This window comes from Heterodontus francisci, chromosome 17 (assembly GCF_036365525.1).
Source record: "Heterodontus francisci isolate sHetFra1 chromosome 17, sHetFra1.hap1, whole genome shotgun sequence".
Lineage (NCBI taxonomy): Eukaryota > Metazoa > Chordata > Chondrichthyes > Heterodontiformes > Heterodontidae > Heterodontus > Heterodontus francisci.
The window spans coordinates 33,053,843-33,517,708 of NC_090387.1; the positions used below are offsets into that span (position 1 = coordinate 33,053,843).

Here is a 463,866-nt window from a genome sequence, read left to right on the forward strand (position 1 = left end):
CAGACTCGGAATAGATCCCGGTAAAAGACAGGTAACTCCCTCAGAGAGGCGTGGCTAACGGACTCCACCAGGAGCTGCGTGTCGTCTTGAAGGCAGTGACACTGGCGGAAAAAATACGTCACCAGCGCACACTGGGAGGACGCTCGACGTACAGGTATCTCTGCAGGGTCCGAAGGCGGACAGTCGCAGCCTGGGTGCAGACGCACACCAGCGACTGCCCACCCTCCATCAGGGGGCAGGTTGTTCAACCTTGCCTGTCTAAGAGCGAAGACCAAAGTACGGAAAGTCCTCATCAGGGAATTCCTCTTTGCTGACGATGTTGCTTTAACGTCTCACACTGAAGCATGTCTGCAGAGTCTCATCGACAGGTTTGCAGCTGCCTGCAACGAATTTGGCCTAACCATCAGCCTCAAGAAAACGAATGTCATGGGACAGGACGTCAGAAATGCTCCATCCATCAATATCGGTGACCACGCTCTGGCAGTGGTTCAAGAGTTCACCTACCTAGGCTCAACTATCACCAGTACCCTGTCTCTCGCTGCAGAAATCAACAAGCGCATGGGAAAGGCTTCCACTGCTATGTCCAGACTGGCCAAGAGAGTGTGGGAAAATGGCACACTGACACGGAACACAAAAGTCCGAGTGTATCAAGCCTGTGTCCTCAGTACTTGTTCTATGGCAGCGAGGTCTGGACAACGTATGTCAGCCAAGAGCAACGTCTCAATTCATTCCATCTTCGCTGCCTCTGGAGAATACTTGGCATCAGGTGGCAGGACCGTATCTCCGACAGAGAAGTCCTCGAGGCGGCCAACATCCCCAGCATATACATGCTACTGAGTCAGCGGCGCTTGAGATGGCTTGGCCATGTGAGCCGCATGGAAGATGGCAGGATCCCCAAAGACACATTGTACAGCGAGCTCGCCACTGGTATCAGACCCACCGGCCGTCCATGTCTCCGCTTTAAAGACGTCTGCAAATGCGACATGAAGTCCTGTGACATTGATCACTAGTCGTGGAAGTCAGTTGCCAGCGATCGCCAGAGCTGGCGGGCAGCCATAAAGGTGGGGCTAAAGTGTGGCGAGTCGAAGAGACTTAGTAGTTGGCAGGAAAAAAGACAGAAGCGCAAGGGGAGAGCCAACGGTGTAACATCCCCGACTAACAATTTTTTCTGCAGCGCCTGTGGAAGAGTCTGTCACTCTAAAATTGGCCTTTATAGCCAATCCAGGCGCTGCTTCACAAACCACTGACCACCTCCAGGCGCGTATCCATTGTCTCTCGAGACAAGGAGGCCAAAGAGATTGGCAAGATTAACACTTACATTTCACTCTTGAGGTTTTTAATTTAATTATTTATATTGGGTAAATGGGATGGAGACATTAAGCTGGCCAGTGCAAAGGATTTAAATTAATATAACAAGACAAGCAACAAGGTGGTTCAAAAATTGTGTCAACTTGATTTTGTTTCCCACTGACAGTTTCTGTACCCTTTCCCTGGCTAATTACCTCAATAAGGCCAATTTGTTTTAGAAAAAAAAAGTTATGTTGGTATATTCATAATGGAAGAATAAAATGGTGCTTGTTAAGAAAGATTTCACCACTGGCATTAACATTCTACATTTTAGTCTTATCAGCCATGATTGAGAAAGAAAATGATACTAGGTGCCACCGCAAAAAGACTTGCATTTATATAGCGCTTTTCACGACCACCAGACATCTCAAACCACTTGACAGCCAATGGAGCACTTTGAAGTGTAGTCACTGTTGAAATGTAGCAGCCAACGTGCGTACAGCAAGCTTCCACAAACAGCAGTGTGATAATGACCAGATAATCTGTTTTTGTGAAGTTAAGGGATAAATATTATCCAGAACAGCATGGATAACTCCCCTGCTCCTCTTCAACATACTGCCATGGCATCTTTTACATCCACCTGAGCATGCAGATGGGGCCTCAGTTTAATGTCTTATCTGAAAGACAGCACTTCTGAGGAGGTGCTGCACTGTCCTCAGTACTACACTGCAGTGTCAGCCTTGATTTTTGTGCTCAAGCCCTGGAGTGGGAGTTGTATTCACAGCCTTCTGACTCAGACAAGAGTGCTACCAACTGAGCCATGGCTGACATCTGCTCAACAACTACTCAAATTTAGAGGTAACAATAGCATGGATGATCATGCATATAAGTCTTGTTGTAAGGTTTTATTCCCAATCAGAAGCTTTTTTTTTTATTTCCAAAATATACTTTATTCATAAAAATCTGTAAAAATTACATTGCCAAACAGTTTCAAACAGCACCAAAAAATACAAACATTGCAAGGGAGATCAGTTTCCTTCAATACTATCATGAGTTTCTTCACAACCCTTCCATTTCACAATTGTCATGCCAATTACAGTTTTACATTTACAGCAAATGAAAATATTAACGATACAGTTCGAGGGGTTTCCCATGGATCCAGCCCCTCAGTTCAGCTTGGTGGGGGGACCTTACACTGTGGTCTTTCCCCATTGAGCCTTTGCTGCGGCTGCCCCAAGCTTTAGTGCGTCCTTCAGCACGTAGTCCTGGACCTTGGAATGTGCCAGTCTGCAACATTCGGTGGTGGACAACTCTTTACGCTGGAAGACCAGCAAGTTTCGGGCAGACCAAAGGGCGTCTTTCACCGAATTGATAGTCCTCCAGCAGCAATTGATGTTTGTCTCGGCGTGCGTCCCTGGGAACAGCCTGTAGAGCACAGACTCCTGTGTTATAGAGCTGCTTGGGATGAACCTCAACAAAAACCACTGTATCTCTTTCCACACCTGCTTTGCGAAGACACATTCCAGGAGGAGGTGGGCGACCGTCTCTTCCCCACCACAGCCACCGCGGGGGCATTGTGCGGAGGGGGCGAGACTTCGGGTGTGCATGAAGGATCTGACGGGGAGGGCCCTTCTCACCACCAGCCAAGCTACGTCTTGGTGCTTGTTTGAAAGTTCTGGTGATGAGGCATTCCGCCAAATGACTTTGACGGTCTGCTCGGGGAACCATCCGACAGGATCCACCGTCTCCTTTTCTGGTAGGGCCTTGAGGACATTCCGTGCAGACCACTGCCCGATGGACCGGTGGTCAAAGGTGTTTTCCCGCAGAAACTGCTCCACGAAGGATAGGTGGTACAGCACGGCCTCAGAAGCGAGAGTGTTACTACTCAGCCAAGTTGACACCAAACTATTGACGTCATGGAGTAATGAACTACTGATCTCATTCATGTCACTTTTGGGTGGCACTGGGCATAATGTTTCCTCATTTGAAAGACATGGAGGTGCATCTCCAAACAGCTCTGGCTGCCCTGTAAATCTTACTTCCTGTTGTCTAATGACATAGTGGCAATAGTGTTATGGCACGACCGCTCAAGTCAAAGCCCCCATCAAAATATGTGATTCTGATTGCAGTCCAAGAAACAGACCCACCGCCCCACAGGTCACGTAACATACATCTTAAAGATTTCCAAATCAAAGAAAGCAGCAGCCAAATTGAACAATCTAGTAACCCCCGAATGAGGCATACCAAACCAGGTATCTTTAGATATCAACAAATTAATTGTTTATTTAAAAAGACTAAAATCTTAAACACTAATAAACCAACAAATGGGTGGTTGATGGTCGGCGCAGACTCGGTGGGCTGAAGGGCCCGTTTCGGTGCTGTATCTCTCTATGACTCTAAAGACCTTATAACTTAAAGAATCTAACTCCCGCATTCACATACATATACTCAAACTAACAGGGATTTTTGCTGTTTAATTAGCTGCTCGGAAAAAAATAGAATAACTAGAAGGTCTTTGCAGATTTATGGTCCTGACAAAGTGGAATCCTCGAATGTCGAATGGTCCAAGTCTTGAAGTCTTCCAAGGCCTGATGAATCAGACGATAGCAGTTCAGCAATTACAGTTCAGTAGTTGAAGCAATGAACACAGTAGATCGACAAAAACCTATTTTTTCCTAAAAAGAATTAGTTTGGATTGACTTTTCAGAATTCTGAGAAAGAGAATAATAAATAGGGTTTAAATAGACCAAAGGAGAGCTCTCCTATTTCCTTCACGTGCCAGAACAGACTGTGTCCCAACTGTCTCTGCACAAATCGTTCAAGGTTCAACGGCAACATTGTATGTTCTGTTCTCTCTCTTTGTATGACTGTATCCAGGGCAACCAAGATGCACTTTCACTTGGTAACTTCTGAAGCTGGGTGCCTTAAAGAAGTACTGATCTTTTAGTTTAGTTTAGTTTAGAGATACAGCACTGAAACAGGCCCTTCGGCCCACCGAGTCTGTGCCGACCATCAACCACCCATCTATACTAATCCCACACTAATCCCATATTCCTACCACATCCCCACCTGTCCCTATATATTTCCCTACCACCTACCTATACTAGGGGCAATTTATAATGGCCAATTAACCTATCAACCTGCAAGTCTATGGCATGTGGGAGGAAACCGGAGCACCCGGAGGAAACCCACGCAGACACAGGGAGAACTTGCAAACTCCGCACAGGCAGTACCCAGAATCGAACCCAGGTCCCTGGAGTTGTGAGGCTGCGGTGCTAACCACTGTGCCGCCCACCTTAAAGGCATTATTCCACCTCCCGCCCACCCCCGCCAAAAAAAAAAACCAGGATCATGACACCTCCGCTCCTGGCGAAATGAAACGCCATTCCTGAAATACGTTTCATTACAATATAAAAAATGGAAATGGGAAAACACTAACTTTTTTTTGATATACAGGTATACAATTTTCTAAAATGTTAAGACTACAGCAACAAGTTCTATTGGAACATTTTAGGCTTTAAATTTTCAAAAGGTTGTCCCAATTAACCCATTTCAAATTTCCAAGCATAGTCTTCAGTTGTTTTGTGTTTTCCTTCCAAATCCCTACTGTCCATCACCTCAGCTTGGTGAATTGCACAGTTAGGAGCACTGACCACTACTGGGTTCGCTATTCTGAGAAGTTTCTCAAGTACCTCTTAACGTATGTGACATCACTTGATACTGGAAAACCATGTCAGGTGTAACAGAAGCAGTCTTTTTCTTACCCTGGGGTGCCAAAGGAATTTGACAGGATCCCTCCAACACATTTATCTCTAAGACACATGGTGTTGCCCACCCTGTCCATACAGTCCTTTAAATGAGAATTTGGGTAGGAGTCTGCCTTCTTTACCGCAGTTACTTTTCTATAGTCTATGCAAATTTGAGCCGACCCAACAGGTTTAGACAGCAAAACCACCTGCGAATTCCAGCTGACCTGACTAGGTTCAGCGAAGCTGCCCTTCAGCATGCATTGGACCCCTGCTTCTACTTGGGCCTATCTGTCTGGACCTAAGTGACAAGGATGTTGTTTTAAAGGAATGGTTCCCCCAGAACCACATCATGTGTAGCTAAGGTTGTGCATCCCGGCTTATCCCTACAAACTCTTTGAAACGTTGTGAAAAGCCTGGTTAGGTCATCACGCTGTTTTGCCTCTAAGTGCAAAAGCATATGGTCTAATTTTCCTGGCTATTCTGTATTCGCTAATCTGGTAGTTGGAGGTTCAATCGGAGAATTTCCTAGGCCTGCTTCTGCCTCATCCTCACTATCCTTTTCCTTCTCAACAGTCCCGATTACCTGACATACCTGTACTGGCTTATCCTCCTCCCGGCGATAATGCTACTTTAGCATATTGATGTGACACAACTGGTTCTTCATATGGCGATCAGGGGTGTCAATCAAATAATCTACTTCACCCACCCTTTTGGTCACTCTATGTGGGCCATTGAACTGTGCTTTTAATGGTTCTCCCTGTAATGGTAACAGCACTAATACTTGATCCCCTGGTTCTCTAGCAGAGCAAGACTACACCTTCTTCTGGCAGGGCAGGGATCCTGAAGAACCAAGACAGCATGGAGTGGGCTTCGCCATCAGAAACTCCTTGCTCAGCATGATAGAGCCTCCCTCAAATGGCTCGGAACGCATACTGTCCATCCGACTGCTCACCACCTCTGGTCCAGTACACCTACTCAGCATCTATGCTCCAACACTCTGTTCCGCACCTGAAGCTAAAGACCAGTTCTATGAACAACTCCATAACATCATTAGCAGCATCCCCAACACCGAACACCTATTCCTGCTGGGGGACTTTAATGCCAGGGTTGGGGCCGACCATGACTCATGGCCCTCCTGCCTTGGGCGCTATGGCGTTGGAAGGATGAATGAGAACGGGCAGAGACTGCTTGAGTTGTGTACCTATCATAACCTCTGCATCACCAACTCGTTCTTTCACACTAAACCCTGTCACCAGGTTTCATGGAGGCACCCAAGATCACGTTGTTGGCACCAGCTAGACCTCATTGTCACAAGGCGAGCCGCCTTAAACAGTGTTCAAATCACACGCAGCTTCCACAGTGCGGACTGCGACACCAACCACTCCCTGGTGTGCAGCAAGGTTAGACTCAGACCAAAGAAGTTGCATCATTCCAAGCAGAAGGGCCACCCGCGCATCAACACGAGCAGAATTTCTCACCCACAGCTGTTACAAAAATTTCTAAATTCACTTGTAACAGCCCTTCAAAACACTCCCACAGGGGATGCTGAGACCAAGTGGGCCCACATCAGAGACGCCATCTATGAGTCAGCTTTGACCACCTACGGCAAAAGTGCGAAGAGAAATGCAGACTGGTTTCAATCTCATAATGAAGAGCTGGAACCTGTCATAGCCGCTAAGCGCATTGCACTTTTGAACTACAAGAAAGCCCCCAGCGATTTAACATCCGCAGCACTTAAAGCAGCCAGAAGTACTGCACAAAGAACAGCTAGGCGTTGCGCAAACGACTACTGGCAACACCTATGCAGTCATATTCAGCTGGCCTCAGACACCGGAAACATCAGAGGAATGTATGATGGCATGAAGAGAGCTCTTGGGCCAACCATCAAGAAGATCACCCCCCTCAAATCTAAATCGGGGGACATAATCACTGACCAACGCAAACAGATGGACCGCTGGGTTGAGCACTACCTAGAACTGTACTCCAGGGAGAATGCTGTCACTGAGACTGCCCTCAATGCAGCCCAGCCTCTACCAGTCATGGATGAGCTGGACATACAGCCAACCAAATCGGAACTCAGTGATGCCATTGATTCCCTAGCCAGCGGAAAAGCCCCTGGGAAGGACAGCATTACCCCTGAAATAATCAAGAGTGCCAAGCCTGCTATACTCTCAGCACTACATGAACTGCTATGCCTGTGCTGGGACGAGGGAGCAGTACCCCAGGACATGCGCGATGCCAACATCATCACCCTCTATAAAAACAAAGGTGACCGCGGTGACTGCAACAACTACCGTGGAATCTCCCTGCTCAGCATAGTGGGGAAAGTCTTTGCTCGAGTCGCTCTGAACAGGCTCCAGAAGCTGGCCGAGCGCGTCTACCCTGAGGCACAGTGTGGCTTTCGTGCAGAGAGATCGACTATTGACATGCTGTTCTCCCTTCGTCAGATACAGGAGAAATGCCGTGAACAACAGATGCCCCTCTACATTGCTTTCATTGATCTCACCAAAGCCTTTGACCTCGTCAGCAGACGTGGTCTCTTCAGACTACTAGAAAAGATCGGATGTCCACCAAAGCTACTAAGTATCATCACCTCATTCCATGACAATATGAAAGGCACAATTCAACATGGTGGCTCCTCATCAGAGCCCTTTCCTATCCTGAGTGGTGTGAAACAGGGCTGTGTTCTCGCACCCACACTTTTTGGGATTTTCTTCTCCCTGCTGCTTTCACATGCGTTCAAATCCTCTGAAGAAGGAATTTTCCTCCACACAAGATCAGGGGGCAGGTTGTTCAACCTTGCCCGTCTAAGAGCGAAGTCCAAAGTACGGAAAGTCCTCATCAGAGAACTCCTCTTTGCTGACGATGCTGCTTTAACATCTCACACTGAAGAATGCCTGCAGAGTCTCATCGACAGGTTTGCGTCTGCCTGCAATGAATTTGGCCTAACCATCAGCCTCAAGAAAACGAACATCATGGGGCAGGATGTCAGAAATGCTCCATCCATCAATATTGGCGACCACGCTCTGGAAGTGGTTCAAGAGTTCACCTACCTAGGCTCAACTATCACCAGTAACCTGTCTCTAGATGCAGAAATCAACAAGCGCATGGGTAAGGCTTCCACTGCTATGTTCAGACTGGCCAAGAGAGTGTGGGAAAATGGCGCACTGACACGGAACACAAAAGTCCGAGTGTATCAGGCCTGTGTCCTCAGTACCTTGCTCTACGGCAGCGAGGCCTGGACAACGTATGCCAGCCAAGAGCGACGTCTCAATTCATTCCATCTTCGCTGCCTTCGGAGAATACTTGGCATCAGGTGGCAGGACTATATCTCCAACACAGAAGTCCTTGAAGCGGCCAACATCCCCAGCTTATACACACTACTGAGTCAGCGGCGCTTGAGATGGCTTGGCCATGTGAGCCGCATGGAAGATGGCAGGATCCCCAAAGACACGTTGTACAGCGAGCTCGCCACTGGTATCAGACCCACCGGCCGTCCATGTCTCCGTTATAAAGACGTCTGCAAACGCGACATGAAATCGTGTGACATTGATCACAAGTCGTGGGAGTCAGTTGCCAGCATTCGCCAGAGCTGGCGGGCAGCCATAAAGACAGGGCTAAATTGTGGCGAGTCGAAGAGACTTAGTAGTTGGCAGGAAAAAAGACAGAGGCGCAAGGGGAGAGCCAACTGTGCAACAGCCCCAACAAACAAATTTCTCTGCAGCACCTGTGGAAGAGCCTGTCACTCCAGAATTGGCCTTTATAGCCACTCCAGGCGCTGCTTCACAAACCACTGACCACCTCCAGGCGCGTATCCATTGTCTCTCGAGATAAGGAGGCCCAAAAGAAAGAAGGTTGAAAATCACAGGCTTTTGAATTCTTGTCTGCCCATTTTTTCATATTGGCTTGGGATGCTTTAAGGTGTTCCTGAGCTAGATAATAGCTACCTGACCCGAACCAGACGATGTGTCGGGTACTGGTCGTATCGCACTTCCGGGTCCGGCATTCGGGCTCAGGCTGGGTCAGACACTATCACCACCTCTGGTACATGGCTCCAATGTTACTGTACTTTATGGACTTGATAGGTTTTTTAGTTAGTTTTTATTAAGCTTGTGCAGATAAGCAACGAAGTGAAAAACAGTAGCTAGGTTAACTGATGGTTGGGTTGGGTCGGGCCAGAGAAAAAAAATGAAAGGACTCGGGTTGGGTCGGGCTCGGGTCCGACGTGGTTCTGTCGGTCTCTGGTCGGGTTTCATTTGCAGACCCGAGCCGGCCTTTAGCCTGAGCTACGCCGCAAGCTTTTTGTGAGCCTTTCCTGCAACACAGATACATAGTCTAGTACCAAACATTCGTTCTTTTGTTTCAAGAATCTGCCTTTTGTAAGTTTTAGAGGACCTCTTACTTCATGTCCATAAACCACTTCGAAAGGACTGAAGCCTGTAGACTCATTCGGCAAGTCTCTCGTGGCAAATAAAAGAAAGTCTAGTCCTTTATCCCAGTCATGTGGATAATCATGACAGTATTTTCGAATCATCGTTTTCAGAGTCTGGTGAAATCTCCCTATAGCTCCCTGTGACTGTGGGTGATATGCTGAACTGTCTAATCCCCAAATTGCCCATGACTTCTTGAAATATCCCAGACATGAAATTAGAACTTTGATCTGATTGAACTTCAAGTGGTAACCCATACCTCGTAAAGAATTGGGTTAACTTTTCTACTACTAGTCTGGCTGTAATTGTCCTCAAAGGAATGACCTCTAGAAATCGTGTAGCCATATCCATGATTGTAAGTATGTATTGATGTCCCACTTTTATTTTTGGCAAGGGTCCTACACAGTTTACTAATACCCTGCTAAATGGTTCCTCAATCACTGGTATGGGAACTAGTGGTGCCAGTTTTATGGTAGTTTATGGTTTTCCCACCATTTGACAGGTATGGCATGTCCTTCAAAATTGTCTCACATCCTTTGTAAGACCTAGCCAGTAACAATGTTGGCTTATGCGTGATTTGGTCTTCCGAATTCACCCGTGTCCTGCAAAAGGAATGTTATGTGCCAACCTTAATAATCCTTGGCGATATTTAGGTGGTACCACTATCTGTTCAACAACTGTCCAGTTTTTATTGGCAGGCCTATGAGGCGGTCTCCATTTCCTCCTCAAAACCCCGTTTGCCATATAATAGCCTCCTGAACTCCTTTCACTTCAGCTTCTGACAGAGCCGCCTGTGCCATTTGGTATATCTCTGGATCAGCTTGATGTGCTGTAATAATAGACGATCTGTTAAACATCTCATTTGGATTAATTAAATCCCGAAATATTTGGCTATCTATTTGCGGTGCTCGTTTTACCTCCAACAATGGATCCTGTTTAGCCACTGTTTGGGTGGCTGCACACGCAGGAAATATTCCTGGAACTTGTTCCTGTAATTGCTCAGTTTCCTTAATTTCACTTGGTTCCTCTAATTATAGGAGAAACTGATACTTTTGATCCAGCCAAATCATTTCCTAGGAGTAGGTCAATTCCCTTTACTGGCAAACTGTGGACAACACCTGCAGTTACTATCCCAGATATTAAGTCACTCTCTAGGCGTAGTTTATTTATTTTTTTTTTTATTCATTCAAGGGATGTGGGCTTCGCTGGCCAGGCCAGCATTTAATGCCCATCCCTAATTGCCCTTGAGAAGGTGGTGGTGAGCTGCCTTCTTGAACCACTGCAGTCCATGTGGGGTAGGCACACCCACAGTGCTGTTAGGAAGGGAGTTCCAGGACTTTGACCCAGCAACAGTGAAGGAACGGTGATATAGTTCCAAGTCAGGATGGTGTGACTTGGAGGGGAACTTGCAGGTGGTGGTGTTCCCGTGCATTTGCTGCCCTTATCCTTCTAGTTGGTAGAGGTCACGGGTTTGGAAGGTGCTGTCTAAGAAGCCTTGGTGCATTGCTGCAATACATCTTGTCGATGGTACACACTGCTGCCACTGTGCGTCGGTGGTGGAGGGAGTGAATGGCACCCCATCTGCAAACAAACAATCAAGTGAGCTGTTTTGTCCTGAATGGCGTCGAGCTTCTTGATTGTTGTTGGAGCTGCACCAATCCAGGCAAGTGGAGAGTATTCCATCACACTCCTGACTTGTGCCTTGTAGATGGTGAACAGGCTTTGGGGAGTCAGGAGGGGAGTTACTCGCCACAGGATTCCTAGCCTCTGACTACGGTATTTATATGGCTACTCCAGTTCAGTTTCTGGTCAATGGTAGCCCCTAGGATGTTGATAGTGGGGGATTCAGCGATGATAATGCCATTGAATGTCAAGGGAAGATGGTTAGATTCTCTCTTGTTGGAGATGGTCATTGCCTGGCACTTGTGTGGCGTGAATGTTACTTGCCACTTATCAGCCCAAGCCTGGATATTGTCTAAGTATTGCTGCATTTCTACATGGACTGCTTCAGTATCTGAGGAGTCACAAATGGTGCTGAACAGTGTGCAATCATCAGCAAACATACCCACTTCTGACCTTCTGATTGAAGGAAGGTCATTGATGAAGCAGCTGAAGGTGGTTGGGCCTAGGACACTACCCTGAGGAACAAAGGTACAGGTCTCCACCAATTCCATTAAATAAAATTTTTAATGTTCAAGGCACTCTGTGGTGGAAACGTTATATTTTTCCCCAGCAAGAGTGTTCGGGTTGCCCCTGTGTCCGAGTATAATAGGTTTTCCTGCCTCACTTACAGGATATAGATAGAATTACTTTCCCTTTGACAGAAATTCATTATACTCTCGGGTATTTTGTTCTTAACCTCTACACTCCTTTTAGTTTTAGTATCTGGGTTCACACCTGTTGTTAAAGCTATAGGCTGGTCTGCTATACTCTCAGTCAGAGTCTTTTCCTCTGCACTAGCTTTGCGTACTCCAACAAGTCCTATGGGTTTACCTCACAATTTCCAGCACTCTGAACGATGATGACTTGTTTTGTGGCAATGATAACAATTTGGCTTGCGAACCTCACTTCTACCCTCAGCACCTTCCTTTCTGATCTGAAGAGTGATCCTGGGGCATTCCCAACTGTTCCTTCTCGTCCCCGGCTGCTTGCCTTCCTTTCACTCTCCCACTTCCTATCCTCAGGTTTCTGGGGGTAACAGACAAAAGAGGTTGGCTTATTCACAAGCTCAAAATCATCAGCAATCTGCTTGCCTAGCTTTCAAAACTTTCAGGTTATCTATGAGTTCTGTCTACTGAAGGAATGGTGTTTTTAAACTCTAAAAGAATTGATTTTCAAAGGTTCTTGTATGTGGTTTCTATCTTTAATGCCCGTATCCAACAGTCAAAAGTAATTTGATATGCCCTATCAAATTCTAAGTATGTCTGCCCAGCCAATCTCCAAGTTCATAAACTTCTTACTGTAAACTTCAGGGACTAACGCATACCCAGCAAGAATAGCCTTTTTTGACATCTCAATCTGCAGAAGCCTCTTTGGAAAGCATGGCATAAGGTTCATGAGCTCTGCCTACCAACCTGCCCTGCATAAGCAGTGTCCAGCTTTCTTTCAGCCATTTCATCTGTTTGGCTATTTTTTCAAAAAATATGAAAAATGCCTCGACATCCCTTTCCTCGAACTTAGGAAGAGTCTGTATAAATTTAAACAACTTTTTGCTGGGTCCTGAGATAAATTTAGATTCTTCCTGACCCAAATTTTCCCTGGATTTAAGACTATCTTTTTGTCTTAGTTCCATCTCTTATCTTAAATTCCCTCTCTTTTCTTTTACTTTCTCTCCAAAATGCTCTCTTTCTCCCTTTCTTCCAATTCAAGTTTTCTTATTGCTATTGCTTTTTCTTTTTCCCTTTCCTCTATTTCCAATTCAAGTTTTCTTATTGCTATTGCTTTTTCTTTTTCCCTTTCCTCTATTTCCAATTCAAGTTTTCTTAATTTTTTTTCAGCCTCACGGTTTTTCATTTCTAACTGAATCCTAGCCAATACCACTGCATCACTCTTTGACCTACTACTTTTTTGTTTCTCTTATTACCCTTCATCATCATCTTCTAATTCCAGATGTTGGGCTATTATGTGAATTATCTCTGCTTTTTTGGCACCTAATTTCCATTCTAACCCCAATTTTGTTGCCAATTCTTTTAATTTATTCTTAATTAAAGTCATCAAATCACTCAGGGAAACACACTGCTTTCCCAAAAAACTCTGCTGCAACCGCTAATGCCATTACTATGGTATAGACTGTACTTTATTATACAAGAGACCTGGTTATTTTATTTCTTTGTAATTGGCGTTAGATTTAGATCCAAACAATCAAGTTTCCAATTGATATGATCCCAGATGCGAGAGCAATTAATATGATGCCAGACACAAGACCCCCATTTAAATGTTATTCCAGAGAGGAGTAATTAATAGGATTCCAAAGGCGAGCCCCTCAATTAGTCTGATTCTGATCCCAGGCATGAGCTGCTTAATTAAAAATATGATTTGATCCCGGACAAGCCCCCAATTGATGTGTCACGGCACGACCGCTCAAATCAAAGCCCCCAATCAAAATATATGATTCTGATTGTGGTGGGAGCAACGAACTGTCAATTCAGTCCCACCCGCCCCACAGGTCACGTAACATTTATCTTAAAGTTTTCCAAATCAAAGAAAGCAGCAGTGAATTGAACAATCTAATAACCCCCCGCATTAGGTGAACCAAACCAGGTGTAGAAACATAGAAAATAGCAGAAGTAGGCCATTCAGCCCTTCGAGCCTGCTCCGCCATTCATTATGATCATGGCTGATGATCCAATTCGGTAACCTGTTCACCCCATACCCTTTGATTCCTTTAGGCCCAAGAGCTATATCTAACTCCTTCTTGAAAACAATGTTTTGGCCTCAACTGCTTTCTGTGGTAGTGAATTCCACAGGTTCACCACTCTCTGGGTGAAGAAATTTCTCCTCATCACAGTCCTGAATGGTTTACCCCATATCCTTAGACTATGACCTCTGGCTCTGGACTCCCCCACCATCAAGAACATCCTTCCTGCATCTACCCTGTCAAGTGCTGTTCGTGCGTTAAGACACAAAGCCTTAAGGCTTGTGTTTTTAACATTACTTGGCCCCTTCCCACTGTTTTCCACTGTGGCCCTGTTGGATTCTGGCCCTTGATTTCTCTGCCTATCACTTTTCTTATTCCCCTTACTGTCTTTTGTTCTTGTCTTTGATTCCCCCCTCCTCTGACTCCTTGCAAAGGTTCCCATCCCCCTGCCATTTTAGTTTAAACCTTCCCCGACTACTCTAGCCAATACTCCCCGAGGACATCAGTCCCGGTCCTGCCCAGGTCCCGTCCAGTTTGTACTGGTCCCACCTCCCCCCGAACCGGTTTCAATGTCCCAGGAATCTAAAATCCTCCCCCTCACACCATCTCTTCAGCTACATATTCATCCAATATATCCTGCTATTTCTACTCTGACTAGCACGTGGCACTAGTAGTAATCCTGAGATCACTACCTTTGAGGTCCTACTTTTCAACTTACTTCCTAACTCCCTATATTCTGCTTTTAGAACCTCATCCTTTTTTTTTAAAAAACCTACATCGTTTGTACCAATGTGTACCATGACCACTGGCTGTTCACCCTTCCCCTTCAGAATGTCCTGTAACCGCTCTGCGACATCCTTGACCCTAGCACCAGGGAGGCAACATACCATCCTGGAGTCTCTTTTGTGGCCACAGAAACGCCTATCTATTCCCCTTACAATTGAATCCCCTATAACTATTAAATTCCCATACTTTTTACTCCTCCCCTTTGCAGCAGAGCCAACTGTGGTGCGACGAATTGGGCTGTTGCTGCATTCACCTGAAAAGCCATTCCCCCCAACAGTATCCAAAGCAATATATCTGTTTTGCAGGGGAACAGCCACAGGAGATTCCTGCACTGCCTCTTGCTCTGCCTGGTGGTCACCCATTCCTTTCCTGCCTGTGGAGTCTGAGCCTGCAGTGTGACCACCTCTCTACATGCTATCCACGATACTCTTTGCCTCGTAGATGCTCCACAGTGTCCCCAGCTGCTGTTCCAGCTCCGAAACCCGGGCAGCTGGAGACACTTCCTGCGTACATGCTGGTCCCGGGCACTGGAATTGTTCCTGGCTTCCCACATAGAGCACACCACGGCTTTGAGCTCTCCTGCCATGATGTAACCCTTTAAATTAAACCCTTTGAAAGATCTTAATATCAAATAATATCAATTACTCGAAGGCCCTTCTTCCCTGGTCCTCGTTACTACAGAACTCCCTAAAAAAAGACTACTTACTATACATGAAAAAAAAACTATAGACCTTTCTTACCTTAGTTACTAAGCCAGCTATTTAGAACTATTCCCTAACAGCAGTTACTCACCAACCAATCACCTTGCAGCTTTCCTGTGATGTTACTGTTGGCTTTTTTCAAAACTCCGGTGCGCTGGAAGAGGTCCGACTGTTGTCCGTTCCCGAAGGCAAGTGAAGGCACCGAGCCTCGCGCTGAATTTATCCACTCCCGGTTCTGGTTGTTTCCACGCAGTTCCAACTGCTCTCCGCTCCTGAAGGTATCTTTAGATATCAACAAACTAACTGTTCATTAAAAGAAAATCTTAAACACTAATAAGATAAACCAATATCTAAAGACCTTATAACTTATTTAAAGAATCTAACTCCCGCATTCGCACACATATACTCTAACAGGATTTTTGCTGTTTAATTTTTTTCCTGAGTGGCTAATTAAACAATAATAAAGTCTTGGCAGATTTACTGTCCTGATGAAGTGGAATCTTCGAATGTTGAAAGGTCCAAGGCCTGATGAATCCGACGATAGATCAGCAATTACAGTTCAGTAGTTGAAGCACCAAACTCTTCTTTCCAGCGATGAACACAGTAGATTGACAAATAGCTATTTTTTCCCAAAAAGAATTAATCTGGAATAACTTTTCAGAATTCTGCGAGAGAATTTTACAAAAGGGTTTCAATAGACCGAGGGAGAGCTCCTATTTCCTTCGTGTGCCAAAACAGTCTGTGTCCCAACTGTCTCTGCACAGTTTTCAAAGTTAAATGGCAACATTGTATGTGCTGTTCTCCCTCTCTGTATGGTTGTATCCAGGGCAACCAAGATGCACTTTCATTTGGTAATTTCTGAAGCTAACTGCCTTAAAGAAGTACTGATCTTTTGCTGCCTTAAAGGTGTACTGCATTATTTCCCGAAAAAAAAAAGATCATGACAATAGTAAGGTTTGTGAAGTCTGCAGCCCTGAATGTGTGTGAAAGAGAAGAAACAATTTTGAATGAGAAAAAAACAATCACGGAAGAAAATGAGGTTCAAAGCTTTCACAGGTTAAAATAAGTATTTGGGCATTTAAAGTCATAGAAATATACAGCACTGAAACAGGCCCATAGGGTCTATGCTGCCCATTAAGCACCTATCTATTCTCATCCCATTTTCCAGCACTTGGCCCATAGCCTTGTATGCTATGGTATTTCAAGTGCTCATCTAAATACTTCTTAAATGTTGTGAGGGTTCCTGCCTCTACCACCCCTTCAGGCAGTGTGTTCCAGATTCCAACCACCTTCTGGGTGAAAAAACCTTTTCTCAAATCCCCTCTAAACCTCCTGCCCCTGACCTTAAATCTAATCCCCCTGGTTGTTGACACCTCCGCTAAGGGAAAAAGTTTCTTCCTATCTACCCTATCTATGCCTCTTATAATTTTGTACATCTCAATCAGGTCCTCCCTCAACCTTCTCTGCTCTAAGGAAAACAACCCGAGCCTATCCAGTCTCTCTTCATAGCTGAAATGCTTCAGCACAGGCAACATCCTGGTGAATCTCCTCTGTACCCTCTCCCGTGCAATCCCATCTTTGCTATAGTGTGGTGCCCAGAACTGTACACTGTACTCCAGCTGTGGCCAAACTAGCGTTTTATGCAGCTCCATCATAACCTCCCTGCTCTTATATTCTATACCTTGGCTAATAAAGGCAAGTATCTCACATGCCTTCCTAACTACCTTATCTAGCTGTGCTGCTGACTTCAGTGATCTATGGACAAGTACACCAAGGTGCCTCTGACCCACTGTACTTCCTAGCATCCTACCATCCATTGTATATTCCCTTGCCTTGTTAGTCCTCCCAAAATGCATCACCTCACACTTCTCAGGATTAAATTCAATTTGCCACTGCTCTGCCCATCTTACTAGCCCGTCTATATCATCCTGTAATCTAATCTTTGTGATTAGTAAATTTGCAAATGACATGAAAATTGGTGGTGTCATAAATAATAAGGAGGAAAGCCTTCGGGGCATTGATAGGAAGAAACTTTTTCCCTTAGCGAGGGGTCAATAACCAGGGGGCATAGATTTTAAAAGTAAGGGGCAGGAGGTTTAGAGAGGATTTGAAGAAAAGTTTTTTTCACCCAGAGGCTGGTTGGAATCTGGAACGCACAGTCTGAAGGGGTGGTAGAGGCAGGAGCCCTCACAACATTTAAGAAGTATTTAGATGAGCACATGAAACACCATAGCATACAAGGCTACAGGCTAAGTGCTAGAAAATGGGATTAGAATAGATAGGTGCTTGATGGCCGGCACAGACACAATGGGCCGAAGGGCCTGTTTCTGTGCTGTATAACTCTACGACTCCTCACTATTTACAATTTTTATAGATACTTAGTTACCCAAAACCTACAGCAAGTTGCGAACTAGTTATTTATATTTCCAATATTTAGAGACCTATTCTCTAGCTATGACTCCCAACACCGATGGAAAAATACCTGCAGCCATGTTGCAACAATATAATCACGTCTAAACTATGACTAAATGTTTGAGGACTCGCTTGACCTGCAGAGTTTCAGTAGTTTGATTACAACCAGATTACAGTTTTGAAATTTTGCCTGGTGCACAGTGTGCCTTGACTGAGTTCCCATATGTTTTGCAGTTGATGTTAAGTCTCCAAATACAACACAAGAGATACATGTTCCAATAAAGGGTGGGTCATTCACCAATATAGTAAAACATTAATTAAAGGCTAACTTTTCTAACAGTTTTCTTGAGCTGCCAGTTATACTAGTTTGTGCAGAGATGCTAATCAGCCTTTCATAAAAATTTAAACAAATTAAAATTATCTAAAATTTTAAACATATGCACGAGAAAGTTTAATAAAAGTTATAAATATATCTACCACTCTTATCAGCATAAAGGAGGAAGGGGTCAATTTTATAAATAGAGTATTGCTGAAAATAGAGACATGTAGAGACAATACTCAAGTTCTGTACTACTAAACTTATCAAAAGAAGTACAGGCAAATAAAAGTTGGTCCGAATTACTTGTAATTTTTAAAAAGCCCACGAGACAACTAGGACTACTTTATAGGAGCAATTATCTTTGCAAGAAATACATATTTGTCTTTCCATATAACACCATTGAACATTAATTTAAAAATTAATTTATACAATTAGTCTTGCATATCAACAATGTATCTCTATGTACCTCCTCACCCCATCTCCAGACCTGGTTAAACAACATAGTAGGGATTGCATTGCATCTCTCACCCTGTCATATGTTGCCAAGGAAACAGACCACAGGTGAGCCACAGCACCTATACTTGCTAACTTTCTTGTTCATTTTTTTCCAAGAACATTAATTTAAAGCCTCTCACATTTGGCAAAATTTATATACATAAAAAGCAGTTACCATATTAAGACCAAATTTTTAAAGGAAAGGCTCCCACTTGTACTGCAAATACAAACAGGTACCAATCAAAGGTTCATCATATATGCAGCTGGTTAGTGTTTAGCAGTAATTTAAATCTTTAGTCTAAGCCAACCAGCAGCAAATGTTGAGACTACAAGGTGATTTTTTTAAACATGTATGGTTAAGTGTTTAAAACTTAAGGGGTAATTGTTCCCTCCTCTTCACTATATTCCCCCACTTTTCCAAAGACACAGTGGTGCAGTGGCTAGCACCGCAGCCTCACAGTTCCAGTGACCCGGGTTTGATTCTGGGTGCTGCCTGTGCAGAGTTTGCAAGTTCTCCCTGTGACCGTGTGGTTTTTGCTGGGTGCTCTGGTTTCCTCCCACTGCCAAAGACTTGCAGGTGATAGGTAAATTGGCTGTTGTAAATTGCCCCTAGTGTAGGTTGGTGGTAGGGAATATGGGATTACTGTAGGGTTAGTATAAATGGGTGGTTCAGCACAGACTCAGTGGGCCAAAGGGCCTCTTTCAGTGCTGTATCTCTAAATAAATAAAAACTTGCCAAGAATGTACGTAAGGCAGTATAGTCCCAGGACTCTTCCATCCTCTCCCTGCTCCTATCCCCTGCTGCTCTGAATAGACTCTTGGAAATGAGAGTCCAAGGGCAAGATTTTTATTAAAATGCAAGGGTGGGAACGGGGCGGGCAGTCGCTTAAATCCACCCTCTTGCTGTTTTCCAAATTTTAAAAGGCTCCGCCAACAGCCAGAGGAACCATCCTGCCTGAGATCGTTAAATGGCCTGTTAAGACATTTATCGAGCTTGTCAGCTTGTTAAGATCCAGTATTGAATTTTCTTTTGAAAGAATGGGATCTATGCAGGTAACAAACCATAACAGGAAGGAGGAGATACAAACAAAGTGGGAAGCCACTCAGAATGGCATGACAGCAGCAAGAGGCTCCATCAAAAAGGGAAGGCTCAGAAATGGCCCTCACCCACAGGCAGAGTCAAGAGAATGACCTGTCATATCTCCTCACTCTTGACAAGGGCATTTGGGGGGGTCCCTCTGTTTACAGGCCTCATGGGTTCATGAGATGGGGGCTCAGTAAAACTGCACATTCCAATAGAAAAGAAGGAAAGACATAATTGGAAATGGGATTAAGCTACTCTAAGATTAGATCACAAGGAGCAGCAACTACAGCAGCAATAGGGGCACAGGAGTCAGGAATGAAAGGCAGGAAAACAATGAAGGCAATATCCTCAGCAGAGTGTCTAACACCAAAGGAGAAGTTACCTGGAAATGTTGGAGTGTCAATGCCATGGAAGATTGTGCCTGTCCAGGCAGATGGTTGCTGACTTGTGTGCCCTCATTGAGGGTCATCTGAGGGTTCACAGGAACAGTGGTTATGGCCTTCCTGTGGCTGTAAAAGTCACAGTGGCCTTGCACTTTTTTTGCAACCAGGTCCTTCCAAGGAGCAGCAGCAGACAATGGTCACATCTTGCAGGCAGCAGAACATCATTGCATCACAGAGGTAATGGATGCTCTGTTCGAGAGGGCAGGTAATTACGTGGAATTCCAGGTGGATAATGACACTCAAGCTCAAAGAGCAGTGGGATTTCCCTCTGTTCCCAGATTCCCACAGGTGCATGGAATCATTAATTGTACCCATGTGGCCATCAAGGCACTGACTGAGATTCCTCAACAAGAAGGAATTCCACTCCTTAAACTTTCAGCTGGTCTGCAACCAAAGCAAGAGCTTTATGCAGGTGTGTGCACGCTGTCCTGGAAGCTGCTACGATGCCTTCATTTTCTGGCAATCACAGCTGCCGCAGCACTTCATGGAGCCATCGGAAATCAGTGGATGGCTGTTTGCGGATAAGGCTTATCCTGTGAGGAGATGGCTGATGACTCTGGTGCATTACTATGCTATGGAGGCTGAGAGGGCGGCACAGTGGCGCAGTGGTTAGCACCGCAGCCTCACAGCTCCAGGGACCTGGGTTCGATTCCGGGTACTGCCTGTGTGGAGTTTGCAAGTTCTCCCTGTGTCTGCGTGGGTTTTCTCCGGGTGCTCCGGTTTCCTCCCACAAGCCAAAAGACTTGCAGGTTGATAGGTAAATTGGCCATTATAAAGTGTCACTAGTATAGGTAGGTGGTAGGGAAATATAGGGACAGGTGGGGATGTTTGGTAGGAATATGGGATTAGTGTAGGATTAGTATAAATGGGTGGTTGATGTTCGGCACAGACTCGGTGGGCCGAAGGGCCTGTTTCAGTGCTGTATCTCTAATCTAAACCAATACCTGAGCACAAGGGTCATCACTGAGCAAGTCACTGGCTTCCTGAAGACGAGGTTCAGGTGCATTGACCAGTCAGGTGGTGCTCTCCAGTACACTCCTCAAAGATCTCACGTATTGTGGTGGTCTGCTGTGCTCTCCATAACATGGCCCTCCATAGAGGCTGGACCTTAATGAGGGAAAACTGCGGTAACAGCACAGTTCCTTGGAGGAGGAAGGAGACAAAGGAGGCTGAAAGAGAACTGGAGGATAGTTACCATGCTTTGCAGGGATGTTGCCATGGTAGGCTCATGAGGTGGAGCGCTTCTCAGGATGGCAGGGCACTGGGGTCACTCTGATCCAGAGGCGTTTCACCTGAGCAATACTCAGTCTGCAGGATTTGAGAGGAAGTCCTCCTTCATCTGAGTGAGAAGAGCATTCGCTAAGAACAAAAGTCAGCAACCTTCCAATGTCACAAACACTGCAAAGCTCCAGATTCTCCACCTGACACTCTTGCTCAACACACTCATTTGCTTTGTTAACCCTTACTATCCCTTCCCCTGCATTTCGCCATGATGAAATGAAAACGCACAAGATTGCCTTAGTGCAACAACATTCCCACTGCTTTATTGTATAACAGTTTAATATTATTTACAACTAACACAACCAAGTGACCCACACTGATGTCACCGATGCAGTTGCCTGCACTCACGGCCACTCCTACGAGTTGCTCCCCCTGTGGCTGAGGATGAGTTGGAGGCAGACTCCTCACTAGTGCCTATCTGGGACTGAGATGCTGTGGCAGTCAGCCTCAACATGGAGGTGCTGGTGGTTGAGGGGCATGGGGATCCTCCAAAGGCTGCTGCACTGGCAGCACGACAGGGATAGCCTCTGTCTCAGGGTGTGGCTTTAAACATGCTTCCTCCTTCAGAGGGACCATGAAGGCAGTTGGTGATGATGACTGAGTCCCATGAGGGGTTTCTACCTCATCACCATTTGTCACCATCTCTGCATCTGCCCTTTCGTCTTGCCCTTGATCGCTAGAGGGAAACACCAGGTGGGGCACAGCTAGTATCCATTCAGTGCTTCATTGCACTATTTGCGTCACTGGCCAGTCAATACTATAGACTGCAGCATGCTACTCTTGCATCCATTCTGAGTGATGCCGCATATGACTCTCCATGAGGTTGGCCACTCTCAATGGAGGAGCTCATGTGTTCAAACAACTGAGACATTGTGGAGCACATGAGATGGACTCCTCCATTCTCATCCCATGACTCTGGAGTGCCTCAGGTAACTGACATTTGGACGCACATTTCACACTATTTCCCCAGGTGGAGCCGTTGATTTCATGACGCCCAAGGCTCTGCATCTCCACCCTGCTGAGTAGGGCTGCATCTTCCTCCAACCTCCAAGGAGAATGGGCCACAGCCAACTCTGCGTCCCTCGTAGCCTCCTGCTCTGATGTGATGTGAGCTTCAGCCTGTGCCACCTTCTGTAATAATGAGCAAAGGCCCACCAAGGTGCAAGTATCTGCTCTGGTACAAAGTGTGTACAAAGTGTGTACAAACTGTCCAGACATGCCCTCTCATTCCCTCTGGCATGCACCTCTCATTTGGCCTGAAAGGTGAAGATTCCTTTCTCCCTCACCGCTCACTGTTTTTCATTTGGATGAGATGTTGCAGTCTGCACTCCTGCCTCCTGCCCAACAGCACTAGGGTCCTGAGCTATGCTTATGGATCATCAAGGCTGCTAAGCACACATCTCTCCCGAGGTCAGGAGACCTCTATGCAGCCTCAGGAGGTCCCTCTCTTTTGCATTCTGCGGATTGCTGACCGGGAGGCATGCCATCTGGGTCTATCTTTGAACTCACCTTGCTAAACCTAAGCAGGTCGTTGAACCATTTCTTGCACTGCACCCAGTTCCTCCTCACCACTCCTCTGCTTGCGGACCTCATGAGCCACCTCCAGCCATGCCCTCTAGGTGAACCTTGCAGGCTTTCTGTTGCTTCTGGCAGGATGCAAGATGTTTCTCTGTTCAGTCACTGCTTCCAGCAGCACCTCCAGTGAGGCATCAGAAAATGATGGGCTGCCCTGACACGGGGCCCATCCTGCCCACTGCCCTCTGCTCTGTTCCTCCTTGCATCATGGGGGAGAATGAGAACCACAGCAATGGTTGCCGCTTGCCCTTTAAATAGGGCCCACTGCTGCCTATGTCCCACCTCCTTCCTGCATCCGCCACCGCTAATAGAGGAGCGAACATGATTCTGGGTCAATTAACTACCATATTAAAATTGCAATGCATACATGCTGCCGACACGGTGCAGGGTTAGGACCCAGAAATGAGCACATCCGGCTCCCGACCACGGAATTGAAATCCCGCCCCAGAGGACAGCACTAATATAATAAAAATAAGAAATGGTGGAAACACTCAGCAGGTCTGGCAGCATCTGCGGAGATAGAAGCAGAGTTAATGTTTCAGGTCAGTGACCCTTCTTCAGAACTGGCAAATATTAGAAATGTGAAAGGTTATAAGCAAGTAAAGTGGGGGTGGGGCAAGAGATAACAAAGGAGGTGTAGATAGGACAAGGTCACAGAATAGCTGACCAGAAGGTCATGGAGCAAAGGCAAACAATATGTTAATGGTGTGTTGAAAGACAAAGCATTAGTTCAGATAGGGTGTTAATGGACTGAAAATTGAACAGAGGACAGTACAACTGCCAAATAGTTTCTCCCTCTATATAGGAAGTAGCTTTGACCCACTACTCCATGGCACAGCAAATACAGTCGCTCGAACAGTGCACCAATGCATTTAGTTTGCTGTATTATAAAATGTCACTTATAGCAGGAGGCAAACAAATCAGCCTAGAGGAAAACAGTAGCCTGAAATGTAATGTTATTAGTACTTTGCAAGTCAACATTTTTTGCAACATCGCAATGAATCCCACATTTCTCAAATCAAGTTAAACTTCCTTTGCAGAATGTAAGAATTTTCAAACAATTGCTCCTGTCTGAAACTGCATAATTTTTCCATGCTTCTTTCTGGATTTAAAAATAAAAGAATAAAATATATCTATCCTTCTCTTAATAAGGACAACATGCATTTGGAAAACCAGAAATGTCTGTGCATGGCAGTTCCTCCTGCTCCACTATATTCAAACGTTAGGGAACAACTTGAATGTCTCTCCAAAATATTGTGATCACAGACTGAAAAGCATTAAAACATCAGAACACACTTGCTACACCAGTCTGAACTTTCCCTTTGCTTTAAGGTTTCCCATAAAGCAGGCTCATTCTTGACTGCATAGTTGTGTAAACAGGGAGTCTCTGCTTCAGATTTTAATTGTTGGGAGATTTTTTTAAAATTAAAAAGTAAAATTTTAAAAAATTCTCTTTCTCTTTCCCTCTGTTTCATTTTCTGATGATTTGACATTGAATTCAAAATCAAACAGCAGCTTCCTGGTTCAGACTCAATGCTGCTAATTAATGATTTTTCAACCTGATTTGTTCAGGAGATAGACAGGCTCCCGATACTGTGTAGAGGGCACGGTGTTTTTTTTTTGGCTCTTTACTGTATATTCCTATGCAAAATCCCATAGAAAGTCTACATGGCACCTTTCATATCCTCTGAACATCCCAGTGCAGTTCATTTTGAGGTGCAATCATGGTTAAAGAAAACATGATAGTCAATCTGGACACAGCTCAGTCCCACCAAATGAACAGCTGGTATTTTAATATGCATATAGACTGGATTAATCATATTGACAATGGGAGCCTTGAGGGAGAGTTCATTGAATGTATTAGAGATTGTTTTTTGGAGCAATATGTTGTGCAACCAACCAGGGAGCAGGCTATTCTAGATTTGGTATTGTGTAATGAGGTGGGATTAATTAATGATCTCAGTTAAGGATCCTCGAGGGAAGAGTGATCATAGCATGTTAGAATTTCAAATTCAGTTTGAGGGCAAGAAACTGGAGTCCAACACTAGCGTTCTGGAGTTAAACAATGGTATATAGGCATAGGCATGAGGACAGATTTGGCTCGAGTGGACTGGGCAGGAAGACTAAAAGGTAGGACAGTTGATGAGCAGTGGCAGATGTTTAAGGAGATATTCAAATCCTCCCAACTAAAATATATTCCAGAGAGGAAGAAAGATTGTAAGGGGGAAAAAAAAACATCCATGGCTAAGCAAGGAAGTTAAGGGTAACATAAAGACAAAAACTAAGGCATACTATGTTGCAAAGGCCAGTGGCATGCTGGAAGATTGGGAAACTTTTAAAGATCAACAAAGGGTTACCAAAAAAGTAATAAAAAGAGCAAAGGTAAATTATGAAAGAAAACTAGTGCAAAATATAAAAACAGATAGCAAAAGCTTCTATAAGCATATAAAAAGTGAAGAGAGTAGCTAAAATGAATATTGGTCCCTTGGAGGATGAGACTGGGGAGTTAATGGTGGGGAACACAGAAACGGCAGAGACACTAAATCAGTATTTGCCTCAGTTTTCACAGTGGAGTACACTAGTACCATCCCAATAGTAACAAGTAATGCAGAGGTTATAGGAAGGAAGGAACTTAGAACAATCATCATCACTAGGGAAAAAGTACTGAACAAACTATTGGGGTTAAAGGCAGACAAGTCCCCAGGGCCAGATGGCCTACATCCTAGGGGCTTAAAGGAAGTGGCAGCGCAGATAGTGGATCCATTGTTTATAATATTCCAAAATTCCCTGGATGCAGGAAAGGTTCCAGTGGATTGGAAAAATGCTAATATAACACCCTTATTCAATAAAGGAGGGAGGCAGAAAGTAGGAAACTATAGACCAGTTAGATTTAGATTTAGAGATACAGCACTGAAACAGGCCCTTCGGCCCACTGAGTCTGTGCCGACCATTAACCACCCATTTATACTAATCCTACACTAATCCCATATTCCTACCATATCCTCACCTGTCCCTATATTCCCCTACCACCTACCTATACTGGGGGCAATTTATAATGGCCAATTTACCTATCAACCTGCAAGTCTTTTGGCTGTGGGAGGAAACCAGAGCACCCGGAGGAAACCCACGCAGACACAGGGAGAACTTGCAAACTCCACACAGGCAGTCCCCAGAATTGAACGCGGGTTGCTGGAGCTGTGAGGCTGCGGTGCTAACCACTGCGCCACTGTCGTTGGGAAATTGTTAGAATCATTATGAAGGAATAACAGGACATTTAGTAAGTCAAAACGCAATCCATCAGTATCAGCATGGTTTTATGAAGGGTAAATCATGTTTGACTAATTTGCAAGAGTTCTTCGAAACTGTAACAAGTGGATAATAGGGATCCTGTAGATATATCTGGACTTCCATAAGGCATTTGATAAGGTGCCGCACAAAAGGTTAATACACAAGGTAAGATCGCATGGGGTTAGGGGCAATTTATTAGCTTGGATAGAGGATTGGCTAACCAACAGGAAACAGGGAGTTGGGATAAATGGGTCTTTTTCTGGTTGGCAAGATGTAACTAGTGGGGTCCCACAGGGTTTGGTCCTCAGGCCCCAATTATTTACAATCTATATTAACTTGGATGCAGGGATAGAAGGTATTATAACCAAATTTGCAGATGACACTAAAATAGGTGGGATAGTAAGTTGCAATAAAGAAACAAGAAACTTGCAAATGGATACAGATAGGTTAGGTGAATGGGCCAGAATTTGGCAGATGGAGTTTAACGTGGATAAGTGTGAGGTTATCCATTTTGGTCAGAGGAATATAAAGGCAAATTATCTAAATGGAGAGAAACCTCAGAATGCTTCGGTGCAGAGGGATCTGGGTGTCCTCGTGCATGAATTGCAGAAAACTAGTATGCAGGTGCAGCAGGTGATAAGGAACGCAAATGGAATTTTGGCATTTATTGCTAAAGGAAGAGAGTATAAAAAGTAGGGAAGTGTTGCTGCAACTGTATAAGGCATTAGTGAGACCGCACCTGGAGTACTGCATACAGATTTGGTCTCCTTACTTGAGGAGGGATGTAGTTGCATTGGAGGCAGTTCAGAGGAGGTTCACTAGATTGATTCCAGAGATGAGGGGCTTGTCTTATGAAGAGAGATTAAGCAGTTTCAGCCTTTATTTTCTAGAATTCAGAAGAATGAGAGGAGCTCTAATTGAGGTATAGAAAATGAGTAAGGGGATTAACAAAGAGAGGATGTTTCCTCTGGTGGGGCAATCTAGAACAAGAGGTCATAGTTTTAGGATAAGGGGTAGCAGATTTAAAACAGAGATGAGGAGAAATTACTTTTCTCAAAGGGTCTTGAGTCTGTGGAATTCACTACCCCAGAGTGCAGTGGATGCCGGGACATTGAGTAAATTTGAGGAGATAGACAGATTTTTAATTAGCAAAGGGTTGAAGGGTTATGGAGAATGGGCAGGAAAGTGGAGTTGAGGCAGAGATGAGATCAGTCATGATCATATTGAATGGCAGAGCAGACTCGAGGGGCTGAATTGCCTACTCCTACTGGTACATCGTTCACAAGCTCATGGATACTGCGAATATGCTCGAATTAGATTTTAGCATCTTCTGGTTGTTGTTAGTAGCCATGGGAATTACATGTTTGGAAATTTTATATTCATTTTTCTATGATGTTACTTGAGGGATAGTGCCTTAGGATTTTTGTATCTGCCTGAAAATTTGACACTTCTATCAGTACAGCACCCCTTTAATAATGTATTCGAGTATCAGCCTCGATTACGCTCTTAATTTTTTTTTTTTTTAAAGTGGGACTTAAACACACAACCTGCTAACTCGATTGATGCCTTGCTAGCATACTTTTCTTCACTGATAGTGATCAGCCTCTGCTATTTTATTCAAGTGGATATTAGTCAAATGTAAGTAAGCATCCAAAGACAATTAGACCATTACTTTGCTGTGATGCCCATTCAGCTGGTGTACACTTGCACTTTCAGCAGAAGCAAGAATCCTCTAAGTTTTGCCTCCTTAACCCAGAAACAAGAGACCAATTGTAACGCTCATAACTGTGCCAGCTGAGCGGTAAACTCAGGAGTGACTTGGGAACAAACCTGTAACTCGACTGTTCCCGAGTGGCTCGGTTAAAAAAAGACAAAGATATACTGGATAACTGGAGAGAACCAATGAAAAGATCTTAGAAAATTTGTAGAATTCATCTGATGTTGAATAATAAAGCCAGTGCTGTACAATCAGCCTTGTACAGAATCAAAATAAAAATCAGTACACACAAAAGTTATTTTTAGAAAAAAACCCGAAATATTTAATCAAAATTTGTTCCTTTAAAAGCATTCCTCCACACACAAATGAAACATTCAATTTTCAGTTTAACATTAATCAATAGATGTTCATTGCACTTGGACAGACCACAGTCCCAGTTTATACCCTGCTCCCCATTTGAAACAAAGCAGAAAGAAACGACTGCTCCTGGAACACAATTCAAGTATTACTTAAAAGCACCAAGTCTTATTCTTTGAACTTTCAGTGCAGAACACGATTCATTTTCCTCCTCATTTTAAAATAACATCTAGCAATCCCAATATCAAGAACAGAAACTTCAATTTATGATACCTGAATCTTGTACCAAGACTTCTCCCACAGAAATACAATGCATAATTACCAAGCAAACTGCCCAGAATAATTCATATCCATGAGCAAAACACATCTCCTTTCTCCTATATACAAATGCATATACTTCACATTGTTATATTTGACATTCAAAATTGAGTTCTGTATCAAACTTTCAAGTCCATTTAAAAAAGTTTTTTAAAAAAAATTATGCTTTCTCCTCCTCTTTTATCTTTTCTGCAATTTTCTCCGCAACCACATTCAACTCCATGTTCTTATTCAGCTTCAGGTACACATCTTTCCTGATTTGATGGATACCCAGCCAGTCTGGAACGATGTCAGCCAGTAACCGCAAATGTTTCTCCATATCATCTGAAATTTAAAAGAAAAAAATTTAGTACACCAACTTATTCCAATGTTAGCTGTTATACGATGAACAGCTGACACTGGAAATTCTAAAGCAACTTTTTTTTTTTAAATTAAATGTATCTAAAGTACACAAAAATCATGTCAAATGAGACTCAAAAGTGCCTGGTCTTTAAAAGAGATGAAATACCTTTCACAAGCTAGTAACAGATAAGCAAGGTTATTCAGTCCATCTTCATTCATCTACCCAGAAATATCCTAAAGTCACCTCATTTCAGTATCCAATTTAAGGTTCACCTCACTACTCTTCGCGGAAATCTATTCCACATATCAATGACACTTTGTGCAAGGAAGAGAGGTTTCCCACATACCACATGACTAGCTCATTGATGGGTTGGTGGACAAAAATCACTGCTGGTTATTGTGCTAAGCTGTGCAGGTCAGACAGTTCTCCAAGTCTCAGCCTGTGCTGACTTAGCTCATTTGAGCCAAGATGGCTTCTACAATAGGTCTCAGCACCCAGGTTAATTGAGAGCAGAAAATAAAATCAGATGGAGATTCCCAAGCAGTAACTCCTGCTGTCAAAGTGCACATTTGAATATCAAGTTGAGGATAGTGATACATAGTATCAAACAGCCTGTTCATATTCATTTTTAAAAAAATCTTAGTTGAGGTACCACAGGGCTGTCCATGTCCATGAAACTATATCCCAACAGAAGTCAATATCAGGACAGTAATTAAGAAACAGAAGAGTGGGGAAATAAAGTTTATTTACAATCCCATTACTGTTCCCGGCTCTCGAACTCTACAGCGTGCAAGTATGGCAAATTGGCAGATGCAGAGATCTCTCAGAATTGTTGAAAAGTGCTTTGAGAGTTGTGATGATGGCAGTTGGTTGTGTATGTTTTTCACGAGAGTAGGTTTCAAGCATGAAGCTAAACAAATGCAAGGATTGACTATCAGTGAATGGAATTGCAGAAGTCAGATTTCTGCCCTCAAACAGAACCAACTTATAAAATGCAAATGGAAGACGGGCAGTTTTAACATCAGGTCCACAATAAATCCATTTGCACAGCAACATAAAGCACCCTATTCTTTAGAGTGGATTTATTAAAATAGCATTCACCACAGTATCACACTTTATCTGACATTCTAGGATAATATATTAACCATCACATTTGAAATAATTCATTATTCATTTACCTCGGGGCATCACTGAGCGATAGCTGTCAACCACCCTGTTGCAGGCCACCGTAATAGTCAAAGCTTGTTTCTTCTCTGCCACAAAAACATTGCGCAGAATTCTTGTTATGTCAGGAAGCCGCATCATCATATGGAGACGCTCTGTTTGTGCAGGAGTTCTGGTCATTGCTGCCTGCATTTTCTGAGCTTCTTTAGCACGAATCTATACAAGTGTTAACCGTTAGTGTTGGACCTCCAAATCAATATGCACTGTTAACTGTAGAATACAAATCTCTAATGATTTAACAGCAAAAGTTAGAAATTCTACATTAAGTCAAACAGGAAAAGACTCATTGTAACTTGAACACGAAGTCCATGGAAAATCATTGTTACTGAGATCTGCCAGTTGAGGAACCTGCTCTTCATCATAACCCTTGAACCTAGGTTCAGAAAGTGAACTTTTACCTACATGCACAAATAAAATATGTAGGATCGTCATCAACGGGGGAAAGGAAATGAGGCATTATATACAGTGGAGATGGGGAACAGCAACCTGATCAGTGCTCTTAAAAAGGCAGATCCATCTGTTGAACAGAATTGGCTACACACAATAGAGTCGTAGAGATACAGCACTGAAACAGGCCCTTCGGCCCACCGAGTCTGTGCCAACCAACAACCACCCATTTATACTAATCCTACATTAATCCCATATTCCTTACCACATCCCCACCATTCTCCTACCACCTACCTACACTAGGGGAAATTTACAATGGCCAATTTATCTATCAACCTGCAAGTCTTTGGCTGTGGGAGGACACCGGAGCACCCGGTGGAAACCCACGCGGTCACAGGGAGAACTTGCAAACTCTGCACAGGCAGTACCCAGAACTGAACCCGGGTCGCTGGAGCTGAGGCTGCGGTGCTAACCACTGCGCCGCCCCAAAGTTGAATGAATGGCAAAATTGCATTTACCATTTTACATGCATTACCAGTTACTTTTCAGTGCTTTCAGAAGTAGCATTCCAGATTCACAGCAATGCACTGTAATACAAGTGTTACAATAAAAAGTAAGTTGCCACTTGAGTTTTTGTTAAAGAAAATACACCCAATGAGACAACACACACATCTTTCCAAAATGGACTTGATGGGTCTAAATGTCCTCTACTGTGCCGTAATGAGTATGACATGTCCACTCTTTTTTTTTTACATCAGGCACAATGGACATTATATCACCAAATTGTTAACTGATTACTGTAATTACTGCAGGAAGGTAAAGTAAGTTTATAGGTTTATCGGCAAAATTCATGCTATGGATATGAACCTTTTACTACAAAAATAGTGTGGGAGGGACATTTTTGATCAATTTAGTTTTTAAAATCTCTAATGATCAGTCTCAGCTTACCCTCTCCAGCAGACTCTGGGAAATCCCCTTCAGTGCATTAGATGGACCAGGACTTGGATGTGGGCTCCTAACATTTGGTTCCTCCTTCTGCTCAGTAGCAGCAGCCAAGGCAGCTTCTACTGTTTTGAGGGCCATGTTAGCAAGTGCTTTCTCCATCTGAAAGTACAAAAAATAATTATACCAGGTACAAAATTTAGTATAGTGCTCTTGTAATAATGGCAAATACCATAACAGTAGATCTAAAGCAAATGGACCCTACTCACACACCCCCATCCTACCCCAACAATATGTACAGGATCCGATTTTAACATTAGATTGGATTGTTGGCTTATCGGTACCTTTGGTGTCATCATACCACGAGCTTTATCTAGGACTTCTTGAGCAGTTGTTAGCTTCTCTAAATCCGGGGGCTGGGGCAGCTCAGCAGCAGCAATATCTGGAATTTCATCCACATTAAAACATGGGTGCCATCGTGTTAACTGGTTAACTGGAACACACATTGGTGGATTAAGAGAAGCTAGGAATACCTATAGGGAGAAACAAACAGAGTGAATGCAGCTTTTTTTGGGAATTTTTCAGTTCTACTTTTTAATCAAACCAAATCTTTCGAACAGTCACAGCACGACTTAAGCACTTGTTCATATTTATAATTTATTGCTCCACTCCGGAGGCCTCACCCTAAAAACCCTTGTCTAACCAAGAATGTGGATGTCACATATTAACAGGAGTCAGCCAGTACTGTCACGAATGCTGCAAAAATGTAGCATTTAACCGCTCATCTTTCCCACCATAACTGAAAACTTTGTATAAGAGAATCATTAGCACAAAAATCACCTTGGCTCAGCATATTAATTTACAAATGGGTTTTACTGGTAAACTAATGCAAAAATTCTGAAGTACGTCTAATTGTAAGGCAGGGCATAACAGACAATCGTACAGAACTCCAATCATACAAATATACATGATCTGTGAGGGAAAAGGGGGCGCAATAGATGATGGAAGAGTGCCAGATAAAGAATGTCAACTATCTACAAAGGAATTGCTTCAGTATATTCACTTGCAAAACAAGAGCTAATCTTCTCTCAAATATATCTGAAAATATAATCAAAAAAAAAAATATAAACAGCACAAAGTTTTCAGTTAGCAGGCTGATATTTACCAAGAGCTCCACAATCTTTCACTCTCCTTTACATTGTGGGACTGCTTTCAATGAAGCACTGCCACGTGCAGTATCGCTGGCGTTAAATCTGTTCCTTTTACAAACACACTATCTTGTGCCTATTGGGTCACCACAAAGATGCATTTATAGTCATTTTGGCTGTGGACCTTTCAGGATAAGTCAGAAAAAGCAAAAAGAGCTGGACTGTATTTAAAGCCTAAAAACACAGTCTACCTTAGGCTAGACTCAAAATGGCAGAACTGGTCAAAATGCCAGTGGAAGTCCCAGCTATTTATCCTTGGTGGTAATGATATCCAGTGAAACTATTGGACCACAGGTTTTTGATAACTCAGTGACACTGCTGCTGCCTTGAACAACACTCTTACCACTAAAGACAAAAAACAGCATATCCTACAGGACCACCTGCTTACCTTATGGTATTGCTTCACAATATTTATAAGATTTCGGCTGAAGATGCGACGGCGCAGAAGTAAGCGAGATGCTGTTAGTTGTTTGTGGCCGTCTGAATTCTCCCCTTGAGATGGCGGGAAAGGAGGAGGAAGAAAATTTTACTTAATTATTTTATTTTATTTTTAAAAAAACAGAACTCTTCAGGCTCCCTTGTCCCCTGAAAGCAATGACTCAAGCGGATATTCAGTCCCAATGTTACCAAATACCAACCGAGAGCCTGAAAGAAGATAATTGACTACCGAAAGGTGTGTTGGAGACACAATACAATTAAGCCCGATTCTTTCCTTACGAGCTATCTACTTTTCAGCAAGGGTTACTGGGTTAGCTTTCAGGAAGTGACACCCTGACCCATTTTCTGTTCCCTACCCCCAGTGCACTGGATGTCACTCAAGTGGAGATCACCCAACTCAAAAATGGGAATTGACCCTGGAAACATTTGCCCTGTGTAGCTCAGTTACACGCTGCTTGCACCTAACTGAGGATTGGAGAAACATTAAGGAAAAAGAGCTTCACTTACAATGAAAACTGCCTTAACTTGTTTTAGTTATTTACACAGGCTACACATGTTTCCCTCCCATTTTCCTCTCCTTTAACTCACCAACACATACCAGAGTTGAGCTCCAGATATGCTGGGAGTTATGAAGCATTACTAAGCCAGTTCGTTGATGCAGGAACACACCAAACCCCAAATCTCTAGTTTAAGGTTGCAGGAATTCATGTGGTTGTTGCCTGGGGTCACATTTATTTCCTGGGCCTCAGGTTACGCAACAAAGCAGTGGAAATTATTTGGAAGATAACATTTTTAAAAATTGTAGCATAGCTAAAAGCTGCAGAAGCTCAGCAGAGACAATTCCCTTCACTGACAAAGCCAAAAACTCCCAACACAATTCACATCATTCACAACATTTACCTCCTTTAAACACAGGATCCAAGGTGAGCTGGTACCTGGATCTCTTCAGCGAGTCATTCCATGTCGGGATTCCCTTTTCCTGCCTGAACTTGTATGCGGAAGGGTATACCGTCTGAATCTGTCCCACATTTCGCTCTTCAAACTGCCTACAAAATTACATAGTAACTGCTCAAGTAGGCGAACAAAACTACTGAACTGGCAATTACTTCTATAATACTGGCGTTCCAAGCATTTTGATAATATTTCACATTTAAAGTACTTGCCTCTAAAATTGCCACCTCAGTGCATTGTAAGGTGATTGCATCAACAAGTTTTCCACATAGGTGAACAAAATTTCTCAGTTTCTCCAATTTATTTTTAAACTGCAAAGCTTCTAAAAAGGCAACTTTTTAAAGGAGGTAATCACATTTAGAAAAGTAGTAGTGTCCTGAGGAACACAGCCAAGTCCTATGTTCAGTAATTGGGAAAGTGATACAAATTAATGCAGTGTTACAAAATGAACACAATTTACCAGAGGCCAACAGTATTTCCTTTGCCTGCATAAAAGATGACTGCACTTCAAATTTATTGTGTACCAAGTACTTTGAGAAATAGATTGTTATTTAAATATAGTAGGAATTTACTTTCTTGCTCAACACTTTATGGCTGCTAAGATTAGACATTCTCCAGCAGGAGTAGACACAACACAAACACAAGTATCGTCTTCCAACTTATGTCCATCAATAATTTATACTCACTTCCTCATCATGTCCTGGACACCCTGTTTCACCTTGGCAAAGGTAATGGTCTCAGAGCGATTGAACAACATGCTCACAATAGTGTCCATACTACGGAACATCTCGGCTAACAACTTGTATTTGAATGGTAGGGTCAAACCTGGTGGGACGTCCTGTGCTAAATTGTGGAAACGCTGGTATGCTGGCACCTTTACCCTGAAAAAGCATGATTAATGAATACAAGAGGCCTGCTGTGTTCAACTATTAAATATCTTTACCAATGTTCTTCAGCTTTGGTATTTTCTTATGTAACAGTATTAAGCTTTTACAAACACTCCTTTCCTTACCTCTCATCAGTGCTTGATTTTGCCTCCTCTTTAGTTGCTTTTTTCTGTTCTACTTTATTTTCCTGTACTTTCAATTCCAGTTCTCGAACACGTTTTAGGCGGCTCTTGATATCACTATTCAATTCTGACGTAGGAGCAAATGAATTAGTTGTTGGTGCAAGTTTCTGGAGTCGTTGCAGCCGGACTTTTAACGCCGAAAGATCCCGCTTTGCAGGTGTTGTGTCAGTCTAAAAGAAACATACACTGAAGACTCTAGATATATCATTTTCATCATAGTCATTTAAAGTAATATTTAGCACAATAGTTTGGTGTCAGATTTTTAATCTGTTGCCCTTTTCAAATGCAAAATACCCACTGTTGAAGGTGCAACTCATGTTTGCCCAAAAGCACAGCCCACACACCCTGAAAATTTTCATAGATTTCATACCTGCTGGTTTGTCCCATTTGAATTTTGCAGTCCTGGAGACTTAGTAATCGCTTTCCTTAAATCTGTTGCCTCATGGCTGGACGAATCCTACACGAGGACACCAAGATCCTTTAGTATCAACAGCTTCAGATATATGTATTTTAGTAGAAACATTGGCATGGAGCATGCAGTAAGAATAATGGCGAGTCTATCAGTGCTCACTGTTATTGAGGAGTAAATTGGACAGCAACCTCCAGCGTCTAAACACGTGCTGTTAAATGTGGAAATCAGGAAGTTGTTGTGAGAGTTGCTCTTTAATAACGGTGAGCACTGATAGACTCACTGTTATTCTTACTGCATGCTCCATGCCAATGTTCCATTAAAATGTACACCCGAGAAGGTAGACAAGGCATTGGTTTAACATCTTATCCAAAAGATGGAATCTCTGGCAGTACAGCTCCTCCAGAAGCTTTGCTAGACCAGTATCTTTCCCAGAGACTTGGCATTCGCAAACATGGAAGGGCATGAAGTTGCAGTACTTACCCACTAAATGTACCAGAAAAAGTTAGCGATTGTCCATTCAAGTGTAAGCGAATTTTTAATGGTATGGTCTTAATTACTGCCAAACTCGTAGGCACTGAATTTTTTTATTTTTTTTACAAATGTGGAGTCTCATTCCTTCCAATTGTTCTATTTTTGGAGATTTAATTTTTTTTAAAAAAAGAAGTCTTGTCTCTCTCATCTCTCAATCCCACTTTTCTTTCCTTTTCTATATTGCTTTCTGTATCTAATTTGACAATGAATTAAATAGTCTAACAAACACTTCCTGATTTAGACTGTGCGTCTCAGTAATGGTTCTTCAAAATGACTGGTTAAGGAGGCACACCGTCTGGGTCACTGATTTAAACTTCATACGTGACCTAGAAGTCTCCATGGCATACACTTAAATAACCTAAAAATGGAATGCTCATCTATTCTTACCAACTGGAGTGCACAGCTTTGAGCTGTACCAATTCACTTTCATGAGTAGACTTCTCCGCAGCCAGAGTTCTGGTGCACTGCCTCTATAGTCTGATGAATAAATGCAAAGATCATGGTATTGAGCCATTCACACAAAATATCCTAGATTTGGTTTCCAGTCTGTGGTAAAATGGCTGATCTCAGCCTGGGGTAGCAGTTGGGGTGCTACAATTGGCTAGTCACACACGAAGAATGGTACTCGACGTTTGCCAGAGTGAGCATTTTCAGAAAGAAATGAAAAATGGAGAAAACTGGTGAAAAGAACTTCTCTGGAGAGTTGCAAAATGGTGCTGGTTATGAATGGTAAATGAGTATCGAATGCTCTTACTGAATAGAATTCTTCTGTTAACCAAGAGCTTCTTTTATTCAAAAATCAGAATTGCGAAAAACCCATGGCCAGAATTTTACGCCCCCCCCCCCACCATCCAATTAAGGGCCTCTGCCCACTGCCATGGGGATTTTACCCTTGGCTGGCAGGCGGCGCAGGCCCAAGACAAGCCGCCTGTTAAAAGTTGGCAGCTTTGACAGCCGGGGAGGGGGGCCCTCCTGATCAGGCATCTTGTGCCCAGTGAGCTACCCCCAATGCGCACCACCACCACACCCCCACCCCTCCAAGCCTCATCGGGGCCCGACCGATTGGCACCAGCCAGGCCCCAAAAACATAACGATTCTCCAAGGCTCCCCAACATCTTCCGTCTTCAGCTGGGTTGCAGTCCCAGCAGCAGTCACCGCTCCCGATGGCGCTGCTGGGACGGAGAGCTGCTAGCCCGCTGATTGGCTGGCAGCTCCATTAGGCGGGACTTCCTGCCTCAATGAGTTGGAAGTCCCACCTCAGACCAATTAAGGGCCTGGGAACCACAAAATGGATCCCCAGGCCAGGCGGGATCGCCACCGACTTTTCAGTCAGTGGACGGCTCTCGTCCACGTTGGGTAAAATTCCGGCCGATGTGCAAGAAATCTGATTTACTATTTTGAGCAAATGTTCCACAAAATAGACCGCCAAAACACAGGGGAGAAAAGAGCAGGGAAAACAGCGCTGCAATTCTTAAACATACGAATTAGGAGCAGGAATAGGCCACTCGGCCCTCGAGCCTGCTCCGCCATTCAATAAGGTCATGGCTGATCTGACTGTAACCTCAACTCCACATTCCCGCCTACCCCCACTAACCTTTCACCCCCTTGATTATCAAGAATCTATGTATATCTGCCTTAAAAATATTCAAAGACTCTTATTCCACTGCCATTTGAGGAAGAGAATTCCAAAGACAGCTAAATGCTTGTTTCAGCAAATGATGGGTCAACTTGAAGAAATATTTTGGTTAGGATGGTGTATATGATAAACCAACCAAATAAAAAAAAAGCATTAGGTGGGGCCATTCCAGTTAAAAAAGGAAATTTAAAAATTGGATTTATATTATGCTTTTCACAACTTCAAAGACAACTCAGAGTGCTTTACAGCCAATCAAGTGTTTTCAAAATGCAGCCACTTTTATAACGTAGGTAAATGGAGCAGCTAATTTGCACACAGCCAGATCCCACAAACAATGAGATAAATGGCCAAACAATTACTTTTTAAGTGATACTGGTTGAGAAACATTCGCAATGAGCTCCCTAGCTCCTCTTCAGAGTACCTTGCGCACTTTTATGTACACCCGAGGGGGTAGACCAGGCCTCGGTTTAACATCTTATCCAAAAGATGCAATCTCTGGCAGTACAACTCTGAAGTTCCAGCCTTGATCATGTGCTCAAGTCTCTGCTGTTGGTTAAGAGAATTAAGACAAACCCAAAATAGAATTTGCTTAAAGGTGTTCTTGCACCATCAATTGCTAAACTGATTACTAAAAGTTGAACAGACATCTGTCAAAATACTTGCATTAGCTCCCTGTGTGTCAAGTTCAGTGATCCAAATCATCTCTGAATATTAACAGAAAAGTTCAAGAAATAAACAAGGTTGTTAAAGTTAATAACATTTGAAATTGTCTGTTCCTTCTTCCAAATGTGTAGACTTATTTCAGGGTTAATGTGGAAAAAGTGTGACTATTTCTCCTGCTACTGCAACAGCTCTGATAGGCTGGGGTTGTTCTTGGAACAGAGGCTGAGGGGAGATTTGATTGAGATGTGCAAAATTGTCAGTGACTAGGGGGCATAGATCTAAAGTGATTGGTAGAAAGATTAGAGGGGAGACGAGGACATTTTTTTTCACCCAGAGGGTGGCTGGGGTCTGGAACTCAGTGCCTGCAAGGGTAGTTGAGGCAGAAACCCTCAACTTGTTTAAAAGGTGTCTGGATATACACCTCAAGTGCCGTAACCTGCAGGGCTACGGACCAAATGCTGGAAAGTGGGATTAGGTTGGGTGGCTTGTTTTCCGGCCGGCGCAGACACGATGGGCCAAGTGGCCTCTTTCAGTGATGTAAACGTTCTATGAATCTTTGTGATAACAAAAATACTGCAAAAGCTAAAATAAAAGCAAAATACTGCAGATGCTGGAAATCTGAAACGAAAAAGTGCTGGAAATACTCAGCAGGTCTGGCAGCAGCTGTGGAGAGAAAAGCAAAGTTAACGTTTCAGGTCGTCAGGTTCTGATGAAAGGTCAGAGACCTGAAATGTTCACTTTGCTTCTCTCTCCACAGCTGCTGCCAGACCTGAGTATTGCCAGCAGGTTTTGATACTGTAAAAGCTGACTGTATAAGCAATGTTGGTTATTTAAAACCAACTACTAACTCCAATTACTAAAAACCGTTGAAAGAATCTGCATAGAAAGCATGCTTGTAATCTACTCAAAAATAGGCTAATTAAAAGCTAATGGAACTAAAGGTCTACTCCTGCTCCTATTATGTAGTATAAATGGGATGCGTGTGGTGTTCTCATCATTATATTGGCGGCTGCATTTATGTTGACTCCCAGAACTGTATCACAGCACGAATCACCTTCATATTGTCTGACAAGTATATATGTTATTATTTCTGCAGCCTCATGGACTCCAATTGAAAAAAAGCTTTCTCGAATGTTTCCTAGAAAGTGACTACTTCAAAAAGTACTGAATTTGTTGTACAGCGGTTTGGGGCGCTCCGAGGTCGGGAAAGGCGCTATATGAATGAAAGTTACTTTTTTCTCGCCCCACCCCCCCCCCTCTAAATAACCAAACGCGAGTATTAAAGTCTCACCGAGAGCTCGGATGCTCCTGGAAGTGGCAGCGGTGTCGTTTGTTTCGCTCGGGTCTTTTCTGGAACCGAAGTCTCTATTTCCCTCGGCTGCAACAACAGGCATCTCCGGGCAGATCGCACTCCATCGGCCCGCTGCGATCCCAGCCCTGTACTCTGGCCAGCTCGCTGCTCACTTTCATTGACTGAATCAGAGCGGCAGCGCTTCTTCCCGGAGCGGGACCGAAACCCAACTCCACGCTCGGCTGTCCAGTCGCCTTTCGACGGTGTGACGAGGAAATCTCGGGCTGGGCAACTTTCCTCCCGTTGGCCTTCGGGCTCGGATTTGCAAATGTCCGAAGTTACAGGTGCTTTGAGCAGCGCAGGGGGCTGCCTTACCCCGCTCCGAAACTGTGATAACACCTTCCTTCGCAATGGTCTGTCTTCGGCTGCAAGCGGCTCGGTCTTGGCAATCGCACCGTCAGCTTCCACCTCCGGGTCTCTCTTCGCCTTTTTGGTCTGGGGGAAGAAGTCGGTCAGTTTGACCTGCGCCATGGCGCCGGGAAACGGAGTGAAAACAGACGCCGGCACAAAACCCCCTGCTCCTGGTTCTTCACACTCCAAGCAGACAAACTTGGAACTATAATGTCGGTGGAAGAGCCTGCCCACTGGCTGAGTTATTACCTGAGCTTCGGGCGAGCGATGTATGTAATGGGCTGGGGATGCCCTGTTCTGGAACGTTGCGAACTGCAGGGTTCGATTCCCGGGCTGCGATCTTGTTACTTTCTCTCCCCAGGACAACGTTCCATCCGCTCTCCTGCAAACTGCTTGCACCCAACTCCAAACTTTCGCGCCAAGCGCACACGTGATCCAAGTGGACTATCCCATTTTTACCTTTTCAGTATCGACCCAATCAAAGAAAAGACTGTGTTTTTTAAAACAAATAAACAATTTAAAGAAAATTAAGCAGACAATCAAAGCCCAACGTAGCGTTTTTTTTGAACCAGAAGATGAACTACACTAACTCTGTTGCTGCCCGCGACAGTGGTACAGTCTTTCTCTGGCGCTAAATGGCACGTTTCCAAGTAGAATTTGATTATTAGTTTATTACTTGCTTTGAAGTTCAGAGTTGGATTTTTATCCGAATTCCATGCTACATGTAGTTCTAATTTCCTGATTTATACCGTGCCGAACATTACCACTGCTGTTTACTGGCCTATAAACCACGCCCACCAAGGGATGTATTCACCAAAAATGTTTTTGCTAAGTAATGCAAATGTACATTGCATATAAAATGGAATGGCAAAAGTTGTGAGGCATCTCATGTTCTGTTTGGAAGGAATCTGTTCTCCATTGCACTTTCCGAAATGTCAAATTTGAATATTTTATAATGTATTTTTATGAATGAAATATTTTTTCGGAAAAAAAATCTTTATCCAAATTGTTATTGTCTTTTTGCCAATGTATATTCTCAGGATTTTCTGTTTTATTTTGGTGGTTGCGCGCTTTAGTTTATCTCATTAACGGCTTAACTAGATTTCAAAGTTTGTTCTTTTGTTTCTATTACTTTTAAAACATTTTTTTCAAATCAGAATTGCTGTTGGCGGTATGTATGAATATTACCAATGTTATATGAATATTTTTTCTGATTGTACATATCTTTGATAGCTCAGAAGGTATGTGGTACTGAGTCCTACAGGCTGGAAAAATACTGGGTTTGATTGCAAGCCTATACAGTTAGCAAATCTCAGTTGGGCTGCAGGGACAGCATTGAACAAATAAATAGACCCCTGGTGAGGGAGGCTAAATCAGTTAAGATTCCTACTTTGAATCTGTATCCAGCGACATTTGGTGGAAAATGTGCATAAGTGCAGTTTGGTTGAAAGGGATGCAATGTATTCATTACTGAGGATTATCAAATGGCATTTCAGCCACCTCCAGCGTGATATCATCAACCACAACAACTACTTATATTTATATTGCGCCTTTAATGTAATAAAACGTCCCAAGGTGCTTCACAGGAGTGTAATCAAACAAAGTTTGACACTGAGTCACATAAGGGAATATTAGAACCAAAGGCTTGGTTAAAGAGGTAGGTTTAAGGAGTGCCTTAAAGGAGGAAAAGATGTAGACGGAGATGCTTAGGGCCTTGACAGCTTAAGGTCTGGCAGCCAATGGTGGAGTGATTAAAATCAGGGATGCACAAGATGCTAGAATTGGAGGAGTGTTGAGATTTCAATGGCTTGTAGGGCTGAAGGAGATTACAAAGGTAAGAAAGGGTAAGGCCTTGGAGGGATTCGAAAACGAGGAGGAGAATTTTAAAATCAAGGCATTGCTTAAGGGCATGGATGAGAGTTTCAGCAGCAGATGAGCTGATACTCGGGTGGAGTACGGTGGTGTTACGGAGGCGGAAATAGGCAGTTTTAGTGGTGGCATGAATATGTGGTTGGAAATTCACTTCGGGGTCAAATGTGACACCAAGGTTGTGAACAGTCTGGTTCAGCCTCAGACAGTTGCCAGGGAGAGGGATGGTGTCAGTGGTGAGGGAGTGGCATTTGTGGCTGGGACAACAAATGCCACTGGCTTTGGTCTTCCCAATATTTATTTGGAGGACATCTCTGCTCATCTAGCACTCTGACAATTCAGAGACCGTGGAGGGGTCAAGACAGGTGATGGTGAGGTAGAACTGGGTGCCATCTGCATACATGTGGAAACTGGTGCTGTGATTTTGAATGTTGCCAAGGGGCAGCATGTAGATGAGAAATTTGAGGAGTCCAAAGATAGCTCCTTGAGAGACACCAGAGGGAACAGTGCAAGAGTAGGACGAGAAGCCATTGCAGGTAATCTGGCTATGACTGGAAAGATAAGAATGAGAACTGACAAGTGCAGTACCACCCAGCTGGACAATGGTGGATAGGCATTGGAGGAGGATAGTGTGTTCAACAAAGTCAAAGGCTGCAGACAGGTCTAGAAGACAAGGAGGACTAGTTCACCTTTGCCACAGTCACACAGGATGGAATTTGTGACTTTGATAAGAACAGTATTGGTACTAAGGCAGGGCGGAAACCTGATTGGAAGGATTCAAAAATGGAGTTCCGGGAAAGATGGGAATGGATTTTGGGAGGTGTAAGCATGTTTGAGAACTTTAGAGAGGAACGGGAGTTTGGCAATAGGATGGTAGTTTGCAAGGATGGTGGGGTTTTGAGGAGAGGAGTGACGACAGCAGTTTTGAAGGTGAAAACGGACAGTACCTGAGGAGAGAGAGCAATTAACAATATCAGCGAACACAGGAGTAGAAAGTTGGGTGGTCTGCAGCTTAGTGGGTATATGGTTAAGGGAGCAGAAGGTGTACCTCCTGGACAAGGAGGGGCATTTCATTCACACCAGAGTCACTGGGAGTGGAGGAGCAGTGAGCTGGTGCTTGAGGTGGTGATCCCTTATCAGCACATGGCCAGTGGGGTGATCTGTACGCCCAGGGTCCATCCATCTTTCTCATTTCTGGGTCAGGGGAACCTTCTCTGCCAAATTTTCCAAGCTTTCTTCCTCTGTTATTCTACTATAATAATTTAGGCCTCCTCTGGACCCATCTTTTGTTTTTTTACTTTACCCATTTGCACTTCCTTTTAGTTGCACAATCATCCCTTTTAGAATTTAATCCTGCTCTCCACCTTCTCACAGAACTTTCCTGTTGTTCTTTCCTCTCCCTGCACACCAACCCCCACCACCCCCGACCCCAATTCCCTGGCTCTGTACTGGCTTAAAAACCATTAATCTCTAACATCTTCCAGTTCTGATGAAAGATCATTGACCTGAAAAATTAACTCTTTCTCTCTCCATAGATGCTGTCTGACCTGCTCTGTGTTCCAGCATTTTCAGTTTTTATTTCAGATTTCCAGCATCCTCAGTATTTTGCTTATATTTTGGAACTAATATGTTTCCTTTTTTAATCTCCTTTACTCTCCATTTTGATTTTTCTTAACCCTTTAGCCATAGAATAAGAAAATTATTTTCTTGCGAGTGAACATGAGGAAGCACAATACAGTTAGAGAGACAGGGCTCAGAATAAACCCAACATTCATCTGAAATGGTAGCTGATAGCACATAACAAGAACAAGGTGTGTAACTTCTGCCCACTTTCTCTCTCATCCATCCCCTTCTTAAAATGTAAAGTGATGATTTGAACAGCCAGAACCTTTCAATTGTGCAGGTGCTCAAGGCAAGTTCTTTTGGGAGAGAAGAGAAATTACTACCAGGTACCACAATGTGAATCATATGAACATACGAATTAGGAGCATGAGGAGGCCACTCGGCCCTTCGAACCTGCTCCACCATTCAATAAGTTCATGGCTGAACTGATTAGTTCACATTTCCACCTACCCCGATAACCTTCCAACTCCTTGCTTATCAAGAATCTATCTACCTATGCCTTAAAAATATTCAAAAACTCTGCTTCCACCACCTTTTGAGGAAGACTCACGACCCTCAGAGAAAAATTTCTCCTCATCTCTGTCTTAAATGGGCGACTCCTTATTTTTAAACAGGGACCCCTAGTTCTAGATTCTCCCACAAGGGGAAACATCCTTTCCACATCCACCCTGTGAAGACCTCTCGGGATCTTATATGTTTCAATCAAGTCGCCTCTTACTCTTCTAAATTCCAGCAGATACAAGCCTAGTTCGTCCAGTCTTTCCTCATAAGACAGCCCGCCCATTCCAGGTATTAGTCTAGTAAACCTTCTCTGTACTGCCTCCAACGCATTTACATCCTTCTTTAAATAAGGAGACCAGTACTGTACACAGCACTCCAGATGTGGTCTCACCAATGCCCTGTATAGCTGAAGCATAACCTCCCTACTTCTGTATTCAATTCCCCTCACAATAAACAATAACATTCTATTAGCTTTCCTAATTACTTGCTGAACCTGCATACCAACCTTTTGCAATTCATGCACTAAGACACCCAGATCCCTCTGCATCTCAGAGCTCTGCAATCTCTCACCATTTAATAATATGCTCCTTTTTTATTCTTCCTGCCAAAGTGGACAATTTCACATTTTCCCATGTTATACTCCGTTTGCCAGGTCTTTGCCCACTCACTTAACCTATCTATATCCCTTTGCAGCCCCCTTATATCCTCTTCCCAAATTACTTTCCTACCTATCTTAGTGTCATCAGCAAATTTAGCAACCAGACCTTCAGTCCCTACATCTAAGTCATTTATATAAATTGTAAAAAGTTGAGGCCCCAGCACCGATCCCTGTGGCACACCACTTGTTACATCTTGCCAACCAGAAAATGAGCCATTTATGCCTACTCTCTATTTCCTGGTAGCTAGCCAATCTTCTATCCATGCCAAAATGTTACCCCCTATGCTATGGGAGCATTTATTTTCTGCAATAACCTTTGATATGGCACCTTATCAAATGCCTCTGGAAATCTAAGTACAATACATCCATCAGTTTCCCTTTATCCACAGCACATTAACTCCCTCAAAGAACTCCAATAAATTGGTCAAACATGATTTCCCTTTCACAAAATCATGTTGACACTGCCTGACTACCTAGAATTTTTCTAAATTCCCTGTCTTTAATAATAGCAACTAACATTTTCCCTAAGACAGATGTTAAGCTAACTGGCCTGTAGCTTCCTGCTTTCTGTCTCCCTTTTTAAATAAAGGAGTTACATTCACTATTTTCCAATCAACAGAACTTTCCCCAAATCTAGGGAATTTTGGAAAATTATAATAAACGCATTAACTATCTCAATAGCCATTTTATTTTAACACCCGAGGATGAAGCCCATCAGGACCCGGGGACTTATCAGCCCGCAGCTCCAAAAATTTGTTCAGTGCCACTTCCCTGGTGATTGTAATTTTATTGAGTTCTTCCCTCCCTTCCATTTCCTGACCTACAGCTAATACTGGGATGTTACTTGTATCCTCAATAGTGAAGACCGACGCAAAATATCTGTTCAATTCATCTGCCATCTCCTTATTATCCATTATTAATTCCCCAGCCTCACTTTCTATAGGACCAATGCTCACTTTGTTAACTCTTTCTTTTCTTTTTAAAATATCTGTGGAAACTCTTACTATCGGTCTTTATATTTCCAGCTAGCTTTCTCTCGTACTCTAATTTCACCTTCATTGAATCGTTGAGCCCAACGTTTGCAGAATCATAGAATGTTGCAACACAGAAACAGGACATTTGTCCAAATAAGTCTGCTTATGTTATTTTCTGTATGAGCTACCCAAATTAATCCCACTCCAGCTTGCTCTCCATTCCTTTCACTATTCCTCTTTTTTCAAGGAATTACCTAATCCCTTTCTTAGCAATAAGATGATGCACTCTACTTCAACAGTGGTATGTGACAAAGTATTCCACATTTTAATGATCCTCTGTATAAAGAAACTTTTTCTAACCTCCAATTTTTTGTTGATTATCTTGAATTTGTGTCTTGCCAGTCAGTAAAAACAATCTATCACCATTTACCTAAAATAGCCTTTCAGAACTTAAAGATGCCTTTTAGGTCACATTCACTGTCTGACCTGTACAACAACAACAAATTGCCATTATATTGTGCCTTTAACATAGATAAGTGCCACAAGGTGCTTTATAGGAGCTTAATCAGACAAAAATTGGCACAGTCACAGAAGGAGGTATTAGGAGGGGTGACTGAAAGCTTTGTCAAAGAGATTGATTTTAAGAGGTTTGATTTTATTTTGATGGTCATAAAGGAGGAGACAGAGGCCAAGAAGTTTAAGGAGGGAATTCCAGAGTATAGAGCCAAGGTGGCTGAAAGCAAAATCACTAATGTTGGGGTGAAGTGAATGGGGGGGGTGCATAACAGGCCAGAATAGGAGGAACAAAGAGGCTAGTATCCTTGCTGAAACTGACTGAGGCTCCTTTGGCTACATTGTGACTATGAAGAACCATGCTCATTATCGGTGGGATACTGAAAAAGGATTGAGTTAATCACATTATTCATGCGATAGACAGAGCTAAGCGATCCCATAACCAACGGATCAGATCTAAGCTCTGCAGTCCTGCCACATCCAGCCGGGAATGGTGGTGGACAATTAAACAACCAACTAGAGGAGGTGGCTCCACAAATATCCCCATCCTCAATGATGGGGGAGCCCAGCACATCAGTGCAAAAGATAAGGCTGAAGCATTTGCAACAATCTTCAGCCAGAAGTGCCGAGTTGATGATCCATCTCGGCCTCCTCCTGAAGTCCCCAGCATCACAGATGCCAAACTTCAGCCAATTCGATTCACTCCACGTGATATCAAGAAACGACTGAAGGCACTGGATACTGCAAAAGCTATGGGCCCTGACAATATTCCGACAATAGTACTGAAGACCTGTGCTCCAGAACTTGCCGCGCCCTTAGCTAAGCTGTTCCAGTACAGCTACAACACTGGCATCTACCCTGCAATGTGGAAAATTGCCCAGGTATGTCCTGTACACGAAAAGCAGGACAAATCCAACCTGGCCAACTACCGCCCCATTAGCCTCCTCTCAATCATCAGTAAAGTGATGGAAGGTGTCATCAACAGTGCCATCAAGCGGCACTTGCTTAGCAACAACCTGCTCAGTGATGCTCAGTTTGGGTTCCGCCAGGGCCACTCAGCTCCTGACCTCATTACAGCCTTGGTTCAAACATGGACAAAAGAGCTGAACTCAAGAGGTGAGGTGAGAGTGACGGCCCTTGACATCAAGGCAGCATTTGACCGAGTATGGCATCAAGGAGCCCTAGCAAAACTGTGGTCAATGGGAATCAGGGGGAAAACCCTCCGCTGGCTGGAGTCATACCTAGCACAAAGGAAGATGGTTGTGGTTGTTGGAGGTCAATCATCTGAGCTCCAGGACATCACTGCAGGAATACCTCAGGGTAGTGTCCTAGGCCCAACCATCTTCAGCTGCTTCATCAATGACCTTCCTTCAATCATAAGATCAGAAGTGGGGATGTTCGCTGATGATTGCACAATGTTCAGCACCATTCGTGACTCCTCAGATACTGAAGCAGTCCGTGTAGAAATGCAGCAAGACCTGGACAATATCCAGGCTTGGGCTGATAAGTGGCAAGTAACATTCACGCCACACAAGTGCCAGGCAATGACCATCTCCAACAAAAGAGAATCTAACCATCTCCTCTTGACATTCAACGGCATTACCATCGCTGAACCCCCTACTATCAACATCCTAGGGGTTACCTTTGACCGAAAACTGAACTGGAGTAGCCATATAAATACCGTGGCTACAAGAGCAGGTCAGAGGCTAGGAATCTTGAGGCGAGTAACTCACCTCCTGACTCCCCAAAGCCTGTCCACAATCTACAAGGCACAAGTCAGGAGTGTGATGGAATACTCTCCACTTGCCTGGATGGGTGCAGCTGCTCCAACAATAGTCGAGAAGCTCGACACCATCCAGGACAAAGCAGCCTGCTTGATTGGCACCCCATCTACAAACATTCACTCCCTCCACCACCGACGCACAGTGGCAGCAGTGTGTACCGTCTACAAGATGCACTGCAGCAATGCACCAAGGCTCCTTCGACAGCACCTTCCAAACCCGCGACCTCTACCAACTAGAAGGTCAAGGGCAGCAAATACATGGGAACACCACCACCTGCAAGTTCCCCTCCAAGTCACACACCATCCTGATTTGGAACTATATTGCCGTTCCTTCACTGTCGCTGGGTCAAAATCCTGGAACTCCCTTCCTAACAGCACTGTGGATGTACCTACCCCACATGGACTGCAGCGGTTCAAGAAGGCAGCTCACCACCACCTTCTCAAGGGCAATTAGGGATGGGCAATAAATGCTGGCCTGGCCAGTGACGCCCACATCCCGTGAATGAATAAAAAAAATTATTTCAATACCAAATTACAGTCTTCCTATTTTTGTAAAGCCATTTGCATACAACTGTTCTGTGGAATTAGTAAGAGCCCAACCAGCCTGCATATCACATTCAATAATGATCTAACTCTTCCAGACAAATCTCGAGTCCAGACCCAGACAGGCTCTGGTTTTGTTATCATCACTGAAGCAAGTGATAACACCAACTAAAGCATACTCAGTTTGCCTGAACTGAAATGATCTGTAAATTTACAAGGAATTACTGGTACTCAGTACTCCAGTTGCATTTGTGTATGGGCTGTCACTCTGCAACAAGCTGTTCTACCTCCCAGCATGGTGGCTTTCTGTTCTGTTTACTCTCCTATTGCCTTTGTCAACTTCCTCATTTCCGAGTCTTATCTATCATCTATTTATATTCCTTGTTGTTTCTCCCAGACTCACCACACCAGGCCACTGTCCTTTCCAGTACTACTCCCCTGCCGAACTCCTATCTACTTACCATTACAAACTCTTGCTTCTTTTAGATAGGCCCATGGCCTTGCTGTGTTCCAGTTTTGGTGTCTCTTTCTAAGCAGCCACCCAAGCTGTTTCATCCAATTCCCCTGAGACTGAACTCATGCTTCACTCTTTGGTATTCAATTTCTCCAACTCCCTCCAGAGTAGCCTTTGCACCACCCCACACCCCCTCCAAATTACCTCCAAAAAGTCTCCAGATAAATTTCTCTTAAGAAGTGCTGAAAATGTCTGCTCTTTCACAAACAATCTCTAAATTTATGATCTTGACCTGGATGAGCATGTTCACATCCTGAGCTAGAGAAATATGTTTGACTAACAGCAACTTTTTTCCGATTTTTGTGGCTACTTTCTTGGTCATGCATACCATCATATTCATCATGCTATCATAATCATCAGGCAAAATACCATGGAGCTACTGTGTCAATCATCTCCATCATAGGCTGTCCTCATACTGTTATGGTCCCATTAGGGACCATTAACTTATAAAAAAGAGAAAATCGAATTCCCAGTTATTACTGAAAGAATTACTCAACAAGATTTCATGTTTTAAACAAACAAAAATACTGTACAAGAGTTAAGAAAGCAAAACACTGCAAACTTAATACTATAATTTGGAAACACATATTTTAAACATAAAATATTAACAGAACAAGAAGACGTATATTTTAAACTCTAAATCTCAACAGACACTCCCATTCGACTGTTACTTCCAACCCAAGAATTTCCCTATATGTTACAGAATCTTGGCGGCTTGTTCATTTCTCCTGGCACCAATTCAAAGTGTACCACAGCTTTTAGGAATTCACTTAGATTTCTTTAATTCCTTCGCTATCTTCTGAGGTATAAGATCTCCCAGATCTGGACTTTCCAGCTTGAGCATGGGCCTTATTCTAAACAGAAACACCCCTGGTTCCCGATGGCCTCTTAGCTTCTGCATCCAATGACTTCCAAAGGCCAACTGTTTGTTTGAAGCCAACAGCTATCCAAAAGCCAACTGACTATGTCAGCAAGCACACAGATCAAAAAAACAACAGATGCCTCCTGCATCATCTATCTCCATAGCAGTGTGGTACATCTGGTACATCCCAGATAGCAATTTAAACTAATTATTTCCAACGTCACATCTTGTCTTTGATTCCTGATACCCACATGAATAATTGATATTGCTAACCATGACAGAACAAACTCTCCTAGACTGTGGAGTTGAGGTTACAATCAGATCAGCCTCTTGTTGAATGGTGGAGCTGGCTCGAGAGGCTGTGTGGCCTACTCCTGCTCCTAATTCATATGTTTGAATGTTCAACTAAACGAGGCCACCTGCATATGGCTCTCACATCTCTAACTCTCTCTCTGTAAGCACTCATGAAGAGATTTTTGAACTTTAAACTATATGAATAATTTAAACCTCTGACTGAGGTAGCTGCAGACACACTGTCTCCATCAACAAGTTAAGAGGGGTTTGCATTGTGTAGGGTCGTTACAGTTCCCAATATGACCTTACTAAATAAACATGGGCCATGAGGACAACCCCAAATTGATTACAAACTGTCACTATATTTCTAACTTGTTCTTTTTTCCCCCAAGATCCTTTAAAAAAATTCTTTCATGGGATGTGGGTGTTGCTGGCAAGGTCAACATTTGTTGCCCATCCTTAATTGCAGTTGACAACTGAATGGCTTGCTGGGCCATTTCAGAAGAAAGTTAAGAGTCAACCACATTGCTGTTGGTCTGCAGTCACATGTAGGCCAGACCAGATAAGGACAGCAGAGTTTTTTCCCTAAAGTGATTTGTGAATCAGATGGGTTTTTACAACAATCGATCATGGTTTCATTCATAGAGTCAAAGAGAGATACAGCACCGAAACAGGCCCTTCGGCCCAACGAGTCCGCGCCGACCATCAACCACCCATTTATACTAATCTTACATTAATCCTCTCACATCCCCACCTTTCCTCAATTCTCCTACCTACACTAGGGGTAATTTTTACAATGGCCAATTTACCTATCAACCTGCAAGTCTTTGGCATGTGGGAGGAAACCAGAGCATCCAGAGGAAACCCATGCGGTCACAGGGAGAACTTGCAAACTCCGCACAGGCAGTACCCAGAACCGAACCCAGGTCGCTGGAGCTGTGAGGCTGTGGTGCTAGCCACTGCGCCACTGTGCCGCCCTCAATTCCAGATTTTTTGTAATTAATGAATTGAATATAAATTCCACCAGCTGCCATGGTGGGATTTGAACCCATGTCCCCAGGGCATTCGCCTGGACCTCTGGACTACTAGTCCAGTGATATTACCACAAGACCACTCTCTCCCCCCTTGAATGCAACATTGCCACTAGCTATGCACTCTCCTCTTTTACCACTTTGTTTTTGAATCCCTAGATTCAGGTTTCTGTTTCAGCTATGAAAGTGATCTAAAAATATAGTAGCTGAAGTACCTAGAGAAAGAGACCTAAAACAGACCAAAATGTAAACAGCTGGTTTGATAATGGAGCACTCGCTCAGTACAGAACTACAGCGTTAGCAAAAATTATTTATTCAGCTTTCTACCCCACATCTAGTTCAATGCAAGACCCATGGGACCCACACCACAGGCATTTTCAGCCTGTACTCTGCCGAGTAACTGGCTGTGGAGCATCCCTGAGCATGTCTTGAAGACATGTCATCATGCCCCCTCCCTCATTGTTGCAATGAACACAGTTTGGGGATGGATGTTCCCTGTAATTGAGTGAGCTAGCAGGGAAGAAGTTCCTACTCCATATTTGCAATGAAGTTAACACTTAAAGATCAAGGAAGTTTATAGGTGTTTAGACTTTACCCAGATTTTCTTAAATGGAAATCAGAAGTCAGTTTTTCATTTCCTTTTGTCTTTTGATATTAATTTTAAAAGTTTTCAATGAATTCTCAATATCTGTAAAAAGACTATCGGAGTAACTTGATGATCTTGTACATCCAGTAGGGAGCCTCTCTCACCACGTGTACATTATGTGAAATTTGATTTTCTAATCATTCATCTAAAAACAGAAAATTGTGTGAAGTGATTGAATGCATTTCTTCATCTAGAAAACACTAAAAACAATTGGTGGGGGACTGGTGTGGGATGTTTTGGGTATCTCAGAAATAAGGACACATCATTTGACCTTTCAGTTTAAAGGAGTGGCAGAGTAACTGTAGGAGAAACTGCGTTTCAGTGTCAGTTGGACAATAAACTGTAACCTCGGATTGTGACCAAACAAGTTAAAAAGAAATTAATTCCAAGTCTTATCTGCATACAGATGCCAAACCACACTTTGAATATGAGGTAAATTTATATCATAGAAAGTAGAGTCCAGAATGGACACAACCTTATTCATTATTTAATCAATTAACATAAGAATAATTCACAGATGACTGGATTTTATCAGGGTTGTCAGAAGCTGCAACACCATCACGGTGGGTGAAGAGATCCAAAGCCTCAAATATTTGCATAACTTAAATTTATGAGTTTTGTGTGCAAGATGGGCAAATGGCCTCATTCTATGCCATAAATGACTCTAAGACTTTAAAATTCTGCCAAAAGACATAGCCACCCATGTCTTAGCTCAGATCCAAGAACGGGCAGCATTCTGTACTCCTGCTCCTTTCCCTTCACGACAGTGGAATTTCTGGGGTCAGAGACTTGTGATTGGATTCTATGGATGTCCTGATGCACTTTGATCTCCATCTGCTCCAATACCATTTCCAAAAGAGGTTGGGTGTCAGCCTTGGCTCAATGGTAGTACTATGTCAGAAAGTTGTGGATTCAAGTCTAACTCCAGAGACTTGAGGACATAATCTCTGCTGGCACTTCAGTGCAATAATGAGGGGAGATGATGTTTTTTGGATGAGACATTAAACTGAGTGTGTCCCCACCTGCCCTCTCAGGTGAACATTAAAGATCCCATGGTACTGCTTGAAGAAGAGCAGGGATGTTTTCTTGGTATTTGGGCCAACATTTATATTTTCACACCAAAACAGATGATCTGGTCATTTATTTCAGTGCTGTTTATGGGACCTTCCTGTTTGCATATTGAGTGCTGCGTGCTCTACATCGTAATAGTGACTACACTATAAATAAATGTATTTCCTTGGTTGTAAAGTAACATCCTAAGTTTGTGAAAGGTGCTATGTAAATACGAGTACTTTTTTTCTTAAATTACAAGGCTGAGCATCCCTGGGCTGCCTGGTTTGGACAAAAGAAAGGAGATAATGGAACAAAATTGATAGTTTTTTTTCTCTCTTCTCTGGGCCAGGAATGTACCTGCACTACTGTCCCCACAAAGATGAGACTAATGTAGGACACAGTTTAATCAATCTGGACCTTTTTTTAATCAAACCAATGGGGTGACACTAACTTGTCCAAGTTTCACAAAACATAACACGACAAAATATACAATAAAACTAAAATGCTTAATAAAGCAACTAGAAATAACCTCAGATATGGGACCTTCCTTCCTGATGAGGACAGATTTAGGACTCAATGTGATGGCTGCCGCAACAGCAACTTCTATTTATATTGTGTCTTTAATGTAGTGAAACATCTCAGGATGCTTCACAGGAGTGTTCTCAAACAAATTTTGACACTGAGCCATGTCGGGAAATCTTAGGTGACCAAATGCTTGGTCAAAGAGGTCGGTTTTAAGGAGCATCTTAAAGGAGGAGAGAGATGTAGAGGTTTAGGGAGGGAATTCCAGATTTTAGGGCCGAGGCAGCTGAAGGCACAACTGACAATCGTGGAGCGATTAAAATCGGGGATGCACAAGAGGCTAGAATTGGAGGAGCGCAGAGATCTCAACGGATTGTAGGACTGGAGGAGGTTATAGAGATAGGGAGGGGTAGGTCAGTGAACACTGGGGTGATGGGTGAACAGGACTTGGTCCAAGTTAGGATATAGGCAGCAGAGTTTTGGATGAGCTCAGGTTTATGGAGGGTGCAAAGTGGGAGACTGACCAGGAGAGCATTGGAATTGTTGAGTCTAGAGATAAAACAGTAAAACAGTTCAGCTGCACTCACTATCCAGATGGTACAAAAAGAACTGCTGTATAGGTGAGGTTGCACACAAACATAAGAATTAGGAGCAGAAGTAGGCCATTTGGCCCCTCTAGCCTGCTCCACCATTCAATAAGATCATGGCTGCTCTGTTTGTGTCTCGAATTCCACACTTCCATCTACCCCAATAACATATGATTCCCTTACCTAACAAGAATCTATCTACCTTCGTCTTAAAATTATTCAATGGCCCCGTCTCCACCACATTCTGAAGCAGAGAGTTCCAAAGTCGCAAAACCCTCTGAGAGAAAAAAATTCTCCTCATCTCTGTCCTAAAAGGGCAACCCCTAATTTTAAAACAGTGCCCCCCAGTTCTGGACTCACCCACAAGAGGAAACATCCTTTCCACATCCACTTTGTCAAGACCGTTCAGGATCTTATATATTTCAATTAATTATATAATTGAAATATATATTTCAATATATTTCTCCCCTCACTTTTCTAAACTCCAGTGAAAACAAGCCCAGTCTGTCCAACCTTTCCTCATAAGACAACCCATTCATTCCAGTTATCAATCTCATAAACCTCCTCTGAACCGCCTCCAATGCATTTACATCCTTCCTTAAATAAGGAGACCAAAACTGCACACAGTATTGAAGATGTGGTCTCACCAATGCCCTGTATAACTGAAGCATAACATCCTTACTTTTATTTTCAATTCCTCTCGTAATAAAGGATAGCATTACATTAGCCTTCTTTATTACTTGCTGTACCTGTATACTAACTTTTTGTGACTCATGCACTAGAACACCGAGATCCCTCTGCACCTTGGAGTTCTGTAGTTGTTCTCCGTTTATGTAATACTCTGATTTTTTATTCTTCCTGCCAAAGTGAACAACTTCTCATTTTCCCACATTATACTTCATCTGCCAGATTTTTGCCCGCTCACTCAACCTATCTTTATTGGTCTGCAAGCTCCTTATGTCCTCTTCACAACATACTCTCCTACCTATCTGTGTCATCTGCAGATTTAGTAACCATGCCATCAGTGAAGTCATTGATATAAATTGTAAAAAGTTGAGGTCGTAGCACAGACCCTGTGGGACTCCACTCGTCACATCCTGCCAATCAGAAAAGGACTGTTTCTGTGCTGTATAACTCTATGACCCATTTATACATAGTTTGTATCCCACCGAGATGGCGGCGTCCAGGGTGGTGGTCGCGTAAGGCTGGGAGAGGAATTCACTGCAGAGAGAGGGTGAACAGCTGGCAATCCGGGAAAGAAATGCTGATGAAGTCCCTGCCAGTGGTTGCCAAGCTTGGCCAACTGGACAGGAAGGCCACATGGCTGTGTTCGGGGAGCCTGTCCACGGCAGCGATCAGGAGGAAGAGCGGCCACACGGTCCCGGCAGCGGCTCCCGCTCACTCGGCGACTCCACGCTGTTTCCACACAAACCTTCCCCACAACTCTGGCTCGGCTCCCGGATCCCGGTCCCAGTAGCAGTACATCATTGTAAAAGGAACAATGGTGGGAGCTGATGAAATGTTTTATTACCTGCACCCCCTCCCCCCACCCCCCCGCTCCCAGCTCACCCCCTCGTACCCCCTTCCCCCACCCCCTCGCACCCCCTTCCTAGCTCCCCCCTCACACCATCTTCCCCTGCACCCCTCTCCCCTACAGCCCCCTTCCCAGCTCCCCCTCGCACCCCCTTCCCCCCACCTCCTCCCACCGGCATCCACCCCTGTGTAGGGGCCCTAACAACCCCACTGTCTTGTGGGCGTCTCGGGAGAGACCAAGGCTAAGGGAGTAAACCCTAACAGAAAATCCGGAGCGGAACCCCGAAGGCGGTCATGTGTCACCTTTGGCATGTTTCCGGCAGTTCCTGTAGCCATACCGGTGCCAAGCGTCGTGCTCTGCACTCCTTTGGACCCCACCAGGAAGGCCGAGAGGGGGGTTTTGACGCTTGGGCAACTCACAACCTCCATACATCCGCCCAGGCATGCGCCATGGAGAGGTCACTCCATAGTCGCCTCACAGTGACCAAATCAACACGGAAGGCAGCAGTTACGGGTTATAAGTCCAGCTCAATTGGCGTAGAGATTGGGCGCCACGGGATGCCTTTGTCGGTGGGAGAGGTCATCGCATCTCACTGGACAGCCACCGCCCGCCTCAAACCGGGCAGCCCCTGGTCAGTAAGGTTCTGTCCCGCCACAGTCCACCTGCTTCAATGGGTGCTTGGAGCTCAGGGTCATTGCCCGACAAGTAGACAGTAACACCGCACCAAACAGCACGGCCAAAAAAGGAAAGAAGGTACCAGCCCTTCGTTTTGCAAGCTGGAACGTCAGAACTATGTGTCCTGGCCTGTCAGAAGGCCTTACACAAATCAACGATTCTCGGAAGACCGCCATCATTAACAACGAGCTCAGTAGACTCAATGTGGACATTGCAGCACTTCAGGAGACGCGCCTCCCTGCGAGCGGATCTCTAAGAGAGCAAGACTACAACTTCTGGCAGGGTAGGGATCCTGAAGAACCAAGACAGCATGGAGTGGGCTTCGCCATCAGAAACTCTTTGCTCAGCATGATAGAGCCACCCTTAAATGGCTCGGAACGCATACTGTCCATCCGACTGTTCTCCGCCTCTGGTCTCGTACACCTACTCAGCATCTATGCTCCAACACTCTGCTCCCCACCTGAAGCTAAAGACCAGTTCTACGAGGAACTCCATAATATCATTTGTAGCATCCCCAACACCGAACACCTGTTCCTGCTGGCGGATTTTAATGCCAGGGTTGGGGCCGACCATGATTCATGGCCCTCCTGTCTTGGGCGCTATGGCATTGGAAGGATGAATGAGAATGGACAGAGACTGCTTGAGTTGTGTACCTATCATAACCTCTGCATCACCAACTCATTCCTTCACACTAAACCCTATCACCAGGTTTCATGGAGGCACCCAAGATCACGTCGTTGGCACCAGCTGGACCTCATCATCACAAGGCGAGCCTCTTTAAACAGTGTTCAAATCACACGCAGCTTCCACAGTGTGGACTGCGATACCGGCCACTCCCTGGTGTGCAGCAAGGTTAGACTCAAACCAAAGAAGCTGCATCACTCCAAGCAGAAGGGCCACCCGCGCATCAACACGAGCAGAATTTCTCATCCACAGCTGTTACGTAAGTTTCTAAATTCACTTGAAAAAGTCCTTCAAAACACTCCCACATTGGATGCAGAGACCAAGTTGGCCCACATCAGAGACGCCATCTATGACTCAGCAATGACCACCTATGGCAAACGCGTGAAGCAGAATGCAGACTGGTTTGGATCTCACATTGAAGAGCTGGAACCTGTCATAGCCGCTAAGCGCATTGCACTGCTGAACTACAAGAAAGCCCCCAGCGAGTTAACATCCGTAGCACTTAAAGCAGCCAGAAGCACTGCACAAAGAACAGCCAGGCGCTGCGCAAATGACTACTGGCAACACCTATGCAGTCATATTCAGCTGGCCTCTGACACCGGAAATATCAGAGGGATGCATGATGGCATTAAGAGAGCTTTTGGGCCAACCATCAAGAAGATTGCCCCCCTCAAATCTAAATCAGGGGACACAATCACTGACCAACACAATCAAATGGACCACTGCGTGGAACACTACCTAGAACGGTACTCCAGGGAAAATGTTGTCACTGAGACCGCCCTCAATGCAGCCCAGTCTCTGCCAGTCATGGATGAGCTGGACGTACAGCCAACAAAATCGGAACTCGGTGATGCCATTGATTCTCTAGCCAGCGGAAAAGCCCCTGGGAAGGACGGCATTACCCCTGAAATCATCAAGAGTGCCAAGCCTGCTATACTTTCAGCACTGTACGAACAGCTTTGCCTGTGCTGGGACGAGGGAGCAGTACCACAGGACATGCGCAATGCCAATATCATCACCCTCTATAAGAACAAGGGTGACCGCGGTGACTGCAACAACTACCATGGAATCTCCCTGCTCAGCATAGTGGGGAAAGTCTTCGCTCGAGTCACTTTAAACAGGCTCCAGAAGCTGGCTGAGCATGTCTATCCTGAGGCACAGTGTGGCTTTCGAGCAGAGAGATCCACCATTGACATGATGTTCTCCCTTCGCCAGCTACAGGAGAAATGCCGTGAACAACAGATGCCCCTCTACGTTGCTTTCATTGATCTCACCAAAGCCTTTTACCTCGTCAGCAGACGTGGTCTCTTCAGACTATTAGAAAAGATTGGATGCCCACCAAAGCTACTAAGTATCATCACCTTATTCCATGACAATATGAAAGGCACAATTCAGCATAGCAGCGCCTCATCAGACTCCTTTCCTATCCTGAGTGGCGTGAAACAGGGCTGTGTTCTCGCACCCACACTGTTTGGGATCTTCTTCTTCCTGCTGCTCTCACATGCGTTCAAGTCTTCAGAAGAAGGAATTTTCCTCCACACAAGATCAGGTGGCAGGTTGTTCAACCTTGCCCGTCTAAGAGCGAAGACGAAAGTACGGAAAGTGCTCATCAGGGAACTCCTCTTTGCTGACGATGCTGCATTAACATCTCACACTGAAGAGTGGCTGCAGAGACTCATCGACAGTATTGTGGCTGCCTGCACCGCACTTGGCCGAACCATCAGCCTCAAGAAAACGAACATCATGGGACAGGACGTCAGAAATGCCCCATCCATAAATATTGGCGACCACACTCTGGAAGTGGTTCAAGAGTTCACCTACCTAGGCTCAACTATCACCAGTAACCTGTCTCTCGATGCAGAATTCAACAAGCGCATGGGAAAGGCTTCCTCTGCTATGTCCAGACTGGCCAAGAGAGTATGGGAAAATGGCACACTGACACAGAACACAAAAGTCCAAGTGTATCAAGCCTGTGTCCTCAGTACTTTGCCCTCCAGCAGCGAGGCCTGGACAACGTACATCAGCCAAGAGCGATGTCCCAATTCATTCCATCTTCGCTGCCTCCGGAGAATCCTTGGCATCAGGTGGCAGGACCGTATCTCCAACACAGAAGTCCTCGAGGCGGCCAACATCCCCAGCTTATACACCCTACTAAGCCAGCGGCGCCTGAGATTGCTTGGCCATGTGAGCCGCATGGAAGATGGCAGGATCCCCAAGGACACATTGTGCAGCGAGCTCGTCACTGGTATCAGACCCACCGACCTGTCCTTGTCTCCGCTTTAAAGACGTCTGCAAACGCGACATGAAGTCCTGTGACATTGATCACAAGTCGTGGGAGTCAGTTGCCAGCGATCGCCAGAGCTGGCGGGCAACCATAAAGGCGGGGCTAAAGCATGGCGAGTTGAAGAGACTTAGCAGTTGGCAGGAAAAAAGACAGAAGCGCAAGGAGAGAGCCAACTGCGTAACAGCCCTGACAACCAATTTTATCTGCAGCACCAGTGGAAGAGTCTGTCACTCTAGAATTGGCCTTTATAGCCACTCCAGGCGCTGCTTCACAAACCACTGACCACCTCTTGGTGGTTACCCATTGTCTCTCGAGACAAGGAGGCCAAAGATTAAGATTAGTGCAGCTTGCTTTTGACTATGGAACCTAATCTCAGCATGAGGGGAGAAAATCGAGGGGAAATTTAGAAAGGAAAATTGTCACTGGTCTCATTTAGAGTGGCTTGGTATGAACTGGAGTTTGGGAAAACATGTGATTCTCTCAGTAGGTGGCGATATCATTTCAACGTGGGAGCTTATTCTAACATGTGTCAGGTTTGTCTGTCAAGGGAGTAATGAACGAGGTAGCTGCCCAGTCCAAATTTGACGTAAATCCCGTTACCCCACATTAAGTGTCTTGAAGAGAAAAAGTTGCAAATTCCGGAAACATGTAGAATCGTCAATTCTGGCTGGAGACAACCGAAGGCATTGGGGGGGGCGGGGGGGGAAATACTGAATAATAAATTTGAGTTGGTTTGTCGGGACCTTAGAGTTGATTTTATTTGGGCTGGTTCGGGGGAAAAGAAACCTGAGTGAAGGAAAGTTTGAAGTAGCGCGCGAACCCAGCCAAGTGATACGAGCGGCCGCTGGCGGCGGATCCGTTCGGCCGGCACCTCAGGGGGAAGCGCTGCATCTCCTCTCGTCTCTCCGGCTACTCACAACTGGAGCTGGGAAAGAAAACTCCAAACTCCGGAGTAGTTGTCTTACTGTGAATTCCTCCTCCCTCCCCCCAATGGAAGAAGAAATGAAAAAGTGGGAGTGTCTATTAACTCCTTAACTGTTCTGAATGAGACACTTTGGAGGTGGAATGTGAGCACTATTGGGAGTCGATGTAAGTAACCGGCTGGCGTTCTCTCTCTCTCTCTCAGCCAGCAGACTTGTGTCGGCGCTGCTGGAAGGAATGAGCCACTGTGGAAATTTGTTTTACCCGTGGATGGCTTTTGGTGCGGCTTCCTGAGTTCACGGCAGAACTGAGTGAATATTTGGTTGCGGAAGGTCGGCGCCTGAAGACTTGTCGCCAGTTAGTGCTCGCCTCGTGGGATGGAAGTGCAGGTGTTGTGCGGCTTCTTCTACTGGCTCCTGCTACCCCTCTCCCTCCTGGCTGGTGAGTGTTGTCAGGGATCTTGGGGATTTATATTATGGATATCATCTATTTTTCTTTAAAGTTGGACAGGGCAGTGAATGTGCAGTAACTTTTTTTTTCCCCAGTGATGCCACGAAGTGCCCCCTCTCGGAAATGCAAGAATCTTTTTTTTTTCCAAACTTGAGTTGAGATTTTCTCTCTCTCTCCCCCACAGCAATTCACTGACCAGTTTTCTCATTTCATCACCTTAGTCATATTGGAAACGTGCAGGTTATAAAACTTTTTTGGAGTTTTTTTTTGTTGCGAGAAAGGGACGGAATTATTTTAAACAGTGTTTTTCTGAGTTAAAGATAACAGCTCATGACCCACAAAAATCTCTCCGAATTTTAAACTGTTCCGTGGGATATTGATTTAGGTCGCAGAATAACTTTTCCAACTGGCTGAACAAATGAGTTTCTTTCAAATACATTTCACTAAAATGACGACTTCAACTTTATAATTTAAATACTAATGTATAAGGTAATGCAATCACTTCAGGTGACATTTGTGATATTTTATTTTCCACTGAGGTCATGCAGACCTACTGGTGTGATATCAGATATCTCATTAGTGTGTCTGATACCCACTGAAACTGTCTAGGCCCTAAGCTCTGGAATTCCCTCCATACACCTCTCTGCAGACTTTCCGCCTTTAAAACCTACCTCCTTGACCAAGCATTTGGTCATCTGACCAATCTCCTTAAGGTGTCATTTTGTTTTATAATGCTCCTGTGAAGCATCTTGGGAAGTTTTATCCCCTTTTAAAGGTGCTATATAAGTTGTTGTTGAAGTAAGGTGGGAGGGAGGCTTGTGCGGAGCATAAACGGCAGCTTAGATTTGTGCTGAATGACCTGGTCCAATGCTGTAAAATTGCATGTAAAGATATAGATGTAAAACAGTATAATGAAAAATTCATTGGCTGGAGTTGCATTGTTAAAGTGCAAGTGACATTGAGCTTAGATCTAAGCTGCACTGCTTGTAAACCTACAAGTTTGAAGTTAATGTCAACCAGCCCGCCTGATCAGCACCCTATCCATCACTTTAAACGTTCACTCCCTCCACCACCAACACACTATGGCAGCAGTGTGTACCACCTACAAGATGTACTGCAGCAACTCACCAAGGTTCCTTCAGCAGCACCTTCCAAACCCGTGACCTGTACCACTTAGAAAAACAAGGCAGCAGATACATGGGAACACACCCAGCAAGTATCCCTCAAAGTCTCACATCATCCTGACTTGGAACTATGTTACAGTTCCTTCACTGTCGCTGGGTCAAAATCCTGGAACTCTCTCCCTAACAGCACTGTGGGTGTACTTGCACCACATGGACTGCAGTGGTTCAAGAAGTCAGCTCACCACCAACTTCTCCAGGGCAATTAGGGATGGGCAATAAATGCTGGCCTTGCCAGTGATGCTCATGTCCCATAAAATAATTTTTTTTAAAATCCATTATTTGTTTTAATAGTTTATTGACATTATCAGGGTGCTGGCTGGCATAGGTTACTGAACCTGATGGCTATGTGAGGAAGCTGAATTAGCATGCACATTTGTTGCTGAATCATCCTGAGTTTATCTCAACAAATGGTAATTCAGCTTCCTCACATTTGGCCTCATGAACTCTTTTAAGCCATTAATTTCAATGAGGCCATCAGCTTGTCTACAAAGGAATTTTTAAAAAATTACCGAACTTAACACAGCAATTCAGGAAAATGCTAATTATGGGTTTTGTAACTATATTTTGAAGGCCTTATGATGAATGCTACAGGAAATGAGCTGTCTTCATAAGACTATGTAGATAAACAGAAGTGACTGTTCTATTGTATGTAAAATATATTAAATGCATTTTATTATTGAGCAGTACTGGAAGTGTGCATGCAACAGCTTTCATTTTACAGAGAACATCCTCAGGAAATGAATGCTAATTTTTCATCTGATTGGTATGTTTCGATCACCCTTACCTAAGTTGTTTTTCAGTTGAGTAATATGTGAGCAGATGTTCTTTCTTTTGGGCCTCCTTATCTCGAGAGACAATGGATACGCGCCTGGAGGTGGTCAGTGGTTTGTGAAGCAGCGCCTGGAGTGGCTATAAAGGCCAATTCTGGAGTGACAGGCTCTTCCACAGGTGCTGCAGAGAAATTTGTTTGTTGGGGCTGTTGCACAGTAGCAAACTTGTTAAGCATTGGGGCAAGTATAACTCCTTCTCAATGTATTAAGTCATTGCATAATCAAAGCAGCTTTTTTGTCATATATTTACTCTTTTTCCACTTGCTTGTTAGGGAACAAATGTTTAGTATTTGTTTGTACTTTTTAAAAAAAAAAGTAAGGATGTTAGTACTGGGCACTGAAACTCTGATTCATTTTTGGCATCTGGTGTCAGTTTCCAGGACTTTTAAGTTAGGCATATTATTGATCAACTGAGGAATGAAGCACGAATTTCTGTACCCTAACAATCTTCATTAACCATAAGCACATTCTCCACCCCAAGTGCATAACAACAACTCTTATCTAATGCCAGCCACATTTTGTGTCTTCTGCATAGGCTTTCATGTTTACAGTTTGTTTTACGGACCTGTGCCATTAGAAATGAAGCTGACATTGGCTAACTTGTTTCGCTCAACATCCTTGCAGCTCACAGAAGTGGAAGGCTTTCAACACACTGGTGCTTTTACCCCATTGGTCATTCATTATGTGAGAGTGTTGGAAAGCTATCTGAGTAAGAGAGAGCCCAATCGAGTCTGATCCCAGCCTTGTGTAACATTTGCACATACACTCCCCAGCTCAATTTGTTGATTTTTGACTAGGAGTTGGGATCCTAGCTCCTTCTCGAATCCAGGAACACTGAGGCCAGATTATAGTTCATCTACTGCTGGCCTGCAAAAGAGCAACTGCCTCAGCACAACCTAAAATTGAATCTGTGCTATCTAAGGAGCCTTGGTGGATTGCTGCAGTGCATCTTGTAGCTTGTACACATTGCAGCCATCCTGTATCAGTGGTGGAGGATGTAAATTGTTTAAGGTGGTAGATGGCTGCCAGTCAAGTGGGTGGCTTTGTCCTGGATATTGTCGAGCTTCTTGAGTGTTGCTGGAGCTGCACTCATCCAGACAAGTGGAGAGTATTCCATCACACTCCTGACTTGTGCCTTGTAGAAGGTGGCAAGACCTTGGGGAGTCAGGAGATAAGTTACTTGCTGCAGAATACCCAGCCTCTGACCTGATCTTGTGTGGCTGGTCCAGTTAATTTTCTGGTCAATGATGACCCCTAGGATGTTGATGGTCTGTGCTAATTTCACTTGGCATGGTGATGGGATGTTAAAACTGACCTCAGTGCAATGCCCCGACTTAATGATGGAAGCAGCAGGCACGTTTTCCAAGTTTGATTGGCATCCAGCAATGTCTGCTTGAAATGTATCTGAGTGAACATGCACGTGCTTGTTTACAATGGTGCCTGTTCAGTTAATGGGTCTGTTAAGACTCACTGCCTGGGGTCATACATAAAGAATTATCTGAAGGTAGGACACAACCATTTCTATTTCAAATCCTGTAAGGAATCACTGAGTGATGATGGGAAAGGGAGAAAATTGGTGCATGGAGTGGTGGCAGTGGGGGGAAGGAAGTGAAATGTAGACTAATGGCAACTGTGCTCAAACCTAGGTTTCTTTTGGTTTTAAGTCCACTATGGGATAGGATAATGGATTGGACTGTGGTTAGATGGTAATCAGAATTCAAAGAACCTCATAAAACACTTGTCCTTTTGAGCATAATTTCAACCCCGAGAAACAAGCATGTTAAAATGATGGGTAAGCCACTGGCAGACACCACTGAAATGAAATGAGGCAGATTAACCCTTTTGAGTATTGAATATCTTTTGGAATTTTCTTATTTGTTAACTGCTAAAAATGATCTAACCTGTCTTGTATAGCTGTGATGTCCTCTGCATCGTGATATAGATACTCCATACCCACCTGGGGAAAAGAGGAAAAGCAGATAAAAACCCAGGGCAATTAGTGGGAAAAATTTCGAACATCCTGCTTGAAACTCCTCAGATGATTGAAACTAGTCCAGGAAATCACACTGGACTTGGCTTGTATTGCAGGGCCTGACCTGTATAATACAAGTGGTAAATGTTGTCATTACATGCAAACCATATTTTTTAAAATCTATACATCATTAGTGCAGATTGAATTGTCTTGTTTTATCTTGAAATGACAGCAAAGTTCCTCAATTGGATTACGTGATTTGATTTTAGATGTTATATCCTACTATATGCCAATGAGCTACATTGTATGAAGCAGGAGACCAGCACACTGTACAAATGGTATATACAATAGAAGTGCTGTACTATGTTGTAACGATCCTTGCTGAAACAGCCTCTTTGGTCAAGTTGCTTGAGTTCAGAAAAAAAAAATTAACCACAGCATTAGAATTGTAACCAGTACAGGAAGACCAGTTACTTTAACATGGGCCATACTTGTGGCTGAAGAAAAACGGAAATTTCAAAAATGCTGTTTCCTTCATAGTTTGCAACAACTGTTGATGCATATTACTGCTTGCTGCAGAGTATACACAGGTTTTAAAGTAATATACACATGTACCTAGGGTTTTCTGGATCAGGACTTGAATGGCAGTGTCCTAAATAAATGCAACTTGTCACAACAAATTCAGTTTCTTGTCACCAAAGGCAGCACAGTATTGAAAGTTTTCACTGACTTCAGTTAATGTCTAGTGGTGTTGCACATGGGAAGGCAAGAATATGTATAATTTTCAGATGGTGGAGTTAGAGGTGGGGGATAAATGGACCAGGGCATGCAGTTCCTTTGTAGTTAATGTTACATAATTGTTTGTTTTAATATTGTTTATGGTTAAATAGCAAACCTTGGATCCATTTGGGAAGCAGAGAAGGGAAATTGGTTGGAGCCTGCAATACAGGCTGAGAAGCTGAGATGCAAAACTGTGGCACGACAGTTCCAGTATTGTTCGGGATGGTGGTGGGGGGGGGGGGGGTGGGCGGGATGGTTGGGTGGTTTGGAAAATTACAGCGTGACTGGTTTACATAGAACATAGGAGTAGGCCTTTCGGTCCTTTGGGCCTGCTCCGCCATTCATGGCTGATCGTCTAATTCAGTACCCTGTTCCTGCTTTCTCCCCATATCCCTTGATCCCTTTGGCATTTAGAAATATATCTATCTCCTTCTTGACTTTATTTAATGACTTGGCCTCCACTGCCTTCTGTGGTAGAGAATTCCACAGGTTCATTACCCTCTGATGAAGAAATTTCTCCTCCTCTCGGTTCTAAGTGGCATACCCCGTATCCTTAGACTGTGACCCCTGGTTCTGGACTCCCCAGCCATCGGGAACATCCTCCCTGCATCTAGCCTGTCCAGTCCTTTTAGAATTTTATAGGTTTCTATGAGATCCCCTCTCATTCTTCTAACCTCTAGTGAATATAGACCCAGTCTCTCCTCGTAAGTCAATCCTGCAATCCCAGGAATCAGCCTAGTAAATCTTCTTTGCACTTCCTCCATTGCAAGAACATCTTTACTCAGATAAGGAGACCAAAACTGCACACAATACTCCAGATGTGGTCTCAGCAAGGCCCTGTATAACTGCAGTAAGACATCCTTGCTCCTGTACTCAAATCCTCTTGCAATGAAGGCCAACATACCATTCGCCTTACTAATTGCTTGCTGCACCTGAATGCTTGTTTTCAGCAACTGGTGTACAAGCACAGCTAGATCTCGTTGCACCTCCCCCTTTCCCAATCTAGCCTTTCTGTTTTGACAACCAAAGTGGATAATCTCACATTTATCCACGTTAAACTGCATCTGCCATGCATTTGCCCACTCGCCCAACTTGTCCAAAACACATTGGAGCCTCTTTGCATCCTCCTCATAGCTCACATTCCCTCCCAGCTTTGTGTCATCTGCAAACTTGGAAATGTTACATTTAGTTCCCTCACCCAAGTCATTAATATATATTGTGAATAGCTGGGGCCCAAGCACTGATCCCTGCGGTACCCCACTAGTCACTGCCTGCCACCCAGAAAAAGATCTGTTTATTCCTACTCTCTGTTTCCTGTCTTTCAACCAATTCTCAATCCATGCCAGTATATCACCCCCAATCCCATGTGCTTTAATTTTGCACACTAACCTCTTATGTGGGACTTTATCAAAAGCCTTTGGAAAATTCAAATACACCACATCCACTTATTCTCCTTTATCTATCCTACTAGTTACATCCTCAAAAACCTCCAGTAGACTTATTAAGCAAGATTTCCCTTTTGTAAACCCATGCTGACTTTGTCTGATCCAAATAAGCTTTCTAGGTGTTCTGCTATCATGTCCTTTATAATTGACTCTAGCATTTTCCCCAATACTGGTGTAAGACTAACAGGTCTGTAATTCCCTGTTTTTTCTCTCCCTCCTTTTTTAAATAATGGGGTTACATTTGCCACCTTCCGATCTGTAGGAACTGCTCTTGAGTCTATAGAATTTTGGAAGATGACCACCAATGCATCCACTATTTCCAGGGCCACTTCCTTTAGTATTCTGGGATGTAGATTATCAGGCCCTGGGGATTTGTCAGCCTTTAACCCCATTAATTTCCCTAGCATTATTTTTTTTACTAATACTGATTTCCTTCAGTTCCTCTCTCTCATTAGACCCTTGGTTCCCTAACATTTCTGGGAGGTTATTTGTGTCCTCCTTTGTGAAGACAGAATTAAAGTAAGTGTTTAATTGTTCTGCCATTTCTTTGTTCCCCATTATAATTTCCCCCGTTTCTGACTGTAAGGGACCTACATTTGTCTTCACTAATCTTTTTCTCTTCACATATTTATAGAAGCTTTTATGTTCTCCACAAGTTTACTCTTGTACTCTATTTTCCTCACTTAATCAACCTCTTTGTCCTCCTTTGCTGAATTCTAAACTGCTCCCAATCCTGAGACTTGCTGCTTTTTCTGGCAATTTTATAAGACTCCTCTTTGGGTTTAATACTATCCCTAATTTCTTTTGTAAGCCACGGTTGAGCCACCTTTCCGGTTTTATTTTTGCGTCAGACAGGAATGAATAATTGTTGTAATTCATGCACACGTTCTTTAAATACTAGCCATTACCTATCCACTGTCAACCGTTTTAGTAAAGTTCCCCAATCTACCATAGCCATCTCGCACCTCATACCTTCGTAGTTTCCTTTATTTAGATTCAGGACCCTAGTTTCGGGTTCAACTACTTCACTCTCCATCTTAATGAAGAATTCTATCATGTTATGGTCGCTCCTCCCCAAGGGACCCCACACAATTTGATTGTTAATGAATCCTTTCTCATTGCACAATACCCAGTCCAGGGTAGCCTGTTCTCTAGTTGCTTCCTCAATGTATTGGTCTAAAAAAACCACCATGTACGCACTCCAGGAAATCCTCCTCCACAGTATTATTGCTAATTTGGTTTGACCAGTCTATATGTAGATTAAAGTCACCCATGTTTACAGTTGTACCCTTATTGCATGTGTCTCTAATTTCCTGTTTAATGCCATCCCTTACATCTCCACTACTGTTTGGGGGCCTATGGACAACCCCCACTGATGTTTTCTGCCCCTTGTCATTTCTTAGTTCCATCCATACAGATTCCACATTATGATTTTCCGAGCCAATATGCTTCCTCACTATTGCATTGATTTCCTCCTTTACTAACAATGCTACCCCACCTCCTTTCCCTTTTTGCCTGTTCTTCCTAGATATTGAATACCCCTGGATGTTCAGTTCCCATCCTTGGTCACCCTGCAGCCATGTCTCCGTAATTGCAACTATATCATAACCGTTTATATCTATTTGCACTGTTAATTTATCGACCTTATTGTGAATGCTCCATGCATTAAGACACAATGCCTTTAGACTTGTCTTATTAACATTGTTAATCATCTTTGCTTTATTTTGCACTATGGCCCCATTTGTTTCTCACCCTTGTTTTCTCTGCCTTCCACTTTTGCTTCTAACCTTTCTATCCTTGTTTCCCCCTCCTCTGTCTTCCTTGCTGAGATTCCTATCCCCCTGTCATTCTAGTTAAAACCCTCCCTGACAGTACTAGCAAACACCCTCCCCGGCAGCAGTAGCAAACACCACCCGCCTCCCCCCCACTCCCCGAGGAAATTGGTCTCGGTCCTGCCCAGATACAACCCGTCCAGCTTGTACTGGTCCCACCTTCCCCAGAACTGGTCCCAATGTCCCAAGAATCTGAATCCCTCCCCCCTACACTATTCCTCCAGCCACGTATTCATCTGATATATCCTGCTATTTCTGCTCTCGCTAGCACGTGGCACTAGTAGTAATCCTGAGATTACTACCTTTGAAGTCCTACTTTTTAAATTTACGTCCTAACTCCTTATATTCAGCTTGTAGGAGCTCATCCCTTTTTGTTAACCTATGTCGTTGGTACCGATATGTACCACAACAACTGGCTGCTGCCCTCCCTCATCAGAATGCCCTGCAGTACCTCAGACGTCCCTGACCCTAGCACCAGAGAGGCATCATGCCATCCTGGAGTCTCTTTTGCGGCCGCAGAAATGCCTGTCTGTTCCCCTTATGATTGAATCTCCTATCACTATAGCCCTGCCACTCTTCTTCCTCTCCTCCTGTGCAGCAGAGCCACCCATAGTGTCATGAACTTGGCTCTTGCTGCTTTCCCCTAAGCCATTTCCCCCGACAGTATCCAAAGTGGTATATCTGTTAGAGAGGGGGACGGCCACAGGGGACTCCTGCACTACCTGCCTTCCTCTACTTTGCCTGGTGGTCACCCATTCCCTTCCTGCCTTTGCAGCATTTGCCTGCAGTGTGACCACCTCACTAAATGTGCTATCCACATTGATCTCAGCATCGCAGATGATCCACAGTGAATCCACCCACAGCTGTAGCTCCGTAATGCAGGTAGTCAGTAGCTGCAGATGGATACACTTCCTGCACACATGGTGGTCAGAGACACTGGAAGCGTCCCTGATTTCCTGCATAGCGCAGGGGGAGTATATCACGGGTGCGAGATCTCCTGCCATGACTTATCTTTAGATTACTTAGTTACTCCCTTTAATTAAAAATTACTAATTACGCTAGGGGCCTCGTTCTACTCCAAACACTACCCACTACAATCTAAAGTAAAGGCAAGGACTTTACAAGCTAATGGACTGCAGTAGTATAAATAGTAGAAAAACTCACCTGAACCTACTTACCAATCAGCTGCCTCCCTGCGCCCACGTCACTTTTTGACTCCTGATGTCACTTGAATGTGAACTTATAATGGCTAAAAGTTAACAGAAAAGTGTGACAAAAATGTGTCAACAGGATGTAAGATTTTGTAGAAAGGAAGTGCATGCAGACACAAGATTTTTCATGCATGATGGGTTGATATTTATAGTATTGGTTACTAGTGTAATATCGATAATGAAACCGTGGTTATGGCTGTACAAAGTATTTGAACCTCATTTACATCAGAATTTGAACCTAAATACAGTTACATTTTATTATTTTATTTGCATCTGAATTCTCCTTTTTACTATGGTCAATAAAGGCAGGTTCTTGAATCCAGGAGGGACAAATTAGTTCGTGTAGTGCCACTTCAAGCAGTGCTGTGCAGCCTACGTTGATTCCTGGGGGCCGACAGTGCCGCAGGTTGCTACCCGCGAAGCCCGCACCCCGTTCATCAATGATCTCAATGGAAAACACTAAGCGCCCTGTGGTTCTGTGCCCCTCGGGAATCAACGTGGTCCGCAAACCAATTTTCCCCCAGGTCTTTTCAATTGATAGTCTCTAATTATTCATTACAGGATATACATGAGCAGTTCAGAATGATTCACCCACTCTTTTTATATTAACTTCCTATCATACAATCTTCAAAATCATACTCCCTACACCCATGTCCAAGCCATTTATACATAGCAAGAAAAGCAGTGATGCTAACACCGATCCTGGGGGATCACATTGCATATTTCTCTGCACTCAGAAAAATATTTGTTCCCTACTAAGCATTCTCATATGCCTTCACCAATTACATACCAAAGTTACCACTGTCCCTTTAACACCATTTGCTTCTATTTTCCCAATAAGTCTATTCTGCATTACCTTTATCAAATGTCTTTTGAAAGTCCATATATGTTTGATCGCTGCACCACCTTCAATATTCTCTGTTACTTCATCAAAGGCCTCAATCAGGTTAGGCAAACACAATTTGCCTTGAACACATCATGCTGGTTGTCACTAATTATTTTCTCCGAGTGAGAATTAATTTTGCCCTTGACAATGGTTCTAGTAGTTTTTCCACCACTGATGATAGACTGATTAGCATGTAGTTACCAGGTTTATCCTTCTGCCCTTTGTTAGACAAGGGTGTAATGTTTTTAAGCTTCCAGTGCTCTGGCACCAATGCAGTATCCAAGCAGGAGTGAAAGATTGTGGTCAGAGCTTCTGCTATCTCCTTGCCAGTTTTCTCTTTCTTTATTCCCCCCCCTTGAAAATCCTAATGAATACTTGAGTGTAGTTCCATGGATTCCATTAGCCCTCTAGTACTTGGTTGAAGTGGCTATTCTTCAAGTTTGAGCCCAGCCAATGAGTGGTGGCCAGTTGTTTTGGGGGCATCACATCCGATATCCTGTCCTTGCCCAATGGCCTGATGTGTACTTTTCAGCAGAAGTCAGTGGATGATAATAAGGCACAAGAACTTTGGCTGAGTTTTTTGCTGCATAGTCCAAGTGCACTGAGGCAGCTGTACTGTCCAGTTGTACTCAGCTGAGTTCAACTAACTTAGTACAGATCAGAAATCAGACCTGAGAACTTTTGTTCTGATTTAATGTTTGTGTAATTTTGTAATATTCTGCTTTCTGGCAAAGCCTCAAGCAATTTGTTATCTCTTATCTATTCTTGTGTCAGATGATAGCTCAGCATAAAATAACTCATCAACATCAGTTAAATAAAGCCAAATATTTTGATTTATAGAAAAAGAGCTATGTTTGAATCTTGTTTTGTTGAAATTGTGGGAAATTCAACATTAAACTTGAAAATGTTTTTCTAATTGTAATCATGTTTATAGTTCATCATATTAACCATTCAATAGCCAAAACTGCCTATGGTTTTAACATTATACATTTCTTGCTGTGTTGTACATACTTGGTGATGCAAATTAGTGCACTTTGGACCCCAACATTCTTAAAATGTATTCCACTGTTTACAAAACCAAGGCTACAGATTATTTTCCTTCTTTGCCTGCTGCTTAAAACCTACTTTCTCCAGTTGCCAGTGTTTCTCCTGACTTCTGGACATAAGTCTTCTCTCATAAAGGCAGCAGCTGACTGATTTTGGAAGTGCGATGATAGTGCCTTTTGTCTACAGTTAGTTCTGGCACCAGGCAATGCCTCAAGAATGTGAAAATAACAAATGGATTGATAGTAATGTGTGTACTAGTACCAGTCTGAGTGGGTGCATATTTTTCAAATGTTTTTAAGTTTTAGAAATGTTATGCAATTGTCAGGTGCTATCATTTTTTAAAATAAATTACAGAGCAATTTACAGGGCATGAAAATCTTGCAATGCAACCAGCTTCACCCTGAATGTAGTTTTCCTACAGTTGGTAATCAAGTATATTAATTTCCTTTCATATCTGCAATTGAGCTGTACAGCCTTAAGGAAGACATTGAGTATACTTGAGGCCTGTATCTGCTGATCTAGAAGTTTGTTGAAACCGATATTTATATTTTAATGTGTAGATAGGAAATGTATTTACTTAATGTTTTATATTGATGTATTCTTATGTTTCGAGGCTTGTAATCCATAAATAACAGATTTTTCAGCTGAGCTGCCTGTTTCTTTAAATGATTAATTATTTTCATAATCACATGTTGTAACGGACAAGTCAGCAGTGCACTGATTATTTCATGCGCTGCCAATGATCAATCAGATAATTTACTCTAATGCTGATGAATGGAGGCTGTTTTATTTTTTTTGTGAAGAATGAAAGGATATTTTTCTGAGTGACACTGACCTATTAATCATGTCAGTAGTAATTTGAATATTAAGTAAAGAATGACAAACTTATTTTAAGATAGGTAAATACACCTTAAAATTTTGGAATTGATTTTGGCAGTGTTGCATTGTAACTAGCTAGCAGAATTGCATCGGAAATGTGACCAATTGCATTTTCTTTCTGTTTATTATTTATATTTCCATTGAAATACTCTTATCAAAAATAGTAACTTATCTGCATTTCCTGTTAGTGTTTAAAAACTTGTCTTTCATTTTCACTATAAATCCTTTGCACAAAACTGCAATGAATAACTGGTTTTAAAAAAAAACTATTTTTGTCATTTGCATTTCTTGTGAGAGTCTTCAGCCCTGATATTAACTTGGCGTGTTAGTGCAGTGTTGGGCGTGTGGGCAAGGCTACCTTTGGGCCCCATCATTATGTTCATGCCATGGTTTTAACATTATACATTTCTTGCTGTGTTGTACATACTTGGTGATGCACATAATTTTGCCCTTGACACTGGTTTCTAGCAGTTTTCCCACCACTGATGATTAGCATGTAGTTACCAGGTTTATCCTTCTCCCCTGACATGAGGCTGGCAGGTGAGAGCAGGACTTCAGATGGCGGGAGATCACCAGGCAGAACCTGAGGGAACGTTTCCAGTGTTAGGAGGATCTTTCCTTTCCTTCCTTCCCTCCTTTTATTTATTTAATGTATTTATTTAGAGATACAGCACTGAAACAGGCCCTTCGGCCCACCGAGTCTGTGCTGACCATCAACCACCCATTTATACTAACCCTACACTACTCCCATATTCCTACCACATCCCCACCTTCCCTATATTCCCATACCACCTACCTATACTTGGGGCAATTTATAATGGCCAATTTACCAATCAACCTGCAAGTCTTTGGCTGTGGGAGGCAACCGGAGCATCCGGCGAAAACCCACACGGTTCACAGGGAGAACTTGCAAACTCCACACAGACAGTGCCCAGGATTGAACCCGGGTCGTTGGAGCTGTGAGGCTGTGGTGCTCACCACTGTGCCTTCCTCCCTTCTTTTCCTTGTCTCCAGTGACAATGGGTAAGCGCTTAGAGGTGGTCAGTGGTTTGTGGAGCAGCGCCTGGAGTGGCTATAAAGGCCAATTCTAGAGTGACAGACTCTTCAACTGGCACTGCAGATAAAATTGGCTATCGGGGTTGTTACACAGTTGGCTCTCCCCTTGCGCTTCTGTCTTTTTTCCTGCCAACTACTAAGTCTCTTCGACTTGCCACTCTCTAGCCCCGCCTTTATGGTTGCCCGCCAGCTCTGGCGATCACTGGCAACTGACTCCCACAACTTGTGGTCAGTATCACAGGACTTCATGTCGCGTTTGCAGACGTCTTTAAAGCAAACACTTGGAAGGCCGGTGGGTCTGATACCAGTGACGAGCTCGCTGTACAATGCGTCCTTGGAAGTCCTGCCATCTTCCATGCGGCTTACATGGCCAAGCCATCTCAAGTGCCGCTGGCTCAGTAGGGTGTATATGCTGGGGATGTTGGCCGCCTCGAGAACTTCTGTGTTGGAGATACGGTCCTGCAACCTGATTGCAAGGATTCTCCGGAGGCAGCAAAGATGGAATGAATTGAGACGTCGCTCTTGGCTGACATACATTGTCCAGGCCTCGCTGCCATAGAGCAAAGTACTGAGGACATAGGCTTGATACACTCAGACTTTTGTGTTCCGTGTCAATGCGCCATTTTCCCACCCTCTTGGCCAGTCTGGACGTAGCAGTGGACGCCTTTCCCATGCGCTTGTTGATTTCTGCATCTAGAGACAGGTTACTGGTGATAGTTGAGCCTAGGTAGGTGAACTCTTGAACCACTTCCAGAGCGTGGTCACCGATATTGATGGATGGAGCATTTCTGACGTCCAGTCCCATAGTGTTCGTTTTCTTGAGGCTGATGGTTAGGCCAAATTCGTTGCAGGCGGCTGCAATCCTGTCGATGAGTCTCTGCAGACACTGTTCAGTGTGGAATGTTAATGCAGCATCGTCAGCAAAGAGGAGTTCCCCGATGAGGACTTTCCGTACTTTGGTCTTCGCTCTAAGACAGGCAAGGTTGAACAACCTGCCATCTGATCTTGTGTGGAGGAAAATTCCTTCTTAAGACTCGAACACAAGGAAGATAAATCAGTTTTAATTAATGATTCAAAAAACTAGAGTCAGTAATATATCTGACAATCGACTACATTTATTATTTCAAAACATTTATCTTAAGACTACATAGCGAACAGTACACACAGCCTTGCATCTAGAAATGTATGTGTAAAGGACTTACTGGAAATTGTGAATTGGGCTTGTCCAAAGCCATTCACTGTACTACACTTTGAAGGTAGCTGAAGTCCCTCCTGTGTGAAGCTGTATATTTCTTTTATACTATGTTTAAAAACTAGCTTCCATTGTCATATTCTTGCTGAAGTTATCTTTGTTGAGTGTTGTATTACCCTTAGGTCTTCAAATGTACAATGATAAAGGCCTCATGTCCTGGTTAATTTTTGGCTGCATTGTCTAAGGCTTCATCCTTCAGCACCTTGGCTTCCTCCATTTGCTGTATTATAGCTTTTGTCCTGGGGTGTCATTGCCATCAAAGGATAAGATCGGCTGGCATACAGTTAAACCAATTCCGATTTACTCGCAAGGTTTAATCATAATTACTACATAATCTAAGGAGGGGCAGACCAGGGCAGTGGTGGTAAAAGATTTCCTCCTTGGAAGAGCATTCCTGTTCTACATGGCTCACAAAGGAACCATTAAGAGTTTAAAAAAGAATTCTACCTTGCTGAGATCACACGTTTTATGGAATCCAGGAGTTGAAATAGTGTTCACAGGAGTGTGGCACTGATGGGGACATTAATACTCTACTGCACTTATTTAAAACCCTCGCCCTACACAGCCCATTTAGGCACCCAGGGGTTAAAATTGGGTCTTGAGCATTCCTGTCCATGATAACAGAACTGTTGTATTCTTAAAGGTTCACACTCCAACAGAATATTTATCTCCTTTCACTTCATCATGCAGTTTGAGTTTTTGAGCGATTTAAGGCTTAATTAGTGAGTGGAGCAAAGACCCACATTAAGGGAGTCATTTTAACCTAACCTGCCTGGTGGGAACAGGATCCAGTTTGGGCAAATCAGATGCCCATAAGAACATAAGAAAAAGGAGCAGGAGTAGACCATTCAGCCCTTTGAGTCTGCTCTGCCATTCAACACAATCATGGCTGATCTGCCTCAACTCAACTCCATTTTCCCTGCTCCACTCCCTTGATTCCCTGAGAGATCAAAAATCCACAACCCCTCTGTGGTAGACAATTCCAAATATTCACAACCCTCTGAGTGAAGATATTTCTCCTCTTCTCAGTTCTAAATGATTGACCCCTTATCCTGAGGCTGTGCCTCTGTGTTCTAGATTTCCCAGCCATGGGAAACAACCTTTCAGTGTCTACCCTGTCAAGCCCCTTGTAAATCTTGTATGTCACTCTCATTCTTCTAAATTCCATGGAGTATAGGCCCAATTTACTCAGCCTCTCATCATAGGATGACCCTCTCATCTCAGGAACTAATCTATTGTACCTTCACTGTACTGCCTTCAAGGCAAGTATATCTTTCCTTAGATATGAGACCAAAACTGTGCACAGTACTCCAGGAGGGGTCTCAACAAATACAATTGGGGCAAGACTTCCTTGTTCTTGTACTTCAGTCCCCTTGCAATAAAAGCCACGGCAACAATTTGCCTTCCTAAGTGCTTGCTGTACCTACATGCTAACTTGCTGTGACCCTTGTACAAGTACATCCAAGTGTTTCTGAAAATTGTTACCCACCCCACCCAATTTTGCCTTTTGACTTCAATGGAGAGTAAAGTAAGGCAGTAAAATGCCTGACCTAAACCCATCCTGTTCCGACTGGGCAGGTTAGATTAAAATGACCCCCTCCTTGTAGGCCTTTGTTCTGTTCACTAATGAAATCTTATTTTGTACTTGTTGCAAGAATAAGGCTGGCTTGGGTCTGCAAATGAAACCCGACCCGAGCCCGACAGAACCACATCCGAGCCCAACCTGGCCCAAGTCCTTTCATTTTTTCCCGCGCCTGACCCGACCTGACCATCAGTTAACCTACATTCCATTTTTCACTTTGTTGCTGATCTGCACAAGCTTAAAATAACTAACAAAACCACCTTTCTAGTCCAAAAATTACATTAACATTGGAGCCACTTACCTGAGGTTGTGATGGAGTGTGTCTGATCCGACCCGAACCCAAATGCCGGACCCGAAAGTGCGACCCAACACATGTCGTCAAGTCACTTCGGGTCGGGTAGCCGGCCTTTATTGCAGGGACTTTTTTTAGTATCATCTAGTTAAGAGCTTGGTTATCTTTGCAGGCTTGAATAGGTGAAGAGAAAGCTAATGAGTGAAATGCAGATTGTGCCTTATTTCTACTTGGTGCTTCTCCTCCCTCCCACATCCCACTTTCATGAGGCTGAGAACTGTAGGTTTGACAAATCATTGAAGTGAATATACTCTTTGCTGGAGAGAATACATACATCATACTGTTAATGTTACTTAGGGCAGTCCCTGGGGAACGAGAATTCTAAGAGAAGAGTGACTTAGAATCCAGTGTAGAACTTTATCTAAGTTTCACTTCAGTGATCAAAGAGAATCCTATGCAGTGTTAAGTCATGGCTTTGAAGATCACGGTTAGATCACAATAAGTCTATTGCTGTTCTCTAGCTTTGCAATATTTGTTGAAAGAATTTTCTGCTTTTAATGATTGTAGTCTTAATTCCCGCACTCTGTAAAACTATGAAGTACCAGCTTGTAAGAGTTGAAACAGGACAAAAAGAAATAAATATGTCCTTGCTATAAACCAGTAAGTGGTAATATTCATCCTAACCCTGTGATTTGAATGAATGTACTAATCATGGTCCAAATGCCATCAGTAAATATTAATAATGTCAAAGTTTAGTTAAATCACATTTTTATGAGACTAGGAAATGTTTTTGTTTTAAAGGCACAGAATTGTAGCACAGAATGTTAGGACATGGTACTGTTTCACTGTATCTGGAATTTTCAGTGTCAGAAGCAGGATGTCGGAGTTACGCACATGGTAAACCATATCAAGGTACAATTGCACTCCTGGTAAGAAGCTCATGAAAGGCTTCTTGACAGAGACTTGGGAGCAGGTCTCCTATTCTTTTAATTGGGAATGATGCAGAGAGGGTAACATCTGTAAGAGAACAGTAGAATAAAGTCTTTTGGGAGAAAATAGATTGGAAAGGAACAATATTAAAAGATATCGCGAGAGAAAGAGCAATGAAATTGAGTTAGTCTAGGTAGCTCCAGCGAAGGGTGAACACAGGCACAATAGGTTTGTTACTTCTGGCCTGATCTGAAACAACTTTTTCCCACTGGCATCCATTGCCTTTCATTAATTAGTAAAAATGTGCTTTGGAGTAAAATTGTAGCATATAACCAAAAAAGAGGGTGGTGGTTGTTGTATATCACTGTCACAATATTGTATGTTGTTGGCAGCGTAGTTGTCATGTTCCTCATTAAGGTCTCTGAGTCTGTGGATGGCTGAACATCGAATCTTCATTTGTATTTAAATTTTATTTACACTCTCCATTAGGATCTCTAGTTAGCACTTCTCACCCTAGCTCCTTCCAAGTCAACTGCCCATGTGACTATTACCACATTATCACTACAGTGGGAGGGGCTGCTTCACAAACCACTGACCACCTCCAGGCGCGTATCCATTGTCTCTCGAGATAAGGAGGCCCAAAAGAAAAGAAAAAAAGAATGGAGGGGTTACTCTCACTGTCTCAAACATTAACCCTGTCAAACCTTTATACTTCGGTGGTGGCTGGTTGGGGCCTGCATTCTTTGAATGTGTGATTGGGAGGTGCACTCCTGCTTCTCCTGGCGCTACATAAAGGCAAATATATTTTTAAAATCTTATCTTGGTTGCCTTTATGGACCACCTGTTAGCCGCATGTAGGCCTGGCTTTCCTGAGTGCTGTCGCCAGCTACCTCAAGGCAAACCAGTCTTGCAGAGTGGGTTTCAAACAGGCATGGACTCCTTTATTTACATACACAAAGGGTCTATGCATGTTAGAGGTTTAGGAGACCATTTGGCACCTGAAAAATAGGTGCGGTGCAGCCAATGTATCTAAAGTTCAGTAGAGTTGTGCTTGTCAGATAAGCAAATAGTTATATTGTTCATATTCTGTTTAGTTTTGTCAGCAGAAAATTCAAGATTCTAGTTAGAGAGTAGAACACAGATACAATGAGGATTTATATGATTTTATTTAATATGGTATACAAATAGTCATTTGGTAGTACAGAACTTGAGTATTGCTGAAAATAGAGATATTTTGTCGAAGCTTTTCGTCTTGCACTCATCAGGACAACTCGCAAGAATACCAATAAGAGTCATGCTACCAGGTTTAAATTTCAAACAAAGCTCGTCAGTTAACTGTCAGTCACCATAAACTGGTGCATTCTCGATGGCAATGCCTCTACCAATCAGCACTCTCTTCTCATACAGTATAAATTTGTTGTTTCCCTTACATTGGTATTCTTGAGTTGTCCTGATGAGTGCAAGACGAAAAGCTTTGACAAAATGTCTCTATTTTCAGCAATAATATGGTATAGCAGTAATTAGTTTATTGTGGCTATGAGAGAGTCACTGTTTTGTAGCATAATTTTAGTTGAAATTCTCAGTGTTGACAAAAAATTATATTTGTAATTTTCTTTTGAGGAAGATGATCTGAATAATTTTATGATTAATATCGAACAACTTTGTGCGTTACAGCACACGTTACAGAACACTTCTTCATAATCTTGAAGAGATTTGTCAGGTTAATCCATAATCTTTTCAGTCCTAACTTTTCAAATCTGTCTTCATAACTGTAACCCCTCATCCCTGGTAACAACCTAGTGAATCTGTGTTGTATCTTTTCTATTTTTTTTTTTCTGTAATGGGGTACCTAAAGCTACACAGAGCACTCCAGCAGTGGCCTAACTTACATCTTGTACAAGTTCAATCTTATCTTCTTGTTTCTAATATTCTGCCTTTAGGTGTAAAACCCAAGGGGGAGAATTTAATGCAGTCCACCGCAACAGATTTGGTGGCATGTCACGTGATATAATTAGGCAGGATGTGTTTATTTGCTTCTCAATGGCAAGATATTTTAGAGGAATTAAGTTGTTGGCGAGTTTGCGGCATCCCGGGGTTTCCCCAGCGGGGTGGCGGAGTGCAGCTTTGCATTTGTTTAAATAACATGAATACTCATTACCCTACTATAAGTCCAGATAAATTGGCGTAGAAACTGGGCGCCACGGGTTGCCTTTGTCGGTGGGAGAGGTCATTGCACCTCACTGGACAGCTACCGCCCGCCTCAAACCGGGCAGCCCCCGGTCAATAAGGTTCTGTCCCGCCACAGTCTGCCTGCTTCAATGGGTGCTTGGAGCTCAGGGTCATTGCCCGAAAGGTGGACTGATACACCGCACCAAACAACATGAAAAAAGGAAAGAAGGTACCAGACCTTCGCTTTGCAAGCTGGAACGTCAGAACTATGTGTCCTGGCCTGTCGGAAGACCTTACACAAATCAACGATTCTCGGAAGACCGCCATCATTAACAACGAGCTCAGTAGATTCAATGTGGACATTGCAGCACTTCAGGAGACTCGCCTCCCCGCGAGTGGCTCTCTAGCAGAGCAAGACTACACCTTCTTCTGGCAGGGCAGGGATCCTGAAGAACCAAGACAGCATGGAGTGGGCTTCGCCATCAGAAACTCCTTGCTCAGCATGATAGAGCCTCCCTCAAATGGCTCGGAACGCATACTGTCCATCCGACTGCTCACCACCTCTGGTCCAGTACACCTACTCAGCATCTATGCTCCAACACTCTGCTCCGCACCTGAAGCTAAAGACCAGTTCTATGAACAACTCCATAACATCATTAGCAGCATCCCCAACACCGAACACCTATTCCTGCTGGGGGACTTTAATGCCAGGGTTGGGGCCGACCATGACTCATGGCCCTCCTGCCTTGGGCGCTATGGCGTTGGAAGGATGAATGAGAACGGGCAGAGACTGCTTGAGTTGTGTACCTATCATAACCTCTGCATCACCAACTCGTTCTTTCACACTAAACCCTGTCACCAGGTTTCATGGAGGCACCCAAGATCACGTCGTTGGCACCAGCTAGACCTCATTGTCACAAGGCGAGCCGCCTTAAACAGTGTTCAAATCACACGCAGCTTCCACAGTGCGGACTGCGACACCGACCACTCCCTGGTGTGCAGCAAGGTTAGACTCAGACCAAAGAAGTTGCATCATTCCAAGCAGAAGGGCCACCCGCGCATCAACACGAGCAGAATTTCTCACCCACAGCTGTTACAAAAATTTCTAAATTCACTTGTAACAGCCCTTCAAAACACTCCCACAGGGGATGCTGAGACCAAGTGGGCCCACATCAGAGACGCCATCTATGAGTCAGCTTTGACCACCTACGGCAAAAGTGCGAAGAGAAATGCAGACTGGTTTCAATCTCATAATGAAGAGCTGGAACCTGTCATAGCCGCTAAGCGCATTGCACTTTTGAACTACAAGAAAGCCCCCAGCGATTTAACATCCGCAGCACTTAAAGCAGCCAGAAGTACTGCACAAAGAACAGCTAGGCGTTGCGCAAACGACTACTGGCAACACCTATGCAGTCATATTCAGCTGGCCTCAGACACCGGAAACATCAGAGGAATGTATGATGGCATGAAGAGAGCTCTTGGGCCAACCATCAAGAAGATCACCCCCCTCAAATCTAAATCGGGGGACATAATCACTGACCAACGCAAACAGATGGACCGCTGGGTTGAGCACTACCTAGAACTGTACTCCAGGGAGAATGCTGTCACTGAGACTGCCCTCAATGCAGCCCAGCCTCTACCAGTCATGGATGAGCTGGACATACAGCCAACCAAATCGGAACTCAGTGATGCCATTGATTCCCTAGCCAGCGGAAAAGCCCCTGGGAAGGACAGCATTACCCCTGAAATAATCAAGAGTGCCAAGCCTGCTATACTCTCAGCACTACATGAACTGCTATGCCTGTGCTGGGACGAGGGAGCAGTACCCCAGGACATGCGCGATGCCAACATCATCACCCTCTATAAAAACAAAGGTGACCGCGGTGACTGCAACAACTACCGTGGAATCTCCCTGCTCAGCATAGTGGGGAAAGTCTTTGCTCGAGTCGCTCTGAACAGGCTCCAGAAGCTGGCCGAGCGCGTCTACCCTGAGGCACAGTGTGGCTTTCGTGCAGAGAGATCGACTATTGACATGCTGTTCTCCCTTCGTCAGATACAGGAGAAATGCCGTGAACAACAGATGCCCCTCTACATTGCTTTCATTGATCTCACCAAAGCCTTTGACCTCGTCAGCAGACGTGGTCTCTTCAGACTACTAGAAAAGATCGGATGTCCACCAAAGCTACTAAGTATCATCACCTCATTCCATGACAATATGAAAGGCACAATTCAACATGGTGGCTCCTCATCAGAGCCCTTTCCTATCCTGAGTGGTGTGAAACAGGGCTGTGTTCTCGCACCCACACTTTTTGGGATTTTCTTCTCCCTGCTGCTTTCACATGCGTTCAAATCCTCTGAAGAAGGAATTTTCCTCCACACAAGATCAGGGGGCAGGTTGTTCAACCTTGCCCGTCTAAGAGCGAAGTCCAAAGTACGGAAAGTCCTCATCAGAGAACTCCTCTTTGCTGACGATGCTGCTTTAACATCTCACACTGAAGAATGCCTGCAGAGTCTCATCGACAGGTTTGCGTCTGCCTGCAATGAATTTGGCCTAACCATCAGCCTCAAGAAAACGAACATCATGGGGCAGGATGTCAGAAATGCTCCATCCATCAATATTGGCGACCACGCTCTGGAAGTGGTTCAAGAGTTCACCTACCTAGGCTCAACTATCACCAGTAACCTGTCTCTAGATGCAGAAATCAACAAGCGCATGGGTAAGGCTTCCTCTGCTATGTCCAGACTGGCCAAGAGAGTGTGGGAAAATGGCGCACTGACACGGAACACAAAAGTCCAAGTGTATCAGGCCTGTGTCCTCAGTACCTTGCTCTACGGCAGCGAGGCCTGGACAACGTATGCCAGCCAAGAGCGACGTCTCAATTCATTCCATCTTCGCTGCCTTCGGAGAATACTTGGCATCAGGTGGCAGGACTATATCTCCAACACAGAAGTCCTTGAAGCGGCCAACACCCCCAGCTTATACACACTACTGAGTCAGCGGCGCTTGAGATGGCTTGGCCATGTGAGCCGCATGGAAGATGGCAGGATCCCCAAAGACACATTGTACAGCGAGCTCGCCACTGGTATCAGACCCACCGGCTGTCCATGTCTCCGTTATAAAGACGTCTGCAAACGCGACATGAAATCGTGTGACATTGATCACAAGTCGTGGGAGTCAGTTGCCAGCATTCGCCAGAGCTGGCGGGCAGCCATAAAGACAGGGCTAAATTGTGGCGAGTCGAAGAGACTTAGTAGTTGGCAGGAAAAAAGACAGAGGCGCAAGGGGAGAGCCAACTGTGCAACAGCCCCAACAAACAAATTTCTCTGCAGCACCTGTGGAAGAGCCTGTCACTCCAGAAATGGCCTTTATAGCCACTCCAGGCGCTGCTTCACAAACCACTGACCACCTCCAGGCGCGTATCCATTGTCTCTCGAGATAAGGAGGCCCAAAAGAAGAAAGAAACTCGTAGTTAGGATTTAGTCCTACCTGGCAGATTAAGTGAACGGCGAGCAATATTTCCCTGCCACCTGGTTCACGACTGTTTCAACGTGGCATGCAACTGTTGGATTTGTGCAGTTCATTCTCAGGCCTGTGCTCTTCTCTTTAACTCAGCCACTAAACTACTACCAGGATTGGAATGGATGCTTGCCTGCAGGCTCAGCACCAGCAAGCGTGAATCATCTCGGGATGGCAGTGACGGCATGGGCGGGGGCTATATGGAGGAGCAGGGGAGGGAAGGGTGGGGTTGATCGGGTGCATGCAGGAACAGGGGAGGGTGGAGTGGGACGTCCAGGTTGTTGAATGTTTGGTATTGATGGTGAAGATACAGTTTATCAGCTGCGGGGATGATGGGTGGATTAGATCAGTAGTGAGTCAAGATATTTGGCAAGGGCCTAAAGGGAGGGATGAGTCCTGTTGATGTTGGAGAGCTGTGGGACAAATTGAGGGTTCTGGCTAGTAGAGGGAACGGTCACGGTCAGTGGGGCCAAATGGATCCTGTAAGTGGGGGGTGGGGTGGGGGGAAGGTCAAGACTAATGGGTGGTTAATTGACAGCTTCATATGGAGGGGAATAGGACTCGGCAGCAATGGTCAATTCAGTGTGAGGAGGTTCAAGGATAAGAGCTGGCATGTCAATAGTAACGGGAGTAGGAACATGGGGGAGGGATGGCATGAATATATTGATAACACTGTGTACGGTAGTGGGGGGGAGGCTCAATGCAAGGGTAACGCTCCCTGGGACTAGCCTGCTGTATTTGTGAATTGCAAAGGCTTCCACCTTTTAAACGTACAGCTGATTTGCGACCACAAAAGATGAATCATACATGTTTGTGCACGTTTCCCAGGGAGCTGTCATGACTCCTACATTTTGAGGAGCTCCCAGCTGCCAGCAGTTTTTGAGGAATCAGCCAAAGTGGACAGATGGATCCTGGGTGACCAGGGTTACCCTTTTTGTACATGATTGACACCAGTACCTCATCCCCAAAGCACTGCTGAAAAGAGGTACAATGTTGCTCACACATCCACCAGAGCCGTCATTGAACACGCCTTGACCGTCTGGAGGGGCTCTGCAGTACACACCACAGTGAGTGTTCAAATAATCATTGTCTGCTGTGCCTTGAACAACCTTGCGGCAACATTCTGCAGGCGGAGGAACAGGAGAGCACCAGTCTTCCTCAGATGAGGATGACAATGAAGAGGGTGAGGAGGAGGACAACAATGACAACGATGCTGTCATCGATATGAGGGCCATGGAGAGACATACAAGGGACATCAGGAAGAACCTCATTTTTGCACGTTTCAGCCAACAATAAGCCACATCATCCAGGAACGTTGGAGGAGAAACGTAACAATTCCCCACAGAAATTCCCTTTTGCATGAGGTCTTGTACAGCTCCAATCTTAATGAAGCACTGCTGCACTTTCATGTGATTGTAGCTCATAGATGATTTCAAATGCCAATGAATGTGACTACACACCACTACAAGCAGTATTAAGTTATGACTGTAGAAAATAAAAGTAAGGTATGACAGTATTGGAAAAAGTTATGAGTCATCAATAGGAAAACAGCCAGTGAAGGCTCAAATTCCAATGAGATTTGGACAACTGGACATTTCCTGAGATGCTTTGCAAACATCATTGTGTTCCTGCCATAGGTCTCCAGAAAACTCTTTTGTATCCATCCGTAACCAAGCAAAACATTACCGAGAGTGGATCAAATTTTGCATGAAATAAAAATGTTTTAATACCTCTTTGCAATCGTGACAATTTGTACAGTACCTGTACCACCTTCGTGCTCAAAACGGTTTCAATTTCCTTTTTCTCCCACTATGTCTAGGTACTACCCTGACATTAGCAGCTGAGGTGGAGTCAGTCTGCTCAGTGCAATGCCCCATTGCTGTGGATGACTGTGGCAGGTGTCCTCTGGAAACGGAGCCTTGATGGCTCCATCCTACTGGGGCTCTGCAGTATTGGTGCTTGAGTATCCCCCATGTGCTCGCCTGCTGGGAGGTAAGGGGCTCAATGTCGGAGGGTGGGGGGGGTTGAGGACGAGATGCCGCTTATCCTGGGTGTGTCCTGAAAGGAAGGCCCCGGAGAAGCTGGCTCGCGCTCCTCCTCCATCTATACGTACAATGGCATGTGGCTGCCTCCCTGAGGGAAAGGAGCTCCGAGAGAGAGGTCCAGGTTCGTCGTCTCCCCTCCCGCTTATACTCTGGAGCCCACGGCAACAGTGATGGAGTGCAGATCAAATCACATATGGCTTGAGTACTCAACCAGACTCACCACGGAGCTCGCCAAACTCTTGACTGAGGAAGCCATATGCTCAAATGCCTGGGACATGGCAGACATCATGACTTGCATGGACTCCTCCATGGCACGAGCAAAGCCACACAAGATCACTGGCATTTCTAACATATTTTCCACGTGTCTTTGCTGTACATCCAGCAACAAATAGAGAATCATGAGCGTGGGGCTGAGCAGGGGCCTGGTCCTCAGCAGTCCTCTGATTGTCAGGGGACCTGGCTGGCACATGCTCTCTCAGCTGCTGGAACGTGTCGGTGTTGTGACCACCAGCCTGTGACCCAGATTCTAATCTTAAACCCCCCCACAGACCGTGTGGACTTATCTGCGCTGGCAGAGGTGGAAGAAGAGGCAGGTAACAGTGCACCCTCTGAGGCATTGGCTTCTTCCTACCCAGAGGAGGATCCTTGGGGCACATGCCGTTCTGTGACTCGAGTGCAGGCATCTGCAGTGAAGCCACAAACGCATTTTAAGCATGTACTTCACGTGAGTTCAGACAATTTTCTTCAGTTTCCACTTACGGCTGCAAGGGCAGAAATGACACTTCATCCTTATGCCTTGTGACTCCTGCCTCGCCATCTCTGCTTGCCCTGCCTCCCTCCCCTCTCATGATCTCCTCAGCAGCCTCCTCAGCCGTGGTCAGCAGCCTGATGTTGGGGACCGTCTTCCCGTCTTAGCACACTCGCGCTGGTTGTGGCTTCATTTATCCTGCAGCAAACTGTGCAGATTTAATGACATGGCAAATGATGCATCACAACCATTGCGTACATGCATCAACATCCCTCATTCTGCATTGGCTTTCGCACAACACATCCAGTCACAGTAACAATGCCCATCTTCTTCACCTTCGTGTATGGCACCAAGGCTGCTCACACCTTCCACTGCATTCCTTGTGTACCCTCCACCTTAAGCACACCGAGCCAAGTAAGAAAACATACAAACATACGAATTAGGAACAGAAGTAGGCCCATTTGGCCCCTCGAGCTTGCTCCTCCATTCAATAAGATCATGGCTGATCTGTTTGTGTCTCAAATTCCACATTCCCATCTACTCCAATAGCTTTTGATTCCCTTGCCTAACAAGAATTTATCTACCTCCACCTTTGAAATTATTCAATGACCCGCCTCCACCACTTTCTGAGGCAGAGAGTTCCAAAGTTGCACAACCTTCAGAGAAAAAATTTCTCCTCATCTCTGTCCTAAAAGGGTGACCCCTAATTTTAAAACATTGCCCCCTAGTTCTGGACTCGCCCACAAGAGTAAACATTCTTTTCACATCCACCTTGCAAAAGACAGTTCAGGATCGTACACTTCAGTCAAGTCTCCCTGCACTCTTCTAAACTTCAGTGAAAACAAGCCCAGTCTGTCCTACCTTTCTTCATAAGACAGCCTGCTCATTCCAGGTATAAATCTAGTAAACCTCCTCTGAACCGCCTCCAATGCATTCACATCCTTCCTTAAATAAGGAGACCAAAACTGCACACAGTATACCAGATGTGGTCTCATCAATGCCCTGTATAACTGAAGCATAACATCCTTACTTTTTATTTTCAATTCCTCTCGTAATAAAGGATAGCATTCCATTGGCCGTCTTTATTACTTTCTGTACCTGCATACTAACGTTTTGTGACACATGCACTTCGGAATTCTGCAGTCATTCTCCATTTAAGTAATACTCTGCTTTTTTTATTCTTCCTACCAAAGTGAATGACTTAACATTTTCCCACATTACATTCCATCTTCCAGATTTTTGCCCACTGACTCAACCTATCAATATTGGTCTGCAAACTCTTTATGTCCTCATCACAACATACTTTCCTACCTATTTTTGTGTCATCTGCAAATTTATCTGTCATGCCATCAGCAAAGTCACTGATATAAATTGTAAGAAGTTGAGGCCCAGCACAGACCCTGTGGGACTCCACTTACCACATCCTGCCAATCAGAAAAGGACCCATTTATGCATACTCTCTGTTTTCTGCCAGCCAGCCAATCTTCTATCCATGCTAATACTTTACCCCCTACACCATGAGCTCCTACTTTGCGCAATAACCTTTTATGTGGCACCTTGTCAAATGCCTTCTGGCAATCCAAGTACAGTACGTCAACAGACTCCCCTTTATCCTTCAAAGAACTTCAAAATATGGAACAGGCTCACCAGGACCACTTACCCTCGCTGATCTGTGCAAGTCATTGATTAGCTTGCAGCAATGCACCCATGTTCTACTGGTTTTTCCACAGTTTGAGACCTTCTCCACTACCTCCAGCCTTGGTGAGGTGGGAGGGTCTTCTGACTCCATATGCAGGGAAGAGGACCTCCCGCCTTTCCCTGACGGCCTGGAGGAGAACCTACAGGGAGGCATCACTGAACCGTGGGGTGGGATGCTGCCTGCTGGCTGCCATGAGATTCACTTTGGCTGTAGGGAAAATAAATGATATGAAGTTGGTGGTCACCTTTCACAAAATAAGGGAGGCAAAAACATTTAAGTAAAAGCTTCAAGTTAAGTGAGTCTGAAGATTCTTGCATGAAAGGAAGGCCGCTGATTCTTGAGGCTGAAAGCACAGAATGTTTCATATTTGTGGCGATCATGGTGCTTGGGGCAGTGATAGCGGGTTCCACCAATGAAAGGCCACCCCTGGCACATGATCCCACATGTTCCCCGTGCCCGTTGCCGCATGGCTAATTTAAATACAAAATTGCATGGGAAATGGCATTTACGGCGGGAGCGGAAGTTAGGACAACTTCCGGTCCTGCCATCGGGAATGCTGCAGCACTCAAGATTCCACCCAAGGATTCCATTTGCCTTTTTAACGGGCTTAACTACTTGCAATGCCAACTGTTACAGACCTGCATATCTGTACAATGAAGACTGTTTGTTCCTCCATTTCATTTGAATTCTTCCATTTTAGCGTGCCTTTCCTTTCTTTTTAAAAAGTATTATTTAACATCTTTTTACATTGAACTGCATCTGCCTATCTTCATAAACTATCTGTGCCTATTTGCTTGCAACTATTCTTTAATGTCACTCTTTAACGATTTGTATTTGAGAAAGGTAAGCAAAGCCCTAACAGGCCAGTTAAGAAATGGAAATGTTAGAACTTTGAAGGGGTATAGTCCACATAACTGCAATTATCGTGGCTCTGAGCCATGAGACTAATGGAAGGTTAGATGAATGTGCTATATGTAGAACTTACAATGTTAGTATGGGAATAGCAGACAGTAAGACATTTGCATCACAGGAGACATATATAAATGCTCATGTTTTGGAAAATAACATGCATCAAGTTTGTTTTTGATAGAATCATACAAAAAACATGAAAGCTCTTGCAAGTCTATTGTACATTTCAAAATACAGTTCCACTATAATGCTAGTGTAACCTTTTAAAAGGTTTTCAATGTCATTGAAATACGATATGCATTAGAAACTTAACTCGATCCAATTTAAGATAAAATTAAACAATAGACTTCATTGTCATGTGTATGTTCTACTCCCAGCCTAAGTATAAATGTCTTTATTTTGGACATTACCTGTAGTGCTAATATTACTTTCCTTTGTCAGTTTTTTTTTTAATCTACAGATTTGCTCCATGTACTTAAATATTAGAGTTAAACATTTAGTGAGAACTGAAGAGTTGTTCTTTGTTACAGTATATACATTGTAAGTTTATTTCCCTGAATAGACTTCGTTGAAGCAGAATTAAAAAGATCAACTTCTATTTGCTTTAAATTGTCAGTCATTTGTTGAAATCTTCAGCTACTTCTCAATGTAAACTTCCAGCTGGTTTACTGAAGATAGTCCAGACAGTATATTCAAATATATTTCATTGCATTGTAACCATTTGGTCACCTTTTTCAATTCAGATTACACCACTTTCCTTTTGTGGAATATGATGGTTATCAGCATTTCCTTTACAAATTGCCTTAACCAATGTTAAAAACCGAATGCATCAATGTAGCCAAATATAATCCTCTGTGTACTGAGAGAATATTTAATACTTTTTTTTTTCAAAATCCGACCCTCAAAGTATAACACTGCTGAAAAAGAATCCATTTTAAAAATAGTGTCTATTGGCAAATAAAGGCAGCTGGATAAAGCAAGTGGTTTTACTTGCAACCAGCATGTTCCCATTTAAGGGTTTCCATTTATATTAGAAATTAGAAATGGAGAAATGCATAGGACATTTTTAAATGTGTGTATAATGCTGCACAAGGGTCTGGAAGGGAATGGTATGACGTGGATTTGAATTCGTGGTTCCTCACATGGTGAACTGGAAACCTTGCACTTCCCTTTAGGGAGAGAAGATTGATGGATGAGTCACCTGGTTTCCTCACTTGTCTCACTGGTTGCAGAAAATTAATGACAAAACTCTTAATCATTGAATGGTGTTTTGCGTGAAGAGATTTTGGGGATGAGATTGTGTGGGAAATGCACTTTAGTTCTTAAAAAAAAAAAATCCTTTTTTGCATTTTATAATACAAGAGATACCATGGGAATTCTACCCAAATCCATCAAGACAAATCATAAGTTTTCATTCTTTTTCAGATATATTTTGGGTGAAATCGTGATCTTCCTCCTTTAGAAGGAGCATAATTCCCCACCTCTTCCCTAATCACCAGATCTTCAGTTCTAACATACTCTGTGGAGCTCTTGTTTATCTGGTGCATGATGTGTGTTATGCTAGGAGAGAAGCACATGCTGAAACATGCTTTTTACCTTTTTTGGGGGGATTTTCAGAATAAAGCAGAAGTCAATTCTTTTTATAGAGTTGACATCAGAGCTTGAGATTTCCAGTCATTGCAGAAAAACTTGCTCCATTACTGAAAGAGTAATGTAGTTATTAAATAATTTTAGATTGAGTGTTTTATTTTGCAATAAGAAAATCCTAAACTGAAACCATACAGTAAAATGATATGCTTGAAAAGCATGTAAAACATAGTGATACTTACCTACATTTGAATCAGATACACAAAATAGGTTTGATCATTCATAATATGAAAGGAAGAGAGTAGAATGCTTTATAGTTTTTCAGACAGCAACGGTCTGATCTGGCTTGTCCTGATGGGCAATTCTTTTTGAGCTCCTGAAATAAAAATATATAAATTTAAATAAATTACCACATTGAAATTAAATTATATATGTGCCATTTTTGCTTACTTCTGTTGATCTAATTGGTAAAGAAGACCCATTTGTTTTGTCTTGTGTTGATCATCCCACTTGGTTTTGATGTTGATCATCCTGTTGTAAATGGCACTTTAAAACTTTCAAGTTCACAACAAAATGTGAATTTGACTTGCAGCTGGTATTTACAGTATCTTCTGTTTCAAGCTCTTTGTCCATCTGTGTCCTAGGTAGTTAAGCTAGTGAACTGCTGTGGCTGCTCAGTAAGTCCTCTGTGTGCCCGTTTTCCTGAATCTGAGAAATTGTGCAATTGTTGACACCAACATTGATATGGCGGAGGGGGAGGGATCGGTGTCCTGTCCAGTCAGAAGTAGCTCTGTGCCAAGACGAACGTAGTTTTGCAGTGGCACAGCATAGGAACTGTGATATTTGGTCCTCTTGCATTTTATATTTATTTGTTGGAGTTTTGCTAATGGAAGAAACGTTATCTGTTAAATATTGTGATGAATGTATTCCGTTATCAACCTATGCTGGATAAACCTTCTGCTTTTGAGACATTATTTGACTCGCTAAGTAATCAAATGTAAAGGTCCACTGATGGGATGTGCCCTCCATACAGAATCTGTTATTTTGTTTAAAAATGTTTGATGTTTTAGGGCTCTTTCAGTTGAACCTTTGTTGCACAGACTCAGCAGCAATCTAATTTGAATTGGTTTGCTTGTCCATGTCGCTCAAGTTAGTATAGAATATAAATTCAGCAGAAACTCTTTCTCGCAGTTTTTAACTAGAGGTGAGCTTTATAACAATAGTTCAAATAGGTAAATTTATTGTATGAACCATCAGTAAAGGCAGACTTAAAAATATAATTTTGTCAAAGAATTCAGAATTTTGCTCCCTTTTCTGGTCAATCTGAATGTCACTTGGTAATGAACTTTCTAGTTAACAATTAAACTGTACAGCTTTGCTTCTCTCTACAGAAACCCATCTAACCAACAGCCATTAAATGACACCAGCAACTTGTATTAAAGTATCACTGCTCAGCTGGGCCCTTTTTCCTCATTAAATATATAGAATACTGTTGAAGTTTGCACCTACATCTATCACAATTTTATCAGAGCTGTTTAATTCCCATACGGGAGCTTCAGTTATACAAGGTGCAGGCTGACAATCTGTGATATGTTTGATATTAGATCAAGTGTCTCCATGAAACCAAGTCCACTTGAATGCCCAGCTGTTCCTCTCAGGCTTTACAAATATCTTGCAAGCCTTTGTCACAGCATTGTAATATACTTTCAATGAGCATGAGTTGGCTTTGTTTCTCAACAAGTCAAAGGATTAAAATGAATTAGAATCTTCCATATATAGTTACAGAACACAAGAAGTAGGAGCAGGAGTAGACCATGTGGCCCATTGAGCCTGCTCTGCCATACAAAACGATCATGCAGATCTTAGTCTTCAATTCCACTTTCCTGCACGCTCGCCATACCCCTTGATTCCCTGAATGACCAAAAAAATAATCTACCCCAGCCTTAAATGTATTCAACGATGGAGCATCCACAACCCTCTGGGGTAGAGAATTCCAAAGATTCACAACCCTTCGAGTGAAGTAATTTCTCCTTACCTTAAATGATCGGCCCCTTATCCTGAGACTGTGCCCCCATGTTTTAGATTCGCTGACCCATCGGAAATAATCTCTTGCGTGTCTACCCTACAAGAACAATATGGTAGAAAGGGTTATAGCCATATTTAATAGGTCAATGTCAGTCAGCTTTTTTTTATAGTAATTGTTTGGGAAATCTTACAATATCTGAAATTGTCAGAAGTAACCTTACTGGTGACGTTGCTACTTATTGTTTACCATTTAACTGCATTGGGCTCTGCACTCCCTGAAAGTAACTTTTTTGAATTAACAGTATCTGGCTGCCTTCTGTTTTTCTGCAACAGATGTACTAGCTGGATTTCCAGCTTCCTGTTAAAGGCTTTTGCTGTCTGTCATATCATTTGTCACCCAATTCAGAGGAAGTTGTGAAGGCAGCACCTTATCAGAGTGTATGTGACTTGGTGTGGAAAAGCATGGGTGGGAGGATAAAATATTATTGTGTCCACATGGATGGTTAGAAAAAGAATCCAAAGCAAAACAGCAGATCTAGAAAGTTAACCTCTTGCAGTGCTAAAATAAAAGCTCCATATTTTTGTATTATACATTGTAATAATATGCACTGCAGCTTTGTTAAGTGTATAAGGAGCAGTTGACCTTTGCACTACTTGAATGCCAAACATAAGCTCAAATGTGTTCTGTTTAAATTTCATTTATATCTGTGAAAATTAATTTTTATAACTCACAGTTGGGTAAATACACTGTCCAGTGTGGAAATGAGCCACTCAGAACAACAAGGTCAATTCATAGTCTTTGCTGAACTGTCTGATTTTTGGCTAAGGTAGAGGCAGTACAAATGTTTTCAACAGCCTAGGCGAGGAATTGAAAAATGAACAAGATTCCACTTCCTAATTGTTACCAAGTGACCCCTGTGGAAAGTGCAGGCATGTGGATTTCTCTTGAGGACAGATCTGGTTTGATTGCAGTCTCTCATTGTTGAGTAATGTATATACATTTACTATTTAGGATCTAATGGTCAGTTTCATAAAGTACCAGAAGCGTACATCTATGGAATTATATCCAAGTATGAATCAATGCCTTCAAGAGAAGAGGGCAAAAAGGTGAAAACAAATGTTTTTTTTTTGTCATAGTTAATTTTTCTCTTTATTTTGTTAGGTGTTAAGTAATGTATCATTCTTTAATAGGGAGATGGGTCAACTGCTCCCAGGTATCTGGCACTGTCACTTTGAACACGCCTCGAGGATATGTATGTCTCTAATGTTCATTCAGTATAAGAAACCACCCTGCCTCTTCATGTTTTTGGTGGCAGGCAGATAGCAGGAAATTACCATGCAGGATTTGTGCTGATTTGCTATTAATAATGCATTAGCATGACTTTTGTTTAAGAAACAGTTGCACATATGGAGAAAAATTATGGTTTCTAGAGCTGTTTTACCAACTATCTGGCTTTCCCAGGAGAACTGACATTGTAAGGATACTCATCACTGGCCTTTAGCTTTTTCTTTGTATGAATTGGGAGCGAGGACAGGATGTCAGCCAGTTTGGTTGTGTTGTGAGATGTTTAGAATAGTAGAATGAATGCTGGCAGGCCAAGTATGCTTAATGGTGATGTCATGTGTAGATAGACAGGCAGTAAAAAACTGTTGGATAAATTCTCCATTTTTCCATCAAATTCTCTTGGATTTCATTTATACACCAGCTTTCCACCTGGAATAAATTCTTGTGGTTTCTATCAATATAGATTTATATATGAATCATTATGTCAACTGGCTAGCAATTCTAGAAGATTATTTTCACTTTCCCCCCCATATGCCAAAAACAAAGAATTTTAGTGCAGTCGATTCATAAACATAAACTTATCACCTCAGTAACTTTATTACATCTTTCTCCAGACTTTTATGTGTGACTTCTTCAAACTGAGTTTCATTTAAGAGCTGTTGTACCCCATGCCAATGAATTCCCAGTTACAATGACATTTGCCTGCTGTACATAATTTTTTAAAAAACTTTTATCGAAGAAGTGTTTTCCAGAACCTTCTCTAAGTTCCTTTTTAGAGGTACTCTTATGAATAACTCTTTAGAAGAGCAAGGAAAAATTACTAGAAAAGGCAGTGACTCATGTTCTGGTACTTTGCCCAGATGACCAGTCTTTATGTGCAAGTCTATACTGTGAGTTTTGGCAGGCTGTTTAGCACAGGAGTGTGGGGGTGTCCAACTTGGCCTAATCATTTCCTTACTGCAGATTCACATATGGACTTTGCAGTAAGGGTCACTGATTAGTCATCAGGAGCAGGCACTCTTGCTTTGCACTCACCAAAAAGCCAAGGGGCACTAAGACCATCGCAACTTCATTTGACACCAGCTAATTCAACACTAAATCCAGCATCTTCCTGGTACGAGTGGCTCACTACTGCATAATGTGATGCATTTACCCATTAAATCAACACTGACTTTGATGGAAATAAAAATTGGGAGAGATGTAAAATGGGCTACTGATCATCTGTTTTACATTATTGTACAAAGTCAAAATTACCCACACTGTCGATATTCACAGTCTAATGCCATTTGGGCTAAGTGCTGGAGGATTACCAATGACCAAGTAACCATACTTAAGCAAAAGCTGGCACTTCAAAGAGCAGAGATAAAAAAAAAATTGAAACTGCTGTTTGGACTCCGAGTGGTGACAACTGAGCATTGGAAGTGATGGTCAATGCCACAGTGTGGGAGGATGCAGACTTGTTCTCTTTACTCTGTGCCAAACAATGGGTTACTACACAGATGTTGGGGCATCCCATAAAGGAGGAAAGGGAGTGAAGATTGGATAAAGCAGTAAGTAATGCTTCCAAAATGGGTATGGGCAGAGGTCTGAAAGCAGACTACAAGCTTACCTTTTCATGGGTAGAGATGTGAATCTAGGCAGACTGAAGAATGTGGGTAAATTATTTATAAAATAAACTGCTGCTCAGGTAAATATTGCAAATGACAACACTAGAAATCAGAATGAGTAAATTTTCTTTGAGCAAGTACCTAGAAAGGGTGGATACAATTCCTGACACTGTAATAGGAAATGTTGATTAATCTTGTGTTTTATATGTTCACCAGAGAACATTAGAGCAGACTATGTTGCAATTAATTATTATTGCAGTCATTTTCCATAAAAACAGGATGCAAAGGTGACATAGGAGGTAAGACAGTAATCCAGTTTTTCCAATAATTTGGGTAAAATGCTCTGGACACAACTATTTAACTCAAATTAGATTAAGACATCCTTTTTAATAATACATGTATCTGTTTAAGTAGATTAACAGATTTAATTGTAAAAGCATTTGGAGTATTATGTCTTTATTAAAATATGGCAATAAACATTGAAATTGCAACCCTTGTCTTTTTATGTTTGCTTTTGTGAATCTTGAGTGCTTACTTTCTCCCTCACCCCGTCTCTTACGCGCCCCCCCCCCCCCCCCACCAAGTGATGCTAGATTATAGACAGATTTGTGTTAAACTGATTATTTAATGATCAACTGTTCTCTCTCTCGCTCATGATTTGCCTCCCTTCCTCTCCTTTCCTGAGGATGTTGACTTCTTACTGGGGACCCAGTTACCCTCCAGAATCTTGATTACATGTCCATTATTCAAGCTTCAGCTTTCAATTGAGTATTAATAGGGCACAGATGGTTGTGAGTTCAAGTCTCACTACAGATTTGAGCGCAAAATGTCTCCTGACACTTCAGTGGATACTGGGGAACGCTGCATTGTTTGGGGTGCCATCTTTCATAACATAAGAACATAAGAAATAGGAGCAGGAGTAGGCCATTCGGCCCCTCAAGCCTGCCCCGCCATTCAATAAGATCATGGCTGATCTGCCCCAGACTTCAACTCCTCTTTGGTCTCAGCTCCTCATAGCCCTCAACTCCCTGATATTTCAAAAATCTATCTACCTCCTCTTTAAATACTTTCAGTGATCTAACCTCCACAACTCTCTGGGGTAGAGAATTCCAGACATTCACTATCCTCTGAGAGAAGAGATTCCTTCACATCTCAGTTTTAAATGAGTGTCCACTTATTCTGTAATTATGTCCCCTAGTTCAAAAATCCCCCACTAGTGGAAACATCTTCACGACATCAACCCTGTCTAGCCCCCTCAGACTCTTGTACGTTTCAATAAGATCACCCCTCATTCTTCTAAACTGAAATGAATGAAGGCCTAACCCGTTTAGCCATTCTTGATAAATCAACCCTTCATCCCAGGAATCAGCCTAGTGAATCTCTTTTTTTGAACTGCCTCCAATCCCAGTATATCCTTTCTTAAATATATGGGGACCAAAACTGTACACTGTAGTCCAGGTGCGACCTCACCAGCGCCCTGTACAGTTGTAATAAGACTCCCCTATTTTTAAACTACAACCCCCCAGCATTAAAGGCCAAAATTCCGTTTGCTGCCTTAATTACTTGCTGCACCTGCATGCTAACTTTCTGTGTTTCATTGACAAGAACACCCAGATCCCTCTGTGCTGCACTTTTTTGGAGTCTCTCCCCATTTAAATAATAGTCTGCCTTTTGATTCTTCCTACCAAAGTGCATGACCTCACACTTTCCTACATTAAACTCCATCTTCCAAGTTTTTGCCCACTCACTCAACCTATCTATGTCCCCTTGCAGATTCCTTATGTCCTCATCACAACATGCCCTCCCACCTATTTTTGTAACATCAGCAAATTTGGATATATTACACTCTGCCCCCTCCTCCAAGTCATTAATATAGATAGTAAATAATTGAGGCCCTAGGACTGATCCTTGTGGAACTCCACTAGTTACGTCTTTCCAACCTGAAAAAGACACATTAATCCCGACTCTCTGTCTTCTGTGAGATGAGGTGTTAAGCTCTGAGGTCCTTGTCTATCAAGATAAAATCATGTAATAGCCCTGTGCATACATGAAGAGAAACAGGGCGTTCTCCCAGTGTTCAAGATAACATCCTTTCCTCAGTGAAAAACATAGCTACATAACAGTGACTACATTTTATAGAATTGTGGAGTAGTAGAATGGTTACAGCAGAGAAGGAGGCCATTCGGCCTATCATGTCCATGCCGTCTCTGCAAGAGCAACTCACCTAGTCTTAAAAGTACTCGATTGACTGTAAAATGCTTCAGTACATCATGAGGAGCTAAAATACACTATGGAGTCAGATTTTGCCCTCAGTGGTGAATGAGTGGCACTAGTGTTTATTACACTTGCACATAGACTTTCTATGGGATTTTGCACGGGAACTTACTGTAAAGTAAAAGAGAGCCAAAAAAAACACAGCGCCCTCTACACAGCAACTGGAGCCTGTGTGAACTGGGCAAATCCCTGTCTATCTTCTGAACAAATCAAGTTGAAAAATCATTAATTAGCAGCATTGAGTCTGAACCAGGAAGCTGCTGTTTGATTTTGAATTCGAAGTTAAGTCAGCAGAAAGTGAAATACAGAGAGGGAAAGGGCAAGAGGAAATTTAATTTTTTTTAATGCTTCAAATTTTTTATTTTTAAAAAGCCTCCAACAATGATTAAAATCTGAAGCAATGAGACTCCATGCTTGTAAAAGTTAATTTTCAGCGCCAAAGATTTTTTTGGCAGTAATTGTGTGGACTCCTGCCCCTCTGCAGCTGTAATGTGTTCAGACAAGTTTAGTCTGTACCTAAATCATAAATAACACAACTTCAGACCATTCAATGTATTTGAATAGGGAGCTAGAAACTGGTATTAAAGGTCTGCTCAGGTCTGCAAATGAGACCCAACCCGAGCCCAACAGAACCCCATCCGATCCCGAACCTGACCTGGCCCATTTTTTCCCCGTGCCCAACCCAACCATCTTGCCTTCCGTTTTTCACTTTGTACCTTACCTGTACAAGCTTAAAATAACTCTAACAAAACCACCTTTAAAGTCCAAAAAGTAAATTAACATTAGATTCACTTACCTGAGGTGGTGATAGAGCGTGTCCGATCTGGCTCGACCCAACCTGAGCCCGAATGCCAGACCCAGAAGTGTGACCCGAACCGACCCAAATCCAACGCATGTCATTGGGTCCCATCTGGTTCGGGTCGGGTAGCAGGCCTTTAACTGATATAGTAATTTTGAAGGAGAAGGGCATTTCAGACAGCAAATTCTGGATTTCTGCATTTAACTGTGCATGTGTGGAAGCTACTGTCTGATTTCCACGTCAATAATGCTGAACGCTGTTAGCCTATAAGTTACTTCCACCACAAATTCTGCCCCTACATAAATGCCAGTTCTTTTCAAAAGACTGGAGATGTGCTTGGATCGAAATTCATATTTGTGATGGTTTTATTGATTCTTACTCGGCAGATGTTAAACTTAGTGTTATCTTTTTAAATCATGGCAATTGTACAATAATACAACTATGCAGTCAAGAATGAGCCTGCTTTATGGGGAACTTTAAAGCAAAGGGAAAGTTCGGACTGGTGTACCAAGTGTGTTCTGATGCTTTAATGCTTTTCTGTCTGTGATCACGATATTTTGGTGAGACATTCAAGTTGTTCCCGAACATTTGATTTACAGTGGAGCTGGAGGAACTGCCATGTACAGATATTTCTTGGTCTGGTTTTCCAAATGCATGTTGTCCTTATTAAGAGAAGGATAAATTTATTTTCATTTTAATTTAAGAAAGAAGCATGGAAAAATTATGCAGTTTCAGACAGGAGCAATTGTTTGAAAATTCTTACATTCTGTGAAGGAAGTTTGACTTGATTTGAGAAATGTGGGATTCGTTGAGACATGTTTCAAAAAAATGTTGACTTGGAAAAAACTAATGACATCACATTTCAGGCTACTGTTTTCCTCTAGGCTGATTTGTTTGCCTCCTGCTATAAGTGACATTTTATAATACGGCAAACTAAATGCATTGGTGCACTGTTCAAGCGACTGTATTTGCTGTGCCATGGAGTAGTGGGTCAAAGCTACTTCCTATATAGAGGGAGAAACTATTTGGCGGTTGTACTGTCCTCTGGGGTAGAGGTCTGCTCGGGTCTGCAAAAAAAAAAAACGACCCGAGTCCGACAGAACCACACCTGACCCGAGCCCGATCCGGCCTGAGTCCTTCCATTTTTTTCCCGTGCCCGACCAGACTCGACCATCAGTTAACTTAACTTCCGTTTTTCACTTAGTTATTTTAAGCTTGTGCAGATCAGCAAGTAACAAAACCACCTTTCTAGTCCAAAAATTAAATTAACAGTGGAACCACTTACCTGTGATCGAGCGTGTCCGACCCAACCTGAATGCCAGACCCGGAAGTGCAACCCGACCCGAACCGAACCCGACGCATGTCGTCGGGTCCCGTCTGGTTTGGGTCAGGTAGCAGGCCTTTATTCTGGGGCAGGATTTCAATTCCGTGGTGGGGAGCCGGACGTGTTCATTTCTGGGTCCCAACCCTGCACCGTGTCAGCAGCATGTATGCATTGCAATTTTAATATGGCAAATTAATTGACCCAGAATCACGTTCGCTCCTTTATTAGCGGTGGCGGATGCAGGAAGGAGGTGGGACATAGGCAGCAGCGGGCCCTATTTAAAAGGTGAGTGGCAGCCATTGCTGTGATTATCGTTCATCCCCATGATGCAAGGAGGAACAGAGCAGAGGGCAGTGGTCAGGATGGGCCCCTGTGTTAGGGCAGCCCATCATTTTTCTGATGCCTCACTGGAGTTGCTGCTGGAGGTCGTGACTGAACAGAGAAACATCTTGCACCGTGCCAGAGCAACAGAAAGCCTGCAAGGTTCACCTAGAGGGCATGGCTGGAGGTGGCTCATGAGGTCTGCAAGCAGGGGAGTGGTGAGGAGGAACTGGGTGCAGTGCAAGAAATGGTTCAACGACCTGCTTAGGTTTGGCAAGGTGAGTTCAAAGATAGACCCAGGTGGCATGCCTCCCGGTCAGCAATCCGCAGAATGCTAAAGAGAGGGACCTCCTGAAGCTGCATAGAGGTCTCCTGACCACGGGAGAGATGTGTGCTTAGCAGCCTTGATGACTCATAAGCATCGGTCAGGACCCTAGTGCTGTTGGGCAGGAGGCTGGAGTACAGACTGCAACATCTCATCCAAATGAAAAACAGTGAGTGGTGAGGGAGAGAGGAATCATCCTAATGGCATCTTTCTTCACCTTGCAGGCCAAATGGGAGAACAATGCCATGTGAGCGAGAGGGCATGTCTGGACAGTGGGGTCCCCCAGCTCGTGTCACAGACTCATTTTGTGGACCTGGCCCTTGATCTGGCCAGATGCTGGAGACGGAGAAATGGGAGTCCACCATAGACGGTGAAAAGATCTCAACATCTCCAGGTTCGGGGTTGCATAGCAATCCTCCCCGTGCAATGCGCTGTCATCTTATTATTTGAAGCAGCAGAAGCATCTGTTGACAGTCCTGATCTCTCTCACCACCATCTGTTACCACTGCCTGTGCAGCAGCCTTTGGAGGTTCTGCCCGCCCCGCGCCCCCATCAGCATCTCCACGATGAGGCAGACCACCACAGCATCTCAGTCCTAGACAGGCACTAGCGAGGAGCCTGCCTCCACCTCATCCTCCGCCACAAGGGGAGCAACTTTATGGTTCACTTGTGTGTGTTTGTTGTAAATAATATTGAACTGTTATACAATAAAGCAGTGGGAATGTTGTTGCACTAAGGCAATCTTGTGTGTTTTCATTTCATCATGGCGAAAGGCAGGGGAAGAGATAATAAGGGTTAACAAAGCAAACGAGTGTGTTGAGCAAGAGTGTCAGGTGGAGAATCTGGAGCCTTGGAGTGATTGCAGCATTGGAAACTTGTTGACTTTTGTTCTCACTCAGATGAAGGAGAATCTCCTCTTCACCTGAGTATTGCTCAGGTGAAACACGTCTGGATCAGAGTGACCCCAGTACCCTGCCATCCTGATGAGTGCTTTGCCTCATGAGCCTACCATGGCAACATCCCTGCAAAGCATGGTAACCGTCCTCCCATTCTCCTTCAGCCTCCGCCTCATCCTTTTCTCCATCTTCCTCTGAGGAACTGTGCTGCTCCTGCACATTTCCCTCTTCAAGGTCCACCCTCTATGGAGGGCCAAGTTATGGAGAGCACAGCAGACCACCACAATGCTTGAGATCTTTGAGGGAGTGTACTGTAGGGCACCACCTTACTGGTCAAGGCATCTGAATCTCATCTTCAGGAGGCCAGTGGCCTGCTCAATGATGACCCTTGTGCTCAGGTGTTGGTTATAGTGTCTTTCAGCCTCCGTGGCAGAGTAATGCACCAGAGTCATCAGCCATCTCCTCACAGATAAGCCTTATTTGCGAACAGCCATCCGCGGATATCCGATGGCTCCATGAAGTGCTGCGGCAGCTGTGATTGCCGGAAAATGAAGGCATTGTGGCAGCTTCCAGGACAGCGTGCACACACCTGCATAAAGCTGTGCTTGCATTCCACTGAAAGTTTAGGGAGTGGAATTCCATCTTGTTGAGGAATCTCCCTGGCTGGTCAGTCAGTGCCTTGATGGCCACATGGGTGCAATTAATGATCCCATGCACCTCAGGGAATCTGGCCATGGAGGGAAATCCCACTGCTCTTTGAGCTTGAGTGTCGTTATCCACCTGGAATTCCACGTAATCACCTGCCCTCTTGAACAGAGCATCCATTACCTCTGTGATGCAATGATGTTCTGCTGCCTGCAAGATGTGACCATTGTCTGCTGCTGCTCCTTGGAAGGACCTGGTTGTAAAAAAGTGCAAGGCCACTGTGACTTTTACAGCCACAGGAAGGCCATGGCCACTGTTCCTGTGAGCCCTCAGATGACCCTCAATGAGGGCACACAAGTCAGCAACCATCTGCCTGGACAGGCGCAATCTTCCATGGCATTGACACTCCAACATTTCCAGGTAACTTCTCCTTTGATGGATGACCCTCTGCTGAGGATATTGGCTTTGTGTTTTCCTGCTCTTCGTTCCTGACTGCTGTTCCCCTATTGCCCAGGGGTCTGCCTCTGCTCCTGCTCCTGCAGATGCTGCTGCTCATGATCCAATCTGAGTAAATTAATCCCATTTCCTGTTAGGTCTTTCTTCCTTTCTATTGGAATGTACAGTTTTCTTAGGCGCCCCTCATGAGGCCTGTAAGCTGAGGGACTTGTCTACTACCACACCCTCCATTACCAACTGCCCTTGTCAAGAGTGAGGAGATATGACAGGTAATTCTCCTCACTCTATAACTGGTTGCCTGTGGGTGAGGGCCGTTTCTGGGCCGTCTCTTTTTGATGAAGCCTCTTGCTGCTGTCCCACCATTCTGAGTGGCTTCCCATCTTGTTTGTACCTCCTCCTTCCTGTCATGGTTGGTTCCCTGCATGGATCCCATGCTTTCAAAAGAAAATTCAATACTGGACCTTAACAAGCTGACAAGCTCGTTAAATGTCTTAACAGGCTGTTTAGTGATCTCAGGCGGGTTGGTTCCTCTGGCTCTTGGCGAAGCCTTTTAAAATTTGGAAAACAGCAGACCGACCCCAGGGGCAGGTTTAAGCTACCGCCCATCTCGTTCCCACCCTTGCGTTTTAATAAAAATCCTGCCCCTGGACTCTCATTTCCGAGGGTCAATTCAGAGCAGCAGGAGACAGGGGCAGGGAGAGGATGGAAGAGTCCTGGGACTATACTGCCTTATTTACATTTGTGGCAACAGTTAATATGTCTTTGGAAAAATGGGGGAATACAGTGAAGAGGAGGGAACCCCTTAAATTTTAAACACTTGTATGTTAAAGGCCATTCCTGTTTTTTAAAAAAAAATCACCTTGTAGTCTCAACATTTGCTGCTGGTTGGTTTAGACTAAAGATTTAAATTACTGCTAAACACTAACCAGCTGCATATAAGATGAACCTTTGGTGCCTGTTTGTACTTGCATTACAAGTGGTAGCCTTTCCTTTTAAAAAAATATGGTAACTGCTTTTTATGTAAAGTTTTGCCAAATGTGAGAGGCTTTGAATTAATGTTGTTGAAAAAAAAATGAACAAGAAAGTTAGCAAGTATAGGTGTTGTGGCTCACCTGTGGTCTGTTTCCTTGGCAACATATGACAGGGTGAGAGATGCAATGCAATCCCTACTATGTTGTTTAACCAGGTCTGGAGATGGGGTGAGGGGATACATAGAGATAAATTGTTGATATGCAAGACTAATTGTATAAATTAAATGTAAAATTAATGTTCAATGGTGTTAAATGGAAAGACAAATATGTATTTCTTTCAAAGAAAATTGTTCCTACAGAGTAGTCCTAGTTGTCTCGTGGGCTTTTTAAAAATCACAAGTAATTCGGACCAAATTTTATTTTCCTGTACTGCTTTTACTTCTATTTATAAAATTGACCCCTTCCTCCTTACGCTGACTGTTATGAGTGGTAGATATATTTATAACTTTTTAAAACTTTCTCGTGCACATGTTTAAATGTTAATTTAATTTATGTTTAAATTTCTTTGAAAGGCTGATCAGCATTTCTGCACAAACTAGTATAACTGGCAGCTCAAGAAAACTGTTAGAAAAAATAGCCTTTAATTAGTGTTTTACTATGTTGGTGAATGACCCACCCTTTATTGGAACATGTATCTCTAGTATTGTATTTCAGAATACAAAATGGAGATTTAACATCAACTGCAAAACATATGGGAACTCAGTCAAGGCACACTGTTCACCAGGCAAAAGTTCAAAATTGTAATCTGGTTAAAAACAGGCTACTGAAAACCTGTAGGTCAAGACAGTCCTCAAACACTTAGTCATAGTTTAGAGATGGTTTTATTGTTGCAACAAGGATGCAGGTATGTTTCCATTGGTGATGGGAGTCATAGCTAGAGAATAGGTCTCTAAATATTGGAAATATAAATAACTAGAATACTGCTCAAATTAGAGACATGTTGTCGAATTTTTTTCATCTTGCACTCATCAGGACAATTGCATAAATAACCAATGTAAGGGAAAACAACAATTTATACTGCATGAGAAGAGAGTGCTGATTGGTTGGCAAGTGAACTCTGATTGCCATGGCAATGCCTCTACCAATCTCTACCAAGATTTACAGGACAGCCAGAGCTATTTGGAGATGCACCTCCTTGTCTTTCAAATGAGGAAACATTTATGCCCAGTGCCACCCAAAAGTGACATGAATGAGATCAGTAGTTCATCATTCTTCTTTGGTCTCCTTATCTCGAGAGACAATGGGTAAGTGCCTGGAGGTGGTCAGTGGTGTGTGGAGCAGTGCCTGGAGTGGCTATAAAGGCCAATTCTAGAGTGACAGGCTCTTCCACAGGTGCTGCAGAAAAATTTGTTTGTTGGGGCTGCTACACAGTTGGCTCTCCCCTTGCGCCTCTGTCTTTTTTCCTGCCAACTGCTAAGTCTCTTCGACTCGCCACACTTTAGCCCCGCCTTTATGGCTGCCCGCCAGCTCTGGCTAACGCTGGCAACTGACTCCCACGACTTGTGATCAATGTCACAGGACTTCATGTCACGTTTGCAGACGTCTTTAAAGCGGAGACATGGACGGCCGGTGGATCTGATACCAGTGGTGAGCTCGCTGTAAAATGTGTCTTTGGGGATCCTGCCATCTTCCATGCGGCTCACATGGCCAAGCCATCTCAAGCGCCGCTGACTCAGTAGTGTGTATAAGCTGGGGATGTTGGCCGCCTCGAGGACTTCTGTGTTGGAGATACGGTCCTGCCACCTGATGCCAAGTATTCTCCAGAGGCAGCGAAGATGGAATGAATTGAGACGTCGCTCTTGGCTGACATAAGTTGTCCAGGCCTCGCTGCCATAGAGCAAGGTACTGAGTTCATCATTACTTCATGCCTTAAATACTTGATGTCAATTTGGCTTAGTAACACTTTCGCTTCTCGGCCTTTTGGCTGAGATCAAGTGTAGTATCTGTTTTTATCAGTGCTTACTTGGCAGGGAAGAAACCATGATCAGTGGTTTTTGATCCTGGGTATGCTTTGAGTAAAATGGCTATATCCAATCTTTGAGCTTCAGACCAGGAAGTGCGTAACACCGTTTGGGTGGTAATGAAGGACAAGGAAGGAGATGCACCGGTTGATCACACCTTCTTCATCAAAAAAATCCTCATTGATTGCTGTGGATTCCAAGCTATGGACATCTGCCTGCAGGATTTCCCCAGCAGTGGATATTTCGACGTGACGTTCAAGAATGTGGCGGGATGCATGAAGTTCCTGAAGACGTTCAAGGAGAAAGGGAACCTGGCGCTGCTGTCGATCCTCACAGTGGAGTCAATTTTCACGCTGCCGTCACAACGTGACCGGGTGGTGACCATTCACCTCTACAACCCCCATGTTCCCGTGGTGGATGTACTCACCTTTCTCACCAGGTACATTGAGGTGGCCGGCAGCAGCACTGATGTCAAGGACCCATTTTGGATTTGCACCAGCAAGCGGCAGGTCAAGGTGACCTTTTGAAGGTCAATGCCAATGGAGCCATCATCCATCCTCCAGCTTTGCTATCGGGGGAAGTCGAAGCTTCTTGGTCTGTGCTGGGCAGCCCAGAGTTTGTCGCACCTGTGGCAAATCTGGTCACCTGGCAGCTAACTGCAGCACAGTCGTCTGCAAGAAGGAAGGCCATCAGACCAAGGACTGTAAGCAGAGTAAGTGTTGCAACTTGTGCAGTGAGGCAGGCCACCTCTACAAAACCTGCCCCAAACGCTGCCTCAGTTATGCTCAGGCGGCAAGGTCCAAGGAAAGGCTGGGAGAAGGTACGACGAAGGCATCTGGTGCTGGGAAGGAGACAAACAATCCTCTCCGCAGCGTGGAAGGTCAACCTGAGAAGGAGAAGAAAGGGGAGGCAGCTGAAACCAGCGACCCAGCACCTACCCTGTGCCCAGAAACCCCTCCTCCACAGACAGAATCAATGGAGGAGGAGGCAGCAGGTGGACAAACAGGTCAGTGGCAAGTGGTACAAAGGAAAACCACAAAGAAAAAACCTCCAAAAGCGGAACAGGCCACCACCCAAACCAGTGGCAAGAGGAGGTTACCGTCTGAGACAGACTACAGCAGTTCCTCTTCACTGGACGAGTAAGTGCCGGAACAACGGCACCTTCAAAAGAAGTGGCAGAACTCAAAGGAGCTGGAAGATAAAGCCCCCCAGCTTGGGCACTGGAAGCTGTGATGGGCCTGGCGTGCCCCAAACCCAAAGCGCCACACCTAGCGACATGGCCAGCACATCCCAGCTCCGGGACACCGAGACTAAAGACACTGCTGGCGCACTCCAGCTCCGGGAAGCCGGGAGCAGTGATGTTTTCGAGGAGGAACAGAGGAGAACAGCAGAGGACAGCCCAATCCTTGCTGCCTACAAGACCCCCCCCCCCCCCCTCCCCCCACCGATGTCACCCCAGCGGAACAAACCCTGCATGTGAAACCAGGAGGGGTTTCTGAGCCCAACGAATGTGAAACAGCTTGCGTACACTATGGGTATGCAGGAACATCATGAAGGACTGGGACTAGCAAGGACAAATGGTGTGGGAAGCAACAACTAACTTTTTAAAAAAAAAAGGGTATAAGGATTGCTTTAATTAATGTGCGTAGCATTAAATCCACTAAGCAATGTGTTTCAACCTTGGATTACCTCGCCAAGGTCAAAGCCGACCTACTGTTTCTGCAGGAGTGTGGAATACCACACCTCAGCACCTGCAGGCAATGGTCGCGATGGTGGTACCACAGGCCATCGATCTGGTCAGGGGGTAATGATTCCCATTCCTCTGGCCTGGGTATTCTGCTGCGGGGAGGTAACTTCACCATCTCCGAAGTTAAGGAGGTGGTGGGCGGTCGCCTCCTCGTAACAGTAATGTACAACAATTCTCCACTCCGATGGATCAACGTGTACGCCCCGGTTCAATGCAGCGAGCAGCTGACCATCTTCCAGCAGCTCCCACTGCTGCTGGCGACATCCAGGCCGGTCATTCTAGGCGGTGACTTCAACTGCACCATTGATGCAGCTGGACGATCCGGCAGAGACGACAGCAAACTGGACGCTATTACCAGATTCCTAATAGAAACAGTAAAAGATGCCATACTGCACCACATCTTCAGCAAACCTGCAGACAGAGCGCAGCGTAGATGCACATGGTCAAAAACGGACGGGTCTGCCCGTTCCAGGATTGACTTCCTGTTTGTGTCCCGTGCTGTCACAGTCAGATCCACCGACATCAAGCCGGTGTTTTTCTCCGACCATTGCCTCTTACTGGCTGTCACTTACAGGATGACCAGCGGGTTGGCAGGGGGATATGGAAGCTCAATGCTACACTACTAACCCCAGAGAACTTTGAGGAACTCAAAAGGGATTACAAAGGTTGGAGGACCGTGAAACCCGTCTTTGAGTCTCCATTTCACTGGTGGGAGGCGACCAAGGAGAACATCAAGAGGTTCTTTTATCTTCAAAGGTGTTCAGAGGGCGAAAGAGAGACAGAGAAATGTCCCTACTCCAGAAAAGTAGGCAAAATCTGCTCCAGCTGCAGAGGATGGAGGTCGAGCTCAAGGAGGACCTCCATGAGGTGAAGAGTCAGCAGGCCTCGCTCTTTGCCACGGAGGCCTCCAAGATCATCTTCCGGTCCAGAGTCCGCTCCATTGAGCAGGATGAGACATGCTCGCGTTACTTCTTCCAAAAGGTACTCAGAGAGAGCTCTGTTATCAGAAGCCTGAAGGAAGAGGATGGCTCGGTAACATCTTCGCAGTCCGACATACTAAGGATCAGCAAATCCTTTTATGCTGAGCTGTATGATGCGAAGCCCACAGACAGCAGATCCTCCCAGTCCTTCCTGTCATCTATCACAGAGGTCTTCGATGACAGCATGAGGGAGAGACTGGGCAAGCCACTAACTCTGGACAAGCTGACAAAGACAGTCAAGTCCTGCGAGACGAGTAAAACTCCCGGAAGCGATGGCTTACCGGTTGAGTTGTATTCGGCTCTGTGGGACTGGGTCAGCCTGGACCTGCTGGAAGTATACGAGAGTATGCTCCTGGCCAGCAGCATGTCAGAATCCATGAGGAAAGGCATCATCACCTCATCTACAAGGGGAAAGGGCAGAAATCAGAAATTGGCGATCCATCTTGCTGCTTAATGCTGACTGCAAGATTCTGTCAAAAGTCATAAATGTCGAGTCAAGTCTGCTCTGGAGTTGGTGATTCACCCCGATCAGACCTGCACTGTACCCGGCAGGAAGATCTCTGATAGTCTCGCGCTACTCAGGGATACTATTGCTTATGTACGGGACAGGAGGGTGAACACCTGCCTCATCAGCCTGGACCTGGAGAAGGCTTTTGACAGGATATCGCACACCTACATGATGGACGTGCTTTCCAAAATGGGGTTTGAGGAAGAAATCTGGAATTGGATCAAACTGCTCTACATAAACATCAGTAGCGCAGTCTCAATCAATGGGTTGGAATCAGAAAGTTTTCTGATCCAATCTGGAGTCAGACAGGGCTGTCCTCTCTCCCCTGTCTTGTTTGTTTACTGTATTGAACCCTTTGCTGAGTCTATTAGGAAGGATGCGAGCATAAGAGGGGTGACAATCCCAGGCAGTGGAGGCACTCAGGTTAAAACCTGCCGGTACATGGATGACGTCGCCGTCTTCTGCTCGGACCCGCTGTCCATGCGCAGACTGATGAGCATCTGCGACCAGTTCCAACTGGCCTCGGGAGCCAAAGTTAACCATGGCAAGAGCGAGGCCATGTTCTTTGGGAACTGGGCTGACCGATCCTTTGTCCCATTCACCGTCAGGTCAGACTACCTGAAGGTGCTGGGGATATGGTTTGGAAGGGCCGGGGCGTGCACCAAAACCTGGAAGGAGCGAGTAGCCAGGGTACAACATAAGATGAGCATGTGGGAGCAGCGATCTCTCTCCATTATGTGTAAGAACCTGGTCATCAGGTGTGAGGCGCTCACGTTGTTGCTGTACATGACGCAGGTCTGGCCCATACCCCACTCCTGCGCTGTGGTGGTCACCCGAGCCATTTTCCGCTTCATCTGGGGATCCAAAATGGACTGGGTCCGGAGGGACACGATGTTCAAACCTCTGGATAAGGGCGGCAAAAATGTACCCAACATCGCCCTCATCCTGATGACCACCTTCGTGTGTGGCTGCATCAAGCTGTGTGTAGACCTCCAGTAGGCAAACTCCAAGTGTCACTACGTGCTGAGGTTCTATCTGTCCCCGGTGTTGCGAAGGATGGGCCTGGTCACATTGTCGCGAAACGCTCCATCCAGTTGGACTGTGCTGTACCACCTATCCTTCGTGTAAAAGTTTCTGCGGAAAAACATCTTTGACCACCAATCCGTCAGGCAGTGGTCTGCACAGAACGTCCTCAAGGCCCTACGGGGAAAGGAGATGGTGGATCCTGTCGGATGGTTCCCCGAGCAGACCGTCAAAGTCATTTGGTGGAATGTCTTCTCACCAGAACGTTCAAACAAGCACCAAGATGTAGCTTGGCTGGTGGTGAGAAGAGCCTTCATGCACTCCCGAAGTCTTTCCCCCTTCGCACAATGCCCTTGAGGTGGCTGTGGTGGGGAAGAGACGGTCGCCCACCTCCTTCTGGAATGTGTCTTTGCAAAGCAGGTGTGGAAAGAGATGCAGTGGTTTTTGTCGAGATTCATCCTAAGCAGCTCTGTAACACAGGAGTCTGTGCTCTACACGCTGTTCCCAGGGACGCACACCGAGACAAACGTCAACTGCTGCTGGAGGACAATCAATTCGGTGAAAGACGCCCTTTGGTCTGCCCAAAACTTGCTGGTCTTCCAGCGTAAAGAGTTGTCCATGACCGAATGTTGCAGACTGGCACATTCCAAGGTCCAGGACTACGTGCTGAGGGATGTACTAAAGCTTGGGGCAGCTGCGGCAAAGGCACAATGGGGAAAGACCACTGTGTAAGGTCCCCCCCCCACCAAGGTGAACTGGGGGGCTGGATCCATGGGAAATCTCTCAACTGTATCCAGAAAATATTTATTTTGCTGTAAAATGAAATGGAAGGGTTGTGAGGCAACTCACTCCTGTATTGAAGGAAACTGATCTCTTTTGCACTCTTTGTATTATTTGACTTTGTGCTTTTTAGAACTGTTTTGTAATGTATTTTTTACAGTTTTTTTATGAATAAAGTATATTTTGGAAATAAAAACAGAGTGGGAATTAAATCCAACAACAAGGCATATATATATACATGATCATCCATGCTATTGTTACCTCTCGACTTGACTATTTATTGAGTAGGTGTCAGCCATGACTCCGTTGGTAGCACTCTTGCCTCTGAGTCAGAAGGTTGTGGATTCAAGTCCCACTCCAGGGCTTGAGCACAAAAATCAAGGCTGACACTCCGGTGCAGTACTGAGGAGGTGCTGCACTGTCGGAGGTGCTGTCTTTCAGATGAGGCATTAAACTGAAGCCCCATCTGCATGCTCAGGTGGAAGTAAAAGATGCCATGGCAGTATTTTGAAGAGGAGCAGGGGAGTTATCCATAGTGTTGTGGATAACATTTATCCCTTAACATCACAAAAACAGATTATCTGGTTATTATCTGTTTGTGGGAGTTTGCTGTACGCAAGTTGGCTGCCGTATTTCCTACACTTCAACAGTGACTACACTTCAAAGTGCTTCTTTGGCCATAGAGTGCTTTGAGATGTCCGGTGGTAGTGAAAAGTGCTATATAAATGCAAGTCATTTTGTGGTGGCACCTAGTATCATTTTCTTTCTCCATCGTGGCTAATTATACTAAAATGTAGAATGTTAATGCCAGTGGTGAAATTTTTCTTAAAAAGTACCATTTTACTCCTTCATTATGAACATACCTTTTTTTCCCTAAGAAATAATGACCTTTATTGAGATAATTAGCCAGGGAAAGGGTACTGAAACTGTAAGTGGGAACCAAATTCATTACACAAATAATCAAATTGACACAATTATTGAACCACCCTGTTGCTTGTCTCGTTATATTAATTTAAATCCTTTGCACTGTCAGGCTGAATATCTCAATCCCATTTACCCAACATAAATAATTTAGATGATAAAAACCTCAAGATTGAAATGTAAGAGTGTTAATCTTGCCAATATCAACTATTTTAACAGGCAATGCTGATGACGTAAATTATTCTAAGATGACCAGGTTTTTCTGTGCTAACAGTTGATATTTCACCCCAGTGTGTTACAAAGTGCTTGTATTTTTGCACAAATGAGAGTTTTGCATGTAAACTATGTTTGCTTCAATAAAAGAGAAGAAAAATTAAAACCAGCCTCTATGCTTTTAGCAGTCCCTTTTCACTTTCCTATCTGGTAAACTTGTTAACTCTAATATAACTACATTAGATGTAATTTCCCCATTAAAGTTAAACTCAACTGTTGGATTATCTAATGCAAACACAATATTTCAAAAACAATAACTTTGATTAGTTTGTTCAAGTGTTTTACCACTTTATGGCAAGTTTTAAGTTAACATAATTGAATAAATTTCCATAGCGTGTTATAATTGTGTCAATTTTATCACATTGTTAACTATGATTTATATCTGCTAGAATGAAGGGCCAGAGATAAAAGAGTAAATGTAAAGATTTGGAACAGAGAGGAGCAGAAACTTGTTTACATGAAGAGCTGCAAAGCTGTGGAATTCATTTTCCAGGGCTGCTGGTTGAGAACTATGCCAACATTCAAGATTAGATTGGAAGGATGAATGAAGGAAAAGGAGTTTAATGGACATCAAACAGGTTGGGTAAACATGGGCTCTTTCCTCGCATGGGGACTAAGTCAAACTGGGTTGGGCTGTATGGCTTAACTCTGTGTTGTAACTTCTAGTTGGCATTTTGAAGAAAGAATAAAGTCTCTAAATCTGAGATTTTTGATTTCAAATAGTTTTTGTTGCTCACTGTCTTCAATATCATGGGTGCATTTAGTATTCCAAAGGACATTGCTAACATGGCAAAACTAAAACATGCTGGGTAAATGCATCAGGTCAGTCAGCATCTGTAGAAAGAAAAGGCAGATTATGGTGATTGTGAAGTGTATCCTTCATTCAAACTGAAGATTGAAAGGTCATTTTGTAAGTGTTGGAAATATTGAACATAGAATGGGTTGATGAGTGGGAGAATACAGCAGATATGCCAATTATAGAGAGGGGTGGATTAAATGACCAGAAAACTGCTTAATAGAAAACAGTTAAATTATATAAAGCGCAATTGCGAAGATGAAAGGACAGAAAAAAGATCCATATAAGAAAAATTGTGAGAAAATGAGAACCAAAACAGAAAATGCACGCAAAACATGGGAGACCCACGGGGTGTGAGAAAAGGAAAACACCAGCTCCTCCATGGACTAGTCGGTGCAAGTTCAGCTCATCTCCCCTCCCTCTGGACATTGATAGATTCTTTGGTAACACCCACTGCTGGAGGGTATAGCTAAAGTCTGAAGCTACTACAGTCATGTTCAGATCAGAGAGTTGCAGAATGCCCACCAGAAAGTTGAGATACTATTTATTGTAACGGTGTAGAAAATTAGACTGCAAGGTCAGAGTAGGATAGGGGTGACTAGTTAAAGTGGTGAGCAACAAGGAGGCCAGGGTCGGACTTGTGGACAGAATTGAAATGTTTATCAAAGCTGATTGATCACGTATTTTGTGTTTGGTCTCCCCCATTGTTGATGAGCCTGCTTGTGTAACAAATACAATATACTAAATTAGGGAAAATATGTACAACTTGCTGTTTCAGATGCAGTGGGTGTTTGGGTCCTGGACAATGGCAACATTTCCCATGCAAAGTAGCTAAAATCAATGGGATTGAGTGGCTGGCCTAGAAGATGTGAAGTAGTGCAAGGTATAAAATCATAAAAATTTACAGCACAGGACGAAGCCATTCAGCCCATTAGACTGCTGGTGCTAGCTCTTAACCAGACCTTGGTACAATTTCTCTACATTTTACCTGTATCCTTTCGATTTATTTTCAAGTACTTAACCAATTCCTTTTCAAATGATGGTATAGTCTCTAATTAAGTGGCCTCTTGTGGTAACCTATTGCATGTTCTAATAGTACATTTCTTCTAACCCAAGGGTTTTTGTTTCTGAGGCCCTCCTCGTGTGTTATATAAAAAAAATTGGGACCACCTGCAATACTGAGTATTTTTTCTGTATAAAAGCCAGTTACACAATTAAGCAAATATCATCATTATTTTTGTTTTGTTTTCTACATCCTCCATTTCAGAAACAGAACTTCCCTCTTGTTTCAATACCAAATCCCAACATGGTGATAAAAGCCAGTATCTTGAATTAACTAACATAACCTGGTTCCTAGTGTATCTGGGTTCTGCTCAAATTTCCTGAGGTTACTGTACTTCCAGCCAACTTAGGCCTGGTGTGGGTCACCTTCCCCAAGGGAACTTGGGATCCTGACAGCTCCTATTTGTGTACATTGTCTTTTAATGGCTATAACTTACTCCTTTACATGGCTTGCTGTTAGGATTTAAGAAAACCAAGAGTGTCTGCTGAGAATTTTCTGAAATACTATCCTGTGAAAATAAACAATTTATTCCCCTTTTTGAGCTGTCCTTTAATGGGCTATCACGATTGGTATTCTGTGAAGGAGTTATAACCATGGCATGGTTGTTATAACACACACACAATGGATTTATTGATCAGCTCAGAAGCCCTCTTACAGACTAGTTCTGCAACTGATGAATGCTTGGTTGGGCTCGCAGCAAACTTTGCTTTATTAATTTGGGGTTAAGGAAAATTAAATCAAAATTTTGCAAGACCTTATGTTGTCAGGAAATTCTTGTCGACATACTTTACCAGCAAATTGTTACTGCTGCTGAGACTAAGCAGCCTATTTGGTGACGTAAAATAACATATTTCTTGCTGTTTGCATTCCTGAAGTTGTTGGCACGTAATTAAGTTAAAGTAATACTTTTAGCAGTTATGTATGTAACCAAAATAAGTTGTTCTGGTGCATTTCTGCACAATGCAAATACTAAGTGGTCTGCTCGTGGGCATATTTATTGGGTGTCAGGAGCTGAGCAGCGAAGGATTCCTATTCACTCTATACAAGTTTACTAAAATGGTTCTTGTTACGAACAAGTGAGAAGGGGTCTAGGGGTTCCCTCTCCGCCATTGCCTGGTTTAACTGTAACACTCCCCCTCAGTGAATCCTTGTTGACTGCTTTCCATTTGTAAGGCAAATAAATCAATCAGACAGGTTTTCTTAGATTTATACAAGGCAGGTAGAAGATTATTAATCTTAAACTCTAATTCGGTTAACGACTACGAATATGTGACGCGACCAAGCTAGCATGCGTATGCGATAAACACACGCAGTTAGAGACAGAAAAAATAGAAAGAATAAAGGGGGAAAACTTTGAGGCAATAGCTGGTTTCTATTTACGGTCCTTTTGAGTTCGATGTGGAGTCTTTGGTTGCTGGTAAGCCTTGCCATTTCGTTGGGGTCCAGTGCATGCATTAAAACTTGTTTCGATGTAGGAGTCTTCTCTCTTGAGGTTTAAGTAACTTCAGTGGATCTGGAGATTAGTGAGGGAGAAAGACTCTCTCCTTCCAAGTTCAGTTGCAATCTGCAGTCTCTTTCTTCAAACGGTCCTGTGAGTTCAAAACTCCAAGTTGGCCAGCAGGTTAGTCATGTGACCAACCCCTTATTTGGGAACAACCTCTCCTGTGGTTTGTGGATTTCCAAGCTCTCAATGGGGGGATGTAGTGCTGTCTCTTACACTGACAAGATGTGAATCGCCATTGCCCAGACCAATCTCTGTTAATTGAATCAGTGAGCACTTCCCATTGTCTTTTCCTAGGCGACTGTCTCTTAGAATGCAAATTTTTTATTAGCTACAGCTGATCTCTTTAAACAAGTCATCTCTCCGCTCTAGCAACAGTTGATACGACCAACCGCTCCAGTCAAAGCCCCCAATCAAAATATACAATTCTAATTGTGGTGGGAGAGACGCGCTGATAATTCAATCTAGTCACTCCACAGATTGCCTAATATATCATTGAATTCTTTCGAAATTAAAGAAAGACCCAGCCAAGTTGTACCACCTATTAACCCCCGAATGAGGCTAACCAAACCAGGTTTCTTTAAATCAACAAATTAACTCTTTAATTGCAAGAACTAAATTCTTAAACACTCTTCTTTTGGGCCTCCTTATCTCGAGAGACAATGGATACGCGCCTGGAGGTGGTCAGTGGTTTGTGAAGCAGCGCTTGGAGTGGCTATAAAGGCCAATTCTAGAGTGACCGGCTCTTCCACAGGTGCTGCAGAGAAATTTGTTTGTCGGGGCTGTTGCACAGTTGGCTCTCCCCTTTCGCCTCTGTCTTTTTTCCTGCCAACTACTAAGTCTCTTCGACTCGCCACATTTTAGCCCTGTCTTTATGGCTGCCCGCCAAACACTATGAAGATATAAACAGCATTTAAAATAGGAAAAAATAAGAGTCCTTGCAAATTTACATTCCAGTGTTGCTTGAAGTCTTCACAGGATGTTGCTCGATGTCCTTCCAGAATGTTGCTTTCCTTCTCCAGCAAATTTCAACAATTAACGACTTGCAAACACTTTCAACAGAATCGATCTGACTTGAGAGTTTTTGAGGGATAAAAGATTGTCACAGTCTAACTTCCCTTTCTTCAGTTTAAATTGCCAGCAATCTCTGTTTTGGCTTGACTTTTTTTTTTAGAATTTTGAGAGATAATAATTAAACAGACTAAAATCTACTTCCTTTAGTTTAAATGGTTGAGAGCTCTTTTTCAGGTGTGCTCATCACAGCTGTCTGTGTCTGTTCGAACAAACGGTCTTCCACAAAAGCCAGTTCAAAAACTGAATTGTAACAAATGTATCGCATGAGACTCGCTCCCGGTGGCTGTTTGCATGGTATTGAGAATGCACCCTTTGAATCGCAGTCACCAAATGGCATTTCTAAGGCAACGAAAATGCACCTTCCTATAACTCCTGAGGCTTGCTGGTTCTTAAAGCAGTGCTGATCCCTTGCAAGCCTTAAAGGCAAATCACATATTCTGACAAAAAAAACTACAGGACCATGATGAGGTTTAAAATTAATGTTCATGTGACAAAATTTAATATGCCTCATTCTTAACAGGTGGGGGTCTTCATGACAGTTCTCTTTCCTCTTTCATGGATTTCCATATTTGAATCCATCCAATTAGGTTTTCACCCCATCACAGGGCTCTTATCAAAGTCACAAATGACATCCAATGTGACTGTGACTAAGGTAAACTGTCCCTCTTCGTCCTTTTCAACCTGTCTGCAACCTTTGATCTGGCTCACCATGCCATCTTCCTCCGATGCTTCTGCATTGTTATTCAGCTAGGTCGGACTGCACTTGCCTGGTTCCTTTCTTATCTATCCAATTGTGGACAGAGAATCACCTGCAATGGCTTCTCTTCCCACTCCCGCACCTTTACCTTTGGAGTCCCTCAAAGATCTATCCTTAGTCCCCTCCTATTTGTCATCCTCATGTTGTCCTTCAGCAACATCATCTATGAAACATCTTTAGTTTCCACATGTGTACCGATGACACCCTGCTCAACATCACCACCACCTCTCTTGACCCCTCCATTGTCTCTAAATTATCAGACTATCTATACACTATCCAGTACTGGATGAACAGAAATTTCTTCTCACTGAATACGAACATCCATACAAACAAACATATGAATTAGGAGCAGGAATACGCTACTCGGCCCCTCGAGCCTGCTCCGCCATTCAACAAGATCATGGCTGATCTGATTGTAACCGCGACTCCACATTTCCCCCCCCCCCCCCCCGAAAACCTTTCACCCCTTTGCTTATCAAGAATCTATCTACCTCTGCCTTAAAAATATTCAAAGACTCTGCTTCCACAGCCTTTTGAGGAAGAGAATTCCAAAGATTCATGACCCTCAGAGAAAAAAATTCTCCTCATCTCTGTCTTAAGTGGGTGACCCCTTATTTTTAAACAGTGACCCTTAGTTATAGATTCTCCCACAAGGGGAAACATGCTTTCCACGTCCACCTTTTTCAAGACCCCTCAGGATCTTGTATGTTTCAATCAAGTCGCTTCTTCTTCTGAACTCTAGCGGATACAAGCCTAACCTGTCCAACCTTTCCTCATAAGCCAACCCACCCATTCCAGGTATTAGTCTAGTAAACCTTCTCTGAACCGTTTGCAACGCATTTACATCTTTCCTTAAATAAGGAGACCAATACTGTACACAGTACTCCAGTTGTAGTCTCAGTAGTGCCCTGTAAAACTGAAGCATAACCTCCCTACTTTTGTATTTAATTCTCCTTGCAATAAACAATAGCATTCTATTAGCTTTCCTAATTACGTCGTGTCCCTGAATACTAACCTTTTGGGATTCATGCACTAGGACAGCCAGCTCCCTCTGAATCTTAGAGCTCTGCAATCTCTCACCATTTAGATAATATGCTTCTTTTTCATTCTTCCTGCCAAAATGGATAACTTCACATTTTCCCACATTTTCCAGATCATTGCCCACTCATTTAAGCTATCTATATCCTTTTGTAGACTCCTTATGTCCTCTTCACTACTTACTTTCCTACCTTTGTCTTATCAGCAAATTTAGCAACCAGACCTTTGGTTCCTTCATCCAAGTCATTTATATAAATTGTAAAAAGTTGAGGTCCTAGCACTGATCCCTGTGGTACACCACTGGTTACATCTTGCCAACCAGAAAATGAACCATTTATGCCTACTCTCTGTTTTCTGTTAGCTAGCCAATCTTCTATCCATGCCAATATGTTACCCCCTACACCCATGAGCTTTTATTTTCCACAATAACCTTTGATATGGCACCTTATCAAATGCCTTCTGGAAATTCAAGTACAGTACATTGACTGGTTTCCCCTGTATCCACAGCACATGCTACTTCTTCAAAGAGCTCCAATAAATTGGACCGTGGGTGTAACTACCCCACATGGACTGCAGCGGTTCAAGAAGGCAGCTCACCACCACCTTTTCAAGGGCAGTTAGGGATGGTCAATAAATGCTGGCCCAGCCAGCAATGCCCACATCCCATGAATAAAAAAAATTGGTTAAGCATGATTTCCCTTTCACAAAACCATGTTGACTTTGCCTGATCACCTTGAATTTTTCGAAGTGCCCTGTTATAACGTCTTCAATAATAGCTTCTAACATTTTCCCAATGACAAATGTTAAGCTAACTGGCCTGTAGTTTCCTGCTTTCTGTCTCCATCACTTTTTGAATAAAGGAGTTACATTCACTATTTTCCAATCTAATGGAACCTTTCCCAAATCTAGGCAATTTTGGAAAATGAAAATCTCACTATCTCACTAGCCACTTCTTTTAAGACCCTAGGATGAAGTCCATCAGGACCCGGGGACTTGTCAGCGCTCAGCTCCAACAATTAGCTCACTACCACTTCCCTGGTGATGTAATTTTCTTGAGTTCCTCTCTCCCTTCCATTTCCACTTGTGGAGTGAATCGAATTGGCTGAAGACTGGCATCTGTGATGCTGGGGACCTCCGGAAGAGGCTGCGATGGATCATCCACATGGCACTTCTGGCTGAAGATGGATGGCTTACCTGTATTAAGTATTATATTTTTAAACATTTTATACTGGCACTATGTGTTTAAATAGTTTTGGCAAAGTACAAATCTATTATCTCACACAAGGGGCGGCTCAGTGGCACAGTGGTTAGCACTGCTGCCTCACAGCTCCAGTGACCCGGGTTCGATTCTGGGTACTGCCTGTGTGGAGTTTGCAAGTTCTCCCTGTGACCGCGTGGGGCTTCGCCGGGTGCTCCGGTTTCCTCCCACAGCCAAAGACTTGCAGGTTGATATGTAAATTGGCCATTATAAATTGCCCCTTGTATAGGTAGGTGGTAGGGGATTTGAGGGAAGGTGGGGATGTGAGAGGGTAATGGGATTAATGTAGGATTAGTATAAATGGGTGGTTGATGGTCGGCACAGACTCGGTGGGCCGAAGGGCCTGTTTCAGTGCTGTATCTCTAAATAAAAAATAAATAAATGGGAAAGTTTCCACCACACTCATTCTTTACAACATTATTCATCTTGTTCGAGGAAGCCACTTATAAACCTGTTTAAAATCCAATCAAGCCCCTAAATTATTTAACTTGTGAAAAGGTTCCAAGTTAAATGCTCAAAATACAAAATTTAAGAATTAGAAGGCGAAATGGAAACAAAAGTTGTTTTGGAAAGGTGGTGGTTCGAATTATGGATGAGCGCAACTGTTCTGCTAGATGATTTGTGTAGGTCACAGAGATGTTTGCAGTTGTTCACCTGTCCTCTCAGTCCAAATCCATTCGGTGTCATCTAGCAGGATGTCAGGAGAATAAAATACAAAACAAAGTCCACAACTTGAACAGGCTTTTATATGTACATGTTCCTACCACTGAATAACAGAAGTACAAGGCAACACAAAAATACTGCTTGGGAAGGAACTGAACAAGGGTAAAAGGGAAGAAAAATATACACAAAAAATATAAAGGTCTGTAAATTGCTTAAGCAGATGGCTACATGGCAGAAGTGATGTTGGCATGAAACAATAGGAGACATTGAAAGAAATCAAAGAAAAAGATACATATCCAAGAGTGAGTGTGTGATAATCTCAAGGGATGGGGATAGACTGGGAAGCATGAAAATCTGGCAAAGTGGGCAAGGAACCTGATGGAGGGGGGAAAAAGCAGGTTGATACCAAGGGTACAGACCATCTCAACAGCACAGCTCCGACGAGGATTGCCACCAGAAGTAGTGCTAATAGAGTAAACAAACATTCATGTGTTCCGCAGAGATCATATAGCAGAAATGTAGAGCTAATTGCAAGGGATTTTAAGGGGGAAGCAAATTTATAACCATGATTAAATGAATAAATCCCATTGCTTCAAATAAACTGTGCAGGCTGCTAGGTTTAAGCAAAAGCTGTATAATATCAAGTATGTATGTCACAGTATTAAGTTTTGGGTGGAAACTAGTGTAACATGTTCTTACTTGAGACTTCTAAACAGTTGCTATGTGAGAAAATAAACAACACTTTGCTTATATTCATGTAGATGTTACAGGTACTTGCGTACACCTTGTGTCATTAGACTTTTGAGAAACAGTTGAAAGATGGTTTGCCAGTCTAATGAATTGTCTTGTACTTCAAATTTAATTTGGATTCAGATGTCTCAAATCAGATACAAATAGACATATCCATATTCATGTATAATCGACTTAATTTTTCCTAACAGCAGCAATGGGCAACTCAACCTTTTCTGACTGTAGATGTGTGTCCTGGGAGCATGGCCAGCTGAGACTGTATTAGTTGTGGATGATTTACAGCAGCTCTCCATCTGGCTGCAGACCCTCTCTATAAAAGCTTTCCTAACACTATTCTATGACTGCTCTAGCTCACCTCCCCTTTCTTTCTCAAACATTACATGAACCTTGTAAACCTGTCTGAGCAGATGGGACCCTTTTGCTGGATTAGTGTTGGCGTCCTTGCAGTTGCCACTGGTAAATACCAGTGACCTTATCCCATTCTTCCATCTCTGATTGTTATTCAGCATTGGAAGTCTGTTGATTCTCAGGTCTACCTTTAGTTCTGTATTTTCCTATACTTTCACACTCTACACATGTTTCTCCAGTGCAGTCATTTCATATATTAATTCATCTTTTGGCCTACATTACAACGCATTCTTTATGCTTCACCATGACAAGTTAAAAAGACAGACTTGTTTGTCTCTGGCTTTTGTGTTCTTGTATTGTTATTGTTGCTGAAGTGAACACCCTATTGTGTGTTGATTGCAACATCACTTTGTTACCACCTCTACCTACCTGTTGGTCCATATGTTGCAGCTCATTCATATGTTCAAATCTTACCCAATGTGTTTCAATTTTTGAAGGTTCTTCCGCATTCTTCTGATGAAAGATGATGACCAGAAGTGCAGCAGTGTAGTCAGAAAATCAGTTGGAAAGGAGGTAGTCTAGATTCCGGGCCAGGCCATGAGTTTCTGTTGTGGACTGTCTACTCTCAATCTTCAGTAAAGTGATGGAAGGTGTCATCAACAGTACTATCAAGTGGCACTTGCTTAGCAATAACCTACTCAATGACACTCAGTTTGGGTCCGCCAGGGCCACTCAGCTCCTGACCTCATTACAGCCTTGGTTCAAACTTGTACAAAGGAGTTGAACTCGAGGTGAGAGTGACTGCCCTTGACATCAAGGCAGCATTTGATCGAGTATGGCATCAAGGAACCCTAGCAAAACTGGAGTCAATGGGAATCGGGGAAAACTCTCCGCTGGTTGGAGTCATACCTAGCACAAAGGAAGATGATTGTGGTTGTTGGAGGTCAATCATCTCCGCTCCAGGACATCACTGCAGGAGTTCCTCAGGGTAGTGTCCTAGGCACAACCACCTTCAGCTGCGTCATCAGTGACATGCCTTCAATCATTAGGTCAGAAGTGGGGATATTCGCTGAATATGGAGAAATGCAGCAACACCTGGACAATATCTGGGCTTGGATTGATAAGTGGCAAGTAACATTCGTGCTACACAAGTGCCAGGCAGTGACCATCTCCAACAAGAGAGAATCTAACCATCTCCCCATGACATTCGATGGCATTACGATTTCTGAATCCCTCAATATCAACATCCTAGGGGCTACCATTGACCAGAAACTGCACTGGAGTAGCCATATAAATACCGTGGCTACAAGAGCAGGTCAGAGGCTAGGAATCTTGCGGTGAGTAACTCACCTCCTGACTCTCCAAATCCTGTCCACCATCTACAAGGCACAAGTCAGGAGTGTGATGGAATACTCCACTTGCCTGGTTGGGTGCAGCTCCAACAACACTCAAGAAGCTCGACACCATCCAGGACAAAGCAGCCCGCTTGTTTGGCACCCCGTCCACAAACATTCACTCCCTCCACCACTGAGGCACAGTGGCAGCAGTGTGTACCATGTACAAGATGCATTGCAGCAACGCACCAAGGCTCCTTAGACAGCACCTTCCAAACCCGCGACCTCTACCACCTGGAAAGACAGGGGCAGCAAATGCATGGGAACACCACCACCTGCAAGTTCCCCTCCAAGCCGTAGATCATACTAACTTGGAACTATATCGCCGCTCCTTCACTGTCGCTGGGTCAAAATCCTGGAACTCCTTTCCTAACAGTATTGTGGGTGTACTTACCCCACATGGCCTGCAGTGGTTCAAGAACACAGCTCACCACCACCTTCTCGAGGGCAATTGGGGATGGGCAATAAATGCTGGTCTAGCCAGCGACACCCACATCCCATGAATGAATAAAAAAAAATTACACTCTTTGCCATTACTTGAGTTCACTAATGGTTCGTGTATCTTAATTCTCGGTTACTCGTACCTGCTTCAAAGGTAAATCCGTCACTGCCCTACTGAGTTTGCATGATTCTCGGCAAAGGCAAAAAAACCCTTACCACCTTGGTTTAAATTACTAGATCAAAAATATTGCTTCAATACAATGCTGAGTGCTAAAAAGAAATCTTCTGCTGCTCTGCTCTTGACAGTTTGATCAAACAGTGTTTCAAGTTTTATTCTGGCAGTTATAAACTCTGCTTCTTGGCAAAATAAATCAGATATTTGCTGAATTAGGTCATTAATCCAATACTGCAGCTAGCAACACTGACTCTGTTAGTTGGATTGTAATTACTTCTGCGTTGGGGTCTTCTGATGAAGAATTGGAAAAATGTTAATGAAAATGTATCTCAGTCTCAAGAAATTAATTGCATTCCACTTGAAATTTTTGTCCTGTTTCACTTTCTCCAGTTATATTTCCGACTGGTTTTGTTAACTGTGTAGTTTTGTTTGAGGTAGTTTTTTCTGGATCATGTAGTATTGTGTCCCGAGAGGAAGGATGAGCATACCTGAAGTGTACTCAGTGTTACTCAGCAGTTGGCTGAAAATGAAATCATGCCATTTATCAGCTACTTTTCCCATTAACTCTTTGTTGAAAAAGTGCCTCTTTTCAAAATACAGATCTTGTGTGTGGCCTCTGTGAAATGTTTGATTCTTTGCAAAATTCCTGAGGAAGTGAATTATAAAAGACAATTGAAGAATCTGAGGAAATTTGTTAATTCATCTTTGTTGCAGAAGCTCTACTGAAAACTCCAAAATGATTAAACTGTCAGTGCTACCAGTTTTGATTTAAGTAATGTGGAAATCAGTTGGAGCTGGCATTGGACCCATTAATACTTGAGTACTTCAGATTTTAGAGCTCATTACTCTTTGCTTCAAGAGGTGAATCAACAGAATCGCAAGAGAAAATCCAAAGCTAAAACATATGATTCAGGTTTTTTCTCTAAAATACCAACAAATTAACATTTTTAGTTTAGTTAATTTTGATTGGAAAAAAAACATTATAGCTCTCCATATTCTTGTTAATTGGTATCAGCTGTAATCGTATTGCGCCACTCCACTTTGCAAGTGTCACAATGTCCCACTATGAAGTGCAAATAACAGACAAGACTGAATTCCCTTTCTCTTCCTAGGAGTCATTTTTCATTTCACTTCTTTTCAATTTATGTATTGAGCTTAAATAAAATAACAGTAGTTTGGCTCCAAAGGATCATAAGTACAAGACTGTAAATCACAGCTATTGAGAAACTCTCCTTGTGCATATGAACTCCACATTGAGAGAGCTTCAGTTTGACATCTGGATTTTATCCTGTGATCATAAAATGAACGTCACATGAAGTTCACATCATTCCTAATTTTTAATTAAAAAAAAAGCTATAATTGTTGAGTTTTTGGTAATTCTCACTCCGGTAATTGTAATCACAAACTTGTAGTAATCTGTTCCTTTGGTTAATTAATTTTTCCAGCTAAATACAATAGCCCACATGCCCACTTTAAAAAGAAAAATGTCTTAATAGATCTTCAGGAGACACTCTACCTCTAAGTGAAAGTACAACCACTTGCCTTTGACCAGATAGGTTAACAGTGGATGCATTTAGGGCGGCACAGTGGCGCAGTGGTTAGCACCGCAGCCTCACAGCTCCAGTGACCCGGGTTCAATTCTGGGTACTTCCTGTGTGGAGTTTGCAAGTTCTCCCTGTGTCTGCGTGGGTTTCCTCCGGGTGCTCCGGTTTCCTCCCACAAGCCAAAAGACTTGCAGGTTGGTAGGTAAATTGGCCATTATAAATTGCCCCTAGTATAGGTAGGTGGTAGGGAAATATAGGGACAGGTGGGGATGTGGTAGGAATATGGGATTAGTGTAGGATTAGTATAAATGGGTGGTTGATGGTCGGCACAGACTCGGTGGGCCGAAGGGCCTGTTTCAGTGCTGTATCTCTAAACCTAAAAAAAATAAAATTTCTTACCTGTGGTGTTTTTCTCTGCTGCTATTAAAATGTTTTCATACCATAAATGGAGTGGTCAAACCAGCAGGAAGCCAAAGACCCTGAAAGTACAGACCTGATTTTGAAAGTGTAAATGGGGTAGAATGTAAAGTGACTTGGAGTTTTTTATTTTGCTTCAGGCTGTTAAATTCCACCTTAGAGATTAAACAGTTCCTACATTCTTTTTCTCAAAGGTTTAATTACTGCGTATTACATCTATCACAGGGGGATGCCAACATCTATTATTATTAGCAAAAGTAAATCCATAAACTGGACCCATAAGCTTCATAAATACCAAATATCAACTAGCTAATTTAATGTCATGCTATGTAAGTTTAACAGGCCCTCAATCACATGAATGTTTTGAGTACATGATGCACAGTATGCTAGCAACTGCCTGGGTTTAAACATTGATTTAAGGAATTCCTAACACAGATAAATTGCTATAAAGTACGGCAGACTTTTTCTTTCTCCGTTACTAATGAGCAGATTAACCATTTGGATTAAAAAAGTATGGCAAATTGTATTTGGTACCTATCTATAGAATTCAGATTTGCTGATTGCATTTTGTAGCTCGAGTAAAAGTTCTTTGATCCAACTGACTTTCTGTTATAAAACAATTTTACAATGGTCTTTTTCTGTGTTTTTAACTTGATTTTACCTACTTCTCTAAATATTTCAGTCTTTCTGTCTGTTTTGAATAAGAGTTTTACTACTGTTATATGGTTTCTTGATGTCATGTAAGAGAAAAAATTGTTCACTGACTATTAATTGCTAAGCAGGCAGGCAAATGACTTGTCGGGTCTGTCTATGCTACTCTAGAACTAGTCACCAGAATGTGTATAAGGATGACTTGCATTTCTGCATTGCCTCCCATCCCATCATAGGAAAGTGGGCAACTCCTGAGATTCATTAGGCTGATTCCTGGGATGAAGGGGTTGATTTATCAATAACAGCTAAACAGGTTAGGCCTTCATTCATTACAGTTTAGAAGAATGAAGGGTGATCTTATTGAAACGTACAAGATTCTGAGGGGGCTAGACAGGGTAGATGTTGAGAAGATGTTTCCATTAGTGGGGGAATCTCAAACTAGGGGACATAGCTACAGAATAAGTGGACACTCATTTGCATCTCTGTTTTAAAGGAATTTCTTCTCTGAGGGTAGTAAATGTCTGGAATTCTCTACCCCAGAGAGTTGTGGAGGCTAGATCACTGAAAGTATTTAAAGAGGAGGTAGATAGATTTTTTTAAATATCTGGGAGTTGAGGGCTATGAGGAGCTGGCACGAAAGACGAGTTGAGGTCTGGGGCAGATCAGTCATGATCTTATTGAATGGTGGAGCAGGCTTGAGGAGCCGAATAGCCTACTCCTGCTCCTATTTCTTATGTTCTTATGTTCCTTTGACAATGCAGATGAGGTCAGAAAGTAACCATGTGGACTATGAGACTGACCAGTTTTAGCACTCCCATGAATAAACTAGCTCATGAAGAAAAGAATCCTTCTTCAGCGACAGTGTCACTCCATTTATCGTTGCACTTTTGTCACTTATAGACTTTTAGGACATCAAGAAACTCCATTGTGCTGCTCAGTTCATGCTTCTTAAAAACAGCCATTTAACTTCTACGATTTAGATAAAAACAATTTAGACACTACTTTTGCGTTATTTACCTATTGGTATAAATCTTTCTTGCTACTTTCGATCACTCCTCTGGGTTTACTTCTGTTTATATTATTTTAGATTTATTATACGTAGGTCAGTTGAATTGTCTGTGCTATATTGACGACGCTTTCAACTGCATACGCTCATTTATATACTGTTGCAGAAGTGCCAAATAAAACAAATTTCATTAACCAATTTTTTCAAGTGGTGGGGTGGGGGTGTAGGTGGGGAATGGCCAAACCTCCAAAGAAAAAGGCCTGTGTCACCTTTGCAGCGCGTATTGCATTTATTTACAAGGTAGACTACATTGGGATAGAAGAAACTAATAATTTGAGATTGATTTTGAGTCAATCTGACAGTTGAGAAAGTGAAAACTGGTCTAAATTCTTTTTTGATCACAACATCCGAATCTCTACACCAATAATTAAAAAAAAAATCCAAAGCACTCTTTTTAGCGTTTACTTTTATGCATATTTATTATTATTTTAAAATAAATAGTTATCATCTCATCGTGCTCCAGTTTTTACTGCAATTCTACAGTTGACTGTAAACCTTTTCCAAAAGTTATAGCTTCCTTGTCTAACCAAGCACGTTTTCTCATGAATGTTAAAGTTTGAGGAAGGAAAACATTTAAAATATGATATACTCCGTATTTTCCATTTTAAGAATGAAACCTGTGGGGAGCGGGGCGGAGGGGGGGGGGGCGGGGTGGTGGTGGTGGGGGGGATGAGAGGGGAGGTAGATGGAAAAGAATGTAGAAAAACACAATTTTTGATCGGTTGACAGAAAAAAATCATATTCTCTTGGCAACAGAACTAATTTATTATCCTTGATCAATTTAATTGTTTTACTTTGGTTCTTTTGGTTACAGTGTGTGTGTATAAAACTATATAAAATGTTTACATATGCACACAATCTTGTCTATTTAAAAATAAATCTCAGACTAGTGATGATTTGCTACCAGTTTACCATGAGAAACCTCATCTGAAGAAAATATGCAGCTCCTACTTGCTATAAACTGTGAGTTTGTAAAATTCAGAATAAACAAAAGCAGTTTCTTGATTTGTTTACTTTGAGCAAGCTAAGTACAGGGATTTCAGCTGTACAACATGAGCAGACTGCGAATGCAATATTCAGTCAGGTAAAGGCATGTCCTTGTATATCTACTCAGCAGGTCTGGCAGCATCTGTGAAAAGAGAAGCAGAAAAGAGAAGGGTCACTGACCCGAAACGTTAACTCTGCTTCTCTTTTCACAGATGCTGCCAGACCTGCTGAGTGACTCCAGCATTTCTTGTTTTTATTTCAGATTTCCAGCATCTGCATTATTTTGCTTTTATTATCCTTGTATATCTATCTGCTTAACTATTTTTGACCATTCTTAGCTGGAAATAATTTACTCATCAGGCTAAGTAGAATCCAACTGAGTCAAAATTAGTTTTTAATTATATGATCCAGTCAGATATATATCTTAGTTATGTTATGTAAATTAAATTATCTGCCATATTGGAGGAATCCCCTCCTTCTCTTGATATAAACTGATAGTCTCACTTTGCTGAAAGTGGATTTTTAGCTTCTAATTGGTCTATTTAGATGACCGAAATCATGATCATCTGACTCCGAGGCAAAAGTACTGTCATCTGAGCCAAGCTGATAAATTTCCTTTATTTGGAGCAATTGCAATCGCCATCGCATCCAAAATATGATAGGTTAGGCTCGATTTGGAAGAATCACCTTCTTGGTCATGGTCTTACTCCAGCAAGGTAACTAATTAAAATACCCAATTGCAATTTAGTTGGCTTATTCAAAACTAAACCCACACCTTCACTGACACCCAAATTCCAAAAGAATTCTGACAAAGTCAAGACTGCAGATGCAATGTAAGCATTCCCTGAATCTCCTATAAAGGAGTGGTTAGTAGACACTGGTAATTCAAAGGGCAAAGGGAATTCATAACTTGTCTGTACTAGCTTTGTTTTATTTTCAACTGTATATTTTCTGCAAAAATTTCGAAGGCGAAGAGCAGTTTATAAAATGATAATGGGAAAGAAAATCAGATGAAGTGCAAAGCGAGCTGCCAGTTCAGTATTGCCCATTTTACACTTTGACCCAAGACAAATTCTTACCCCTTCACATTATTCCATTTATCTGACCAATTGCAGAAATCACCACTCAGAAAATGCTTTTTTATTATCAATGAAATACCAGTGATAAATCATTGTTTCATTATTGTAACACATACTACATTAGAATGAACTGCACTCAAAGTCACTGGAAAATTAATGTCCCTGAATTTTAACATAGTTAGATCATTGGGGAAATTTTGAAATAATTAAACATTGATCTACGTAGAAATACATAGAGTTGTTACTTAGAAGTGGGCCATTTGATCCAAACTGTCTGTCAATGATTACCCCATGTGAGTAAATAGTCATAATTATATTAACCCACCCTGCTTTCATGTTCCTTCATCCTCTTTTTCTTCACCCATCTATGAATCTATTCTTGAACGTTAACATAATTTCCGACTGAAGCACAAACCCTGGAAGTAAATTCCACAGACTCTCCATGCTCTTTACCTAAGTTTCTCTTGCTATCTGTTTTCTAAATCTTGTTCTAAATCACCTCCATTTACTCTCCCATCTATGATCTCTTATTCTAGACACCTCAACAGCCTGCTTCCATTTCCCCTGCTGCATCCTCCCATAATTTTAAACACTTCTATCATACAATATTTATCAGTGTTCGGATGAACAAAAGCCCCATGTTTTCAAGTCTTCGTATTCATATTTTGTCAAACCAGGCAACAGCTTGTAAATCTGCATTATACCCATTTGTAAGCTTCCATTATTTCCTATAGTTAGAAGCCAAATACTGTACACTATATTCTGAGGTTATTGATTTTTTTTTTTTAATATGATACTACATAGGCTCATCATTACCATGTGGCTGTCCTATTCTATACCCATATGATAAAATCTAGAATGCCATTAGCTTTTTTATAGCCTTATCAATCTGAGGTACAGCCTTTAATGGCCTGTGAAGCTGTACCACAAAATACTGTAGACTTCCACAGCACCAAACCTATTTCCATTCAGAGCACAATTACTGCTGCTTTTTTTAAAAACTAAATGTATCATTTGACCTTACTGGAATCTGCCACTTATTAGACCATTATTTTATCTTATCCCTTTGCAGCTTCCTTTGATCTTCTAAAGAATTAATAATGCTTCCTATTTTGGCATTTCATCACCAGTTCCTCTAGGCCTATATCCAAATTGTTGGTGTACACAAGAAACAAAATGGTTCCAAAACTGAATCCTGTGCAATGCAATTTCCAACTACTCTGGAAAAACTGCCCTTAACTCCTAATGTCTCTTTTCTGACTTTTCTCCTATTTTTAATTTTCTATCCTCACCCTAATTCAATGCCCTTTAATCGTCCGTAGCAATCTTGATGCCTTGTCATTGGCTTCCTAGAGTCCATCTACACTGCATTCACCATATCTCCCCCTATATCATACCTGTTACCTCCTCAAAAAAAATTTTGAAGTTTGTCAAGCACAGTTATCTCATACGAATATACAAACATACGAATTATGAGCAGGAGTAGGCCACTCGGCCCTTCAAGCCTGCTTCGCCATTCAATAAGTTTGTGGCTGAACTGATTACTCCACATTTCCACCTACACACCCCCCCCCTCGCCCCACCGATAACCTTCCACCGCCTTGCTTATCAAGAATCTATCTACCTTTGCCTTAAAAATATACAAAGACTCTGCTTCCACCGCCTTTTTGAGGAAGAGAATTCCAAAGACTCACGAACCTCAGAGAAAAAAATTTCTCCTCATCTCTGTCTTAAATGGGCGACCCCTTATTTTTAAACAGTGACCCCTAGTTCGAGATTCTCCCACAAGATGAAACATCCTTTCCACATCCACCCCTTCAAGATCTCTCAGGATCTTGTATGTTTCAATCAAGTTGCCTCTTACTCTTCTAAATACCAGCAGATACAAGCCTAGCCTGTCCAATCTTTCCTCGCAAGGCAGCCTGCCCATTCCAGGTATTAGTCTAGTAAACCTTCTCTGTACTGCTTCCAACACATTTACATCCTTCCTTAAATAAGGAGACCAGTACTGTACACAATACTCCAGATGTGGTCTCACCAATGCCCTGTATAGCTGAAGCATAACTCCCTACTTTTGTATTCAATTCCCCTTGTGATAAACGATAACATTCTATTAGCTTTCCTTATTACATGGTGTATCTGAATACTAACCTTTTGCAATTCATGCACTAGGACACCCAGATCCCTCTGCGTCTCAAAATTCTGCCGTGTCTCACTATTTAGATAATATGCTTTTTTATTCTTCCTGCCAAAGTGGACAATTTCACACTTTGCCACATTATACTCCATTTGCCAGATCTTTGCCCACTCAATTAACCTATCTATATCCTTTTGTAGCCCCCTTGTATCCTCTTCACAACGTATTTTCCTACCTATCTTTGTGTCATCAGCAAATTTAGCAACCATACCATCGATCCCTTCATCTAAGTCATTTATATAAATTGTAAAAAGTTGAGGACCCAGCACAGATCCCTGTGGCACACAATTTGTTACATCTTGCGAACCAGAAAGTGACCCATTTATGCCTACTCTCTGTTTCCTGCTTGCTAGCCATTCTTTTATCCATGCCAATATGTTACCCTCTACACCACGAGCTTTTATTTTCTGCAATAACCTTTGATGCGGCACCTTTTCAAATGCCTTCTGGAAATCTAAGTACAGTACATCCACCAATTCCCCTTTATCCACAGCACATCTAACTCCCTCAAAGAACTCCAATAAATTGGTTAAACGTGATTTCCCTTTCACAAAAGCATGCTGATTCTGCCTGATTGCCTTGAATTTTTCTAAATTCTATAACATCTTCAATAATAACTACTAACATTTTCCCTAAGACAGATGTTAAGCTAACTGGCCTGTAGTTTCCTGCTTTCTGTCTCCCTCCCTTTTTGAATAAAGGAGTTATATCGCTATTTTCCAATCTAACGGGAATTTTGGAAAATTAAAACTAACGCATCAACTATCTCACTAGCCATTTCTTTTAGCACCCTAGGATGAAGTCCATCAGGACCCGGGGACTTGTCAGCCTGCAGCTCCAACAATTTGTTCAGTACCACTTCCCTAGTAATTGTAATTTTATTGAGTTCCTCCCTCCCTCCCTTCTATTTCCTGACTTACAGCTAATATTGGGATGTTACTTGTATCCTCAATAGTGAAGACCGATGCAAAATATCTGTTCATTTCATCTGCCATCGCCTTATTATCCATTATTAATTCCCCAGACTCACTTTCTATTGGATCAACGCTCACTTTGTTAACTCTTTCTTTTTTTAAAATATCTGTAGAAACTCTTCCTATCTGTCTTTATATTTCTAGCTAGCTTTCTCTCGTACTCTAATTTTACCTTCCTTATCAATCTTTTAGTCATTCTTTGCTGTTTTTTTAATATTCTGTCCAGTCATCTGACCTGCCTCCCATCTTTGCGCAATTATAGGCTTTTTCTTTAAGTTTGATCTATCTTTAACTGTTATAGTTAATTTCTCATTGAAATATATCAATTCTGTATATTCTGAAATATCCCCTTAAATGTCTGCCACTGCATCTCTATTGACCTATCCCTTAACCTGATTTGCCAGTTCACTTTAGCTAGCTCTGCTTTCCTGCCTTCATAATTGCCATTATTTAAGTTTAAAATACTTTCCTTGGACGCACTCTTCTCTCCCTCAAACTGAATGTAAAATTCAATCATATTGTGATCGCTGCTACCAAGGGGTGCCTTAAGTATGAGGTAATTAATTAATCCTATTTCGTTGCACAATACCAGGTCTAGTATAGCCTGCTCTATGGTTGGCTCCTGAGCGCATTGTTCCAAGAAATATCCTGAAAACATGTGCTACCTCTGCCCATTTGATTTTTCTAGTCTATATGTAGGTTGAAATCCCCTATAATTATTGCTGTACCTTTCTGACAAGTTGCCATTATTTCTTTCTTTATACCCCATACTACAGTGTGGTTAATGGTAGGTGGCCTGTACATCACTCCCACAACTGACTTTCTTACCTTTTAGGATTTCTCATCTCTACCCAAACTGCTTCCACATCCTGGTCTCTTGAACTTAGGTCATCCCTCTCTATTGCACTAATACCATCATTAATTAACAGAGCTATCCCTCCACCTTTTCCTAGCTTTCTGTCCTTCCTAAATGCCATGTACCCTTCAATATTCAGGTCCCAATCTGTGTTGTCCTGCCGCCATGTCTCTGTAATGACTATCAAATAGTATTTGTTTATTTCTATTCTATCTCTTTTGAAATGACTACCGATTACTTTTGTAAAATACATTTCATGGGATGTGGGCATCGCTGGCAACAGCAGCAGCCCATCCCTAATTGCCCTTGAGAAGGTGGTGGTGAGCTGCCCCCTTGAACTGCTGCAGTCCTTCTGGTACAGGTACACCCACAGTGTTAGGGAGGGAGTTCCAGGATTTTGATCCAGTGACAGTGAATTAATGACGATATATTTCCAAGTCAGGATGGTGTGTGGCTTGAAGGGTACTTTTAGATGGTGGTGTTCCTACGTGTCTGCTGCCCTTAACCACTCAGGTGGAAGAGGTTGAGAGTTTGGACGGTGCTTTCAAAGGAGGCATTGTGAGTTGCTGCAGTGCATCTTTTATATGGTACAGCCTGCTACCCCTGTGCATTCGTGGTGGAGTGGGTGAATAAAGTGGTAGATGGGGTGTCAATCAAATGGGCTGCTTTGCCTTGATGGTGTCGAGCTTCTTGAGTATTGTTGGAGCTGCACTCATACAGGCAAATGGAGAGTATTCCATCACACTCTTGATTTGTGCCTTGTAGATGGTGGGCAGGCTTTGGGGAGGCAGGAGGTGAGTTAGTCGCCACAGAATTCCCAGCCTCTGACCTGCTCTTGTAGCCACAGGTTGCTTCTGTTTTCTGTTTAGCTGGTAATTCTGTCCTTAATTAGAAGCTCTAACATTTTTGTAATCTCTCATGCTAAACTAACCAATTTACAATTATAATAGAAAAGCCTACTATGCATAAAGTGTGCAAACTTCGACAGTTTCATGTTTTCCATTTGCAAAAAGCTGAAAGCAAGTTAAACAAAAACTTTTAGTTTTGCAACAGATTTTTCTCCTGATCAGTTTCTAATTTTTAGTAGTTTCTTCAAATGATAAGGTAATCTACTACAATATAATTCAATTTCTTTTCTAAGCAACTCTATCTTCAGTATTTTATTGCTTAGAAGATGTCTCATCAATCTTGATAGTTATAGTAGTCATACCTTAGTAACATGTTTTTACTTAATTAAGAGCATAGTTCAAAAATACCAAAGGTGGGATCGATGAGGCAATGTTTGATAATTATTCATTGTAGATAACTGAGAAATAATTTCTTGTTTAAGATAGGAATGATCTTTTAACTCTTTTCCACTCAACTGTTGAAGTTCAGTTTATATGACTGCTAGCCCTGAGTGCAAAATCTTTAAATACCTGGAAAACAGGTACTCCACCAACTGATCCGGTACTCTGGAATTTTTTTGTAGAAGGAATGGAAATGAGGAAGACTTTTTTTTTCTTTTAGTTAGTGGGGTTAATGCTATTTTTAAAATTTGTATCACAATATAGAATATAGTGGATGGATCAAACTCTCCAGAATGTAGGTACTGACGAGTCAGTGCTAAACCTCCGTTCCAAACAAAGGATAATGCAAAATGAGAAGTGGGTAACCAATCACAGAGGCAGCATATGGAGATGGGACTCATGGGTGCAATAAACCCTGAAATACTCGAAGTATCTGGTGGACAATTATGAGGTGGACAGTGATAGTGAGGCAGGAGGGTGATCCTAAGGAACATTGTGGAGCAAAGGACTATCCATAAGCAGATGGAGCACAAGGATGGCAGAGTGACACAAGTGGGAAATTCTATAGTTAGGGAAGTAGGACATTAGCAGGACTGCAGGAGGGAGGGCAAGGGAAGTGACGCATGCAATTTAATTTGCTGAGTGTGAAACCGTACACTTTGGGGTGAAAAAAAGTGATGAGAGTATACACACAATGAAAAGACATTGAAGGTTGCTGATGAAGAGAGACACCTGGATGTTTAAGTATTTAATTCCCTCAAAAGGTGAATGCAGGCAAAGACAGAAAGGTGGTCAATAGCATTTTGGGTTCTAGAAATAGACAGTTCAGGAATAAAGATGAAACAATGCAGTTATATCAGGCAATCAATGGTTAAAGTTCATTGTGCTGTTTCAGCTGCCCATTATATAAAGAACAGTAATGTTGTAAAAAGCATAAATTCACTAGACTGCTGTCAAAATGGAAAACTAAATTTATGAATTGATACATTATGGCTACTTACATTGGAGAAGAGAAGGCAAGTTAAAGGAGACTTTAAAAGACTTTTAAAATTATGAAGTGCTTTGACAATGAATAGGGAAAGATGATTTCCTCTGGTTGGGCTTTCAGCAATGAAGGATCATTAGTTTAAAATTGTTATTACAAGAGTAAGAAAAGAGATGAAGAGCGCTATTTTTACTTGGAGCGTTATTGGAGAATTCAAAATATTGCCATGGAGAATGGTTAAAACAAAGACCACTGTATCATTTAAGGGAAAATTGATTAAGTATCTAAAACAGAGAAACACACAGGGCTATGGCGACAGGACAGGACAGTGGAAATAGTTTTGGATTCCTCTAGTAAAGAGCTGACACAGATAAGATGGGTTGAAGAGCCTCCTGTGCTGCAAACTTCTATGATTCTATTCATGTCACTAGCCATTAAATCCTCTCTATGAAAACACAAATTTCTTGCAAAATTGACTGAGGTGTGTCCTTCAAACTGACAATCACTTCATATAGTTATCTCCACCTTTTAAATGAAAGTGCAGATACTTGGGTGGGGGGGGTGTCTAAATTCAATAGCCCTCAAACGGGTGCAGGGATTGCGACGCACTTGTTGCTTCTGATGCAGGCAGCATGCCAACTTCATGCCTGCTACTTAATATTGCAGGGAACAGCCAGTGCAAACTGTTCTGTTGAGTAGCTGCACCTCTGAGCAAGGGACTCAAAATTGTGAGAATCTACCACCACTTAAAGCTAGTCTGCACTAGATAAAGCCAGCCTGCACTTCTTAAAGGGGAGATGCATTGTGGTTACAGCAGATGGTGGAACTGATTCCAACATGGGCCAGAGGAGCCAGGAGGCCCTCCAGACAAACTTTCACAAGGCAGTGGGACCTGATTAAAGGCCGGCTTTGGTCCTCAAATGAAACCTGACCCAAGCCCGACAGAACCACATCTGATCCGAGCCCAATGCAGCCTGAGTCCTTTAATTTTATCCCGCGCCCGACCCGACCACCGAAATGTTCAGTTAACCTAGCTTTCATTTTTCACTTTTTAAGCTTGTGCAGATAAGCAACAAAAACTGTAACTGGACTTGAAAGGGTGTTTAAAAAGTACATAAAGATTGGAGCCACGTACTGGAGGTGGTGATGGAATATGCCCGACCCGAGCCCGAATGCTGGACTCGGAAGAGCGACCCAACCCGACCCCAACTCAACACGTCATCGGGTTCAGGTCGGGTAGCTGTGGTCGGTGACGGGGGTCAAGCCCTGAAGACCTGGATGCACCGCCACAAAAAAAATCAAATAACTTCACATGAGTAGTCAAGGTCAGTGAATTTATCTTCAAATGTCATATCCGACCATCTCCAATACTATTCTCAGCAAAGGCTCAATGTACCACAGCCCCATCACTCACTCACCAACAATCTCTATTATTCAGGATTTATACCTAACATTCAGAGCTTCAGCTGACCCTCCCACGCGTAGCACTGCTGCAAGCCTCACGTCCATTTCTCACAGCTTGCACACACTGCCAGCTATTCAACCATGATGGCCACATCAGCCAAACAGAATGCTTAACACTCACTGACTCACTTCCCTCACTCTTATAGGACAAGGCGGTGCACAACTGGAGGCAGCAGGAGCTAACCGGCAGGGGACAGGTGTGGCTGCATGTCTTTAGCCTGTGGAGGAGAAGATGCTTGCCATCATTGGCGAGGCTACGACTGATGCCATAGCCAGCAGCGGAGCTGAAACAGTAGAAGATGACAGTATCATCATACCTAATCCTCATATCCCTCTTCTCCTGCATCCCACAATATCTTCTGATTCTCAAGCTGCAGATGGTGTAAGTGTGCACCTCTTACTTCCTCCACTCACCACAACCCTACCCTGTGCCTCTCCACTTTCAAGTACCTAAGAACTACAACCTTGTAAGCCAGTGGTGGAAAAGCACCAGGTTTGGAACAAAGGATTGATGATGATGAAACACCATCACTTGATTTCACACTTGCAGCCACCAGCTCAGATACTGGCACTGTATGTAATTTAGAGGAAAGCTTAGATACAGGATCTGCACGTGGTGAGACACTGGGCACATGACCTGCAACCAGGGCAAAGGTAGCATAGGTGCCAGTTCCTGGAGGGTGAAGTCGCACATAAATTCTGCTGCAGAGGATGCAGATGAGCACTTTGGGGCAGGCTACATAGGAAGGCTGATGGGTATGCCCAGTGCAATGCTTGGTGCATTGGCTGGCCTGCCAGAAAGTCTGCATGCAACCCCAAGGGGCACAGAGGAGTCCTGCTCCAACTTTACATAGGGCTTTGCACAGAGTTTGGATCACATCCTTTCCAGCACAGAAGTGGTGGCCAATTCCATTAGCACAATTGTGTACCCAACCATCATGCAGTATCTGATGGCCAATGTGTCAGCTTGTATTGCAGCACAGGCAGAAGCCACTCAATGTCTGGGAGCTGCAGTGGAAGCTCAGACTGGTGTCATGCAAGCTCAGGCTGCTGCCATCATGGCTGCAGATACTAGTGTTCAAAAGATCTTTGAGGGTGTCACAGCATTCCAGCAATATGTCCTTCAACAGATTACTAGGGTTGCTGAGGAACTACCCCAGGGACTAGCAGTGGCTCTATGGAGCGGGAATCTGCTGTCCCCTGTCAGGATGACAGTTTTCTTCCTCCCACCACTGCCATTCCGTCAGTACCCTTGCTGTTGCCTGTCAGCCAGCCAGCCTGCCGAGACTGCTGCTGCCTATGGGAGATGATGCAGTCCAAAGCTGACCTTTTTAGGCAAAGAACTGCTCGAGGTCACCTGCCAAGACCATCTGCAGACTCCCCAACTAGACGTCAGCAGTTTTCCACCAGCCATGCTGCAGTCACTGGGGTAGCACTGCATAAGAGCACTAGGATAGGCAAAGACACACAGAAAACAGGCACTAAGGAATGTACAAGAGTGACTAGTTGTTGTTTATATGCAGTATAACATGCTTTGATTTATAAATTTGGGTTGGAATGTTTATTTTGGGTAGAGTTTTATTTTTGCATTGTGGGCAAGCAAACAGAGTGATGCTCAGTGAGAGAGGGAAGGGAAGGTTTGAGACTGTTAATGAATGGGAAAATGAGGTTGTGGTTACTGGTATCGCACTTGGGTGAATTCTTCACAGACAGCCCAGACAGAAAGAGGCTTCTCACAGTATAACTGGTGGCAAGGGCTGTCCCCTCATGATGGTGAGGTTGTACAGTAGACGATCATATGATCACACACCAGCTGGATTTTGGGAGAGAGGAATTACTTTTGGTTACTATACATCTGAGTTGACATATGGCATCTGCAATAGGACATGCATGCAGTCAGTGGCACCCTGCACCGTGGGGGAGCCTGTAATCCTGGTGAAGCTGTGTGCTTGCTCTACTGCTGCTGTCTGGCAAGAGAGAATGAAATGCACTTAGCTCTTCAAATGAATAGAGAGCATCAATGACCTTCCTTATGCAACACTGGATGGCAGACTGTGATGTGTTGCAAATATCTCTAGCTCCAGTCTGGAAGGAGCCAGACTCAAAAGTTCATTGCCATGGTAACCTTCACAGCCACTGGCAATGCTGTCCTCACTCTGCTCTGAGATTGCACTTGTGGCTGCAGTAGGTGGCAGGTTTCAGGGAAGTGCAGACATCTCACACACACTTCCTTGTTTAGGTTCAGATAGGAGAATTGCTCATTGAACATTCTGGGCGGTTATGATCTCCTGCTAAGAGCCCTTCTCTCCATCTCCATCTTCATCTCCAGCAGCTTTTCCTGCTCTCTGTCACCTCTGCTCATTCTCCCAGTCATGCTGCAGACCAAGGGGAATAGAAACTGTTGCACCCATGTCTGGGAGCAACTGATTTGTGCAGAAGCCTTGACATTGGGACCAAGTCCTTCAGCACCTGTCCCATCACTCCCTGCATACTTTAGCAACTTAAAAAAAAAAAAATTCTGGAAATCACCAAACACTTGTACAATCATAGCAACAGCCAGTAGAAATCAATCAACAACAAACTTGTAAGAAGTGGATAATCCTTTCAAATAATGCTGGTTGGGGGTCCTTCCTGCTGCTGAACACATGTGCGTGACTAAGAGAGAGTTAGTTGCTGCATTGAGCTCCAAGATGACAGCCTGGCATGCCTACTCTGCATACTTCCAGTGGATTCTCACTCTGCGTGCGTCAATGCCCCCACCAATATGTCATCCGGTAAGACTCACTACAACGGGGGAAATTTGTGCTCTTCTCCCGCAGTGACTTTGGAGGCAGGAGAGCATATAATTAGGCAGGATGATGGCTGGGGGACTTTGCAACCTCCCCGCCTCTACCCAAATTAAGTCTGCAACACTCTGTCGTCGACAGCCCTTTGGACCAGCAAACCAGCAAGTTTCCGGCATACCGAAGAGCGTCTTTCATTGAGTTGATGGTTCTCCAGCAACAGTTGATGTTTATCTCAGTATGCGTCCCTGGGAACAGCCCATAGAGTACAAAGTCCTGTGTTATAGAGATGCTCAGGAGGAACCTCGACAAAATCACTGAAATTCTTTCCAGACCTGCTTTGCGAAGGCACGTTTGTCACGACCAACCACTCAAGACAAAGTCCCCTATCAAAATATGATTCTGATTGTGGTGGGAGAAACGCACTGTTAATTCCATCCTGTCCCTCCACAGATGGCCTAACATATCATTTTAAACTTTCCAAATTGAAGAAAGCCATAGCCAAATTGACCATCTATCAACCCCCGAATGAGGTGAACCAAACCAGGTGTCTTTAGATCAACAAATTAACTGTTTAATTAGAAAACCTAAATTCTTAAACTCTACTAAGATAGAAACAACATTTAAAATAGAAAAATTAGTGTTCTTGCAGATGTATGCTCCTGCCAAAGTGGAATCTTCCAATGCAGAACAGTCCAAGGTTGCCTGAAGTCCTCACAGCCATCCGATGGGGGATAAAAAGGTTCTTCAACAGTGTAACAGTCTGTAGTCTAGTTCAGCAGTTGAAGTGATGCTTTTCTTCTCTAGAGATGAATTCAGCAATTAACAACTCTTTTTTAATGAATCAATTTGGCTTTAGAATTTTTGAGGGATAAAGGATTGCCACAGTCTAACTTCTCTTCCTTCAGTTTAAATTGTCCAAGATCTCTGTTCCGTTCATGCTAGTGCAGCTGTCTATCTGTGTCTGTTTCTGTTAACTGTGTCTGAAAAGACAGTTTTTCAGCTAGTTTCAAATGTCAGTCGGCAACATTGTATCTTGTGGCCTTGGTCCTGAGTGGCTATATCCTACGGCAATGAGAATGCATTCTTTGACTCAGTCTCTGGAGCTTGTTGCCTTAAAGCAGTACTGATCCTGTTACAGCCTTAAAGGCACACAGCATAATTTCTGGAAAAGAAAAAAAACTACAGGATCATAATGCATTCCATATGAACATACGAATTAGGAGCAGAAGTAGGCCATTCGTCCCCTCGAGCCTGCTCCGCCATTCAATAAGATCATGGCTGATCTGTTTGTGTTTCGAATTCCACACTCCCATCTACCCTCGATAACCCTTGATTCCCTTGCCTAACAAGAATCTATCTACCGCCGCCTTAAAAATATTCAATGTCCCTGCCTCCACCATCTTCTGAGGCAGAGTTCCAAAGTCACACAACCCTCTGAGAAAAAATTTCTCCTCCTTTCTGTCCTAAAAGGGCGTCCCCTAATTTTAAAACCGTGCCCCCTAGTTCTGTACTCACTCACGAGAAGGAACATCCCTTCCACATCCACCTTGTCAAGACCATTCAGAAACCTATAAACTTCAATCAAGTCTCCCCTCACTCTTCTAAACTCCAGTGGAAACAAGCCCAGTCTGTCCAACTTTTCCTCCTAAGACAACCTGCTCATTCCAGGTATCAATCTAGTAAACCTCCTCTGAACCGCCTCCAACGCATTTACATTCTTCCTTAAATAAGGAGACCAAAACTGCACACAGAAGGCACACATGTAGGTAGGCTAATGCCTTAAACCAGCCATCAGCAGAGAACTGTGGAGCACATGTCACCCCTCGTGATATCACTCTATTTTCCTGTCAATTCAGAGGTTTTTAAAATTTTACTTGAAAAACAATGGAATTATCCACTATTAGGAATTAAGCAATTTTAATCTAACACAGGAGGACAATTTTGCACAATTTGTATTGTAATTAACCAATGTGTGAAGAGGAATATGCAATATTCGTGAGTTTCTGATGGTACAAATCAGACTCCGTTCAAAACTAAAGAAATTTGCCACTTTTTAAAAAAAAATTTAAAATTAGTCTAATAGTGGGACAATTGGAATAATCATGGGACCTCACTAAGGGCAATCTTCCTGAATGTGAATATCATACAAATGCAACTTGCTTGCATTTTAACTGTATTGGATGCTGCATTAATCCTATACTGTATTTGTAGTACATGCATTGCCAGCAACACCAGCCCTGATTTGACCATTAGTGCTGTGAGATAAATGAACCAGTTCTAATGCCTCCAATGAAAAAAAAACGACCTCATGTTGCCCAAAGCAGCAAAGTCAATGCAACAGATAAAGAACTGCAATTGCAAATTTCAAATAATTGCACATGGGCAAATTTGTTTTGGTATTGCCACCAAAACTGTGAAATCTGCCTGGGAAACAAACATTTACAACAGGCTCTATATAACAAACTAATTACAAGTGGTCAAAGAGCTCAGTACAAGTGTGTCACCGCTTGAAGATCCTTAGCAAAAATTCAGATCTGTAGCACCAGTTCATTGGGTAGTATGAGTACCCTTTGAGGGAACAGCCCAGATGTCCAGGATTACATGCTGAGGGATGCAATAAAGCTTGGGACAGCTGCCAAAAACTTTACAATAGCAGGAAAACAATATGGTGGATATTGTGCATGGAGAACAGAGACTAGAATACAGAACAAAAGGCATAGTGAAAGAGGAGGGTTTTGAGGTTTTCGAAAGTAAAGAGAAAGGTGGTGCAGCAGAGTGAATGGTCATCGATGGATGTGTGGAAGCTGATGATGGAGCAAGGGGTTAGAAGTTTGTTGTTAGAGGATCAGATACTTGGTGCAGCAAAGAGAGGTAGGGGGAGATATCTAAGGTAGAGTTAATAGGGCCATCAAAATATATTTTTTTTAAAAGGTGAAAGTTTTGAAATTAAGGCAGAAGTGGATCTGAGAGAAGATGAAATTGCTGGGAATCTGGACTTAGTCAGGATGAAACGGAGAGTTTGGGCATGCTGGAAGTATGGAAGCTTGAGGAGCACTGATGAACGGAGGCCAGCTAGAAAGGCATTGGAGAAGTCAGTCATTGAGGTGATGAATGCTTGAGCTAGGGTTTCGTCCACAGAACGGAGAGCTGAAGCAGAGGCATGTAATATCATGGAGTGAAAGAAAACCAGATGTGGTTGAGGAGGTTGAGCCAGAATCAAGCAGGATGTCAAGGTTCTCCATTTCCTGACTCTGCTTGAGATGGCAGGCAGGGTGTGGGGATGGCAGATTGGGGGACTCGAGGCCAGAGGCTCAGAATACTAAAGGAGACCAAGAGGATAGCCTTAGTTTTGCCAACATTAAGTTTCAGGAAGCTTGGAGTCATTCAGACAGGCAGTTTGAAAATATGGCACAGATCTTTAATTCAATGGTACTAAAATAAAAGCAAGATACTGCGGATGCTGGAAATCTGAAATAAAAACAAAAAATGCTGGAAATACTCAGCAGGTCTGGCAGCATCTGTGGAGAGAGAAGCAGAGTTAACGTTTCAGGTCGTTAACTCTGAAACGTTAACTCTGCTTCTCTCTCCACAGATGCTGCCAGACCTGCTGAGTATTTCCAGCATTTCTTGTTTTTATTTAATTCAATGGAGTAGGCAGGGAAGTATAACTGGATATCATAAACATATATGTGAAAGCTGACTGTGCACTGCTGGATAATGTTGTCAATTTAGCATTTGGCAATGAAGGATTGGTATGATTAGAGTCACATAGATTCAGCTTCCTCCCATTCTTTAGTGTTCTGGATCGCTGCCCTGCTCCCAATGGAATCTCCACCAAGTCACTTTCATATTTTCTGTCAGTAGTCTAAGAGCTGGTTTGGCATTGAAATCCTGAATGTATTCCTCCCTCTCCTTTGTTATAGAAGGTGCATAAGCTTTGGGAAGAGCAGGAAAGGGAGTAGTGGAGGCCAAAAATAAATCCATTGAAAATCACCTCTTGTTAATAAATACATCAGATGTTCCACATGCAGAGTTGTATTGCCTGCTCTTAAGTTTAAATCCTATGAACCAATTTTCCAGGCACTGTAAGTACTTTTTTAAACCAAGCACCTTCTCTCTGAGGGTCATGTACACTGAAATGATGAAAGAAATAATGAAAGAACTTGCATTTACATGAACTTCCAAAGAGCTTGCCTTGCCTTGCATGACAGTGGGACGTCCTAAAGTCTTTCATAGCTGATAAAGTATTTGGAAGTGTTGTTTCTGTCGTGATTTGGGGAAAAGTGGCAACCAAATTGTGCACAGCAGTGAAATAAATAACCAGATAACCTGTTCTTTTTCAATGTTGATTGAGAGATGAATGTTAGCCAGATGAAGAAATTCCCTGCTCTTTGCATAATGCCATGGAATCTTTAGGTCCACCTGGAAGTGCAGAGACAGGATCTTAGTTTAATATTTATTTTTGAAAGGTAATGTGAATTTTCTTTTAGAAAAATTGGATTTTAGTTAAGGTGCTTTTTTAAAAAAATGGCATGAATAAATATGAACCTCCTTTAATATGTTTCTCATCACACAAAACACTCCACAAATTTTAATTTACTTTTCCATCTGAATGTGGAAATAATTTCAAGTTGAATGTTTGCTGGTGTATACCAAATCCACAAACCCACCATCCTTCATAATTGCTCCTGGAAGCAGTTAACTCAAGCAGCAACTGAATAACTCTCTATTTCAATCACAATCTTTTATTTTATTTATTTAGAGATACAGCACTGAAGCAGGCCCTTCGGCCCACCAATTCTGTGCCGACCAACAACCCATTTATACTAATCCTCCGTTAACCCCATATTCCCAATATCCCCATATCATTCCAATTTACAAGCCCTTTCGGTTAGCTGCAAGTGACATATGTATTTGTTAAACTTAAAAAGTCTCTCCATCCTGAATAAAATGAATTATAATTTTGTGCGAGAGGGGTATGCATAAGAAATTTGATGAAGAACTCTAACATTTGTCTGTAACGTGTGTTAAATACATAGGTAAACTTCAGGAAAGATGTTAACTTTTTTTTTTATAAAGGCTGCGTTTCTTTTCAGCGTGTACCTCAGAAGAAGATAGGTCCAGTGTCACTGCCAATTCTGCTCTGTCTTCCTGTAGGAAACAGCTTTCCTGAGCTCTGATGTTTGTAAAAGTAGTCGCAAACTATGATGGCTCCACTGCAATTTATGTTTTGAAAAAAATTAGGAAAGAAATTGTAAATATAAGAATATTGAAGAATTCCTACCAGATACTCAGTGGTAAATGGATAGGCCAGTGTAATAATGTGTCATACAGATGAAGAATGTTTCATCTTCTATGTCTGGTCTGCAGTGAGTGCGGTGATTGCAGCGGGGCAGGTAGAGGGATGCTATACTTGATTCCCTAAACTGTGGAATGCGGAGCAAAAAAATCACAGATCAAGAATAGACTTGAGTGCATGGTTTAGACTGACACTTAAGAGCAGAATGAAGGAATGTTGCATGGTTGGACGTGCCTTTTTTCATTCAGGCACACCTAAAGATCCCATTGCATTATTGCAAAGAAGAATAAAGTGATTTCCCAATATTCTGACAAACATTCATTAACCAACACTCCCAAAAGCTTGTCATTCACTTCATTGTTGTTTGTGGGATCTTGCTGTGTGCAAATTGACTTCCACATTTGTATACAAAACACTAGGCACTACACTTCAAAAGTAATTCATTCTGAATTTGAGATGTGAAAGTGAAAATAGATGTTTTTCTTTAGGTGAGGCACTGGAGGGTTGCTACTTCTAAGCAGGGAGTTTGCATTTGAACTGAATTGTCCATACTATAGGGGACAGCACGATTGAATGAAGTGCTGAAACATCAGAATGGGTTACACAAAGTTTAACACAAAGGGTTTGGATTTAAGGTCCCATTCTGTTGAGTTTCCAATCTCTACCAAGGGGAAAAAGTCAGGTGGGGTAATTTCAACAGGCTATAGTTAACACATCTAGCGGCCAGCTGAGGTTTCAGGGAGCCCTGAGAGCACTTTATCCAATCTAACTTGGCTGCAGACGTACATGTACTTGGGCAGGTGAGGAGAGATAAGGTGGTGCCATTTGCTGGCAACACAGAATATCATTAATTCAAAACTGTTTGTGTGGTAGCTAACTACAGGCGTAAAGCTGAAAAATAATTTTATGTATTTGAAGCGAACTCCTTGGCATTTCCAGGCTATTATATAAGATCACAATTAGTAGCTATTTATTTGGTACTATCTTACAGTATAGCATAATTTGTTTTGAGTTGCAACTGGAATGTAATCATTATGTACTGTTCGGAATAGTATTCCCAAGTTTTTAATCAATCAGTGCTTGTACATATTTGCTTTGTAGCATGTCTGATATTTGCTTATCTATCCCATATATTCCAGCTGGTCTTGTGCAAAGCTATGGTTTATCTCGTTATAAAAGACATGGCACTGGACAAAAACATGCAAGGATTTTTTTTTAAATATGCAAAAATTCATCTTTAATTGCATTTGAAAGTTTGAGTATATAAAATGTAGCAACTTAATTTACCCCTCGTTGCTTGTACAATCCTTTGTACATTTATTTAGGAACTTTGGAGCAGGAGTAGGCCAATCAGCCTGTTGAACCTACTCCGCCATTCAACTAGATCATGGCTGATCATCTATCTCAATGCCACTATTCCGCGCTATCCCCATATCCCTTGATGTCATCAGTAACCAGAGATCTGTTGATCTTGTCTTGAACATGCTCAATGATTGAACTTCTACAGCTCCCTGTGGTAGAGAATTGCAAAGATTCACCACTCTCTGAATAAAGAAATTCCTCCTCATCTCAGTCTTAAATGGCTTACCCCTTATTCTGAGACTCTGACCCCTGGTTCTAGACTCAGCATCCTATCCACAGCCACCCTGTCACATTCTAAGAATTTTGTAAGTTTCAATGAGATCACCTCTCATTCTTCGAAGTTCTAGAGAATACAGGCCCAGTTTCCTCAATCTCTCCTCATAAGACAATCCCGCCATCCCAGGGTGAACCTTTGTCGCACTCCCTCTATAGCAAGTATATCTTTTCTTAGTTAAGGAGACCAAAACTGTACACAATACTCCAGGTGCGGTCTCACCAAAGCTCTATACAATTGCAGCACGACTTCTTTAGTCTTGCACTCAAATCCCCTTGTGATGAAGGCCAGTGTACCATTTGCCTTCTTGATTGCTTACTGCACCTGCATTCTAGCTTTCAGTGACTTATGAACAAGGACACCATGGTCCCTTTGGACATCAACACTTCCCAATATCTCACCATTTAAGAAATACTCTGCATTTCTGTTTTTTTCCACCGTGGATAATTTCACACTTAATCACATTATATTCCATCTGCCATGTTCTTGCCCACTCACTTAGCCTGTCCAAGTCCCCTTGCATCCTCCTCACAACTTAGATTTCCACCTAGTTTTGTGTCATCGGCAAATTTGGAAATATTACATTTGGTCTTCATATACAAATCATTGACAGATTGTGAACAGCTGTGGCCCCAGCACAGATCCTTGTGGTACCCCACTAGTAACAGCCTGTCATTCTGAAAATGACTCATTTATTCTTACTGTCAGTGAACCAATTCTCACTCCATACCAGTATATTACTTCCAATCCCACGTGCTCTAATTTTGTTTACTAACCTCCTGTGTTGGACCTATCAAATGCCTTCTGAAAATCCAAATACACCACATCCACTGGTTTTCCTTTATCTTTGCATCCTCTGAATGAACTAGATCACTTTCAAACTTAATATCCTCAAAAAGCTCCCTAAAATCTGCTTTCAGGACCTCATTCCTCTTCCTACCTATGGCATTGGTACCAATGGGGACCATGACCTCTGGCTGTTCACCCTCCCCCAGAAGCATGTTCTGCAGTGACATCCTTGACCCTAGCACCAGGGAGGAAACAAACCATCCTGGAGTTACGTCAATGGCCACAGAAACGTCCGTCTGTTCCCCTAACTAATGAATTCCCTATCACTATTGCTCTTCCACTCTTCTTCCTCACCGCCTGTGCAGCTGAGCCATCCGTGGTGCCACTTAGCTCTGGCTGCACTCCTCTCAGGTTTGTCAAACGTGATTTCCCTTTCATAAATCCATGTTGACTCTGTCCAATCATCATTATTTTCTAAGTGTCTAGTTACCAAATCCTTTATCATAGATTCTAACATTTTCCCTACTACTGACATCACATTAACAGGTCTGCAGTTCCCCGTTTTCTTTCTCTCTCCATTTCTTAAATAGTGGGGTTATATTTGCTACTTTCCAGTCTGCAGGAACCTTTCCAGAATCTCTAGAATTTTGAAAGCTAACCACCAATGCATCCATTATCTCTATAACCACCTCCTTCAACGCTCTGGGATGTAGCTCATCTGGTCCAGGGGATTTATGTACCTTCAATCCAGTTAATTTTTTGACTACTACTTCTTTATTAATACTAATTTCTTTCAGTTCCTCATTTTCACAAGTCCCTTGGTTCCCTTTTATTTCTGGGAGATTTTCTGTACCTTTCTCCGTGAAGGCAAACAAAAAGTAATTGTTTAGTTTTGCCATTATTTCCTCATTCTTCATTATAAATTGTCCTGTCTCCGCCTATAATGGACCCACATTTGTCCTTGCTAATCTTTTCCTTTTCACATACTAAAGACGCTGTTACAGTCCCCCTTTATGTTTCTCGCAAGCTTATATTCATTATTCTCTTTCCCCTTTATCAGTTTCTTGATCATCATTTTCTGGATTCTAAAATGCTCCCAATCTTCGGGCATACCACTTTTTCTGGCAACCTGAGAAGCCACTTCCTTTGATCTAATTCAATCTTTAACTTCTTTTGTTAGCCATGGATGATTCATCTTTCCTGTTGGTATGTATTTTTGTTGTAGACCATGTAATACTACTTTAGATATTAACCATTGCCTATCATCGAATCTTAGTGTATTTTCCCAATCCGCCATAGCCAACTTGTCCCTCATATCTTTATAGTTTCCTTTTATTCAGATTTAAGACCCTAGTTTCAGAATGAACTATATCACTTTCAAACTTAATGTAAAATTCTATCACATTTTGGTTACTATTTCCCAAAGGCTCTTTTAAGGAAAGGTTATTAGTCCTTTCTCATTACATAGTACTAAATCTAATATAGTCCGATCCCCAGTTGGTTCTTCAACGTAATGCTCCAGAAACCCGTCTCGTACACACTCTAGGAATTCATCCACCACAGAATTAGTGCTAATTAGGTTTACCCAATCTATATGTAAATGGAAGTCGCCCATTATTACAGTGTTACCCATGTTACATGCACCTCAAATTTCTTGATTTATACCATGCCCAACATTACCACTAATGTTTGCTGGCCATACTGTTTTTTTAACTCCAACCAAACTGATTCTACATTTTGATCTTTGGTCTAAGATCCTGTCTCACTATTGATCTCGTCGCTTATTAAGAGCACTACCCCACCTCCTTTTCCTTTGTGTTTATCCTTCCTAAATGACAAATATCCTTGAATATTCAGTTCCTAGTCTTGGTCACCCTGTAACCATGTCTCTGTAATGGCAATTAAGTCATCAAAGTGATTCTTGACAAAGCACCAGCCCGCTGACATCATCGGAGTGCGCCAAGCTGCGCACATCAGCAGCTACGTCTTGCCAGGACTTGGTGCGGGATGATGTCATCGCGTATCTGTGCCAGGTCCGGTATCGTGCATGCGCAATAAAGCATCATTGGGTATCCAGCCCCCCACTTGGCTGGAGGAAGCAGCTAAATGGGAGACTTTGAGGCTGGAGCTCTTTTCCCCCCACCCGCCCTCGGCAACTCGCTGCAGGCCTTGATGCTTCCTCACTTCAGCTGCTTGCACCAGACCTTGCAGCTCAACCACTTCCCCCCCACCCCCCGACACCCCTGGCCGATTGTTCCTTGCTTTGTACTAGGCCTCGCCACTTCCCTCCTCTCGGTCACTCGCTCCTACGTTGCCCCGTCACACCTCGCAGCCCATCTTGCTTCTTTGGGTGGCACCTGGTAACTGATGAAATGTGAGATCGAGTGGCCGAGAGGAGGGAAGCGGCACGGCCCAGAGCTAGCAGGTGCGGGGGGAGGGGGTTTGCAGGGAGCGAGCAACTGACCGGAGAGCAGGGTGGCGCGAGTGGGGAACAATCGGCCAGAGAAGTGGGGAGGAGCAGCGATGTCTGGAGCGAGGGGCTGAGGAGGGGGGGGGCGGGGGGTGGAAGCGGCCGGTAGGGAGGAGGGAGACAAAGCGAGTTGCCGAGGAGGGAGAGCGGGCAGTGGGGTGGGAGCTAGTAGCTGCGTTCGGGTGAAATCAGTACTGGTCAGTCATATAAACGCATTACAATAACAAATTGGCAGCACATTTTATACTCTTCCTGATTTTCTTTTCCATCTATTGAGGTGCCAATTCATTATCTTCCAATGGAAATTCAAACATAAATTCCTTTTGTATTTAATAGGATTACTGGAATATTAAATGGATCTGAGGATTACAATTAGTATCCTATAACTACATAGCATGTTACTGGGCTTCCATCCAACTTAATGGAAGGTCCTCACTTTCCACCCCACCAGCCTCCACATCCAAAGGATCATCCTCCGCCATTTCCGCCACATCCAGCGTGATGCCACTACCGAAAGCATCTTCCTCTCCCTTCCCCTGTCAGTATTCCGAAGGGATCGTTCCCTCCGTGACACCCTCGCCCCCTCCTCCATTACCCCCACCACCTCGTCCCCTCCCCATGAGGGGCAATGGCGCAGTGGTTAGCACCGCAGCCTCACAGCTCCAGCGACACTGGTTCAGTTCTGGGTACTGCCTGTGTGAAGTTTGCAAGTTCTCCCTGTGACCGCATGGGTTTCCGCCGGGTGCTCCGGTTTCCTCCCACAGCCGAAGACTTGCAGGTTGATAGGTAAATTGGCCATTGTAAATTGCCCCTAGTATAGGCAGGTGGTAGGAGAATTGTGGGGATGTGGTAGGGAATATGGGATTAATGTAGGATTAGTATAAATGGGTGGTTGATGGTCGGCACAGACTCGGTGGGTCGAAGGGCCTGTTTCAGTGCTGTATCTCTCTGAGTCTATGAATCGCAGGAGGTGTGATACCTGCCCATTTACCTCCTCTCTCCTCACCATCCAAGGCCCCAAACACTCCTTTCAGATGAAACAGCAATTTACTTGTATTTCTTTCAATTTGGTATACTGTATTCGCTGCTCACAATGTGATCTCCTCTACATTGGTGAGACCAAACGCAGATTGGCTGACCGCTTTGCGGAAGACGTCCGCTCAGTCTGTAAGCATGACTCCGAGCTTCCGGTTGCTGGCCATTTCAACATCCCCCAGCTCTTATGCTCACATCTCTGTCCTGGGATTGATGCAGTGTTCCAGTGAACATCAACGCAAGCTCGAGGAACAGCATCTCATTTACCGATTAGGCACACTGCAGCCTGCCGGACTGAACATTGAGTTTAATAATTTCAGAGCATGATGGGCCCCCCTTTTTATTTTTAGGTATTTTTTCTTTTTTATTTATTTTATTTTAGTTTGTTTATTTTGTTTCTACTATGCCTACCCACTTTTTTTTTTCATGTTTGTGCTTGGGGCCAGGCTGTTCACTTTACTGTCAGTTGACACCCTCTAACGCTTTGTCTTTCACCACACCATTGGCATACTGTTTGCCTTTGTTCCATGACCTTCTGGTCAGTTATTCTCTGTGATCTTGTTCTATCAACACCTCTTTTGTTATCTCTTGCCCCACCCCCGTTTTACTTGCTTAAAACCTTTTACATTTCTAATATTTGTCATTTCTGATGAAGGGTCATTGACCTGAAACGTAAACTCTGCTTCTCTCTCCACAGATGCTGCCAGACCTGCTGAGTATTTCTGCATTTCTTGTTTTTATTTCAGATTTCCAGCATCTGCAGTATTTTGATTCTATATTATTAATGTAAGGTTTGTTTGCTAGAACAATCTAACCATAAGCATTTCATGTGATAAATTGAGTAACGCCATCTTTAATTCTGGCACAGACACTGATGTTCTAGTTGAAGAGCCTACATTTGCGCATGTGCAAGTAGTGCACCACCTAGTGGTTGCATTGTCAGCCAACGCAGCCTTAAATCATATCCATTTTCCTCCATTTGTACCTTCAAATCATCTACTTTGTTGCAAACGCTGCATGCATTCAGATAGAGTGCCCTTAACTTGATCTTTTTAACATTATTCCGCGTTCTGATCCTGTTTGATGCTTGCCTTCACTTTGTCTGTCTTCTAATTTCACTTACTACTTTTCTACTTCCTGTTACCAGTTTTGCTACCCTCCACTCTGAGCTCCCTCTCTGGTTTCCATCTTTCTGCCAGTCTGGTTTAAACCCTCCCCAACAGCATCAGCAAATCGCTTGCCAAGGTGCAATCTTGTACAGGTCCCACCTGCCCCAGAACCAGTCCCAATGCCTCAGAAATCTGATGCCCTTCCTCCTTCACCAATTCTCCAGCCATGTGTTCAATTGCTCAATCCTCCTATTCCTATGCTCACGAGCACGTGACACTGGGAGTTATCCTGAGATGACTACTTTTTGAGGTCCTGCTTTTTAATCTCTTTCCTAGCTCCCTAAAATCTGCCTTCAGAGCCTCATCTCTCTTCCTACCTATATCATTGGTGCCAATGTGGACCACGACCTCTGGCTGTTCACCCTCCCCCAGAGGAATGTTCTGCAGCTGCTCTGTGACATCCTTGACCCTGGCATCAGGGAGGCAACGTACCATTATGGAATCACATCTACGCCTGCAAAAACATTTGTCTGTTCCCCAACTAATGAATTCCCGATCACTATTTCTCTTCCACTCTTCTTCCTTCCCTCCTGTCCAGCTGAGCCACCCATGGTGCCATAGACTTAGCTCTGGCTGCACTCCTCTGAGGAACCATCACCCTCACCAGTATCCAAAATGGAAAACTGGTTAGTGAGCGCGATTGTCTCCAAGAACTCCTGCACTACCTGCCTGGTTCTCTCAGACTGTCTCTCTGCCTGCATGCTCCTAACCTGCGGTGTGACCATCTCCCTAAACATGCTATCCAAGTAGTTCTCTGCCTCACGGATGCACCACAGTGACTCTAGCCACTGCTCGAGTTCTGAAAGCTTCTGCAGATATGTCTGTCTAGGACACATGGTGCATCCATGACTTCCCACATGCCACAGGATGCACATTTCAGTCAGATGAGCTGCCCTGCCATACCTTAACTTTACAAACTAATTATTATAAATAGAATACTTACTAGTTACTCACCAATCAGCTTCTTTCCCTGTACTGAAGTAAGAACCAAATTTTGGAGGTTGAAAAGTTAGAAAAAGAAAGGAGCACCTCCTTCCCTGAACTCCCTTATTCACCAAACTCCCAGCTTCTCACTCAGTCCAAGCCATACTGCATGGAAGCTGCATTCTGTATTCATACTACCTGAGACTCAGAAGAGTCAGCTCTGCTGCAGTTACAGAAGCCAGATTAAACTAACTAATTAACTAATTACAGCTGCTCTCCAATAGAGAGCTTGTTTATCCCTGCCTAAGGCTGGAAGGAACTTAAACTTTACTTAAACAGTAAATTTCAGTTAAATGCTAAATGCAGACAAGACTGGATTTTTAGAAAAAGATTGACTGTTAAGATTCCCTCACTCACCAAACCCCCAGCTTCTCACTCAGTCCAAGCAGTATGCCTGTGGAATCAGTTATTTAACGTGATGCAAATTAAAGGGAAACATATGCAAATTGGTCATTTTGCTTTGTGTTATTAATCTGATATGTAAATTTCTCCTTTGGTAAGAAAAATGTTAAGTTTATATAATGCTTTTCATGTCCTCAGGAACTTCCAAAGTTCTTTCCAACTATTGAATTCCTTTTGCAGTATAGTTAGTTATTATGTAGTCAAATATTGCAGCCAATTTGCTCCTGCCAAATTAGGTCAACAGTCAGTTAACCTGATAACATCGTGTTGGTTAATGGACAAATGTTGTGTGAACTCCATGCCCCTCCTCTTGAAATCTTCTATGTCCACATTGAGTGGTAGATAGGATCTCAGTTTAATGAAATACTGCCTCAGCACTGCACTCAATCTGGATTATGTGCTTCTGTCCTGATAGAGGCAAAATGTACTGCGGACGTTGGAAACTGGATGATTGAAATTTCCATTTTGGTTATGTTTATATATGTTTCAGTCATTAGTGGTCTATTCTTTAAACCAATGTTAAAAAAGTGTTTGTATCGAGAATTAAAATAAAAGTGCAACCCCTTCACCAAAGGAGGCTGCCCCATTTTCTTGCTCACAGTAGTTATTTATTTCTTTATAATAACAAATGCATCACAAACCTCAGCAACTTTATCTGATTTGTTCTATGTTAAGACTGAATATTGCATGTAATAGCACTCCTTTTACTGGTATTCACATTATATTTTAATTAAATTTCATGCAATGTTACATTCTACTGGGTGTTTCTTGTTCCAAAGGAAGTGATTCATTTAAAAAGCATAGTATTCTTGGCAGAAATTTTATTTATTTCTGTAACAGCAATGAGTGCTACTGTCCAGCAGTAGTTAGTAAAGGTCAGTTTGGATTTTATTCTGGGTGTGAGAAAAATTAACTTATAATTGATAATCCAGCTGTTCAAACAGTTTTTCTTCATAATGTTGCTTTACACTTGCATGATCTGTGACTGCCAAAGGTTTCACCCTTTTTTATTGTCAATGGCTAGCACTGCAATAACAAAGTGAATGGCTTTTACATTTTCCTCTTTGGTCATCTGGCTGAGAACTCTGATGCTGTAGGACTGAGATTGGATCTGTATTGCTTGGTGATCTTGAAATTAGATAATCATCTGAAGTGGGGAACAGTTGTAGAGAAGAGAGATTAATCCCTAGTGTTTTTAGTAATCTATGTTGATTTTGGGAGGCTGAGAAATTGGTCTTTAGAACAAGGTACCAGAGGGCTGCAGGCAATGGTACCTTTGTATCTCTCCCATTCAGGAAAGGAGCAAGCTGGAGGGAAAAATCATCAAAGTTGCACTAGAGACTTTTGTTTCCCACCAAACTGGTGTACAATTTAAGGAGCAAAACATAAGGTTATGAAAAGATTTGAAGACCATCTGAATAATAAACTCCCCAAGGAAATAAAAAGTTCTTGTTTTGACACTGGCAATATATTATTCCACTATGATTTTTTTCCCCAACTTAGTCCTTTTCTTCTGATGAAGGTATCTCATTGTAGGGCTGTGTTGTTGCAGGCGGCAACACTTTAGTATCTTTCCTCTTGCCTGAGCCTAAGTTTAAGAATACATAGATTAATTGTAGTTCCGTGACTACCGTTCTGTTTGGAATTGACTACCCTGGCACAGACCAGGGCTTGAGATTGGGTGGGACAGATCAGTGCTACACCACGTGATGTATTTACCCATTATCAGTAAATAATGGAGTGCAGCACTGTGGGATTGCTGCAGAGTAAGAGGTGCCACTATTCAGATGATATGTTAAGCCAGGACCCTGGTCTGTCAAGTGAATGCAAAAGGTCTCATGGCAATCTTTGAAGAAGGACAGGGGATTTCTCCTAGCCAACGTTTATCCTGCAACTGAAACCACCAAAACAGATTAACTGGCTGGTTATCTCATTGCTATTTGTGAGACCTTGGGGGAATTTTATGTTCTCCCCCGTGAGGAGAGCATTTAATCGGGCAGAATGGTGGGGGGATGGGGGTGCGGGTGGTGGGAGCCCTCCCACCTCAATTAAGTCTGAGGTGGGAAGGCTCATGGATGGCTTTCCCACCCCACCACCAACTGGGGCCCTTAAGTGAGCAATTAATGTCCAATTAAGGGCCTCATCCTGCCTCCACTGGTGGTTGCTGCACGGGAAGCATGCCAAGTAAACTGTGCGGTGGGGGCGTCCCTCATTAAAAGGCACAGTGTCTGATCAATGGACCTGGCATTGGGCAGAGGAGGGCCTGTTGAGAGCCACCTCCTTGCCCTTGCTGTCACGTCCCCTCCCCCCACCCCCCCCCCCCCCCCCCCCCCCCACGGCAAACACCATCCCGGGAAACCCCTCCCGCCCTGGGTTCCTCTTCAGTGGGTTCATTACTTGCAGCAGCCACCATCTCCATGGCGTTGCTCAGTAAAAGAACTGCCAGCTTCTGATTGGCTGGCAGCTCTCAGTGGGCGCGACGTCTGTTGCTGGGGTCCTTAATCCTGGGGAAGGCCCGCCGCTGTCCATTTAAGTGCCCAAGTGGCACATAATGCAGCGGGCCTTCCCCAGAGGTGGTGATGTGGGGCTCTTGCCAGTGCTTCAGCCAGTGCAGAAACCCCCATCGCCCACATAAAATCCCCCTGCATGTATTTTGGTTGCTGATGTTGTCTATGTAACTGTGACTGCACTTCAGAAGTAAGGAAGTAGATCATTGGTTGTGAAGTGCTTTGGGATCTCCTGAGGTTATGAAATAAATGCAAATCTGTTTTTAGTTACAACACTTTAGAAGTGAAACCTGTTTTGGAACAATTATTTCATACCATTCTAATGATCTCACTACCCCCTCTGTTGAGATGGGAAAACTAAACAGAGAGGTGGAATTCAATCTGGGGCCTTCATGGAAAATATGGTTCAGTGCACAGCACATGGTGTATTTATCCGCTAGCCATTGGAAGTAGCTCCAAACCATTTGAAACTTTACTTCATAGAAAATGCTTTGTAAATAAACAAGCTCAGGCCAATCTAGACTTAAGGTAAATACACTGTAACCATTAAATATTTATCTGGGCAGAGTCACATCCATGCATTATTTGCTATTGATCTGCAATCACATCTGACAAAACCATGTTGGTTTGATGCACATTTCAGGTTGCCTCTACATCAATGCGAGTGGCACTGCATTGTTTGACAGAGTCTGTAATACTGTAAATCCCAGTGTGGTGATCCATCATCTTGCCTTTGTTCTGCATCTCCCTTAACAGCATGTTTAAGGTTAGAAACCAACTGTGTAGGAAATTGTGGGCATGGATCCAGATCCTTAGTACCTACAAACAACATTTTAGAGAACCAAACCATGGCAAATGTTGAAAGTCTGAAGTGAAAACAAAAAATGTTCACGCTGCAGCATAAATAGGTCAATCGCAATCTGAAAAGACGGCTAATGTTTCTGGTAGAGACCTTTTGTCAGAACTGGGAAAAGTTGAGTGCGCTCCTTAATAGGATGAACCAAAACTCAGAAAGGACGGTCAAAATTTTGCATGAATTAAAGCAGGAGTTGCTAACTTATTACAGTAAGATGGATTCAATACATTCATCTGTCTTTATCAGTGATCTCAAAACTCTCTGTTGCTTTCCACATATCTTAACTCTTCTGCAATAGTTTGAAGTATTTTTCCAGAAATTTATAGAGGCTAAGCTTATACGACAACTGGAATGGGTTATTTAGAGCAAAACTAGACAAAGGGTTGATGTCATGTAAAGTAACTCGTAACAAATATCTGGTAGCAATTTTCAAATTACAAGGCATCAAAAGTTGTGGTGCAGTTTCATGCAGCAATGAAATGGGGGGCTGAATTCTATTGTGCTGGTGGGGGTCCCGATGATGGGCTGGAAAGTGGAGGGGGTGGGAGGAGCCCCACTTCAGCCATTTGTTGAACCCCCAGCGGAATTCAATTGTGGGCAGGCAATTAACTGCCCACCATCAGGGATGCCATCTCCTTTAAGGGACAGGATCCCGCCTCAAGAACTGCAGGCCAATCAGAGGGAACGGTGGCCACTGCTGGTACTGCAAGAGGCCCAGAGCAGCCGCCATGCAGGACTCCTTGGAATTAAGATAAATGAGGTCAGGCTTGCCAGGGCACTCAAGAATGTCGAGTAGTGGTGCTGGAGGTTTGCATTCTTGTATTATTATTGCTAGGGAGGAATTAAATGTGCTTACTAGTTCAATGGTGTTTATGCGACATTAGATTGCTTGACTGTCCACAGAAATTATGTTTTGGTGGGTTTTGCTGTTTTAAAAATTTAAAGGAAAGAATGGGAAACTCTGCCTTTTCTCATTATTAAATGCAATATAACTTCTTCAAACTTGTGCTTGAAAGGTCCTGCTATCATTGTTCATGTGTTGATTGGGCATGAGTTCATACTGTATTTCAGCATGTTCACATTCACCATTGAAACAAGTGATAGTTGTATTAACTTACTGAACAAATTGGAAATACATAATGTTTAGAATTTAAATTTATGTAGTCTTTTTTTATCCATCTTTACAAGTTACTTTCTCGCATCATTTTTTTCACATTATGATTACTCCTGATAAAATAGCCACAGTTATAAGCAGTTTGCACATGTTGGGCATGCACCAACTTGGTACTGAGATTCCTGATTCTTATCAGAAATGACTTGCATCCTTCCATACAAAATGGACTATTTAATGTTGAACAGATTTTTTTCTCTGTAACAAACAGTGTTGAGAATATTTCTTTGGGGAAAACCAAGTTCTGGAACATTGTAGCTATTTTAGCCCTGACCTGTCAATGCTTCCAGTATTGAGCTTTTACTGGAAATGGACTGAACAGCAGGAAAATATGTGCAGCTTTTTAAAAAAAAAAAATCAAATTGTGAAAAGAAGTATCCTACCAAATCTGTGGATTTTTACTGCACAGATGATTACTCTAATGAGCAAAGGCATCCAACGTCTAACAGGATTTTTTTGTCTCTTTACATTTTCTTAGTATTTATTTCCTCATTTTTATTCTATAAAATGTTTGCATTTCAAGGATTTTTTGTTTTCTGCGGGGATATAGTTGTGTTATACTGTACCTTTCCATCTTGGAACATAGCAGGAGTAGGCCATTCAGCCCATCGAGGCTGCCCCACCATTCAATTAGATCATGGCTGATCATCTACCTCAACGCCACTTTCCCGTGCTATCCCCATATCCCTTGATGTCATTAATATCCAGATATCTATTGATTTCTGTCTTGAACATGCTCAATGACTACCCCAGAGGGCTGTGGAGGTTCAGCGAATTCCAAAGATTCACCACCCTCTGAATGAAGAAATTCCTCCTCATCTCAGTCTTTAAATGACTTATCACATATTCTGAGCTGTGTAGCTAGTGTACAGATTTATACTATCTGGCTGCGAATCTCGCTCTGACAACCAGGAGAGTTCTGTGCACGTGTGCTCTTGTGCAGATGCAGAACTCTTTGACCAGCTGGTCAAATTTAAATATATTGGGAACGTGGGCAGCACACCATACTGTCAAAACATTACAAAAAACTTGGTTTAAGTTTATAAAGTGTCCAGAAGGGCCTGAGGATGCCCCGCAACATTTTTTTAAACTGGGCTTGATAGCACAGTGCTCCTCTCTGGAACATGGTCAGTTTGGAGAAGTGGCAATTAGTTTTTGCATATGTTGGACATGCGCTAACTTAATACCAAGATTCCTGATTGATATCAGAAATGACTTGCATCCTTCTGTACAAATGGACTGTCCTCTCATTATACGCATTCACGCGGGGCTTAAAGCACAGTTGAATGTACTTGTAAACAATCCCATGAATGATCACGTGTTAGATGTAATTGTCTGGTATTACTTGATTTTTTTTTCAAAGCAAGTTGTAGTAACATCCTGACCATTATGTATAATGAATTATCCATTTTGTGTGTTCGTTTTTAGATCACAGCAAAAAATAGACAACCAGAAAGCATGAGCAATTTAAAATTCAGGCATGAACTGGTGTGGTCTGGTTAGATTCCAGTGTCAAATAAAGAACCTGTACTCTGATTTGGAAAGAATTCTGCTTTTGCATGGAGTTACTTAAAAGCCCATAGGAAGGCCTCAGAAATAAAATTTGGTCTACAATTTCTGTTTTGATCAGAGAGTGAAACCCCACAGAATGTTGAGAAATGCAGTAAAGCATTATAAATGCAAGTCTTACTTTAATTTATAAAATAATCACTTGCCCAAAAATTGATTTTAAACATTTCCAACAACATATGGCATGAGACGAAAAGTACAAATATCACTCCTCCCCGTTCAGTATAAAATAATATAAAATTTTTATTAATTCACGGGATATGCAACACCAGCATTTAATGCCCATTGTAATTGCCCTTGAGAAGGTGGTGGTGAGCTGCCTTCTTGAACGACTAAATTCTGGGTGGAGGTTAACTACCTGTTGCTGTTGGGTCGGGAGTTCCAGGATTTTCACCCAGTGTCAGTGAAGGGACGGCAATATATTTCCAAGTCAGTATGGTATGTGACTTGGAGGGGAACTTGCAGGAGGTGGCGGTCCCATGTGTCTGCTGCCCTTGTCCTTCTAGCTGGTAGAGTTTGTGGATTTGTGAGGTGCTGTCGAAGGAGCCTTGGCGAGTTGCAACAGAGCATCTTGTAGATTGTGTACACTGCTGCCACTGTGTACTGGTGGTGGAGGGAATGAATTGTTTAAGGTGGTGGATGGAGTACCAATCAAGTGGGCTGCTTTGTCCATGATGTTGATGAGCTTCTTGAGTGTTGGAGCTGCACTATCCAGACAAGTGGAGCGTATTCCAAAACATTCCTGACTTGTCCCTAGTAGATGCTGCAATGGTTTTGAGGAGTCAGGAGGTGAGTCACTTGCCACAGAATACCCAGAATACTTGTTAACATTATTGAAACCAGAGGTATCTGATCCATAACCAGGGTAGATCAATCTGGCTATGTTCGAATGGGACACTTGGAACACTTATGTAAACGACGCTTGACTGTTAAGGTCAACTGGGCCTCCACATCCCTGGACTCTGTGTCCTCTGCATGCCCTTAAAATTGGGGCATATAAGCTGTTCAGTTGTTGGAAGGATGACAGCCCAGTTGATGCTGTCTTCACTTGGCATTTGAATGTTCATAATTGCCAGTGGGATGATGAGTAATAATTAAGCAGGGTTGCCAACAATATTGGATTAATTTTTTTCAGGTGAGGGACAAAGAAAAGTTTTGTAGAAATTTTCTTCAGGAGCTGAAATCATTGAGGTGGGCTCCAGGTTTGAGCAGGTGGCAAGTGATTTGTCAAGAATGGCATTATTGGCTTTTTCTTCATTCTATTCTAACTTTCTCATGAGGATGGCTGGTGCCACCATGTGAGTGCTCCCTACTCCATGGTATTCCAATACATTTACCTGTATTATGTTTTCAAAATAAAGTGTTCCTGTTGTGTTTACTGTTTTCTTTATAGAATTATAGAATGGTGAAAGCACAGAAGGAGGCCATTTGGCCTGTCGCATCCGTGCTGGCTCTCAGCAAGAGCAACTCAGTTAGTAGCACTCCCCAGCCCTTTCCCCATAGCCCTGCAAATATTTTCTCTTCAGGTAATTATCCAATTCCCTTTTGAAAGCCGCGATTGAATCTGCTTCCACCACACTCTCAGGCAGTGCATTGCAGATCCTCACCACTTGCTGCATAAAAAATGTTTTCCCTCATGTTCCTCTGGTTCTTCACCATTCCACCAATGGGAACAGTTTCTCCCTATCTATTCTGTGCAGACCCCTCATGATTTTGAACACCTCTATCAAATCTCCTCTCACCCTTCTCTTCTCCAAGGAGAACAGCCCCAGCTTCGCCAATTAATCCATGTAACTGAAGCCCCTCATCCCTGGAACCATTCTTGTAAATCTTTTCTGCACCCTCCCCAATGTCTTCACATCCTTCCTAAAGTGTGGTGCCCAGAATTGGATACGATACTCCAGTTGAGGCCAAACCAGTGTTTTATAAAGGTTCCCCATAACTTCCTTACTTTTGTATTCTGTACCTCCATTTATAAAGCCCAGGATCCTGTATGCCTTTTCAACCGCTTTCTCAACCTGCCCTGCCATATTCAATGATTTGTGCACATATATCCCCTGTCTCTCTGCTCCTGTACCCTCTCTAGAATTGTATCCTTTATTTTATATTGCCTCTCCTCATTCTTCCTACCAAAATGTATCATTACACACTTCTCTGCATTAATTTCATCTGCCACATGTCCACCTGAAGTGAATCACTATTCTCCTCACACTTCCAAATTCATGGTACACTGTTTAATAACTTGTGCCCCACCCAATTCAAAAGACCTGTCGGTTCTGCATTGGCTTCTGAGCTTGAGTAAAATAATGAAATTGAAATACTTGGACTGTTTTTACAAATCAGAAAAAGATGGACTTGAGTCAAAAAATTGTTTTATTGTCTTATTTTACATGAAGACAAAATAGATTTACTATGTTGTATGATTAAGGTGTGCTGCTCATTACAAAATTGCATCTGGCATTTGTGTCGAAGGTTATTTTATGATGTGGCTCAAAATTTATATTGGATTCACTTCCTACATGTAAAGAGGAATATTTTGCTTCAAAAAGACTAGTCCATTCGACTCCAAATCGAACTAAATTCTGACAGTGAATGAATGTGAAATTAAATGACTCGAGCACATGTGTTGAAATCATTTTTTATTGTATTTAATGAGGTTGTATTTGTATTAATTTTCCTGATAAACTGTTTCTGGTGATTCATACATTTTATACTACAGGCAGTTTTATGTGTCAAACAATTGTCAACATTGTCATCCCATAGATGGATTCACCCTGTCTGCCTCAGCTGATTTATGGTGATTGATGGAAGAAAATAGGTGTAACAAAGGATTAATTTGTTTTCCTTTATAAAGAGAAAAGTGGGCAATATTTAAAAAAAAAAAAGACAGCTCTTTCTGGAAGCCAGCCTTAACCAACCTGGCGAGTTGATATTGGTAGGCCTATGGGTGTATGAGATCCACATGTTGCAAACCATGAAACAAAGAGCTTTCTGAAGCCAATATGAGAGCTGCTACTGTGTAACATAGGCTAGAGGGCAGATTGTGTTGATTTTTAGGCATTTTGATCACATCTATTGGAATTCTGTTCTTTTAGGGCTAACATGAGCAGACCTTCATTATCTGCATTTGTAAAATGTGCACATTAAAATCTTATGCCTCATCAAACCATGTATTTCCTGTTTATAGAAGCAAAGTGGAGTTGAATGATGTTGGGATTGGGAATCAGATCCTTACTAATCACTAACAAGGTGCTCATGCTCTTGGACCATGAACTCTCCAGATTATCTTTGCCCTCTTATTGCTGCACCTGCATGCTGTGTTTTTCTTTAACTCGTGTTTGTGGCTCCTTGATGGCTCATTTAAAAAAAAAAGTCTGTACATCCTGCTTCCAAAAATAACACTTTAGGCTGTGGGCTGTATTGGGAATGGAAGCATATTATTTTGTTGGTAACGTGCTCCTCCCCAGTTTTCTCCTATTTTGTTCTTGAACTCACTGAGTCGTGTTGGCTACATTTTCAAGGTTTTAAGCCATTCGGCTTTACCTCGACCAAGCAGCCTATTCAAAACAGTTGTGCACCTGAGCTTGAGTGCTGTCAAAGACTTAAAATCCACGATTTGGACTAGTAACATTGGTAAAAGATATTTATTTAATCAGCAATCTAATACAGACAGCAGGTAACCCTCAGAAATAGTCTCCATTTGCATTATTCCCTGCTTAGCTAATTTAAAACCTTCCCTCACAACTCCTCAGGCAAAAGTATATGGGGTACAAATTAATGGCAAATATCTGTATTAATCTATATTACCACTTCTTTTAAACAAAAGATAAAGAAAGCCAAGATTGTGACCTGAAGTCTGAAGAGTTAGATGAGGTCACAATTTAACAGCAATTTGATTTTGTGGCCTTAAAGGCTACACACCCCACCAACAGAAAATACATTCTGTTTGACATTGTATAAGCCTGTTTTTATAAAATAACATAATTAATCAGATAGAATTTCCTTCCCTTTGTAGCCAGAAAATGCTCTGTTCTTGGGTGCACAGGAGCGGAAAAGGGGACAGAGCTCCATGACGTTGAATTTCTGTCTCATGTAATGAAGCAGACACGAGCAGGGGGCAGCTATGTAAATGAGGTGTGAGGGTCCCCTTCATTTTTCTGCAGGTACACTTCGCACTTCCTATTTTACGAACACTTCAAATGACATCTGAGCTGTTTTTTTTTTAAAAAAACATCCTCATCTGAGCAACTATTTACAAAAATAATTAACTAATGATCCTCATCCTCCTCATTATTTCATATGTCATTTGCAGTATTTTTTTGTTCCGGCTAAATTTTGTTGAGCGCCTAATTGTTCAAAATTAAGTGTTTCCGTTAAAATTGTTACATGGTATAAAGATTTAAAATAAAATAATTTGTGATCTTGGCAAAGTAATTTAGAACATGTATAAAAGCCAATAAACAGGATAACATTTTAAACATCTGCAACGAAGAAAATTTGGCAAAATTCTTCTGCTAATTATTATTTGCTGAATATATTGACACCCCTATTCCCAGCCAAAATGCAGGTAATTCCCTGGCCAATCATGCCCAAGTCCTGCTGTAATTGACTGGGATTGATTTTACACATATAGGCTGGAATTTTATGCTGCCCCAGTGGGTCGGATGGTGGCGTTGGGATGGCGTAAAATTGAGCGGCAGGCTCCGGGAGGGCCCGCCCGCCCTGATTCCGCCTCCGGACAAGTTGACGGCGGTCAGGCAGGGGGCGGTGGGAAACTGCCTGCCCTCCCGAGGCCAATCAAGACCCTTAAGTGGCCACTTAACCACTTAAGGGCCCTCGCCCGCCTCCACGGGTATTTTATCCATGGCAAGTGGGTGTGCTGGGGATGTGAAAGGCCGCCCAGTGATAGCTGCCGGCCTTTTCGCACCCCGGTGGGGGGCATGGCAGTCAGGCACAGGGTGCCGATTTGAGGGCTGCCTCCACCTCCCAACACACACCCAGGCCCCAAGACACACCTCCTCCCCCCAAACGACTACTCCAGCCTCACCAGGGAAGGACCGATCCCTCTGGTGAGGCATGCCCCTACTTACTTTCTCTCCTCGATCCATGGCGTCGGCTGGGCTGCAGTCCCAGCAGTGGCCACTGCCCCCGGTGGTGCTGCTGGGACTAAGAGCTGCTGGCCCGCTGATTGGCCGGCAGCTCACTGAGGCAGGACCTTCTCCCTCAAGTGGGTGGAAGTCCCTCCTCGGGACAATTAAGCCTGGGGACCCGTAAAATACGGGACGGATCCCCGGGCTAGGCGGAAGCAGGTTTGCCACCAACCTTCACATTGGGGTCCGGCTCCCATCCAGCCACTGTAAAATTACGGCCATACAATTTGTATGTGATTATCCCCCCTCTCACTGCATTTTGCTGGAGAAATCACACTTTTCACTGGGGGAATTTGCTGTAGTATCAGTAATGCCCAAGTTCTGTTTGTTGCAATTCATTGATACTCTTTTCAAATAAATTCTGTAAATCGACTAAAATAAAAGCAAAATACTGCGGATGCTGGAAATCTGAAACAAAAACAAGAAATGCTGGAATCACTCAGCAGGTCTGGCAGCATTTGTGGAAAGAGAAGCAGAGTTAACGTTTCGGGTCAGTGACCCTTCTTCGGAACTGACAAATATTAGAAAAGTCACAGATTATAAACAAGTGAGGTGGGGGTGGGGCAAGAGATAACAAAGGAGAAGGTGCAGATTTACAAATTGTAAATCGGCTCCGAAGAAGGGTCACTGACCCGAAACGTTAACTCTACTTCTCTTTCCACAGATGCTGCCAGACCTGCTGAGTGAATCCAGCATTTCTTGTTTTTGTTTCAGATTTCCAGCATCCGCAGTATTTTGCTTTTATATTATTGTAAATCGGCTGTTTGCTTCGCTGAGTAAATCAACTGTGTTTAGAGTCATAGAGAGATACAGCACTGAAACAGGCCCTTCGGCCCACTGAGTCTGTGCCGACCATCAACCACCCATTTATACTAATCCTACATTAATCCCATATTTCCTACCACATCCCCACCTTGCCTCTATTCTCCTACCACCTACCTACAGTAGATGCAATTGACAATGGCCAATTTACCGATCAACCTGCAAGTCTTTGGCTGTGGGAGGAAACCGGAGCACCCGGCGGAAACCCACATGGTCACAGGGAGAACTTGCAAACTCCGTACAGGCAGTTCCCAGAACCGAACCCAGTTCGCTGGAGCTGTGAGGCTGCGGTGCTAACCACGGCGCCACTGCGCCTGTTTGCTTTGCTGTTGCTTGTTTGGTGCAAAATACACTTGTTTTGGTCTAAGTCCTACCCCGCCTTCAACTCTTCGGTGACAGTGGAGTCAATAGATATTGTGATCATTTCTAATGGATACTTTAAGATAATTTTATTCCTCTTCCAAATCAATATTTGACTTTTTGCGAGGATTGCATTCTGCATTAGTCATAAAACTTAAACTACAGTTTGCAGACTTAAAATTTTCTATTCAAATCCTACTCCAGGGCTTTAACACAAAAATCAAGGCTAACACTCCAGTATAGTACTGACGGACTGCTGCACTGTCGGAGGTGCTATTTTTCGGATGAGACGTTAAGCTGAGGCCCCCATCTGCTCAGCTGGATGTGAAAGATCCCATGATACTATTTCAAAGAAGAGCAGGAGAGTTTTCCCCGCTGTCCTGGCCAATATTTATCCCTCAATCAACAACACAAAAACAGATGATCTGATCATGATCACATTGCTGTTTGTGGGAGCTTGCTGTGTGCAAATTGGCTGCTGTGTTTCCTGCATTACAACAGTGACTACACTTCAAAAATACTTCATTGGCTGTAAAAGGCTTTGAGACATCCAGTGGTCATGAAAGGCGCTATAAAATGCAAGTTCTTTTTCTATTGCTTCCATATTTTATCATCTTTCGTTGTCTCAAAGTGCTGAAAAGTTGCACTGACGAACCAGTAGAGATGAGTGGATCAAGCTGTTGCTGAATTTCAGTTCTCAATGTACATTATATATGCTACAAACAATTTGTAAGCTTTAGGCAAAGTAAAAGGATTAGATCATTTCCTTTTTGGAATGTGTTTCCTAGGTTTTCTTTAATTAAATTTATAATGCTTTATTTTCAAAAAAACACTTTCAGCAGCTGGATGAATATGATCTTGTCTTTTCACCCATCCTTTTGTAAAGCAGTATATCTATACTGCACAAAAGGAATGCTTTTATTTTAACAATTCTTACTTAAGTTGCCAAGAGGACATGAGCATGCTATTTTGAATCAAAGTAGTGGGTCATGTGAATAGAGTGGCTCATTACCAGCAGACAGAGGATCCAGGGGAAGTAAAAATGCTTGCTAGCTACTTGCAGTTCTGTGTGTACAGTGGGTGTGAGATACTGATGCGTGTTCAGGAAGATACCTGCACTATTTTATTTGATGCAGAGTACAGAGGTAATGAAGTCTCTGTACTGAATGATCAGTGGGATTCGGCCTGCTGGTTGGGGTTGAAAGTGCACCACCCACTTAATATTCCTTATAGTTAGACAACCTAGTAAGCCACACTTATTCCTGGGCAGTGATTAGTAACCCAGCATTTTAAGTATTTAGCCATCAATAAAATGATTATGCTTGGAGACTAGATAATTCCTGGTTGCTTTATATATATTTCATTTGTTAGGTCCTGTGTTTCAACAATTTGGCTAAATATATGGGCCTAGAATTTCCTGGAGATTCGCACCATTGTGATATTGCATCTACCATGTTGACTTTGTTTTCAAATGCAAAGGTTTTGGTGAAATTATACCATGTGACTTTTACAATTACCCATGTTACGCCATAATAACCTGGGACTTTTGCACCTCCTTGTCCATACTCTTGCCGAAACGGTAGCAACACCCACCCCGCCTCTCCTCCCCCCGCCTCCCGCCTCTCCTCCCCCCGCCTCCCGCCTCTCCTCCCCCCGCCCTCCCGCCTCTCCTCCCCCCGCCTCCCCGCCTCTCCTCCCCCCCCCGCCTCTCCTCCCCCCGCCTCTCCTCCCCCCGCCTCTCCTCCCCCCGCCTCTCCTCCCCCCGCCTCTCCTCCCCCCGCCTCTCCTCCCCCCGCCTCTCCTCCCCCGCCTCTCCTCCCCCGCCTCTCCTCCCCCGCCTCTCCTCCCCCCGCCTCTCCTCCCCCCGCCTCTCCTCCCCCCGCCGCCTCTCCTCACAAACCCCCCCCTCCCGCCTCTCCTCACAAACCCCCCCCTCCCGCCTCTCCTCACAAACCCCCCCCCCGCCTCTCCTCACAAACCCCCCCTCCGCCTCTCCTCACAAACCCCCCTCCCGCCTCTCCTCACAAACCCCCCCCTCCCGCCTCTCCTCACAAACCCCCCCTCCCGCCTCTCCTCACAAACCCCCCCCCTCCCGCCTCTCCTCACAAACCCCCCCCTCCCGCCTCTCCTCACAAACCCCCCCTCCCGCCTCTCCTCACAAACCCCCCCTCCCGCCTCTCCTCACAAACCCCCCTCCCTCCCGCCTCTCCTCTTTTTCCCCCCCCCGCCTCTCCTCTTTTCCCCCCCCCGCCTCTCCTCTTTTTCCCCCCCCCCCGCCTTTCCTCTTTTTCCCCCCCCCCGCCTTTCCTCTTTTCCCCCCCTCCCGCCTTTCCTCTTTTTCCCCCCCCCTCCCGCCTTTCCTCTTTTCCCACCCCTCCCGCCTTTCCTCTTTTCCCCCCCCTCCCGCCTCTCCTCACAAACCCCCCCCCCTCCCGCCTCTCCTCACAAACCCCCCCCTCCCGCCTCTCCTCACAAACCCCCCCCTCCCGCCTCTCCTCACAAACCCCCCCCTCCCGCCTCTCCTCACAAACCCCCCCCCTCCCGCCTCTCCTCACAAACCCCCCCCCTCCCGCCTCTCCTCACAAACTCCCGCCTCTCCTCACAAACCCCCCCCTCCCGCCTCTCCTCACAAACCCCCCCCCCCTCCCGCCTCTCCTCACAAACCCCCCCCCTCCCGCCTCTCCTCACAAACCCCCCCCTCCCGCCTCTCCTCACAAACCCCCCCCCTCCCGCTCTCCTCACAAACCCCCCTCCCTCCCGCCTTTCCTCTTTTCCCCCCCCTCCCGCCTTTCCTCTTTTCCCCCCCTCCCGCCTTTCCTCTTTTCCCCCCCCTCCCGCCTTTCCTCTTTTCCCCCCCCTCCCGCCTTTCCTCTTTTCCCCCCCCTCCCGCCTTTCCTCTTTTCCCCCCCTCCCGCCTCTCCTCACAAACCCCCCCCTCCCGCCTCTCCTCACAAACCCCCCCCCTCCCCGCCTCTCCTCACAAACCCCCCCCCCTCCCGCCTCTCCTCACAAACTCCCGCCTCTCCTCACAAACCCCCCCTCCCGCCTCTCCTCACAACCCCCCCCCCTCCCGCCTCTCCTCACAACCCCCCCCCCTCCCGCCTCTCCTCACAAACCCCCCCCTCCCGCCCTCTCCTCACAAACCCCCCCTCCCGCCTCTCCTCACAAACCCCCTCCCTCCCGCCTCTCCTCTTTTCTCCCCCCCCGCCTTTCCTCTTTTCCCCCCCCGCCTTTCCTCTTTTCCCCCCCCGCCTTTCCTCTTTTCCCCCCCCGCCTTTCCTCTTTTCCCCCCCCGCCTTTCCTCTTCCCCCCCCCCCCCGCCTTTCCTCTTTTCCCCCCCCCTCCCGCCCCTCCTCACAAACCCCCCCCTCCCGCCTCTCCTCACAAACCCCCCCCTCCCGCCTCTCCTCACAAACCCCCCCCTCCCGCCTCTCTCACAACCCACCCCCCCTCCCGCCTCTCCTCACAAACCCCCCCCCCTCCCGCCTCTCCTCACAAACCCCCCCCTCCCGCCTCTCCTCACAAACCCCCCCCCTCCCGCCTCTCCTCACAAACCCCCCTCCCTCCCGCCTCTCCTCTTTCCCCCCCCCCGCCTTTCCTCTTTTCCCCCCCCGCCTTTCCTCTTTTCCCCCCCCGCCTTTCCCTCTTTTCCCCCCCCCGCCTTTCCTCTTTTCCCCCCCCGCCTTTCCTCTTTTCCCCCCCCGCCTTTCCTCTTTTCCCCCCCCGCCTTTCCTCTTTTCCCCCCCGCCTTTCCTCTTTTCCCCCCCCGCCTTTCCTCTTTTCCCCCCCCGCCTTTCCTCTTTTCCCCCCCCCGCCTTTCCTCTTTTCCCCCCCCGCCTTTCCTCTTTTCCCCCCCCGCCTTTCCTCTTTTCCCCCCCCGCCTTTCCTCTTTCTCCCCCCCCCGCCTTTCCTCTTTTCCCCCCCCGCCTTTCCTCTTCCCCCCCCCCCCCCCCGCCTTTCCTCTTCCCCCCCCCCCCCGCCTTTCCTCTTTTTCCCCCCCCTCCCGCCTCTCCTCACAAACCCCCCCCTCCCGCCTCTCCTCACAAACCCCCCCCCCTCCCGCCTCTCCTCACAAACCCCCCCCCCCTCCCGCCTCTCCTCACAAACCCCCCCCCCTCCCGCCTCTCCTCACAAACCCCCCCCTCCCGCCTCTCCTCACAAACCCCCCCCCTCCCGCCTCTCCTCACAAACCCCCCCCTCCCGCCTCTCCTCACAAACCCCCCCCTCCCGCCTCTCCTCACAAACCCCCCCCTCCCGCCTCTCCTCACAAACCCCCCTCCCTCCCGCCTCTCCTCTTTTCTCCCCCCCCGCCTTTCCTCTTTTTCCCCCCCCGCCTTTCCTCTTTTCCCCCCCCGCCTTTCCTCTTCCCCCCCCCCCGCCTTTCCTCTTTTCCCCCCCCTCCCGCCCCTCCTCACAAACCCCCCCCTCCCGCCTCTCCTCACAAACCCCCCCCTCCCGCCTCTCCTCACAAACCCCCCCCTCCCGCCTCTCCTCACAAACCCCCCCCCCCTCCCGCCTCTCCTCACAAACCCTCCCGCCTCTCCTCACAAACCCCCCCCTCCCGCCTCTCCTCACAAACCCCCCCCTCCCGCCTCTCCTCACAAACCCCCCTCCCTCCCGCCTCTCCTCTTTCCCCCCCCCCGCCTTTCCTCTTTTCCCCCCCCGCCTTTCCTCTTTTCCCCCCCCGACTTTCCTCTTTTCCCCCCCCGACTTTCCTCTTTTCCCCCCCCGCCTTTCCTCTTTTCCCCCCCCGCCTTTCCTCTTTTCCCCCCCCGCCTTTCCTCTTTTCCCCCCCCGCCTTTCCTCTTTTCCCCCCCCGCCTTTCCTCTTTTCCCCCCCCGCCTTTCCTCTTTTCCCCCCCCGCTTTTCCTCTTCCCCCCCCCCCGCCTTTCCTCTTCCCCCCCCCCGCCTTTCCTCTTTTCCCCCCCCTCCCGCCTCTCCTCACAAACCCCCCCCTCCCGCCTCTCCTCACAAACCCCCCCCTCCCGCCTCTCCTCACAAACCCCCCCCCCTCCCGCCTCTCCTCACAAACCCCCCCCCCTCCGCCTCTCCTCACAAACCCCCCCCTCCCGCCTCTCCTCACAAACCCCCCCCTCCCGCCTCTCCTCACAAACCCCCCTCCCTCCCGCCTCTCCTCTTTTCCCCCCCCCCGCCTTTCCTCTTTTCCCCCCCCCCGCCTTTCCTCTTTTTCCCCCCCCGCCTTTCCTCACAAACCCCCCTCCCTCCCGCCTCTCCTCTTTTCCCCCCCCCCCCGCCTTTCCTCTTTTCCCCCCCCGCCTTTCCTTTTTCCCCCCCCCGCCTTTCCTCTTTTTCCCCCCCCCGCCTTTCCTCTTTTTCCCCCCCCCCCCGCCTTTCCTCTTTTCCCCCCCCTCCCGCCTTTCCTCTTTTCCCCCCCCTCCCGCCTCTCCTCACAAACCCCCCCCTCCCGCCTCTCCTCACAAACCCCCCCCTCCCGCCTCTCCTCACAAACCCCCCCCTCCCGCCTCTCCTCACAAACCCCCCCCCCTCCCGCCTCTCCTCACAAACCCCCCCCCCCTCCCGCCTCTCCTCACAAACCCCCCCCCCTCCCGCCTCTCCTCACAAACCCCCCCCCCTCCCGCCTCTCCTCACAAACCCCCCCCCTCCCGCCTCTCCTCACAAACCCCCCCCTCCCGCCTCTCCTCACAAACCCCCCCCTCCCGCCTCTCCTCACAAACCCCCCTCCCTCCCGCCTCTCCTCTTTCCCCCCCCCGCCTTTCCTCTTTTCCCCCCCCGCCTTTCCTCTTTTCCCCCCCCGCCTTTCCTCTTTTCCCCCCCCGCCTTTCCTCTTTTCCCCCCCCGCCTTTCCTCTTTTCCCCCCCCGCCTTTCCTCTTTTCCCCCCCCGCCTTTCCTCTTTTCCCCCCCCGCCTTTCCTCTTTTCCCCCCCCGCCTTTCCTCTTTTCCCCCCCCGCCTTTCCTCTTTTCCCCCCCCGCCTTTCCTCTTCCCCCCCCCCCCCGCCTTTCCTCTTCCTCTTCCCCCTCCCGCCTTTCCTCTTCCTCTTCCCCCTCCCGCCTTTCCTCTTCCTCTTTTCCCCCCGCCTTTCCTCTTCCTCTTTCCCCCCCCCGCCTCTCTCTTCCCCCCCCCCGCCTCTCTCTTCCCCCCCCGCCTCTCTCTTCCTCTTTTCCCCCCGCCTTTCCTCTTCCTCTTTTCCCCCCGCCTTTCCTCTTCCTCTTTTCCCCCCGCCTTTCCTCTTCCTCTTTTCCCCCCCCGCCTCTCTCTTCCCCCCCCGCCTTTCCTCTTCCTCTTTCCCCCCCCGCCTCTCTCTTTTCCCCCCCCCCGCGCCTCCCGCCTCATCTCTCCTCTCCTCGTTGATTTCCCCCCCCTCCCCTGCTGTATTATTGGCTGATTCAACGATTGATGCACTGAGTAATTGAAGATTTCCAGCAACAGCATGACTTGAAATTTTGCATTAATTGAGAATAGACATAACATGTGGATGGCATTAATTTTAGTTGGAGAGTGGGAGAGGGGAAAGTTTGCACCAAACAAAGGAATGCCTTACTATTCGTTCATATTTTCCATGAGAAGAAAAAAACGCTCTGCACTCTGGAAGCTGTGCTTCCTGATTCATTTTGTCATTTATGGCAGCCTGTCTGCTGCAGCTGAAAGGGCAGAGGGGAATTTTCCATCTTCCTGATCTATGTGAAAGACCCTTTAATTCTTGGTTTTGTGGTTCTTTTTCTGCCAGTTTTCTTTATAAAACACATTGATGTACCTGAATTACGTAAAAATCTTGAAAGCTGCGAAATAGCTGAAAACCACTAAAACTCTGGATGCGTTTAAAATGTGTCTTCAAAGTTGTGCTCGGGTTCTACATTAATATTCCGAATGTAGCTGCTGCTCCAGTTGGATTCTTTTATTTACTGGCCTGTAATTACTTTTCCCGTGTGTGAAAAACTAAACTTTTTTGGTGTGTATAACTGTTTATTTGGGATTTACTAAAACATATTTTCCACATGATCAGCCATTTTAATGAACTACGCAGTGGTTCCTACATAAACTGCAAGACAAGAAGTGCCTCATTTAGATTTGGGACAAAACTTGATAATCTCCGGCTCCGAGGACGTTGGGCATATGAGTTTCGCAGGTTGCGAAACCACTGCTGCTTCAGTGGTTCTGGCCTGGCAAATTTGAGACTGATGTTGCTTTTGCACATGTCGACATGACTGAAGAATGCCTACCATGCCATTCATGATAGCACTTGAATGTAACTTCATGGTATAACAGGAAACATTCTACGCATAAAATCTGCTCCAAGATGTGTCTCATCAGTGGTCCAGATGTATAGGGTAACTGAGTCAGCAGTAATTGTACAGCTATTTCCCCTACATATTGTTCTATCACTGATAAATTATGGAATAATTCAGTAGAATGTATAGACCCTGTATTTCTGCGGCAGTTACCACAATCTACCACTGTAACCTCAGCAGGACATCGGTGGCACTGTTGAAGAAATAGTTAAAGATTAGGATGACTTGTTGTATGTATGGTTTGTCCAGCGAGGAGAGATTACTAAGTTTTAACAACTATTAAGGAACTATATACAGTTTTACACAAGTATATTTAACACCGCTGATGCCATGCTACTACTTCAAGTCTCTGTCATGTGATCTCTTACATCATCGTGGGAGGTATTACTCACACTGTCTCAAAGATTTTTTTTTCTTCATTCATGGAATGTGGGCGTCACTGGCCAGGCCAGCATTTATTGCCCATCCCTAATTGCCCTTGTCAAGGTGGTGGTGAGCTTCCTTCTTGAACCGCTGCAGTCCATGCGAGGTAGGTACACCCACAGTGCTGTTAGGAAGGAGTTCCAGGATTTTGACCCAGTGACAGTGAGGGAACGGCGATATAGTTCCAATTCAGGATGATGTGTGACTTGGAGGGGAACTTACAGGAGGTGCTGTTCACATGCCTTTGCTGCCCTTGTCCTTCTAGTTGGTAGAGGTCGCGGGTTTGGAAGGTGCTGTCTAAGGAGCCTTGGTGAGTTGCTGCAGTGCATCTTGTGGACGGTGTACACTGCTGCTACTGTGTGTAGGTGGTGGAGGGAGTGAATGCTTGTGGATGGGGTGCCAATCAAGCGCGCTGCTTTGTCCTGGATAGTGTCGAGCTGCTTGAGTCTTGTTGGAGCTGCACCCATCTTGATAAGTGGAGAGTATTCCATCACACTCCTGACTTGTGCCTTTGTAGATGGTGGACAGGCTTTGGGGAGTCAGGAGGTGAGTTACTCGCCGCAGGATTCCCAGCCTCTGACCTGCTCTTGTAGCCACAGTATTTATATGGCTCCTCCAGTTCAGTTTCTGGTCAATGGTAGCCCCTAGGATGTTGATAGTGGGGATTCAGTGATGGTAATGCCATTGAATGTCAAGGGGAGATGGTTAGATTCTCTCTTGTTGGAGATGGTCATTGCCTGGCACTTGTGTAGCGCGAATGTTACTTGCCACTTATCAGCCCAAGCCTGGATATTGTCCAGATCTTGCTGCATATGGTCACAGACTGCTTCAGTATCTGAGGAGTCACGAATGGTGCTGAACATTGTGCAATCATCATCCCCACTTCTGACCTTATGATTGAAGGAAGGTCATTAATGAAGTAGCTGAAGATGGTTGGGCCTAGGACACTACCCTGAGGAATTCCTGCAGTGATGTCCTGGAGCTGAGAAGATTGACCTTCAACAACCACAACCATCATCCTTTGCGCTAGGTATGACTCCAACCAGTGGAGAGTTTTCCCCCTGATTCCCATTGACCTCAGTTTTCCTAGGGCTCCTTGATGCCATACTCGGTCAAATTCTGCCTTGATGTCAAGGGCAGTCACTCTCACCTCACCTCTTGAGTTCAGCTCTTTTGTCCATGTTTGAACCAAGGCTGTAATGAGGTCAGGAGCCGAGTGACCTTGGCGAAACTCAAACTGAGCGTCACTGAGCAGGTTATTGCTGAGCAAGTGCCGCTTGATGGCGCTGTTGATGACACCTTCCATCACTTTACTGATGATTGAGAGTAGGCTGATGGGGCGGTAATTGGCCGGGTTGGACTTATCCTGCTTTTTGTATAGGACATACCTGGGCAATTTTCCACATTGCAGGGTAGATGCCAGTGTTGTAGCTGTACTGGAACAGCTTGGCTAGGGGCGCGGCCAGTTCTGGAGCACAGGTCTTCAGTACTATTGCCAGTATATTGTCAGGGCGCATAGCCTTTGCAGTATCCAGTGCCTTCAGTCGTTTGATATCATGCAGAGTGAATTGAATTGGCTGACGGCTGGCATCTGTGATGCTGGGGACTTCAGGAGGAGGCCGAGATGGATCATCAACTCGGCACTTCTGGCTGCAGATTGTTGCAAATGCTTCAGCCTTATCTTTCCCACTGATGTGCTGGGCTCCCCCATCATTGAGGATGGGGATATTTGTGAAGCCACCTCCTCTAGTTAGTTGCTTAATTGTCCACCATCATTCCCGGCTGGATGTGGCAGGACTGCAGAGCTTAGATCTGATCCGTTGGTTATGGGATCGCTTAGCTCTGTAACAATAAACCGATCTGACATCCATTCTGGCTGTTCTTGAAAAAGGACTGCCCCCAACCCTGTAGATGAGGCATCTGCTGCTATTGTTGTCGGTAGTGAGGGGTTATAATGCGCTTAGATATTTGGCGAAATCAGCATTTCCTTGATCGTTTGAAATGCCTGCTCCTGATGTGCAGTCCAACACCATGTTTGACCTTTCCTTAATCATTGTCTTAAGGGTTCAGTAACTTGCATTAGATTGGGCAGAAATTTTGCCAACTGATTAACCATTTTAAGGAATCGTTGAAAATCTTGGACAGAAATAGGAATTGGGAATTCTCTAATAGCCCTCGTCTTTTGCGAGTCTGCCGTTATGTCCTTACTACTCACAATGTATCCATGGGAACGAATAGACATTTAAGAATTCGCACTTCTCATTAAGTGTCAGGCCTCCTTCTTGTAGATGATTCATAACTGCTGTAACCCTCAGATCATGTTCTTCAACGGAGTCCCCATGAACTAAGATGTCATCCACATGTAATATTATTCCTTTAAGGCCCTGTAGAATGTTTGACAGTCCTTTGGAATATTTCAGGAGCCGATGTTATACCAAATGGTAAACGATCAAAACAAAATCTTCCAAACGGAATAATGAAGATTGATAAGACTTCTTATCCAACAGGACTTGTCAAAAGCCATTATTCGCATTAAGCTTTGCGAACATGGTACTTTTGGATAGCTTTGCCGAGCTTTTCTCTACTGAGGACATCGGATGAATTTCTATTGCCACAGCCTTATTAAATTGGGTTAAGTCTACACAAATGCACACAGTACCATTTGGTTTAGGAACTGCAACCATTCCCGAGCACCACTCTAGGCTCGGTAACAGGAGAAATGACTGCCGTCCTGGTCATCTCTTCTAACTGAAGTTGGACTCGTTTCATTAGTGGGTGTGGTATCTTCCTCGGCATGAAAAAACATACAGGTTTAACTTCTTTTAGCAAAGTAATGCTATATTCGGTCTTAAGTCTTCCTAGACCTGTAAATAATTTCACAAAGTCCGTTTGGAAGTGACTCCTGGATTCTTGCTGCTTAACTTCCTCTACTTTCCTGATCAGATGAAGGTCTATTCAAGCTGCTCTGCTTAAAGGAGAAAATTTTGGATTCTGTAGAACATAGTGTTTCCAGTATCTGCTTTCCCTTGAACTGGAGTATTGCCTGTAGCTTTCCCTTGACTTTCAATTCAATCCCACTTGCACCATGTAACTGAGTTTCTTTTGGCTGCAGACAATGCTTTGATAACCACAGTTCATTGTCTGATTAAAACCTATGCTTGCTCCAGTATCTGCTTTAAAGTTGGTGGGAAATTTTCTGATTTCTGTCCTGATGGAGATTGTTCAACTTCGTTAATAACTCAATGCATGTAGACTTTACCCTTAGAAACTGTGGAAGTAGAGGTTTTACTTTGGCACATCTTCCCAAAATGGCCAACTTTCTTGAAGTGAAAGCATTCTGTTTTGTTTTCAGGATGCTAAACAGGCAGATGTGCATTCACCAAAATGAGGAAGCCGATGACCATCTCTGATCCACAACTGTTTTATTGGCAATTCATAGTTCAGTCGATTATATCTGTTCCCACTCTTCCCTCAAGGACTAACTCTCTGTCCAGAGGTAACTCCCCAACTTGGCAAAAACCCAGCCCTTAAAGGCAAAACCATAAGAGCATCACCTGCTCTCTAGTAACATTGAAATGAGTCTTGTTTAATTAAAGGGACCATCATTTTCAATATTGTCACAGGACACTGTTTGCGCCTGTGGGTCCTTTTGGTGCCACAGCACTGGCAGGACTTCATGGCATCTTGCACTTTCCCTCCCAAGTGTACATTCTTTTCTGGTGCTTCTTTTACATTCCTGTGCTGTAGGAACTATATGGTCACTGAAGGTTTCCTGAACCAAGGATTTTCTTCACCTCTCAGATTGCTTTGTTTTGCTTATGGGCCTCTGCTTGTCTCACCAGCTGTATGGCTTTGTCTAGGGTGAGGTCTTTAGACTGCAATAAATCTGATGGGGATTCATCGGCAAACCTACTACAATGCAGTCTCTCATTAATTCTGCTTTTAGGTCTCCAGATTCACAACCTTCAACCAGCCTGTAAAGGTCATTAATAAAAGCATTTACCAGTTCACCTGGTTTCTGGACCGTTCTGTTGAATTTGGCCCTTTTCTAGAATATTGTTGCTCCTCAGGTTGAAATAATTATCAAAGGATTTTAAGACTTCTTCAAATTTATCTGATGTCTCATTAATGCTTTGTCTTGCAATAACATTGTCTGCTATTGCTCCTATGGAATAAAGTAATGTGTTGCCTTGTTCTGCTTCAGACTTGCTGTCTAATTTTGAAGCAATTCTGTACCTCAAAAATCATCATCTCCAAAGTGACCAGTTTTGAGTTTGATTTGGTCTTTCCATGTGTCCACACCTTTCCAGTAGCGTAAATTTAAGATCCATGGCTTTTCTAAGCTTTTTAGGTGGTTCATAGCTGTTTTAAACTTTCCCTGAATTGGAAGTTTTCCCGCGCTGTTCAGCCTCGCACTGACTCCCGCTATGGTCACTGTCATTCCCTGGGAAATATTTCTGCTAGACTCAGCATTTATTTCTTGAACACAGCTTTGCAGCGTTATTTCAATAATCTCTTCACTCCCTTCCCCTGGAGTATCGAATATTTGAAGCCTTTTTTTTTCTCTTGTGGCCTCATGGTTGCCACATGTAATGGCACCGATCTCATATCCACCCTTGCTCGGGATTTGGTTTTCCCAGTGCTGCCTGCCTAGTGCGCCGTTAAGAACAATTTTCTACCCTTATAAGGACAGTTGCTTGGTTCTCCAACGCAAAGCTTATGATTGCTGGACCGGGATTTTTTTTCACAGACCACCATGCCTCCGTGGTGCAGCCTGAATGCCTCTGCAAGTCGACTCCCCAACTCTTCATGCCTCCACTTCATCCACGGTGCAGCTCTGGCGCTCCTCACAGCCTTTTCTCGGTTTCTGTAGCTTGATGCCACTTTTTTCAGGTCTGGCTTTCCAACCTTCTTTTCAAACTTTTCTGGGTGTTTATGGCAAGAACCACAGCTGTTCACCATGTTCCATGTTTGGTTAGTCTAGCTAGGAGAGGATACTGAATCTTCGGTAAGTTTTAACAGTAATTAGTTTATTACATATTTAGGAACTATATACAACTTTACTTAAGTATGCTTAACTCTGCTGATGCCATGCTACTACTACTTTGAGTCTCGCTCATGTGATCTCTTGCATCATCATTGTTGAAAGTATTATTCACACTGTCCCAAACATTAACCCTTTCACACCCTTATACTACAGGGCCAGTGTTACGTTGCAAAGGGTCCCTGAAGTATATGATGTATATAAAATAGCTTAGAGGAAAGTATTTATAGTTTATCTTGTGACAACAAACTGTGCACTTTCATCTGCAGACATGGGTACCTACAGGTAAGAACAGAATGCTTCTTGTAGAACCTGGGTGTGATGTCCTCAGGATTGAAGTGAAGCTTATTTGGGTTTGGTATAAGATATGTGGGACAGATTGAGACAGAAGCAGCAGGCTGTTGAACATAAAGGCTTCTTTATTCTGTTTTAGTTTTACTTTCTCTTGTCTTTGCTAGCATGTGTGTTCTACAGCAGTCCCAAGTGTACACAATGCAATTGCAATTTCAAAACGCTATCTCAAAACTCTACAACACTACACTGGGCTGCCTAGTAAACCTCTAGGTCCTCCTTTACTTCTGAACATCTCAGTTAGGAGAAATTCCCTTTGGGCCTATGTTGCAGTAAGGTTCTACTGACACCTTAGTGATCTGTCACCTCATCAAAGAACCTACACTAAATATCGACTAACTACTCAACTGCAAAGGGTTCACATCCAAGTCATATTTTTCATTGCCAGATATCCACATGCTGGCAAGGGTTACTGGATAGCAATAAGGAGCTGGAAACTAAGTAAATTCTTTTTCCCTCTCTGAGCTACGATTTGGAGGTTAGTTGCAGCACCTCAAATATTTCAGCTGAATCACTGAAAATCAAAAGCTGAATCTGGACTGCCTCGTCTCAGTAGCATTCCAGTGTGGTGACATTTTAAAACGAAAGTAAGTAATTATGTTACATAATGAGTGACACTTGATGGATCTGCTATACCATAGTCACTAATCCGAGTCCTGAAACATCATAGGGCATTTGGTGCTATAATGCTTTGGTCTATCAACAAATTAGGCCATAAAAAGTGCAGGTTTAGGCTTGTCATTTCCTCAACAAGTTCCAGATGTCATCAAGACTGCCCAGGCAATGGCATGTAAGTCACTCCTCTGGGTAAGGGATGGAAGATCAGTGGCATAAGAACTCTGGTAAGTTTTACTTGTGTCGTTGCAGCTTTTGCAGGAGCCAAGACCAGGTTTACCTGATTGTTCTTAGTCAAGGAATAGTTTGAGACATTGGATGGAAGGGATCCTGAAACTACTGAAAAAAAACAACAGAAATATTCTGTTTCAGTAACAACATGAAGATTAATTTCTGAATGTTTTTTGCTAAAAACAGGTATGATGCAGTTATGAGGTCGTTCATGTTAATGCACTGCTTGTTTTTGCAATTGTAGAGGGGGAAAGATGCCCAAGAATTTAACTGCTAAACTTGTCTTCGATTTCTTAGATATTAAAGATACATATGCATGATGTTGCACACAACAATCCTGTGTTTGAAGTATGTAGGATTTCAGAACTTGAGGCGTGGCAGTGCATTTTGTGGAGATGGGACCCCTAAACATCTGAGTGAAGCTGGAAACTCCCCAAACAACTTTCACCCTTTTCATATTCCAAGAAGTGTTTGCACTGCCTAGAACCTTCATATCTCCAAATACTGTAAAAATGATGAAAAACGTAGTCAAGAGTTTGTTATAGGTTGCCTGCCTGTAATGTGTCTCACATTGTTTAACTATTGACAATACTGCGCTAATGAGAGCAGTTATGTTCCTTGTTAAATTGGTGAATGTCATTGGACAGTGTTGTAGTGATTTATGCCACTGTTAGTTAATTTTGTGTGTGCTTTCCCATTTGCTAGTTTAAAAAGTGTTGTTCACTATATAAAAAAAATAATTCCAGTACTCTCCTGGCCTGCCTCCCATCTTTTACCCTCCATAAACCCAAATCTCATGCAAAAATCTGCTGCCTGTATCCTAAATCGCACCAAATCCCATTTACGCATCACCCCTGTCCTCGCTGAAAGAAAAGCAAAATACTGATGAAAGGTCACAGACCTGAAACATTAACTCTGTTTCTCTCCACAGATGCTGCCAGACCTGCTGAGTATTTCCAGCACTTTCTGTTTTTATTTGCCCTGTGCTCACCGGCCTGTACTGTCTCATGGTCCAGCAATGGCTTCATTTTAAAAGTATTATCCTTATTTTCAAATCTCTTCATGGCCTCGTCCTATGTCTGTAACCTCCAGCCCTACAAATCTGAGTTCCCTATGCTCCTCAAATTCCGGGCTTTTGCATATCCCCAAATTTTTAATCACTGAACCGTTGTCAGACTAACCCTCAGCTGCTTAGGTCCTAAGATGTGGAATTCCCTCCATAATCCTACTTTATCTCTCTCTCTCCTCCTTGAAGACACTTCTTACAACGTACTCTTTGACTAAGCTTTTGGCCACCTGTCTTGTTATCTCCTTATGTGGCTTGGTGCCAAATATTGTTGTTAACATTCCTGTGAAGTGCCTTGGGACAATGTTAAAGGCACTATATAAATGTAAGTTGTTATTTTGTGAACAAATCGGTTTAAATGTTTTGAGTTCTGAATTTCCTCTGCAGTTTGCAAGGACAAAGGTCAAACTACCTTTGTATCATGTAGAATATTCTTGGTATTTCTGGTGGCTTTAACACATCATAAAGGAGGTTAGGTTTTTTTGCACAAGGTTTTTAAAAAAACCTGTATTGTTGTTTTACAGATAAGTCTTTACATGGGTATGGCAGCGTAGTGATTATATCATGGGGCAGTAATCCAGATGCCTTGACTCATAATCCAGAGAACATGAATTTAAATCCCATCATGGCTGCTTGAGAATTTAATTTCAATTTTGAAACAAAAAAACCTCCTATAAAATCTGGAAATAAAAAGCTGATATCAGTAAAAGAGACTGTGAAGCTCATGAAGCTTTCGGGTTGCCATAAATATTCAACTGGTTCACTAATGTCCTTTAAGGAAGGAAGCCTGCCATCCGATATGTGACTCCAGTCCCAAGGTGTTCAACTCTGACCTGCCTTCTGAAGTGGCCAAGCAAGCTACTCAGTTCTATCAAACAGCTAGAAAGAAACAAAGGCTTGGCTCTGACCTGGGCACACCTGACTCAGCTGACCCTGCAAAGTCCTCCTCACTAACCTCCGGGGACTGATGCCAAAATTGGGAGAGGTGTTCCACAGACCAACCAAGCAATAGCCTGACCTCATCATACACAAAATCATACCAGCATCTCAAATCCTTACAATATGTTCCAAAAGAAGAAATCAGATTTTAAAAAAAGAGACTAAAGTAGTAGTTTTTATGTGTAAAGTTAGGATCGAAATAATCTAGTTCTTATGTGCAGCATAAGCACTGGCATAGACCATTTGAGCTGAATGGCCTGTTAATGTGCTGCAAATTCTATGCAAGTCTATGTAGTTCCTGTGCCTCGCTTTTACCCAGGGTCACACAAATTACTTTTGTCATCTTATCAAATGAACTAAGTGCTCTAATCCTTTTTTCGACTTGTGAAAACAAATCCCAATGGAATATACAGGCTCAATACCCATCAGTACATTTACTAATCTGGGCTATAGGTGGAAGATTTTGTGAAGAACTTAACAAAGTACGTTATTCTATGGTTGAATAGTCTGGATAGTAAATCAAGAAAACTCAGTGATATGGATTCCTTTTGTTCTGGCCAGTTTCTTTTACTCTGCTCAATATGGAGCATTGACTCTTGTAAGTTTGGAATTGTCTACCACAGAGGATTGTGAATTCTCCATCGTTGAGTATATTCAAGACTGCGATTGATAGATTTTTGATTGCTCTAGGAATCAAGGAATATTGGGGAGCAGATGGGAAAGTGGAAAGTAGAAGATCAGCCATGATTGTATAGAATGGTGGAGCAGGTTCAAGGGGCTTGATGATCCACTCCTGCTGCTATTTCTTATGTTCTTAGCGCAATTCCAATATCCCAGGACGAATATTGCTTTAAAAATGCAGTATTTCATGAGGAATATCTTTTGTCCATAATTGATATTCTTAGAGGTAAAGGAACATATTTTTTCTGAATAAAAATTTCTATGAATTGCAGTGACTTTCTGAAACTACAGCCAAATCTATTTTTAAAAAGTTTTGGATATTTTGCTGAGATGATTCGATCTCCTTTCCCTTTGGTGGCAATTTGTTGGAACTGTAATGTATTGATTGTGAGAAATAGCTGGGACTTGGGAATGAAGTTCCATTGAAATGAATTGGAAAAGCTGTCATGGGTAGAGCTTGTTCATAATTGGAGAGATTATTTCAGAATTCAAAGCAAAATAATAGAAAATAAATACTTCAGTATTAAAATAATTTTTTTTGGATGCAAGCAAAAACATTGTAAAATTTGAGAATAGGACCTCGAAGTGAGGCAAGTGGAAATATAAGCATCATTTTATCTGATTCACTCTGGTTCTTAGGTTGGGTTATGTGCAATTATTTTCTTCCCATTTCCTTTTATAAATAGCATCAGTAAAAAAAAAACTAGTACAACTAAGAGTATCTTCTTTTCCTCATCCCTCTAACAGGCTATTGCTTTTGAACTATGCACCAGAGCAATAATGCAGAATTGAACTCCTTATACAAGCTAATTTACTGTTGTTGAAAAATGCACGTGGCAGTTCTGATTTAATAAAGTTGTGATATTCTTGGGTCCAGCAACATTGTATAATTAACATTTATAGCTTGTTGCTCCATGACTGTTTTGTGCTAGGAAGGAGCTGTTTTCAGTTTGATTATTATTGAGAATGGTTGGTAATTATTTGTGTGTTGATTGCTTGATGACATCAAAGCCTGCGAAAGCCTTGATGCAAGCGAAAAAATGAAGGAAATGAAGTAAGACAACCATATGCCTGAGTCTATTATTAATTACTTACTAGAGGAGCCAAATACTTGATCTTAGTAAGTGCTTATTTGTGCAGCTCTGTAGTCCAGAGAAGCAGGCAGCAGTACTGGAAGGCAATACCATGAAACAAACTGCTGCCTTCAGTGTCTGTAATCTTTCAACATTGACTGCTATATTCGGGGCCAATAATTTAACCTAGTCATGAATCATATTTTATTTGCAAAGACTATTAGATTGGGTGACCTACAGAACTGATATGTTAAAATATTTGTCTAAGATCTAAAATCTGTATTAATTTTCCTCCCACAGCTTGCCTCTTTCGATACAATGCCTTGTCTCTGATCTACCTATTATACCTGTTGCTGCTTCCACTGTTCTTTGGACCCAGTGAACACACAGTACGAGGTAAGCTATGATTAGTTCTTTTTCAAATATATATTAACATTAATGAAACTCTGGGATCAGGTAAGTGATTTATTCAATCAAGGTTTAAATGCTTATATGCTAAAGTATGAACTATTCTGAGAACAGCAAAGTTATATAGTCCTAGAGTTATACAGCCGGACATCAAGCACCTATCCATTCTAATCCCATTTTCCAGCACTTGGCCTGTAGCCTTATATGCTATGGCATTTCAAGTGCTCATCTAAATACTTCTTAAATGTTGAGAGTTCCTGCCTCTACCACCCCTTTAGGTAGTGTGTTCCAGATTCCAACCACCCTGTTGGTGAAATTTATTTTCCTCAAATCCCCTCTAAACCTCTATGCCCCCTCTGCTAAGGGAGAAAATTTCTTTCTATCTATCCTATCAATGCCCCTCATAATTTTGTATACCTCAATCAGGTCCCCCCCTCAACCTTCTCTGCTCTAAGGAAAACGAGCATTTCTCATTTACTGCAGCTAATAATAGGGGCGGCTAAATTTGAAAGCTCCTGAAGACAGGCATGGGGATGGCACTACCGGATTAACTGTGCCCATTGCTTCTGATTCAGGAAACATGCCAACTTCATGCTAATTAAAATGATTGCAGTGTGCAGCCAGCACTGTGCACAATTGAGTAGCTGCAAGCCTCAGCAGGGGGCCCAAAATCCTAAGATGCTCGCACCAGTCAAGGCTAGCCTGAAATAATTAAAGGGAAAGTGCATTGTGACTGGAAGTCCTTCTACAACCTTTCTGAGTTGGGAAAGAGAGAAAAATGGCGAAACATAGGTGAGAGTGGTCTCTTAATTTTTTTTGACACTGCACTGGAGGCCTTGGTTGTGGAGGTGCAGAGAAGGAGAGATGGTCCTGTATCTGTAGGGAGCCAGGAGGCCCTCCAGACACAGACTCAGAAGGCAGTGAGAGCAGATAACCATAGAGGTCAACGCCAGGAGTCAAGCCTGAGGACTTGGATGCAGTGCTGCAAGAAGTTCAATGATCTCACATGAGTTGTCACGGTCTATCACATCTTCAGATGCTATATCCCACCAACTGTACAACTAGCCTCAGACACTGCTCAATGCACCACAGCCCCATAACTCACCTACCAACAAACTCCACCAAACCTGACTCATACCTGACATTCATATGTTCCACCAAACCCTTGCGCATTTAACACTGCTGCAGGCCTCAGGCCCTCATCTCACAGCTTACATATACTGCCAGCTAGGCAACGATGACAGCCAAATACTGGCATGACACTCACTGACACACCTCCCTCTCTCACAGGACAAGGTGGTGCACAACCGGAGGCAACAGGTACTAACTGGCGGGGGACAGGCACACCTACATATCCTTACACCCCCATAGAGAAGATGGTACTCACCATCATTGGAGCAGCTGTTGCTGATGCACTGGCCACGAGCGAGGCTGAAATGATCGAAGATGACTATCTTCAAATCTAATCTTGCTTTTCACATCCCGATTCCCCTTAATCCCACAGTCTCTTCTGATTTAGAAGCTGCAGATGGTGTAAACAGGCATCTCATTTCCCCCTCCCCACTGCCCCTTCCCCTCACCACAACCCTATCCTTGTTGTTTCAGTTCTTGGGTATCCGACAGCTGACCAGGCATGGTGATAACACACTGTCACTGGATCTCTCATTTTCAGTCACCAACTTAACTTTGTGTAATTTCGAGGACAGCTTAGAGGTGGGATCTGTCCATGGTGAGACACTGGAAGTGAGTGGTCTGCAGCCAGGGCAGGAGACAAGGGTAGCACAGGTGCCAGCTGCCTGGAGGGTGAAGTTGCACATGTGTTCTTGTGCAGAGGATTCAAATGAGCATTTTGATGGCAGCAGAAGAAGGTTGATGAATATACACAATGAATTGGCTGATGTATTGGCGAGCATGCCAGAAAGCCCACGTGCATTGTCAAGGAGCATGGAGGAACCAGCACCAACTTTGCACAGGGTTTTGCACAGAGCTTGGAGCCCATCCTTTTCAGCGGATGTGGTGGCCTAGACTGCTGCCACCCATGCCGAAGCTGGGCTTTCTGGGCCCAGAGCTAGTTGAGTTCATTCTGCAATGCCATCTGCAGTAGCATCCCCCACTGAAAGTCAGCCGCCTTCCACCAGCAATGCTGCAGCCACTGGGAGAGCACACAGAGGACAGACACTAAGGGAACAGCCCTAGCCAAATTGAAGTCAATGGGAATTGGAGGGGAAAATTCTCCACTGGTTGGAGTCATACCTAGCACAAAGGAAGATGATTGTGGTTGTTGGAGGCCAATCATTTCAGCCTCAGTACATCACAGAGTCTAACAAATTTGATTGAATTTTTCGAGGAGGTGACTACATGTGTAGATGAGGGTAAAGCAGTTGATGTAGTCTACATGGACGTCAGTAAGGCTTTTGATCAGGTCCCGCATGGGAGATTGGTCAGTAAGGTAAGAGCCCATGGGATCCAGGGTAATTTGGCAAATTGGATCCAAAATTGGCTTAGCGGCAGGAGGCAGAGGGTGATGGGGTCCAGGGTTATTTTTGTGATTGGAAGCCTGTGACCAGTAGTGTACCGCTGGGACCCTTGCTGTTTGCAGTGTACATTAATGATTTAGAGGTGAATATAGGAGGTACGATCAGTAAGTTCACAGATGACACACAAATTGGTGGTGTCGTAAATATTGAGGAGGAAAGCCTTCGATAACAGGACGAAATAGATGGGCTGGTAAGATGGGCAGAGCAGTGGTAGATGGCATTTAATCCTGAGAAGTGTGTGGTGATGCATTTTGGGAGGACTAACTAGGCAAGGGAATATACAATGAATGGTAGGACCCTAGGAAGTAAAGAGGGTCAGAAGGACCTTGGTGTACTTGTCCATAGATCACTAAAGGCAGCAGCACAGGTATATAAGATGGTTAGGAAGGCATATGAGATAGTTGCCTTTCTTAGCCGAGGCATGGAATATAAGAGCAGGGAGGTTATGATGGAGCTGTATAAAATGCAAAATGCAAGTTAGGCCACAGCTGGAGTACTGTGTACAGTTCTGGACACCACACTATAGGAAGGATGTGATTGCACTGGAGAGGGTGCAGAGGAGATTCACCAGGATGTTGCTTGGGCTGGAGCATTTCAGCTATGAAGAGAGACTGGAAAGGCTAGGGTTGTTTTCCTTAGAGCAGAGAAGGCTGAGGAGGGACCTGACTGAGGTATACAAAATTATGAGGGACATAGATAGGGTAGATAGGAAGAAACTTTTTCCCTTAGCAGAGGGATCAATAACCAGGGGACATAGAATTAAGGAAAGGAGCAGGAGGTTTAGAGGGGATTTGAAGAAAAAAAGAGGGTGGTTGGAATCTGGGACACACTGCCTGAAGAGGTGGTAGAGGCAGGAACCCTCACAACATTTAAGAAGTATTTAGATGAGCACTTGAAACGCCATAGCATACAAGGCTATGGGCCAAGTACTGGAAAATGGGATTAGAATCAATAGGTGCTTGATGGCCGGCGTGGACACGATAGGCCGAAGAGCCATTTTCTATGCTATATAACTCTATGACTCTATCACTGCATGAGTTGCTCAGGGTAACGTCCTAGGCCCAACCATCTTCAACTGCTTCATCAATGAACTTCCCTTTATCATAAGGTCAGAAGTGGGGATGTTCGCTGATGATTGCACAACGTTTAGCACCATTCGTGACTCCTCAGATACTGAAGCAGTCCGTGTCCATATGCAGCAAGACCTGGACAACATTCAGGCTTGGGCTGATATGTGGCAAGTAACATTTGTGCCATGTAAGTGCCAGGCAATGACTATCTCCAACAAGAGAGAATCTAACCAACCCCCCTTAACATTTAACAGCATTACCATCGCTGAATCCCCCACTGTCAACATCCTGGGGGTTACTGTTGATCAGAAACTGAACTGGAGCAGCCACATAAATACTGTGGTTACAAGAGCAGGTCAGAAGCTAGAAATTCTGTGGCGAGTAACTCATCTCCTGACTCCCCAATACCTGTCCGCCATCTACAAGGCAAGTCAGGAGTGCGATGGAATACTGTACACTTGCCTGGATGAGTGTGGCTCCAATAATGCTCAGGAGGCTCGATACCATCCAGTACAAAGCAGCCCGCTTGATCGGCAACCCATTCACCATCTTAAACATTCACTTCCTCCACCACCGACGCTGAGCGGCAGCAGTGTGTACCATCGACAAGATGCACTGCAGCAACTCACCTTCACTTCCTTCCATTGACAGCACCTTCCAAACCATGACCTCTTTCACCTAGAAGGACAAGGGCAGCAGATGCATGGGAACACCACCATCTGCAAGTTCCCCTCCAAGCCACACACCATTCTGACCTGGAACTATATCGCCATTCCTTCACTGTCGCTGAATCAAAATGCAGGAAATCCCTCTCTAACAGCACTGTTGGTGTACCTGCACCAGATAGACTGTAGCGGTTGAAGAAGGCGGCTCACTACCACCTTCTCAAAGGCAATTAGGGATGGGCTACAAATGCTGCCTTGCCAGCGATGCTAACATCCCATGAAAATAATCTTTTTAAAAAAGCAGCACCTGGTATGTGCAGAAGGTGTGAAGTTGGGACCAAGTCCTTCAGCACCTGCCACAACACTCGCTTTAGATTTTGCAGTGACTGTCAGATTTCAGTGAGGAAGTCCATACTGAAATGCAGACATCTTGCACATCTTTCCTCGCTGAGGTTCAGGTAGGAGAATTGCTCCCTTAACACCTGGGTGGATTTGGCCTCCTGCTGAGAGCCCTTTTCCACCACCCACACCACCCCTCTTCCAGCAGCTTGTCCTGCTGTGTGCCAGCTCTGCTTATTCTCCCAGTCATGCTGTATTCCAAGGGGAATGCCTACTACTGCACCCATGTCTGGGAGCACCTGGTATATGCAGAAGGCTTGAAGTCGGGACCAAGTCCTTCAGCACCTGCCACACTACTCCCTGTAGACTTTATCAACTTTAGAGAGCTCTGGAAAGCACCAAACACATGTACAATCATAGCAACAGCCAGTAGAAAGCAACTAACCTGAAAGTAGTTGATGATCCCTTTAGCGTTGGCTGGGGTGGTCCTTCCTGCTGTTGACTACGTGTTCAGCCGTGTGTGATTGAGAAAGGTCGGTATGTGGAGCATTGAGCTCCAATAGGGTGGCGCCAAATCAGCATTGCATGCTGATTGACCTCATGGTCTGCCTGCTTGTGGAGGACACACTGCACCGCAAACACCCTCACCAATATGGCATCCAATGCGACTCGCACCCCACATCTGAATTTTGCACTGTAAGACTTTCTATCAAGTATATTTGATTATGTTTATCGTTCATTTGATGGCAAAATGAATTCCAGAGGCACTAAAACTACATTATAAATGAATAAACCATTTACTTGATCTCAACATGTTACTCGTGCTGTTTATGTTTAGAATCATGCAGTTCAGGTTGTTTGTGGTTGACAGTATTTTGATTCTGGCATCAAAGAATCAAACCAGTTTGAAATGTTTAACAGTAGCAGAAATGTGCCTGGTAATAACAAATGGCAGGTTTGTGGAGTTATTGAAGTCTCAAATGATTGATTCTGCCCATTATTCTTGGAATTTATGACTTTAATTAATTGGAGTACACAATAAAAGAAACTACTGCGACCTTAATTTTACTTTTGTAGGACGTATCTAAGTTGGACATGAAATTGCAGTGGCTGCTAGAAATTAATATGTAAATATTAAAGCCATCAATTTTTTTCAAATTACTTATTTATTTGCATCATACTCAGCCCACTGACACAGTGTCCATATGTTGAAAAGGCATTAATGAGTTAAGATTAATGCATGCAGTGGAAGTGTTTCCTTGAGGTTCAGTGATTTACATGAGCAATTGCTTGGCCTATTGTACATTTGAAATCCTTTGTTCAGCTTATTAAGTCATTAAAATATATATTATTGTCATTTAGTTGTAATTAATATATCCACCAACTGTCATAGACTTGATTTATGTAGTAGTTAATCTTGCTGTGGTACTTAATGCCATGTCGAAGTTCCTGGATCAGAGCCAACTTTTTAAAAAAAAGATTGTTGTGTGATGAATTCCTTTCATCTAGTTTGCACAATGAAAATTCTGACAAGGCACCAATCAGTTGCAGAAGGCAATGATGAATCTTGTGGTAGTGGTGAAGTGCCGAATGCAGTACCTGTCTGCGAGCTGTATTGTCAGTTTCAGCACACTCACAGCAACAGGACCCTACTTTCTCATCTTAGTGCTGTGGAATCAAACACTCTCTCAGCTTTGACACTCAATGTTAGCATTAGGCACTCTCCGTTCAGATATAGGACATCTATATTCACATAATTATGCAGAGTATAGTTGCCCAGAAAAATGTCTTAATCTCAATTTCTGTAGAGTTGTACCCCATGTTCCTCCTACCCATATGTACCAGTAAGAATTTTCACATTTCTGAACTTGGCCATCTGTAGGACTTCTTTTAGTGTGATGACTACTTTCATGGAAATTTGTGCTGAATTATAAATGTATTGTGCTGTGGGATCATGCCCACCAGAAACTGGGCTGAGATTTCCTAAACACATTGGCCCGCATATTGCTTTCAAAATAGCAAGGCTAATAGCCAGCCAATGGAACCAGCCTGACACCTGCTAGTCTGGATGGAAGATGGGGAGGATTGAAGTCAGGTGTAGCATGAACACAATATGGCTACCACCAGGAAACTGGCACAGACATGTGTTATCAACAAGAACAGTTCAAGGCAATGTGTCATAGACCTGAGGAAATCCAATGATGTGGTCAAATCAGAGACAGCTCACTCCTCCTGATTGGCTTTCCCTCTTTGGGAAAGGTGATGTCACCTGCCTGATGCAAATATGGATAGAAAACTGACTGTTACTGATGTGACCTGTTGCAGTCTGGCAAAGCCTACAATATTGAAGTTGAGGGCCATGATTACCTTTACAGCCACAAACAGGGCTGTATGTGCCCCAGTGTTTTGCTCTAATTCCTATTACAGCAGGTGACATGTTCTGCGACTGCCAGCCTGCTGAACTGGAGCCTGCTCATACACTGCTCATTTGTTGTGTTCAGGTGTCATTCTGTTCCATTAAGAGGCGCATCCTGTAAGTCCTTCCTGTTGTTTGCTCTTCTTTTCCTGCTTCTTTGAGCCTCTGCAGTTCTGTGCTGCCTTGCTTGCTATTGCTGCTGATCCCCTGGTAAGACAGCCTCAATGGAAATCCCATCATTCCCATATTTCCGACAACTGCTGAAGCCATTGTAGTACGACTGTGCAGCTGCAACCAAAAGTCAGTTCCTGAACTGCTCTATACTGTCAAAAACGTCCCATACTCAGCAAAAGCAGAAAAAATATAGCTCCAAAAATTTTGAACCACTTCAAATGACTATCCAGAGACTTGCCTTTATGGAAGTGAGGATCTCGTTAAATATTGCTGTTTCAGCTTGCTTCCTGACTGCTCCCACCGTGTCTTGCTGGGCAGCCCAAAGAAATAGCGAGTCAGATAATGCCAGGCATCAATTTCCCAAAAGGGTCCTAATTCAAGTACAGAACTCCTATTTACATATTATAATCAGCCCAGCTTTCATTTCAGGCAGCTGTCAGGGTTGCCTAAGGGACACCTAAGCCAATATGGCAGGAGATGCATTCCCAGTGTAGGACATCCCACTGCAAAATTGGTAGGTTTAACAGCCATTTTACATCTCAAAACTGGGTAAAACACAATTAAAACTTCTGCCCTGTAAGTCAACAGCCGAATCTCAGTGTTCTTTTGTAACCATTTCTTCTTTACTGCTATGTCACCCACCGCTGTCCTGTCTCTCATCTAAATGCGCTTTCAAATATTCATTATTTTATTTCCTAAATTTCTTTATCTGGAAAATATTGAAATTTTTACAGTAAAGGTAGTATCCATACAGTTTAAACATCTTAAAAATGAATGTAGGAATTATAGAAGCTAAACTAAATAGAAAAGATTCTTATACTCATCTAATATGCCAAAATGCTTTTGTTCTGCTTTGGCACACATTTGACTTTAAATATGTAGTTGTTCACACTTCTGCTGGATGTGGAACAATTTCATTTGTAGCATGTTAAGTTCCAATGTGTTGTGAATACCTTACGTGCTTTAATCTTAAGGATTTCATGCTATTGATTGAGTTCTATAATGGTCCAAAACAAAGCATTTGATAAGGTGCCACATCAAAGGTTATTGCAGAAAATAAAAGCTCATGGTGTAGGGGGTTACATATTGGCATGGATAGAAGTTTGGCTATCTAACAGGAAACCGAGTAGGCATAAATGGGTCATTTTCTGGTTGGCAAGATGTAACAAGTGGTGTGCCACAGGGATCTGTGCTGGGGCCTCAACGTTTTACAATTTATATAAATAACTTAGATGAAGGGATCGAAGGCATGGTTGCTAAATTTGCTGATGACACAAAGATCGGTAGGAAAGTAACTTGTGAAGAGGACGTAAGGAGGCTTTTTTTGTATTCATTCCTGGGATGTGGGCATCGCTGGCCAGGCCAGCATTTATTGCCCAGCCCTAATTGCCCTTGAGAAGGTGATGGTGAGATGCCTTCTTGAACCGCTGCAGTCCGTGTAGGGTAGGTACACCCACAGTGCTGTTAGGAAGGGAGTTCCAGGATTTTGACCTAGCGACAGTGAAGGAACGATGATGTAGTTCCAAGTCAGAATGGTGTGTGACTTGGAGGAGGACTTGCAGATGGTGGTGTTCCCATGCATTTGCTGCCCTTGTCCTTCTAGTTGGTAGAGGTCGCGGGTTTGGAAGGTGGTGTCTCAGGAGCCTTGGTGCGTTGCTGCAGTGTATCTTGTAGATGGTACACACTGCTGCCACTGTGCGTCGGTTTTGGAGGGAGTGAATGTTTGTGGATGGGGTGCCAATCAAGCGAGCTGCTTTGTCCTGGATGCTGTCGATCTTCTTGAGTGTTGTTGGAGCTGCACCCATCCAGGCAAGTGGAGAGTATTCCATCACACTCCTGACTTGTGCCTTGTAGATGGCGGACAGGCTTTGGGGAGTCAGGAAGTGAGTTACTCACCGCAAGATTCCTAGCCTCTGACCTGCTCTTGTAGCCACGGTATTTATATGGCTACTCCAGTTCAGTTTCTGGTCAATGGTAGCCCCTAGGATGTTGATAGTGGGGGATTCAGCAATGGTAATGCTATTGAATATCAAGGGGAGACGATTAGATTCTCTCTTGTTGGAGATGGTCATTGCCTGGCACTTGTGTGGTGCGAATGTTACTTGCCCCTTGTCAGCCCAAGCCTGGATATTGTCCAAGTCATGCTGCATTTCTACACTGACTGCTTCAGTATCTGAGGAGTCACGAATGGTGCTGAACATTGTGCAATCATCAGCGAACATCCCCACTTCTGACCTTATGATTGAAGGAAGGTCATTGATGAAGCAGCTGAAGATGGTTGGGCCTAGGACACTACCCTGAGGAACTCCTGCAGTGATATAGATAGGGATATCGATAGGTTAAGTGAGTGGGCAAAGATCTGGCAAATGGAGTGTAATGTAGGAAAGTGTGAAATTGTCCACTTTGGCAGGAAGAATAAAGAAGAAGATATAGATGGGCTGGTAAGATGGGCGGAGCTATGGCAAATGGAATTAAATCCTGAGAAGTGTGAGATGATGCATTTTTGGAGGACTAACAAAGCAAGGGAATATACAATGGATGGTAGAACCCTAGGAAGTACAGAGGGTCAGAGGGACCTTGGTGTACTTGTCCATAGATCGCTGAAGGCAGTGGCACAGGTAGGTAAGGTGGTTAGGAAGGCATATGGGATGCTTGCCTTTATTAGCCGAGGCATAGAATATAAGAACAGGGAGGTTATGATGAAGCTGTATAAAACGCCAGTTAGGCCACAGCTGGAGTTATGTGTACAGTTCTGGGCACCACACTATATTGGAAGGATGTGATTGCACTGGAGAGGGTGCAGAGGAGATTCACCAGGATGTTGCTTGGACTGGAGCATTTCAGCTATGAAGAGAGACTGAAAAGGATAGGGTTGTTTTCCTTAGAGCAGAGAAGGCTGAGGGGAGACCTGATTGAGGTGTACAAAATTATGAAGGGCATTGATAGGTTAGATAGGAGGAAACTTTTTCCCTTAGTGGACCGGTCAATAACCAGGGGCCATAGATTTACGGTAAGGTGCAGGAGATTTAGAGGGGGTTTGAGGAAAAGGTTTTTCACCCAGATGATGGATGGAATCTGGAACGCACTGTCTGAAGAGGTGGTAGAGGCCGGAACCCTCACAACATTTAAGAAATATTTAGATGAGCACTTGAAACGCCATAGCATACAAGGCTTTGGGCCAAGTGCTGGAAAATGGGATTAGAATATGTGCTTGATGGCCGGCACAGACAAAGGGCCTGTTCCTGTGCTGTATAACTATATGGCTCTATGAGAAGCATATTATTAAATGGTGAGAGATTGCAGAGCTCTGAGATGCAGAGGGATCTGGGTGTCCTCATGCATGAATCGCAAAAGGTTAGTATGCAGGTACAGCATGTAATTAGGTAAGCTAATCGAATGTTACCCTTATCGTGAAGGGAATTGAAAACAAAAGTCGGGAGGTTATGCTTCAGCTATACAGGGCATTGGTGAGACCACATCTGGAGAACTGTATACATTACCGGTCTCCTTATTTAAGGAAGGATGGAAATGCGTTGGAGGCAGTACAGAGAAGGTTTACTAGACTAATACCTGGAATGGGCGGGCTGTCTTACAAGGAAAGATTGGACAGGCTAGGCTTTTATCTGCTGGAATTTAGCAGAGTAAGAGGCGATTTGATTGAAACATATAAGATCCTGAGGGGTCTTGACAGGGTGGCTATGGAAAGGATGTTTCTCCTTGTTGGAGAATCTCAAACTAAAGATCATTGTTTAAAAATAAGGGGTCACCCATTTAAGACAGAGATGAGAATTATTTTCTGTCAGAGGGTCGTGCGTCTTTGGAATTCTCTTCCTCAAAAGGCAGTGGAAGCAGAGTCTTTGAATATTATTAAGGCAGAGGTAGATAGAGTATTGATAAGCAAGGGGGTGAAAGGTTATCGGGGGTAGGTAGAAATGTGGAGTAATCAGTTCAGCCATGAACTTACTGAATGGCGGAGCAGGCTCGAGTGCCGACTCCTGCTCCTAATTCGAATGTTCGTATGTATAGCATTGTTTGGAAGTGGGAAGAAAGTCTTTTGAAAATTTAGTTATAAGTTCATGGGTAGTGGGTGTCACTGGCAAGGCCAGCATTTATTGCCGATCCTTAATTGCCCTCGAGAAGGTGGTGATGAGTGGGGCCTTGAACTGCTGTAATACACCCACAGTGCTATTAAGTAGGGAGTTCCAGGATTTTGACCCAGCAATGATGAAGGAATGGCAATATATTTTCAAGTCATGTTGATGTTTGACTGAAGATTACTATGTGGGTTAATTTTCACACTTACAGCCAGGCAAAACTGAGCAGTAGCAGGTTGGCTGCCTGTTTCACACCTCACCTAAACCTTTCCTCTCCATTGAAGTCTATTCAAAAGTAAGTTAGGTGTGCATCAAACAAGCAGCTGATACATTATTATCCTTTTTCCACCTGTGAAAACTGTGTGTTGATTTGAGAAACCACACTGTTCACAGAAGTAAACCAGAGTCATAGAATGGTTATAGCACAGGAGGCCTTTCAGCCTGTTGAGTCCTTGGTGGCTCTTTGCAAAAGCAATCCAGCTAGTCCCACTTCCCATGCACTTTTCCCTGTAGTCCTGCAAATTTTTCCCCCTTCAAATATTTATCCAATTGCCTTTTGAAAGCCTTGATTGAATCCACCACCCTTTTCAGGCAGTGCATTCCAGATCCTAACCACTCCCTGCATAAAATGTTTTTCCTCATGTCACCTTTGATTCATTTGCCAATCACCTTAAATCGCTGTCCTCTGATTATAGACCCTTCCGTCAATGGGAACAGTTTCTCTCTATCTACTCTGTCCAGACACCTCATGATTTTGAACACATCTATCAAATCTCCTCTCAACCTTCTCTGCTCTAAGGAGAACAGCTCCAGCTTCTCCATTCTATCCATGTTCCCCACCCCTGGAACCTTTCTATTAACACTTTTCTGCACCCTCTCTAAGGCCTTCACATCCTTTCTAAAGTGTGGTCCCCAGAGTTGGAGATAGTACACTAGTTGTGGCTGAGCAGTGTTTTATAAAGTTACCTTGTAACTTATTGCTTTTGTACTGTCTCTATCTATAAAGCCCAAGATCTTGTACACCTTTTTAACCACTTACTCAGCTTGCCCTGCCACCTTCAATGATTTGTGCACATATATCTCCAAGCCTCTCTGTTCCTGCACACCTTTAGAATTTTACCTTTTTGTTTATATTGCTTCTCCTCTTTCTTCTGCCCAAAATTTATCACTTTGCACTTCTTTGAGTTAAATCTGCCACGTGCCCGCCACTTCCACCAGCCTATCTATGTCCTCTTGAAGTCCAGCACCATCCTTCACACAGTTCGCAATATTTCCAAGCTTTGTATCATCTCCAAATTTTGAAATTGTGCCATGCTCACCCAAGCAAAGTCATTAATACCTGACAGTAAAAAGCAGTGGTCCTAGTACCGACCACTGGGGAATCTCTCTGTATATTTTCCTCCAGTCGGAGAAACAACCATTCACCGCTGCTCTGTTTCTTGTCCTTTAAAACAGTGTTTTCAATATTTAATATACTAATGGGGTATACATTGAAGTTATTTGCTTCAGAGACTGTAAACATTAAGTAATTCATTAGCCTTTCTTAGTGAACATATTTTCCATGGGGCGACATGGGGTTTCCCAATTGTCCACTGTAACTTCAGTGGAAGATCCATGGAAAGCCTGTAAAAACAGCATTTATGCCATTTCATCGGGGGTTCTGCTGAAGTTATGGTGGATGAGTGGGAGAGGCTCCACAGCAGCCTCTGGGCCTGGCCTGTTGGCAGGGATATTTTGGCTATGGACATGGGGAAAACAAAACACTCGCTGACCATTAGTATGCAACAAAGGCTGTAAAGTTGGTCAGGTTTTAAAACTGACAGTTGCTATGACAGGCTTTTTCTGTAGTAGGAGTATGCAGGAGGTTTATTTGTTTAAGTCAAGCCAGATGGTTGCCTGAAGTTTGGGGAAGTTTCAATTATTCTGTGTTTTACATGAAGGCAAGTTGCCCTGATTTGAATTAACTCATTTCAATCAGATCTGTTGCTCTGCATGTTCCACTTTCTGTAAAATAAAACAACTTAACGATTTGTACCTGGCCTCATCTTACCAGATGCTGTTCCAATACACCTTCAAACGATTTGAAGGGGTACCTATAAAAGAACACAAATATCTAGTTCAAATCACAAGGGATTGCTATTGTTACAACTGTGGGTTAAGCTATTGCATAACTAGATATTGGGTACTGTGAGTCTGCTCTGGCACATAAAGCATGGAGATTCACTTCTGGAAGTGACTGCGATTGCAGAATCCAAGAAAGTATCAAAGGAAAGATTTGAATTTGTGACATTAAGCAAGAATTTAAATTTACCAAATGTGGGAGTTATTAGAACAGCCTGTGCAAATCCCCTTTCATGTTTGAGCCTTTGCTGCTACTCTTAAGTTTACGTTTCAACAGCTCTATATCTAAACAACACTAAGTTTTGAGGTGCATTTTTAAAATTAATTTTTAATTTTGAATGTAACTTGTTACAGCAGAGTTGCATTGTGTTCTGAAGCTTCAGTTTACCAATGTAATAAAGTGTGTCGCATGACGCTTTATCATGTGGCCTTGTCCATTAACATTGAAATATTTAGAATTCTAAAGTTAACCAATAACTTTTTTGTTGTCAATGCTGTAAAATAGTGCTTTGGTTTCAAATTTTCATGTTTTTATTTGTATTTATTTAAAATAAAATGGGACTTGAACTTTATTAGAAGTTCAGGATCTATAAGACCAACTATTTTTGAACTTCATTTTTAGTCCTTTTAAATTCATCATAGTTAATGGCTTGTTTTCTGGCCGAAAATCTCAGGAATTAAATGCAATGTTGTTAACTCCTGACACACTCTTTTACTTGTTTTGGAATCTGGAGTCTTTCAACTTTTAAAATGCCCATGTTTCTTTCATATTGCTTCTGCAAGCATGCAGATAAACTTTCTGCATGTTGACTGTGGGTGTGTAGTAAAAAATATACCCCATTAATTTCCCTTATTGGTACCAAGGCTCATAAATTCAAATCCGAGGAATGAATTAAATCACGAAAATCACTTAATTTCAATACATTTGCAATTCTTCACCAGAACTAACCACCTTTCCAGTTGCCTTTCTTTACCAGCCATCTTTCCTTGCAACTTGCATTCCTATCATCTTCAAAGACAGTAGCTCATGGGGTACAGTTCCTTGAGCACTGGCAGCTCCTTGGTACCTTGCCCCAGTGGCCATTCTTCATGTCGGCTATTTGAAAGTTATCAGAACCAACTTGAATGAACTATCAGAGGGAAGCCATGAAATTGTACAATAGGCTATGCCTTCAGGAGATGAGGCGGCGCAGTGGTTAGCACCGCAGCCTCACAGCTCCAGCGACCTGGGTTCACTTCTGGGTACTGCCTGTGTGGAGTTTGCAAGTTCTCCCTGTGTCTGCGTGGGTTTTCTCCGGGTGCTCCGGTTTCCTCCCACAAGCCAAAAGACTTGCAGGTTGGTAGGTAAATTGGCCATTATAAATTGCCCCTAGTATAGGTAGGTGGTAGGGAAATATAGGGACAGGTGGGGATGTGGTAGGAATATGGGATTAGTGTAGGATTAGTATAAATGGGTGGTTGATGATCGGCACAGACTCGGTGGGCTGAAGGGCCTGTTTCAGTGCTGCATCTCTAAACTAAACTAAACTAAACTGGAAGAAATAAGTATACATCATGACTCTCAAAATATTTTATTGACACTCTAAAGGAATACTCCAGACTAAAATAAAAACAAAAACAGAAAATGCTAGAAATACTCAGCAGGTCTGGTAGCATCTGTGGAGAGAGAAACAGTGTTAACAGAGTTATCAGAAGGTCACAGACCTGAAACGTTAACTCTGTTTCTCTCTCCACAGACCATACCAGACCTGCTGGGTATTTTCAGCATTTTCTGTTATTTCGGATTTTCAGCATCCGCAGTATTTTGTTTTTGGAATACTCCAGCCTGATGCAATTTAAAAATATAAATTGAGTTTCAATCAATAACAAAACTAAGTCTAATGAATGAGCAGTGAAGCTCAGAGTAGGCACCTTGTTCAAAATGTTTGAAATCTTTTCCCAATTCATGGCATGAGTTAGAAATTGTAAGATACCCGCATGCCATTTGATGGCTCTTGAGCACAGAATCTATCAAATGGCAGTTACAGGTATGGGTTTTATCTACCTAAAAATGTCGTTTTCTTTTTAATATTGTTTCTAAAAATAGAGATTTAAAATGGACAACTTGATCACTTTGAATTTTTACATAAACCTGGGTTATCAAATGAATTGATTTAAAAAGTGTTACACTCGCAACTTTTATTCTTGCTGCTGATTGGTGAAATATTCACAGCCCGAGACTTCCACGTTAAGGGTGCAACTTTCGGCACTAGTTTTCCAGGAAGCATTTTCTTTCTGCCATGGTTTCCTTTTACTATCTTCGTTGCATTTATGCCAAATAAATGTTTGTGTAATTTTAGAGACAATGTATGTCACCAGCTTTCCCACCAAAAATTCAGGATGCTGAGGGGGTGATAGAGAGCAGTTATAGGGAAGTAGTGACACCTAAGTTACAGGATAAAGGTAGCTGGGTGACAGTCAGTGGAGGGAAAGGAAATAGGCGCGCAGTGCAGGGATCCCCTGTGGCCGTCCCCTCAATATTAAGTATACCGTTTTGGATACGGTTGAGGGGGACGACCTACCAGGGGAAAGCCACATTGGCCAGGTCTCTGGCACTGAGCCTGGCCCAGTGGCTCAGAAGGGAAGGGGGGAGAATAGGAGAGCGATAGTGATAGGAGATTCAGTGGTTAGAGGAACAGACAGGAGATTCTGTGGTCGCGAACGAGACTGCCGGATGGTATGTTGCCTCCCGGGTGCCAGGGTCAGGGGTGTCTCGGACCGAGTCTACAGGATTCTTAAGGGGGAGGGGGAGCAGCCAGAGGTCGTGGTACATATCGGTACCAATGACATAGCTAGGAAAAGGGATGAGGACCTGAAAAGCGAATATCCCCCTGTTAGTTAGTTTGGAAGCTGAAAGGCAGGACGAGCAGAGTAGTATTCTCAGGATTGTTACCGGTGACGCGTGCGAGTGAGGCTAGAAACAGAGAGCAAGTGCAGCTGAACACGTGGCTACAGAACTGGTGTAGGAGGGAGGGCTTCAGATATGTGGATCATTGGGATACCTTCTGGGGAAGGTGGGACCTGTACAAGAAGGACGGGTTGCATCTGAACTGGAGGGGCACCAATATCCTGGGCGGGAGGTTTGCTGGAGCTCTTCGGGAGGGTTTAAACTAGTTTGGCAGGGGGATGGGAACCGGAGCCACGGATCAGTGGATGGGGTAGCTGTTGAACAGGCAGATACCGAGTGCAGAGAGTCTGTGAGGAAGGTTAGACAGTTGACAGGGCAAAGTTGCAGCCAGTATGATGGGTTGAAGTGTGTCTATTTCAACGCAAGAAGTGTTAGGAATAAGGGTGATGAACTTAGAGCATGGATCAGTACTTGGAGCTACGATGTTGTGGCCATTACGGAGACGTGGATATCAAAGGGGCAGGAATGGATGTTGGGTGTTCCGGGGTTTAGATGTTTCAAAAGGAATAGGGAGGGAGGTAAAAGAGGTGGGGGAGTGGCATTGCTAATCAGGGATAGTATCACAGCTGCAGAAAGGGAGGTCATCGAGGAAGGTTTGTCTACTGAGTCATTATGGGTGGAAGTCAGAAACAGGAAAGGAGCAGTCACTTTGTTGGGAGTTTTCTATAGACCCCCAAAAGCAACAGAGGCGGGTAGGATTAGGAAAATCCCAAGGCGTTCTACACTTATGTGAGGAACAAGAGGATCGCCAGAGTGAGGGTAGGGCCGATCAGGGATAGTGGAGGGAACTTGTGCCTGGAGTCGGGGGAGGTCCTAAATGAATACTTGGCTTCAGTATTCACTAGTGAGAGGAACCTGGTCGTTTGTGAGGACAGCGTGGAACAGGCTGATATGCTCGAACAGGTTGAGGTTAAGAGGGAGGATGTGCTGGAAATTTTGAATGATATGAGGACAGATAAGTCCCCGGGGCCAGACGGGATATACCCAAGGATATTACGGGAAGCGAGGGAAGAGATTGCTGCGCCTTTGGCGATGATCTTTGCGTCTTCACTGTCCACTGGAGTAGATTGGAGGGTGGCAAATGTTGTTCCCTTGTTCGAGAAAGGGAATAGGGATAACCCTGGGAATTATAGACCAGTCAGTCTTACGTTGGTAGTGGGCAAATTATTGGAGAGGATTCTGAGAGACAGGATTTATGATTTTTTGGAAAAGCATAGTTTGATTAGAGACAGTCAGCATGGCTTTGTGGGGGGCAGGTCATGCCTCACAAACCTTATTGAATTCTTTGAAGATGTGACAAAACATGTTGATGAAGGAAGAGCAGTGGATGTGGTATATATGGATTTTAGCAAGGCGTTTGATAAGGTTCCCCATGGTAGGCTCATTCAGAAAGTAAGGAGGCATGGGATACAGGGAAAGTTGGCTGTCTGGATACAGAATTGGCTGGCCCATAGAAGACAGAGGGTGGTAATAGATGGAAAGTATTCAGCCTGGAGCTCGGTGACCAGTGTTGTTCCGCAGGGATCTGTTCTGGGACCTCTGCTCTTTGTGATTTTTATAAATGACTTGGATGAGGAAGTGGAAGGCTGGATTAGCAAGTTTGCCGATGACACGAAGGTTGCTGGAGTTGTGGATAGTGTGGAAGGCTGTTGTAGGTTGCAACAGGACATTGACAGGATGCAGAGCTGGGCTGAGAAGTGGCAGATGGAGTTCAACCTGGAAAAGTGTGAAGTGATTCATTTTGGAAGGTCCAATTTGAATGCAGAATACAGGCTTAAAGACAGGATTCTTGGTAGTGTGGAGGAACAGAGGGATCTTGGGGTCCATGTCCATAGATCGCTCAAAGTTGCCACCCAAGTTGATAGGGTTGTTAAGAAGGCGTATGGTGTGTTGGCTTTCATTAACAGGGGGATTGAGTTTAAGAGCCGCGAGGTTATGCTGCAGCTCTATAAGGCCCTGGTTCGACCACACTTGGAATATTGTATTCAGTTCTGGTCGCCTCATTATAGGAAGGATGTGGAAGCTTTAGAGAGGGTGCAGAGGAGATTTACCAGGATGCTGCCTGGACTGGAGGGCATGTCCTACGAAGAAAGATTGAGGGAGCTAGGGCTTTTCTCATTGGAGCGAAGAAGGATGAGAGGTGACTTGATAGAGGGGTACAAGATGATGAGAGGCATAGATAGAGTGGATAGCCAGAGACTTTTTCCCAGGGTGGAAAGGGCTATCACCAGGGGGCATAATTTTAAGGTGATTGGAGGAAGATTTCGGGGAGATGTCAGAGGTAGGTTCTTTACACAGAGAGTGGTGGGTGCGTGGAATGCACTGCCAGCGGTGGTAGTAGAAGCAGATACATTAGGGACATTTAAGCGACTCTTGGATAGGTACATGGATGATAGTAGAATGAAGGGTAGGTAGTTACTTAGATCTTAGAGTAGGTTAAAGGTTCGGCACAACATCATGGGCCGAAGGGCCTGTACTGTGCTGTACTGTTCTATGTTCTATAATGTAGTGTTGACCACTGTAGTAGGTGAGGTGCGTCACAACAGCAAGATCCCCCTCCTACAGGGTGCTAGAATGATAATCAGTAAAGCTCGTAGTTTGGACTTCTTTCACTCCCAGTTAAAAGTTGGAATGGGTAATCATCCCCCTCCAATCCCAATGGTTTAATAGCCAAGGAAAGGAAATTGTGGATTGAGATTTGCAGTGCTGACATTTATGGCTCCTAGCCATGGTTTTAATCACTGCTTTGCAAAACTATTCATTGGTGCCTTCTCGAGGGGATAAGTCGAACAATCTGCTACTGACCAGCTTTGTAAGCATTACAATTGCTGCCTATTAATGTGAACATTCAGTCACTAAACAATATTTTCCTTTCTAATTTGTTTTATAAATTATGGCTGGACAATGCCGATGTAGAGATTCAAATTGCCACATTGTTGCATGTGTTGTAGAGATGAGAATTAGTTTAAAAGTATACTAACTGAACTAGTATTAGGAGATTTATAGTAATCAATTATTGACACCTAATCCAAACTTAATTTGTCATTATAAGTGTACTACAGATAAGATTATGTGTCAGAGCGTTATCTATATTGTTTGCACAGTGATGACAAGCTATCAGAAAAATTATTAATTTGACGAAACACTTAACCACAACTATGATTTTATTTTTATCTGTGTCCTTTATACTATTACAATTCTTCGCTGATGATGCTGCGTTAGTCGCTCACACGGAAACACAGTTGCAAAGACTTACGGACTGTCTCCACCAAGCATGTAACTTCTTGTTCTTGATTGTAAGCGTCAAGAAAACCATGGTCATGGGACAAGGTGATATGTTCACCCCTGATCACACTAAATAACACCCCACTGGAAGTTGTTCGCAAATTCTGCTAGCTTGGGTCCATGGTGACAGGCAATCTGTCCCTTGATGCAGAGCTTGATACACGCATAGGGAAAGCAGCTACCACCTTTGGCCAACTTGTGAAACGCACATGACATAACATCAAGCTGACCCTTTGGACCAAGCTGATGATTTATAAGGGCTGTGTTCTCAGCACCTTGCTGTATGGCTGTGAAACATGGGTGACTTACAGCTACCCAGGAAAGCAAGCTCAATAATTTCCATCTTTGCTGTCTGCGGTGCATTATGGGTATATCCTGGCAGGACAAAATCACAAATGTGGCAGTCCTCTCAAAGGCAGAGCTCCAGGTGTGTTGGCACCAATCAAACAGAGGCAGCTTTGGTGGATCGGACACCTCCTCAGGATGGAAGGCAGTCGCATACCCAAGGGCCTTCTGTATGGTGAGGTAGTCGGGGCCAGACGACCAGTGGGTGCCCAAAGCTCAGCTTCAAGGATGCTTGCAAGTGTGACATGAAAGCCCTAAATGTTGACTACCACACCTGGCAGTCACTAGCTGTCGAAAGAGGGAAGTGGCGACACATCCTGTGCACTAGTGTGCACTACCATGATGACCAGTTGTTATAGCAGCTTGGCAACAGGCACCAGTATCAAAAACAACAACTCACATCGTCACTTGCTAGCTTCACATGTGACTCTTGTGGCAGAACCTGCTTCTCAAGGATTGGCCTTCACAGCCATCAGCGAAGACGCACCAAGAGAAGATACCCCACCTAAATGGGATGTTTGCTGTGTGTCCATCATCTTTCGTAGATGGAAGGATGCCAACCAGTCCTTTTTCCAATGTCGATGAGTTGAACAAAAAGAATAGTAGCCCTAATTTTGTGATTGATATACAATAGGGGCACAGAGCTGATCGGCTTCTAGGTTTCCCTTTGAAAAGGAATTGAGCAATGAACAAAGGCCACCATGACATTGGTTGCAACCACATGGAACCCCCTGTGAGAGTTGTCCGAGAATGTGTTGCAGTGTACGTCGAACCACTTAGTAGCAATGTGTGATGGATTTTGTCAACTGTTGTGAACACTGGAGTACATGGTAACATCATAGCCATCTGCAGAGGGACAGTATCCAGACACAGTTTCTCTTTTGAACATTGTGTCTAGTGCTTCTTAGGGCCCAACTAACAAGACTCTATCAAGGATGAATTTGATAAGCGAAGGGTTTGGCTTGACAGAACTGGATGACAAATGACTCTTCAGCTTGTCAGAATGCCTAGCATCTTCAAGGCAGGAAAAGGGACAGATGGGACAGCTTTCTCTCAGGGTAACATAAGAAATAGGAGTAGATCAAACAGCCTGTCGAGTCTGCTCCGCCACTCAATACAATCATGGCTGATCTTCGGCTTCAACTCCACTTTCCCGCCCACTCCCTATATCCCTTGATTTCCTAAGAGACCAAAGTCTGTCTATTTCAGCCTTAAATATATTCAATGATGGAGCATCCACAACCCTTTGGGGTGGAGAATTTCAAAGATTCACAACCCTTCGAGTGAAGAAATGTCCACTCATCTCAGTCCTAAATGATTGTCCCCTTATCCTGAGATTGTGCCCCCGTATTCCAGATTCCCGTACCAGGAGAAACAGCCTCAGTGTCTACCCTGTCAAGCATCTTGTATGTTTCAATGAGGTCACCTCTCATTCTTCTGAACTGCAGAGAATATAGGCCCAATTTACTCAGAATCCCATCATAGGACAACTCTCTCATCCCAGGGACCAATCCAGTGAACCTTCACTGTACTGCCTCCAAGGAAAATATATCCTTCTTTAAATGTGGAGACCAAAACTGCACACAGTACTCCAGATGTGTTCTCACCAAAGCCCTGTACAATGGTAGTAAGACTTCTTTATTCTTGCACTCCAATCCCCTTGCAAATAAAGGCCACCATGCCATTTGCCATCCTAATTGCTTGCTGTACCTGCATGCTAACTTTGTGTTCCTTGTATGAGTACACCCAAGTTCCTCTCAACATCAACATTTACAAGTTTCTATTCTTATGACCAAAATGAATAACCTCACACTTCCCCACAATGCACTCCATCTGCCACCTTGTTCTCCACTCATCTTAATCTGTCCCTTTGCAGCCTCCTTGTGTCCTTCTCACAGTTTACATTCCCACGTAGCTTTGTATTGTCACCAAACTTAGATACAGTCAGGTCACGGACCTGAAATAGTAACTCCATTTGTGTTGGTCGATGTTGCCAGCTGTATTCTATCTCCACCTCAGTAAAGTCTTCAATTTCCAGTAGTAGCTGAGCTACCCATTAACAAAGCTTGCCTGTTGATGGAAAATTTTGTTTGTTTTTATATTTTATTGAGTTGTTCCATTTTTAGGCCCTAACATTTTTGGACAAAAGAAATGCAGGAAACCTGCTTCAAGTCCCTTTACTATTGCTGCTTTGTAACTAGTTGCCAAGAATGTTTGAGATTGGTCCAGGTTAATGTAACTCAGATATCGATTTTTCACCTGTCCAATTTCAAGCAAATTGCCCTTCTTTCACTTCTTAACCAGTGAGACCTGCATCATGTATAGCTTATAATTATGTATTTATTTAAAATGCAATGTTAAAGGAATGGCATGAAATCCAGAGCCAAATGCGATCCATATCATGTTATATGGGTCTTATGACTGTCGAAGGAACTTTGAACATATTGGGTTGATTTTAACTTCTGGCCGCAAGCGGAAAGGAGGGGACAGCAATCCCTTGTGGACGTCTTCATCAGAGGTCTGGCTGACAGTAACAGAAAAGAAACCGATGGAAAGAAGGAAAATACTTGCATTTCTATAGTGCCTTTCACAATCTCAGGACATCCCAAAGCCCTTGAGAGCATATGAATCATGTTTGAAGTGTGGCCACCATTACAATGTGAGAAACATGGCAGTCAATTTGTGCACAGCGTGATCTAACAAACAACAATGAAATAAATCACCATATATATGTTCATGTGGTGGTTGAGTGATAAATTTTGACTCGGACACCAGAAGAACTCTCCTACTCCTCTGGGAATAGGATTCATTTATGCCCACCTGATAGGGGCTTCAGTTTAATGTTGCATCTCAAAGACAGCCCCTCTGATACGCCAGCACTCCCTCAGTAATAGAAAAAAACTAAAATATTAATCTGGAAAGCTTGGCCTTTCCTGTGTTATGGTAGTGGCAGGGGAATGAGGTATTAGAGGGTTGCCAGTTCTTGCAGAATCATACCCCCAGAATAAGCCACACCAGTCATTGAAGGAATGGAAAAAAAATTGAGATGGGGTGCAAAGCATGTTGTTGGATTAATTACATTCTCTTCATTGGCATTGGTAATAACACTCTTATTTATACAATAAAATTTTCAAATTTATTTTGATTTTACTTACTTACCTCCTTCCATCTTTTTAAGCCAATGTTCTTCTTTCCTGAAAGCATTTACTCTCTGAGTATGGATCCACAGAGACCAATTAACCTCTGAGTCTTGTGTAAGTGATGTAAGAGATTGCTTCTGTGGGAGTCCAGACAGTGAGTGTTGACAGGTTATATTTATGAATGGGAGCAGCAGCAGTGATGAACCTGATCCAGTCAACAAGCCTCCAGGGTTAATGAATAATGATCAGATGTGGACGTCCTGCTTAATTTGTTTTCCTCCTCTTCCTCCTAACTTGCATGTGAAGGCCAATTTCAGTGCGTCTATTGTCACCCCAGCTGAGATTAGCTAGGTCAGCCCAGTTGACAATTAAGCCAGGGCGCTTTCTGGTCAGTGTGCCTCAGCCACTCTCTTCCTTAATCAACATTGGAGGATGCCACAGTTTTTGAGGTATCACATTTGATGACTTTCAGATTTGTGGCATGAGTTGCCAGCTGAGATCAGAAATCTATTAAAGATCCTTTTATATCATTGCTGCAGATTTAAAGAAAAACGGGACTTGAATTGATTTTGTGCATTATCACAATCTCTGGACAATCCAAAACACTTTGCATAGACTGAATTAGTTTGATGTGTGGTGACTGCTACTTTGTAGGAAAACACAGTAAGGCATTTACAAACCGCAGTGTCATGCATTCATCAATGAGATGACTGACTGCCTAATCTGAGTTGTTGGTTATGGGAGGAATGTTAGCCAGGAAACTGAGGAACTCCCCTGTCTTTGAGTAGTTATGGGATATTAGAATCACCGCACAGAAAGATACTTGCTAGCTCTTCAGCTGGAGCTGTCTGCTCTAATCTCTCTTCCCTGCTTTTTCCCCATTGCCATTTATATTCTTCCTTATCGTTGTGACTTATCCAATTTATTTTTAAATGGAAATTTGAGGCGCTTGCTTCACACTGCCAGATAACTAGATCAGGATTGACTGGGTACTCATCCTGAGTGATAGTATCCTTGGTGGCATCTTGGGGACAGCATCTCCGCTTGTCCTATACAAATCCATTGTCATGGTGGGGGGGGAGTCGGGTAGGGGGTGCATGGGTCATGCTTGTGCTAAGGTCTGAAGGCATTCACTGGCACCTGACTTTGGGTCATCGAAGGTCAGACCAAGTGTACCTTCTCACCACTGGCTGTTGTGCACATTTGGACCCCATGATTTAGGACCTTTTTTAAAAAAAACTTTTAAGTGACGCCATGCCCCCGCTTATAAAGAGGGCTGTGGGAGTCCTTATCACATGTATCTGGTGAAGAGGGGGTTACTCGGCAACTTCCTTTGGCCCAACGAGCTTTGACTGGACTTTACTGCTGACCCAAAATGATGAGTGCCCTTAGATTTGTTCCTAGTGCTGCAGGTATATGACCATGACAGAATTTGAATAATATCCATTTACTTCTCTTTTAACCATCTCGCAGTCCATGCAGCAATTATCCGTTTAACGCCTTCATTCTTAAGTCTCTTATGTGGCCTGTTATCCAGACATCTTCTGAAAATCCATATGCACGCCCATCATATTTCCTTTCTCATACATTCTCTGATTTCCTCAAATAAATTAGTCAAGCATAGTCTGCCCCTTATAAATCCATGCTTGTTGTTCCTGAATACATCCATACCTTTATGAGTGTGCACTAATTCCACCTCATATTATGCACTTTTGAAAGGCTCTGAGCCTTGCTAGGAATGTGAAATGGTCATAAAATCAGGCTGGCAGTCTCATGTCTGAGCTGCGACATGCTGCATTTTGCAGGGAAGAAATTTGGACCTTTGATAGAAGCTGTGAAGCCGGTGAATGGAAGCCTCACCAGAGTTATGAGGTTCATGTAACACAGGGGTAGACTTTGACCTTTGGGTGACAGCGAGCACGCTGATCAGCCGCCTATTCTAGTGGCGAAGTGGCTGTAGTAATTTTAAGGTCCTGGACTCATTTGCATGTTCACCTTGGTGGTTTCAGCACAGGAAAATGGGTGGGTGCTTTGGACACCTGGTGCGAGGCTCCCTTTAAAATGGCACCAGCTGCATTATTGAGTTTTTCGAGAAGGTGACCAAACAGGTGGATGAGGGTAAAGCAGTGGATGTGGTGTATATGGATTTCCGTAAGGCGTTTGATAAGGTTCCCCACGGTAGGCTATTGCAGAAAATACGGAAGTATGGGGTTGAAGGTGATTTAGAGCTTTGGATCAGAAATTGGCTAGCTGAAAGAAGACAGAGGGTGGTGGTTGATGGCAAATGTTCATCCTGGAGTTTAGTTACTAGTGGTGTACTGCAAGGATCTGTTTTGGGGCCACTGCTGTTTGTCATTTTTATAAATGACCTGGAAGAGGGTGTAGAAGGGTGGGTTAGTAAATTTGCGGATGACACTAAGGTCGGTGGAGTTGTGGATAGTGCCGAAGGATGTTGTAGGGTACAGAGGGACATAGATAGGCTGCAGAGCTGGGCTGAGAGATGGCAAATGGAGTTTAATGCGGAAAAGTGTGAGGTGATTCACTTTGGAAGGAGTAACAGGAATGCAGAATACTGGGCTAATGGGAAGATTCTTGGTAGTGTAGATGAACAGAGAGATCTTGGTGTCCAGGTACATAACCTGGGTAGCAACCTTCAGGGATTTAATAGGGCTGTTAAGAAGGCATATGGTGCGTTAGCTTTTATTAGTAGGGGGATCGAGTTTCGGAGCCACAAGGTCATGCTGCAGCTGTACAAAACTCTGGTGCGGCCGCACCTGGAGTATTGCGTGCAGTTCTGGTCACCGCATTATAGGAAGGATGTGGAAGCTTTGGAAAGGATGCAGAGGAGATTTACTAGGATGTTGCCTGGTATGGAGGGGAGGTCTTACAAGGAAAGGCTGAGGGACTTGAGGTTGTTTTCGTTAGAGAGAAGGAGGAGGAGAGGTGACTTAATAGAGACATATAAGATAATCAGAGGGTTAGATAGGATGGATAGTGAGAGTCTTTTTCCTCGGATGGTGATGGCAAACACGAGGGGACATAGCTTTAAGTTGAGGGGTGATAGATATAGGACAGATGTTAGAGGTAGTTTCTTTACTCAGAGAGTAGTAGGGGCGTGGAACGCCCTGCCTGCAACAGTAGTAGACTCGCCAACTTTAAGGGCATTTAAGTGGTCATTGGATAGACATATGGATGAAAATGGAATAGTGTAGGTCAGATGGTTTCACAGGTCGGCGCAACATCGAGGGCCGAACGGCCTGTACTGCGCTGTAATGTTCTAAAAAAAATTACTGATATTGCTGAGGCAGTAAGACTACCACCCACATTTTGAGGCCGTCAATGCCAGGTGAAGCAATTAAAAATAAACCCAATGGTGACTCACTGGATTTCATATGATTTTTAAGAGTTCTTCCATTGCTTAGCGGCGCAGTGGTTAGCACCGCAGCCTCACAGCTCCAGGGACCCGGGTTCAATTCTGGGTACTGCCTGTGTGGAGTTTGCAAGTTCTCCCTGTGTCTGCGTGGGTTTCCTCCGGGTGCTCCGGTTTCCCCCCACATGCCAAAGACTTGCAGGTTGATAGGTGAATTGGCTGTTATAAATTGACCCTAGTGTAGGTAGATGGTAGGGCATATTGGATTACTGTAGGGTTAGTATAAATGGGTGGTTGTTGATTGGCACAGACTCGGTGGGCCAAAGAGCCTGTTTCAGTGCTGTATCTCTAAATAAAAATAAATAAAATAAAATAAATTAGTCAGGCATTTTTAAAAGGGTGTATCAAAGATCCTTTCCCCTAATCTACATGGATTTTTAAAATGAGTTAACGATTATGGAACTTGATTGCAAACTTCCATTTTTTTTTGTTCAGCATTAGCTGCTACTTTGGTGAGATCTATGAAACCAACATAGAGGGGCATCTGTTGTTTGCGGCATTTCTCCTGTAGCTGGCGAAGGAACACGTGTTCGGTGTTGGGGATGCTACCAATGATATTATGGAGTTCCCCATGGAACTGGTCTTCTACTTCAGGTGGGGAGTAGAGTGTTGGTGCATAGATGCTGAGTAGGTGTACTGGACCAGAGGCGATGAGCAATCGGATGGACAGTATGTGTTCCGAGCCATTTGAAGGTGGCTCTATCATGCTGAGCAAAGAGTTTCTGATGGCGAAGCCCACTCCATGCTGTCTTGGTTGTTCAGGAGCCATCCCTGCCAGTAGAAGGTGTAGTCTTGCTCTCTTTGAGATCCGCTCGCAGGGAGGCGTGTCTCCTGAAATGTTGCAATGTCCACATTGAGTCTACTGAGTTCATTGTTAATGATGGCAGTCTTCCGAGAATCGTTAATTTGTGAAAGGTCTTCCGACAGGCCAGGACACACAGTTCTCACGTTGCAGCTTGTAAAACGAAGGGCTGGTACCTTCTTTCCTTTTTTTGTCACTTTCATAGATCTCACCAAAGCCTTTGACCTCGTCAGCAGACGTGGTCTCTTCAGACTACAAGCAAAGATCGGATGTCCACCAAAGCAACGAAGTATCATCACCTCATTCCATGACCATATGAATGGCACAATTCAGCATAGTGGTGCCTCATCAGACCCATTTCCTCTCCTGAGTGGCGTGAAACGGGGCTGTGTTCTCGCACCTACACTGTTTGGGATCATCATCTCCCTGCTGCTCTCACATGCGTTCAAGTCTTCAGAAGAAGGACTTTTCCTCCACACAAGATCAGATGGCAGGTTGTTCAACCTGGCTTTGGGGATGGCTGGGGATTGGGGGTGCAACCCCCTTGTTAAAAGGCACTTTGTGCCTGAATGAGGGAGCTGGCATCAGGAAGGGGAGGCCCACTGAGAGCCATGCCCTGCCCTTGCTGCTGACTCCCCACCCTGTGAAACCCCTCCCACCCTGACTTACCTGTGGCCTGAGTCCAGGGCCTTGGGTGAGTCCAGTACCGGCAGCAGCCACCGCCTCTATGGTGGCACTGCTCAGGTAAAGAGCTGCCAGCTTCCAATTGGGCGACAGCTCTCAACAGTCGGGACTTCTGTTGCTGGGGTCTTTGATCCCGGGGAAAGCCCACTGCTGACCATGTATGTGCCTCATTAGCACTTGATCTAGTAGGCCTTCCCCAGAGGAGGCGACGCGGGGCTGTTGCCTGCGCCTTTGCTGGTGGACAAGACCCCCGTTGCCTGGATAAAAACCGGGCCCATGATTTCACTAAGTGTGAAGCCCAGCAACATGGATCTTTTGGAGTAAAGCCCAAAACTGCCGGTGAGAGACTTCTGTCAATTGAAGCCTATAGCCTCCGTAAATCACTGCCACAGTGCTCAAGAGAGAAACTCTGCGTGTTTCAGTCTCTCTACCCTCCCTGCAGCTCACCAGGAAGTTGCCACATACTCCAAGGCATACCATATTTGTGAAAATCTATGATACATTGCTGCAGGCGTATATTCCCTGACACCATTGCAGGGTGTTTAACATGCTCTTAAAAGTTGGCATGAGATCTTTTTTTCTTACTTTTCTGAAGGCAGGTCCAGTAGGGTCCTAATCCCAATATGGCAGAAGTATAGCTCAAGCAGAAGCCTTAACAGTTACTTGCTGTTGCTTTGGCTGCCACTTCCAATTGCTCCTCGTCATCAGGCACAATGTGTGATCGTAACTTGTTGTGATGTGTGTGGTTCTTGGCCAGTCAACCAATCACTTGGACTGCCTCCGTCAGTGCTTTTGTGAGTGCAGTGTAAAGCTGCATGTTTTTTGCTTCTGGTGGCAATGCATACCTTTTGGCATTTAGATGTGACAATGAAAGCTCTATGACTAAGCAATTTTACTGTCCCACCTAAAGTGTATCTTTCCAGAAATAAAAAATGCGTGTATAAAACAAAAAGAAAGGCCTTCTTCTAAGGGCACTGCAATTCACATGTTAAGTATCTGACGTGTGTGCGGTGCCCCAATAAAAATGTGCACAAAGGTGGGTCCATTAAACGTTAGCCTTCCATGTGATGCCGGAGAACCTCCCTTTGCACCCAGGTACAAAAAAGCCGAGATGACTATATTTACTTCATCAGCTGCTTTTGTCCATGCAAGTTGCACCTCAGTTCTAACAGGGTGGTGGCCTTCTGCTTAAGAAGGCTGTTATCCTTTGTCGCATCTCCTGCAAGACCTCCAATTCGATGCAAGGTAAAAAGAGGTATCTTTCACTGCATTTCTCCTTGTGTCCTCTTTTTGCAGAGAGTTTTTTTTGTGTGTACCAAAAATCAGCCAACCTTTTACTGGCAGGTAACATCCTTTAAGAACTGCTACCTGGCTGGCTTTCCTAACCCTTAGCCAATTGTGGTCCTGTCTAGGTTCACTGCATGTCATATTCCTACACAGGAGGTCTATTCAAAAAAGAGGAAGGGTGACTAGCCTTACAGAATTTGAGCTGTCCAGGTGCCATGGGTAAGGGCCATCCTAATTAGGTGTTCAGATGATGGGCAAAATTATTTTTTCCATTTCAAAGAAGAAGTCTCATTTTGATGCAGAAATATTGCTGCTATTGTCAAATGTTACACAGCCACTGGATGCCTAAAAAGAGCAAGTGACTATTATTAAGATGAAAGAAAATGCTTGCGTATGTTTCATATGGACTTGTGTCAGAACACCACAGGTAATAAATGTTGAGAAGTTCCAAGAGTTTTGTAGCCTCGGGTAATAGGCCGTACAGATGTTTGGAAAGCTGTTTGGAAACATTTTGCGTGTGTTAAATTGTGGAAACTATAAGCACAGATGCATGCTTTACAGATGTTTGTTGTGGCTGCTCAGATTGCTGCATTTTTAAATAATTATCTGGTGAAGATTTATTTCCAAAAGAAAGGAAGTCTGAAATAGAAGCAACACCTGGGGCAGGATTTTATCCAGCCCTTGAAGATGGGCTGGGAGGCGGGGAGTGGGCACACGAAATGGTGTGGGGTGGCGTGCCTGACATCCTGCCTTGTGCCATTTTATTTGATGGGCATCATGATGGACGGGAAGTCCTTAAGTGACCCATTAAGGGCTACTAAAGGGCTGCCTTCCGCCTCCACTGGCATTTACCCTCCGTCACAGGGACCCACCGCCACGTGGAGACACTGCCAGGTGAGCCCTGGCGGCTTCCTAGCGAGCTTGCAGGAGTTGGGGGGGGGGGCGGGTTCCCTCTGGGGGCAATCCCTGGCCCATAGAGGGCCCATCCCCCGCAGCAGCGATGGCTGCCCTTGCGTCAGGACACCCCCCTGCCCCCACCTCACCCCTTTGCCTGGGCCTGTCTGTCTGGCCCCGCTGACCCCAACCCCACTACCTTGGTCCCAGGGTCATCTCCACGTTCGCTGCTTCAGGCCTTCTGCAGTACCGGCAGTGGCCACCACTCTGGCAACTTTTGGGGTGGGGTCTTGTCCCTTAAAGGGATGGTGTTCCCATTGGCAGGCAGTTAACTGCCTGCCCACTGTTGAATTCGTCTGGGGGTCCAATTGAGGGCCGAGGTGGGGTTGCACTCCCAGCCTTCCGTCCCGTTGCTACTATAGAATCTTCATGAGGCTAGTTGAACAACTTGGAAATTGGAATACATTTAAGTTGAAAGAAAATGGGATAAGTGATTAGGGTCATATTCATGATCACAAGGACAATGCACATTCTGAAGATTTTCACACAGTAAAAGTCCTCTGTTCTACATTAGCTGCTGTAAAGCTCAGAAAGTTGTTCCAAGAGTTGAATTTTCCACTTGGAGTTGGTTGCAAGCTCTAATGTCGGAACCGTTACATAGAATTCAGCTTGGTGGGGGGAGTTGTTTACTTTCCATGGCTTTGACAACCTTGTAGACAACAACTGATAAAAAATGATTTCGGGTAGAGCAATTTCTTTGCTGAAATATGTAAAACTGTTGCTCGGTGCAGTAATAAAAATAGGAAATCGTACTCACCTGAGCGAAATATTTTCAATTTTGTGTTTCCCAGAGCATTTTAAATAGACTTTTTTTCCTGCTGCTCCAAGGAGACATTAAAAATTGTGCCGTGAGAACACTTTAGAAACCAGAGCAGGTTTCCAAACAGAGAAGCCCATTGTAAATGTTAATCATGGTGGTCTGAACTTGTGTGTACTCTGTTGGACAAATATGGACTATCAGAGGCGAAGCTTGAGAGAACTGGAGATGGTACCAAGCAAATGCCAGTAGCTGCTACTTCAATCATTTAATAACAGCCAGTAGAATGATCACAGGATTTGTTGGGCCTTTTAATTTAGCCTTCCATATTCAGAAAAGCATTGAAGTCTGTTATGAAGGAAGCAGTTGAGTAAATGCAATAATGTAAGCCAACCTGTCTGTCTTGACTTCAACCCCTTCTTTAACCTCATTCTCCACAGGGTACCCCCGCTGTACCATTATGAACATTTACACCCACTCCTGTAGCCGCTTATGTTAGATTGTAGAAAGTATTTTTGTACTGTGGAGCTTGACTCATGGGAACTAGGTAAGCACGATCTCAAACCTATTTCGTTTAGTACCATTATAGATAACTTAATGAGGAGGCTTGTTTAGTTTAGTTTAGAGATACAGCACTGAAACAGGCCCTTCAGCCCACCGAGTCTGTGCCGACCATCATCCACCCATTTATACTAATCCTACACTAATTCCATATCCCTACCACCTACCTATACTAAGGTAAATTGGCCATTATAAAGTTCCCAATCAACCTGCAAGTCTTTGGCATGTGAGAGGAAACCGGAGCACCCGGAGGAAACCCACGCAGACACGGGGAGAACTTGCAAACTCCACACAGGCAGTACCCAGAATTGAACCCGGGTTGCTGGAGCTGTGAGGCTGCGGTGCTAACCACAGTGCCGCCCTTGTATCTCAGCAAATCTGCACTGCATTCAAAAACATGATAACGATAAAAGAATCATGTTCCAACTCACTTAAGTACTGATTTTGCCGATTTGAAATCTATCCATCTTGAATCCCTATTGGCGTTTGAAATTTGCTGAAGGCAGAGCAGGTTTAATTGCACCCACAAAATGTTATACTCTGCTTAATTATTAATGACCATTATATTACACACATTGATATGTGTTCCATAGCAAAAATTCCTGAAGGACTTGCTTGTTAGTGAGTTAATCCAGTACAGTACTTTCTACCTTTTTGACTTGTCCTACCTGGTAAATGAGTTGAAAAATGGCCCTGATGAATCACCCACTCCCTATGCTCTTATTGACTTTATAAGATTCTGAAGACTTAGATGTTTGGTAACATTTTTTTGGATGCTGTTTTTGCTCATTTGAAGTCAAAAGAATAGTCAATGTGGATGTAGAAGCAACAAATTATGCGGGATGAATTTACTGAAGTTCTTTGTAGTGATAACTTGTGAAAAAGTGATGGTAAATTTGTTAAGTGCTTTGATAAGTGGGTCAGCTAAAGAAAGCGGAAGTTGCTAATAAATGGAAAATGCTCTGGCTGAGAGACAGCAGGGTTAATTTGGACTTTGGGTGATGGTGTGAAAAGGGTGATATTGATTTAGCTGCCTGTTGTACTTCCCTTGTGATTTACAATTCTATGCTCTGTGGCATTGTGTGCAAGCTCTCTGACAGGCTGGCCAGTGTACCAAGCATTTCTCTGTATATGTCCATGAGCCATTAGCGTGTAAAATTAAAGCGCATGGGATTGGGGGTAGTGTATTGCGATGGATAGAAAATTGGTTGGCGGACAGGAAACAAAGAGTCGGGATAAATGGGTCTTTTTCCGAATGGCAGGCAGTGACTAGTGGGGTACCGCAGGGATCGGTGCTAGGACCCCAGCTATTCACAATATACAATAATGATTTAGATGAGGGAACTAAATGTAATATTTCCAAATTTACAGATGACACAAAATTGGGTGGGAGGGTGAGTTGTGAGGAGGATGCAGAGAGGCTTCAGGGTGACTTGGACACGTTGAGTGAGTGGGCTAATGCATGGCCGATGCAGTATAATGTGGATAAATGTGAGGTTATCCACTTTGGCAGCAAAAACAGGATGGTAGATTATTATCTGAATGGCTATAAACTGAGAGGGGAATATGCAGCAAGACCTGGGTGTTCTCGTATACCAGTCGCTGAAGGTAAGCATGCAGGTGCAACAGGCGATAAAAAAGGCAAATGGTATGTTGGCCTTCATAGCGAGAGGATTCGAGTACAGGAGCAGGGATGTCTTGCTGCAATTATACAGGGCCTTGGTGAGGCCACACCTGGAATATTGTGTGCAGTTTTGGTCTCCTTATCTGAGGAAGGATGTTCTTGCTATAGAGGGAGTGCAGCGAAGGTTTATCAGACTGATTCCTGGGATGGCGGGACTGATGTATGAGGGGAGATTGAGTTGGTTAGGATTATATTCGCTGGAGTTCAGAAGAGTGAGGGGGGATCTCATAAAAACAAATAAAATTTTAACAGGACTCGACAGGGTAGATGCAGGAAGCATGTTCCCGATGGTGGGGGAGTCCAGAACCAGGGGTCATAGTCTAAGGATACGGGGTAAACCTTTCAGAACTGAGATGAGGAGACATTTCTTCACCCAGAGAGTGGTGAGCCTGTGGAATTCGCTACCACAGAAAGCAGTTGAGGCCAAAACATCGTATGTTTTCAAGAAGGAGTTAGATATAGCTCTTGGGTCTAAAGGGAACAAAGGGTATGGGGTGAAAGTGGAAACAGGCTACTGAGTTGGATGATCAGCCATGATCATAACGAATGGTGGAGCAGGCTCGAAGGGCCGAATGGCCTACTCCTCTGGTGAGAACAAAGAATTGAGATTGCTCCTGATGTTTATACTGCTAAATATGGTGCCCTTATCTTGAAGGCAGACTTGTAGATTCAGTTTTTCATGTGTTTGTGAATTAAGCAAGTGAGAAATAAGATGATTTTAGTGACCAGGCATGGCAAGTCAACGAATATATTTTGGGATTGGGGCCAGCTGCATGGATTTGCTCAGTGGCATTAGCATGTCCCAAAGCCACTATAAAATTAGCTTTCGTCACATAAATGCTGGGAGCTGGCTGGTCTCTTGGAATCCAAATTAAAACAAGCTGTACATTTAATTGTGTCTTTTTTGCTTTGCATGAAGTAAAATGCATTTCACCCAAAACTACTCTCTCATAGGAGTGCTGCAACAAAAAGACAGAGGAAACTCTTTTCTCCCATTAATGTAAGCTAAATTGAAACCTCAGTCCAAGAAGAGGTGATGACAAATGTCTAATCCATTGTACCAGCAGGACTGCTGTGATTCAAGGAGGTCACTCGTCACCACATTCTCAGGGCAACTAGATGTGGTCAATAAATGTGGCATTGCCCACATCCCAGGAACAAATTCCCTTTTTAAAAAAAAAACAAATCCTTCATCAATAGTGTAAAGAGCACAACAAGCATTTTTAAAATTTGTTTGTGGGATGTGGGCATCGCTGGCTAGGCCAGCATTTATTGCCCATCCCTAATTGCCCTTGAACTGAGTGGTTTGCTAGGTCATTTCAGAGGGCATTTAAGAGTTAACCACATTGCTGTGGGTCTGGAGTCACATGTAGGCCAGACTAGGTAAGCACAGCAGATTTCCTTCCCTAAAGGACATTAGTGAACCAGGTGGGTTTTTACAACAATTGACAATGATTTCATGGTCACCATTAGACTAGATTTTAATTCCAGATTTATTAATTGAATTCAAATTTCACCATCTGCTATGGTGGGATTCGAACCCAGGACCCTAGGGCATTAGCCTGGGCTCTGGATTACTAGATCAATGACATTACCACTACACCATCGCCTCCCCAACAAGCATTGTTACCCATTTGATATAATGTTCAGCAATAAACACCCATAGGCTTTTTCTGAATTTAGCATAACACATAGGATCCTGGCAATGGGTTCCTGGAAATGTACTTTGTACGGTATTTTTTTATGGAAAATTACAGAAATAAAATAAATTACCTTCTGTTATTGTACCTCTAAGTTGTATCCATTTTCAGATAAGTGCTCGCAGGTTTTGAAGGCAATGCGATTTAGAGCTGTTGACAATATTCAAGGATATTTTGCTCAAATTTTTGATTTATTTTTAGGGATGTGCAAGCATCATGAGCTTGTGTTCTTAGTTTAGATTTTCATCTTTGCCTGAGTTCGTGCTGGGAAGCTGCTTTGGCTGCATTTTTAAACCATAACTTGCATCCCCCTCTTCCATTTGTAGGCTTTTTTCCATCTTTAGGTTACCGGTAGAAGACACAATTGCTGAAAATATAGGCAGTTTTACTCAAAATTGTCAACGGTTGTGATGTTAGGTTCACAATTTGGGGTAAACTTCCACTGTGCAAAATTAGCAAATTAATGCACTAACTCCTCTCTGCTTTTTTAATAAAAATATTAACATATTTAAAATAAAGCTTAAAACTTTTGTTAAGATAGCAGTCAAAGGAATTTCAAGAGAACAAATTAATGGATGCTGCGCAAAAGAAGAATGATGACAAATTAGGATGGGTGACCAAAAGCTCGGTCAAATGAGTGGGCTTTGAGGAGGGCTTCAAGGGAGAAGCAGGAGGTGTAGGGGCTTAGAGAATAATTTCTAGAGTGTGGGGTTAAGGTAGTTGAAGACAATTGGGGGAGATGGAATGAAGAATGCACAAGAATCCAGAATCAGCTGACTGAAAGGTTTGCGTAAGGGTTGAAACACTGGAGGTGGTTACACACAGGGATATTTATGTACAAGAATGGGAATTTAAAATTTGAGGCATGAGGGACTGGAAGCCAGTATAGCTCAGTGAAGGTGGGTGGAGCAAGATAGGAAACCTGCAACAGATTTTTGAATGTGTTAAAGTTTGTGGAGGGTGGAGGATGGGAGGCTGACCAGAAAAGTATTGGAATGGCCAAACCTGGAGTGACAAAAGTATAGATGAGGGTTTCCGTAGCAGGTAGGTTAAGCAGGAGCGGATGTAGGAATAATACGGTGTTGGAAGGAGGCACTGTTTGTGATTTAGTGGATATGGGTTCAAAAGCTCAGTTTGAGTTTGAATAGGAAGCAAGGTTGTGAATTGTCTGGTTCAGTGGACAGGGATGGAGTCAGTAGCAAATGTATGGAATTTTAAACTGATGGCATCAGCCTTCCCAATATTTATCTGGAAGAAATTGTGGCCCATCCAAGCCTCGATGTCACACGAGTAGTCTGACGTTCAAGGTAAGTGGTGAAGAGGTAGAGTTGGGTGTCATCAGGATAAATGTGGAAGCAGAATGCACGTCTGCAGGTGATTTACTAAGGAGTAGTGTGCAGATGAGGATATATTCTTGGGGGACTGTGGAGGGAACAGTGTGGAGGCAGGAAAGGAAGTTGGTGCTGGCGATACTCTGGCTATGATTGGATTGGTAGGCGTGAAGTCAAGCAGGGGCAGTTCCACCAAGCTGGAGAACAGGGGAGAAACATTGGAGGACAGAAAAGGTAAGGGTGACTTTTTTTTTAAGATGGGTTTTGTTTTTGCAAGGAATTCAAATGGTGCTGGAACAGAGGGAACCATTTGCAATGTCAGCTCGCATAGTAGGCAGTAAGGTAAATTGGGTGGTCAGGAGTTGAGGGACCAAGAGGTGGATTTTATGGATCAACTTGGAGACAGTATGGGGGGAGATGGGAAAAAACCTAGAGAGAGACTGGGTTTGGGGCTAAGGTAGGAGGAAGCTGGCAGCGGGTGGAGTGCAAAAGAAGTTTGGCTTTGATGAGTTGAAGGGAGCAAACAGCAGAAGCAGCTGGATGGAATTTGCTATATCTTAGTAATAAAGAAATCCATGAACTGTTTGTACTTTCTAGACTGAGGTAATGGAGAAAAGATTATCTATTTTTCCAAGATTTAGAATAGAGGATGTTTTGGACAGAGGCCCAGTGGAGCTTGATGTGGTTCAACCAGATCTGATGATAGATGGCTAAGCCGTTGGATGGGTGTAGGGGGATATGGGTGATGAGAAATACAAGGACATGGTTGGAGATGTCCTTGCTTGTGATTGAGACTACAGGAATAAAGACATCACACCAAGGTTAAGTGGATGGCCGTGAAGATGGATAGGAGGAGGTTTAAAGAGGACAAGAGAGTGCAGATTCAAGTGCAGAGGCATGGGGAGTTAAGATGGAGAGTCAGATCACCTGGGATGAGCTGCTGAGTGCAGATGTTTAGAGAAGAAAGCAGCAAAGGAAAGATCATTCAGCAGTGCCAGAGCAGATTGGGAACCAGAAAAAGCAGTTTAGAGCTGTCCCAGCAGGGGAGCAGAAAACTAAACTGCAGAAGCAGGCCAGGGAGTGCATTTGAGGCACAGACGCAGTTGAAAGGGGATTTGAAAGTTGAAGTCACAGTGAGGCCCAGAAGAAGGCTGATTTCTGCTCAGGACCAAACACAACATCATAGTAAAGCTGAGAAGCCAGAAATGCACCTGTTTTATATTTTTGACATCCTTTTGCATTCTCCAATAATTTATTTATAATTTGAAAGTAGGTTAAGTAGTGTATTTTCATTGCTTGATTGCATCTGTACAGTTATCTAGGTCGCAGGGCTATGCGAAGACATTAAGCTAGTTTGGAGGCCACAGAGATGGGTTGCATCCTTCAGACAACAGGAAGTTGGGGGTAGACATAAGCACGGGACTGCAAACCTTCGGAAGTGGGATGTCTGAGAGCCCTATATGGGTTGTGAATGTAAAAGCTTGTAAATAAAGAGTTGTTTTTATGTGGGTCTGGTTGCTATAGAAATAGCACCACAGTATAAATGTTGAGGTTGATTTTAATCCCACCCACCTGGTGGAAATTGAGGGGTGTAGGCAGTTTAAAAACAAGCAGCAACTTACCTGCTTGGATCACAATCATCTCTGACTGTTATGATGTTAACCTGCAGAGTTTTCAGGCCCAGAGCAAGCGTGTGCCTGATGCATTTATGTGAATTTGTGTTCTATTATGGCAATAAGACCCCAATGCAATTTTAGCCAGGGCTGATTGGTGAAGCTGCTGTGAGTTTCCTGCTAACCAGAAGCAGATCTGCAACTAGTCTGAAGACAGAAGAGACTAGGGCAAAATCTTCCTTTCTGGGGCCTGGAGTGGTTCTCCAGTGGGCCGCACAAGGAAAGTTACATCTCCTGCCCCATATTCCCTCCAACATGGTTCTGCCAAAACCTACACCATACCATTTGGCCCAATCCTTGCCACCTGAGATCCGCTCTGCACCTTCCAAGCCCATTCCAGGTGGAAAGTGGACCAATGGCATTTTAAAAATTCTTTCATGGGATGTCAGCATCACTGGCTAAGACAGCATTTGTTGCCCATCCCTAACTGTCTTTGAGCAGGTGGTGGTGAGCTTCTTTCTTGAACTGCTGCAATCCTTGGGGTGTAGGTACAGTTAGGAAGGGAGTTCCAGGATTTTGACCCAGTGACAGTGAAGGAATGGCGATATAGTTCCAGGTCAGGATGGTGTGTGGCTTGGAGGGGAACTTTCAGATGGTGGTGTTCCCATGCATCTGTCGCCCTTGTCCTTCTATGTGGTATAGGTCGCCGGTTTGGAAGGTGCTGTCTAAGGAGCCTTGGTAGTTGCTGCAGTGCATCTTGTAGATGGTACACACTGTTGCCACTGTGCGTAAGTGGTGAAGGAAGTGAATGTTGAAGGTGGTGGACGGGCTGCTTTGACCTCGATGATGTCGAGCTTCTTGTGTTGTTGGAGCTGCACTCATCTATCCAAGTGGAGAGTATTCCATCACACTCCTGACTTGTTCCTTGTAGATGGTGGACAGGCTTTGGGGAGACAGGAGGTAAGTTACTCACCACAGAATTCCCAGCCTCTGACCCTGCTCATGTGGCTGGTCCAGTTCAGTTTCTGATCAATGATGACCCCCCAGAATGTTGATAGTGGGGGATTTAGTGATGGTAATGCCATTGAAAGTCAAGGGGAGATGGTTAGATTCTCTCTTGTTTGAAATGGTCATTGTCTGGTACTTGTGTGGCGCAAACGTTACTTGCCACTTATCAACCCAAGCCTGGATGTTGTTCAAGGGCTGTTTCAGTATCTGAAGTTACGAATGGAACCGAACATTGTGCAATCATCAGCGAGCATCCCCACTTCTGACCATACGATGGGGGGAAGGTCATTGGTGAAGCAGCTGAAACCGTTGGGCCTAGGACACTGCCCTGAGGAACTCCTACAGTGATGTCCTGGGACTGAGATGATTGACCTGCAACAACCACAACCATCTTCCTTTGCACTAGGTATGACTCCAACCAGTGGAGAGTTTTCCCCCTGATTCCATTGACTCCAGCTTTGCTAGGGCTCCTTGATGCCATACTCTGTCAAATGCTGCCTTGATATCAAAGGCAGTCACTCTCATCTCACCTCTTGAGTTCAGCTCTTTTGTCCATGTATTGACCAAGGCTGTAATGAGGTCTGGAGCTGTGTGGCCCTGGCAGAACCCAAACTGAACATCAGTGAGCAGGTTACTGCTGGAGTAAGTGGCACTTGATAGCACTGTCAAGGACCCCTTCCATCATTGTGCTGATGAGCGAGAGTAGACTGGTATTGCGGTAATTGGCCAGGTTGGATTTGTCCTGCTGTTTGTGGGCAGGACATCCCTGGGCAATTTTCCCCATTGCTGGGTGGATGCCAGTGTTGTAACAACATTTAGGACTGCTAGTTATAAAAATTCCATGGCCTTTTGCTGCCTTTCCCAGATGGGAAATCAACTTGGCAAAGCGAGTTCCTGCCGAAAGCCACTCAGAGTTAAAATTTCTCCCCTCCTATGGTATTTGCTCCAACACTAAGAGCTGCAGCTCGTAATGCACTCTTGTAAGTGATTATACATTATGAATGAAGAATGAAAGGTTCCTCTGGCTCAGTGGGATTTTCCAGTCAGTCGGTGCATCATACGCACCAGGTAAGCCCTGGGCTATTTGCCCACACTTCTAACATTAAATCGTGTATGACGTTTGGAACCTAAAGAAGACGCAAAACTACAAAGAAATGGATGAAATATTTAAAATGTGAAGTTACTGAATATAATTTAATTGTTTAAAAGTGTGATATGAAACATTAAGGTTCAGTTCTGCTGATTTATGGAGGTTGCTTCACAATGTACTTAATAGCCTTTCATTATCAGGTTGTAACTACATTTTCTTTCTCCAGGCCACACGGGTCGTTTAATTAAGGTGCTGCTGGGAACCAGCATTCTCTTTCTCTGCGCACACGGAGGTTTTCAGATCACTCTCTATGTTTTGGCAGATGAAGATTTGTTGGGGAATAACTGTAAGTACAAATGTTTATTCATTTTTTTTTCCCCCATCAGTAATAGACTGTGGTTTGGGTACTGATATATTGGTGCTTCCGCATAGCTCTTTTTTAAAGAAATGTTCTTCCTATGGACAGCCAGGCATGCATTTTAAAAATGTTTGGAGAATTTCCGGCTCTATTCTTCTGCTGTGATGGCTATGTGCCGGCGCAGACACGATGGGCCGAATGGCCTCCTTCTGTGCTGTAACTTTTCTATGGTTCTATGAAAACACCAACTGGCCGTCTTTTCAATGTATGAAAAAAGAAGTGATCGTTTGGCCTGTAATTTTTAAAAATAGCTCCATCTTCAGTTGATGCTGACTCCATCTGGAGTACAGTCTTCGTCTTTACTCTCCAGTATCTTGCCCATGTAACCATTCTTCATGTGTGAGCAAAGACAGTAATTGTTGGAATGCCTTTCACTAAGGAGGACTTTGCAGTCGAGCCACAGTGACCAGAATCATGAACCCAGGTAACCTCTCTCCCCCTTGTCTAGCCTAAGAATGCTATGGCTGGTTGTATCAGCCTGGTTCATGCCCAGGCTGAGGACCAGGTAACTTCATGCATTCAAATCGGGCATCTTCTGCTCTTGCAGCATAATACGACACCAGATGGTTGCGTTGCCCACTAGGCTACCAGGGAAGCTGAAGTGTTTTTCTTTAATTTTAATTACTCGACTTCTCTGTGGTACTCTGTGTGGCCCATTTTAATTAAGTTGATGCACAGACCAAGAATATCCCTTTGAAATGCACTTGGTTCTAAACAATAGAAAAAGTCTGTCAGTGATGGTCACATGCTGTTTCCTCCCTATTTCTTTCAATTTCTGTTAGTTATTTGCTATTAATTAGTTGCGATTATTTTTAAATAATGATTTATGTAGTTGTCTATAGTTCCTTTTGTGCTTATTTTTGCAATAAAGGTTTTAAGGAAGTCTGTTAATTAAAATGAACTCTTGCGATTAACATGTATATTATTTTGGTGGTTAATTTGTTACAACACATGTTGGTGGAAGCTATGCAGAAAGGAGGGAGAAAGATGTGGGCAGGAATGGGATATGGGAAAGAAAGCCTGCTGGAGGAGGCAGCCGGGTGAGGGCAAGGAGGAGAATGGGAAAGTCTGAGCCATTTGGAAGCAAGTCTCAGGGTCAGACAGGATGCCATCCACTCAGTCACACCCAATATTGTACTCTGGGACGAACTACTTTACCAAAGGCTGGGAATGACTTGAATATTAACTTTCCATGACTTTTCCTCTAGTTTTCAGGGGTTGCTACATACAGTTGGACTGGGCTATGGAGAGGAAAAGTAACCAGGGTTCCTGCTCCTGCTCACTCACTATTGGTAATTCCTACTGCGGCAGATCAATTGCAATGCCGTCTGTGGTCAAATATCTTGCTGAAATTTATTGTTGCGCCTCACACATGGAAGAAAACTGTAGTTGTCACTGAGGAACAATACTCCAGCCAAGAGTCAACGCCTTGGGAAGGGGAGAAGATTGCAGAGAAAATAAAAACGAATAAATTACAGTCATAGTCGTAGGGTCTTTGAGAGTACAGAAGAAGGCCATTCAGCCCATCGAGTCCATGCATCTCTCCACAGAGGTATGCAGTCAGTCCCATTCCTAGTCCCAGCTAATAAATTATGTGTAACTATTTTGGTAGAAACCTTCATGGAAACTATGATCTGCAAAATACACTTCCTGTTTTGTTTTCTGCATCTGGCACTTACACATACTATCCCACACAATAACCCTATTTACACAAGAACATTGTGTAACAATAAACTATGCTGACTCAATGAATTATGCCCTTTTAGCATTATGCTTTAGTAACATCACTTGATTGCTGTTATGTCGAAACAGCCTTATTTATTCTGTGCAGTGATTCACCAACACTTGGACAACTGTGCATTTAAACAAGATTTGTGCCTGTACAGTTGCTTTGTTGTCAATAAAAGAACTGTGCATCAGCTGTGGCTCAGTGGCAGCACTCTCGCCTCTCAATCAGCAGATCATGGGTTCAGACCCACTCCACAGACTTGAGCACATAGTCTAGGTTGATACTGCAGTGCTGCTCTAACTGAGGTGCTGTCTTTGAAATGAGACACTAAATCGAGGCTCCATCTGCCCTCTCTGATGGATGTAAAAGTTTGCATGACTTTTTTTTGAAGAAAACTGGGGGAGTTCTCATTTATATTTTATATAAGTTTTCCCTGTTGTCAACATAGTGATGTTTCCCCACAAATATCAAATTGGGCTGTTTGGAGTTCTTTTGATGACACATAAACTCTCCTCTAATACTACTGACAAGGTTATAAGTCTGGTATGTTGTGTACACTTCCTGTACGTGTCAAACATATTTCCTTTAACACTTTCCTTCTCAGTCTCTTCTGTCTTACTATGAGGAAACCCATGGGAGATTACTGTGAGGTAACATACAGCACAACACTTGCAGGAAGTGCAAACAATGTGCAAGGCTTAATCTATTAGCAGCATCAGTTGAGAGAGTTTTCATGCAAACTCAGTTCTCAAAGGAATGTTAGACAACCTGCGTTATGTTGACAACAGGAAAAACCTCAAACTGCTTAAGCTTTTGTAGTGTGATTGGGTTTGTTCTTTACTTTCGTTTATAAAGATCATTACAATATAATGGTTAAAGTGATTTTAAAAACAAATTCTTTGGGATGTGGGCATTGCTGGCAAGGCTGTCATTTATTGCCCATTCATCGTTCTCCTTGATAAGGTGGTGGTGGACTGCTGCCTTAAGTTACTGCAACCCATGTGGTGAAGATGCTCTCCGTGCCATTAAGTAGAAAGTTCCAGGATCTTGACCTAGCAACAATGAACTAACGACAATAGATGTCCAAGTTGGGATGGTGTGCAACTAGGGTTGCCAACTCTGTTTGGATGTATTTCTCGAGGTTTCTACACCTCCCATCTCCAATTACCCTCCCCAGTCAAACAGCCCACCTCCAATATTTTTATAACTAATAAACAAAAGCGTGCAAAGAAAATGAAAAAAAGACACACAATCTTTTAATGTATCACTGATTTTTCTCCTGGGTTGCTCACAGCCATGCCCAGGAAATTAATCTTTAGTTCACCAAAGAAAGGACATACTTGCCTTGGAGGAAGTGCAGCACTAGACTGATTCCCAGGATGAGAGCCTTGTCTTATGAGGAGAGATTGAGTCACCTAGACCTATATTTCCTAGAATTTAGAAGGATGAGAGGTGATTTAATTGAAACATGCAAAATTCTTAAGGATCATGATAGGGTAGATGCAGAGAGGATGTTTTCCCTAGCTAGGGAGTCTGGAACTTCACAATCTCAGAATAAGGGGTCGGCCATTTCAGACAAAGATGAACAGAAATTTCTTGATTCGAAGGGTTGTGGAACTTTAGAATTCTCAACCGCAGAGTGCTGTGGATGCTCAGTTTTTGAGTATATTCAAGAGAGATAGATTTTTGGGTATTAAGAGATATTGGATAGTGCGAAAAGATGACTAAGTAAAACATCAGCCATGACCGTATTGAATGACAGAGGGTCAAATGGCCTATACCTGCTCCTATTTCTTATACTCTGATATAAAAGCAAAATACTGCGGATGCTGGAAATCTGAAATAAAAACAAGAAATGCTGGAATCACTCAGCAGGTCTGGCAGCATCTGTGAAAAGAGAAGCAGAGTTAACGTTTCGGGTCAGTGACCCTTATTCAGAACTGATAAATATTAGAAAAGTCACAGGTTATAAGCAAGTGAGGTGGGGGTGGGGCAAGAGATAACAAAGGAGGTGTAGATTGGACAAGGCCACATAGCTGACCAAAAGGTCATGGAGCAAAGGTAAACAATATGTTAATGGTGTGTTGAAAGACAAAGATTAGGTGTTAACGGACTGAATATTGAACAGCAGCAAGTGCAAACCTGAAAAAAAACAGTGGGTAAGCAAACTGAACAAACTAAGATGAAATGAAATAAATGCAAAAAAAAGATTGTAAAAAAGAAAAAATAACTAAAAATGAAAGTAAAATGGGGGGCTGTCATGCTCTGAAATTATTGAACTCAATGTTCAGTCCGACAGGCTGTAGTGTGCCTAATCGGTAGATGAGATGCTGTTCCTCGAGCTTGCGTTGATGTTCACTGTAACACTGCAGCAATCCCAGGACAGAGATGTGAGCATGAGAGCAGGGGGGAAGTGTTGAAATGGCAAGCAACCGGAAGCTCAGGGTCCTGCTTGCGGACTGAGCGGAGATGTTCCGCAAAGCGGTCACCCAGTCTGCGCTTGGTCTCCCCAATGTAGAGGAGACCACATTGTGAGCAGCGAATACAGTATACTACATTGAAAGAAGTACAAGTAAATCGCTGCTTCACCTGAAAGGAGTGTTTGGGGCCTAGGATAGTGAGGAGAGAAGAGGTAAATGGGCAGGTATTACACCTCCTGCGATTGCAGGGGAAGGTGCCATGCGACGGGGACGAGGTGGTGGGGGTAATGGAGGAGTGGACCAGGGTGTCGCGGAGGGAACGATCCCTTCGGAATGTTGACAGGGGAAGGGAGGGGAAGATGCGACTGGTAGTGGCATCACGCTGGAGGTGGCGGAAATGGCGGAGGATGATCCTTTGGATATGGAGGCTGATGGGGTGAAAGGTGAGGACAAGGGGAACCCTGTCACCGTTATGGGAGGGGTGAGGGTAGAGGTGCGGGAAATGGGCCGGACACTGTTGAGGGCACTGTCAACCACAGTGGGGGGAAATCCTCGGTTGAGGAAAAAGGAGGTCATATCAGAAGCACCATCATGGAAGATAGCATCATCAGAGCAGATGCGTCGGAGACGGAGAAACTGGGAGAATGGAATGGAGTCCTTACAGGAGGTAGGGTGTGAAGAAGTGTAGTCGAGGTAGCTGTGGGAGTCGGTGGGCTTATAATGGATATTAGTGGACAACCTATCCCCAGAGATGGAGACAGAGAAGTCGAGGAAGGGAAGGGAAGTGCCAGAGATGGACCATGTAAAGGTGAGAGAAGGGTGGAAATTGGAAGCAAAGTCTTATACTCTGATATGTTCTGAAGACTCTAGGACATTCCTAGAGGATTGGCAACTCTATGTATGACTTCGAGGGGAACCTGAAGGTGATGGAGTTCCCACACACCTGCAGCTATTAGATGTTTCAACTAGTTTAACAATAGCTTCTTCTTACTCTATATTTATTCTATGTCTGCATGTTTTGCAAGGCAATTTACAAGACAATGCTGCTCCTTTTAAGTAGTGTGTACTTTTGTTTACACAACTGAGTGCTTATCTGTATCCTATTTATTTTGGAAAATGATCAAGTAAAATGATCAGATGTGTGGAACTATTTGGCCCATTTTAACCGAATGTGCTGTGTATAGTTATGCTGAAATGCTTTTTGCAGCTCTGAGTGTTGGTTGATATAAAGTAATGTTTGTGTTTTACTTTATTCTTCAGTAATATTTAAATTGCTGCACAAATAATGTTGCGGGGATTGTTACCAATGTTGATGGCCAGATATAATGCTCTTAACATTATGAAAGTTTAGTTCATGAAAGATTTTTTTGAAAACTGAGGAAAGGGTAAGATTGTAGCAATAATTTGAAGGAGAGTAAATTAGAGAAATTATTTTATCAGTGTTGTATATAAATAGTACAAAACCCAAGAATAGTGTTTCCTTACTAGCTGCATCGAGAGAGAAAATGTCATTTAGCTTAGTTGGGTAGAAGGTGGTGAAATTTGAGTAAAACTGTGAAGAAATAAAAAGATTGACTCAGTAATTGGAAATCCAGACTCCAAATGAATTTGTTAGCCTGTAGTTATTTATCAGGTAAGACCAAATAAGTATTTGCGCTCAAGAGCCTGTAAGTTATTTTATCTGACTGTTGTCAGCTCTGTTTTACTTTATCTGAATTACTTATGTTATCCATTATTCTCAAATCAACTGTTTAACTTTTTAAACAATATTTTTCTTTGTGGGTTTAGTCACTCATAGAATCCAGTAAAAACATGTTTTAATAATCAGATTCTGATTGGATACCATGATACTGATTGGTGCCAAATCCCAATTGGGATTTAATTTGGGACTCTTTGTTTTCCCCATCTTGAGGAATAGATTTGAAAACTTAAGGAAAAGATCATTGATTTGACATCCTTCAGATGTCTCAATTTTTATTTAAGTTGCATCTGAATTTTACCACATTTCCAAACTTACATGTTTTTGAAATTAACTGAGTATTTAAAGAAAAGGTAGTAAAATTTATTTATTTGGAATACAGATGTGCAAGTGATAGAATGATGGGTAGTTTATTTGTTATAACTTTGCATTGCAAGCTCGTAAACAAGTACACAAAGATTTATCAACAGTTTCTGTGAAGATGGTGGCCTTGTAAGATGATTACTGAAATTGTAAGAAAATGTAAAGACGATGATTTTGCTTTTCTGTCTTCAACTACTGAGTGGAAGATTCAGGATAATATAATAGGAGTATATTTGTATTATATTGCAGTGGTAGATTTTGTGGCTCCTTTTAACCTTTTTGGATGGGGGCGGTCATCTTATTATCTGTCTATATTCTAGATATTCCTTCAGAGGCAGTCGTATCTCCAAGGGCTGCAGTTAAATGTAAGCAAAAAAGCACAGCTGCTGCTGACACATTGAGGCTTACCTCTCGAGCACAGATTCTGTTGTTTGGACTGATTGGGGATGGGGAGAGAATTCCAGCTCTTAAAATCTTCCAAGGCAATTGCATCTGCCACATATTGCACAATTTCAACTTCCAGAGAGAAGTAACCATAGAATAAGAGGATTAAGAGGTGAAGCATCAATCCTTGATAGAGGAGGTGTTGAAAGAAGAAATGAGGAAGAACCTGCATTTATATAGCACCTTTCATGGCTTCAGGATGTCCCAAAGTTCTTCACAACCAGTAAAGTACTTTTGAAGGGTAGTTTTATTGTATTGTAGGGTAACAGCCAGGTTGTACCCAGCAAAAGCCCACAAACAGCAATGAGATAAATGTCGAGCTAATCTGTTTTTGGTGGTGTTGATTTGAGGGATGAATGATGACTAAGACACTGGTAGATCTCCCCTACTGTGCTTCGAATAGTGCCATGGGATCTTTTACGTTCAGCCAAGTGGGCAGGTGGGGCTTCGGTTTAATGTCTTATCTGAATGACTTCACCTCTGATAGTGCAGCTCTGCCTCATTATTACACTGTGTTGTGTCAGCCTAGATTACATGCTCAAGCCTCTGGAGTGGGACATTTTTTTACTCTTTTCACAGTATTTGGGCATCTCTGGCCAGGCCAGCATTTACTGCCCATCCCTAATTGCCCTTGAGAAAGTGGTGGTGAGCTGCCTTGTTGAACTGCTGCAATCCATGTGGGATAGGTACACCAACAGTGCTGTTTGGAAGGGAGTTCCAGGATTTTGACCCAGCAACAATAAAGAAACAGCAAGTCAGGATGGTGTGTTGCTTGGTGGGGAACTTGCAGGTGGCGGTGTTCTCATGCATCTGCTGCCCTTGTCCTTCTAGGTGATAGAGATTGTGGGTTTGAACCTATGATCTGCCTCGGAGGTGAAAACATTATCGCTGAGCCAAGGCTGAAATATTTGAAGGAAACATGCAGCCAGGGGAACTTGAGCATCAAACATCGATCGACAAGACTTTCACCTCGGTCTGAAATTCTATACCAGCATGAACAAGTCGATACTACTGAGCACATTACAGTGGCCCTAAGAATACCCATAAAGATAAAAAAAAACATTCATGCAATGTTTATATATATTTATGTAACACCAGTACAATTTCGAGAGAAAAGATAAACTAACAATGCTAACTAACTTGGCTGAACGTATAAGATCCCTGGCACTATTTGAAGCACAGCAGGGAGTTCTCCCAGAGTCTTAGCCGTCATTTATCCCTCAAATGAACATCACGAAAAACCACCTCGACATTTATCTCGTTGCTTTTGGCCATCTTTTGCCTTCTGCAGGTGGGAGGGAGTGGCAGTCTATGCTGTTGACTTCTCTATCACTACTGTCAATGATCCTATAGTGGTTTGACAATGTTGTGTTTGGACAATGGTAGTTATGTTTGAGTTTAAGGTTAAAGTTTCAGAAGTTCTCATTGTAGCCTCTTCAACTATTGAGAATTTTTTCATGAAAGGTCAAGGATTAAATTGAAGAAATAATAATGGGTTTTAATTCTAATAATATACTTGCATTTGTATCACATCTCATTGAAATTGCTTTGCATAATGAGTGTTGTATAGTCACCAGATCTTTTGTCATGAAGCAGTGTTTGAAACAAGTATTTGTGAATTATCAGGATGTTTGCATTATATAAGTTTCCTAAAAGGAAACAGATCTGAAGTGTATAAACCTAACATGATGGGATGTCACAGCACATCAGTCGTAAAAGAGAAATAAAGCCTAACCTTTTGGATGTTACCCTTTGTGAGAACTGGAGGAGAGGATATGACCCTTCATGAGAACTAGAAGGCTATGTTATATTGATGGAGAGTCCTGTTAGCAGAGGAATGTTTGATTTGTTTTGCAAAGAAATTTTCAATGCTGGTTGGAGGCATTCCTGAGTAAATAATCATGGGGTATTCTGACCAGATGACATCTGATCACTAGACTTCCACAAATGTTATTGCTTTACATTTAGTTGAGTATCTTTATTTGTGGTTTTGCGGCACCAACCGTAGTGTGACAAGTTCCAGGAGCCAGGAGGTGACCCATGAGCAGATGAAGCAGGAAAAACAAGGGCAGGGAAGCCAAAGATGGGGGAATGACTGGCAGAGGGGAAACCAGAGGTGGGAGGAACTTTGATACTATCAACAATTAATGGTAACTCACTAACATCGCACTGATAACTAATAGTAATACTGCAACACTTATTCCGCTCATTACCAACAGTATTGCAATAAGTCTATTTGTAACTGGTTGTAATAGTTGTGAAGCCTGATATCCTACCTCTAACTAGTAGTAATTCTATAACCGGGTAATATTCACCCTGAATCCATTTGCATTGTGCAAGCTGTGGTCAGGTTCTCTAGTCAATGCTACTTTAAATAGGCTCAGTCTCACTCCCTATCTCTTTGAGTTTGATTTGAACTCAGATTCTGTATGAAGATGATGACACTGAAATAGAAACCTCAATCAGAGCAGATCTGTACTTGGATTTCATACCTCAAAACCGGCTGACATTAGCCGACCTGAGCCAAACCAAGAGATTGCAGAAAGGGCGGCAGACTCAGTATTTGGGCACTTCTTAAAGGACACATGTCCTAAACTCAGCTCAGCATCAACGTTTCTAAACCATTGCCTGGGTATGTACTCCATAAAGGAGAGTCTTCATAAAGCATTAGAAATTACAAGAAAATATGAGGCCATTTAGCCCCCGATGTCTGTGCCATGTGGCACTCTCCTGTAATTCCATTCCCACAGATCCTTTGGATTCAGGGGACAAGTAGCAGAATGGATAGCAAACTGGCTACAAAACAGAAAACAGACAGTAGGGGTTAAAGGTAGTTACTCGGTTTGATGTGAGGTAGGAAATGGAGTTCCACAAGAATCAGTGCTGGGACTACTGTTGTCCATAATTCACATTAACAAGTTGAATGCTGGAATCAGAAGTACAATTTCAAAATTTGCAGATTGAGGGGTGTAGTTAACACAGAGGAGGACTGCAACAAAATGCAGAAAGACATTAATAAACTTGCAGAATGAGTGTGTAATTGGCAAATGAAATTCAATATAGCTAAGTGCAGGGTAATACCTTATGGTAAGAAAACTAAGGAGGCCACATACTCCTCGGAAGTGTCCAAATGGGGTTGAGGATATATTGATGGAGTTCGATTAAGAGGGGTGGGTGGAGGCCTAAGTGGATCATAAACACCAGCAGAGATCTGTTGGGCCAAATGGTCTAATTCTGTGCTGGAAAAGCTTTGTAATACTTCGTGATATTCCACCTTTTCAAATATTTATACCTTTCTATTGAAAATGATGTTTCCGTTTCTACCTCAATATCTACATGTGATGAAGGATCTCATGCTCTAATGGTGCTCAGTTCAGTAACTTTCCTCCTCTCCTCTCCATTGCTTCATCCAGGGAGAACGTTGCTATCTGACTCTGCCACATTTGTTCACCAATGGAAACTATTTTAACCCCCAAAAGCAGGTAGTTTTGGGTCAGGTGGGATGTTAATAATTTTTAAATCACAAGTGCAAACTCAATCCATCTTGAACCTGTCCACGTCTGGTTTTAATGCAGGGAGAGTGGCCAACTGTCTCTCGGGAAGCAGATGGCTCATTTAAATATTTTATATCTCTTTCCAGCTTTAACGCTAGCTGCCTGCATTTCCCGGGCCTTGGGAAACTGGGCAGCTAAAGGGAGGCCAGGACTGCTGCATCGAAGAGGCAAGTGCCTTTCCAGCACTTATTGTTGGAGCATCCCCGTCCAACCCCTCCCCCGACCTGCAATTGCTGAGACCCGCTCTTTTTTTCCCTCAGATTCCCCCTCTCGCCATTCCCTCAGTCTCCCTCACTCCCCAGTCTTCCCCTCTCCCCATGCCCCCTGTCTCCCTCTCTCCCCCATGCCCCCTGTCTCCCTCTCTCCCCCATGCCCCCTGTCTCCCTCTCTCCCCCATGCCCCCTGTCTCCCTCTCTCCCCCATGCCCCCTGTCTCCCTCTCTCCCCCATGCCCCCTGTCTCCCTCTCTCCCCCATGCCCCCTGTCTCCCTCTCTCCCCCATGCCCCCTGTCTCCCTCTCTCCCTCATGCCCCCTGTCTCCCTCTCTCCCTCATGCCCCCTGTCTCCCTCTCTCCCTCATGCCCCCTGTCTCCCTCTCTCCCCCATGCCCCCTGTCTCCCTCTCTCCCCCATGCCCCCTGTCTCCCTCTCTCCCCCATGCCCCCTGTCTCCCTCTCTCCCCCATGCCCCCTGTCTCCCTCTCTCCCCCATGCCCCCTGTCTCCCTCTCTCTCTCCATTCTCAGTCTCTCCCCATTCCACCATCCCTCCCCGCCATCCTCCAGTTGTGGGTCATGGCTGTGTGGTGATGGACAGGTACCGACACCTACACGGAGGCTTCTCTCCAGTGGCATCACGAAGCAGCAGGAAACTTAAGCACCAAGGTCTCGCAGGTGGCTAGAGGCAAAACCCAGGAAATTCACACTTTTTCCTGGAGCATTCTGGGAAATACAGGAGGCTTGGCAATCCCATACTGGAGTGGTAGAGAGATATGTTGCTGGATGGCATGTCGTAGTAATACTGGTTTTGCTGAATATAAGTACATTTCTCATTTGACCTGGGATGGTGGTCAGAAAACACAATTGTCCTCAGCGAAGTGGAAATTCCTTTAAGCATGTTTTGGGACTGAAATGGGCATCGTACAGAGTGCATGTCCCAACCAGCATGCCTGTGGATGGCCCAAAATTGGACCTTTGATCTCTTTTAACATTATTTGGCCAAGCTTCAGCTGATGCCTGCCAAGCCTCCACAAGTAGCTTGGTTGCTTTATAAAGATGGATGTGTAGCTCCTTGCCTCTCCGGCAGCAGATCAATGTTACGTCCCAGCTGGGAGGGAAGGAGAACCAGAGAAGACCAATTCTGGCAAGGGAACAGCTCAGGAGTGCTGTGGAGCTGGCTACACAAAATTTACCTTTTGGTGGCTGGGCTGCACCCACATTTGGAAAACCTGAGTAGAGCAGACCTCTGCCCAGGGCAGCCCAGTTACCCATAGGGGATCTAAACAAGTGTTAGTCCCTTCACTCACACATGAAAGGAGCCTAATGCCTATTTGTGGACACCTGAAAAATGATCCGAACCAATATTGAATCGAATGTTTTTCAGGTGTGCATTGTGTTCAGGATGTTGTTCCCTGAAATTAGCCCTTAATGTGCCCATTTTATGTCTATGAAATGCATGCAATCAGATCCAACTTCTACCTCAGTGTCTCTTGGCCACTGAAAGGGAAAATCAACCACTATTTCCATTCTGATCAATATTCAGTGACTTACTTTTGGAAATTTGCATGGTTGTGTCAGGTGAGAACAAATTAGGCTTGACTGCAAATCTCCCTCACAACTGAATAACCAAACAACGCTTAACATCTTTGCTCAGCCATTAGAATAATCACTTGCATAAGTTCCAAAGGACTTCAGAACCTATTAACCTTACCCAGGAAGGAGGAGAAAATTGTAAAGGAAAATACCACCAATTACAGAAGTGGAAATATATAATCAGATGTGATTGATTTTGATACTTGAGACTTGTGAAAGGTTAATTTAAATTGAATAAGATGATTGATTTGTGTATAAATGTGGAACTTTCCATTAGGTGTGTACTCCACTAATATTACCAATTTAATTTGATACCAATTCAATATTTGCCTTGGGCTATAAATTAGTCTTGATTTAGAGAAGGAATACATTGGTTTGTTGTGAAAGTTGGAAAAAGTGATCTGACTCTGACTCAGATGCTGAAGGAAATGCTAAGCCCCAGCTGGTCAGTTCTAGTGTGAGATAACAGCAATTCCTCTGAACATAGGGCGGCACAGTGGCGCAGTGGTTAGCACCGCAGCCTCACAGCTCCAGGGACCCGGGTTCAATTCCGGGTACTGCCTGTGTGGAGTTTGCAAGTTCTCCCTGTGTCTGTGTGGGTTTTCTCCGGTTTCCTCCCACAAGCCAAAAGACTTGCAGGTTGATAGGTAAATTGGCCATTATAAATTGTCACTAGTATAGGTAGGTGGTAGGGAAATATAGGGACAGGTGGGGATGTTTAGTGTAGGATTAGTATAAATGGGTGGTTGATGTTCGGCACAGACTCGGTGGGCCGAAGGGCCTGTTTCAGTGCTGTATCTCTTATAATAAAAAAAAACCCTTGCAATGTTTTCTCATTAATAAAACACATTTTGGTGCATCAGGTGACATTTTAATTCTCAGCACATTTGGATGAATGTCATTGAGACTGCTGAATGATGAGTTATTTTGTGCTGTAGTTTTCATTTCACTGAATAGAAATGACATTGATGAAATCAAGATAGTCATTGGAGCGGACACAAGGGATTTAATTCCACCAAGTCTACTTAATCCACCGGCAATACGTCATCATGCTCAACAGGGAATACCTGCCAGTAGCAGTCAATGGCCAGGATTTCCTCTTTGCCTTTAAGATTGAGTCATTTTGTGCAGCTTCCTCAGCTCCACTTCTTTTCTTCCCTCTGCCTCTGACCACCTTGCAGCTCCTCGTTCACTGCAACTTCTCTGCATCTCTCCTTGCCACCCCTTTCTAATCTCATCTCTTTATCCCTTTATCTCCTTCCCACCCGTTCCCCATGTCTTCCTTAACTCTCCTCTGAGGCTAAGTCTGTACTCATTTCTTGCTCCGCGTAGCACCTCAGAAGATTTTCCACTTTAAAGGCACCAGGGAAATGTAAATTGTTGCTGTTGTACCAATGCAGTAATTAATTTAGTTTTCCTCTACTAAACTGGATGATTAAACATTTTAACCTTCTGCGAATGAATGTTTGTGAATCCATTTTAAGAGAAGTGGGAATGCTCAGAACAACACTAAATATGGGTAGAAAGTTTGTCAACACACTGTTGGTAGTGTTGCAATCCTTACTCATCTATTCTTTCTCTAAAAATAACCATTAGAGGGAAATATAACCCTTTATTAGATGGTCAATCTCCCTGATTTTATCTGTCCCATCAAGCAGAAACTGGGAGGTGAGGGGGGCAGTAAAAATAACGGGTGTTAGTTATTGTATTCCAGAAAGTCTGGTGGTGAAGGATAGAACTGGAGCCAATCTTTTCACACTTTTATACACTTTTATTTACAGTGATACACATTATAAAAATGCACCTCCTGACCCAACCATCACATCTGCTCCTATTAATAGGGGCACAAGTGAATCCCCATTTAATGCCCACCATCTGCATGCAATTAAACATAATTAATATACAATGAGCACCATTTACCCTGACCAATACCACTTCCTTCCTGGCATATTCCGATAGCGGATAAATTTTAAATGTTACTTTTCAGGTTTTCTTGTGGGGCAGGAGTGCTCCTTGGGCCTCCCATGAAGCATGCTAACCCCCTCCTCTGATCGCGAACAGACCCCTCCTTGGCTCCCCATGCGGCCTTCTGCCACTAGTTTTTCCATTTGCCATAGGCCACGCTGTCCATTTAGCAGGCTGGCGGGACATGAGGGGGCCCAACAAAATTGTAATGAGGCTTTACTGTTAAGATTGCAGGGCCTCCACGTACACAGCTTGCGGGTTCCTTTACCTATTATGCACTTCCCCTCTGCACCCTCCACGCCTCACGTTAATATCAGGCCCAACATATTTATGGATTCTAACACCTAGAAGTATGAATAAGAAATATTATTTCAAATTTAACATCTGGCGAGAAACAAAATTCCTATGAGGGTTAGGAACAGTATAATACTAAATCTTCATTGCAAGACCAGCTTACAATTGACAAGTTTCCATGGCTTTCGTGTCCCATGGCTCACCTCCATTACCTCATCTACGACTTATTACTTTTTGGAAATCTCTTTGTGGATCAGTACTAAAAGTCGTGTTTTGCACATGTCTTTTGTTTGAGTCAGACAACATTTTTTCCAGTCTGATTTTGATGTAGCCAATTAGGAGCTATTTATAACTGCCACCCTGAGGCATTTCTTGCCTTTTGAATTTTACCTTTTTCTATATTGTGCTTCAAATTGTGTCACCTGTTATCATCTTGGTATGTGCTAGAGTCAGTTCATCTGAGCTGGGATGGTAATCAGGCCACTATAATCGAACTGGACACCTCTGCATTTGAAATGGGGAAGAGTGTTCATGGTTCTTGTTCTTGATCGCAGTCCAGTGACTTCTGTTGGAGATAGACTTATATGTGTATCAAATGCGTAGGTTGTGAAGTCATCATTAGGCTCATACATAAATAGTGGCCATCTGGGCATATGTAACTGTTTGGCAAAAACTTGATGCCTTCAACACTTATATTAGGGGAAGCAGTGCCACATAAATGAAGCAACATTAAGCAATGTTGCCTTATTTGTACACAATGTAGTTACCTAACACTCTGGTTTCCTCCAAAACTTGAAATGTCATTTTGCATAAATACAAACCCCCAAGGTGCACATCTGCCATCATGCTTTAGGTTTGATATGGAATTGAAACATTCAGTCTGTGCTTGCTTTATCCAGCTGATCGAATCTAATTATTGGAGTGATTCTGCTTGATCTTATTTTCTCTTCTATCGTGAAGTTCCTGACTTATTGCTGGGATAGGATTTGATGGGCAATGGCACAGTAGCACAGTGGTTAGCACCGCAGCCTCACAGCTCCAGCGACCCAGGTTCAGTTCTGGGTGCTGCTTGTGCAGAGTTTGCAAGTTCTCCCTGTGTCTGCTGGGTGCTCCGATTTCCTCCCACATCCAAAGACTTGCAGATTGACAGGTGAATTGGCTATTGTAAATTGCCTCTACTGTAGGTAGGTGGTAGGCGAATTGTGGGAATGTGGTAGGGAATATGGGATTAATGTAGGATTAGTATAAATGGGTGGTTGATGGTCGGCACAGACTCGGTGGGCCGAAGGGCCTGTTTCAGTGCTGTATCTCTCTATGACACTAAACTGATATTTTATCCAAGTGACTTCTCTGCATGAATAAGGCGAGACAGTGAGCGGGGGAATGGTCACCATTTTGTCACTGGGCTATAGAAAACAGAATTAACCAAATAAACACTGACTTCTGGTACCTAAATTTGAAGTACAGTATAAAAGCAGCTAAAGCTGAGTCAAGCTTGAAAGCACCATTTGAATTAGTGATGAATAGGAATTGCACATTCTGCTTCCCCTCCCCTCCCCCACAGAATAGTCCAAATGAGTGGGCAATTAATTCCTTTGTTCAGCTATTATATCCCTTGGTTATCTGAAAATAGCTAATATGTTTGTTAATTGTAAATTAGAAGAAGGAATTTTCCTCCACACAAGATCAGGGGGCAGGTTGTTCAACCTTGCCCGTCTAAGAGCGAAGTCCAAAGTACGGAAAGTCCTCATCAGGGAACTCCTCTTTGCTGACGATGCTGCTTTAACATCTCACACTGAAGAGTGCCTGCAGAGTCTCATCGACAGGTTTGCGGCTGCCTGCAATGAATTTGGCTTAACCGTCAGCCTCAAGAAAACGAACATCATGGGGCAGGACGTCAGAAATGCTCCATCCATCAATATCGGCGACCACGCTCTGGAAGTGGTTCAAGAGTTCACCTACCTAGGCTCAACTATCACCAGTAACCTGTCTCTCGATGCAGAAATCAACAAGCGCATGGGAAAGGCTTCCACTGCTATGTCCAGACTGGCCAAGAGAGTGTGGGAAAATGGCGCACTGACACTGAACACAAAAGTCCGAGTGTATCAGGCCTGTGTCTTCAGTACCTTGCTTTATGGCAGCGAGGCCTGGACAACGTATGCCAGCCAAGAGCGACGTCTCAATTCATTCCATCTTCGCTGCCTTCGGAGAATACTTGGCATCAGGTGGCAGGACTATATCTCCAACACAGAAGTCCTCGAGGCGGCCAACATCCCCAGCTTATACACACTACTGAGTCAGTGGCGCTCGAGATGGCTTGGCCATGTGAGCCGCATGGAAGATGGCAGGATCCCCAAAGACACATTGTACAGCGAGCTCGCCACTGGTATCAGACCCACCGGCCGTCCATGTCTCCGCTTTAAAGACTTCTGCAAACGCGACATGAAATCCTGTGACATTGATCACAAGTCATGGGAGTCAGTTGCCAGCGTTCGCCAGAGCTGGCGGGCAGCCGTAAAGACGGGGCTAAAGTGTGGCGAGTCGAAGAGACTTAGTAGTTGGCAGGAAAAAAGACAGAGGCGCAAGGGGAGAGCCAACTGTGTAACAGCACCGACAAACAAATTTCTCTGCAGCACCTGTGGAAGAGCCTGTCACTCTAGAATTGGCCTTTATAGCCACTCCAGGCGCTGCTTCACAAACCACTGACCACCTCCAGGCGCTTATCCATTGTCTCTCGAGATAAGGAGGCCAAAGAAGATTATTACAGCAACCATTTACAAATATTTAGCTAAGCAGAGTAAGCGTAAAATGTGCATTGCCATAAATACTCTCAATTAATATAATGACTATGTTTAGAGGACTCTTAACTTGAAATTTTTTTAACCAGGATTTCACATTCCACTCATAGCTATGTTTAGTATATGGTGTGTGTGGCTGTAAAAGTTTCCCAGGTATGCATTTATAGGCTAACAGCAACCTGAGCTAATTTACAGGTAACGTAGGGCTGCCTAACAACTGAAATTATCATGTACAAAGAATAAAATGCAACCTATTAAATAACCAGAGCTTTTGTCCTTATTAATTGTGTGAACCTTATTTTAATGTTGGAGAAGTGAGCTAATGCGAATAATGACAACAATGCAAATTTAAAGCAGAAAACATAGACTTGTCACTAAGCAAATGAACACCAGTCTTTTAGAAGTGTCCGAAAAGGCACAAACGTCAATGAAGAAATTAAATAATAGTTTATTGTTTTATGTAGGTATTGTATAAAAATATGGACACACTGGGCTACTGTTTGTAACAGCCTTCTCTCTTCTGTTGCAGGCAGCACATGGGAAACCCTGTCCAGGCACATTGGAGTTACCAGGTACAACTACTTGCATAAGAAATAACAAGAGTATAATTTTGTTTAAATTTATAATTTTAAACTTTTAAATTTAGATATTGTTACAAATGAAACTCAAAGTATATACAAGCTTATATATATATCTTTTTTTATTTGTTGCTGTATAGCCCTATATATATATTTATAGCCATACATCTATTAAATGTAATTCAACAAATATTCAATCATTCACAAAGAAGTTAATAGGTGTATTGAGAAAGCATTTTTTAAAAAACATGTAAAAATTACGTATTTGGACTATTACTGGATATTTTAATGTTATACATTTTCTTAGAGCTATCTTTTTATTATGAATAGCAGGAAAGTTGATATTAGTTTAATATACTTTTATAGCAGGGGCCTAAAGGATTAAAGCCATAGGTATTATGTTTGGGTCTGTAAACTTCAGCTCATCCAAAACTCTGCTCGACATAACCTAACTCGCACCACGTTCCATTCACCCATCACCCCTGCTCACCAAAATTCATTGGCTCCCGGTCTGGCAATGGTCAATTGTAATACTTTCATCTTTGTTTTCAAATCCCTCCATGGCCTTGCCCCTTCCTATCTCTATAACCTCCACAAGCCTTATGATCCTCCTACATCTCTGCACTCCTCCTATTCTGATCTCTTCCATATCCCTGCTTTTCATCGCTCCACCATTGGCAGCTGTGCCTTCAGCTACTGAGGCCCTAAGCTCTAAAATTCCCACTCTAAACTCACTGACTCTCTACCTCTCTCTCCTCCTTTAAGCCTCTCGCTAAAACCTACCTCTTTTACCAAGCTTATTGTTGTCTATTCAAATTTTTGATTGATAATGTTTCTGTGAAATGTCTTGGAACATTATACAATGTTAAAGGTGCTATTTAAATGCAAGTTGTTGTTCATTGTACATTTGTGCACAGTACGTCAATGCATGAAGAAACATAGTACAGTTCAAATCTAGCTCGTACAAAAGGCCCTTGTTTTAACAGAATGTGGATAAACAGAAGATGATCAGTTTGATTGTCATACTAATGCTAGTCCAGAAAAGAGTTCTAGCTTTGTAGTCTGTTCATATTTTTAAATGCTTCATTGGAAAATCTGGGATAAGTAAAAGATAAAACCACTAGCTTTATATTTTATTGGAATTATATCCAGAACTGGGCAGTGCACAGAATTGGCCTAAAATTTTATTGGAATTATATCCAGAACTGGGCAGTGCACAGAATTGGCCTAAAATTTTATTGGAATTATATCCACCTTTTACAAGGCTGTTGTGCTTTGTTTAATTGTCTGGAAATACATTAATATTTCCACATTGTGTAGGCAGCAGCATATTATGTTCAATCATCACTGCTGTCTCCTCCTCCTCCATGATTATGCCAAACTGCAGTTTTAGTAACAAGATGCAGCTGCTTGCTGTTTCCCAGTAAACTTGATGCTTCAGACACAGATTCTGAACAGTTATCCAGCTTGTTTTAGTGGGGATTTGTGGTTGACTGCTTCATCAGTGCTGCTTGACCAAATATGTCTGTTTATTTGAAAGGATTCATTCACAGAGATGAAAAGCTTTATGTTTAAATATAGAAAAAAAATGGCACTGACAGTTTCAAGATTGAGAGAACAATATATAGATTCATACAGTAAAAATGTCCGTCTTAGTGTTGAATCATGTTGAGTGCGCTGACTACTCAACCAACACTCAATTTAAAAATAGTGTGTATTGGGGTTTGCTCTGTCTCCACGGATCATCCGTCTCACTTCAATTTAGAAACTGAGGCCTTCAAATTATACTGCATGAATATTAGTGTGAGAATACTTGATATGTGTTTATGAAATTATTTGTCTATTATCTAGATCAGCACCTCAAATTAAGTAGTGGGCTAGAGGATTCAATTTACTAAATTTACAACACATTTTAATGGCCTTGATATATTGGCCAAAAATCTTTTATACCTTGATCGTTCCTAATTTCATCCTTGTTGCAAATATGTTGGGAGATTTGGTCCATAAGTGTAGTCTGTTAGATGTGAGCAGTCTTTATTTCTCGTCACTTGTATGTGCCCTGCATTGAACCTAAGAAAGCACCCACAATATGCTTTCAATGTTGCTCGTAACCCTGGGCCTCATAACACTCTCATGCATGGTAGTCATCAGTTATGTGGTCCAACATCATTTGTATACATTGCTCCTCACTGTCCTGTATCTTCTAAATGATTGTTTCTAATGCTGCATGATGGTAAATATTGTGGTAACTTTGAATGTTAATTTTAGTACATCTTAGAAATTACTGTTGACAATAGGTTTACCACACCTATCTGCCATTCCTGTATCTGCTATTCTTTAAATAAACAGGCAAATGCCTGCATTAAGGAATGCTATAGAAACACGTAAATGTTTATTTACTAAAGTTGGTAGCAGTAATTTATAGATTTGTATGTACACATTGTTCTCAAGGTAAAACAAATCAAAATTTCTACCATTTATTTCATTTGTTAGGCCAGATACAGTGTAATACTGAGGGCTAACATGATATGCAGGCCCAAGGGGGAGAAAACTGACCAGGGTAGAAGTTGAGCAGTTCAGTCAGTGCTACACATATTGCATTGCCATTACTCATGACTAATTTATGGCTAATTTCCAGCTGACTAGTATAAATTTTCCATATCTAGAGTTCTGCAGCATCACTTCAGAAACACACTGTTAAAACTGCAATTAATACACCCAAAATGTGTTCTGTAAGGACAGTTAAAACTATAGATCTGTGGCAGAAAAGTTTGCTCAAACATTTTGTGAGGGCTTTGTTTCAACTGTATTATTGTGCTAAATGACATTTTACAATTTTTGGTTTTAAACAGTGAATTCATGCACACAAATGGGGAAAGTAAATTTTTGTTGAACCAGGCAAGGCTACAAAAGAGCTCTCCAAAGGAATTTTTGTTTGACAAGTAAAAGATAAAATGCAGTGGCAGTGTCAAAAGAATTTTGTTGCCCTATAACAAAGCAATATTTTCATGATCAATTTACAACAGACAATGTCAACAGACTTCATGTAAAATTGGATACCTTTAATGAGTGGCTATTGATATAATTCTGTTTAATTTTTCAGAATCTTAGAGGAATCATGGACTCACTCATTTCTTCAAAACTTACCCAATGAGTTTTGATATTTGGAATGACTTCATAATTTGCAAAAGTTCACACTGGCACTGACTAGTTTTCAGCATTCCCTGCAGATTTTATGCTGAAGTAAATGTATCCATTTCTTACTATGTCTAACATTTACATTTTCATTTGGCATACTTTTTATTTGGTAGTGTATTCCGGGCAGCTTAATATTCCATTCAAATCACTTTTTTGCTTTACAAAACTACAGTTGAATGTTCTTTTGGGCCTCCTTATCTCGAGAGACAATGGATACGCGCCTGGAGGTGGTCAGTGGTTTGTGAAGCAGCGCCTGGAGTGGCTATAAAGGTCAATTCTAGAGTGACAGGCTCTTCCACAGGTGCTGCAGAGAAATTTGTTTGTCGGGGCTGTTGCACAGTTGGCTCTCCCCTTGCGCCTCTGTCTTTTTTCCTGCCAACTACTAAGTCTCTTCGACTCGCCACACTTTAGCCCCGTCTTTACGGCTGCCCGCCAGCTCTGGCGAACGCTGGCAACTGACTCCCATGACTTGTGATCAATGTCACAGGATTTCATGTCGCGTTTGCACTGGCCAAGCCATCTCAAGCGCCGCTGACTCAGTAGTGTGTATAAGCTGGGGATGTTGGCCGCCTCGAGGAATGTTACTGCATACATAATCCACAACCTCTTTTGGCTGAAAGGACTGTTAGATATACGACAAAACATTATACTGTTTGTCACCTTTCTTCTGAATAGACCCTGGACCACAGCATATCCCAGAATAATTGCGCTGAATGAATTTTCGGCCAAATTTCAAGTGCCCTTCTCCCTTCTGAAATCAGCTAACAATCAAGATGCTAATCAAAACTCAAGAAATGTTACAGAAGCTGTTCAGTGTTGGGCATCCGTGTCAATTTTTCCATTTTTCACACCTCCCCTTTATCCCCGAAATGAGACTGGTGGCTGGTTCAAATTTGTGATTCCATATCCACTATGAACTGCAGTGTGATTCCTCAAACTCCTTTCGCCTAAAGCTCTTGTGACCAAGGAAGATAGTTTGATTCTGCCATCATGGTTGAATCCAAGTAACTTGTGAACAGACAGTGTTCTAATCTGCCATGCCAGTCAGTTTTCTCTGCCGAATTACTACTTAAATGATTGCTAAAATAATGTACATGATTGGTCATTATGTATTATTTTCTCTTTCTGTTCTAGACTTGATCTGAATGATATTCCAAATTGCATTCGACTTGTTGCACCAGATTTGGGAATATTTCTCATTAGCTGTATTACATTAGCCTTTTTTAATCGTTTGACAAAGAAAAAGAAGACACTACCAAGCAAAGAGGCAGAGAGCGCTGAATCCAATGAGGAGGTGAGAACCAATATTTTAGAAGTGACATAGTAATTTTGTAGAATATTGTTCTTTGATCTCGCATCTGCTCAATAATGTTGATATTCAATATGAAAAAAGGCAATATTATCACACCACTTTTCAATTTATGTTAGTTGTATGCTTTTGCATTTTTATCCCTACTCCTTCCATTCACAAAGTTTTATTTCTCTCCATTCCAAACACAGAAGGGAAACATATAACCTGGTCTTGAGTGTTCCACCATTCTCTGAACTGACTACTGGAAGTCAAAAATAAGGCTAGCAGGAAGGTTAACTTGCTGTCTGATTTTATGAATCTCACTGATGAGAAATGTCTCACCTTTGCTTGGTACCTGCTTAGATGGGTCCAACTGCAATCAGAAACTGATTGATTGATTGTTCCATATTTTCAATATTCAACTGCCTGGTTCAGCATATCAGGACATTACTACATCACATTACCAAGTTTTGCTGTAACTTTAATTTTGAATATGGACATAAGTTAAAGTTTAGCAGCTAGAAATTTCTCCTTGCGTTGCAGTTATAACGAAGGCAAAGTCCTAATGGTTACATAACTTTGCCTGTGGGAAGGATCAAATGCTTGTTTGATATCTAACCATAAATGGGCTTTAGGATTAAATGTTCATTCCTGACCAGAAGGTTGAGAGTTTGAAACTGGATGGGTCGGTAGTAGAAATTGTCAGGGTAACTTGCCCACCACGATCTTCTGTTTAAACCTGCTTTTCTGAGCATGTGGCAACAACACCCATCTGAAACTGACGGGGTGGTTCTTAAAATATGCAGCTCGTAGTCCAATGACGTTATTGGCCCTGACTGCAATTTTAAATCTGGCCTGTGTGGGAAAGCAGTTGCAGCCGCCTTGCCAGGTGAAGACAGCAGGAGGAGGATCACGGACCAGAAGAGACAGTTTAAGGTAATCTTTTTTTTTAAACTTTCCTTGTAAGGTCAGGAAGAACAGGAGTCCCCCGATACAACCCTCCCCACAATTAAATTTTTTGCCAGCAAGGCTTCCTTTTGTGCTGGTCGAACGTCCGCTCCTGCCTGTTGGCCAGCTGTTACACTCTGCCCGTTTAGGCTGAGCGAACAGCTGACCTGGGGTATGCAGATGAGTATAATAAAAGCAAAATACTGCGGATGCTGGAAATCTGAAACAAAAACAAGAAATGCTGGATTCACTCAGCAGGTCTGGCAGCATCTGTGGAAAGAGGAGCAGAGCTAACGTTTCGGGTCAGTGACCCTTCTTCGGAACTGCAGATGAGGCTTGGCAGTTAAAATCACCCATGCCCGCATACTCACCCAAATCTCACTACCAGTTTAAATGCCCCCTTTTATTCTTCGGAAGGTGTGGGCTTAGGTAAGTTTAAAAACATTCTCTTATGTTTAGCTGGTGATTGAGTTATATAGCTCCAATGATGATTACATGTTGACAGTTTACACTTCTGCAAGCTGAATAAGGCCACCTATTTGTTACAAAATATTACCAGGTATTCTTCTTCTTCTTTGGCCTCCTTGTCTCGGGAGATGGAGGTGGTCAGTGGTTTGTGGAGCAGCGCCTGGAGTGGCTATAAAGGCCAATTCTAGAGTGACAGGCTCTTCCACAGGTGCTGCAGATAAAATTGGTTGTCAGGGCTGTTTCGCAGTTGGCTCTCCCCTTGCGCTTCTGTCTTTTTTTCCTACCAACTGCTAAGTGTCTTTGACTCGCCACACTTTAGCCCCGCCTTTATGGCTGCCCGCCAGCTCTGGCGAACGCTGGCAACTGACTCCCACGACTTGTGATCAATGTCCCAGGACTTCATGTCGCGTTTGCAGACGTCTTTAAAGCGGAGACATGGACGGCCGGTGGGTCTGATACAAGTGGCGTACAATGTGTCCTTGGGGATCCTGCCATCTTCCATGCGGCTCACATGAGCAAGGTATTACAGCACAGAAACAGGCCATCTGACCCAACTGGTGTTCGTGCTCCACTCAAGCCTCCTCCCACCCTTCTTTATCCAACCCCATCAAAGTATTCTTCTATTTCTTTCTCCCTCATGTGTTTGTCTGGGTTCCCCTCAAACACATCTATTCTATTCGTTTCAACTGCTCCTTGAAGTGAGTTCCACATTCTAATCACTGTCTGGGTAAAGAAATTTCTTCTGAACTCACTATTGGATGTATTAGTGACTACTTTAAATTTATAGCCCCGAGTTCTGATCTCGCTGCAAGTAGAAACATCTTCTCTACATCTATCCTATCAAGTCCTTTCATAATCTTAGACATCTATCAAGTCACCCCTCAGTCTTCTGTTTTCTAAGGAAAAGAGCCCCAGCCTGTAGAACCTTTCCTGATAGCAGAACTAATGAATTTATACCTATCATTCTTTTAAATCTTATTTCAACTTTCTGCAGCACTTCTGTATCCTTTTTATGAAATGGAGACCAGAACTGTTGACAGTACGCCAAGTGTGGGCCAGCCAAGATTCTATACGCTTTTAACATAACTTCTCTGCTTTATACATCTCTATCTCCAGATCTTTGCGTTCGTCTACCTCATTTATTTTTCAAGAAGTATGTGGCCTCTTTATTCTTCCGACCAAAATATACCACCTCACACTTAACTATATTGAAGTTTATTTGCCATTTGCAGGCCCATTCTGCTGGTTTATTAAATCCTTGCTGTATTTTATCAGTCCTCCTCTGTATTAACAACACTCCCCAAATTGATGTCATCCAAAAATTTTGAAATTGTACTTTTGATTTCTGATTCCAAATCATTTATGTAAATGGTGAACAATATTTAGATCCAACCCATCACCAATCCTTGTGAAACACCACTTTTAAGTTATAATGGTGACGTAGGAGAAGCTCTGAGGAATTTCATGACGCCCCGACCCCCGCCACTGCCCGCATATTTGCATAACCTAGTATTCAGAGCTGTATGTACTGCTGTCCTACTTTAGTGACACTTTTGGGGGATTTTAACTTTCTTTACCCACTGGGAGTTGAGGTGGGGTGTGGCAGAGTGCAGAAAACCGGGAGGTCAAAGCTCCCCCACCACCTCCTCGTGCCCCCCACCCCACCCCGACACCTCCTCTCTTCTTTCCCCCCCCCACGCCTTCTTTCCCCCCCCACGCCTTCTTTCCCCCCCCACGCCTTCTTTCCCCCCCCACGCCTTCTTTCCCCCCCCACGCCTTCTTTCCCCCCCCACGCCTTCTTTCCCCCCCCACGCCTTCTTTCCCCCCCCACGCCTTCTTTCCCCCCCCACGCCTTCTTTCCCCCCCCACGCCTTCTTTCCCCCCCCACGCCTTCTTTCCCCCCCCACGCCTTCTTTCCCCCCCCACGCCTTCTTTCCCCCCCCACGCCTTCTTTCCCCCCCCACGCCTTCTTTCCCCCCCCACGCCTTCTTTCCCCCCCCACGCCTTCTTTCCCCCCCCACGCCTTCTTTCCCCCCCCACGCCTTCTTTCCCCCCCCACGCCTTCTTTCCCCCCCCACGCCTTCTTTCCCCCCCCACGCCTTCTTTCCCCCCCCACGCCTTCTTTCCCCCCCCACGCCTTCTTTCCCCCCCCACGCCTTCTTTCCCCCCCCACGCCTTCTTTCCCCCCCCACGCCTTCTTTCCCCCCCCACGCCTTCTTTCCCCCCCCACGCCTTCTTTCCCCCCCCACGCCTTCTTTCCCCCCCCACGCCTTCTTTCCCCCCCCACGCCTTCTTTCCCCCCCCACGCCTTCTTTCCCCCCCCACGCCTTCTTTCCCCCCCCACGCCTTCTTTCCCCCCCCACGCCTTCTTTCCCCCCCCACGCCTTCTTTCCCCCCCCACGCCTTCTTTCCCCCCCCACGCCTTCTTTCCCCCCCCACGCCTTCTTTCCCCCCCCACGCCTTCTTTCCCCCCCCACGCCTTCTTTCCCCCCCCACGCCTTCTTTCCCCCCCCACGCCTTCTTTCCCCCCCCACGCCTTCTTTCCCCCCCCACGCCTTCTTTCCCCCCCCACGCCTTCTTTCCCCCCCCACGCCTTCTTTCCCCCCCCACGCCTTCTTTCCCCCCCCACGCCTTCTTTCCCCCCCCACGCCTTCTTTCCCCCCCCACGCCTTCTTTCCCCCCCCACGCCTTCTTTCCCCCCCCACGCCTTCTTTCCCCCCCCACGCCTTCTTTCCCCCCCCACGCCTTCTTTCCCCCCCCACGCCTTCTTTCCCCCCCCACGCCTTCTTTCCCCCCCCACGCCTTCTTTCCCCCCCCACGCCTTCTTTCCCCCCCCACGCCTTCTTTCCCCCCCCACGCCTTCTTTCCCCCCCCACGCCTTCTTTCCCCCCCCACGCCTTCTTTCCCCCCCCACGCCTTCTTTCCCCCCCCACGCCTTCTTTCCCCCCCCACGCCTTCTTTCCCCCCCCACGCCTTCTTTCCCCCCCCACGCCTTCTTTCCCCCCCCACGCCTTCTTTCCCCCCCCACGCCTTCTTTCCCCCCCCACGCCTTCTTTCCCCCCCCACGCCTTCTTTCCCCCCCCACGCCTTCTTTCCCCCCCCACGCCTTCTTTCCCCCCCCACGCCTTCTTTCCCCCCCCACGCCTTCTTTCCCCCCCCACGCCTTCTTTCCCCCCCCACGCCTTCTTTCCCCCCCACGCCTTCTTTCCCCCCCACGCCTTCTTTCCCCCCCACGCCTTCTTTCCCCCCCACGCCTTCTTTCCCCCCCACGCCTTCTTTCCCCCCCACGCCTTCTTTCCCCCCCCACGCCTTCTTTCCCCCCCCACGCCTTCTTTCCCCCCCCACGCCTTCTTTCCCCCCCCACGCCTTCTTTCCCCCCCCACGCCTTCTTTCCCCCCCCACGCCTTCTTTCCCCCCCCACGCCTTCTTTCCCCCCCCACGCCTTCTTTCCCCCCCCACGCCTTCTTTCCCCCCCCACGCCTTCTTTCCCCCCCCACGCCTTCTTTCCCCCCCCACGCCTTCTTTCCCCCCCCACGCCTTCTTTCCCCCCCCACGCCTTCTTTCCCCCCCCACGCCTTCTTTCCCCCCCCACGCCTTCTTTCCCCCCCCACGCCTTCTTTCCCCCCCCACGCCTTCTTTCCCCCCCCACGCCTTCTTTCCCCCCCCACGCCTTCTTTCCCCCCCCACGCCTTCTTTCCCCCCCCACGCCTTCTTTCCCCCCCCACGCCTTCTTTCCCCCCCCACGCCTTCTTTCCCCCCCCACGCCTTCTTTCCCCCCCCACGCCTTCTTTCCCCCCCCACGCCTTCTTTCCCCCCCCACGCCTTCTTTCCCCCCCCACGCCTTCTTTCCCCCCCCACGCCTTCTTTCCCCCCCCACGCCTTCTTTCCCCCCCCACGCCTTCTTTCCCCCCCCACGCCTTCTTTCCCCCCCCACGCCTTCTTTCCCCCCCCACGCCTTCTTTCCCCCCCCACGCCTTCTTTCCCCCCCCACGCCTTCTTTCCCCCCCCACGCCTTCTTTCCCCCCCCACGCCTTCTTTCCCCCCCCACGCCTTCTTTCCCCCCCCACGCCTTCTTTCCCCCCCCACGCCTTCTTTCCCCCCCCACGCCTTCTTTCCCCCCCCACGCCTTCTTTCCCCCCCCACGCCTTCTTTCCCCCCCCACGCCTTCTTTCCCCCCCCACGCCTTCTTTCCCCCCCCACGCCTTCTTTCCCCCCCCACGCCTTCTTTCCCCCCCCACGCCTTCTTTCCCCCCCCACGCCTTCTTTCCCCCCCCACGCCTTCTTTCCCCCCCCACGCCTTCTTTCCCCCCCCACGCCTTCTTTCCCCCCCCACGCCTTCTTTCCCCCCCCACGCCTTCTTTCCCCCCCCACGCCTTCTTTCCCCCCCCACGCCGCCTTTCCCCCCCCACGCCTTCTTTCCCCCCCCACGCCGCCTTTCCCCCCCCACGCCGCCTTTCCCCCCCCACGCCTTCTTTCCCCCCCCAACGCCTTCTTTCCCCCCCCAACGCCTTCTTTCCCCCCCCAACGCCTTCTTTCCCCCCCCACGCCTTCTTTCCCCCCCCACGCCTTCTTTCCCCCCCCACGCCTTCTTTCCCCCCCCACGCCTTCTTTCCCCCCCCACGCCTTCTTTCCCCCCCCACGCCTTCTTTCCCCCCCCACGCCTTCTTTCCCCCCCCACGCCTTCTTTCCCCCCCCACGCCTTCTTTCCCCCCCCACGCCTTCTTTCCCCCCCCACGCCTTCTTTCCCCCCCCACGCCTTCTTTCCCCCCCCACGCCTTCTTTCCCCCCCCACGCCTTCTTTCCCCCCCCACGCCTTCTTTCCCCCCCCACGCCTTCTTTCCCCCCCCACGCCTTCTTTCCCCCCCCACGCCTTCTTTCCCCCCCCACGCCTTCTTTCCCCCCCCACGCCTTCTTTCCCCCCCCACGCCTTCTTTCCCCCCCCACGCCTTCTTTCCCCCCCCACGCCTTCTTTCCCCCCCCACGCCTTCTTTCCCCCCCCACGCCTTCTTTCCCCCCCCACGCCTTCTTTCCCCCCCCACGCCTTCTTTCCCCCCCCACGCCTTCTTTCCCCCCCCACGCCTTCTTTCCCCCCCCACGCCTTCTTTCCCCCCCCACGCCTTCTTTCCCCCCCCACGCCTTCTTTCCCCCCCCACGCCTTCTTTCCCCCCCCACGCCTTCTTTCCCCCCCCACGCCTTCTTTCCCCCCCCACGCCTTCTTTCCCCCCCCACGCCTTCTTTCCCCCCCCACGCCTTCTTTCCCCCCCCACGCCTTCTTTCCCCCCCCACGCCTTCTTTCCCCCCCCACGCCTTCTTTCCCCCCCCACGCCTTCTTTCCCCCCCCACGCCTTCATTCCCCCCCCACGCCTTCTTTCCCCCCCCACGCCTTCTTTCCCCCCCCACGCCTTCTTTCCCCCCCCACGCCTTCTTTCCCCCCCACGCCTTCTTTCCCCCCCACGCCTTCTTTCCCCCCCACGCCTTCTTTCCCCCCCCACGCCTTCTTTCCCCCCCCACGCCTTCTTTCCCCCCCCACGCCTTCTTTCCCCCCCCACGCCTTCTTTCCCCCCCCACGCCTTCTTTCCCCCCCCACGCCTTCTTTCCCCCCCCACGCCTTCTTTCCCCCCCCACGCCTTCTTTCCCCCCCCACGCCTTCTTTCCCCCCCCACGCCTTCTTTCCCCCCCCACGCCTTCTTTCCCCCCCCACGCCTTCTTTCCCCCCCCACGCCTTCTTTCCCCCCCCACGCCTTCTTTCCCCCCCCACGCCTTCTTTCCCCCCCCACGCCTTCTTTCCCCCCCCACGCCTTCTTTCCCCCCCCACGCCTTCTTTCCCCCCCCCACGCCTTCTTTCCCCCCCCCCCACGCCTTCTTTCCCCCCCCCCCACGCCTTCTTTCCCCCCCCCCCACGCCTTCTTTCCCCCCCCCCCCACGCCTTCTTTCCCCCCCCCCCACGCCTTCTTTCCCCCCCCCCCACGCCTTCTTCACCCCCCCCCACGCCTTCTTCCCCCCCCCCCACGCCTTCTTACCCCCCCCCCCACACACGCCTTGTTCCATGCCTTAACCCGGTGGCAAAGGGGGATGGGTGCTGGTGTGGATCCAAACCCAGGAGTGTTGGAGGCTTGGGGGAATTAATTTGAGGGGGTGGCTCGGAGCTCTGGTGTGAGAAATTGGAGGCCATGGGGGTAGGGGGTGTTAATTGGAACCCTGGTGGGGGGGGTCCAAGGGCAGATGGAAGACTTTGTGGGGGCAGGTCGTAGAGAGATGAAAGCCATCGTGGGGGTGGGTGGGGGGGGGAAATCAAGGGGAGATCAGAGCCCTCGTGGGGGACGTCCGTGTGTCCAGTGATTGGGGGTTTGGTCAGCCAGGTATCCTGGATCCAGCAATGAAGTGGAAAGGTACTTACCTCCTGATCCTGCATTCCCTCGCCTCAACTTAGCTGACAAGTTTCCTGAGACCCGGGAAACCCAAGTGGCCAGATTTAAATTTCAAATAGTAAATACGAAGTAGCCTTATTATAATATTTCAATTGCCAACCTGCCTCCTTGGAGTGGGTTGGTTGCCCCATCCCACTTCCATTATACCCAGAAGTGGATGGATTGGGGTCCGGATTCAGAGTTTTAACACTAAACCTCACCACCTCCCCCGCCATCCCACCAACTGACTCAAACTCACCCATATAATAAAAGCAAAATACTGCAGATGCTGGAAATTTGAAATAAAACCAAAATAGTGCTAGAAATGCACAGCAGGTTTGGCAGCATCTGCGGAGAGAGAAGCAAAGTTATTTCACGTCAGTGACCTTTCATCAGAACCCATATTTTGGAATTAAAATTCCCCCCTTTGTTCGGACTCGGGTAGCCAAGCACTAAAAGATAGATGGAGCCGAGTCTCTATATACGTACAAACTTTTATTTATAGAGACACACATTGCATTATCATGTACCTCCAACCATCAATGCCTCTTTTTCAGCCTGCTCATATATATATATGAGCACAGGTAAGTCTCCAGTTAATACCGACCACCTGAATACAATTAACACCCAATTGATAGTCAATTAACACCCTTTGTGTCAACTTTTCTCATTCTAAATTTTATATCCACATTTACAATGGAAACAGTCTGTGTAAACATGTCATGCTGTAATTTAACCCCCTGCTGGCATTAGTGCTGCAGCAGTGCTTTAGTTTCGTGGCTCCCAGTTCCTTTGTCTGTCCTGCAGCCAAACTGCAATGCTCAAACCAACTTTCTCTGTTTCTCAAATTGTCATAGGTTTAGCTATTTAATTACATATATAAAATCTTTTCTTTTCTTTTTCTTTTGGGCCTCCTTATCTCGAGAGACAATGGATACGCGCCTGGAGGTGGTCAGTGGTTTGTGAAGCAGCGCCTGGAGTGGCTATAAAGGCCAATTCTGGAGTAACAGGCTCTTCCACAGGTGCTGCAGAGAAATTTGTTTGTTGGGGCTGTTGCACAGTTGGCTCTCCCCTTGCGCCTCTGTCTTTTTTCCTGCCAACTACTAAGTCTCTTCGACTCGCCACAATTTAGCCCTGTCTGTATGGCTGCCCGCCAGCTCTGGCGAATGCTGGCAACTGACTCCCACGACTTGTGATCAATGTCACACGATTTCATGTCGCGTTTGCAGACGTCTTTATAACGGAGACATGGACGGCCGGTGGGTCTGATACCAGTGGCGAGCTCGCTGTACAATGTGTCTTTGGGGATCCTGCCATCTTCCATGCGGCTCACATGGCCAAGCCATCTCAAGCGCCGCTGACTCAGTAGTGTGTATAAGCTGGGGATGTTGGCCGCTTCAAGGACTTCTGTGTTGGAGATATAGTCCTGCCACCTGATGCCAAGTATTCTCCGAAGGCAGCGAAGATGGAATGAATTGAGACGTCGCTCTTGGCTGGCATACGTTGTCCAGGCCTCGCTGCCGTAGAGCAAGGTACTGAGGACACAGGCCTGATACACTCGGACTTTTGTGTTCCGTGTCAGTGCGCCATTTTCCCACACTCTCTTGGCCAGTCTGAACATAGCAGTGGAAGCCTTACCCATGCGCTTGTTGATTTCTGCATCTAGAGACAGGTTACTGGTGATAGTTGAGCCTAGGTAGGTGAACTCTTGAACCACTTCCAGAGCGTGGTCGCCAATATTGATGGATGGAGCATTTCTGACATCCTGCCCCATGATGTTCGTTTTCTTGAGGCTGATGGTTAGGCCAAATTCATTGCAGGCAGACGCAAACCTGTCGATGAGACTCTGCAGGCATTCTTCAGTGTGAGATGTTAAAGCAGCATCGTCAGCAAAGAGGAGTTCTCTGATGAGGACTTTCCGTACTTTGGACTTCGCTCTTAGACGGGCAAGGTTGAACAACCTGCCCCCTGATCTTGTGTGGAGGAAAATTCCTTCTTCAGAGGATTTGAACGCATGTGAAAGCAGCAGGGAGAAGAAAAATCCCAAAAAGTGTGGGTGCGAGAACACAGCCCTGTTTCACACCACTCAGGATAGGAAAGGGCTATATAAAATAACGTGAAATCAAATCATTACATAAAATAAGGAAAGAAAGTATGCCTTAAAAAGGGGACTGAATTATGTCTGTGCGTCGTGGTCCAATTTTAACCTTGTATCACCTGAAGACTGCACTTAGTATTGTCTCCCCACGTACATTGCTCGGGGAGATCAACTGGTAGTTAAATTAAAAACTGTTTGTCAGTACGGGTGAGTGTGATTCTATTTATACACTGTAATTCCAACAGCTACTTAATTCTATTTATACACTGTAATTCCAACAGCTACTTAAATGGCAAAAATACCACTTGACATCTGACATGAAGCGTTTAGTAATTTCTCATTTAGCAAGCACATGTTGAATTAAAAGACTTCGGGTAGCAACCAGTGGAGACTTTTTTCTGAAGGGCTGTCCTTATTGTAAATCAGATATTTTTAGTTGAGAACTGTTGCAAAAGCCAAAATCTAACTGCACAGCTGTGCCTACACTTCATGTGCACATAGAATGAAATTTGCCTAATATAGAGGGCGGTGCAGTGGTTAGCACCGCAGCCTCACAGCTCCAGGGACCCGGGTTCAATTCTGGGTACTGCCTGTGTGGAGTTTGCAAGTTCTCCCTGTGACTGCGTGGGTTTTTCACCGGGTGCTCCGGTTTCCTCCCACCGCCAAAGACTTGCAGGTGATAGGTAAAATTGCCCATTATAAATTGCCCATAGTGTAGGTAGGGAATATGGAATTACTGTAAGGTTAGTATAAAGACTGCAATTGTTGACAACGCGATCGGTAGGTGGCGCTGTTTTGGCACATGCGCAAATACAGCATGTGCCACGAAAAACGTCACAGCCTGCGACTGTAGCAGCTGCCAGGACTAAAGATGGCGCTGCTCAAAGAATCAGAGATGAAACCTAACAAACACGTGGCAGAATACAATGGCCGGAGTGAGAGAGTGGAGCGGGCCGGGGGAGAGCAGCGCGGGGGCCGGGGAGAGCAGCGCGGGGAGACCAGCGGTAGCGGTGCCAGTGGGGGGGGGGAGAAAGAGGGAGAGGGAGGGGGGGAGAAAGAGGGAGGGAGGGAGAAAGAGGGAGAGGGAGAGCTGGGGGAAGTGGGGGGGAGGGGGAGGGGGAGGGGAGGGAGAGGGAGGAAGGGGAGAGTGTGGGGGCGGGGAGCAGCGGAACGGAAGAGGAATGCCTTTTTCTGTGCATGCGCCATAAACACAACAGCAAAAGACTTGCTGGCCAGTCCCTGGACCCGGTGACACCAAGGTCTTCGCACGCTCGCTCCCCGCGGCTCTCTACGGCCTCTCGCTTCCGGCCCTCTCCATTCAGCCGTTCCCTCCAGCTGCGGATGCCCAATCCAGTTGCTTTCTCCCCTTCTCCACAGTACTTCAGGCATTGCAACTGTCTTGTCCCTGCATTTTGCATGCTCCCTCTTCACCCACCCCTCCCCCTCTTCACCCACCCCTCCCCCTCTTCGCCCACCCCCTCCCCCTCTTCGCCCACCCCTCCCCCTCTTCGCCCACCCCTCCCCCTCTTCGCCCACCCCTCCCCCTCTTCGCCCACCCCTCCCCCTCTTCGCCCACCCCTCCCCCTCTTCGCCCACCCCTCCCCCTCTTCGCCCACCCCTCCCCCTCTTCGCCCACCCCTCCCCCTCTTCGCCCACCCCTCCCCCTCTTCGCCCACCCCTCCCCCTCTTCGCCCACCCCTCCCCCTCTTCGCCCACCCCTCCCCCTCTTCGCCCACCCCTCCCCCTCTTCGCCCACCCCTCCCCCTCTTCGCCCACCCCTCCCCCTCTTCGCCCACCCCTCCCCCTCTTCGCCCACCCTCCCCCTCTTCACCCAACCCTCCCTCTACCCCCCTACCTCCACCCCTCCACCATAGTTGAATATCTGAAGTGCAGTTGCAAAGTCGGGGAAATAGCATGCAAAACAAAAACCTCAACAATTCTGGGTTTAATTATTGAAAAGTTTTCATTAAGTTCATTAAGTATCCGAGGAACTGCTGTGCATGGATACATGAGTGTTGTGTCCAGCATTCCCATTAGACAGACAGGCCGAGTCTCTGCTATGCACAGCTAAAGAGATTGTTCCTGGAGAGCCTTGTGGTGAATGAACGCTTGGCTCTCTATTCCACTACTGTATTGTCCATGTGAAGAAGGCAAAGTCACAAGAGTCTGAGCTCCGTCTATTCTTGGTGAATGTTCCCCAAGCACATCCCAATGTGCATTCCCCAATTCATCCATAAATGCAATGTTCCTTTCCACATCGTGATGAGCTCCGCAGCATGATCCAGTTGCCTTCGTTGCTTGAATGCTGACCATAAGTCTCGAGGATTGTTTTCTCGACGGCATGTTTTACATGAAAAGAAGAAAAGCAAATCAGTCAGAGCTTGCCTCCCTCCATTCACTGAAATTACTGTTGCGCACACCTTTTTAAGTTCTGCAGTGAAGGCACCAATTGATAACGTCGCCAATGAAGCACTTATTACCCACCTCAGATGCAGGAATCATCACATCCTTGCGTCATCTCCTGCACTGCCTCCTTTGCTGGAATGCCGTCCTTAAGTGTCAAGGATTGTTTTCTCAAGGGCACATTTTACATGAAAGGAAATAATGAAAGAACATCAGTGTCAGAGCTTCCCTCCCTCCAATGAAATTACTGTTGCGCATGCTTTATGCTCTGCAGTATAGGCCAATGAATCACTTAGTACCCACCTCAGCTGTAGGAGTCAGGATGATGTAACTGCCCCTATCTCGTGATGGTTCAATGCTGCTCTCAGGGAAAACATGAATGATGTGAGGGTGCTGGAAAAAGAAGCACATTTCTTTTGGATTATGAACATAAAGCAGGCCATTTAGCCCAGCTGTTCCCTGCTAGTGGTTATGCTACTCGTGCGTCTTCCCATCCATTCCCATTTAATCCTGCCTACTACTATCAGCATCATCTTCCATTTCTTTCACTCTTATCTACCTTTGCCTTAAAGCAACACTGAGGATGGAGAACGATGTGGCTGCACTCCCACCTCACCAGTTGTGTACGCAGCAAGAGCATTCACATTTGTGCTACCACTGGACACGGCATGCTTGTTTTCTTTTAGTGCTCAGTCTCTTCTTGCTGAATGTTCCCCAAGTGCTTGATCCCTTTGGACGCTTTCTCTGCTTGACAGGCAGCAGCTGGCAATTGCGGAGTCTCACAAGGCTCTGCATGGTTGTTTCAAGGGCGGATGGGGAAACATGTGGCTGTGTGTCCACGTGCACTGCTTGGATGGTTGCAGGAACAGGTGACTGTGTAACTGAACAGCAAGGAGAGGGTACCGCAGGTGGGGGAAGTGGAGCTTTGAACAGGCAGGCGTATGTATGGTCCATCAGATCATTAGGCCAGGGGGTGAAACGCTCAGGATCCATGGATTGTGGCACGCGACTGATGTCCAGCGCGTGGCCACCTCCACCCGAAGGTGCTTCCGGGCAAACTGTTGGGCAAATTAATTGGCTCCATCTCATCAGCCAGTCCTTGTGTTTATGGCGCATGCACAGAAAAAGGCACTCCCCTTCCGCTCCGCTGCTCCCCCCCGACTTCCCTTTCCCCGCCCCCGTCCCTCCCTCCCTTCCTTCCTCCTTCCCTCCCTCCCTTCCTTCCTCCTCCTCCCCCCCCCCCCGACCGACCTCCACCCCCCCCCCCCCCCCCCCGACCGACCTCCTCCCCCCCCCCCGACCGACCTCCTCCCCCCCCCCCGGACCGACCTCCTCCCCCCCCCCCCCGACCGACCTCCTCCCCCCCCCCCCCCGACCGACCTCCTCCCCCCCCCCCCCCGACCGACCTCCTCCCCCCCCCCCCCCCGACCGACTTCCTCCCCCCCCCCCGACCGACCTCCTCCCCCCCCCCCCCCGACCGACCTCCTCCCCCCCCCCCGACCGACCTCCTCCCCCCCCCCCCGAACCGACCCTCCTCCCCCCCCCCCCCGACCGACCTCCTCCCCCCCCCCCCGACCGACCTCCTCCCCCCCCCCCCCCGACCGACCTCCTCCCCCCCCCCCGACCGACCTCCTCCCCCCCCCGACCGACCTCCTCCCCCCCCCCGACCGACCTCCTCCCCCCCCCCGACCGGACCTCCTCCCCCCCCCCGACCGACCTCCCTCCCCCCCCCCGACCGACCTCCTCCCCCCCCCGACCGACCTCCTCCCCCCCCCCCGACCGACCTCCTCCCCACCCCCGACCGACCTCCTCCCCACCCCCGACCGACCTCCCCCCCCCCCGACCGACCTCCCCCCGACCTCCCCCCCCCCCCCCCGACTGACCTTCCCCCCCTCCCCCCCCCGACCGACCTCCCTCCCCCCCCCGACCGACCTCCCCCCCCCCACCGACCGACTTCCCTTTCCCCCCCTTCCCTTCCCTTCCCATCCCCCCCCCCCCCTTGAAATGTTTTCAGACCAACTTAACAACAGGGACTGGAGCACATGTGGTGCCCCAGACAATGTAAATATTTTCAAAGCAACTTACCTTGGAACAATCTCCTCTGTCTAATAAAAATGAAGCAAATGTCCAAAATGACTAAATAATTGAGATAAAATGCCCGACGAAACCTCTCCTCCTTCCATTTTCAAAAACTCGCGCTGAAGCTTTCGGAAGATTGACGCACATGCGAACACGGTCTCAGGCCCTCTGCGCATGCGCTGCGGTCCGGATTGCCAGGACCTGTTTGCGCATGCGCAGAGGCCAACCTCTCGTGTTCCCCGAGAAAGATGACGTTCCGATGACGTCATCTGCACTTGCGCAAACTGGTCCTGACAATCCGGACCGCAGCGCATGCGCAGAGGGCCTGAGACCGTGTGCGCATGTGCGCACCGCGGCGCATCCTGATGACATAGCGTTGTCATCAATCACTTTGTAGTATAAATGGGTGGTTCTTGGTCGGCACAGACTCGGTGGGCCGAAGGGCCTGTTTCAGTGCTGTATCTCTTTTAAAAAAAAATATATATAATTAATCTAACCCTCGCTAATTAGCAGTGCAACACCTCCGTATATACAAACTTTTTATTTTTATGATCGTTTAAATGAATTCGGCTGGTTCCTTCAAAATGCTAAGCATGTAACTTACGAGCAGTATTCTCAGCTCATGTGATGAAATTCTCTAGCCCTTGGTATATGTAATATAGCCCTTCATTCCCTCAATATGCTTTCATCTATGCTTTCCTTGCAATGGCTGACCATTTTAATTTCTAGAAACTGCAGCTTCCAGTTGATATATAATGATGTTTTGATTTGATTTTTGTTATTTGAAGGAAGATATGTTCAACCTCATATATATTGATTTTGGTGCTGCTTATACATTTCTCTGGCTGAATACCTCATATCAAATTTTACTGATTACACTGGAGCAACAACATCCGAGTAAGCTCAAATTAAAGTCACAGGAGATATTTTGGAATTATATCTATAGATACTATTGAGCGATAAGAAACATGTTTTAATGAATACTGCAACTGAAGTAACATCTCTCTGTAAACAGTATTTTAATACCAAAATTTCTCTTTGGGATGATTACTGATGGGAGAGCAATGGGGTTTTGTTGCAGTTTTCAATATAAGCAAGTCTGAGTTCAATTGTATCCATTAACATAATTTACCTCATTTTAAAGCCATCTTGGAGGTAAAATAATTATAAACCAAATAATCAACTCTTAATCTGCCATTTTTGTAAACACATTAAGAAATCTAACTTTCATCTATTTTTGATTCAAATGAGGTCAAGGAACTGTATTAAAATGGGATACAAATATGAGTAGTGCTTTAATAAACTGACCAGTGATGGAATTGAAGTTGTATTTTCTTAATGTAAATAACATGAAATTCCGGGTACCCCCTGAATGGTTCGGAACTTAGTTTATTGTAAATACCTTCAACCCGAGAGTTGTATAACTGAGAGGAGCTGTCATAGTTTTACCATAAGCATCAACAAGGTGAATAAATATATGCACAGCTGATGTATTTCAGCTAAGCAAAGTTTTAATACCAAGCACTATAAATATCTGTAATAAAATAAAAGCGAAATAATGCAGATGCTGTAAATCTGAAATATAAACAGAAAGTGCCGGAAATACTGAGCCGGTCTGGGAGAATCTGTGGAGAGAGAAACTGAGTTAACGTTCCAGGTTGATGAACTCAGTATTTCCAGCACTTTCTGTTTTTAGATACTATAAATATCCATATTATTTTATGTATGTAGAATCTTAATAAACTTGCAAAATGGACATCTAGTTAGCAAATGATCTTCAATATAGAAAAGTGTGAGGTGGTATATTTTGGTCGGATCAATAAGGAAGTCACATACTCCTTGGAAAATAAGTGTCTAAATGGGATAGAGGAGCTGAGGGATCTGCGAGTACAGATACACAAGTCACTCAAAGTAGCAACACAGGTTTATAAGACCATTAAAGAAAGTAAACAAATGGGATTCTCTTCTAGAGGGACAGAATTGAAAATCAGAAAAGTTATGATAAACTTGTACAGAACGTTGGTAGACGACACAAAGTATTGTGAACAGTTCTGGTCTCCAAATTATAAAAAGGATATGGAGGTACAGGAAAAGGTGCAAAAAAAATTAACTAGAATGATACAAGAGCTGAGAGGTTCCACCTATCAGGAAAGATTGAACAAGCTGGGAGCCTGTGTTCTGGAAAAGAGAAGATGGTGAGGTTTTTTTTAAAATTATGGAAGTATTTGATAGGGTAGATCTAGAGAAAATGTTTACTTGTGGCCAAGACCGGAATTAAGGGCCATAAATACAAGAAAGTCACTAATAAATCCAATCGGGAATTCAGGAGAAACTCCTTTACCCAGACAATGAATAGAATGTGGAACTTACTACCAGAAGTAATAGCATAGATGCATTTAAGGAGAAGATAGATAAACACATAAGGGAGAAAGGAGTAGAAGAATATTTTGATGGGATTAGTTGAAGGGTGGGAGGAAGCTCGTGTTGGGCATAATCTCCGGCATGGGCCTATTGGGCTGAATCACCTGATTCTGGGCTGTAAATACTGTGTAGTAGATTTCTTCTGATTTAAGTTCATGTCACGCACACAAGAGGTCCGATGATACAAACTATGGACTAAATATGAAGTTATTAAAAACTGACTTCGTCTTTTCAAAAATGGATCTTTTTAAAAAAAAGTGGACAATGCTTCAAAATGGCCACCAAAGAACGAAGGGCTTGGCCTTTGTATATTGAAAACTGTCTGACAGGGACAAAGGAAAATTTTCAAAGCTAAGAGGTGTCAATTGCACCCATCCTGCACCCATCCTAAACTTTCCAGAATTGAATGTCGTCTTCTGAAACAAAGAAGGTGTGAAGTAGCCACATCCTGGGCCATGTGTGATCACAATGGGGAAGAGACCAAAACATCTCCTACCAGGTGGCGAGAAGTAACACAGCTTTACCTTAAAAAAGCAGCCTAGAGAGAGATATGCCAGAGAGAAAGAAGAAAGTAGGCATTGTCTTGGCCCTGTTTTTTTTTTCTCTCCTCTGAAATATTGCAGTGCACCTTTAAGACTGTAAAGTGATCAGTGCACCTTTAAGAATTCTTCGGAGGCAGTGAGCCAGAGTGCATGGTGGTTGTGAAGCAACAGCCACAGAGAGAGAGAGAGGACGAGATTCAATGTTGCAGTTTGACTTTTGACAACTGGCTGACTGAAACTGGTTTGAGCAGAAAGACTGTTCCAGCAATTGAAGGAAGAAGCAGTTTTATTTTCTCTCTGTCTCGAGAAGATTCTACAAAGCAAGAAGAAAAGTATTGGTATTGCTGTGTTCATCACTGAAGGGACAGTTAATGCTGTAATAGCCAAACTTTGAACCCCTATCTTTGAAGGACCTTTTTCCCATTGAGCAACTGTGAAAACCTCAAGCAACCTTGGACTGTTTCTACGTTGGAAAACTCCATTTATCAGGAACATAATTTGCGAAGACTTTTATATATAAAAAAAATTTTTTGGTCAGCTGATTAAAAAAAACAAACTACTGTTATTTTGAGTATATATATGCAAATGCGGGAGTTAGATTTTTAAATAAGAAGTTATAAGGTCTTTAGATATTGGTTTATTTTAGTGTTTTAAGATTTTTTAAAAATAAATAGTTAATTTGTTGATATCTAAAGATACCTGGTTTGCTTCATTCGGGAGTTACTAGAGTGTTCAACTTGGCTGCTTTTTTCTTCGATTTGGAAATTTTAAAGAAATATGATGTGACTGTGGAACGATGGGACTGAATTGATGGTCATAACAGCATCCAGAAGCTTGTTCCCAGCAAACTAGAAGGCACGTGCCCTGTTGTAAAATTCTGCATCTGCACTGTACAGTGGCAAACTAGAAGTGATCCCCTTATTTCAACTGAATTTTCATTCAAGAGAGAAATCTACAATCACCTCAGGCCTGCAACCAACGAGAACTCGATTTCCAAAAGAATTCGACAGGTTTACCGTGACCTCTCCGAAACCTACCCGTTTCTATAATCGTTTAATCTTTTCTTGTGTGTATGTTTGCGAGCGAATGCGTGAGTGGATGCGGTTGTGACAATTTAAGGATAACGTGTATTGATCAATAAACAATTGACTTTCTGTTTTTAAGCCTGCAAGAAAACTTGTGGCTGTCTGTTTACTTGACAAATAAATCACCAAGGGGTTAAACCTTAATAACGAAATACACTTGCTGTGGTCAGGTGGGGGTTGAACAGTGGGAACTACCCAAACCTTACCACATTGCCGTAACAATGTACAAACTTTTAATTTGATTATTATAGGCTTATAGCTCAGTGGAAACGCAACAAAAATATTTGCAAAAAATTAGCTCACCATCTGATTCATCTTCCTCAATAGAAAAACTCTGTTAATTGTAGGTTAATTATGTTGTTAAAGATACACAGGTGAAGGGCATTGTTTAGTTAAGGTCTTTGAGCAGCTTCTAAGAGAGCCTGCTGGGTCACAGGGAGCATGAGGCAGATATATGTAATGCTGCATTCTGTAAATAAACCGACTATCAAGAAAAGGATCTGTTTCTAGCTTCATTCTTCACCATTTGGCTTGGATCCATTTAACATACTCAACTATCACTCAGCTGTTGTGAGAGAGATTTTCCAATCCTTTCTGATCCACAAGAGTTCCTTTATTACAACCCAAAATACAGAAAGAAAGAGACAAGTCATAACTTCCAGTTAGACTGCTGGAATGCTGCCATTTTCATCACAGCAATCTGTTGTATTTTTCTTTATAAATGATTATTTACAGGAATGGTTTTTGATGCTTACAAGTTTCCCAGTGCCAACATGGTTGCAGCTTCGTAACAAAAGCTCCCAAAACCCTGGTAGAAGAGTATACTGCACGCTCTCTGCTGCACCCTTCTCACTCTCCACCTCCCATGTGGTTCGCTTCCTGGGCCTCCTGTCACTCACTTCCTCCTCTGACTTGACTGCTCATTTTTGTTTGCTTTCCAATTCATGAGCGATGCCGCAGGAGATATGAGTAGCAACAAAAAAAAAAGAACACTTCACTTGAGAACGGCATGGAATAGCTTAGATTTTCTATCTGATCTCCAAAAAGATTTTTTGAGATACCAGATACAAACCTTGAATTCCATTACGAACGGGGTACTTTTTTTAGTGCGCGGGCAGTTTAAGTGCATGACCCCTTTAAATTTTTTTTGCACAGCTGCACACGCTCGCTAACTTAAAGGGGCCGACTTGTATGCACCCTGCATGGGAACTTTCGGATTGCTGCACAGCTTAGAGGGAACATTGCTTGCAAACAGATTTATTTACACTTTCTTCAGAAGCAAGGTTTGATGTATTCAGTATTGCATTGGTGCTTGTATAACACTATTATTCCTCTTTGTGCTGAAGCACAAAATATTGCTGACAGAGCACATTACTTTATTTCCAAAATTAACTTCATATAAAGTAATGAGGTCTGCAAATTCAGAATGGGCCACCGACAAACCAAGCTATGGATTCACATGAGAATCTTTCCCCTTAAGTAATTTTCAAGTGGCTAGATTGAAATGCGTTTTGTTTAAATATCCTCCCAGAAGAAGAGGGAAAAATCGGAATATTAACATTTTAAATCTATTTTGATGGTATTTTTCTTTTCCTATGGTAGTTTACAGTGCTGGCTAGAAAAAAAATGTTATAGGTTTAGCACTGATCTGTACTGTTCCTGCTGATCACAAGAATACAATCCACGGCCTTACTAATGTTAATCCTAGTTTTACAAAATATATCACAAAATTGCACTTTACTTTTTCTGGTAAGTTGTTTTACTGAGAGCTTTTCAAACAGAAACAGGTTAGGGGATGCGCATTTTCACAGTAAAATATATCATTTGTATTTTTCTCAAGTAGCTGCTGTTTATCTGGCGCTAGTGCTTTCTTACCCTCTTGGACCTGGCTATTTCCTATTAAATAGATTGCTATTGACATCTCTGGTTTACAACGTGCTAAGTCATTGCTTTAATAATGTATGCTGTTACATCCTGTGCATTTTGAAGAGGAATCCGTCAAGGTATGCATGCTGGAGCATCCACATTGTCCAATCCACCCTGTTTCTTACTAGGTTAGGAAGTAAAGTGTGTAGACAGCAGCTGGAATTTTATGCCCCCTGCGGAAGTGGGCTGGAGGCTGGGGGTGTAAAATTGAGTGGGAGGTGGGGGGGTGCATTCCCGTTGTCTTCCCATTCCTGCTACAATTATGAGTGACCAGGGAGGTGACAAATGGCCCGCCTGCCCTAGGCCACTTCAGGCCGCTGTTATATTACCAGCAGTGGTGGGCGGCTCAGCACCTCAGCAGGTCACGCAATAAAAACCTGTCCCCCACAGACAGCATCCCCCATGGCACAAGCCGCCCCTGCTGGAGCACATCTCTTTCCCCCATCCCTCCACCCCCCTCCCCCCGGGGTCCAGCCAATTGTCCCCTGCAAGGCCCAACACACTTCGCTCAATTCCGGGGCGTCCTCCATTGCTGCTCCTCTTGCTGGGTGCAGTCCCAGCAGTGGCCACTGCTCCCAGTGAAACTACGAGGACTGAAGAGCTGCTGGCCCGCTGATTGGCCGGCAGCTCTTGGACGTGGGACTTCCTGTCTCAGGCAGAAGTCCTGCCTGATGCCAATTATGGCTTCCAGGCCCCTGACTTTTTGGCTGGTGGGCGGGGCCTCCACCCCGACGTAAAATTGCGGCCAGTATCACTGAATTGGTCATGGGCCTAAGTAGAATGGGCTTCAGTGCAAATATTATTGCACACAAATTGGAAAATTACTTAGCATACAATCTTGTTAAGTTTTTTAAAAAAAAAAACGCCATGTTGTTGTTGAATCATTCCCCTAGAAGTAAGGAAAGGAGTTTATCTATTACTGTCACCATGACATTCATCGTACCATCTCCAACTGGATTTTCTCAGTTTATTTCTGTTAAAGTAAATCATAATTAAGTGAATTTCAATATTTGTTAAATAATTGTAAACATTTGCAAATAAAATTTTGGGTCTAAATCACGTGTAATTATACAGTGATTTCTAAGATTTTATCAGTAAAGGCCAACTTTTTCAACAAGGGAACAGGGTTTGCATGCTTGTTATTATGAATTTAATATGTTGTGCAAAGAGTTGTCTTTAATTTTCTTATTTTATTTCATGGTGCCCATTCAGCTACTTAGACTTCTGGTCCAGCAGCGTCTTGATTTTAGAATTTTCATCTTTGTTTTCAAATCCCTGCATGGCTTTGCCCTTCCCTATCTCCGTAATCCCCTCCAGCCCTACACGTCTCCAAGATCTCTACGCTCCTCTAGTTCTGACCTCTGGCACATTCCTGATTTTCATCACCCCACCATTGGTGGCTGTGCCTTCAGCTGCCTGGGCCCTAAGCCCTGGAATCCCCTCCCTATGCATTTTTGCCCCTATAACTTTGTAGTCCTTGAAGACACTCCTTAAAACCTATCTCTATGACCAAGCTTTTGATCACCTGCCCTAATATCTCCTTATGTGGCTCAGTGTCAAATTTTGTTTGATAACACTCCTGTGAAATGCCTTGAGAAATTTTACTATATTTAATGGTGCTAAAAAAAAAACTGCAAGTTGTTGTCAAACTTTATCCAAGTTTAATTTGCTGAGGAGCTTGGGGAATTGGTTGGGGTTCTGTAGTTCAGTTTTTGTAGCATTTAACTCTGTTTCTAATGCACTAAAATGCTGTAAGCTAAAAGCTAAACTTATCAGCAAATTGTAGATTTAGGAATAACTTTTGAAAAATGAACTACCATTTTGGGCAAGATGGATGAAAAAAATGCTAATGTGAAAAATTCTGGAGCTAAAAATAAAGTTTGTTTATAGGAAGAATGTCAAAGGGTCCTTGCCACAGCTGAAAGAAGAATTTTCCTTGGAGCAAAGCACTTGGAACAAATGACTATTAGCATGTTCACTAAATATTTATGTTTAAAGACAAGAGGGTTGAATTGCAAATGTAGGTATCACTGGATTTATTGGAAGTGGTGAATCACAAAGGGAGATGCTTTTGAAACATTGCTTGGTGCACATTAGTGACTGTGAATAAGGACTTGCCAACATTTTACCAAGTAAAAGCGAACAACCCAGGAATCCAACTGTGGATGAGTTACTTTCTGTCCCTTTCCCATTTTTCATTTGTTTATCACCTGCTTAATTCCCTTTCATTACTGTTACTCTCTCTGCTATGCTCCAGCTCTTGGGGAATATAATGATCCTCTCCATTCTTGCTATCACTGTTCTGTGTCAAACATTGCAAGACATGCTTGGATGCAAGGGCTGGTCTCAACTGAGACTTCCTCCTTTGAAAATTGATATAGTCCAGGTGTTAAGGCCATTTTTCTTTCAAAACAAATTCCATTTTACTTGCCAAAGATGAAGTGCTCCATGGTGGTGGAGCTTTCCATAATGGTTCAACTGAGAATAAGCAGAGTCAATCTATATACAGTAGTCAGAGTTTGAGATAGTGTAGGGTCGAATTGACATTGATCCTTTAAATGGTATTTCATTGCTTAACGTTTGGTGTCACTTTGTCAGTTTTTCTAAAACTTTGAATTTTTTTTCTACTCGGTCTTGAAAATGTAATTTTTTTCTTTCTCTTCCCCCAATTTTTCATTTTCGTTCTCTCCCCTCTTCATCCTCATTGTTACCCTCCTTCCTTAATGGGACGTAAAATTAACAGGACGTTTTTGCCAGAAATTACTACTTAATCAGGATTGCTACAGCTGTAAAGAAAAAATGGTGGAAACCACTGAATTCAAAAGGGTGGGCTGAAATTCTTCACAGAACACTCTGCATAGGGTAGCTTGGAGGTACAATAGATTTCTTTAAAAAAAAAATTGATATGAATTTTTTATGCCTCATTGCATTTATCCAGGGAGCAGCTTAGATATGCGTAATAGGAAAGTCCATGGTTCAGTGTGCAGTCTATGCTTTGTTATTGTCATGGGGATAGATAGTGGCATAATGGTAATGTCACTGGGCTAGTAATCCGGAGGTTCAGGCTAATGCCCTGGCGATGTGGGTTCAAATCCCACCACAGCAGCTGGTTGAATTTAAATTCAATTAGTTCATTTTTAAAAATTTGGAATTGAAAGCTAGTCTCCGTAATAGTGCCATGAAACTATCATCAATTGTCGTAAAAACCCATCTGGTTCACTAAAGTCCTTTATGGAAGGAAATCTGCTGTCCTTACCTGGTCTGGCCTACATGTGACTCCAGCCCACAGCAATAGAACTATAGCAGAGTTATGGCAGAAAGAGGCCGCTCAGCCCATCACATCCCACCTTCCAGTACCTGGTCTATAGCCTTGCAGGTTACAGCAGTTCAGGTTCAGGTCCGGGTGCCTTTTAAATGAGTCGAGGGTTTCTGCCTCCACCACTGGGCAGCGGATTCCAGACACGACCACCCTCTGGGTGAAAATGTCTTTCCTCATGTCCCCTCTAATCCTTCTACCAATCACCGTACATCTGTGCCTCTTGGTAATTGACACCTCTGCTAGGGGAAACAGATCCTTCCTGTCTCCTCTATCTAGGCCCCTCATAATTTTGTATACCTCAATTAAGTCTCCCCTCAGCCTCCTCTGTTCTAAGGAAAACAACCCTAGCCTATCCAATCTTTCCTCAAAGCTGCAATTTTCCAGCTCTGGCAACATTCTTGTAAATCTCCTCTGTACTCTCTCCAGAGCATTTATGTCCTTCTTGTAATGTGGTGACCAGAACTGTACACAATACTCCAGCTGTGGCCTAACCAGTGTTTTATACAGTTCCAGCATTACATTCCTGTTCTTGTCTTCTATAATGTAGTTAACTGCCCTCAAATAGCCCAGCAAGCCACTCCGTTTAAGGGTAATTAGGGATGGGCAATAAATGCTGGCCTTGCCAGTGATGCCCACATCCAATGAAAGAATAAATAAAAGGTGACTTCAATTTCCCTGCTGAAATTAACACATTGATATTCTGTTATGTCTTTGTAGCTGCCTTATAAACTTCAGTATAGCAGCACCTCTATGTTAGCATTGTTTTCTTTCTCATTCTCTCAGTGCCTCTGTCTGTCTCCCTCACTCTCTCTCACGTGCACACAAAATTGGATGTCAGAGTCTGCTGGATGTAATTAAAAAGAACGTTTTCCATAGAAATTGATCCGTTGAGATGAGGCCAACACTACAGACGTAGAATGAGCAAAGTATTAGAAATTAGACATTTTCTCAACAAACTGAAAACAGACATTACATAATCTCGTTCCTGAGTTTCTCCTCTGCTTTCTATGTTTCTCGGTGTCAAATTTTGTTTTATAATGCTCCTGCGAAGCGCCTTGAGGTGTTTTATTACTTTAAAGGCGCTATATAAATATAAGTTGTTGCTATTGAAGAGCTTGATGAAAGTCATACATGAACCAGTGGTTACTTTTGTGAGGTTATCAGAGAGCATTGATATCTATTGAACTATACCTCAGTCAACAAAATCACTGAAGGGGAAATAGGAAAAAATTGCTGGAGAGGGGAAGAAAAACTGATTTGACAGTAGCTGCAAGCAAATTCTGATGTGGCAGTAACAACAACTTGCATCTATACAGCATTTTGAATGTAGAAAACCCCCCAAGGTACCTCAGAAATATGAGGAAAATAAACATGGATGGTTAGCCAAAGGAGGAGAGACTAGGGAGGGTGAATGAGGTGTTTCTTTAATGAGGGCATAAAGGAGGAGTGGGAAATGAACTAGGTCAGGGGGAGAATTCAAGAGTGGAACCTAGATGATTCACGGAGAGTCCTAAATGGCTGGCATCAACAGAACAAGCAATTGGAGCAAGTCACAAGGCCTGTACACTAATTCTCCAAGCTGCAGAGGGAGGTAGAGAATCAGAGTCATAAACAAAAAATAAGCTAAAGGATATTTATGAAAAATTGGAGGAGAAAAGGAGAATGAAAATAAAAAGTTTAAAAAAAGGAACTACATATGAAAACAAAACAGGTGCAATATATGGTCAAAATCCTGGAGTAATATTGTTCCTTTACACATGGAGAAAATACCCTGCGAGAACTGGAGGAATGATTTTCCTGCTTAATATAGTCATGGTACATGTGAAAACATAGGGAAATGTAGTGTATGTGAAAACTTTGAATATAACTATGGCATGATGTGAGTTGTTAAGTCTCTGATTGTAACAGTGCAATATACTGTTGAGAAGATGCACAGTGAGGGCCTGCAGAATATATAGTTTATTTCTAGATGTTTCTGACACTCCATAACTATCATGCTGTCTTGGGACAAAACAGCAGCTTAATCACAAGACTTAAGATGAAACAATTTACATGTCTAACTGTTCATAAAGAGTATATTTTATTTCAGTATGCACCTGTTTGATATTGAGAGTAAAATATGACCCCAGTAAAAGAGTTTTTGCTTGAATACTTTGTTTGCTCTGCCCACAGTCCTGGCTTATACAGCAGTGTAGTTACACAGGTGACAACCCTTGTTATAATTGTTCTTCAGTGAACTGAGATGACAGACTGCTCAACCATGCAGGCATCACAGTCTGGTCCCATACTTTTCTTGCTTGTTTACACATTTGCATGTTCCAGAAAGGGTAACTGGATAGCTGTGATTGGAAGTGAGAACCCTGTCTTAGTTTCCCCTCCTTACTTCAGGGATACTGAAGCTAGTTGCTATGCCAGCTAAGATCAAGCAGTTCAGCACTGACGGGGGATTGAACTTGAGACTTCCAGTCTGTATGCAGCAGCTGCACACTCAGCTGATATGGGTGCACAAACTCTATAACTATTTTTTATTTGTTCATGGGATGTGGGCATCACTGGCAAGGCCAGCATTTATTGCCATCCCTAACTGCCCTTGAGAAGGTGGTGATGAGCCGCCACCTTGAACAACTGCAGTCCATGTGGTATAGGTACACCCACAGTGCTATTTTGACCCAGCCAGAGCAAAAGATTTACTGAATTGTATGAAAAAAATTTTTAAATATCATTTCTTTGCATACAGGGTTTATCTCATTCGTGGAAAGAGTATGTGGCTTACTGTATTCAGTTGAAGTATTTGTTTATGGCTTTGATGAAAATGTAGTTAAACTGGGATGCAGGTATAATGAAGGCAGAAAGCAGAGGCAATTTTATTTAACTTCAATCAATGCTTTAATCAAATGAAGTATTGAAATGCAGGAGGGAGTGGACATTGATCTGTAATATGACTCTGGATTTGTATGACTAGAGTGCAAAAAAATCAAAGCAGCAGCAGGCAAGTAAATTTTTATATTTTTTCAAGATTGGTGCTAGCAACAGTAAAAATCTGCAGAATGCATCCAACAGACAACTAAAAGCAATTCTTTCTCCCACCTTACTCATGGAACATGAAGCTCCTGTTCAAAAAATAGTATTCCCACGACTGTTGCATAAGCTTAAGTATCTGATTGCATTGCAGTTTTGTGGGTATTAAATGTATTCAAAATGCAGATTATAGAAAAAATGTTAGTGATTTTATAATCAGTCATTAAAAGTGCAAATATGCAGCTGGTCCACTGAGAGCCAGTAGTGAAACAGGAACAGCTGGATTTAATCCACCCACATGGATTCCACATTGACAATAAAATAGAGAACTTGGATTTAATATAAACAAGGTAACAATGAAAAAGAAACAGGATTTTTGATTCGTGACCAATAAAGTTGTCAAGCTATCAGATGAGCAACGAGCAGCACCATTAGATAGATTACTTAAAAAATGAAATGCAAGAAAGCTGAGGCGATTGTTTTTAAAAAATTCATACTTGTGATCTGCAGTTAGCTAGCAATATTGGCAGGTGGGAACAACTCACAACAGGCTTTCATACTCCAGCTGCAGTTCTCCGCAGTTGTACTCAGAAAATCATTGTTCACATAAACAGTAGCACATTCTGGAAGGACAGTAGCATTATTGAAGTTTGAAGGAAGATTCTGAATGAAATTTCTGAATTTAAATGTTTCTTTTAAACAGTCCTTTGGTAACACTAAGTACTGTTGCAGAGGTATTAACAAAGATATAAATTACTTGAATCTTTTCTGAAGCATTTTACATTTCCTGATGTCACCATAAAACCAACACAGTAGACAGATGAACAGTGAAGATGAAGAGGTACTTCCCCATATTACTTAGAGATTTATTTATATAAATGTGGTAATCGAGGGGAAATTTTCATTTGCTAGCTGAAGTTGGTGAGGAAATCTTTCCTGACACGCACAGCAGGGGACTGGCCTCTCTATGGTGTGAATTCGCTGGTGTCTCAGCAAGTTTGCTATACAAGTGAATCCTCTCACATGCACGGCCTCCCCCCAGTGTGTACTGGCTGGTGTCTTGGCAGAATAGATGACCAAATGAACTAGACACCCTAGAACTAGTCAAAATGTGCTTGCTGTATTTCTGCTAAGTTTTTTTCAAAATCTTTCATTGGTAGGGTATGGAAATAGGATACATGCCAATAGCATAGCATCTGACTTGCTGTAAGGAATAACATGACATTGTATGTGTTTGGGTGTGTGTATAAGTGAGTTATAAATCAGTTAGAAAAAAGGGAGACAAACCAATGACTTTTTGAAAATCCTTTTCGATACCATCTTGAACTTGTACTAACATAAGAAACCAAGGATGAAGTATATAATGTAGGAAAAATAACAACATTTACAACAAAATTATTACATTTTTCTAACTAATTGCATTTTGGCTGTTTAAAATATGTTAGCAGAATTCATTCACAGCGCCACCTTTGTCAGTTGAAGAGAGTCAGTAAGTAGCTGGCTATCGCTTTCAGTATGCATCTGTGCCATCAACTCCCAGAGGTGTTTTTTTATGATGGACAACAAGACGGGCTTGCTATAGAACCTTCCACCCTAAAACATAGGACAGTCTGCCAGTTTGATTTGTAGATTAAGACTATTTTGAAAACCATTAAAAGTTTGTATAATTTTTATTCAATAGTTTGTCTATTATATTTCTAACCATGAGGAAGCAAGAGAAATTATCAGGAAAACTATAAAACTAGGGCTATAAACTGGTTCGTGTGCTTTTTTAAAAAAAAAGAACAATTGGTCATTGTCTGGAGCCTGAAGTTTACAAGCACTGTAAGACTTTCTTGTTTTAAAAACTCACTCAGGCTTGCACTTTGTTTTGATCCATGAATTACAAGAGAACAAATTGAGGACTCACTCAAAGGGTTGTTATGATTAATGGGGTAATTTATTTGTACCCATGATTACAGATTAAAATGATCACAGAAAATAATTACAGATTTAACAGGTTGAGAAAGAAAAAAATGATCATTTAAAAAAAAAACTGCTTTGTTACTTAACTCCAAGCAAATGAATGCTTCGACATTATCTTGCATTAGAATGCTCAAATATGTTACCAACTAGTCATACAATCACTCAAAGTGGCCAGCTCCTGTTGATTACAGACTCTACTTTTGATGCATGGTCAGGCTTCTGACACTTGGTCAGGGTTCTGCTTCCCCCTCTTTCAGTGCTGGTCCTTCGTGACTGCAATACAGATCTCTGATGTGTTCAACCTCTCATATCCCTTTTCAGGGGCTGAATCTTTGTCACAATATTGACAGGCCACACCATCCTATGAAGCTTCTTTTAAAAACACAATACCCAATTATTTTCTGCACCCTTTGTTTAAACCATGTGCTTTGAACCCACACAGAAATTTGTCAATTTTTCTTTCGCTTTCTCCAGTAATTTTCCATTATGCAAAGCCCCTTGCAGTCAATCTTCCGGAAAAAGACATTTATATTTAGCTGGAACACTATGCTTCATCTTATCTAAGTTGTACCGTCTTCCCTAGACCGAGTCGTCTTAAGTACAAAATACCAGTGTCTTTCAGTTGCTTGTGCTATCTTTTTTTCCCCTTATAACATTCACTTGAGTGTCCCAGTTCAGCAGGTTTACTTTAGAGGAAGACTGAAATTTGCACAAGAGGTTCTGTTTTCAGTCCAGTTCGGTTCCCGCAAGGCATGATGCGTAATATGGTCAAGCTTTTTTTTGCCATGAATTTGATTAAAAAGGTATTTTTTTTTTTTATCTTACAGCACTTTCCTGTGTGCTGTTAAGCCCTGTGTCACATTAACAACAGTTAGACTCGGTAGCGTTAAAGTTGCACAGCTCCATTTTAATGCCAAAATAATTTGTTGCATATTATATGGTGGAATGCTCCTCCGTTTATTAAAAAACCTATTCAATTTACTGTGGGCAACTGCTGAGAGATTCACCAGTGTATATTAGTATTGTTTCTTAATAATGCTGTAACTAATTATTTTTGTGGATTTTGTCTTGTAATTTCAGTACATGATGGAATTTGTTGAGCTGGTAGTTTGGCTTGTCAAAATTTATATTGCAGTGCCTGGCCTTCTTTTTGTTTCTTCTATCCCAATTTCTTATTAGACCTGTGTGTTTGCATGTTAGCAGGGTGAAGGTGAGGAAGGTATGGAGTTGGAAGATGCAACAGAGGATGAAGAAGATACAGCTGAACAAGAAAGACAGAGACAAGCCCGTACAGCTGCACTGGCTCGACTGCGGGTGACAGCACAGAGACTTCTTGAAGCTACAGGGAAAGTTGTGGCCATTCTGTTTTTAGCTTTAGCTGGTAAGCTTTTAAAAATGATGGTTTTTGTCATGAAAAGTAACCTACATGCCACATAAGTGCCAAGCAATGATCATCACCAACAAAGGCGAGCCTAAGCACCTCCCCTTCACACTCACAGGATTATCATCATTGAATCTCCACCATCATTATCCTGATGGTCACCAGTGACCACAAACTTAACTAGACAAGCCGCATAAACACCGTGGCTGCAAGAGCAGGTCATACATTGGGAATTCTGCGACGAGTAACTCACCTCCTGACTCTCCAAAGCCTTTCTATAGGCACAAGGCATAAGTTAGAAATGTGATGGAATGCTCTCCACTTGCCTGACTGAGTGCAGCTCCAACAGCACTCAAGAAACTGACATCATCCAGGACAAAGCAGCCCACTTGATCAGTACCTCATCCACCACCTTAAACATTCAGTCCCTGAACCATTGTGACCGTAGTGCATAACATCTGTAAGCTGCACTGCAGCTTGTTAAGGCTTCTTTGACAGCACCTTCCAAACCCATGTCTTCTACTGCTTAGAAGAACAAGGGCTTGGAAACACCAACACCTGCAAGTTCTGCTCAAATCACATACCATCCTGACTTGGAAATATATTGCTGTACCTTAACTGTCACTGGATCAAAATCCTGGAACTCCCTCCCCAACAACACTGTGGGTGTACCTATACCACACGGACTGCAGCGGTTCAGCTTCTCAAGGGTAGTTAGGGATGGTAATAAATGCTGGCCTTGTCAGCCACACCCGCATCTCATGAATGAATTATAACAAAAAAAGAGTTTGCCAAGATATATCTCAGCACACTTTCAAACTGAAAAGGTTTGCAGAATCAGTTATAGCGTGTCAATCTTTTTTTTTATTTGTTTATTGAATGTGGGCATTGCTGGCTAGGCCAGCATTTTTGTCCATCCCAAATTGCCCTTGAGAAGGTGGTGGTGAGCTGCCTTCTTGAACCGCTGCAGTCCATGTGGGATTGGTACACCCACAGTGCTGTTAGGAAGGGAGTTCCAGGATTTTGACCCAGCGACAGTGAAGGAACGGCGATATAGTTCCAAGTCAGGATGGTGTGTGGCTTGGAGGGGAACTTGCAAGTGTTGGTGTTCCCATGCATCTGCTGCCCTTGTCCTTCTAGTTGGTAGGTGGAGTCGTGGTGCGTTGCTGTAGTGCATCTTGTAGATGGTGCACACTGCTGCCACTGTGCATCGGTGGTGGAGGGATTGAACGTTTGTGGATGGGGTGCCAATCAAGCGGGCTGCTTTGTCCTGGATGGTGTCGAGCTTCTTGAGTGTTGTTGAGCTGCATCCATCCCGGCAAGTGGAGAGTATTCCATCACACTCTTGACTTGTGACTTGTATATGGTAGACAGGCTTTGGGGAGTCAGGAGGTAAGTTACTTGGCGCAGCACTCCTAGCCTCTGACCTGCTCTTGTAGCCACGGTATTTATATGGCTAATGCAGTTCAGTTTCTGGTCAATGGTAACCCTCAGGATGTTGATCGTGGGGGATTCAGTGATCGTAATGCCATTGAATGTTAATGGGAGATGGTTAGATTCTCTCTTTTTGGAGATGGTCATTGTCTGGCACTTGTGTGGCGCAAATGTTACTTGCCACTTATCAGTCCAAGCCTTGATATTGTCCAGGTCTTGCTGCATTTCTACATGGACTGCTTCAGTATCGGAGGAGTTGCGAATGGTGCTGAGCATCCCCACTTCTGACCTTATGATGGGGGGGGGGAAGGTAATTAATGAAGCAGCTGAAGATGGTTGGGCTTCAGACACCACCCTGAGGAACACCTGTAGTAATGTCCTGGAACTGAGGTGATTGACCTCCAACAACCACAACCATCTTCTTTTGTGCTAGGTATGACTCCAACCAGCGGAGAGATTGCCTCCGATTCCCATTGACTCCCATTTTGCCGGGGCTTCTAGATGCCATACTTGGTCAAATGCTGCCTTGATGTCAAGGGCAGTCACTCTCATCTCACCTCTGGAGTTCAGCTCTTTTGTCCATGTTTGAACCAAGGCTGTAATAAGGTCAGGAGCTGTGTGGCCCTGGCGGAACCCAAACGGAGAATCAGTGAGCAGGTTATTGCTAAGCAAGTGCCACTTGATAGCACTGTCGATGACACCTTCCAAAACTTTGATTGAGAGTAGACTGATGGGGTGGTAATTGGCCGGGTTGGACTTGTCCTGCTTTTTGTGTACGGGGCACACCTGGGGAAAGTTCCACATTGCCGGGTAGTTGCCTGTGTTGTAGCTGTACTGGAACAGCTTTGCTAGGGGCACAGAAAGTTCTGGAGCACAGGTCTTCAGTACTATTGCTGGAATGTTGTTGGAGCCCATAGCCTTTGCGGTATTCAGTGCCTTCAGTCATTTCTTGATATCATGTGGAGTGAATTGAATTTGCTGAAGACTGTCATCTGTGATACTGGGGACTTCAGGAGGAGACCGAGATGGATCAACTCGGCACTTCTGGCTGAGGATTGTTGCAAATGTTTCAGCCTTATCTTTTGCGCTGATGTGCTGGGCTCCCCCATCATTGAGGATGGGGATATTTGTGGAACCACTGCCTACAGTTAGTTGTTTAATTGCCCACCACCATTCACGATTGGATGTGGCAGGACAGCAGAGCTTAGATGTGATCCGTTGGTTATGGGATCACTAAGCTCTGTCTATCACATGCTGCTCACACTGTTTGGCATGCAAGTAGTCCTGGGTTGTAGCTCATTTTGAGGAATGCCTGGTGCTGCTCCTGGCATGCCCTCCTGTGCTCTTCATTGAACCAGGGTTGGTCCCCCGGCTAGATGGTAGTGGTAGAGTGGGGGATATACCGGGCCATGAGGTTACAAATTGTGGTCGAGGACAATTCTGCTGCTGCTGATGCCCCACTGCACTTCATGGATGCCCAATTTTGCATTGCTAGATCTGTTCGAAATCTATCCCATTCAGCAGACGTGGTCTCTTCAGACTACTAGCAAAGATCAGATGTCCACCAAAGCTACTAAGTATCATCACCTCATTCCATGACAATATGAAAGGCATGATTCAGCATAGCGGTGCCTCATCAGACCCCTTTTCTATCCTGAGTGGCGTGGAACAGGGCTGTGTTCTGGCACCTACCCTGTTTGGGATCTTCTTCTCACTGCTGCTCTCACATGCATTCAAGTCTTCATAAGAAAGAATTTTCCTCCACACAAGATCAGATGGCAGGTTGTTCAACCTTGCCCGTCTTAGAGTGAAGACCAAAGTACGGCAAGTCCTTATCAGGGAACTCCTCTTTGCTGACGATGCTGCATTAACATCCCACACAGAAGAGTGTCTGCAGAGTCTCATCAATAGGTTTGCGGCTGACTGCAATGAATTTGGCCTAACCATCAGCCTCAAGAAAACGAACATCATGGGACAGGATGTCAGAAATGCACCATCCATCAATATCGGCGACCACGCTTTGGAAGTGGTTCAAGAGTTCACCTACCTAGGCTCAACTATCACCAGTAACCTGTCTCTGGACGCAGAAATCAACAAGCGCATAGGAAAGGCGTATGCTGCTATGTCCAGACTGGCCAAGAGGGTGTGGAAAAATGGCGCACTGACACGGAACACAAAAGTCAGAGTGTTTCAAGCCTGTGTCCTCAGTACCTTGCTCTACGGCAGCGAGGCCTGGACAACGTATGTCAGCCAAGAGCAACGTCTCAACTCATTCCATCTTCGCTGCCTCCGGAGAATCCTTGGCATCAGGTGGCAGGACCGTATCTCCAACGCCAAAGTCCTCGAGGCGGCCAACATCCCCAGCATATACACCCTACTGAGCCAGCGGCGCTTGAGATTGCTTGGCCATGTGAGCCGCATGGAAGATGGCAAGTTCCCAAGGACGCATTGTACAATGAGCTTGTCACTGGTATCAGACCCACCGGCCGTCCATGTCTCAGCTTTAAAGACGTCTGCAAACGCGACATGAGGTCCTGTGACATTGACCACAAGTCGTGGGAGTCAGTTGCCAGTGATCGCCAGAGCTGGCAGACAGCCATAAAGGTGGGGCTAAAGAGTGGCGAGTCGAAGAGACTTAGGAGTTGGCAGGAAAAAAGACAGAAGCGCAAGGAGAGAGCCAACTGTGGAACAGCCCCGACAACCAGTTTTATCTGCAGCACCAGTGGAAGCGTCTGTCACTCTGGAATTGGCCTTTATAGTCACTCCAGGTGCTGCTACACAAACCACTGACCACCTCTAGGCGCTTACCCATTGTCTCTCGATACAAGGAGGCCAAAGAAGTGCCACACAACATGATGGAGGGTATCCTCTATGTGAAGATGGGACATTTTCTCCACAAGGAATGTGCGGTGGTCACTCCTACCAATACTATCATGGACAGATACATCTGTGGCAGGCAGATTGGTAAGGGCGAGGTCAAGTAAGTTTTTCCCTCTTGTTGTTTCCCTCACCACTTGCCACATACCCAGTCTTGCAGGTATGGCTTTTAGAGCCGACCGACTCTTGGTGATGAACATTGAAATCCCCCATCCAGAGTACATTTTGCGCCCTTGCCACCCTCACTGCTTCCTCCAAGTGCAGTTCATCATGGAGGAGTACTGACTCATCAGCTGAGGGAGGGCAGTAGGTGGTAATCAGCAGGAGGTTTCCTTGTCCGTGTTTGACCTGGTGCCATGAGACTTCATGGGATCTGGAGTCGATGTTGAGGACTCCCAGGGCAATTCCCTCCTGACTGTATACCACTGTGCCACCACCTCTGCTGGGTCTGTCCTGCCGGTGGGACAGGACATACCTGGGGATGGTGATGGCGGTGTCTGGGACATTGTCTGTAAGTAATGATTCGGTGAGTATGACTGTCAGGCTGTTGCTTGACTCGTCTGTGGGACAGCTCTCCCAACTTTGGCACAAGGCCCCAGATGTTAGTAAGGAGGACTTCGCAGGGTTGACAGGGCTGGGTTTGCCATTGTCTTTACCGGTGCCTAGGTTGTTGCCGGGTGGTCCGTCCGGTTTCATTCCTTATTGATTTTGTAGCAGTTTGATACAACTGAGTGGCTTGCGAGGACATTTCAGAGGGCATGTAAGAGTCAACCACATTGCTGGATTGTGGATGATCACCTTTATCAATTTTGGTCCAATGGTTCAAATGCTGTGCATTTCACCACGAAAGTAAATTAATACCTGTTCGCCAGTCCTGTAAACTGCACTGATCTTCAGAGAGATTGTGCAGGTGTTTTAAACTGCTGTTTGCTCCATCAGCCAAAGGAAAGTGGTGTCGAGGTTATTAGCTACTCGGTGGAGACAAGACAATAAAACTTGCGAAATATATTGAAGGCCGGGGCGGCACAGTGGCGCAGTGGTTAGCACCGCAGCCTCACAGCTCCAGCGACCCGGGTTCAATCCTGGGTACTGCCTGTGTGGAGTTTGCAAGTTCTCCCTGTGTCTGCGTGGGTTTCCTCCGGGTGCTCTGGTTTCCTCCCACATGCCAAAGACTTGCAGGTTGATAGGTTAATTGGCCATTAAAAATTGCCCCTAGTATAGGTAGGGAAACATAGAGACAGGTGGGGATATGGTAGGAATGTGGGATTAGTGTAGGATTAGTATAAATGGGTGGTTGATGGTCGGCACAGACTCGGTGGGCCAAAGGGCCTGTTTCAGTGCTATATCTCTAAACTAAACTAAACAGAACAACAAATGTATTGCTGCATATTTATATTGGTTAATGTGTTACGTGTAATTATGACACAGTATTGTTTTATTCTTGCAGGAATTACAGTTCCATCTGCCTTCTCTGGTGTTTATTATCTGCTTTTCATTGGAATTAGCACATGGTGGGCCTGTCATTTTCCAATGAGCCATGTTGGATTTAATACAATCTGTGTTATGGTGGCATTTTACACTGCAGGCCATGTTATCTGCCTATATATCTACCAGACAGCATTTATCCAGGAGATATTCCCCCCTGATGGACTTTGGTCCAGGTAGGAAAATGTATTTTACTGAAAAGTGTATGTATAAGTTCATTACATGCACCATGTGGACAAAATTAATCCAAATATGTTTGAGAGCTATTTACATGGGTGGGTGATTTACAAAAATAAACACCTTAACACCACAGTGATGATATCGTTTTTGATGTCTTGTGTTTGATGCAGATTTGGGACACTCCTGGTACCAGGGTTTATTGTACTAGGCAAATGAAGCAAATCCATGCTGGAAGTATTTTGCAACAGGGATTTCCCCTGTTGCATAAAGGAAATAGTAATTTTATTTAGGCTATGTCTTCAACCTCGCAGGTTGTTCCTAGTACTGGCAACATTCCACAGTTGGGCTTTCATTTATTTTGAGATTGCGAAGTCATGTTCAACGTGAGACAAAAGCCGGAGAGGAGAATGAAATTGGTGGAAAACTTACGGAGTTTGTGATGACCAAAAATGATGGCATTGGTTTTGCAAGTTTTTGGAAATTGTGAGAGCATGAACGCTGTAGAGGGGTTAAAAGGGGTGATGGCAAGGTAGAGCTGAGTGCCACTAGTCAAAAGCACAATTTCCAAAATTGCAGATGATCCTAAATTGGGATTATAGCTGATACTGAAGAGGACGGCAACACAATACAAGAAGACATTAACAAACTTGCAGAATGGACATAGAACTGGAAAATGAATTTCAACACAGATAAACGTGAGGTATTACATTTTGGTAAGAAAAATAAGGAGGCCACTTATTATTTGGAAAATAAGAATCTAAATGAGGTACAGGAGCAAAGGGATCTGGGAGTACAAATACACAAATCACTCAAAGTAGTGACACAGGTTCACAAGGCCATAAAAAAACAAAGTAAACCAAGTAGTTCGGATTTATTTCTAGAGGGATAGAATTGAAAAGTAGAGAAGTACTGCTAACCTTGTATTGAATGTTGGTTGGACCACACTTCGAGTCCTGTGTGCAATTCTGGTCACCATATTATGAAAAGGATATAAAGGCATTGGACAGGATTCAAATAAGGTTTACAAGTATGATACCAGAAATGTGATATTATACCTACCAGAGAAGGCTGAATAGGCTGTCTCTTTTCCCTTGAAAAGGGAAGGCTATGGGAGTAACCAAATAGTGGTCTTTTAAAATTATGAACGGTTTTGATTTAGTTGACATGGAGAACGTGTTTCCACTTGTGTGGAAGAGCAAAAATAGAGACTGTCAATATAAAATAGTTGCCAAGAAATCAAACCGGGAATTCAGAAGAGACTTCTTTATCCAGAAAGTGGATTATCGCTACCACAAGGAGTGGTTGAAGCAAATAGTGTAGATGCATTTAAAGGGAGGCTAGATAAGAATATGATGGACAAGAAAATAGAGGATTATGCTGGTAGAGTTGGGTGGGGAACAATGGGAGGAGGCTGAAGTGGAGTATAAATGCTTGTATGGTTGGGCTGAATGGTCTGTTTCTGTGCTGGATATTCCATGTAATTCTATGTAATAATGTTCAGAACTAGCTTCTGTATAATCTGGATTTTTGATTTTAATGTTGCCTTGATTTTGGATGCGATGAAAGAAGATGGTTTAACATCTGGACACAACCTGGACAGAACACATCATAACTTTTTACATAAATGCTTCAGTTTTAAAAGGAGTTGTTGATTTTATTACATTCCATAACTGCTAGGAAGAAGACAAATCTTGCTTTATACACATGATTTGATTGACTTTCTATTCCCTAATTCCAGTATTGACTGAAGAAGTTTGGATTCTTAAGCCTTAAAAATATTTGACCAAGAGGGAACCTCACAGAGAGATATATATGATAACACGCAGTATAGAAAAGGTAAATTTAGACCAGTACAAAAGCTAAACCATGGTAGTTGGTTAAGAGGGCACAAGTTCAACTCATAAAAGATAAATTTAAGACTGATTTCAGGAAGTTGTTTTCTGTACAATTACCAACACTCAGAATGGAATTCCAGATGAGGGAGTTGGAGCAAAAGCTTTAGGATCAATTAAGAGAACGTTGAATGCTGTGACAGGGAACTGTAAGTTCTTGATGGATGAGCTAAGATGGGTTTAATAGCCTTACCAGTTAGTAGTTGCCTTGTGACTCTTCGTCATCATGCAACTATATCCATAAAAATATGCTTAGGGTTACATAAGATTTGTTGAAATAAATATTTAATGTCCAGCTTCTAGAAAATGCCAGATTGAAATCCAAATTGCTGTACTATCACGATGAAATAAAACTCTAGTCTTTTTGCATGCACTTTTATACTGGACAATAAAACAATGATAGCTAATTCTAAAGTATTTCCTTTTCAGAGTCCTCAGTTGGTAAAAGTCCCAGGTTTGATTCCTCGGTGGCAATTCTAACTTACGTGCCTGGCAAAAAGGGGGTGGTAACGGAGTTGAAATTGAGGTGGTGGACTTACCACCCCTTTCCTACTCTGCCATCCTTTTCCTTAGCACCTTCCGCTGGGTAGTCGAGGTGCCTAAGCCTCATTATTTTTGCAAATCAGGATCGTATGAAGTACGTAGGACTCCAATGCAATTTTAAGGGCTTACTGTGCAATGCAGATAATTTGCTCAATAAAATATGGTGGTACAGCAGGAGAAGCTGAAAGTGTAAGTGTTAAAATTAATTTTTGCATGCCAAGGGGAGCAGGCTGCTGCAGGCTTCGGCTCCTCACTGTCTCCTAACCCCATCGCAATTGCATCCCATTCCCCCCCTGGATATACCTTCCTGCTGGCCAGGATGGCCTCTGGCCCACTCGATGTTGCACCAACCCTGAGCCTCAGCGTTTGGCACCCACAGCTTGCTGGTGGCACGGTAATGAAGCCATGCCCCCACAATGGACCAGGCAGGATTAGAACATAGAACATAGAACAGTACAGCACAGTACAGGCCCTTCGGCCCACGATGTTGTGCCGAACCTTTAACCTACTCTAAGATCAAACTAACTACCTACCCTTCATTCTACGATCATCCATGTACCTATCCAAGAGTCGCTTAAATGTCCCTAATGTATCTGCTTCTATCACCACCGCTGGCAACGCATTCCATGCACCCACCACTCTCTGTGTAAAGAACCTACCTCTGACATCTCCCCGAAACCTTCCTCCAATCACCTTAAAATTATGCCCCCTGGTGATAGCCCTTTCCACCCTGGGAAAAAGTCTCTGGCTATCCACTCTATCTATGCCTCTCGTCATCTTGTACCCCTCTATCAAGTCACCTCTCATCCTTCTTCGCTCCAATGAGAAAAGCCCTAGCTCCCTCAATCTTTCTTCGTAAGACATGCCCTCCAGTCCAGGCAGCATCCTAGTAAATCTCCTCTGCACCCTCTCTAAAGCTTCCACATCCTTCCTATAATGAGGCGACCAGAACTGAACACAATATTCCAAGTGTGGTCGAACCAGGGCTTGATAGAGCTGCAGCATAACCTCGCGGCTCTTAAACTCAATCCCCCTGTTAATGAAAGCCAACACACCATACGCCTTCTTAACAACCCTATCAACTTGGGTGGCAACTTTGAGCGATCTATGGACATGGACCCCAAGATCCCTCTGTTCCTCCACACTACCAAGAATCCTGTCTTTAAGCCTGTATTCCGCATTCAAATTGGACCTTCCAAAATGAATCACTTCACACTTTTCCAGGTTGAACTCCATCTGCCACTTCTCAGCCCAGCTCTGCATCCTGTCAATGTCCCGTTGCAACCTACAACAGCCTTCCACACCATCCACAACTCCAGCAACCTTCGTGTCATCGGCAAACTTGCTAACCCAGCCTTCCACTTCCTCATCCAAGTCATTTATAAAAATCACAAAGAGCAGAGGTCCCAGAACAGATCCCTGCGGAACACCACTGGTCACCGAGCTCCGTGCTGAATACTTTCCATCTGCTACCACCCTCTGTCTTCTATGGGCCAGCCAATTCTGTATCCAGACAGCCAATTTCCCCTGTATCCCATACCTCCTCACTTTCTGAATGAAAGGTGGCTGGCTGACATGCATCGCCAGTAGGCTGACTGGTAGTTAAAATCTACTTGTTTATGTGGCAGGTGACAGGAATTGGACAGTGGTTCTTGGTGCCCCAGACAAGGAAAGGGAAAGTGGGCTGCCGTCAGTGTCTTTGTATGAGTTGAGGTGAGGATAGAATTGGGCTTAGCTCTGATGGCTCCCTGTAGCTAAATAGCCTGCCAACACTCAATGTGCATGCTTACACCTGTGGAACAAGAAATTAGTTGCGGGAGGAACTGCACCCAACCATAAGTCAACACTTTCAGGAAAGGAGAATATGAAATGTTCATTACATTTGGAAGTGTTTTAATTTCTATTGTGTACATAACTCTCCTTGAATGTTTCTTTTCTTTTTCTGAAATAATAGAATCAGCAAAAGAGATCATGATCACAGCCTAGCTGCTTCTGCTCTCTTTTATATCGCAAAAGCATCTTAATGAGAAAAAAATACAAAATTAGATTATTTAAATTTATTGAAGGAACAGTATGTTCAATTTAAAAAGAAAAGAAAGACTTGCATTTATATAGCGCCTTTCACTGCCACCAGACTTCTCAAAGTGCTTTCCAGCCAATAAAGTATTTTTGAAGTGTAGTCACTGTTGTAATGCAGGAAACACGGCAGCCAATTTTGCACACAGCAAACTCCCACAAACAGCAATGTGATAATGACTAGATAATCTGTTTTTTTTAATGCTGACTGAGGGTTAAATATTGGCCAGGCCACCAGGGATAACTCCCCTGCTCTTCTTTGAAATAGTGCCATGGGAGCTTTTACATCTGCCTGAGCAAGCAGATGGTGCCTCAGTTTTATGTTTCATCCAAAAGACGATACTTCTGACAGTGCAACACTCCCTCAGTACTGCACTGGACTGTCAGCCTTGATTTTTGTGCTCGAGCCCTGGAGTGGGATTTCAACCCAGAACCCTGTGATTCAGAGGCGAGAGTGTTACCAACTAAGCCACAACTGACACTGACTCTGGCATTTTCGATTAGTCATTTATGTCTATGAATAAACGTTATTAAACTTGTGTTCCATTTTAAGCAACTTTATAAAATTTCCTCACAGCTAGTTTCTTGAAATTTATGATTTAGCAGTTTAAAATTGAATTTTATGAACAAAATGAATAACTCTTATTCAGCATAACAGGATTATCAGATTTGCCAAATTCTGAGGTGTGGTCTAGTGACCCACTCTGCAAACACCGATTTGAATCAATCTCTAGAAACTGTGATAGCCCCCCAGTGATATTCTCCACCCATTTCCTTCTTGTATGAGCAGGATCTGGTGTCAGTGCAGTATTTCCGCATGGTAGTGTGGTTAATATTTTGAACTCCGCATTGTATGGAGTTATGAGGGGTCAGCCACTCTTGACACTATATCATTGCTCCATGATTGTCGGCTGGATATGTCTTTGGGTGAAGTGTTCTTATTCACCATGTCAGCCAATTCCTCTGCACTGAATAATTTGCTTTGGTCTTAAGTACAGCCAATATTATGTTCACTAGCATCAGCAGAATTATAACAGTAATTCTGTAGTGATCTCAGTAACAACAATATTATTGCTCTGTTGTAAGGGTTAAGTGAATACAGTGTTTCTCAAACAATTCATTTATATATCAGCAATAATTGACATATGTTTTCTTGCATGTTTGTTGTTTGAAATACAGTGCATCCAGACTTTTAAATTATTACAGTTTGGCCATTTGCAACAGAAGCCAATCATATCTTATGTAAAATTCAATCTGTAAAATGTAATCTAAACAAAAATGCTATTTACATAAAGGTAAACAATGTAAATAAAGAGAATCTGCAAAAGCTGGAAATTTGAAATAAAAACAAAAATTCTGCACATATACATCAGAGCAGTCATCATCTGTGAAGAGAAAAAACTGGTTCATGTTTTTGGTGTAAGATCTTTCAGAAGGAAAAAAGATTCGGAAGGGAAAAACAGATACTCTAGTGGTTTGTGAATGACATTCAGACTGCTTACAAGAAAAGATCATTGTACTGAGGCAATGAAAAGACATTAAAAGAGGGAAAAGAAACAACATGTAAATGGTTAATATGGTTTTTTAAAAAAATAGGTGGGGGGAAGCCCACAGAACCACCCTGACCTGCCAGCTGTGCATTTGCTTGTTTTTATTTTTGGGACAATTTTACAGGACGAACAAAAACAGAAAATGCTGGAGACACTCAGTAGGTCAGGCAGCAGCTGTGAAGAGAGGAAGCTAGGGTTACCGTTTCATGTCTATGACCCTTCGTTGATGAAGGGTCATTGATATGCATGGCTAACCTGCTGAGTGTTTCCAGCATTTTTTTGTTGTTATTTCAGGTTTCCAGCATTATTCGTCATATTTTGCTTTTTGTGTTGCAGGATGAAACCATGTGGGATTCAGCAGAGGCTGCTTTGAGATTTTCCATTTCTCTTCACTTTTCAGTATTTACTGCGTGACATTGAGTTTGATTGTTCCATAATTAACACCCACTTTACACTAGTGTAGCTCAATGTCATGCTAACTAGGAGCTTAATTGTAACTTTCATAAGCCTAACAGCTCAATGAACTGCTACAGAACATTATTTAAAGTTATATGCCATTGCTGCACCATGCTTGAAGACTGACCATTAAGCCCTCTGTCGTAAAAATCATCTTAGTCTGCTGTGCTCTTTTAAGTGTGAGAAACCCTAGACCTCAGGCAACCTGATCAGTGACTTTTACAGCTGCCTGTGATGGATCATTAAGGCCAGCTCTGCACTCTGTCATCCGATCACTTTTTCTTTAATCTTGGTGTCGATGCCATGTGCTACTTAAAATTGGGATGGCAGGGACAAATAATCTCCCACTTCTGTGATCCCTGCATCACTGAAATATTGCAGCCAAACTGCCCATGGGCCACTCTGTGGTCATACAAAGTCTCCTGATGTGGGCAACTTTTCCTCTACATAATAGTATTTCATCAGACCACCATGCAGCATGGCATGGCATGGTGTTGACAGGGGTGGGGGTGGGGAGGGGGTAGTTGTTGAGTTTCCAATGGAAATGAAAATTGGGTGAGTTCTATAATGGGTGAGCGATCCACTCCGCCGGTTTACGACCCAAGCAGTGAAAGTGAAAATGATTCTTGAATTGATAGCAAAGGATAGAGAGGATAGAACAGGCCAGTATAGCTGTTGTTTTTTTTCATGCAAAACAAGATATGAAGCGACAGGAAATAAACCTAAATTTAGTGCAGATAAGGTATGTGGTGTAATGGATTGAGGAAACAGATCGTAAGTATCATGAAAACATGCTATGTCAAGTGATGATTTTTAATCCACCAGCTGGAAACCTGAACTGAATTTTTTTTTAAAACAGCTCAAAGGTGACTTATTGTTGGCAGCTAAAAATGGCCACGCCAATTTGCATCACTGGACTTTCCACATTCCAGTGCATTGAGATGGAGACACCATGTCTGCACAAACCCATTAAGGGCAACGACCTGAGGAATCTGAGTGAAGCACCTATCCTGTGACCATTAGCATGGCGCCAAGGCCGTTACCTGAATGTTCAACTGGTAGAGACGAACCACTCAAACCCAATCACTTGAACAATGGGACCCTAGCTGTAAGCAGGGAATTCCTAGATATGGACTAATTAAGTTGCAAGAGGGAATACAAACCATTAACCATCATGCTTGAATCACTGGGTGATGGTCATGTGATAGGCCACCCTTCATGTGCTTAAGCTTCTATTTTCTCTGCAGTAGAGAGACAAGCGGCTGGACACTGAAGAGAGAGGATCCACTCTCTCTGTCTGTCTCTCTCTCTCTCTCACTCTCACTCTCTCAAATCCATCTTGCCAGCTTCAAACCCTGACTGCTGACTGCGATCACCCAAGCATACCCCTGCTGCTGACAGAGGCTCCTTGACGGAAATCAGCCACACTACTGTCTCCCGGAGACAAACCCAATCGGCTGTCCACATCTTCAAATCAGACCACCAGAGGAAACTCGCATGATCGCCGAATCACCAGACTTTTATTTTCTTTGGACTCTAATTTGACCAATCTAATCTTCCCCACTCTGTAACCTATTTATGCGTGTGTGTGAACTTTGTGTGTGAAAGTCAGAGTGTATTTTATTATTTTACTTGCATCCCTTTAAGTACAATAAAGGTAACCTCTTTCTTTACTAAACTCAAGAAACCCTGTCCAACTTGTTCTTTTTATGATCGCGTTGTGTAAACAATTAAGCACTCACTGAATTGACGAGTATCTCCACTTCAAAAAGGAATAAACCTGTTGTGGTCAAACAAGGACAGGGAAAAGAGGGGAGCCTTTTGACCCCTCCTTACCTGATTGTAGCATAAGGGAAGCTAATTCTGAGTATCTGTTACATTACCTAGTCAGAATGACCCTACAGGTGCCAAACTGTGGGTATAGATTAGGGATATATCTTTGAATGATACCAAGGCAGCATTAGACTGAGTATGGCATCAAGCAGACGTAGCAAAATTGGAATCAATAGGAATCGGGGGAAACTCTCCGCACAAAGGAAGATGATTGTGGTCGTTGGAGGCCAATCATCTCCGCTCCAAGACATCACTGCAGGAGTTCCTCCGGGTAGTATCATAGGCTCTGTGCAACAGCCCCGACAAACAAATTTCTCTGCAGCACCTGTGGAAGAGCCTGTCACTCCAGAATTGGCCTTTATAGCCACTCCAGGCGCTACTTCACAAACCACTGACCACCTCCAGGCGCGTATCCATTGTCTCTCGAGATAAGGAGGCCCAAAAGAATATCATAGGCCCAACCATCTTCAGCTGCTTCATCAATGACCTTCCTTCAATCATAAGGTCAGAAGTGGGGATGTTCGCAGATGATTGCACAATGTTCAGCACTGTTCGCGACTCCTCAGATAATGAAGCAGTCCGTTTAGAAATGCAGCAAGACCTGGACAATATCCAGGCTTGGGCTGATAAATGGCAAGTAACATTTGTGCCACACAAGTGTCAGGCAATGACCATCTCCAACAAGAGAGAATCTAACCATCTCCCATTGACATTCAATGGCATTACCATCGTTGAATCCCACACGCTCAACATTTTGGGGGTTACCATTGACCAGAAACTGAACTGGAGTAGCCATGTAAATACTGTGGCTACAAGGGCAGGTCAGAAGCTCGGAATCCTGCGGCGAGTAATTCGCCTCCTGACTCCCCAAAGCCTGTCCACCATCAACAAGGCACAAGTTCAGGAGTGTGATGGAATACTCTCCACTTGACTGGATGAGTGCAGCTCACAACACTCAAGAAGCTCAACACCATCCAGGACAAAGCAGCCCGCTTGATTGGCACCCCATCCACAAACATTCACTCCCTCCACCTCTGATGCACAGTGGCAGCAGTGTGTCCCATCTACATGATGCACTGCAGCGACGCATCAAGGCTCCTTAGACAGCACCTGCCAAACCCATGACCTCTACCACCTAGAAGAACAAGGGCAGCAAATGCATGGAAACACCACCACTTGCAAGTTCCCCTCCAAGTCACACACCATCCTGACTTGGAACTACATCGCCGTTCCTTCATTGTCGCTGGGTCAAAATCCTGGAACTCCCTTCCTAACAGCACTGTGGGTGTACCTACCCGACATGGACTGCAGCGGTTCAAGAGGCAGCTCACCACCACCTTCTCCAGGGCAATTTGAGATGGCCAATAAATGCTGGCCTGGCCAGCGACGCCCACATCCCATGAATGAATTTAAAAAAATTGTCATAGGAGATTTTAATTCACTGAGAATTAATTGGGAGGAAGATAGTCAGAGTAGCAGCAGAGACTTAAGGAAAGAAATTCCAACGGTAGCATTGGGGAACTACCATCTGACAGATCAACCTCCTTATAACTATTTCCCTAACCTTGGGACAGGCCAATGCCATAATGGGAGCTAGTAACCACACTAGATGGGGACGAAAAGGGGCATACACTCAGCAGACTATAAGGAATCCTGGCACTTGGAGGGCAACTAACAAGGCAGTCAGCCTGAAAGTAATGAGGTGCATTAAATTTTCAATGTTTCGCCGCCATGATAATATGCCACAGAATCCAGCAATAATTGATGACTCTGAAACCAATTGCTGTTTGAAATTGAGTGGGGGCCCCCATGCAGCCTAGAACAGCAGCCATTTTTGTTGTCTGTGGGCACAGACCAGAAGGATCCCAGACATAACTCCAAAGTGACATTACGTTATGGGGTGGGGAGGCAGGCAGAAGTGTCCATGCCCAGTCATTTTCAATTTGCTTTGATGAGCAATGAGTCAAAAACATCAGCAAGCCACCTTCTGTCTCAACTTTTGGTCCCTCTACCACCAATTGCTTGACTCCATGGATATGATCATGGATTACACAGAGAACTAAAGAGCACATGATAGTAAAGTCAGCTTTAGGTCTGGTTTGCTGTATCAAAGTTAAGCTTTGGTAACCTCTTGAAAAATGATAGAAAATGTTTTTTAAAAAAATTAGAGCACAGAGACGATTTCACAAATAGCAATGTGTACAGTAGTGATAGTTCCTCAGTTTAAGTATGCGAATGCAGTATGAAAATGTTGTCATGACTAGCCACAGCTAATTGAAACACAGGTGCTGAATCGATAAATAAGGAGTAGTGATGACAGTCATGGAGATGTTTGCAGCAAAGACCAACCTACTCGAATGGCTGAAGAAGAAAGTAGGATGATGAATAACATCCCTGGGGCACCAAAAGGGGTAAAGTAGGCGGGTGAAATAACCTGGAACTGAATACATTAGGTAACGGGTGAGATGCTTATTAATAGGCCATGAAGATCTCCATCCCATCCTGGATGATTCTGTCAAAAAGTCATGCATTCTAAATTAACAAAGTGAAGTGGCTTTGAATTGTTACTGTTTCATCCATTCTTAAATTCTAATTTGTAAGATATTTTTCTGAGATCAATTGTAGTTGAAGGATGAATTAATTAGGAAGTATTTCCCAAAAAAGGTATATTTCAATATATTTTAAATTTCAGCAGGTATATAGAATTGAACTATTTGCACACCTGCATGGCTAAAATATTATTGTCTATCCTTGAACAATTCTATCCTTGATCTTTTCACCAGTGTTAGTATCAGCAATAGCATAAATGACCGGCAGTGTTTATTGCTGTGCCAGATTTTCCAATTAGTTCTTGTACAGATGGAATGCTGTCTGTATACATAGTGAACTGACTGAAAACTCATTAACCAAATTACATGCTGAGTAAATAAAAATTTTAAGCTGCCACTGGAATGTGAAGTGTCTGTGAATTAAGCTTATGCTCAGTAACAGAAATTTGATGCCTTGAGCATTTTACTACTGAAGCGTACAACATTTCAGTCCTTCTCTCTTTCCCTCCTCTCCAGAAAGCCACGGCCTGGATTTTGCAGTAGTAATTGTGGTGAAACTATTAGCATTCATAATCATTACGCCATTGAAATTGCCATCAACTTCTGGAGTGTGCACATGTGCAGAATAACATGGAAAACCAGAAGTTGCAGTTAGTGATTCTACGCTTCTCCAGATAATGTGCAGCTAACTGCAATCAATGAGAAATCTAGGAATTGACAAACACTTCTGTTATTACATTGTTAGTCTTGTTATAAAAAACCCTTGAAAAAGTTCCACCTTGTTGAATGAGGTGTAACTGGGTTTTTAATGGTGTACTAACTTCATAATTATTGTTAAACACCCTCATTGGCCTGAGAGGCTAATTGTATATTTGTGGAATGTCAAATTTCTCAATAAAAATCCACATTGTAAAAATGTTTTTAAATTTTAGTTTCGCTCTTAATCTAATCATTTATTTTGCTATCTGAAAATTTAAATTAGAAGAGAAGGGTATTAAATGCTTTTAGCTTCCTGGTTTGCTATATGTACATACTTTAATGTGATTGGCCCCTTACCTGCATGCTGACATCACTGCTGCTGCCCTCCCAGATAGCCCCTTGTCTTGGCATCAGATTTAAACTGCCATCAGGAAAAGGGAAAACCACACTCCAGAGATTGCTAGATCTTTGTGGGCAGCTTTCTTCGAGGTTAACGGTGAGCACCATTGCTTTGCTACTGACTGCAGAATCCAGTCCATTGACTCCATGCTGATATAGGGTACCAGCAGTGAGTATTGGCAGGCTATTCATTCATGGGGTGCCACAGCTGAGTCTGACTTGTTCTTCACTGATTGTAAACCTTGTCCTATTTGTGTTTCCAAACACCAGTCACTTTCTGAAAATGACAGGAGTATGGTCAGTTACAGATCATACCTGTCAGATGGTGGGTGGCCATCAACCTGGGTTTCATGTAGTTGGCAGGCTAGGGTCAAAGAAAATATTTGGTAAAAGGCTGCTGTGTTTTGGGTTAACATAAAAAACTGTTGGGGGAAAGAGTGAGACACAGAACAAAAGAGCTGGAAAAGGTAGGGGATGGAGAGTCCTGTGAAACAGATAGAAAAGAAGGCTGAGGGAGATCAGCATTTAGAACGAGAGAAAGGGAATGGACATGGATGGAGAGGGGAAAAGAGATGTAGGAACGATGAAGCAAAAAGAGGAAAAGACCAGGACAAGAGATGGCCAAGGGGAATTTTGAAGGAGAAAGAAAAACAGTAGAAGAGGATTCTGAGAATGGGAGAAATGGCGAGACTTGTAATTGAGAAAGAAATAGGTATAAAAAGGCACAGGGGGAGATTTTAACTGCTGGTAGAGAACAGGCAGGCAGTAGGTGGAAGAGCCATCCATTCATGCCAGCAGGAGGCCTGAGCCATTTAGAGACCCCAGACCTCATTTCCATGTCGCTGGGGAGCTGCATGTCCTAAACGGACATCCCACTCCAGGCCAGTGAAATGTCAGGTGGCTTGGAATCTCAGGTAGCCCAGGGGTATAGGCATGCACGATGCAGGTAGTGAATCAGGCTGGATGTCGGGTGGGATCTCAGGAAGTTTTATTTAAATGAGGCCCTGTCCCGCAGGCTGTAAAAAAATAAATAAATCGAAGCCTGTGACTTTTATTCTCCACACTGCTTCATGCAGAAGCATTGAGCCCAATTGTAGCATTTCAAATGCTGGCCAGCTAAGAGATTAGTTAAAAGCATACAACAGAAATTAAGCTTGTGTTCTTCTAATCTGTGTAATTTAATACATTTCTGTGAAAGAGTAGTACCTGCTTTTTGCATCCACATTTCCTCAGATGGAAATCTTTAATTTCAGCTGGGCAGTTGGCATCGAGTTGAGGCGAAGTGTTTCCATACAGCGAGAGACATAAGTGAAGAGTGAGTCATTCTTGGCTGCTCCTATGCACCTCTGGGGCCTGGTTATAGAGTGCTATGAACAGATCATAGGAGCAAAGCACCTGTTTTGTCTTTTTGGCTGCAAAATGCCTCGTAGGACTGCCGAGAGAGTGTTTTACCAATTACATGTGGAAAGACAGCATGCTGACCATTTTTCCACAAATGCTGATTCACTAGCTCCTGTCAGTAGTTACATTAGATTTCTGAATGTTACATAGTTTGGTTTTTCTTTTTCTTTTGCCACATAGGAGTTGAGTCTATTGGGTATCACAATATCAGATAGTGTTGTTACGGCCACATGGGCTCGATGTGGGTGGTTCTCACTGTTCATCTCCCCACCTGACCGCAGCAAGTGCTTTGTTATTGGGGTTTGACCCCTTGGTGTTTTATTTTTCAAAAACAGATAGCGACAGGTTTTCTGGTAGGTTTTAGAAATACAGAAAATCAATTGTTTATTGATCAGCAAGCCTTATCCTGAAATTGTCACAACTGCATCCACTCATGCATTCACGCACACATGCGCACAGACACAAGACAGATGGAGAGGAAAGAAAAGAAAATGATTTTTAGCTGTGGAGGGGGGGAGGTCACGATAAACCTGTTGAATTATCTTGAAATCAATTTCTCGACGGGTGCAGGCCTGAGATGATTGTAGATTTCTCCTTTGATTAAAAATTCGGTTGAAGACAGTGGGACACTTCTGGTTCACTGCTGTCGAATATAGATGTAGGATTCTGTAGCAGGCACGTGTCTTCTGGCTTGCTGGAAATCAAGCTGCTCGAGGTTGCTTCTCTCTCTCTGTCTCTCTCTCTCTGTCTCTCTCTCTCTGTCTCTCTCTCTCTCTGTCTCTCTGTCTCTGTCTCTCTTTAGGCTCTCTTTTTAAGATAATGCTGTTGTTACGGCCAGGTGAAGAGGGGGTCTCAGGCTCCCCTCTTGCCCCTTCCTCTTATTTGACTGCAACAGGGTTTATTCCTTTTAAACATTGGTTTAATACCACCGTGAGCGTGTTACATTTTTCCTTTATTGTGATTGCGGAAGAACCAATTGGACAGGTTTTCTTGAGTTTAAACAAGGAAAGTATTACAGCGGCAGAAAGGACGTTTGAGGACTCGTCTACTGAGGTAGTCTGGGCCGAGGTTAGAAACAGGAGAGGAGAGGTCACCCTGTTAGAGGTTTTCTATAGACCTCCAAATAGTTCCAGAGATGTAGAGGAAAGGATAGCAAAGATGATTCTTGACAGGAGCGAGAGTAACAGGGTAGTGGTTATGGGGGACTTTAACTTTCCAAATATTGACTGGAAATACTATAGTTCGAGTACTTTAGATGGGTCTGTTTTTGTCCAGTGTGTGCAGGAGGGTTTTCTGACACAGTATGTAGACAGGCCAACCAGGGGCGATGCCACATTGGATTTGGTACTGGGTAATGAACCCGGCCAGGTGTTCGATTTAGATGTGGGTGAGCACTTTGGCGATAGTGATCACAATTCGGTTAGGTTTACCTTAGCGATGGGCAGGGACAGGCATATACAGCAGGGCAAGAATTATAGCTGGGGGAAAGGAAATTATGATGCGATTAGGCAAGATTTAGGATGCATAGGATGGGGAAGGAAACTGCAGGGGATGAACACAATCGAAATGTGGAGCTTATTCAAGGAGCAGCTACTGCGTGTCCTTGATAAGTATGTACCTGTCAGGCAGGGAGGAAATTGTCGAGCGAGGGAGCCGTGGTTTACTAAAGAAGTTGAAGCACTTGTCAAGAGGAAGAAGAAGGCTTATGTTCGGATGAGACGTGAAGGCTCAGTTAGGGCGCTTGAGAGTTACAAGCTAGCCAGGAAGGATCTAAAGGGAGAGATAAGAAGAGCAAGGAGAGGACACGAGAAGTCATTGGCGGATAGGATCAAAGAAAACCCTAAGGCTTTCTATAGGTATATCAGGAATAAAAGAATGACTAGAGATAGGTTAGGGCCAATCAAGGATAGTAGTGGGAAGTTGTGTGTGGAATCGGAGGAGATAGGGGAAGTGTTAAATGAATATTTTTCGTCAGTATTTACAGTGGAGAAAGAAAATGTTGTCGAGGAGAATACTGAGATACAGACTACTAGGCTAGATGGGATTGAGGTTCACAAGGAGGAGGTGTTATCAATTTTGGAAAGTGTGAAAATAGATAAGTCCCCTGGGCCAGATGGGATTTATCTGAGGATTCTCTGGGAAGCTAGGGAGGAGATTGCAGAGCCTTTGTCCTTGATCTTTATGTTGTCATTGTCGACAGGAATAGTGCCGGAAGACTGGAGGATAGCAAATGTTGTCCCCTTGTTCAAGAAGGGGAGTAGAGACAGCCCTGGTAATTATAGACCTGTGAGCCTTACTTCGGTTGTGGGTAAAATGTTGGAAAAGGTTATAAGAGACAGGATTTATAATCATCTTGAAAAGAATAAGTTCATTAGAGCATTAGAGATAGTCAGCACGGTTTTGTGAAGGGTAGGTCGTGCCTCACAAGCCTTATTGAGTTTTTTGACAAGGTGACCAAACAGGTGGATGAGGGTAAAGCCGTGGATGTGGTCTATATGGATTTCAGTAAGGCGTTTGATAAAGTTCCCCACGGTAGGCTATTGCAGAAAATACAGAAGTATGGGATTGAAGGTGAATTAGTGCTTTGGATCAGAAATTGGCTAGCTGAAAGAAGACAGAGGGTGGTGGTTGATGGTAAATGTTCATCCTGGAGTATAGTTTCTAGTGGTGTACCACAAGGATCTGTTTTGGGGCCACTGCTGTTTGTCATTTTTATAAATGACCTGGATGAGGGTGTAGAAGGGTGGGTTAGTAAATTTGTGGATGACACGAAGGTCGGTGGAGTTGTGGATAGTGCCGAAGGATGTTGTAGGTTACAGAGGGACATAGATAGGCTGCAGAGCTGGGCTGAGAGATGGCAAATGGAGTTTAATGCGGAAAAGTGTGAGGTGATTCACTTCGGAAGGAGTAACAGGATTGCAGAATACTGGGCTAATGGGAAGATTCTTGGTAGTGTAGATGAGCAGAGAGATCTTGGTGTCCAGGTACATAAATCCCTGAAAGTTGCCACCCAGGTTTTTGATTAGAGATACAGCACTGAAACAGGCCCTTTGGCCCACCGAGTCTGTGCCGAACATCAACCACCCATTTAGACTAATCCTACACTAATCCCATATTCCCACCAAACATCCCCACCTGTCCCTATATTTCCCTACCACCTACCTATACTAGTGACAATTTATATAATGGCCAATTAACCTATCAACCTGCAAGCCTTTTGGCTTGTGGGAGGAAACCGGAGCACCCGGAGAAAACCCACGCAGACACAGGGAGAACTTGCAAACTCCACACAGGCAGTACCCGGAATCGAACCCGGGTCCCTGGAGCTGTGAGGCTGCGGTGCTAACCACTGCGCCACTGTGCCGTTAAGCTGTTAAGAAGGCATATGGTGTGTTAGCTTTTATTAGTAGGGGGATCGAGTTTAGGAGCCACGAGGTCATGCTGCAGCTGTACAGAACTCTGGTGCGGCCGCACCTGGAGTATTGCGTGCAGTTCTGGTCACCGCATTATAGGAAGGATGTGGAAGCTTTGGAAAAGGTGCAGAGGAGATTTACTAGGATGTTGCCTGGTATGGAGGGAAGGTCTTACGAGGAAAGGCTGAGGGACTTGAGGTTGTTTTCGTTAGAGAGAAGGAGGAGAAGAGGTGACTTAATAGAGACATATAAGATAATCAAAGGGTTGGACAGGGTGGATAGTGAGAGCCTTTTTCCTCGGATGGTGATGGCAAACACGAGGGGACATAGCTTTAAGTTGAGGGGTGATAGATATAGGACAGTTGTTAGAGGTAGTTTCTTTACTCAGAGAGTAGTAGGGGCGTGGAACGCCCTGCCTGCAACAGTAGTAGACTCGCCAACTTTAAGGGCATTTAAGTGGTCATTGGATAGACATATGGATGAAAATGGAATAATGTAGGTCAGATGGTTTCACAGGTCGGCGCAACATCGAGGGCTGAAGGGCCTGTACTGCGCTGTTATGTTCTATGTTCTAAAGAGGTAAGTTTATTATACTTAACACTCTAACCTGATTTAAAAAGACGCTCCACATTCATGCACACATTCACACGAGAATCTCACACACACAATTAGATTACAGGAGGGAAAATAGATTTGGTGGTTGGATTAAAGTCCAGAATAAATGGAACTTAAATACAGTCTGTAAAGTGGATGATTCTGTAGTCCTCGGCTGAAGCTGTATTCTTGAAGTTCTTGGTTGGTAAAGTGTACATTGGCCGGCTTGCTGTGCTCCAGGTTTTCCTGAAGGCAGAATCTGTAGTTGGCTCTCTTCCCCTGGCTGCTGGCTGTAGCGCTCTATAGGCTTGGAGGATCCCCCAGTCGCAGGCGGTTTTCACTTGATGTTTTCTGGGGAGAGAGAGAGACAGGGGAGCAGCAGCCTTCTGTACACTCAGTTACTGCCTGTCAGCTTGTCTGTATAACAAAACTTGTTTCTTCAGAGATGAACAGGCAGTCACATGGTTTTTCTCAATCCCCTTTGTTTCTAATGAGGCTTTTCTGGAATCGTCTGATGAATTTCAAGGTTCTACTTGCCCTAGGATGTCCATACACACTTGGAGGAGGTTGTCTCTTAAGAAGTCAATGGTCGGGATGGCCTTGACGACTATGCTAATGAAGAGATTCTAGGTAATTCAATCACTTAGAGCAAGCCATTGTCCTGGCTGGGCTTCTTGTTAGACTTTTTGTCTCCAGTCCAATCTCCTGGTATTTCAGATGTGGCCATCTTGGCTGCTAGTTTTTTAAAAGTTACTTGTAGGGTTTTTTCCATTAAAAGTCTGAGTTAAGTTTCCAACTGATGAAATTAATATGTTCCATTTAGCATATAGGGTTTTTTTTTGACACTGTATTACTTTTCACCACCTGGTAGGAGAAGTTCTCATCTCTTCCCCATGGTGATCGCACAATGGCCCAGGACGTGGCTACTTCACACCTTCTTTGTTTCAGAAGAAGAAACATTCAATTCTGGAATGTTTTAGGATGGGTGAAATTGACACCTCTTAGCTTTGAAGATTAGTCCTTTGTCTTTGTCAGGTAGTTTAAATCCACAAAGGGCAGTCCCTTTTCCTTTGGCAGCCATTTTAACCATTGTTCACTTTATAAAATAAAGGTTCATTTTTGAAAAGGCAAAGTCAGTTTTTCATAACTCTTCAAAGTTAGTCATACTTTGTATCATCACACAGCACCTTGAGGCATTCTTTTGTCTCTTGCCTTTTGGTATGAAGTGCCATTTTTACTACTTCAACACTTGTAAATATTAGTTTGTTGCTGCCATCATTTTGTTGAAGGAATAGCTTCATCCAGTGCATTATAGATACTATCATATGAGTAGTCAAGGAATCTCTTAGCTTTAAAACCTTCTTGTTTACAAGAACTATACAGCATTTTATTACTTCTACACCAGAGTTCCTGCAGAGCCTTCTAGAAACTTTGTTTACACACACATTCTGACATTAATTTCCTGATTGAGTCTCTCAGTGGGAATGCATTTTCATCACTGATGCAGAGGTCACTTTTTCCCCCAGACCTCTCAATTACCATAATTTTTGGACATGTGGGGAGGAAAATTGTTTCGGCTTGTTTTCATGCCTGGCTGCACAATTTCTGGTTCCTGCTGTTCTGTTGCATGCTTTTTACAAGAGCATTAAAACATGGACAGAATGGTCTTACTGTGCTGTAAGTTGCATGATCCTATGAAGATTAGATCGGTCATGATTTAATGATGTTCATGGGGTGTGTGGTCTGCCTGGCTGTCATCTGGGACCAGGGCACATTTTCTTTGTGATTCACTTTTATCTGCTAGTGAACATTTTGAGTTGGACAGTATTGCTAAAATCATTGTGCATATTTGCTATGTATCTAAGTTTGAAATGGATTGTAGGGAACAATTCAAATGTAATTTCTCCAGCTTTCAAGCGGTAATGTATTCTTTTCAATGGTGTCATCTTGCGATCCACTCTGAAAATTACAGTTCGTTCCCTGTGAATATATTTAGATTCCAGATTCATAAAATCCTTGCTTCAGAACAAATTCATACAGAAAAATTGATAAACAGCAAAAATTATAAGGCAGTAAATATCAAAACAATTGGTCATATCTTCGATCATGAGTGAATCTTAAACAATTTATAATTGTTATGTATTCAATGATAGAGATTATAGTCTTAATTTCATTTCCTTGTGCCCATTATTGCTTTATATATATTTATTTTATATATATATATATATATATATATTATAAGCTAGGCTTATTCCATTTTAGCTTCACTATTGTCTGTTGGCTGTTCCTGATATGCAAATAGTCATAGCTTGTACATTCTCCACTACTGATGCATAATCTATGCTATACAATTAAATATTGCGGGGTGTCCATTGCAAGTTATTGAATGATGATCTACAGTTAGTTATCAGGAAATAATATAATCACTGTAAAATGGCTATTCTTGTCTTGTACAATGCAGCTTATTTTTCTGCAAGTTTATACTTTCTTCCTTTTATGATGTGCTGAACAGTGACTTGAAAATTGAAACAGTTGACACAGGCTTGCTTTGAAAAATTTCCAGTTGCATACAGTACTGCAAAGCCTTATAGATCCACATCCAATTCATAACATGCTTTATTAAGGAGCGCCCTCACTCCCTGTGACCTGGAGTGTACCATTACCCAAACAATGTTTAGATAATTTGTCATGAGCTTGGGTTTAAATGGGAACCCACTTCACTGTACTTCAGCTTACAGGTTATATCATTTTCCGCCTTAACAACTTGCTTGATTTTAGAAAGCAGCAGAATGAGCTCTTTACTAGACCATGACTTAGGCTAAAAACTGCCAAAATCAGTTATTAAACAGTAAATGGCTAAATAATCACGAGAAATAACAAATTTACAGTAGATACTGGTTAACTATGATGTATATGAGTGTAGCCTGCTTGGGAATAAATGGTATCTTTGGACCGATGGTTCTCAATGCCTGCCACCTCTTCGAGATTTCCTCATCTCATACCAAGGACTGTTGTAGATAAATTGATGCAGATTGATTGCCATGATTAGTCAACAACTTCATTATCATTGGATCATGCAACAACCTATGTTCCTAATTATCTGTCCTCTCAGATAAGCCATTGTGTTGGCTGTGCTAACTGCTATGTAAACTGGACCGAGTATAGAGTCCTGATGTATTAATCCACACATGTCTTTTTTTTTGCTGAGTGTCCATTGAGTATTTCCTGGTGGTTTCAAACAGACCTATATCAGACAAACTGAAAGGTATATAATTTTTTTAAATGATCAGGAAATAGGAAATCTAAATATGTGTTTCTTAACTTCAAAAAGAGCTATCAATCACATATACAAACAACGCCAGCTACCCCTCACCGCCCCCCCCCCCCCCCCATTCCCCCAACAGTCTGTATTTGAATTGAATGGCTTGGTTTCTCAGGCACCTGGCTATATTTTTTGTTTTGGCTATAATTATGTATCAAAACAAGCCAGGCCATTTTCCGTGTGTGTGTTTGGCATTTAACTCCATATGTGTTGTGAGAAAAGAATAGAGGCAATGCCATGATACATCATCCACAAAATTGCTTCATTTTTTCCATAGAGTTTTTAAATTTTACTGTTCAATTCTATCATGTGCACAGTTTTCTACTTTTTGCTGTGCATCTTTTATGTCAATTATACATTTCAAATATTAAAGTCAAGCAATTCTGCTAAGGAAGTTGAATCTTTTATCCTTGAAAGAAATTTGGGGGAGATATGATCCTAGTTTTAACAATAATGAAGGGAAATTGCTACATTGAGAGGATCCCTTCTACTGATGCAAGATAGAAGGAGCACAGGACATAATTATGTGCTAAGCTTGGCTAAACGTGACCATTGTCTATTTATGGAATAGATTGCCACCTAGTGTGGAAAATACATTTGAAGAATGAAAAGAAATTGGATTGATTAATGGTTTGTCAGAGATTGGAAGGATACAGGTTTAGAGAGAGTGGAGACTGCCAAATTGGGTCCTGGTAAAAGGAATACTATAAGATAGGGAGCTGGGGGGCCAAGTATGTGTGTCAAAATTAGTGAGTTGGCTGCATATGATTATACATGAAAAATGAAAGATCACTCCAGCTTTCAAACAAGAAATAAGAGCCAGTTAGAAAAATATAAGGCCCCCATAATAAGATTGAAGCTGATACTTTTTCACTTTCCCCTTCTTTCCTTTGCTGATCCTTTCCCTATTTTTACTTCCCCATCCTCACCACTTCTATTTCCTCCCATCCTCCTCTTTACCTAATTCCACCCCCCCCCCCCCACCCCCACCCCCCAACCACCATTCCAATCTGCACTAATTCTCCCTTTCCCACTCTTGAAGCTTGAAAACTTGACCTCTTAGTCTTGGACAAGTGGTAGAGGCCAATTGCTAATTGGTGCAAAAAATAAATTGCTGTTCTCTGGTCAAAATCCACCATTGGACAGTGGTCTTCTTCAATTCTCCAAGCCTGTGTCATTTTAAAAGCTCAAGTCAAAGTCAGATTTCCACATCAGTGTGCAATGAAGAAAGGATTAAACAAGCTTGCAGGCTTCATTTGGTAAATAGCTGTTGCTTATCTAGGGCCAGTTTTGATCTGTGGGTTTTAGACTGGACCAGGGTTATCCAAACTCATTTCATGTGAACTCTCAAAGCTAGCAGAGTTTAATCCCATTGGTTTGGATTCAATCCAAACCCCGCCCAGTTTATTGCACCTCCCAGTACTCAGTGAAAGAGTTTTAAAATGTATGTATTGTGATCTGAATAAAATGGCTTATTCTGGTATTTTTTAACATTGTGGCAAGAATCTGTGTATATTTGCCTCTTTTGACGTATATCATTCAAATGAAATGCGCTGTTATTTGGAGTGGCAGAGTATTTCAACAAGTCTAAGTTTCTGTTACCCATTCTCTCAGTTTCTGGTATTTAACACACACTGAAGGACAAAGTTACTGCAGACCAAGACCATTGTATTCTGTCCCCTCCACAAAATCCGTTCCCAAACCATCAAGTCCATCTCTCTCCAAAGCAACTGTCTGAGGCTAAACCAGACTTTGGTGTCATATTTGACCCTGAGATGAGCTTCCAACTGCATATCTGCACCATCACTAAGGCCAGCTACTTCTACCTCTGTAATATCGCTCACCTCCGCCCCTGCCTCAGCTCATCTGTTGCTGAAACCCTCATCCATGTTATCTCCAGACTTGACTATTTTAATGTGCTCCTGGCACTTCCATGTTCTACCAACCATAAACTTGAAGTCATCCAAAACTCTGCTGCCCAGGTCTTAACTCACACTAGATCCCATTTGATAATCACCCCTGTGCTCGCTGACCTACGTTGGCTACCAGTTAAGCAACACCTCGATTTTAAAATTCTCACCCTTGTTTTCAAATCCCTCCAAGGCCTCATCTGCCCCCTGACTCCCCCACCCCGATCTCTGTAATCTTCTGCAGTCCCACAACCTTCTGAAATATCTGCAGTCCTCTAATTCTGGCCTCTTGAGCATCCCTGATTTTAATTGCTCCACCATTGGTGTCCAAGCCTTCAGTTGCCAAGGCTCCAAGCTCTGAAATTCCCTCCCTAAAACTCTCTGCCTCTCTTTCCTTCTTGATGATACTCCTTAAAATGTATCTCTTTGTCAAAGCTTTTGGTAACTACCGTAATATCTTTTTATATGAATTGGTGTCAAATTTGGTTTTATAATACTCCTTTTAAGTGCCTTGGGACATTTTATTATCTTAGAGGTGCTATACAAATAAAAGTTATTGTTATGAGGATGAAATACCTTTTAAGATTTTATAAATAAATAGCTTTTTTGCAGTGTACTATACCTCTAGATTGGCTGTTCAATTTATAGCATCAAATCAGTTATGTTATCATTTAAATCCTTCTGTTTTCAGATTGTTTGGCCTAAAGGATATTATCCATTCAAACTGCAGCAGTCCACATGAGATTGTCCTCAATGTGAATCACGCATGGCCTGCCTATGCAAATCCTGCAATCCTACTGCTACTTTATTATACTATAGCATCACTCCTGAAGCTAAAGAAAAAAACATCTGGACAGACAGTAAGTGCACATCGATTAGCGTACTAGCATCACGCATTGGCTATGAACAACAGTAGCTGAATGTGAATGTTATTTACTCTTTGCTGGTTTGCTGAAAACAGCCCCAACTTTGGTAGCAGTACTATAAAATAAATTAGGTCAAAATACTGTTTCATGAGGTTTTGAAGTCCAACTTCTCACTTTTTTCTTGTATGAATGGGTGTGATTGGTGTTTCACAAAGCCAACAATTCCCTGACAACAATACAGAACAGGAAGGTGCCATGTTTGACCTGTCAGTGCAAAGTTAGTGGGTGGGGTGGGTAGGGGCGGTTACAGTTAATTTCAATTCTGTGGGTATACTAAATTATGCAGACTCATTAGCAAAGTTGGATGACATTGATGGGGCCAACATTCTTGAAATGGATTTTGACACATCTATTTTACACCAGTTGTGCAGCCTCAGATCAGTAGCATCCACACCAGTGTAAAGTTATTTTTGGTAGATGAAATGCTTTATTGCTTGTAGCAGCGTCTTGGGCTTGATCCCCGTCTCCGTTTTCAATTTTGGTTGTAAAACCTTCCATATTACTGAGGAAGCTTTGTGCAGGTCAGAGATCAGGCGACAGTCATCTGCATACCTGCAAGCAAATTTTTATTTTATATTTTTATTTCCTCTCCGGCACTACTGTGCTCAGAGAAGCCTGAGAAAACCATCTTCTGAGGTAGTTCTCTGTTCCTCTGGAAGCAGCACTCATTGACTTCAATATTTCTGCCTCCTGTGCTGGAATGTATCGGGTCCATAACGCTTTATTTCTAGTGACTAATGATGTTGGAATGCTTCAAACTTTCCTTATTCATTTTTTCTCCCACATGACTGGGTTGTATGGTCTTGATGCAACATTTTTTTTTAATGGTATCTTTGTACTGCATACCACACCCTCAAGAAGCAAATGTAATTGTTTGTGGGCATTGTCCATCCAATCAGCTATATCCTTGTGATGACTCATGCATGCAGAAATGGTAGAGGATCTTTTGTAGAACACACGGCAGCGACAGGACTGGGAGAGTAACCAAAGTAACCAATTAATTCTCCATTTCACCCCCGTGTCCATCCCTCTCGCCATAACCAATAAACAATATTATTCTTACAAGATTCACGAGAAGAGATTATAGGAACAAGAAAAGGTCATTAGGATCAGCAACCTGATCATGCATCAAAATAAAAAGAGCCTTTTTTGCTTATCTTTTGATGCTGGGACATGCATTCTTATTGGAAGGAGAAAGAAAGGGTGAAGGAATGTCAGACAAGGATTGCGAAGTATCCATGACGTCATTGGTGTATGGCTACATAAATTGGCAGTGTCACAGCTGCTGCTCTGTTCCTCCCACTGTATTCTTATATTCCATTATTTCTCTCTTTCATTTGAATCTAGGGTCAAATAGAGTTCGAATTGATTTTTTTTGTTTCAAAACTGCTTTAAATTTGATTCCACAGATCTGTTAGAGGCTACAGTGTGCTCGTACTAATTTAAAGTTGTTTTACTCGCTGTCTTCCAGCAATCATCTACCATAAACTTTTGATAACACTTCTTCCCAATATTGTCTGGAGGGCAGTCTTGTTTCGGGATGGAGGGGATTTAGGGAAAGGCAAAGGAAACCCATTTGAGGAGAAACTGGGGCTGAGCACTTGTTCAGTGGGGAGTGGCAAAGATAGAAAATTTGCTCAGCAGTAATTTGAGTTATATATGTTGATGAATATATCTTTATTTTATTACTCTCTGTAGAACATTATAAATGGTGAACAGTCTCAGAATTCCAGGTTACACCTGTACACGATCATGTCAAGCTAATCTTGTGTGCCAAGTTGGAAGTTCAAATACAGTTCATATGCTACCTTGAGTGAATTTTCCATGTCAGCAGAAAAGTGGAAGGACAGGAAATGTTAGTCGATGCCTTTTTGGAAATGAAAACAACCAACTCCATTGTCGGGGCGTGGCGCTGCCATTTGAATTAGCCCCCACTCCTTGGTGGTAGTCGTCCTTTCTGTGCCTGAATTCACACAAGTAAAAATGTTGTGTGGCAGTAGCTCGTCGTTGCAATGCAACTGCCCACACCCCCCCTCCCCCCCTCCATGGCATCTTAACCACTTGCCCACACTGTACCAGCCGATTAAAATCAGCCATATATAGACTTCATTGTATGAATACATTTTCTATGTATTAACCCTCCCTTTCACATCCAGCTGATAACCTATACTCAGTAATACATTTAATAAATATTATGATGATTATCAATTTGTGTGAGCAGGTTGGTCTGAGCATCTGTATCTTTTCAGAAGGATGGAGCACAGAAAAATGGGGAAGAAGTTGAACTGACAAATCTGGAGCCTTGGTCAACGAAACAGGATGAATCAGAAGATGAAGCTAAAGTAAGTAATACTAAGCAGATATTCAGTAAAACGACCAATAGGAATCAGAAACAGATTAGATCCTTTAGGGCGCCACCCAGTGGCTACCTTCAGAAGTGGATAGCCGCCACAAGTATGTGAAAGGTCAATAATTGAAATTTTATGGCATGTTTGATCAGTTTTTGGACTGTTTATTTTTCTCAATTGAGATGCTCAATTATTGTAATCTGAGGAGACACAATAAATCCATTTCTATAAAACGAGGAGAAAGCTGAAATTTTTGAAGCTTTGGCCAAATACAAGATTCAGCAGTTGCTGCAATAACGAATTTCTTAACCTGTATAGAAATGGTCATAGCTTATGAAAGCCTGATGCTTGTATATTTAACAAAAAGTAGAAATATTTAATGTGGCCAAAAGGGTGAGAGCCATCAGCAGTTTTCTTTTATATTGAGTTGTATTTTTAAATAACTCTGCTTTAACTCTTTGTGCCATACACGATTTTCCCTGTCAAGATGTTGGGCCTTGCTTCCAGACCTCTACTAGTGCCACTTTGCAGTTAGTTACTTGAAGGTACCTGTGAGCATCCTCTGATTTTTGTAAAAAATCAAAATGCTGCAGATGCTATGAAAGGTCATCAACCTGAAATGTTAACTCTGTTTCTCTCTCCACAGATGCTGCCTCACCTGCAGAGCATTTTCTGTTTTTATCTCTGATTTTTGTAATTTTATTTCTCGCTCACTGTGGGAAATGTGCCATATCTGTGCTTGGCACTCCTCTGATTCCATGGCTGAGGTCTGGAGCTCAGTATGTGGGAAACATGGTCACTGGTATACATCTTGCCAGTTAGTGCTATGGTGTGTGCATACTCCGGGATGCTTACATACTTCGTTGGTGACTAACCTACACTGTTTTTGGTGTTTTCTAGCCAATGCTGCAACCTGCCAATGGTGAACATGATGAAGGAGACAATTACACAGTACATACAATTAGTGGAGCAGCCCAACCTGATGCAGTTGAATCTAGTAAGTTAGGATTTGATATAAAACACTCGTGATGCTGACATGACTATTGTGGACAATAAGCACATTCAAAACAAAACGTTTAGCAACAGCCATAGGTGCTATGCTTTTTTTTCCCCCCCAGCTTGTCATATATTTCAGTGAATGTTGCACTTTTTAAGGAGTTTATTGTAGATATAAGTATGCAGTACTTCACTTGGGGAGGAAATTAGGTGATGTATGCATTCCATTAATGGGGTGAAAATAACTAAGGGTGCAGTTGACATAGGTCTAGGTGTATTAGTAGACTTGGTACTTCAGATGCCCAGTCACTGTGGAACAGCAAGCAACAAAATAGATTGAACACATGCACATATGATTGATGCAACATATGCATGCACACCAGTGTGAGAATGCATGAACAAACATTTTATGCTCTCTTCTATATTTCTACCTGAAATATAGGGTGCTGGGAGCAGAAGTAATAGGCTTCTGTTTGGAAGCACAGCAAGAAGTGCGCAAGCCAGTTGTGGGAGAACACAAGCAGCCTAGCCTTGGCAGACACATTTCTTTTCATCTCCTGGACTATGAACTTGCCCACAGTACAAATGGTGGTTTCATGAACCAGATGGTGGCTAGTGTAAACCAAGACCAGAGTTCTAGGTCTCAGCATAAACAACATACAGCGGTTAGACCTGCATTTTGAACAGAAATTCATTATTTAGTTTTTTTTGCTGTTGTGGTTCATATCGCTAATGAATGAAAGTAACTGTTTCAAAAGGATTCATCAGGTTTTCATGCAAGATATGGATTTATTCGTACGGGATTGCTTTATTATGGCTAATTAGACCAAAAATAGAGTTTCAGGCTCCCTTGGCAGAAGCTCTGAGGGAAATCTATGCTACCTCCATGGATACTTCAACACCTCATCCACCATTGTAAACATTCACTCCACCCAACACTGGTGCTAAGTGGCTGCAATGTCTACCAACTACAAGATGCACTACCGCATCTCGTCAAGACTTCTTCGACAGCATCTCCCAAACCTGGCAACCTCTACCCCCTAGAAGGAGAAGGGTAGCAGGCGCATGGGAACGCCACCACCTCCAAGTTCCTCTCCAAGTCACATGGCATCCTGACTTATATATATCACTACTCCATCATCGCCTGTCCAAAATCTCGGAACACTCTCGCTAACAGCACTATGGATGTACCTTCATCACATAGATAACTGCAGTTCAAGAAGATGGCTCACTGCCAAGAGCAATTAAGGATTGATAAATGGTGGCCTTGCCAGCGATGCCCACATCCCATGAATAAATAAATGAAAAAAACCTAAACTGTTGCCATACAGGTCTGGAATGCCAAAGTGAAGAAAACTGTCTCTTTGGGCCTTCAATTATTTGGGGATGTGATAGATTTAGAGAGAAATACATCTGTAGTTTGGTAGCTGCACTGTGTACATCTGTTTGTTTAATATTGTAGATGGTCCCAGTGGCAGCTTGGAATTGGTCCATGGCATTGCAGTTAGAGATGTTGGGCAAGGCAGTGCATGTGGTGAAGGTAGACTGCAGACCTGCTCAAAGCATGTGTCTTAAATCTGTGATTTGTTTCAGAAAGCAAAGCCTCAATGCACTGCCACTCAAATCAAAATTGAGTTAAATCAACTCATGAGGGTACTGGCAGGTGGGTGGTATTTGCCTCCACTAGCCTGGTGTCAATGCTCCTCCATGCCTTCTTCAAAGAAGCAAAGATAGATAGGGAGTCTCCAATGGGAAATTAATTGTGCCCTTTCTGAAGCGGGCATGGGAAAGAAGTGGCATGCCCTCAGCAAATGTGTAGAAGGCAGATTGCAAAGTAATTAACAACAGTTTTTTTAAAAGAAAACACAGCGGTAAGTTTTAACAGTAACTTGAGATATAGAATCCAGTCTCTGTAAATTTGTTTTTGCTGTTGAGATATTGCCTAGATATCAGTTTTATACTGACATGATTATGGTGAGTCATAAATGAAGCAAAAACGATGGAAAATGGGACGTACAGTATCACCACTTCAGTACTGTTTATTTGCATGTACCATTTCAAAAATGAGATGGGCAATTTAAAAAGTGGGTGGAAATCTGGAATAATGGATCTCTGCCCCATTTCCTGCTGCCACCCCTGTAATTAGTGCCACAAAATCAGCTGGACAGCAGAAGAACTTCTAGGCATTAACTTTAGTGAGAGTTGTACTCAATCCTGCAGGTATTAAAGCTATTTACATACTATCCTGGTGGTAATGGGTCATATTACTGCCAAGATATAAATCTTGAGATTGGCAGTCACCCAGCATAACTGGTTCTCTGCCTTTTTCCAGTGGGTACCACCAGAGTTATGATGGGAATCCTTCCCTTATGTAGCGCAGACACCATTGTGCTTGATGAAATGAACAGTTGAGTCTTATAAAATGAATATTTATGACACATTCCAAAAAATTGGAAGGAATTCCAAAATAAATATTATCCAGACAGTAATGATTTTTCCAGTGATACTTTTCCGCCATATAAATACCACCACTGAAATGCGTTCATAATGAAAAATAGCCACTGTAGCGTACAGTTGCTTTTGCTAAACTTTTACTGTCACATACAATCACACTAATTTGTCATGATTATTAGTTGATTATTTGAATGTTCTACCTTTGTGTTTTTGGTGTTTTATTTATATAATTCAATATAGTTAAACTTGAATTTATTTGCTAGAGTTGGTGCAATAGTCTTTGGTATGCTTGTTTTTCTATGTGATCAGTTGATTGGAATGGTAAGTGATTCCTGGAAAATCATAGGCATTTTTGGGAAGGCTGCAGCCTGTTCACTTGATGGTATTGCATTATACTTACTCAAAGCTAGTGAGAAAGATTTGTATAAATGCCCTCTTTTTGGTAACAAATAAAAGACATATAAGATTGACTTACCAGTCCGTTAAAATCAGTATTGATTGGCAACAATGAGCTACAAGCATTGTACCTTCTAGAAATGAGGACCGACTGTAGGTTTAAAATTCATTTTCATCTGAACTGCCCTGTTGTATGGTCTACAGATGTATCCTTCATTCTTAATTAAATTGTAGTTAAGACAACAAAAAATCTCACCTAGTTGCTTTTCTTGTTCTGTTGCAGTAAATCATACTACCACATCTAAAGCTAGAAAGTCTCGATCACCGTTTCATGACCTGGGACATTTGATCATGCAACAGAGCTATATCTGTGCACTTATCGTCATGATGGTAAGCACAGCATGATTCTTTCTGCTACTTCAATTATAATATTGCTGTTCTGCCAATGTGTTGATAAAGTATACAATGCTTGAAGGTAAAATAATCTAGTAGTATCAGGTTCCACTCTACTCTCCTCCTCCTCTTCCCCTCACTTTGGTATGCCACTTATCAACCCTTGCCTCTCAAGTACTTTTTAAAAATTCATTCATGGGGTGTGGGCGTCACTAGCCAGGCCAGCATTTATTGCCCATCCCTAATTGCCCTTGCATTTCATCCCTCCCCTGATCCCTACTACCTAGATAAGTAGTCGCCACTAGAGGTTAAGCACCCACCTCACCAGCTCTCATTATGGCTTATAAACAGTTAACTGCTTGTCAGGAATATCATTTTAATCAGCTAAGCAGGGCTTTGCCCAAAAGCCCTTTAAACAGCTGAAAAGAAAGCTGTTGAAATCACAGATTCATTGCTCAGCTGTGCATTCCAATTTCATTGGAAATGGAAAGTTTTACAGGTCAGTTGTTTAAATCAATACAAGTAGGAAGAATGGCAAAACTGACATTAATTTTAATAACATTTTGGATACACTGTATATTTGTACCTCCACAGCGGTTTTCAAAACTAGAATTGCAGTTTAACTTTGTTTCTGATTTCTAAATTCAGAGATTAATTACACACACAGGAGAAAAGGAACCATTGGATTTCAAATGATTCTTGATGTATAAATCAGTCTTTCGAATTTTGTCCATTTAGTGAAACAGGATGTACAAATTTGCTGCTCTGCTTAGTTACCTGCAGTTTCCCATTCACCAGCCCACTGCACCTGTTGACTATTTAAGTGGTTGAGTGCATTACTGTATTTCAGCATGCTCTGATTAGCTGTTTCTGACTTTATAATTATCAAAATCCTGTGTTATCAAATTGACCTAGCAGAAAACCTTTTCTGTGATTCTGTATTATATATTAATGCAAATGCACCAGTTGTACTATTTGATTAATTATCCATTGATGTAAGCATCAATTTCACCATTTAACAACATCATAATTCGCGAGTGAAATTACAAAGGATATTTTTTGTTTTTTGAAATGGAGGCATTAATGTTGTAATTTTCTGCTTAATTTAATTGCACAGATAGAAATGTTAATTATTTCTGTTTTTTGCTGAGTTTTGGTTCTATAGTATTTTTAAAAATCTATCAAGGATTGGCCTTCACAGCCATCAGCAAAGGTGCACCAAGAGAAGACACCCCACCAAAATGGATTGTTAGCTGTGTATCCATCATCTTTCATAGATGGAAGGATGCTGACCATGTGGCTGTGGCGGGTGATCTTGATTTGTTCTCAGGCTTGAGGGCCCAGCTGCAGACTGCAGTATCTCGCACTAACAAGGGCACTGGTGGAGTGGATGGTGGGGGAGCAAGCATGTTGCCATCCTCAAAGGGGAAAACAGGTGCCTCTTCCATGGAACTGAGCCCACTTTCCTGGGACTATGCATCAACAGTCCTGTGGCTTTGCAAAAGGACACAATACAGGAGTGAGGTCCCCCTCTGGAAGCCCCTTACAACACTGGCCTCCAGGGCTAAGATGGCAGCTGTCTGAGCTTCCATGGTAGCAGTGTGATCTGCAGTGAAAATTGGTAGAGCCTCCATCACGCTTATGTAGATGGAGCTGACCCACTAGGTCCATGTTGGAAAAAATGCTTCCATGCTTTACGCGAAGCCTTGACACAAGTTGGACCTGGAGTCCTCCATGTGCCATTGTGCACAAGCTTGCTGTCAGGCTGCCCAGTGCACCTAGTATTTCTTGGTATATGCACATCAGCCTTCTTTGGTAGGCTGGGCTCTCAAAATCAGCATCTGAATCGTCTGTGGCAGAGCTAGTATGCTATCTTGCCTTCTGGTGTGCTGGCACCTTTGGCATCGTATCCCTTGCCCTAGCTCCAGCACGCTTGTACCTGGTAATTCACTACATAAAGATTCCTTCTCTAGCCTTTGCTCTAAACTGCATGTGGCACTTGTATCTGAGCTTGTGCTGGTGGGGGTTAGGTCAAATGACACTGCATCATTAGGAAGGCTGACCTTTCTTTCCTCAAAAGGCAGAGGTAGGTCCATGCCTTCAGCACCTGAAATAAAAGAGGCGCAGGCTAGCTTTTAGCATCAAGGCAAAACATAGAGAAGTGGCTGATTAAATCATCTGCAGTTTAACATGTAGAATGTCTTGGGTGAGATAGACGTAATAAGGGAAAATGAGGAAAGGTATGAAGAAACCCCGCACAACATCTCCTCCAGCATTACCAATCATCATGGCCATGACAATGCCCCTGCCCATAATGGTCAGCATACTTACTTTGAGGGGGGAGATGGCATGTGGGTGGGCTCAGCCTCCTCCATAGACAGTGTTGTCAGTGTGGATGACCTTATCCTGCAAGAAAGAGGGGACTATGTTCATGACATCCTGGTGAGCTATTTAGGAAATGTGCCTGTAATGGTAGAATAGTTGCTATACAGTTTGTCAGATGTGAGGTGTGGAGAAGTGAGGGTGCTAGTCTGAGGAGGTGGAGTGAAGTGTTGTGCATTCTAAGAGGGTGAAGGTTTGCAGGGCAGGGGAGGATTGTGAGTCTTGAGGCTGTTTAGAGAAGTAAGCAGAAAGTAAGACAGCAGTATTGTTATCTTGTCAACTCTGGTAAGGTCATCGAACTGCTTTCAGCGTTGTAGCCATGTCCTGTCAGCTAAGGTCCTGGTGTTGTTCTCTTCTGCAATGTCTTCCCATTGGCGGCAGACGTGTTGCCTGAAGGGCTTTCTGCTCCCTAGGGGGCTGAGGATCATCCTCCTCCTGTCCAGTGCCTGCACCAGGGGCTCCAAGGTAGCATCAGAAAACCTTAGTGCCCTCTTGTAGCCGTCGCAGCAGCCATTTGTGTACATTTCTGTCTCCCTGTTGTCTGCAGCCATTAAGCACGTCTCCTTTTAGAGATGTAGGCTGCCTTTAAGCGGCATCAACAATGTCTGATATCGAGTCTCTGAAACAGGCATGCTGCTAATGAATTACGTAGTTAGTCCTAGCTGCAGAAGTAATTCAAGGTAAAGGTCCTCTACGTACCTGTTTTTGGGTGCAATTGAATTTCTAGGCCGATGAATCTGCTGTGACAGTGATTTATTTTTAGGAGGAGGATGTGATAGGAATATGGGATTAGTGTAGGATTAGTATAAATGGGTGGTTAATGGTCGGCACAGACTCGGTGGGCCGAAGGGCCTGTTTCAGTGCTGTATCTCTAAATCTAAAATCTAATGTATGTATAAATTGGGCAAATTCTTTTATGAGCCTATTTTGAAAGTGTTTGTGAATTATGATTCATTATTGCATTATGTTATTTGAGTCATTTTTCTGTAACTTTTAACATCTTCCCTTTCCAGGTTTGGAGTATTACATTCCACAGCTGGTTAACTTTTGTGCTTCTGATTTGGGCCTGCCTTATCTGGATCGTGCGCAGTCGGCGGCACCTTGCCATGCTGTGCTCTCCATTCATTCTGCTGTATGGGATCATGCTGTGCAGCCTGCAGTATGTCTGGGGAATGGACCTGACACAGGAATTGCCTACCAAAATCGGGTTTATGGTTCTGACACAGCTTGGTTTGGTCCGCATGGAGAATCACTGTCTACGCCTGGGTGTAGTGGTAATGTTTCAAATAATTCCTTAAATTGGAATGTGTTTTTTAAATTAACATGATGTTTATGTACATGTGGAAGTAGTACTTCTCAATCTAGACTTGAATCCGCCTTGAATAAGCACAGTTCTCCCCTGTGTCTGTCTTAGCATTCTATGAAGGGCACATCAAGGCACCTGTTGCTGCGTCTTTACAAGCAGCATCTCCAACTGCCCCATCCTCCTCTCTTGTCATTCTTCCCATCCAGGACCCCTGCTGGGATCTAATTTCTCCAACTTCCTTGACTGCCCCACCACCCCCACCTTGAACTCTGCCTGTAGATCAACCACTGACCCTTTCCGCATTTCCCTCCAACATGTTTATTCATCTGTCAGCCAGGCTCTTGGCACCTTATAGTAGATGATATCTAGCTCATTGGTAGCGGAATTAGCCTCTTACCAAAGCTTCTCAGCCAGGATATACTCTCCACCAACTGCCCTGGTGACATGTGACCCTTATTACCAAGTCACATTTTAGTCTTTCCTCCTGTTCCTTTGTGGCATTTTCTTCTCCTTTTGAGGACCTGACCTTATTCCACCTCTCTTACCCCTCCTTTAAAATCTTTGTTGTTTACTGCACACCACCACCTCACCTCCCCACCCCAACATCCTGCCAAATCTCACCCTGAATTTCTTACAGGTGTCTTCCTCCTTTCCTCCCTTCGCCTCTCCACTGAGTGACCACACATCCTTGGCTTGTTTCAGCTGTCCTTGCCCTCTCTGTCCTCCTCTTCTCCTCTAACCTCTTTCTCCACATAACTCTCCTATCCAAATAAACTCTCTTACCCATACTCATAGTCACCCTTTCACCTTGCCCCCTCCAAGAGTCAAAGTCATAAATAACATGGCCTTTGGCGTCCTCTATGGATCTATCTTTGCCCTCCTCAACCTCCTCCTCATTAATATGCTGCTCCTTGACGACATCATCTGCAGACTTGGGTCCAGTTTCCACAGCTATGTTAACAAAACCCAACTACAACTGCCGCCACTTCTGTCAACCCCTCCATTGCTTCTGTGTTCTGAGACCATTGTCCCACATCCAGTCTATGATGTGCTGCAATTTCCTCCAGCTAACCATTGGTTAGACCAAAGCAATTGACTTTAACCCCTGCTACAAACTCTATACCTTTGCCATCGATTCTAACCTCCTCACTATCCATTGTCTTAGGCTGAACCAGCCCAATGCACCCCTAAGCTGAGCTTACCATCCCATATCCTCTCCAACACAATGCTACTTCTGTAGCATTTCCTGCCTCCAAACCTGCCTCAGTTCAACTGCTATTGAAACCTTCATCCCTGCTTTGTCACCTCTAGACCTGACTATTGCAATGCTCTCCTGGTCAGCCTTTCAAACTAATTCCTTGTAAAGTTCAGCTCATCAAAACTTTGCTGCCTCAATTGCTCCCTGCGCCAAGCCCTACTCATTTATCAATGTTGTCCCTTCTGACCTGCTTCTGGCCTTCCAATGCCTCATATTTAAATTCTCATCCCTCATGACTTCAACCTTCTCTATCTCCATATTCTCTTCTGTCCCAAGAGCCCCTTCCCCCAGAGTTCTTCATTCTTCTGACTCTGAGCATCCTCCTGTTCCTTCTGCCCACCATTGATGGCTGTGCTTTCAGCCACCGGCAGGACAGACCCAGCAGAGGTGGCAGCACAGTGGTATGCAGTAGGGAGGGAGTTGCCCTGGGAGTCGTCAACATCGACTCTGGACCGCATGAAGTCTCATGGCATCAGATCAAATATGGACAAGGAAGCCTCCTGCTGATTACCACCTACCGCCCTCCCTCAGCTGATGAGTCAGTACTCCTCCATGTTGAACAGCACTTGGAGGAAGCACTGAGGGTGGCGAGGGCACAGAATGTACTCCGGGTGGGAGACTTCAATGTCCATCACCAAGAGTGGCTCGGTAGCACCACTACTGACCGAGCTGGCAGAGTCCTAAAGGACGTATCTGCTAGACTGGGTATGCGGCAGGTGGTGAGGGAACCAACAAGAGGGGAAAACATATTTGACCTCGTCCTCACCAATCTGCCTGCGGCAGATGCATCTGTCCATGACAGTATTGGTAGGAATGACCACCGCACAGTCCTCCTGGAGACGAAGACCCGCCTTCACATTGAAGATACCCTCCATCGTGTGGCACTACCATTGTGCTAAATGGGATAGATTTCGAACCGATCTAGCAATGCAAAACTGGGCATCCATGAGGTGCTGTGGGCCATCAGCAGTAGCAGAATTGTACTCATCCACAATCTGTAACCTCATGGCCCGGCATATCCCCCACTCTACCATTACCATCAAGCCAGGAGACCAACCATGGTTCAATGAAGAGTGCAGGAGGGCATGCCAGGAGCAGCACCAGGCATACCTCAAAATGACGTGTAAACCTGGTGAAGCTACAACTCAGGACTAACTGCATGCCAAACTGCGTAAGCAGCATGAGATAGACAGAGCTCAGCGATCCCATAAACAATGGATCAGATCTAAGCTCTGCAGTCCTGCCACATCCAGCCATGAATGGTGGTGGACAATTAAACAACTAACTGGAGGAGGTGGGTCCACAAATATCCCCATCCTCAATGATGGGGGAGCCCAGCGCATCAGTGTGAAAGATGAGGCTGAAGCATTTGCAACAATCTTCAGCCAGAAGTGCCGAGTTGATGATCCATCTCAGCCTTCTCCTGAAGTCCCCAGCATCACAGGTGCCAGACTTCGGCCAATTCGATTCATTCCGCCTGATATCAAGAAACGACTGAAGGCACTGGATACCGCAAAAGCTATGGGCCCTGACAATATTCCGGCAATAGTACTGAAGACCTGTGCTCCAGAACTTGCCACGCCCCTAGCCAAGCTGTTCCAGTACAGCTACAACACTGGCATCTACACTGCAATGTGGAAAATTGCCCAGGCATGTCCTGTACACAAAAAGCAGGATAAGTCCAACCCGGCCAATTACCGCCCCATCAGCCTACTCTCAATCATCAGTAAATTGATGGAAGGTGTCATCAACAGTGTCATCAAGTGGCACTTGCTTAGCAATAACCTGCTCAGTGATGCTCAGTTTGGGTTCCTCCAGGGCCACTCAGCTCCTGATCTCATTACAGCTTTGGTTCAAACATGGACAAAATAGCTGAACTCAAGAGGTGAGGTGAGAGTGACTGCCCTTGACATCAAGGCAGCATTTGACCGAGTATGGCATCAAGGAGCCCGAGCAAACCTCAAGCCAATGGGAATCGGGGGAAAAACCTCCGCTGGTTGGAGTCATACCTAGCACAAAGGAAGATGGTTGTGGTTGTTGGCGGTCAATCATCTGAGCTCCAGGACATCACTGCAGGAGTTCCTCAGGGTAGTGTCCTAGGCCCAACCATCTTCAGCTGCTTCATCAATGACCTTCCATCAATCATAAGGCCAGAAGTGGGGATGTTCACTGATGATCGCACAATGTTCAGCACCGTTCGTGACTCCTCAGATACTGAAGCAGTCTGTGTAGAAATGCAGCAAGACCTGGACTATATCCAGACTTGGGCTGATAAGTGGCAAGTAACATTCGCACCACACAAGTGCCAGGCAATGACCATCTCCAACAAGAGAGAATCTAACCATCTCCCCTTGACATTCAACGGCATTACCATCGCTGAATCCCCCACTATCAACATCCTAGGGGCTACCATTGAACAGAAACTGAACTGGAGAAGCCATATAAATACTGTGGCTACAAGAGCAGGTCAGAGGCTTGGAATCCTGTGGCGAGTAATTCACCTCCTGACTCCCCAAAGCCTGTCCACCATCTGCAAGGCACAAGTCAGGAGTGTGATAGAATACTCTCCACTTGCCTGGATGGGTGCAGCTCCAACAACACTCAAGAAGCTCGACACCATCCAGGACAAAGCAGCCCGCTTGATTGGCACCCCATCTACAAACATTCACTCCCTCCACCACCGACACACAGTGGGCAGCAGTGTGTACCATCTACAAGATGCACTGCAGCAATGCACCAAGGCTCCTTAGACAGCACCTTCCAAACCCGCGACCTCTACCAACTAGAAGGTTGGGCAGCAAATGCATGGGAACATCACCACCTGCAAGTTCCCTTCCATGTCACACACCATCCTGACTTGGAACTATATTGCCGTTCCTTCACTGTCGCTGGGTCAAAATCCTGGAACTCCCTTCCTAACAGCACTGTGGGTGTACCTACCCCAAATGGACTGCAGCGGTTCAAGAAGGCAGCTCTCCACCACCTTATCAAGGGCAATTTGGGATGGGCAATAAATGCTGGCAATGCCCACATCCCATGACTGAATAAAAAAAAACCTAGGCCTCATGCTCTGCAAATCCCTTCCTAAACCCGTCTGCTCTTCACCTTCCTCTCCTCCTTTAGAACCTTCTTTCAAACTCACCTCTTTAACCAAGCTTTTGGTCACCCTCTGCATATTTTGTTTTTTTGGCTTGGTGTCCATTTTATCCTTGCACCTCTGAGAAGAGCCTCGAGATGTTTTCTCTACATTAAGTGATCTCAATCATGCTGGCTGTTGATGGAAAATGCAATAATGTGAAGAAAAGATTTGGATTTAGTCGAATATGTCCTTCACACCCTTCCCTCAATCACCTGCAGGTGGTTACGCACACTGCACTATAATTCCACAAGTGTCAGAAGGCCTCTAGAATGTCACCAAAGTTTATCGTGTTAACTGACCTGGGCAGTGATTATTGAGCTATTTTGCTACAGACAACCAAGCCCAATCTTTCCCCCTCCCAATGTTTTGCAACAATAGTCACCAGATAGTGATTGGAAGCAGGGACACTGGGTATTTTCTTTCTCTTTCCTTCTGAATCCAGTTATGCTGCAGGTGATAGCACCTCAGCACAGACCAGGAATCAACCTGGATGCTGTCTGCTTGCATGGTTTAGTACCACACACCACGATACACATATTTCCCAGGTAAACAAATTCTATTTGCTGCCCATGGGCTTTATATTGCTTTTTTGTGAGATTTTGAATATCTTACACTTAAAATCTATTAAGTGATCTTGTTGAACTTTTCATTTTGAATTAGAAATTGCAATATTTTCATAATTTGACTACCAAATGGGTAGGAATTTGGGCATAATCAGAAAATAAAAATCTACTGATTTATAAGCAGGTGATCTTTTATTAGCTTGCAGAAAAATATTTTAATTTGCTTCTACCTATTCAAATAATGATCATTTCCTACTATTACAGCTGTGAAATCTGGCTTTTTTCCATCTTTTTTATCACCAGTTGCTTTATACGCTGACTTTTTGGCTCTTATTGCGCCAATTTGTAAAAGAGAAATGCATGAAACAGAAAGATGTCCCACTGAAAGAAGTAACTGTGCCTGAGGCAGGTAAGTGATGGACATATTAGCAACTAAAGCCTTTATACGTAGCTATGTGTTCATAATTCCTATGTAAATCATTTTGGTAAATTAATCTTTCCATATTAGCAAAGCTACTATCTCGAGTATTACGATCAACTGGTGAGTGTGGCAGAGTTTGGAAAGGAAATTTAAATTTACATGTGACACATGGTTTCAGAATCTGACAGTCAGAAGTTTCAGGTTCTGATGCAGTACTCCATATCAAATACTAGAGGATGCCAATAAGTTGTGTAAATAATCATTTAGCTTCCAGCAGCAGAAGCCATGTAATATAGCTCCATAAGTTTATGACTGATTAATGTCTACTAATTATTTCAATTGGTCTAAGAGACTCCGATAGATTTTCTGCAACTCTAGAATCCGAGTGAGAAAATTACTATTTATGGCCGAATGAGACTAATTTTACTTATTTACCAAATAAGGTCCTTTGCTGTCCAAATTGGTAACTGTCTCCCTTTCTTCCTGTTTAAGAAACAGTGCGTGGCTACAATAAGGACAACCTGTAGAAGGTAACAACACACAAATATTTTAAAATCATTAGTCCATTTGTTTTGCCTCAGCAAAGGCTTCAGACAAAAACTGGCTGCTGGCAAGGTATTGTAATTAAAAGCAACTACATGACCTAAATTTTGCAACACTGGGGAGAAGCTACTGTACATGGTACAAAATCTGGAACAAGATTCAGAAGGTCCATGGCTTGATACTGTAAGACAGTCATGCAGGTTCAAAACTGATTGCTTGCAGTTTAGCTGCTTCCAATTTGTGGGTTCAATGGACATTTTGATTCGGTGATGAAATGTTATAGGCTAATGTGCTTTAATGTGTGTCCAAAAAAATCAAGGGCCCAGTTCCTATTTGCAACAACCCCAGACTTTACTGTAGTGTGCTGGAGAGTTGTGCACTACTGCAGTGACGTCTAAATCTGTTTTGTTTTCTGACCCTAACTGACAAAACAAATGGACTAATGATTTTTAAATGTTTCTGTTTCGTTCCCTTCTACAGGTGAACAAATCATTAAAAGCAGCATTTGAGGTCAACAAAGCAATTAAAATGCTAACAAAGTAATGGGATTTATTTCTCGGGATATAGAATTCAAAAGTAGTGAAGTTATGTTAACCTTGTATAGAACCCTGGTCAGCCTGTAACTAGAGTACTGTGCACTGTTCTAGTCCTACATATCATTAAAAGAAGCACTGACAAAAAAGCAAAAAAAATCTTCAAGGATGGTATCAGAACCAAGAGATTATCACTAATGGGAAAGATTGAACAGCTTGGTGCTTTTTTTTCTATAGAAAAGTAAGGACTTATAGGGGACCTGATAGATGTCTTTAAAATCATGAATGGGTTGGACAGCATACATGTGGTGAGAATGATTCCACTTGTGAGAGTCCAAAACTAGGGGCCATAAATACAAGATAGCTATTAATAATTCAAATGGGGAAATTAGAAATTTCTTTACTCAGTGAGTATTTAGAATGTGAAACTCATTTCACGAGAAGTGGTTGCAGCAAATAGCTTAGTTGTTTTCAGAAAGAAACTGGACAAGTACATGACAGTTAAGAGAATAGAAAAATATACTGAAAGGCTGAGAGGAGGCAGCTGGAATGGGAGGAGACTCATGTGCAGTATAAATACCAGCACAGTTTAGCTGGGCTGAATGGCCTGTTTCTATGCTGTGTGTTCTGTGTACTTGATTGCCAGATACTTTCTAGTCAGAACTCTTTTGAAGAGGTATTTATTCTTGTCTTTTGAAGAGCACTTCTTTTTAAAAACTTGTTTCTAAACAAAATTATCTTTGGGCTCAACTCTTGGCATAAACAGAGGCCTTTTTGCTCCTTGTGTTTTTTATCTAAACCATGCAACATTATTACAAGGGCATGTTTCTGCCTTTCCTTCTTCATTGTGATGAGAATGTGACTTTCTCAAAAGACTGTGGCCAAACTCAGAAATTCAGAGGTGAGAGACCAAGCCTGCAGACCATGACTGTAACATTAGTTAGTGTTCGTACAACAACACCCTCTGTTATTTATTTTATTTAGAGATACAGCACTGAAACAGGCCCTTTGGCCCACCGAGTCTGTGCCGACCATCAACCACCCATTTATACTAATCCTACATTAATCCCATATTCCTACCACATCCCCACCTTCCCTCAATTCCCCTACCTATACTAGGGGCAATTTATAATGGCCAATTTACCTATCAACCTGCAAGTCTTTGGCTGTGGGAGGAAACCGGAGCACCCGGAGGAAACCCACGCAGTCACGGGGAGAACTTGCAAACTCCACACAGGCAGTACCCAGAATTGAACCCGGGTCGCTGGAGCTGTGAGGCTGCAGTGCTAACCACTGCATCATTGTGCTGTTATAGCACTGTGCTTTTTATTTTAGCTTTAATTCTTAAGAAAATGTATTTTGTAGTCTGTCTCTCTCACAGGAGGAGACAGCTTGATTGTGGGACCATGAAATCACCAACCCAATAACAGTCCATAGTGGCTCTTTCACAGGGCCTTGTACTGGCTTCTGAATGCCTCTGTGGGAAGTGATTTGCAACGTTCCAACAAGATCTTCTCTCCCTTAGTAAGTGGTAAATCAGGAGAAAAATTCAGTCATAAGGGTTAGCATTGACAATATTCCATCCCAACCCAAAGGAAATTTAAATTAGGTTTGTGAACTTTTAGAATTATCTACCTCAACAGTAGATGTGCAGTCATTGAGTATATTCAAGTCAGGGATTGACAGCGATGTTTGGATACTATGGGAATCAAGTGATATGGGGATAATGCAGGAAGGTGTAGAAGATCAGCCATTGAATGGAGGAGCAGGCGCATGGGCTGAATGGCCTATTCCTATTTCTTATGCTCTCAACGGCTTTCAGTTGAAATCTGATGTGCAGAACATTTGTTGTTTGATCATTGAGTTTTGCAATGTTCACATTTCATTGTTTGCTTTTGCTTATGTTGCAGGTCGAGAGAAGAATGAAGTTTTGAAAGCACTTGGAGAGCTAGTAATGAGTTTCTATGCCAAGTATTGGATTTATATTTGTGGAGGAATGTTCTTCATTGTCAGTTTTACTGGAAGAATTGTTGTATATAAAATTGTTTATATGTTCCTATTCCTCCTGTGCCTCTCATTTTACCAGGTGAGAATACAAGGGTCAAACACTGGTCAATAGTAAAATTCTTAATCCAATAGTATTCGCTACCTTTAATAGAGAAAGGGAGACAGTTAGGAAAGTACATTGCTATGAAATGCATATATAACCTGACATACTTGTGTATCGTGACACAAAGATTGTGAAGCAACTTGGTATGCTTGACTCTGACTGGAGTTAGCCCATGTGACGGTAGTGTAAATGGGATCACTCTACAATCTGTTAATTTGTAACAATACCTTGTTCCAAATACACTGTGTAATAGGAGTGTTGAATTTGTGCTGCCTTTGCTGATGTCTTATTCTTGTTCATTTTACTAGGTCTGTTACTTTCTATGGCGTACCCTGCTGAAGGTATTCTGGTGGTTGGTTGTTGCATACACTATGCTGGTCCTCATTTCAGTTTACACTTTTCAATTTGATGAATTCCCACATTACTGGAAAAATTTTACAGGATTAACAGATGAACAGTACGTGTATTTTTAATTCTGACAAGTGTGTTTGTTTTACTTGTCTCGGCTTCATCATACACTAGGTCAAAGTAACCATGTCAGAAATGTTGAAATATTTGTCAACCCGGTTTTTTGCATGGTGTAATAATTGTGTGCATGCACACAGAGGCGAAATTTAGCCCTTAAGCTTTTAAGGTTTTCTTCAAAAAGTTGTTTGTGATACATTCCATGTGTTTTGTCAGGAGGACTTATTTAATAAAATGATTCTTCATCAGGCATGGCTAAATAGTGACTATTTTCCTTGGAGGGGACACAGAGTAGTAAGTGGGGTTTCTTTCTGGGCAAGATCGTGGCAATGCAGAATGGTGTAAGAGTGGAACTGAGTCAACCCTCTGTGGCAGCCTCTGTAATTTTATAACTAAAGGCAGAGCCACCGTTCTCCAAGGAGCTGTTGATGATTGATCAGCCAACTTGGGTTTTATTATTTGTTGAGATATTGGCTAATCTTGTCAGCACCAGAAAACCTTCGAAGTCAATGCCCTAACACCTTGGCTGAATGAGCATTGAGAGGTATTCCTGTGATCTAGGCTGGGTAGTTCCATGATTTTAGGTGATTGATCAACAGTAGCTCCCACTTGGAACTCAGAGCCTCGAATCTGCCAACTGCATCCAAGCTATGTGGGGTAAGTTCCTGTGGGAAGAGTGTAATGGACAAAGGGTTTCCATTCATGTCAAGCACCAAGATGACCAAAACAAAACTTATTATTGAGGTTCTTATCAATATACTTAACATAGTTAAATGTTGTTCTTTTGGTAATACAGATTAGCTGACATGGGATTGGAGCAGTTCAGTGTCAGTGAGCTCTTCTCCAGCATTCTGATCCCTGCCTTTTTCCTGCTGGCCTGTATTTTACAACTGCACTACTTCCACCGTCGCTTCATGCAGATCACTGATCTGGAGCATGTTCCTACAAAGGGAAAAGGGCCATTGCATCGGTAAGGCTTCTATGCATCAAGATAGCTACAAATTTAATAGTCCAAATGTATTTAATGTAGATGATTTAATATCGCAATAAGCTATTCCAATAAAGTTTGTACATGAAATGATCAACAAAATCAACAGAAGCTGATCATTCAGAATATCTAGGACTAGATTTTGCCCTGTTGGCTTCAGGTGGAAGGGAAGTCTAAGTCCAGGTTTATTTTTCTCCCAGTGTAGACTGTCATGTATGGGCTAACTTCAGTTATCATCATAACGGAGAGAATTCTCTGGCAATTAATTGAAATTGGTGATTAATGGAGAATCCCCATACTTAGACAGTGGTCTCAATTTTCAACTTGCCACCTGGGTGTAAAAATACATTTGATGATTAGCCACCCGTTATAGAAACTGTTGGTTTTTATTTCCTTTGAACTCAGTCTTTTACTGTCTGGTTATTCAGTTCACAGCATAGGGGGTGTGATTAATCCCCAAGATTTTCCAACCTTAAAAGTTATTTGTTTTTGAAAAACAATACTGGTAGCCGAAAGATGGCCAGAAAAGTAGTGTTTTTTACATTTTTGAAAGGCTTCTTCTGGCCCAGCTTCTCCCTCTTCTCCTGGCCACAATCAGCCTGGACTATAATAGCAGCCCCCCACCCTATACTGCCTGACTTACCTTGTCTGGTTATTATTTCCTTCAGTATTCAGCAGCAGCATGCTGACTTATGGAGGGAGTCAAAAGTGTCTGGAAATGGTAATGAGGCCCATGAGTTAAAACCTCCCATGCCTTGCGCACTAGGAGGCCGTATTGATCATCATCTACTTTGGCCTCCGCACCCCAATTCCTGCCCCGAGCTACAATCCGGACTGTGGAGTATGAAAATCAATTTAAAGTATTATTGTGTTTTTGTTAGTTATGCAAAATTGAGCTCCAACTCCCACTGGTATCCTGACCTTTTGAATATAATTGACGTTCTCCGATATGGTGTTGTTCAGTGGTGTTACAATCTCAGTGAGACTGTGAACATTAAAATAGGAGAAATGAACCCCCGGCCAATTTAAAGGACTACACAAGTGTTCTCATTTTAAGACTTTTATCATCACAACTAAACTAAAATAAATCCCTATTAACTAAATAGCACCTTGTATGTAGTTGATAGCCCAAATCACAAAGAAAGTAAAATATTTGAAAACCTCACATCACGCTTATACATTACACAGTCCTCTTTGATGGTGAAATCTTTGCGGTTAAAAGTTCCAAACTCCTCCCAGATGCAATGAGTTGGATCTCCCAGAGCTTTTCAAAATCAATGCCCTCTTCGCTCACTTCTCTGAGCACTTTCAATCTGGACGTCCATGTATAAAGCGATTCCTGGTGATCCTGTTGGGCTTTTACTTCTCTGCAAACTTCAACTTTCAAAACAGGTTCAAGTCTTCACAGCCTTTCACAGATGTCCAAGAACAGGTGTTTCCACCCTTCCCCCACACCGTGTCTCTCTCTCTCTCGAGGCTGCCACTGCTATTTTCCTGCCTTTCTTACAGCCTGCAGTGAGGCTGCCACTGCTGGTTTCCTTCCTTACAGCCTGTCTGCCTTCAGAAAAACTGTTAAATTTATCTGGAATCAAAAGTCAATAGCTCATTGTCATTTTCCAAGATGCAAAGTCCAGAGGTCTGGTTTCACAGAACCACCTGGGCCTTCCACTGTTTCCAGGTATTAGCCAGTTGCCATGCACATTTACATCCCCAGAATCACTCACTCCTTGTTTACGACCTGAATGTCTGGGAGGGTGAAACCCATTGTTTTTCAGGTATTCCCCCTGCAGTCTCTGCTTTTTTCAAAAAAGTCTTTGGTCTGTATTCTCTGTGGTCCTGGTAATGAAGATTTCTGTCTTGTCCTTAAGCAGAGTGGATATGAGGTCACCTGATGTCTCAGACTCCATCTTAAACTTTTAAAAATCACAATTTTTAAAACATGATCATGTTATGAATGCTGGACTTAATAACTTCTTAATAAATTTAAATTTTCTAATTGGAACACTTATTTTAATGTGAGATATCTAGACCCAATGTTAACAAATTTTTAATTTCTTTTTATTTGTCCTGTAGCTTTGCAGCTGTTCCTACAATGATATACTGAAGAACAGTACTTGCAAATCTCCTGAAAGTTATTATGTAGTTAGGTTTGCACAGTTTGCTTTAGGGAGGCAGGCAGTTGTACCTGCATTAAAAAGAGTTTAAGATGACAGTGGAATCTTTCCCCGGCTTTCTCTGCATATATGTTGTAAACTAAGGATGTGTGCAGGCAATGTAATCAAGGAGTGCATTGAAATTATGTTGTGTTGATTTTGACTCCCAGGATTCCCATATTCAGAACAGATGTAATGTTTATTACACTAGGGATGGTGGGTCAATACCACAGGTTCCTTTACATTGCAGAACACATTCACATTTCATTTTATGGCGCAGTCTGGGACCAACAAACATTATTACTTGGAAAAGTGGAATTAAGCTTCTTCCGTAGCTGCATGCTTGAGAGCAGCATCTTAGCAATAGAAGCATACTATAAATGTAGGTGACAAATGTTAGACTTTTATTTGGATCAATCATGTTAGTGTTGGACTGCTACCTCTTTTTCCCTTCAGTAATTCCAAATTAAATTTATAACCCAAAGAGTGTATGTTTTCAAAAGCATATTCATTTCTTTTGTATATGGTAGCTCATACCAGGCCTGGGGAGTATAGCAGTTCCAAATCTAGAAGAACTGCCAGCAGCAATGATAAACCCCTGTCACTTACTGACATCTAACATCAGAAAAAGCTCACAACTAGAAAATTAATCGCAATTGTCACTTTAAAAATAATTGTACATTTTAAGTTTTTAAAAGTGATGCACCTTTGGTCCTGTTGTGGTATCGACACTGGTGTTGTGGACTTTACAAATTTGAAGGTGTTGGAGCTAAAACATAATATGGAACAACACGTGCTTGACCGCCTGTTGAAGTTCCACAACACTACCCAGCAGCTGATCCCACCACAGACCTCCTGAAAGAAGGCGGCCTCTGGGCCGTGTGGTTTCCTGTCATTTCCACCATTCTGAATGGGAAGTTGGACAGCAGAATTTAAATGAGGCATGGTGAAATCAGAACCTGACCGTTCCAGTGTACATAATTAACTTTGGTGATTTTAACTGCAGTCTGCTGGACAAGTGAGTTTACAGTTGTTCCACATGATTGTACCTTCAACAAAGCATTACTTTGCTAACTCCTGATCACTTGGGCAACTCAGTCTACTCGGGCTTAAATTAAGTCCCTTTTGCAAATGTATTCAAATTTGCTTTTTTTAGTTTCTTTTTAGGTACAGCCAGGAGACTTTATCATTGTTTCACTTAGTAATATGTTTGCTTTCTTTCCATTAACAGGCTAAAAGAAAGTTTAGCAGAGCGCTCTGAGGAGTAGGTGTTACTATCTTATTTACATATCAGTTTTGGCATGTTCTTTTTTTTGCATGAGTATTCTGTTTTAACTTATACTTAAGCTGGCAGAGAAAGTATTCGTGTATCAGTAATGCGGGTGCATAATCCTTTGCTTTTTCAGGTTGTTCTTTTCCTTTCATCTTTTTTCAGCTTTCACTGGATTACACAAATTCTGAGAGTTGATGCTCAAAACTGTGATTCTTCTCTTTCCCCTCCCAAGTTTCAACTTGGCAACTTTTCGTTGCAGTATGGCTGAGATTAGTGACACAGACAGAGGAGCCGTAGACACTAACATTTCACCACAATATGGCTGCACCACTGTCAGCCTCTACTAACATTTATCCATGATGTATTGAATTTCTATTCTATCCTAGAATCAATTCTAAAGGGTATGATAAATGGATACTTGGATAATAATCTGACTGGGCATAGTCAACATGGATTTATGAATGGGAAATCATGTTTGACGAACCTGTTGGAGTATTTTGAGGATGTTACAAACAGAATTGATAAAAGGGAGTTGGTAGACGTGGTATACTTGGATTTTCAGAAAGCTTTTGATAAAGTCCCCCACAGGAGTTTGGTTAGCAAAATTAAAGCACATGGGAGAAGAGGTAATATACTGGCATGGATTAAGGATTGGTTAACAGGCAGAAAGCAGAGAGTAGGAATAAACAGGCCATTCTCGCATTGGCAGGCTGCAACTGGTGGGGTACCACAGGGATCAGTGCTTGGGCCCCAGCTGTTCATAATATCTTCTTTTTCTTTCTTCTTTTGGGCCTCCTTATCTCGAGAGACAATGGATACGCGCCTGGAGGTGGTCAGTGGTTTGTGAAGCAGCGCCTGGAGTGGCTATAAAGGCCAATTCTGGAGTGACAGGCTCTTCCACAGGTGCTGCAGAGAAATTTGTTTGTTGGGGCTGTTGCACAGTTGGCTCTCCCCTTGCGCCTCTGTCTTTTTTCCCGCCAACTACTAAGTCTCTTCGACTCGCCACAATTTAGCCCTGTCTTTATGGCTGCCCGCCAGCTCTGGCGAATGCTGGCAACTGACTCCCACGACTTGTGATCAATGTCACACGATTTCATGTCGCGTTTGCAGACGTCTTTATAACGGAGACATGGACGGCCGGTGGGTCTGATACCAGTGGCGAGCTCGCTGTACAATGTGTCTTTGGGGATCCTGCCATCTTCCATGCGGCTCACATGGCCAAGCCATCTCAAGCGCCGCTGACTCAGTAGTGTGTATAAGCTGGGGGTGTTGGCCGCTTCAAGGACTTCTGTGTTGGAGATATAGTCCTGCCACCTGATGCCAAGTATTCTCCGAAGGCAGCGAAGATGGAATGAATTGAGACGTCGCTCTTGGCTGGCATACGTTGTCCAGGCCTCGCTGCCGTAGAGCAAGGTACTGAGGACACAGGCCTGATACACTCGGACTTTTGTGTTCCGTGTCAGTGCGCCATTTTCCCACACTCTCTTGGCCAGTCTGGACATAGCAGTGGAAGCCTTACCCATGCGCTTGTTGATTTCTGCATCTAGAGACAGGTTACTGGTGATAGTTGAGCCTAGGTAGGTGAACTCTTGAACCACTTCCAGAGCGTGGTCGCCAATATTGATGGATGGAGCATTTCTGACATCCTGCCCCATGATGTTCGTTTTCTTGAGGCTGATGGTTAGGCCAAATTCATTGCAGGCAGACGCAAACCTGTCGATGAGACTCTGCAGGCATTCTTCAGTGTGAGATGTTAAAGCAGCATCGTCAGCAAAGAGGAGTTCTCTGATGAGGACTTTCCGTACTTTGGACTTCGCTCTTAGACGGGCAAGGTTGAACAACCTGCCCCCTGATCTTGTGTGGAGGAAAATTCCTTCTTCAGAGGATTTGAACGCATGTGAAAGCAGCAGGGAGAAGAAAATCCCAAAAAGTGTGGGTGCGAGAACACAGCCCTGTTTCACACCACTCAGGATAGGAAAGGGCTCTGATGAGGAGCCACCATGTTGAATTGTGCCTTTCATATTGTCATGGAATGAGGTGATGATACTTAGTAGCTTTGGTGGACATCCGATCTTTTCTAGTAGTCTGAAGAGACCACGTCTGCTGACGAGGTCAAAGGCTTTGGTGAGATCAATGAAAGCAATGTAGAGGGGCATCTGTTGTTCACGGCATTTCTCCTGTATCTGACGAAGGGAGAACAGCATGTCAATAGTCGATCTCTCTGCACGAAAGCCACACTGTGCCTCAGGGTAGACGCGCTCGGCCAGCTTCTGGAGCCTGTTCAGAGCGACTCGAGCAAAGACTTTCCCCACTATGCTGAGCAGGGAGATTCCACGGTAGTTGTTGCAGTCACCGCGGTCACCTTTGTTTTTATAGAGGGTGATGATATTGGCATCAATATATCAATGATTTGGATGTGGGGACCAAATGTAGTATTTCCAAGTTCGCGGATGACACAAAACTAGGTGGGAATGTGTGTTGTGAGGAAGATGCAAAGTGGCTTCAAGGGGATTTGGACAGACTTAGTGAGTGGGCAAGAGTGTGGCAAATGGAATATAACGTGGAAAAATGAGAGGTTATCCACTTTGGTAGGAGAAATAGATGTGTAGAGTATTTCTTAAATGGTAAGAGATTAGAAAGTGTAGATGTACAAAGGGACCTGGGTGTCCTTGTCAATAAGTCACTGAAAGCTAACATGCAGATGGAGCAAGAAATTAGGAAGGCTAATGGTATGTTGGCCTTTTTTTTTTTTGAGATTCAGCACTGAAACAGGCCCTTTCGGCCCACCGAGTCTGTGCCGACCATCAACCACCCATTTATGCTAATCCTACACTAATCCCATATTCCTATCACATCCCCATCTGTCCCTATATTTCCCTACCACCTACCTATACTAGGGGCAATTTATAATGGCCAATTTACCTATCAACCTGCAAGTCTTTGGCATGTGGGAGGAAACCGGAGCACCCGGAGAAAACCCACGCAGACACAGGGAGAACTTGCAAACTCCACACAGGCAGTACCCAGAATTGAACCCGGGTCCCTGGAGCTGTGAGGCTGCGGTGCTAACCACTGCGCCACTGTGCCGCCCTAAAGAGGATTTGAGTACAGGTGTAGTGAAGTCTTGCTTCAATTGTATTCTTTTGGGCCTCCTTATCTCGAGAGACAATGGATACGCGCCTGGAGGTGGTCAGTGGTTTGTGAAGCAGCGCCTGGAGTGGCTATAAAGGCCAATTCTGGAGTGACAGGCTCTTCCACAGGTGCTGCAGAGAAATTTGTTTGTTGGGGCTGTTGCACAGTTGGCTCTCCCCTTGCGCCTCTGTCTTTTTTCCTGCCAACTACTAAGTCTCTTCGACTCGCCACAATTTAGCCCTGTCTTTATGGCTGCCCGCCAGCTCTGGCGAATGCTGGCAACTGACTCCCACGACTTGTGATCAATGTCACACGATTTCATGTCGCGTTTGCAGACGTCTTTATAACGGAGACATGGACGGCCGGTGGGTCTGATACCAGTGGCGAGCTCGCTGTACAATGTGTCTTTGGGGATCCTGCCATCTTCCATGCGGCTCACATGGCCAAGCCATCTCAAGCGCCGCTGACTCAGTAGTGTGTATAAGCTGGGGATGTTGGCCGCTTCAAGGACTTCTGTGTTGGAGATATAGTCCTGCCACCTGATGCCAAGTATTCTCCGAAGGCAGCGAAGATGGAATGAATTGAGACGTCGCTCTTGGCTGGCATACGTTGTCCAGGCCTCGCTGCCGTAGAGCAAGGTACTGAGGACACAGGCCTGATACACTCGGACTTTTGTGTTCCGTGTCAGTGCGCCATTTTCCCACACTCTCTTGGCCAGTCTGAACATAGCAGTGGAAGCCTTACCCATGCGCTTGTTGATTTCTGCATCTAGAGACAGGTTACTGGTGATAGTTGAGCCTAGGTAGATGAACTCTTGAACCACTTCCAGAGCGTGGTTGCCAATATTGATGGATGGAGCATTTCTGACATCCTGCCCCATGATGTTCGTTTTCTTGAGGCTGATGGTTAGGCCAAATTCATTGCAGGCAGACGCAAACCTGTCGATGAGACTCTGCAGGCATTCTTCAGTGTGAGATGTTAAAGCAGCATCGTCAGCAAAGAGGAGTTCTCTGATGAGGACTTTCCGTACTTTGGACTTCGCTCTTAGACGGGCAAGGTTGAACAACCTGCCCCCTGATCTTGTGTGGAGGAAAATTCCTTCTTCAGAGGATTTGAACGCATGTGAAAGCAGCAGGGAGAAGAAAATCCCAAAAAGTGTGGGTGCGAGAACACAGCCCTGTTTCACACCACTCAGGATAGGAAAGGGCTCTGATGAGGAGCCACCATGTTGAATTGTGCCTTTCATATTGTCATGGAATGAGGTGATGATACTTAGTAGCTTTGGTGGACATCCGATCTTTTCTAGTAGTCTGAAGAGACCACGTCTGCTGACGAGGTCAAAGGCTTTGGTGAGATCAATGAAAGCAATGTAGAGGGGCATCTGTTGTTCACGGCATTTCTCCTGTATCTGACGAAGGGAGAACAGCATGTCAATAGTCGATCTCTCTGCACGAAAGCCACACTGTGCCTCAGGGTAGGCGCGCTCGGCCAGCTTCTGGAGCCTGTTCAGAGCGACTCGAGCAAAGACTTTCCCCACTATGCTGAGCAGGGAGATTCCACGGTAGTTGTTGCAGTCACCGCGGTCACCTTTGTTTTTATAGAGGGTGATGATGTTGGCATCGCGCATGTCCTGGGGTACTGCTCCCTCGTCCCAGCACAGGCATAGCAGTTCATGTAGTGCTGAGAGTATAGCAGGCTTGGCACTCTTGATTATTTCAGGGGTAATGCTGTCCTTCCCAGGGGCTTTTCCGCTGGCTAGGGAATCAATGGCATCACTGAGTTCCGATTTGGTTGGCTGTATGTCCAGCTCATCCATGGCTGGTAGAGGCTGGGCTGCATTGAGGGCAGTCTCAGTGACAGCATTCTCCCTGGAGTACAGTTCTAGGTAGTGCTCAACCCAGCGGTCCATCTGTTTGCGTTGGTCAGTGATTATGTCCCCCGATTTAGATTTGAGGGGGGTGATCTTCTTGATGGTTGGCCCAAGAGCTCTCTTCATGCCATCATACATTCCTCTGATGTTTCCGGTGTCTGAGGCCAGCTGAATATGACTGCATCGGTGTTGCCAGTAGTCGTTTGCGCAACGCCTAGCTGTTCTTTGTGCAGTACTTCTGGCTGCTTTAAGTGCTGCGGATGTTAAATCGCTGGGGGCTTTCTTGTAGTTCAAAAGTGCAATGCGCTTAGCGGCTATGACAGGTTCCAGCTCTTCATTATGAGATTGAAACCAGTCTGCATTTCTCTTCGCACTTTTGCCGTAGGTGGTCAAAGCTGACTCATAGATGGCGTCTCTGATGTGGGCCCACTTGGTCTCAGCATCCCCTGTGGGAGTGTTTTGAAGGGCTGTTACAAGTGAATTTAGAAATTTTTGTAACAGCTGTGGGTGAGAAATTCTGCTCGTGTTGATGCGCGGGTGGCCCTTCTGCTTGGAATGATGCAACTTCTTTGGTCTGAGTCTAACCTTGCTGCACACCAGGGAGTGGTCGGTGTCGCAGTCCGCACTGTGGAAGCTGCGTGTGATTTGAACACTGTTTAAGGCGGCTCGCCTTGTGACAATGAGGTCTAGCTGGTGCCAACGACGTCGTTGGCACCAGCTAGACTTCAATTGTATAGAACCTAGGTTAGACCATGCTTGGAGTACTATGTGCAGTTTTGGTCCTCTTACCTTAGGAAGGATATTATTGCCATTGAGGGAGTGCAACGAAGGTTCACCAGGCTTGCTCCTGGGATGATGGGACTGTCCTATGAAGAGAGATAGGGGAAACTGGGCCTGTATTCTCTAGAGTTTCGAAGAATGAGAGGTGATCTCATTGAAACCTACAAAATACTTAAAGGGATAGATAGGATAGATGCAGCTGACACAATTTCAAAATATGGGGGAAACCACTTAGGACAGAGATGAGGAGAAATTTCTTTACTCAGAACATTATGAATCTTTGGAATTCTCTACCCAAGAGGGCTGTGGAAGCTCTGTCATTGAGTATGTTTAAACCAGAGATTGACAGATTTCTAAATACAAATGACATAAGGGGATATGGGGATAGTGTGGGGAAAAAGGCATTGAAGTGGATGATCAGCCATGATCATACTGAATGGCGGGGCAGGCTTGATGGGCTGAATGGCCTACTCCTGTTCCTATGTTCAGAATTGGCTGTCTGGCTTGGGTAAATTTGGATAGAAATGCAGCCATTTGGTGAAAATGTTATTGTTGCATCACAAATCCTTCCACAGAATCCTAGTTTTCAGTGGCCAATTCCAGAAGCCAATAGAAGCTGACCATTTGGTGCCTTGTGAACTAACAAAGGATTCCTGTTCTGTCTGGATAGCTTATAAATGGCAACCCTTACTAAAACAGATACTGTAATACTGGCATGCACTATAATCTCTAATATGTGTCTCTCACCAATAGATGAATTGCATAAAACTCCTTCATTGTAATATGTTTTTTGTATGTCTCTCAAAACCAACTCCGCAGCGGGATATACTATCTAAGTGTTAGTAGCTCAGGGGTGCATTGGTATTCTCTGCTATTGTAGTAATCAGATAAAATAATGACAACAACCTGCAAGATTGTCTCTTATCATTGCCCGTCTCATCAATCTCTACTGTTATAAAACTAGAGGTTGGATTTTATTTATTTTAATTTGTTGCTTCTGCTGATACAGGATACCTTTTTGTACATCATAGAACAAAGGGTTAGTTTTTTTCAGATTATTGAGTATTTTCAATGACACAGAGGCTAATAATAACACTTCGACTGCCACTGCGGCGGAGAATGATCAGTTGTGACAATGCTGACGCTTGTGGTGAGTGGTCCAGTAACATTGTTTATCCAGATGTGCACATGAAGGATGGCCTTCTAGGTGTGAGACACTGAGAGGCCTCTCTCTGGTCCTTATGAACAATATCATTGTGTCAGTCATTGCTTTTGGAAGAGTGTGAGCAGGTAGAAAATTAGAAAAACAATTTTGGGAGGAATAAACTGTTTCTGGTGCACCAGAATTTTTTTTTCTTGGTACCAATTTTCCCTTCATTCTTGATGGTACTTCTTGCTATGGAGCAGTTGCATGGGCACTGGCCGCCTTCAAGCATTTATGTTTGGCTATTCAGCTGTGGTGAACATTACTGTCAAGTCCTTTTCTATCCTCCCCCAATCAATACTGTTGAGTATTTTCATCAGAGGTTGCTGAATAGCGTTTATAAGCAAGAATCCTGTCTGATTTGGAAGAAATAGCAGAACATTTAGAAAAGTTTAATCGCAATCAAACAGTCAACATGGTTTTGTGAAAGGGAAATCGTGTTTGACAAATTTGCTAGAGTTCTTTGAGGATATAAGAAGCAGGGTTGATAAAAGGGAACCAGTAGATGTAGTGTATTTAGATTTCTAGAAGGCATTCGATAAGGTGCCACATAAAAGATTATTGCACAAGATAGGAGCTCACGGTATTGAGGGTAATGTATTAGCATGGATTGAGGATTGATTAACTCTCAGAAGACAGAGAGTCGGGATTAATGGATCTTTTTCAGGTTGGAAAGACATAACTAGTGGAGTGCCACAAGGATCAGTCCTAGGGCCTCAATTATTTACTATCTATATTAATGACTTGGAGGAGGAACAGAGTGTAATAAATCCAAATTTGCTGCTGATACAAAAATAGGTGGGAGGGCATGTTGTGATGAGGACATAAGGAATCTGCAAGGAGATATAGATAGGTTGAGTGAGTGGGCAAAAACTTTGCAGATGGAGTTTAATGTAGGAAAGCGTGAGGTCATGCACTTTGGTAGGAAGAATCAAAAGGTAGACTATTATTTAAATGGAGAGAGACTCCAAAAAAGTGCAGCACAGAGGGATCTGAGTGTTCTTGTGCATGAAACACAAAAAGTTAGCATGCAGGAGCAGCAAGTAATTAAGAAGGCAAATGGAATTTTGGCCTTTATTGCTAGGGGGTTGGAGTTTAAAAATGGGGAAGTCTTGTTACAACTGTACAGGGTGTTGGTGAGGCCACACCTGGAGTACAGTGTACAGTTTTGGTCCCCGTATTTAAGAAAGGATACACTGGCATTGAAGGCAGTTCCAAAAGGGATTCACTAGGCTGATTCCTGGGATGAAGGGGTTGACTTATTAAGAACGGCTAAACAGGTTAGGTCTTTATTCATTGGAATTAAGAAGAAAGAAGGTTGATTTTATTGAAGCGTGCAAGATTCTGAGGGGGCTTGACAGGGTAGATGTTGAGAAGTGGGGGAATCTCGAACTAGGGGGCATAGTTACAGAATAAGGGGACACTCCTTTAAAACTGAGATGTGAAGGAATTTCTTCTCTCAGAGGGTAGTGAATGTCTGGAATTCTCTACCTCAGAGCTGTGGAGGCTAGATCACTGAAAGTATTTAAAGAGGAGATAGATAGATAGATTTTTGAAATATCGGGGAGTTGAGGGCTAGGAGGAGCTGGCACAAAAGAGGAGTTGAGGTCTAGAGCAGACCAACCATGATTTTATTGAATGGTGGGACAGGCTTGAGGGACCGAATGGCCTACTCCTGCTCCTATTTCTTATGTTCTTATGATTTTTCCTCTGCCTAACCCAGATCATTGAGGCCAATTGTCACAGCCTAGCTTGAGATCAGTGAATTTGTTACAAACTAGGGAACAAATCCAGGACTTTTCTGGTTTTTATGGCACAGCTTCTCGTTGTATGAACCTATTGAGCCATTAGGAGAGCCTAGACTTTGTTCTCTCTGAGCACCAGGGCAAAAAAAAAAATCTGCTGTTTCTTCCTCAGTAACAGAAGGAAATGATTGTAAGACTCAGTGGGACAATTGCATAGAATAGTCTTAATGATTGTTATTAAATTAAATATCGTGCAATGAAGTTATGATACCTCTCCGAAGTGATGATCTGTCATTGACCGTAGGGCTGGATTTAACAATCAGTGAAGTTAGATTTGCTGCTTCCCTCTTGATATTTGCTGCATTTATTTGATATATGCTGCACTAAGATTGATGCTATTAAAAACACGAATGTTGTCTACTGTGTTGCTCTTCAATGACACTGTTAAGGTCACCTGTTCGCACATGTGGGATGGTTTTTTCAAAAAAGGACTATTTAAAGGTTGATTTTGCCTGTCTAATAAGTTTTCAGATGGAGTTAAAGAACTATTTAACTTAGCTGACTGAACAATCAGTTTTATTATATTTCTACATGATTTGCATTCTTACTGTGTTTTTGCAATAACAGAACACCTGTCACTGCAGCCCTTCCAAATGGGGCAGCTGATGACCCAGAGTGTGAGGAAAATGATCAACCTGCACCAGAGGACAGCAGATCTGAAGGAGAAAGTATGTTTTATGTATTTTCACATGGACGGTTCTCCTTTTGAATTTCTTTTCATGTTTGGTAACCTCATTCAGTCTTCTGTGATGGAATGAGCAAATAAGTGATTGAAGAAGATAGATTTGTAGGGTTATTAAAAGAGGAACGTTTAACTTTTAAGAGAAAAAAAAAGACTTTAAGTCATGTATTATGTCTTATCATGCCTCTGAGAAATTGTCTTGAGTGCTTCACATACAGCCAATTAAATGGTGAATGTAGTCACATAGGCTGACTGAGTAAAGGATCCACATAGTTAAGTAGCCCAGCAGCATATCAGTTAGGTTATGAACAGCAATGTCTCAGAAGCAGCAATGAGGTTAATAACCAGTTAATAACCAGTTAACCTGGTGCTTTCGACAGTATTAACTAAAGGACACTGGGAGAATTATCTGCTTTTGTTTAAATAATGTTGAACTCATTAATGTGTACCTGAACCATCAGAACAGACAGACAAGACCTCAGCTTAAGGACAACACTCCATCATTACTAAACTGTATTGCCCTCTTATATTGTGAGCTGATACTCCTATGGTACTTGGTACCAACTGAGGCAAGGTACAAATAGGCAACAACACAACTTCAGAATTCATCAGAGAAGCATGAATGCATTTCACAGTATTAATAACTGGTTATGTATTTTTTGCTTTTGAACGTTCAGTGTATGTTTGTTTGATTTTCTTGGGAGGAAAGGGAAAACAACACCTCCTGAGGGAATGATGGATGCTGTCCTATTTTTTTCATCCTGGTTCAGTAAATGTGAAATTTTATCTACTGGTAGCAGTGGAAAGAGACTGAGGTTACGGAGGTTACATTTTCAGTTTTTTGGGGGCATTCTTTGAGGTTTTTAATTAGTTAACTCTTAAAACTCCTATCAGCGCTGTGTGCATATTGTACAATATAACCTTGGTGGTCTTGCCAGTTTTACCAAACCGTAACTGTTCTTGTAAATCCAATCGTTCCTCATAAATTGTAAGTATTTCCAACTTTGTATTTTCTTATGTTAAAGTAAACTCAGCTCAAAAGAAATGATCCTTTCACACCAACCAACAGTTGGCTTGCATGCAGTTTGAGGCTTTTGATCTGTTTTGGTCCAGGAAGGCGATGCAGTCCAAACCACGAACCTCATTAAAAAAAGACTTGTGGCTACAAATGTTGATTCCTTTTTCCACAGGTTAAAATCATTTTTCCCCAGATTTGAGGATGAGCACCATGTACTCATTTGAATTAGTTTAAATCTGATCTGTCATGAAGTTATTCTATTTACTGCATAGATGCTAAACCTTTTTACTTAGCTATTTATATGTCCAAACTAAAATATGTATTAAATAATTTATCTTTGAATCATTATTCCCTAATGTGTGTTTTATTTTCCACCATTCTTTTTCCTCTGTGAATATGTAGGCTCATATTTGTACAATTTTACATTATTATTTTATTGTACAAATTAGTATGGATATGATTCTTTTGAAGTTAAATGTTATAGGCTGCAAGATTTAGTATTAATGACTTCTGTTCCTTTTTTAATGTGCAACATTATGAATTGAGAAGATTGTTTTTTTCAGACATTACATCATGATGAATCTGTTAAGATTGCTTGTGTTTTATTTACATTTTTCAAAACTAGAAAGCCTGCCAGTCACACTCTAATTTTTATTTTTATTGCAGTTCCTTGCAGTAAGTGGGACTTGGTGGTTGACCGTCTCCTTGTGCTTTTTTTGAAATTCTCCAAGATCCTCAGTTGCATCCAAGTTATTATTTGGAGGCTCCTTGAATTGCATGTGATGAAACTAGTGGCTCTGTTCAGTGTGTGGGTGGCAGTGAAAGAGGTATGAACCCCTGAGTAATGCTATCTACTCTAAAGATTTCATAAGGTTGTGATTTAAGTTACTAAGCAGTAAACCTTCTCTTGTATCTTGCTGTTGCAGGTAATTCCAAAATTCTCAAGTTTTATAATTATATATTAGGTGAAAGTCAAGTATTGTGCTTCAAAATACTTCAAGCATCTGATCAGTGTGGCAGCACTGAAAAATGATGATAAATATGACATACCCACTTTAAATTTGACCACATTAAACTTTGCGTCTATTCTAAGTGTTATGACCAGGTGAGGAGGGGGTCTCAGGCTCCTCCTTCGCCCTTCTCTGGCTTGACTGCAACAGGTGTATATCTCTTTTAACAGTGATTTAATAGTCATTTAGTAGTACAGAACTTGAGAATTGCTGAAAATAAAGACATGTTGTCGAAGTTTTTCATCTTGCACTCATCAGGACAATATGCAAGAATAACCAATGTAAGGGGAAACAACAACTTATACTGCATGAGAAGAGAGTGCTGATTGGTTGGCAAGTGAACTCTGATTGGTAGAGGCATTGCCATGGAGAATGCAGCAGTTTACAGTGACTGACCGTTAACTGCTAAGCTTTGTTTGAAATTTAAACCAGGCAGCTTGACTCTGATTGGCCAAGGCATTGCCCTGAGGAATGAACCAGCGAATGGCTGTCACTTATTTTGTTCAGCTGAAACAGGCACAATGTGTGTACATGTTATTTCTGTCTCCAAAGAAAAGGGCCCTGTGTATTAATATATGTAGCTTCAGGTACGCACAAATGCACCACACTGCGAGCCCTACTGGCAATCTTAAATTGGTTGTCAGCATAATTCTTAGCACACTGTGGATTATTTAGCAAATGTTGTCCAATCGCGGAAACACATCTAATGTTGCACACTGTGTTTTGAGTTTTGCAAGCACGGGCTGGTTGGGTACGGCCTGTACCTTATCCCTTCCATTGTTTGCAATGGGCATGCTGTTTGATATGATCCGCCGTACGTCCCTTCCAAAGTCATTGGGTGTCGATAGCTTTTGACAACCACATTGACAAGGTTATCTCAGATAAGTGAATCAGAGAGCACCCCCATTGTTCTGGCTAGGCTGAGTAATTTCATCTGTCTCCAGCCTATTCCTTTGGGTTTTTCATATGCAAATTAGGTGTGGCCACCTTGACTGCTAGCTGTTCTGTTTTAAAAGTTATTTGTAACAATGTCCAGTAAAAGTCTCAGGCACCGTTCCACACAATGAAATTAATATTTCCATTGGGCATGTGGGGTTTTTGTTACATAAGCAAAGGGTTTTGAAGTATCTTCGCTGTTGTGCCACTGATAAATAGACATGTTAGTTCAACAGCTTATTAACATTTGTTTCTTCAGCAAGCATACAGTTCCATAATCTCAGAAAAAAATCTGTATTTCCCTTATTTTTCTGAATTTGTTTTCCAGCCATCCGTCATGAACTTTCTCTTTATTGTCCTCTGGGCATTTGCTTTGCCGTACACTAAGTTCCGTCCAATGGCTTCCTGCATTTCTACTTTGTGGGCTTGCATCATCATTGTCTGTAAAATGCTGTATCAACTGAAAATTGTAAATCCAGCAGAGTATTCCAGCAACTGCACAACGGTAGGAAATACCTTTTTATACATTTGATCTGTATTGATGGTAACACTCATCTGAGTCACAGTCAGCAATGCATAAGCTATAGTTTGCATCTTTGTAAGTACACATAAGAAACTGGAACAGCTATGTTAGTCTATAACTACATTCTCAACTAAAGAATTTAAGCTAGCATAGTTGACTGAAAGTGAGCTGACCATTGACTTGAATGAGGCTGGTTGAAAATGTATTTGTGGCACATTTTAGATCAAGCAGGATGTTGCTTGAAATGAAATAATGGCTTCATAGTTTTGCATCTTCCAATTACAGGCATAGATACTGTCTGGATGGAGTTATCTGACACTGGCCCTCTGCCTTGCTGCATTTCTTCACATCTCCAAAGGCCTCCTCAAAATCTACCTCTTCGTCCATGCTTTTAGCAGCTTCACTAATTCCCCCTCTCCTTGCTTGCTTCTCCTAAAGGTTGTTGAGATGTTTTGTTACATGAAAGTTGTTATAAAACTACAAGTTCAAAATGTGTTTTATGTTTATTTTGTACATGGTACTTATAGATTGATATGTTTAAATATTTTTCTTTGCAGCACTCTCCAAATGAGACTAATCTCAAACCAGATGAGATGATGCGTTCTACACTGTACAGAGAACCCGTGGATCCAGCCAATTGGTTTGGATTCAGAAAAGAAGTTCTTATTCTTGCATACATCCAAGTGAGTCATCAAAGATTTGAACCATTTAGGGCTGAATGCCACCACAGTTTTTTTTATACTGATCGTGTCCATATTAAACCCATGTAACATATACAGGGTAACTAACTTTTGACAATAGTACATTGGTTGCCCATTGTAAAGCCTGCTGGAATTTCATTTCTATTATCTTGAATTAATTCTCGGTATGTGGACATTCCGGGCAAGGCCTGCATTTGTTGTCCTTTCCTAATTGCCCTGAGAAGGTGATAGTGGGTCGTCTTAAGCTGCGACAGCCTGTATGCTGAAGGTGATCCCACAATCCTGATGATCCAGAATTTTGACCCAGCGATGTTGAAGGAACAGCGAAATATATCCAAATCACGATGGTGTGTGGCTCGGTGGGGAACTTTGAGTTGATAGTGTTTCCAAGCACCTGCAACTCTTGTCCTTCTCTGTGGTGGAGATCAGGTTTGCAGCTGAAAAAGCCTTGGCAAGTTGCTGTAGTGCATCCTGTAGGTAATGCACACCTCAGGTACAGTGCAGTGGTGGTGGAAAGGGTTGATGTATAGGTTAGTGGATGAGGTGTTGCTTTGACCTGGGTGGTGTCGGTCTTCTTGAATTTTGCTGCACCTACTCCCATTCAGGTAAGTGGAGTGTATTCTAACTTGTATCTTGTAAATCGGGAGGCTTTGAACAAGCAGGAGCTAGGCCACTCACTGCAGAATAGCCAGCCTCTGACCTGCTCCAGTAGCCATAGAATTTATGTGGCTAGTTCAGTTGGGTTTCTGGTCAATGGTGACCCTTAAGATGGTGATGTTGGTGGCCTTGGTGATGGTAATTTAATTGAGTACCAAGCAGAGATGGTTAGGCTCTCTGTTGTGTAGATGTTCATTGCTTGGCATTTGTGTGGCAGAAATGTTACTTACTACTTATCAGCCGAAGCCTGGATGTTGTCCAGGTCTTGATGCACGCGGGCATGAACTGCTTCATTTTCTGAGGTGTTGCAAATGGAGCTGAACACTACCCAATCATTGGTGAACAGCCACATTTCAGACCTAATGGAGGGTAGGTGATTGATGAAACAGCTGAAAATTCTTGGGGCTAGGATGCACCAGAGTCAACAGCAAGCTGCGTGGTAGCTTTGTAATGATGTGACTAGCAGTTTTGTAAATGGAGAAAACAAAGTAGCCTTTGAACATTCAAGATTTTTATCATTGTGATTTCCTTACCGCTCAGAGGCACACTGAGCTTCTTAAAGTAACTCATACACCTTTAATCTATCCATTTAATCCAGGATCATCTTCTTCTGCTAATATTACTGGTATTTGAGGTAACTGTGTACCGACATCAAGAACATTTCCGCAAGTATAACCAACAGTCTCCACCTAGCACTGGTACCATCTTTCAAGAAATCACTCGGCAGCACCTGGATGAAGGTGTCATCAGTTGTGCAAAATATTTCGTCAATTTCTGCTTTTACAAGTTTGGATTAGAGGTAGGTGAAATGCTACAGATCGAGTCAACAAATAAATAGTGTGCTGTTCACCTATTGTAGGCAGATAAATACATTTCTGCTCCTTTGGTCTACAGTTGCATAAATAACTGCACATATAAGGTGAGATAAATAAAAGGGGGTTGTGCAATTACGACCATGACATAAATACAGCACTAGGTTTTTGCTTAAGGAAAGACTTTTTAATGTTATTCATTTCAGTTTTCTTCAATAAAAATTGCCCTCCAGTATTAAGTAATTCACTATTTGATATTTTACTTAGACTGTCACTTTTGATGAGCACCATGCTCAGCACTGTATTACACCACAACATGACAAAATGTAAACCTCTAAATCTAAAGGGAGGGTTCAGTCTTACCAGAGGCAATATTAGTGTTAGATGTCAACGGTCTAATAGGCTTATGAATGTTGCAGAAAGTGAACTCATCAAAATCTGCAAATATATGCAAATTGAGATATATGTAAATTAATGGAAACATGGATTTAAACATCGTATGGGGCCTCTCGATCTCCATTACATGTACCTAATCTTGCCCACAAAGACAAAAAAGCTTGTGTACTCTTGCCCTGGATATCTTTTCATTGCAGAATATCGGTTTGTTGTGCTCTCCCTCCTTGGTCTCAGTTGTTTTATTATCTGTGTCCCTTTTTTGTAGGTTTGCCTCCTAATGACAGTCAACGTGATTGGTCAGCGGATGAACTTTCTTGTGATAATTCATAGCTGCTGGTTGGTTATTATTGTGACGAGACGTAAAAGACAGGCAATTGCTAAACTCTGGCCTAAGTATTGCCTCTTCCAGTCCCTTTTCTTGTTGTACCAGTACCTGCTCTGTGTGGGAATTCCACCAGCTCTGTGTTTAGGTATTGAGCACTTCTTCGCCATAAGGCACTTTAAATGGGTGTTGTCTCAGAATTAATTTTAGATTTGTGTGCTTTTTTAGTGCAGAGGGGAAAAATGGTCTTACACTGTGTTGCTTGTTGTTTGTGCTATATAAGCAAGAGGCTGATGCGTGTTCTTAGCCTTCCCTGATTATCCCTGGTTTGGGTAAAGATACAAGAGACAAGACAAAGATTTGGAAGACCCAAGGATCCCTAGTGAGGCCCAGGAGAGCAGTCCTGCTCCTCCTAGCCTGCAAAGATTACACATAAAAGTATTTTTAAAAAACTTAACCCTGACCTCTTGAGACCACCCTATGGTAGTGATGTCTGAATTGGTCCTGTGTGGTCCTCCTGAACCTGTGAGTAAAAATAATATCTTGACACCAGTAATGTATAGTAAGCCCCTGCCTGCCAGGGATGGATGGGCTCTCTTGCCTGTTCTGAAACAAATTTCAATGGTGAGGGCTGGGATCACATCGGGACCGTGTCTAGTGGCAATGGTACTAAAATTAAAGCCAATGACTTTGAGAATCTTAAGTTATACACTTGGCAGATCTTGGGAGTTAAATTACTCTTATTGAAATAAACAGAATTTTTACTTTGCTCCTCCACAGATTACCCATGGAGATGGGCATCACCCATCACCATTCACTCCAACCTAATTAAATGGCTCTATCTGCCTGACTTTATGACGCTACCCAATTCCACACATCTTTTCTGTAAGTATCTGCCAATGTTTAATTCTAAAATTTTCAATCGCAGGAATTAATTCTGTTCTCCCCAGCACCCTCCCCCACCCCACCCCAAGTGCTAAAAAATGTTTTAATATAAGGTATAGCTCTATTTTCAATTGTTGATTAACATAAGGGCAAGCTATCTAGCAGTCAGAACCTCAGTTCTGAAGAAAGCCTAGAGGTAGAAAAATGAACATATCCGTTCTCTCTCCGATGTACTTCCAGCATTAATCCCTTGTAGGCTGATTATATCTTCATATTGCTTTCAAGTTATGTGACATCAGTATCCTGCTGTGTTTTACAGCTTCTACATATTAAATTTGTAAATAATCTGACTCTCCAGTAGTCAATTCATAGAATGATACAGCAAAGGAGGCCATTCAGCCCATTGTGCCTGTGCCAGCTTTTTGAAAGAGATATCTAATTAGTTCCATTCCCTTGTTCTTTCCACATAGTCCTTCAATTCTTCCCTTTTAAAAATATATATCTTGTCCACTATCACAAGTTGAAAGTATCTGTTTCCACCACCCTTTCAGGCAGTGCATTCCGGATCATCATAATTTGCTGTGTAAAATAATTTCTCCTCATCTCCACTCTGGTTATTTTGCCAATTATATTAAAGTCTGGCCCTTCTTGTGGAAACAGAGCAAATGTAAAGAAACTATGAAAACCCCCTGATAATTTTCTGTACTGTTAAATCTGAACACCTTTATTCAATCTAAATTCTTTAATCCTGGGCACACAACATAGATCTTGGTTCACAGCATACTCAGTCTGCTTATGGTTGTGCACAAGAAAAAAGTTGAGTGAAAGCCCAAATGGTAATAATTGGCTGCAGGTAGAAATGAAATGCAATATTTTCTCAGTATCAATTCATTATGCCATATCTTCATCTTCTAGATCTTCTCTTGATACTAAACTTTAGATCTTTGAGCAATTCAGTACTCCCTTGGGTCTTGTACAATATTTTTAGATTTGATAGAATCCAGATCTCCCTCTTAAAAGCAGCTAGATGGTTCAGAAGCTGAAATGTTTGAGAGTATATAAACAACTTACCATTTACACCATAAATTCAAAGTTAAGATGTTTAAGGAGCTCAGTGAATAATTAGATTGGCCAACAAGCCTTTTTAATATTTTGGGTTGTGGGGGAACTCCATTTTAAATGTATTTTTCTCAGCTCCTTGGGTTTCCCCTGATTCCTGCACTCTGTCCCACATACCTTTGCCCAAGTGAGGAGGCAGGTGATTGATTTCCAACCCTCTACAAGTACTGTTCCTGAGCCAGCTGCTAGAATTTGTGTGTGACCATGGTGGTTTAGCAGCCAACATTTTTATATTTATCTCTTCCTTTTCTTTAACGTATGACTGTTTAATTGTTTATATTCCCGGAGCATTCTCGCTCGCTAAACCATATAGTTGCTGTTAATGAGCAAGGTCTGGGATCTGTCAGATGTGAAAATGTTGAGCCGATGAGACATTTGTAGAATTGGTGTTCCCTTGCAGCTGTGTGTGTTCACTGGGCAAACATTTCCCAGAGACTAAAACAAACCTTCAGTTCTTAAAAGTATAAATGAGGAAACTTTTCTTCACATTTTGCAAAGGTTTCTTTTCCCTGTTTTGAAATTAAGTATCTGTCCAATGATATGTAGTTAACCAAAAATGAGCTGGAGTTTTGGGATCGTAAGGCAACAGCCTCTCAGATTTCAGAAATGACCTCATGTATGCAATAACGTACTCAGACATTATTATGCACTTAGACACTGCTGAAACGGGTGACAATAGTTTAACTTGTAATACAAACATTTTAGTCAATGTTAATAAACGCTTGCACTGTAATTTGTTCTTAAATGGAAAATATTTTCACGGTTTTTTGAATCCATTACTACTTGTGTTTGTGCCATCAAAAACAGCAGTCCATTAATATTGTTTGCTGACTATATTCAGTTGAAGACTTTGTGATCAGTAATAAAAACTAAAATGGCGGAGGGTGCAGCATGTTGATGCACAGAATAGAAAAACAAAGTTTCCAGCCTATGAGTCTTTGCCCCCCATTTTAACATGACAAGAATGGGGCAGCGAGCAATTAACTCCACTTATCATCCCATTCCTATCGTGAATTCCTCAAATCATGAACTTCACATGCCATTGGCTCAGATCATATTCAAATTGGAGACCCATGATCTAATTGGGACTCTGATGAAAGTCCTTCTGACTTAACAGTCTTTATTATCCCCTTCACCATTCTGCATAAACGTACAGTCAAACCATTCAGCCAATCAATATCTCAGTGACATTCTGGCAATGCAGACGAACTAGCTGCATTGACAAGTGGCCTTATATCATGCTCCCAAATGTAAAAAACGTGATGGATTTATTTACCAACAGAAGATTGAAGCAAGTGCTCAAATCATCATGCTTTACTAACGGTCTATTCATGCTCCTATCCTTCCGAGGTGCCTTGCCAGTGGTTTCAGCAGAGCTGGTGCTGTTGCTAATGTGAGAACCCTTGGGATGGCTGTGGCCAGCTGCTCCTTGAGCTGCGAGGGTCTGGCTGCAGACTGCTGCACTTCAGCTTCTGTCGGTCCACTCTGGCCTAGCTGGCTTTCTGGCACCATGCTTGATATTGCTTAAGGTGATGGCAAGGGAACAAACATGACACCATGTGCTACTTCTGCTATGCCACTACTGCTTCCATCAAGCTCATCATTTCCATGATATGCAGAGTGCGGAATCTGCATGCTTCCTTGAAAGCTACTATCCACTTGTTCCACCAATCTGTCCAAACCAAATATTCACCTGTCTATGCATGACAGCTGCCTGAGTTTCCACTAAAGCTACAAAATGTATGAACATGGACTGCTATTGAGAGCCAGCTTCAGTATCCTAGGAGGTGGCTACATTCTGCAAGGTAAACTATAGAACACTGATGTGCAAGGGATGGAAGCAAATTCCCATTACAAATCGTTGGTTTACATAGCTGATGACTGCAAATCACTAATCTAAATGTCCTTATATTGCATGTAATTACCTCTATAAACCACCAAGATATATATTATCAATGGGTAAAGTGAAGTTATAATATTGGTTGACATGGGTGAAGATGACTTCATCGCATAATGCTATTTCCCTTCACTTTCTCATGCTTCTTTGTCTTTCCTTATTCAAGGTTACCAGATCAATTTCATTTCAGTTTCACACAGTACCATACTGCACCATGTATGGTTTCTTAAAGAATCTAGGATATGATAAGCATGCATGTGTTTATCTTGTCCAGGGAGCCCTGCTTTAGCAGTCTAGTAGAGCAGGCAAATGCAAGAAATTTTATGTTCAAACTTTGCTGTTATTTAAAATACATTTTAACCCTTTCCTGTCCATGTCTCCCAACATTTCTTGGAAATATGTAGGTCTCCCCTTGAGGCTAACTACTTTCATGAAACGCTGTCATGTTATTCAGTATATAAATGATTGATTCAATATTTATTAAGATCTGATCTCACAGTAGAATCATTGAATAGTACAGCACAGGCCATTTGGCCCATGAGTCTGCATCAGCTCTTTCGAAGATCAATCCAAGTCATCTTACCAACCTGCTCTTTCCCTATATCTCTGCAATTGTTTCTCCTTCATGTATGCATCCAATCCCCTTTTGAAGGTTTCTATTGAATCTGTATCTATTGTCATATCAGGCAGTGCCTTCCAAATCCTAACCACCAGCTGCATAAAAAAGTTTTTCCTCATGTTGCCTGTGGTTCTTTTGCAACCTTAAATCTGTGCTGTTTAGTTATTGACCCTTCAGCTATTGGAAACTTCTTTATTTACTCCATCTAAACCCTTCATGATTTTAAACACCATTATCAAATCTCCTTTTTAGTCTCCTCTGCTTTAAGGAGAACTACCCCAGCTTCTCTAGTCTACCCACATAACTATAATTCCTCATCCCTGAAACCATTTTAATAAACTTCTTCTGTATCCTTGGAAAAGTCTTTACATCCTTCCTAAAGTGTGGTGCCCAGAACTGGATACAATACTCCAGCTGGGGCTGAACTAGTGGTTTATATAGGTTTAGCATAAATGCTTAGCTTTTGTACTCTATGCCTCTATTTATAAATCCTAGGATCCCATATGCTTTATTAACTGCTTTGTTAACCTGTCCTACCACCTTCCATGATTTGTGCGCAAATGCCCCCAGGTTTTTCTCTTGTAGCACCCCCTTTAAAATTGTACCGTTTAGCTTGTATTGTCCTTCCTTATTCTTTCTAGGAAAATGTATCGCTTCACACTTCTTTGTGTTGATTTTCATATGCCAGGTGTCTGCCCATTCCACCATATCCTCTTGAAGTCTATGACTATTTTCCTCAATACATACCAAAGTTTAGCGTCACCTGCAAATTTCAAAACTGTACCCTGTACCCCCAAGTCCAAATCATGACTATATATCAAAAACAGCAGTATTCATAGTATCCGCTGTCTACCTCCCTCCAGCTCAAGAAACAACCATTCGCCACAACTCCATTTTCTATCCATTAAGCAATCTTGTCCCCATGCTGCTTCTGCCCATTAATCCCATGGCTTCAATTTTGCTAAACTGGTACTTTATCAAACACCTATTGAAAGCCCAAATACACAATATCAACTATTCTGCCCTCATCCACCCTCTCTGTTATTATAACTCAGATAGCCAGGCAGTAAAGAATATAACTGGAGCTTAGTCTTTATAAGCTTTTATTTACAGAGATGCACATTACATATCTTATACCTCTAATCCACCAAACACAGTTTCAGTCTGCTCATATATATGTGTGTGTATGTATATATAAAATATTTATTTTTATTTTATTTAGAGATACAGCACTGAAACAGGCCCTTCGGCCCACCGAGTCTGTGCTGACCAACAACCACCCACTTATACTAATCCTACATTAATCCCATATTCCCTACCACATCCCCACATTCTCCTACCACCTACCTACACTAGGGGCAATTTACAATAGCCAATTTACCTATCAACCTGCAAGTCTTTAGCTGTGGGAGGAAACTGGAGTACCCGGCGGAAACCCATGCAGTCACAGGGAGAACTTGCAAACTCTGCACAGGCAGTACCCAGAACTGAACCCGGGTCGCTGGAGCTGTGAGGCTGCAGTGCTAACCACTGTGCTACTGTGCCGCCCAAATGAGCACAGTTGAATCCCCAATTAAAGCCCACCACCTGAATACAATGAAACACCCAATTAATATACAATTAACATCTGTTACCTCATCAAAACAATCAGATTAGTCAAACACAATTTTCCCTTAACAAATCTGTGCAGGCTCTCCTTTATTAATTTATGCTTGTCTAAGTGACTGTTAGCTCTCTTTACGATTATTATTTCTAAAAGATTCCATACCACTGATGTTAAACTGACTGGCCTGTAATTGTCAGGTTTTTCCTTCCCTATTTTGAACAAAAGTGTAACATTTACAATCCTCCAGTCCTTTGGCATCACACCTGTATCTCTAAGAATGATAGGTAGATTGTGGTCAGCACCTCTGCAATTTCTAACCTTACTTCCCTCAGCAACCTCGGTTGCATCCCATCCAGACTAGGTGACATTCACTTTAAGCACTGCCAGCCTTCCTAGTATGTTCCTGTATAATAACTGAAGTATTATGACTATGTATTATTCTGCAGCTGTGGGTAATGTGGCCTGTACCTGTTATGTCACAAAGTTTTAATTGTAAACAGGCATATCGGTTGCAGGTTAGCTATTGGGGAAGGAAGTTAATAGATTGAAAGAAAAATAAAACTTCTATTTATATAGAGTTTAATTATATCTCTCACGAAAATGCCACAGTGAATACGGCATATGGCATGCTTGCCTTCGTCGGTCGGGGCATAGTGTATGAAAATTGGCAAGTCATGCTGCAGCTGTACAGAACTTTAGTTAGGCCACACTTAGAATATTGCGTGCAATTCTGGTTGCCACACTACCAGAAGGACGTGGAGGCTTTGGAGAGGGTACAGAAGAGGTTTACCAGGATGTTGTCTGGTCTGGAGGGCATTAGCTATGAGGAGAGGTTGGATAAACTCGGATTGTTTTCACTGGAACGACGGAGGTGGAGGGGCGACATGATAGAGATTTACAAAGTTATGAGCGGCATGAACAGAGTGGATAGTCAGAAGCTTTTTCCCAGGGTGGAAGAGTCAGTTACTAGGGGACATAGGTTTAAGGTGCGAGGGGCAAAGTTTAGAGGGGATGTGCGAGGCAAGTTCTTTACACAGAGGGTGGTGAGTGCCTGGAACTTGCTGCCGGGGGAGGTGGTGGAAGCAGATACGATAGCGACGTTTAAGAGGCATCTTGACAAATACATGAATAGGATGGAAATAGAGGGATACGGTCCCCGGAAGTGCAGAAGGTTTTAGTTTAGGCAGGCATCAAGATCGGCGCAGCCTTGGAGGACCGAATGGCCTGTTCCTGTGCTGTACTTTTCTTTGTCTTATGAATTTCTTTGAAGTACAAAGAACAATCACTGCTATTGTGGAGCCGAACATAGCAGCCATTTTGTGCACAGAAAAATTCCACAAATAACAATGAAACCAATGACTAGTTATTCATTCTTGCTGCTGTAGATTGAAGAAGGAACATTGGCTAGGACATGGGAGGCTGTCCCATGCTTTGCAATAGTGTTGAAGGATCTTTTAACATCTATCTGAAAGGAGAGAGGAGGCCTCAGGTTAATAGTTTCAATAGTGTAGCATTTCCTCAGCACTGTAATTTGTGCATCAGCCTAGATGTGTTCAAGTTCTCGAGTGGATCTTGAACCCATGAACATCTATCTCAGGTGAGAATGTTTGATTGGCAGGTGTCTGTAAACATACGGTGGCAAGGCAAGAGAAAGCAGCATTGTCACGGAACCGTATTTATTTAACCAGATTAAAACAGTGTGCCTTTAAGACTCTGTGTTAAAAACAGGGCACCTTTAAGCCAGAGAATGAGAGAAGCTTCTGGATTTCTGTGGCACGGAGCTGAATTTTATTCGGGCACCGCGCTGCATGGGTAGTGCCCTTTCAACTCAGCGCGGTGCCCGCATTTAGCGGCCGCTGCAGAGCCCCCGCGATATTACATGCCGGGGCTCATTAGCATTACTGCACCAAGCCTCCCCCCAATATTACGTGGGGAGAGGTGGGACATTCGGCACAGTGAGGAACCCTTTGACAGTTGTGCAGCAGGTGCTGGGGCCATATTTTAAGCGCCCCAGCACCTGCTTCCTGACAGCTGTCAAAGAACATTTACCTGACTGCTGAAGAGTGGGGCTGCTGTCAATCTGGCAGCAAAGCAGAAAGTGCTGCAGAAATCCAGCAGATCAGGCAGCATCTGTGGAGAGAGAAGCAGAGTAACTTGTCCAGGTTCACAGACCTGAAAGTTAACTCTGCTTCTCTCTCCACAGATGCTGTCTGAACTGCTGAGTGACCCCAGCACGTTCCGCTTTGCTGCCACATACTTAGCCTGCTGTGTCCCAGTGTCCTGTGAAGTTGCGATCCTTATTCTCCCACTCAAGTGTAACATTCCTTCTTGTAGGCGTGCTGCACCTGGGTGAATAATCATAAGTTTGCACATTCCAGGATGTGAGACTTAAATAGACCATAAAAGGTATTACAGAGGTTTACAGAGAACACAGTGACACAAATGGGAATGCACGGGTGTCACAGCAATGTAAATACGTCTTTCACTAAATGTTCCTCACCAACTTGTGTGTCCTTTTCTCTGTACGAATGATATGTGCCAACCTGTAGCGCCAATGTCACATCCCTTTGCACCGTTGGCCTTTCAGGAGAGCCAACGTATGCAATAACATCATTGCCATGCCACCATTACACATGAGCGTCTCCACGGATGCAGTGACATGGACATGGCCCTAGTCAGCTGCTGCCTCTAATGGTTTACACAGGGATGCTGCAGATGTGGACTGGTGTACAGCAGGTGAGCAAGGGTGATGTGTGGCTTGCAGAGCTCATGTCAGTTCCTATGGAGCAGACAGCCTTTGTCTGATAAGCCACTTGAGTACATCCTTAGCTCACTGCTAGCCCTGCTTGCAGAGCCTGGGTGCCATCTACCCTCCCTTAGATCTTTCATATTGCAGGTCCTCCGCGTCCGAGGAGGAATCCTGTTGACGTCTCTCCTCATCATGCTAGGCCTAGCCCCTATTGGGTCTGTAGTTGTGCAGAGCAGCAAAGAAAGGAGCTGGCCTTTTCGGCCCGTAGTACAGGGCATCACCCTATCCAAACAGGCATTGGAGGCGCTCTTTCAGCATGTTGATCTCCTGCTCAATGGTGGCTCATGTAGCTCAGTGGCTGGCGTTGTAGCTCTCCTCTGCAGCAGTGGTGGAGTCTCTCACTGGTGTCCGGAGCCATGTCTGCAAAGGATAGCCCTTATCTCCAAGAAGCCACCCCTCTATCTGAGCCAGTTCAGTGAACAGCGGTGGCAGCCAGGACTGGCGCAAGACCCCGGTGTCATGGCAGCTGCCTGAGAAGCGGTCACAAATTCGCTGCAAGCATCTGCGGTGATCACATACCAGCTTCACCTAGATTGAGAAGGCTCCTTTAATGGTGACGTCTGCAGGTGGTAGCCTGGCGGGAGGCCTGATGGCCACATGAGTGCAGTCACTGGACATTACAACCTATGATTCTCTGGCAACGGTGCCAGAACCAGTGGCAACCTCTGGCCTGTCATTGAGAGTCCATCCTGAAGCGGACATACTCACTGGCCCTCCAGTGCAGGACATTGGTGACCTCCCTGATGCAGCGGTGCACTGCTGACTGTGTGACCTCACAAAGGTCTCCGGTGGGCCCCTAAATGGCTGCAGAGGCATCAGGCTTGAGAACCACTGCCACTATGAGGAACAAAGGCATGGGATGTCCACCGGAGCCCATGGGCTGCAGGTCATCCTTGAGCAGGGCACAGAGACGTGTCACCACCCTCTCTATATGTGCAATCTCCTCTGACATCCGATGGCATGTCATGTGGGGCCTGTAGATGCACGGCAAACGTAATGGCGAGCTCCCCTTGGTGGCAGCTGCTCATGACTGGGAGGCTCTACGTGGATCGCACCTGCCTGTTGGTATTGTCTCTGGCACATACAGATCCTCACGAGCAGAGGATCACACAATGTAGGGTGAGCCATATCTATTTCCATGTGATAAAGTTGAACCCTGCATGTCTTCGAAGGTTCCTAACAGGACATGGATTGGTGTTGACGGGTACATCAGCTGCTTTCCTGGATCAACTATGTGGTGTGCCATGGCATTGCCCATCGTGGCCAACACTCAGTGGCACAACATGACCACATCAAGATCCTACCAGCTGAATTGATTGCCTCCACCATCCATAAAACCTTAATGTTCCTGCCCTTTCTGGCACCCACCCCCCACACATGGTGCCTAGTGTACCATTGCTTCCTTTCAAACACAGAGCGTACACTGTTAACGGAGGGATGGTACACAGTACCTCCCTTCATGCCAGCAGAGCTTTCCCTCCAGTTTTCCCAGACCCCCTCCCTTCCAGAATGCAGAGTTAGACCCCTGTGTATTGCACCCCCCGCTCCCTTTCAGAATGCAGTTAGAACCCTGAATATCATCCTCCCTCCTCCCTTCTGTAATGCAGAGTGGGACCCCTGAATAATACAACTTACCTTCGTTGAAGACAATGTCTGCCGCTGAAGATCCGCTGACTTTTCAGATCGTGAACGGGACAGCATGTGACAGCCACCCGTTCAGCGAAAAATCTGCACGTGTCAGTTGAGAGGCAGTAGGCTGCATAATCAGCATACGTAAGTGCTCCTTACCGTATGCTAATTTGGTGCCGCCGCTGTGTGGTGTGGGGGACCACACTGAGGTCCCGCCGCCGCCGGTAATATGCAGCAGGCCCTTCCTGACGTCACGGGTCGAGGCGGGTCTCTCCCCACAACCTTTTATCGGCCCCTGCGCCATGACCCGCAGTGTTGAGGAGCTGGTGAAATTCAGCCCACAGTGTGCCAGCTGCACGTTACCCTAGGCCACAGCAGGAGAAAGAGGTCATATGGTATAATGTTTCGATCTGACTGTGTAAAACTGGCAAAAACTGGTCTGAACCAGTTTGTTTTGAGAGACTGACCAGAAAGTGGGCAGAAGGAAAGAGCTGTCTATTCTCTCTCAGCAGAGATTCTACAAGGAGCTACAGGCTGAGTTAATTGCCTAAGGAAAAACAAAAGCCATTTTTTTGAAGAGACCATTTATATCGCTGAAGGTAGCCAAACTGCTTTTCTTTACTTCCAAGCCAGGAGGTGTTTGCTTCAAGATTGAATCTCTCTTGACTGTTTGCTGGAATTCAAATTAAAGTTTCAACTGAGAGACTGTCGGGTTTAAAATTCAAGTTGTCCTCTTGCTGTGCTCATCGTTAAAAGAACTGTTTGGTGCCTGCCACAGCCGAAGTGTTTTGAATGCTTATCAAGAACAGAGTATTTCATCAAATCCACATGGAGACTTCGAGTAGTACTTGATTATTTTCACATTAGAATACCTTACCCATTAGAAACTTAACCCACAAAGACTTAGATTTATTTATTCTTAAGAAACAGCTAATTTTTAAAACGCCCTTTTTAAAAAAAAAAAGAAACCGGTTAACCATGATTTTTGAGTGTGTGTGTGTGTGTGAATGGGGGAAGTTATAAGGTCTTTAGACATAGGTTTATCTTAATACTGTTTAAGATTTAGTTTTTTTTAATAAATAGTTAATTTGTTGTCTGAAGATACCTGGTTTGGTCTGTTTTATTCTGGGTGTTACTAGAGTGTTTAATTTGGTTGTTTTCCGGTTGAGTGGAAAAACTTTAAGAATATGCTGCGACCTCTGGAGTGATGGGACTGAATTGACAGTGCATTGCTCCTGCCTCGGTCGTAACAGAATGAATTGGTTGCTTTTTTAAAAAAGTACTTTAAAGTGTGTCAGAACATGCTAGAAGCAAGACCTTTATTTCAGTAAAATATTATCTTTTGTTGTTTAAATTATGTAACTAATAAACATGGTTTATTTCTATATGTTAGGCAATATTGAGACTGTTGGTTCCTTTCTATTACAGATGACTTTCTATTACTGATGTGTGTATCCCACCAGTGGCAGGTATTTATTGATGAAAAAAAGGAGGAGGTTAGTACTTTAGGTGGAGAAAATACAGATGATCCTGATCCCATGGCTGGCAAGGATCTGAATCCAGTGCCAAACTATATATACTGTAGGTGAGTTAAACACACCATAACCGTATGTTTTTCGAAGAATTTTTGGTCTTTTGAGGGGTTACAAAATGATGATCAGGAACAGCCTTATAAAGCAAACTTATCATCTATTGCCAGTTTGCAGTAATAATGTCAAAATATTTCCCCTCTAGATTGTTTAAAAAAAAAACTTCAAACATTGTTACGATCAGGTGAGGAGGCTGAAGGGCTCCCCTCTTTTCCTTCCTTATTTGACCACAACAGGTTTATTTCTTTTTAAAGTGGATATACTTGCCAATTCCGTGAGTTTTTAACTGTTTACACACCGTAATCATAAAACAATTGGACAGGTTTTCTTGAGTTTAACAAAGAAAGAGGCTAGCTTTATTGTATTTAAATCGATCCAAGTAATATAATAAAATACGCTCCAACTTTCTCCCCCTCACTCTCACACACACACACACACACTCTCTCTCTCTCATTCTCTCTCTCTCTCTCTCTCTCTCTCTCTCTCACACACACACACACACACACACACACACACACACACACACACACACACACAGGCTACAGAGTGGGGAAGGATAGATTGGTCAAATTAGAGTCCAGAGAAATAAAAGGAGTATACAGTCTCTGGCTTCAGGCTGAATTCGGTGGTTGCACGATTTTGCTTTGATGGTCCTTAGGCTTTCAGTTTGCAGATGTGAATGCTGATTTGGTGGTTCTCTGGGAGGGAGCAATGTGGCTGATTTCCTTCAAGGGGGTGTTTCTCTGTTCTTTCCGGAAACTTCTCTACTCTCAGTAGCTCTCAGGCTTAAGTAATTAAGCACAGTAAGCATCAATCAGTGAACAGACTAACACAATCAAACGAAGATCAATTAAACCACTGAACACTACAGTTTGCAGCAGGGAATCTGCCTTGGTGCTCACGGTCAACAGGCAGAGTTCGAAGCTTGCAAGGTTTGCAAACTTCATCTCCACCAGTTTAATATTTAGGCTTCCAGCCGGTAGATTTTTTAAAATCATCATTCGACCTAGCATGTTTTTGTGACAACATTAATATTGTTTGTTCTTAGGACAGTACAATAAGTATTTGTATAATGTGGGAGACTAGCTAATATGAAATTCTTTCTGTTCTGCAGATGCTATCTTGACATGATTAAAGTTGCAGTCTTCCACTACCTCTTCTGGCTCGTAACAGCAGTTATTTTTGCCACTGGCTCCACTCGAATAAGTGTATTTGGTCTTGGCTACCTGCTTGCCTCGTTCTACTTACTTCTGTTTGGCAGAAGACTCTTACTGAAGCCAGCAACAAGTCGGCTGAACTTTTGGGATTGTCTAATTATATACAATGTCACAGTTATTGTTGCAAAGAATATGCTCTCAGTAAGTCTTTCCATTCTTAAAATATCAAGAATATGTAGAAAACAAAAATTCCCATTAATAAAGAGCAGTACACGATTAGCAGTATTAATGGCTTTTTTTGTTGGTGGGTTTCTCAATGTTGACCGATCACTGTTGACCATTTTGGTCCAGAAGCTTAGACTTCAAAAAAAAAAAAGTTCGAATTTCAATTTTGACATGGAAACAAATAGTGGTACCTAAGGATATTTCTTATTTTCCTTCTTCCTGCCCCATGAGCCATTTGTAAATGAGAAAAGTTTGTAGGCAAATCTCTGAAAAGTGCAAAAACAATGGGCCCAAAATAGATTTCAATTACCCTAATATTAACTGGGATAGAATTATTGTGAAAGGCACTGAGGGCAGAGAATTCTTAAAATGTGTCCAGGAGAACTTTTTTTAGCCCATATATAGCAATCCCAACAAGAGAGGGGGGTGGTTCTGGACTTAGTTTTAGGGAATAAAGCTGGGCAGGTGGAAGGGATATCAGTTGGGGAGCACTTTGGTGGAAATGATCATAATTCAATTAGATTTAGTTATGGAAAAGAGCAAAGATAGACCAAGAATAACATTTTTGAATTGGGGAAAAACTAATTTCACTAAACTGAGATGTTATTTAGCTAAAGTGGACTGGAAACAGCTACTTGAAGTTAAATCAGTGGCAGATCAGTGGGAGGCATTTAAAGAAGAGATAGTGAGGCTTCAGAGCATGTATGTTCCCTAAAGAAAAAGGTTGGGACCAACAAATTCAGAGCCCCCTGGATGTCAAGAGGCTTAAAGGAGAGCTCAATACTGCAGAACCTAGAGAAGTATAAAAAGTGTAGGGGTGAAATTAAAAAGGAAATTAGGAAAGCAAAGAGAGCACATGAAAAGTATTGGCAAATAAAATCAAGGAAAACTCGAAGATTTTACAAATACATAAAAAGCAAGAGGATAACTAAAGAAAGACTAGAGCTTATTAGGGACCATAAGGAGGAGGCGGAAGACATTGGTATGGTTTTTCATGAAGACCTGGCATCTGTTTTCACAAAAGAGAGAGACAATATGGACATTGTAATCATGGAGGAGGAGTGTGAAATGTTAGATGGAATTCAGATAGTGAGAGAGGAATTATTAAGGTGTTTAACATCTTTGAAAGTGGACAGATCCCCAGGCCCGGACGAAATGTATCCTCAGCTGTTAAGGGAAACCAGAAGAAATAGTGGAGGCTCTAATCATTATTTTCCATTCCTTTCTGGCTACAGGTGCTGTGCCAGAGAACTGGAGGGTAGCTAACATTGTACCATTGTTTAAAAAGGGAGAAAGACATAGACCGAGTAATTACAGGCCAGTCTGCCAACCTCAGAGGTGGGGAAATTATTCAAAAAATTTCTGAGGGACAGGATAAATCTTCATTTAGAAGGAGACAGATTAATCAAAGGCAGTCAGCACAGATTTGTAAAGGGGAAGTCATGTCTGACTAATATTGAATTTTCTGAGGAGCTAACAAGGAGGGTTGATGAGGGTAGTGCATTTGATGCAGTCTATATGGATTTTAGCAAGCCTTTTGATAAGGCTCCACATGACAGACTGGTCACGAAAGTAAAGGCCCATGGGATCCAAAGCAAAGTGGTCAGTTGGATCCAAAATTGGCTCAGAGGTAGGAAGTAAAGGGTAATGGTCGATGGGTGTTTTTATGACTGGAAAGCTGTTTCTAGTGGGTTCAGTAGGGCTCATTACTAGGTCCCTTGCCTTTTGTGGTATACATCAATGGTTTGGACTTGAATGTAAGGGGTATGATTAAGAGGTTTGCAGACAGTACAAAAATTGACCGTGTGGTTAATGAAAGCTGTAGACTGCAGGAAGATATCAATGGACTAGTCAACTCTCTGGAACAATGGAAAATGGAGTTCAATCTGGGGAAGTGTGAGGTAACGCATTTGGAGAAAGCTAACAAAGCAAAGGATACACAATAAATGGTAGGATACTGAGAAGTGTAGAGGAACTGAGGGACCTTCGAATGCATGTCCAGTGATCCCTGAAGTTGGCTGGACAGGTAGATATGGTGGTCAAGAATGCATATGGGGTACTTGCCTTTATTCGCCAAGAAATAGAATATAACAGCTGGGAGGTTACGCTGGAACTATATAAAACACTAGTTAGGCCACAGCTGGAGTACTGCGTGCAGTTCTAGTCACCACTCTATAGGAAAGATCTAATTGCACTACAGAGGGTACAGAGGAGATTTACGAGGGTGTTGCCTGGACTGGAGAATTTTAGTTGCGCGAAAAATTGGATAGGCTGGAGTTGTTTTCTATGGAACAGAGGAGGCTAAGGGGAGACCTAATTGAAGTGTGTAAAATTATGAGGGGTCTAGATAGTGTGGATAGGAAGGCCTTATTCCCCTTGATTGAGAGGGCATAGATTTAGGGTTTAGAGGGGATGTGAGGGAAAATTTTTCATCCAGAGGGTAGCGGGGATCTGGAACTCACTGCCTGAAAGAGTGGTAGAGGCAGAAACCCTCATAATATTTAAAAAGTACTTGGATATGCACTTGATATGCCTTAACCTACAAGGCTGTAGACCAAGAGCTGGAAAGTAAGATTAGGCTGGATAGCTACAGGTCAGTCGGCGCGGACACGATGTGTCAAATGGCCTCCTTCAGTGCTGTAAATTTCTATGCGTCTATCAAACTACATCAGGGCCTCTGAAAATGCTGCTTTGTAATTCGGCAATAGGAGGTTCATAAATAAAGCTCCAGAATGGGTCTCCATTGTGAGGGATTATAAATTTAAACTCGTGTAGCATTGACATGTCTACTCTTAGACTTTAATGTAAGCTGTTCTGATTATGCACCAATCCTGAACAATATGTTTTGCCTTATGGTCCTTCCTCATGTGGCCTCACAGTGGAGAGATTGCAATAAATCTAATTCAAAAACTAAGATTATTAACTGATTATTAATGAACTATGTTTAAAGCAACTTTTAATTGTGGGAATTATATCCATCTGTCCAAATTATAAACATGTTATTGTACCAAAGTTTGTTAATTATGGGACTTTTTGTGCAGTAAGGCTCTACATGTACATTATCAGAGCTTCTACAAAACCTTTTAACATAATAGTCTCTCTTTTTCCACAGTTTAATAGGAACCAGTGTTCTGTAATTCAGTGGCACAGCACATCAATATATGCATCATTATATAGCCTTAAATTGTCTTACAATGCAGCTGTTTGATACAAAGAGGGTAATTTTCACCTTCACCGCCAGAGCAGTAATCTGGCTGAGTAGATTAATTAAATAACAGGACATTATAGATTTGCCTGATTTTCATCCCATTGATTCTGAAGAAGGACCTGAAACATTGGCTCAGATTTTGTTGGGGAGGGAGGGGGCTTGATGGAGTTGATGGTGAACTATCAGCGTTCACCATCATTAACCCTTCTGAAACTGACTGCAACTTCATGAGGTCACGCGTGTACAGATTAGCAGGGAAATTGTGAAGTTGTGGTGTGTCACTCAAGGTTCCGACACAGGCTGGTATCTGTCCTTCCATTGTACTGTGACTGCCCACAGAGCTGGCATTCACTGAAATCAGTGAGTACTTTAACTTTTCTGCTCCCATGTCACTATTAGAAACTCCATAAAAAGTTACATCTTCAATCAGGTGTAACTGTGTTTTTAATTATATGATTAATAAATTTTGATGAACACCGACCTGCCCCTGAAAAAATATTTTTATATTCGTGAAATGTTGCTCAAAGCTCCATTTGTTTACTTAGTAGATTTTTAAACTGATTTTTTAAAGAATTTTTAAAAATGTTCTTCAGTATATTTCAGCTTTTACCTTCACCCCAGGTGTCTATCCAAATCTTTAATTTATTCTATGTAAAAAAAAAAGTGAAAATTGATTTTATTTTAATGATTTTCCTTTCCTGGTTGGGTGTTTGTGAAAATTTTTTTGTGTTTGGCTGCTTGGACACCTTGATGACATCACTGCTGCTCCACACTGGGAATTCCCCAGTAAAGGACGCTGTAACCAGTATACCACTGAACTATGCGAAAGGTATAGTTCTCACCAGAGTGATCACTAGATATCTCGGTGAGACTTACTTTGAGGCTTTGCCACTGACCACAAACTCCGGGCCTTTAACTTTCACAACTTGCTGCCTCATGTACTTGGTGTTTCCAACATTTTCTGATTTTATTTTACATTTTAGTTTAGTTTAGAGATACAGCACTGAAACAGGCCCTTTGGCCCACCGAGTCTGTGCCGACCATCAACCACCCATTTATACTAATCCTACACTAATTCCATATCCCTGCCACATCCCCACGTGTCCCTGTACTTCCCTACCACCTACCAAGACTAGGGGCAATTGCTAATGGCCAATTTACCTATCAACCTGCAAGTCTTTTGGCATGTGGGAGGAAACCGGAGCACCCGGAGGAAACCCACGCAGACACAGGGAGAACTTGCAAACTCCACACAGGCAGTACCCAGGATTGAACCCGGGTCGCTGGAGCTGTGAGGTTGCGGTGCTAACCACTGCAATCTTTTTTTATTATTGGTCGAGTTCTAAAACGGGTGGATGATCTGGGCTGTAAAATTACCATCCAAGTGGTGAAGGTGAATATATTAGGTTGGCCGGAGACCTTTACAGACAAAAGGAACTTTCCCAAATTTTAATTGCCATTCAGCAATCCAATCATACTAGATTGAGAATGCCTACTCCATTTGATGGATGATACCATTGCTAGATAAGCTGACAGCGCTTTTGAGCTCTGCCTCCCAGTTTAAGCTGAAACCATTACTATTTTTAAATGTAACAATTTGACTTATCAAAGAATTTTTTTCTTCAACATTTTAAAGGCTTAACTAGCAATTGCATATCTGCACGTCTACTTCAGCATGGAATTGATGATAGACAAAATTAATTGAGAAAACTCAACCCTTGACCTTAACCTTCATTTTTTGCCCCATCTTTAATTTCCAAAAACAGACCCAGCACTTTGAAAAGTTTTTACTTTCATGAATGATACTGCCATAATCGTTTTGCCAATGTATAAGCATGTGCATTGAGCTAGATATTTGTGTACAGTTCTGGACAAGTATATGAATGTTTTGAAACCAAAGTTAAGACAATGTCATTCCATTTCACCTGTTAACATTAGACGTGAAGTGACCGATTGTATTAAGATGTGTTGGTAGATAATTGCAGGATTGGTTTTCAGTGAACAAGTGTGTGATTACAAATAAGGATCTATTGATGCTTTAAAAAATTGTATCATGGGTATAGTTTTTTTAACCAAGTGGTTTTTAATTAAATTAGAGAGCCCTCTCACTAATGATGTCTGAGAGCCATAGAAAAGGATGGCTGTAATGATTGTCATGGAGGTGCAGTTCCTGAGGAAGTTATAAATAAGTGTTATACCAAAGTGAGGTATTGTACTTTTAAAATTAATTGAATAGCGTTTCTTTTCTCTTCAGCTCGTGGCTTGTGTTTTCTTGAAGCAGCTCCAAAGTAATTTCTGCTGGATGATTCAATTATTCAGTTTGCACTGTACTATCAAAGGGTACTATGATGGTAAGAGCTTGTTTCTTGTATACATTATATTATCAGTTGGCTTGTAGATTGAACAATACAGTGGGGTGTAAATTTGCCTTAGTAAAAAAATTAGTGATAGTGATTGGCTGTTCCTGTTCCACTTCGCTCGATTTTCTTCTCTAATGGAAAAGGCAATTGGATAGAAAGTAAATCAAGTTGCTGATTTTGCCATCGCTCATTTTGTGCTACCATCCAAGATGAAATCAGACCTTGCTGAGTCTAGAATACACTTTTGTTTCTTTTAGATTTCTGCTGGTAGATGCAATGAAAAGGAATGTTAGATTACATGTTGTTTGAGTTCAGTAGGCAATCTTTGCTTGGTCCAAGCAAGCTCAAAGGAGAAGTTAAAGCCAATAGGAACAGTCTTACTGCCGGTTGTAGAGCAGCTATGTTTGCAGTCGGGGAGAAGTTCATATTCCAGATTATTGTCCTTCCTTAAATAACAAGAAATCTAGAGGCAAGTGGCATGAGGAAATAAGGTTAATCATCAAGCTAAGTAAGTTATTTGTTAGTCGGGATATTGCTTTGAATATAATGTTCAAATATATTTTCAATTATACACCAAATTCTCATTGTTTTGGTGATTTTCAAAGCTAACTTCATTGTATCCTCATGAATTCTTTTTCAGAAAATGATTTAAAGGATCAGGAATGTATTTTGCCTGTTGGTGAAGCTGGCATAATCTGGGATAGCATCTGCTTCTTTTTCCTTTTACTTCAGCGCCGAGTCTTTCTCAGTTACTATTTCATACACATAACAGCTGATATGAGAGCCTCCAAACTACAAGCATCCAGGTACAGTAGGATGTCCCTCTGTAATATCAGTAAGTACTCCAAAGAAAAGTAATTTATTGTGTAAAGCATTTTAAAAAGTTTTAATGTCATGATAAGATGCTGGATGAGAGGAAGTATTTCCTGATTTGGTTCCTATTGTAAACTTTGATGAAGCTACAGGACCTGGAGAGGAAATTGGGTTCAGTGTTTCTAGGCTAGAGAGGGAAAGAAAATCAGTCAAGTTTCCTGATCCTGCTGCAAAATGAGTGTAGATAATGGGAAAGAACAGGGTGAGGCTCAGCTATAATTTTCCCTTCTCCCTCACCACTAGAACTGCCATGTTGGAAATATCCTGAAGCCAGTCGAACCAGAATTTTTCTTTGCAATCCCACCTGAAATTTGTGGTAGAGAATAATGGAAAATTTGAGAGTCTCACCAATCCAACCAGGATTTCCCTTCCTCCGTTCCTACCGAGTCGGCTGCTGGCTGTTCCTTTCCAATAGTATGAAAACGATGGTGGGGCCTAGGTCCCTGGTGAATTTCTTGCCTGTCTGCCCTAACTATTGCTGCTTCCTGGGGTAGGTGGAGGTAATCCCCAGGAAGCAGTGGTAATGACCCTGGATTCTCCTAGAGCAAGGCTTTATAGCAACCTTTTATCCCTTCCTTCTTTCTAATCCTGATTTATCTTCTTGAAGGACCGGTAAAAAAAAATATGAAACCACCAGAATAATCCCGGTCTCATTATCAAATGTCACATATGATCAGTAGGTATTTAAGTAAGGTACTGGGAAAAGCTGATGCCTGTGGAATTAAAGCCCAGCAAGAGCCAAGAATCAGGAACCAAAGAGAGAAATTCAGGGGAGTAGGAAACCACATAAAAGAAAAAATGGGGACGGACAAGTGCATATCTTAATTCCTCAACCAAAGGCAGGGAATCAAATCCTCCCTAGGGCCATCATTTGTAACTGCAATTCGAATAGTCACAAGCAATTTGAATTGTACCAGAATGTCCACGAACCACGTGACTACAGTTTTCTTGCATTTCTCACCTAAACCGTTTGAGATTAAAAAGTGTTGTTCTGTTAAGTTATCATGTGCTTTTCTGGTTGTTGGTAAAAGCTGGAACAGTCTAGTTTAGTTTGTCATTCCCAGTGACCTGCCTCCTATTCTTATGCAAGCAGGTGCACAACAGTGCTTGCAGACAGAGTTAATGCATTCTTAATTTTTCAGCATGAGATACTATTACTTTATTGAGTGTTTGTAAGAAGAATGAGTATAGCATCTATTCAGTAACGTGGTTGCTTTCTTATAATTTCAAAGAACGTAACAGAACCCATGTTGTTCAGTTGCGAATAACTGTAGCACTGTTGTTTTGAGATATTAAAGCAAATGAAAACATTGATTTCAACCAGATTGCTAGCACAGGCTGTGACAGTGCTGAGCAACAGTAGGATGTTGCTCAGTTTTCAACCCTGCAGTAAGAATTTCTGAGTTTTAGGCCAAAACATGTACATATTATCAATGGAGTTTAGTAATGCCCCATACAACATTCACTGCCTAATATGTCCAGACATTTCTGTACATACTTGTGTGTTCAGCAAATTGCTGGGTATAGTTGACAATCAAAGGTGACCCTTCAATGACTGGTGATGGGGTGACTATAAATTAGCAGCCAAGTTTAAGGACACATTATCGTAATTTGTATCTTTGCTGCTTTGATTCACATATTGTCCCACTGCAGAATTTGAGCACAAAATCTAGGTTGACACCCCAGTGCAGTACTGAGGGACTGCTGCACTGTCAGTGGTGCTGTCTTTTGGATGGGACATTAAACCAAGGCCCTGTCTGCTTTCTAAGGTGGACATAAAAGATCCCATGACACTAGTTAGTTAGTTAGTTAGTTAGAGATACAGCACTGAAACAGGCCCTTCGGCCCACCGAGTCTGTGCCGACCATCAACCACCCATTTATACTAATCCTACACTAATTCCATATTCCTACCACATCCCCACCTGTCCCTATATTTTCCCTACCACCTACCTATACTAGGGGCAATTTGTAATGGCCAACTTACCTATCAACCTGCAAGTCTTTTGGCGTGTGGGAGGAAACCGGAGCACCCAGAGTAAACCCACGCAGACGCAGGGAGAACTTGCAAACTCCACACAGGCAGTACCCAGAATTGAACCCGGGTCGCTGGAGCTGTGAGGCTGCGGTGGTAACCACTGCACCACTGTGCCGCTCGAAGAAGAGCAGGGGAGTTATCCCCGGTACCCTGGCCAATATTTATCCTTCAATCAACATCACAAGAACAGATTATCTGGTCATTATCACATTGCTGTTTGTGGGAGCTTACTGTGTGCCAATTGGCTGCTGAGTTTCCTACATTACATCAGTGATTTCACTTCAAAAAGTACTTAATTGACTGTAAAATACTTTGGCTTGCCCTGTGGTTGTAAAAGGCACTATATAAATGCAAGTCTGTCTTTTTCTTTTGACTGGAATTGTGATCAAATATTTTTATATAGGGGATTATTGCAATTTCCAGAATATTTATTGCAGACTTTGGCTATACATTCACTGTATGACTTTAAGGCTTTCCTTTGTCCAACAAGAATATTAAGGTGTTAATAGTCATTAGAATGAGTGCTTTTGTTTACCCACAGGGGCTTTGAGCTGTTCAATGCAAGCATCATCAAAAACATGAATTTCCACCATGAAGCTGAAAAGAAGTCCATAGCACAGTTGAAAAGACAGTAAGTCGGTTAAATGGATGAAGGGCCATCATCTGTGGAATCATTGAGAGGTCTAAAACTGTAGACACTAATGCTTTTTTAAAAATATATTATAGAACCGTTTTCTCTAGAAACAATTCCATAACTGAGTGTTTTTTTTTGGTCAACTTAATGTCTGACGTGCATGGAAAACCATTACTATGTTTGGGAATCTCCAATTAAATCTGCTGAAACATTGACATTCACCTATAAGATTTCTGTTAGGCCAGTAGAAAATGGTGTTCTTGCCCCATGGGGACATGTCCTACTCACTCAAATCCAAAGGGTCTAGATGCTGGTTGGCAGAGCCGAGGCTTAGAAATCCCCTGGTGCTCAAAAAGATATTGCTTTATTGCTTGGGTTTAGTCTGGCAAAACCTGTGCATCTAAACAGGGCAAATCATTGGTAAGCTTTCCACTGGTATTCCAGGTAAGATCACCCGTTAGGGCTTTGCCTGCCCTCAGTGACAGGTCTATCTTTCCAGGTTTCATTGTTGACTCAAGCTGCATTGTCCAACATCAGCAGTACCTTGGAATACTGTGGACCTGCTGGGCTCGAGCCAGATTATCAAGTCTATAATGGCTGTTTAACCCCGATACAGAAAGTCACCATTTGACTGTTAGGTTGCTGACAACTAACAAGTGCAGGTGTGAGCTCTCACAAGGTGGGTGACATGTACTAGGAGTCCCTAATGAGTGGTAAGTTTAGCAGCACAACTCACCATAATATGCTTGGGTTCCATTGGAGATGAAGAGTGTCAGAAGCAGCTGCCTGCCTTCATTATTGATGAAGATGGAAAATAAGATGGATAGTAGTAGACAACTTTGCCTCGCTCCTCTTTTGAAAGAAATCGGTTCAGTGAGTTGTCTACTGCTACAAGGACCTTGGACCTGAATTGCACACCATGGATAAAATCTTAGATCTGTCCATGTAGTCTCATAACTTGCTGCTACTTTGAGGGGCTCATGATGCACTAAGTTGAAAAACTTAAGTAAATCAAAGAAAACAATGTAAGTGAAGTTCTCCTGAGTCTTGTTTCTCTCTTTGATCTCTTATAAAGACAGATCCTATCCTACACATTCCTTGCAGAATTAAATCTAACCTCTTTCTCATGAGCCTGCAGAGTATCTAACATGCACGTTGTGACAACCCAAGGAATCAAGTAAGATCCGTTGATAATTGGGTTGGTGCCCACTACTGCTAAATCAGCTCATTTATACTCCAGGGCAGTTGTCCAGGCAGAGAAGTCATGAAGGCAGCTTTGTGGTTTTACCATTCTGGTTGGAACCCAGTGCTAGAGAAATATCCATATGATCCAGAGTGGCAACAGTGTATTTGCTGTCCTGTACAAAAGAACATAACAGAACATAAGAAATAGGAACATGAGTAGGCCATTTGCCCCTTGAGCCTGCTGCACCATTAAATAAGATCATGGCGGATCTGATTGTGGCCTTAACGCCACTTTCCTGCCTGCCCCGCGTAACCCTTGACTTCCTTGTAGATCAGAGGGCTGAGGCCTCAACCTGGCTAAGGGCAGAGTCAAGGTGGTAAACTTAATACGACTAGCAATTCCCATAGCAGTTTTCTGTTCAAAGATGTCAGCAGAACTGTTTCAGAAAAATTCTTTGGTTTTAAATGGGCAAATTGTAAGAGCTGCATAAAAAGTGCCAACTCAGCTCTTAAAAGCACAGGCATTTGTTGCCCAGCACAAAATCTGGCAGTCCAACAAGAGATTACTTGCAGTTTGGCTAAAGTTTTAAGCAAAATGGTATTCTCCACATCCTCATTGTCACCCAGAACAGAATTTGGATGTTTAATATGTTTGAAGTCTTCTGTAATTATACACATTTTAACAACTGACATTACATTTCACCTGACTGTTTCAAAGTTGATGTAGACATTTCTGTCTGGCAGGATGGAGAGGATCCGGGCAAAACAGGAAAAGTATAGAGGTGGAAAGAATCCCAAAGATCCCAGTGAAAAGGATGCAGGAGACAAAGGTATGATATAAGGTGTAGTCATTAAATAATACATAGGAGAAGACTTAATGCTCTCCTGTATCATAAATATTTACAGATATAGGTACAAATATCTTTTTATCCTATTCTGATATGGTTAGGTGCAGGGTACAAATGCACTACTGGTATCTGTCCTTCCATTGTACTTTGAGTGCATTGGAGACAACTTTCAATACTTTAGTCCAGTGTCCCTTGGCTGAGGATGAAGGCTCTATTTGCCGAATGTGTTGATGGTGATTGGAGTAGGCGAATATGATAATGTTTCTAATGATGGCAACCGATAACCCATGTTAGCTCAATGTAAGTTGCTAGATCTTTATTGTGCATTTAGTCAGGCTTTTTTGCATTTAACATGCGCCACATGCATGAACTCTCAAAGGTTTTGTAACTTGTGATAATGACATTTGGTAATCATGATTATCTCATGTCTGTAATGTAATATTGAAGGAAGAAACCCATGGAATGTGAACACTTTTGTTGAATTTTTACATCTTGCTGAAGGAAAAAAGCAGCTGGCTAGTTGAATGCTTCTGTGGTGAGATCAATTGACATCTTTGTTTATTCTCTTGTACTTTTAACAGACTATTGAAGTGCACAAATATTATTTTACCAATGTGAATATTAGCAGATGGTAGCATTGACTGATGCTGTATTTGATATTGTGAGGAATTCATTTTGGTTGCTTTCATAATCATTCCAAAATCTCTTAGAAACATAGAAAAATAGGAGCAGGAGTAGGCCCTTCGAGCCTGCTCCACCATTTAATCCGATCATGGCTGATCATCCAAATTTAGTAACCTGTTCCCGCTTTCTCCCGTTCCCTTGATCCCATTCGCCCTAAGAACTGTATGTAACTCTTTCTTGAATTGACCAAGACAATTAATGCAACTTCTCAGTAGTAATTTCCAACAGGACAATGTTTTATGTGTACTGTGAGTAGTTACAACTCTAAATTTTGTCATTAATACCCTCTATTGCACAAAAATGTAACTGCTGATATTGAACAGTGCAGGAATGATACAAACCACATATCAATGTGACTTAGATATATTTAGCCATTCCTCCTTCATTACTGCTCCAAATCCTGGAATTCCCTACACAACAACACTGGGGAAGCTAGATGAGTGCTAGGCCTGCAGCAGTTCTAGGAGAAGGCCCACCACAACCTTCTCAAGGCAACTTGGAATCGGGAATAAAAATATGGCTTTGCCAGTCTTGCTCACATCCTGCGAACAAATCAAAACAAAAGTGAATATAGATATATTGTAGTCTGATGCTGATACTGATCCAATCAGTAATGTAAGTTCTACTCTCACATTGACATTTGTATCATTCTGCAAATTTTGCAGCATTAGTACTGATGCCGGGTGCAAACAGCAATTTCCATCATACTGCTCTCCACAAATTGCATTATGTCTCTTTGAAATTTGTGAATCAGCAAAAGACTGGCTTATCAAATTTCCAGGCAATGATTTAGATAGTAGTCATGTGAAACTGATGTATGCTGCATCTCTCAGGTCAAAAGCTTGCTTTCGTCCTCTCCAAAATTCAATCCACTTCATGAGGTGGGCAATCTAATTGGACACTGCCTGACAGAACGAGCTACAAAAGGAACTTTGTGGGTTCTCGGCTGTTTCATTAGCAATGGAGGCCTGTCAAAAACCTTAAAAATGATCAGGTAACAGAATTCTGTTGAACCAACTGCCATTCTAATGGATGTCATGTAATTATAAAATAGAGTATTTAGATTAATATAAGAATGAATAAGACTTAAGTCGTTAATATTTTACATACAACTTAGGCTTTAAACATCAGGGCATTTTAAAATATTTAAAATATCTTTCATCAGTTTTTTTAATAAGTGTTATGACCTCAGTGAGACCGTTAAAATTAAAAAACGAGATATGAACTCCCCAGACCAATTTATAGGATTACACAACAAGATTTCACATTTACGACTTCTCAAAATTACCGTTAACTAAATAGTACTTTGTAAGGAGCTGATACTCCAAATGACATTACACAAATTATACGTTACACAGCTAAAAGTCCTAAACTCCTCTCAGTTGCAATGGATTGGATCTCCCAGACCTTCGCAAAGTCAATGTCCCCATTACTCACTTTTTCCAAGTACTTTCGACCTGGACTTCTGTGAATAAGGCAATCTCTGGTGATCCTGTTAGTCTTTTATCCTTTTCCACAAACATCAACTTTCAAATCAGGTTCAAGTCTTCATAGCCTTTCATTGTATCAGTGTTCTGAGAGCAGGTGATCCCCCTTTCTGTCTTCTGAGGCTTCCACCACTGGCCTTTGTCTTCCGGTCTTCCTTCCAGTCTCCAGATTTCCCAAAGTCTATAGAATTTATCCAGAATCAAAAGCCAATAGCCATTTGCTTTTTCAATATGCAGAGCCCACAAGTCTGGCCACAGCAGAACCACCCAGGCCTTCCTTTGTTCCCAGGTGTTAGTAATTGCAACTCGCATTTGCATTTTTGGAACCACTGTCTCCTTGTTTACGATCTGAGAGTCTGGGAAGACAAAACCCATTGTCTGTCAGGTGTTATCATCTTTCATTCTGCTTTTCAAAAGGGTCTTTGATTTGCATTCCTTGCTGTCCTGGTAACTAAGATTCATACCTTCTCTTTAAGCAGGGTTGATGGGCTGGATTTTATGAGCCCGTCGCCGATCTCGGCAGTGAGCTCAAAAAGTGGCGTCCTGCCCGTGCAGGCCGCACGCCAAAGAGTCGCTGCAATCTTAAGCAATTTCATTTAAATAGCCGAGGCGGCTCCCACACCCCCCCCCCCCCCCCCCCCCCCCCCCAAATCACGTGGAAGGAGTGGGCTGTCCGTCGTCGGCAATGGTGTTAGCTGCCTGTGCGCAGGCACTAGCGCCATTTTTAAAGGGTAGCCAGCCCTGCCGGCATATTTAAATATTTTTAAAAAGCCCCCCAAAAGTAAATAAATACATTTCTTATGCCCTTTTCCCACCCCCCCAATAACAATTACGATAAGTATTTGCCCATCACTGCCCCCCCCAACACTTACCTTTTACACCTGACCACCTCCTCTCCCCCCCCCCCCCCCCCCCCAACTGCACAACGTTTAAGGTTCAACCCTTCCCACCATCCTCTACACCCATTACACATATTCGACCCCATTCGCGGCCCCCCCCCACACACACACTGATAAACTTAACTCCTCCCCCCTCTCCACCAGTGTCACGTCTCATTTCCCCGTTATGTGGATCTAAAGGCACGGGAACGCTGACCGCCTTGCCGCAGATCGAGGCGGGCCCTCAAGATCTCAGGTAAGTTTATTTAAATGTATTCATTTTATTGATTTGAATATGTTAATGGTAGTCCCGTCGCCCAGCAGCAGTTGGGGGGAACCATCACGGAGCCTGGCCGCCGCTGGGAGGATCGGGCCAGGCCCTGCCGGCGCCAATGTCCGTGTCGGGCCTCATCCGGAGCCATCTTCAGGCCCCCACATCCCGCCACGGATCACGATGTTCTTAAAATCAAGCCTCACAAGTCTCCTCTGACTCCATTTTTACACTACATTAAAATTCACAATTTTTAAAAATAATCATGCCACAAAGTCCAGCGTTCATAACATAGGAGGAAACACTCCCTCTATTTTTCCTGAGTTCTCTCGTCTACCCGATGTCATGCATTACCTGAGATATAGAAGGTAGGTAAGTGAACAGTTGCTAGAACTGCTCTACCCTTCTGATAAAAGTTGCATAATAGGAGCTTGGAAATGTTAGGAACTCAGAATGTGAAGGATCACTGATGTGCACTCATGCCTCAAAAATCCATGGCACAGTAGAATGGTGCCCTTAACTTTTGTGCCACAGGGTGTCAGTTTTCAGCAATCTCTTTACAGTACATAAAAATGCTTAAAGCAATGGTGATCACTAGCAGTATCTTTTACAGTATCCTTCCAGCAAAGTGGGGAGGAGGGAGTCAGTGGATGACTACCAAGAACAGGAAGCCTGACTAAAAGTTCATTTTTCTTCGGCAAGCTGAGCTGAATTGCAGAGACCTCAGTGTACCCCTGGCTGAAATAACTTGATTAAACAAAAAATAGTAACTAAATCTGGAACCTTCCTGTTCCATTTGGCCAAGTGCTACACCACATGGTTCATTTACTGAGCCAACTTATTGACTGACAACCTAGGATGAAAAGAAGTGTGGCATGTGAGTTATGTATCCAAATGGTGTTAGCCAGTGTTGTCTTCTCTCTCTGCTCCCCAGATCTCTGAATTAATACTATCCCGGTAACCCAGCAGTTCAACTGCTCCCATAGTCATTGACATCTCTTTCTAGCGATTATCTAAGAATGGTTTTCAGATTAACTGAATTTTTTCCCCATGCAAGGTGGAGGATTTGCGTGCTGTATTATGAAGTATATTCTAGATTTATACTGTCAGATGATTTAATCCTCCTCAATGTACTTAACTGATGTTGGCTGTTTGTAACATTGGTAAAGAACAAAAAAGATTATTCAAGTTTAAAACAAAATAGCCAATTCTAGCAAGATTTTGTCTCAATGGCCCAGAGCTGAGCTTTTAAAGATGCTAAGTTTTGTATTGCCCCTCCGTATCTCTCCATTTCTGGCATGGTACCATTTTCTATTTGTCTATTTGTAAAGCACCTTGTTTGTTTTATCATTAATGTACAAGGTAAATACCAGATGTTGTTGAGAATGGTACTTAAGCAAGTTAGTAATCAGGTCATGGGATGCAACATAATGTTAATGAATACCCATACTTTACTGAAGGGTCCTGTAAGGCAGTTGAGATTTAAGTAAGATATTTTGTAAGGATATCCTTCAGTTTCAATGCCTAAATTATTATCTTTCCAAAAATAATCTAAAATGCACACCATTGTTGTGATGTTTCCTTACTTTCTGGACATATTAACAGGTAAAAATCTGCTGTTAGTTTGTTAAACCTGATCTGTTCACCTCTCCATTTCTTTTTTTCTACAGTGGTATTATTATACTATAGTTTCACTTTTTACAAGTTCCTCTTCATATCTGTGGCTTCTGTGCTGCTTTGTTTGTACCTTTGAGTAATCTGACATGCTTGAACTGTGCCTTTTAATTTGATTTAACATAATTATATTAATATTTATTAATATAGTCATTAATGCTGGTGGTGCAGGGGACATAAACTTAGACTGACCACTAGAAGGATGAAGGGAGAAGTTAGAAGTTTTATTTCATTAGAGCATGGAATGCTTTACAAGTGGCCATCAATGCAGAGACTGTAACAGCATTTAAAAGGGGAGTGGATAAGTACTAAATGCATTTTTCACCTGAATTTTGTGTTCTTTATTATAAAAAATTTTCTAGAGTGTGACCCATTTTAATTTTAGGGTTTTTACTCATTGTTTACAAATTCAGACACTCTGTTAATAATTTCCTGAACTAAAGGAAACACAGATTGTATATTTTCTTTCAAATGAATAATTCTTTAGCTGTGGTTGAGAGGGTGGGTAACTTGTTCTTCTGATAGTATTGGCTCCTCGGAGACAAATGGGAGAGCAACTATCCCTGGCTGTCTTCTCCATTCTAGCAATGAAATTGAAAGTAAGTGGAATTGATTTTGTATGCCATCACTCCATGATGCTATGCAATCTCAACTTCTACTTTTCTTCCGTACCTTTTCTGGTCCTTAATGGTTTTATTTAGTTCCCCTTGCATTTTTATACACTTTTATTTATTTTCTACCTCTGCCACTCTGCCCTTGTTTGCAGAGGATATAAGTGCCAGAGACATAGACGTACAAATGAGAGCAAACAATGAACAGTTTTTCCTATCCCCAATTTTCTTCCCTTTTTATCCTTTTCTCTCTTGAAGGCAGTGGTTGCATAGACGCCAGCAGCTGTCTGGTATCTCACTGAAGTGGCCATTTTTAATGTACGATTCTGAACAATGAATATGTGAAACTGAACAATGAGAATAGGGATTCTCTTTTCTGCATACCAGCTTCATAATCTACATCTAAATACATCAAATTGAACTGAAAATTTATGTCCATATTTGTGTCAACTGTAAAATTAATAGAATCCCTGGTTGTAATCATGCTGGGCACTGTAAAATAATTTCTTGTCTGCGCTGATGTACTTGCACAGAATTAATTACATAAAACCTTACAAAATTACAGAAACAAACCATTCAGTCAAACTGGTCTATGCCAATGTTTCTATTCCACATGAGCCTCCTCCCATTCTAATTATGTCTTCCCATCCAGATTTCAAATCCCTCTATCCCCTTTGCCCCAACACATGCATAAGCCTCCTTAAATTTGTCAATGTTATCTGCTTCAACAATTCCATGTGACAGCAAGTTCCACCCTCTGTAAAGAAATTCCTCCAAAATTCATTTTATTAGTGGCTATCTTGTATTGATGCCCTTTTGTTTTGGACTTTCCCACAAGTGGAAACAGTTTTGCCACATCCACCCTTTAAAATCCATAATTTCCGACCTCTATCAGGTTTCCTCGTTGCCGCCTTTTCCTCAAAGGAAAAAGCCCCAACCTGCTCCACTTTTCCTGATCATTGCATGCTCTCAATTCTCGTAATTCCTTGTTAAAATGGAAATTACACTTTCTACAATGCTTCAGTATCCTTTTTTTATAGTATGGAGACCAGAACTCTACACACCATTTCAAGTGTATACTCTCTCACTCTGATGCTTGAGAGACAATTCCCAGGATTCTCCATTCAGATATCGCAGGATGGGGAGCACAGGAATGGAAAATCCCAACCAATAGCTCCAACTTAAATGTTCTTCCCCCAAGATGCATTTTGAATCTTTAGTTGAGCTGTCCGATGGATGAAGGGAGTGAAATGAAACACTTCCTTGGAGAAAATGTGGAGAGCAACCCATTCAGAACAGCGTAGGTAAAAGGCTTGTTGCAGATTGGTGCCCTGCTTTCATGGATGTGTGGTAGCAACATGTCGACAAAGCATTGTGATTTAGAAAAAATGGGGAGAGGTAAGAGACGTAGAGAATCAGCCAAGTAACAGTCATTAAGAGTAACAATTGTAAGGGAACTATTCTGATATTTATGTCACTTACAACAATGAACATTTAATTCCTAAACGTCAGTCCTAACATTCACCCAATGTTGACAGCACTGGAAGCATCCCTCACTGCTGAAGGAGGAGGATGATGTGTTGCTTTGTGTCATGCTTTGTAATTCTGTTGCGTGAAAAGAGTGGCAATTTTGATCATAAATTAGCATGTGTTAGCCACCAATTGCTAACCTTCTGCCTATATGTTGTGAGCTATATTGTGTGGCATAGTACAGCTGCTGAATATATTAAAACCAAATGCTGATGATGTAGTACTGATTAGATCTGTTTGTACAATTTTGGTTGTCTTCGCATGCACGGATATCTACCTGCTAAGGCGTAGATCCTTGATAGCTGCAACTAAAATTGACAAAGTGCATTGACAGCATTAAATGCTTTATGCAAAGCTTCTGTCAACTACTTGAAACAATACCTTAAATTGGGATTTACGCTACTTTAACAGCATCTTTCAGAGCCTGTGGAAGCTACCAATAAATTTGCTTATTCTTGTCCTGCTTTTTGTAATTTTGCTGTGGTGGAAATGCCACAGCAAATCTACCGATGTAACTGATACTGAAAGCTGCAATTTTATGGAGATCCCTGATGTGGAAACAACATGCTTGTCTCCTGTATGACAGAGCAAGGTGCAGCGGAAGAGAAGTCCCAGGAGAAAAAGAAATGGTGGAATCCCTGGGTAAACCATGCCCAAGGTATTTAATGAGCGTCACAGCTTTGTGTCATTTTTGATATAACACATTTGGTTTGTCCTTTGCCTATAATCTTCAACTTTTGTGTTCCTTTTAAACCAGGGATATATTGTGGGCACATTTGATGAACACATGGCAACATAATTGCTTGAATTTTGGTCACTGGAGCTCTTGACATTGTATAAACTTTTCAACTGTATTTTTCATTCGTACCTCACGTGGTTTATGCTCAGTGGTTTACTCGTCCTATATCATTCAAATTTTTTGCTATTCTACTGCATTTGACCTAAGCACATGGACCAATTGATGGCGAAGTAGTTCCTTTTCTCTTCTTTTGTTTCTGCATGTTCTCTTCTTGCAGTCTTGCATTTTCTGATGATCTCCATCTCATTCTCCCCTGTTCTGTTTAACTTTTCTTGATGCTCTTACTCCCCATTCTGGTCTCATATTATGGAGCTCACTGATGTGAACAGATGGATCAATAATCATGAATAATTATGTAGCAAATCTGACCTGCATGAAACCACAGCATCAGTGGTAACAGTCAGACGACCATCTGTGTGACATGGAAAAAACACCACAATAACCTTTGATTAAGACAAGAATGTTAGTTTTTTTTAAAACTAACATCAGTATGTGTGACTAAACATATTTTACTCCTGTAAGCCATCCTGAACCACTCCGTTTCCTTTTCCAGTAAACAATTGCTCCCCTTCTGTAGTCATAGCTTTATATATTTTTTTGTTTTAAAACTTGATGCTGCTTTATCTCTTTCTTTTAAACTGGCTGCAGATTGAACTCTTCTAATTCAATATTTCTAACATCCTTCACCAGTTACCTAGACTGCCTTATGCCCTTATTGTATTTAGATCGTTCAGAACCATGACCTTACTTGTATTGGCTGGTACTCTTTCCACACATAGTAGTTCGTCAGTTTTCCTCTTGAACTCAAAGCGTCATTGTGCATGTGCATTTTGGCGTGTGCAGTGATGATTCATTTTTTAGAATTTTTTGTACAATGTCATGCACCTGTCCAGTCTTCTAATCAGAATGAATCTACAGCCAGAGTTAACCTGTCCGCAAGCATAAAATGTAGTTTTAATACATGTTACATCATAGTAATTCATAACTACAAAAGCAAATTTCTGCAGATGCTGGAGATCTGAAATATAAACTGAAAATGGGGAAAATACTCAGCAGATCTGGCAGCATTTGTGGGGAGAGCAACGGTTAACAGGCTGAATCTTCATTCCCGGGTCCTGATTCCTGGGCTAAATTCTGGTCGGCAATCCAGAAATGCTGGCGACGGGACCCTGGAAGAGATTTTTGAGGAGGTGGCCAAATAAGAAACTGGCTCTAAGAGCCCCATCCAATTAAGGACAGTGGGTGGGTTTCTGAAGCTGGAGAGCCAATAGGAAGCCCTCCAGCACTGAAAAATCAGCAGCCACACTGTCAGAGGCAGGAATTGCTGAAGTAGGAAGGCCACACCTCCCTTCCCAGAAGGGCCAGGTGGGAAAAAGCCCCCCCCCCACAGTAACAGGCACCTTCCCCATTGAATGAAGCCTCTGGCTCCCAAGACTACCTGCTCTGTTACTGGGAGACCACCACTGTTTTGCGGGTGGCTTCCTGGCTCGACTGGTAACCATAAACCTGCTAGAAAATCCAGACAGGAGAGTGCCCTTAATTAAGCATTAAAGGGGCTTAATAGGCAACCCTCCACAGCCGAGCAGGTGACCAGTTCTGCCGTCACCCCGCCTCCTGCTGAATTTGGTGGAGGTGGGGACATGGGGATTTCCTTCCTATTTTCGGCCACCCCCTGCCTGCAGACCTGCCTCCACGGGCCCTTGAAAATCCAGCCCAACATTTCAGGTCGATGACCTTTGGTTAGAACGATCAGAACAATGACCCCTGTCGTCTTACACTACCTCCTGTGTGTAATTTAGTCTTTACTGATATGAAATGCCTTTCTAAATTATCCAGTTAGCAACTGCTGCATTGAGTGGCTTTCATGGTATTGATTGCTTAGATACTGAGCTTTTTGCAAGGATATTTGCAACTGTGCATGAAATGTGCCCCAATATTTAATAGGAACATGATGAAAAAGAGGATATTCTATAATTGATATATCAATGTTAACAGTGTTGAGACCAAAGTTATAACACACATTATTTTATGAAATAACTGATTTATTGTCATTGTCATTTTAGTTGTGGTTTCTTCAATAACTTATTTCGACGTGCTGTGTTTGCTGCATTTTTAATACTTGAGTTATGACTTGGAAACTAACGGTGTGCCTTTCTCTCACATTTATCTGTGCAGTTCTTCAGTCAGGAGAATATTACTTGTTTGAGTCGGACAGTGAGGAAGATGAAGAATGTGTGCAGGAGGAACAGCAACCTCCGAAACAGAGTGCATTCCAGGTACTGTAAAACAACAGAACAGGAAATCATCTTTAAAGAATATTACACAGGGTTTTGGTGCACTAATAGATTGTGCCACAGAATGGTAGGACTCAGGTTAACACCCACAATGGGCTGGATTTTAAGAGCCCGCCGTCACTCCCAGCGGCAAGCTCAAAAAATGGCGGGCTGCACGCTGAAGAGCCGCCGCAATCGCCCACGTGGTGGTTCATTTAAAGAGCTGGGGCGGCCTGCCCCCACCAATCAGGTGGAGGGGGCGGGTTGTCCGTCACCGGTAATGGCGTCCAGCTGCCTGTACGCAAGAGCTGGCACCATTTCTAAATGACAGCCAGCCCTGCTGGCAAATTTGAATTTTCAAAGTGCACCCCCCCCCCCCCCCCCCCCAAACTTTACAAAATAAAATTGTAACACCCCTTTCTAACCCCCAATAAAAATTACAGTATTTGCCCTCCCTCTCTCCCCGCCCACCCCACTTCACCAAAACACTTACCTTTGAATTCTGACCTCCCCACCCCCCACTTTGCACAAAGTTGAAAGTTCACCTCTTCCCATCATCCCCTACACTGATGATGCTTATTTGAACCCGCTTCCCACCACTCCCCCACCGCCGCAGTAAAAATCTTAGCTCCTCTCCACTCTCCACCAGTGTCACGCCTGCTTTCCCCAGACAGGGAATTGACGGTGTGGGAGTGCTGGCTGCGGGCCCAGAATATTCAAAGTAAGTTAATTTAAATTTATTCATCCCATTAATTTAAATATTTAAATCCAGGTCCCATCACCCAGGAGTGGGGAGCCGCCACGGAGCCTCACTGCCGTCGAGAGGATCGGGCCAAGCCCTCCTGCCGTCGGCCACCATGGCGGGCCTCGACTGGAACAATTTTCCAGCCCCCCCCCCCCCCCCCCCCCCCCATCGCCATGGAGCCCAACATCGTGGGCTTGGTAAAACCAAGTCCAGTGACAATTTTCTGATCAAGTTGATTTTTTTGAGGAGTTGCTAAGGGGTAGCAAGGCGCTGCTTCAGAGTGAAGGAAAATTTTGGACGGTCAACCCGAGTCACTCTCCGCACCCGGTAATAGCGTGATTCAAGAACATTGGTGACCACCTGAGAGCAAAGACTTGGTCAACTTGAGGGAAGTTTTTTTCATTTCTTTATGTCTGAATCCATGCAGTGAATACCAGAAAGTTATTGAAGCCAGGTACTCAGCCACAACCACAATCAACAGCAACATCAATCACAGTTAAGCCCAATCCTATGTTATCCAAAGGAGTTATTGGATAGTAATTAAGAGTGGGAACCCTGGCTAATGTTTTCTCTATCCCAGGGTGTTACGGCCAATTGTAGCAGATTTGAGTTAAATTAGCACAGACTGAAAATTGAACCTGGGACTCTTCAGTTCTACATCTCAGTGATGCACTGGACAGTGAGTTGTTGAGAGCTAATTTGGAAATTGAAACATTTTGATGCTTGCATTCCAGGTTGCTAAAGCAAGTGGGGTTGGAGATAGTGAAGGGCTTGCCATAATTTTCCAATCTTCCCTGGATAATAGGAGGTGCCAGTGGATTGGAGAGTGGCAAATGTGACACCTTTATTCAAGAAAGGGTGAAGGATATTGCTAGTAACTACAGGCTGGGCAGTTTAACATCAGTGGTGGGTAAGGTTTTAAAAACAATAATCAGGGGAAACAATTATCAACAGGCACTTGGAGAGGTTTGAATTAATTAAGGATAGCCAGCACTGATTTGTAAAAAGCAGATCGCGCTTGGCTAATCCAATTAAATTTTTTGATACTGTAACAGAGAAAGTTGATGAAGGGAAAGCAATGGATGTTGTCTATATGGATCTTAAATTGTTTGACAAAGTACCACATAAAAGACTGGTTAACAAAATTGAAGCTTATGGAATAGGAGGGTCAGTTGCAGCTTTGTTACTACCAAGGAGGGAGGAGTACACTCTAGTTCCACTTCTCCACAGGTCACAACATATATTTGAATGTTTACCCAGTTACCGATACAGTCATTCATAAACTCTACTCTTCATCCCAGAGTATAATACACCAACCATGTTTCTTTAATAAACAACAAAATTCTCAGTTTATTATAAAAATGACTTATCCAGTAATGAAGCAAAGCATTAACACACAGATTGAAATATGAAAGTTCTTTTTTTTTTAAATACCCAACACACACACACTGGTTAAAGAGAAGAAAAAAAAGAAATTCTCTTTGCAGAGTTCTTTTACAAAAACAAGACAAAAAAAGAATACTTTGGCCAAATACTTGTTAATTCTTGAAGAAAAAGGATGATATATGTTGTGTCCCAAAAATGGCATGCAGTCTGGCATCCGAGTGCACGTGGATGGGTCACTGGGATCTTTTCTGGAGCAGTTCTTTTCAGGTGGCGTCGAGAATTAATCTGGCGGGCCCTTGGCCTGCGAGATGAAGAAAGATGCCGTGAGGACGATCCCTCTCTCCCTCACAACTTGCAACTTTTCATTTGCATATGATGATGCAGTCTTCATTGTAGCCTATTGTCCAACAGCACTAGGGTTATAAACTATGTTTAGGGTCATCACGGCTGCTGAACACACATCTCTCCCATGGTCAGGAGACCTCTGTGCACCCTCAGGATGCCCCCCTCTTTTGCATTCTGGTGACTGCTGAACAGGAAGCTTGCCTTCTGGGTCTATCTTTGGACTCACCTTACCAGACCTAAGCAGGTAATTGAAATATTTCCTGCACTGCACCCAGTTCCTCCTGACCACTCCTCCAGCCATGCCTTCTTGGTCTGCCTTGCAGGCTTTCTCATGCCTCTGGCAAGGAAAAGGATTTATCTCCATGTTGTCACCGCTTCCAGCAGCACCTCAAGTGAGGCATCAGAAAAACAGGGGGCTGTCCTGGCATGGGGGGGCCCCTCCCTACCCAGTGTCCTCTGCTCAGCTCCTCCTTCCATGATTGAGGTGAAAGGCAACTGCAGCTATGGCTCAGATTGCCCTTTAAATCAGGCCTGCTACTTCCTGTGTCCCATTCTCCTTCCTGCGCCTGCTGCTGCTAATTGGATGACGAATGCAACTCTTGGCTAATTAAGTTAATTTCCCATTAAAATAGCAAACATGTGCATGTTGCCGACGCAGTGCGAGGTTGGAACCCGGAAATGAACACATCGGGGTCCGACACCGTAATTGAAATCCTGTTCCAAGAATGTGCGGGGAAAGAGGGATCTCAGGGTTCATCTTTGAAGGTGGCATGACATATTGAGAGAGTGGTTAGCAAAGCATATGGGATCATTGGCTTCATAAATAGAGGTATTGAATACAAAAGCAAGCTTGTTATACTGAACCTTTTATAAAGCTCTGGTTCAGCCACAACTAGAGTATTGTGTCCAGTTCTGGTCACTACACTTTAGAAAGGATATGAGGATCCTCGAGAGGATGCATAAGTGATTTACCAGAATGGTTCCAGGGATGAGGGATTTTAGCTGCAAGGTTAGGTTGGAGAAGCTGGGGTTGTTCTCCTTGCAGCAAAGGGGGGGATTTGTTAGAGGTGTGGAAAACTATGACAGGTTTAGATAAGATAGACAAAGAAAAGCTGTTCCCATTATCTGATGGTACAAGGACTGGGAGACACCAACTTAAGGTTTTAGGCAAGAGATGGAGGAGAAATGTGAGGAAGAACTTCTTTCTGCAGCGAGTAGTAATGACCTGGAACTCGCTGCCTATAAGAATGGTGGAAGCAGACACTATGGATGATTTCAAAAGGAAATTGGATGGGCACTTGAGGGAGCTAAACTTGCAGAGCTACCAAGATAGAGCGGGGGAATGGGACTGATTGAATTGCTCTATTTGAGAGCTGGCATGGACTCGACGGGCTGACAGGCCTCCTTCTGTGCTGTAGATGACGCTGAGACTTCAACCTTTCGGTTTTCTTAAAAAAAAAAATTTTTTCAAATTCTTTTAGTACTTAAAAAAAAATCAATCGCGTAAGTAAGAGTTTTATGACAAAGGATAGAAATTTAGCCAAGCAGTGAAGTATAGAGGAGCTATTACACTACTGGGTGTACACTGTAGGCCACCAAATAGTGGGAAGGAGATAGAAGAGCAAATTTGCAGGTCAATTACAGCAAGATGCAAGAACTACAAAGTAGAGATAATGGGGTCGTTAATTATTTTAATAAAGATTAGGATATTAATAGTGTAAAGGGCAAAGAGGAGGAGGAATTCCTAAAATGTGTACAAGAGAACTTTCTTGATCAGTGAGGAATGAGGCAGTGCTGGATCCAGTTCTGGGGAATGAAGTGTTGCAAGTGGCGCATTCGTCAGTGGAAGAGGGTTAAAGATAGGAATCAAAACGCGAAAGACAAAATGGTCATTAAACAAAGTAAGGCCTTCCAAAAAGGAGGTTCAGGTGCAGACTAGACACATTTTCATGAGGGGGGAAAATGAAGGACATCCCAAAGATACAGCTGCCTAGATGACTAAAGAAATGGAGATTAAAAGGAGGCTTATGAGAATTGTAAGATTCCTAATACAGTAGAGAATCAAGCTGAATATAGAAAGTGCTGAAGAGATCTAAAAAAACGGAATGAGAAGGGAAAAGGAAAGAAAGTATGAGAATAGACTAGCAGCTTACTAAAAATGGAACCCTGAAGTCTTTTTATAAACACAATAGTAAAAGGGTAGTCAATGGAAGAGTGGGGCTGATTACAGACCAAAGAGGAGATGATCTTGTGGAGGCAGAGAGGATGACTGCGGTACTAAACGAGTACTTGGCTTTTCTCTTCACTAGAGAAGACGATGCTCCAATGTAGCAGTAAAGGCGGAGGTAATAGTGATATTGGATAGGATAAAAATAAATAAAGAGGTTAGTAGTCCTCAAAGAAGAAAAATCATCTGTCCGGATGAGATGCATCGTAGATTTCTGAGGGAAGTAAGAGTGGATATTGTGAAAGCTCTGGCCACAATTTTCAATCCTCCTGGATATGGAGGTGGTACCAGAGGACTGGAGGATTGCAAATGTTATACCGCTGTTTAAAAAAGGAGAGGGATAAACCTGGCAATTACAAGCCAGCCAGTCTTACTTTTGTGGTAGGGAAATTTATAGAGAAAATAATCCAGGACAAAATTAGTTGACATAAACACACAGGAGTAAGCCATTTAGCCAGACTTTGTATTTCTATTGTACAAAAAGAGTGGCAATTTTGATCATAAACTAGCATGTGTCTGCTACTAATTGCTAACCTTCTGCCTATGTTGTGAACTGTGCTGTTTGGCATAGTACAGCTGCTGTGTATATTAAAACCAAAGGCTGATTAGGTCTGTTGGTACAATTTTTATTGTCTTTGCCTGCATGGATATCTACCTGCCCTGATACAATATTAGTTTTCATGGGATGTCTGGCATGCTTCCTCTACTCTTCCTCTACTGTAAATACTGATGTAACATAATTAGTCAACATGCCTGCCATTTCCTTATTTTCATTGACAGTTTTCAAAAGGCTCAAATTGTTCTTGACCACCCTCTTTTTCCTAATAGAATTGAAAAGCTTTTTTGTGTTGATTTCTATATTCGTTACAAGCTTTTCTTATTCCCTTTTTGTAGCTCTTACTATCTGTTTGTCACCTTGAATTGTTCTTCGTATCTCTTCCAGTTGCCAGGATCTCTGCTAGCTTTTGCATTTTGTCTGCTTTTTCTTTTAGTTTTTTGTTCTACCTCTTTAATCATCTATGGCTGTCTATATTGGCAAGCAGAACGCTTGCCCTTTAGAAGTATAAACTGGTTCTGGATCACAAATTCTTTTTGAACATCTCCCACTTATCTTCCGTCATTTTGCTTATTAACAGATTTACCCAATTTACTGTGGGTCATCTCTATCTCATTGCATCGAAGTCAGTGTTACCTAAATTTTGAATCTTAGTAGCTGTTTTGCATTTTTCCCTTTCCAACTCTGTGTTGAGCTCGATCATATTATGATTGCTATTAGATAAATGTTCACACACCGTTAGGCTTTTAACTATCTCTGTTTCATTACTAAATCTAATATGGTCTGCCCCTCTGTTGGTTCTAGGACATATTGTTGCAGAAAACTATCCTGAACACACTTAAGAAATTTGCTACCTTTCAGACATGTGCTAGTCTGCTTATTCCAATCTGTATGAAAGTTAAAATCCCCACCCAAGACCACAACTATGTAAAAGTATGGGCTAATAAATGAAAATCAGCACAGATTTGTTAATGGCAAATTGTGTTTGACTAACTTGATTTCTTTAGAGTAATGGAGAGGGTTAATCAGGGAAGTGCAGTTCATGGACTTTTTAAAGGTGTTTTACAAAGTACCACCATAATAGACTTGTTAGCAAAATTAAAACCCATGGGATTAAAGGGACAGTGGTAGGCTGGATACAACATTGGCTAAAGGACAGAAAGCAGAGAGTAATCATGAGCAGTTGTTTATTGGACTGGAGGGAGGTATACGCTCTGGTTCCTCAGGGTTCCGTATTAGGACCGCTGCTCTTTTAGGTATCTATTAATAACCTGAGTTTGGATATATAGGGCATAATTTCAATGTTTGCAGATAACATAAAAAGAACAAAGAACAAAGAAAATTACAGCACAGGAACAGGCCCTTCGGCCCTCCAAGCCTGCGCCGATCCAGATCCTCTATCTAAACATGTCGCCTATTTTCTAAGGGTCTGTATCTCTTTGCTTCCTGCCCATTCATGTATCTGTCTAGATACATCTTAAAAGACGCTATCGTGCCCGCGTCTACCACCTTCGCTGGCAACGCGTTCCAGGCACCCACCACCCTCTGTGTAAAGAACTTTCCACGCATATCCCCCTAAGCATTTCCCCTCTCACTTTGAACTCGTGACCCCTAATAATTGAATCCCCCACTCTGGGAAAAAGCTTCTTGCTATCCACCCTGTCTATACCCCTCATGATTTTGTACACCTCAATCAGGTCCCCCCTCAACCTCCGTCTTTCTAATGAAAATAATCCTAATCTACTCAACCTCTCTTCATAGCTGGCGCCCTCCATACCAGGCAACATCCTGGTGAACCTCCTCTGCACCCTCTCCAAAGCATCTACATCCTTTTGGTAATGTGGCGACCAGAACTGCATGCAGTATTCCAAATGTGGCCGAACCAAAGTCTTATACAACTGTAACATGACCTGCCAACCCTTGTACTCAATACCCCGTCTGATGAAGGAAAGCATGCCGTGTGCCTTCTTGACCACTCTATTGACCTGCGTTGCCACCTTCAGGGAACAATGGACCTGAACACCCAAATCTCTCTGTACATCAATTTTCCCCAGGACTTTTCCATTTACTGTATAGTTCACTCTTGAATTGGATCTTCCAAAATGCATCACCTCGCATTTGCCCTGATTGAACTCCATCTGCTATTTCTCTGCCCAACTCTCCAATCTATCTATATTCTGCTGTATTCTCTGACAGTCCCCTTCACTATCTGCTACTCCACCAATCTTAGTGTCGTCTGCAAACTTGCTAATCAGACCACCTATACTTTCCTCCAAATCATTTATGTATATCACAAACAACAGTGGTCCCAGCACGGATCCCTGTGGAACACCACTGGTTACACGTCTCCATTTTGAGAAACTCCCTTCCACTGCTACTCTCTGTCTCCTGTTGCCCAGCCAGTTCTTTATCCATCTAGCTAGTACACCCTGGACCCCATGCGACTTCACTTTCTCCATCAGCCTACCATGGGGAACCTTATCAAACGCCTTACTGAAGTCCATGTATATGACATCTACAGCCCTTCCCTCATCAATCAACTTTGTCACTTCCTCAAAGAATTCTATTAAGTTGGTAAGACATGCCCTTCCCTGCACAAAACCATGTTGCCTATCACTGATAAGCCCATTTTCTTCCAAATGGGAATAGATCCTATCCCTCAGTATCTTCTCCAGCAGCTTCCCTACCACTGACGTCAGGCTCACCGGTCTATAATTACCTGGATTTTCCCTGCTACCTTTCTTAAACAAGGGGACAACATTAGCAATTCTCCAGTCCTCCAGGACCTCACCCGTGTTTAAGGATGTTGCAAACTTGAAAATGTAGGTAACAAAGAGGAGGATTGTAACAGACTTGAGGAAAACATGGATTGGTGAAATGCGCAGACACATGGCAGATGAAATTTAATGCAGAGAAGTGTGAAGTGATACATTTTGGTAGGAAGAATGAGGAGAGGCAATATGAATTAAATGGTACAATTTTAAAGGGGGTGCAGGAACAGAGAGACCTGAGGGAGTGTGTAGACAAATCTCTGAAGGTGACAGACAAGTTGAGAAAGCTGTTTTTTTTTTCTTTAAAAACAGCCTGAATCCCTTTCCTGGCTTCCCATTCTCCATACTCCATAAACTTCAACTTGTTCAAAACTCAGTCATCCTTCTGTTTTGCACAAACCTCGCTTGCCATGATCAGTATCCTTACAAATCTACTCTGTGCTTCAACACACTAAATTTACAATCCTCATTCCCATCTACAAATACTTTATGGCCTCAGCACACCCTATTTCTGCAATCACCTCAACTACTACATCCTTTTCTGTGCTTTCTCCCTTCTCCTCCCCTCACAATTGGTACCAGAGCCATCAGCCACCAGGACCCCACTCTCACGAACTCCCCCTGAGATTCTGCACCTCTTCCCTTTGTAAAAACCCACCTTTTGAAACATGATTTTGATCTTCTCAGTTAAATCTGTCATCTCAGCTTGGTTACTCCCTTAGTTCTTTTATCTATTTTTTCCTCCTGCTTTGTGAAGCACTGTAGGAAGTTTCCTACATGAAAGGTGCTATATAAATGCAAGCTGTTATTGGATCTGTAGTATGGAGTAAGCAATAACTAGTTAATGATAACACTGTTCTTCTGTGGTTTGTTTAGTTAGCATACCAAGCCTGGGTAACAAATGCAAAATTGGCCATGAAGCAAAGACGTGAACATAAAAGGCAACTTCAGAAATTTAAGCAAGATGCTGAGATACGTAAGCGACTACAGAAAGCAGGTGAGAGTTCCATGTTTCTAGTTAATACAATCTGAGCATTCAGGGTCCTGTTTGTACCAGCAGTAAACTAAACAATATCAGTTCCTTCATACAAATTGTTATTTTAAAATTACTCTAGAAATTCAGACCTGCTCATCTTTTGGTTGGCGGGGAGAGGGGTGGTGGTTTCCAGGCTTCATTCTGTGCGTCAGAACAGTAAGGTCTGAGACTCCCAGATATTGGCCCTTGGGCTTTGTTGTAATGGAAGCTGCACGGCCTTGGAGTCTGCCGATGAAATGTAATGAACAGTCAGACCACTGAAAGAGCTGCAACCCTTCAGTATGTGAGGGTTTGTGGGAGGCGTCTGGGATCAGCTGGGGGTGGTGGTGGGTGGGGGGGAAGGAACTCGGGGCTGGGATTGGGGGGCCATGAAATTGGGAATCAGTTCTGGGAGCAAGGAAGGTTGTGGTTGGGAGTAGTGGCTACTATGTGGGAATTGGGGAGGTGATGGTGAGCAGCCATGGTTTGGTTTCTTTCACTTGGGGCCAGGAGGAGCACAATTGCTCCTTCCTGCTTCACGTTAAATTAAGGTCCTTGGCTTCTTGGCTAGGTCTCACAGACCAACTCTAGGTCTGGTTCCCTGAATGCTGCTGGCGCTTCCTCAGGGCAGATGAATCTTGAACTGGGGTCCTCAAACAGACATTAGGACCCTTATTTAAAGATGCAACGGGCCAAACATCTGCTTCAGGCATGATTAAGGGCAAACATTTTTGCCCTTGTCCAATTTGTCAGGTGATGCACTTCTGTCTGGAAAAGTATGCATGCTTCTGGCTCGGCATATTGGGAGCTTAGTCATCCGAGTCGATCCCAAAAAACAGGCGCTGTGCAGAACACTTTCTGGGCTGATGTACTATATCAGGCCTAGAGTGGAATTATATTTGTAAGATTGTATACTAGAGTCCTGCTACCTGACTCGAACCCGACGGGACCAGATGACATGTGTCGGGTTCGGGTTGGGTCAGGCCCATCTTCCAGGGCCGGCTTTCGGGCTCGGGCCGAGTCAGGTCGGGCTGGACATACACGGTAAGTGCTCTACTGGTAAGTATTAAAAATAAAAAACTTAACTGAGCTGGGAGTCCAGGACGAAACTGAGTCTGCGCAGTGAGCGAGTCACTATGATGTCATCGCACATGTGCTGCAGCTTTTTAAAAAATTCATTCATGGGATGTGGGCGTCGCTGGCCAGGCCAGCATTTATTGCCCATCCCTAATTGCCCTTGAGAAGGTGGTGGTGAGCTGCCTTCTTGAACCGCTGCAGTCCATGTGGGGTAGGTACACCCACAGTGCTGTTAGGAAGGGAGTTCCAGGATTTTGACCCAGCGACAGTGAAGGAACGGCGATATAGTTCCAAGTCAGGATGGTGTGTGACTTGGAGGGGAACTTGCAGGTGGTAGTGTTCCCATGTATGTGCTGCCCTTGTCCTTCTAGTTGGTAGAGGTCGTGGGTTTGGAAGGTGCTGTCCAAGGAGCCTTGGTGTATTGCTGCAGTGCATCTTGTAGATGGTACACACTGCTGCCACTGTGTGTCAGTGGTGGAGGGAGTGAATGTTTGTAGATGGGGTGCCAATCAAGCGGGCTGCTTTGTCCTGGATGCTTCCTGCAGCTTTGGTGTCGGGAAGGTAAGTAAAGGGATGGTCGGGTCGGGCTCGGGTCGGGTCAGGTAGTGATGGGGTTGGGTTGGACTCGGGGCAAAATTGGAGGGACTCTGGCCGGGTCGGGCTCGGGTCTGTGGTGGTTTGGGTCGGGTTCTTTTTCCCGACCTAAAGCAGGCCTCTATTGTATACATATGAATGTAAACAAAAGGAGAAACAATCAGTAATAGAACAGCAACACTATAACAAAAACTCACTATCAAAAAATTACTTTGTGGCATTTTTCAAGGATCAACAAGTTCACTTTAATTTAAATGTGGGAACATTAAATGTCTGCCCTGCAAAAAATAGCTGGGTCTCAAAATACTGCATGCTTTCCAACACTTTCCCACCATGTGGAAGTATGGAAGGTCGGACCTGGATATACTGGGTCCTGCATCTGCTGGGTTCCAGCCTTCATTGCCAGTTTTTGCAGGGTCTTATTTGGGATAAAACCTCAGTCCACCCAAAAAAAACCTCATACAAGCCAGATGGGGCATTGTCAGGGCAGGGGCTCATGGGCTTGGAGTTTTTTTGGTCCCAGCCTAGGATCCACTGGGTCGCCGATACAGTAGGTGAACAAAAGTGTACCTGTCTCCCAGCTGATATCTTTTCCTGGGTTATCAAAAATTGGCTGCCAACTTTGTGCTTTCACCTGTGCCCTGGTAAATGTGGCAAATGGACTTTGAAGGCAGGTGACCCTGGATTGGGAACAGACAGCTGGCCAGCGTCATTTCTCCAGCCTCCCTTGATGTAACAGGCAGCTGAGAAATGCCCATAGTAGCACGGGTATCTGCCAGGACCATTCAAACGAAAGAATCTACCCCAACCCCGCAAACTCTGGCGTAGCAGAATAGTTCCAGGCTGGCGGATCTCGGTACTTACACCAAGGCCTGTGGATGTTAATCTGAGAATTTTGCCATCTTTTTGTAATAGCACATACATTAAAAGTACCACAATTTCTGCTTAATAATGGAATGTGCCCTTCTTGTTTTTAAGTTTATTGAGGGGATCTGTTTATTCAGTTGATGGTGTTATATGAAACCCCAGAAAAACTCTCAATTAAGCTATGGGCATTAAACTGTACACCTGTATTTATATTGGATGTGATAAACATAGGGAGAGAGGAAGTATTAATGGGATTAGCATCCTTGAAAATTGACAAATCACCAGGGCCGGATGAAATGTACCCCAGGCTGTTCAAAGTAGCAAGAGAGGAAATAGAGAGGGTCTGACCATCATTTTCCAGTCCTCACTAGATACAGGTGTGGTGCTGGAGGATTGGAGGACTGCTAACGTTGTACTTCTGTTTAAAAAGGGAGTGGGGGCTAGACCGAATAATTACAGGCCAGTCAGTCGTGGGCAAATTATTGGAATCAATTCTGAGAGACAAGATAAACTGTCACTTAGAAAGGCAAGGATTAATCAAGGGCAGTCAGCATGGATTAGTTAAAGGAAGATCTTGTCTGACCAACTTGATCGAATTATTTGAAGAAGTAACAAGGAAGATAGATGAGGGTAGTGCAGTTGATGTGGTCTACCTGGATTTTAACTAGGCTTTTGACAAGGTCCCACATTGGCAGACTGGTTAAAAAAAAAAAGATCCCATGGGATCCAGGGAAATGCAGCAAGGTGGGTACAAAATTGGCTCAGTGGCAGGAAACGAAGAGTAATTGTTGACAGGTGTTTTTGCGACTGGAGGGCTGTTTCCAGTGGCGTTCTGCCGGGCTCAGTACAGGGTCCCCTGCTTTTTGTGGTATATATTAACGATTTGGACGTAAATGTCGGGGCATGATCAAGAAGTTTGCAGATGACACAAAGATTGGCCGTGTAATAGAAAGCGAGGAGGATACCTGTAGGCTGCCATATTGATGGTCTGGTCAGATGGGCAGAAAAGCGGCAAATGGAATTCAACCTTGAGAAGTTTGAGATGATGCATTTGGGGAGGTCAAACAAGGCAAGGGAATACATGATTGATGGGAAAATACTGGGAAGTGTAGAGGAAGTGAGGGACCTTGGAGTGAATGTCCATAGATCCCTGAAGGTAGCAGGGCAGGTTGATAAGGTGGTTAAGAAGGCATATGGAATCCTTTCCTTTATTAGCTGAGGTATAGAATATAAGAGCATGGAGGTTATACCGGAACTGTATAAATCATTGGTTCGGCCACAACTTGAGCACTGTGTGTAGTTCTGGTCACCTCATTACAGAAAGGATGTAATTGCATTGGAGAGGGTACAGAGGAGGTTTACGAGGATGTTGCTGGGACTGGAAAAATGCAGCTATGAGGAAAGATTGGATAGGCTGGGATTGTTCTCCTTGGAATACAGAAGGCTGAGGGGAGATCTGATTGAAATGTACAAAATTTTGAGGGGCCTGGATAGAGTGGAGGTGAAGGGCCTATTTACCTTAGCAGAGAGGTCAGTGACTAGGGGGCATAGATTGAAAGTGATTGGTAGAAAAATTAGCAGGGAGATGAGGAAAACCTTTTCACCCAGAGTGTGGTGGGAGTCAGGAACTCACTGCCTGAAAGGGTAGTTGAGGCAGAAACCCTCAACTTATTCAAAGGAAGTCTGTATATGCACCTCAAGTGCCATAATCTGCAGGGCTACAGACCAAATGCTGGAAGGTGGGATTAGGTTTGGCAGATTGTTGTTTGGCCAGCACAGACGCAATGGGCCAAATGGCCTCTTTCTGTGGCGTAAACTTTCTATGATTATATAAATGCATGCTCAACCTTTCCTGCCACCTTCAATGATTTATGCACATGTACGCCCAGGTGTCGGCAAGGTGAGGGCAGAGAAACCTTCCATTATGACGAAAATTGGTGCTTTGTGGAAACTGCAAATTGAAAATTGTAACTTGAATCCATCATCTGATTTTTACTTTCAATGCTAGAATACAAACTAACAAAGTATCACTAAATTGAGATAAGGAAGGTTAATGGTTTCTGTTACTATACTCTGTAACTGTTGGTTGACGTTCAGTAACCTTTATAGGCGTATCGGAAAAGAGTACATAAATTAAGTGTTTGCTTGCGCTTTCTAGGAGTAATAGAAGGAACAGAAGCACCTCTACAAGAAATCTCTTTTATGGATGATGAAGAGGAAAAAGAAGAAGAAATAACACCAGGTAAGCAGAAACTCCACAAACGTTTCTGGTTGTTTGCTGTTTTCACATATGGGCTCACTCGCTCTCGCTCTCGCTCTCGCTCTCTCTCTCTCTCTCTCTCTCTCTCTCTCTCTCTCTCTCTCTCTCTCTCTCTCTCTCTCTCTCTCTCTCTGTCTCTCTCTCTCTCTCTCTCTCTCTCTGTCTCTCTCTCTCTCTCTCTCTCTCTCTCTCTCTCTCTCTCTCTCTCTCTCTCTCTCTCTCTCTCTCTGTCTCTGTCTCTGTCTCTCTCTCTCTCTCTCCAAGGTGTAAAGGATGTGATTTAATATGGTATTGCACAGATCTGCTTTGAAATTGTTTCCTAGTAATGAAGCCTCACATCCTATTAGCCTCCTTGATCACTTTTTGCACCAGCAAGCCAGCTCTTCATGGCTTAGGTAGCTAGACTCCTAAATCACTCTGACCCTCATGCTTCCCCATTTAGATTGCAATCACATTTGCCACTTGCGCATCAAAAGTGTGCTACCTTATACTTCATTAACCTGCATCTACTATTGTTCTACCATTCACTTAATAATCTACCCATGCCCTTTTACAATTTTCTACACGCTTCACCAATCTGACAATGCTCCTTTTATCCCAACATTCTGCTACACCACCTGCCAAGTAGTTTTCTACCTGTGCCACAAGATTGCCTCCAGTGTTATCTAGTAACCTCTGATGTAGAACCTCGCCAGGTGGCTTCTGAAAATCTGCATATATAATATTCATTAATCCTACTCTATCCACTACTTTGGAGACTCTGTGAAGGAACACTATTAGGTTTATAGGCATACCCTACCTTTCACAAACTCACTACTGTAAATAGGAAAGGTGGCAAAAGCAACTTCTTTGAGTAAATAAACCAAGTGGCATAGCTCTAAAACAGACAGCTCTGTCACTGCTGAAAATCTCATCAATTAGCGCCAATTACTTCCGATCCCTAATGCTCATTGAAGTAAGAATCTTTGCAAAATTAAGACCTATATCTATCTTTCATTCATGGTGTGTGGGATGTGCACTAGAAATGGTCAGATGAGAATCACATGCTTGCTTGTACTTTCTGGTTTCACAAACATGTGCAAATATAACCAACCAACTTAACGATCATCTGAGAAAGGTATCAGGTAATGAAATATCATTCGTCACTGATTGTAAACTTCTCAAAGCCACGTGTGAAAACGATCACATTGAAAGAACACAAGAATAAACAGAAAAGAATGCCTGTTACAAGAACTTTGCTCACGAGGTCACATGTAATCAAGTAACATTCACTTAAAATGAGTAAATTCTTCTGTATTTATATTTTGTTGTTGCAGAACTTTACTCAGCCATTTTTAATTGGAATATTTTGGAGAATGTCGGTGCTTTCTGGCAAATATTTTAAGTTTATTCACTTTATTGATCCAGCTGTGTTCAATCTGTGGTCTAACGACCATTAGTTCTGGTGCAATTAGCAGTCCTATGTAATAACTTCCTCTATAGTTTTGGAGCAGGTTGATAAATGTAATCTGAGCTTATTCCAAGGAGAATCATGCAAATTATTGTGTAAAAATAATTAATTTTAAAGAATGGACAAGGTTTTTTGGTATTAACGAATAAACTTCCATTTAACCAGCAACTGTGAAAGTCTGAACAGGTATATTTCTGTGCATCTGTCTAGTTATAGACAAATCATCTCAATCACATTTTCCTCTGCTTTACTTTTAGATGATAAGTATCTCACCTGTATAAACATACAAAATATTCCTTTTGACACAAAGTTTTGAAATACGATCCTTTTAAAACAGTTTTCACAATTGTATTTTTAGCATGTAGTATTATGCTAGAATAGTTTTACAGTAATTCTTGCCTTGTATACATGAGAGCCATCAAAGTAACCTGGTCCTGGCCCAGGGATCAATAAAAAAAATCCAAATGGTGTCTTCATCTAAAAGACCAATTGCTTGATTTCAAAACCCCAACATTTGAGAAGCACTGCCTTATGTATCTGATTAATCCAGATGGGTTTTTGGTAAGTAATATTTCTGTATATTTATTGCACAGAGTACTGTGATTCATGAATAACCCTTTGATATCCAGGAAGCAGTTGTATTCTGGTTAGGGGGAGATAATTAATCAAAAATGAATACTATTATCAGTGTTGTCCTTTTTTGTCTGATAGCATGTTTTGGCAATTTTGTATTATCAAATATTATTTCTGAAGCTGAGAGATTGTTTCCACTGGTCAGAGAATCTAGAAAGCAGGGGCACAGTCTGAGGATTAGGGATCAATCATTCAGGACTGAGATGAGGAGAAATTACTTCACTCAAAGGGTTGTGAATATTTGGAATTCTCTACCCCAGAGGGTTGTGGATGCTCCATCATTGAATACATTTAAGGCTGGGATAGATAGATTTTTGGTCTCGCAGGGAATCGAGAGATATGGGGAGCGGGCAGAAAAGTGGAATTGAAGCCCAAGATCAGCCTTGATTGTATTGAATAGCGGAGCAGGCTCAATGGGCTGTATGGTCTACTTCTGCTCCTGTTTCTTGTGTTGTTACACAGCAATTTTTTTTTTGTCTTGTGTTAGCTTCCTCCCAACCAAGAAATGACATCAGAATTTAATGCCCTGGGTAAGATTTGTCTACAGGCTACATAAAACATAATTTTATATATTGCCAATACATAGGCTGTTAAAAGAAAGCATATGGGATCCTTTGCTTTATTAATAGAGGAATAGAGTACAATAGCAAGGAAGATATGCTAAACCCTTATAAACTCTAATTAGGCCTCAGCTGGAGTTTTATATTTAATTCTGGGCACCACACCTTAGGAAGATGTCAAGGCCTTGGAGAGGGTGCAGAAGAGATTTACTAGAATGGTGCCAGAGATATGAGGGATTTCAGTTATCCAAAGACACGGGGTTGTCCTCCCTGGATGAGAGAAGATTAAGAGGAGATTTTATGGAAGTGTTCGAAATCAAGAACCATTTTGCGAGAGTAAACAAGGAGAAACTGTTTTCAGTAGCAAAAGGATTGGTAACCAGGGGACTCTGATTTGAGGTAACTGGCAAAAGAACCAAGATGATATGAGGAAACAATTTTTTATGCAGCGTGTTGTTGTAATCTGGAATGCTGGGGCTGGTATGGTGGTGGAAGCAGATTCAATAGTAACTTTCAAAGGGGGTTTAATAAACACTTGAAGGGAAAAGATTTGCAGGGCTATGGGGAAGGAGCAGTGCAGTGGGACTAATTGGATAGGTCTACTGAAGAACCAGCACAGGCATGATGGGCTGAATGGCTGCCTTCTCTTGATCATTCTGATTTCCGGTATGGCTCACTGATTCTAATGATAGCCTACATCTTTGTCTTTCAGCTAAGCGCAATGTTGTTCAGCGTATAATGGATATCCTAAGATTTCTCTGGGTCCTTTTCTTAGCCATGGTGGATGGATTGACACAATGGCTGAACACACTTGCTAGGCAGTACCTTGATACATCTACTGTTTTAGGGGTAGAACGCCACCTGTTGACCCAGAAACTTGCACGAGTAAGTAACTGAATCGACCTGAAGAGGTATCATTATTCTTCACAGGAGAAGTATTTATAAAATCATTTTCTTAAAGCCAGGCAATTACAAATATATTTGTTCAAAGTATATCCCCTCAACATAGTGCAACCAAATGATCATCTTCAAGTCCTCTCCCTGTTCCCTAATCTGTGCCACTCTTAAAATGGGCATTTAACTGAATAAATAAACAAAGGCGGCAGAGTGGCGCAGTGGTTAGCACCGCAGCCTCACAGCTCCAGCGACCCGGGTTCAATTCTGGGTCCTGCCTGTGTGGAGTTTGCAAGTTCTCCCTGTGTCTGCGTGGGTTTTCTCCGGGTGCTCCGGTTTCCTCCCACAAGCCAAAAGACTTGCAGGTTGATAGGTAAATTGGCCATTATAAATTGCTCCTAGTATAGGTAGGTGGTAGGGAAATATAGGGACAGGTGGGGATGTAGTAGGAATATGGGATTAGTGTAGGATTAGTATATATGGGTGGTTGATGGTCGGCACAGACTCGGTGGGCCGAAGGGCCTGTTTCGGTGCTGTATCTCTAAACTAAAACTAAACTAAGAAACAGTTTTTATTTAATACTTTGATAAATGTTGGATTGTTTTTTAGACTTGAACAAGAATGTTCTCCTTATACCATTTTATATGAATTATATGTATTTAATAAATTATATGTATTTGATGTTGCTTGCCAGAAACTGAACTGGAGTAGCCATATATATACCATGGCTACAAGAGCAGGTCAGAGGCTAGGAATCCTGCGGCAAGTAACTCACCTCCTGACTCCCCAAAGCCTGTCCACCATCTACAAGGCACAAGTCAGGAGTGTGATGGAATACTCTCCACTTGCCTGGATGGGTGCAGCTCTAACAACACTCGAGAAGCTCGACACCATCCAGGACAAAGCAGTCCGCTTGATTGACACCCCATCTACAAACATTCACTCCCTCCACCACCGACGCACAGTGGCAGCAGTGTGTACCATCTACAAGATGCACTGCAGCAACACACCAAGGCTCCTTAGACAGCACCTTCCAAACCCGCGACCTCTACCAACTAGAAGGACAAGGGCAGCAAATGCATGGGAACACCACCACCTGCAAGTTCCCCTCCAAGCCACACACCATCTGATTTGGAACTATATCGCCATTCCTTCACTGTCGCTGGGGCAAAATCCTGGAACTCCCTTCCTAACAGCAACGTGTGTGTACCTACCCCACATGGACTGCAGCGGTTCAAGAAGGCAGCTCACCACCACCTTCTCACGGGCAATTAGGGATGGGCAATAAATGCTGGCCTAGCCAGCGACGCCCACATCCCATGAATGAATTAAAAAAAAAAGTTTTCTAACTTTCTTAATACACAGTACTTATTTTTACCATCAATTTCCATCACCTTTTCAGGGTGAGGAAGTACAAGGACCTCTGGATGGTCTTTATGAGACATTAGAGGACAGTAATCAAACATTGTTGCGGAATGTGGAGCCTGAAGAATTAACAGATGGGGATGGTCCACAGCTCGCCAATACATCAAGGCAGGTGCATAAATACATATTCATAGATATGAAATTTGGATTCTGTGATATAGATTTCTACTAAAATAATGGACGGGGTGATTTTAACAATGTTTGAGATTAATGCAGCTGCGGGGACTGAAACAGACAGAAAGCTCTTCCACCCTCCAGAACGTGAAGCCTGGGAGATTTGAACTCCCTAGCCTCATCTACATAATCAGAGCCAGTCTCCTGCCCAAACCCCAGTGGGGAGAGTTATGTGAGCTGTAGGTGGGAGTGGGATGTTGGATGTCAGAAGGTCTCCACCGCGGACCCAGTGAACAGCCCCGGCTCTAATTTAAGTGTTTGGGGGTTTCCTGTTCCTCCTGGTTCACAAGGAACAAAAAAGAATCCCACCTTTTTGGATCTCTTCAGGCTCATGTTCCTGTTCCCAACAGGTGTGGCCTTGTGGGTATGGCATGAGGGATCCCTCGCACAGGATTACCGACGGTCCCCGATGACATCATTGGACCCGATCTGCATGTTTAAAGCAGGACCCCACTGAAGTGTTCCCTCTATGTTGGGTGGCTACGCAGCAGTCCAGATTTTGCTGCGCAAGAGAGAAACAGGCCATGACAGCAAGTGGTCCCTTTAAAATGCATACATGTGCAGCTGCACGGCAATCTTAAAGGGACCTTGCAGTGCAACAAAGGGGCTGTGCACTACAAAGGGAAATTAGGGGAAACATTGCCCCACTGTCTTCCAGAAGGAATCCTGCTAGCTTGCTAATATTGAGACCCGCAAAAAGTAGCAGCATCAGAGGGGGTCAGTTGCATGGTGCATTTTAACTGCTGCCGGTTGGGATAGCGTTTAAAATTCTCTTCATAGTATCTGTCCTGTAAGTTTTTAAATTGGGTTAAGAAAAGAGATTTGAAAATTTTAGTCAGTGGCTAAAAGGGGAGGTGGGGGGTGCACAGCAGCATGAAGAGGACGGAGTGACCCTGAGCCGGCAGTGGCCTGTGGAAATTTTATGGAGCAAAGAGAAACCTCTGTCCCTGTGAATGTTGAAAAAGTTCTGGGGCCATGTTTGGATTGGCCAGCAATGGTCTCTTTAAATATGCTGCTTAGGCTGCTCATTGCCAGGATACAAAGGTGGATCATTAACTCTCATTCTCTCTCCACGGATGCTGCAAGACCTGCTGACCATTTGCAGCATTTTCTTTTTTTTATCTCAGATTTCCATCATCCGCAGTATTTTGCTTTTGGCTGGAACAAGAAACGTTCCATGTATCACACGAAAGTGCAGGCATAGCCAGTATCATATGAGTTCCCATAGCAACACTTTTTGTTTGGTGGAAGTGAGTGGAATCAGGGTAGAAGTTGTTCAATGTGAGAACAAGTATAGCCAGGCACAGGAGAAGAACGGTGGATGGGGACTGGTTGGGCCTTCATTCAGGAAGACTGCCCTGGTGGGGGATGCAGGTGTAGAGGGATTGAATGTCAGTGGTGAAAAGAAGACGGTTCGGGCCAATGAGGAAGATCAGAAATCAACCCTACAATGAAGTGTAAGGAAGGTTTTTGCAGTCCCATTTCATGACTTTTTTGCTATTCAGCAGATCTGAAGGACAAGAAGAATTCCTGATGATCCGCGATGAGGGGGAACTCCTGGAACCGGTTCCTGATTGTGGTACAAAATCAAACATCGAGGAACAGACTTTGGCTGTGGATTCACTGGAGTCAGCCGAGTTTGTCTCCGTCTCAGAGTCGATAGCTGTTCAGCCCATTACCCGCACCAGAACAGCCAGTGAGCTGCTTGCATGCAGGTATAGAATTAAATAGGAGCCAATTTTAAAAATTATGGTTTTATTCAGACCATATGTATGCCTGGTCAAAACTGAGCCAAATTCAATAAGTTGTCAGATGTCCTACTTCAGCTTGGACTACTACCCTGACTTGAAGAGATTAACAAATTTCCCTTGCAGTACTACAGCTTTATCAAGATCCAAATTATTTGTATATTTTGCCCTATCTTAACAGAAAACTCGCAATGAAAGATGCCCACCCTTAAGTTAATTACAAATTGGAAGTTAATTAAACACTTCTCTTTTCTTTCGGGGCAATGTTTGATATCATTTCTTGATGTCATTTTTGTTCTGATCATAGGAATTCATTGAAAATTAGTTTTGTGTTTTTTTTTCTCAGCCATATATCATGAATTGTCTTGTTAAAATAAACGTACAGAACAATGCAATAGAAAAGAAATGCTCACATTAACAATTTTTAACTCATAAACTCAAAATGGAATAGTTCTGTTTCTATTTCTATATGTGTAATAATTGATATAGTACATCCAGATATGGCACTCAAAATTGTGTGATACTAACAGAAAATTATGGCAGGACTAGAAGCAGGTCATTGCATGCCCGTTTAGTTAGAGGAGGGTGTATGGTGCATGAATTTTATATGTGATAAAAATTCTTTAAAAGTAGGCAAAACATTACTCATCAGGTGTAAAATATTAACATTAATATCTTTGTTTTTACCTTTTTAAGCCATTTTTCCATAGAAGAATTGGAGGAATCGAAGAAGTTTTACCAATCCCAGAACCGATTTTTGAAGCTGGTGTTTGCTGTATATAATGTCATTGCTGCTTATTCAGAGTTGACTTGCTACTTCATCATTATCTTGAACAATATGATCTCTGCCTCTGTAATCACACTCTTCCTGCCTATCCTTATATTCCTCTGGGCAATGCTTTCCATTCCCAGACCCAGCAAACGATTTTGGATGACAGCAATCATCTACACTGAGGTGAGCTATACGAGTTTTGCATGTTCTTCACACTACAAATTTATATATTATGAAGTTTTATGTGCACAAAAGTGTAATTAAAACATTATTGTAATTTTCTGCTTAAAAGTCACAATGATTTTAGCAGTTTTTCTATTCAGATAAATAATATGCATATATATGAAGTATGGCGTTATGCAAAATGGGACTGTATTTTGATAAAAACATCCATTATCGCACTGTAATTCAGATACTCGGTGCCTCACTGGTAGCAAGCACTCTCGCATCTGAGTTGGGAAGTCTTAAATTCAAGTCTCACTCCAGAAACCTGAGCACATAATCTAGGTTGACACTGCAGTACAGTGCAGAGGAAATGCCATCTTTAAGATGAGACTTTAAAGCAAGGCTCCATCTATCCTCACAGGTGGACATAAAAGATCCAATGACACAACTTGAAGAGTAGGGGGGTTCATCTTGTGTTCTTGGCAATATGTATCCCTCAGCCAACTAAGAAAATCAGATAATGTGTTCATTTATCACATTGTTGTTTTTGGGTGCTTGCTGTATGCAAATTGGCTGTTATGATTCCCTACAATTACAACAGTGACCATAATTATAAAGCTACTTAATTGTCTGTAAAGTGCTATTTGTGTTTGAGTTGCATTTCAAATCTCTGAGCTTATTGCACTCTGGTTTGCTTCACCTGTTTGTCATTGAATAAAACACTTACCATGAAGATCACTGTAGGCACTAGTCGTTATAACCCCTGTGATACTTTATTCTTTTCCTACATTATATTCAGTATTCAAAAGTTTGTCATGCAAGTGTAAGTACCTTTGTTCAAATGTGACCTGCCTTCATTTGACTTTGCAGGTGATGGTGGTTGTTAAATACTTATTCCAGTTTGGATTCTTCCCTTGGAACAGCTACTATGTCGCTTCGCTTAATGAAGACAAGCCATTCTTCCCACCACGTATTCTTGGATTGGAGAAGACAGATGGTTATGTTAAATATGATCTGATTCAGCTACTGGCACTCCTGTTCCATCAGTCACTGCTAAAGGTGGGACATATCAACTTTCAATATTATTGATAAAATAGGTATTTGTGCAGTGATTTGAAACATAGCAATACTGTACATAAATGTGCTTTTAAAATATGCTGATCTAGTCTATTGATCTCTTGTTTATGGTGGCAAGTGAGAATTAAATCATCAACAGAGCAAAAAAGTTTCTTTTTCCTACCAGAAACCCATTGAATAGAGACTATTTGCAATAAACAGAAATAGTATTTTTTGTGGGTGTCACTGAGTCCAAATTTTGCAAAATTGGGAGTTCTCATAGAATGGACACTGAAACCCCAATTTTAACTTAGGAGTATTTGGTGTGTGTGGAGTGGGCAGGGGTTCCCCACAGACCTCTCGATGAGGCTTAAGTTGTTCAGATGTCTCTTGTGCCTGAAACTGGCAAAAGTAAAATCCGGACTTCATGGTCTCTTCCCAAATTTGCATTGTGGCTGTCCCACTCGCCACCTGATCCCTAACCCGATCAACCACTCCCTCCTGATCGCTCTTCCCACCTGACCCTCCAGACAGCCCCCAGTTCTTCCAGGACTTGTATGAAGGCCGCTGCTGACTGACGATACTGGTGCTCAAAATTAACATGCCCTACCTAACAGCACTGTGGGTGTACCTATGCCACACAGACTGCAGCAGTTCAAGAAGGCAGCTCACCCACCTTCTCTAGGGTAATTGGGATGGGCAATAAATGCTGGCTTTGTCAGTGATGCCCACACGCCATGAACAGATAGAGAAGAAGTACTCTTCACCTGGGAATGACCAGCATATTTCTGCACCTCACCAGTCTCATGTATATGAGGCTGAGGCTTAATATCAGGTGTGCCTTTGTGTTCCAATGCAGGGATTGTTCCCTATGCCCACGGGTTGGTGGCTCAAACCAATGTTTAGGCAAATCACTAAAATATTTACAGCATTTCATTGAGATGAATTCAAAAAATGATTGTGGATTGTTTTACTTGATTTGTTTATGAATAAATAGTAGCATGAGGAAAGCATTGATTTGCCCACCACTTGTAAATGCTGTAATTCTCCACTATTCTACAATTTCCAGCGGTATGGACTGTGGGATGATCAGGAGAATCAAAAGAAAAAGGAACGTGTAAAAGAAAAGGAGGCCATGCGAAAATCACAAGATGCAGACCTGGATGCAGCTGCAGATGACCAAGTTTCTGACTTACAACCAACGCAGGAAGTAAAAAAGACCAGATTCCATTTCAGGAGGAGAAAACAAATCAAAGGTTAGAGGTTATTAGAAACAATACTGCCAGACATAATAACAATACGGGCTGAATTTTACGCCGCCCCAGCGGGTCGGATGGAGGCTTGGGGGTGGCATAAAATTGAGCGGGTATCTCCGGGAGGTCTACCTAGCGATAGCTGCCGGCCTTTCTGTGCGCCGGGCGGGGGGGGGGGGGCATGGCAGTTGGGCACAGGGTACCCGATTGAGGGCCACCCCCACCTTCCAACCTACCCCCGGGACCCACGACGCCCCTCCCCCCAAAGACCACTCCAGCCTCACCAGGGAAGGACTGGTCTCCCTGGTGAGGCAAGCCCAACTTACCTTGTCTCCTGGCTCCATCTGGTCGGCTGGGCTGCAGTCCCAGCAGTGGCCACCACTCCTGGTGGAGCTGCTGGGACTAAGCTCAATGAGGTGGGACCTCCTCCCTCAAGCGGGTGGGAGTCCCACCTCGGGACAATTAAAGGCTGGGGACCCTTAAAATGCGGGACTTTTATGTCGGTGGCGAATTCCCGTCCGCCTAAGGTAAAATACAACCCTATGTAATACAAATTTTAATCCAGTGTTTAGTGAGGTTTGCAACCACTGAAACACACATCTGGTACACACATCAGCCTGAATGTTACTAGTGCACCGCAAATCGCGACAGCACGCTTTGAAGTCAGCAGTCCACCCGCGCGGGGGCTCATTTAAATGGAGGGGGCAAAACAACCACCCCCTCTATGTCATCGGGGGCAGCTTCTCCCTCCCCGGCAATGGCGATCAGCACTACTGCGCAGGCGCTGGTTCCGTTTTTAAAGGGCTTCAAGCCCTTAGAAGAAATTTGAATTTTTAAATGAACGGTATTTCACATTGTCTTTAAAAAATTAAATAAAAGCTGGAGGCCCTTTCCCACTATGCCCAGCGACGATCACGGAGTTCCGATGGCATGGGAATATTGGTGTAGAATGGCCGTCGGGACAAGGTAAGTTAATTTGCATGTGTTTAAATTAATTTAAATATTAAAATGAAGGCCCCGCCGTTCGGCGGCAGAGGGCCACACTGAGGCCTCGCCACTGCTGGTAAAATGCGACGGGGCCTTCTCGGCTTCGGGGGTCGTGGCGGGCCTCTCCTGGAAGAATTTTCCAGGTGTCTTCCTGCCACGACCCCTGAGGTTGGAGGGCTAGTAGACGTCAGCCCATCAGAGTTAATTCAGATGTTTTTATTAAACAGTTTAATCCCCATGTCAAAAGAGTGAACTTCCATACAATAATATAACATATTTGTTCTGTGAACTCCTTTGGCCTTTGTGTATCTAGGCTTTCATTAGCTTCTTTTTAAACTTTTGGCTAAATTTGGTCTATTTGTTGTCTACATGGACTTTACGTTGTCTACATGGACTTTAGCAAGGCCTTTGACAAGGTCCCACATGGTAGGCTGGTCCAGAAGGTTCAAACACACGGAATCCAGGGTGAGCTAGCAAATTGGATACAAAATTGGCTTGGTGATAGGAGGCAGAGGGTGGTAGTGGAGGGTTGTTTTTCAGATTGGAGGCCAGTGACTAGTGGTGTGCTGCATGGATCGGTGCTGGGCCCTCTGTTGTTTGTCATATATATTAATGACTTGGATGTGAATGTAGGGGGCATGATTAGTAAGTTTGCAGATGACACCAAAATTGGTGGTATAGTGGACAATGAAGAAGGTTGTCTAAAGTTACAACAGGATATAGATAAACTGGGAAAGTGGGTAAGGGATTGGCAAATGGAATTTAACGCAGACAAGTGCAAAGTGATGCATTTTGGGAAGTTAAACCAGGGCAGGACATATACAGTGAATGGCAGGGCCCTGGGGAGTGTTGTTGAGCAGAGACACCTTGGGGTGCAAGTACATAGTTCCCTGAAAGTGGCAACACAGGTAGACAGGGTGGTGAAGAAGGCATATGGCATGCTTGCCTTCATCGGCCGAGGCATTGAGTACAAGAGTTGGGACGTCATGTTACAATTGTACATAACGTTGGTTAGGCCGCATTTGGAATTCTGTGTGCAGTTCTGGTCGCCGCACTACAGGAAAGATGTGATTAAGCTAGAGAGGGTGCAGAAAAGATTCACAAGGATGTTGCCTGGTTTGGAGGGCTTGAGTTATAAAGAGAGATTGGATAGGCTGGGTCTGTTTTCCCTGGAGCGAAGGAGGCTGAGAGGGGACATGGTAGAGGTATATAAAATTATGAGAGGCATAGATAGGGTAGATAGCCAGAGTCTGTTTCCCATGGTAGGGGTGACTAAAACTAGAGGGCATAGATTTAAGGTGAAAGGGAGGAGGTTTAAAGGGGATCAAAGGGGTAAATTTTTCACACAAAGAATAGTGGGTATCTGGAATGATCTGCCTGAGGAGGTGGTGGAGGCAGGAACAGTAGTAACATTTAAGAGGCATTTGGACAGGTACATGAATGAGCAAGGCATAGAGGGATATGGAATTAATGCAGGCAGGTGGGATTAGTTTGGATAGGCATTATGGTCGGCATGGACGCGGTGGGCTGAAGGGCCTGTTTCTATGCTGTACGACTCTATGACTCTATTTCTTTACCTTCTGTCCTGAAAGCATGTATTCTTGTTGGATGCAGTTCCATGAATGTTAGTAACTCTTCAGTACCTGAGCATTTTCAAACAATAACCACATCTCATATTGTTTCAAAAATTCCACAACGAAAATTGATAATTTGGAGATTACAATACTCTTGCGGTTGCATGTCTTTTGTCTTTGGCTGGCACACTGTTCTGGGTCTGAGTGCTGGACTGGAAGACATTGGGCTGGATTTTAAGGAGCCCTCGACATTGGGATCTGTGGCAGGGTTGGCGGGGTGGGGGGGAGGGGGAAGCCTAAAATTCAGCCCATTGCATTTTGAGAGTGTTTTTTAAGTCTAATTAAAGGCATACTCTCTATATAAAAAAAAAGTATACTTTCATTTGTTTAGGAGAGATTAAAAGCATGTCATTTGTCACATTGATGCCATTTACAAATGAGCAATGATGCATATTTCCCCAATTGATCTTATTTGTCAGCAACCAAGAAATATTTTCTATGATAATTGTGGCCCTTTAAAAATTGATCCCTGAGTTATTAACATGTGACATGCTTTTGTCTATGATTCCATTCTCCTTTGCAATTAAACACTATATCTAATGCTACGAGTGCTAAGATTCACAATATTTTATAAACTAATATAAAACAGCGATAGTTCTAAAATAATATATAAAATATATGGGATTAATGTAGGATTAGTATAAATGGGTGTTTGTTGGTCAGCACAGACTCGGTGGGCCAAAGGGCCTGTTTCAGTGTAGTATCTCTATATAAAATAAAATAAAATAAATCACACTGCTCACAATGAGTCCATACATATAAAGTGACATTAACCTTAAATTTATTAATTAAATGATTTGAACAGAATGGTAGTAGGAACAGGAAGTGACAGTCAGCAGTGAGTGGTTTTGGGTGCCTGGAGGCTTTGGAGGTGGCAGATGACAATGGAATCATAGCCTGACTGAAGTAGAAGCAGGGAAGCAGGAGATCCAATTTTGGTTTGAGTTGAAGGTGAAGAAAGAGAAGTATAATGTGGCTTTATAAATAGAGGCATTCAGTGCAAAAGCAAGGAAGTTCTGGTGAATCCTTATAAAACACTGGTTCGGCCTCAACTGGAGTATTGTGCCCAATTCTGGGCACCACACTAGGAATGATATGAAGGCATTGGAGGGAGCAAAGAAAAGATTTGCTAGAATGGTTCCGGGGATTAGAGACTTCAGTTACATTGATAGATTGGAGAAGTTGGGGCTGTTTTCTTTGGAGCAGAGAAGGTTGAGAGGAGATTTGATAGAATGCTCAAAATCATGAAGGGTCTGGACAGGGTAGGAAAAACTATTCCCATTGCTGGAAGGGTCGTGAAACAGAGAACACCAATTTAAGGTGATTGGCAAAAGAAGCAATGGTGACATGAGGAAAAATTTTTATGCAGCGAGTAGTTAGGATCAGGAATGCACTGCCTGAGAGCATGGTGGAGGCAGATTCAATTGTGGCTTTCAAACGAGAATTGGATTGTAATGAGAAGCTTTTTATGTTGTGTAAATGGTGCTGATGGTTCTCTAGAGAAGGCGCGGCATAGTAGTGCTGTTGCTGGGTTTCCAGACTGCACCGTTTGATGCTGGCTAGAGTGGGTTCCTGTCCTTGGAGATTTCCCCTTGGCAATGCTCTCATGGTTAGTTCTGATGTTGAGGTAGTTCTGCCAGTGCTGGTCCATTCGTGTCTACTAAGTAGAACATTTGTGGTTTCCATGCCGACTTGCCATATTTGCATTGCATTGTTAATGTCCCACTGCAAGGGATGGGTGATCTGTTGTATGCAGATAACTTAGCAGTTATCATTGATCTCCAACGACTCCGATACATATCTTTGAGGATTCGAACTGGTAGGATATATGTATTAGCACCTGTGTCAATTTTGACCTTGAGAATATGTTTGCCAGCACATGATATTGATAGTGGCCAAAGCTTCCAGTTGTTGGACTTCATTGACATGATGTGTTAGGTTCACAATGTGGAATGCCTGTTCATCATCTGTCTGAGAACTACTTCTCTCTGGGTCTTGTCTCAGGCCTGTTTTGGATAATTATCTAAGAAGAGAATTTGCAGGGCTATGGGGAAATGGCAAGTGAGTGGGACTGGATGAGTAACTCTTAGAGAGAGCTAGCATGGACAGGATGGGGCGAATGGCCTCCTTCTTGTGCTATAGCCATTCTGTGCTTCAGCATGATGATGAAGGGCTGTGTTTTCAAAATTAAATTGGTGGGAAAATAAGAATGAAAAGGCAGATACCGGAAGCAGGAGAATAGGTAGGTTGAGGAAGAGTCATATTGGGAGGCTCACCACTACCTTCTCAAGGGCAATTAGGGATGGGCAATAAATGTTGGCCTAGCCAGCAACTCCCACATCCCATGAATGAATAAAAAAAAAGGCTTTCAAAAATAAAGTTCATTAAAAGCAGAGGCTGGGGTAATAATTTGAAAAATAAAGTGAAAGAAGTTCTCCCATTGAAACCAGTAGGAGGAAAGAAACAAACAGTATGGGAATAGGAGAAAAATGAGTGGTATTGCTTTCAGCAGAACCCAGGGGAAATAAACATTTTCATCAAACCAGAGCCGGCTTCAATGCATTGCAGAAAAAACACAGGCTGTAAGGGAGCAGGAGAAAATAAACATTCAGTACCACTGTTTCAAACAGGAAACTTGGCAATTGAATGAAAATAGGCTTCAATATAGAAGCTGAAGGCTTGAGATTGCAGGAAAGGGAAGTGGTAGATGGTGGGAAAGAGCGAAAGAGGTTGCCCAAGACACGATGTAAAAACTAATTAACAGGCAGAGTTGGAGTGGTCAAGCAGTGGGAAACAGCAGGAGAATCTTCTTTACCCAAAGAGTGGTAAGAATGTGGAACTTGCTACCATAAGGAATAGTTGAGGTGAATGGTGTAGATGCTTTTACGGGGAGGCTAGATAAGCACATGTAGAAAAGTACAGGATATGCTGGAGACTTGTGTGGAGCATTAGTATAGACAAGTTGGGCCAAATGACCTGTTTCTGTGCTGTAGACTCTATGGGCTGAATTTTACGCCACCCCAGCAGGTTGGATGGTGGATTGGGGGCAGCGTAGTATTGAGCGGAAGGCCTTCCCGCTCCGCCCCCACCTCCGGCCAACTTTACAGCAGTCGAGTGGGGGGAGGTGGAGAGAAACGGCCTGCCCCAGGCCAATTGAGACCCTTAAGTGGTCACTTAAGGGCATTTGCCTGCCACGGGTATTTTAGCCGTGGCAAGCGGGCGTGCTGGGGATGTGAAAGGCCACCCAGCGATAGCTGCCAGCCTTTCCGCGCGCTGGGTGGGGGGGCGGGGGGTGTCATGGCAGTCGAGCACAGGGTGCCCGATTTGAGGGCCGCCCCCACTTCCCGACCCATTCCCGGGACCCAAGACGCTCCACCCCCCCCCTCTCCCCAAACGACTACCCTTGCCTCGCTGCCACGATTCCCGGTGGCACTGCTGGGACTAAGAACTGCCGGCCCGCTGATTGGCCGGCCGCTCACTGAGGTGGGACCTCCTCCCTCAAGCGGGTGGAAGTCCTGCCTCGGAACAATTATAGACCGGGGACACGTAAGATGTGGGTCGGATCCCCAGGCTAGGGTTTGACACAGACATTTTACGTTGGGCCATTTTTAAGAACTTTAGAGCATAACTGAACAAGACCAGAGTAAGAGCCATCTAGTTCCAGCTGGGAGGAAGGGCTGCTGCAAGGAAGAGAAACGACATATAAAATAATAAAATAATTTAAAAAAAATTTAATTAAAAAAATATGTAGGACAAAACTAGAGACTAGCAAGCACATGAAGACACCATTTAACGGCAGAAATAAGGAAAGAAAAAGCTTGCATTTATACAGAGCCTTTCATGTCCTTAGGTTATTCGAAAGTCTAAGTACTTTTGAAATGTAGTCAGAACAACCAATTTGCATACAGCAAGTTCCCACAAAGCTGTTTTAAGGGAAAATTGGAATAATATTTGTGGCAGACGATGGTGCTAAGCTGTATCGAAAGAACAAATATTCATATTGCTAGTGTTTTTCCGGCATGTGCAATCATTGTATTTATAACCAGCAGAGGGAGTTGGTTTTGTCCAAACATTCCAGCAGCTAATCAGTAGATGGCACTGCTGTTCCTTTAAAGGGCCATTGCCTTCACTCTTTCAGTTGTAGCAAATTGTAAACTGGAGCATTGACCCCCCAATATCAGGTCCAAATGGGGGTCCTGAGCCCGCACTTGCTGGCAGTGCGCCCTTCGGTGCAATCTTCCCAGAGGCAGACTCAGCGCTCGCTGTCTTATTAAGGAGGGCAGGTGGGCTTTCGATGCTGCAGGCCCAATCAGAGAACCGGAAACTTTGTAGCCTCGGCAGCACCACCAGGAGAGGTGGGCGCTGCTGTGGCAGGTCGGGAACCACGAGGGTACCTCAACATGGAGGTGCCCTCAGATGTGTGTATTAGAAGTAAAACTTATAAAGGGTAAAGCTGTTAGGCCACTCAGTGCTGAGAAGAAACTCCCTCCGAAAGCATTGTTTGGGCAGCAGGTGGGGCCTTTCCTGCCAATGGTCCTCTGGCCTGCTGCAGGGGGGCAGCCTCCACATGAGGGAGGGGCCGCTCGTCAGGCAGCAAAATGCCGCATGCACACAAATTTAGCCCAAATTGGAGCCTTAATCATCTCAATTGGGTGCCTGCCTCTGTGCAGTGAGCAACTGATCAGAGTCTTAGCCTGCCTCTGGAAAAGCTCCCCAGTGGCAGAAATGCATTGGGGAACTGTCCCCCACTATTTACCCGGCCCTCTCCCGCCTCCAAGCCCGCCACCATGGGGCTGAGAAAATTTAGCCAAACATTTCAAATAGGCCAAGATCATTGATCTGTGTTTTGTTCCAGGATGTGTATCTCTGTTTCAGTCTCTGTCTGCCTGTCTTTCTCTTTCTCAGCTAGAGGAAAATGTGTACATTCTAATTACAGTCCAAGTCCAGGCTTTTGGGAGAAATTCAGGCCTTGTTGTGAAATGAAGGTATTAACAGACACAAAGACCACTAAAGAACATAAGAAATAGGAGCAGGAGTCGGCCACTTGGCCCTTTGCGTCTTCTCTGCCATTCACCAGGATCATGGCTGATTTTCTACCTCAACTCTACCTTCTCTGAATATTCCTGTATCCCTTAGTACTCAAAAATCTATCGACCTCTGTCTTGAATATGCTCAATGACTGAGCATCCACAGCTCTCTGGGGTGGAGAATTGAATGATTCACAAACTTTGACGGAAGTAATTTCTCCTCATCTCATTCCTAAATTGCTGACCCCTTATTCTGAGACTGTGACCCAGTGTTCTAGATTCCTCAGCCAGGGGCAGCATTTTCTCAGCATCTACGCTGTCAAACCCCTTAAGAGTTTTATATGTTTCAATTAGATTACCACCTTCTAATCTCCAAGGAATATAGGCCTACAATATAAGCTCATCTCATCGGACAATCCCCTCATCCCAGAAAGCAGTCTAGTGAACTTCAATTGCACTCCCTCTAGGGCAGGTATGTCCTTCCTTAGATCTGGAGATCAAAACTGCACACAGTATTCCTGGTGTGGCTTCACTAATGTCCTGTAGACCTCTTTACTCCTATACTAGAATCCCTTTTTAACAAAATTTTACATACCATTTATCTCCTGAATTGCTTGCTGTACCTTCATGTTAACTTTCTGTGCTTCATGTATAAGGACAACTCAATGGATAAGTGTAATCATATTGTGGAATATGTAATTTCTAAATTTTATTTAAACCCTTATTTTGGACTTGAGAAACTTCAGTTACTGAGGGGAAAAAGTCATTTTCAGAATGTTTTCTGAGAGATTTGCAGGTAAGTAATGGTAAGGTTGCACAATCATAATGTGATAAGCGTGAACTACAAAATGACAGCTATTGTAGTCACGCTTAAAGTGTTTCAGTGGCTATAAAACACTTTGGACGTCCTGAGGTCATGAATGGTGCTGCATAAGTACAAGTATTTCTTTATGATACCATTTAACATTAAAAATACATATATTACTGCCTACAGGAGCAATGGACACAGCAGGTACTTATAAGCAGTTTTTAATGATTATTCAGGAGGTTGTGGGACAGGAAATATTTTTGTTTTGTTTTACACTACACAGTATGTCAGGCCAGTATCAATTTGTTCAGGCTTTGCACGTGCTGGCTACATAAAGAAATGTCATAAATTATCCCAGGAATGAAAATAAACCTTCTTTAATGAAAAAGAATTCATCACTCTGTATCATGAAATTGCAATTTAGGTGTATGAGTTAATTGAAGATCTTTGTGAATTGTGGTATAAGATCAAATGGTTTATTGAAAAATATGATTCTTTTAGAGAAGGAAAATTCCTCTCAGAAGCCCAAAAAGAAACGCAGCAGGAAGGAAAAGGCGAGCAAGAAACTGAATGAATTTGGGATGAAAGTAAAGAGTTTTCTCTTTAAGAGGTAAAGTACCCGCAGTACTTGCGTTTTTGTGACAAAGGAAGTTTTTAAAAACATGATTCAAATTAAGGGTGCAAAACACGAAATTAATTTTAAATGAATCCTGCAATTAAACCATCAGTGTGTTTTCTCATTTAAATGCGATTAAGGGGACCTGCACTATTTTAAGACTTGGTTTAAATTAGGTTTGAGTGTGAAACAAAGGTAGATGAACAGATGCAGTAGAAATTGTTGCTGGATGAACTGTTGTTCTGCAATGGCTAGTTTAGCCATCGCTCCAACAACCCGTGCTTATGTATATATAAAGGGGTGGACTAATGCAGGAGCCTGTGGAGCCCATGTCCAGGGGCCCTGTGCAAAGATGGGGCACCCAGTAAATCATATAATGCAGAAAAACTGAATAAGACCAATATTATTAATGCAGTGTGTAAACATTCTATATGCATTTTATTACACACTTGTGCTTTAATGGATCAGGAGGGGGGAGGGTGCAGTGGGTGTGGCTGAGCCCCAAATGTTCTCTGTGCCCGGGGCCCCCAGAATTCTTAATCCAGCTCTGTGCATATATCCCCAGTCATTGTATGGTCGCAGTGTATGGGTGGAATTTTCCCAGGCAACGGGAAGCGGGTTTGAGTGCAGGTAGGGAGTTAAATCCCCTAAAAGTGATGTCAGGTCGGGATCCTGACATCATCCCGCCCTCTTCTGGCTTTCACCGGGGGGTGGGATTGAAGGCAAGCGGTTAACCCCATGAAGCTCTCGGGTAAGTAATTAAAATAATCAAATACCTCGTTAAATACTGTTTTAACTCTCGATTCTGGATTTAACAACCAGATCTGTCAGCAACTCGCCAGGGTGACTGAGGCGAGTATACAGCGGGAAGAGCTTCTTCAGTGAAACTAACATGTTGGGAAGGCTTTGATCAGTGAAACTGAAGAACTCCAGGTGAAAGGCTGCTGCTCAGAGCACATCTCAGAGAGTGCTTTCATCACCCCAACTCCCAGGTCTCTGCCTCTCACCAAGGAGACAAATCAGTGAGGTGTGAGTGTTTGTAATGGCTTGTGTGGAGTGGAGGGAAGGACAGCATTTGTGGAGGGTGACTGTGAGGCGTGAGTGCGAGAGAGCAACAGACTGAGGGTGAGTGTGAGTGTTGGTTGTTCAGATGGAGATGTGAGGTGCCTGCAGAGAGAGAGGAATGGGTGGAGCTGCAAGGTGTGTTGTCCTAAGGAGTGCTGTACAGGAGAATGGTGGGAAAGTCAGAGTGTGTGGCTTGACACCCACAAGTGTTATGCTATTCACCTGTCATGTCCTTCTGAGATCCTGGATCCTCTCAGTGCACTGTCTGCAAGTTGCAGGGAGCACACTCCAGCTGCTGACTTCCTTGGCCAATAATATCCACTTTTGCTTGGTTGGAGGCCCTGTCCTCTTCCTCCAATCCTTGGGAAGCTCACCTCACTGCAGCCTCTCAGCTTCCTCAGCAAGACCTCCAGGTAAGAGTGAGAGACCTCGGGAGGCTGTCTTCCCATCCTTGCAGTTATTGCAGCCTCAAAAAATGCAAGTGCTTGTGAGGCATTCTAACCATATTGTGGTCCCTTTAATTAGATATCTTTCTTTGACAGATCCAGCACACCATTCCACCCACCCTCCCCATGTGGCTCAGTTAAAGAGCCTCGGCAAAGCCAGCTCTTTCACCATTCAGGTTCTCAACCGGCAAATGGTCCCGTCATTTGGTTAGGAGCTAAGTTCAGAAAATTCCACCCCACGAGTCAGCAAGCAGTGATGATGAAACTGAGATGTTCTCATTTAGAATGCAGTCAAAGGCTCCTCATGATGATTTAAATTGAAGTAAAACATTTAAGATAGACAATTATGTAACTGATTTTTGCAATTTGTTGAGAAGAAAAATTTGCTCCATAATTGGAAAAAGAACATTGGAGTCCAAGTTGTCCTTGCAAAACTCTTGTCAGCGAGCGATGGTATTTCAATTTGTGAAAGGAAGGAAATAATTGAAATGAATAGAATTGAAACCTTAGTAAGCAAATGCATCATTTTGATAAAAAAATACTTTTTAAACTTATAAAACAGGAAATCAATCCTAAAATTATCTTTAGTTTTACTTTCTCATTGCTGTGTTCCTCATGGGAGCATATCATCTTTCTGTAGCTGCCTTGAGTTGGGAAAGTGATACGCCCTGCTTTAAGACTGTGTTCAGTGGCTAGTTGTTGGGAGTATTCTGGGAGTGAGTGGTGGTTTTGGCAGACATTTCCTCCCAATGATCGAAAGCAGTCTAGCTCTCCATCTAATGACCTATTTGAAAACTGACAAAAGCAGTAACTTGAGTAAAATGGCAAAGTACCAGCTAACTACACTGTTCTTGGTGACGGCAGCAGCACAGGTAGATAAGGTGGTTAGGAAAGCGTATGGGATCCTTGCCTTTATTAGCTGAGGCATAGAATATAAGAGCAGGGAGGTTATGATGGAGCTGTATAAAACACTAGTTAGGCCACAGCTGGAGTACTGTGTACAGTTCTGGACACCACACTATAGGAAGAATGTGATTACACTGGAGAGGGTGCAGAGGAAATTCACCAGGATGTTGCCTGGGCTGGAGCATTTCAGCTATGAAGAGAGACTGGATAGCCTCGGGTTGTTTTCCTTAGAGCAGAGAAGGCTGAGGGGAGACCCGATTGAGGTATACAAAATTATGAGGGGCATTGATAGAATAGATAAGAAGAAACTTTTTCCCTTAGCAGAGGGGTCAATAACCCAGGGGGCATAAATTTAAGGTAAGGGGCAGGAGGTTTAGAGGGGATTTGAGGAAAAATAATTTCACCCAGAGGGTGGTTGGAAACTGGAACACACTGCCTGAATGGGAGGTAGAGGCAGGAACCCTCACAACAATATTTTAGATGAGCACTTGAAATGCCATAGCATACAAGGCTGTGGGCCAAGTGCTGGAAAATGGGATGAGAATAGATAGGTGCTTAATGGCCGACACAGACACGATGGGCCGAAGGGCCTGTTTCTGTGCTGTATAACTCTTGGATTCTATGACTCTAATGGATCCCTCACAGTTACAATAGAACTCAACTGGTTCTGTTTTCTTGCATTGATTATGAATGATGTAATGGAATGGCTTCTACTTTTAAAAAAAAAATGTTAAAAATTGTTTTGTTACCTTTTTATTGTTGTAACTTAAGGCTCCGTTTTAATGTGTTATCAGGGTTCAGAGCATTTACAGGCCTTTGCACAAGTATTTCTATGACATTCTCCATACAGAATACCGTGCAGCAACTGATGTCTATGCTCTCATGTTTCTAGCGGATGTAATAGACTTTGTGATTATCATCTTTGGATTCTGGGCATTTGGAGTAAGTATCTGACCTTTTAATTGTTAACGTGCAATCTAATAGTTTTTTTTCTAATTTTCTCCTATTGACTCCCATCCAAGTGGTCATTTTTCGTGAGTGAGGCTCCATAGTGAGTGTCATTGAGCAATTTGACAATTAGGAGCATCATAGCTAAGCCTAATTTAACAATATCCAGAACTGCACTTGAAACATGCTCTGTTGGAAGGGAATCCATGGGGGTCTCCTGAATCCCCACTGAGGTCAGCTGACTCAGCACAAGCTGGGCGTTGAACCTAGGATCTATATGGCACAGCCAGTCTCTATTCAAATTCACTGAACCATAATATGATACAAAAGAGAGTTTCATTTTGATTATAATCTCTGTTACCAAGAAAATAATTTTTTGATGGAAATTTATTACTGTTTGCAATTTCTATAATTTCCTTTTTTTTAAAAGATAAACTAGTTTTCATTCAAGACACACTTTCAAAATATCTCCATTTACCGATTAGGCATGCTACAGCCTGCCGGACTGAACATTGAATTCAATAATTTCAGAGCATGATGGCAGCCCCCCCCCCCCCCTCCTTTTTATGTTTAGTTCTTTTTTCTTTATTTTATTTTAGGTTTTTTTTAGTTTGGTTAGTTTGTTTCTACTGTGCCTACCCACTGTTGGTGTTTTTAAAAAAAATTTCAATGTTTGTGCTTAGAGTGCTTTGTGCTTTACAGTCAATTCACACCCTCTCTGTACTAACACTTTGTCTTTCAGCACACCATTAACATACCATTTGCCTTTGTTCCATGACCTTCTGGTCAGTTATTCTCTGTGACCCTCTGTCCTATCAATGCCTTCTCTTTTGTTATCTCTTGCCCGACCCCCGCTTTACTTGCTTAAAACCATTTATATTTCTAATATTTGTCAGTTCTGAAGAAGGGTCACTAGCCTGAAATGTTAACTCTGCTTCTCTCTCCACAGATGCTGCCAGACCTGCTGAGTATTTCCAGCATTTCTTGTTTTTATTTCAACTTTCCAGCATCTGCAGTATTTTGCTTTTATTTAAAATATCAACTTGCTTTTGTTTCCTACTGGCAGCTTCTAGCTGAAAGGTAGTGGAAACCAGGGATAGCTATATCAAAAAGTTTTAAACTTGAGGCTCAGGTTTTGCCCCCCTAGATATTATAGCAGTTCACCAGCATGTGATCGTCAAATAGAGAGGCTGGAAATTACATCTTGGAATACATTGATGGGTCATTGATTGTTTGATCTGTCTGCTTTCATTCTTGGTTTGGTATCACAATGAGTAAACAGTGTCTTGAACAGCCAGATTCTGATTTTTATATACCCTGAAGTCTCTTTCTTTCCCAAACAGAAACATTCAGCAACTGCTGATATTGCATCAACACTGTCTGATGATCAGGTTCCTGAGGCTTTCTTGGTGATGGTGCTGATTCAGTTCTCCACTATGGTGATAGACCGTGCACTGTATCTGCATAAAACTGTACTGGGAAAGCTCATTTTCCAGATAATTCTTGTCTTTGGAATACATTTCTGGATGTTCTTCATATTACCTGCAGTCACAGAGCGGTAAGCAAATAGGATATTTAGTAGGGACTGAAAGGAAGTTGTGGGGGGGAGCGAGGGTGTGGGTAGGGAAATAAAACAAGAAAAATTAAGAACAAGTTTTTTTTATGTGTATGAGTGCTAACAATGTTAATTCAAATTCCTACCATGCTGATATAGATACTGTGCCAGCAACAGACAGACACACACAACCGTAGAAAAATTACGGTACAGAAGGAGGCCATTTAGCCCATCATGTCTGTGCCATCTGAAAAGCAATTTAATCCCACCTTCCAGCACCTGGTCCATAGCCTTGCCAGTTACAGCACTTCAGATGCATGTCCAGGTACCTTTTAAATGAGTTGAGGGTTTCTACTTTCACCACCGTTCCTGGCAGTGAATTCCAGACACCCACCACCCTCTGGGTGAAAAAGTCTTTCCTCGTGTCCCCTCTAATCCTTCTACCAATCACCTTAAATCTGTGCCCCCTGGTAATTGACCTCTTCGCTAGTGGAAACATGGCCTTCCTGTCTACTCTATCTAGGCCCCTCATAATTTTGTACACCTCAATTAAGTCACCCCTCAGCCTCCTCTGTTCTAAGGAAAACAACCCTAGCCTATCCAATTTTTCCTCATAGGTGCAACGTTTGAGCCCTGGCAACATTCTTGTAAATCACCTCTGTACTCTCTCCAGAGCAATTATGTCATTCCTGTAATGTGGTGACCAGAACTGTACGCAATACTCCAGCTGCAGCCTAACTAGCGTTTTATACAGTTCCAGCATTACATCCCTGCTTTTGTATTCTATACCTCGGCCAATAAAGGAAAGCATTCCATATGCCTTCTTCACCACTATATCTACCTGTTCTGCCATCTTCAGGGACCTGTGGACATGCACTTCAAGGTCTCTCACTTCCTCTACTCCTCTCAATATCCTCCCGTTTATTGTGCATTCCCTCGCTTTATTTGCCCTCCCCAAATGCATTACCTCACACTTTTCTGGATTGAATTCCATTTGCCATTTTTCTGCCCACTCAACCAAAACATTGACATCATTCTGGAGTGTACGGCTATCCTCTTCACTATCAACTACACGGCCATTTTTTGTGTCATCAGCAAATTTCCCAATCATGCCTTCCACATTAAAGTCCAAATCATTAATATATACCACAAACAGCAAGGGACACAACACTGATCACTGGAATGCCACTGGAAACTGCTTTCCATTCGCAAAAACATCCGTCGACTATTACCCTTTTTCCTGTCACTGAGCCAATTTTGGATCCAACCTGCCACCTTCCCCTGTATCCCATGGGCTTTCATTTTCCTGACCAGTCTGCCATGCGGGATCTTGTCAAATGCCTTACTAAAGCCCATGTAGACCACATCCACTGCACTACCCTCATTAATCCTCCTTGTTACTTCCTCAAAAAACTCAATCAAGTTAGTAAGACGTGGCCTACCCTTAACAAATCCATTCTGACTATCCCTGATTAATCCGTGTCTTTCTAAGTGGCAGTTTATCCTCTCCCTCAGAATTGATTCTAGTAATTTACCCACCACCGAGGTCAGACTCACATAATTGTTTGGAATAATCTCATAAGCCCAGAGGTGAAAGTTTCAGTTCTTATATTATTTTGACATTCGATTGTCGCCATTGATGGTACAGAGAACATTCTGATACTACTCTATCACTGGTTCACTGACTTCTTCATCTTTTAATTGGTCATCTTTCAGAATTATACCTAAATAGCTATTAGCACAATGTAGAATGAAGGTTCCTTTGACCTGTGCACTTGGTATAAAGTACATATATATTAAAGCCCAGTCAGCCTGTCCATATGGGCATAGTGTAATGTCTGCACACCGTTATCCCCTTCCATACCCACGAAGCCATACAATTTCCTAGGAGAGACAAAAAAAGAAGAGAAAAGGCTTGGGGTTGTTTAGGGAAAAACTCTGAGAAATTCCTTCCCCGCCCAGACTGAGGACTGGATTTTGCCGAGCTCCCAACGTCGGGCTCCGTGGTGAGGGTGCTGGGGGACAGAAGATGGTTCCGGCAGAGGCCCGCCAAGGAGCCTGACACTGGGAGGGCCGGGCCCAATTCTCCCGGAGGTGGCGAGGCTCTGTGGCGGCCCCCGCCCCCGTCACTGGACGATGGGACCTGCATCCAAATGTGTAAGTCAATAAATTTAAATAAACTCACTTTGAATCTTCCAGGCCCACCACGATCCTCTGTGCGGCGACTGGCACTCCTGTGCTTTCACTTCCCTGTCTGGGAAAAGGAGGAATGACTCTGATGGGGGGTTGGGGAGGCAGGTGGAGTTGAGATTTTTAGTGTTTGGGGGGGGCGGAACGGGGTCAAATAATTGTCATGAGTGTGAGGGATGGTGGGAAGGGGTGACTTTAAACTTTGTACAGTCTTGGGGATGGGGGGGAAGGTCACATTTCGAAGGAAAGTGTTTTGGAGGGGGGGTAGGGCAAATACTTAATGTAATTGTTACTGTGGGGTGGGAAAGGGGCATTACAATTTTATTTGCAACATAAAGGGTGGGGGGGAATACTTCTTTAAAAATTTAAATTGACTGGCAGGGTTGGCTGCCCTTTAAAAATGGCACCAGTACCTGTGCACAGGCAGCTGACGTCATTGCCGGTGTCAGACAGCTTGCCCCCTCCATGTGATTGGGGGGGAGTTGTGCTATTTAAATGAGCCGCTGCATGGGAGATCGTAATGGCTCTGTGGCATGCGGGCAGCCATTATTTTCGCCCATCACCAGGAGCGGCGGTGGGCTCTTAAAATCCAGCCCCAGGAATCACATCTCCACTCATATGTAGACATCTTGCCCATTCTTAGAAACTCGTCCAGATCCCTTTTGAATGTTTCCAACAAATCCATATTTACTGCATGTGCAGGTGCAACAAACTTGTTCTGGGGGTTGTCAACTTTCTGCAAATAAAAAAACAAGTACCTGTGAGCACCTAATCTAGCTCAATATTTACGTAGCTTCAACTTATGTTCCCTTGGCACCCCTAGCCCTACCTAGCTCAAATGGACTATATACTTGAACCAAATCAAAGCTTTTTATTATTTTAACCACTTCAGTCCAATCTCCTTTAAGTCCACACTCTTGTAAAGTAAAAAGCTACAAAGGCCCTCTTCTGAATCCTTTCCTGGGCTCTGGATACCCACCATGTGAGAGGACCAAAAAGTGCCAATGTATTCTAGATATGTCTAAAACAAGGCCTTGTATAAAACAGCATAATTTTTTTGTTTTGGATTTAACAGTCCAAACACTCTAGTAGCCTGGCCGCACTGTTCATGACCCTTTAATGATTAATGCACCATAATTCCCAGGTCTTTTTCCTGCTCAGCACCTTTAAGCATGCAACCCTACATGGTGCACACATGCTTGTATTTGCTCCTCAAGTGCATTTCATTACTTTTATGTATATTAAAAGGCATCTGCCAGTTATGGCCTCATTTCCCCCATCAGATCTAGAGCTGCTGCAATCTGTTTTTCTCACCTAAGGTCCTTAGTCCCCAATATACCTTTGTCTCATGTGTGAACTTGTGGACAGTTCCTCTGGTGACTTCATCCAGATCATTGATAAAAATGGTAAACGCGCCTAACACTGATTTCTCAAGGATTCCACTAGTGATCGGTCCCCATACAGAACCGCTTTCATTCGTAACCAGCTTCTGCCTGAGAATGCAACCCAAAGTCTGCCTGCCAGTCCCATAGGATTTATCCTTATTTAATAGCCTTTCTGTGTGGCATCTTGTCGAAGGCTTTTTGAAAATCAAGATACATGATAACGATTGGGCATCTGACATCACCAACTTAGTAAAGCCCTCAAAAGGTTCAACCAAGCTTGAGAGACAGAAATACACTGGAAATAGTTGACTCCTTATTTGGCCTTGATGGGATATAAGCTACTGGAAAGGCTGGCTATGCTTAGAGTGGATAAGTCACCTGGTCCAGATGACTTGCATCCCAGGTTGCTAAGGGAAGTGGGGTGGAGATAGCAGAAGGGCTTTCCATAATCTTTCAATCTTCCATAGATACGTGGGAGGTGTCAGAGGCTTGGAAAGCGGCAAATGAGACACCCTTGTTCAAGAAAGGTTGTAAGGACATTCCTAGTAACTACAAGTCGGTCAGTTTAACATCAACAGTGGGTAAGATTTTAGAAACAATAATCAGCAAAACAAATTAACAGGGAGTTGGAGAGTTTAAGTTAATTAAGGAGAGCCAACATGGATTTGTAAAAGGCAAATTGTGTTTGAACAAGAGAAGGTTGGTGAAGGAAATACAATGGATGTTGTCTATATGGATTTTAAGAAAGCGTTTGACAAAGTACCACATAAAAGGCTGGTTAACAATATTGAGGCTCATGGAACAAGAGGGTCAGTGTCAGTTTGATTAAAAAAAATTGGCTTAAGCTCAGAAAACAGCGAGCCATGGTAAGTGGTTGTTTCTCAGACTGGAGGATGGTAGACAATGGTGTTCCCCAAGGGTCAGTGCTAGGCCCACTGCTTTTTTCATATCTATAAATGACTTGCATATTGGAATGCAGAGTAAAATGTCAATATTTGCTGTTGATACCAAACTTGGAGATGTGGCAAACAGTGAGGACGATACCAATTGACTGCAACAGAACATAGATAGGCTAGCAGAATGGGCAGACAAGTGGCAGATGGAATTTAACACAGACTAGTGTGAGATGATGCATTTTGGCAGAAGGGCTAGGGAAAGGCAATATATACTTAATGGCACAGTTCTAAAGAGTGTGCAAGGACAGAGAGACCTGGGGATGCATGTGCACCGATCTTTGAAGGTGGCAGGACATATTGAGAGTAGTTAGCAAAGCATGCAGGATTCTGGGCTATTGAGTACAAAAGCAGGGAAGTTATGCTGAATCTTTATAAAGCTCTGGTTAGGCCACATTTAGAGTATTGTGTCCAATTCTGGTTACCACACTTTAGGAAGGATGTGAAGGTCCTTGAGAGGGTGCAGAGGAGATTTACCAGAATGATTCCAGGGATGAGGGGATTTAGCTAAAAGGTTAGGTTGGAGAATTTGGGGTTGTTTTCCTAGGAGCAAAGGAGATTAATGGGTGATTTGGTAGAGGTGTACAAGATTATGAGCGGCTTAGATAAGGTAGACAAAGAAAAACTGTTCCCATTAGCTGATGGTACAAGGACTGGGAGACACAGATTTAAGGTTTTGGGCAAGAGATGCGGGGGGGGGGGTGAGGAAGACCATTTTTAAGTAGCGAGTGGTAACGACCTGGAACTCTCCCTACGAGGGTGGTGGAAGGGGAAGCAATCAATTATTTCAAAAGGAAGTTGGATGGGCACTTCAGTGAAATAAGCCTGCAGGACTATGGTGAGATAGCAGGAGAACGGGACTGATTGCATTGCTCTACAGAGACCTGGCATGGACTCAATGGGCCAATAGGCCTCCTCCTGTGCAGTAGACTCTAAGCTAATCAAGCACTACATTGGTGGTTCAAGCTGAATTGTGAAGGGGACTTGGGATTTGTACCGTCTTACATCATTTAAGTCTTTTCTATGTATGAGTAAACAGAACTGTTTTTATGAAAGAATAAGATGATTGAGAGGGGTTATAGCTCACTCGAGACAGTAGCATTTGTAGCTAAGAGACAGTAATTTGAAAATATGGGAGATGGAGAGGAATAAGTGGGCATGATGGTTATATTGTACTTTAGTGGTACCAAATTATTGATAAATTATTTCCTTAAAGTAGTTAAATTCCACACAGTCTGTGTTGCTGATGCATTACAGAGAAAAGCTGTAGTACCATGCGGTAAATATCTGTAGCTTAATGACTAGTTCAGTTAATTGTTTAGTGCAGTAATCAGGCACCAGTCTTCATGTTTGTTGCATGTATCTGTGTTTTTTTAAAACAGAATGTTTAACCAGAATACAGTGGCACAGCTCTGGTATTTTGTGAAATGCATCTACTTTGCTTTGTCTGCGTACCAGATCCGCTGTGGCTACCCAACTCGCATCCTTGGTAATTTCCTCACAAAGAAATACAATCATCTGAACCTTTTTCTCTTTCAAGGGTAAGTAAGGAAAACTAGTTTTGTAACCTGTAAATTAATGTACACTTTTTATTTTACTTCGATTAACTCTTACCTTTTTCAAACTTTACAGGTCAGCTAGAAAAACCATTGAAGGACAAGCCAATGAGCTGAGTCCTTATGTCATAGTGGTATTTTAACAAACAGCTGTAATGTTAATTCATGAGCTTGTTCAGCCTATCTTATCTTTCAGGATAACCCAAGTTTTAAACATGCCTTATTTTATAGTTTCCGCCTTGTACCGTTTTTGGTGGAGCTTCGTGCTGTGATGGACTGGGTTTGTACAGACACCACACTTTCCCTCTCAAGCTGGATGTGTGTTGAAGACATCTATGCCAACATATTTATCATCAAGTGCAGCCGTGAGACAGAAAAGGTATTTGCTCTGATGATAAACAGCTTTGTCTGGTATCTGTTAATTCAGTTGTAATGAAGTAAAATACTATTTAATTGCAGCAAGAAATCTTCTGCTTAGCTCTGCAGAGCCTTGAAATGAGCAAAATGTTTTTTTTTAAAAGTGTAAATTCTTTCTCCCTTTCAGGCCACCTGCTCCCACATACCAGTGTCAGCTGTGGCTCAGTTGGTAGCGCTCTCACCTCTGAGTCAAAAGGTCAAGGGTTCAAATCCCACTCCAGGACACGAGCACAACAATCTAGGCTGATGCTCCAGTGCTGTACTGAGTGAGTGCTCCACTGTCAGAGGTGCTGTCTTTTGGATGAGACGTTAAACCAAGGCCCTGTCTGCTCTTTCAGGTGGATGTAAAAGATCCCAGAGCACTATTTCGAAGAAGAGCAGGGGAGTTACTCCCTGTGTCCTGGCCAATATTTATCCCTCAATCAACATCAAATTGGCTGCCACATTTCCTACATTACAACAGTGACTACACTTCAAAAAATGTGCTTCATTTCAAAAAGATGTACTCCATTGTAAGGCGCTTTGGGGTGTTCAATGGTCATGAAATGCATGGTATAAATACAAGTCCTCCTTTCACTTTGCAGCAAATGGCAAATGTTTTTCTTTAGCAGTGGCGCTCAGTAACCTGCCCTAAGATATGCATGTGAACAGCCCAGGGTAGCACTACTGCTAACATTTCCATTCCTGCCTGTGCTCTCTCCCTCCCCTGCAGTAATGGCCCAGTCAATGTCAAGTTCATTGAAGGATTTGTGTCAAACTGCTTCATGGTGCAATGTGTTGGCCTCCTACATATGGCAAACAAGTTTAATACTTTTAGCAAGATAATTTCTCATGGCATCCGATTACCAAATATATTCACCATACAATAATTTATACCTCGTATGATAATATTTTATAAAGTTTATCCAGTGAGTAGGTCAGGAGCAGAGCCCTAGATTTTGACCCCTGGTTTATACTGCATTAGCTGAAAGTAGGCAGGCAACAGTCAAGGTGTTACCATTGGTTTCAGTGCATTTTTGAAATATGTTGCAACTATATGCCAAATCTTGTCCAAACTTTTGGTAATAACTGAATTAATAATAACCTACTGTGAACAAAAATCTGAATTTTGAAGATGTTTATTGGTAAAGCAGAAGTTGATGGTGCTTTTATTAGCAAAAATTTCTCAGATTTTAAAATGTAAAGTTAAAATGTATCATGAATTTGAACCATAGAGAGATATAAAATGCACCATTCATGGCTGTAATCAGGTTGGCCAGTTCTTAATTTATTAGCCCTTTAAATAATAATAACTTATAATGAATTATCATGTTATTTGGCAGGAAAATTCTGATTTAATACCATGGAATAATTATTTTCCTCCACCTCCCAAAGTTACGACTGTGTATCTCACCTTCACTTGTTAGTATTCCCTCCCTCTCTTTTCCATCATCGAAGTATATTAAATACATATAGATCAAGTACATTCAGAATATTACTTCAAAGTAAGACAAGAAAGTAGGACTAGAGGATATAAATGTAAATTAAATGAAAAGTAAACGTAAATAAGCATGTACTTGCAGTAATAAATGTTTGCAATAATTCACCAGGAAGGATAATAGAGGTAAAGTCATTTGGTTTATTCTAAACACGGTTGGATGCTGTAATGTACAAGAAAGAGGAGCTTTAGTTGGCTAAATGGCCAATTTGCATCATTAACTTTCCTTAAGTTATTAATGAGACTGGTAACCATGACTGATGAAATACATCCTGTAGGAGATAGCTGAATGCAAACATTAATGGATGACTTGAGCTTGACTTAATCTTGTCCCGTGTTGGAAGTTCGCAATTTTATGGTTAACTGCCTGCCCTGGAGTAATTACTATCTTTAATTATGTATTTGCACCAATGTAGGTTCATCTATATTGGTCCAATAGTAGTTGTGACAGGCCAACGAATGGCACCCACTGTTAGTTAAATTTGCCCTTGCCCATTTAATGTCGCTGATATTTTGCCCTGCAAGTTGCTGGAAATGAGAGATGTGAAGCAACTGTGTGTTTCCTTAACTAATTAAAGAATTCTGAAAAAAGCAGTGTGAAGACTGACAAGGACGTGTAAATTAGAGTGCATGATTTGATATCAAATCAGGTACAGAAAGAGAAATATAGAGAGGGAAATGATTGGAATGAGAGAGAGAGGAAAAAGGGACCAAGAAAAAGTTTTAAAAAAAAGTTAAAGCCTTAAGAAATGAGACTTCATATGTAATAATTAGTACTCAGTATTTAATACTTATTATATCGTTCCAAGGGTATTTCAACATGAAAATATTGTTTGATAGCTCTCCTGTGAAGCACCGTGGGACTTTATGCTAGAATAAAGGCGCTGTATACATACAAATTGTTGAAATGATTTGACTCTACTTTCTGTGGTGAGTGTACTTTGTAACTGCAGTGACAGTACAGGAACATCATACCGTTCAGTGCATTTGAACAGGGAACCAGGCAGTGAGATGCTGTTTTCACAAAACTAATTGGGGCGGCACAATGGCGCAGTGGTTAGCACCGCAGCCTCACAGCTCCAGGGACCCAGGTTCGATTCTGGGTATTGCCGGTGCGGAGTTTGCAAGTTCTCCCTATGACCACGTGGGTTTTCGCTGGGTGCTCCGGTTTCCTCCCACAGCCAAAGACTTGCAGGTTGATAGGTAAATTGGCCATTGTAAATTGCCCCTAGTATAGGTAGGTGGTAGGGAATATGGGATTACTGTAGGGTTAGTATAAATGGGTGGTTGTTGGTCGGCACAGACTCGGTGGGCCGAAGGGCCTGTTTCAGTGCTGTATTAATAAATAAATAACAACTTTTGATTTCTTCGTTTGATCACACACCTGGCCTCACCTGAAATTGCTGTGGCATTTGTGCATAAATAACGGTAGCGCTATTAGCCTCACCATTATTTTGGCAGCAAATTTGGGGCCATTATTTCTGCTGCATGAGATGCTTAAAATACCAGTTCTAAATGGGAATGGATTCTGCTGTAGTATTTTACTACTGCACATTAGTTTTTAAAACCCTGAGAGTTATTCCTAACAGTCAGTTCTGGTTGTACTTTTGTAGAGGTATCCACAGCCTAAGGGTCAGAAGAAAAAGAAAATTGTGAAGTATGGAATGGGAGGCCTCATCATCCTTTTTCTCATCTGCATCATCTGGTTTCCCCTTCTTTTCATGTCATTGGTCAGATCAGTAGTCGGCGTGGTGAATCACCCAGTAGATGTGACAGTAACAGTTAAACTTGGTGGCTATCAGGTAATTATTTACAACTAAAAGCTGTGAAAACCCTCCATATCTGGTTTCAGCATATTAGAAAAGTCAGTTCCAGAATATATTGAATGCATTGCCAAAGGTATACAAATGAATTGCTATTTTCATGTTGGTTACCCATCTATTCACGTAGATAGTTTTCTTTTATTATTTTCGTTGATGTTGATGATGGACACAAAGGTTCTGAGGTTTTCCCCAAGACCTTACGGCCTGTTCAATCACAATGCAGGTAGCATATACTTGCTAAAACTTTGCTGAAGAATCATGCTTGGTGCTGTTTTGAGGCCTTTTCACATTCCAGCTTGCTAATAGTGTAGGCATCGCTGCCAGTACTGAGTATTTTTTTGGCTGATGGAGAACAGTGTTACCTTCTATAGCACTGGCTCAAAATGTTGGTTCACTTCCCTAATATCTCTGCTCAGTGCGGATATAATGAGGCTCATATTGCTGTCTATATTGTGATGGGACAGACCGTAAGGAGTCTCAAGACCTGATTCAGGGGCTTTCTTGGGAAGAACTACAGTACCAGTATCTCCATCATCACCATTGCCACGCTGCACAATTTTGCCTTTCAATAAGGATTACGCATTGAAGCATTGGACGAATAAGAGGAAAGTGAAGGAGGTGAGCAGGAGGCTAAGGGAGGCTTCAGAAAAAGGTCACAAAAAAGAACTCTTAGCAACCTGCTAGACATTTATGGACACATATCATGAGAGACAGCTGCAGCATCAGTTCTTCCCTCATGGGCCCTTCTCACCCCTGACCACACCCCTCCAGCACCACCATCAGAAACACATTATTTGCTTACTGAGTTGTAACTTTCCTCCACAACTCCCAATTGGAAAACATTTTGCTACTCTTTCTTGTGGGTATTCCACCGAGTCCCAAATCATTCCATATGAAAAAAATCTGTGAGATCTCCTACTGAATTTATTGACCACCATTTACTTCCTACTTATCAGTTCTCCCTCCCTTTAGGAGCTGAGGTGGCAGTTCCTTTATGTTGATTATTGGCCACCTTTCTCCTTTTATGAAAAAATGTAAGGAGGGGAGGCTCTTTGCTTCCAATCATATGAAATACAACCCAAGTGTGAGAAAGCATTCCTTAATAAGGTGTTAACAGGTACAAGAATTGAGCAATTACATATATGAATCTTTTACTGCTTCCTGAAATGTTGTGAGTAAAGAAACACTTGCAGGGGAAGGAAAAGGGTGTGAAGAATCTAACAGTCTCTTGTGGATATTTTAGGCAAGTAATATACAGGGCCCTGAAAAACCCCTAGCCTTACACTTCATGCACATTCTTTTGGGCACAGAATGGCTGCCATGACTCTTGAAAGCTGCATCAGCACCAGATTTTTCTTCTCTCTTTCCTTCCCCCTCTTTCGCCCACCCCAACAAATGAACTCCCAGTAAGGACCGCAAGTCATTTTGTGAGTCCGTTAGTGACATTAAAAGGTTGAGCCAGGGAATGGACGGGGCACTCCAAAAGGTATAAGTACAGGGCCTAGAGCATTTCCTGTTAAAATCCACAATGGAGAAAAATTGTGCACTAATACTGTTGACCAAAGAGGTAAGCGTTATTACAAGCATCTCTCTGTCACTGAGCGATTCAATCCATATTGTTTCGAATAAATGTTTGCCTCAGATTGTGTAGATTATAATCATTAATACTGTAATGATGCATGATCTTAATTTAATTTGTATTTGTTTGGTTAGGGCGGCACAGTGGCGCAGTAGGGCGGCGCAGTGGTTAGCACTGCAGCCTCACAGCTCCAGGGACCCGGGTTCGATTCTGGGTACTGCCTGTGCGGAGTTTGCAAGTTCTCCCTGTGACCACGTGGGTTTTCACTGGGTGCTCCGGTTTCCTCCCACCGCCAAAGACTTGCAGGTGATAGGTAAATTGGCTGCTTTAAATTGCCCCTAGTGTAGGTAGGTGGTAGGGAATATGGGATTACTGTAGGGTTAGTATAAATGGGTGGTTGTTGGTCGGCACAGACTCGATGGGCCAAAGGGCCTGTTTCAGTGCTGTATCTCTAAATAAAAAATAAATAAATGTAATTAAAGTCAAAGACTATGAAAAATGTTTTTAACCTTATGCTTGCAGCCACTGTTTACAATGAGTGCGCAACAACATTCTCTAAAGCCATTCACCCAAAAGGATTATGATGACCTCTGTTCAACGTTTGAACGCAATCCAGTAAGTTTTTAAAAAATTCTGTAGTGTTATAAATACAATGGTACGAAGGAAATATCAGTTCTTTGAGGCGATACATAGAGTGCTAACTTCAGGAAAGTAACATTCAGTAAGCCCAATTTCCCTTCCAACAGTCACCAGCAAATCAAAAACAAGCGCAAGTAATAAAACAAATTAGAAAATAAAATTGGATTGCTTACTTGATTGTGGGCTGTTGGGCTGGCCTGGGCTGGTTAGTCCTCTCACTAAGTAGCACCTTTTGATGTTCTTTGCTCTTTTAAGGACAGATGCTTGAATGTATCCTCGCCTATTTAAAATAGAACCCTGTAGAACCTTAGATTGTTTGAATGGGGGGGGGGGGTCAGACATTTCTCTCCAAATGAGTCATTGGATATATCGTCAGTTTTAGCATCTTATTTAGAGCCAGTTATCAACAATTTACCATCAGAGAAGTCTGAAACATCCTGTAAGTAGGAGAGGAAAAATTGTATGAAAAAAAGCTTTTAATTTTTTCAGTGTGCAAATTTTAATTTTGAGTCGGTGCGTGAACCAGATTGAATTCCACAGAATCTAGACAGGTAAGGGTGATTTGATTGAGGTTTTTTGAATTTTGAAAGGAATTGATAGGGTAGCTCAAGAGAAACTGTTTTGCTTGGTTGGAGAATCCAGAACAAGGGGACATAACCTTAAAATCAGAGCCAGGATATTCATGTAAAGGGTGGTAAAAGTGTAGAACTCTCTCCCACAAAAGGCAGTAGATGCCAGTTCAATTAATAATTTCAAATCTAAGATGCATAGATTTTTGCAAGACAAGGGTGTAAACCGATATGGAGCCAAGGCAGGTGGATGGAATTATGATACAGATCAGCCATGATCTCATTGAATGTCGGAACAGGCTCGAGGAATTGAATGGCCTATTCCTGTCTCTATGTTCCTTGGTCCAAAATGTAAAGATGCCTCAATTTGTGGGATACTTAATTAATGGTCCAAGATTCAAGTTAAGCTATCTATTCCAATTGCTTGTATTTTACTTGGACAGTCAAGACTTTAGATTCTATATCTGCTTCTTGTTGGAGAAAAATTAGCGCTGCTCCTGGCTCCTACATGATGCTGCTATTATGCCAGAGATTGGATTGTTCTACATACTGTGGATGGGTATTCCCGATTTCTAGACACAATATTGACAACAGTAATTCCCAGCCATCTCGTGCAGCACAGTTTGGTTCCCCGGAGCTATACTAGGAGCAGGGAGTGTTGGTGGTGAAAGATTGTTGTAAAATAGTGGGAATTGCCCTAATTTCTTGCAGAGAAATTGCAGGCTATTGTGACTACATATTGGTAATTTCTGTTGCTAAAACAGATAGTAAAATTGATTCTATGATTGTCACAGTGAGACAGTGACAGTCCTCTTTCCACATCCACTTAGTCCACTGAGGCGGAGTTCTATCTCCTGTTCAGGTTGGTATTCTTCTCCCCTTCCTACGGCTCCCACCCACTCTGCTCACATGGTCACTTCTTCCCCTTCAATTCATGCTGTCATTGTTCACCCCATCCCCCATCAATTCACACAGGGAGAATCGGGGAGGAAACATGCCAGCATGAACTGGAATCACAGAGAAGGGAAGAATGTGTGTATGAACCTGGTGAGGGAAGAATAGGAGGGAGGAGAAGGGGAGAGGAGTGCAACGTGAATTAGGGGGAGCAGAACTGTGTCTCTGTGAACTGGGTAGGAGAAGAGTCTCATTGTGACACTTACAGAAACAATTCCATTATCTATTTTAACAATCTTGCAATTTCTCTGCAAGAAATCAGGAACATACTCAGTTATTTTTTTGCAACCTTTGTTAAACCAAAGAAAGAACGTTGTGTATGTGTGCAGTTTAAATTATGACAAGCCCTCGCCCCACTGCTTTATCAGAGGGCAATATTCAGGACTGTTCTGACATGTCAGTTATTGTCCATAGAAATTATGAAATGAAACAGGCTGTTTATCCCAGTCAGTCTGTGTTAGCCTTTTTGAAGCTGTTAATCAGCTATTGCTAATTTTCTAATTTTGCATGTATGTTCAAGATCCTTGACTCATAATTTATTCAATGAGATTGACCCTTTTTGGCCCTTTTATAATCTGCACCTGCACATTTCTTGACATCTAAATTGGTTTCTCTCCTCTCTTAAAGGCTGCTATGCAGTTTATTACACTCTACAGTTATGAGGATGTCATGACTGCACATATCGAGGGAAGCTCAGGATCACTGTGGAGTGTCAGTCCACCTAGTCGCCAGGCAATGATTACTGAACTAAACACCCATAAATCTGTGATGACACTTCGCCTTATGTGGACTTTTCAACGGTACAAACACCTTTCAATATCAACAGTTACCAGATCGTTGGAACAAAATTGTATACTTTTAAAATAAAAGGGGAATATTTTCTCTGTGTGCTTTGAGCTGTAAACACATAAAACTTGGAAAGAATATATTTATGATTTTACTTTGTGTAAAGTTGCAAAGAGGAAATGTTAAGCCAGAAAATATAACTTTCATAGTAAACATGCATTATATTGAATTAACTTTTTACATTTTAATTGAACATTTAACTTGATACAGAAAATGAAATCTCAGAGGAACAGAGAAATTAAATATAACGATAAACACATTTTGATTCTAAATTTTGATAAACCAAAGCAGATAGTATATCTACAATGCTAGTTGATTTTGAGTTAATACAATGCACTTGCTTTAGGTCAAGCAGGTTTAGAGGGGGAGGTGTGGAGGTTGGCAGTTTGACTAGGGCCAAGGGAGGACTGAAATGTTGTAGGCCAGAAGAGGACAAAAAGGTAGAGAGGGAGAAGAGGAGTAAGGTAGGTTAGGATTATAGGGTGATGAGGAAGGCTGAACAGTTATGTGGAATGTTAATACTGTAAATTTAGACAACAAAGTTTATTTGGGTAGTTCTTGAGATCGTTGGCCAAAGCTTGGTCTTTGATTAACCAAACACGGTAACTACCCATCGATAACAGGTACCTGGAAGTGGCAAGGTCACTGTAATAGAAAAGAAACATCACAGATTCTAAATCAATATTGCTGGAACATTTATCAGTGTACCCACAATTAACAAACGGAACAAAAATGCAGTGATATGTAGCTTTGAAACATGCTTTCTGAAATACCGTTTTGTTAGAGAGAATGATTTATTATGGAGGAAAACAGGATTGTCTCATTTTCATTGAAGGAAAAAGTTCACATCTTGTGTCTCAAACATTACCTAGTCTACACTGCTAGCCAGACCATATATAAAACAAGTTAAAATGTATGTTTTTTTGAGACATTTTGGAAGTTGTTCAAATCAGACTAGAGGTTGATGTTAATAATACCGTGTTAAATGAATGGACAGGTTCCTGTGATCTCTCCAGTGTTTTTCATAATTCAATGAGAACAATATTTAACCTCTTTTTGTCTGCAGGGATCTGAATCTAGGTGGAGTACATGAACACACATCAGAGAAGCACACCATTGACCTGGAACCAAATAACCCTGTACGGAAACAGTTGGCAGATCTTCTTCTGGGAACTCGGAAGGAGCCTGTGTATGCTTTTGTTTATTTTACCGATCTGAGTACCAATAATGCTGCTGTTACCTCATACTTGAACTGGTTTTAGTGCGTGTCTGTGTGTAAGAAATATTGGATTTTCACCTGCTTACAGAAGGGTCCTTTGGAGAACATCCCTAAATTCATGAAGGAACAGGCCTCATGCATTTTCTAAGCATTACTGGGGTTTGTACATGTGTGGCCTAATATGGCTGTTAGAAATTACTCAACAAGTTCTCCCAGCTTTGCAAGTGAAGCTGGTCATTTGTAACTTAAGTGGTACATGAATAATCTGAAAAACATTGAATGCATCCTAAATAGGATTATCAGAATTCTTTTGAATGAAATACTTCAACCAGTTATCAGTCAAAGTGATAGCTAGAATATAGTTGAAAATATTGATAAAAGTGGGGGCGGCACAGTGGCGCAGTGGTTAGCACCGCAGCCTCACAGCTCCAGCGACCCGGGTTCAGTTCTGGGTACTGCCTGTGCGGAGTTTGCAAGTTCTCCCTGTGTCTGCGTGGGTTTCCACTGGGTGCTCTGGTTTCCTCCCACAGCCAAAGACTTGCAGGTTGATGGGTAAATTGGCCATTGTAAATTGCCCCTAGTGTAGGTAGGTGGTAGGAGAATGGTGGGGATGTGGTAGAAAATATAGGGTTAATGTAGGATTAGTATTAATGGGTCGGCACAGACTCGGTGGGCCGAAGGGCCTGTTTCAGTGCTGTATCTCTAAATAAAATAAATAAAAATGATAATGCCCAAGTGCATGAATGGAACTCAGAGTACTGATGCTCTGAGTAATGATATCACTAATACAAACTACTGTAGTAGTATAGAGTAGGGTTCTATAGATCAAAGCACCATTTCTATTTTGTTTGTACCTTTGGAAGCAGGTGCATGAAAAGTAGTTATACTTTTATTTTTGTGGAACAATGGTGCCAAAGTCTTCAAAATAATAAATTACTCAATACTCTGAAATGCTACAAATAAAAATAAACTGAGTGCCCTTTGTGTACCAGTATTTTGATCTCTTTAATAATATCACTGACTCTGAGTCCTATATGATGCATGGACAACATGTGAACTCTATTAGTAAGGGAACTAGTAACTACAGAAGTCCTGTCAAAACTCATGGCAGATTAGAAGACATATGAATTAGAAGCAGAAGTCGGCCATTCAGCCCCTCGAGCCTGCTCCACCATAAGATCATGGTTGACCTGTTTATGTCTCGAATTCCACACTCCCATCTACCCCAGATAACCTTTGATTCCCTTACCTAACAAGAATCTATCTCCCTCCGCCTTAAAAATATTCAATGACCCTGCCTCCACCACCTTCTGAGGCAGAGAGTTCCAAAGTCGCACAACCCTCTGAGAGAAAAAAATTCTCCTCATCTCTGTTCTAAAATGTTGGATTGGAGGTGGAGGTTGGAATCTATACTAACAAGAGTCAAAGGGGCATGGCTAAACATCTTTAGTTGCTAAAATTACTACTAGACTAGACACTTAACCTTAACATACAATAGTGATTTTGGCAATAAAAAAACTGTTGGAAATAAAAGTTGTTGTCTTATGGTTGTGCATTACCATTTGTCAGGCATGCTCAGAGGGAGCGCATTGTGGATGCACATCATGTGACATTTATTCATTAGTTGTGGTGGATAGGAAATCACAGTGTGCACACCCAGGATTTCCTGCAATATGCCCACTATCTGTGCTACTCCCCACTAAAGACGCTGGGTTGCAGAATTGGCCCTAGAGCACAAACAGAATGTGTTGATTTGATGTTTCTGTATAACTTTAATTTGCAGATTGATTTCACACATGTTGCCAAAATACATAAGAGCTCCGAATGGGCCAGATGCTAAACCTGTCGAACAGATGTATCCAGGTAAAATGACTTAATTACCTAACAGGAAAGCTTACCTATTTTTAAAATGATAAATTAAAATGTTTACTGACAACACTTAGCAAAGGATTTTATGAGGAAATCCATCTTTCAGTAATAGATATTTCATCAGAAAACCTCAGCTTCTCTTTGCTATAATGTAATCTACATAATCTGGTCTGATCTTCTACAATTGCTTTATTTAATTTTCCATAGTTTAGATTCCTTTAAAGATTAAACAAAATCCTGTGGAAAGTTGTTTCCCCTATTGAATGAAAAGTTGAACACACTAATTCCATCCATGACTTTTTATTCCTTTTTTACCCTGTTGCTAGGCAGTTTCATTTACTCTGTCCAAGTTCTGAATATCAAAATATGAGAGGCATAAATTTTGTCCCTGAGTGAGCACAGTATACCTTGCAGATATCTGAGATGTGTATCTTAAGTTTAATAGCACCAAGAACAGGGACGGGGATCGTGATGCGCGATTAACCCACATCTGTTTGTTGCAAAACGGGCAGCATATGAAGTGATGCATTTTGGGAGGACTAACAAGGTAAGGGAATATACAATGGGTGGAGGACCCGAGGAAGTACAGAGGGTCAGAGGGACCTTGGTGTACTTGTCCATAGATCACTGAAGGCGGCAGCACAGGTCAATAAGGTGTTTAGGAAGGCATGTTGGATACTTGCCTTTATTAGCTGAGGCATAAAATATAAGAGCAGGGAAGTTATGATGGAGCTGTATAAAACGCTAGTTAGGCCACAGCTGGAGTACTGTGTACAGTTCTGGACACCACACTATAGGAAGGATGTGATTGCACTGGAGAGGGTGTAGAGGAGATTCACCAGGATGTTGCCTGGGCTGGAGCATTTCAGCTATGAAGAGAGATTGGATGGGCTAGGGTTGTTTTCCTTAGAGCAGAGAAGGCTGAGGAGGGACCTGATTGAGGTATACAAAATCATGAGGGGCATAGATAGGAAGAAACTTTTTCCCTTAGCAGAAGTGTCAATAACCAGGGGACATAGATTTAAGGTAAGGGGCAGGAGGTTTAGAAGGGTTTTGAGGAAAATCTTTTCACCCAGTGGATGGTTGGAATCTGGAACACACTGCCTGAAGGGGTGGTAGAAGCAGGAACCCTCACAACATTTAAGAAGTATTTAGATGAGCACTTGAAAAGCCATAGCATACAAGGCTCTGGGCCCCAAGTACTGGAAAATGGAATTAGAATAGATAGGTGTTTGATGGCCGGCATGGACACAATGGGCTGAAGGACCTGTTTTTGTGCTGTATAACTCTATGACTATGACAACTTCATGCTGCCTGCTCACGTTAATGATTTCAGCGTCCAGCCAGTGCTAACTCCATTGTGATTGAGCAGGGGCTCAATATCATGAGTGGCTAGCACCAATTAAAGCTAATCTACACCTCTTAAAGGGGTGGTATGTTGTGGCTGGAGCAGGTACTGACAGTCATGCAGGGAGTGAATCTGACCTGTGTAACATTGAATAATAGCACAACATGGGAGAGAGAGGGCTCCAAGGGTTTTGATTGCTACACTCGATGCCTTGCTGCAAAAGGTGGGAAGGAGGGCAGGTGTCCTGTATCCAAACGAGGCCAGGAGGCCTTCCAGGCACATGCTTAGAAGGCAGTGGAACAGATAACCATTGAGGTCAATGTCGAGCATCAAGCCCTGAGGACTTGGATGCGGTGTCGCAAGAAGTTGAATGACCTCATATGGGTGGTCAAGGTCAGTGAATGCATTTTTAAATGACATAGACTACCACTACCCTCAGACAATGGTCTGTTCACCACAGCCCCATAACTCATCCAGAAACAATTTCTATCAATTAGGGCTCATAGTTGACATCCATATACTTCACCACACCCTCACACATTTAGCACTGCTGCAGGGCTCTGACACATAGTTTGCACACACTGCCAACTATTCAACCATGACGGCCACATCACCCAACAGTTTGCATAACGCTCACTGACACACTTTTCTCTCTCTCTGGCAGGACATGGTGGCGTTCAGTTGGAGGCAGCAGGAGCTAACCAGTGAGGGACAGATGCACTTGCATGTCCTGACCTGCATGGAGGAGACATTGTTGGGCATTATTAAGATGTCTATTGTTGAAGCCATGGGTCAGTGGCAGGCTGAAACCATTGACAATCAAAGTATCCTCATACCTAGTCCTCCTCCTCACATCCCACTTGCCCCTCATCCTATAATCTCTTCTGACTTACAAGCTGTACATGGTAGAAACATGCATCTATTACTTCCCCTCTCTCCCTGCAGCAGAGTTTTACCCTTGTGCCTTTCCCCTTTCAGATACTCATTCTGATCAGGCAGTGGAGGAAGAGCAGGAAGACAGTGATAATGAAGATGCAACATCACTCAATTTCACACTCTCAGCCACCAGCTCAGATACTGACACTCTGCATAATTTAGAGGATAGTATAGAGGTAGAATCTGCATATGGTGAGACATTGTGAACGAGTGACCTGCAGCCAAGGAAAGGGGCAAGGAGAGCATAGGTGCCAGCTTGCCGAAGGACGAGGTTCCACACGAGTTCCGCTGCCTACAGCTCAGATGAGCACTTCGATGGGGCAACCTGCAGAAGAAGGCTGATGGGTATGTACAACAAAATGCTTGGTGCATTGACAGGCTTGCCAGAAAGCCTGTGGTCAATGTCAAGGAACATGGAGGAGACGGGTACCAACGGAGACTGGGTCTGTGGCAGCTGGTGAGGGAACAATATACTTGACCTTGTCCTCACCAATCTGCCTGCCACAGATGCACCTGTCCATGACACTATTGGCAAGAGTGACCACCACACAGTCCTTGTGGAGACAAAGTTCCGTCTTCACATTGAGGATACTGTCCATCGTGTTGTGTGGCACGACCACCGTGCTAAATGGGATAGATTTCGAACAGATCTAGCAATACAAAACTGGGCATCCATGAGATGCTGTGGGCCAACAGCAGCAGCAGAATTGTACTCAATCACAATCTATAATCTCATGACCCGGCATATCCCCCACTCCACCATTACCATCAAGCTGGGGGAAAACCCTGGTTCAATGAAGAGTGCAGGAGGGCATGGCAGGAGCAGCACCAGGCATACCTCAAAATGAGATGTGAGCCTGGTGAAGCGACAATCCAGGACTACTTGCATGCCAAACAGTGTAAGCAGCATGCGATAGAGCTAAGCGATCCCATAACCAACGGATCACATCTAAGCTTTGCAGTCCTGCCACATCCAGTTGTGAATGGTGGTGGACAATTAAACAGCTAACTGGAGGAGCTGGTTCCACAAATATCCCCATCCTCAATGATGAGGGAGCCTAGCACATCAGTGCAAAAGATAAGGCTGAAGCATTTGCACCAATCTTCAGCCAGAAGTGCCGAGTTAATGATCCATCTCAGCCTCCTCCTGAAGTCCCCAGCATCACAGATGCCAGTCTCCAGCCAATTCGATTCACTCCACGTGATATCAAGAAACGACTAAAGACACTGGATACTGCTATGGGCCCTGACAACATTCTGGCAATAGTACTGAAGACTTGTGTTCAGGACCTCACTGCACCCGTAGCCAAGCTGTTCCAGCACAGCTACAACACTGGCATCTACCCGGCAATGTGGAAAATTGCCTAGGTATGTCCTGTACGCAAAAGGCAGGACAAGTCCAACTGGCCAATTACTGCCCCATCAGTCTGCTCTCAATCATCAGTAAAGTGATGGAAGGTGTCATCAACAGTGCTATCAAGCATCACTTGCTCGGTGACGCTCAGTTTGGGTTCCACTAGGGTCACTCAGCTCCTGACCTCATTACAGCCTTGGTTCAAACATGGACAAAAGAGCTGAACTCAAGAGGTGAGGTGAGAGTGACTGCCCTTGACATCAAGGCAGCGTTTGACCGAGTATGGCATCAAGGAGTCCTGGCAAAACGAGTCAATGGGAATCGGGGAAAACTCTCCGCTAGTTGGAGTCATACCTAGCGCAAAGGAAGATGGTTGTGGTTGTTGGAGGTCAATCATCTGAGCTCCAGGACATCACTGCAGGAGTTCGTCAGGGTAGTGTCCTAGGCCCAACCATCTTCAGCTGCTTCATCAATGATCTTCCTTCAATCATAAGGTCAGAAGTGGGGATGTTCGCTTATGATTGCACATTGTTCCCTACCTCCTCAGATATTGAAGCAGTCCGTCTAGAAATGCAGCGAGACCTGGACAATATTCAGGCTTGGGCTGATAAGTGGCAAGTACCATTAGTGCCACACAAGTGCCAGGCAATGACCATCTCCAACAAGAGAGAATCTAACCATCTCCCCTTGACATTCAATGGTATTACGATCACTGAATCCCCCACTGTAAACATTCTGGGGGCTACCATTGACCAGAAACTGAACTGGAGTAGCCATATAAATATCTTGGCTACATGAGCAGGTCAGAGGCTAGGAATCCTAAGGCAAGTAACTCACCTCCTAACAGCCCAAATCCTGTCCACCATCTACAAGCACAAGTCAGGAGTTTGATGGAATGTTCTCTACTTGCCTGGATTGATGCAGCTCCAACAACATTCAAGAAGCTTGACACCATCCAAGACAAAGCAGCCCGCTTGATTGGCACCCCATCCACAAACATTCACTCCCTCCACCACCGACGCACAGTGGCAGCAGTGTGTACCATCTGCAAGATGCACTGCAGCAATGCACCAAGGTTCCTTGGACAGCACCTTCAAAACCCGCGACCTCTAACACCTAGAAGAACAAGGGCAAAAGATATATGGGAACACCACCGCCTGCAAGTTCCCCTCCAAGCCACACACTGTCCTGATTTGGAACTATATCACCGTTCCTTCACTGTCGCTGGGTCAAAATCCTGGAACTCCCTTCCTCACAGCACTGTTGGTGTACCTACCCCACGTGGACTGCAGCGGTTCAAGAAGGCAGCTCACCACCACCTTCTCGAGGGCAATTAGGGATGGGCAATAAATGCTGGCCTAGCCAGCAACACCCACATCCCATGAACGAATAAAACAAACTTGGCATTGGACTATACACAGAGCTTGGAGCCCATCCATTCCACCTTTCTAACTCTTCACACACTTATTGATGCAGCCACGATGCACCACCTGATGGCCAATGTTGCAGCTTTCATTGCAGTAAAAGCATCAGCCACCCAGTGTTTAAGTACTGTAGTGGAAGCTCAGACTAGTGCCATGCAAGTTCGGACTGCTGCAATCATGGCAGCGGATTAATGTGCAAAGGAACGTGCAGGGTGTCATAACAGCCCAGCAGTTTGTCCTCTGGGGGAGTGGCTCCATGGAGAACAAACACGCTGTCATCTTTCATGATGACAGCATTCGTCCTCCCATCCCTGTTACTCCACCAGTGCTCTTGCTCTTGCCTGTTCGCCAGCCAGCCCGGACTGTTGCCACCCATGCTGAGATGGTGCAGTCCAAAGCTGGGCCTTCTAGGCCCAGAGCTGCTCAGAATTATTCTCCAAATCCATCTGCAGCATCCTCCACTGAAAGTCAGCAGCCTTCCACCAACCATGCTGCCGCCACTAGGGTAGAACTGCATAGGGGCACTAGGATAGGCAAAAGCAAGACAGGCATTAAGGGAATGTACAAGGGTGATTATTGACTTTTGTATGCAAGATGGCATGATTTCTTTTATAAATTTGGTTTGGAATGTTTATTTTGTGGTGGCTTTCATTTTTGCATTGTGGCCAAGCAGATGCAGTGATGGTCAATGACAGAGGAAAAGGAAGGTGTGGGACTGTTGGTAAATAGGAAATTGGGGTTGTGATTACAGGTATTGCAATCAAATGAGTTAGAGATACAGCACTGAAACAGGCCCTTCGGCCCACCGAGTCTGTGCCGAACATCAACCACCCATTTATACTAATCCTACACTAATCCCATATTCCTACCAAACTTCCCCACCTGTCCCTATATTTCCCTACCACCTACCTATACTAGTGACAATTTATAATGGCCAATTTACCTATCAACCTGCAAGTCTTTTGGCTTGTGGGAGGAAACCGGAGCACCCGGAGAAAACCCACGCAGACACAGGGAGAACTTGCAAACTCCACACAGGCAGTACCCGGAATCGAACCCGGGTCCCTGGAGCTGTGAGGCTGCGGTGCTAACCACTGCACCACTGTGCCGCCCTTCATGCAAAGCTTGGTCAGAAAGGAACTGCATAGGTTGTGTCCTTTCTTCCTTTTTCTCCACTTCATGCTCCTGCTGCTCCCCATATAGCTGGTGGTAAGAGCTGTCCCCTCAGAATCATAGAAAGTTTAAGGCACAGAAAGAGGCCACTTGGCCCATCCTGTCTGCGCCAGCCGAAGAACGATCCACCTATTCTAATCCCACCTTCCAGCATTTGGTCTGTAGCCCTGCAGATTACGGCACTTGAGGTGCATATGCAGACTCCTTTTGAATGAGTTGAGGGTCTCTGCCTCAACTACCCTTTCAGGCAATGAGTTCCAGATCATCACCATCCTCTGGGTGAAAATGTTTTTCCTCCTCTCCCCTTTAATATTTCTACCAATCACTTTAAATCTATGCGCCCTTGTCACTGACCTCTCTGCTAGGGTTAATAGACTCTTCACCTTCACTCTATCAGGCTACTCAAAATTTTGTACATTTCAATCAGATCTCCCCTCAGCCTTCTCTGTTCCAAGGCGAACAACCCCAGCCTATCCAATCTTTCCTCATAGCTGCATTTTTCCAGCCCTGACAACATTCTCGTAAATCTCCTCTGTACCCTCTCTAGTGCAATTACATCCTTTCTGTAATGAGGTGACCAGAACTGCACACACAACTCAAGTTGTGGCCTAACCAATGAGTTATACAGTTCCAGCATAACCTCCCTGCTCTTATATTCTATACGACAGCTAATAAAGGAAAGGATTCCATATGCCTTCTTAAGCACCTTGTCGACCTGTCCTTCAGGGATCTGTGGACATTCACTCCAAGGTCCCTCACTTTCTCTACACTTCCCAGTATTTTTCCATTAATCGTGTATTCCTTTGCCTTGTTTGACCTCCCCAAATGCATCACCTCACATTTCTCTGGGTTGAATTACACTTGCCGCTTTTCTGCCCATCTGACCAGACCATCAATATCTTCCTGCAGTCTACAGCTGTCCTCGCTATCTACCACACGGCCAATCTTTATGTCATCTGCAAACCTCTTGACCATGCCCCCTACATTTACGTCCAAATCGTTAATATATACCACAAAAAGCAGGGGACCCAGTACTGAGCCCTGCGGAATGTCACTGGAAACAGCCCTCCAGTCACTAAAACAGCTGTCAACAATTGCCCTTTGTTTCCTGCCACTGAGCCAATTTTGAATCCGCCTTGCTGCATTTCCCTGGATCCCCTGGGATTTTATTTTTTTAACCAGTCTGCCATGTGGGACCTTGTCAAAAGCCTTGCTAAAATCCATGTAGACCACATCAACTGCACTACCCTCATCTATCTTCCTTGTTACTTCTTCAAAAAATTCAATCAAGTTGGTCAAACAAGATCTTCCCTTAACAAATCCGTGACCATCCTTGATTAACCTGTGCCTTTCTAAGTGACAATTTATCCTTTCTCTCAGAATAGATTCCAATAATTTGCCCACTACTGAGGTTAGACTGACTGGCCTGTAATTATTCAGTCTATCTTTTACTCCCTTTTTAAACAGAGGTACACCATTAGCAGTTCTCTAATCCTCCGGCACCACACCTGTATCTAGTGAGGACTGGAAAATGATGGTCAGACCTTCTGCTATTTCCTCTCTTGCTTCTTTTTAACAGCCTTGGGTACATCATGGTGAGATTGTGTAGTATGCAGCAGACCACCACGAATCTTGACACAAGCTCTGCCAAGCATTGCAGAGCTCCCCCAGAGTGTCCAGAGAGTGGAAATGTCATTTCAGCACACCAACGGTCTGCTCTGTCACATTCAGTGTGGCTTCCATTGTATGCGAGTTGTGTGTGTGGTTGTGCGCCAGAGTCATTACTGGACTTGATTACTGCACACTAACCCACAAAATAGTCACCGTTACAGCAGTGATGAACTTTGCCATAAAAGTATTCTGTTTGGGATTTTGTCCATTTAAGCAAACATATTGAGGATGTAAATCAAAATTGTTCAGCAAAATTTAATAACATTTATTTCTTCTAAACGGCTGCATTAAAAACTTTTCGCCATTGACAGAGCATGAAAATAGTTACCTGAATGTTACAATGGAACTACAAAGGCACGTTGGTAAGGATGCAAATGATTCGGACAGTATCTTGGAATGGTGGGTGATACAGACCAAAACCAAAGAATGTAAACAAAATGAGTGTAATGAACTGCAGATGGTCATCTTTAATGACAAGGTCAGCCCACCAAGCCTGGGCTTCCTCGCTGGACATGGGTATGTTTCTTGCAGAAATGTAACTGTAACAATTGTTTTCTTTACATAATAAAGCTTTGGTAAAATATTCTGTATATTAATGATGCAGTAGCTAGAACTGGAAATAATTAAATATTAAGACATAATTTAGATATATTTCAAAATGTCTTTAATCAATTGAGCAGAAACAGGAGTTAAAATCCAAGCCATGAACTTGTCACTCTTTACTCACTTAATGGTCATTTAATGCCACTGTTTTCGTGGGTGGTTCGGGCATCTGCCTGATTCAGCTGACAGCCTCATAAATACATGTAAATCGGGGTCATATAATGTCATTAGGATCCCAATGCAATTGTAACTGCCTACTGAACAGAGCCACTACCATGTCTTTGAGTACCTTCATTAAGGTTTTAAAACTAAAGGCTTCAACAACTCTCAAAAAGCTCATCTTGCAATTGATATGCTTCCTGCAACTATCACTCTGTGCCCAGCAATTTCCTGAATGCTGCAATGTGAGCCTGTGTGGAATGAAATCTATTAATGCACCAACTTAAAGCCTATTATTGCCTCTCAGGGTTTCTGAGTCCCTTTTTTCAAAATTAATCAAAAAGTAACTTGAGTGAATTTCAGTGACTTCAGTTTCATATTCAAAAGTATCAAGTCCTTATTTCTTATTTCAGAGAAAGAAAAGAAGAAAAAAAGAACCCCTTGCATTTATATTGGCCCAGATTTTGTGATTGTAATGGTCGTAATGTCAGCGTTCTCCATCAATACTTCTCCAAAACTGACAGGAACCTCTGGAATCCACACATACACAGTTAAATGCGGAAATCCAGAAGGTGCTATCAGTGATTCTACATTTCCCCACAGGCAATGTTCGCATGGCTGCACAGAAACCCAAGAATCTCTGTAGGCTGCCCACAGATCGGCCTCTAAATTACCACTCATGAGCGACCGCACAAAAATTTAAAGGGCTGCACACTTAAATAATTAACCCGTGCACTCTGAAAAGAATTAGAAGGAATGTTGCCCAAAGGGTGCACTGTTGCATCCCACCCCCCCCCCCCCCCCCAGACTGTAATCAATTAGAAATCATTGAACTGACAAGAACTTCTACTCTTACACTCTTAATCTTGCATCAAAGACAAGCCTCAAAAAAAACATTACACCTTTTTTGAAAGGGGTGTAACTGGGTTTTTAAAGGCATACCAAGTTCATAGCCTCATTGGTCCTGAAAGAGTAATTTTATATTTATTGACTGTCAAATGTCTCCATTATGATGGGAAATTCCACATTTTATAAATTTTTTGAAGTTTTGTACAATTTTTTGTTGGTTCATGGCTGTGGCCAGCATTTATTGCCCATCCCTAAATACCCTTGAGAAGGTGGTGGTGAACCGCCTTCTTGAACCACTGTAGTTCGTGTGGCAAAGACACTCCCATAATTCTGATAGGGAATTCAAGGATTTTGACCCAATGACAATGAAGGAACAGTGATGGGGGAGGGAGATGGTAGCATAGTGGTAATGTCACTGAACTAGTAATCCAGAGGCCCAGGCCAATGCCCTGGGGGCACGGGTTCAAATCCCACCACAGCAGCTGGTGGAAATTTGAATACAATTAATTCATAAGTTCAATTGAACTTCTTAAGTTAATTATTAATAATAAAATCAGGAATTGAAAGCTAGTTTCAGTAATAGTGCCTCGAATTTAACATCGATTATTGTAAAAGGTTCACTGATATCCTTTGAGGAAGGAAATCTGCCGTCCTTACCTGGTCTGGCCTACATGTGGCTCCAGACCCACAGCAATGTGGTTGACTCTTAACTGCCCTCATAAATGGCCTCGCAAGCCACTCAGTTGTCAAGGGCAGCTGGCCTTGCCAGCGATGCCCAGATCCCATGTAAGAATAAAAAATATATCTATTTCCAAGTCAGGATAGTGTGTGACTTGGAGGGGAACTTACAGCTGGTGGCATTCCCATGTGCCTGCTGCCCGTTCATTTAAGTGGTATAGCTCGCTGGTTTGGAAGGTGCTGATGAAGAAACTTTGGCGAGTTGCTGCAATGCAACTTGTAGATGATACACACTGCAGCTACAGTGCGTCGGTGGTGGAGGGAGTGAATGGCACCCCATCTACAAACAATCAAGCGGGCTGCTTAGTCCTGGATGGTGTCGAACTTCTTGAGTGTTGTTGGAGCTGCACCCATCCAGGCAAGTGGAGAGTATTTCATCACACTCCTGACTTGTGCCTTGTAGATGGTGGACAGGCTTTGGGGAGTCAGGAGGTGAGTTACTCGCCTCAGGATTGTTTATTTATTTTAGAGATACAGCACTGAAACAGGCTCTTCGGCCCACCGAGTCTGTGCCGACCAACAACCACCCATTTATACTAACCCTACAGCAATCCCATATTCCCTACCACCTACCTACACTAGGGTAAATTTACCTATCACCTGCAAGTCTTTGGCTGTGGGAGGAAACCGGAGCACCTGGCGAAAACCCACGTGGTCACAGGGAGAACTTGCAAACTCCGCACAGAATCGAACCCGGGTCCCTGGAGTTGTGAGGCTGCGGTGCTAACCACTGCGCCACTGACCTGCTCTTGTAGCCACGGTATTTATATGGCTACTCCAGTTCAGTTTCTGGTCAAAGGTAGCCCCTAGGATGTTGATAGTGGGGGATTCAGCGATGGTAATGCCGTTGAATGTCAAGGGGAGATGGTTAGATTCTCTCTTGTTGGAGATGGTCATTGCCTGGCACTTGTGTGGCGCGAATGTTACTTGCCACTTATCAGCCCAAGCCTGGATATTGTCCGGGTCTTGCTGCATTTCTACACTGACTGCTTCAGTATCTGAGGAGTCACGAATGGTGCTGAACATTGTGCAACCATCAGCGAACATCCCCACTTCTGGCCTGATGATTGAAGGAAGGTCATTGATGAAGCAGCTGAAGATGGTTGGGTCTAGGACACTACCCTGAGGAACTCCTGCAGTGATGTCCTGGAGCTCAGATGATTGACCTCCAACAACCACAACCATCTTCCTTTGCGCTAGGTATGACTCCAACCAGCGGAGGATTTTCCCCCTGATTCCCATTGACCTCAGTTTTCCTATGGCTCCTGGATGCCATACTCGGTCAAATGCTGCCTTGATGTCAAGGGCAGTCACTTTCACCTCACCTCTTGAGTTCAGCTCTTTTGTCCATGTTTGAATTAAGGCTGTAATGAGGTCAGGAGCTCAGTGGCCCTGGCGGAACCCAAACTGATCGTCACTGAGCAGGTTATTGCTAAGCAAGTGCTGCTTGATGGCACTGTTGATGACACCTTCCATCACTTTACTGATGATTGAGAGTAGGCTGATGTGGCGGTAATTGGCCAGGTTGGACTTGTCCTGTTTTTTGTGTACAGGACATACCTGGGCAATTTTCCACATTGCAGGGTAGATGCCAGTGTTGTAGCTGTACTGGAACAGCTTGGCTAGGGGCGCGGCCAGTTCTGGAGCACAGGGCTTCAGTACTATTGCCGGAATATTGTCAGGGTCCATAGCTTTTGCAGTATCCAGTGCCTTCAGTCATTTCTTGATATCACGCAGAGTGAATCGAATTGGCTGAAGTCTGGCATCTGTGATGCTGGGGACTTCAGGAGGAGGCCGAGATGGATCATCAACTCGGCACTTCTGGCTGAAGATTGTTGCAAATGCATCAGCCTTATCGTTCGCACTGATGTACTTGGCTCCCCAATCATTGAGGTTGGGGATATTTGTGGAGCCACCTCCTCTAGTTAGTTGTTTAATTGTCCACCACCATTCACGGCTGGATGTGGCAGGACTGCAGAGCTTAGATCTGATCCGTTGGTTATGGGATCGCTTAGCTCTGTCTGTCGCATGCTGCTTATGCTGTTTGGCACGCAGATAGTCCTGTGTTGTAGCTTCACCAGGTTGACACCTGATTTTGAGGTATGCCTGGTGCTGCTCCTGCCATGCCCTCCTGCACTACTCATTGAACCAGGGTTAGTCTCCTGGCTTGATGGTAATGGTAGAGTGGTGGATATGCTGGGCCATGAGGTTACAGATTGTGCTTGAGTACAATTCTGCTGCTGCTGATGGCCCACAGCGCCTCATGGATGCCCAGTTTTGCATTGCTAGATCTGTTTGAAATCTATCCCATTTAGCATGGTGATAGTGCCACACAACACGATGGACAGTATCCTCAATGTGAAGGCGGGACTCCGTCTCCACAAGGACTGTGCAGTGGTCACTCCTACCAATACAGTCATGGACAGAAGCATCTGCGGCAGGCAGATTGGTGAGGACGAGGTCAAGTATGTTTTTCCCTCGTGTTGGTTCCCTCACCAACTGCCGCAGACCCAGTCTAGCATTTATGTCCTTTAGGACTCGGCCAGCTCGGTCAGTAGTGGTGCTACCGAGCCACTCTTGGCGATGGACATTGAAGTCCCCCACCCAGAGTACATTTTGTGCCCTTGCCACCCTCAGTGCTTCCTGTAAGTGGTGTTCAACATAGAGGAGTACTGAGTCATCAGCTGAGGGAGGGCGGTAGGTGGTAATCAGTAGGAGGTTACCTTGCCGATGTTTGACCTGATACCATGAGACTTCATGGGGTCCGGAGTCGATGTTGAGGACTCCCAGGGCAACTCCCTCCCTACTGTATACCACTGTGCCACCACCTCTGCTGGGTCTGACCTGCCGGTGGGACAGGACATACAAGGGGATGGTGATGGCAGTGTCTGGGACATTGTCTGTAAGGTATGATTCCGTGAGTATGACAATGTCAGGCTGATGCTTGACTAGTCTGTGGGACAGTTCTCCCAACTTTGGCACAAGCCCCCAGATGTTAGTAAGGAGGACTTTGCAGGGTCGACAGGGGTGGGTTTGCCGTTGTTGTTTCCGGTGCCTAGGTCGATGCCGGGTGGTCCGTCCGGTTTCATTCCTTTTTATTGACTTCGTAGCGATTAGGTACAACTGAGTGGCTTGCTAGGTCATTTCAGACGGCATGTAAGAGTTAACCACATTGCTATGGGTCTGGAGTCACATTTAGGCTAGACCAGGTAAGGACAGCAGATTTCCTTCCCTAAAGGACATTAGTGAACCAGATGAGCTTTTACAACAATCGACAATGGCCATCATTAGACTAGCTTTTAATTCCAGATTTATTAATTAAATTCAAATTCCACCTTCTGCTGTGGTGGGATTCGAACCCATGTCCCCAGAGAAATACCCTGGGTCTCTGGGTTACTTGTACAGTGATAATGCCACTACGTCACTGCCTACCCTATTGATGAGGCAGGTGAAGATGGTTGGGCTCAGGACACTACCCTGAGGAACTCCTGCAGCAATATCCTGTGGCTGAGATGATTGGCTTCCAACAGTCACAACCATCTTCTTTTGTCCTAGGTATGGTTCCAGCCAGTGCAGAGTTTTCCCCTTGATTCCCATTTACTTCCATTTTACTAGGGCTCCTTGATGCCCTACTTGATTAAATGCTGCTTTGATATCAAAGGCAGTCACTCTCACCTCACCTCATCAATTCCACTCTTCTGTCCATGTTTGGACCAAGGAATGAGTTCTGGAGCTGAGTGGACCTGACGGATTCCAAATTGAGCTGTGTTGAGCAGTTTATTCGTGTGTAAATGCCGCTTGATAGCACTGTCAACGACACCTTTCATCACTTTGCTGATTATTGAGAATAGACTGATGGGGCAGTAATTGACCAGATTGGATTCATCTGCTATTTGTGGACAGGGCTTACCAGAGCATTTTTCCATGTCAGGTAGTTATACTGGTATAGCTTGGCAAGGGGCGTGGCTGGTTCTGGAGCACAAGTTTTCAGCACTACAGTCTGGATGTTGTCAGATCTCACAGCCTTTGCTGTATCCAGTGCACTCAGCTGTTTCTTGATATCATATGGAGTGAATCTCATTGGCTGAAGTCTAGCATCTGTGATGATGGTTTGTTTATGATATTTTAGCTTATATCTTGATCCCATGTGTAGGTCCCAATTATTTATTTCGCTATCTGTAAAACTTAGAAATTAGAAGTGAAGGGATTCAGTGGCTTTTACTTTCCTGGTTTGCTGTCTGGAAGAATACTTCAATGTGACTGGCTGCTATCAGTGCTGCTGGATGCCTGGTGATCCCATTGGCTTGGTGCCAGATTTAAACTGGCATCTGGAAAGTGGAAAACTGTGCCACAGAGATCACTAGATCTTGTGGGAAGCTTTCTTCTAGGTCAGTGGCGAGCACTGTTGCTTCGCCACTGACTACAAAATCCAACCCATAGCAATTTCACCACAGGACATCCCAAAGCGCTTCACAGCCAATTAAGTACTTTTGAAATGTAGTCACTATTGTAATGTAGGAAAGTGCCTTACAGCAATCCCTGAGTACTAACTACTTTGAAACATCAACCTAGATAATGTGCTCACCTTTGGAGTGTGGCTCAAACCCACAATCTTCCAACCTAAAAGGACTGGATCAATATTTGTTGTAAAGCAGGATTGAGGGTTATAGAAATATTAACAAAGTTGCCTTAATGTTTTCAGGGAACATTAGGGAAGAAAATCAGTGTTTCCTAAAGTAAGGTATCGACAGGTGTGGGATGGAGGAGAATCCATCATACATGGCCTCTGGATGGAGCAGGATTGACAAGCTAAATGGCCTTTTCTTACTTTGGATTTTCTTATTTTTCAGAATAATGGGTCTTTACGTCTCAATTGTGCTGGTTGTTGGAAAGTTTGTGCGAGGTTTCTTCAGTGAAATCTCATATTCCATCATGTTCGAAGAGCTGCCTTGTGTGGATCGTATCTTGAAACTGTGCCATGATATCTTCCTTGTGAGAGAGAATGGAGAGTTGGAGGTGGAGGAAGAGCTCTATGCCAAACTGATCTTCTTATACCGGTCACCTGAAACAATGATTAAATGGACTAGAGAGAAGGATTAACAGATGCCTGTTTCTTCTTTTCTCCTTATCTCTTTATTTCTTTCTTCCTGTCTCTTCTTTGTCTTTCTCATTCTGTCTCTGTCTTTCTGTCTGTCTGTTTCTGACTTCTCCTCTTGGCTGAGCCAAGTTGAATGTGCACATTCTGATTATTGGAAGAGTTACCTCAGATTGTCAAAAATCTTTTTGCCTACTTTACCTCCTCTTTAATTGTTCATGTGGGAGCTACTTGCCTTCATTGGTCTTAATAAAATGGACTTAATGTCTTGGAACACAAACACTACTCGATGAGGTTGACTTAAAAACCTGAAATGAATTTATGGCAATGTCGTATTGCTGAAGACTACATGTTGAATCGAGGAGAAACTGGTCTATCTTTTGTTTCCACTATCTGCTTCTACCAAGAAAAACAATGTTATTTTTTTTCTGAATACTCATTTTGACTAATCATTTTAGTTTGAGTCGGAGCTACAGTACAAACTATTTACTCACAAAACAAGGAAAACTAAACCTATTGTCTACAGGTATTGGACTTGTGGAAACTCGAGGAAGATTGACAATACTCTTCTGCTTTCTATTCAACAAAATGCAAAGCTGTTCATGTTCTGTAATGAACGAACAAAGAAGTAGAAACCTAAAAGCATTATTGATACTTTTATATTTTTAAAAAGATGTTAACTATTTTAGGACTATTTTTGGGAAATGAGTGGTTGCCAGGAGACCATTTATTCAGAAACATCATTGAGTGCAAAGATAGATACAGAATCCAATGGGAACTCTCATGAAAACCTTTATAATAAGATGTTAAAGGATCACAGAGATTTTGGCACACTGAGAGCAGGAAGCTGGATTGATTCAATAATATTACAACATTAGCGATGTAAACACTGCAACATCAGAGGGAGTATCAAATCACTATTTTCTTGTATATTTTGTTTATTTTACTCAGTTTCATGGTTGATGAATTTACAACCCAATATCATTTTCTGAGTGCCTCTGATTCTCAGAGTAATCTGACTGCAGGTAGTGGTGATCTGCCCAAAAGCAGGTCCTCTGCTCATTTCTCCATGCCTCACAATACTACATTTTCCTCTTCAATTGCTCTAAAGAGCCTCCCATTTTTTAACTTCTATGAGAAATGAGCAATATGACTAGGGAAAATGTACATGAGGTGGTTTCTCATTGCCTTCCTCATGTATGTTTTAAAGGAAATGCATGTCCTCTTCCCGAAGGATCCTCTGACTGTAAGCAGCCGTTGTCCCTCGAGGTAATCTGACTGTAGTAAATGGAAAATTACTATTTTTTATGAGATTAACTTTCACTGCACTTATCAATGGGGCTTTTGTGCAACCGGCCAATCAACTACTTTCTGCTGAAGATCATGTTGCGGTTGATTATAAATATAGGATATCCAAGTGCACTAATCTGATTTTATTTTAATGTACAAAAAATATTGGTAAGGGTGAATGGGAATTGTATAGATTGCCACTTTTTTTTCTAAATTAAGGATGTCCTTTGAATGGCAATGATTGTAAATGTTTTCCTCATTATGTTAATAAAACATGATTCCTAGGCTGGGAAAAGATTTAATAGCAAGCAGTCTGGTACATGAGTTGAAAGCTGTTAGATAATGTTATAAATTCCTTGTATTTTTCTGCATTAGACCAATGCATTATATGTTTGTGACTGGTTGGGATAACAGCTTTAAAAACAAGGCACTTCTAGTCTGATTTGGAAAGTTCTCTCTTTCTTGTATCTCGTACATTTCAAATAATACAGAAGTGGGATATCTTGTACTAAAACAGCACACATAAAATTATCAAAAATTCTGTAAAGTTGTACTGTTCAGGCAAAATTTTAAATCATTGGGAAAGCAAACTATTAAGCAATCCTTTTTGAAGGCTCTAATTAAATCTTAAAATTTTGTTCATAATTATTTTGTGAGCAGAGATTTGCAGGCCAGTAATTGAGTTTTAACTCTCCTCCATAAGGCTTCCTCCTCTTTGGCTCCAAGAAATGGTTTGAAATTGAAAAGACACTTAAGACCTTCATTTATAAACCCAAATGTGTAAATGCTACGAAGGGAATATGGTCCAGTCTAAAATGTAGTCGATACAAGAGTCTGCCTACAATGTTTGCAGTAGTAATATTTATCCCTGCATATACTACACCTATAGCCTAATTGCTCATGGTTTATTGCTCCCCTTGGTAACCTGGTTAATAATGGTTCTGAATAAAACCCAGAATTTTTTTAAATACATAATTTTTCCTGTTCTGAAACCTCTTTGCTGCTTGGATATTGTAAAATATATCCGATTCTATTTTGCACCTACTGCATCCAGTACAAATATGCCATGATAACAAGGTTGTTACAGACATTCTATTCTTTTAGTGTACAGGCTTTTAACTATAATTACACAAAGATCATGAACGGGTCTTGCACTACTTGTGAATCAATACTAGGTTGAAGTGATGGGATGGCACAGGTGAAGAATGATGTGTTAAGTCTACAGATTCAGTTGTAGTATAAACAGGCCCTGACATAACATCTTTTCTGTAAATATGTGAAAAATATGACATTGTTTCACATCTGTCCCGCACAAGGGTAGCATTTATGTATGAAAGTTTAAGACCTGCTCTTGAACCCAAAGATCCATTCAATGCTTTCCTTTCTGAATCAATAAATTTGTATCAGGTCTGGAACCTGAGTCCTAGGACTTGAATAAACAAGTTTGCCAATGTTGCTAAGCAGTGAGATGCCCTGGAAGTTCAGATTTTTGAACATAGATTTGCTTGGACATTCTCATTGATTTAAGTGGAAATAGAAATTGAGTGGTTTGTATAAGAGGTGACAAATCCACATGCCAGTTTTTACACCCAGGTTGCAAGTTAAAAATCTACACCCTGGTATCATAATGCAATTGTTTATACTTTTAAATATGCAAATGGACATGTTACTGATGAGGCTGCTTTAATTTGCTATTGTCAAATTTAAAAAAAAATTACAATGGAACAGAGGGGGGAAAAGAGCAAATCAATATTTTTCTTAAATGACATTGAAACTGAACTCCAATGAGGATCATCCAACTATGTTGATGTATGTTCTTTTCCCTACTGTTGGTCAATTTACTACCAGAGCAAGATGTATTTTGAATCTGTAATTATTCATTTTGATAAAGAATAGATATGGTGCTCCCATATCAGACTTTTCCTGCACTCTATGTCTTCCAGTTTTTTTCTTGATTTTCCTGTGTACACCTGATTGCATACTTTCCATCAGTTAATGTATTTTGCCCAAAATTAGAAATAACGACCAGAATTTTTCCCAAAAGGTAGGTAGTCCTGCTGCTGGGAGTGATGTATGCAGTGAGGTTTCTTAGCTCTTTTTCACCCTATTATGCCTCATTTACTAAAATGCTTGCCCCAATTTCAATACAGTCAGCAAAATTGATGTGAGTGGGTGGCGAGACCCTGGGCGACATTGTATTGGCTGCAGCCAATTCAGAGGGTCGGCAGCCTGGCAACGCCACTGAAAGGTGGCCACTGCTGAGGTTGCAGGAACAGGAGGCCACCTTCATATTGAGGTGCCCTCGAAGGTCAGGTAAAATTTATTTTTACAAACTAGGTCCTACCTTAACTAAGTCACAGCTGAAGCTATAAATTGTATTAATGTAAACAATTACAATTGTAAATTACACACTAAATTGTAATTTTTGCCGCTTTATGTAAAGCTGAATGGTGAAACTGAGAGCTGTTCGCACAGAGCTATTTTGAGTAACTTATGAAAAAAAGAAAGCTCTCACCACTGCGTTTTATTTTGTAACTGTACAATTTTATTTCTCTCCTCAAAAGCAAACTTTTCCATTTTCGTTCCACTGAAAGGTAAAAATTTTGGCAGGCAGGTCCCAGCGATCGGGAGAGTGCACCCTCCATCAATGGCACCGCAGCTAGGGGCGGTAGGGTGGGTTGTGGGGTGGGCATTGCCGCTGGACCCCTTTGTAGGCCATGGAGCAACCATAAAGGATGACCCACACCCCCTCTTTCCCCACCCACGGGAGGCTGCCAGGGTTTACATGGCGGCCCCTCCCGATGCTGCTAAAATGCCGGCGGGGGCAGGAAATATCCCTTAATTGGCCACTCGCCTCGAGTCGGCAGGCGGCTGCGTTGCTGATATTCCCCTGCCGCTGAGGATGTCCCATGGCGGCAGGAAGACATTGGTCTCCCTTCCCATTGCCTCCAGCAATCCAGCCCAACCTTTCTGATGAAGAGCCCACATCTAAAACATCAATTTGTATTTTCTCTCAACAGGTACTAACTGGCCTGCTAAGAGTTTTGCAGCATTTTTCTGTTTTCATTTGAAGGTATGTGTAAATTGCTTCAAATTTCCTTAAAAGCAGGCTGCAGCCATGTAAACTTGAAATTAGTTTATTTTGACAGTGCAGGAAATTACCACGTGCAGCAATAGGAATTTAAATTCAATTATTAGGAACATAAACCAAAATAATATAATTTCAATGTGTTTCATTATTTGGACAGATGAACAATTATTTTACTAGTGTACTAACCACATCTATATAAAATCCTGTCACATTCTTACAAAGCTGTAAAATTTTATGTAAACCCATCTCAGAGCATCACACATCAATTTTGCTGTTTTCAAATTGGGACAAGTGTTTTAGTAAATGAGGCATAATAGGGTGAAAAATAACTAAGAAAACTCCCTGCATATGTGATGATATTCTGCTTGAATTTTCTTAAGCTTTTAAATACAGGCTACAAAAACAGTATCTATTATATACAGTGTCTGCAGCACATTTAAGCCTGATTTTTCATCATTAGCTAGCATTTCACACTAATATGTTGACTTGGATAAGCACTAAAGAGTTCACTAGTAATACTGCACTTTTTCACATAATTAAATACACTTCGATAACTACCAAGCCAATGTATTACTATTAGTCTTTTAAAATATGAATTCCCATGTTTTAAATTGATGTGCTCAAGGTGTTGAAACTACAAATCCTACTCCAACTGAAGTTGCATGGATAGAATATGGACATGGTCGCTTAGAATGCTTCAGTTAATCTGTTGAATTTCTGACTGAAGATATGACTTTCATAGGGTGAAACAGTCTTAAAATGTGTCCTTTTAATTTTTTTGCAAGAGGCTTTGCCAACTTGTGAACAGTTTTGCAAAATATTTTGTTTGTTTTATAAATTCAATGCACAATTATGTACTCAGTGACTTGCGTGCATATCTGCAGCTATAAACTTTACAACTTTAAAACTAACCGACAAAAATTGAAAAAGTGTCTTGATGCAGGTTTGTTTCACTAACCAACATGTCAATGAAGTTCTCCAAGCTGGCTGTTTCTGCCTACAGCAAAGAAAATAACTCTTATATGTGCTGTAGTTGATCATTGCTTTTATTGATTTCAATTGTATTTTATAGCGAAAGATAACTGAGTGCCCAAACAGTTGCACTGCTGTCTGTACATTGTTAAACACGGAGTATTATAAAACAGAAGAATCACATAATTCTGTTCCTCTGACATTAGCTAAATTATATTTAGCAGGAAAGAAACTAATATTTGCAACAGGAATTATAGAAAAATATTTGCAGTTTAATGAAATTCTGATGAAGTTTTATTTAAAGTATTTTGCACATTTTCCCCAAACCATAATGCATTGCAAAGTAAGTCAGATAACTCTAGTCCTATACAAACAGTAATCCATAGCCCAAAGACAATCTGTTTCAATTTAGTGAATGTTAGGATGGAGCCTGTAAAAATTCAGATAACTGCAATAAAGCTGTTGCACACTGAGGAAACAACAACATACATTTATACAACGCCTTTTACATAATAAAATGTCCCAAGACGCTGCACAGGGGCATTACAAAACAAAGTATGCCACCAAGTCACAAAAGGAGATATTAGGTCGGATGACCAATAGGTTTTTAGGAGTGTTTTAAAGGAGGAAAGTGAGATGGAGAAGCGGAGAGATGTAGGGAGGGTATTCCAGAGCTTAGGACTAGGCGACTGAAGGCACGGTCACCAATGGCAGAGTGATTAAAATCGGGACGCACAGAGACCAGAATTAGAGGAGCGCAGATATCTAGGAGGATTGTGGGGCTGGAGGAGATTACAGAGATAGGGAGGGGTGAGGCCATAGCGGGATTTGGAAACAAGAATGAGAATTTAAAATCACGACATTACTTGCCTTGGAGCCAATGTAGGTCAGCAAGCATGGGGGTGAGAGAGAGAACAGGACTTCAGTGCAAGTTAAGACACGGGCTGCAGAATTTTGGATGACCTCAAGTTGGAGACCAGCCAGGAGTGCATTGGAATAGTCAAGTCTAGAAATAATGGAGGCGTGAATGAGGATTTCAGCAACAGATGAGCTAAGACGGGTGAAGTTGGGCGATGTTACAGAAGTGGAAATAGGCGGTCATAGTGATGGCACGAATATGAGGTCGGAAGCTCATCTCGGGGTCAAATGTGACACCAAGGTTGCAGACAGACTGGTTTAACCTCAGACTGTTGCCAGGGAGAGAGATGGAGTCTGTAGCCAGGGAATGGAGTTTGGAGCGGGGACCAAAAACAATGGTTTCAGGTTTCCCAGCGTTTAATTGGAGGAAATTCCTGTTCATCCAGTACTGGATGTCGGATAAGTAACAGTGGAAGAGTCGAGAAACGTGGTGCTAAGTTAGAGCTGAGTGTCGTCAGCAGACACGTGAAACCTAACCCTGTACTTTCGGATGATGTTGCCAAGGGGCAGTATGTAGATAAGAAATAGGAAGGGGCCAAGGATAGATCCTTGGGGAACAACAGAGGTAACTGTGTGGGAACAGGAAAAGAGGCATTGGAGCAGGATGGTGTGGTCAACCGTGTCGAAGGCTGCAAACAGGTTGAGAAGGACGAAGAGGGAAAGTTTACCTTTGTCGCAGTCACATAGGATATCATTTGCGACTTTGATAAGAGCTGTTTTGGAACTGTGGTGGGGCGAAAACTTGATTGGAGGAAGTCAAACATGGAGTTCTGGGAAAGATGGGAACGGATTTGGAAGGCGACAACACGTCTTTGGAGAGGGGTGATGACAGAATATTTAAAGAAGACAGGGAGAACATTTGAAGAGAGAGAATAGTTTACAATATCAGCTAACATGGGGACCAGGAGGGGAAGCTAAGTGATTAGCAGATTAGTGGGAATAGGATCAAAAGGCGGATCTCATGGACACGATTAGCTCAGAGAGGAGATGGGAGAGAAAGTACAGGAAGATGCAAACGATTGGAATGTAATTTATAATTAACAAGAGTAAGATTGCAAACCACTTAAATGTGTGAACATTGTCATGAAGGTGCTTCCATTATTATTTTTTGAGGACTCAGTTTTGAAAGATTGTGAAAATTGGTTCATTTGAAAGACTGAAGAGATTCAATGGATGTGTTTTTTTTTACGGGTCATTGGAAGGACACTTTGGATTTTTTAAAAAAACACTTACTGAAAGAGACAATGAAGGCTAAATAAACATAAAGAGCCTTGCTGGCTATTGGGGTTGTTTACAGAGAAGTCACATATCCAGGTTTATAGTGGTCATGAGTTTTGGGCTTTCTGACTTGGGGCATGGACTGTTTGAATGTCAGTTGGGATTGCAGCCTGCTGTGAGAAGCAGTCAACTCATCCTGTTCCACCTCTTTGAGAAACCCTGAGAATCCAGTGTGATAGCTGAAACCCCTGATGCAGTGATGCTCCAGAAACGCCTGCCAGACTAATCCTCGACGTCGCCTGAAAACTGCTCCATAAAGATCCCAGTGACAGCTGTCGACATGTACCTGGATGCCAGACCAAAGGGCCTTCTGGAACATTCCATATCTTATCCTTTTTCTTCAAGAAGTAACAAGTATTTGGCCAAAGTATTTTGTCTTTTTTGTAAAGTTGATGATCTCTGCAGAGGAAGCTTCTTTATTTTTTCTTTAATTGGTGTGTGTATGCATGTGGGTTGGGTTATTTTAGAAGGGTTAAATATTTATACTTTGATATTTCAAACTGGGTTAAAGCTTTGCATCATTAATTTATTATAAAAGAAACCTGGTTGGTGGATTTTTATTCTGAAACTAAAATGAAGTATATAATTGGCTGTAGCGGTAACTGGGTAGAACATTTAAATATATGTTGTGACCCGTGGAGAAGTGAAACTACAGAAAGACGGTGCATTTCTCCAGCCCCGGTCATAATATATAATCTGGCACTCTTGCTAATCACATCTCCTCTCTGCAAGATCGCCTGTTAAGAACAACCTTTAATATTCAATCACAAGTATTTTAATAGATTCAGTTCCTTGTCACCATTAAGGTTTTTTTAAAATACAGATGGTGACACTCGAATCTTATTTAGTTACATTGAAAATATTAGTTGATAATGTAAATATTTTTCCATTTGATATCTTCAGGAAAGAGCTAGTATTCACATGAGGATCTATAGAAAAAGTGTTGGCAGTAAAATCATAGTTGTAGTTAAATTTTGCACTTTTCCCTAAACCAGAACACATGCCAAGAAAGTCAAGTTACCCCCGTCTTCTAAGATATGCTGGGATATAAATTTGTCATGCGCAACAAGACTAAATGGTGGGAGCACATCAGCAGGCAGGTTTGCACTCTGATTTTCTTTTCCATTGAATTCAAAAATCAGGTAGTGCGTAAAATGGGTTGCTGATTTGGGCAGTGGTTATTGCCTGCTTTGCATCAGAAAATTGATAGATATGTGTAAGTTTGGTTTTTATCTGTTCAATCCAGTGAAACAAAACATGGTCAGTACCATGTAAATAGGCACACAATTTTAAAATACTCGTGTTTTTCAAGATATTCAATCAAAAATGCTGAAAGCCAATATTAAAAACTGATTAAAACACATGTATCCACATTCTGTTAAATGACATTATTTATAGTGGTGAAATTTTATTGCAGAATTTGTATGTTTCATAACTCAATGCTGCCCCTAAGAGGCTGCTACAGTCAATGCAACATCAATTTTCAATTAAAAGCAAAATACTGTAGCTGCTGGAAATCTGGCATAAAAACAAGAAATGCTGGAAATACTGAGCATCGGTGGCGAGAGAAGCAGAGTTAACGTTCCAGCTCAGTGACCCTTCATCAGAACTGGAAAAGGTTAGAAATGTAATAAGTTTTAAGCAAATAAAGTGAGGGTGGGGCAAGAGATAACAAAAGTAAAGGACAGGGTCACAGAGAATAACTGACCAGAAGGTCATGGAGGAAAGGCAAATGGTATGTTAATGGTGTGGTGAAAGACAAAGCATTAGTGCAGAGAGGGTGTTAATGGACAGAAAAATGAACAGCCCTGGTCTAAAGCACACACACGAAAAAAAAAAACAGTGGGCAGGCACATGGTAACAAAAATAAAAATAAACCATAAAGAAAGAAATAACTAAAAATAAAAAGGGGGGGCCCCGTCATGCTCTGAAATGATTGAACTCAAAGTTCAGTCCGGCAGCCAGTAGCGTGCCTAATTGGTTAAGGAAATGCTGTTCCTCGAGCGTGTGTTGATGTTTACTGGGTTACTGCAGCAAGCCCAGGACAGATATGTGAGCAGGAGAGTGTGTTGAAATGGCAAGCAACCGGAAGCTCAGGGTCATGCTTTTGGACTGAGCGGAGGTGTTCCACAAAGCGGTCACCAAATCTGCGTTTGGTCTCCCCAATGTAGAGGAGACCACATTATGAGCAGTGTACAGTATACTAAATTGAAAGAAGTACAAATAAATCGCAGCTTCACTTGGGGCCTAGGATAGTGAGGAGAGAGGAGGTAAAAGTGCAGGTATTACACCTCCTGCATGGGAAGGTGCTGTGGCAAGGGGGTAATAGAGGAATGAATCAGGGTGTCACAGAGGGAACAGTCCCTTCGGAATGCTGACAGAGGAGGGGAAGGGACGATACGTTTGGTAGTGGACGATACGTTTGGTAGTAGCCTCACGCTGGATGTGGCGGAAATGGTGGAGGATGATCCTTTGGATGTGGACGCTGGTGGGGTAGAAAGTGTGAACAAGAGGAACACTGTCGTGGTTCTGGGAGGGAGGGAGGGTGAGGGGTGATGGTAGAGGTGCGGGAAATGGGCCAGACACGGTTGAGGGCCCTCTCAACCACAGTGGGGGGGGTGGGGAGTCCTTGGTTGAGGAAAAAGGAAGACCTATCAGAAGCGTGTCGTGGAAGATTGCATCCTCAGAGCAGATGCGTCGGAGACGGAGATACCGGGAGAATGGAATGGAGTCCTTACAGGAGGCAGGGTGTGAAGAAGTGTAATTGAGGTAGCTGTGGGAGTCGGTGAGCTTATAATGAATATTAGTAGACAGCCTATCCCCAGACATGGAGACAGAGAAGTCGAGGAAGGGAAGGGAAGCGTCAGAGATGGACCATGTGAAGGTGAGAAGGGTGGAAATTTGAAGCAAAGTTGATAAAGTTTTCCAGCTCAGGATGGGAGCAGGAACCGGCACCAATACAGTCATCAATGTACCGGAAAAAGAGTTGGTGGAGGGTGCCCAAGTAGGACTGGATCAAGGAATGTTCGACATATCCCACAAAAAGACAGGCATAACTAGGACCCATGCCGGTACCTATGGCAACCCCTTTGACTTGAAGGAAGTTCTCTCTACACCTCCATCCTCCACCAGGACGGTTTGAGGGCTCTCTTCTTCCTTGAAGAGGCCCAACCAGTCCCCATCCACCAACCTCCTCTGCTTGGCTGAACTTGTTCTCACATTGAACAACTTCTCCTTCAACTCCATTCACTTCCTTCAAGGGGTTGCTGTGGGTACCCGCATGGGTCCTAGTTATGCCTGTCTTTTTGTGGGATATGTCAAACATTTCTTGTTCCAGTCCTACTCAGGCCCCCTCCCCCAACTCTTTTTCCGGTATATTGATGACTGTATCGGTGCCATTTCCTGCTCCCACTCGGAACTAAAAAACTTTATCAACTTTGCTTCCAATTTCCACCCTTCTCTCACCTTCACATGGTCCATCTCTGTCATCTCCCTTCCTCGACTTCTCTATCTCCATCTCAGGGAATAGGCTGTCTACTAATATTCATTATAAGCCCACCGACTTCCACAGCTACCCCGACTACACTTCTTCACACCCCGCCTCCTGTAAGGACTCAATTCCATTCTCCCAGTTTCTCAGTCTCCGACACATCTGCTCTACCTGCCACAACAGTGCTTCTGATATGTCTTCCTTTTTCCTCAACTCAGAATTCCCATCCCCCCCCACCCCGCCAGTGGTTGACAGGGCCCTCAACCGTGTCTGGCCCATTTCCCGCATTTCTACCCTCACCCCTTCCCCTCCTTCCCAGAACCGCGACAGGGTTCCCCTTGTCCTCACTTTCCACCCCACCAGCCTCCAGCTCCAAAGGATCATCTTTCGCCACTTCTGCCACATCCAGCATGATGCCACTACAAAACGCATCTTCCCCTCCCTTCCCGTCAGCATTCCAAAGGGATCGTTCCCTCTGCGACACCCTTGTCCACTCCTCCATTACCCCCACCACCTCGTCCCCTTCCCATGGCACCTTCCCCTGCAATCGCAGGAGGTGTAATACCTGCCCATTTACCTCTTCTCTCCTCACTATCCCAGGCCCCAAACACTCCTTTCAGGTGAAGCAGCGATTTAGTTGTACTTCTTTCAATTTAGTATACTGTATTCGCTGCTCACAATGTGGTCTCCTCTACATTGGGGAGACCAAATGCAGATTGGGTGACTGCTTTGCGGAACACCTCTGCTCAGTCCGTAAGCATGACCCCGAGCTTCCGGTTGCTTGCCATTTCAACACCCTCTGCTCTCATGCTCACATCTCTGTCCTGGGCTTGCTGCAGTGTTTCAGCGACCATCAACACAAGCTCGAGGAACAGCATCTCATTTACCGATTAGGCACACTACAGGCTACCGGACTGAACATTGAATTCAATAATTTCAGAGCATGACGGGCCCCCCCCCACCTTTTTATGTTTAGTTATTTTTTCTTCTTCATTTGGTTATTTTATTTTAGGTTTGTTTCTACTGTCCCTACCCAGTGTTTATTTTTTAAAAAATCTTTGTGCTTTACAGTCTCGTCACACCCTCTCTGTACTAACGCTTTGTCTTTCAGCACACCATTAACATATAGTTTGCCTTTGTTCCATGACTTTCTGGTCAGCTATTCTCTGTGACCTTGTCCTATCAACACCTCTTTTGTTATCTCTTGGTTCAACACCCCCTCCCCCCTTTACTTACTTAACATCTTTTACATTTCTAATATTTGTCAGTTCTGAAGAAGGGTCGCTGACCTGAAATGTTAACTCTGCTGCTCTCTCTCCACAGATGCTGCCAGACCTGCTGAGTATTTCCAGCATTTCTTGTTTTTATTGCTTGTCTGCTTAATCATTTTATTTATATTATCAATTATTTTAAAAGTTAGTTTATAGGCATGTGGCCACTGCAGGATTAGAAGAACCTATAACTCCTAGTTAAAATTAGTTATTGTGGAAAAGACCAACTATACAATCTGTACAAAACAAATGTTCTGATTTTTGTGTTAGGTTTACTTACCTTCTCTTTCTTGCTCATGAAATCAGACTCCTGCACACCTAGTAAAACAGCTAATTCAATGTGCATACTGATAAGTAAACATTTCTCAAATTAATAATCATCAATGACGGTAGGTTTGAAAATGAGCTTTATAAGTAAAATGTCAATATTATTGATTTATGTCTTTTTGTTTGAAGAATTATCTGCAATCTTTCATGTGACATTAATTTCAATCTATGCTGCACTTTGCAATATCTAAAATAAGACCATTCTCAATTATGTTTGTATTTTATTTACAACTTCACAGGCTTTTTAAAAATGTTTTTA

General features: G+C 43.4%; 2 protein-coding genes, 1 long non-coding RNA gene and 1 pseudogene across 9 annotated transcripts; 2 read left to right on the forward strand and 2 right to left on the reverse strand.

The window, feature by feature from the left end:
* Window positions 1-28,219: 28,219 nt before the first annotated feature.
* Window positions 28,220-40,688, reverse strand: cdt1 (chromatin licensing and DNA replication factor 1). Its single transcript, XM_068049238.1, has 10 exons — window positions 39,695-40,688; window positions 35,532-35,618; window positions 35,105-35,331; window positions 34,779-34,973; window positions 34,042-34,187; window positions 33,092-33,195; window positions 31,840-32,028; window positions 31,502-31,657; window positions 30,121-30,322; window positions 28,220-28,923 (listed from the first exon to the last, which is right to left on the reverse strand). The coding sequence occupies exons 1-10, from the start codon at window positions 40,223-40,225 to the stop codon at window positions 28,760-28,762; spliced, it is 2,001 nt and encodes a 666-aa protein (XP_067905339.1). The 5' UTR covers window positions 40,226-40,688; the 3' UTR covers window positions 28,220-28,759.
* Window positions 40,689-59,814: 19,126 nt separating this feature from the next.
* On the forward strand, window positions 59,815-454,188 carry piezo1 (piezo type mechanosensitive ion channel component 1 (Er blood group)). Of its 7 annotated transcripts, none has more exons than XM_068049232.1 (52): window positions 59,823-60,617; window positions 183,425-183,520; window positions 223,793-223,912; window positions 241,587-241,629; window positions 245,968-246,127; window positions 276,004-276,184; window positions 281,943-282,156; window positions 305,489-305,657; window positions 307,973-308,065; window positions 308,972-309,068; window positions 312,201-312,307; window positions 315,706-315,966; window positions 321,262-321,367; window positions 324,366-324,541; window positions 324,874-325,022; window positions 325,827-326,000; window positions 329,403-329,435; window positions 338,803-338,903; window positions 340,602-340,762; window positions 342,210-342,386; window positions 342,962-343,087; window positions 344,361-344,561; window positions 345,236-345,440; window positions 346,073-346,177; window positions 357,285-357,441; window positions 358,560-358,803; window positions 364,290-364,386; window positions 365,036-365,201; window positions 367,847-367,936; window positions 369,869-369,954; window positions 377,694-377,765; window positions 380,082-380,182; window positions 389,086-389,206; window positions 393,921-394,004; window positions 397,378-397,550; window positions 398,962-399,092; window positions 400,664-400,873; window positions 401,603-401,861; window positions 402,714-402,902; window positions 403,969-404,155; window positions 413,110-413,218; window positions 416,436-416,583; window positions 417,933-418,147; window positions 424,055-424,213; window positions 424,460-424,607; window positions 427,736-427,924; window positions 430,047-430,139; window positions 432,314-432,486; window positions 433,599-433,721; window positions 435,535-435,614; window positions 443,838-444,042; window positions 450,726-454,188. In XM_068049232.1, exons 1-52 carry the CDS (start codon window positions 60,554-60,556, stop codon window positions 450,973-450,975), a joined length of 7,578 nt encoding a protein of 2,525 aa, XP_067905333.1. In that variant the 5' UTR covers window positions 59,823-60,553; the 3' UTR covers window positions 450,976-454,188. The 7 variants fall into 7 exon arrangements, 6 of the variants coding, with proteins under 6 accessions (XP_067905333.1, XP_067905334.1, XP_067905335.1 ...); XM_068049233.1 differs by having other exon boundaries at window positions 400,667-400,873; XM_068049234.1 differs by having other exon boundaries at window positions 307,976-308,065.
* On the reverse strand, window positions 88,145-91,139 carry LOC137378819 (uncharacterized). Its single transcript, XR_010976662.1, has 3 exons — window positions 90,929-91,139; window positions 90,721-90,854; window positions 88,145-88,189 (listed from the first exon to the last, which is right to left on the reverse strand). It is a non-coding gene; the product is annotated as an uncharacterized lncRNA (long non-coding RNA).
* LOC137379305 (U2 spliceosomal RNA) lies at window positions 105,371-105,505 on the forward strand (annotated as a pseudogene).
* Window positions 454,189-463,866: the final 9,678 nt, after the last annotated feature.

Coding starts and splice junctions, on each gene's coding strand:
- cdt1 (XM_068049238.1), bottom strand. CDS start 40,225: ATGGCGCAGGTCAAACTGACCGACTTCTTCCCCCAGACCAAAAAGGCG. Junction 35,619..39,694: donor CAGGAGCATCCGAGCTCTCG/GTGAGACTTTAA, acceptor GTCCTCGTGTAG/GATTCGTCCAGCCATGAGGC. Junction 35,332..35,531: donor CAAATGGGACAAACCAGCAG/GTATGAAATCTA, acceptor TGTTTCTTTTAG/ACTGACACAACACCTGCAAA.
- piezo1 (XM_068049232.1), top strand. CDS start 60,554: ATGGAAGTGCAGGTGTTGTGCGGCTTCTTCTACTGGCTCCTGCTACCC. Junction 246,128..276,003: donor GCGCTGAATCCAATGAGGAG/GTGAGAACCAAT, acceptor TTTGCATGTTAG/CAGGGTGAAGGTGAGGAAGG. Junction 358,804..364,289: donor TTGCAAAGAATATGCTCTCA/GTAAGTCTTTCC, acceptor TTTTCTCTTCAG/CTCGTGGCTTGTGTTTTCTT.